This window comes from Lissotriton vulgaris, chromosome 11 (genome assembly GCF_964263255.1).
Source record: "Lissotriton vulgaris chromosome 11, aLisVul1.2, whole genome shotgun sequence".
Classification (NCBI taxonomy): Eukaryota; Metazoa; Chordata; class Amphibia; order Caudata; family Salamandridae; genus Lissotriton; species Lissotriton vulgaris.
Genome location: NC_141699.1, coordinates 798,537,255 through 799,113,970, shown reverse-complemented (window position 1 = coordinate 799,113,970; position 576,716 = coordinate 798,537,255). Strand labels below are relative to the sequence as shown.

The 576,716-nt window shown below is 43.5% G+C and overlaps 1 protein-coding gene across 4 annotated transcripts; it reads left to right on the top strand.

The window, feature by feature from the left end:
* Window positions 1–133,125: 133,125 nt before the first annotated feature.
* LOC147683516 (alpha-1,4-N-acetylglucosaminyltransferase-like) lies at window positions 133,126–560,903 on the top strand. Of its 4 annotated transcripts, XM_086943922.1 has the most exons (5): window positions 133,126–133,180; window positions 212,371–212,454; window positions 337,076–337,172; window positions 527,748–528,233; window positions 557,008–558,558. In XM_086943922.1, exons 4-5 carry the CDS (start codon window positions 527,778–527,780, stop codon window positions 557,581–557,583), a joined length of 1,032 nt encoding a protein of 343 aa, XP_086800048.1. In that variant the 5' UTR covers window positions 133,126–133,180; window positions 212,371–212,454; window positions 337,076–337,172; window positions 527,748–527,777; the 3' UTR covers window positions 557,584–558,558. The 4 variants fall into 4 exon arrangements, with proteins under 4 accessions (XP_086800048.1, XP_086800046.1, XP_086800047.1 ...); XM_086943920.1 differs by lacking the exons at window positions 133,126–133,180; window positions 212,371–212,454; window positions 337,076–337,172 and adding exons at window positions 392,044–392,208; window positions 461,376–461,511 and having other exon boundaries at window positions 557,008–560,903; XM_086943921.1 differs by lacking the exons at window positions 133,126–133,180; window positions 212,371–212,454; window positions 337,076–337,172 and adding an exon at window positions 392,071–392,208.
* The last annotated feature ends 15,813 nt before the right edge of the window (window positions 560,904–576,716 follow it).

The window sequence follows — 576,716 nt, the reverse complement described above, 5'->3', positions numbered from 1 at the left end:
CAATTTCAATTCAATTTTATTTAAATATGATTTTGGAACTCCTTGGAGATCCACATATAACAAAGTAACAGACAAGTAATATAAGAATGAAACCACATGTGATCTGGCTTATTCTGGCAAAATATACAGATTATCATGCAACTCATCTAATACAATTCTAAAAAACATTTATAAAAATTAAAAATTCTATTACAGAAAATTTCATTTGGGGGACAGAAGATAGCATCAATAAGAGATCTTGCCGATAAAATACCAAATTGTATACATACAGGTTTCACCCACAAACGGCGGTGGGCCATTAGTGCTGGACAAACTAACAGAACATGTATAGAGTCTTGGACTGAGTTATTACAGAAATTACATATATTAGATATACCATACCATTTAGCCAACAACTTATTCAGTGGAAGAAGATCCTGCCTAAGAAGCAGCCAAAAGCGGCGCAGACCGTGAGGTATATTCCAGGAGGCGTAAGGTTGTATTTGTCTAAATTGAAGAGAATTAACAGCTTGAGTAACCCCCCTCTTCTGTACAATAGAGTTGCGATCCCTTTCGTAGCTTAACTTCCATGTGGCTTGTTTTAATGTAAATTTTAGTTGTTGCATAGAGAGGTCTAAAAGAGTGGCTTCCTCCAGGTCCAGAAGAGTAATGGCCTCCCTATAGTTCTTTAAGAGCAACGAGTGCTCTTTTAGTGGGCCCATCAACTCTTTTGTGATGAGGGATCTTAATGTGGCTGGCTTTCCTTTGATCAAACAGGTAACCCAGCGAATGACTCCTGCCAAACCCTGTGCCCAGCTACTTCTTAAGCCGAATTCTAATCGAAGGGCTGCTACACTGCAACTATTATTAACCGAAGTTAGGTTTCTCAAGAGGGAACCCTCAATAATGTCCAAAAAGCCCCATTCACCTAAATCGATGAGTTCTATGCCGTAAAGCAAAGTTGGAGGGATTTTTGCCCGCAATGCCTCCAGCAAATACCTGAAGTGTCTTTTGCCGGTTGATTTATATAAAGCTCTCAACCCATTTCCCTGCGACTTTGCCTTACGAGAGCTATTATCTATATGGGTTTTGTTGCTCAAGTTGCTATTAACAACCTTACCCAAAAATACATATGATTTTACTCTTTCTAATTTTTGACCTCCCAGCTCCCAGCTAATGTGTTCCAACTTCAGTTTTTTTCGCCCCTCCATGCACATTACCTTGCTTTTAGAGATATTTATTTTCAGGAAATGATCTTCGGAGAATACATGTAATGAATGCAGATGGTTGTTAAGACCTTTCGGGGTAAGGTCTAGGATTAGTATGTCGTCCGCATACATTAAACAAGAGATGTGTGTATCTCCCAGGTGTGGGGCAATTCCTTCACATGTGGATATAATGTGGGGGAGATCACTAACATACAGGGAAAACAAAAGGGGAGCTAATAGACAGCCCTGTTTGAGGCCATTCGCAGAGGGAATAAGCAGAGATAAGCCCCTTTCTCCCCCCAAAAGCACTCTACACCACGTGTTGTCATGCAAGTCTTGTACCAGAAGTAAAAGTCTATGAGGCATTCCCAGAGCAGATAGTTTTTTCCACAGTAATTGTCGATCTACCTTATCAAAGGCCGTGGAAAAATCTATGAATGCCACATAGACTCTCCCCTTTCTGGCTCCAATGTATTTATCGGTTATTACCTGGAGGGCTGTTAGATTGTCCATGGTGCCATGGTTTTTCCTGAAACCGGTCTGCTCGAGTGGAAGTATGTTTGAATACTCCACCCAGTCATTTATTCGTTTCAGCAGACATCTTGTAAAAACTTTGCCGATTGCATCCAGCAATGCAATCTGGCGATAGTTCTGAGGGGATAAGCGATCTCCCTTTTTAAACAATGGCACCAGGATACTTCCCTTCCAGGAGGGTAAAACCTTACCTCTCAATAGACAAATATTAAATACTGGACAAAGTAATTTGCTCCATTTAGCGCTGTTTCGTTTTAATACAGTGATGAGCAATTCGTCCGGGCCCATTGCCCCGGAATGCCGCATTTCTCCAATAGCTAAATCTATGTCTTTTTCTGAGAATGGCTCTATAGGCAGACTCATCTCTTTTGACCATAATTGTGGGGCCACAGGGTTGTTGCTTGCATAAAGGTTAGAAACAAAGTCCCTCCATATTTGTTCCTCAATAGGGATGGGTAAAGGTCTTGTTCTCAGTCCGCACCCCTCACCTATAAGGGACCAAAACTGCCTCATTTCCCCGTTAATAACGGCTTCTCTTATTTTTACCCAGATGGCATCCTCTTTTTCTTTACGTATTGTGGCTGATAGCCTTCTCCTGTTCCTTTTTAGCAATGTTATTTTTCGTGCTATAACAACGGATCTATTTAGGTATTGGGCCCTTACTAATTTATTAATTTCTATGTTAAGCAGTCTCAGAGGGTTTGGGAGTATTCTAATGAACTTTTTCTTATTGGACTTTTTTGCGCCCGCTATCACTGCTTTCATGAACATAGAAAAATGTTCAATTTCAGAGCCATGCCAGGAAGGGAGCTCAGATATTGCTACGTCGAGCATTCCTTCCAAATTTCGTTGCGCTCTTGCATTCCAGTAACACCTTCCTGATTTAGTGCCGAAATTTATTTGATCACTATTCAGAGACCACTGATCACAATTAGAGGGCTTTACATTCACCAAAATAGAAAGTATTCTGTGATCACTTAGCGGTGTGTTGATAATATTAAGGTCCTTCAACAACTCGAATGAGTGAGTCCCCACTATAACATAATCTAAAATCGATTCCCCCTGATATGATTTATGCGTAAAATTAGCAGGGGAATCCGAGGGGAGTCTCCCATTTGCAATAATCCCATCCATTTCTACCAACTCATTTAATAGTAGTTTTCCACGTTTATTTGTTTTAGTATTTTCGGGAAATACTGCCCGAGGAATGTGGAGAGTTTCTTCTCTAAATTTATCACAAAATAAATTTATGCTTGAATTGGAAATCTTGCAATTTAAGTCCCCGACTAGAATTATAGCCGTCATTGGATCTTTCTCCCTGATACTCTGGATATGTGAAAAAACCTTTTTCAAGATTACATTGAAGCCAGCTTCCGGTGGTATATAAGCATTAATCAAAACCAAATGTTTACCAGCTTTAGTGTTACTAGACCTAAATAAAGTTACTACTTGAAAGAGATTACTGGGGTCCATATAATGTGCATAATTCCAGTTTATTCGATTCGATAGAAGGCAAGCTATCCCCCCACTGGCATGTCCTTTCTTATTAAAAGTGGCACTACCTTCCAATACAAAATAATCCTTCCCTGCTTGAACTTTATCGGGGCACCATGTCTCCTGGAGGCATATTATATTTGCTTCCAGGGACAAAAGGAATGCCATTTTTTCCGGACTGGTTTTTAGACCAGCTGCATTCCAGGATATTATAGATAACTTTTTGCTAAAGATGCAAATTAGACGGTTGTTTATTTAGGGATTTTTCTGCAAGACTTCTAGGAAGCCAATTCCATTGAACATTATCATCTCCAGTATCTGGTTGGCGAGATAACAGAGGCGGATTAGCATAGGACACTAAACGAAAGTCCTTAGACTTACATATTTTTAACTCTGTAAGCTCACCTACCTTATTTATACTACCTGTTGCTGCTTGCAACAGAGAAAAAGGAGATTTCTGACAAATTTGAGATTTAGGGACATTATTTTGTCTAGTGTACCCTAACACCGGGATTACATCTATCTCTCTGCTCTGTAAATCTTCTGAGCGTTGCAGGATTACATTAGCTACTAACTTAGAGTGAAACTTCACCCTAGTTATCATCCCTACATCTGATTTTATTATTTGTACCCTGTCTAAATCAGCTGTTTGTATTAATTTCAAGTTAGTTGATTCTTGAAAGTATTTAAGCAAGAGGGATCTATTCAAAATGCATTCAACATCAAAAAGGGGAGAGAATTCTACCCACACGGTGTCAATGCTTTTCTCCTTAGTCTCTATTAACGAGACACCTCGTGCAACTACTCCCGCAAAGGATGTTGCTAGGGGATTAAGGATTGGAGCTACAAGGCCGGAGGGGTTATGCTCCTGTCCCAAAGGCATAGAATTTTTTGTCCCACTTATATCCCTATTAATGGTAGCTTGTTGGAAGAGGGTATTTGTGTCAATTGTTATAGATGGGGGGGGTTGAAATAACTAGTACTGGGGTAGCCGGGGGCGGGGGAACGATATTTTCTTAATGTTCTTATTTTCGGGGCTGAGTTTGATGTACCTCATTATATATAGGGGAGTTAAGATGTTTTCTAAAAAGGATTTTCCTCCGCCTATTTTTTTCAATCCGTCTTATTAATTTCCTCTTATTCTTTCCATTCTTTTTTTGGTTTCTCTACCTTCCCTTTATTACTATTCTCTTCCAGAGCGGCATCCACCTCTCTATCTCCTTCTCCCTGTTGCCTCTTAAAAATTGGGAAAAGATCATTCCCGGTTTTTGGAGGGAATTCCCCACAGGATTTTATTTCTAACTCATTAACTGTTGAGCAATTTAGAATAGGGGGTAGCTGAATAGCACTTATATTTGCTTCCTCATTTACTATTTTTGGATCATCATTGACTATGGGTAACTGATCTTTTATTACTACCTCATCTTGTACTAGAGAGGACTGCTCCTTTAGGACTGCATCCTTCTTGCTTCGAGTGCCCAATAAAACTTTCAGAATTTGGGTCACTGTATCTAGTACACAGTCGGAGCCCCCCACATATTTTTCCAGTAATTGTAAAATGGACGCCAATAAGTGTTCTAATATGTGGAGAGAATCAGAGATAGGTTTATCTATCCCCTGGTGTTGTAGAACATTTATCCCAGTCAAATTTAGGTTGGGGCTTATAGAAAAATTTGTGTGTGAGGACTTGGAGGGGGTGCTGCTGTAGAGCTGTAAGCCAGCATGGGTTGATGTTACCGCTGTTTTTAAATCTATCTCGGCTTTGACCAAGTCAGTCTCTATGTATCTTTGACATAAATCCTTATCTAGGACCATAGGAGACAAGCCGTTGTTGAAAGAATCTCTTACTGGTGATGTATTTACTGTGTGATGGACATCATCATATAGAATTTTCCCTTTGTGCAAAATATCTTGTTCTATGTCTTTCCTTGTTTTTATGATTACTTCTGGGGCTAATTCAATATTGTTTTTCATTGTGGAAAATAAAGGAGGTGAAAAACCGCCCTCAGAGAGTATAGGTACTACTCTTGTTGCGACTGAACTGTTATCCACAATTACCTTTCTATTTACAGGCGTCTCTCCCGATATATTGGGTAGCATATCTGAATGAATAGCTCTAGAATCCTTAATATCCTCCAACTTGTTGTCCACCACTGTGGCTTTATTCTTACCCCTTTCCCAAAGATTAAAGAGCTGACAAGTGCTTTTCAATTGAGTAGCCTGGCTACTCTTATTTCGAAGGGGGTTCGATCTGGTTTTTGAGCATGATCTTCCTACCAGTATTCTCCCAGATCTCAATTTTTTTGTCATCATCTCAATCAGTGGGAGCGGAAAAATATATGATAGAAAGTACTATTCAGCACACATAAACTGAAATACTTGAAAATTTTTCTCGAAAGTATATATTGGAAAAACGAAACCAGGGCTAAGAAACTATATCTACACAACCTATATAGTAATCTTAAACGTTCTAATACTTTCTCAAAGAGAGCATGGGAGTCACAAAACAGGTGGGGGTAATCTAGGCAAACAATATGTGAATAGACAAATGTTAGAAGACTAGCCTAGCCTGGCCTTCTCGTGCCTCTGAGGGCCTCAGAGGGCCCGCCCTTGTCCCGGGCTTCTCCCGGGCGCTTCCCGCGCGCTCCCGCGCAGCGGAAATGTACTCGGTATAATATAGTTAAGAAGTTGAGGGGGCGTGTCCAACAGGGAGAGCGTCACCAGGTGGTTGCGGTGAGCAGCAGGGACTCTTGGGATCTGGAGTCCTGCTGAGAAACCGCTCGCAGCCCTGTGTTTGAAGTGCCTTCAATGCGTGGAGTCCTGTGTCCTGTATCCTTGAGGGAACACAGCACCGCGTAGCGGGACCCGCGAAGCGGGTCGGGCAAGAAGTTGCAGCTTACAGTGCACAGGGATGTTCACAATGTCAGGAGACGCTTCCACGAGCCTCCAGCGACCAAGATTCAGCTCCAAAAATGCAGACAGCAAAGAGAAGGTAACTTGCCCAAAAATCTGAGACAACAAACTCACGAAAAACCTTTCAGAAAACTTCTAAAGACTTGGATCTTTAACCTTTCCGATGACTACACCGAAGCAGCCATCTAAACTCATACTGCTACCAGGACTGGTCTACCAGGAATTTTAGCGCCAAGATGCTCCCTCCGGAGCGAACGCTGCACTTTAGAAATACCCCCACAAATATCACAAATATCACAAACTGTAGTTCATTGATGGCGTCGGATTTGCTATGATTCTTCCTACGGTTTGTTTTTACTGCATTCCTTCTGCAAGCTATCCTCCAGGATTATCTGATCAAAAGTCTCTGCAGGGCCCTTACATTCCTGCACAATTAGATCCTCTATTATAGTAGGTTCAGCCGTAATACTTGCGCACTTATCCATTGTTTTACCCTTTGAGCTGTTTTTCTCTGGCGCAGACCTACCGTCCGAACCATCTAGGCCGGTACCTGAGTTAGTTGAGCTGGGAGCTTTACCAATTCCCTGCAATGAATATAGATGAACCACAGCAGCAGGCGTAGTCCTGGCGCCGACCAGACAGGCATTCTTCTTACTTCTGAAAAAATATTTTCCCAAAAGCTTGCACTCTGGGTGCAAGTAAAACACACATCTAGCCAATCTCCTAGAGCCTGATGGCATCCAAAACATCGAGGATCGACTGCAGGGTAGATTTTATGGAGTTTGGCGGGTTTAAAGTAAATCAGCCAATTTCTAAAAAACGCTGGGGCATATTAGCAAGAACCTCGTTAAAATTATCGCCATTTTAGCGGCAGGAAACTGCACATCTAACCTGGGCTTCTATTGGAATTCTATAACGCATATTAGCAAGCCCATTATTGCCGTTTTAGTGGCAGTTTCCTGTCGCTAAAACTGCGATAATTTTAACGAGGTTCTTGCTAATATGCCCCGTCATTCTCACTAGGTTAGCTGCTCTTACTGCTTTATGACTCATTTTATTGCAACTATGCCATTGCTGAGAGTTAAGACAGAAGTCAATTGATTCAGAGATTTTTTCAAGATGGATTTGAAATATTTGGTCGTTCTCTGTAGATTTAAGCAGTTTATACTAGTTCCCAATTCCCCGAACTTTAAGTATAAAATTAGCTTAATAGTAACCCTTTGTAATTATCCAAGTTCCTCAGTCCTGAGCAAAACTTATTTATCTGGAAGTAGCTAAAAAAAAGAGATACCTTAATGTTGCTGTTAAGCAACCTGATTTCCTGCTAGGTTCTCATTCTACCGTTTAGAAAAAAATCTTGAGGCTTACAGAATCCGAATTTAGCTCAGAGATCAAAAGTTCGAATGGACATATGTAGAACCAAGGAGAGACATTCCACTAATCTCAGCTGGGGATGTAGCCAATGGATATCAAAAGTCTCCAAGACCTTCTGGAATTGGGAGGCTGCAATCCTGGGAATTTTGTATTGTGATCCCTTTGGAATCTTAGGGATTAGCAGGAAAGGTGCTAGAGAAATCTCTGTTTCCCCCAGCATTAGATCGAGGAAAAAATTACCGGGAGACATTTCTTCTAAACTGCTGTAATTTAACCAATTAATTAGTAAAGCTTGGTAGTATAATCGTAAATTGGGTAACGCAAAACCCCATCTATCACTTCTAATTGAAGAGTTTCCAGCTTTAGTCTAGGTTTTTTGCCTTGCCATATGAAAGATCTTATTTCAGAGTTAATTTGCTAAAAAAAAGACAGAGGAACCCGACCATCAAGTTGGAAAATAAAAATAAGAACAAGGGGAGTATGTTCATTTTAATAAGTGCTACTGACGCATGATTCTCAAAGGAAGGTCCTTCCATTGGGATAGCAAATTTTGCATTTTATTAACAGTAGGGATATGATTAAAGAGAAACAGATCTTCCAGGTAGGATGTGACAAATGGTCCCAGATTTCCTACAGAATGGGACCTGAGGTATTGACTTTGCATCAAGGGAGGTAAGACTGTTGGCGAGCAATTAAAAAGGAGAGCCTCTGGCTTTGCTTGATTCATTTTATAGCTCCCAATAACTGTAAATGCACTTATTTTCCCCAAAGCGCGCTGGATATTGTCTTCTTCATCAGCCAGACATAAAGCAATATCATTGGCGAACAGCTTCAATTTAGCGGTGCCTGGGATCGGGGGTAGGATAGAACCATCTTGCCTTATTGTGCATGCTAGAGGTTCCAAAAATAAGGAAAACAGTATTGGAGAAAGGGGCAGCCCTGCCTTATCCTCTGGCTAATGGAAATTATGCCAGCTGTATTCCCGTTTATTATTATGGATGCCTGAGCGCCCAAATAAAGATTTCTAATTGCTCGACAGAGTTCAGAAGGAAACGCCAATTTATTTAAAATAGCAAACAATATGTTCCACTGAACTCTGTTGAACGCTTTCTCTGCGTCCAACATCATGATGACAGCTTTTGTTTTATTGGTATTGAAATAATCAATTGATTGGCAAAGATAATGAGTATTAGTGCCTAAAGTCTACCTGGGATAAACCCATTCTGGTCTCTGTGTAAAAGAGAGGTTGACACTTGAGATAAGCGATTTGCCAGAATCTTAGAAAAGATCCTATAATCATTGTTAAGAAGACCTCTTCCTCCACTTTACCTTTTTTAACAAAGCTGACTACTACCGCTTGCGTAAATGAAGCAGGGACCGTTTAGCTTTTCAAAATTTGAATAGTAATTTCAAAACTGAGTGTATCTGGGGTAAAAAAAGTTTGTAAATCTCTGTAGGGATCGCACCCACATGCTTTAGTAGAGGGTAGAGACATCACGCAATGATGTATTTCTTCTGCTGTAAATTCTGTGATTAAACTGTCTTTATTCTCCTGTGATATTAAAGGACAATTAATGCCATTGAGCCAGATATCCACTGCCTCAGATGATCTGATAAGAGGATCAGAGTAAAGCTTCCTATAGTGCTGAAAAAATATTGAGACATTTCCTGAGGATGTGATGTAGATCTGCCAGTAACTGGGTCATTTATTTTTTGATAGTGTTCCTATTGACCCCACGTTTTGCTGACCATGCAAGATATTTACCTATGTGTTCATTCTCTTCATATCTTTTATGCAGGAACACATCATGCGCAAGGATTTCTTTGGAAACGAAGAAATCTTGTAAATTATGTTTAGCGTGATGCAGCTTTATTTTATTTTCCCTGAAGGGTACTGCTAGATATTGAGCTGTAAGAATAGAAAACTGAATCTCAATCTGAGACTTCTCTTCCCTCTCTTTTCTCCTCTTATATGCATTATAATTAATTACTTCCCCTTGAAAAAATGCCTTGAGAGCCCCCCAAACTGCAAAAATCGGGGCTGTGTTTTTATTGCTTTTCCATAAATCCTCTAACAACAAACGCATGCCTGCCACCCATTTCTCATCCACTAAGAGAGACTTGTCCAAAAACCATCTAAGCTCAGTACGAACTGGTGTTTGAATTCGGAATTGGACCGAAATTAACGCATGGTCAGAAATGGGATTTTCAATGATCTCTGATTTACTGCTCAAAAGAGCATGTGAGACAAGAAAAAGGTCAATTCGTGAAGACGAATGATATCTCTTCGAATGGCAGGTAAACCCTTTCTCTTGGGGGAATTCATCCTGCCTGCAGTCAACTAATCTTAAGTCACATATCAGCTCTTGACACAGCCTGACGGATTATGGTTTAGACTGAGTTTTTTCTGGGGTTGTGATGAATCCATAGCTTGATTAATTAGCATAGTGAAATCCCCCCCAATAACCAAGAATCCTGCTTGAGCAGTGGCAAAATCATATAATGACTGGAGCGTCTCTGGTTAATCTTCTATCGGACCATATAAACTAACAAATCTAAATATTTGATTGGATCTTCATCTGCAGCCAAAGCCATCTTGTGTTGTTTTCCCTCTGGACCATTATTATAGCCCCCTGTAGCTTTTCACTAGCCAATATGGGGGGAATATCCATTACTACGCGGTCTTTACACCGCACTACCATTACAACGCTGCTTTTACAACGCAAGTCGTTACCACGACTTGCGCTGGAGGGCGCTCTAGGCTAAGGAATAGTAGATTTACTATTCCAACACCTTCCCAACTGTACGTAGGCTGGAGTTGGAATAGTAAATTACACTATTCCTAAGTCCAGCACCCTACAGCGCAAGTCGTGGTAACGACTTGCGTTGTAAAACCAATGTTGTAATGGTAGTGCGGTGTAAAGACCGCGTCGTAACATCATACATCCCAATATGGCTATGCCTCTAATACTCTAATAGCCGCATTTGCGGATTCAAAAAATTCATATTGAACAAAGGCAGGGGTTTTATCCCTTGGCATGCCCTCTTTATAATGAGTCTCTTGTAAAAATATTATGTCGGCTTGAAAGGTCTTGAACCAGGCCAACATAGAACAGCGCTTCAGTCTAATATTGACACCGTTTACATTACAGGAAATAATCTTTAATGGTCTAGCTGTCATTTAAAAATAAAAATAGAAAAATTATTATCTCGATCCTTTGTATTTCAATCAAAAATTTTCTACATTTTATTTTTTCACCTCCATGTCCTGTGAGTCCAACTCCCTTCCCCCTATCCTTCATGAAACCTTCCTCCCTGCTCCCATGGATCGCCTCCATAATGGAGCCTCCGTCATCTGGGGCTCCCTTAGGTGACCCTCCTGTGCACCAGAAACCCTCCCACATTTTCCATGTGCCCCCATCCACCTCCCAACATTTGGGTGCTGTGACATGGCACCCAGGTGGTGAGCCAATAGCTGTTGGTCCAAGAACACATAATAGAATAGAAGAAAAGAAAAAGAAAAAGAGAAAGAGAAAGAGAAAGAGACAGCGCGAAGAGCAACTGAGAAAAAGGGAGAAGCAGAAGGAATGCATCCAGTTTCATCTTCATTTTCAATAAGCTTTTGCTTTTACCGACTTTGGAAGTTATTTTAACCCCCCTCCTAATGTTACAGAGAATGGAGGAACACCTACGCTTCTTGGACTATGTGAAATATATGGACTCCTTTATGGAGAACTTTCAATTTTGATTGTTGAACTAGTTCTGCAAGAGTTCCAACTTGTTGAAAGCAGTTTATCATGCCTCTAAATACCTTTCTGTGCCTAGCCGAAAGGGCAGACATATCTCAAAAAAATTGAAACAAAAAATTGACACTTGTCTGATACACTTTATCACGGATTGCACAGGCTAACATGTTCTCCTTTATTCTGAAGTCTCCGAATTTGACAATAATCGTTCTCGGGTATTTGGCATTTGGATATTGAACTGCCAGAACTTGGTGTGCACATAAAATTGTAAGATCCTTCATCTGGGTAGTAGCTTCAGGACATACATATTTAGTGACCAGGTCCGTAATAACCTTGTCCATTGCTTGCCCTTTCTCAAAACCTTCCATAATCCCTGTAAAACGTAAATTGCATCTTCGAGCTTGATTTTCTGCACTGTATACTTTTAGCTGAAGATTTGCTAGTTCTGTTTGCAATTTAACTACCTGATCTGATTGCAGAAGGACAGAGTCTTCAGGATCAGATATACGCTTCTGAAACTCGAGATGTCAGCTGCTGGACATGAGACTGGATTGAGTTCAGTTGTGACTTCGTCCTTTTATGAACTTCTTCTTGGGAGAATTTAATATTTTTGAGCTCTGTTAAAATGAGGAGGTGAAGGGTTTGTGTGGACTCTTCTTAAGTAGATACGTTCCTGGAGTCTAATGGCATTGAGTCCATTCTCTGAGTGATTGAGCTCTGAAGCAAGGTCTTTTATGGCGTTACAGTTGCAGGTTCCATTGGTGTAGTAAAAAGGGACATGTCCAAAAGCTGTGGGCTCCTCACCTCCTGAAGTGCTAGAATAGTATTTGGTTTAGGAAAATAAAACTATTTAAATTAGTTTGTGTCTGAACCTTCGCTTTGGATCCCAAAGAGAGCAGGCAAGGAGCATGTTGTTTAACAGCTGAGGGGTCCTCTGTTGCTGGTGTTGTCGATGAAGGCGTATCATTACATTGGAGAGCAACTAAGTTAGCTGGGCTGAGGGGAGGCTTATCACTAAATTTGTATCTCCCAGAGGTATTTTTATTGATTGGGACAATCTTGCTTGATGGACTTCATGGCCCTGGGGGCATTCATGGGTTGTTGATTATCAAGCTTCTTTTGAAAACCCACACCTCCAAGACCTATTAGGCACTTATTAGAGGAATCTTTTAGTACACTTCCACTTTCCACTGAACAGCCTGAAGTCAGCGTCTTTAAGGGAAGGACTCTTACTCTTGCAACATGTTCTCGTGACCCTTGCAGAGTTTGCCATCAATCGAGGTTTCACCGTAGTATCACGAGAAATTCTTTTCATATTCTTTAATCCTTTAGACTTGTTGCTGTCTCCTTATGAGGCAGATATGAGGTAGATATAGAGAAGATTAAGAGGGGGGCACAATCTGCACTCAGTCTAACTAGGCCGCTTCCGTGCCATACCCCCTGAACGGAAAACCTAAAAGCCTCAGAACCCCCTCTTACTGAGTTTATATAGACTACACAAACATTATATTTTACCCACAAAACAAGTAGGATATAAAAAGCACACCCCAGCTCCCATTCAATATTTCCACAAATCTGCAAATGTCTTTCCTCTGGGGGATCTATCAGCGAGCTGTACCTTATCTCACCTGAACAGCAACTGCAGCGTCAATCCAGAGGGGCCCAAGAGCAGAGTCATAAACCACTTCTAAAGGCTTTCAGGTGGAAAATATTCACAGCCATCTCAGCTCCCCTGCTAGTGCTCTCACCGGATTTCCAATCCTGCCATCTCAGCCTCAGCCTCTGCTTCTGCCTTTTAAACACTGCGCCGACTTCCAGCGTGAGGAAAATGTTCTGTCCAGAGTAATGCAGGTAGCATGAGATAGCGGGTGCGGTTAGGGCTCCGCAGATAGTTATTCTGAACTAAAAAAGAGTCTGGAGTTCCAAACAAGAGCCACCACCACCACCACCGCCCCCTCTCAAACTCAACTAGCCCGCCAGTGCTTGGCCACTCCCACCTCAGTCACAGAGCATGACGAGAGCTCCCGTGACCCTACTTCCTTAATTGACATCAAATTGAGATAGAGAAAGAAGCCAACTAATCCTGAGGAAGAGGCTGACCTAAAGCTAGCCCACTCTATATATTGTATTGTAGTCAATACATTTTCAACAACAGACAGTAAATGCTGCCTTGACATAAGCACTAAATAGAAGCATTAGTTTTTCAATGGATAGCTGCTAATAAACACTTACTTTGTCAGACAACATTTACACTATAGCTGTGCACATTAGATATTTAACCTTATTGGTATTAGTGAATGTAATGAGCATACATACAAGTGTGTAAATATTTATACTGCACGTTTTATTTATTTTATTTATTTATAGAGGTTTATATAGCGTGAACGTGACTCAAGGGTATCAGAGTGCTTCACAGTTACAATAGGTACAGTTTAGAATACACTGGTATAACAGCACTAATATATAACGCGTCGGATCGTGGCACTCCTGATTCACTAAGCAAAATAAAAAAACACTGCTGCATAGCAACATTCCGTCCATCATCTTGTGTGTTTTGGTGTTTAAAGCAGTGACATCCAAAGTCATTAAAATATAATCATCATTCCATGTCAGGTTATTAAGTTTGCAAATGAAGTCCGTAGTGTCCTTTACATAAGAGGACAATGTTGCTACCCATTCCTTCAGAAAAAAGTCTATATATTTGGAGATATTTTCAGTTGCACTATTTATTGCCGAAAGTATTGGTCTTCCTGGTGGTGATGATATGTTCTTGTGAACGTTTGGCAATAAATATAGCGTGGGTATGACGGGACACTCTTTTTTGAGGAATTTAAACTCATCAATTGAAATTAGACCTGCACTCTTCCAAGCCACCAGTTTAGAGTTCAACTCAGACCATGCGGTTTTAATTGCAATGAGGTTGCTTATTTTATAGCAGTCCAGATCGCTAAGTTGCGATTCCGCTTCTTTGATGTAGTCGTCCCGATGCCATAAGACGATATTACCCCCTTTATCCGCCTGTTTTACAATGATGTTTTTGTTGGTCTTGAGTTTCTTTATAAGGGCGTTGTAGCGTTGGTTTTGCCTATTCAAAACAGCATGCTTTTTATTAGTGGCTGTGTACAGATTTTTCAAATCTTTGATGATAAAGTCTTGATATAGGTCTATGTTATCATGGGTCATAATTGGAAAAAAGGTTGACTTTTTCTTGAAGGGTGTGGAAACTGGGGTGCCAATTCCATTCCTGTCAGTTTGCTGAGATTGTGTATCATTGTGCCCCTCTTGTTGCAAACTCCATAATTCATTAAGAGTTGTGTCCGCTCCAACTGAGTGTAGTGTGGGACTGGTTGCCGTCAGAGTCTCTCGTTCTTTGTACGGATGCGTACGGTGATATTTACTCAGTTTGAGCTTTCTAATGAAGCGAAACGTGTCCATTCTGAGGTTTGCATAGTTCATATTGCTGGGGGCGCAGTAAGACAATCCCAAGCTTAGGATTTGTTTCTCCTTATCACTCAGGGTAATGTCTGTTAGATTTACAATTGTTGTGCTGACGTTGATGGTTGGGCTTGAAACCTGTTCCAGTTTCCACTCCTTCCCCGGTTGCCTCTCTTTCCCCCGGCCGTATTTCCTCGCGTTGCATTTCCGGCGTTGGAGGCGTTTGAAGTTTGCTCTCTGGCGTTTTGTTGGGGGTTTACCTTCGATCTTGATCTCAGGGTGTCTCGACGGCTCTCGCAGAGGCAATTTACCTCTTGTGCCGGCGATAATTTGGTAAACCCCTCTTGCAAGTTTTTTCGCCTTCTTTGCTCGTTATCCGAATCCCTTTCTGCCGCTGAACTTAGATCAGTGGATGAGGCAGATGCTGTTGTTTCTTGCCTTGTCTTTAGATTATTCTTACCCACTTGCGCTTTTATAGTGTCAAAGCGGCGAGCGAAGGTGAAAATTTGGCCGTGTAAATAATCTAGCCTGTCTCTTTCAAACTTGAAGGCCTTCCTCTTTTTAATTATTTCCTCTTCCTTGGCAAGCCTTATCATCATTTCCTCACGTAGTTTTGCAGTTTGTTCCGTTACGCCCAATGTTGTTCATTCAGCCTCCAATGTATCGATTTCCACTTGTAATTTCTTTCTGTCACTGTCAGCGTATTTTGCTAGTATTGCCATTAATCGAGCGGAGTATTCCAGGTTTGTATCCGCCCATTCGGCCAACATCGCTGGGTCTGGGTTCTCATAGCTCGGGGCTAGAGTACTTCTCAAACCCCGCGGAACACGCTTGACATTAAGGTATTTAGTGAGGAAAGTGTGCTCCCACCACTTGGACTGTTCTCGTTTCATCAGTCGCTCCAATTTTCAAAATGTCTCTTTAATATTGGGACTGTCAGTACCTCCCACGGCACCCCCAGGGGCAGGTGTGGATGTTGTTGAACTCTCCGGGTTTTCCACAAACATGTGGCCCGCATCCTCCTCCCTGCGCTTCAACACGTCGGCAGACAAGTGGCTAGGTGTGGTGTATAAGTAATTTGACACCGAAGAAAAGTATATATATATATATTACCTACTGGCAGTCGCCAGTAGGTAGTTATAGTTAGGACCTAATTTCCATAGGAAATCCACAACATTCTATTTGGAATAACTTTGGCGCCGGTGGACGAATCTTAGCGAATTTCTCCAAGAAAATGGCCTGCTCGGTTCTGCTCCTTCCCCGAAAGTTTGGGGGTGTTTTGTAAAGTGGGGGCTGAGAAAAAAGGGGGGTCCCAAAACGTGTTTTCCCCATGCAATTTTCCATAGGGACCTTTAGCCAGGGCTACAGCCCGAACGGCTGAACGGAATTGCAAAAAATTTGTCAGAGAGGTAGAGTTTGGTTCACAGATTGTGCTTTTTGTTAAATGGTGTAAATCTGTTCAGTAGTTTCTGAGAAAATTAAAATCATAGCGCTATCTAGAGACGAAGTACAGCACGCGTACGGAAATCTGTACAATTACGAGCACAAAGTGCATGCTGATTGGCTGTGAACTGTGTGTCAACACTCCAAACCAGGAAGTGTTGGCAGCCCTCTTGTTCATTGCTAGAACTAAGTCACAAGAAAACAGTAAAACAAAGTTGAGGAATAAGGAAAGGGGGCAGGGTAGAAACATCCTGACCCTCTAGGCTTGCTCAGGGGGTCGTACATGGATCTTTAGGCTCAATTTTTATTTTTTTTTAAATAAAAAATCGCAAGGTACGCGTATGGTACACGTACGCGGTGGAAAAGGAAAAAAAAACTAGAAGTTCGTTTTAATCATTAGGTCCCGGGGGGGCAAATTCCGGGGGCAAGTTTTTTTCCATAATGGGGGGCTTGTGAGGTGCCCCGAGCACCGGGGAACGCCACTCCTCTGTGGTTTTATTTTGAACTATGCTGGGGGTTACGGTCCTCCTCCCCTCAGTCTCGGGGACCGGCACCCCAACGGGGCTTTTTTAAAAAAATATTAATTTTTTTAAAGTATGTTTTCAGCTCTCCCTCCCTCTCTCCCCAAACACGTCGGGGGGACCGCCACCTTCCTGGGGCAGTAATATGTAAAATGACCTTCCAGCCCCGGGTATGTGCACTCCCCGGGGATTTTTAATGTTGGGAGGGGGTCGCGCGGCCCCCTTACTGGAACCCTTGATGGTCCTGGGGTCCACCATCTCCCAGGCCCGGTTCTTGCAGTGTCTCTGGGTGCGTTCTACTGGGACACTGCTGTTTGCTATGGTAGGGTGGTACCGTCGCCGCTCCCACTTTACCATAGCAAACCGCTTTCTTATTTGAAAAAGAGAGCAAGTTAATCTGCTCTCTCTTTCAAGTAAGAAAGCAGATTGCTTTTCGTCAGAGAGAGCAGCATGTAAGCTGCTGTCTCTGATAAAGCAATGCGGGCTGTCGAAGGACACGGGGAGCCGTCTGGGATCGTGGGGGCATTGGGGCTAGAAAAAAAAGAGTTATTTTTGAGAACTAACTTTACTGGTCAAAAAAAGAGCTATATTTCTATGATAGTATGTAAAACTTTCCGTTTTTTTTTCGTGCACCAGTTGTACTCTCTACGCATGCCCAGCTTTGTTTCCAAGCCCATGTTTTTTTCTTTTTCTTCAAGTTCGCCAAGCAAACCTTTCCTCATTTCAGGTAATAAATTTGCCGCTTTTTTTTCCCGGGCCATGTGTGTCATCCGCTGCTATTTAGGTCGAGCAGACCTACATTCAATGCGTAAGCATTGATTGTGTCTGCTTCAGACCTATTGTCACCCGTATTGAGGAATGAAGACACGACTCAGACGCACACTTTTGCAGTCTCAGTTTTGACCGCGAGAGCGCGCTTCTGAGCCGTGCTTGCGCAGACTAACTCGCTTCCCTCGCATGCATTAACGGCGTACACACACAGACACAGCCAGCCCCCACCCCTCTGCACGCACGCACACACACACACACACACACACACACACACAGGCGCGCGCACACATACACACGATGCCGCCTCCCACCCCCCTGCACACACACAGACATGCACGCATACACATGCCGCCGCCGCCCTCTACCCTCCCCCCCCCACACACACACACACACACACACACCGCCCCCTTACAACTAAGCCTTACTCACCGCATCGCCGCCACTCCGTCCTGACTTCTGCAGCCACCGCGGGGCATCAACTCCGTGGGCGCGGGCTTCGTGGAAAACGGAAGTCCCGCCCCACGACAGGCGTGACGCTCCCAAACTTCCGTTTTCAGGATGCGCACGCTCGCAGCTTGTTCTTCTTTGCTATTAGTTCATCCAACAGACAACTCGCGATTGGAGCTAATAATACCAGGGGAGCAGCACTTTTATATGAAAGCGGTCAATGCTGCTGAAAGGCAGAGATGGCTTGTCGCACTAGGAAGTTCTAAAACAAAACAAAAAAGAAAATAAGAGTTTAGAATTATGTAGATGTGAGTAAATGAGCTGAAGCATTACAAGTCAAGGTAACACTACGATTTTGCGTGTGCAGTGTGCCTGGTACATTTCACTTCTGTTATAGTGCCGCGTTCAAGTGGTGTCTATATAGAAGTGCCTACTGTGTTACTGACACAAAAGTGACACAACGGGATTGTAAATATGCCGACTTATTTCTAATGTATTGTAATGAAGGCATTGTATATCTAGGCCTCTGTGCTTACCGTTGTATAAACACTGCGGCCAAACACTGCGACCAGTGGAATTCACAACTTGAAGACACCTTTGCTTCTACACATCAAAGCAGACTGCAGTGTCTATAAGTTTAAAAGAAAAAGAGAAATGATGTCACAGAGAGTGAGAGAGTGAAAGAGAGAGAAAACAACATGAAAACTGTCTCGCAGAGTCTGGAGTTGAGATTTTTTCTTGAAAAGTCAGACGTAGATTTACAAGCTCCTTGCGTCACTATTCCCATGTTAAAAGTGACACAAAAGTGGCGTAATAAGCTTGTTGACCTGTTTGTCAGACTGTTGTAACTTATCTGTTGTCACTGCTCGGAGGTAATTATACATTTTACACAGTGAAGCTGGTGCACACTACCCACTCACTCCTTTCACAGATAATTTGTTGTTGTTTCGGAAACAAAACTCTTTGTCACCTAGTGCCATTGGTGTGATTGAAACATGGTGCTCTACGTGTGGAAGAAGCCTTCACTGTAATCAAGAGAGTTAATCATTTCAATTCAAATAAGGTTGTATACAGCAGAGTGGAGATAGCAGCGTCCAAAACTTTAAAAAAGAAAGAGAAACGATGTGAGAAAGTAAGAAAGAGAAAGAGAAAAAAGGACATTAAAACGTGGGAGAGACACACACGACAGGGGAGGGGGTACCTGAAGCCAGAGGCGCAAACACAGTCAAAAATATCAGGGGGACTAGAAAGAATTTGGGGTGGGGGCTTAAGTTCAAGCAAAAAGAAGAGTGGAGCTGCAGGGGCTGTAAGCGGGGGGGATATCAAAGCCTCATTAACAAGAAAAATGTCTTTAAAAGACCTGTGACATACTGGGGTGGGACTGTGTGTGGGCCCAGGAAGCTATTCCCTTCCTAGCTGAAGCCCCGTTAGCCCAATGTATGTTTTGCGCGCCTGCTGCATACTACAGATTCTCTCCTTTCACAGATAACTTGTCGTTGTTTCAGAAACAAGCTTCTTTGCTCTCCTTGTGCTATTGCCATCGTCCTTGTTACAAAATCCATCGGGAAGCTGTAAATCTAAAAGATAATAAAAGAAAGATGTTATGATTGGGAATTGTTGCTATATTAATTTGGAGTTAGATAATATTGCGCTTTTATAGACGTTGATTGTCACATTTCTACAAACTGTTTGTATTGTGAATATATTCTGGACATTTCAGCGATTATAAAAACGTTACTGCTATTGGTAAAAAAAATTAAACATATAAATTAATACATTATGTAGGAGTGCGTTCGTCTAAAATACTTAGTCGCATTTTTGTATGTAATCAGCTGCAACCCTTTGACTCCTTCCGATGCGTACTCAAGTCTCACTGCTCACCTTTTCGTGGAAAAGACACCTTCTTCATGATGTAGTCCCGATCTCCAACAAAGAAGTCTCATATATGGTGCTGATTATGGCTAACGACATACTCATGCTCACATCATCATCGCAGGTTCTTCACCCGCTCAGTGCTTCGGGCACCGCTAACTCAGTGACCAAAGAGGCCACGCATGTGGTAGTGGGCCCCTTGTTCGGTGCTTTGGGAACAACTCTAAAATGGCGTACAACACGTGCGCTCATCTTTTTTATACATAGGGTCACATGTGTAGTGACGGATACGCTGAATGGGTGTGGTGTGGGTGTATACCAGCCATTCGGGAGTGTGTGTGTCGATCTGACAACTAGACTTGCAACTAAGAAATCATTACAATGGAAATTTGGGCCTTGTACTGTTGTTGTGTTTTCCTGGTAGTGTAAGAGTGGCTTTCTTTTTTCTATGTGACGTTACAATACAGTCACCATGTATGTAGCCTATTTTGTGACGCATTTTATTGTATAATGCGTTACAAAAACTAGTTGTGGTAGGGTGTTTTTAAATTAAACTGTGTACTCTGCTTACGAGTTTGTTGAGTGTAGAAGTATTTTTTTTTCTATTTTTTCTTGTATCATAATTGCGCTGACTTTTCTCCTTTAGCGTGCAGTACTATATTATTTTATCAAATGTATAACTGTTGAAATCATCTTTGAAAGTAGAATGGAAGCATGTAAGCTGCTCTCTGTGGCGAAAAGCAATGCCGGCTCCCGCAGGAAGAGGGGAGTGGGCTGGGACCGTGGAGGACTTGGGGCTCTTCCCACGGTCCGCAACGTTACATTTGAGCCCAGGGCATGGGGTCCTCTGGGATTATAAAAAATTTGTGATAAAGGCTATTTTTTTTATAGTAGATTTATCGTATGCGTACCAAGCACATATGGACGACGTACTGTGCGAAGATTGGAAGTCGTCCCATAAGCGTACTGAAGGAAGAAAAAGAAGAATATTTTTCAGATATTTATGAAGTGTATGTGTTTAGATGTTGGGTGGCTCTACAAAGAGCCCTTGTGTTTATTGGGAGATTTTAGTACCTACAAGTAAGTACCAATGCAGAGTCTAAAGTTCAAGAGGAAGACTCTGTTTCCCTCATCGGTAAAATGTACACCGCCTCTCCTATAGATGTCATGGATATTGAAACGCAGATTGTTGTGGTAGATGGACCCTATTCTATAGTCTCGGAGAAAGGCAGAAACAGATGTATTCACATGTTTCCTAGCTTTTTCAATCTGTGGACAATAGTGCTTGGACCACTTCCATTTCAGCCTTTGGCATATATTAGAATAGACAAAGGCAGTTTTGGGGAACAGTGTCATCAATTGTGCAAAGAAGTCCTTCATAAGCATTTCCAGACCTACCCCTGTCAAAGTGCCTAGGTCATTGCCACCACAGTGCACAAATATGAGGTCAGGGTGTTGGAGATGCAAAAAGGATTTCACCAATGGCATCAATTGGTGACACTTTAATCCTCTCTGTCCAATCCATTTAATGTCTACATTTGGTAAACATAGGTCTTTGTGAATTTCTTTCTGGTCTGCGTACCTTTGACTCCTGAAAATATAGCTGTGTTCCACAATCCACACTGTAAGCATCTTGAAGAGAGGTCTGGATGCACTCTGAAGGTCTCTGTAAATGAAATGGCAGGTTGAAAAGTAAGATTTTTCTAAAATGGTGGACAACATGCAGTTTTGAAAAAAGAAAAGAAATAATTGGTTTTTCGACAACATTCTACACAAAGCTAGGATGCATGTTTCTGTTTTTTAAAAGCCTGATTTTTATTGGTTAAGAAAAACTGATAGAAAAGAAAGTTACATAAGATAAGCTGGTATATTCTGAAGTCAAGCACACTTACTGTTTTAATTTGCAACAATGTATGATGAACTTTTCACCTGTGTGCTGAGTTAGGTATTCCCTGAGGTGTTTTTATGGTAACTGGCAGATTGTGGAATGGGGGAAGGGTTGAAAGTTTTGTCAGTTGGAAAGGGTGCAAAAGTTCAAGCAATATAAAAGTGTGTTTCGTTTTGATTTAATGTAGGAATACATGTGATTTTTTATTTATTTGTATATGTGTGTAGATTGAGTGTGTAGATTGACAGGAAAAGTTTGCTATTTGCTATAGGACTTCCTGTCCCCCTAGGACTGCTTAGGGGGGTTTACAATGACCCCCAAGGTCAAAATCTTTGATGGCCATTGTTGAGCCTTTGATGGCCGTGGGGACCACCACCTCCCAGGGCCGGCTCCTGTAGTGTTACGGGGTGCCTATCCCTGGGACACTGCTGTTTGCTATGGTAGGGCGGGAGTTCTCTTTCAAGTAGGAAAGCAGATTGCTTTTCATCTGAGAGAGCAGCATGTAAGCTGATCTCTCTGACAAAAAGCAATGCCGGCTCCTGAAGGACGCAGGGAGCCGGATGAGACCGTGGGGGTTTTGGGTCTCCCCCCACGGTGCTGAATGTTATATTTTAGCCCCGGGGGATGGGGTTCCAGGGGATTGAAAAAGATTAGTGATAGATGCTACTTTTTTTATGGTATATTTCGTGTACGCGTACTGTGCGAATTCTGAAAGTCGTTTCATAAGCGTACGTAAGCAAGAAGAAATCAATAAAAAATATATATTTTACAGATATCTATCAAGTTTATGTGTTTATATATTGGTTGCTTGTAATGAGACCTTTTCTTTTTACTGGTACTTATAAGTAAGTGATTATGCATAGTCTAAAATTGTTGAGGAGCAGTGTTTTATGCAGTGCTGAACTTTTGACCTTTGTTGACAGTTGAATTTACATGATCTGTTGGGGGTTCAAACACTGAACTAGAGAAATTCTGTATTCTGTATTCCAATCGAAGCCCATGTTAGATGTGAAGGACATCTAACATAGGCTTCGATTGGAATTCCATAGAGCATATTATTAAGCCCATTATCGCTGCTTTATCTGCAGTTTTCTGCCGATAAAGCAGCGATAATTTTATCGCCTGTCTTGATAATATGCCCCTATATTCGTCCCTTGTTAAAAGTTTTATAGTAGTAAATGTGTTTTGCTATAATGCATGCTGTTATGTTTTATTGTTTAATATCACATTGTGCGTCTGTGTACATTAAGGAATTATGGGCCATAATATCAAGAAAGGGGCAATACATTATCGCCGCTTTTACCGTCAGGAAACTGCTGCTAAAGCGGCGATAATGGGCTTGATAATATGCCCTTGTGAATTCCCATAGAAGCCCAGGTTATGGGCTTCTAAGGGAATTACAGGTATGGGAAGATATGCACAGCTTGCGAAGAGTATTGCAAGATGATTAATTTTCGCATGCTCCTAGGGTATCACTCTCTTGGCCAGTAGAGTGTGAAGTGAAAATACGCAAAGAAGCAGACCCTACTTAGAGACTATCCCCTAGGCCACAGCGGAGAGGCCATGACAGGCTTGTGATTATTTGGACGATATCCAATAAATCAAGGGTTTGTAGAATTGAGATTCCAAATGTTTATTTTCATACAGTCTGTAACTTGCAGGTTATCCAATCATTAATGAATTGAAGAAGAATTCAAAAACAATCATGGAAGGAAGAATCCCGGTGCATTTCGGGCATCAGAGTGCCCTTCTTCAGGGAATAATCTGAAATAGAAGCCAAAAAAGGAAAATGCGCTATTTCCATATTTATGAGCATAGCATTACATTGCCGTCACCGTATCAATAGTGTGCCCCAAACAGAAGAGGACAGTCTAGAGCCAACGGTAGAAAAAACAGAGGATCACAAAACGTGAAGCTGACATTAGGTGGCTGTGTTATTCCAATGTGAGGTAAAAAAGAACCTGGGTGAAAATAAGAAAAAGTAAGGAATAAGGCGTGCTCCAGGTTAAAGAGAGTGCTCGAAAAACGGAAAGTGACGCGAAAACACAAGAGTTCTTACTACCTGTTGTCACAGGAAAAAACCAACTAAGATTTCCGGAGTGGACGATGGAATCTCCGTCATCCAACCCTGAAACAGAGCGTCGACCACAGTTAGGAAATATAGCTAACAACCGGTAACTAGACCGGCAAGAGTAAAAAGGGTAAAGTACTCACTCGGTATGAAAAGAGTCGGCGGCGAGCTCTCAAGCCACGTGACTGGAACCAGCACAGGAAGGCTGTGAATACGGGGAGCGTGCAAGTGCTTCCATAATAGTAGTGTATACAAGTGCGAGTCATGAAAAGGGTGGACGGACAAAAATACATCACGTGATCGGAATGATAGTGACAATCATAGAGAAAAGAAACATTAACCAATGTCGAAAGACAAGTGCAAGAAGCAAGGTAATGTCTACCATGGCGGCCATATTAGAAGGAGAAAGGGTGAACAAGTCAAAGTAAACGTGCAGACAGGCTAAAAGAGTGAATGTAGAATGGAAAAAGAACCGTCCATGAGTGAAAACATTCTCTGTCAGAAAAAATGGTTTCCAATAACATAAAAATAAGTATCCTGACTCAGAATTAAACCATAGCTAAACAAATCAATGTAAATAAAATGACCAAACAGTGTAAATATGAAATTCAGCATATGAAATCAGTGATAAAAGTGTCAATATCTGATGAACAAATAACAAAGAAACTCCATTCTGTCATTGAGACTATTAGGATACATTGTGCTAAAATAACGGATCCAAAAGTTCTCTCTTTGTAATAATCGATAATACACCCTTGTTAATTCCTAAAGAAGCCCATGTTAACACCAGAACATGGGTTTCTATGGGAATTAACAAGGGCGTATTATCAAGCCCATTATTGCCGTTTTATCAGCAGTTTCCGGCCAATAAAACGGCAATAATTTTAACACCGGTCCTTGATAATATGCCCCTATATTCGCTCCTTTTTAAACGTTTTACAGTAGTAAATGTGTTTTGGTAAAATGAATGGTCTTATATTTTTTGGGTAATATCACACTGTGCATGTGTGTACATTAAGGAATTATATTCGCACCTTTATGCATATTTTCTACTCTCTCTTGTTATACTCCCTCCTGTCTCGTCTTAATCCTTCCTCTCTCATTATACTATCTTCTTTTTCTTATATTCTGCTCTCTTTTTATACCTTTTTTTCATACTTGCTCCTCTTTTTGCATATCTGTCCTCCTCTTTATATTCTCTCTTGTCTTTATATTCACCACTGTTGTCATAGTTCTTTCTGTCTTCTCATAGTACTCTCTCTTTCCTTATACGGTCAGTCTTCCTTTATAATTGTCTTTTCTCCACATTTTTGTCTCAGTGTTTTCTTACATTCCTTCCTCTTTCTTCATATATACTCTTCTGTTCTCATATTCTCTGTTTCCTCTTATATGGCTGAGATACCCGCCACCCCCTCTCAACACAATCCCCAAGAATTGGGAAACCGGAAACAGTTCTTGAACTTTTGGAAGGCGGGAAGGGAGTTACCCTTCCCGGCCGTATTTATTAAAATATGAAACAAAATCAAAACATTAAAATAACAGTTTCATATTATGTACAATTTCATTTCCACATTACGATGTTTGGCTAACCTTAACAGATCTCTAATACAAAGGTTCTCCTAGCCGAACTAACATCCTACAAAACATTTGACTTGAAATTGTACATCCTAACGTTAAGGGCCAACGGCAAGGTCGTAACCGGTGTCAGATCCCTAAACCAGAAATACCACCCTCACTTGTGAGGGGAGCGACCGCACAGAGGCGTACCTCAAGTGCATCTACCAATTTCCCTTGGACTTGACGGGGGCCCCAATGAACTCGACGCCATTTAACGGTCGTTCGAGGACTCGTGTGAGGTGTCTAAAAGGTAGCGTAAACCCCCTCCCGCACCCCACACAACTTACCCATCTGCCGTCGCAGATGTCCTGGCCCCGGGAAATTCCCCAGGAGGGCCCGTAGCCCCTCCTATCCAGGAAGGGGCCTTGACCACCTTTCCTTTCCTTCCGGCGGCCTATCCTTAGACGGGACCGCCTCCCCGTTGAGGGGCCAATTGGCCACCTCCCCCGAGCGCTCCCATCCGTAATGGGTGACGCCCCCCCATAGGGATCTTCCAATTACTGCTCACCGATCATGACCTTACCGCCCGACCAAAATAAATACGACAGTTCTACCTAACTTACTAAGATTACAAACAAACATAACTTATTACAAGCATAAATACTGATCAATCCTAGTGCAAAATTACTTTATTTGCAAAACATACTGAAAATAACCATTCTTTATTGCATATTCAAAAATTTCACGACAATCATCACAACCTGCAAGAAAAAGAGTTACCATATCAACTTTATTCAAAACAACTCGCTATCCTCAGGGGCTGGTGGGTGGGTCAAAATTGGCTCTTCGTTCCGTCTCGAGCTCACGTGCAGCGGGGAGGTGCAGCTTCAGAGCACAGGAACAAGAGGATGCTTTCTTGGCTTCTGCTCCTTTTATCCGTCTTCAGGGCGGGCGTAAACCCGCCCCCACCTGCCTCCGAGGGCGTGGCCGGCCGCGTCAGTGTCTAGGACAACCCACTCTAGGGCGGGAAAAAGGCGCGCCCCGGCTACGCCGCTTCGGGCATACCAGCCGAGACTCGCCTCCCGCCCAAGATGGCTTCCCGGGGGGATCGTGGTACTCCACCATACGTTCGGGGGGACCGAATGGTCGCCCCTTTCCATATGGCTGAGATACCCGCCACCCCCTCTCAACACAATCCCCAAGAATTGGGAAACCGGAAACAGTTCTTGAACTTTTGGAAGGCGGGAAGGGAGTTACCCTTCCCGGCCGTATTTATTAAAATATGAAACAAAATCAAAACATTAAAATAACAGTTTCATATTATGTACAATTTCATTTCCACATTACGATGTTTGGCTAACCTTAACAGATCTCTAATACAAAGGTTCTCCTAGCCGAACTAACATCCTACAAAACATTTGACTTGAAATTGTACATCCTAACGTTAAGGGCCAACGGCAAGGTCGTAACCGGTGTCAGATCCCTAAACCAGAAATACTACCCTCACTTGTGAGGGGAGCGACCGCACAGAGGCGTACCTCAAGTGCATCTACCAATTTCCCTTGGACTTGACGGGGGCCCCAATGAACTCGACGCCATTTAACGGTCGTTCGAGGACTCCTGTGAGGTGTCTAAAAGGTAGCGTAAACCCCCTCCCGCACCCCACACAACTTACCCATCTGCCGTCGCAGATGTCCTGGCCCCGGGAAATTCCCCAGGAGGGCCCGTAGCCCCTCCTATCCAGGAAGGGGCCTTGACCACCTTTCCTTTCCTTCCGGCGGCCTATCCTTAGACGGGACCGCCTCCCCGTTGAGGGGCCAATTGGCCACCTCCCCCGAGCGCTCCCATCCGTAATGGGTGACGCCCCCCCATAGGGATCTTCCAATTACTGCTCACCGATCATGACCTTACCGCCCGACCAAAATAAATACGACAGTTCTACCTAACTTACTAAGATTACAAACAAACATAACTTATTTCAAGCATAAATACTGATCAATCCTAGTGCAAAATTACTTTATTTGCAAAACATACTGAAAATAACCATTCTTTATTGCATATTCAAAAATTTCACGACAATCATCACAACCTGCAAGAAAAAGAGTTACCATATCAACTTTATTCAAAACAACTCGCTATCCTCAGGGGCTGGTGGGTGGGTCAAAATTGGCTCTTCGTTCCGTCTCGAGCTCACGTGCAGCGGGGAGGTGCAGCTTCAGAGCACAGGAACAAGAGGATGCTTTCTTGGCTTCTGCTCCTTTTATCCGTCTTCAGGGTGGGCGTAAACCCGCCCCCACCTGCCTCCGAGGGCGTGGCCGGCCGCGTCAGTGTCTAGGACAACCCACTCTAGGGCGGGAAAAAGGCGCGCCCCGGCTACGCCGCTTCGGGCATACCAGCCGAGACTCGCCTCCCGCCCAAGATGGCTTCCCGGGGGGATCGTGGTACTCCACCATACGTTCGGGGGGACCGAATGGTCGCCCCTTTCCATATGGCTGACATACCCGCCACCCCCTCTCAACACAATCCCCAAGAATTGGGAAACCGGAAACAGTTCTTGAACTTTTGGAAGGCGGGAAGGGAGTTACCCTTCCCGGCCGTATTTATTAAAATATGAAACAAAATCAAAACATTAAAATAACAGTTTCGTATTATGTACAATTTCATTTCCACATTACGATGTTTGGCTAACCTTAACAGATCTCTAATACAAAGGTTCTCCTAGCCGAACTAACATCCTACAAAACATTTGACTTGAAATTGTACATCCTAACGTTAAGGGCCAACGGCAAGGTCGTAACCGGTGTCAGATCCCTAAACCAGAAATACCACCCTCACTTGTGAGGGGAGCGACCGCACAGAGGCGTACCTCAAGTGCATCTACCAATTTCCCTTGGACTTGACGGGGGCCCCAATGAACTCGACGCCATTTAACGGTCGTTCGAGGACTCGTGTGAGGTGTCTAAAAGGTAGCGTAAACCCCCTCCCGCACCCCACACAACTTACCCATCTGCCGTCGCAGATGTCCTGGCCCCGGGAAATTCCCCAGGAGGGCCCGTAGCCCCTCCTATCCAGGAAGGGGCCTTGACCACCTTTCCTTTCCTTCCGGCGGCCTATCCTTAGATGGGACCGCCTCCCCGTTGAGGGGCAAATTGGCCACCTCCCCCGAGCGCTCCCATCCGTAATGGGTGACGCCCCCCCATAGGGATCTTCCAATTACTGCTCACCGATCATGACCTTACCGCCACAGGCCGGATAGTTGACCGGCTATCCGGACCCCCCACTCCTGCCTAAAGGTCATGTTTTAAACCCTTCAACCAAGCTATGAGGTCTCCTATGAGTAACTCATTCCCCACCCGGGACAAATGAACCCCGTCCCCCAAATACATACTGTCCCCTTTGATACAACCATGCGAAACAGAATGCAGTGTACTTGAACGAAACAATCTACTCACTTTGTTATTTATTTTCTTTACGGAATGATTCAGAGCAGAAACCGAAATAGCCCCCCGCCACACTTTCCGTGGGATCATATGGGACCATGCGATTGTGCACCCTGGAACTCTTCTTGCCAACCAACTTACTGTGGAAAGCATTGCCTCAAGAAGAAGTCGTCTACCAGTGGCCACCAGATCGTTGCCCCCAAGATGGACTATGATTATAGACGGCGGTGACCTTGTCCGCCCTAACAAACCCTCGAAAAAGGATTGAAACTGGTCAACACAGAGCCCGCCCTTTCCGTAGAAGGACACCCTGTACCCGTATTCCCCAGCCACGTGAATCATATCACCTGCTTTGAATACGTCCGCGGCATGCCTCACGTATGAGTGGCCCACGACCCACACCTCCTTTTTCGCAGTCGGTGATTTCTGACCGCTGGTCCCCAGGTGTCGGGTCGACTGCACAGTCTGCCCCGCTTCGTAAGCTTGCGCAACTGAAAACCAAACAAAAACAAGAAGCGTGAGTATATCATTACATCTTCACAACATGTGCAAGCGCACATACCTTTTATAACAGTTCGAGGACCAACGCCCCACACGTTTTACTTCCTCTACACTCAGACCCTTGGCTGTAGCCTCAGTAGCAGCCCCTATCCGAAAGGAATGGGTCCCGAACTCGCCGGGGTTCAAGCCCGCGGCCGAAATCGACATTGCAAGCACCCTCTGGAACTGAAACCTCGTCAGTGGGGTGGCGTCAGCGTGTCGCAACAAGGTCCCCCCCCATGCTGCCACCCTCTGCGCTAAATATTCCTCTACGCACACCACAGGGCACATGGAAGAACCGGGGATCCTCTGAATGATTACGCAGTCCCCGATTGCACCCTGATCGGATTTGGACCTAACAAACGAGACCGTCATCGTCTCCCCCCTGACCTGAATGTGCTCCCGGCACAATCCCCCCATCGTATCCCGCTTGTTCTTCGCCACTAATTCGCTTACCCGCGTAGCCCCATGGAATGCTAGTGCAAATGCAGCTCGGAACAACACTGCTTCGTACTGGGATGAACACGTTGCCGGGAGTACAGACCATAAGAGGGTTAGCCTATCCAGACCTATCGGGTGCCTCTCATCTACTCTGCGACCCTCAAGGCGTTGCCACCCACGTAGCGCTTTCTGCACAACGAAAGACGCTGTCGGGTCCTGGATCCCATGAGCCTTTGCCATAAAGGAAATGGCGGCCCGATGCCTCTGGGCCGTAGCTACTGATTTGCCTGCCTGACGTAAGGAGAGCAGAAATTTCACTACAAACTCTTCCTGACCCCAAAGTTCTCCCCTAGCAGTACCCAAAAAGGCCCAATAGGAACGGAACGCCCCTTCATATGCCTTCCTCGTCCTGGGTGCTAAACTCTCTCCCACGAGGTTTTGTAGTTCGGGGCACTGAGAGACCAGAGAGCTTCGGGAAAGGGTGCCGCCACCGGGTCCGCTGTGGGCAGAAAACCCCAGAAGGCCTGCATACGGAAACGAGAAAGCACATCAGCCGCTTGGTTCATCACCCCCGGCACATGTCTTGCCCTAAACAGTACATTCAGTTGCATGCATAACAACACAATTTCCTTGAGCAGTCTCAGAATCAATTTGCATCGTGCTGCCTGACTATTGATACACTCAACCACGGTCATGTTATCAGACCAGAACACCACAGAGTGATCACGGAACCCCTCGGGCCAAGTTTTCAGTGCCACCAAAATAGGGAAAAGTTCGAGAAAAGCAATGTTACTTGTCAAGCCGCACTCGTGCCACCATGATGGCCATGTTTGCGCTGACCAGTGATTACCAAATATGGCGCCAAAACCTATACTCCCCGCCGAATCTGTCCAAAGCCCCAGCTCCTCGGAGGACACCGCTGGTTTGTTCCAGACAATTCGACCATTGAAATCCGCCAGAAATGCCAACCAAATGCGCATGTCCTGGCGAACCTCTGCCGAGAGTCTCGTGCGGTGATGTCCTTCCTTCAGGCCGACCATGGCTTGTGCAATCGAGCGGGAAAAGGGGCGCGCCATTGGCATCACTCTCAGGGCAAAATTCAACTGACCCACCACCTGTTGTAATTGATGCAGGTTTACTTTCGTTGCACGAATACATGTCTCAAGGGATAACCTGAATTTTAACACTTTTTCCTTGGGTAATCGAAAACAACCGTCGACCGAGTCGAGCTCGATCCCCAGAAACTCGATCAAGGTCGAGGGACCCACAGTCTTACCTGGCGCCAATGGCACACCGAATTGATTCATTAAGACACAAAATTCATGTAAAGCCTGTCCACACTCAGGATCCCCGGCTGCCCCCAAAAACAGAAAGTCATCGAGATAGTGCATAACATGTTGAAAACCTGTCTTCCTTGTGAATACCCACTGCAGAAAACAACTGAACTTCTCGAAATAGGCACAGGAAATCGAGCATCCCATTGGCATACATCTATCCATGTAATAGCGACCCTGAAACTGAAAACCAAGGAGACGCTGATCGTCTGGGTGTACCGGGAGCAACCGGAACGCTGACTCGATGTCCGATTTTGCCATCAGCGTCCCGGGCCCCAGGCGATTCAACATGGCAACGGCCTCATCGAAAGATGCGTACCGCACCGAACACACTTCCGGGTCTATCGCGTCATTCACGGAAAGACCACGTGGGGCTGACAAGTTATGTATCAGCCGAAACTCACCCGGGTCCTTCTTGGGGACCACCCCTAGAGGAGAACAAACAAAGTTAGCAACCGGTGGCAAATCGAATGGACCGGCGACACGACCTTGAGTCACCTCTTTCCCAATCTTTACCTGCACCACCGCCGTGTGCTGCAAGACCGACAGTTGATTCTTACAGTTTGCTACACCCTGAAAATCCCCCACTGGGATGCGGAAACCATATGAAAACCCGTTTCGTAACACCCCAGCGGAAGCATGATCCGGGTATTCGTTGAGCCAAGGAATCATTGCCATGGTATCAATCGGGGTAGGTAAAGGCGCCCCTCGGACTATATTAGACCTGTTTGGCGCCTCCCTTACCACCGTTATCACCCGTTTTGGCTCTGCACATGGACTCAGGATGGGATGGCTGCCCACACCCCCCACACTCATGTCTGAATTTGCATGACCCCTGGGGCCTCGTACATTTCCCTCTGTTAAAATTCCAACAGATCCCCCTTTTACCTGTGTTGCCACTCGGCTTCGAGTGGTACTCGTTACCTGCACCCGTCCGAAAGGGTGTCCCAGAGTTTTGGCGGGAAGATTCCCCCCCGTTACTCCCTAACAATGGTACCTTCAACATTCCTGTACTCTCCATTTTTTGCCATGACACGGAGTCGTAACAATCCCAAGTCAAAATCGGGCCGTGTTCCTTCGCTTTTCTAAAAAGATTGTCATAGCAGAACCACTGATTGCCCCCATATGCTACGGAATATTCCATGATACGTGATTGATAAATTGGCAACTCGGTCAACAACTCGGGCCTGCGCTCTCCCTTGATGGAGGTAAAAATGCTCCATGCTCTGCCCCAAGTACCAATGTTCTCGTCAACATTAAAGGCGGCCATTTTTGCGCGCCAAACACTCGGATGCATGAGCTCCTTTTGGCTCTTTACATGCTCCATCTCGTAATGATCGGTAAGCAAAGAGAAAATGTTCACATACTTATTCGCCCAAATCTTTTCCTTAACTTCCAGTGGCACATGCTGAGCCACCTTTTCCCTTCGTGAAGGTACAGACCCCTCCCCCGCAATCGGCAATGGCCGCTTACCTGAACCAGACGCTGCATCTGCCACCGAACCTGGGCCTGATGCGTTACCGGAAGATGGTGCCTTCGCTGCCTCCCTAGATTCCCGCAGTTGCCTCATTACTGCGCGGGTGTCGTCAGCCGTGGTGCCCTCGCTATCTTTTCCCAACCACGCTGCCAATTGTGCCGCTAACTCAGGAGGCATATCCTCCCCGTTCACGGGGGTGACCACCACCGGGATCGGATTCCCTTCTTTCGGCGTCGGGGTTGGCTCCTCAAGTGGGGTATCGGGAACCGGGGTTTCCCCCCCGAGTGCCCCCCTTCTGGACCTCTTGCCTCTCCCGCCGGGGCCTGCTCCCGGCAAAGGCCGTTTCGGTCCTCCCTCCCCGTCCTTAGCCGCCACCTTCTTCTTCAAATCGGCTACCTCCTTCATGAGCATGCGGAGCATCTGATCGGTACTGACCCGCTTCCCGACTTTCTTGGGCATTCTCAGACGGAATATCTGTAAGACAAAAAGAAAGATTACAACGCTCAAAATTGGCTCTTCGTTCCGTCTCGAGCTCACGTGCAGCGGGGAGGTGCAGCTTCAGAGCACAGGAACAAGAGGATGCTTTCTTGGCTTCTGCTCCTTTTATCCGTCTTCAGGGCGGGCGTAAACCCGCCCCCACCTGCCTCCGAGGGCGTGGGCGGCCGCGTCAGTGTCTAGGACAACCCACTCTAGGGCGGGAAAAAGGCGCGCCCCGGCTACGCCGCTTCGGGCATACCAGCCGAGACTCGCCTCCCGCCCAAGATGGCTTCCCGGGGGGATCGTGGTACTCCACCATACGTTCGGGGGGACCGAATGGTCGCCCCTTTCCATTCTCGCTGTTCTTTGCAGGTACTCTCTATTGTTTTCTCATACTTTTCTTTTTCTTCTAATACTCTTCGCTCTGTACTCACATTTCTCCTCTCTTTTCTTATACTTTGCACTCTCTGCTAATATTGCTGTCTTTTCTTATTGTCATATTCCTCTCCTCATTTTTCCCCCTGTTCTTATACTCCCCCCTGTTTTCATATTCTCCTCTCTCTTCTCTTAGTTCTCCATGTCTCCTCATACTACTGAGTTTTTCTTATATTTCCTTTTGTCCTATACTCCTTCTCTCTGTGTTAATATTTTCCTATTTTTCTTCATATTTCTTTTCTATTTTCATTTTCTGTCCTCTCTGTTTATACTTCTTAAATCTGTTCATATTGTTTGCTCTCTTCTCTTACTCCTCCTTGACTCCCTGCATACACTGTGCAGCACTTTCCTCATATTCTCCCTCTTTTCATACTGATCTCTCTCTTTATATTTGTTTCTCTTGTCATACTTCTGCCTCTTTCGTCATACACTTTTCACTCTTCACAATCCTCCATCTGTTTATTCTCCTTCTTTTCTCCTCAGACTGTATCCTCTGTTCTTGTACACCCCTTATTTCCTTATGCTCCACTTTTCCCCACATTCTTCGTGCTCTCTTCTGGTACTGTTCTCTCTGTCCTAATACACACTGTCCTTTGCTACTATTCCTTTTTTGTTCTTATAGTTGCGCGTCTTTTCACATATTACTTCTTTTTTCTTTAGAGTCTTTCTCTCTCTTCTTATAGTGCCCCTCTGTCCTATTACTCTCTTTTTTTCTTCTTATACTCTTTCTTCTCTCCTCATATTTCCATCTTTCTCTTCATACTGTCCCCTACCTATTGATACTTTCCAGTTTATTCATACTTCCTTTCTTGTTGTAAGTACTTTTATTTTCATAATCTCACGTTTGTCCTCATAATCCTCCCTCTGTTCTTATAAGTAATATTATGGAATATTTCATATATTTATTTTTGTAATGTTATATATATTTTTTTTTAATAGATTTTGTTTATTGATACTGAAAAAACGGTATCATGCCTACCAAATCTCAAAAGAGGAAATAACGAAAGAAAGGTGTTTATTTGAAGAGAAGTCATCCACAAGATTTACATGAAGAACCATATGTTAAGAAAAAGAAAAAAAGTCCTTGTAAGAGAATGAACACTTTCCTGAGGAAAATATTAAAGACCAAGGCCCACACGCATCAAGCGTTTTTGCATTCGCAAACGGCGCGAATCGCAAAAATCGGCCATTTGCGAATGCAAAAACCTTTTTTGGGATGCATCATTTTTTTTTCATTCATCGCAATTTAAGAAATCGCAATTTTTTGCGATTTCTCAAATTGCGATAGCATTTAAGAAATCGCAAATGTTGCGATTTCTTAAATGCTATGCATGATTTTATTTAATTTGCGAATTCGCAATTAGGAAGGGGAAAATTACCATGAAGTAAACCTTCATGGTAATTTGCGAAAAGTTTCAAAAATGCAAAAAAATGCATTTTTGAAACTTACATGTTACACACACACATGCCCTTGGGACATGTGTGTGAGTAAAATGTACTTACGTGACATTCCAGGGGTGCAGGGGGGGGGTCCTTTGGACCCCCCCTGCACCCTTGAAATTGCATTCTCATTTTGCGATTCCTTAATTGCGAATTCGCAAAATGAGAATGCCTTCCCATTGATTCCTATAGGCCTCTAGGCCATATTAGAAGGAGAAAGGGTGAACAAGTCAAAGTAAACGTGCAGACAGGCTAAAAGAGTGAATGTAGAATGGAAAAAGAACCGTCCATGAGTGAAAACATTCTCTGTCAGAAAAAATGGTTTCCAATAACATAAAAATAAGTATCCTGACTCAGAATTAAACCATAGCTAAACAAATCAATGTAAATAAAATGACCAAACAGTGTAAATATTAAATTCAGCATATGAAATCAGTGATAAAAGTGTCAATATCTGATGTACAAATAACAAAGAAACTCCATTCTGTCATTGAGACTATTAGGATACATTGTGCTAAAATAACGGATCCAAAAGTTCTCTCTTTGTAATAATCGATAATACACCCTTGTTAATTCCTAAAGAAGCCCATGTTAACACCAGAACATGGGTTTCTATGGGAATTAACAAGGGCGTATTATCAAGCCCATTATTGCCGTTTTATCAGCAGTTTCCGGCCAATAAAACGGCAATAATTTTAACACCGGTCCTTGATAATATGCCCCTATATTCGCTCCTTTTTAAACGTTTTACAGTAGTAAATGTGTTTTGGTAAAATGAATGGTCTTATATTTTTTGGGTAATATCACACTGTGCATGTGTGTACATTAAGGAATTATATTCGCACCTTTATGCATATTTTCTACTCTCTCTTGTTATACTCCCTCCTGTCTCGTCTTAATCCTTCCTCTCTCATTATACTATCTTCTTTTTCTTATATTCTGCTCTCTTTTTATACCTTTTTTTCATACTTGCTCCTCTTTTTGCATATCTGTCCTCCTCTTTATATTCTCTCTTGTCTTTATATTCACCACTGTTGTCATAGTTCTTTCTGTCTTCTCATAGTACTCTCTCTTTCCTTATACGGCCAGTCTTCCTTTATAATTGTCTTTTCTCCACATTTTTGTCTCAGTGTTTTCTTACATTCCTTCCTCTTTCTTCATATATACTCTTCTGTTCTCATATTCTCTGTTTCCTCTTATTCTCGCTGTTCTTTGCAGGTACTCTCTATTGTTTTCTCATACTTTTCTTTTTCTTCTAATACTCTTCGCTCTGTACTCACATTTTTCCTCTCTTTTCTTATACTTTGCACTCTCTGCTAATATTGCTGTCTTTTCTTATTGTCATATTCCTCTCCTCATTTTTCCCCCTGTTCTTATACTCCCCCCTGTTTTCATATTCTCCTCTCTCTTCTCTTAGTTCTCCATGTCTCCTCATACTACCGAGTTTTTCTTATATTTCCTTTTGTCCTATACTCCTTCTCTCTGTGTTAATATTTTCCTATTTTTCTTCATATTTCTTTTCTATTTTCATTTTCTGTCCTCTCTGTTTATACTTCTTAAATCTGTTCATATTGTTTGCTCTCTTCTCTTACTCCTCCTTGACTCCCTGCATACACTGTGCAGCACTTTCCTCATATTCTCCCTCTTTTCATACTGATCTCTCTCTTTATATTTGTTTCTCTTGTCATACTTCTGCCACTTTCGTCATACACTTTTCACTCTTCACAATCCTCCATCTGTTTATTCTCCTTCTTTTCTCCTCAGACTGTATCCTCTGTTCTTGTACACCCCTTATTTCCTTATGCTCCACTTTTCCCCACATTCTTCGTGCTCTCTTCTGGTACTGTTCTCTCTGTCCTAATACACACTGTCCTTTGCTACTATTCCTTTTTTGTTCTTATAGTTGCGCGTCTTTTCACATATTACTTCTTTTTTCTTTAGAGTCTTTCTCTCTCTTCTTATAGTGCCCCTCTGTCCTATTACTCTCTTTTTTTCTTCTTATACTCTTTCTTCTCTCCTCATATTTCCATCTTTCTCTTCATACTGTCCCCTACCTATTGATACTTTCCAGTTTATTCATACTTCCTTTCTTGTTGTAAGTACTTTTATTTTCATAATCTCACGTTTGTCCTCATAATCCTCCCTCTGTTCTTATAAGTAATATTATGGAATATTTCATATATTTATTTTTGTAATGTTATATATATTTTTTTTTAAAAGATTTTGTTTATTGATACTGAAAAAACGGTATCATGCCTACCAAATCTCAAAAGAGGAAATAACGAAAGAAAGGTGTTTATTTGAAGAGAAGTCATCCACAAGATTTACATGAAGAACCATATGTTAAGAAAAAGAAAAAAAGTCCTTGTAAGAGAATGAACACTTTCCTGAGGAAAATATTAAAGACCAAGGCCCACACGCATCAAGCGTTTTTGAATTCGCAAACGGCGCGAATCGCAAAAATCGGCCATTTGCGAATGCAAAAACCTTTTTTGGGATGCATCATTTTTTTTTCATTCATCGCAATTTAAGAATTCGCAATTTTTTGCGATTTCTCAAATTGCGATAGCATTTAAGAAATCGCAAATGTTGCGATTTCTTAAATGCTATGCATGATTTTATTTAATTTGCGAATTCGCAATTAGGAAGGGGAAAATTACCATGAAGTAAACCTTCATGGTAATTTGCAAAAAGTTTCAAAAATGCAAAAAAATGCATTTTTGAAACTTACATGTTACACACACACATGCCGTTGGGACATGTGTGTGAGTAAAATGTACTTACGTGACATTCCAGGGGTGCAGGGGGGGGTCCTTTGGACCCCCCCCTGCACCCTTGAAATTGCATTCTCATTTTGCGATTCCTTAATTGCGAATTCGCAAAATGAGAATGCCTTCCCATTGATTCCTATAGGCCTCTAGGCCCATAGGAATCAAAGTAAAGCGATTCCTTATTTGCGATTTGCAATTAAGGAATCGCAAATAAGGAAAATTAAGAAATCGCAAAAACTTTTGCGGATTTTGAATGCATAGGAATTTGCGATTCCTAAATTGCGATTCCTTAATTTTCGCAAATTAGGAATCGCAAATTCCTACAATTATGCATGTGGGCCTAAAGGTAGTGTGCACAAAGTGAAAAATGGTATTAGTGTATCTGCAACAAAAAAAGAATAAAGAGAACAATCATGGAAAGTCAACTGCAGAAAAAATAGTGTATAGTAAATGGAGGAAAAACCAATTTATGGAAATTAGTAAGAGAAGGAACACTTTTCTAAGGAAAATATTTAAAGACTAAGAGTAGTGTGCACAAAGTGAAAAATGGTATTAGTGTATCTGCAACGAAAAAGAAAAAGAAGAATAAAGAGAACAATCATGGAAAGTCAACTGCCGAAAAAATGGTGTATAGTAAATGGAAGAAAAAACAATTTATGGGAATTAGGAAAAAATATTTTTTAATAGAGTTGTATTAAATTAAGGGATGTAAAAAACAGCATTTTATAAGAAGAAGAAAGGTATAGAAAATGTAGTTGAGAAAGCTTTCGAATTGAAAACAAAATTTGTATTTTAGTAATCAATAGAATTCTATCACTAAATAAGCCAATCCATTTAATGAAGGCCAAAAGTAAGTGGAGAAGAGTAATTGACAGAAGTTATTTTTGTGAGGTTTTTTTGGTGAATGGAAACATAGTTCAAGTTCTGAGCCTTTTTTTAATGAAGAAAGTTATCTTCAGAGTAATGATTTGTTGCATGCAGTTGACACTAGTGGTCGTGCTTATGAGGTATAAATGGTTGTCCTATTGAGAAAGAGAAAATTGTTCCTAGAAATGCAGAAGAGGTGTTAGCTGATGAAGTTTAAGGGAGACGTCCTAAAGCTCCAGTGTACACTTGGAATTGCAGTAGTATTTGTAGTGTACGGCAAGAATCTATTGATTTTTTACCCAATTTCTTACGTAACTATACTAAGAAAAGTGTTAAACAAAATATTAAGATGTTGCAAGGACTAGACCCTTGCAGAGTGAGAGAAAATACTGGTTTGCAAGGTCATTCTCTGGCTTATGTTTCTAAATAAGTATGTAAAAGTGTTTTCACCATTTCAGGATGTTAGCAGTACATCATTCTGAAATGAGGAAATTAGTCAGAAGATTATATTATGCAAAAACTCCAGCTCTACTGTTAAAAAAGTTGAACAGTGCTCTTTTGCATGGATCTGTATCAAATGTAAAGAACGTTTGTGATGAAATTGAGGTTAGTTATTTTGGTCCTGAGGAAGACAGAGCAGAAATTGAGATATTAATAGAAGGAAATGTAGAAGAGAATGTACAACATTGTAGTACAGAAAATTTTGAGCAAGAAATTACAAAGTTTAAGGTGATTTCAGGTGAAAGGTCAAATTATTGTTGTGTCTGTTGTCGACAAACTCATTATAAAGATCAGACCTGGACTGTTGATTTGTATTTAAAAAGTGAAAAGGAAAATAATAATGAGTGGAAGGATTTTGCAACCTATTTGTTGGTAGAGAATTGTTTTAATTTGGGGTCTGATCAGCGTATTTGTAAATATTGTTATAACAAAAAAGACGAGAACAAAATGCCTGCTAGAGCTGTGCATAAAAATCTTGAGTTGGTAAATATTCCTTCTGAACTGATGGATTTAAATACCTATGAGTCTATTCTTATTCAATATGTGCATCAATTTCAGGCTATTGTTCGTATGGAGTCTAAGACAGGAAAATTGCCTCCTTCTGATTTACAGAGAGGATTAAAGCGAAGAGTTGTATATTTGCCTCTAGATTTAAAGAACAATATTGAAACAATTGGTGTACAAAATGTAGAGGATGAACGTTTAGGTATTCTTGTTAATGGCGTTCCTACTAAGAGTAAGAAAATCTGGCAAGAATTAGTGGATGTTAGGAAACTGAAAAAGGCAACGTTGCACCTGGTAAAAAATAATCAATATTACAGAAATGTGTATGTGAGAGAAGAAGAAATAACTGTAGAAGAAGATAGTGACTTGCTATCTGGACAAATTGAAAATGTGGATGGGGAATACTATAGAGTTATTCCAAATGAAAGAAGCAAAAGGAAGTCTCATTAGTGTATGGGAAAAAAGCTTGGAAGCTTGTTGTTTCCCTCAATTGTTTCCCACAGGAAAAGGAGGACGATATGATGACCGACCTGTGCAGATTCCTGCATCTTAATACCCTACATCAAGATTATATGCAAAAGATCCAAGATTTCGACAATGTATTCCGTATTTGTTTCATCTTTTCTTTCAGAGTGATTTGTCTGGACTTTCTTATGCAGTAAACCATATATTGAAAACAGGAGTACATCTGCAAAATGTTTCGGCAAAGGAATTTATGGATAAAGTACTGCAGAAAGATAATATTTTGGAATCTCAGTAATTAATCTCATGGCGTGTCAGCGTGGTACTAATGAGTACTGGTACCGTCATCATGGAGAACTGAAATGTATGCTAAGGAACTTTGGAACTCCTACATGGTTCTTTACTCTAAGCTGTGCTGAATATGCTTGTGATGATTTACTTCAATTTCTTCGAGAGGCAAATCCAAATATACTAAATATTGAATACAAGACACCTGGAGAATTGTGCTCTTTGGATCCAGTTAATGTAGGCAGGTATTTCAATCATAGATTTGAAGCTATGATGTCTTTTATCACCAATAAAAAAAATCTTCCCCTTGGAGAGGTTCTGGACTTCTTTTGGAGAAAGGAGTATCAAGCAAGAGGTGCTTCTCACATAAACATGCTAACATGGATCAAAGATGATCCCAAATTTGGTACAGACTCAGATGATACTGTGTTGTCTTTATTGAAGAATATGCTACATGTGATATACCCAAAAGTAAACAAGATAAGGACTTAAGACAACAAGTCTTACGATTCCAAAGCCATCGTTGTGGGAAATACTGTCGTTAAAAGTACAAATCTAAGGACAAATTCTACATCAAATGCAGTGTTGGATTTCCACGTCCAGTAATATCGAAAGGAAGAGTGAACAGTTTTATGTCATCTTTGCGACATACTATTAAAAGAAAGTCATCAAAAAATACCTACAACTTAAGAAGAAATGAAGAGTCAAAATACATAAATGACTATAACCCAGTCATTTTGTCCACGTGGAATGCTAATATGGATATTCAATATGTTTCAGACAAGTCCATTGTTGTTGCTCGATATGTAACATCGTACATAACAAAATCAGAAAAGACGGAATGGAAGAGTCTAAGAAAGAAATTATATACTTACAGTTTGAAGATGTTATCTCATCGAGAAATTGGAGTGTATCAATGCTCAGATCGCTTATCATCTGCAAGTCTATACTTCAAATCTAGAAGAATCATTTGGGTCAGTCTAGGTCTTGCTGCAACACGAAACCGAGTTCTTAACTCTGTACAAGAAATTGAATACTTAACTGAAAAAGAGCCGGAAAGTACAGATATTGTGTAAACAAATATGTTGGATAGAAATAGAAGTCATCATCTTGAGAACATGTGTCTCTATGAAATGCTACAAAACTATATTTTTAAAAGGAATATTACAGAAAACAGCAATAATGGTATATATGCTGTGATTGGTTCTGAAGGATGTCTGGTGAAAGAAAGAAAAGGACATTTGATTAATCACCGTAAACTGAATTGCGAAACACTTGACAAAAGGGAATCTTACTGTTTAGCTCTTTTGCAACTTTTCAAGCCATGGCGTTCAGAATTGGAATTACTTGGAGATTTCGAGAGCTATGAAGATTCCTTCAATGCAACTAAAAATACTATAGAATGTCCTGTTTTTGATAATTATGTGAAAATGTTGAATGATGAAATTGAGCAAGAAACTACAATTGCAGCTGAGATTGCTAGAGACAGTTATCAAGAGAGTCAAACTTCTGCTCCGTTGAGTCAGGACCCACTAGGAGAACCAATTGTTCAAAATGAAGCAGCAACTACTATGGAAGAGGTGGAAACAGCAATATATCAAGCTCAAGAAGATGTAACAAACTTAGGAAACCTGGAAGAACAACTAAATCTTGAGAAGAAAGAAATATATGAGCAAGTGAGAGAACAGATTGACCATGGATTACTTCATGAGAAGAAAGAGTGCTCTTGCTCATCATTTGAACCTATCCGAATGTATGTGAGTGGACAAGCTGGAACAGGCAAAAGTTTTTTAATTAAAGTAATCACAACTTTTCCACAGAAAACTACTGAGTTGCATTTGTCTTGTGTTGTCACTGCTCCAACTGGATTAGCAGCCCACAATATTAAAGGAATTAAGTTACATGGTTTATTAATGCTACCAGTAGAGCATGAAAACAAATAAGAAGACTACAAGCTATCTGGAGAAGATTGTTGTGAAGTTTCAAGAGTATTGAGGAAAATTAAGCTTCTCATTATTGATGAGGTAAGCATGGTATCAAACTTAATGCAATGCTTCCACAAAAGCATCATCCAAGGTTTCATCAAGAAAATCATACCTGATATCTCAAGCATTAATTTCTTCTACCTCAATAACGTTGCTCATAAAAGATTTGTCCATCTCTTCTACGGCAGTGTTAGTATTTTCAAAATCGTGTTCCATATTGTTTTCTTGATTTTCTATTGTAAATTTGTTATGCTGACCTCCGTCTACAAAAACATAAACACTTTATTTTATCTTTTTTCCTAATACAGAACACAAAACTAGCTTTATCAACTAATTTACCCTTTAATAAATATTATATAAATACCATTCTCAACTACTTTATAACATTATATAATTATAATTATTTATATGAACTTTCAGTTTTAAAATGTCTTAAATTACCAAACCAGTCACTCCTTTTCACTATTGGAAAGAAACCAGGCTGTTATTATAAAATGCAGTAGTAAAAAAAGTACAATATCTCTATTCACCTTACCTGGTCCAAATTAGTAGATGCGTTGTAGTGAAATGCAAAGAATACTTGAACACTCAGTATATTAAGTTTTTCAAATCTATATAAAAGATACAAACCATCTTTGTATCATTGACATGGATACATAACGGAAAGTAACAAAGAACAATTATTTAATAACCTACCCTACTCTATCTCTATTCCTCATCTATAATTTAGTCTAACACTACTAATTACCTATTCCTTGGTCATTTGAACTAGCCTCTACTCTAGTGTTTATCTGCAACCTTTGTGCTTTCTCTTCAGGAATATCTATGGAGCAATTGAAAACGGGTCTGAACTCGGGAACGTCTTAGGTGAAGTGCGCACTCGTTAAGGAGCGCGCGCCTCTCCAAGGATTCCCCACAGGTGTGTGGTAAATGACTAGACTGCCACAGCGTCTTTCCTCGAGGCGGCCATCTTAGAATTCCTCTGTTGCACTAAACTACTCCAAGTCTGTTTCCTTGCGGATTCTTTATCTCTCCTGCACCAGCTACGGTTTAGATAAGTCATTATCGTATCCACTGATTGATTGGGGGTTCTGACAGGTACACTCGGTATATAATTTTTTGAAATGTCTTTAAAAGATCCAAACCATCTTCACACACTTATGTTCTCCATTCATGCTTTATTACTTCAGCTCGGTTGAAGCACATTCCATCGACCATTTTTAACAGTTACTTGCACTTACCTTAAGCATAATAAATAATAAACAAATTATATATTATAAAATTATCATCTGTGGAAGACACAAAAACATACAGTTACAATAGATCTTTTACAACACAAAATAATTTGTAAAGTAATACATTTGCCTTTTTTGCTGTTCTCAGAATATATTGAACTTCACTAGAAACAGTGAGTTCAATAGTACTCATCACATAACAGCGGGCAAAAAAAAGACAATCAATAAGATTATTGTAAAAAAAACCATTCAACATTCTCAATAACAATCTAAAAAATTGAAATAAAACATATCTTGAATGTTTTTTTTTTATGAGCAGTTTCTTACGTAAATATGACACATCTCAAACAATCATAAAATAACAAAACATTATGATTAATTTTCATACACTGAAAATAATGTTACTTACAAATATATACTGACAAAATATACAACAAAAACTCGTTATTAGTTTCACATACTTTTCCGCACGGCAAAATAGTATGCGTGAAATTCTTACTTTGGAAATTGTTCAATAGTAATCCTGAGCATCTGCCTCCCAGCGTTCTGATCCAAAACCACCGACATCATTTGCTCCGTCCCCCAGTGCTCATCTCTCAACCCGACGCTATTCAACATCTACATGGCCACCCTCACACAAGTAGCCCACCATCACAACCTCAACAATATCTACTACACCAACAACACCCAGATCATCCTCTTCCTCACCAAGAAGCCACATACCACCAAAATCAACCTCCACGACACAATAAAGGATGTCACCAACTACATAAAGAGCAGCTCTCTAAACATGAACTCACACAAAATGAAGGTACTCATCCTCAGACCCACCCCCTCAGACTCGGACGACTCCTGCTAGCTGACTACACTGTGGACAGTACCAACACCCACCAACCAGGTCCACAACCTAGGATTCATCCTCAACTCCTCCCTCTCCATATGTAAGCAAGTCTACACCGTTTTCTCGTACTGCTATAACACCCTCCACATACTCTGCCACATTTACAAGTGGATCCTAACCAAAAGAAGAAGAACAGTGACAAAGGCCCTCATCAGCAGCAGACTACGCTGTGGCAAAACACTCTACACAGGAATTCCAGCCAAACAGCCTAAAACAACTACAACAAATCCAAAAGACCTCCACCTGAGTGATCATCAATGTCCCCTGCTGCAGCCACATCACCCAGCACCTGATACACCTACAATGCCTCAATATCAACAAGAGGATCACCCTCAAGCTCATCACCCTCACTTACAAAATACTTAACACCAGACTAATCTACCTTAACAGCAGTAATCCTGAAAGGCCAAATTTTTGGGCATATTATCAAGGGATTTATCTCTGCTTTTTTGGCTTTAAAAGCTAAGAAAGCGAAGATAAAATGATCTCCCTATCAGCAACAGGGTGCTAACACGCCAATTCGCATGTTAGCACCCTTTTTCTCTACGCTTCCCCTTGCATTTCTAATGAGATGCAAAGGAGGCGTTCCAGAGAAAAATAAAAGGAGAAATGATGTTAAGCGACATTTCTCCTATTATCAAGGATGTCGCTAACCCTGTTAGTGATAAAAAAGCAGCGCTAACCGCGGTTAGTGCTGCGGTTTTTACACCTGGTATTTTTCTGACTTAGCCATGATATCCTATGGAAGGTGGATATCATGGCTAAGTTTGTGAGCCCCTATCATCAAGCTAACGCCAAAGTTCGAGAGATTATAGTTGGTTTTCCAGCGATAAACTCTCATTTGGCAGTTAGCGTGAGGATTTTTATCACTTCTGAGATAAACGTTGCTAATAGCAAGTTATCTCAGCGATAATTTCCAGCGATGCTTAGCGATAAAAAAATCGTTGCAAAGTCTAGTTAGCAATAAATATCGCTACTCGTTGGTAATATGCCCCTTTGATCTTAAAATTTTGGCTTTAAAAATATTAGGTAAGAATTTGGTAACTCTTTAGGCAAACGTTGCTTAAAAACTAATTGACTATCATTACAATGTATCCAACCTTTCAGACATTTTAAATAAACAGTGTAATGTCCAGATATTGTAAAAGGTCCATCATGAAAAATAATTGCAACAGCTACAAAAGTTTTTCCTGATATTGAAACTTGACCAGCTACAACATTTTTAATTAAAGTTTCCAATTTTCTTCCATCAGCTCTACAACGTTGCAGCATTAAAATTACATACTGTCCATATCTTTGTATAAATATTGTTGATGACATTTCTGATTTACATTTGCTACACACCATATGGCCGCGATACCCGCCACCCCCTCTCAACACACTCCCCAAGGATGGGAAACCGGAAACAGTTCTGAACTTTTGGAAGACGGGAGGGAGTGACCCTCCCGGCCGTATTTATTAAAATATGAAACAAAAATAAAACATTAAAATAACAGTTTCATATTATGTACAATTTCATTACCACATTGCGATGTTTTGGCTAACCTTAACATATTCTCTAATACAAAGGTTCTCCTAGCCGAACTAACATCCTACAAAACATTAACTTGAAATTTTGAAATTGTACATCCTAACGTTTAAGGGCCAACGGCAAGGTCGTAACCGGTGTCAAGATCCCTAAACCCGAAATATCCCCCTCACTTGTGAGGGGCGACCGCACAGAGGTGTACCTCAAGTGCAACTACCAATTTCCCTTGACTTGACGGGGGCCCCAATAAACTCGACGCCACTTAAAGGTCGTTCGAGGACTCGTGTGAAGTATCTAGAAGGTAGCGTAGACCCCCTCCCAAACCCCACACAACTTACCACATCTGCCGTCGCAGATATCCTGGCCCCGGGAAATTCCCCAGGAGGGGGCTGTAGCCCCTCCTACCCAGGAAGGGGCCTTGACCGCCTTTCCTTTCCTTTCGGCGTCCCATCCTTAGAAGGGACCGCCTACCCGTTGAGGGGCCAATGGCCACCTCCCTCGAGCGCTCCCATCCGTAATGGGTGACGCCCACTCATAGGGATCTACCAATTAGTGCTCACCGATCATGACCTTACCGCCCGACCAAAAATAAATACGACAATTTAACTAAATTACTCAATTACAAAACAACCATAAACCATTTCACGTATGATTCCTGATCAATACTTAGTGCAGAATTACTTTATTTGAAAAACATATTGTAGCTGACCATTCTTTATTGCATACTAAGAATAACACGACAATCACCACAACCTGCAAGAAATAGAATTACCATATCAAAACTTTATTCAAAACAACTGGCTGTCCTCAGGGGCTGGTGGGTGGGTTCAAAATTGGCTCTTCGTTCCGTCTCGAGCTCACGTGCAGCGAGGGGGTGCAGCTTCAGAGCACAGGAACAAGAGGATGCGTTCTTGGCTTGTTGCTCCTTTTATCCGTCTTCAGGGCGGGCGTAAACCCGCCCCTGCCTGCCCTTAGGGCGTGGCCAGCCGCGTCAGTGTCTAGGCCAGCCCACTCGAGGGCGGGAAACAGCGCGCCCCGGCTACGCCGCTTCGGGCATACCAGCCGAGGCTCGCCTCCCGCCCAAAAATGGCTTCCCGGGGGGCTCGTGGTACTCGGCCATACGTTCGGGGGGACCGAATGGTCGCCCCTTTCCATATGGCCGCGATACCCGCCACCCCCTCTCAACACACTCCCCAAGGATGGGAAACCGGAAACAGTTCTGAACTTTTGGAAGACGGGAGGGAGTGACCCTCCCGGCCGTATTTATTAAAATATGAAACAAAAATAAAACATTAAAATAACAGTTTCATATTATGTACAATTTCATTACCACATTGCGATGTTTTGGCTAACCTTAACATATTCTCTAATACAAAGGTTCTCCTAGCCGAACTAACATCCTACAAAACATTAACTTGAAATTTTGAAATTGTACATCCTAACGTTTAAGGGCCAACGGCAAGGTCGTAACCGGTGTCAAGATCCCTAAACCCGAAATATCCCCCTCACTTGTGAGGGGCGACCGCACAGAGGTGTACCTCAAGTGCAACTACCAATTTCCCTTGACTTGACGGGGGCCCCAATAAACTCGACGCCACTTAAAGGTCGTTCGAGGACTCGTGTGAGGTATCTAGAAGGTAGCGTAGACCCCCTCCCAAACCCCACACAACTTACCACATCTGCCGTCGCAGATATCCTGGCCCCGGGAAATTCCCCAGGAGGGGGCTGTAGCCCCTCCTACCCAGGAAGGGGCCTTGACCGCCTTTCCTTTCCTTTCGGCGTCCCATCCTTAGAAGGGACCGCCTACCCGTTGAGGGGCCAATGGCCACCTCCCTCGAGCGCTCCCATCCGTAATGGGTGACGCCCACTCATAGGGATCTACCAATTAGTGCTCACCGATCATGACCTTACCGCCACAGGCCGGATAGTTGACCGGCTATCCGGACCCCCCACACACTCCTACCTAAAGGTCATGTCTTAAAGTCCCCAGCCAAGCTATCAGGTCTCCTATGAGTAACTCGTTCCCCACCCGGGACAAATGAACACCATCACCCAAATACATACTGTCCCCTTTAATACAACCATGCGAAATAGAATGCAGTGTACTTGAACGGAATAATCGACTCACTTTATTATTAATCTTCCTTACTGAATGATTCAGAGCAGAAACTGAAAGAGCCCCCCGCCACACTTTTCGCGGTATCATATGGGACCATGCGATTGTGCACCCTGGAACTCGTCTCGCTAACCAACTTACAGTGGAAAGCATTGCCTCAAGAAGTAGTCGTCTACCAGTGGATACCAAATCGTTGCCCCCAAGATGTACTATGACTATAGCCGGCGGTGACCTCGTCCGCCCTAACAAACCCTCAAAAAATGATTGAAACTGGTCAATACAGAGCCCGCCCTTTCCGTAGAAGGACACACTGTACCCGTATTCCCCAGCCACGTGAATCATGTCACCTGCTTTGAATACGTCCGCGGCCCGCCTCACGTATGAGTGGCCCACGACCCACACCTCCTTTTTCACAGCCGGTGATGTCTGACCGCTGACCCGGTGTTGGGTCGACTGCACAGTCCGCCCCGCCTCGTAGGCTTGCGCAACTGAAAACCAAAGAAAACAAGAAGCGTGAGTACATCATTACAGCTTCACAACATGTGCAACCGCACATACCTTTTATAACAGTTCGAGGACCAACGCCCCACACGTTTAACTTGTTCGACATTCAGACCCCTGGCTGTAGCCTCTGTAGCAGCCCCTATCCGAAAGGAATGGGTCCCAAACTCGCCGGGGTTCAAGCCCGCAGCGGAGATTGACATCGCAAGCACCCGCTGAAACTGAAACCTCGTCAGTGGGGTGGTGTCAGCGTGTCGCAACAATGTCCCCCCCCATGATGCCACCCTTTGCGCTAAATATTCTTCTACGCAACTTACCGGGCACATGGAGGACCCGGGAATCCTTTGTATGATTATGCAGTCCCCCATCGCACCCTGGTCGGTCTTGGACCTGACAAACGAGATGGACATTGTCTCCCCTCTGACCTGGACGTGCTCTTGGCACAGTCCCCCCGTCACATCCCGCTTGTTCCTCGCCACTAGTTCGCTTACCCGCATAGCCCCATGGAATACCAGCGCAAAAGCGGCTCGGAATAACACTGTTTCATACTGGGATGAACACGTTGAAGGGAGTACAGATAATAACAGGGCCAGCCTATCCAGACCTATCGGGCGCCTTACATCTATTCTGCGACCCTCAAGGCGTTGCCACCCACGTAGCGCTTTTTGTATAACGAAAGACGCTGTCGGGTCCTGGATCCCATAAGCCCTAGCCACAAAGGAAATGGCTGCCCGATGCCTCTGGGCAGTAGCCACAGATTTGCCTGCCTGATGTAAAGACAGCAGGAAATTTACTACCCACTCCTCCTGGCCCCAAAGCTCCCCTCCAGCAGTCCCCAAAAAGGCCAAATAGGAACGGAACGCCCCTTCATATGCCTTCCTTGTCCTGGGTGCTAAACTCTCTCCCACGAGGTTTCGTAGTTCGGGGCACCGAGAGACCAGAGAGCTTCGGGAAAGGGTGCCGCCACCGGGTCCGCTGTGGGCAGAAAACCCCAGAAGGCCTGCATACGGAAACGAGAAAGCGCATCAGCCGCTTGGTTCATCACCCCCGGCACATGTCTTGCCTTAAATAGGACATTCAATTGCATACACAACAAGACAATTTCTTTCAGCAGCCTCAGGATCCATTTGCATCGTGCCGCCTGGCTATTGATACACTCAACCACGGTCATGTTATCAGACCAGAATACCACAGAGTGATCTCTAAACCCCTCAGGCCAAGTTTTCAGGGCCACCAGAATGGGGAACAGTTCAAGAAAAGCAATGTTACTCGTCAACCCATCCTCATGCCACCATGACGGCCATTTTTGAGCCGACCATTGTGTGCCAAAGATGGCACCAAAACCAATGCTCCCTGCCGAATCTGTCCACAGCCCCAGCTCCTCGGAGGACACCGCCGGTTTGTTCCAGACAACTCGACCATTGAAATCCGCCAGAAATGCCAACCAAATGCGCATGTCCTGGCGAACCTCGGCCGAGAGCCTCGTGCGATGGTGACCCTCCTTCAGGCCGACCATGGCCTGAGCGATCGAGCGGGAAAAGGGGCGGGCCATCGGTATTACTCTCAGGGCAAAATTCAGCTGTCCCACCAATTGTTGTAATTGCTGCAACTTAACCTTAGACTGACTAATACACGTCTCCAGGGATGCCCTGAACCTAAGCACTTTTTCTCTTGGTAAACGAAAACAACCCTCCTCCGAGTCGAGCTCGATCCCCAGAAACTCGAGGCAAGTCGAAGGACCCACCGTCTTACCGGGTGCCAATGGCACACCAAAATGGTTCATTAAGACACAAAATTCATTCAAAGCCTGACCACATTCCGGATCCCCGGCTGCCCCTAGAAACAAAAAGTCATCGAGATAATGCATAACCTGATGAAACCCCGTCTTCCTTGTGAAGACCCATTGCAGGAAACAACTGAACTGCTCGAAATAGGAACAAGATATAGAGCAACCCATTGGCATACATCTATCCATGTAATAGTGTCCCTGAAACATGAAACCAAGAAGACGCTGATCGTCTGGATGTACCGGGAGCAACCGGAACGCTGACTCGATATCAGATTTCGCCATCAGCGCACCGGGCCCTAGGCGATTCAAAATGGCTACGGCCTCATCGAAAGATGCATACCGTACTGAACACACTGCCGGGTCTATCGCATCGTTTACGGAAAGACCACGTGGGGCTGATAAATTATGTATCAGCCGAAACTCACCCGGGTCCTTCTTGGGGACCACCCCTAAGGGGGAACAAACAAAGTTAGTAACCGGTGGCATATTAAACGGACCGGCGACTCGACCTCGAGCCACCTCTTTCCCAATCTTCTCCTGTACCACGGTCGTGTGCTGCAAGACTGATATTTGGTTTTTACATTTCGCTAAACCCTGAAACTCCCCCACTGGGATGCGGAAACCATATGAAAACCCGTTCCGCAACACCCCAGCGGAAGCGTGGTCCGGGTATTCGCTGAGCCAAGGAATCATTGCCATGGTATCAATCGGAGTAGGTAAAGGCGCCCCTCGGACTATTTCAGACCTGTTTGGCGCCTCCTCTACCCCCGTTATCACCCGTTTTGGCTCTGCACATGGACTCAGGATGGGACGCTTGCCCACACCCGCTACATTCGTGCCTAAATTTGCATGACCCCTGGGGCCTCGTACATTTACCCCTGTTAAAGTTCCAACAACTCCCCTTTTTACCTGTGGTGCCGTTCGGCCTGGACTGGTATTCGTTACTCGCGCCTGATCGAAAGGAGGTCCCAGAATATTGACGGGAGGACTCCCCCACACTACTCCCCACTAATGGCAAATTCAACATACCAGTATCCGCCATTTTTGACCATGACACAGAATCGTAACAATCCCAAGTTAAGTTTTTATCATGTTCTTTCGCTTTTCTGAAAATATTATCGTAACAGAACCACTGATTGCCCCCATGTGACACGGAATACCCCATGATCCGTGACTGATAAATCGGCAATTCAGACAGTAATTCGGGCCTACGTTCGCCCAGGATGGATGTAAAAATCCCCCACGCCTTGCCCCAATTGCCAATGTTCTCATTTACCTTGAAGGCGGCCATCTTTGCGCGCCAGACACTCGGGTGCATGAGCTCCTTTTGCCTCTTAACATATTCCATCTCATAATGATCGGTAAGCAACGAGAAGATGTTTACATACTCATCTGCCCATATCTTCTCCTTAAGAGCTAGAGGGACATGTTGACCCAACTTTTCCCTTCTTGACGGGGCAGACTCATCCCTCGCAATCGGCAATGGCCGCTTACCTGAACCGGAAGCTGTGTCTGCGGCTGAGCCTATCCCAGGTGGCTTTCCTCCTGCCGCGGCCGGCGTGATGACTGGCGATGCTGCCTTCGCCGCCTCCCTTGTTTCACGCAGTTGCCTCATCAAAAGCCGTGCGTCGTCAGCCGTGGCGCCCTCGTTATTTTTACCCAACCACGCTGCTAATTGTGCTGCCAGCTCGGGCGGCATATCTTCCCCGGACACGGGGGTGACCACCACGGGAATCGGATTCCCCTCCGCCGGCACCGGAGTTGGCTCTTCGAGTGGGGTACAGGGAACCAGGATGTCCCCTCCAGCTGCTCCCCTTCTGGGCCTCTTGCCTTTTCCTCCCGGAGCTGCTCCAGCCAACGGACGTTTCGGTCCCTCTTCCCCATCTTTCTCCGCCATTCGCTTCTTTAGGTCGGTCACCTCTTTCATAAGAACACGCAGCATCTGGTCGGTAGTCATTCGCTTTCCAACTTTCTTAGGCATTCCCCAATAGAGTATCTGTAAGACAAACAAGAAAGATTACCACATTCAAAATTGGCTCTTCGTTCCGTCTCGAGCTCACGTGCAGCGAGGGGGTGCAGCTTCAGAGCACAGGAACAAGAGGATGCGTTCTTGGCTTGTTGCTCCTTTTATCCGTCTTCAGGGCGGGCGTAAACCCGCCCCTGCCTGCCCTTAGGGCGTGGCCAGCCGCGTCAGTGTCTAGGCCAGCCCACTCGAGGGCGGGAAACAGCACGCCCCGGCTACGCCGCTTCGGGCATACCAGCCGAGGCTCGCCTCCCGCCCAAAAATGGCTTCCCGGGGGGCTCGTGGTACTCGGCCATACGTTCGGGGGGACCGAATGGTCGCCCCTTTCCATGTTTTAATTTGCTCCTCTGATTAGATTATTAAAAGACACTGATTCACAGTCAAGTAAAGTCAAATATATGAATCTTTCAGTGTCTAAGTTAGTGCTACATGTAAACAAACAATTTTGACAGTCATGTTGCCATTTATAAGAAATACCAAAAAGGTTTTCAATATCTATACCTTCATCTTCCCGTACACCAAGCATAAACATTAAAAATTCCTGACAATCTTGCTGAATATTCTGCGTAAATTGACTAGAACCAGAACATATGTCCAAAACATTTCGAATATCAGGAGCACTTTGTATTTAACTTTTATCAGTACTACATTTCTCATAAACAGAATACAACAATGAACATAATCTTTCATCCCGATTTTAAACAATTTGCTGCTGCAAACTTTCAAGAACAAAAACAACATTAACAACTACATTAGCATAGCAGTTGACAGCAGAACTATTTTCAAACTGATAACAAACATTCTCTTCAACACTGTCCTTTTTCTTTTAGCTTGCAGGCGCAATGTCATCTTGTTTTTTTTCTTTCTCTACAGTTTCACTACAGATATATTCTCAAATCTTCTTTTTCTATCTACCACACGCTTTTCAAATACGGGATATTGACCTACATTGGGTGCATATTCTCTTCTTAACCTATTATACTCTTTCACACAATTTGCATCAACACTAACCTTTGTCTCATTAAAATCAATCAAGTACAATCCAGATAAAATTCTGACTCGAGACAAAGCAGCATATGCCATACCCTCTTTAAACACAGTACTTCCAATATTCACTAAAGCACTATCTACACTTAAACCTTGAGATTTATGAAAGGTCACCGCATATGCCAAACAAATAGGAAACTGTTTTCTGCATACATACAAATCTTTTACAAGCAAAAACTGAGATGAACAACGACTAAATTGTTGTACTTCAATTTTATCAAATTTGATTTTCAAAAATTCAATCCCATCTCTATTTACATAAACAAAATCAACAATTTTACCCATTACTCCATTTACTAAACCTTTTTCCACATTCAAATTACGTCGTAAAATTACCCTACAGTTTACACATGCATACAAATTATTTTCTAAACCAGCAGTTTTACTTATCGATTTCTCTAAAGAATCCAATTTCCTCTTCAACTTTTCAGTCAAAATAATAGGGATTCCTTCATGTTCTATTTTATCAATAGCTTCCAATTTTTTAATTTCTTCATTTTCCAACTTTAACATTTCTTCATTGAATATAGAACATTCACGTAGTGTTGGCATTAAGCAGATTATGTTGCGTGTTTATCTAGGTTCCTGATCGATACTGTGACCTTATGCCCCTATTCGGCTATAAACCCATTTATTCCCTATATTGGCATAACCGTTCAAGTGCGATTTTCTGAAAAGTCATCTCTGGCCTCACACGAACAGAGCCACATTCCAGCATGACTCTCTGCTACTTCCTTTGCGACCAATTAGTGCAATGACAGAGCAGCAGTCACTATCTGATATTCCTAGATAACACTCCGAGTTCTTCAACAAGATAAAAACTTAGCAAACCTGGAAATCCCCGCTTGCTATGTTTTGATTAGTAATGGAACTCTAATGAGCAACTGATAACTATCACTTCCTAGTGACATCTTTAATTGACGTCTTATGTCCAGCAAACTTGCGTCAAACCCGGCACCTGTCAGGTATAAATATTACCAACGTTGCCTTAAGCATTGTTCGTTGCCTGTTGCTGATGCCAGCTGCCTGCATGACCCTGTGTTGGTAAATCTAGCACTCTGTCGCTGCAGCCTGCTATCCTGTGGTGGTGAAGCTGCCGATACCATTATCGCCGCTAAAGCGCGACCTATGGTGCAGTACGCTTAAGGAGCTGAACAGCCGTCCCTCTGCGAAGACATCCAGCAGATTCCAGCTGCCCGCGGACGCTGTCCCCCCTCCTTCCTCGACGCGCTGAAGAGAAGCCGCTGCCTTTCTCGTGCAGAGAAATCCAGTCCCGGCGCTTCCGGTTTACCCTCGCGGGTGACTGGGATATCGAGAGAGACCCCTGAAGGAGATACCAATCCTCCATCATTCTATTCAGAGGTATGGTGTTGACTAAACCCTTAGACGAGAATTCTTGAAACAAACCTTGGCAAAACCAACTTAACTTAAGCTACTTACTTACTCCCCTTCTCACGTGTTAGGCTTAGGTCAGGCACACTGGGGTAGGCTTAGTTAGAAGCATCAGTTGAGTATGTTAGCCTAATGTATATATGACTGTATATATGTTTTATTACTTTTAAACCATTGTATGGCTAAGAAACCATATCAATGCTTTTACAGTTCTATTTCGCAATACTTATCTTACTGTACGTACTTTTTATAATAACAATTATTGCAATTGTGGCAATACATTTCTCTTGTACGAGAAGAAAGACTGTTCAATAAATGTTAACCTTTATTGATACACGCCCGTCTCTCTATTCTCTACATCTCGTGAAAGTAAACTGCACTAGACTGACTGAGTGAAATACATGTCTATTGTTTCACACGACCCTAGAGATTGACTCTTGATCTGAGGAGCAAAGTTGTCATGTTGCACGGTTGTTGGAAAACTGAATCCCTTCTTGTCTGTGCCAAGGAAGCTGATCACTTCCTATGCAGAGAAGAAAGTTTCCAGTGACCGCTGAGCTAGTTGGTAACACAACCCAATTAAGTTTAGCATAGTCAGTGGAGGCCTGGAATATAAGCAGTTCCACGTCGATACTACTGTTTATGTTATTCCAATGCGCAGGGCCTAGTGGGAAACTAGGAACTACACTACATGGCGCCCAACGTTTGGTAAGGCGATAAACTAACGCAAGACAGTAGAGTAACTCAGTCGTGCATATTTCACACAGACCCCTTTCTCCCGTAAATACTCCAATAGACGTCTGGAGTGGGTGAAAGGTTAAAATCCGCCCGACCTTAGTAGGAAGAGATTCCTATGTAAAGCTCTGGTTTATTCAACGTTGAAGGATACAGTGTTCCAAAATATTGTGCACCTAATCTTTGACTCCTTGGAGACCTACTCTGCAAACCTGCATTTTTAAAATGTCAGTAGAAAACAACGGAACCTCTGGGGCCGCAGTAGACGCGACTCAGCAAGGTCCCGAACAAGCAGACCCGGATGCTATAATCATCCCGGTCAACTTAAGAAGATCTATAACTTTAAAACTTATAGAAAACGGACTGACACCTCAAGGTGGTACAGTAATTTTCGTGATAGAGGCTCACGAGTATCGGCAGACAGAGGTATTCTATTCATGGATAAACTTTCCAGCGGCAAACGCTACAACACAAGAGTTTCACTATTACAAAATAGAGGAACCTCCGGGAGAGTACGCTCCTTTCGAGGAGATTGAAATCCCACTTAAATTTCAAGAGCACCTGCTCTGGTTTAATGGCGCCCTAAAACACAATAATCACATAACTAGGCTCGGTCCTCTAGGTAGACCAGGAGCAACGTGGCCGGTTCTAGCCAGCTACACACCACATCCTGACATTGTAGGAATGTCAAGAGAAGAGCTGTTAGTACAGCTAAATACATTAATAAAAATACATAGGCAATTAGTCCAATATGTAATGCGGACTGCAACAGTCCAGCCAGCTGTTAATTCACACCAGCTGACCCCTCATCAGGGGAACACAAATAAAATTACACCACAGAACATACAGTCATGTCTTGGTAAAACACCCGTAAAACGGGAACAAATTCCTTTCTGGTTAGCACAGAAAATCACTCAAATAGAGGCAGTATTTCCTGATACTACCCCTATTGAGAAACACAGAATCTTGACCATCTGCCTTCCTATGGGAATCGAACCACACGTGGAGGACTGTGACACTTGGGGTACAGTCTTTGCTTCAATTTACACAAAAACACACGGTGTTCCGTCTATGGCGGTAATACCAGAAGTGCTAAAACAGATTCAAAATGAATTCGGTCCAGAGCCCGCTTTAAATCTAGGTATGAAATTACTGAAAGACTTCAAGCAGGTCTCGGCTATATTATTAGCCAACATTAAAGGAGAAGCAGCATCTGTGGCGATTCGCCAGAAGTTGAGGGAAACAGATATAAAAGATCCTGTTGAGCTTGCAAAAATCATAGAAAAATGCTATGAAGAATTAGGTAGAGACAGCTTGGGTGGGAAACCAGTAAAACCCCAACTGCTCGAAAGTCCTGAAAAAATATTTATTAAAAATAATTTAAATACTCCTAAAAAGAGCTGGGATGGAAATAAACAATCCACTCCCAAGGAAAAAGTTTTCCAGTCCAGAGGAAGGTCTCCTCGACGGAGGGAAAGAACTCCGCCTCGAGAACGCCAGTCTCCCCAGAGGGAGCCCTCTGAGAAAAGATATAACCTTAGAAATAGGGATAATCTGAAAAAACCTGATAGATATCAAAGTATTGATACACGTCCCTCTCGATCTCTTCCACAGAATTCGGAAAGAAGAGGACGGTCAGACCCAAGAGAGCACACCAAGTCCAAAGACAAGGAACCTGCTCAAAATAAGAAATCTCAATTTCAGAAAAAGAAGGTAGCCAGTATTAGAGTAATCAACCATGCCGAGAATACTGAGGACACAGTTGAAAAACGGGGAGTGGGCATTGACAATGTTGGACAGTGCAGCAGAAATCAGTATAGCGCGCAAGAACTTGATGAGTCATCTGGAGACAGTGGACACGAATGAATACATTCAGGTTGAAACTGCCGACACCAGACTTAGCGAGCCCCATAAAATATACGAAATAACATTGCGTATGGAGAGTGATAAGACTAGGAAAATTAAGGGTCTATTTTGGGATAAGCTCTCAAAAGGCTATGATATTCTGTTAGCTGAAAAAGATTGGCCCCGGAGTTTGTCAGGGAGTGCCCTCGTGGCGAAGAAGTGATTATGCCTGCCTTCTCGAATCACATTCCGATTCACAAAAAATATACATATGCACGGAAATGGGCAGTAGCACAGGCACCTGCATTGTATAAAAATCATGTAGGATGGGATGAGGATTCACCTCCTCACAAAATCCAACTAAAAAGTGAACCAACTGCCCAACGGCAGTATCCCATAAAGCAAGAAGCTAAAAAACAGGTCAGGGAGATCTTAGATCAACTTGAGTACCAGGGGGTGATTGAAACATGCACCTCTCAAATGAACAATCCTTTGTTTCCTGTCTCCAAGCCAGACAATTCATATCGTCTAGTTTTGGACTACAGACATCTTAATACATGTTGTAAAACTTTTGCAGTACAAAACTCGCATAGTGCAGCCCTAATGAATAACATAGTTAGGAAAAAATATAAAACGACATTAGACATATCTAATGGTTTCTTTTGTCAAAACATTGCACCAGAAAGCAGATATTTGTCCGCTTTCTCCGCATTTGGGTCGCAGAAAAAATTCTGTCGACTCCCACAGGGGTTCAAGAACAGCCCAGGACTATTCTCAGCTAGGGTAACAGAGTTACTACAAATCTATGATGATGAAGCATTATCTTACGTAGATGATATTTATCTCACAGATGACGACTTGGATACTCACTTGAAAAGAGTGAACACCATTATACTTGGGTTCGCAGCAGAGGGTTACAAATTCAACTTTAAAAAGTCCAGAATTGCCCATCTGACAGTACTATTTTTAGGGTACGAATTATCAAGTGAAGGGAAAAGCCTAGCGGACAACTTCTTAGAGAAGTGCGCTGTACTCCAAGCTCCAAAAAAAACGCTGAAGAATTTACAATCCATTCTAGGTTTTCTAAATTTCGGAAGAACTTACATCCTAAATTACGCAGAGAGGGTTAAACCTCTCTACGAACTAATAAAACCTGATTTAAAACAAATCAATTGGACTCAAAAACACACAGAAATTTTGAGATCACTGCAAACAGACATGTTAGCAAAAACAAAATTAGATACACGTGACAACACGATCGATCTTGTAATCCGAGTCATCCCAGGAAGATGCGGATTCACGTACCTAACCTCTAATGAGGGAGAAAAGGTACCAATTTCAATTAAATCTCACTTGTACACACAAGCAGAAAAAACATTCAGTCCCACAGAAAGAACTGTGAACGCAGTGCAAATCGCATTAGCAAATGAACGAGAACTAGCACACGGCAAAAGGATTAACATCCTCACAGCGGAATCCACCTTCGAAGCGCTATTCAGCCCAGTAGACCTGCCTACAGTGTCACTGGATCCGAAATGGATACAGTGTATAGATTCTCTAGGAGCGGAAGATGTGAAATACTATTTCGCCCCGCAATACAAAGAACTGAATGATTTAGAATATGAAGAAGAATATCCTCTGCCAATCGAAATTCTGCCTATCCCACTGTACGCCTGTATAATCTAAACAGATAGCTTTGTACAGCATTTCAACGTAGAGAGAAAATCCTACGATGCAGCATGTGCGATCATTAAAGGTCGTTGGCTGTGCGGTAAATTCAGACCGAAAGTAACAAAAACTGAATCTGTAAGAAACTGTTCGGTTCAGAGAACTGAAATCAGATCTTTAAAGATGGCGCTTGAAAATGCAGAACGTGAATTCCCGACACTTATAGTGTGCGATTCTCATTTTTGCGTCAACTCTTACAACAATAAACTGCAGAGTTGGATCGAAAACGACTACAAAGATGACACAGGTGCCACAATAAAGCATAAATTGCTCTGGAACAAGGTAGCTCTTTTAAGTAAAGAACTACAAAAGACTCACGTGATTCACGCACAGAGTCTTCAACGTGATGGCGTTCACGTTGCAGGGAATTCATTGGCTAATACAGCCACAGCGGAAGCAACTAAACCGGCTTCCGTAGCCACAAAAAGCGTACAGATAAATACATAGACGGGGAAACCATGCTGGCAGTAAGAACGACCGTAAAAGGCGACTATGCAGCACTACCCGTAAACTATCCACTCAATTATGCATACATAATCGATGCAAACTCCGTTCCTTTTGCTCGAATCCCTGGAGTGGGGGACAGAGTAATTCCAAACACGAACAGGAGAATATTTTTAATAGCAGACGCACACATGGGATTGGGTCTGAGACACCAAACAATCAGGGAATCACTGACTGAATTACAATCAGTATACTGGTGGCCGGGAATGAGTGTAGAACACCAAATATATGTAAACAACTGTGAAAACTGCAATAGGGATCGCAGTAGTGAACCATGCTACCGGCTACCGATTAGAAACAGCGTAACGCTGCCTACACCCCATCCTGCGTCCTATTAACAGTTAAGACGAAAAGCACTTAAAAAAATGAGGCCTCCAGCGCTCGGCTGACGCTAGAACGGTTATAAAAGATTTGCGAGTCCATATCGGCATATACGCAATTACCACGTTCCATTCTGACCAGGGTCCTGCTTTCAGCTCTCGAGCTTATAAGGAGGCCATGGCTAGCATGGGAATTGGGTTGCGGTATTCTTGTCCGTCATACCCCGGAAGGGAATAGTGTGGTAGAAAGAAAAAACCGTGACATAAAGCAATCTATAACAGCGAAGGTATTAGGTTCAGGCGCTGGGTGGGTCAAACATTTAATAAGTGTCCAGACTAGTCTTAACAACATGCCAAGAAATTCTCTAAAAGGTTTCAGCCCATACGAACTATTGTTCGGAATTAGAATGCGAGTTCAGGACCTCGATAGTCAGATGTTAGTGGTACAAGAAGAAACAACGCACTTTGATGTAAAGGATCATTTGGCTGTTTTACAGGAACTGAATGAAACAAGAAAATCATTAAGCAACATAAAGTTAAAGCAACAGCCAAGTACCACTGACGAGGCACCACCCGCAACAGCCCCAGCAAGGCCTGTCTGGATTCCAAAGATTGGGGATCTAGTCAGAGAAAAGATCGCGGTTAAGAAGGAATTTGGGCCTTCTTACAGAAAAACAGTACCTGTCTTGGCAGTCACCGGAACAAGACCAGTTGTGCTACCGCCCCTTGCTGGTAAAAAGGAGAACAGAGTCGTGTCTATCGATCTGGTAAAACCACAAGCATGTGGCCTATAATCAACAGTAGGCCCAGTGGACTCCCAAGAAACAACAGAATACCCAAACTTGCAACAATACAAGAGGTTCAAACTGAAAGACTCATCACATTCGATCAGCCTGCAGTGCACAATGAAGGACTATGCAATAATGCCATGGAACTCGTGCCTCTTGAAACACAGATTGAAACAGTTCGTCAAGAAACAACACCAGTCTACAATGATGTGGCATCAGAAAGTGCTACCGAGAGACAGATTGAAAGAACAATCCCATCAATTGACAGAACTGCCTCTGGTTATTTCATCAACTTCAACAACTTCTCTGAAGATCAAAACCACCCCGAAGTGATGCCAGAAACAAAAAAGACTTTTAAAGAAAAAGCAACGGAACTCTTTCATCAACTAAAGGAAATCTACCTTATTTCACCTTGGTTAGAGTTCTGGTTCGGTCTAGGTGTATTTTTCCTCCTGCTTTGGCTCATCATGGTACTTTGCTTGGGAAAATTCATTGAAGGAAAATATATTACAATGGACACAGCAAGTCAGAACATCAACCTAGTCCTGGAACCACACAGATCATCCCACGTGAAGAAAAGAGAACTGTCAACAGTAAATGTCACAGCAATTCCAATACCTGGTGGGGTAGTATGGGAGAAAACAGACTATGAGATCTATGGTCCGGTCGAAATCCTGAAGTATCCTCATCAACTGAAGGTTTCCTTAAGTGACTTTGTAACGCCTAGTACATTCTCTGATGATTGGGACTTTAACAGTATTAATGACATTATGTCTGATTTAGTAATGTCAGCTAGATTCACAGATCATGATTATTTACAAGGTTCATCTAGTTATGAGCAGTTATTCTGTTACACACACTATGGTGATCATTACTTGCATAAATCTGCACAGCCTAGAAATGTTTTTATGTATAATCAATGGGAACATTGTGCTACACCACCTAAAAGCAGTTCTAAAGCATTTTTTGAGAAATTCAAATACTTGTCAGGGTTTAACACCAGTGATGCAGAAACGTTTTATTACAAACTGTTAGATAAAACAGGAATGAAAACAATGCTGACAAATTCTAAATTGATATATTCAGAAGCATTTTATGACAAAATGATGACATTTGGTTTTGATTATTGGAAAAATAACATTGAAATGAAAACGATTTGGGGTACAAAAGATTGGCAGGTACAAGGCATTGAAGCACTCTTTAGAACCTGCATGATACCAGAACAAATGTTGTTTTTAAATGACACAATACACCAAACATCCTGTCTTGGCCTAGCTAAGATCAAAGACCTTAAAACACCATCTATTCCAAAGCCAATACCTGAAAATGCAACCGCAGATATTGAGTTAGACGTGTCACAAATTTTACATTTTAACAGATCACATCCTGATTGGAAAAAGTGGTTAATCTGGCCTATTGACACAAACAACTGTCAAGATAGATTCCTGAATAAAACACAGGGGTTAAAAATGACCAGACTAGACCCGAGATATTCCCAGAGACAACATCCAGGGATAATAACAACATACAGTGTAGGGAAACTCTGCCTTGAATGGCTAACATCATCCACACTGGCTGAAATGAAGCAACACTTGTCTTTACTAAAAGATGGTGCTGATTTGCGCGATTTCATTCTTGGACCATGCAAACAGCGTCAAAAGCGTTTCATAGCGACCAGTATCTATGCTGCTTACAACGAGGCTTGGAAAGTCAAACAAATTGAAACAGCTGAAAAAATACGAGAAATTGATTGTATTAATTTGGAGAAATCACTTTCTGTGGTAGACAATGGGTTAATGACTCTGTCTTCCAGAATATATTCGTTGGACAATATTGTATCCTCTGCCTTTGATGTGATAGACAGAGACTTGCTAATGTTACAACATGGCCAGTCGCAATTACGTTCTATTATAGAATTAGGCTGGACGCTGCAAAATCTTCGTTCAGGCTATGTGCCTTGGCGTTTAATCAACACAACGTCATTATTTTCCATTTTTAACCTTACTGATAAACAGATCAGTTTGGCACAGAAAGGAGCAGACTATACAATCCTGAGCATCGAAAAACTTGAGAGATTACCATTGACAATGTCAGAGAGTCCTGTCATTGAATGGATAATACACGGAATTATCACCATTCCGATAACAACTTTCCTATTTAAAAATTGCCTTGAGTACATACCTGCTGTCCAGTATGAACAATTGGGTAAAGGATATGTAAAATCTGAATGGAAATTACCATACACACATTCTTGCTATAGTGACAGCGACAAAAATGTATTTCTTAGTGGTGACAACTGTAAACATTCACTAAGCGGTATACTTTTGTGTCAGGGTATTAATTTACACGGAGCATGTGATGGAAATTCAAACAACCTTTCATGCCACCAGCTAGTCACACCTGCAACTCAGATAGAGCCCTTCTTTATGCAACTCGCAAACGGGAGTTACATTCTTAGAACGGATCACAGATGTTGTGGCCTCGTGCCAGGGAAAAGTTATCTAGTAAAAGTAACATCCATGGTCAAATGCTGTATGCAAGCATTGTTCTAGAGTGGGCCTGCAGACACAGTGACTCCCATCTGGCCTCGTCTGAATCTCTATTCTATACGAATTGATACATTAAACAAAATGAAATCTGTACTTTTACAGACAACAGTGACTATAACGTCATCAAAAGAGACGTATGATCTTCTAGTTGCAAGGACAGCTACTGAAGTTCATGACCTTTTATCAACAAATTGCCCCGTGCATTTCGTAGAAATGTTGAGCCAACTCCTTAACATGTCTAGTGCAACAAGCATCCCAGGCATATTTAAGACAGTCTTTACGGGACTGCTAACACCTTTTCAGGCAATTTTGGGAATCATTCCTAATTTTGTACACTCTGTTTTTGGCGGCATACCATTATTTTTGGGACTTGTAGCAGGGATTTTATTTTTGACCCTCCTGCTTCGTTATGGCAAGCCTCGGCTCAGACATAGCTCCCATGGGAATGGAAGAGACAATCCTAGCAATGCGCTACCGGGACAGGATAACTAACGTCCTTGGATTGGCCAGGCTGAGAGATCTAAACATGACCTTGTTCCTTTCATTCAGACCTATATGGCAGAACTGTATCTTACCGGTACTTCGATGTATGCTTTGCGGAGATGAATGCGTGTTGGACATCTGTCTTTCACTTCCATCAACAGTACCAATGGACGTCGATACTTTGCTCAGTCCAATAACGGCTCACGCATTGTGTTGTCCCCAGCGGCTACCAATCCTGATGACGGCATTCGTTGAGACTCCTGTACTACGACTAGGTGGTAACAGTGGAGCGAGTGACAAAAGCAACATCACACAGGTACGACCATCTGTGAGCATTGCTGCTCCCGACTATGATGACAGCAATCATTCTCACACCTGCCAAGTTACAGCACTATCTAATTTGGTTGAACTGTCACCTGAATTTGTAGACCAATTCTTTGAGAGCCTGTCTGATACAATGTTCTCACCCATACAGAAACAATAACATTGGAGAAGCTTTCCGACACACAGCGTTCCCATGAACTCTGAATTCGGCCTTCAGTTTTGATCAACAAAAACTGTTAAAAGCGTTGGAACTCTATTTCCCCGGTCAAGCAATAATTCTTTTGAATTGGACATTTTTTTTAATATTGACCCCTTTTTGGCACAAACAATCCTTTGCTTAACGTAAAAACTATTCTTAGAGAACAGAAGCTTCACACTTCTATTTCTAATCACATCTAGAGACATAACAACATTACATCAGCCTCTAGCACATGGTATTACAATGCATTCTTATGTGATGATTTATCTCGCCCTTCTTCTGTCAGAGATACTTCATGTGTAATTCTTTTTGCATAATCGTTCATTGATTTTCATACGCAATAATGTTTGAATGATTTCTATGCTTCAAAAACGTACAGTACCTAAATTTCACGTATTACAATATACGCCTATTTCGAATGCATTTATGTATTTTGGGGTGGGCAATGTTACACATGCATCTAATTGCTCTAGTTTTAGTAATTTGATGGACATGAAAACGTGGAGTGGGTGTTGCGTGTTTATCTAGGTTCCTGATCGATACTGCGACCTTATGCCCCTATTCGGCTATAAATCCATTTATTCCCTATATTGGCATAACCGTTCAAGTGCGATTTTCAGAAAAGTCATCTCTGGCCTCACACGAACAGAGCCACATTCCAGCATAGCTCTCTGCGACTTCCTTTGCAACCAATTAGTGCAATGACAGAGCAGAAGTCACTATCTGATATTCCTAGATGAACACTCTGAGTTCTTCAACAAGATAAAAACTCAGCAAACCTGGAAATCCCGCTTGCTGTGTTTTGATTAGTAATGGAACTTTAATGAGCAACTGATAACTATCACTTCCTAGTGACATCTTTAATTGACGTCTTATGTCCAGCAAACTTGCGTCAAACCCGGCACCTGTCAGGTATAAATATTACCAATGTTGCCTTAAGCAATAGCTCGTTGCCTGTTGCTAAGATGTCTGCAAGACCCGTGTTGGTGAAGCTAGCACCCTGTCGCTGCAGCCTGCTGTCCCCTTGGTGGTGAAGCTACTGATACCATTATCGCTGCTAAAGCGCGAACGAAGGTGCAGTACGCTTAGGAGCTGAACAGCCGTCCCTCTGCGAAGAAGCCCAGCAGATTCCAGCTGCCGCGGACGCTGTCCCCCTCCTCCTCCCGACGCGCTGAAGAAGAGCTGCTGCTTTTCTCCTGCAGAGAAATCCAGCTCCAGCGTTTCCGGTCTGCCCTCGCGGGTGACTGGGATATTGAGTGCCCCCTGAAGGAAATACCAGACTTCCATCATTCTATTCAGAGGTATGGTGTTGACTAAACCCTTAGATGAGAATTCTTGAAGCAAACCTTGGCAAAACCAACTTAACTTAAAGCTACTTACTTACTCCCCTTCCACGTGTTAGGCTTAGGTCAGGCACACTGGGGTAGGCTTAGTTAGAAGCACCAGTTGAGTATTTTAGCCTAATGTATATATGACTGTATATATGTTTTATTACTTTTAAACCATTGTTTGGCTAAGAAACCATATCAATGCTTTTACAGTTCTACTTCGCAATCCTTATCTTACTGTACGTACTTTTTATAATAACAAGTCTTGCAATTGTGGCAATACATTTCTCTTGTACGAGAAGAAAGACTGTTCAATAAATGTTAACCCTTTATTGACAAACGCCCGTCTCTCTATTCTCTACATCTCGTGAAAGTAAACTGCACTGAACTGACTGAGTGAAATACATGTCTATTGTTTCCCACGACCCTAGAGATTGACTCTTGATCTGAGGAGCAAAGTTGTCATGTTGCACGGTTGTTGGAAAACTGAATCCCTTCTTGTCTGTGCCAGGGAAGCTGATCACTTCCCATGCAGAGAAGAAAGTTTCCAGTGACCTCTGAGCTAGTTGGTAACACACCCAATTAAGTTTAGCATAGTCAGTGGAGGCCTGGAATATCCGCAGTTCCACGTCGATACTACTGTTTATGTTATTCCAATGCGCAGGGCCTAGTGGGAAACTAGGAACTACACTACATTTACATAATACAATCTTCTGACGAATTTCCTCATTTCAGAATGATGTACTGCTAACATCCTGAAATGGTGAAAAACACTTTGACATACTTTTTTAGAAACACAAGCCAGAGAATGACCTTGCAAACCAGTATTTTCTCTCACTCTGCCAAGGTCTAGTCCTTGCAACATCTTAATCTTTTGTTTAACACTTTTCTTAGTATAGTTACGTAAGAAATTGTGTAAAAAATCAATAGATTCTTGCCGTACACTACAAATACTACTACAATTCCAAGTGTACACTGGAGCTTTAGGACGTCTCCCTAAAACATCATCAGCTAACACCTCTTCTGCATTTCTAGGTTAAATTTTCTTTTTTCAATAGAACAACCATTTCTAACCTCATAAGCACGACAACTAGTGCCAACTGCATGCAACAAATCAGTACTCTGAAGATAACTTGAACTATGTTTCAATTCACCCAAAAAAACTCACAAAAATTACTTCTGTTAATTACTCTTCTCCACTTACTTTTGGCCTTCATTAAATGGATTGGATTATCTAGTGATCGAATTCTATTGATTACTAAAATAAACAATTTTGTTTTTCAGTTCGAAAGCTTTCTCAACTACATTTTCTATACCTTTCTTCTTCTTATAAAATGCTGTTTTTTACATCCCTTAATTTCTTCAATTAAATTTAATACAACTCTATTAAAAACATTTTTTTCCTAATTTCCATGAATTGTTTTTTCTTCCATTTACTATACACCATTTTTTCGGCAGTTGACTTTCCATGATTGTTCTCTTTATTCTTCTTTTTCTTTTTCGTTGCAGATACACTAATACCATTTTTCACTTTGTGCACACTACTCTTAGTCTTTAAATATTTTCCTTAGAAAAGTGTTCCTTCTCTTACCAGGGCTTTTTTTCTTTTTCTTAACACATGGTTCTTCATGTAAATCTTGTGGATGACTTCTCTTCAAATAAACACCTTTCTTTCGTTGTTTCCTCTTTTGAGATTTGGTAGGCATGATACAGTTTTTTCAGTATTGATAAACAGAATCTATTAAAAAATATATATAACATTACATAAATAAATATATGAAATATTCTACAATATTATTTATAAGAACAGAAGGAGGATTATGAGGACAAATGTGAGACTATGAAAATAAAAGTACTTACAACAAGAGAGGAAGAAGTATGAAACAAGGGAAAATATAACAAAAAAGGGGAGTATAAACAGACACTGCAATATAACGGGATAAAGGAAGTATGAGAAAACTAGAAAGTATCAATAGGTAAGGGAGAGTATGAAGACAAAGATGGAAGTATGAGGAGAGAAGAAAGACTATAAGAAAAAAAAGAGTAAGAGGACAGAGGGGGCACTATAAGAAGAGAGAGAAAGACTCTAAACAAAAAAGAAGGAATATGTGAAAAGACATGCAACTATAAGAACAGAAAAGGAATACTAGCAAAGGACAGTGTGTATAAGGACAGAGAGAACAGTACCAGAAGAGAGCACAAAGAATGTGGGGAAAAGTGGAGCATAAGGAAAAAAGTGGTGTACAAGAACAGAGGATACAGTCTGAGGATAAAAGAAGGAGTATAAACAGATGGAGGATTATGAAGAGTGAAAAGTGTATGACGAAAGAGGCAGCAGTATGACAAGAGAAACAAATATAAAGAGGGAGATCAGTATGAAAAGACGGAGAATATGAGGAAAGTGCTGCAGAGTGTATTGCAGGGAATCAAGGAGGAGTAAGAAAAGAGAGCAAACAATATGAACAGATTTAAGAAGTATAAACAGACAGGACAGAAAATGAAAATAGAAAAGAAATATGAAGAAAAAGAGGAAAATATGAACGCAGAGAGAAGGAGTATAGGACAAAAGGAAATATAAGAAAAACTCAGTAGTATGAGGAGACATGGAGAAGTAAGAGAAGAGAGAGGAGAATATGAAAACAGGGGGGAGTATAAGAACAGGGGGGAAAATGAGGAGAGGAATATGACAATAAGAAAAGACGGCAATATTAGCAGAGAGTGCAAAGTATAAGAAAAGAGAGGAGAAATGTGAGTACAGAGCGAAGAGTATTAGAAGAAAAAGAAAAGTATGAGAAAACAATAGGGAGTACCTGCAAAGAACAGCAAGAATAAGAAGAAAGGGGACAAATTTTTTTCAGTAAATGAGGGCTCAACCTCATCAAGTGCTGGAGAAGAATTAGGGACCTCTGAGATATCATCAGAGGAGGAAGAAAGCACTGAATCTGACACATTAAATACACAGAAAAAGAAAAAGTCTGCCTCAAAACGCAATTCAAACGCCAAAACAAATAAAAAGCTCTTGTGGGATTATTCTGCCACTGCAGGCCTTTTTCAAGAGGGGATGCAAGGGTCTCAAGGGATACAAGATAAAGACATGGCAAGTGAGGAGGATGGGCCGAGAGAGCAAGCCACCCTGAACCTACTAGTCAATATGCTAAAACAAATCCAGGGTGAAGCCAGGGCAGAGAGCCGCAGAGCTAGGCATGACACAAAAAAAATACAGGCCTCCATCAGGAAGATGAACAAAAAGTATGAGGAAGTGGAGGGGAGAGTGGAGCTGGTAGAGGAAAGGACGGGAAGATTGGAGGACGAGGCAACTGATTGGCACAAATTTAAGAGGGATCAGACAAAAATAGTGGAAGACCTGCAATGGAAAGTGGAGGACTTTGAAAATCGTCAGAGACGGAACAATGTAAGACTTTTGGGCCTGGAGGAAGGAGTGGAAGGGCAAGATGCAAGGGGATACGTGATCAGGCTACTAAAAGGAGCCTTCCCTGAGGCTAGGTGGAGATGGGAAGACGAGGTACAAAGAGCCCACAGATTTCCACTGACAATTAAAAAAAGGCAAGGAGAGTCCCAAGATAATATGCCTAGAGCAATGCTGGTATTTTTTGGCAACTTTCTGGCAAGGCAGGAGGTGATGGGAAAAGCTAGACCAGACTCTAAAAGATCTGCTGAAGGGGTTACATTCTTTGCGAGACCTGACTTTTGCCATGTCACTGTTGAGAGGCGATGGCGTTTAAGACAGTTAATAACCCCTTTTCAACAACAAGGTGCTGAAGCATATTTGATGTTTCCGGCGAAACTCAAGGTTATCAGTGGTGGCCGCACAAGGATGTTTTTTTCTGAGATAAAAGCAGGGGAGTACCTCGAAGAGCTAAAGGAGCAACGCAAGGGGAAATAAGAAAGATCAATAAGGAATAAGGCTATGGAATATTTGTCAAGGTCTATGGACTGCATATTCGGGCTAGCTAGGAGGGAGAGGGAGGGCGACGCTACAATGCAAGCAGCCAACACATAGGTCAGGATTGACCTATTTGCCTGTAGAAGGGGGGGGTGGGGCTGCCGCGGGAGGGAAGGGGTGGGGGGGAGCGGGGTGGGAAAGGACAAGGTAAATCGGGGAAATAACACAAAAGAATAGATTGGAATGAGATAAAATTTGTAACAAAACAGAATAAGTGGGTAAAATCTTTAGGAAAAATTTATAAGGTAAAATGGCGTTAAGGATTGCAACAGTGAATATATGTGGATTAAATGATGGAGGGAAAAGACAAAAGGCGGCGTCACTGTTCAGACTGCTAAAACTGGATGTGATTTGTTTACAGGAGACGCACATCCTGGGAAAAGAAAAGTTTAAACTGGAACAGTTGGGATATGAGTTGTTGGCTAACACAAGTCAAGACACAAGAACAAAGGGGGTGGCTATATTAGCAAGGAAAGGGGCTATCAAACTTAGAAGGAAAAAAGAAGACTCTGAGGGGAGATGGGTTATCGTTGAAGGGGAAACTACTGCTGGGAATTTAACAATAGTATCTGTATACGGCCCAAATGACGACAATCCGGAATTGTTTGAATGGCTAGATCAGGAATTCGCACTTTGGATAGAGCCGGTAATTTTGTGCGGCGATTTCAATATAAACGGTTTGCATGGTTTGGGGGGATTAGGAGGGGGGAGATACGTAGGCAGGAAAAAGAAAATATGTAATGCTGTAACCAATATGTTGCAGAATAATGCTCTTTCAGATTTATGGTCTAAACGCAATCCATTCGGGTCAGGGGCTACCTTTTATTCGGCACCCCACAAAATGATTGCTAGATTAGATTATATCATAGTGTCTAATGATACAATAAATGGGGCCCAGATAGAGCGACTGCCGAGAATGATTTCGGACCATAATATCTTGGTAATAACCATCCCCAGGATAGATAGAGGGAGTATTAAACCCTGTACTTGGACATTTGAGAGAAGATTACTGAAAGAGGAAGAATATATTAGTAGGATGAACAAATGGATCACACAGTTCTGGGAAATAAATAGAGGATCGGCTCCAGTTAAGATCGTCTGGGATACATTTAAGGCCGGAATAAGGGGAGAAACCCTGAGCTACACTTTAAAAAACAGTAAGATGGAGAGAACAAGGATGGACAGATGGGTAAAAGAGATGAATAGTTTAGAAGAACAATTAAATTGTGCAGTGCGGAGACAAAACACAATTGAAATAGAGGACCTTATACTGGAAATAGAAGTCAAGAAAGCAGAGACGGGAGAAGCCCTGTTGGAAAAGGCGGCGGGGAATTACCTTGCTAAGAAAGAAAAGTGCTATGAGTACAGTGAGAGAGTAGGACATCTCTTAGCTATTAGAATTAAACAAAATCTGGCTGCAGGGGAAATCAAAGAAATTAGAAATAGCGATGGGATAGTGGTAAACAAGGTAGAAGAGGTTCAGGAGGCATTTAGAGAATTTTACGAGAAATTATATGTTCAGAAACCAGAGGATATAGGAGAAGGGTGCAGGGACTATCTGACAGGGATACCACATGAGAAACTGGACAGGGAAGAAAGAGACAAACTAGACCTACCGCTAACATTGCAGGAGATTAAAATGGCAGTGAATAATTTACCAGGAGGCAAGGCTACAGGGCCAGATCAAATACCAGCTGAATTTTATAAAACATTCTGGGAAAGGCTTGGGGAAAATATGCTGGAGACTTTTAGACAGGCACAGATGCAAAAATTAGCGCCACAGTCCTGGGATGATGCAAATATCATTGTGATACTGAAAAAGGACAAACCCCCACTAGACCCAGGGTCATATAGACCTATTACTCTCCTGAATGCGGATGCAAAATTGTATGCCAAAGCTTTAGCACAAAGAATGAGTCGAGTTATCGAGAAACTAGTAAGCAAGACACAACATGGTTTTATTCCCGGGAAAGGGACTACTCAGCATACCAGACAGTTAATTACTATACTAGATGCAGCTGAGGTAGCAGGAGACCCTGTCGCAGCCATATTCCTTGATGCTGAAAAAGCATTTAACAGGGTCTCCTGGCAATTTATGTGGAATGTAATGGACTGGTTTGACATAGGCAAAGGGTTTATTAGCGCTATACAGGTGTTGTATCTGCAGCCAAAGGTGAGGGTGAAAATAAACAAGACATATACTAAAGCGGTAAAGATCACACGTGGAACTAGACAGGGTTGCCCGGCATCACCCCTACTTTTTGCCTTATATCTAGATCCGTTTCTCAGGAGACTAATAGGTAACATTAACATCTCGCCAATAGTGATACAGGAGTCAGAGTACAAAGTGTTTGCATACGCAGACGATGTGGCACTGATAACTCCGGAACCAGGAAGGGCCCTGAGGGAAATAAAGGAAAAACTCAGATCATTTTGAATGAATATACACTCTTTGCGGATCCCAGAGTGGTAAAGGAGGCAGTATACTTAGGAGTAAGAGTGTCAGCAGACTTGGCGGAGTTAGTTAAAATAAATATGGAACCGTTATTAACTAAGGTAAAAAGCAACACAGAAAGAATTCACAATCTGCACTTGACACTATTGGGACGCATAAATGTAATCAAAATGGTCACATTACCGAAATTTCTTTATCTGTTTAGGGCTATACCTCTATTTTTTGAACAACTCTGGTTTACTAAGCTGGAAAAAATACTCAATAGACTAGTATGGGCACAAGGGAAAACTAGAAGGGCCTACAGACACATGACACTTACACGGGAGAAAGGGGGATGGGGAGCACCGGATTTCAAATTGTACTATTGGGCCGCAGCTCTGCAATACTTCCAAGGACTAATCGGAGGGAGACGGGAATACACAAATGTGTATAGAACCATAATGGGGGAGGCCGCGGTTGATGGTCTTCTGAATACAATTGATTATAGACTCTTTAAGAACACCAGGTTTAAAACACTAAAAGCTGTATACATGATCTGGAAAGTTGTGGGGAAAAAAGTGGGTATAGGCAGATTTAGCAGATATACTAGGTTACTAGATAATGAAACCCTTCCGGGGGACATCTTCAGGGATGGAACGATGAAGATATGGAATGAGAGGGGCATCAGGAAAATAGGAGATCTCCTGGATATAGAAGGAGGAATAGTAGAATTTGTAGAATTACAAAGCAGATTTGAAATACCCACTAACACTTTTTTTAAGTATCTACAGGTGAGGAGTTACTTGAGGGATAAAAAGGGTGGACGGATAGGTTTTAAACATTGTAGGCTATTGGATTGTATAGAACAAAGTAAACATTGTAAGATACGGCAGCTACATGCAGAATTGTATGCATACAAAGTAGATGACAGAGAGAAATTCTCAAAAAAATGGACAGAAAAAGTTGGGACCTCCCCGGAAGGACTCCAGAAGTCTTTAGATTTAGGAAGAACGGTCTTATGCTCGGCCACGCTGCAGTCACAGCACTACAAAACATTATATTGTCTCTATTATACGCCGGCAAAAATAGCGCAGTGGGGTGGGACAGAAGGTATTACATGCTCTAGATGTAATTCTACGGAAGCTGATATAGTACATATGTTCGCCCAATGCCCACAATTGTATACCCTAAAAACGGCCATAGAAGAATTCCTGGGGAACGTTCTCGATATTAAGATAATATTAAACAACGAAATATTATTGTTGGGGGTGAAGACCGAGGAAGAAAATGATTCTACAAAGTTTTTGTTTATGGTGGCAGCTGTATATAGAATTTGTATTGCACAGGCTTGGCTTGATAAGACACCTCCTACATTTCAAACTTGGATAGCTAGATTACTAGCGTCATATAATCTAGAGAAGGCTATATATGAGAGAAAGGGGAAAAGAGCAAAAAAATTGGGAGAGGAGATATGGCAACCCATTACAAGGTGGAAACATAAGCAAAATAGGGTAGGGGTTGGCTAAATAGCTGTATGCAGGAAAGGCCTCCCCTTTTCTTTTCTTTTTTTTTTTTTTGTTAATTACAAATTTTGCGGAGTACTGCTGCAAGAATGTATTTGCCCTGTATTTAATTTACTCTATATCATATAGGATATATAATATATGCATTTTGTGTTGTAAAATTGATGTCTGTAATACGGGGGGTAAAATTGTTTTTAAAAATGTTACAATAAAAATATTAAAAAAAAAAAAAAAAAGAATAAGAAGAAACAGAGAATATAAGAACAGAAGAGTATATATGAAGAAAGAGTAAGGAATGTAAAAAGACAGAGACAAAAATGTGGAGAAAAGACAATTATAAAGGAAGACTGACCATTTAAGGAGAGAGGGAGTACTATGAGAAGACAGTAAGAACTATGACAACAGTGGTAAATATAAAGACAAGAGAGAATACAAAGAGGAGGACAAATATGCAAATAGAGGAACAAGTATGAAAAAAAAGTATAAAAAGAGAGCAGAATATAAGAGAAAAAGGATAGTATAATGAGAGAGGAAGGAGTAAGACGAGACAGGAGGGAGTATAACAAGAGAGTGTAGAAAATATGCAAAAAAGTGCGAATATAATTCCTTAATGTACACACATGCACTGTGATATTACCCAAAAAATTATAAAGACCATGCATTTTACCAAAACACATTTACTACTGTAAAACGTTTAAAAAGGAGTGAATATAGGGGCATATTATCAAGGACCGGTGTTAAAATTATCGCCGTTTTATCGGCCGGAAACTGCCGATAAAATGGCGATAATGGGCTTGATAATCCGCCCTTGTTAATTCTCATAGAAACCCATGTTCTGGTGTTAACACTGGTTTCTATGGGAATTAACAAGGGTGTATTATCAAGCCCATTATCGCTGTTTTATCGGCAGTTTCCGGCCAATAAAACAGCGATAATTTTAACACTGGTCCTTGATAATATGCCCCATAATTCCTTAATGTACACACATGCACAGTGTGATATTAGACAACAAAGATATGAGACCATGCATTTTTACCATTTACTACTGAAAAACGTTTACGTGACTATACATATTCCATGTATATAATTACTACATTTCAGTGAACAACCCTGACTAATTTTCCAAATACATATGAAATTTACTACATTATTTCTGCCACTATTATATCAAAAAAACTAACACAATAAATCAACAAAGATGCACAAGGGGCCTGTAAATCGATCCAGACTATATACAGAGGGAGAGAAACAAGAAAGAGGACAGAACAGGGAGTATCAAGAAAAAAACTTAAATATGAAGAGAAAGGGAAGAAAATGAGGAGACAGAAGGAATAAGAGAAGAAACAGGAAAATATAAAGACAAAAAAGGGCAATATGACCACAGAGGACAATATAAGAAAAAGACAGTAGTACCGAGAGAGAGAAAGGAGTAAGAGGAGAGAGAGGGAAGTATAAAAAGAGAGGCTAGAAATTATGGAAAAAGGGACAAATATAGGGCCATATTATGAAAAAAGGGCACCACATTATGGCCGCTTTTATCGGCAGGAAACTGCCACTAAAGCGGCGATAATGGGCTTGATAATATGGCCTTGTGAATTTCCCTAAGAAGCCCAGGTTAACATCATAACCTGGGCTTCTATGGGAATTCACAAGGGCATATTATCAAGCCCATTATCGCCGCTTTAGCGGCAGTTTCCTGCCAATCAAAGCGGCAATAATGTATCGCCCTTTCTTGATAATATGGCTGATAATTCCTTAATGTACACAGATGCACAATGTGATATTAAAGAATAAAACATGACAGCATGTATTATAGCAAAACACATTTACTACTATAAAACGTTTAAGGGACGAATATAGGGGCATAATATCAAGACAGGCGATAAAATTATCGCTGCTTTATCGGCAGAAAACTGCCCATAAAGCAGCGATAATGGGCTTGATAATATGCTCTATGGAATTCCAATCGAAGCCCATGTTAGATATCCTTCACATCTAACATGGGCTTCGATTGGAATTCCATAGAGCATATTATCAAGCCCATTATCGCTGCTTTATCGGCAGTTTTCTGCCAATTAAGAGGCGATAATTTTATCACCTGTCTTGATAATATGCCCCATAATTCCTTAATGTACAAAGATGCACCACATACATTCCCATACAATTTATCAACTCACCTTTCAAATCGATTTGTAGATTAAAAAGAATGCCACTCAGACAGTAGATATTCTTATACAGAATCTCTCTAGTTCAGTGCTTGCAGCAGAACCACGAAATGGAACATTTTCCCTCTCATTTTACACATACATACATATACACAACCAATTAAAATCCTTCACACATTAATTCAAAACGAAACACACATTTCTCTTGCTTTAACATTTCAAACCTTTCCAATTGACATAACGTTCCACCCTACCCCCAACAGATCATGCAAAAGTCAACTGTCAACAGAGGTCAAAAGTTCAGCACTGTATAAAACACTGCTCCTCAACAATTTTAGACTATGCATAATCACTTACTAATAAGTACCAATAAAAAGAAAAGGTCTCATTACAAGCAAACAACATATAAACACACAAACTTGATAGATATCTGTAAAATATATATTTTTTATTGATTTTTTCTTGCTTACGTACGCTTATGAAACAACTTTCAGAATTTGCACAGTACGCGTACACTAAATATACCGTAAAAAAAAGTAGCATCTATCACTAATGTTTTTCATTCCCTTAGACCCCATCCCCCGGGGCTCAAACATAATGTTCAGCACCGTGGGGGGAGCCCCAAAACCCCGGCGGTCCCAGCCGGCTCCCTGCGTCCTTCGGGAGCCGGCATTGCTTTTTGTCAGAGAGACCAGCTTACATGCTGCTCTCTCAGACGAAAAGCAATCTGCTTTCCTACTTGAAAGAGAACTCCCGCCCTACCATAGCAAACAGCACTGTCCCAGGGATGGGCACCCCGTAACACTAAAGGAGCCGGCCCTGGGAGGTGGTGGTCCCCACGGCCATCGAAGGCTCAACAAAGGCCATCAAAGATTTTGACCTTGGGGATCATTGTAAACCCCCTAAGCAGTCCTAGGGGGACAGGAAGCCCTATAGCAAATAGCAAACTTTTACTGTCAATCTACAAACTCAATCTACACACATATACAAATAAATAAAAAATCACATTTATTCCCACATTAAATCAAAATGTAAGACACTTTTATATTGCTTGAACTTTTGCACCCTTTCTAACTAACAAAGATTTCAACCCTTCCCCCATTCCTAAATCTGCCAGTTATCATAGAAACACTTCAGGGAACACCTAACTCAGCACACAGGTGAAAAGTTCATCATACAATGTTGCAAATGAAAACAGCAAGTGTGCTTGACTTCAGAATATACCAGCTTATCTTATGTAACTTTCTTTTGCATCAGTTTTTCTTAACCAATACAAATCAGGCTTTTAAAAAACAAAAACATGCATCCTAGCTTAGTGTGGAATGTTGTTGAACAACCAATCATTTCTTTTATTTTTTCAAAACTGCATGTTGTCCACCATTTTAGAAAAATCTTACTTTTCAGACTGCCATTTCATTTACAGAGACCTTCAGAGTGCATCCAGACCTCTCTTCAAGATGCTTACAGTGTGGATTGTGGGACACAGCTATATTTTCTGGAGTCAAAGATACGCAGAACAGAAAGGAATTCACACGTTTACCAAATGTAGACAATAAATGGATTGGACAGAGAGGATTAAAGTGTCACCAATTGATGCCATTGGTGAAATCCTTTTTGCATCTCCAACACCCTGACCTCATAATTGTGCACTGTGGTGGCAAAGACCTAGGCACATTGACAGGGGTAGGTCTGGAAATGCTTATGAAGGACACCTTTGCACAATTGATGGCACTGTTCCCCAAAACTGCCTTTGTCTATTCTAATATATGCCAAAGGCTGAAATGGAAGTGGTCCAAGCACTATTGTCCACAGATTGAAAAAGCTAGGAAACATGTGAATACATCTGTTTCTGCCTTTCTACGAGACTATAGAATGGGGTCCATCTACCACAACAATCTGTGTTTCAATATCCATGACATCTATAGGAGAGACGGTGTACATTTTACAGATGAGGGAAACATAGTCTTCCTCTTGAACTTTAGACTCTGCATTCGTACTTACTTGTAGGTACTAAAATCTCCCTAAAAACACAAGGGCTCTTTTTAGAGCCACCCGACATCTAAACACATACACTTCATAAATATCTAAAAAATATTCTTCTTTTTCTTCCTTCAGTATGCTTATGGGACGACTTCCAATCTTCGCACAGTACGTCGTCCATACGTGCTTGGTACGCGTACGATAAATCTACCATGAAAAAATAGCCTTTATCACTAATTTTTTATAATCCCCGAGTACCCCATGCCCTGGGACTCAAATATAATGTTGCGGACCGTGGGAAGAGCCCCAAGGCCTCCACGGTCCCAGCCGACTCCCCACTTCCTGCGGGAGCCGGCATTGCTTTTCGTCACAGAGAGCAGCTTACATGCTTCCATTCTACTTTCAAAGATGATTTCAACAGTTATACATTTTATAAAAGAATATAGTACTGTCTTGTGTATGGGTTTCACCTTTGCACTGTGTTAAGTTAGCATGAGCTGGTTAGAGGTTTAAACGCCATTTTTCCTTTTCTGCCGCCTCTGCACACGACACATTTTGTTATAACAGCTTTTCGCCTAGTTAGGTATTTTGCTCTACACGAGAATAACATGTTTGCTTAGAATATCAGCTTTGCTTGGTAAGCTATGTCTGTATAGTGAGTGCCGAGGCCTTCAAGGTTGTTTCAACACAGCGCTTATTGTTTGGATTGATCAGCGCACAGAGTAGACATAATATGGATGTAGCTGTGGCCAACTTTGGGTTTAGGCGCGATTAATAATGCACTGCGCAAGCAGGAGAGAACACTTGATGAATATCAGTATGCAGAGAGTTGGTGGAGGAGATGATGTGATCCATTTCGACTGAACCCAAAGGAATGGGCCTGCCCTTCTAAACCCAAAGAGGCCTTCTGTAGATATAATATAATATACTGGCTAGGGAGGCTAAACCTAGGTTCTATTTAGACCTGTTTCCTTTAGCATTTTAACATGCTTTCACCCTTTGTATTTTATGGAATAGTAACCATGCTGTTAACCTTGTTCCTTATAATATGTTTGCTTGTACTAGCTAAGATACTAGGTTTGAGAACACTGCATTAGAAATAAACATTTCAAACTTGCACGTGTCCTCATTGACTCCTTGTTCTGGATTGATATGTTAGTATAAAGAAAGAGTGTTCATGTGTTCCACGTTACCTGAGGTGTTCTAAGTCCATGTTCTGGGTTGTCTAAATCATTGGGGTTTTGTAAGCACCAATGAGACACTGTTAGCTAGTGTGGTAGGGGATTTTGGATGCTGAGGTGAGTTTTGGCACACCCTAATTCACTGAGGTTCCAAGTCTCTATGCACAGTTCTGTATATGAGCAGAAATCCCTGCTATATGGCGCCCAACCGTTGGTGGTCTTATTACATGACACTTGAGTAGTGCTTATATCGGTCTTTTACACCCTTCGTTATTGTTTCCGGAAAACAGTAGTGTCGGACAAACCTGCCTTATTAATGTAGGTCTTTTCAAGCTTGATTCTTTCAAAACGGTTTCCTTCAATTACTACCCAGTTGTGCTACATACTTTTCATTGTACCTTTTTCTTTCTGTGTCACTATGGCCGCGGTGGACATTCCGCAACATAGTCGCGTTGCTGTGCGCAATCACTTGTAGAATTATCATGTCCCCGAGGATGGCATGGCCGTGATTATGGTGGTGAGTGCAGAGGTGGCTTACCCATACGAGATTTTTTACTCGTGGGTGACCTTCCCGGCTGTGAATGCAAATACCAATGTGTTCGACACGTACACTCCCACTGCTGTGCCGCAGGACTATGCTCCATATAGGACACAGGAAGTTCCGATTGATGCTTGGCAGCACCGAGTTTGGTTTAATGGCATCCTACCCCACTCTTTAACAGCTCCGAGGTTAGGTCCCTTGTCAATTCCAGGCGCGACTTGCCCTGTTTTGGCTGGATTTACACCTCATCCTCAGCATGGAGCGTGTTCCGTTGCTGATTTAAGACGACTAAATGTAGTCGCGATTAGCGTGATTAGGTCGTTAGTGCAATACATTACCCGCAATCTCCCGGGTGGGGCCCCAGGAGGTGCGGCGCTTCCTGCTGGACAGGGCGGAATGAGACTTAGTCCTGTAATGGTCAACGCTGTGATGGCCAAGCGCCCCCAGGATAAGGATGAATTTCCTTTCTGGCTTGCCGAGAAGTTTGACCAGTTGGAAGCTGTATTTCCTAACACGACTCCTGGCGAAAAACACAGGATTCTGACAATTAGCATGCCAAAGGACTTGACCCCAGAAATTGGTGACTGTGAGTCTTGGGGAAAGATCTTTGCGGCAGTTTATGCGAGGTGCTTCGGCACTCCGTCCATGACTGTCCTTCCAACGGTCATTAAACGTGTTCAGGATGAGCACGGACCTGAGGCGGAGGTTGAATCGGGTATGCGCCTATGCGGCTCCTTTGACGTAGTTTCCGATCTCATACTTGCGAATGTCAAGGGGGATGCAGTGAGCTTTCATGTGTCCAATGCATTGCAGGCGGTTCGTGATGCCGACAAACCCCGACAGTTACCGAGGATTATTGTGGCGGCTTATAAGACCGTGGTCCGCAATAGCGTGGGTGTCAAGCCATTTTCCACTAAAGAGAAAAAGCAAGCCCAAGGGCCGAAGTCAGAGACTGATGAACAGCCCAAGAGCAAAAAACAAAATTGGCAAAAAAAACAAAAACAGGGTAAACAATAACAGCAGAAAAAAGGAGTCTCATCCTGCTTCACCAGTGCCTGCGCCTACAGAACATATTTATGACTTGCGCGATCGCGTGACAATAAAATCACCTGATCGTTTTCAGGTTTCTGAATAACGCTCTCCTCGTTCTTTTCAGGACTCATCGGCATCATCGACCGGTGATGGAGGTGGCGGCAGAAGTCGGGGTGGCCAGCAGGGATGCGACCAGCCCCGCCCGAGAGACAGTAAAGGCAAGCAGGACGATTCAACACCGAAGAGACCCCAGTTTCAGAAAAAGAAAGTTGCCGCTTTAACAGCAAGGTATGCCAGAGATAGTGAGAACGCAGCTTCGGAATCAGATATGGGCTCTGACCTTGCTGGACAGCGCGGCGGAGATTACCATAGTGCGAGAGGCCCTGCGTCCGCTACTGAAGGTGACAGCGACTGATCGATATGTTGTTGTGGAGACAGTTGATACTAGAGTAGCTCCCCCTGATAGACTTTATGAAATAGTCCTTTTAATTGAAGGTGGCAAACAACGTACAATCAAAGGGGTATTTTGGGAGAACCTTACGACTACATATGACATTTTGTTAGCGGAGGCTGACTGGCCCCCACCTTTTGTGCTCGCAGCTCCGAGAGGGGAGGAGGTGATCCTCCCTAGTTGCGCGCACACAGTCTCGAAAGAGCATGCACTGAATTTTGCAGAAGAGTGGGCTAAGGCTCTTGCGCCGGCTTTGTACCGTACACAGTGTGGTTGGGATACATTTTCTTCACACCACGAGATTCCTTTACGGTCTATGCCACAACCTCAACCTCAATATCCCATCCGACGAGAAGCTAAGGCTGCCATCGCGGAAATCCTTGAACAATTGGAATAGCAAGGTGTGATTGAAACTTGTGTGTCACCGATGAATAACCCTCTTTTTACTGTGACCAAGCCTGATGGCTCGTACCGGTTGGTATTGGATTACCGGCATTTGAACTCGCATTGCCGTACCTGTGCAGTACAGAATACGCACAGCTCTGCTTTAGTTGATGGTCTCGTGCGAAAACGTTTTAAAACCACACTTGACATTTCCAACTGTTTTTTGGCCCACAATTTGGATGGACTGAGTTCCCAGTGGACCAGTTTTACCTGTGGCGGCAAACACCGCCAGTATAAACGTTTACCTATGGGCTATAAGAATAGTCCAGGCGTGTTTGCTGCCCGTATTGTCTCTCTCTTGGAGAGGATTCATACAGATGCGTGTTTGTATGTGGATGACATTTATCTCACAGACAACGAGCTTTGGGCGCATGTGTGTCGCGTTGACCACATTATTTGTACCTTTGCGGACTTCGGTTACAAATTCAACTTTGCAAAGTCCCACATTGCAGAGTATACAGTGCTGTTCCTGGGCTACGAGCTCAACAATGAAGTTAGAGGCTTGGCTCCTCACTTCTTGGAGAAATGGGCACAACTGCGCGCTCCTACAACTCTGAAGAAATTACAGTCCTTGCTGGGATTTTTGAATTTCGGGCGTACTTACATTCCCGAATATGCCCAGCGTATCAAGCCTTTGTATGCTTTGATACAACCAACTTTTACCAAATCTTGCTGGCTGCCGGAACATTCAGCTATTTTGCTATCTTTGCAGGCTGATCTTCTAGAATCTAAATTCTTACTGACCCGTGATAACCACACCAACCTGGTGATAAGAATCATCCCTGGGGCGGTGGGTTTCACGTACCTTACTTTTAATGAAGGAGACACAGTACCTATTGCTTACAAGTCACACTTGTACACTTTGGCTGAAATGCGGTTTTCCTCTGTGGAAAAAGTTTTGACAGCAGTGCAAATGGCGATTCTCAAGGAACGTGCGCTGTCGCAGGGAAAACGCATGTTGGTTGTAACCCCGTTTCCTGCATTAGAGGCAGTGACGAAAGCCAGTGTGCCAAATTTTAAAGCTTTGCACCCTCGGTGGATACAATGGGCAGCATCATTGACGTCTCCGGATGTCACGTTTATTTTTGATGCCTCCTTACAGTCGCAGGAAGTTTTGCAGCATGAATTTGTTCATCCTGCCCCTTTGGCTATGCGGCCTTTGGAGGACTTCCATTGCATCATATACACTGATGATTCGGCGCAGGTTGCGCATGGGTCTAAACACGTATACGTTTCTGCTTGCGCTATTGTGGTAGGTGCCATGGTGAATGATGAGTTCAAGTCCAGAGTCGTGCACACGTAGACTCTTGGGGACTGCATCGCACAATTGGCAGAGCTTCGTGCTCTGATGCTTGCATTGGAGTACGCTGATCCTGGTGTGACAACTCTTATTGTGAGTAATTCTTAGTACTGTGTCCAGTCTTACAATGAAAACCTGTTCTTTTGGATTCAGAATGATTTTCGTGATTCCAAGGGTAGCACAATAAAGTGTCCGCCCCAGACACAGTTGTTCATTTCTAATAAACCCCTTGGGTGTGTTTATTTGGATCAGCTACCAATAAAGTTGTACAGAGTTCCCCAGGGGGAGCTAAAGAATTTTAGCTCAGCCTTTCTTCTCTCTCACTCAATGAAAAAGTGGGGGTTGAGTGCATGGTGTAGACCCTTTTCAGAATGTAAGGATACCTCACACAGGCTAACGGCAGGACCACAACTGTTGTCCCAGCCGATGACCGTCCAGCGTCATCATCGGTATCCTGCTCCTACGACAGGCTGGCGGTGCAATGCCCGTCGGGCAGCAAGAGAAGCTGCACTTTGGCGGAGATCTTCTATTCCGAGCCAACGGGTGTGTGGGTGTGAGGGGCCTATAAAAAAGTGCAATAGTGAGCGTGGTGGTGTGTCTTTAAAAAAAATCAGTAGAGTCCTAAAATAGAGAGGATTTTATTGGTCAGGCTCACTGCTTTAGTAAAAAAGTGAAGGGGTATTAAGGAGTGGTGAACAATGAGACCAAACCTTTATTCAACCCTTCTTGTGGAAACGGTCAACATGTTTCTCGCCCTAAGGGCGATTCATCAGGACCTTGTGCTCATATGATTGCTAGCATCCCCCAAGATTGGGAGGACACTGGTATACGACCTGTATAGTGTCGTTCGCAAATGATTCCTTGAGACGGACCTCCCGTAGGAATTCCTGTTAAAAGCCTCACACGCTGTCCAGGTGGGGCCAGCAGCGATTGAGGAATTCCTCAGACGTCGCTGGTGGCAGGCTTCTATACACCTACCCCTCCCACTGGAATTCCGGTGGCTGGCCAGCTGTCCAGCCACCGGAATTCCAGTGGGAGGGGTAGGTGTATAGAAGCCTGCCACCAGCGACGTCTGAGGAATTCCTCAATCGCTGCTGGCCCCACCTGGACAGCGTGTGAGGCTTTTAACAGGAATTCCTACGGGAGGTCCGTCTCAAGGAATCATTTGCGAACGACACTATACAGGTCGTATACCAGTGTCCTCCCAATCTTGGGGGATGCTAGCAATCATATGAGCACAAGGTCCTGATGAATCGCCCTTAGGGCGAGAAACATGTTGACCGTTTCCACAAGAAGGGTTGAATAAAGGTTTGGTCTCATTGTTCACCACTCCTTAATACCCCTTCACTTTTTTACTAAAGCAGTGAGCCTGACCAATAAAATCCTCTCTATTTTAGGACTCTACTGATTTTTTTTAAAGACACACCACCACGCTCACTATTGCACTTTTTTATAGGCCCCTCACACCCACACACCCGTTGGCTCGGAATAGAAGATCTCCGCCAAAGTGCAGCTTCTCTTGCTGCCCGACGGGCATTGCACCGCCAGCCTGTCGTAGGAGCAGGATACCGATGATGACGCTGGACGGTCATCGGCTGGGACAACAGTTGTGGTCCTGCCGTTAGCCTGTGTGAGGTATCCTTACATTCTGAAAAGGGTCTACACCATGCACTCAACCCCCACTTTTTCATTGAGTGAGAGAGAAGAAAGGCTGAGCTAAAATTCTTTAGCTCCCCCTGGGGAACTCTGTACAACTTTATTGGTAGCTGCTTCTCAGGACGAGTACATTGGACCCCACTCAAAAATCGTCCACCCCTATTCCCCCTGTTTGATACCACCTGTGTTTATTTGGATCACTGCTGCCCCTTTTCTTCTGATACTGCGTATAAGTACATCTTAGTAGCAGTTGATTCATGAACTCGCTTTGTGTGGGTCTGGCCTCACCGCAGCACTGATTCATGGATTGTCATAAGAGACTTGCGTATCTTTGTAGGGATTTTTTCCTGTGGTACCTTCCATTCAGATAAGGGTCCGGCTTTTGCCTCTAAGGCGTATAAGGATGCCATGACTTTGTTGGAGGTCCAAGTCAAGTTTTCGTCTCCATACCGACCTGAGGGTAATAGTGTTGTGGAACGAATGAACCAAGATTTAAGGCAGTCTTTGATGGCTCGAGTTATAGGCACTGGCAGGAACTGGCTGGCCCATCTCAATGGCATGCAGCGTGCTCTTAATAATCTCCCTAGACGGTCTCTGGGTGGGTGGACCCCATACAAAATGCTCTTTGGTATCAAGGTGTATGTCCCGGACCTTGACGGTCTAGACTCGGTGGCTCAAGCTGCCTCCTTTGACGTAGATGAACATTGCAATGTTTTACAGGATCTACAAAAGACCAGAGACAGTCTTGCAAAGGAACATTTGCCCTTCACCTCGGATGATGCGTTGCAGATCCCGGTAGTTGGCTGGCTACCCCAAGTTGGAGAACGGGTTCGTGAGAAGATCAAGAACAAGAAAGAATTTAGTCCCTCTTATCGAGCTCCGGTTCCAGTGCTTGGAGTGAAGGGCACAAGAACAGTCATTTTAACACCACTTCCAGGTCGTAAGGAGAACAGGTATATCTCCATTGACAATGTCAAGATACACAGAGTGGCCTATTCTTCTTAGTATGACACCAGTGGTTTCATGTCCTTTGATTTTGAGAAATTCTGTTGTGGCCCCGGTTTCCAATCCTGTGCCTGATGTTGCTCTTGAGTTGCCTGCAATTTCCAGTCCTTTATTGAGTATACTGCCTGGTACTCAACATGATGACACTGACTATACTTACCCAACTGACTTATTGATGCCTGATTTGCAAACTCGCTTGGCTACAGAATCCAGATTTTCATTTGACACTGTTTCCCACACATCTAAAAAGCCCTCAAAAAATTCTGTTTTGGCAAGACTGTTTAAAAAACATTTTTTGATTCCCCCTTGGACTTATATTTGGATGGTGCTATTTTTGATTTACCTTTTTATGTCAATTGGTGTTGTGTTTTATTTTTTCCGTCGCGTCAATGGACACTATGTCGAGGAGAGAACTTGCATTGGCCATATCAATGGAACTTTGGCTCCCCATTCCTCTTCACACAGAGTGCAGAGAGACGTGGCTTTTGTTAACATCACTGCTTGGCCTGTCTTAGATGGGATTGTATGGGATTCTGTTTGATTTCAAATTCATGGGCCCACTGAGGTTATAAATGTCCCTAATGTGCTTAGAGTGTCTATGGGGGATGTAGTTAAACAAAACATACGTTCTGATGATTGGGATGTTCAGGCCGTTGAATCATTGTTTTCTGATTTGAAATATTATGCTGCCTTTGATGCCGAAGATTTGTACTTGGAGTCTGCTAATTACAGTGATTTGTATTGTTATCAACATTTTGGCAATCACTACCTACATAAAGCTAATACCAGGAGGCTCGCTGTAAATTACACCCAGTGGGAACACTGTCCTGCTCCTATACAAGGCAGTTCTGCTACCTTTTTGGAAAGGTTCACTTATTTTACAGATTTTAATCAATCTAATCCAAATGCCTTTTATTTTAAAATTAATTAAACAACAAGGGGTGGTGATGGACAGAGTTTCTGAATTAAGCAGAATACTCTCACCCAGTCAAGAGATCAGGGCTTGATCCAACACCGTTTTTTAGCTCACTGCATCATCCCAGCTCAGAACCTGGCTATATGCAAATTAGTCTGTTCCTGTCCCAGTGCATGATGGGAACAGGGCAAACCAAACTACCAAGCCAATTCTTTCACTGGGAAGGAAACAAGCTTCCGGGGACCAGTTTCTGGCATTACAGCCGTCTTCGGCCCGGCTTGCTTGAATCCTGATGGTGCAATGAGCAAGGGACTCACGTCTGAGTATACCCTTCCACACTTATGGTGGACAAAATAATTAAACAACAAGGGGTGGTGATGGACAGAGTTTCTGAATTAAGCAGAATACTCTCACCCAGTCAAGAGATCAGGGCTTGATCCAACACCGTTTTTTAGCTCACTGCATCATCCCAGCTCAGAACCTGGCTATATGCAAATTAGTCTGTTCCTGTCCCAGTGCATGATGGGAACAGGGCAAACCAAACTACCAAGCCAATTCTTTCACTGGGAAGGAAACAAGCTTCCAGGGACCGGTTTCTGGCATTACAGCCGTCTTCGGCCCGGCTTGCTTGAATCCTGATGGTGCAATGAGCAAGGGACTCACGTCTGAGTATACCCTTCCACACTTATGGTGGACAAAATAATTAAACAACAAGGGGTGGTGATGGACAGAGTTTCTGAATTAAGCAGAATACTCTCACCCAGTCAAGAGATCAGGGCTTGATCCAACACCATTTTTTAGCTCACTGCATCATCCCAGCTCAGAACCTGGCTAATTCCTTCCCAGTGAAAGAATTGGCTTGGTAGTTTGGTCTGCCCTGTTCCCATGATGCACTGGGCCAGGGACAGACTAATTTGCATATAGCCAGGTTCTGAGCTGGGATGGTGCAGTGAGCTAAAAAACGGTGTTGGATCAAGCCCTGATCTCTTGACTGGGTGAGAGTATTCTGCTTAATTCAGAAACTCTGTCCATCACCACCCCCTGTTGTTTAATTATTTTGTCCACCATAAGCGTGGAAGGGTATACTCAGACGTGAGTCCCTTGCTCATTGCACCATCAGGATTCAAGCAAGCCGGGCCGAAGACGGCTGTAATGCCAGAAACCGGTCCCCGGAAGCTTGTTTCCTTCCCAGTGAAAGAATTGGCTTGGTAGTTTGGTCTGCCCTGTTCCCATGATGCACTGGGCCAGGGACAGACTAATTTGCATATAGCCAGGTTCTGAGCTGGGATGGTGCAGTGAGCTAAAAAACGGTGTTGGATCAAGCCCTGATCTCTTGACTGGGTGAGAGTATTCTGCTTAATTCAGAAACTCTGTCCATCACCACCCCCTGTTGTTTAATTATTTTGTCCACCATAAGCGTGGAAGGGTATACTCAGACGTGAGTCCCTTGCTCATTGCACCATCAGGATTCAAGCAAGCCGGGCCGAAGACGGCTGTAATGCCAGAAACCGGTCCCCGGAAGCTTGTTTCCTTCCCAGTGAAAGAATTGGCTTGGTAGTTTGGTCTGCCCTGTTCCCATGATGCACTGGGCCAGGGACAGACTAATTTGCATATAGCCAGGTTCTGAGCTGGGATGGTGCAGTGAGCTAAAAAACTGTGTTGGATCAAGCCCTGATCTCTTGACTGGGTGAGAGTATTCTGCTTAATTCAGAAACTCTGTCCATCACCACCCCCTGTTGTTTAATTATTTTATTTTAAAATTGGCTGAAAGGTCCATTTCCAAAGTTCGACTTACCAATACTAAATTATTGTATTCGAAGTCCTTTCTCGGCCAGTTGGATGTTGGGGGCTACGAGTTGTGGAAGGATACAATTGACCTTACATCAGTTTGGGGTTCTAAAAGCTGGCAAGTGCAAGGCACTGAGGCTTTGCACCGGGCATGCCTCATCCCAAACCATATGTTGTTTTTGAATTCTACAATTTCACAGACTACATGCTTTGGATTGGCTACTCCTAAAAGATAAAATGCTCCTTCTTTTCCTGATTTAGAGGAATATTCTGGTTGGGGTAATTTTACTAAATTTTCCATGAGAGAGTTACAAACTCTATTATTGAATTCCTCCTTTAACATATCCAGTTTGGATCCCGAAGGCTGGTTGCTCTGGCACAGAAGTGCTGATTCATGCCAGCATCATTTTCTGGGTTTAGCTCATGGCTTTACACAGGTCAGGGTAGATCCCCGTTTTGAAAGTGGCCATTCTGTGACTACCTATTCTGTAGGCAAATTGTGTCAGAACTGGCTCAGACATTCTACCTTGGCGTCAGTTAAACTGCATTTATCTAAACTGACTGATGATGTTGATCTGAATGATTTTATTAAAGGCCCGGCTAAAGGTAGATCTAAAAGATGGATATATGCTGTTTATAACGAAATCTGGAAAGCTTCCCAGGTTGAGGCGGCTGCCCGCCTTAGGGCTATAGATCAAGCTAATTTAGAAAAAGTGCTAGCAGTTGTAGATTATAGCATTAACACGCTCTCTTCTCGCATTTACACGTTAGATAATATTGTGTCATCTGTTGTAGATATTGTGCAAGATGAAGTGTCTGCTTTGTACCACGGTCAGAATTAGTTGCGTTCCATTATGCAATTTGCATTGACATTGCAGATCCTTAAGGCAGGAAAAGTGCTGTGGCATTACATGACTACGTCATCCTTATTTGCCCCTTTTAATTTGACTGACAAGCAACGCTTACTATCAATGAAGGATGCTTCTTTTTCCATGTTACACATTGAGAGGTTAGAGCCTTTACCGTTTTCTGTGGCAGAAGCCAATGCTGCTACATGGCTTATTCACGGTTTAATAACTCTGCCGTTTCCTTTATTTGAATTTAAAAATTGTGTAAAGTACTTTGCCATTGGCCGATATGAGCCTCTTGGAAGTTCTTATCTCAATGAAGCCTGGTCACTTCCTTTTACATATAGATGCCTTAGGGAGGGTAGAGAAGTTTATTTGAATGGTGAAGAATGCACGGAAACACCGGATCATTCCTTAATGTGTCGACATATCCAATTACATGGCTCTTGCAACCAAAACTAGCCTAATTTGGCCTGTGTTTTGAAAGGTACACCCATGCCTGCAATAGTTCCCACATTCTCGTTGCTGGCTAACAGGAGTTATTTACTTTTGAACAATGAGGATTGTTGTGGGTTAATAAAAGGGATTGCTTATGTCGTTACAGTCAGTGAACATGTAGTTTGTTGCAAGAATGTAATGTATCCACCCCCGCATGGGAAACTTGATATTTCCATCTGGCCTAAGATTCCGACTTCGAAAGCAGAGTTCAATAAGATGAGTCGCATAAGAGCTCTATTGTCCCAAAAAGAAGTTGCCCTCACATCTGCTTGTGAAACATTTGTCCTTCACATGGCTAACACCCGCACAGAAGTGCATGCCTTATTAAATACTGATTTGCCCTTGCACTTCGGTCAGTTAATTCACACTATCTTCAATGCATCCTCCACTTCGGGGCTGGCTCACTTTTTTAAAGTTGTAAGCAGTGGCTTGGTGACTTCCTTCCAAAAGATTTTCGGAGTCATTCCAGCTTTCTTCCATTCTATTTTCTCCAGCCTGTTTGATAGATTTCCCTTGCTACTGGCTCTTGCTGATGGCGTGCTTATACTGTTCTGTCTATTTCAAAATGGATGCACATCCTGTGTTACAAGATGGGCTGTCTCGGCTAGGGTTTCTTCGCGCCTGGATGCTTGAGTACTATGGTGCGCTGCCTCTTGCTACCCTGAGTGCAGCTTATAGATTATCATTTCGATTTTCCTACTTTAAATGCCTTCAGCCTGTTTACCATTGCCTGAGTTGCGACTTTGAATGGGATCTGGATTTGTGTCTCTGGAATATGGTGTCTCCTGATGCGGATTATAATCATTTTATGAGCCCCTTAGTTACTCATGAATTGCTTTGTTCTGATGGAGGGATTATGGCCTTTGCAGCGAAGCATAGAATACTGGGTCATTGGAATGTGTTCGCAGCGGCGCAAGATTTCTTAGCTCGCAGTTTCCTCGAGATCCCACCGAGTTGTCCTCTGATGGTGCAAGAGGCTCCGGTAATCGAAGAGCATGTATGTTCTTTCCCTTTGTTGAATTGGATGGCTGATCTCTTTTTTGGATGATAACAGTGACGTCCTGTTGGAGGCTGTTGCTGCATATTTTGCATATTCATTGTTAGGATGAACGATGTTTGCAGTCTCGGTTTTTTGACCTAAACGTCTCGTTGGATTGTTACAATTTTTTTTTTGACTCTCAGATTTTTTGAAAGGCTGGCCTATTGCCTTTATCAATGTCCAATTCTGAGATTTTTTCACATCTATGATATATTTTTCTCTTAGATTTTTTAAGTGCCAAATTAAAGAATTTGACCTATCGAACTTGAACTCTGCGTTCCTAAATTTGTCCCTTCATACTTGTCCTATCTGTGCTCGGATCAAAGGGAGGGTGTCTAGTGTATTGGTTTCACCTTTGCACTGTGTTAAGTTGGCATGGGCTGGTAAGAGGTTTAAAAGCCATTTTTCCTTTTCTGCTGCCTCTGCACACAACACATTTTGTTATTACAGCTTTTTGCCTAGTTAGGTATTTTGCTCTACACGAGAATAACATGTTTGCTTATAATATCAGCTTTGCTTGGTAAGCTATGTCTGTACAGTGAGTGCCGAGGCCTTCAAGGTTGTTTCAACACAGCGCTTATTGTTTGGATTGATCAGCGCACAGAGTAGACATAATATGGATGCAGTTGTGGCCAACTTTGGGTTTAGGCGCGATTAATAATGCACTGCGCAAGGCAGGAGAGAACACTTGATGAATATCCGTATGCAGAAAGTTGTTGCAGGAGATGATGTGATCCTTTTCTACTGAACCCAAAGGTATGGGCCCGCCCTTCTAAACCCAAAGAGACCTTCTGTAGATATAATATAATATACTGGCAAGGGAGGGTAAACCTAGGTTCTATTTAGACCTTTTTCCTTTAGCATTTTAACATGCTTTCACCCTTTGTATTTTATGGAATAGTAACCATGCTGTTAACCTTGTTCCTTATAATATGTTTGCTTGTACTAGCTAAGATACTGTATTTGAGAGCACTGCATTAGAAATAAACATTTCAAACTCGCACGTGTCCTCATTGACTCCTTGTTCTGGATTGATATGTTAGTATAACGAAAGAGTGTTCATATGTTCCACGTTATCTGAGGTGTTCTAAGTCCATGTTCTGGGTTGTCTAAATCATTGGGGTTTTGTAGGCACCAATGAGACACTGATAGCTAGTCTGGTAGGGGATTTTGGATGCTGAGGTAAGTTTTGGCACACCCTAATTCACTGAGGTTCTAAGTCTCTATGCACAGTTCTGTATATGAGCAGAAATCCCTGCAACAGTACTGCACACTAAAGGAGAAAAGTCAGCACAATTATGATACAATAGAAAATAGAAAAACAAATACTTCTACACTCAACAAACTCGCAAGCAGAGTACACAGTTTAATTTAAAAACACCCTACCACAACTAGTTTCTGAAACGCATTATACAATAAAATGCGTCACAAAATAGGCTACATACATGGTGACTGTATCGTAACGTCACATAGAAAAAAGAAAGCCACTCTTATGCTACCAGGAAAACACAACAAAAGTACAATGCCCAAATTAACATTGTAGTGATTTCTTAGTTGCAAGTCTAGTTGTCAGATCGACACACACACTCCCTCATGGCTGGTATACACCCACACCACACCCATTCAGCGTATCCGTCACTACACATGTGACCCTATGTATAAAAAAGACAGAGCGCACATGTTGTACGCCATTTTAGAGTTGTTCCCAAAGCACCGAACAAGGGGCCCACTACTACATGCGTGGCCTCTTTGGTCACTGAGATAGTGGTGCCCGAAGCACTGAGCGGGTGAAGAACCTGCGATGATGATGGGAGCACGAGTATGTCGTTAGCCATACAGATATCAAGACTCGGCACCATATATGAGACTTCTTTGTTGGAGATCGGGACTACATCATGAAGAAGGTGTCTTTTCCACGAAAAAGGTGAGCAGTGAGACTTGAGTATGCATCGGAAGGAGTCAAAGGACTGTAGCTGACTACATACAAAAATGCGACTTAGTATTTTAGACGAACGCACCCCTACATAATGTATTCATTTACATTTTTCATTTTTTTCCCAATAGCAGTAACGTTTTTATAATCGCTGAAATGTCCGGAATATATTCACAATACAAACAGTTCGTAGAAATGTGACAATCAACGTCTATAAAAGCGCAAGATTATCTAACTCCAAATTAATATAGCAACAATTACCAATCATAACGTCTTTCTTTTAATATCTTTTAGATGTACAGCTTCACGATGGATTATGTAACAAGGACGACGGCAATAGCACAAGGTGAGCAAAAAAGCTTGTTTCTGAAACAACGACAAGTTATCTGTGAAAGGAGAGAACCTGTAGTATGCAGCAGGCACGCAAAGCACACATTCGGCTAACGGGGCTTCAGCTAGGATGAGATAGCTTCTTGGGCCCACACACAGTCACACCCTAGTACGTCACAGGTCTTTTAAAGACATTTTGCTTGTTACTGAGGCTTTGATATCCCCCCGCTTACAGCCCCTGCAGCTCCAATCTTCGCTTATCTTGAACTTAAGCCCCCACCCCAAATTTTTTTTAGCCCCCCCGATATATTTGACTGTGGTTGCGCCTCTGGCTTCAGGTACCCCCTCCCCTGTCGTGTGTGTCTCTCCAATGTTTTAATGTCCTTTTTTCTCTTTCTCTTTCTTACTCTCTGTTTCTTTTTCTTTTTAAAGTTTTTGACGCTGCTATCTCCACTCTGCTGTATACAACCTTATCTGAATTGAAATGATTAACTCTCTTGATTACAGTGAAGGCTTCTTCCACACGTAGAGCACCATGTTTCAATCATGCCAATGTCACTAGGTGACAAAGAATTTTGTTTCTGAAACAACAACAAATTATCTGTGAAAGGAGTGAGTGGATAGTGTACACCAGCTTCACTGTGTAAAATGTATAATTACCTCTGAGCAGTGACAACAGATAGGTTACAACAGTCTGACAAACAGATCTACAAGCCTATTACGCCACTTTTGTGTCACTTTTAACATGGAAAAATGGCGCAAGGAGCTTGTAAATCTACGTCTGAATTTTCAAGAAAAAATCTCAACTCCAGACTCTGCGAGTCGGTTTTAATGTTGTTTTCTCTCTCTTTCTCTCTCTCACTCTCTGTGACATCATTTCTCTTTCTCTTTTAAACTTATAGAAAATGCTGTCTGCTTTGATGTCTAGAACAACAGTTGAACTCAAGTTGTGAACTCCGGTGGCCGCAGTGTTTATACAAGGTAAGCACAGAGGCCTAGATATACAATGCCTTCATTACAATGCATTCGAAATAATTCGGCATATTTACAATCCCGTTGTGCCACTTTTGTGTCACTAACGCAGTAGGCACTTCCATATAGACACCACTTGAAGGCGGCACTATAACAGAACTGAAATGTACTAGGCACACTGCACACGTTAAACAGTAGTGTTACCTTCATTTGTGAAAGAAACGAGTGGGTAGTGTGCAGCAGCTTCACTGTGTAAAATGTATAATTACCTCCAAGCAGTGACAACAGATAGGTTACAACAGTCTGACAAACAGATCTACAAGCTTATTACGCCACCTTGTGTCACTTTTAACATGGGAAAAGTGATGCAAGGAGCTTGTAAATCTATGTCTGACTTTTCAAGAAAAAATCTCAACTCCAGGCTCTGCGAGACAGTTTTAATGTTGTTTTCTCTCTCTTTCTTTCTGTCTCTCACTCTCTGTGACATCATTTCTCTTTTAAACTTATAGACACTGCTGTCTGCTTTGACGTGTAGAAGCAAAGGTGTCTTCAATTTGTGAATTCCACTGGCAGCAGTGTTTGGCCGCAGTGTTTATACAACGGTAAGCACAGAGGCCTAGATATACAATGCCTTCAAAACAATGCATTAGAAATAAGTCGGCATATTTACAATCCCGTTGTGCCACTTTGGTGTTACTAACGCAGTCGGCACTTCCATATAGACACCACTTGAACGCGGCACTATAACAGAAGTGAAATGTACCAGGCACACTGCACATGTAAAATCGTAGTGTGAACTTGAATTGTAATGCTTCAACTCATTTACTCACATCTACATAATTCTAAACTCTAAATTTCTTTTTTGTTTTGCAGATTACCAATCGTACGTCTTTTGGAATCCACTTCACAATTTGTTTATAATATTGTTTTTTTAAAGTTATTTTTCTAGTTGTTTATAATATAGTTATCATTAAGTTTCGTTTACAGTTATTCTTTTAATAAAAGTAATAAAATAATATACATACTTCTTTTTGTTTCTGGGGGGGCAATGGTCCACAATAAAAATAATATTTATAATGTTGAAGTACTATAGTTAGATGTTCAAGAGTAGGTTTGAAAAGAATTGAGTTATATATTCTCTGGAGACACTACAACATGGTAAAGAAATCAAAGTAATACGAAACAATGTGTACCACATTTACAAACCTCTTGCGACATTTTCCTATGCAAACCTACACCCCAACAAAATTAAGTGTGTGGGCTTCAATGATGCCCCTCAAACCACAGAAACAATCCCCCCACAAAGATTTCTATATTGTATGAGAGGGGCTGCGTGCCCTCCGCCTGGTGCCCTGGAGTCCACCACGCCCAGACCCGGTTGCTGCAGTGTCCTGGGGGAAACAGCCATTACAACGGGGTCATAACCACGCATGATCTTCACCACGAAGCCATTAGCACGTATATGGCTTTACCACACATGCTTTTACAACTAGTAAACATTTACCACGCATGATAAACGCATAATCTTAATCTTTGTGTTGACGAACACGCGTTGTAATGGCTGTGGCTTACGTGCTTCAAATTAGTTTTTAGGTATACGTGTGACCAAGTCTGTTAGGATCGGAGGTAAGGACAAACACCGTGGTGTCTGTGGCAGGAAATCTCATCGATCACAGAGAAAATAAGCGCAGGGTAAAATTAAAGTAACAGGTATAATAAAAATAACGGAGGAACACTACTTAAATGGCGGTGGACGGAGTATGTAATCAACGTTTGGCGCCTCAACACTACTTTTCAAATAAATATAGATACAATATGTTTATTAATATATTACAAAAGTATAGCAGCAGATGACACACAAGTCCCGGGAAAAGAAAGGGGCAAATTTAATACATGAAATAAGGAGAGGTTTACTTGGCGAGCTTGAAGAAAAAGAAAAAAACGTGGGCTTGAAAACGAGGCTGCGCATGCGTGGAGTACAACTGGTGCACACAAAAAAATGGAAAGTTTTACATACTATCATAGAAATATAGCTCTTTTTTTGACCAGTAAAGTTAGTTCTCAAAAACAACTCTTCTTTTTTTTTTAGCCCCAATGCCCCCACGATCCCAGACGGCTCCCCGCGTCCTTCGACAGCCTGCATTGCTTTATGAGAAACAGCAGCGTACATGATGCTCTCTCTGACGAAAAACAATCTGCTTTCTTACTTGAAAGAGAGAGCAGATTAATTTGCTCTCTTTTTCAAATAAGAAAGCGGTTTGCTATGGTAAAGTGGGAGCGGCGACGGTACCGCCCTACCATAGCAAACAGCAGTGTCCCGGAAGTACGCACCCCAAGACAATGCAAGAGCCGGCCCTGGGTGATGGTTGACCCCAGGACCATCAAGGGTTCAAGTAAGGGGGCCGCACGACCCCCTCCCAACATTAAAAAACCCCAGGGAGTGCACATACCCGGAGCAGGAAGGTCATTTTACATATTACTGCCCCAGGAAGGTGGTGGTCCCCGCGACGTGTACGGGGAGAGAGGGAGGGAGAGCTGAAAACATACTTTAAAAAAAAATGTTTTTTTAAAAAAGCCCCGACAGGGTGCCGGTCCCCAAGACTGAGGGGAGGAGGACCGTAACCCCCCCGCATACTTCAAAATAAAACCACAGAGGGGTGGTGTTCCCAAGTGCTCGGGGCACCTTACAAGCCCCCCATTATGGAAAAAAATGCCCCCAGAATTTGCCCCCCCGGGACCTAATGAATAAAACAGACTTCTAGTTTTTTTCCCTTTTCCACCGCGTACGTGTACCATACGCGTACCCCGCGATTTTTTATTTAAAAAAAATTAAAATTGAGCCTAAAGATCCATTTTAAATGCTAATTCCTAACTATAACGTGTGTTAAACCTATGGTTCTTTCAGTGAATTTCAAAGGTTTTGTAAATGATAATTATTAAATGTATAATAATTATATTAATTCTTTTTCTACCAATTTCTTACATTTTTAATATAAATATTTATATTTATTTCATTTTTTACATTATATTTCATATTTTTTATGTAAAATAATAACACAACTAAATTGAAAAATATTATTTTTAATTAATAATTTTTTTCTCCAATATATTAAAATTGAATTCTATATAATTCCATTAAAATTGTTTTTTTTATCATCGTACCATATGCATACACTAATGTAATTACACCAAATTTGGCAGAGAGGTAGAGTTTGGTTTGCCGATTGTGCTTTTTGTTAAATGGAGTAAATCCGTTCAGTAGTTCATGAGAAAACCCCAATAGACTATGCATGTAGTCTTCTATGCATTGGCAAACTTGTCTTTTATACCTTCAATTCCCCAATCTGTATCCTTACACTTCCAGTAAACACTATCACACTTCTGTTTCAGTATTGTACTGACCATACAGCACTATGTGCGTATCTGTACACTACTCTCAAAGAATCCATTCACTACATTAAAACACTAATCAGAGATATGACACTTATTGTGTACTGTGATATCACCTCATTCTGGTGCAGGGCTTTATAATGTGATGCACCTTCCATACACCATGGCACATCTTTTACACTACCAGTGCATCACAAAAGTGACGTAACGGCTGTGTTAAAAGAAGCACAAGGGGGTTGTATATCTACCCCTAACACATACAAATTCACCCAGGCAGTCTCACCAGCAGTGCAACTTGAAGCATAGACTTGTAACATATTTATATGGATATGTTACATTCAAGTGCTTAAGAGGTACTACAGTATGCTATAGGTAAACACCTTATAGATGTATGCTGTAGCACTTCCTTATAGTTCTACACTTTCACATTCACCATACACTAGTAATGTTTTCATTAATTCATTTATGAACTACACATTCATTCTGACAAACTTTTATACACTAACATAGAAATATAGTTCTTTCTTTGACCAGTGAAGGTAGTTCTAAAAAGAACAGTTTTTTTTGTGTTTTTAGTTTTCTTTTTTTTTTGTGTTTTGTCAACAAGTTTTTTTTAAAACCAAAAAAATGGAACTGGAACCCAAAAAATGTCCAACTGGAACAAAAGAATGAAAAAAAAAACTAATGTCGAGGACAGCGATGCTTCTGCATCCTGCGTTTTATCAGATCAATAGACTGTTCCCTATAGCACAAAAGTTTATCGCAATGAATGCATACAATTTTAACGTCAGCAAAATCAGGATCAATTTGTGGGTGTGGACTGCTTGCTGAAAATTCTGCACAGTAGTTGATGTGCTTGGTGCAGAAGCAGGTGGGTTCTCCTGCAACCTCCGTGTTGCAGCTCGAGCAAAGTTATTGGGGTGCAAGTTCTTCACGTGTCGCACCATATTTACTGTGCCAAAGGAATATTTTTTAGATGGATCACCCCTTGAAAGACTTGTTTGGCAAATTTTACAGGTTACTGTTGGAGCATTAACCTTTTTTTGCCCTTCTGGAAAAGTAAAAAATTGCCAAATTAGAGCTTCTTTCCTCTTCTTTGGAGGTTCTTCAGGAATGAAATATTCCTCTGAAGAATGGCTGGAAGATGATTCCATTGCTGTCATTATGGTAATCTTCCTTCTATTTGACAGGATTCTCAGAACAGATGCTTCTTCTTAGAAAGACAAAGTAGAATGATTAAAATGGGACGGAACTTTCAACAATTGGAATAGAAACTATTATGAACCAATCAAATCCCATCTTTTAAAGTCACATGTCTTTGCGTACGCTTACGCTGAGATTACGGTGCTCATACGATGAGAGTACACATAACGTTCCACCGCGATTTGTGTAATTGCTTTTAAAAGTAATATACGATTGTTTAAAGTTTAAAAAAACAATTTTCATAACTATTCTACATAATGGATTCTGTTAGTATGTTCATTAAATACATAAATATATGTTTTTAAACAATTAAAAACATTTGCGCCTTTCGCGTACGGGGCGCCGTACATGACGTCACACGGAAGCTTTGATGCGACGCGTAACGTCGAAGCGTATTCGTAGCGCATGCGCGAGTACGGGCTGAGAATGATTAGCAATACAAACTATGGTGTAATCACTCATGCATGTCAAATCAGAGGACAGGGCGTGCTACGAGAATAGTTACAAGTGGTCACTCATTGGAGATCGGATTCTGGGTCTGCCTCTGCGCACATGAAAACCCGGCCCCGTCTCTCTCTGTTGTTAAATATTGGTGCACACACTCACACTTGCGCAGTGCACGCCCGCCCACACTTTCCCACATATCACCACATACCTTTCTTGCTATTACTAAGCCTGGAACCCAATACATTAGCCAGTGGGAGGTCCCCCAGGTCCGTCATTCTTCTAGACCACGAAAACGCTACCAAACGACTCTGGACTTACTTTGGTCAGCCCCCTCGGTTCCCATATAAAACGGATAGTGACCTAACCACGTTCTCTTTTGCCTCCGCTGCGGTGACAGACTAACTCTCATCGTCGTCGATTGTACTACGAATTGTTTGCTCGAACGGAGGAGGACTCTTGACACACAACGTGGTGTCACTGCTGCTGCCTTCCAAACAGGCCATCATTGCCACAATGCCAGCGTTGCCCGCGCCCACCCACCCAGGCCCAGCCAAAGCCCCAGCCTTTGAAGACAAGACAAGAGACTACAAAAGCAAAGGTAGGAGAAGCCGCTGTAAATTGTACCTGCATGATACTATTTTTTTTTTTTTTACTGTCATGTGGCCCTCGAAGCTCTGGTTTGCTTTATTTTTGTGCGACACATACTTTGTACTTCATTGTATTTGCTCCCTCCTAATCCTCCCGTGACTTTTAATATTTATTGCTGCCTCACGTGGCCTTCCCAGGCCTCTATTAATATTTATCATATATAATTGATCATATTATTTCCTTCTGCGTCAAAGAGCCCTCCTTAGCCTTTTCTAAATAAATTGTGCGTGCATGAATTTCTGTGTCATATTTTTGAAGTGTCACGTGCTTTAGCCTGTATTCTTATAAATTGAGCGTTTATAGTAGTATTATTTTTTGACTGCGTCATGTGGCCCTCCCAGCTCTGTTTTGCTTTATTTTTTTGTTCCATGTGCTTTGTACTTCATCGTATTTCCTCCCTCCTAATCGTCCTGTAACTTTTAATAATTATTGCTACCTCACGTGGCCCTCCCCGGCCTCTATTGTTATTGATCGTATATGGTTGATCGTAATATTTCCTTCTGCGTCACCGGGCCCTATTAGGCCTTTTCTAAATAAATTGTGCGTCCATGAATTTCTGTGTACTATTTTTAAACTGTGCCCCGTGCTTTAGCCTGAATTGGTCCAATTTGTGCATTCATATTAGTATTATTTTTCTTACTGCGTCACGTGCCCCTCCCAGCCGTTTTGCTTGACTTTTATGCGGCACATGCTCTGTGCTTCATCGTATTTGCTCCCTCCTAATCCTCCCATGACTTTTAATGTTTATTGGTACCTCACGTGGCCTTCCCAGGCCTCTATTATTATTCATCATATATAATTAATCATAATATTTCCTTCTGCGTCAAGGAGCCCTCCTTGGCCTTTTCTAAATAAATTGTACGTGCATGAATTTCTGTGTCGTATTTTTCAAGTGTCACATGCTTTAGCCTGTATTCTTATAAATTTCGCGTTCATAATAGTATTATTTTTTGACTGCGTCATGTGGCCCTCCCAGCTCTGTTTTGCTTTATTTCCTTGCTCCATGTGCTTTGTACTTCATTGTACTTCTTCCCTCCTAATCGCCCTGTAACGTTTATTGATTATTGCTACCTCATGTGGCCTTCCCGGCCTCTATTGTTATTGATCGTATATGGTTGATCGTAATATTTCCTTCTGTGTCACGGGGCCCTATTAGGCCTTTTCTAAACAAATTGTGCGTCCATGAATTTCTGTGTCGTGTTTTTGAACTGTGTCCCGTGCTTTAGCCTGTATTGGTCCAATTTGTGCATTCATATTAGTAATATTTTTTTACTGCGTCACGTGTCCCTCCCAGCTCTATTTTCCTTTTTTTTTTCTCCCATGAATTTTAATATTTAATACTGCCTCACATGGCCTTCCTAGGCCTGTTTTCTTACATATTGTGCTTTCATAAATATATATGTTGCATTTTTGTGCTACACCACGTGCTTTGTGTTTCAACATACGTACTCTCTCGTAATCATCAAATTTGCTCCCTTTTAATCCTCCACTGACTTAACATTTCTTGCTTCCTCACATGACCGATAGTTGTTTTTTTTCTGTGTTCTAGTTGGCCTATGAAAGTTTTGCCTCCTCAGATTACCATAGATTGAATTCATAATAATTGTTGGATTTATAACTTTGACACTACAGTGTTGTACTGGCCCTTTATTTGGCTTAGGTTACCTAGCCATTTTTCCCTCTCTCGTACCACTTTTTATACCATGCTTTCGCCAAAATACATGTTTTCAACACTTCACCACTTCAGGATCAGTCTTTAAGTGCAATTGCTGCCTTTTTTGAAAGTGTAATGGTAATTGTTTGTCCATGATTAAAATGTTACTATTGATAGTTACGTATACCAAGACTGCTCATGTACATGCTACTACTGGGCCTACAACAGTAACTGTGCCACCCACACAAGAAACTCTAAATATAAAAATCAAGCCTATCACTGCAGGGCCTGAGCGCCCTTTGTTAAACTGTCATGTTTTCAAAGTGCATCCATTTGACAGGCCTTACCTCTGTATTTGTATAGACTGTACTCTATATCCCTCGCTTAAACTTTCTACACACAACATATTTTTCAAACTACATTAATATAAAGAAGTTATTTTGGATTAACTGTGTTTAAGAAACTTTTCTGTTAGGTTGTTAAACTAATTTCTTCTTTAAGAAATGTTACATTTTCAAAATTAATTTGCAGGAAGCATAACCAGTGATAATTCACCAGCACATGATCAATCTCCACAACGTGATCAATCTTCACAACGTGATCAATCTTCACAACCTGTACCAGGTACACCATGTTCTGCTACATGTAAATTGTATATACTATACCTAATAGCGTATGATGTACATATTGGTTCCTCTTTAGAAGTTCGTGTGCTTTCATATATTTTTACAACTAATCGATACCTTCCTCTCAAACATGTCTCTCAACACCAAATATATGTATATTTTCATTCCTATTACAGCTACTTATCTTTAAGTAATAATTTCCCATCAATGTGTGTACTGAAATTCTCTACTCTGAAACCTATGATTGGTATGACATTCAGGTTCGAATTTTGCTCACCATATACATTTGTTATTATGTTTTCAGTTTGCAGAATACTACCCAACTCAGCATCCGGTAGCCCAGATTTTTACTAATGTAATATTTCTTAAGAATTATGGACTGACAATTGCAATGAACCTAATGGAGTCATCACGTTTGACTTTAAACAATAATATGACACAAGTTATTGGTTTGCTGTATGGTCTCCACATCTTGGAACATTCTAAGTCTATATATCCAGTGTATAATCCTATTGGTTGGAGGTGCTCAAAAGATGGTGTTTACGTACCCACCCACCAGGGTAACGATAATATTCAAGACCAAAGAACGCCCAGAACAGAAAATCTATGTTTACCATGTAAATACATATAACGTTTTCATTTCAAAAAGCTATTGACCTTTAAACAATGCAATCTTAATAACAAGTTACTTTTCACTATCTTCCCAACAGGCCCAATGTTTGGAATGCAGCAGATGACTCCACCTTGACTTTATAAAAACCAAATGTAAATCTTACTTACCTTTTACCGGTTAAATATGTAAAAAAATTATCTTTTTATGTAACATGATCGCATGCAACATGTCTAAGTAGACATTTGCACACTCCTGCAATCTAGTGTTGTGTCTGAATTATGTTAAAAATTAATGTTGAGACAAACTTCTTTCAGCTGTCACGATTTGCACATTCCTTTTAGAATTGGACCAGACTTCCTCTAACATTCCTACTTAATTTTCTTTTTGAAATTCAACAATTATTTTGTTTAGGTGTTAAAATATAAATTTAAATCTTCCGCCTCTTTGAAAGTCAAGAAGCAATACCGCTTCTCTACATATGATTGTTCAATTGTAGTCTAAAAAGTAGTGGTAATTCCACTATTACTATGGTAGATATCTGACAATAGACTCTATGATATAGTTACACCACTATTCCATGGTCCTAATCAAAAATGTGTGTTAACACTCAACAAAAAGAACAATTGAGCACTTTTTAAGCTGGACAGTATTGTATCTAAACACCCTTTCACTGCTTTCCTCCATACCTTCATGCATATTCTTTAAGGTCTGTATATCTCTAATGTAAAACAAGCGTACTTCTTTTTCTTTTCTCACTGACATATATAAACTCATCAGTCACTCCTATTGCAAGCTTTTACAATCCTGAATACTGAGTACTACGTTTTGTGTGAGAGGGTGCCCATGCATAGCCATGCTAAGTTTTTTTTACCTGCATGGACACATGTAGTGTAACCTGTCAAACACATAAATGCTACCCTCCCACTACTCCTAAAGGCGGATGTAGAATTCAACCGTTCATCTTAAAATAGAATTGGATGTCACTAAGTACAAAGTATTTCTGTAATATGTAAGCTCTAATGTGTCCCTTAAAGATTCCAGCGAAGTCCAGACACATACTAACTGAAACACACCAACCACTAGTAACCTGTAAAATTTGCCAAACAACTCTTTCAAGGTGTGATCAATCCAAAAAATAATCCTTTGGCACAGCAAATTTAGTGCAACACATAAACAACTTGCACCCCAACAACTTTCCTTGAGCTGCAACACAGAGATTGCAGGACAACCAACTTCCTGCAGCACCAAGCACATCAACTGCTTCAAGAGCATCTTCAGCAAGCAGTCATACTCACATATAAATCTTTATTTTGTTCAACTTAAATTTCTATGCATTTATTGCGATGAACTTTTCTGTTACGTGAAACAGTCTATCAACCTCATCAAAAACAAACAGGAGCATCGCTGTCCTCAACATTAGTCATTAGACATTTATCAAGCTTTTTTGTTGTAAGAACTACCCCGTCCAAAAGCACTGGGAAATATTGTTATTCAAAGTCAAGGCCCTTTATCAAGCCTTTTTCATGTAGATACTACCCCAGCACAAGCAAATGGGAAATTTGCACACTTGCAGCCTTTCTTGGCTGGGGTTATCAATTATTCTTGAATTTCATATTCTGATAAAAAATCAAGGCCCTTTATCAAGCCTTCTTGTTGCAACAACTACCCCGTCCTAAGGAAGTAACAAATGTACACACTTGCTGCCTTTCTTGGCTGGGGTTATCAATTACTCTTGCATTTCATATTTTGATTAAAAATTAAGGCCCTTCATCAAGCCTTTTTGTTGTAGCTAATACCCCGGCCGAAGGCAGTAGCAAATTTTCACACTTGCTGCTTTTCTTGGCTGAAGTTATCTATTATTCTTCAAGTAATTCAAAGTTCAGCCCCTTTATTAAACCTTCTTGGTAACTACTACCTGTGAATGGAAGTGAGTAATTTAAACACTTGCGTCCTTTCTACCGCACAGTATGTGCACTTTGTGCACTTGCCTAAGATGAGATACCCCTTTCTCAGGCTCCCACTGTGGAATCCGACTCACAGTCTGTAATGCACTAGAAAACCAAACACCCATTTCCTTTACAAGACAGTGGGTTCTTTCCGCATCTGCTACCTTTCTTCCTTTTCACCTTATTCTGTATCCACTACCTCAAACACACCTACCTGCTAACTTTCTTGCAGCCTTTGCCAAGTATTATTCTAATTCAAACTACAGTCCTTAAAATGGGCCTGGTGTTGTAATTTTTCAGCCCTACTACCCACAGTGGTAACTTAATGCACTCACATTGCTTCCTTCGATGTGGTAGCCATTTCTTAGCATCCCACTGCAAAATTCGACGCCCTATCGGTATAATGAGGTGGAAATCCAAAGATCCACTTCCCTGACAAGTCAGTGGATAATTTGCACGTCTGCAACCTTTCTAATTTTTCACCTTTTTTATCTTCCACTCAATTAACACATCATCTACACATAACACACACCAACTTGCTACCGTTTTTGTCTGGGGTTATCAATTATTCTTGAATGTCATATTCTGATTCAAACTCATGGCCCTTTATTGAACCTTTTTGTTGTAGCTACTACCCCAGCCGAAGGCAGTGGGAAATTTGCACACTTGCTGCATTTCTTGGCTGGGGTTATCAATTATTGTTCATTTTCATTTTCTGATTCAAAGTCAAGGCCCTTTATCGAGCCTTTTTGTTGCAGCTAATACCCCGGCCGAAGGCAGTAGGATATTTTCACACTTGCTGCTTTTCTTCACTGTTGTTCTCAATTATTTTAAAAGTAGCAACCAGCTTGGGAATAATATTTTCTTTTGAAAACAAATTTCAAAGCAATCGTCTCTGTAAAACTTCTTTGCCATGTTCAGTCATTTCTCCAATTTTTATTTCTTGTAGAATAGTTCTTTATTCAACATAATTTCCTTGTTGCACATTTGTAATAAGTTCCTTATATTCAAAATATGGCCAAATGTTAACATTTTCAATGCTACATTACATCGTTTACTTATACTACCTGTGGAACATGACAACAAATTGGAATACCAAGCTTGTTGTGAAGACTCTTGAAGAAAATGAAACTTCTCATTATTCATGACCTAAGCATTGTATCAAACTTAATGCTTGCCTTTGTGCATTTAAGAATGCAACAAATTCTTAAAACAGAGTATGACATATTACTCTTGATTTATTTAAAGCAGAGACAATTGTACTATGTACTCAGATTCTTTTAACGGTACAAAATAGCATTCATCGATGTTTGTGTCGAGTAGTACCTTCAATCTACATTGCAGACAGCAGGGTTCACAACTTCAAATCAGCTTTGGATATAAATTTCTCTTCAGTATCTGTGCTGAGAACGGCTTTCAATCATTTCAGCACTGAGTACAGTTAACAACTAGATACCAAGACCGCCAGCACTCTTCATTATGTGTGATTAGAAGTGCCTTCAATCAATTCTGCACTCAGAAGAGTTCACAACTATATACCAAGAGCGCCAGCACTACAGAAAACATTCAATACAATCTTGATTTATTTCAAACAGAGACAATTGCACAATGTCCTCAGATTTTCTTAAAGTTTGAACAGTAGGAAATTCAGCCTTCATTTAATGCAAAGGGAATTCTACTATATGTCTTCACATTTTCTTTAAATAACTGACAAAAAGCATTCGTCTATCTCTGTGTCAACAACTGCCTTCCATCTATATTGCGCAAGGAACGTGCAAGCTCAGCGCCAAAGATACTACTTACTCACTCCACCATAAATAATCACCAAGAAGAGTGAACACTTTTATGTTATAGTGAAATTTACTATTCCTTTTAAATGGAATTGATGCAAAATTCAATCGACAGAAGACATTACTTCAATTACTGTTCCTCCCCCTCAATCATGTATCATCACAGGATACGTTTAACCTCAGCACCAAAGGTATTACTAACTCAGTGCACCAGAAATCATCAACACAGGACCGTATTCAATAACATGACTTATTTATAACAACTAAAATATCCTACTTTTTGGAGATATAGTTCAACTTACTTCTGTGAATGAACAACAAACATTGATTAAAAAAACTTGATTTTAAAGACTTTGCTACCAATGCGTCATGTTTGGACCACGCATAATCACAGACTTCACAGAACTTTGTTCCTTGAGGTGCCACTAACTCATTCCACCACTTATCATCGCTGCATTCACACACACTAAATTACCAATATTGTGCAGCTGTAATCAATGACACGTAGTCATGAAGTCTTGGTAACCGCTACCTCCTACCATCACCACAAGTCCATATTCAGCCAGAATTGAACGTATTCTTCATTCATTACGTATAAAGTACAGCACCAAATAAAGTAATCTACCTCAAACCTACACAAAATCGCCAATTGCCCTTACTAAGCCAGAATTCACAAGAACAATAAAAATTACTATTAGTACATCCTGCCCGGACTACACATCTTCGCAAGCTCCACAAACCTTGTTGTTTCAGGGACCACTAACTCAGTGGAAACTAAACTAAGTATAACACCTATTTCATATTCTGATTCAAACTCAACACGATTTATCGAGCCGTTTTGGTGTAACTACTACCACGGCCGAAGGCAATGGCACATTTGCACACTTCCTGCCTTTCTTGGCTGTGGTTATCAATTACTCCTCAATTTCATATTCTAATTCATCAAGCCTTTTTCATGTAGATACTGCACTAGCAGAAAGCAGTGGGAAATTTGCGCACTTCCTTAATTTCTTCACAGGGGTTATGAACTCTTGTTCAATTTCATAGTCCTATTCAAGGTGCAGGCCCTTTATCAAGCCCTTTTTGTTCTATCAACTACCCTGACCGTAGGCAGTGACAAATTTGCATACTTGCTGCCTTTCAGAGACAATTTCACAATGTCCTCAGATTTTCTTAAACTTTGAACAGTAGGAAATTCAGCCTTCATTTCTTTAATCTAGAGATGCTTCTACTGCATGTCTTAAGATTTTGTTTAAATAAGTGACAAAAAGCATTCCTCCATGTCTCTGTCAACTACTGCCTTTGATTCACACTACGGACAGCAGGGTTCAAAACTTGAATTCAGCTTTCCATATACACTATCCACAGCATTCAAATTAGCCTTCATTTATGTAAGGCAGACACAATTTTATTAATGAATGGCACAATAAACATTCCTCAATGTCTATACTAAGTACTACCTTCAAATGTACACTACGAACAACAGAGTTTACCTCTTCATACCACGAGCACATCAGTACCACAGAAAACATTGAATCCAGCCTTCCTTTATTTAAGGTATAGACTAATGGATTCTATATCTTCCGATTTTGTAAAAGAATGTAACAAATAGTATTCATATATAACTGTGCTCACTAAACCCTTCAATCTACACTGCGGACAGTAGGGTTCACAACTTGAATTCACCTTTCCATCTACACTAAGGACAACATTGAATCTAGCCTTGCTTTATTTAAGACAGACGGTGTACAGACAAAATATCGACTCCAAAATATCGACTGGACATAATATCGAGTTTTAAATATAGACTGGACAAAATATCGACTGGACATAATATCGACTACAAAAATATCGTTTTTCAGGTAAGTGAAGTAATATCGACTGTATAAAATATAGATAGCAAAAATATCGAATTTTTAATAATATATAATATTTTATAGTATATTTTTATGTAATAATATGTGTGAATAGTGTGTATTAATGTTATAAAATATTTTATTAAATGAATTTTGTTTTTATAATAATTGCGTAATGTAATTCTGTAGCGGGTTGTGGGTTTATAGGGGAATAGGGTGGGAAGTAATTTAATAATAATTAATTAATTAATATATGTTTGTTAATATTTTTAATTAATAATTAATTGATAATTAATTAATATTAATTAGTTAATTAATTAATATAATTTTGAACATATTTTGTATTAGTAATTAATTGTTAATTAATTATTTGTAATTAGTTAATTACATTAATTAGAGTAAATTTTTAATATATTTAATTTTGTGTTATTTTTAAGTAATTAATTTGGAAAAAATAATATTAATTATTAAAATAATTACAGCTAATGTTCTAATATATTTACTTTATTGTTATTGTTAATTAATAATTAATTGGTAATTAAATAATATTGATACATTTTGGGTAAAGGAGCATTTTTAGGGTTCAGGGTCAGTTTTCAGTTTTAGGGTAAAGGGGTATTTTTGGGGTTCAGGGTCAGTTTTCAGTTTTTGGGTAAAGGGGCATTTTTAGGGTTCAGGGTCAGTTTTCAGTTCATGGGTAAAGGGGTATTTTTAGGGTTCAGGGTCAGTTTTCAGTTCATGGGTAAAGGGGTATTTTTAGGGTTCAGGGTCAGTTTTCAGTTCTTGGGTAAAGGGGCATTTTTAGGGTTCAGGGTCAGTTTTCAGTTTTTGGGTAAAGGGGTATTTTTAGGGTTCAGGGTCAGTTTTGGGTTTTTGGGTAAAAGGGTATTTTTAGGGTTCAGGGTCAGTTTGGGGTTTTTGGGTAAAGGGGTATTTTTAGGGTTCAGGGTCAACTAATAAGATTGTAAAAAATTATTTTTATTATTTTCATTTATTATTTAATTATTATAATTTAATTTAAGTAGTTTTAAGTATATTTTAGTAATTTAAATTTAATATTAATTTAATTTAACACTGTTTTTAATAAAGTCGATATTTTTTACATCTATATTATTGTTAACGATATTTTGTACTCGATATTTTTGTACTTACCTGTTTGTAGATACAAACTCGATATTTTGACTGTCGATATTTTGTCCACGATATTTTGGCAAGTCGATATTTTGTCCGTCGATATTATTTCAGTGATCCAAGACAGACAATTGTACTGTGTCCTCAGATTCTGTTAACTGTGACAAAATAGCACTCATCGATCTTTATGTCAACAACTGCCTTCAATCTACACTGCGGACAGCTGGGTACACAATTTGAATTCAGCTTTAAGAACTTAATTTGTCTTCAATATCTGTGCTGACAACTACCTTCAATATATTCTGCGGCCAGTAAAAATCAAAACGTGACAACAGGACCTCCAGTACTACAGAAAACATTGAATTCAACCTTGCTTTATTTAAGGTAGAGACTAATGGATTTTATGTCTTCCGATTTTCTAAAACAATCTCACAAATAGCATTCATCTATAACTGTGCTCACTAGAGCCTTCAATCTACACTGCGGACAGTAGGGTTCACAACTTAAATTCACCTTTCCATCTGCACTAAGGACAACATTGAATCTAGCCTTGCTTTATTTAAGGCAGACAATTGTACTGTGTCCTCAGATTCTGTTAACTGTGACAAAACAGCATTCTTCAATCTTTGTGTCAACAACTGCCTTCAATCTACACTGCGGACAGCTGGGTTCACAACTTGAATTCAGCTTTGGAACTAAATTTGTCTTCAATAACTGTGCTGACAACTGCCTTCAATATATTCTGCGGCCAGTAAAAATCAAAACTTGATAGCAGGAGCTCCACTACTAAGAAAATATTCAATTCAGCCTTGCTTTATTTAAGGTAGAGACTAATGGATTTTATGTCTTCCGATTTTGTAAGATATTTCACAAATAGCATTCATCTATAACTGTGCTCACTAGAGCCTTCAATCTACACTGCGGACAGTAGGGTTCACAACTTGATTTCACCTTTCCATCTACATTAAGGACAACATTGAATTTAGCCTTGCTTTATTTAAGACAGACAATTGTACTCTGTCCTCAGATTCTGTTAACTGTGACAAAATAGCACTCATCGATCTTTGTGTCAACAACTGCCTTCAATCTACACTGCGGACAGCTGGGTTCACAACTTGAATTGAACTTTCCTTCTACATTAAGTACAGCATTGTATTCAGCCTTGCTCTCCTTAAGGCAGAGACAATTATACTGTGTCCTCACATTCTGTTAACTGTACAAAATAGCATTCATCGATGTTTGTGTCAATTAGTACCTTCGATGTACATTACAGACAGCAGGGGTCACAACTTCAATTGAGTTTTGCATGTAAATTTCTCTTCATTATGTGTGCTTAGAAGTGCCTTCAATCAATTCTGCACAAAGAAGAGTTCACAACTATATACCAAGAGCGCCAGCACTACAGAAAACATTCAATACAATCTTGATTTACTTAAAACAGAGACAATTGCACAATGTCCTCAGATTTTCTTAAAGTTTGAACACTAGGAAATTCAGCCTTCATTTATTTAATGCAGACACAATTCTACTATATGTGTTCACATTTTGTTAAATAAGTGACAAAAACCATTTGTCTATGTCTGTTAACAACTGCCTTCAATCTACACTGCACAGGAAACGTACAAGCTCAACGCCAAAGACACTACTTACTCAGTGTACCATTAATCATCACAAAGAAGAGTAAACAGTTTTATGTCACAGTGAGACATGCTGTCTTTTAAAATGGAATTGATACAGAATTCAATCAACAAAAGACATTTCTTCAATTACTATACCTCCTCCCCGACCACACATCATCACAAGGTACATTCAAGCTCAGCGCCAAAGGTATTACTAACTCAGTGCACCACAACTCATCACCACGTGACCGTATTGAATGAGATGACTTATTCAGAAAAAAATATATCATACTTTATAAAGATCTACTTCAACTTCTGTGAATGGACAACGAATATTTATTAGAAAACTTGATTTTAAAGACTTTGCTACCAACACACTCTATAGAACTTTGTTGCTTTAGATACACACTTGCTGCCTTTCTTGGCTGGGATTATCAATTATTCCTCAATTTCATATTCTAATAGAACATCAAGGCCTTTATCGAACCTTTTTGTCATAGCTACTACCCCAGTCGAAGGTTAATACTCCAAAAGTAATCTGTAAAATTTGCCAAACAACTCTTTCAAAGGGTGATCCAAACAAAAAATACTTTTTTAGCACAGCAAATATAGTGCGACACATGAAGAACTTGCACCCCAACAACTTTGCTTGAGCTGCAACACAAAGATTGAAGGGCAACCCACCTGCTGCTCCACCAAGCACATCAACTGCTGCAACAGCATCTTCGGTAACCAGTCCATAGTCGCATATTAATCTTGATTGTGGTAAACTTAAATTATTGTTCAATTTGATATTCTGATTCAAAGTCAAGGCCCTTTATCAAGCCTTTTTCATATACATACTACCCCGGCAGAAGGCAGTGCGAAATTTGCGCATTTACTGCGTTTCTTTGCAGACGTTATGAACTATTGTTCAATTTGATATTCTGATTCAAAGTCAAGGCCCTTTATCTAGCCTTTTTGTTGTAACTACTTCCCCAGCTAAAGATACTGATTAATTTGCAGCCTTTCTTATTTTCGACATAATTCATCTTCCACTCAATCAACACATCATCTACACATACACACACCTACTTGCTACCTTTCTTAGCTACGGTTATCAACTATTTTTCTATTTCACACCCGTATTCAAAGTACACGCCCTTTATCAACCTTTTTTATTGTAACAACTACCCCAGCCGAACGCAGTATAACATTTGTACACTTACTGCCTCTCTTGGCTAGGGTTATCAATTATTCTTGTATTTTATAATACAGTTGTGACGAATTTAATGAAGAAAGTGAATTTTTTTTAAACTTCATTTTATAAGAAAATGAACACTAGAAAATCTACCTGACAAGGTTTTCAAATTGATTTTTTTTATTTGTTATAGTAATCAGTACAATTCGATCACTCGATAAACCAATCCCTTTAATGAACGGCAAAAGTAAGTGGAGGGTAATGCTCCTTTAGTAACCTGTAAAATTTACCAAACAACTCTTTAAAGGAGTGATGCATCCAAAAAATACTCCTTTGGCACACCAAGTATGATACGATATATCAAGAACTTCCACCCCAATAACTTTGCTAGAGCTCCAACGCGGATGTTACAGGAAAACTCACCCGATGCTGCACCAAGCACATCGATTGCTGCAGCAGCATATTCAGCAAGCAATCCACAGTCACAAATTGATCCACATTTCGGTGAAATTAACATTCTATGCATTTTTTGTGATGAACTTTTGTCTTACGGGGAACAGTCTATCGATCTAATAAAATGCAGGGAGCAAGAGCATCGCTATGCTCAACATTACTTTTTTGACAACATCTTGTAATTGGTACCAACTACCCCAGCCGAAAGCAGTGCTTAATTTGCACACTTTCTGCCTTTTCTTGACTGGAATTATCAATTATTCTTCAATTTCATATTCTGGTTGAACGTCAACGCCCTTTATTGAACCTTTTTGTCATAGCTAATACTCCAGGCGAAGGTTATTGCTCCAAAAGTAATCTGGAAAATTTACCAAACAACTCTTTCAAAGGACAATCCTTCCAAAAAAGACTTCTTTCACACAGCAAATATAGTGCGACACGTGAAGAACTTGCACCACAACAACTTTGCTTGAGCTGCAACACAAAAATTGCAGGGCAACTCACCTGCTGCTGCACCAAGGACATGAACTGCTGCAACAGCATCTTCGGCAAGCAGTCCATACTCACATATTAATCTTGATTTTAATAAACTTACATTTCTATACATTTATTGCGATGAACTTTTCTGTTACGTGAAACAGTCTATCAACTTCATAACAAACAGAAACATATCTGTCCTCAACATTACTCATTAGACATTTATCAACCTTTTTTGTTGTAACTACTCCCACCAAAAGCAGTTGGAAATATGCACACTTGCCGCCTTTCTTGACTGGGGTTATAAACGATTCTTCTTCTAATACAAATTCAAAGTACACACCCTTTATTCAGCCTTCCTGTTAACTACTTCCCGTAAATTGCAATGCGTAATTTCCACACTTGCATCCTTTCTTCCGACACACAGTCGGTAATGAGCTTGGTATCCAAATATCTACTTCCATGATAAGACAATGCTTACTTTGCGCATCTTCAACATTTGTAACTTTTTACCTTATTCATCTTCCAATCAATGAACACATCATCAACATGTACACACACTTACTTGCTGCCTTTCTTGGTTGGGGTTCTCAATTATTCTTGAATTTCATATTCTGATTCAAACTCATGGCCCTTTATCAAGCCTTTTTGTTATAGCTACTACCCCAACCGAAGGCAGTGGGAAATGTGCACACTTGCTGCCTTTCTTGGCTGGGGTTATCAATTATTCTTCTTGTAATACAAATTCAAAGTACAGGCCCTTTATTGAGCCTCCTTGGTAACTATTACTTGTGAATGTCAGTGCGTAATTTGTACACTTGCGTATTTTCTTGCATCCTTTCTACAGCACAGTGTGTGTACTTTGTGCACTTCCATTGCTTGCTTAGATATGGTACCCATTTGTCAGGCTCCCACTGCGGAATCCAATGCACAGTCTGTGTAATGGACTTGAAATCCAAACATCCACTTCCCTGACAAGACAGTGGGTATTTTGCGCATCTGCAGCCTTTCTTATTTTTCACCTTTTTTATAACCCCAGGAAGGGCCCAATATTGTTATTTTTCAACACTACCACCCAGTGTCGGGAGTGTGTACTTTATGCACTTCCTTGCTTACTTACATGTGGAAGCAGTTTCTCAAGACTCTCACTGCGGAATGCAAATCCCACTCTATGTAATGGACTGGAAATCCAAACATCCACTTCCCTGACAAGGCAGTAGGTATTGTGCGGGTCTGCTGCCTTTGTTATTTTTCACCTTATTCATCTGCCACTCAATCAACACATTATCCACACAGACACACACCTACTTACTGCCTTTTTGACAGGGGTTATCAATTATTGTTCAATTTCATATGCCTATTCAAAGTGCAGGCCCTTTATTGAGCCTTTTTGTTGTAGCTACTACCCCGGCCGAAGGTACTGAGAAATGTTCACACTTGCTGCCTTTCTTGGCTGGGGTTATCAATTATTCTTCTTGTAATATAAATTCAAAGTACAGACCCTTTATTGAGCCTTCTTGGTAACTATAACTCGTGAATGGCAGTGGGTAATTCGCACACTCTCTGCCGTTCATGTATAATAAAAAGCTTAATAAAAGTCTACCAATATTAAAAAAGAGCCCGTATGGTCTATGGTTATCAAATCTTCTGTTTGATATTCTAATTCAAAGTACAGGCCTTTTATTAAGCCTTCTTCATAACTACTACCCGTGAATGGAAGTGGGTAATTTGCATACTTGCAGCTTTTCTTATTGTTTACATTATTCATCTTCCACTCAATCAACACACCACCTACACGTACACACACACCTACTTGCTGCCTTTCTTGGCTATGGTTATCAACTATTCTATTTCATATTCGAATTCAAACTGCAAGCCCTTTATCGAGCCTTTTTGTTGTAACAACTACCCCAGCCGAAGGCAGTAAGAAATTTGAATACTTACTGCCTTTCTAGAAGTGTATTAGTGTTTTCTGGAAGTGTAAGGAAACAGACTGGGCTAATAAAGGTATAAAAGACAAATTTGCCGGTGCATGAAAAACTGCATATATAGTCTATAGGGGTTTCAAGCAGTCCATGCCCTAAGGCCCACTTTGCAACATGAGTACTTCAGTACTAGCTGAATGATTACAATTCTGCAACAAGAATGTCTCAAACCACTTTAATAAATGTATTCTTATAACATCTCATAACTTAATAGAGCTTCTGAAATAATTTCATCATGTATTTCATATTCCTGATTATCAATTTCAAAACTCATATGATCATACTCGATGTCATCTAATGCTTCCAGAAAATCAACATCTAAGGTTTAGTCTAGGAAATCACCGCTAATATCTGCAGCATTTATATCTTCATCTTCATTCTACTTGTAAAAAGTATGTTCAGCTCTTCTATGACACTGTTACTAATTCCGAAACTGTCTTCCAAATTGTTTTGTTGATTTTCCATACTGAATTTCCTATTTTGTATCTCCTTGTACAAAAACATAAACACTTCATTTTATCTTTACTCTAATAACAGCATATGTGGTGATTCATACGAATTATATTAAATATTTATCTTAAAAATAAAGCAACAATATTTTGTACATGACTGTAACTGTCTTCCAAATTGTTTTGTTGATTTTCCATACTAAATGTCTCATGTTGTAGGTCCTTGTACAAAAACATAAACATTTCATTTTATCTTTACTGTAATATCAGCATATGTGGTGATTGATATGAATTATATTAAATATTTATCTTGCAAATAAAGCAACAATATTTTGTACATGAGTGTAACTGTCTTCGAAATTGTTTTGTTAATTTTCCATACTGAATTTCCCATGTTGTAGCTCCTTGTACAAAAACATAAACACCTTATTTTATCTTTACTGTAATAACAGCATATGTGGTAATTCATGAATTATATTAGATATTTATCTTGCAAATAAAGCAACAATATTTTGTACATGAGTGTATTTTAGTTTGAAAACATTTGAAAATTAAATACAATAAATAGTGTCACTCTGCATTGTGTCAAGTGCTTTGTTTATTTATCCTACCTACTGTGTTGCAAACTTAAAACGACACCAGTGCCATGGTTTGACTCACCCCATTACGTTGTCAATCAGGGTGGAGGGAAGCAAACAAAAGGAGTAAAGTACATGTCTACACATGTACTGCTATATTCAGAACACTGGATGAAGCACTGAATTAAAAAACTCAGATTCACAAAAACATACACAAAAGAAGGCTGCACAAAAGATACACAAAGGAAAGCTACACAAATAGGACACCGAATCTTGAACACAAACTGGTAAGTAACCAAAACAACGAAAAAGCTAAAAACACTGCAACGGACGCTACGCTGTGGAACTCATTCTTAAAAGAGGTAGAAACATACTGTAAATAAAACGGAATTCAAATAAAGAAAAAGTAAAAAACATACATGGATGACAAAGTCACTAGAGGAATACTCTGTTCCCCAAACATAAAAAAAGGATTTTACAGAAATTAAATGTACGAATGTTTAAGGAGCTGCAAAGGAACCCATTCCCAGGGTCTCAAAAAATATCATTAGGGACCGTGTGGGGAACACCAATACCCCCACGATCCCAGCCGGCTCCCCGCGTCCTTCGGGAGCCGGTATTGCTTTGTCAGAGAGAGCAGTTTATATGCTGCTCTCTCTAACGAAAAGCAATCTTCTTTCCTTCTTGAAAGACCCAGCAGCTTAACTTGCTCTCTCTTTCAAATAGGAAACCGGTTTCCTGTGCTAAAGTGGGAGCTGCAACGCTCCCGCCCTACCGTACCAAACAGCAATGTCCCGGGGGTAGACAACTCGGGACACTGCAGGAGCCGGCCCTGAGAGATGGTGGTCCCCAGAGACATCAAGAGCTCCTGGACGGAGACCACGCGACCCCCTCCCAACATTAAAAAGCCCCTAAAAGTGGTAATCCCTGGGGCTGGGAGGTCCCTGCCGTCACTGACCCCCCCCCTTTTTTAAATATTACTGCCCCAGGAAGGTGGCGGTCCCCAGGGCATGTATGAGGGCCATGACTCCCACGCATACTTCATTAAAAGATGGCTGCCAACACTTCCTAGTTTGGAGCGTTGACAGCCAATCAGCATGCAGCTCATGCTCGTAATTGTACGGAGTTCCAAACGCGTACGCCACAATTTTTCTATTTTAATTTTTTTTTAGAGTAAATAGCCTAAAAATCCATGAACGAACCCCTGGACAAGCATAGAGGGTCAGGATGTTTCTACCCTGCCCCCTTTCCTTATTTCTCAACTTTGTTTTACTGTTTTCTTGTGACTCGGCTCTAGCGACGAACAAGATGGCAGCCAACACTTCCTGGTTTGGAGTGTTGACAAACAGTTGACAACCAATCAGCATGCAGCTCATGCTCATAATTGTACGGATTTCCGTACGTGTGCCGTACTCCGTCTCTAGAGATATCGCTATGATTTTTCTTGTCATTTTCTCAGAAACTACTGAACGGATTTACACCATTTAACAAAAAGCACAATCTGCGAACCAAACTCTACCTCTCTGCCAAACTTTCAGGGAAGGAGCGGAGCGGTTCCTGATCCCCTAGGCCTGCTCAGGGGGTCCTACAAGGACCCCGAAGGCCAGATTTTTTATTTTATTTTTTAAATCGCGGGATACGCGGAGGGTACGTGTCCCCTGACGATCCCCCCCAAAAAAATTAAGCCACCACTCTGCAAAAGCGCCCCTGGTGCATTTGCAGAGAGGGAAATATTCCACTTGAATACTGGGGGTCCCGGGGGGCCAAGTAGCCCACCAGGAACCTCCAGTATGCGCTAAGGTGCTGCCTTGCAGGGACGTGTAAAGAGGCCACGCCCCTTTTTACACCTCTCTGCAACGCAGCCCCCTGGCGCATACTGGAGGTTCCTGGTGGGCTGGTTGGCCCCCAAGGACCCCCAGTATTCAAGGGGAATTAGTTCCCCCTCTGCAAACGCGCCAGGGGGCTGCCTTGCAGAGACGTGTAAAGAGGCCACACACCCTTTTTACACCTCTCTGCAAGGCAGCCCCCTGGTGCATACTGGAGGTTCCCGGTGGGCTAGTTGGCCTCCAGGGACCCCCAGTATTAAAGGGGAATTAGTTCCAGGGGTCGCGTTTGCAGAGTGGTGCAATCTGTCACCTCAAGCCCTGCCCCCTCCCTTCACCACTCTGCAAACGCGCCAGGGGGAAGTATTTTCCCTTGAATACTGGGGGTCCCTGGGGTCCAACTAGCTCACCAGGTACCTCCAGTAAGCACCACAGAGCTGCTTTGCAGAGTGTTGTAAAAAGGGGCGTGGTCTCATTACACCTCTCAGCAATGCAGCTCCCTGGCGCATACTGGAGGTTCCTGGTGGGCTAGTTGGCCCCCAGGGACCCCCAACATGCAAGGGGAATTAGTTCCCCCCTCTGTAAACGTGCCAGGGGGCTGCGTTGCAGAGAGATGTAAAAAGGGGCATGGCCTCAGAACACCTCTCTGCAATGCAGCCCCCTGGTGCATACTGGAGGTTCCTGGTGGGCTAGTTGGCCCCCGGGGACCCCCAGTATTCAAGGGGAATTAGTTCCCCACTGCAAATGCGCCAGGGGGCTGCCTTGCAGAGACGTGTAAAGAGCCCACACCCCTTTTTACACCTCTCTGGAAGGCAGCCCCCTGGCGCATACTGGAGGTTGCTGGTGGGCTAGTTGGCATCCAGGGACCCCCAGTATTCAAGGGGAATTAGTTCCCCCTCTGCAAATCGGCCAGGGGGCGCGTTTGCAGAGTGGTGCAATCCGTCACCTCAAGCCCTGCCCCCTCCCTGCACCACTCTGCAAACATGCCCCCTGGCACACTTGCAGACGGGGAAGTAATTTACCTTGAATACTGGGGGTCCCTGGGAGCCAAGTAGCTCACCAGGTACCTCAAGTAAGCTCCACGGAATTGCTTTGCAGAGTGTTGTAAAAAGGGGCGTGGCCTCATTACACCTTTCTGCAATGCAGCTCCCTGGCTCATACTGGAGGTTCCTGGTGGGCTTGTTGGCCCCCAGGGACCCCCAATATGCAAGGGAAATTAGTTCTCCCTCTGTAAACGCGCCAGGGGGCTGCGTTGTAGAGAGGTGTAAAAAGGGGCGGGCCCTCATTACCAATGTTCCCTCTAATATTTGCCCTCTGTGTGCGGCAGTGTAAGGTCTAAGTGCTTTGCAACCAAGGCTATGTGCGCCTGTAACCAGACTGCGCATGTAGGTGCAGCGCCAAATATCACTCCAAACTTGCTTAAAAAAGTGAAAAGACGGTGCATTTACTCACGAACAGATCCAAGTGAATGTTGTCAAGGCAGGTTTGAAACCGTCCCACATGTCAATTTGAAATCTTGGCAGCTATGTTGCTGCATTTCTTTTCTTAATAGAGCAGGGCTGTGGGGTGATTGTGTGCATTTGTTCAAGTTTTCATGTTAATTTAAGCTCACGATGGGCGCTGCAATTATCATGAAAACTTTAACAAATGCAGTTTCAGGGCTGGGTTAGGGTAGGGCCGCATCAGGCTTTCGACTAACACATTTTAATGCTAGTGTCCACATCACAGCATTAAAATGCATTAGTCTTGTATTCTAGCGCCCCTCTGACAATACTGCATTAGAGGTACACTGCCAATGAGGCAGCACCAGTACGCTAAAATTGTCTAACATATATGAGCATGAAACTGCGCCTTCAAATTTAAAATGCTATGTGTCAGAGATAGAATATTCATGAACAGTGCAGAGCAGGCCTGGTTGCTAGCAGTTTTAGGAAACAATAAAAATGCCATGATAACTCCGGTGATTAATGTTCTTCCTAGAGATAGATGGAGTTTTGTCAAGTGGAAGTTTTGACTCATGGAAAGGTAGCGCAGAGGGCTAATTTACCTGCTGCAAATAACATGTACCATCCAGATCACAAATTGCACATAATGTAAATGGGTCAGTGGCTTACTGCTTTTGTCAGTGAGATCCTTTTGATACTTGCAGTTTATAAGTCAAAATCCTAAAATAGAACAGTGAGCTATTAACTTTCATGTTTTCCCCAGACTGATTACCCTATGTTTGCAAAAAGGGTTCATTTGAATAGAAATCAATTCTGTTTATTAAAGAGAACCCCAATCATGATATTACATTCTAATTTCAGTGTGTTTCTCCAAACCAATCACTCTTAAACTATACTGTGTACTAGTATGGATGTCATGTCACTCAAACACCTTGTAGTCCTTTGTCTTCTGTAACATTTCCTATACAAAGATTTACACACATATGGATAATTGTCTCAGTGTAAGAAATGTGATGTGAAGTGCTCTGCCTCCCTACACTGGTATGAGCAGCGCTGTAAATCAAGTTAAATTCATCTGAGTGAGAGTATAGTTATGGAGACTTGAGGGGCACTGTTAAAGGGTGGTAGTGAGGGAATCAGTGGTGGAGGGAGTCATTGAGAGGGCACCAACAAATATTGTTGCACAGGGCTCCACCTGCACTCATACCACCATTGCCCTTGAGGTCAGTCCGCCTCACCCATTGGTCCCTCCGTTGGCCTTGTTTCAGCAGTAGTAGCTGTAACTCACCAGGGGTTGACAATGCATGATTTGCAAGCACACCAAACTAAGTTCACAATCTTCACAGTCTCTCGGCTTCATGCACTAGCACTTTTAACATGTGCTGCCTGCTTTGGGCCACTGGAACTATGCACCAATGGAGGACAAAATTATGCCGCAGTGTTGACTAAATTATGCAGCAAAAAAGAGGCTGGAATGTAATGCAGTATATTTTCTGATACATTATTATTTTTACATTTTTACTGACGCTAACAATCTCTGGAATAATGTTGCCTTATTAGTAGTAGTACAAGTGTAACATACAAATCCAGCAGTGACAAAGGTGATCAGTCATCCTTTGCAAAGGGCCGTTTGCAGAAACACAAGTCACATTTGATCTGTTTGAGCTACAAACGATTTAATAGTTAAAATCGTCAAATTCTGCAAATATTGCAGAACCAGAATTATATGGAAAACATTTGCAAAGTAGGATATTTTGCCATTCATGCTTAATTGCTCTTGTGGAAAAAGGGAGAAGTGCTGATGACAGAAGCTGCATGGCTTGGAGACAAATGGTTTTAGTCCTGCCAAGTACCACACAGCAGGCGTTAGACTAACGCATTTCAGTGTGGTGCTCCGCATTACCGCACTGAAATGAATTGTCAGGCATATGCACAGTCAGCATCTGTCACTGTACTGAAGGCTGCCTAAAAGTGTGGCAGCTCGCAGCGAGCCTACCGTGGTGGGGGCAGGCAGGCTTGGAGCTCACCTGAAGGCTAAAACTCACTCACTAATGAAACGCGCCCCACCGGCCACGAACCCCGAACTGTGCCCTCCAACGAATAAAGTACGATGAAGAAGCACCATACAAAGGAACAAAAGAAAAAAAAATCACAAGAATCCGAAGACTAAACCCACTCCCCTGGGAGACCACCTCCCGCCCGACAATCACTAACCTGGACACTGCACTGCACCACCCTGCCACCACACATTGCCCCCCAGGCATGTGCTGAGCCACTCTGCATCCTGTGCCCCTGGCTATCCAAAATTGTGGGAACTACGAAGGGCAAGTTCTCAGCTCTTTGCACTACCATTCCTGCCCAAACTTTCAAATTTTTATACTTACTGGTGCAGGCATGAGTGCCCTGACCTCCTATCTTGCGCTTCATAGAATAATGGTTTGGTTGTAGCTTTTTACTAGGCTTAAAAAGAAAGTATAGCAACTATTGCTCTAAAACCCTCAAGTTCAAAATAAATGACATGCAATGTGTATGGTTTTTTACAGTAAATACAGTTGCAGGCCTTACCCTACAAATGTTGTGATGAACAACAAAAAGTGTTTGCATAAATCATTCAGTATTAAAAGAATAAATATCATTTATTTTAATTTGTTCAGTCTCAGTGGGTGAATCCTCTTCCGGTCCCCGGTACATCAACAAGAGCAGTCTGAAGAGAGAATTCAACAACATTTCTCAAACTTTCTACGAGTTTCAGTAACTTTCTTCCCATTGAGATCAGGGCTGTTTGCAAATGCCAGTTAAAACCGCATAAACGCCTACATTATAGGGTATGAAGTGGTATGGTAAATGGGGGTCTATTGCTAAGTGGAACTGTGGGAATTTTTTTACTGGAAAGCTATTGGGACTGTCTGGGTTCAGGGGATAATTCTGTGGGTGTAACTTTGGTGGGGACTTACTGGAATGTAGGGGATTGGAATGTATGTTTTCAATAGTGTGCAGTTAGTCGGTTGCTGGCTGCCCTGTTTGTTGTACAAGACTTACTTGGATTAAACTCCTTAATTCTACCTTGGCTCCTGTCATCTGCGAAGTGGTACATCCCTGCAGTGGCGACAAAGATGCCCAAAGTAAGTATGTATCCAAGGAAATTGTGCAGAAAGTGAAGGTGAAAGAGTTAGATTGCCGGTTATAATTGCCAAGGGAAATTCAAAGTTTTTTGACCCCAAGAAAGTAGTGTGTGTGAAGAAGCATGTGTTTAAGTTAGAGGATGGTAAGTGGTAGAAAAAGGAGAAATTAGCGGTAAAAAGGGATCTAGGGTGCACACACATTTTGCCTGATGTAATGGTAGGAGAAACAAACCAGAGGTAATAGGGTTTGTACCAGAACTCCGTGGGAAAGGAAATCATCAAGGTGGTTACAAGATTAAACTCCTCATTTCTACCATGGCTCCTGTCATCTGTGAAGTGGTACACCCCTGCAAAAGTATAAACTTGGTTTGCAGATTATAAACAAACCGGGAGGTTAAATTCCTATTCAATTACATCTTGGCCCCTAGACACCATGCTTTCTGCTGGTTGCAGTGTCCGGCTACACACAGCTACATATGCATGCACCAGCACTAATAACTTCTGTATAGGGCAACAGAATATGGCAGATAGAAACCCTACCAAAGAGAACATTATGTTGTGGGTTAAATGGCCTACAGTCATTTTTCGCTGCATGGACCAAAGACACCATCCTGTGTGTCACGAATAATTATGCAAGCCAAAAATCTTGGCTTTGCCAATAGTTGCATGGTGCCACTGAATATTTTGCTCCTGCACAACCTTAAGGGAGTCTTCCATCATCGGCATGGTGGGTAATTTCATGGAGCAAGTGGACAAACACTGAATCAATTCTATATGCTCTTTTTCAAAACATAAATGTTCTTACTCTTCTACAGTGCGAGACTCTCCTGCCAGCCCCATCCGACCTTTAGCTCCGTACAAGAGTTGTGCTGAAAGTCCGGAGATTTTACAAGACAACTTGAAAAGCATGACTACGAATATATATGCACTATATTCACCAGCAAGGATTGACATCTTTAAGGGACAAGGACTCTAACTTGCGCTACACCAAAGACAATCTCCCACTTTGCAAGAACAAAGACAAGAAATCTGTCAGTTCGTCCTTGACCCATCAGCTGCCTAGCAGAAAGGTTAAAACAATGCATGACCATGACTGGACTAGCGTGAACACAAATGTTTTTCTCGAAACACAACCAAAACATATGGGTCTGTCTGGATCGAAGTTATCCTCATGATTTACGGTGGCATACTGGAAACTTGCCTATTGTTCAACAACTATATGCACCTCCGGGCTCAGCTTTTTGAGCAATATTAAATTAACTTGAAAAACACAGTGTTTGCTTTTAGGTGATTCTAAAAGCACACGCTGTGTTTTGGTGTTGCATTTTTTTATTTTTTATTTTTTTATTTATAGAGTTTTGTATAGTGTGAACGTGACCCACGAGGGTATCAGAGCGCTTTACAATAAAAGAACATAAATGGATGAGGTGGAATACACACATTCAAATTTGCACTTTGTAAAATAGAAATATAAAATATATGCATAACAAACAGAGGACCGAGATTCTGCGGGAAGTTGTGTATGTATGTATGTATTGGCATTTATATAGCGCACTACTTACCCGTAGGGTCCCAAGGCGCTTCGACCGCTGCGAAACCCTTCCTGGCTTCCCTGAGAGATGGTCCCTTAATGGGTATCTCCAGGGTGAGACCAGGCATCCCCGGCAGTCTGGTGGGGCCGTTAGTGAAGATGAGGCAAGCTTATGCCCAGAGTTGCCGAGTGTGATCGCTGATCAGAGTGGGCACCGAGGCGAGAGAATTATCGAGTCCGCTGACCCTGGTCCAGAAACCTGCAGCGCCGGGAATCAAACCCTGGTCCCGGGCCGTCTTCTGCTCTCGGGTCTGCCGCCTCTAACCAGTGAGCCACACTACTTCACTGAACACTAGACAGTTACACTAGACAGTTACTGAACGTTAGGAGATTGTGCTATCAAACATACCTATTATAACGTATAACGATTAAAAGTAGATATATAAAAAGTATAGATGATCAGGCGGACCCACAGCCAACTAAGCATTAGGCTGCATACACATATAGAGCAAAAAGGGCTGTGATAAAACGTCTTACACTCAGTGACATCCAATAATTAAAACTTAGGACATGAATTTGGTCATTAGTAGTCTTTTCACTTCCTTTTTGAAAGCAGTAAAGAAGGTGATTCTACGCACTAGTGGAGGTAATAGTCTGACGAAAACAAAAGGTAGTGTTTGCTAAATACCTTTGAAGCGCTTAGTCACCTGAACAGCTTGAGTGGTTACTGCTGATAATACTCCTTAAACTGATCGCTAGATTAACGTAAAAAGATGCTACTTTTACAGCCATTAAATTTGCTATTCACGCTACAGGATTTTTCTTGAGCAGTAGCAGCTCGCACTATACAAAATGCTGGAGACCCACTGGCTATATAGACCATAGATGCACATAGTTGGCGATAGCAATATTATTGTATGAGTACATCTTCCATCAACTTTAGGCCTGGAACCAGCTGTACTAGTGCTTCTTCGAAATTTGATTTTGACTACTATAGTTTTGAGTGTGTGGAAGCAATTCACATTTTTTAACTGTTTGCTAAAAAAGCAGGAGAAAAGTGAGCAAAAGCGGACTGCCACCTTAAAGGACATGGTTGAGAGGCTTGGCAATCAGTAGTAACAAATTACATCAAAAGCGTTGCCTTTCATTTAGGTTGGTAGTGGGAGACTAGACCTGACATTTAAAAGGTCCGACAGATCCCTACATTTATCAGCCCATGGTGAGCATGAAGAATCAAAATTAATATTAAGGTCTCCAAGTAATACGAAGGGGCAGATTTATGTAGGACTTGCTCCACGTTTATGCCGCCGTTGCGTCACGCAACGTCGCGGAAACATGCGCATCCCTGCGACCTATTTACAACGTGACGCATCTAGGCAGATGCGTCACGTTGTAAAGCCCTGCGCCACATGGAACCTGCGTCAGGTTTCATGTGGGCGTTCTGTCGCAGGGTGGGCGTTCCCTCGTAGGAAATCCCTGTAAAACTGATGCAGTGAAATCTACAAGATTTCACTGAGTCAGTTTTACGATGCTGCTGCGTCAAATCCTTACGCCGCCCGTACACCACAAGATGCGTCACACATCTGCCCTTCCTTGCACCATGGTGCGCCGCATTGTAAATGCGGCGCATCTGTGGTGCCGCAAGGAGGGAATTGCATGACGCATCAGTTCTGGCGCATCCCTGCTGATTTGCAGAGATGCGCCAGAACTCATAAATCTGCCCCGAAGTGTGTCAGAACTACTAGCTGTTGTCAACATTACGGAAAGATTACTGGATTCACTGGTGGCTAAGGTGGGTCTATAAACTAAAATTATTTAATAAAGACCCTGCAGATTTACTATTTTGTTGGAGTAGTCTCAAGGTCAGATATTTAACATGATCTCATAGTCACAAATGCCACACCTATGTATTTTGTAAGCTGCGAGAGACTAATAAAAAGGTGAACCACCTCAAATAGGATTTTCGGTAGAATGCTGGAATATTCTTTACACAGGAGCCATACAAAGTTGCCTTTGTGTCCCAAATGAGAAAGGGTGCAAGGAAGTGTTTAGAAGGCTTAACTTGCAGGTAGTGGTTGCCTGCAAGTCGGCTAAGGTGCACGCCCGGAAAACACGAGGAGGAAGAATTCAAATAAAGTAAGAATTACCCCCGCTTCTTTGAAAAGCTTCGCTACAAAAGCAAGCACGAGCTCCACAAAAAAAAGACAACCTAAGGTTAGAACTACCACTTTGACCAATACCGGGCGAGGACAAGGAAAACCGACCTCTGCATAAGATCCTTCTTTGAAGTATCTCAGCTTTTTAAGACAAAACATCTCAACCAAAAACCGGGTGAAGAAAATTGATACCATCCAGGGACACAGACTAGTCTGTGGAAAACCGCAGGCACGCCCTTGACAAAAAATATCAAAGAGGCGGTCCAAAACCATTTCACGTGTGAGGAAATCCCTCTAAAGCAAGAAGTCGAGATATCCGACAGGGTCACAACTCGCCAATTTCTTCAAAAAGCGACTGACCAAACAACAGCTTGACTAGAGAATTTTTAACTTACACACTGTCCTGAAGAAGGTGAAGACATAGAATCACCGAAACGCCGCGTCGACAATTTGTGTTTTTGTAATAAACTTGACAAAGTTTTTGTTTTATATGATAAATTTGTTTCTTTGAAAGTATTATTATTTTAAACTGTGATTTTTCTCATGTTTGTGGAGCATAATGCCACAGTAACTGTTTTTAAAAAACTTTTTAATTCTTGAACCTGTCCTAAATATATTGGTATGAACAGAAAACAATAAAGAATTGCTTTTAATAAAAATAGTGTTTACATCCTTATTAATTAATGTTATGGTCTAAGAGAGGCAAAATGTTGTTTATTAAATGATGTTTTAATTGACTGTAAATTTGTTGATCTCTGAACAGCTTTAATACGTGTTTTAGCTCACCACAAAACCCCTTCTAAAAAAACCTCCAGAGACGAATGTCTCTTCCTCTAGACTACACGAAAAGGGAACCTGTCTTTTTTTGCCATGTGAATGTTTTACATCAATACAACAGCGATCCATTAATTGTAGTACTGAACAGTTAAAGAGGTTTTTGCAGCTAACTGGTAATTTTATCTTTACATTCGTTGTTGATCTGTAGAGGTAACACCTACATCAGTCCTAGTTGGCATCAGTCTTTGGTTAGTTTTGGTGTCTTTGTGGTCATTTTGTGTAGGAAGTATCCATACAAGACAGGGCTATGCAACTTCTGGTTATTAACCACATTGCAGATGATGATCAGCTTGTCTAGGGAAGGAACTTGCTCGTTGGGAAGATCTTCGCTTCCCTCTTGAATGTTGCCAAATTTGGAACTTTTCTAATGTTTGGAGGGAGTGAATTCCAGATTCTAGGGGCCACTCAGGAGAATGCTCTGTCATTCGTTTTCTTCTTCTGAAAGATGGGCGGTTTCAGCAACAGCTCTCTGGCACTCCTGGCCGGCCTGCTTCCCCCTGATAGCTCAATTTTCTGGGCTAAGTACATTGGTGTTTTGTAGTGGAGCGCTTTGTGGGTAATACAAGCCAGTTTAAGTTGCATTCTTGCTTCGTATGGAAGCCAGTTTAATGATTTCAGATGTGGGGAGATATGGTCGTATTTTCTAGAACATGTAATAAGTCTTGCGGCCGCATTGAGACAAGCTTTTAGTGGTGCTGTGGAGATTTTTGATAGACCTGTTAGTGTTGTGCATCCATATTCAATCCTTAAGATAACCAAGGACTGAACTGCCCAATTGTTATGTTATGTTATGTTATAGCCGTACTTTTGAAGCGCACGGCTACCCCAAAGGGTGTCCCGGCGCTTTCGCAAAGAGGACTGATAAACCCAGAAACAGAAAGGCAGAAACGCAGCAGTCACACTGATTACAAAGAGAAAAGTACGGTTTTCAGCTCCTTCCTGAAAGCTAGGAGGTTATTAGCTTTACGGAGGGAGAGAGGGAGCTCATTCCAAAAACGAGCTGCCACATATTCAAAAGACCGACCTCCCATCCGGACTCGTTTAACAGCAGGTACAACCATTGTGGCCAAATCGGCTGACCTCAACATCCTCCGCGGAGCATAGAAAGCAGTGCGCTTCCTAATGTATTTGGGGCCAACAGAGTGGAGGGCTTTGAAAGCCAACGTGAGGATTTTAAACCTGATTCTGCTAGAAATAGGTAGCCAGTGCAGCCTATTTAGCAGCAGTGAGGCCCTAGTTCTCCTTGGCAGGCCAAATATGGCTCTAGCGGCTGAATTTTGGACAATCTGCAGTCTGGACAAAAGGTACTTTGGCAGGCCTGCGAAGAGCGCATTTGCGTAGGCTAAACGAGACCCCACAAGCGCCTGGACCACAGTCTTGCGATATTGCAGGGAGAGCAGTGGTAGGAATTTCCTGAACATCTTGAGGATGCCAAAGCATTTCCCAGATAGTCCCAGAACATGGGGTCGGAAAGAGAGGGCGTCATCAAACACCACTCCAAGGTTTTTCACTTGGGAAGATGATTTCTCAGGGGGGAACATGTCCTGGGGCCACCACGACTTCCAGCCAGGATCAGGGGCACAGCCGAAAAAAAGCAGCTCAGACTTATCCGAGTTGCATTTCAGGCTGTGCCGCTGAAACCACGCAAAGACTGCACTCAGACAGCCTTTGATTCTGTCGCGGTCGAAGACCTCTCCCTTCCTGCAGGTAAACAGGAGCTGGGTGTCATCAGCGTATGAGATGACCCGGGCCCCAAACGCCTCCTCTACCCTCGCTAGAGGGGCCATGTAGATGTTAAAGATGGTGGGTTTTGAGGTTTTGTAGTGGAGCGCTTTGTGGGTAATACAAGCCAGTTTAAGTTTAATTCTGGCTTCGTATGGAAGCCAGTTTAATGATTTCAGATGTGGGGAGATATGGTCGTATTTTATAGAACCTGTAATGAGTCTTGCGGCCACAATGAGACAAGCTTTTAGTGATGCTGTCAAGATTTTTGATAGACCTGTTAGTGTTGTCCAGCCATATTCAATCCTTGAGATAATCAAGGACTGAACTGCCAATTGAGGTCCGCCGTAGTAATGAGTGGTTTCACTTTTCTAATATAGTTCAGGTGAAACTGGGCACTATTTGCCATTGATTTGATGTGGGCTTTCATGTCTAGGTTCTTATCAAGTGTGATTCCCAGTGATTTGGTCAAGTCAACTAGGGTAGGGCGGCAGTTTAGCGCTGTGGTCAGTTTGGTCCATTCATTCACATTTGTGGGGTTCTTCGACAGTAATATTAATAGGAATTCTGTTTTTTGTGCATTTAATTTAGAATGATTGTTGGATAACCATTGTAATGACATTTTCAAGGCCTCATTCAATGTCTTGATCTCTTCCAGTGACGATTTATTGATATTGATCTGAGTGTCATCTACGTACATGTGATAGGATATGTTTGCGTCTCTGGAAATTTCTGTAAGGGGTTCGATATATAGATTGAATAGTGTTGGGGATAATGTTGATCATTGTGGGACTCCAATCGAATTTGGGCATGATGGGGATAGCGTCTGGTTGACCAGGAATCTTTGTGTTCTGTTTTGAAGGAAGGATTCAAACAATTTCAGAACATTTCCAGATAGTCCCATCCTGTCTTCAAGCCGGGCTAGCAATTTTTCATGATTTACTGTGTCGAATGCAGACGACAGGTCAAGAAGAACTGGTAGACATGTTTGATTTTGACCTAGAGCCTGTAGCGCATCATCCACTATATGTAAGATTGCTGTTTCCGTACTGTGGCCTGGTCTGAATCCAGATTGAAAGTCGTCCAGCAGATTCAAATTATTGATGTGGTTGCTCAGCTGATTTTGCACACATTTTTCAATACGTTTGGCAAGTAATGGAATATTGGTTACTGGGCGAAAGTTATTTGGGTCTGCTGGGTCCGCTGTAGGTGTTTTGATGATGGGGAGAACTTGACCTGTTTTTAGACACTCTGGTAGGACCCCTTGAGATATTGAGGCATTGATTATTTTTGTTCATATTGGGACGACAATATGGTTGATTCTTTTTAGGCATTTAGAGGGGAGGGGGTCATTGTAGTGGAATTTGGTTTGATATCCGAGAGAGTTTTGGGAATGGTATTCTGGTCATATAGCTTGAAGGTCGACCATTGTGCTTTATTTTTCGACCTATCATGATCGTTTTTCATGGTAGCATTGTTCTGTGGAGGTAGGTGGCTAGCGAGGTTGTCAGCTGCCATCCTGAGATCTCTTTCAAGTGTGTTGGCCTTTTCTGTGAAGAATGTTGAGAATTCCTCGCAGCTCAGTTGAGCTTTAGTTGCTTCTTGCACATCTCTCCTAAATAGTGTTACCTGTTAATCTTTCAATCAATCTCATTTTAGTTCCGGTAATTCAAGCAAATAAAAAGAAAAACTTGTTCCCACAGCCCAATAGACAAATGCAGTACAGACCTATTCCATTAAAACGTCCTGCACATGTATTAAAATACTGTATTCGATTACATATTTAAATCATTAAATATCAACTGAACACCTTACTTTGGAAAAAATAGACATTAAGATGTCCTGCATGATCCTTTCCATTGCCATTGCCACGAGCAACAGTAACCACTATATCTCCTCAGCTGAAGAGCATGATAGATGTAAGCTATATAAAAGCCACATAACACATCATAACATAAACCACAAAATGTGAATTATACTCATGAATTTCACGGCTGCAAACTTTTGCACAAATTTATTCTGTGAAAGATGGGTTCCAACAGAAAAAGCTTCCATGGAGCAAAATGATGCTGTGGAGACATTTTTCTTCTCAAACCATTCCATTTGATGGTATATGGTGTGATCTGTTTAAATAAATGGTATGTCCTCACCTACATTTTTCTTCCTGCCAAATCCTGCAAAGTTCTTGCAATTTTGTAACATTTTCACCAAATTTGAAGAAGAAAAACTGAAACTCTGCAAAGATCTTGGAGCAGGGTATTTATTTTACAGTCTCCCAGCACCCTTATTAATTAAGATACCACAATCATTACATGTTTTCATGGAGATATACAGCCATTAAGAAGGTGTTGCCTTAATCTGCATGACAACAGCAGGTTGTCTATATTGCGGATGAGACTGTGGAAATGTGAGATGAAGTATAAGGTACTTTTCTTCTCTTCCATCATTTCCTTTGCTTTTAGTAGGGGTTTCTGAGTCTTTACTGTGGGCTTTTCTAACTAACTACTCATCACGAAGTGATTTGTTTTGTGGCATGTTGCAGGTTTGACCAATACAAATGGATTGAGAGATAAGTGCATGATGTAGAAAACCATTTTGTGAATTCACAATATCACAGGGTTTGTTACTGAAAATGTATTTTTGTTATGTGCAAAACCTATTTTGCAATTCTGGTTCAGGTTATGGAATGGCAAAATGGATTTAGAAACCCATAACAAATCGCTTTTTGGGATGGCCATCTTTAGGCCCCTCCCAAACAGTGATATGTTAAGATTATATTAATGGACTCTGGTTGCAAAGCACTGGCATTTTACCAACACCTCAAAAGAGGTAGTAGCCCATACCCAGATAAGAAGGGTTTACTTAGCACGCCTTCCCCTACAAAATAAAAACAATTATATATTTTTTAATGTATACGTTTATTCAGTTGTACAAGGCCAACATACAAAAGTGTATGATCTTTTTCAAACTACTTTTCAGTGGAACAACGAGCGGCATATTTACAATGAAATGGAGCAGCGCGGTGCTGCAAGCAATTTTATCTGTGTCCAGCTAGGCCATTTAAAAAATGCAGGGATGCGCCCTATTTACAAGAATATGGTCACTCCTGTGTGCCTTCCTACAGTGGTGCACAAATGGCAGATGTGTGCCAACACAGGCACCTTTTCACCAAGGTGCAAGGATGCTTGCTTTGCAGGGATGATTGTGTTTGAGCAGGAAGGGATACCTTCCTGCACACAAATAATCACTAATGACTGTTTTCTTCTGCAGAATGGAGCACACATCCAAAGAGCAAAAAATTAGGAGAAATGAAAGTATTTCTCCTTGCTGTGCCACTTTAACGCCTCCACTGGAAAGGCGTTAGTTTTTGTAACTGCCTCAAATTTATGAATCCTTGTAGATCTGGGATGCAGTGTCAAAAAGCCATGGGAGTTGAGTGGGAACACCCACAGCAACACCCTTTCCATGCTCCTTTGACGCAGAGTATTGTGTGAAAGAGCCATATCTACAAGGCCATGTAAAGCCAAGCAAAGTGGCTTTGTATGACCTTGTAAACATGGGCCAGTACACAGTGTCATTGGAGCATCAAAAATGTGATGCTCTGGTGAGTCTAGGGGCTTGTAAATATGCCCCTGAGAGAGCAGGAATTTGTATCCTATTTGGGATACCTGTTAAAAGTGCAATGTCACCACTTGGAGTATGCACTCTCAATAATATTCAGTGTTAATGAGGTAAATAGATAGTAGAAGAAATGTGAATTAACTAACATGTCCTTGTGATTATACCATGATTCAATGTGAGTTCAACAAATGATTTTTAAAATTGTAGTGACTGCGTATAATGATGGGACACATTTACATAGGGTTTATTAGTGATGTGATGCACTGACACATTAAATGTATTTGAATGTTTATTATACTAATGATGTAGTTGCATGGGTGCACTAATGTAGTTTAGTAAAGAGTCTATTGAAAATGCAAGTGAAGAATGAAAATGTTCAATGTGAATAGCATGGTGCATTCATTATTTTAGTTTAGTCGTAGGCCTGAGTTTACTGTACGTTGGATGTTCTCATAACCAAAATAATGCATACGTTCCCATGCAAATTTGTTGGGTGTTATTTGTTCCTCATTCTTTGCTCTGCAAGTGGACTAGCGCTCCGTTGATGAATATTAAAGTTATTGTTTTCAATAGATAGTTGAGGTATGAATGAGTTGCAGTTAGCTTGGCCTGGTGAAGATAAGGTGGAAAGAGGTGTGTTTGCATGGGAGAAGGAAAAAAGAAAACGGCTAAATTGTTGCAAGGGAGTGTACCTGTAGAAGGCAGTGTAATAAATTGACGTCACAGAAAATCCTGATATAAAGCACCTGAGGGCTAGCTTGCTTCTTTCCTGTTAGTGGCTTTATGCTGGTTGACTCATCTGATGGTGGAGTGACTTCTTAGGAAAAGACTAACCACTGACACCTTTCTCGCGTCCAACCTTTTGTTCTAAATGCTAAGTTAGAGATGCCATTTTAGAGTTAAAGTAGGGATAGAGAGAGCTAAATGCTTTTCTCCGACAAAGTGCTGATGCAGGGAAACCTTCACTCTTGCTTTTTGATTACCTACATAATATTCACAGAACTTATTGTATTTTTCTACTGCACCGAGTGAATCTTTTCCAAAGATTTGGATTTCTTCTATTCCTTTCGTATTTTTATATCCTCGTGCTGAGATTCGTAAATATACAATTATTCGTGAATTTATAATACAATTTGAATAAACTTCATTTACTTGTCAGACTGGGTTAATGCTCTTGTCTCTTTTAACATGCACAACTGTTGCCCAACAGCAGAGCAAGCCTGTCAAACAGGTTTCATGGGAGCAGCCCTTCTTTATTTGAGTTTGATACATAGTCGAACACAAAAAACTGAGGGCATCAGATGATGATGTGAGGATCCCACACCAAGGTAGGATTTTTTTCTAAAAAATAGTACTTGCAATAGGATGCATAATTTCTGTCACTGAGCTTTTTCTTTGCAGAATGCTGCCAGTGCTTAGATTGTGAATGTGGTTGGCAGCAGTGGAGGATAATGGCAAACCACAGGTGAGGTGACCCTGTTTCATATCTTAGCTGCTGAGTTTCAACTCCTTAGATGCTTGTCTTTTTTCCATTATCCATACTAGAATGCACAAGGGGTGGCAGGTAACACTCAGTAGGTGGAGTAAGTGCAGGAATTGGAAAAAACTTTACTCTAGAAATCCATACATTGGGAGTCAAGTTGTGGTAACACCAAGGGAATGGAGTCACAAGGGACTGAGTCATGAAAAGCAGTCTGGGAATCAGCGTCCATATTTTTTTTGAAAAGCTCAGTCAGACTGAAATTGGCATGATGGAGAAAGATGACAGTTAATCTGTTCTGGCTTAATTGGTCGAAAAGGCTGCATCTTAAAACATCTTATGGGGCTAAGGCACCTTCTGCAGAGAGCTTTGTGTGCCCAGTACTCTCGGGAATAATAATGCTAATAATAATGGTCGTTAAAGCACTTGCTGCAGAGATCTGTGCTTTGTTCAGTCCCAGTTTCGACTCAAAGTAGCCCAGCAGGCGAATGCGTCTCCTGCAAAGCACGTTGTGTAGCATGAAAATAACAGATTATGTTATGTAAATTGATAAATGAGTAAATTACACTGTGGCCAATTCAGTGTACTTCACTCAGGACAGACAGAACCCCGTTCTGGTATCCGGCAGTTTCCCTCTTCATTCCAGCACAGGGTTGAGTTTTATTGATTAAAGCGATTTACAGGCCACGAAAAGAAAACACTAGTGAACTACCAGAGAGATCTTTAAAGCTCATTTTTTTCAAAGATATAGGAAAAAAGGGCTTCTCCAGAGGAAAAACCCGGGGAGAAAAGAATCAAAAGCATTTTGATTTGTAAGAGCAGCTATGCTTATACATGAAGATTGTACACGTTGAATCACAAAAGGCGTTAATTATGTTGCAAGAATTTTTTTTTTTTTTTTTTTAGAAAATTGGCTTTCTAGAATATATATCTGTATATCAATCAACTTGAATCTTAATGGAATTGGTTATACTTTTGGCGGAGTAAAAGATATATGTAGATCCAAAAATCAGAACACCGTGTGAAGTAGTGATCTGCGCAGCTTCTTCAAATATACATTACGTCTATACACTAAGCACCTGATTTAGAGTTTGACAGATGGGATATTCTGTCGTAAAGGTGAAGCATACTCCGTCCACTGTATTACACGTGCATTATATCCGAAGGCACTTGTAGTAATAGTAAAGAAGACGATACATCCGTCATGTTTGTGACAGAGAGACACATTTGCCGAACTTTAAATCTGATCCCTAATTCCTTAACATAGCACATTTAGAACATTCCGTATGTCCCGAAACTCTCAATAAAATAGTTATTCCGACTAAGCGCTTTGACCCTGTTTGACGACGTTTGGCATGCATTGTAAGTGGCAGAACATATGCTCCTTTTGTCCTCATGTTGCTAAATAGTCATTGCGAGATGTAAATCTCCCAACTGCACTGGATCAAGGCCAGACCAATTCTTTTGTACTTTAAGGTGAATCCAAGGTGAAATTTAACACCATCGATGCTAGTGTTATTTTCCTCCTGTGCTGCAGATCATTTATTCCCATTGTTCATGACGAGCTCAGCTCGTCATGAGTGTATGGAGGTGTACATCATGACGAGCTGAGCTCGTAATGAGCGTCCAAGGGGTTAAAGACGCACTCACAGTAGAGGGCTGTGATCCACCCTCTTTTCACAGGACTCTCCTTGACTACGACTCTTCCCGTAAAGGTTTAAAGTTATTTATATAGAGCATGTTGGCATATTGGAATTCGGCACTGGCCCTAAAAACACAGTTGTTTGATTACTGAAGCCTTGAACAAGCTGTAACTCGTCTTGTCCATTTCTTTGTGCATTGAACTGCGCTTGTAAACAAACAGTAGTGCATGAACAGTTTCCAGAGTTGGGGTGCTGTCATCAATATTACATCACTGAACTCTTAGAGACTGCTAAAAGTCCAAGTTTGACAAAGGAAAAGTACATTTATTCCACACAAACTACTAAATACTATGCATTAAATTTCAAACATTTACATCAGGCAAATAGAAATAACTTTGGTGTCACCCTTTTATCATCTTTCACTCCTAGTGGGTCTTTAACCCATTAATCACAATGCCCTCGCTCCTATGCCACATACAGAATCACAAAGAAGGGTGCCTAATTTTATATCAGGCAAGTATATTAGCTTTGCCAAGCGGTCACCACATTAAAATTAAAGGCAGGCTATTGGATTTGTCGGGGTGATTCCATATTAATAAGAGTAACCACATGTAATACTTCGATATTCTACCATCACTAAAATCAATTGGAACATTAATCATATCCAAATGCAATCATATGTATCTGCATGGCAGTGTTTGCCAATAAAAGTGATGAATTTGTTTTAAAAAAGTAACACTAAATGTGTTTTAGGGCCTGATTACGACTTTGGCAGTATAGGAGTGGGCACCATGCTAACGCCCCTCTCCACCACCTCCTAAACTGCCCGCTCATTGGATTACAAGTTGTAGTACGGTCAGGCGGTCCTGTGGCGGTGGGCCCATGCCATTGCCTTTCAAATTCTCATTGAAGAGCCTTAGAAAAGCTGCGCCATAGACCCACCACAGTGCGTTCCAGAACGTCATGGGCTGTAAAGTCCATGCTGTGCTGGAACTGTGGGTGCATGCAGACAGGAGGGTAGCACCATGTTCCCCCCTGCATACATCTCTACGCCCTGAGGGAACAGGGGGCCTTGTAGGGTCCCCTAAGTTTCCTCACCGCCATCATTTTCATGGTGTAAGAAATGCCATAAGACTGCTAGTGGTGAGGAAACCCTTAACATGCTTGGCGGTGCTGCAGCAGACCACCAAGCATATTGCAACCTCAATACAACATCACCAGCAACAGAGATCGCAGATCCCTCGTAGTTTTGGCGGTCAGATGGAGGTCCGACTACCCTACTCGAAATAAGGCAGTTGGACCGCTGGAGCAGTGGTCCCCAACTGCCACCACAGATCCACCACAAGTTTGGCAGACGTAGGGACTGCCAAACTCTAATTTAGGCCTAGGCTCTTTCTTTTACACTTCTTGGGCCACTTCATCCAACCATGGGACCAACCACTAAGGGTCCCTGCACTCCTGAACCCAAGAACAAAGTCTCCAGCTCTTGGAGTGTTTTGAAAATCAGTTATAATTTTCTCAGTGGGCATTACCTTGAGGCTGTTGGAAACATTGGACGACTTCCATTAACAACTTCTTTGGGGCTGTTGCCATCTTTGAAGCCACCAAACAGTGATTCACTATCATTGGTTGAAACCCTGTCCTTCCCTGTGGCACCATAAGCATAAAAAGATATGCAAATGAGTCCGTGCCGTGCATTATGGGGTGCTCACTCAGCCAGAGGGGAGATGGTGTATCCTGAGGCAGAAAATATTATGGGGAGAGGACCTCAGGCACGTTTCTTCCACAATGGGCAACAGTTAATCACATTGGCACCATGGCACAATGAAGAAAAGTGTCAGTTAATCTGTTCTGGTTCAAAAAGCTACATTTTAAAGTATCTTATAGGGTTAAGGCAACTTCTGCAAAGAGCTTTGTGTGCCCAGTACGTCTCAGGGAATAATAATAACTGTAAGATCATTCTGATCATGAAAACATTTGCTGGAGAGATCTGTGCTTTGTTTAGTCTCATTAGGGCGAGCGAAGCGAAAAGCCCTCTTGCAGGGATTTGAAAACAGGACATGCAAATTCCTCACATTCCTCACGCTCGTACATGTGTGTGTCCATTTGTGGCCTGCTATTGGCCTTTCAGTGCTTACTGTTCTGTAAAATAGACACCAATAGGTCAGAGGCGAGAGCATAGCTCCGCCCCTGGCCCATTGGTGTCTATTACGCGCATTTCCTGACATATGCTTTCAATTAATTCAAAGCATATGGCAGGAAAGGCGCGCGCACCACTCGCAGCTTTGTTTTCCCGATTGTTAGGCATTCCAAAGATGGCTGTTACACCGTAACACTGCAGCACAGAAGCAACGCCGCGATCTTCACCAAGATAGCGATACCACCGACACAATGTTGTAAGACCCATGATATCGGCTTCCACCGGAAAGGAACCCACTGTAACATTTGCAAGACTGTTCTCTGCCAATCAGCGAATGATGATACATTTATCCAATATACTATTTACTATTGTCTTGTGTTTTTCATTTCATAGAGCATTTTTCGTTGTGCACTTTAGGTTCCCATACAAAGATGGCACATTCGTTTGAACTTGGTAAAGTTTCTTAACTTCACCAAGATGGCTTTGGTCCTTTCCTATTTTGGTCCCCTTCCTCTTTCTATACTATGAAGCTACATTATATGGTTCTGGGAAATAAAGGTTCCTTCCCACATTCCTGTCACTGTGTTTCCCTTCTTTCTGTTGCTCGTTCCCTAGCAACCCTCCGCAGCCAATGGGCGGCCGCGTTGTTGGGAGCCTCTTCGTCCGTGGGGCTCCTGCTGCCCAGCGGTCACTCCCTACGTGTCTGCCCTCACTCTACCACTCTACCGTCCTCACTCCCACTCTACCGCCCTCACTCTAACACTCCACCGTCCTCACTCTACCACTCTAACACCCTCACTCTACCACTCAACCACCCTCACTCACTCTACCACCCTCACTCACTCCACCGCCCTCACTTACTCTACCGCCATCACTCACTCTACCACCCTCACTCTACCGCCCTCACTCTACCACACTCACTCACTCTATGGCCCTCACTCTACCACCCTCACTCTACCACTCTCCTGCCCTCACTTAACCACTCTACGGCCCTCACTCTACCACTCTACCACCCTCACTCCCACTCTACCGCCCTCACTCTACCACTCTACTGCCCTCACTTTACCACTCTACCGCCCTCACTTTACCACTCTACCTCCCTCACTCTACCGCCCTCACTCTACCGCCCTCACTCTACCACTCTACTGCCTTCACTCACTCTACCACCCTCACTCACTCTACCGCCCTCACTCACTCTACCGCCCTCACTCTACCGCCCTCACTCTACTGCCCTCACTCTACCGCCCTCACTCTACCACTCTACTGCCCTCACTCTACCACTCTACGGCCCTCACTCTACCACTCTACAGCCCTGACTCCCACTCTACCGCCCTCACTCTAACGCCCTCCCTCTACCACTCTACCGCTCTCACTCTACCACCCTCACTTTACCACTCTATCGCAATCACTTTACCACTCTACCGCCCTCACTCTACCATTCTAAAGCCCTCCCTCTTCCGCCCTCACTCTACCACTCTACTGCCCACACTCACTCTACCGCCGTCACTCACTCTATCACCCTCCCTCACTCTATCTATTTATCACCCTCCCTCACTCTATCTATCTATCTATCTATCGCCCTCCCTCACTCAATCTATCTATTGCCCTCCCTCTATCTATCACCCTCCCTCTATCTATCGCCCTTCCTCTATCTATCTATCTCCCTCACTCTATCTATATATCGCCCTCCCTCTATCTATCTATCGCCCTCCCTCTATCTATCTATCACCCTCCCTCTATCTATCGATCCCCCTCCCTCTTTCTATCTATCACTCTCCCTCCCTCTATCGCCCTCCCTCTATCTATCGCCCTCCCTCTATCGCCCTACCTCTCTTCCACCCACCTCCTTCTCTAACTCCCTGTTCTCTTCTCTTCTCCCGTGCTGATTTGCTGCTCTTCCACCCTGCCTCCTTCTCTAACTTCCTGTTCACTTCTCTTCTCCTGTGCTGATCTGTTGCTCTCTTCCAACCCGCCTCCTTCTCTAACTCCCTGTTCTATTCTCCTGTGCTGATCTACTGTTCTCTTCCACCCGCCTCCTACTTTAACTCCCTGTTCTCTCCTCCTGTGCTGATCTGCTGCTCTCTTCCACCCCACCTCCTTCTTTAACTCCCTGTCTGTTCTCTTCTCTTCTCCTGTGCTGATCTGCTACTCTCTTCCAGACACCTCCTTCTTTAACTCCCTGTTCTGTTCTCCCGTGCTGATCTGCTGCTCTCGTCCACCCGCCTCCTTCTCTAACTCCCCGTTAGGTTCCTTCTCCTGTGCTGCTTTGTTGCTCTCTTCCACCCGCCTCCTTCTTTAACTCCCTGTTAACTTTTGCTGATCTGCTGCTCTCTTCCACCTCACCTCCTTGTCTAACTCCCTGTTCTATTCTCTTCCCCTGTGCTGATATGCTGCTCTCTTCCACTCCACCTCCTTCTTTAACTCCCTGTTCTCTTCTGCTGTGCTGATCTGTTCCCCTCTTCCACCCACCTCCTTCTCTAACTCCCTGTTCTTTTCTCTTCTCCTGTGCTGATCTGCTACTCTCTTCCACTCTGCCTCCTTCTCTAACTCCCTGTTCTCCTCTCTTCCCCTGTGCTGATCTGCTGTATGCCACACTGCTGCACGCCACGCTGGTGCACCCCACACACTGCTGCATGCCTCACACTGCTGCACGCCTCACACTGCTGCACGCCTCACACTGCTGCACGCCTCACACTGCTGCATAACTCACACTGCTGCAGGCCTCACACTGCTGCACACCGCACACTGCTGCATGCTGCACACTGCTGCACGCCTCACACTGCTGCACACCTCACACTGCTGCATTACTCACTGCTGCATGCTGCCCGCTGCTGCACACTGCTGCACGCCTCACACTGCTGCATGCCTCACACTGCTGCACGCCTCACACTGCTGCACGCTACACACTGCTGCACGCCACATACTGCTGCACTCCACACACTGCTGTACGCCTCGCACTGCTGCATGCCTCACACTGCTGCACTCCTCACACTGCTGCACGCCATACACTGATGCACGCCTCACACTGCTGCATGCTGTAGGACACACACTGCTGCATGCTGCAAGCCACACACTGCTGCACGCTACAGGCCACACACTGCTGCACGCCTCACACTGCTGCACACTGCAGGCCACAAACTGCTGAACGCCACAAATTGCTGCACGCCACACACTGCTGCACGCCTCACACTGCTGCACACCTCACACTGCTGCACGCCTCACACTGCTGCATGCCACACACTGCTGCACACCTCACTCTACTGCACGCCACACACTGCTGCATGCCTCACACTGCTTCACACTGCAGGCCTCACACTGCTGCACACCGCACACTGCTGCACACTGCACACTGCTGCACGCCTCACACTGCTGCACACCTCACACTGCTGCATTACTCACTGCTGCATGCTGCCCGCTGCTGCACTGCTGCATGCTGCACACTGCTGCACACCTCACACTGCTGCATGCCTCACACTGCTGCACGCCTCACACTGCTGCACGCTACACACTGCTGCACGCCACACACTGCTGCACTCCACACACTGCTGTACGCCTCACACTGCTGCATGCCTCACACTGCTGCACTCCTCACACTGCTGCACGCCATACACTGATGCACGCCTCACACTGCTGCATGCTGTAGGACACACACTGCTGCGTGCTGCAGGCCACACACTGCTGCACGCTACAGGCCACACACTGCTGCACGCCTCACACTGCTGCACACTGCAGGCCACACACTGCTGCACGCCACAAATTGCTGCACGCCACACACTGCTGCATGCCTCACACTGCTGCACACCTCACACTGCTGCACGCCTCACACTGCTGCATGCCACACACTGCTGCACACCTCACTCTACTGCACGCCACACACTGCTGCATGCCTCACACTGCTTCACACTGCACGCCTCACACTGCTGCATGCCTCACACTGCTGCACGCCTCACACTGCTGCACGCCTCACACTGCTGCACGCCTCACACTACTGCACACCACACACTGCTGCACGCCACACGCTGCTGCATGCCAGACACTGCTGCGCGCCTCACAATGCTGCATGCCTCACACTGCTGCATGCTGCACACTGCTCCATTACTCACACTGCTGCATGCTGCACACTGCTGCATGCCTCACACTGCTGCACGCCTCACACTGCTGCATGCATCACACTGCTGCACGCTGCACACTGCTGCATTACTCACACTGCTGCATGCTGCACACTGCTGCATGCCACACACTGCTGCACGCCACACACTGTTGCACGCCACACACTGCTGCACGCCACACACTGCTGCAGGCCACACACTGCTGCACGCCACACACTACTACATGCCAAACATTGCTGCACGCCTCACACAGCTGCATGCCACACACTGCAGCAAGCCTTACACTGCTGCGCTTTGCATGCCACACACTGCTGCACTCTGCCTGGCCACACACTGTTGCATGCATCACACTACTGCAGGCTGCACACTGTTGCACGCCGTACACTGCTGCACACTGCTGCACACCACACACTGCTGCACGCCACACACTGCTGCACACCACACACTGCTGCATGCCACACACTGCTGCACGCCACACACTGCTGCACGCCACACACTGCTGCATGCCTCACACTGCTGCATGCCTCACACTGCTGCATGCCACACACTGCTGCACTCCACACACTGCTGCACGCCACGCACTGCTGCACGTCACACACAAACATCTTTTCCTTGCAAAATGTGTTTTCTTTTTCGCAAACTGTAAATCAAAGTTACAAACACATATTTTACATACAAACACATTGCATAACTAAGATTTTCAAAAAAAAGATGCAAAATACATACATCAATATTTATTAACTACTTATTCTACACCATTATCTATCATTTAACTTTTTAATACACCTACACATCACATGTAATTGTATTTCAGTATAACTGCAATTCCATAACTAGCACTAACAACATTGCCATTTTCAATGCCAACTGCTCAAACTTTAATAATGCGAGACCTATTGCATTTCCAATGCTTGTTTTTAACTTGAAGTAGCACAGAGTGTGAATGTGTCTCCTGCAAAGTACATCGGGTAGCATACAGATAACAGATCATTAAGTTATGTAGAAAGGTAAGTTGGTAAATTACACTGGGACCAATTCAGCATACGTCACATGGGCTAGACGGGTCCCTGTTCTGTTCAGAAAGCAGCTTAAAACGTGGATATTTGACAAATAATCCTCCTCCCCTCCTAAGCGCCTTGAAACCCTCTGGGTATGTAGTGCGCTATACAAATTTTATGACTTGACTTGACTTGAATAGCTGCCGGTTCTGAGATCCGGCTCCGAGATAAGGCTGGTTTCCCCTTCACTCAAGCACTGGGCGGAGCTTTATAGATTAAAGCGATATTCAGGTGACGAAAAGAACATTTAGTCAACTTCCACAGTGTAATATAAAGCTTATTATTTTGAAGATGTAGAATCAAAAGGTTTTTCCACCGTAAAAAAAACGGTGGAGAAAAAGCATTTTGGTTTCTGAGAGCAACCACACTTAAACTTGCAGATTTTACAGGTTGATTAACAAGAGGCATTTGTTATGATTCAGGAAACCATTTTTTTGTTTTTAGAAAATCTGCCCTTTAAAATGGTATAACTGTATGTTAATCAACCTGAATCTTAATCAAATTGTTTATACTTCTGGTGGAGAAAAGGAAATAAGAAGTTCCACAATGCATGGAAACCTGTAAAGTAATGATCTGTGCAGCTTCTTCAAATGTACATTTAGGCTTACACACTAACAGGCACATGCATCATTGTTGGCTTTTGCGATTTCTTAATTGCGATTTTTATGGAATCGCAATTAAGAAATTGCAAAAGCCTATGCATGAATAAATCGCTGAAAAATGTGCGATTTCTAAACATTCCTTAATTGCGAGTCGCAAATTGCGAGTCGCAATTGAGGAATGCCTCCCCATTCATTCCTATGGGCTTAGAGGCCCATAGGAATGAATGGGAAGACATTCTTAATTTGTGATTCGCAATTAGCGAATCGCAAATTGAGAAAGCGATTTCAAGGGTGCAGGGGTGTCCAAAGGACACTCTGTTGCACCCCTGAAATTAATCTGTGCACATATGTTGTGCACACACATGCCCTAAGGCAGTGGTTCCCAAACTTTTTGGACCTGTGGCTCCCTTTACCTAATTGGCAGTTGGCCGTGGCTCCCCATTATATCACTTTTTTTAACATAATCGCTGAGGGGATGCAACCCCGACCGCAGGAGTTTTTCCCGTTTCCCCCCTAAATTAATTGGGATGGAGCTGATGAAGGTATTATAATCATATTTGTAACAAAATTAAAATATAAGTGGTTTAATAAAAACTTGAATTGGTTAAGTGAGAAACTGTACAATAATAATTGCCAAATATGTTTCCATGACTTAACCTTTTTTATTCGCTCATAAGAAAGCTTGCATTGTTCCCACCCCTGCTGTATCTGTTTATGGTCAGTTGATGAAACTTTCAGTTATGAAAAAGCTAAAGCGTCTTCTATTCCCTCATCCTTTTCGTTTCTCCACCTCTTGTCGTAGTCTTTTCTCTTCAGACATTCTTTTTCTCCCCTCTCTCTGCCTTTCTCTCAGACATTCTTTTTCTCTCCTCTCTCTGCCTATATGTCCTGCTTTCCTTCTCTTCCTCTTTGAATCTTTCACCCTTTGTTTTACCTGCGTGAATTCCATCTTCCACCTCGGAAGCTTGCCCTTGTTTTCTCAGACTGAAAGTCTTGGTATCACTTTCAGTTTCCTTTATTTCTCTCATCCCTCTGCCTCACTCCTTTTCCCATAAATAAAACATAGGTGGCCCAGTTTAGGGTGAATTAACAGACACTCCGACGCCCAGGTTGGCGCAGTCTGAGTTAAACTTGCATATCAGCACTGTGATGTCTTGTCCGAGGTAGTAAGCGCTATATCCATGAAATTACAATACAATGAGAGAGGCCTTATTTGGCCCAAGAGCAAAGTAACAGGCATGTTTGAGGCTGTTCCCCTTTTCAGCAGCGACAATAACTGAACATAATTATTGTAACAGTAACTTGCTGTACCCTTGTATCATGTGTTGTGGTGTGATGTTCAATAACACCAGTAAAAATAGAAGTAATTCCTCAAGTATTTATTAAGATACAACGAGCTTACGTAAGGGAGGGAACAGCTGTCGGAAGGTGACAGAGTACACGGAGACTGGGGTGTGCGTCATATAAATACCAGCAACATATTCCATAGTACGTCATAACAGTGACCAATCACAGGAGCAGGAAGGAGGAAGTGCAGGGTATAATGCAAGGAAGACTAGACCTGCAACATCTCCCTTTCAACAAACACAAAGGTGAATATTTACAACAACTCATAGTCTCTTAGCCCTGCAGGTAACTTAGATATTCTCCCAAACCGGATACAGGTACCCTCCCAACCTCCATGACATTTAGCACTTTCTTCATTGGATATACTAGAAGTGCTGGGTTTGGGATCATATACACTGTCGGCGGTGGCTTGTCTCTCAGTTACACTGCCCTCGCCATGCCTCTCTACAATTTCAGTACTGGCATTACTTTCATCATTTCTATACATTTCCTCCCTGTCATAGTTAACTGGTTGACAACATACTTCTTTCAGTGCTAAGTCAACTTGTTCATCCAATTCACCTGAATAAGTACTCAACCATGAGAATTCCTTGTCACCCACATCTTTGTTTTTGAGTCCCTCAAACCATAATTCTGCCTGGCTTTTACTCAAGCACACAGCGTCACTCTTGTTGCGCCAACCCAGGGATTTCAAACAAATGGCACTCTCTGAGACCTCGACCACCTCCTCAGGATTATAGTACTTAGATTCTCCTTTATGTTGTCCATCATGTCTTTTGATAAGTGCCCAATCACCCTTGTTAAACTCTTTGTTAACCGCTTTGTGTACCATGTCGTGATAGCTTTTAGCTTTGATTTGGTTCTCAACAATCTTCCGCTTAACTTGCATCTGTTCATCACTTATGACCACAGGGTCGGGTAAACCTGACTTTAACCCTTCAATTTTAGGCACCATGTCATTATCACATCTTCTCCCCCTCATTAAGAAAAATGGGGAAAATCCTGTTACACTGTTTATGGTAGAGTTGTATGCAAATACTCTTTCCTGGATGACTCTTTTTACAGGAATATTCGAAGCTAAAGCTAATTGAATGCCGTCCTTGATAAAACGGTTCACTCTTTCAATTTGCCCATTTGACTTTGGAGAGTATAAAGGAGTTTTCTCCTGCCTGATGCCATGTGAATTAAGAAATTCTGTCATTTTGTTGGAAGTAAGCTGCTTCCCGTTATCTGACACCAGTATGCGTGGACTTCCTTCAATGGAGAAAATTTGGCCAATAATGAGTCATGTAATTGTTCAATAGAGCGCCGATTAAATATGAGAAGAAGCGCTCCTTTTATCGCATATTTGTAACACTTTGCCAATAATATGTGCAATAGAAATGCTTTTGCGCGTTTATTTACCTCAGCTTCGATGCGCTGCTATGGACGGAATGTTCATTACAAAATGGCATCACGTTGCTCCCGTCGACTACGTTGTGACGTGTTCGGCCCTGCTGTTTGACACACATCTGAGCGGCAGGAATGTCCGTTACCGCTGCGCGCAAGAAACCCGAATGACAGTTGAACTGTCACGAGTCAACCGCCTTAGAATTTCTTACTTGGTCTGGTACGCTGTGGAAACACACGTTACCCAAAATTTACTTGCAGGAATACTCGTGAACACAAAAATTACTCCGTAGCTTGCCTTATAGCTTCCCACGAAATTCCTGTCAGAAACACCGCTACTTTCGACGATTTCATCAGCGTTCTGCCCACATGACTTCCAGGTCCCAAATTGCTGTGATACTGAAATATAATGGAGAATACCAATTAAATTTGTATCCAAATATTTTTTTGAATAAATGCCATAAGAGCACTTGCCTTGAAGATAAGGTTGAGGTGCTCCTGAAGAAATCCCTGCGTAAGCTTGTCTATTTATTTCTCATCCCACCCTCGTCGCCAAATATGTTGTGGTGTGATGTTCAATAACACCAGAAAAAATAGAAGTAATTCCTCAAGTATTTATTAAGAAAAAACAAGCTTACGTAAGGGAGGTAACAGCTGTCGGAAGGTGACAGAGTACACCGGGACTGGGGTGTGCGTCATATAAATACCAGCAACACATTCCATAGTACGTCATAACAGTGACCAATCACAGGAGCAGGAAGGAGGAAGTGCAGGGTATAATGCAAGGAAGACTAGACCTGCAACATCATGCTACTTTAGTAAAGCGCTCCGATACCTACGGGCCATGTCCGCGCTATATAAAAAAGCAAATAATAATGCAGAGCCACAGATTCAACTCAAAACAGCTGGGGCGATCTGAGAGCACAATCATAGTTAATAGATTTTTAACAGCTGTGCCCTCTAATATTTTTTTAACTCAAAATTTTCCTAGAAATCATGAATTTTTACCTATTAACAATGCAAGCTGGTCTTTTAGTCAGCTGTGCTTCAGATATTAGCAATGTTAATCTGAAATATTTGGTATCATTGCTTAAAATGTAAACATATGAATTTCAAAAGCAGTTGAAGTTTTTATAACCCATACACATTTTTTTGTATGTGTATGAAGCGGAGAATGGAATGACTGAATAATTGATAGGCGAATATACATGGAGGGATAAACTGCTTAATGAAACGCCTGTCTTTCTCTACAGAGGTGACCTGCCATTTTTTATATATCTGACAAAAAGCTGCAGGTCCAGGGTTCCCAACGCTGGCCATTAGCACCATCTCAATTATCGAGCATTATGAAGTTTTGGGCCACAATGAGGAATAAAGTCCGTTTTAAAATCACCAGGATATTTACCTCATGCAATCCTTGAAGTTCAGGTACTTCTCTGTTTATATTTCCCACTTGCTTTAAGCAAGTGAAAAATGTGAGCAGAAATACACTTTGTTTTTAAACTCGACAATCGTGTAAAGATGGTAATTGCGCAGCAGTAGTTAACCAGAAAATAAAGCAGAAATAACCACGCCAGACCGCACGAAATGAGCTCCAAAATCATTATCCCGAGTTTAACGGAATCTTTCCGGAATCGGAAAAAAGTGGATAAAAATGAAGTCCTTCCAGTGGTTAAATAACACTCAATCAATCAATCAATCAATCAGTGACACTTATAGAGCGCGCTACATACCCGTAGGGTCTCAAGGCGCTGGGGGGGGGGGGGGGCCGCTACTTCTCGAACAGCCAGGTCTTCAGCTTCTTCCTGAAGGAGAGGTGGTCTTGGGTCAGGCGCAGGTCGGTCGGGAGGGAGTTCCAGGTCTTGGCGGCCAGGTAGGAGAAGGACCTTCCTCCTGTAGTCGCTCTTCGGATGCGGGGGACGGCGGCGAGGGCGTGGTTGGCTGATCGGAGGTGGCGTTTGGGAGCGTAGAAGTTGATCCGGCTGTTGAGGTAGCTCGGGCCTTGGTCGTGTAGGGCTTTGTGTGCGTGGGTGAGGAGGCGGAAGGTGATTCTTTTGTTGACGGGGAGCCAGTGAAGGTCTCTCAGGTGTCCGGTGATGTGGCTGGTTCGTGGGATGTCGAGGATGAGTCTGGCTGAGGCGTTCTGGATCCGCTGGAGTCTCTTCTGGAGCTTGGCGGTGGTACCGGCGTAGAGGGCGTTGCCGTAGTCCAGCCGGCTGGTGACGAGGGCCTGGGTGACGGTCTTCCTGGTCTCGGTGGGGATCCACCGGAAGATCTTCCGTAGCATGCGTAGGATGTTGAAGCACGCCGAGGAGACGTTGTTGACTTGCCTGGTCATGGAGAGGGAGGAGTCCAGGATGAAGCCCAGGTTGCGTGCATGGTCTGTTGGTTTGGGTGCGGTGCCCAGGGCTGGAGGCCACCAGGAGTCGTCCCAGGCGGAGGGGGAAGAGCCCAGGATGAGGACCTCCGTCTTGTCAGAGTTCAGTTTCAGGCGGCTGGTCGTCATCCACTCGGCTACCTCTTTCATCCCTTCGTGCAGGTTGGCTCTGGCGGAGGCGGGGTCGTTGGTCAGGGAGAGGATCAGCTGGGTGTCGTCGGCGTAGGAGATAATGCTGAGGTTGTGTTTGCGTACGATGGCCGCGAGGGGGCTCATGTAGACGTTGAAGAGGGTGGGGCTCAGAGATGATCCTTGAGGGACGCCGCAGATGACTTCGGAGGCTTCTGATTTGTATGGTGGTAGGCGGACTCTCTGTGTCCTTCCGTCGAGGAAGGAGATGATCCATTCCAGCGCCTTGTCCTGGATTCCGATGTTACTGAGGCGCTGTACTAGGGTGCGGTGGCAGACCGTGTCGAATGCCGCGGAGAGGTCTAGGAGGATGAGGGCCGCTGTTTCTCCATTGTCCATCAGGGCTCGGATGTCATCGGTGGCGGCGATGAGGGCGGTCTCGGTGCTGTGATTGGCTCGGAAGCCGGACTGTGAGGGGTCGAGGGATCCGTTCGTCTCGAGGAAGGCGGCCATCTGCTTGTTGACGGTCTTCTCGATGACTTTGGCTGGAAACACTACGTTTTTGCGGCTCTAGGTGAAATACACCTTGGCTGCAAGATAGTTTTAAGCCTTCAAAGTATAGTACCAGTAGATAAGGTTTTATAATGCTCATTTAACTTCGGAGGCTCTACTCTTGTCACTAACATGGAGAAATATAGGGAGGGAAGAACGGGGGAACTGCTTTCACTGAGGCGGAGAAGGAAACAGGTTATTACATGCTTCCAGCCTGGCCTTGGATGAAGGTCAGACTGGGTCAGGGAAACTAATACTGGCTGCATGCGGCCTATTTCCAAAGCGAGTTTAAAGTTTGCTGCGCAGTGTTTCTTCTCACGAAGGACATGCATGCCTGCATATAACTAATGACCAGGCTTGGGGGACACGAGTTTGTGATTTTCCCCTTCTTTACATTTAAAGTTAAAGCAATGAGTATTCTAGTTTCCAACCAACCTCTTACCTACTTTTATATTGTGGAGAGGGTCCCCAGAGGCACGGTAGAACACAGGCAGCAATAACGCTTGACACGTATGGCGGCCATATGCGGAGGCTGCGTGAAAGCAAGTGTGCGCGTATGGCGGCCGTGCTCTCTTGGGCCAAATGATGATTCTGGATTAAACAGGAGGCATTTGCAACTTCCCTGTGTTGCACTGCGGCTAGGTGTCATTTAATTAAGCTTCACTGGCAGCCTTCAGGCTGACAGGTCGGGCGTCAAAAGACGCATCATTTCTTAATTGCTCAGATGCATTTTCTCAACAGGATTACAAGCTTGTTCCCTCTTCGTGCGTGGCACCCCTGGCTACTCCCAATGACACACTGGGGTGCCGTGGCGCACAGTTTGGGAACCACTGCCCTAAGGGCATGTGTGTGCACAACATGAATCTTTAAAAAGTGCACAAAAGTGCATTTTTCAAAGTTTTCTCAAATTACCATGAGGTTCAACCTCATGGTAATTTGCTCCCCCTAATTGTGAAATCGCTATTTTTAAAACTTTCATGCATTGCATTTAAGGAATCACAAAATGCGATTCCTTAAATGCAATCGCAATTTGAGAACTTGCAAATATTTGTGAATTATCAAATTGCGAGGGCCTTCACACTTGATGCATCCCAAAAGCTGATTTTGCGATCGCAAACGGCCGATTTTTGCAATTCACACCGTTTGCGATCGCAAAAAGCTTTGATGCATGTGCCTGCAAGGGTCTGATTTAGAGTTTGATGAATGAGATAATTCATCACAAAGGTGAAGCGAATCCTGTTCACCTCATTACAAAACGTTATATACTATGGCACTTATAGTAGTGCAGCAGATGGTATATCCGTCACGTTTGTGACAGAGTGACCCATTTGTCGAACTCTAACACTAGCCCATAATTCTATAACATAGAACATTAGAACATTCTGTATGTCCCAATATTATACATAAAATAGTTACTTAGTGTATTGACCTGGATTCATGACGTTTGGTATGCATTATAAGTGGCAAAACATGTACTCCTTTTTTAGGTTTCACCTGTGATAGCACATGCTCTATCGCTTGTGAAAGATATTGTTTACTAAGAAGGGCTTGGAGCTGGCCCATTGGTTACTATTTGTGGGCTTCATTATCACTCTCATTTGGTTGACTCCTTTATTGGGCAGCACACACTGGCTTCACTTCCTCTTCTCATGTCTGGAGCAGGCACCAAGTACTGATTGATATCTTAATTAGTGTTCTTCCGTGCCCTGAGAGGTTATCTGAGACATTAATTAGTCTCCTCCGTAAACTTTCCTCCTTGCTGAGGCTGCTGCCATCTCCTCTCACCCCACTCACCCATCAATTTCCTTTATTTCCCCTACACCACCCACCTACTGCAGTGTGTTTTCCCCAAGGCATTCACCCTTTCCCTTGTGGCCTGCTCACACTCGTTTTTCCTGCGCTGCAAATAACGCGCAGTCAGGCTTTCATGGAAGACCTAGTATCATAAACACCTAGGGGGATATTTAGATGAAAATGGTGCAGCACAGTTCCACCAGCAAATTTGCTGCACCAAGCTGAGTAATTCTCAAAACGCTGGGATGTGCCAGAATAACAAGAATATGGTGCTACCCTGTGCTCACACCTGCGCCGACACTAAAAATGCTTCCCAGAGCCAATGCAGGCACCCTTGCACCCTGGTGCAAGGTGCCTGCGTGCCTTGGATGATTGTGTTTGTGCAAGAAGGGACACCTTCCTGCACAAAACAATCATTAATGGTGTTTTGCTTCTTCTATGTGTTCTGCAGAATGCAGCACACACATAGGGGCATCTTTACAAAGGGATAGCGCCACTGTAGCGTCACTTTTTTGACATTCGAGTGGCTCAATGCCCTGCAGCATATTTACAAAGCGGAGTTAAACCACTTTGCATGGCTTTACAACAGTTTGTAAATATGGTACCCTTTCACGAAGGTATACGCGTGAAAGGGGCGAGCAATGGGTGTTGCTGTGGGCGTTCCACAGCAACATCCATTGTTTTTTTATGCTGACCCAGATTTACAAAGGATGTGTATATCTGAGGCAGCGCCAAAAACTAACGCCATGCAAAAGCAGCAATTAGATTAGTTCAACAAGGAGTAATACTTTGTTTTCTCCTCCTTTTTGTTCTTTCTATGTGTGCTGAATCTGCACCATACACCGATAGAGCAAATTGCCTTTAAAGATTGCTTATGTGCAGGAAGATGTCCCTTACTGCAAATAAACAATCATTCCATGCAACACAGGCACCTTTGCACTATGGCGCAAGGGTGTCTGTGTTGGCTTTAGGCAGCTATTTTTAGTGCCAGTGCAAGGGAAAACACAGGGGTGCGCCATATTCTTGTGAGCACAGTGCATTTCTGTATAATTGAAAAGGCTCAGTGCAGTGCAGCAAAATTTGCCCCAGCACCAGGCTTCTCCATTTCCTTATGAATATACCCCTTAGTAAGAGCAAAAACTGAGGAGAAATAAAAGTATTTCTCCTCGTTGTGCCACATTAACACCTCCCTTTGAAAGGCATTAGGTTTTGGTGATGTCTCAGATTTACAGATCCGTGAAAATCTGGAGCAATGTCAAAACGATATGGATGTTGCCCAAAGCAACACTTATTGCATGCCCCTTTACCGTAGAAAACTGGGTTGCAGAGGGCCATATATTTACAAGTCTGTATTAGGCCACACAAAGTGGCATAGAGTCGCCTTGTAAATATGGGCTTTCATAGAGTATCACTGGAGTGTAAAAAAGAAGACAATCTGATGATGCTAGGGTCTTGTAAATATGCCCCGTAATTCTGCACCTTCAACAGGAGAACATGCTCCCTTCACTAGGAATACGCCACCCGAAGACAAACACTTTAAAAGAGTGTGAAGTAAAGATGCATTATCAGGACACGGGCACTATTATTGTCTTGGGCACTTTGTTTCTCTTCTCACCATGGCAGTAGCGACTGCTACGGGACTTCGGTGGTGGTGCGGGGTAAGGGGGATGTAAAAAAACACTTACCTGTGACGACCGGACGGCCTTCGCCTCTCCTCTGTCCTCTTCTTCCTGACTCCAGCTCCAACAGGAAACAGGAACCAACAGGAAGCACCCCGCTCCCAGGCTTCCAAATAGCCAATCACAATGCTGCAATGCAGCGTTTTGATTGGTCTAAGCAATGTCGATCGGCGCTCAGCCAGGGAATGTGGGCCTGGGCATGTTCTTCATGCAGGCTGTAATGCAGCCTGCAAGGAGAAAATGGGAAGTTAGTGCGCATGACTGTTTTGAGCAGGCTGAGAGGTCTGACCAAATAGTCATGTGCACTTAGGAGTGGGCAAAGCACTCCTCCCCACCTCCTCTGTCCTCGGAGCAGCACTGCCCCGCCCCGCCCAGTAAGCTGCTGCAGCAGAAGGAAAATTAAAATGGTAATTATGCGATTTATTATAATTTTATGTTTCCTGCTGCAAAGCAGTGGGGAGATGCTCTTCCGCCCTAGCGGAGGAGCCACTACTGCACCAGCGCACTGCCGATAGGCAGTTTATAACACAGCTAAAAAATTTCTATAAGGAGAAGATCATAAGGGTTCCAGCCTGGCAACCGCAGTCAGACCTCAGCTGGCTGCTTGCTAATGCACCATGGATCTCCTACCACTGCATGTTTCTTCCACGCACAATACGTTACAGAAACAGGCCGGTGTGTTTGTAAACTATTATACTGACAGAAATTGTACCTTAGCCAGTGAAACAGCAATAACTTGCTTTTATAAAGTGTCTGATAACGCACTTCTGCAGTTTCTGATTGCCACAAAAACATGTAAATATTACCCGTTTCACCTGTGTACATATGAGTTTGGACCAACTGAAGCATGTTACAACAATACTTAATTAAAGGCCCTTTTGTTTCATTGTGATCTATGAATGAAACAGAGCGCCACCAGGCTTTATCAGCATTGGATTCTTCCTGAGAAGTAGATGAAAGGATTTGATCTCTTCTCATCATCTTTCTTCCCCTTATTTCATTCTTTCAGTTTACTTTTATTACTTTAAACTTAACTCTGCTAGCAACACATCTTCTGCTTACTCCAAATGATACTTCTACTTACTTTTGCTTCTACTCACTCATACTTTGTCTTAATTTGCTGCTTACTCCTAATCTTAATTCTACTTCCTCCTCCTTGCCATTAACCTCATATTATTACTCCTATTCGTACAAGCTTCTACTCTTACTTGTTATTATTCCAACATACTTCTACCTATTCTCACATATACTTTCACTTACACCTAGTAACTCTTATTTTCTCCTGACGTTATTCAAGCTAGCCTGGCTGATATGGGGAGTTACCCTGAAAATGGTCCCAGGATGCTTGTTTCTGGTCGAGTGAAGTCCTGGCTTGGCAGTTTGGGCTGGATTGTTTGAGGACAGGCTCAAGACTGATTTGCATACGGCTGAGTCTGAACTGGGGTGGCAAAATGAGTTAAAGAATGATGATGGATTCAACCCAGATATGTGACTGGGGGAGTGTTTGAAAAGTTGCAGCACTCCGTCCATCACCTCCTTCTGTTTGCTTTGTTCGCCCTAAGTGGTCCAGGGAAGGCATAGCTTGGCAGTTCGGGCTGGACTGTTCCCATGAGGCACAGGGTCAGACTGATTTGCATATAGCCATGTCTGAACTGGGGTGGCAGAGTGGGCTAAAGAACGGTGATGGATTAAACCCATATCTTTTGACTGGGTGTGAGTGTTTGATTGGTTCAGATGCTCCGTCCATTACCACCCCCTTTTGTGTCACTTACTTTTACTCTTCTACTTTCTCCTACACTCTACTCCATATTCGATTTTGTACTCTTACTTCTAATCTCACTTACTTTTTATTATTTTTGCACACCTACTTACACCTATCTACAACTTATTTCTCCTATTACTTACTCTTGCTAACTCCTGCTTCTAATAATGCCTAATCTTAGCCAGACTTACCCCAATTAATATTCCCAATTACTCCTTCGCATATCCATAGTCCTACTCTTACGCCTACTTACTCTTCTTACTACTACTCCTCCTACCTACAGTTTATCTTAGCTCTACTTACCCTCAGTCTTACTCCAACATAATTTTACATATTCCTACCCTTGCTGCTACTCTTACTATTTATGTTTTTGGGTTCGCTGACAAAATATCATTAGTGGATATATCGTCATACAGAAATATTGTCGCAAAAATATCAAAGACAAAAATATCGTCATCTCATACTTATAATGAAAATGACACAAATACAGGGTAAACATTGTTGTCATTAATATTATTCTGAAAACATAATTTTTAAAATATATATAAATAGCAAACATTAAACATATTAAAACTTGAACAATAATATAGTAATAGCAAAATGTATTTAATTAACTTTAAAATAAGTATAACTAATATACTTAGTTTAAAAAAAGAAAAGAAAACATATTAATAAATATATATATATATATATATGTTTATTTACATATAGTTAACTTAAAAATATTACTAAACTAATATTTTCATACTAAAAATATTAATAATTATAAATATTATAATTTTAAATACACAAAAACATAAAAATAGGAATGTAAACAACATAAACTAAACTATCTATGAAAAACCAAATTAATCCCATCATTGGCACCTGTTTCGGTGTAATGTGCAGTCTGCGTAAGGTCTTTAAGTGGATTCCTATCGAGGCACGGAAACCTTTAGTACAGGGACTAATTTTAAACAGAATAGACTACGGGAATGCCTTACTACTTTCAATAAATGAAAACCACTTGAATTGGCTTCAGGTTCTTCAGAACACCGCAGCTCAGTTAATCCTCAACCTTCCGCAAAGATCTCCTTCTGCCCCCTGCTTCAAAATCCTTCACTGGCTTCCAGTGAAAAAGCGTATCCTTTTCAAAACCCTATGCTTGGTTCATAAGCATATGTATGGTAACGGTCACAAAAGCTAAACTGGTACCAGCCGTGCAGAACACTTAGATCCAGCAAAGAGGCACTGCTTGTTCCTCTCAGAATCCACACTACCAGAAATGGCGGTCAAGTTTTTTCCTTTCTTGCTCCCTCATCATGGAACAAAATGCCCCTATATCTGCACACCATTCCCGAACACAGTTGCTTTCGTAAGAAGCTGAAGACATGACTTTTTGGAAATTAAACCATCATCGGTCCTCTTGTCAGAGCCGTTTGCAAGCGCCATGAGACTCTTCGGAAGAGATATGCGCGCAATACAAATGTCCCTGACTTGACTTGACTGACTGACTACGATGCGAGTTAGGCGTCTAAGAATATCCCAATCCGAATCTGACGGCATTTGGAATGACTGAGCCGTACGGAGCAGAATCTTATGTCTCTACAGGCTACCTTTCTTAATGACTGAGTACAATGCTGGATTGGGTCAGCCTTTCCACATCGTGATGTCTGACTCAAATTGGCAGTCAGAATCAGACTTTGGGGACCCATAGCAGGCCCCCTTGCACCCAGAGCCTTCCCAAATGGCCCTGTGGGGGTACCCATGGGTTCTCCCTTACCAGCCATGCACAGTGTGGAAGGCACCAGGGGGTGCCCGCCACTAGACTGCCTGATTTTCCCCAGCCATTCCTTGCTTCAATGGGAGCCTATGCATTCGGTCGGAACATAGGCTCCCATTGAAGTCAAATTATATCTGGAAGCCTCCTGATGCATCGTACTTGGTCAGTCGGACTCTCTCAATCTGTGTCGGTCTGAAACCATTCCCAAAACCATTCAGTCAGGAAGATTTCCAAACCGCATTGAAATCTGGCCCTTTATGTCTATTAATTGAGTGTAGTTGTTTAACCATGGTTTGACCAGGATGAATGAGTATGTGTGCGAACATTTTGCTACAAGGATGAGTTTACAATTGTGTGAATTTTTCAGTGTGCATATGTGTGTGCCTCCATGACCTGTGTTCTTTCATGTGTGTATGTATATGAATATATATATATTCACTGAAAAAAACGTAGTTTTCAGGCCTGATATAGTTAGGATTTAGCATGTTAAAAACCTTAGAAATTCACTGAAAAAAAACGTAGGTGTAAAAAAGAGTGTGGCCTCATTACACCTCTCTGTAACCCTGGCACATTTGCATAGGGGAACTAATTCCCCTTGAATATTGGGGATCCCTGGGGGCCAACTAGCCCACCTGCAACCTCCAGTATGCCCCAGGGGGCTGCGTCGCAGAGAGGTGTCAAAAGGGGCGTGGCCTCTTCACACATATTTGCAAGTCAGCCCCCTGGCGCGTTTGCAGATGAGGAACTAATTCCCCTTGAATACTGGGGGTCCCTGGGGGGCAACTAGCCCACCTGGAACCTCCAGAATGCGCCAGGGGGCTGCGTTGCAGAGAGGTGTAAAAAAGGGGCGTGACCTCTTTACACGCCTCTGCAAGGCAGCCCCCTGGCGCATACTGGAAGTTCCTGGTGGGCTACTTGGCCCCAAGGAACCCCAAGCATTCAAGGGGAATTAGTTATCCCTCTGCAAATGCGCTAGGGGGCGCGTTTGCAGAGTGGAGCCTAAATTTCTTTTTGGGATGGGCAGGGTACGCGCACCCTATAAGCATCCCATGATTTAAAAATAAAATACATTTGTTTTGGGCCTTGGGGGTCCTTGTGGGACCCCCTGAGCAGGCCTAGGGGGTCAGGAACCTCCAGTATGCACCAGGGGGCTGCCTTGCAGAGAGGTGTATAAAGGGGCATGGCCTCATTACACCTCTCTGCAACGCAGCCCCCTGACGCCTTTGCAGAGGGGGAAAAAATTCCCCTTGAATACTGGGGGTCCCTGGGGGCTAACTAGGGCCCGTGAGAGCATGAGAGCGTGAGAGCATGAAACGCGTCAGGCTTTCAGATTCAAACAGGACTTTGCTCACTACTTTCAGCGCTGTTAAAACCTGCAAATAAAAAACGAATACAGATACCTACCTGATTGCTGGCTCTTTGAAGTTGGGACAACTTTTACGATGAATATATATATATATATATTTATATATATATATATATATATATATATATATATAAATGCCCAGAAGCTTGAGGCCGCACAGCGCTGCAGGTGAGTAACAACTCTATGTAAACCAAGCAGGCAGCTTAACATCCCTTTGAAGTCCATGGCCTGACGCGTTTCGATGCCGCTGTTTGCATCTCCTCAGAGGCCGTGTCAGCGGAGGTGATTAGTGGCTACCGCATCTCCCCTGCGTGTTTCCGTAATAGGGGGCTTTCAGTGCTCCTCCTTTGGTGGTAGTTCATTTTTATAGGCACGCTGGGATTTAATGTGTCATTTTGCCAATTAATGCCCTCTAGTGGGTTACCTCCACTGCAGCTAATTATGGACAATTTTTCTCGGCCCTCCATTTAGCCTTGGATGAGACTCTGCCGGCTTCATATATATATGTATTTCCTACTGGTGGTCGCCAGTAGATAGTTATAGGTAGGACCTACTTTCCATAAGAAAACTGCAACATTCAATTTGCAATAACTTTGGCGCCGGTTGATGAATCTTCGAGAAATTTTCAAAAATGTTGGCCAGTTCCGCTCCGCTCCTTTCCTAAAAGTCTTAGGATGATTCGTGTAGCGGGGGCCGAGAAAAAAGGGGTGTCTCAAAACGTGTTTTCCCCATACAATTTCCCATAGGACCTTTAGCCACAGCTACAGCCCGAACTGCTGAACGGAATTACGCCAAATTTTGCAGAGATGTAGTCCTCAGTTCAGACTTGTGCCTTTTTCAGAAATGGTGTCAATCTGTCCAGTAGTTCCTGAGAAAATTACAGTTAAATGTAAATATATATATCTATGGGTGAGGTAGATCCACGCACTCTGAGCGCACCGTAAGCGCAGCCTGTGCGCATCGTGAGAGTTCCCCCTCTGATCACGTGCTGAATGCTAATTGGCTGTCAATTGGTTGTCAACATTCAAAACCAGGAACTTTTGGCAGCCATTTTGTGCCTCGGTAGAAGCGAGGCTGAAGAAGTGTGCAAAAGGTATAAAGGGGTAGGGTAGATATACTTCTACCCTCTAGACCTGCTTAAGGGGTCCCAGAAGGACCCACAGTGCCCACAATTTGTTTTTATTTTTTTTAAAACGGCAATTGAGCATATGGTGTGTGGACTCTGCAGTAAATAAATAAATAAAATTGAGCTTTTTTTATAATTAGCCCGGGGGGGTCCAAATCCCAGAGGCAAAATTATAACATTTTATGGGGGCCCAGAGAGGCCCCCAGCCCCTGGGACTGTCACCCCTGGGGGCTTTATGTATTGTGGGAGGGGGGCTGCATGGCTCCCCTCCTGGAGCACTCGAGGGCCATGGGGACCACCACCCCCCAGTGCTGGCTCCTAGAGTGTCTCGGGGTGCGCACCCCTGGGACACTGCTGTTTGCTATGGGAGGGCGGGAGCCTAGGCTCACGCCCTCCCATAGCAAACTTGGTGTGGATTTTGAAATAGAGAGAGCAGGGAAACCTGCTCTCTGTTTCAAAATCCAAACCAGATTGCTTTTCCACATGGGGAGCTGCATGTTAGCAGCTCCCCATGAGCTGGAATCGTGCACCCTACAGATTATGAGTCGTGCATCCAACGCGTGCACACCAGGAGGCCGCACTGAGCGCCGTGCTGGGTGCACGACTTCTAATTTTACCGTAAAGAAATAGCCCCTGTCAGTAATTTCTAATATACCCGGGGACCCGATCCCCCAGGGATTATAAAAAACGTTGGAGAGTGTGGGGGGGCCCCCAATGCCCCCACGGTCATACCGTCTCCCCGCGTCATAAGGGCGGGGGTCCCGTGGGGGAAATTAGGATGCGCCCTTTGTTTTTAACATTGCGGCGGGCAGTACGGAAAGCACCGCCCGCCACAATGCTAAGAATACATGTAGAGCATTTCAAAGCACAACGTGACAGGCACCATGCTGTGCCTGCCAGGTTGTTCTTTGAAATGCAGGGGGGTACTATATGTACACCCCATATGTCGCCCCACACCCCCCGGAGTCCCTGGGGGCCCACAACGGGCCCCTGCAGGTAGACTCCGCATGCCTTTCCGAGGCGGCAATGCCCAAACGGAAAGGCATTCCCCAGCGCACATTGTAATACGTCTGGCGGTGTCGAACAGACACCGCCACCATATTGCAGTGTTTTTCACCCCCGTCGCAAGGCGACCGGGACGGAAATGCGGCAGACGGTCGTCCCATCCGCCGCGGACCGCCCAGCCATAATAATGGCGGGGGTCAGTCCTGCAAGGATGGTGGGCAGTTCTCTAATTTGGCAGGGGGAGGCCTTGGAGCCCCCCCACTGTTTATTTTATAACCCCGGGGGTGGCTCTCACTTTTGCATAGCAAACAGCAGTGTTGAAAAAATCTTCCGGTAAGATAACAAAGGATTTTGAAGTCCTTTTTCGACGTTTTTGTTGTAGTTTGCTGCCATTAAAGCAACAACAATTTTAACGCCGTCTTTGTAAATATGCCCCTAAATTTTGTAATGTCGACAATCCTGTCTCCCATTTAAATAGGCACAAAGTATTTATTGACGTGCATGTGAATCATGAAGCAACACTGTCTAATTGTGATCGATAAAGAATTGAAAGAGTTGTGTACTTCTTTTGCTCGTAATGTGCATAGGGGCAGATTTACAAGTTCATTGCGTTACTATTGCATCACTTTTAAGATGGAAAAAGTGATGCGAAAGTGGCGCAAAGGGCTTGTAAATCTGCTACACACTGTTCTCTCTTACTTTGCCTTCCTTTCTGTCATGTAGAGGATCCTGGGTAAATATAATGGTTTCAGTACAGCCAGTTCCTTTCAACTCTACCCCCAAACTGCTTACTGCCTGTTACCATAGTAACAGTTCAAGAAACACTTAAGTGAGTACAGGGGTCAGAAGTTCATGACACAATGTTGTTAATCGAAACAGTTACTGTGCTGGAGTTTTAAAATGTTTCCATAGGAGCCGTTAGTCATAGCTATAGACACTGGTAAAGAGATGGTAATGAGTTAGTCTCCGTACTATAGTTCTAGTTATAAATATCATTTCTATTTTTAAATGTTTTCTAAGTATTTGATTTTCACACTAAATAATAGTGAAATGTTGTCATAAAAAGTAGACGTATTTTTTTTATTAACTTTTATTAAAACAACAATAAATAACTAGAAATGTAACTTTAAGATAACAATATAATAAATAACTAGAAACATAACTTTAACAAAACAATATAATAAACAAAATGTGATATGGACTCCAATAGAAAAAGGGTAGGTAATCTGCAAAAAACAAAATGAAAATAAGTGTTTAAAATTAGATCGATGTGACTGAAGGAGGTCAAAGTATACAAGTTAAGGTAATACTTGGCAATATTTGTACATTTGCACGTCTGCAGTGTGCCTGATACATTCCACTTCTCTTATAGCCCCCCAGGTATTTAAAATGATTCAGAGATGAGATAGAATTAGATGAGAGATCAAGTCATTATGCAGGACAATATTCTTTGGGGCTTATTTACAAGCCCCTTTCGCCACTTTTACGTTACTTTTCCCATATTAAAAGTGACGCAAAAGTGGCACAAGGGGCTTGTAAATAATCCCCTTTAATTCTAACGCATTTAATCACAGGCATTGTGTATCTAGGCCGCTCTGCTTACCTTCTGAAAACACTGTGGCGAACAGAGTTCACAAGTTGAACTCAGTTTTGGTTGTACACTGCAGAGTGTATTACATTCAGCCTTGCTTTTTTTATTGGCAGAGTGGACAGCAGCGTCCATAACTTTAAAAGAGAAAGAGAAATGATGTAAGAGAGAGTGAGAAAGAGAAAGAGAGAAAAAACAACATTAAAACTGTGAGAGAGAGAAATTTATAGATGGAGCAGTTAATACTGGAGAAAATCTTCGTAGCTCACTTTTTTGCCTCCATTGCGTGTCCAAGCACGAGGCGGTTCGAAGTGCACCCTCTAGTTTAGTGATCAGAAAGATAGTATAGAGTTAGTAATAGCAGAGTATATACAAATGCACAAGTATATTTTTACTTTATGTCTTTGTAAAGACAGGATACTGTAATTTCCATTGTAAGGAGGTGTCTGTGCGCAGTTTTTCTGCCAAAGTACTATATCCCATGCACTCCCACTGCATAGCGGTGAGTTATCAATACTGCCTACCCAGACTGTTGCACCCCATTGACTCCCAGAGTCCGGAGGTGAGTGCTTTTTCTTGCACACTCAGGGGCAGATTAACAAGCTCCTTGCACCATTTTCCCATGTTAAAAGTGACACAAAAGTGGTGCAAGGGGCTTGTAAATCTGTCCCTCTGACTGTTGTAACCTATCTATTCTCACTGCTCTGAGGTAATTGTACATTCCTACGCAGTGAAGCTGCTGCACACTACTCACTCTCTCCACCCCCAGGTGACTTGTCGTTGCTTCGGAAACAAGCTTCATTGCTCACATTTTGCCATTGGCGTGATTCAAAGAGGGTGCACCACGTGTCAAAGCAGCCTTCTCAAATGTTGTTACGATGGCCACTCATCATCGCAGAATGCACGAATGTTGAGCTTTGGAGATGTTTGGGGTGGACACCAATTTGTGAAACACAACCTGTAAGATAAAAAGGAAGTTACCATTGTGTGTCATTTTTTTATCGAAGGAGAGAGGAAGTGAGAGAGTGACTGAAAAAAATATTCGCAGCTCACCCTTCTGTCACCGGTGTGTATTTCACCACATGCCGAGACATAATGCACCCTGAAGCTCCACATAAAAAAGATAGTAAAAAAAGATGTTATGATTGGTAATTGTTACTATCTTAATGTGAAATAGAATTACATCGCTCTTTCACACACCTTCCCTCCAGCATTTAAAAACAACTATTTGTACAGTTCCAACTTGTTGTAATGTTTATATTTGATTGTGAAAGCAAGTGGTGCAAAGTGATATACGTGGTTTTGATGATCACGAGCATCAGACATGTGACCGATTATAATAACGTTCCTGCTATTGTAAAAAATTATATAAATGCAATAAGATACGGTATATAGGACTGCGTACGACTAAATCGCTGCGTCACCTTTTTGTATCCAGTCTGCTGCACCCCATCAACTCCCTCCAATGCGCACCCAGGCCTCATTGCTCACCTTTTCGTGGACAGGACACCTTCTACATCTTGCAGTCCCGCTCTGCCACCAAGAAGTCTGACATATGGTGCTGAGTCTTGATATCGGTATGGGAAAGGGCATACTTGTGCACCTATCTTCATCGCAGGTTCCTCACCCACTCAGTCCCTGTGGCACCACTAACTCAGTGACCAAAGAGGCCACGCACATAGTGGTGGGCCCTTGTACTCGGTGTTTCGGGCCTACATGAGGCATCCGAACCACTAGGACGGGTCATCACAGCGCTTGCGAAGGGAGCAACTCTAAAATGGTGTAGAGCATGTGCGCTCGTCTTTTTATTGGTAGGGTCACGTGTGTAGTGATGCATGTGCTAGATGGGTGTGGTGTAAGTGTATACCAGCCATGAGGGAGTGTGTGTGTGTGTGCTGTTTTGACAACTAGACCTGCAACTAAGAAATCAGTACAATGGAAATCTGGGCAATCTTGCATTTTTGTTTTTTCCTGGAAGCGTAAGCGCAATGGGCTGGCCTGACGTATGCCATTGCTGCGTGAGGCTCTGAACCATGATTTTGGAGCTATGGGCGTGGTTCCATCGTGAGCTTAATGAGAAATCAAGTGATTCGGGTGTCCGTCTTATAGTGTTGACGTCACCCATCTCTTAAACGCAAATGTGTCATTACATCTGTAAAGTTCAATAACATGGCAAACATGGAAGGTACGGGATATCACTGACTCTATATTCATTCATAATTGCATACATAAAAGATGGTGGACATGACGCATTTCTGCGATTATTAATGTTTGTTGTACATACAGTGGAGTGTTGTAGCTGTAGTAATACAGGTTTAAGTTGCAATTTTTGGCACATGAAAGGCAGGTAATATATATATGTATGTGGTCATTCAGGTATACAGTTGAACTTGAAGCTGGAAATCAGTGTTCGAAGCTCGGAGTTGCGTCCACATCATGTTATTGTAGAGTAATGACGTAATCAAAGCCTGCTTGAAAATGTATTGTAAATGCAGTGTTTATGTAAATTGCTGATATAGTTTTGGGTTGATTTTGCGCTATATAAAAATGCTAAAAAAAAGGTGGAATAGCCCACACTTACTATCAGAGGTAAGATAGTTGTATACGCTATTTATATCACAATATAATGTGGTAGGGCGCAGGAGCAGGATTTTACAAACATAATAAATACACAGACACAAATAGATAGTTGAAGTGTGCACAGGCACGTGTTCTCGATTCCATTTTATTACGTTACTGTTGGTAACAAGTAGAATAGTTATCATGATATCATACATAGATATTCAATCGTAAATGGTTTATGACTTCTGCTGTACAAAGGTAGGAGCACTACATGTAAAATAATACACAGAAGATTCTATTGTAAAGGGTTAATGAGTTGTGGTGCACTAAGGTAGCGTTGGTTTGTGTGGAACCTACGATGATGTGTGGTTCAGGCAGACTGCACTGCTAACAATGTCTTTTGGATACAGAATTTTGCCTTAATTAGGCCACGTGGCGATTATTCATGGTGCACTGAGTTAGCGGTACGTCTGGTAGACAGCGTTTTGCCTACTGGACTGCATAATCTGTAATCACGATTGAAATAAAAGTTGAAACTTGTATGGAATACATTGTCGAAATGTCTATGTTTCAAGGACATTATAGTTCAAGTTGTGACCTGTGCTGTGCAATGTAGACTACCACTGAGGGTGCCTTTGCACTTGCAGCGTGAATTTTGTTTTTCAACTAAACCTAGAACTGATATAAAAGAAGTCTGGGAAGGCGACTGAAGGGATATTGTATAGGGTTTCATAGACGTTTTATTTAGTTTGGTACTGCAAATAATAAATGAAGAGTCAGTGGAATTCTGCCTGAATACGGCCATGTGGCAATGAATTATGGTGCAATGAGTTAGTAGTACCTTTGGGACTGAGTGTGTACGTAACTTGCGATGATGCGTGGTCCGGACAGGCCGCACTGGGGGGAATGTTTTTTACCTACGGAATTTTGCCTTAATAAAGCCTTGGAGCGATTATTTATGGTGCACTGAGTTAGTGGTACATCTGGTGCTTAGTTTGTGCTCACCCTGCGATGATGGGAGATTTTAGCGGCTTGTACTCAAAGCATTGACTCTTGTATACTAGACTGCATGAACTTTGAGGGAGAAAAATAAACTACTATCAATGGTTATCAATTGCTCTGCAAACTAGGTCTAGTGATTACTCCCCATAACAAATTAAACAATTGCATTTCACGCAGTGCATTCTAACTTTCTCAAAATGTGGAGGTATATCTGGTGGCGATGTTGAAGGTGATGCCCCAGAGGTATTTGGTATTGCCGGTGGTGGAGGTAAATTTAGGCGTAGTGTTCTTCATTCTTTGTGAGCATAGTTTACAGGATGCAGGGATTAAAGGTGCTTGCGCATACCAGCAGTGGCACAGGAGTATTTTTTGTCTCTGCCTTAAATAAATGAAGGCTAATTTTGCTACTGTCTGTAGTTTAGATAGAAATCTGAATTCAAGCTGTGAATACTGCTGTCCACAGTGTACAGAGAAGCCACTAGACAGCACAGTTAAAGAAGAATGCTTTTTTTCAATTATTTAAATGTAAATACATACAGTATAATTGTCTCTGCATTAAGTAAATCAAGGCTGAATTCCATACTGTCTATAGTGTAGTTGTAAAGCTGTATTCAAGTTGTAAACCCTGCTGTCCGCAGTGTAGATCTTAGGGTGGAGTGCATCATCTGTAATCATTATTGAAGTGGAAGATAGAACATGTATAGAATACATTATTAAAATAAGTATGTTTCAGGGAAATTTAAAAGGGACAGTATGTCTCACTGTGACATAAAACTGTTCACTCTTCTTGGCGATGATTTATGGCGCACTGAGTTAGTACTATCTTTGGTGCTGAGCTTGTACGTATCATGCGCTAATGCTTAGTGCAGGGAGGCCACACTGGGAACAATGTTTTTTTGCCTAGTGAATTCTGTCTTAATAAGGCTACAGGGAGATGACTTGTGGTGCAGTGAGTTAGTGGTACCGAAAGAGCTCAGCGTGTGTGCACTCTGCGATGGTTCGTGGATCAGGGGGGTCGCAGTGGTATAATATGTCTGGTCTACTGGAATGTGTCATGTACAATCGCCATTCTACCTGAATCCTGAGGCCTCACAATGTAGATCGAAGGCAGTAGTGATCACTGGCATCAAGAAATTGTTTTTGCTGTATCTTTTAACAAAATCTGAGGACATAAAGTACAATTATCTCTACCTTAAAAACATCAAGGCTAAATTTCATGTTGTTCATAGTATAGATTCAAAGCTGAATTGAAGTTGTGAACCCTAGTGTCAAAAACTGTAGATCAAAGGCATTACTGAATACAGATCTGGACGAATGGTTTTTGTTTCTTATTTAAACAAAAGCTGAACACATACAGTACAATTGTCTCTGCATTAAATAAACCAAGGGTGAATTCCCTACTGTCCGTAGTGTAGGTGCAAAGTTGAATTCAAGTTGTGAACCATGTTGTCTGCATTGTAGATCGAAGGCACTACTCGACAGAAACATCGATAAATGCTTTTTAGTCACAGTTAACAAAATCTGAGGACACAGTACAATTGTCTCTGCCTTAAATAAATCTAGAATGAATGTAATATTGTCTGTAGAGCTAAAGCGGCACTGGTACCAAGTTGTGAACCCTGCTGGTCGCAGTGTAGATCGAAGGCAGTAGTTGATACAGACATCAAGGAATGTTTTTTTTGTCACTTACTTTAACAAAATCTGAGGACACAGTACAATTGTCTCTGCCTTAAATAAATCGAGAATGAATTCAATGTTGTCTGTAGTGCTGATGCGCTCCTGGTATCAAGTGGTGAACTCTGCTGATCGCAGTGTACATTTAAAAGCAGTACTCAGTACAGACATAGAGGAATGTTTTTGTTGAATCATTTAACAAAATTGTCTCTGCCTTACATTAATCAAGGCTAACTTTAATGCTGTCTGTAGTGTATATGCAAAGCTGAATTCAAATTGTGAACCCTGCTAGTCGCAGTGTAGATTGAATGCAGTAGTTGATACAGACATCAAGATATGCTTTTGTTGTCACATACTTTAAAAAAATCTGAGAACGTAGTATTATTGTCTGTTCCTTAAATAAATCAAGACTGAATTCAATGTTGTCTGTTTTGCTTATCCGAAACTGGTATCAAGTTATAAACTCTACTGACCGTACTGACTGTAGATCGAAAGCAGTAGTGACACAGATATTGGCGAAGAAATTTTGTGACTTATTTTAACAAAGTCTGAGGACATAGAGAACAATTGTCTCTGCCTTACATGAATCAAGACTAAAGTCAATGCTGTCCGTAGTGTAGATTCAAAGCTGAAATTAAGTTGTGAACCCTGCTGTCTGTAGTGTAGATCGAAGGCAGTAGTCGATACAGACATAAGTCTGCGGTGCTGTGGTGCTAAGTTCGCAATAGGCCTTTATCGAGGAGGCACGTGGTCATGGCGGCAGCCACGTGGCAGGGTGAGGACCTTCGCTGTGGCAGAGTCTCTTCTCTTTGCAGAAGTGAACCTCGCCCAAGGCGTAGCCTAATTATTTATAGTCTTACGCTGACATTGTGTACGTTGGACGAGCCCACTCCGCTTCTGCTTCAAAGGGGGGGACACAGCTAAATGACCAAAATATTCCCCAGTGTCCTGAGATAATATGGTTGCGTCCACTATGCAGTACACTACATGTATCAATGGTATATCTACACATGGAAAAGCTTTTGGTTTGTATAGTGAATTGTGTCTAGCATTTCACTGGTAGTCTTGCCGTTGTGTACATTATTGTTGATGTGCGAGTTCTTTCCGTTATACATACTTGGTTGCCACATCTCTGAACATTGAGCTAGTGTGCTATTGAGGGGATATATTATTTTGGGAAGGTTTGTTGTCCTGTTTTGCGCTGCCTTTGAAGTAGTACATGGGGAGGGGTTAGGAGGGGTGGTTCTAGTGGTGGGGGCACTGGCTATTGTGATTTTGTTTTGTGTCGGAAGTTTATAATTAGAAACTCTATCACATATTGGTCTTTAAATATGGGTGTGAGTTGGATGTAATTCATGCAGTACATAGTCGACATCCTTACATTAGTTAAATGTTGATGTTAATTTGTTAGAGTAAGTGGAACTATTGCCTGTTTTTTTAGGTAGCATTGTAGATTTGGTTTCTTGTTGAAAATATGGTGAAGTGGTCAACATTATAATTAGGAATTGTCATTTAAAAAACCTTTGAAATTCACTGAAAAAACCACAGGTTTCAGCCAGGTAATACTAAGGAATTATCTTTTAAAAAACCTTTGAAATTCACTGAAAACATCATACTTTTCAGGCAGGTTATGGTTAGGAGTTATAATTTAAAAAACCTTAGAAATTCATAGAAAAAAACACAGGTTTCAGGGGTGTTAAAGTTAGTTGGACATTTCACTCGTACCGAACCATTGAAATTCCCCCGTTATAGTCAGTTGTACTAACTATAACTCACGCGCCTGCAATCCACTGCTGATGATGTAGCATATCACATCATTCATGACATAGTCAGTGACATCCCTGATGACATCTCAAATAACATCACTGATGACATCACTGATGACATCATCCAGTAAATGTGATTTGGTTTGATATTTAAATAAGTATTATATATATATATATATATATCTATATACGTGTATATATATAAATTCCATCATTCTGTTGTATTTCAGCAGAAAACACACGAACACCAATCTGCAAAATAAAGGGCTTTATTCCATAGAAAGGCAACACTCTACGCGTTTCAAAAAATGGATGTTCAAAAGTTTATTTGCATGTGTGAGTATGTGTGTGAGCAACTTTTTGAAGACTGTCGGTGTGTTAACAGATGTATAGGTGTTTCACTACATATGATGAGTGAGTATATGTATGACTGACTATATAGAACTGTTACTGAATGAGTGGATGTGTATATAAATGGTGGAATTACTGAATTGGTTGTTGTAACTGGTATAGGTATCTCCACTTTTTTTAAAATGTTAGTTTCTATTTTTGAATATGTGTTTCAAGGGTTACTTTACAGTGAAAGGAGGTCAGTCACTCTGTCACAAGGATGGTGTCATCAGTGATGTCATGAGTGATGTCACTGACCATGTCATGAGTGATGTAATATGTGATGTCATCAGCAGTGCATTACACGCGCAAGTTATAGTGAGTCCAACTAACTATAACGTGGGAATTTCATTGGTTTTATGTCAGTAAAATTTCCACCTAACTATAACTGGTGTGAAACCTATGGTTTTTTCAGTGAATTTAATAGGTTTTTTAAATGCTAATTCCTAACTATAACTGGTATGAAACCTATGGTTTTTTCAGTGAATTTCATAGGTTTTTTAAATGCTAATTCCTAACTACAACTGGTGTGAAACCTATGATTTTTTCAGTGAATTTCATAGGTTTTTTAACTGCTAATTCCTAATTTTTTATATGGACTTATACCTATGTGTTTTTTAGTGAATTTCTAAGGTTATTTTTTCGCAAATATCTATAGCTTAGAAAGGTGTGTTTTTCTAAAAATGAATCCTATATTGTATATTAATATAATATATTTTTTTTTTAAAAAGTGTATTCTTTTTTTTTGTATTTCACTTAGGAGCGCTCCCGTTGCGCGTACCGGTCTGTGCCCCGGTGCGCGTACCGGGCCGCGTCCCGTCAGCGCACCAACAAAAAAAAAGAAAAAAAAAAGGAGTGAGCATGAGGAATGGGGAAAAAAGAGAGTGGTGTAAAGAGAAGGGGGCTAGAGAGAGAAACACAGAGGGACTGTGTAAGAGATAGTAAAACAGAGAAAAGGTAGGAAAAGGAAAATGAATAAGGGAGCAAAAGAAGAGAAGAAAGAGGAAGAAAACTAAAGCAGATGTTCTAGGAGAATGTGAATGGGTGATGACAGTAAAAGTAAGGAGAGTAAAGGATGAGGAATGAAAGGTAGTGACGGAACCAGAGAAAAGGAACAATGGTGACGGAAGGAAAGACAATAGCAGTCAGTGTAAGTAAAGAGGAGTGAAAGAGGGTGGATAAAAGTGAATAAGGGAAAGACATGGGGAGTGACAGAAAGAAAGAACAGAGAGAGTAAAGGAAGGAGTGTCAGATAGGGACTAAGTGAAGCAGAAAAAAAAGGAAAGAGAGGGAGTGTGGGTGAGCAGGGACACTGAGAGAAGTTGAATGTGGTAGGAAAGTAAGGAAAAGAGAAGTAAATATGGAGGATAAGAATAAGTGAGGGAAGCAGAGTAAGAAAACAGGGGTGAGGTAGGGTGACAGAAAAGTAGTGAGGTTAAAACAAAGGGTGATGATAAATTACATTTTGTAGTCACACTTACCATATAATTAATGAAAATTTACTTGCATCTTTAAACTACACTTTGTATCTGTGAAAGACAAAAGAAAAAACAAGTTATAATTAGTAAAATATATAATTTAAAATAGAAGAAACAGGTCAAGAGGTAAAAAATCTAAAAAAGTTTACTAAGAAATAAAGCAATAGTGAAGGATACAAAAACAGAAATAAAGTAATGTAGAAAGAGAAAACAGAGGGAAAAAGAAATATAAAGAGAACAAATTACTGAAGATAAGTAAGATACTAAAAGAATGCGAGATTCCAAAACGAAATCAGGAAAGATAAGAAAGTAAAAGGAAAATGAGTGAAAAGGAGAGGAGTCTAAATGAGGAACTATTAATAAGAAAGAGGAATAGAAGATGACTGAGAGTGAGTGAAGGGAAGTCACAGAGTGAAGGGATGAAGGGAATGAGGTTAATATAGAACGATGGAGGAAAAAGGAGTGAGAGAGTAAGTACACAGAAAGACAAAGGGAAGGACTGAGTGAACTGCAGTACAATGAGTGAGAAAGGAAAAAGAGTAAAGGAGCAAAAGAAAGAAAGAGAGGGGAAGAAAACTAAAGCAGTGGTACTGAGAGAATGTGAGAAAGATGAAAAGTGGTGGAAGGGAGAGAGGAAATGCAGACAGTTGAAATTGGATTGAGGAGTTGTAAATGAAGTGGAGTAAAGGAACAGCGATGAAACAAAGTTAAAAAAAGGCAGTGTAAATGAGTAAAGAGAGCTAAATAAGGGTGGAAAAGGGAATATGAGTGTGAGACAATGGGAATACAATATAAATTACACAATGCAAACTATAGAATAACTTCTACAATATGTTACATTGTTTATTTTTGATGCTCTCAGAATATATTGAATTTCACTTAAATTAGTGAGTTCAAACTCTTCATCATATAACAGCGGAAAAAAAAAACACAATCTAAAAGATTGTGTTTAAAAAAAAACATAAAAACCTACAACTCATATATGTACACTAATCTTTGATTCACTTACTTTTCCGTGAGGCCAAATAGAAGATAGTGAAGGTCCTTTTGGTGGAAAAAAAGTCTGCTGTTCTCTATAACTTCCATTTCATCGACTTCCTATGAAAAAAGACCTAAGAACATCATACCTTACACTTTCCTTACGGCCAAATCGTGTCAGATATATGAGTATTTTTTACTATGAGATCCACTTACAGTACCTATATGAGATCAATAATTTTAAACATTAGATTAACTAACTAACTAACTTTTATTAACTATTCCCGTCTTCAAAGGCCAATTACCTTTGCTAAAACTTTGGTTTTAAAAATACTAGGTAAGAATTTTTAAAGTCATAAGGCAAACGTTGTTTATAAGTCAAATGAGAATCATTGCAGTAACTCCAACCTTTTTTACATTTTAAGTAGCATGTACAATGTCCTGATGTTGTCGAAGGACCGTCATGATAAATAATAGCTTCAGTTGTAAAGGTTCTTCCTGAAATTGATATCTGAGAAGCCACAAAATTTTTGATACAAGTTGTCAATTTAGTTCCATCAGGTCTACATCGTTGGAAAACTAAAATGATATACTGACCATAACTTTGTATAAATAATGTAGATAGCATTGGACACTTACATTGGGTACACACCATATTATGATCTGCTGCTTTAACTAGATTTTTAAATGACACTGATTTACAGTCTGGTAAAGTCAAATATATAAATCTTTCAGTGTCTATTCCAGTATTACTTGATGAACTACAATTGTGGCAGGCATTGATAAGAAAGGCTGAAAAGTATGGAATTTAAAGTGTTTTTCACGTCTTCCCAGAATTTTGTTATATTAGGACATTCTAGGAACATATGTATATCACATGCATCTGCTAAGTTGCATTTATTACATTTTTTGTCTGTTTGATATTTAGAGAGTTTCCGTGGTGTTAAATATGCCCTATGTACAGAGAAGATGTGATTTCGTACAAGCCAAGAAGGCTTTACAATATTGCGTAATATCTCAAAAGAGTTTATCCACCTCTCCTCGCATGGAGTCCCAATTTCTGTCCCCCATAACTCATCCGAGAGTTTAAACTCCCCTTCGCTTTCCTCCAACAGAAGCCAGTACCTTCTAGCTACTTCTTTTCCTCCAGTTGGTCGTTCTACGAGTTTCAGATCTTGCCCAACTATCCAATTGAATATATTTAAATCTGGAAAGCCCAGGGCCTACTTGGTCATGTAGCTCGTCCCAAGTTATGAGTTTTTTTTCTTTAAATAGTTGGCCCCATTTACAGATGCCTGCTTGTTCTATTATAGTGAAAAAATTATCTTTCAGGCATAGGGGTAGCCCGGGAGAGTCCCATATTGGGGCATAGTTTGAATAGTAGGATAATCCCAGTTTTTTCCTGATGTTAAACCAATTTTTGGCCCATGAGTGTAGTATTTTCAATTTTATATTTTTGAAGAATGTCTGACTTCCAAACTTAAACATAAAGCCATCTGCTGCAAGATTTGTCCCCTTTAGCATGGCTCCGTACATGGATGTATTAGGTAGATTAGATGGCATTTTAAGAAGCATTCTAGAATAGGACATCTGAAAGGCCCATGAATAGAACATAAGGTCCGGTAGTGCAAGGCCCCCTTTTTCTCTTCTTCTTCTGAGCTTCTTCCATGATATTCTTGTGGTCTTGTAATTCCATATAAATGAATTGATTTCTCTTTGACATTTTTCCATCATTTTTGTGTTCATAGTTATTGGGATAGTGTTAAAAAGAAAGGTGAATTTTGGAAGAATAAACATTTTGACTAAGTTTACCCTTCCTGTTATAGAGAGAGGCAAATGTGTCCAAGATTTCATAAGTCTTTTGCTTTCACTATGTATTCTTTCCAAATTAGTTTGTGGAATGGTGCCCACATCTTGAGTTATTTTGATTCCCAGATACCGCATTGAGGATGAGATGTTAATCCCAAGATCTAAATTGGGTAGGTTCCATGCCATGATCTCACTTTAAATTCCATACTAAACACTTCCTTGTCAATAACTCTCCCACTTGTCATCTTTGGGACAGAAGACAATATCACAGGCAAGGAAAAGTAATTTCTTTTCTATGCAATTTTGTTGGCGAGAAGACAGATTTGCATCCAATGGGTAGAGAAGACACCTCCTCTACACTGTTCATGGCTTACATCATTATACGAGATATCCAAAAGAGACCTAAAGAGATCTGTAAATAAGAGAAAGTTGGCATTCTGGGATCTCCTGACTAACTGGAGATAATCCAGGGGTTTTTTTTTTCTTTCCCCGGGTCCGATGAATATGCCATCTTTACTCTTTTGGACCAAGGGCTAGGACAGTTCCGAACAAGGTCCGGCAGGTTGAAATATACCTAGATGGAGTCAAAAGAACACACCCCTAACTGTTTTTTCTCGACATATATCTCCCACCAATAGTACATATCACGTCAGCAATGTCGTGCAAGGTGGTTGGTATCTTTCGTCGGAGGGGAAGGCAGATGAGGACAAAAAAAAAAAAAAGAAAGGCTGAAAAGATTATCCACATCTACACCTTCATCTTCCAAAACCCAAACATATACATTAAAAATTCCTGACAATCCTGCTGAATGTTCTGTGAAAATGTATCTTGACCAGAACACATATCTAAAATATTTCGAATTTCTGTTACACTTTCTATTTTTGCTCTATCACTGCTACATTTCTCAAACACAGAATTCAATAAACCACACAATCTTTGATCCCGATTTTCAACAATCTGTTCTTGTAAAGTTTGAAGAAAAAAACAACATTAACCACTACATTAGCATAGCAGTTGACACCAGAACTATTTTCAAACTGAAATCCAACAACATTTTCATCACAATCCTTTTTCTTTCTGTTTAGAATTACAGTTTCATCTAGTTTTTGTCTTTTTGCTACTATCTCAGTGCAATTATTCTCATTTCTTCTTTTTCGGCCTACCACACGTTTTTCAAACAGAGGATATTGAGGCAAATGTGGAGCACGCTCTCTTCTTAAGCTATTGTATTCTTTAACACAATTTAGATCTGCAAAAATCTTTGTCTCATCACACTCAATCAAGTACAATCCTGATAAAGTTCTGACTCGTGATAATGCCACATATGCCATACCCTCTTTAAACACAGAACTTCCAATGTTCGCCAAAGCACAATCTACACTTAAACCTTGAGATTTATGAATTGTCACTGCATATGCCAAACAAACAGGAAACTGTTTTCGGCGAACATATAAGTCTTTTACAAGCAAAAATCTAGCAGAACAACAACTGATTTGTTATACTTGCTCAATGCCATCAAATTTAATTAAAAAAAATTCAATTCCATCTCTATTTCTATAATTCACAAAATCAACAACATAACCCATTGCTCCATTTACCAGACCTCTTTCAACATTTAAATTCCTTCTCAAAATGATACGACAATTTAAACACACATTCAGAGTCTTTTTAAAACCAGCTGTTTTAGAAATACTTTTCTCTAATGAATCCAATTTTGTTTTCAAATTTTCTGACAAAACAATTGTTGCACCCAAGACATTGTCTTTAATAATATCTCTGTTTAACCCAAGGTTGGGTGACCTGCAGACTCTATGCCAAAGTAACATAGGTTGCATTTTAATCACATCGGCAATATGGGAAATCCCGAGTTCCCTGTGACAATTAAAAACAGACGAGCTCTGAGGGACAGCTAATATAAATCTTAAAAAAGCATTTTCTATCACTTGTATAGAGGAAACCTCATAAAACCCCCAGACCCCTGCCCCATACATAGCTATGCTTAAACATTTGGCTTGGTAGATTTTTAATAGGATCCCCGGGGGCCTTCCACCCATTTTCTTCACAAATATCATCACAGCCGCGGTCGACCTCTCAAAAAGAAGGGTCCTATTCTTAACCGCTGATCTCCAAGAACACGTATCCTCCAGCAAAGATAAGAAAACATTTTGGTTGGTTCGATTTTACCATTTCCTACTTTTAGGCTACATTGTTTATTCTTTCCCTTGCCACAGGAAATTACAAAAGTTTTCTTTACATTAAGCTTCAGACTCCTATTGTCCATGAAGTCAATGTAAGTGGCAAGGGCCCTCTGGAAGCCTAATTCGGTTTTGGCCATTAGAACCGCGTCATCCGCGTAGAGAAGGGAGACAATCTGTTTGTTATTCACTTGTGGAGAATCTCTCGCCCTGGCCACCAGTTCCTCCCCCAAAGCATTAGTGTATAATGAGAAGAGGAACGGAGCCAGCACACAGCCTTGTCTAACGCCCTTCTCCCCATGGAAGAACTTGGTACACTCACTCTTAAGGCCATACCTCACCTTGGCTGATGCTCCTGCATATAATTGCCTCAGAAATATCACTAGGAAGGACTCAACCTTAAGGTCCTCCACAATTTGCCATTCTCCTATGATCAACACAATCGAAAGCTGTGGTAAGATCGACAAATACCACAAATAATTTCCCTGCCTTTGCTTGGGTATATTTTCCCTGTAGTATAGAAAAATGTAAAACCTGTTCAACGGTCTCCCTCCCTTTTCTGAAGCCGTATTGGACCGGACTTAGTATATTATTGTCTTCGGCCCACACTTGGAGTCTATTCAAAATGACCCTTCCTGCGACTTTCATAAACAAATCTAGGAGGGATATAGGCTGGTAGCAGGGTTATCTCTGTCCCCTTTTTTAAAAATCGTTATGATTACAGACTCTGACCAAGATTTAATGAAACCCTCCGCACAACAAGCTTCGAGGACTCAGGTTAACATGGGGGACCAGAGCTCCGTCGTCAGTTTGTACAGATCTATTGTGGTCCAGTCGGGGCCCAGGGCCTTTCCACCTTTGCTCTCGTTTATAGCCATCAAGACTTCACCATGAGAGAACTGAATATTGATTGGCAAGAAGGAAGTATGGATGTCCAGCGATGATGGATCATGTGAAATTGTAGTATTTTTACCCTCTTTTCCATAAACCAAGGAGAAGAAATCTATCCATGAATTCTCGCTAATTGCAACTTCCGCTCTAGTTTCCTCATTATTAGAAAAGAAGGGTGCCTTTACTGCCTGCCAGAAATTGGAACAACCCCTATGCAGAGAGGCCCCATAGAGATTGTGCCACGTCTGGTCTTTAATTTCCTTCTTACGTTTATTCCTGGCACAATTATATGCCTTCCTATACCCCCCAGTTTCCTCATAGTCTCTTTCTGTTTATGTAAAGAAGCCTTTAATGCAGAGTAGGCCTTAGTGCATACTATATCAAACCAACTGTTCTTCTAATTGAATGGCGCCTTATAGGGATGACTCAGCGTTTCTTGAATCACCAATGTGATCTTGGAAAACGCAGTCAATATATCCTTATGAGAGATCCCTTCTCGAAGGCACTCTATAATGGGGTCTCTAGCTTTGGACATAATCTTAAAATTCAGGACCTCTGGATCTTTCCTGCCCCAACACATGGACTAACCGTTCTGGCGGTCCAGTACATTATCTTGTATCCATGCCAGGCTTTTCAACCACGGCAACAGTGCTCCTAATGGGAAGCATATTGTTAATGCTCAGGGGGAGATGATCACTCAACCCTCTGGGGTGAATAGTAAATTTGTTAATCCAAGTTGCGTAACGATTTGGGAGGATGATGAAATCTATTGTAGAGCTAAGGCCCCGTCCAATGAATGTAGGACCAAACTCTACTGGGGGAGCAAACATTATTGGCAAAACCGAAATGGTAGGTTGCCATAACCTCATTGTATCTTTCGCCCCTATCCGAGTGAGCAAAGTGAGCTAAGTGGGTGTTATATTCTGCATCGCTGTCCCCTAGCCCACAATAAGCCTGGAAACAGATACCAGTATTGAAGTCCCCTCCCCAGATTGAATTATATCCTTCCCTTTAGGTGCAGACAGGTTATTCAAGTCATCGTTAAGATTTTTAACACATCGGCAAAATTTCCCCTATCTGTGTTATTATAAAAATTGATGACCACTACCACAACTTGTATAGAAAAGTGGATATTAACAATTTGATAATAGGTAGACGACTTAGAGATTTTAATCTTCAGAACCCTTAACATGTTTGAGATGTAAACACAAATCCCTCCTTTATTTCTTCCATGAACTGACCGCAGTGCTGGTATATGGAAGGTCTTAAAGACATCATTGAACAAGACTTGGTCATGTTGCAACATGGTCAGTCTCAACTACGTTCTATCATGCAATTAGGCTGGATGCTACAAAATTTGCGTGCAGGCTATGTGTCTTGGCGTTTAATCAGCACTACGTCACTGTTTTCAGAATTCAATCTTACTGATAAACAGATCAAACTGGCACAAAGGTGAGCAGACTATACGTTGCTGAGCATTGAAAAACTTGAAAAATTACCATTCACAGTGGCAGAAAAACAAGCTACTGAGTGGCTCATGCATGGTAAAATTACGCTGCCTGTTACAATTTTCCATTTTCAGTATTGCCTAAAACAAATACCAGCAGGCAAATATGAAAGGTTGGGTAAAGCATACATCAAAATATCCTGGGATTTCTTTAAACACACAGCTGTTGGAGTGGGGGACGTGAAGTGAAGTGTTTCTTAGTGGTACAAACTGTGAACATGCACTAAGCGGTTCTCTCCTTTGTCTGGGTATTAACTTACACAGGGCCTGTGATGGTTCCACTAAAATTGTATCCTGCCACCTGCAAGGTTCACCGGCTGGAGTGATTAATTCAAGTTTTTTGCCAACTTTTGAATGGGAATTACATTATGTTGAATGATCACAGCAGCTATGGCATGTTACCAGGTATCCCATATCTAGTGACAGTTACATCCAGGGTCACTTGCTTTAGGCAAGTTTTGTTTCCCCTTTGTGGCCTTCACTGAACATCTCTTCTATACAAATTGATACTCAAAGCAGAATGAAAGCCATTCTTTTACAACAAACAGTGCCACTGACCTCGGCCAAAGAGTCCTATGATCTACAAGTCTCAAGGACTTCTGCCAAGATACATGCCCTTTTGAATACAAACTGCCCTACAGTGAAGTGAAGTAGTGTGGCTCACTGGTTAGAGGCGGCAGACCCGAGAGCAGAGGACGGCCCGGGACCAGGGTTCGATTCCCGGCGCGGCAGGTTTCTGGACCAGGGTCAGCGGACTCAATAATCCTCTCGCCTCGGTGCCCACTCTGATCAGCGATTACACTCGGCAACTCTGGGCATTAGCTTGCCTCATCTTCACTAACGGCCCCACCAGACCGCCGGGGATGCCTGGTCTCACCCTGGAGATACCCATTAAGGGACCATCTCTCAGGGAAGCCAGGAAGGGTTTCGCAGCGGTCGAAGCGCCTTGGGACCCCACGGGTAAGTAGTGCGCTATATAAATGCCTATACATACATACATACATACACATTTCTCAAAAATGTTGGACCATTTCTTAAAACACGTCTGATACGAGCGTTATTGTACATGTATTTAAGAATGTGTGTTCAGGACTGTTAGCACCTTTTCAAGCAGTCTTCGGAATATTTCAAATTTCGTGCATTCTGTGTTTGGCAGACTGCTGCTCCTTTTAGCACTTATTGCAGGGATCCTATTTTTGCTCCTACTGCTACGATATGGCAAGCCAAATCACCAGCGACACCAAATTCACCATGGAGAGAGCTCTATTGGAGATGAAGTGTCGTGAATGCATCATCCAAATTTTGGGGTTACCTCATCTAAAAACCACATGGTTTCTGTCATTCAGACAAATCTGGCAAGATTGCATCTTACCTGTTCTACGCTGCCTGCTATGCGGTGAAGAATGCGTGCTAGACATCTGTCTAACACTCCCATCAGTCATGCCTACGGATATCGATACTCTGCTGGACCCAGTGAAGACCCATGCTCTGTGTTGTCCCCAGCGGCTACCAATCCTGGTAACGGCATTCATTGAGATCTCACAGACGCAAATTGCTACTGCTGAGGTACGAGAGGAAACAACAGGCGCGCAGGTAACATCCGGTACGAACATTGCTGATGCGACCAATGCTGAAGGCGATGCTTCTCATCTATGTGTGGTTAGTCTTCTAAATGAGGTAATCCAACTTTCAACTACAATGGTAGACGACTTTTTGTCCACAGGATTAGATTTCCTGTTTTCTCCATCCCCAGGCACTGACTTTCGATTCAGCACATAGGGTCCGGGAATTGAATTGAATTGAAATTATATTTATATAGCGCATAAACTACCCTGAGGCCTCGCAGCGCTGGTGGCTAGATCTCCGGAATCGAACCCTGATTCACTGTTACCCGTGGTCACCATAGTAGGCACAGAAAATACCATTGAAAGTTGATAGGGCAGACATCCCAATGTATCGTCGCCGTCACGGGGACGTGCAATCGGCCCGAGGTTATCTAGAGTCACCAAAGCGGCCGGGCGAGCCCGGATTGGTCTTGGTCTGATAAATGCACACATCCCAGGAGGTCAGCGCTCGTCGGCATATATTAGCTCTAGAATTACCACTCTCAATTTGGCCTTCATTTTTTCAAACAAAGACTAAACTTTGGAACTTTTTCCTATGATTACTTTTTTCTCCAAATTTGTACCTTTCATTTTTGGCACAGTAATCTGCTTATAGTAGAACTATTCATAGAGAACAGAATTATTTGAAACAATTTCAGAGACATTATGTCACCTTGTCCATTACATTTGATTTATGTAACCTCATATGAAATGGTTTTGGCATTTCTTCTTCTGTATTTATGAGCCATTTCATCATGTAAAATATGTGTATTCATTCATTTAGCATTCACTGTAAATATATGCTTAGAATGAAACATTGCTTTAATATGTACAGCACCGTTGCATTTCTATGCATACGCAACAGTTTTAATGCAGTTTTTATGAATGTATTTTATACATGTTTTAGCATGTGTAGATATATTTTAGATATGTTTAGCATGTTTAGAATTTAGTAATGTTGTTCATACGACAGTGGAGTGGATGTTGTGTGTCTTTTTAGATACCGTATATAGGTTTTCTTGATTCACACCCTTACATAGGCACAATCCACATTGCCCTTATTTAGGCATAGAAATCCTACCCTTATTTAGGCATTATCCATGCTAGGCAAATACAGGCATGGTCACCTACATCCGCCTATCAACGTCACAACAAGTTCTTGGAAAACCAGTCTCTTAAGCCGTTAGGACTTCCACTTGCTTGGATATTGATTTTTCCAAGAAACTAATTTATTATGGATGAACATCTATTCCTTAGGGGTTCATTCATGACGTTCTTCTGCCCGATGTTCACGTCAATGCTGGCATTCCTAAACACCTTTAAGGTATAAATATACCTTCACTTGCCATGGCAAATCACGGCACGGAGCAGATGCAGACTTGCGTGAATCGCCACGGCAAGTTTGGAAGGAAGTCAAGTCCCAGCCTGACGCACTGACCAGACGCTGTCATCCTCCTCGCAGAGAATCCAGCTCCAGTGTTATGACTCCTCTTGCTGGGTGTTAGAGATCGAGTCCCGGAAAAGAGATTCCAACCTCGCACATTCTAAGGTATGGAGCAGACTCAAACCTAGAGGGACTTTGGCAACTCTTAGCAACTCTCGGCAACTCTTAGCTAAACTAAACTATTGCCCAACTTAGACTATAAATAAACGGCACCTACTTCTTACTTCGTACTCCACTTAGGTTAGGTACACTGGTATAGAACTAGCTATAAGCATCAGATGAGTATTCACATTTTAGCCTGTGGTATTTATGTATGTATTTTTAGATATGTCATTGTTACACATCATGCTATTGCAATACTATTTTATATTACTGCTAATTCTGTAAGTATTATATTACGCATTCTGTTATGATTGTAGTAGCTCATATCTCTTGCATGAGAAATAAGACTGTTCAATAAACCCTTTTATTGAAACACCCATCTCTCTATTTCTGTGCAACTCTGTAGAAACGACGCATGCAAGATTGACTGAGTGAAACTGTTATCTATTGTTTCCACAACTCTGATGAGATTGTTCCGATTCTGGGGAAAACCAAGTTGTCATGATTATGCGGTTGTCAGAAACTAATCCCTTCTTGTATTTTCGAGAAGTTTCTAGTGACCTCTGAGTTAGCTGGCACACACACAATTAAGTTTAATGTACTCAATAAAGACATACTGACCTCAGTCCTATGTCAAATCTATAGTGTATATTATTCCAATGCGCGGATCCTATCAGGGATGTAGAAACTACACTACACCTTGAGGAGCAGGGCAAAGATATGTGGCTTTCAGCTAGAAAGGGATTCTTTAAATGCTCTACATGCAAGGCTTGCCAATATGGCATTAATACCACGTCATATACAACTGCGTTTAATGCCAAATTACTAGATAAAGGGGAACATCTTACCTGCAAAACAGAATTTGCTGTATATGTTCTGCTTTGCAGCTGTAGTCTCAAATATATTGGCAGCACGAAATTAGCTATACACAAAAGTATTCTTCAATATATTTGTGCCATCACTAATAACAATGCTAGCTATCCAGTGGCGAGACACTTTAAAACATGCCACAATAGCAATCCCAAGCCTCTTAAGCACTATGTTATAGGGGCTGTACCACTGCAGAAAAGAGGTGGAGATAAGGAATCTAAACTAAGTACCTTGGAAACCAGTTTTATTTTACAGTTTGCTTCCAAACAACCAGGTGGCCTCAATACCAGTGAAGACCTGTATACATTTTTATGATCTATATTAACGTATATCGACTGCCCTCGAAGAAACTAGATTCTAATAATATGAAAGAAGAAGAATATACAAGAGATAAATTATGGAGTATACCCATGGCCTGAAATGTGCGACAATTCCTCATATAGTTGTTCAAATATACAAAATGTTTGAATACGATTTTTAGGACTGTTATAGTTTTTGTACACTGTTTTACATATATATTTATATATTGATATATATTTTTTCTAGGTGATTAATAGAGGTCGTATTTATATGGACAATGTATTTTATATATGGCATTATGTATTTACGAATCTATTGGGGATCAACTATGAAATATTAAGTGTATATAGAGTAGTTATGAAATTATGGAGTCCTAAGCACTGTTGCACTTTTGTTTCACTATGCACTTTAGTACCTGCCACTAGATGAGACCATTAGTATTTTACAGGAATATCTCATCTGGTACATAGGGAAATAAGAAAATTAGAATGCATTAGTACATACTACTATCTGTTATTTAACAATATTATCTCATGTATGAAATAAGGCACCATAGGTTTTGGAATGGCACAATTTCTTTTTAGCTTCATAATTGAATTGGAATGTTTTTAGGATAATTAAAAGACATTTAAGCCATTATAATCATGATTAATATATTTACATATTTATTATGAAAATGATCCTACATTGAACGTATTTTATGGTGATCCCTTCACATTTAAGTTCGAAAGATATTGTGACAATGTTGCAACATTTACGTGCAGTATTCTGTGGGACATTTCAAATGAATATGTTTTCTATGTCCGTTGTAAAGTCACTTGCACTAGCACTTTAAATAGCGGGTTTTAAGGCTAAGCTATTTCATGTGTTCAAGGGCGGGATCGCCTGAAACGGGTCATGGCAGACTAAAGAGGTGGCAATAATATAAACAGCATGGAATTTGGGTCTACTCTAATTTTTTTTCCTGGTGGAGCAATTGGAGTGGTAAATGAGTTTGTGTATAAATATATATATATATGGCTCGAGTTTTCCTTCTTAGTAAGGAAAAGAATAGCACTCACGAGGTTTCTTTGGCTCAGCAGCAGTTTATTTTAGACAAACGCGTTTCGGATTACATCCTTCGTCAGTGTCGTAGTTACCAAAACATTTTACTGGCTGGCATTTTTTATTAAAGAAAACCATGTCACATGGGGGTAATAGTAAAAAACGGACTTTGTTTGCCCTTGATTTAGACGGCGCCATCTTTAAACAGTAAATACTTCATTTATCCTTTGTCAGGAGTCGGTTTAGTATACCGATATGGTGACAAAGTTTTAACATGTTTTACAAAAATTACTAAAAACAGTTTTGTTACAAACAATACACTATATATTGTTATACCATAACACCGTTGATTAAAACTCCATAAATTTTTCAAATTAAGACCAACGATGAAAGAAGTGAAACTTCTGAAATCGCAAATACAAGATATGGATTTGTTATCCATAAATGATCTGACGACTTTAGAAATCCTGGAAAATCTACGAAAAGGGGAAAATCTTGAAAATCCTGAAATTGCAGACAATGAGGGTACACTGAGTCAAAGAATCAGGGTGGTGGGGATAGACCAAGATGCACCAACAAGTGGACTCAAGTCTCCCTCTCAATTTGTTCCGATCATGCCGCACAATGCGATTGACACCTTCACGGAAGCGGTCACAAAAGACTTACTCAAATTAAGAACGGTGTCTAAACCATCAAAGATTAAAGAAAATCTCACTAAAGATCAAAGAAAAGCACTGAAAACACTGCGAGAAGAGAAGGACATTATATATAGACCCTCGAACAAAGGGGGGAATATACTCCTGATGACACGGAAATATTATGAGGATGAAGCATATAGACAATTAAAGAACTCAGATTGTTATGAAATGTGTACTCAGACATCCTACCAAGAGAGTATTCGGAATTTCCACACCCTAATAAAAAAATGGCACGATAAACTAATGTTAGACGGTGATGAATATTTGTTCCTAAGCACTCCGGACCCAACTATACCCACTTTCTACCATTTACCTAAGATACATAAGAATGAGAAGGAGACCCCAGGTAGACCCATTGTGTGTCACTAGGAAGTTTAACTGAGAATCTTTCTAAATTCCTTGACCATTTTTTATTTGATGCCGTTATAAACTTGAAATCGTATATAAGATACACTACAGACTTCATATGTCGTATTGAACACATTGAATGGCAACCTACATATTGTATGGTGGTACTAGACATCACGAGTTTATATACGTGCATTAACCATGTGTTTGGTCTTACGGCTGTAAAATATTTCTTAGACAAGAGATCTCTAAGATTTGCCACCCACAACTCAATGCTACTTGAACTTATTGAATTCTGTCTACAAAACAACATATTTACCTTTAATGGGGACCTATTTAGACAGACGTCAGGGACCGCGATGGGCACCTGCTTCGCCCCCAGCTATGCGAACTTGTGTCCTGGTCCAAGGCAAATGAAAAATGGACCAACAAAACTGTAGCATAGAACAGATATATCGACGATCTGTTTTTAATTTGGGATGGTCCCAAATATGAGGCTGAAGAATATATACAGACACCAATGAGGTCAATCTTCATTTCTTCATTTCTCAGGGGAGGTGAGCGTGACAACAGTCAACTATTTGAGACTGGCCATCAAAGATGGAAGAATTAACATATTCCTGTACAGGAAGCCTACAGCTGGAAACAGCACATTACACGCGCTGAGCGGACATCCTCAGAAACTTAAAAACAGTATCCCCTATGGAGAATTTCTGAGGATAAAAAGAAACTGCTCTAAAGATAGTGACTTTGATGAAGTGATAAAAGGAAGTATTGAGCATTTTCAGGCCAGGGGATATGATACCAAACTCCTAAAAAACACTCTTAAGAAAGTGAAAAATCTCAGTCGGAAAGATTTACTGACGAAAGATAAATCTAGGAAAGATTTGAGTGGGAAATTTAGAATGATAACAACTTACTCAAATGAGGCTAACACCATAGGAAATATCTAAAAAAAAAATTGGCACATTCTAAAAACTGACGCTATAATAGCAACAGATATCCATGCAAATCCACTGATGACGTTCAGGAAAGCTCATTCCCTGAGGGATAGTTTGGTATCCAGTCACCTAGATAAATTCATGACAAAAACTCAAGGTACCTTAAAAGACATGAAAGGATTTTTTCCATGTGGAAAATGTAATGCTTGTGTATCTAGCAAAAGAGTTCTATCACATAAAATTGATGGTTTGAAGTACAATAAACAAATCAACACGTTTATGACATGTCAAACCACTTTTGCAATATACTGCCTATTGTGCCTCTGCGGATTAAGTTACGTTGGAAGCACCATCAACATGGTAAAACTTAGGGTACTGGAACATATGCGCGCTATTAAAAAAAAAGGATTTTAGCTATCCAGTAGCGTGCCACTTCTCAGTAAAACATAGTAGCAACAGGGACCTGTTGAAATTCTATTGTTTGTATTGTGTACCCCCACATATTAGGGGCGGGGATCGGGTCCTCAAGCTAAGAAGACTCGAATCCCGCTATAATATTGACCTAGGGACCAAGATACCTAATGGGTTAAATGGTGGGGAGGAACTGGCAGTCCAACTGAGCAAATAGGCATAACACAGTAAGAATGATGATGTATTTTTATTCAATGTGATCCTTACAATTAGAATGAGAAAAAGTATAAGTGTTGAAAACCAGGGTCCAGGGGCCGATACACGGCGTAATCTATCTGGTAATTAAGGACTAGCAGCCTTATCGAAACAAGGCTGCAATTGCCGATCCACGGCGTTATGGTATAACAATATGAAGTGTATTGTTTGTAACGAAACTGTTTTTAGTAAATTTTTTAAAACATGTTAAAACTTTGTCTCCATATCGGTATACTAAACCGACTCCTGACAGAGGATATGAATATAAATGAAGTATTTACTGTTTAAAGTGGCGCCCGTCTAAATCAAGGGCAAACAAAGTCAATTTTTTACTATTACCCCCATGTGACATGGTTTTCTTTAATAAAAAATGGCCGCCAGTAAAATGTTTTGGTAACTACGACACTGACGAAGGATGTAATCTGAAACGCGTTTGTCTAAAATAAACTGCTGCTGAGCCAAAGAAACCTTGTGAGTGCTATTCTTTTCCTTACTAAGAAGGGAAACTCGAGCCAGATATTTATCGCGGAACGCCACCGCGTACCGCCACCCGACCACAAAGTGCCCCGCTGATGGTGAATGGAGGAGCAGGATATATATATATATTACTTACTGGCAGTCGCCAGTAGGTAGTTATAGTTAGGATCTACTTTCCATAGGAAATCCGCAACATTCTATTGGGAATAACTTTGGCGCTGGTGGACGAATCTATGCAAATTTTTCAAACTTTGTGGCCCGCTCTGCTCCGCTCCTTCCCTGAAAATGTGGGGGGGATTCGTCAAGCGGGGGCCGAGATAAAAGGGGGGTCCCAAAACGTGTTTTCCCCATGTTAATTTCCATAGGGCGGTTGGCCTCACTTTTAGCCCGAAAGGCTGAATGGATTTTCACCAAACTTGGCAAAATTGTAGGGACTGGTAGCCCGATGTGCCTTTGCTATGTCTCAAGATATGTGCTCCAGTGGATTTTGAGTAATTTAGGTTCAAAAAAATATATATATCTATAAGCGCGCCCCGGGAGCACACCGGGCGCGCCACGAGACTTGCGCACGGAAAGCTGATTGGCTCTTGGGTGTCTGTAAACATTCCAAACAGTCCGGAGCGGCTGCCATCTTGTGTCCCGGTAAAATCGAGACACAAGAGGTGGCAAAAACAAAGGGGGAAATGACCATAAGGGGGCAGAGTAGACCCCCCTGACGCCCTAGGTTTGATGTGGGGGCCATAAAAGGGCCCGCGGGGCAAAAAAAAAAAAAAAAATCGATTTGCGCGGGGGGAGCGCCCGGTACGTGCACCGGGGAGCGTACCGGGGAGCGTACCATAGGGAAAAAAGAATGATAGAGTTTTCAAAAAATGTAGCATTTTTTTACTAAATTGGAGGTAGTTCTAAGAAGAACTGTTTTTTTTCTTCTTTTTGTTGTTTTATATTTTTTTATTGTTTTTTTGAACATTTTTTACTTTTTTTGACTTTTCTGAACACTTTTATATTTCTTTGTATTTTTTATGGGGAGAAACAAAAAACAGGGAATTAAATGGCTCAACTGGAGCAAAAAAAAAATCAGGAACATTTAGGGTTTCCTTGGACACTTATGGTTATCACCAGCAACTATGATAAGTTCATTTTTTTGTAAATTTAAGTTTCTATTTTTGGATATATGTTTCAAGAGTTACATTACGGTGAAAGGAGGTCTGTCACTCTGTCACAAGGATGGTGTCATCAGTGATGTCATGAGTGATGTCACTGACCATGTCATGAGTGATGTAATATGTGACGTCATCAGCAGTGCATTGCACGCGCAAGTTATAGTGAGTCCAACTAACTATAACGTGGGAATTTCAATGGTTTTATGCGAGTAAAATTTCCAGATAACTCTAACTGGTGTGAAACCTATGGTTTTTTCAGTGAATATATATATATATATATTACCTACTGGTAATATATAAGTGAATCTATAAATTCTTCACTTTTAGTACAGTGAATGCATTAGTGATGATAGTGTTCATACCTTTATTATTATTAAACAATAAATGTATCCTTCTAACATTTCATAATTTAACAAAGCTTCTAAAGAAGTTCATCAGGTATTTCATTGACATCAATTTGCTGGTTAGCAATTTCGGAAATTATATGTTCGAAAAATTCAATATCATCTAATGCTTCCACAAAATCAGCATCAAAGCTTTCGTCTTGGAAATCACAGCTCATATCTGCAGCAGTCATTTCTTGTACTTCACTCTCACTGCCTATGAGAGGTACGTTTAGTTCTACAATGAGACTGTTGGTAATTTCCAATGTGTCCTCGATATTGTTCTGATCTCTTTCCATTAATGTTGTAGGTCCTTGTACAAAAACATAAACACTTCAATTTATCAGTTTTCTTAATACATAATACAAAACTAGCTTCATCAACTATTTTGCCCTCAAACAAATATTATATAGATTAAATACCATTGTCTAATAACATTCCATCAGTAGAGTTTTAGTACTTTATAAGGTTATATAAAGGTAATTACTTATAAGGATATCCTGTTCTTACGTTTTCTTACATTTTGAAACCAGTCACTCCTTATGACTATAGGAAAAGACTCAGGCTGTTATAGTAAAATGCAATACTAAAAAATGTAGAATGTGTCTATTCACCTTACCCATCCCAAACTAGTAAACGTGTTTTAGTAAAATGCAAGGGATAATGTTGGTTGTCCAGAATAACACTGTGTATCTGTGTGTATTTAGGTACCATTATCACACTAGTTTTTGAATACTTCATGTGTTTTCACACACATCAATCCTTAAAGACCTATCCAGTACTCACCTTTTAACATAATTAGAAAGTAGTCATTGCTTATATAAGTCAAAAATACTCACAATAACAGGTATAGAACGCAGCTTCAACACAAAGTATTGTGTATGATGAGGACATAATTACATAGAGAGGAAAAGCTACACACAGTAACTTATCCTGTCCTTCTAAAAAAGAAAACAATACAGTTACAATTTATATTTTACCACACAGAATAATTTGTAAAGCATTTTGTTTGCCTTTTTTGCTGTTCTCAGAATATATTGAATTTCACTAGAAACAGTGAGTTCAATAGTACTCATCACATAACAACGGGCAAAAAAAAGACAATCAATAAGATTATCTTAAAAAAACATTCAACTTCTCAATAACAATCTAAAAAATAGAAATAAAACATTTGTTAAATGTTTTTTCTAAAAGCAATTTCTTACGTAAATATGAGATATCACAAACAATCATAAAATAACAAAATACTATGATTAATTTTCATACACTGTGAATAATGTTACTTACAAATATATGCTGACAAAATATACAACAAAAACTCCTTAATGGTTTTAGATACTTTTCCTCGTGGCCAAATAGTATGTGTCAAATCCTTAGTTTGGAAGTTGTTCAATAGTAATCCTGAGCATCCGCTTTCCAGCCTTCTGATCCGAAACCACTGACATAATTTGGGGCGTCCCCCAGGGCTCGTCCCTCAGCCCGATGCTATTCAACATCTACATGGCCACCCTCACACAAGTGACCCGCCATCACAACCTCAACATCATCTCCTACGCCGACGACACCCAGCTCATCCTCTCCCTCACCAAGGAGCCACATACCACTAAAAGCAACCTCCACGAGGGAATGAAGGCAGTTGCCAACTGCATAAGGAGCAGCTTTCTAAACCTGAACTCGGACAAGATGGAGGTACTCATCCTCGGACCCACCCCCCCAGCCTGGGATGACTTCTGGTGGCCGACTACACAGTGAACAGTGCCAACACCTACCGACCATGTACACAACCTAGGATTCATCCTCAACTCCTCCCTCTCCATGTGTAAGCAAGTCTACATTGTCTCCTCGTACTGCTACAACACCCTCTGCATGCTCCGCAAATGGATCCTAACCAAAAGAAAAAGAACAGTGACACAGGCCCTCATCAGCAGCAGACTGGACTATGACAACACACTCTATGCAGGAATCCCAGCCAAACACCTACAACGACTACAACAAATCCAAAACACCTCTGACCGACAGATCATCAATGTCTCCTGCTGCAGCCACATCACCCACCACCTGATACACCTACACTGCCTCAACGTCGACAAGAGGATCATCTTCAAGCCCCTCACCCTCACTCACAAAGTACTCTAGAACACCAGGCCAGCATACCTTAACAGCAGTAATCCTGAAAGGCCAAGTTTTGTTCCTAAAATTTTGGCTTTAAAAATATTAGGTAAGAATTTGGTAATTCTTTAGGCAAAAGTTGTTTAAAAACCAATTGACTATCATTACAATGTATCCAACCTTTCAAACATTTTAAATAAACAGTGTAATGTCCAGATGTTGTAGAAGGACCATCATGAAAAATAATTGCTAGAGCTACAAACGTTTTTCCTTATATTGATACTTGAGTAGCTACAAAATGTTTAATTAAAGTTTCCAATTTTCCTCCATCAGCTCTACAACGTTACAGCATTAAAATTACATACTGTCCATATCTTTGTATAACTAATCTTGATGACATTTGTGATTTACATTGCCTACACTCCATGTTTTGACTTGCTTCTCTAACCAGATTGTTAAAAGACACTGATTCACAGTGTGGAAAAGTAAAATATATAAATCTTTCAGTGTATATGTTAGTGCTACATGTACACAAACAGTTTTCACAGTCATGTTGCAATTTATATGAAAGGCCAAAAAGATTTTCAATATCTATACCTTCAACTTCTAATACAACAAGCATATACATTAGAAATTCCTGACAATCTTGCTGAATATTCTGAGTAAATTGAGTAGAACCAGAACATATGTCCAAAACATTTTGAATATCAGAAACACTTTGTATTTTGCTTTTATCACTACCACATTTCTCATGAACAGAATACAACAACGAACAAAATCTTTTTTCACGATTTTCAACAATTTGCTGTTGCAAACTTTCAAGAAAAAAACAACATTGACAACTATATTAGCACAGCAGTTGACACAAGAACTATTTTCAAACTGATAACCAACAATCTCTTCAACAGTGTCCTTTTTTATTTTTGCTTGCAATCACAACTTCATCTCGTTTTTTTTCTTTTTCTACAGCTTCAATACAGATCTTTTTCTACCTACCACACACTTTTCAAATTCTGGATATTGATCTAAATTGGGTGCATATTCTCTTCTTAACCTATTATACTCTTTCATACAATTTGCATCTGCACTAATCTTTCCCTCATTAAAAATCAATCAAGTACAATCCAGATAAAGTTCTGACTTGAGAAAAAGCAACATATGTCATACCCTCTTTAAACACAGTACTTCCAATATTCACTAAAGCACTATCTGCACTTAAACCTTGAGATTTATAAATGGTCACTGCATACGCCAAAGAAACAGGAAACGGTTTTCTACGAACATACACCTCTTTTACAAGCAAAAACCGAGCTGAACAACGACTAAATTGTTGTACTTATTTAATTTGATCAAATTTGATTTTCAAAAATTCAATATTATCTCTATTTACGTAATTAACACAATCAACAACTTTACCCATTGCTCCATTTACTAAACCTTTTTCCACATTCAAATTATGTCGTAAAATTACCCTACAGTTTACACATGCATATAAATTATTTTCTAAACCAGCAGTTTTACTTATCAATTTCTCTAAAAAATCCAATTTCCTCTACAACGTTTCTGTCAAAATATTAGTGATTCCTTCATGCTCTATTTTATCAATAGCTTCCAATTTTATAATTTCTTAATTTTCCAACTTTAAAATTTCTTCATTGAATATAGAACATTCACGCAGTGTTGGCATTAAGCAGATTACAGATTTTTTTTCTGCAATTCTCATATATATTTTCTCAGGAACAATATTTTCGTTTGGAAACAAATTGGAAAGTAATCGTCTCTGTAAAGCTTTTTTGCCATGTTCAGTTACTTTTCCCTTATATCTTGAAGAATAGTTCCATAATCAGCATCATTTGCCTGTCGCATATTTGTAATAAATTCGTTATACTCAAAATATGACGAAATGTTAACATTTACAATGCTCCCAAAAGACTTTATGGTATCTTCATGTGCCAGTGTTTTAAACACTGGTTGTTCTTTTACAGGATTAAGTTGTAGTAGATCTCCAAAAACGATGACGAGTTTTCCTCTAAAAAGACATACTCTGTTTTAAGAATTTGCTGCATTCTTAAATGCACAAAGGCAAGCATTAAGTTTGATACCATGCTTACCTCATCAATAATGAGAAGTTTCATTTTCTTCAAGACTCTTGAAACTTCACAACAAGCTTCTCCAGATAGCTTGTGGTATTCCAATTTGCTTTCATGCTCCACTAGTAGCAAATAATAAATGATGTAAAGTAATTCCTTTAATATTGTGTGCTGCCAACTCAGTTGGAGCAGTGACAACACAAGAAAAATGTGACTCTGTTGTTTTCTGTAGATAAGTTGTAATTACTTTAATTTAAAAAAAATCCTGTTCCAGCTTGTCTACTCACATACATACGGATAGGTTGAAATGATGAGCAAGAGCACTCTTTCTTTTCATGAAGTGATCCATGGTCAATCTGTTCTCTCACTTGGTCATATTTGTTTTTGCTCAACATTTAGTTGTTCTTCCAAGTTTCCTAAGTTTGTTACATCTTCTTGAGCTTGATACATTGCTGTATCTACCTCATCCATGGCAGTTGCTGCTTCATTTTGAACAATTGGTTCTCCTAGTGGATCCTCACTCAACATGGCAGAAGTTTGACTGTCTTGAGAACTGTCTCTAACAATCTCAGCTGCAATTGTTGCTTCTTGCTCAATTTTGTGGTTCAACATTTTCACATAATTAGCAAAAACAGAACATTGTATAGTATCTTTAGTTGTGTTGAACAAATCTTCATAGCTCTCAAAATCTCCAAGTAATTCCAATTCTGAACGCCACGGCTTGAAGAATTGCAAAAGAGCTAAATAGTAAAATTCCCTTTTGTCAGGAGTTTCACAACTAAGCTTACGGTGATAAATCAAATGTCATTTTCTTTGTTTCACCAAACATCCTTCAGAACCAATCACAGCATATATACCATTATTGATATTTTCTGTAATATCCCGTTTAAAAATATTGTTCTGCAGCACTTCATAGAGACAAATGTTCTCAAGATGATGATTTCTATTTCGATAATAGGTATCCAACATATTTGTTTTCACAATATCTGTACTTTCTGGCTCTTTTTAAGCTAAATATTCAATTTCTTGTACAGATTTAAGTACTCGATTTCGTGTTGCAGGAAGACCTAGACTCAACCAAATGATTCTTCTAGATTTGGTGTATAGACTTGCAGATGATAAGCGATCCGAGCATTCATACGCTCCAATTTCTCGATGAGATAACATCTTCAAACTGTAACAATATTATATCTTACTTAGACTCTTCTCGTGGGAAATCTCTTCCCACATTTCCTTCAATTCCGTCTTTTCTGATTTAGTTATGTAGGATGTTTCATATCGAGCAACAGCAATGGAATTGTCCACAACGTATTGAATATCCATGTTAGCATTCCAAATGGACAAAATAACTGGGTTGTAGACATTTATGTATTTTGACTCTTCTTTTTTTCTTAAGTTGTAGGTATTTTTTTAGACTTTCTTGTGATAGTATGTCGCAAAGATGACATAAAACTGTTCACTCTTCCTTTCGATATTACAGGACGTGGAAATCAAAAACGACATTTGGTGTAGAATTTGTCCTTAGATTTGTACTTTCGACAACAGTACTTTCCACACCGATGGCTTTGGAATCATAAGACATGTTGGGTTAAGTCCTTTTCTTCTTTGCTTTTGGGTATAGCACATGTAGCATATTCTTCAATAAAAGACAACACAGTATCATCCGAATCTGTTCCAAATTTGGGGGCATCTTTGATCCATATTAGCATATGTATGTGAAGAACAAATCTCGCTTGATATACCCTTATCCAAAAGAAATCGAGAACATCTCCAAGAGGAGGATTTTTTTTATTGGTGATAAAAGACATCATGGCTTCAAATCTATGATTTAAATATCTGCATACATTAACTGGATCCAAAGAGCACAATTCTCCAGGTGTATTGTATTCAAAATTTACTATATTTGGATTTGCCTCTCGAAGAAATTGAAGTAAATCATCCCAAGCATATTCAGCACAGCTTAGAGTAAGGACCATGTAGGAGTTCTTAAGTTCCTTAGCATACAATTAAGTTCTCCATGACGACGGTACCAGTACTCAAAGTCAAATCACTTTATTCGATTAATTAAAATCATAAAAGTACACATATAAATCACATTCAATAAATACATTAGTACCACGCTGACATGCCATGAGATTAATCAGCTGAGATTCCAAAACATTATCTTTCTGCTGTACTTTATCCATAAATTCCTTTGCCGAAACATTTTGCAGATGTACACCTGTTTTCAATATATGGTGGACTGCATAAGAAAGTCCAGACAAGTCACTCTCAAACAAAAGATTAAACAAATACGGAATACATTGTCAAAATCTTGGATCTTCTGCATACAATCTTGATGTCCGGTATTCAGATGCAGGAATCTGCACAGGTCGTTCATCATATCGTCCTCCTATTCCTGTTGGAAAACAACTGAGGGAAACAACGAGCTTCCAAAGCTTTCTTCCCATACACTATTGGGACTTCCCTGTACTTCTTTCATTTGAAATAACCCAATAGTATTCCCCATCACTTCTTTGGAATGAAGTGGATGAACACTGTAATGTTCGTAGATTTCTTCAGTTCTGTACACATCGACTTTTTCAATTTGTCCAGTTGACGAGTCACTATCTTCTTCTGCAGTTATTTCTTCTTCTCCCACATACACATTTTTATAGTACTGATTATTTTTTACCAGATACAACATTGCCTTTTTCACTTTCCTAACATCCACTAATTCTTGCCAGATTGTCTTACTCTTAGGAAGAACGCCATTAACAATAATAACTAATGGTTCATCTTCTACATTTTCTATACCAATTGTTTCAATATTTTTCTTCAACTCTAGAGGCAAATATACAACTCTTCCCTTTAATCCTCTCTGTAAATCTGAAGGAGACAATTTCCCAGTCTTAGGATCCATGCGAACAATAGCCTGAAATGGATGCACACATTGAATAAGAATAGACTCATAAGTATTTAAATCCATCAATTTAGAAGGAATATGTATCAACTCAAGATTTTTATGCACAGCTCTGGCAAGCATTTTGTTCTGGTCTAATTTGTTATAACAATATTTACAAATACGCTGATCAGAATCCAAATCGTAACAATTCTCTACCAACAAATAAGTTGCAAATTCCTTCCACTTATTATTTTTCTTTTTCACTTTTTAACCCCTCCCCTGCTGATGACGGAACAACTCAGTCATCAGCCGCGGTGGCGCTGTGCTGATGACGAGCGGTTCCGTCATGGCCTGCCTGACCCTCCTGCGCGGCGCGGATTCCGCGCCTGCGCTGGGCGTTCTATTGAGCGGGCGGGGCCATGACGGAACCGCTCCGTCATAAGCACAGCGCAACAGACGCTGTTGACGGAGCGCTTTCGTCACCAGCATGCGCCCGTCGCATTTCCGCCCCGCCCCCTTAGCACTGCGGCGGAATAGCCGCCGCAGTGAAGGGGTTAAATACAGATCAACAGTCCTGGTCTGATTTTTATAATGAGTTCGTCGGCAACGAATACAAGAATCATTTGGCCTTTCACCTGAAATACCTTAAACTTCGTAATTTCTTGCTCAAAATTTTCTGTACAAAATGTTGTACATTCTCTTCTATTAATGTATCAGTTTCTGCACTGTCTTCCTCAGGACCAAAGTAACTAACCTGAATTTCTTCACAAAAGTTCATTACATCTGATACAGATCCACGCAAAAGAGCACTGTTCAACTTTTTTAACATTAGTGCTGGACATTTTGCATAATACAATGTTCTGACTAATTTCCTCATTTGAGTATGATGTACTGCTAACATCCTGAAATTGTGAAAAACACTTCTACATACTTTTTAGAAAAACAAGCACGAGAATGACCTTACAAACCAGTATTTTCTCTCACTCTACAATGGTCTAGTCCTTGCAACATCTTAATCTTTTGTTTAACACTTTTCTTAGTATAGTTAAGTAAGAAATTACGTAAAAAATCAATAGATTCCTGCCATACACTACAAATACTACTGCAATTCCAAGTGTACACTGGAGCTTTAGGACGTATCCCTAAAACGTCATCAGCTAACACCTCTTCTGCATTTCTAGGAACAATTTTCTCTTCCTCAATAGGACAACCATTTCTAACCTCATAAGCTCGACCACTAGTGTCAAATGCATTCAACAGATCATTACTCTGAAAATAACTCTCTTCATTAAAAAAAGGCTCAGACCTTGAACTATGTTTCCATTCACCCAAAAAAAATCAGAAAAATGAGGTCTGTTAATTACTCTTCTCCACTTACCTTTTGGCCTTCATTAAAGGGATTGGCTTATCTAGTGATCGAATTCTATTGATTACTAAAATAAACAACTTGTTTTTCAATTCAAAAGCCTTCTCATCTATATTTTCTATACTTTTCTTCTTCTTATAAAATGCTGTTTTTCTTTTACATTTCTTCATTTCCTTCTTCAAATTTTATTTTATTTTAAGGTTTTATAGAGCACGAACTTGACCCGTGAGGGTATCAGAGCGCTTTACAGATTCATAGAGTAATATAAAAGGCAGGTCAATACAAAATGCAGGAGATCTGTACATCAGAGAGCTTACACAGTCAAGGGGTCATAGGTGAGCAGGATATCATACGAGTACTGTACATTGGGGGATAGGATAAACTATACAACAGGACAATTTACAGAGACAAGAGGCAGGAATCGTATGAGTAATGTACAAGGTCGCAGGATAAGGCAATAGTCTCTCAGGTGGCTGTGGGACAGGTTAGCCAAGGAAATTGCTCATGAGGAAGGATTTGGCCTCTTTTTTGAAGCGTGCCAGGGAGGGGATTCTTCTGATGTCGGGAGGGAGGGAGTTCCATATTCTTGGTGCAGTCCCGGCAAAAAGCCCGATTGTAGGTTTTTATTTTCCTAAAGCGTGCAGGCCGGAGTAGGAGGGCATTAGCCGATCATGAGTTTCTGTTTGCTCCGGATATCACAAGCTTCTGTGCAAGATACGCAGGGGACTTAGAGTGTAAGGCCTGGTGCGTGATGTATGCCAGCTTGAGGTGAATCCTAGCCTCAAAGGGAAGCCAGTTCAACGCTTTCAAGTGAGGGGTGATGTCATCAAATTTTCTAGAGCCTGTAAGTAGTCTGGCCGCTGCGTTGAGGCAGGCTTTTAAGGGTGCCAGTGAGATGTTGGGTAAGCCAGAGAGGGTGGAGCAACCATATTCCAGCCGAGAGATAACTAATGATTGGACTGCGAGTTTTAGGTCGGGAGCGTCCAGAAAGGATTTCAATTTCCATAGATAGCTCAGGTGGAATCTGGCAGACTTGGCCATTGCATTGATGTGGTCTCGCATGTTTTGGTTATAATCCAGGGTAATTCCCAGAGATTTGGCCAAATCCACAATGGTCGGGGAGCAATTTAAGGCTGTGATAGCTTTAATCTATGTCATGATCTCAGGGTTGCTCTTGGGCGGGGAGATTAGAAGGAACTCAGTTTTCTTAGCATTGAGTTGAGTTGATTTGAGGAGAGCCATCTGACAGTCAGCTTCAGGGCCTCATTCAGGGTGAGGATCTCCGCAAGAGATGAGATTTTTATGTAGATCTGAGTGTCATCAGCGTACATATGGAAGGAGATATTTGCAGTGCGCAAGACTTCAGCAAGGGGTTCCAGATAGAGACTGAAAAGGGTGGGGGACAACGTTGATCCTTGAGGGACTCCCACCGTGACCATGAAGGGAGCAGACAGTTCGCCATTGATTAGAAATCTCTGAGATCGGTTATGGAGATAGGAGCTAAACCAGTCTAGGACTGTGCCATCTAATCCCATCCTCAGTTTGAGGCGTTTGAGTAGCATCTCATGGTTGACCGTGTCGAAGGCCGATGATAGACCAAGGAGGATTGGGAGACAGGTTTTGTCTTGGTCAAGGGCTTGAAGAGCGTCATCAACAATGTGGAGCATGGTGGTTTCAATGCTGTGTCCCGGTCGGAAGCCGGATTGGCAGTCATCGAGTAGATGGAAGTTGTTGATGTGGTGACTTAGCTGTATTTGTACACACATTTCCAGCACTTTAGCCAGGAGCGGAATGTTGGAAATTGGTCTAAAGTTGTCTGGGGAGGCTGGGTCCAGCGACGGCTTTTTCAGAAAGGGTAGGACTTGGCCTGCTTTCAGCGAGGCCGGTATTGATCCCTGCCGGAGAGAGGCGTTGATTATCGCACTGCAGCTAGGAATGATGGATTTGGCAACGGTCGCGAGAAAGTTTAAAGATAGCGGGTTGTTGAAATGGTTGTTGGGTTTCAGGGAGGAATGGATTTTTGCGACAGCGACTTCATCATAGGGTGCAAATTTGGACCAGTGGGCTAGGTTCTTCAGAGAGGACCATGGCAGCAGGGATGGAGGGTGCGGAAGGTCAAAGTTCGGAGGGGGGAAAGAGGCGGCCTTGAGTTCGAAATCTAAAGTTTTGATTTTGTTTGCGAAAAATGATGAGAAATCCTCAGAGGAGAGGAGAGACTTGGGGGTTTCTTCCGCTGTTTTGGACAGTTTATTCGATTGGAGTTTGACCATCTCAAAGAGTTTGCAATGTCGGTTTTGGGCATTTCCTTTTTCCGCTCTGAAGAATTCTTTTTTTGAGTTGACAATGTTCTTGTTGTAAGTGTTTCTGGCCTGGCGAGAAGTTTCAGGTGATCTGCCGAGGGGTGCTGTCTCCAGATTCTTTCATATTGCCATAGGGATCTTCTCTCGTCATTGAGGGAACCAGTGAACCATGGATTTCTATCTCTGACTTGAATTCTTTTTAGTTGAAGAGGGGCTAGGTCATCCAAGATGATCGACGTTGTAGCAGAGTAGTGATCATTGAGGTCACTGACCGAAGTGATGTGGGGGGGAGGTCAGATTTGCAGCGGATCTAGGTTTTTGGTGTCTCTGACCCAGCATTTTGGGAGCACCGGTTGTGGTGTCCTTGTCTTGCGGGTGCTAGGTAGCAGGAAGGCAATGGCATGGTGGTCAGACCAGTCGCTGAAGTCAATCGATATGAGCTTGACGGTTGTCTCCTTAGAGATGATCCAGTCTAGAGTGGCCGCTTTTGAGTGGGTTGGATGAGGAAAAGCATGGGTCAGGGCTAGGTCGGCCAGGAGGTCTTTATTGGCGCTGACATGGGGATCCTTAAGGTTATTCCAGTGCAGGTTGAAGTCACCGAGGAAAATGTCCTTGGTGTTTGGGGAGTTCTTAGCCGTGATAACTTTCATGAGGTAGTCAGTGAAAGGTTCGTTAGTGCCTGGGGGGTGGTAAAAGATGTATAGGTTACATAAGTGGATGGTGTTACTGCAGACTGAGAGGGCTAGATATTCGCAGGAATCAGTGGTATCCGTCAGAAGCTCAGTGACAAGGAGGTTAGAGCGATGGATGCAGGCGATTCCGCCACCTTTTTTGTTACGTGGTCTGTCTAGCCTGGCTATGTTAAAGTTGGGGAGGATTAAGAGGTCAAGGCATGGGGATGAAGCATCATTAAGCCATGATTCTGTTAGAATGGCTATGTCGGAGTTGTTGTTCAGAATGAGGGCAGCGACATCAGCTGCATGCGTCACTGAAGAACGGTAGTTGATTAAGAGACCCATCATAGCAGGGAGGGGAGTGGTGGCGGGGTCAGGACGGACATGGGCACTGGTGCAAGGTTGCTTCTGAGCACCCTTCTATTACAGAGTGGGGCTGATCTGTATGGGTCGATGGCGACCGTGCAGATGGGGTGTGTGGCACTCATGTCCAGTAGACAAGGAGAGGTAGGGGTTGCGTTATGGTCCATAAGAAAATCCTGCATTTCCTTTTCAGTGAGGTCTAGTGGATTTGTTGTGGTGAGGGAAAGGTTGTAGGAGAGGGCAAGGTCAAGGGTTTCCTCTTCAGATAGGCAGCTAGTGTGCTTGCGAGGGCGAAGATGCCTCGAGGCTGTCGGTAGAGGGCGTTTGGGAAGCTCTGGGATTGGAAGGGAAGACAGCTGAGGCATGAGGTTTGCGAAGGAGAGTTCGGCCAGGTGGAGGAGGTTTGTAGAATCGAGGATGGAGGAGTGGAGGCTCTGAATTATTTTGGAGGCTCTGGAGTGCAAAGAGTGGATGTCTGCGGGGGGGGTTGGAGGGTACAGGTGGACTGTGCTAGGAGTCGTGGAAGGGGTGGCTTGAGTGTTAGCGGGGCTGGCATGACCTGCTACAGCAGGAGTCACTCAGGGGGACGGGGTTAGAGGGCAAGAGCGGGCTGTGTTTAGAGTCATAGAAGGGGTAGCTTGAGTGCTAGCGGGGCTGGCTTGACCTGCCACAGCCCTAGTCGCTGATGACGTAATGGTCTTGGAGACCGAATGGGGAGCAAGGAGGGAGGGGACCCAAGGTCCAGTGTTTATTTCACTCGGGTGGTTGTAATGGCCTGATGGGGTTTAGGTGAGCTGTGATGGAAGCTGTGAATTCTGAGTGGGAAGCGTGGAGAGGTGGACTCACTTGGAGGTATGGTCTCTGGTCCATAGCGTTAGAGAGTTTGGTAGGAGTAGTGAGGGGATTAGGGTGTTCTAAATTGGGCAAGCGGGTTGGAGTAAAGTCAGGCCGGGTGTTGGTCGGGGTCCCATTGTCATGCACATGGCTTCGGAGAGTGATAAAAGATCTGAGAATTTGTCAAGGTTTTTTGTTGAGGCTTGGATCAGTACAATGCCGCTTTTGTAGAGGGTGATGGTGAGGTCATCTCGAAGGGTTGTTGATGACACTATTGTGAGCTTAGTGCCATAGGGAACGATCCTGGAGAGCGTACATTAAGGAATTGTGAAAAGGTATTGCGTCAAGCGAGGATTCTTGTGGAGAAAAAAACAAGGTCATTGGTGATGGTTCCTATGTCCGCACAGAAACGTAGGTCCGCGATCAGTGTCTCTGGATGGTTTTTCAGGGTGAGGTGTTTGAAGGCTTTTGTGGCGGTTTTTGGGAGGTTTGGGGGGTAGGCCAGTGTGTAAGCATTTGTCCCATAGGCAGTTAGACCAGGACCAACCATGATGGCTTGGGATGGGCACACTCGTGGAGACCTGGATCAGTGAGCAGCAGACATTATGGCCATAATCAAATTAGGAAAATTGTGCTTGAAGGGGATAACGGATTGGCTTGGATGTTGTAGGTTACTACAGTCAGTCTGTGCCACTTCAAGATGGCCGCCCCAAAGGTTGAAGAATGAGTAGACCACTTGCTGTTTCAGTAGATAGGGGTTGTGCAGTCCTCGTTCTGTTACTGCAGACTGGGTTAGTGCCACTTCAAGATGGTCACCCCAAAGATTGAAGGAAGAGTAGTCCTCTTTCTGTTACAGTAGATAGTGATTTTGTAGTCCTCTTTCTGTTACTGCAGACTGTGTTAGTGCCACTTCAAGATGACTGCCAAAAATATTGAAGAAAAGAGTAGTCCTCTTTCTGTTACAGTAGATAGTGATTTTGCAGACCTCTTTCTGTTACTGCAGCCCGGGTTTCTGCAGTCCTCTGTGTGTGAAAGCTGTTTGAGGACAAGCCTGGTTTGCGTCCAGTGAGGGGACCATGTTTGTTTCGAGGAGCAGTCCTCTTTCTATGAGCGCTGTTCAGGGGCTGCCATTTTGCATCAGGTTAGGTTGATTACAACCAAAACACCAGTAAATTTAGAATTATCATTGATATTTGATTGGATTTCGTTGGATCAGAGCGCACGATGTTGAAGTGACTGCATTGTGCGCACAAAGTGAAATTGGGGTGACTGCAGGATGTTCGCATCAGCCCGCGAGCTGCACGAGACGTGGTGATCAGTTGGAAGACGCCGACATTCAACTCCCCGGGGCCTCAGTAGAAACCGCGAGGTTGGCGGCTGCAGCGGGGGGGAGGTCTGTGTAGAGGGAGGAGAGCATTCGGAAGCAGGCAGCAGTGCAACAAGGGAATGCACGGGTGAAGATCGGAGACCGGAGAGGGGTCGGGAAAGGTCCGGACATCATTTGATCCTATTCTGATCCCAAAGTAGCACCTCTATCCCTTTCCTTGGTTGGTGGAAGGCGAATCATGAAACACTGGGAGAGGTGGAGGTCAGGCGGGTCGCCGTAACTCAGTCAGGGGGCAAACTCATTGCTATAGCGGGACGGGGGGCAGGGGGCCAAGATTACCTTGTTCCTCGCGGGTTGAGGCGGTCGGAGCAGAGGTCCCTTCTCCTTCAAGTGGTGCAATGACGTCTTCAGGACTTCGGGACCACCTCGGAGGGACGGACGGAGGTTGTGGCGACTTCCGTAGCGTAGTTAAAACAACTCTATTATAAAATATTCTTTTTCTAATTTCCTGAAATTGATTCTTCCTCCTTTTACTATACAGTGTTTGTTTAGAAGATGATTTCCCTTAATTTTTGTTTTTCCCTTGTTTTTCTTTTTGGTTGCAGATACACCATTTGTATTTTTCACATTTTCCACACTACTCCTAGTGTTTGATAACTTCTTTAAAAAATCCTTCGTTGTCTTACCAATTTTTTTCTTTTTGTTCACACATTGTTGTTCAGGTAAATCTTGTGGATGATTTCTCTTTAAATAATAAGCTTTATTATGTTGTTTCCTCTTTTCACTTGTTGAAGGCATGATACATTTCTTTTAGTGTTGATAAATAGAATCTGTTATAAAATATATATATAACATTTTAAAAATAAATATATGAAATATACTATTCTATTACTAAATAAATACAATGTAAAATTACTAAGTATAAAAAACATCTGTGTAACTGATAACAGAAGTGCATACATATTGCATAAAACTTTTAAGAACTACATCTGGAAGAAGAGTACCTTAATGAATGTATCAGTAGTTGGAATTTTCAGCAGTGAATGGATTAGTAGATGCTACTAAATGCATCACTAGAACAGTCAAAGCTGAAACACATACTATAACAGCGAAACTGTAGGTATAAAAGAGAAATGTACACGTGGATAGAAGAGTGCATGCATACAGCACACGGGTTTGAAGCAGTCCTTCTCCTAACGTGTACTTTACCACATGAGTATGGATAGTGAATGGATTAGTACAAACTGCTCAATGAGTCACTACAATAGAGCAACAGCAATGACAGAGTGTTTGGTGGAAGTGGAAGGATACATACTACGGAATTGAAGGTATAAAGACAGGTTTACAGGTGCATAGAATACTGCATGCATAGTGTATAGGGGTTTAGGGCAGTCCATGCCCTAAGGCCTACTTTGCTCCATGACTACTTAGGTACTGACTAGATGATTAAAGTTCTGCAAGGAGAGTGTCTAACTGAATATATAAGAGCTTCAGTTTTAGCACAGTGCATAGATAAACACATACTGATGAATGGCTCAGTACAATACTGCAACAGCAGTGACAGAGTGTTTGCTGGAAGTGTAAGGATACAGACTGGGGAATTCAAGGTATAAAAGACAAGTTTCAAGGTGCATAGAAGACTGCATGCATAGTCTATAGGGGTTTGAAGCAGTCCATGCCCTATGGCCTACTTTGCTGCATGAGTACTTGTGTACTGACTGAATGATTACAGTTCTGTAAGGAGAGTGCCTGCCTGAAATTATAAGTGCTTGAGTGTTACTGCAGTGAAACGATTATCACAGACTGCTAAATGGGCCACTACAGTTGTGCAAGTATAGTCACAGAGTGTTTGGTAGAAGTATAAGGATACAGAATGGAGAATTGAAAATGTGAAACACAAGTGTGCAGGTGGATAGAAAAATGAATATATACTGAATAGGTGTTTGAAGCAGTTCATGTCCTAAGGCCTATTTCATTGCATCAGTATTTGGGTACTGACTAAATATTTACAGTTATGTAAGGAGATTGCCTGACTGAATTTATAAGTGCTTCAGTATTAGTGCAGTGAATGGATTACCACAGACTGCTAAATTGGTCACTACAGTCCTGCAAGAACCGTCACAGAGTGATCATAGAAGAATACATATATACTGGATATGGGTATGAAACAGTCCATGGCCAAAGGCCTACTGCACTGCATCAGTACTTCGGTACTCACTAAGTGATTTCCATTCTGTAAGAAGAGTGCCTGACTGAATTTATAAGTGCTTGAGTATTAGTGCAGTAAAAGAATTATCACAGACTGCTAAATTGGTCACTACAATAGTGCAAGAACAGAGTGTTTGGTGGAAGGATAACAATACAGAATGGAGAATTAAATATGTGAAACACAAGTGTGCAGGTGGATAGGAGAATCATATATACTGGATAGGGGTTTAAAGCAGTTCATATCCTAAGGCCTGAGTATTACTGCAGTGAATGGATTATCACAGACTGCTAAATGGGTCACTACAGTCCTGCAAGAACAGTCACAGAGTGTTTGGTGGAAGGATACAAATACAGAATGGAGAATTGAAGATGTGAAACACAAGTATGCAGATGGATAATAGAAGGCATACATACTGGATAGGGATTTGAACCAGTTCATGTCCTAAGGCCTACTTCACTGCATCAGTACTTGGGTATAGGCATGGGCGGAAAATCCGTTCCGCTCGCGGATTTTGCGGATTTTCGGGAAATCCGCAATCCGCGAGATTCGCGAATCTCCCGCAAAATCCGCAAATCCGCGAGCAGCGGATTTTGCTCGCACTGCTCGCACTGTTCGCGTGAGTTCGCGTGAGTTCGCGCCCCGCGAATAAGTGCAAAATTGCAGAAATACGATCTTAGCAAAACTGAAAGTAACTACTTACCAGGTTCAAAAGTTCAGGCTCATCATTAGTAGCCATTTCCTGTAGTGCTTCCTGAGGGGCCCCTCCAGAGTTCAGTTGCCAGTTGAAACTATTATGTGACCCTGCTCTGAACCTCAGAATAGTTACACATATGCCACAAAGGTCCTGAATTACAGCTAAGGGAGACAAGCAGGAGCCAGGCTGGAAGTTAAAATCCATTAATCAGCCCCTAATTCATTATTGTCAGTTGGGGCAGGGCAGGTGTTGTAACTAATTTTGCAACAATGAAAGCACTTAGCAAGTGCAAAAGATCACTAATCAGGGCGCACTAAGGAAGCAGGTGCCAGCTAAAAAAATATTCTGTGACACATTAATCAGCCCCAAATTAATTCAGGTCACTTGAGGCAGGGAAGGTGTGCTTTGCTTTGCCGAAAATAATGTACACTGGACAACCAGAGGGTGTGGTGATGAAACAGAGGGTGGCATGGGTGGGCCAGAGGGTGGCATGAGTAGTCAGAGAGTGGCAGTGGTGACAGAGAGTGGCAGTGATGAAGAAGAGTGTCCCAAACAGGCTGGACACGTAGAAACAACAAGTTCGCGAAACTTGCGACCCGACAGGTAAGTTCGCAATTTGCGAAAGTGTACAAAACCCTCGCGAACTGGCAGAAACACGGGCGAACACAAAAAAAAAAAATCCGCAAATTCGCGGGAATTCGCGGATTTTGCGGATTGCGAATCCGCAAATCCGCAAAATTCGCGAACGCGAGATCCGCAAAATTCGCTCATGCTTACTTGGGTACTGACTAAATGATTACAGTTCTGTAAGGAGAGTGCCTGACTGAATTTATAAGTGCTTGAGTGTTAGTGCACTGAAAAAATTATCACAGATTGCTAAATGGGTCACTACTAAGTATGGGCGAATTTTGTGGATCTGCGGTCCGCAAATTCGTATGAATTCGCAAAAAAGTCCGCAAATTTGTGGATTTTCCTGCAAAATCGTGGATTTTTTTGAGATTTCCATCTACTCAACTGGTGTACTTTCTACTGGCTAATCAGTAAGTGCTACCTCGTTGGGTAAATGTATATTGCTTTTCCTACACTGCAGCTGCGTAAAGAGCCAGAAGATTTGTCTCCACTGACCATGTGTGCCTGTAACTTTGCAACAGCGCCAAAAGGCGCCGGGGTCCCTTGAGTGAGCTGTCCATCATAGTTGACAAAGGGCGGGAAGGCATTTGATACCGCTAGTGTGTGGTGCGGGGCCTCTATGCGTGTCAACATGCCTCGTGTATAAAGGGTCAGAGAGCGAGCAGGGCAGCAGGTGAGGAGAAAGCAGCCTCCTGGTCACAGGAACGGCAGGGATTGCGCTCGAGAAACTCAGAGATGCAAAGACCTCCCTCAGGTATTACAGATAATTTTTTAAGGCAGATATGGGGTTAAAGCACACTTGCCCAGCCTCGACCGTGCTCACTAATGTTTTGGGCTGATCAAAACGTTACTGAATTTGAGCTTCAACTTAGGCACCTGCTTTATTTAAGTGCTTCCTGTTGAGGTATAATTTTTGGCCCAGAGGAAGCACACACAGAGTTAAGGCAGGTGCCCGAGTTGAAGCTAACTTTTTAACCGTTTTAGAATGGAGCAAGCAAGCACTCTGGCAGCTTGCCGGCGCCATTTTAAAATGGTTACAAAGTTAGCTTCAACTCGAGCACCTGCCTTAACTGAGCTTCCCGTGGGCCAAAAAAAAAATCCACCCTCTCGCGAATTCGCAAATTTTTCGGCAATTTCGCGAGATTTGCGGATAGCGAAATTGCCGAAAATTCACAAATTTCGCGAGCGGAGCGGATTTTGCGCCCATACTTAGTCACTACAATAGTGCAAGAACAGTCACAGAGTGTTTGATGGAAGTATATGGATACGGAATGGAGAATTGAAGATGTGAAACACAAGAGTGCACATGGATAGAAGAATGCATATATACTGGATAAGCGATTGAAGCAGTTCATCTGCTAAGGACTACTTCACTGCATCAGTACTTGGGTACTGACTAAATGATTACACTTCTGTAAGGAGAGTGCCTGACTGAATTTATAAGTGCTTCAGTGTATGAGGACAGAGGAGGAGTATGAGGAGAGAGGGGAGAATATGAAAAGAGAGGTGGGGGAATGAGGAGAGAGAGTGGAGTATAAGGAGAGACGGTGTATATGGAGAGAGGGGTGTGTATGAGGAAAGAGGTTGGAGTATGAGGAGAGAGTGGGGAGAATATAGAGAGAGGGGGGAGTATAAGGAGAGAGGTGGTGTATGAGGAGAGAGGGGATAGTATGAGGAAAGAGGGAAGAGTATGAGGAGATGGAGGGAGTATGAGGAGAGGAGGGAGAATGAAGAGAGAGGGGGGATTATGCGGAGAGGGGAGGGAGTATGAGGAGATGGGGAGAGTATGAGGAGAGATGGGGTATGAGTAGAAAGGGGGGAGTATGAGGAGAGGGCGGAGTATGAGGAGAGGGGAACGTATGAGGAGAGAGGGATGACTAAGAGGAGAGGGGAGGGAGTATGAGGACAGGGGGTAGTATGAGGAGAGAGGGGGAGAATGAGGAGAGAGAGGGAATATGAGGAGAAAGGGGGGAGTATGAGGAAGAGAGGGGGAGTGTGAGGAGAGGGGGGAATATGAGGAGAACGGGGAGTATGAGGATAGAGGGAAGAGTAAGAGGAGAGGGGGAAGTATGAGAAGAGGAGGGAGTATGAGGAGAAAGTGGGGAATATCAGTAGAGAGGAGGGAGTATAAGGAGAGAAAGGGGGAGTGTGAGGAGAGAGGGGTTATGAGAGAGAGAGGAGGAGTATGAAGAGAGAGGGGGTGTATGTGGAAAGAGGGGCAAGTATGAGGAGAAAAGAGGAGTATAATGAGAGAGAGGTGTGTATGAGGAAAGAAGGGAGAGTATGAGAAGAGATGGAGGGAATTTGGAGAAAAGGTGAGTATAAGGAGAGATGGGGTGTATGAGGAGAGAGGGAGTACTATGAGGAGTGAGGGAGGAGTATGAGGAGGTGAAGAATATGAGGAATGAAGGGGGTATGAGGAGAGAGGGGGAATATGACGAGAGGGGAGTATGAGGAGATGGGGAGTATGAGGGGAGAGGGTGAGTTTGAGGAGAGGGGAGAGTATAAGAAGAGAGGGGGAGTATGAGGAGAGAGGTGGGAGTATGAGGAGAGAAGGGGGTATGAGGAGAGAGGGGGAGTATGAGGAGAGGGGGAAATATCAGGAGAGGGGGAGTATGAGGAGACAGAGGAGTATGAAGGGAGAAGGGGAGTATGAGGAGAGTAGAGAGTATGAGGAGGGAAGGGGGAGTATGAGGAGAGAGGTGGGAGTATGAGGAGAGAAGGGGGTATGAGGAGAGAGGGGGAGTATGAGGAGAGGGGGAAATATCAGGAGAGGGGGGAGAAATGAGGAGACAGAGGAGTATGAAGGGAGAAGGGGAGTATGAGGAGAGTAGAGAGTATGAGGGCGGAAGGGTAAGTATGAGGAGAGAGGTAGGAGTATGAGGAGAGAAGGAAGAGTATAAGGAGAGAGAGGAGGAGTGTAAGGAGAGAGGGGGAGTATAAGGCTTTTGACACGGTAGATCATGCTATCTTGATCGACCGTGTCTCAGCGATGGGCATCCAACACAGAGCCAAAGATCTGCTGGCTTCTTTCCTGTCAGAGAGAACGCAGGCAGTTAGCCTGGGGCCATTTCGATCGGCTGAGCTAACCCTTCCTTGTGGAGTTCCTCAAGGCTCATCCCTAAGTCCGACACTTTTTAACATCTATGTGTCGAACTTAGCTAGAGTTATAAAATCTCACGGGATGGGTCTTACCTCCTATGCCGACGACACTCAGTTGGTGTTGGCCATAAACAGGGATGGAGACAGGGTGGCAGAGTGTTTCCAAGAAGGCATGCTGAGGAGAGAGGGGGGAGTATGAAGACAGAGAGGGGGAGTATGAGGACAGGGGGAATATGACGAGAAGGGGGAGTATGAGGAGAGAGGGAGGAGTAAGAGGAGAGAAGGGGGTGTATGAGGACAGGGGGGAGTATGAGGAGAGAGAGGTGAGAATGAGGAAAGAGGGCGACTATCAGGAGAGAGGGGGGAGTATAAGGAGAGAGAGGGAGAGTGTGAGGAGCGAGGGGGAGTGTGAGGAGAGAGAAGTATGAGAAGACAGGGGGGAGTATGTGGAAAGAGGGGCAAGTATGAGGAGAAAGGGGGAGTATAAGGAGAGAGGAGTGTGTATGAGGAGAGAGGAGTGAGTATGAGGAGAGAGGGGGAAGAATGTGGAGAAAAGAGGACTATAAGGAGAGAGGGGATATATAAGGAGAGAGGGGGTAGTATGAGGAGACAGTAAGAGGTATGAGAGAGGGGGGAATATGAGGAGAGGGGGGAGTATGAGGAAAAGAGGGAATCTGAAGAGAGGGGGAGTATGAAGGGAGAGGGGGAGTATGAGGAGAGAGGGAATATGAGGAGAGGGGGTAGTATGATGGGAGAGGGAGAGTATAAGGAGAGGGGTGAGTATGAGGAGAGAGGGGGATTATGAGGAGAGAGAGAGGAGTATGAAGAGATTGTTAAGTATGAGGATTGAGGGGGGTATGAGGAGAGAGGGAGGAGTAAGAGGAGAGAGGAGGAAGTATGAGGACGGGGGAGTATGAGGAGAGAGGGGGAGAATGAGGAGAGAGGGGGAATATGAGGAGAGAGGGGGGAGTATGAGGACAGAGAGGGGGAGTATGAGGAGAGGGGGAATATGAGCAGAAAGGGAGTATGAAGAGAGAGGGAAGAGTAAAAGGAGAGAGAGGGAAGTATGAGGAGAGGGGGGGTATGAGGAGAGAGAGAGGAACATCAGGAGAGAGGAGGGAGTATAAGGAGAGAGAGGGGGAATGTGAGGAGAGAGGGGGGAGTCTGAGGAGAGAGAGGAGGAGTATGAGGAGAGGGGGTATGTGAAAAGAGGGGAGAGTAAGAGGAGAAAAGAGGAGTATTGGGAGAGAGGGGTGTGTATGAGAAGAGAAGGAAGAGTATGAGAAGAGAGGGGGGAGAATGTGGACAAAAAGGGAGTATAAGAAGAGAGGGAGTGTATGAGGAGAGAGGGGGTCCTATGAGGAGAGAAGGAAGAGTATGAGGCGATGGGGGAGTATGAGGAGTGAAGGGGGTATGAGGAGAGAGGGGGGAGTATGAGGAAAGGGGGAAATATGAGGAGAGGGGGAGTATGAGGAGACGGGGGAGTATCAGGGGAGAGGGGGAGTATGAGTAGAGTAGAGAGTATGAGGAGAGAGGAGGGAGTTTGAGGAGAGAGGTGGGAGTATGAGGAGAGAAGGGACAGAAAAGGAGAGAGAGGTGTGTGTGAGGAAAGAGGGGGAGTTTGAGGAGAAAGGGGGTAGAATGTGGAAAAAGGGGCGAGTATAATTGCTAAATGCACACAGACGCACACCGTGATTCTAGACAAAAAATATAAGACCCTGCATTTTACCAAAACACATTTACTAGTCTAGAAACGGTTAAGTGACTGCACACATTCCATGTATATAACTACTACATTTCAGTGGACAGCCCTGACTCATTTTGCAAATACATAAGCAATTTGCTGCATTTTTTTGCCAACATTACATCAAAAAAGTGACACAATAGAACTACAAAAAGAAGAAGGGGGAGTTGTAAATCTGCCCCAGAGTTTATGAAACAGTGTATGTATACTGACTGGGAAGCTGTAGATTTAGAACACATGTCTGATTCTATACAAACAACACTATTAATTACTCTTGAAGGACTAATAACACTGCACACATTACAGAAATATAATTATTACATTTTACTGTACAACCATGAGTCATTTTGCAAATACAAAACCAATAACCATTTTTAATTCAATCAAAACTAGAAAAAGATAGTTTTATAAGCACATATGTATCTGTAAACACAAAACATACAAAAATGCTTCTCTCAGAACAATTCCTAAATGCACACAGACGTACAGTGTGACTCTAGACAAAAAATATTACACCTTGCATTTTACCAAAACACATACCAAAACACATTTACTAGTCTAGAAACAGTTAAGTGACTGCACACATTCCATGTATATAACTACTACACTTAAGTGGTCAACCCTGACTCATTTTGCAACTACATAAGCAAATTGATGCTTTATTTGTGCCAACATTGCATCAAAAGACTGACACAATACAACAACAAAGAGGCACAAGGGCCTTGTAAATCTGCCCCAGAGAGTATGCAGCAGTGTATGTATACTGACTGGGAAATTGTAGATGTAAACCACAAGTCTGATCATAGACAAAAAAAACAATTAATTACTATTGAAGGGCTAATATGACTGCACACATTACAGAAATTGAATTACTGCATTTTACTGTACAACCATGAGTCATTTTGCAAATACATAAACAATTTGCTGCATTATTTGTGCGAACATTGTATCAAAAAAGTAACGCAATGGCAGCACAAAGACCCACAAGAGGCTGGTAAAAATATCCCAGAGAGTTTACAGTAGTGTATGTATACTGACTGGAATATTGTAGATTTAAAACACAAGCCTAATTCTAAACAAGCATTACTATTAACTATTCTACAACTGAAAAAGTGACTGCACACATTCTACATTTTTTAGTACTGCACTTTACTGCACAAAGCTGACTCACTAAGCACATTAACTTACCAAATGATTTGATCACAATAGTTATCCAAATGAAAACAAGCTCAGAATGTGATTCTACACACTTTAGAAGGATAAACACATTACTCTTACTAAAAACAAAATGCACCACATACATTCCCTTACAAGTTATCAGCTCACCTTTCAAATTGATTTGTAGATTAAGACGAATGTCACTCACACAGCAGATATTCCTATACAGAATCTCTCTACTTCAGTAATTGCAGCAAAACCAGAAAATGGCACACTTTCCCTCTCAATTTACAAATATATACATGTTAATAACAAATCACATTGCTTCACACATTAATTCAAAACCAAACACACATTTCTATTGGTTGAACATTTGAATCCTTTCCAACTGACATAACTTTGAACCCTCCCCCCAACAGATCATGCAAAAGTCAACTGTCCACAGAGGTCAAAAGTTCAGCACACTGTAAAACATTCCTCCTCAACAAGTTTAGACTCTGCAAAAGATACTTATAAGTACCAATAAAGAGAAAGGCTCTTGTTAGAACCAACCAACCTCTAAACACATAAACTTGATAAATATCTGAAAAATATTTTTCTTTTTCTTGCTTAGGTATGCGTACGGGACGACTTAGGAACCTCACATTATATATCGTATGGCCGCGCTTGGTACGCGTACTGGAAGTTTACCGTAAAAAAAATTAGCCCCTATCACTAATTTTTATTATTCCCAGGGACCCCATCCACCGGGGCTCATATAAAACATTGGGGACCGTGGGGGGAGTCCCAATGCCCCCACGGTCCCAAATTAAAGAAACATAGACAGAGCACAGCCACAATTCAGTACACTACTGATTGATCCCAACCAGCAAAAAGTATTTAATACAAAAATGTTTTCACAAAATATATTCTGTTCAGCAGTTAATCTTCATTGCAGATGTTATTCAGTTTTCATGTAGGTACAGGTACAACCAATGGCACAGGTCTAGCCACAGCCGACACGTGTTTCGTCGCCATACATTTTTTTGCGACTTTTTCAAGGCTTATAAAATTTGTCTTCGAGTCTTAAGTATTACAAGCAGCCGGATCAGTCCAACCCAGTGGAACTCAAAAGGAAATGGTCCAAGATGAGCGATAGAATGATCATTTTCTAAAGAGCAATTTACTTGCAAGCAGCGGAAAATGTTTTCACTGTATAAATGTGGTCAAAACCGTTATCTTCTCCTTATTGTATCAGGACTTCAGAATCAATAAAATGAAGTTGATTGGTATTTTCGCTGTAAATATGTGGTCAAGAACACTTTCTTCTCTTTATCATTTCTGGACTTCAAAATCAGTGAAATAAAGTCGATATGTGCTCTCCTTAGTGTGCCAATCAGGGCAATCTTCAAGAAGAAATCTCTCGTAAAAAATGTATCGCCATGGGGACCCTCAATTCAAAAGCAAACACACATTTCTATTACTTGAACATTTGAACCCTTTCCAAATGACATAACTTTCTACCCTACCCCATTCTGCCTTCTGCTATTTACCATAGAAATACTTCATGAAACACCTAACTGAGAACACATGTCAAAGGTTCATCATACATTGTTGCAAATTAAAACACCAAGTGTGCTTGACTTGTCAATATGCCAGCTAGTCTTATGTAACATTCTTTTGTATCTGTTTTTGTTAACCAATAAAAAATCAGGATTCCAAAAAACTGAAACATGCACCCTAGTTTTCAGTGTAGAATGTTCTCAAACAACCAATCATTTCTTTTTTTTTTTCAAAAATGCATGTTATTCACAATTTTTGAAAAATCTTACTTATCAAACTACCACTTCATTTACAGAAACCATCTGAGTGCATCCAGACCTCTCCTCAAGATGTTTAGAGTGTGGATTTTGGGACACAGCTATATTTTCTGGAGCCAAAGGTACGCAGAACAGAAAGGAAATCACAAAGTCTTAGGTTTACCAAATGTAGCCATTAAATGGATTGGACAGAGAGGGTTAAAGTGGCACCAATTGATGCCATTGGTGAAATCCTTTTTGCATCTCCAACACCCTGATCTCATAATTGTGCACTGTGGTGGCAATGACCTAGGCACTTTGACCAAGGTGGGTCTGGAAATGTTTATGAAGGACACCTTTACAGAACTGATGTCACTTTTCCCCCAAACTACCTTTATCTATTCTCATATATGCCAGAGGCAGAAATGGAACTGGTCCAATCAATTTTATAAACAGATTGAGAAAGATAGGAAACACGTGAATAAATCTGCTTCTGCTTTTCTCTGAGACTATAGAATGGGGTCCATTTACAACAACAATCTGTGTTTCAATATGAATGGTATCTATAGGAGAGATGGTGTACATTTTACAGATGAGGGGAACAGAGTCTTCCACTTGAACTTTAGACTCTGCATTGGTACTTACTTGTGTAGGTACTAAAATCTCCCAATAAACACAAGGGCTCTTTTTAGAGCCACCCAACATCTAAACACATAAACTTGATACATTTTTGAAAAATATTTTTCTTGCTTACGTACGCGTACGGGACGACTTAGGAACCTCACACCATAAGTCGTACAGCGGCGCTTGGTACGCGTACTGGTAATTTGCCATAAAAATAAATAGCCCCTATCACTAAATGTTATTATCCCTGAGAACCCCATCCCCCGGGCCTTATATAAAACGTCGGGGACCGTGGCAGGAGCCCCAATGCCCCCACGGTCCCAGCCGGCTCCCCGCGTCCTTTGGGAGCCGGCATTGCTTTTCGTCAAAGAGAGTAGCTTACATGCTGCTCCTCCTGACGAAAAGCAATATGCTTTCCTATTTGAAAGAGAGAGCAAATAGGAAAGCAGTTTGCTATGGTAGGGCGGGAAATGCGAGGCTCCCGCCCTACCATAGCAAACTACAGTGTCCCGGGGGTAGGCACCCTGGGACACTGCAGGAGCCGGCCCTGGGGGGTGGTGGTTCCCAGGGCCACCAAAAGGCTCCAGTAGGGGGGCCGTGCAGCTCCCCTCCCAACTTTTAAAAGCTCATAGCGATGGTGGTCCCCAGGGCTAGGGGGCCCGTCACAGACTCCCTATTATGAATATTAGTGCCCCGGGGAGGTGGCTGTCCCCGGGGCGTGTGGGAGGACTTGAGTCCCACCACACAGGTTTAATTTTTTTTTTTTTAAAGAAGCCCCGGGGGTGGCGGTCCCCGGGGCTGCGGGGGGGCCGTGAGCCCCCCGCATGCATAATGTTAAAGCCCCCGGGTGGTGGTCCCTGGGGCTGGGGTTTGGGTGGAATAAATTGCCATCTTTAAATGTACTAGGACCGGCTGGTCCAGTATTCAAATGCTTATAAGTCATTAAGTTGCTTATATTCCCCCTCAAACTTTGTTTTTCTCATGTTTTGAATGTAATATTTGTTGTTTGTGAATTAATGCTTGATGCAGAAATGTTTTCTATTGTGTAAATAATGTTTGTCTTTGATGAATGTACAACGTGTATTTAGTCTTGTAAATATTTGAATTTATTGTCCTTTGTTCTGTTACAATTTTTTGAAAATACAAAAAGTATAAAATAATGGACACAGAATAATGCTGTCTAAGGGAGGTTACAATAAATTGGTTTCTTACCCTTTTAAAACATTGATTGAGTAATCGTGGTGTGGGCACTGTGTGTTTTTGCGATTCAAGATAAGGTCTAGCCCCCACTGCGTGTTCACGGACCTAGCCCCTTTTGTTCTCAATTGGTTCTACCGAGGCACAAGATGGCTTCCAACACTTCCTGGTTTGGAGTGTTGACAGACAGTTTACAGCCAATTAGCATGCAGCTCGTGCTCGTGATGGTACGCGTACTGTCCTCGGACGGTACGCGTACGGTACAACTTCACAAATATATTTATGAATTTACTTTTGATTTTCTAAGGAACTACTGAATAGATTTACACCCTTTAACTAAAAGCGTAATCTGCGAAAAAAACTCTACCTTTTTGTCAAATTTGGTGTAATTCCATTCAGCAGTTCGGCTGTAGTCTCACTTAAAGGTCCCTAAGGAAAATTGCATGGGGAAAACACGTTTCGGACCCCCCTTTTTTCCCGGCCCCCACTTGATAAATCACCCCGAAACTTTCCGGAAAGGAGCGGAGCAGGCCATCTTCTTTGAGAATTTTACGAAGATTCGTCCACCGGCACCAAAGTAAAAGGTAAAGCTACCGTGAACAGGAACTGTAAAGTTCGAAATGCGTAGGAGTGCGAGATGGAAATGGGTCAATAAACCTGCTTTTCAAACTACTCAGGAAGAGTGCGGCGTAATTTATTGTTCTTGCTCGGACATAATTTTGCAGGATTGTCCTTCCCCTGCCACCAGCACCAGCTTGCTGTTTGCTCCCCCCGCCGAGGACATTTGCATTTACGTATATATACATATATTCACCTAAAAAACCATAGGTTTCATGCCTTATATAGTTAGGAATTAGCATTTAAAAAACCATTGAAATTGCTCCTATATAGTTAGTTGTACTAACTATATTTCACGCACCCGCAATCCACTGCTGATGATGTCACACAATTATTACATCATTCATGACATGGTCAGTGACATCACTGATGACATCACTGATGACATCACTGATGACATCTCATTAACATCACTAATGACATCACTGATGACTTCGTCCAGTGACTGTGTGTTTCTGTAAAGTTTAAATATGTTTTACATATTGAAGAATGAGTGGATGTATAAGTGTCTGGATGAAGGATTTAGTAGGTGCGTGACTGACTGTATGAGTGAGTGATTAAATGTGTCTTACTAAGTGCATGGGTTAGTGACTAAACTGTCTGAATGTGTGCATCAGTATGTCTGTTGTTGTGTAAGCTGCTGCATGTGTTGATCAGTAGCTATATGAGTGGCTATATGGGTTATTGATTGGTTGCCCAAGTATTTGAATGGGAGACTGAGTGTGTGTGTGGTTGGCTGGGAGGTGTGTGACTTTGTGCATAGATGTATGAGCAGTTGATTCACTAGTTGTTTGAGTTCAAGAGTGCATGTGGAAACAGCTATATGGGCGGTTGACTGTGTGCATAGGTGTGTTGGTGAGTGAATGGATATCTCAGTGCTACATGTCCAAGTAAGTACATATGTAAAACACAGTGCATGTGAGAGTTGGCATATATAAATGACTATACATGAGAGCCAGTGAATGTGCGAGTGGGTGTATGGATCATTGTGTACTTGTATTAGTGATTGCATAAGAGAGTAAGTATGTGTTAGTATATGTTTGAATAAGTAAGGTGTTGTGTGTATAACTGTATAGTTGAGGAAATGGAAGTGTGATTGATTCTTTGCATAACTGACTAGGTGTGTGAGTAACTCCATGGATGAGTGGCAGTGTGTGAGTGTCAGTATAAGTGTATGAGTGCATATGATAGTGTTGTATTGATGAGTGACTGTATGTATGAGTGATTCTATGGGTGAATGAGTGAATGTGTGTGTAGACCTAGGAATCAATGAGTGCGTATGTAGTAACTGGTATTGGTGTGTCAATGGTTTCAAGAATGGTAGTCTGTATTTAACACTGGGTGTATCAAAGGTTATATTAGAGTGTGAGGAGGTGTATCGTATTATCTCATGAATGATATCATCAGTGATGTGATCAGTGATGTCAAATGAGATGTCATCAGTGATGTTGTGATGTCATTTGAGATGTCATCAGTGATGTCATCAGTGATGTCACTGACCATGTCATGAATGATGTATTATGTGAAATCATCAGCAGTGGATTGCGGTGCGCGAAATATAGTTAGTACAACTAACTATATAGGAGCAATTTCAATGGTTTTTTAAATGCTAATTCCTAACTATATAAGGCCTGAAACCTATGGTTTTTTAAGTGAATTTGCAAGGTTTTTAAAATGCTAGTTCCTAACTATATAAGGCCTGAAACCTATGATTTTTTAAGTGAATTTGCAAGGTTTTTTTAAATGCTAATTCCTAACTATAATACTATATAAGGCCTGAAACCTATGTTTTTTTAAGTGAATTTGCAAGGTTTTTTAAATGCTAATTCCTAACTATATAAGGCCTGAAACCTATGGTTTTTTTCAGTGAATTTGCAAGGTTTTTTAAATGCTAATTCCTAACTATATCAGGCGTGAAACCTATATTTTTTTTCAATAAATTTCAAAGGTTTTGTAAATGCTAATTCTATTAGCGCATAACGTTTATATATGTTATTATCCTTCTGGGACCTCCTGAGCAGCAATCTTGTTTCTCAGGAGAAGTGAGGCACAAGAGAGCACAAAACAAGAGTGGAAAACGCGAAAAGGGGGCAGGGTAGAGACCCCCTGACCCCCTAGCCCTTCTCAGGGGGTCCCAGAACAACCACCAAGTGCAAAAAAATATATTCTTTTTTTTTTACATCGCGGGGTACGCGCACGGTACGCGTACCGTACGCGTACGGTGGGCGTACCCCTTGATTTTTTCAAATTTTTATTTTTTTTGCCCTTGGTGGTCCTTCTGGGACCCCCTGAGAAGGGCTAGAGGGTTGGGGGGTCTCCACCCTGCCCCCTTTTCGTGTTTTCCACTCTTGTTTTGGGCTCTCTTGTACCTCAGTTCTCCTGAAAAACAAGATGGTGGCCAACACTTCCTGGTTTGGACAGTTTGCAATGTTGACAGTCGACTGCCAGCCAATCAGAAACTCGCTTGCGCACGTAAGGGTACGCGCACCTACGCGTACGGTGCGCGTACGGTGAGCGCATATAGATATATTGGGGCAGATTTATGTTAACTGGCGCATCCCCAGTGATGCGCCAGTTAACATGCGCCACAGTGCGCCACAGCTCCGCCAGCCATGGTGCGCCGCTTTTATAATGCGGCGCACCATGGTGCAAAAACGGCACAGATGCGTGACGCATCTGTGCCGGAAATGTGGCGCATTGCTGGAGTTGCGTCGCAAGCGCGACGCAGCTCCAGCAAGGCTCGGGGGTGCCCCATTTTAACAATGCTGCGTCAAGACCTATGCCTGCTTCAAGCAGGCGCAGGCTTTTGACGCAGCATTGGCTTAAAAGTGACTGAGTGAAATCTCATAGATTTCACTCAGCCACTTTTGCGAGGCGCACCTGCCCCGGAACGCCCACCCTGCGCCGGAACGCCCACAAGCGGCGCAGGGCTTTACAACGTGACGCATCTGCCTAGATGCGTCACGTTGTAAATCGTTCGTAGGGATGCGCCATGTTTACGCCGCCTTGCGTGACGCAACAGTGGCGTAAACGTGGCGCAAGGGCCTCATAAATCTGCCCCATTATTTGCTCAAATTCAATTTTCTCAACAACTACTGGAGGGATTTTCACCAAATATAGAAAAGGCACTACTGCATACCTGTCCCTACTATTTTGCTAAGTTTGGTGTAACTCTGTTCAGCCGTTCGGGCTGTAGCCGTGTCTAAAGGTCCCATGGAAAATGCCATTTGAAAATTTTCAAATTCAATTTTCCCAAGAACTACTGGAGGGATTTTCACCAAACATAGAAAAGGCACTACTGCATACCAGGCACTACCATTTTGCCAAGTTTGGTGTAATTCCATTCAGCCGTTCGGGCAGTAGCCGTGCATAAAGGTCCCTATGGAAATTAACATGGGGAAAACACGTTTTGTGACCTCCCTTTTTTCTCGGCCCCCACTTGACAAATCCCCCCGAAACTTTCAGGGAAGGAGCTGAGCGGAGTGGAGCGAAGCATTTTTAAGGAAAATTACACGCAGATTCCTCAATCGGTGCCAAAGTTATTCCCAATAGAATGTTGGGGATTTCCTATGGTAACTAGGTCCTAACTATATATACCTACTGGCGTCCGCCAGTAGGTAATATATATATATATATATATATATATATATATATATATATATATATATATATATATATATATATATATATATATATATATATATATATTCTGTGTGTGTATATATATATATATACCTGTTACCCGAAACGCGTCTGACGGTGGTGGGTATTGAAATAAAGACCTGCTGAACCACATACTACTACGGAGTCCGTTTCCCGTTTTTTCCGTAACGAGCCCGCCTGGGAGCGCTGAAAGAAGGGCGGGAGATTTCAAAAGTATATATACATATATATATATATATATATATATATATATATATATATATATATATATATATATATATATAGCAGAAGGACGTCTTCAAAGGCAGTCGACCAAAGACAAAGCGAGAACCAAAACTGGTGCAATTATCATTTATTCGTGCTCATCACCATGCCGCCATAACGCGTTTGAGCCTGAAGAGTCCTTGATCACATGACACCGTTTAAAGGGCGGAGTGCAAATTTATAGTTAAAGTGCAACGTGCCATGAACATAGAAAATGTACTCTACTTAGATTTTACACATTGTGGAACCACAAGCATTGTCAATAATAAATAACATTATGTGATAGGTCCAAACAACACGGGCAATGCAATTTTAAGCAAAATGTCACAGCAATTGAGAATATATTAAAACCATATAAAAAATATATCTTTATATGTTAAAATTTATAAATATTCAATTCATTGCTGAAAATAGGCCCTTAGGAAAACTCATTGATTACTGCATAATGGGATGAAAACCAAACAGACTTTCGTGCTAGTAGTCCAAGATATCTGGTATCTACAAGATTAATTATTTATCTAGGCGCACAAAGAAGGTCATACAAAGTTCCATCACCTGCGCGCCATATAGTAACTTAATTGCTCCGCCAAGGATTAAGGAACAACAAATAAATAATGCCCATGTGGGCAATGGTCAATCCCAACTGCTGAGTTGAATGTATAAATTTGCATGTAAACATGGCAAGTTATTAGTGCATACCAACCAAATATATAAAGTGACACAGTGCAAAGTGCTAATTCAATTGAACTGTTCAGAATCATAAAATATTATTTGAGGCAGCTAAAAAGGCATACTGCTGTACAAACAGAAGGCAGGTTATGTGCATAGTGTGTGACTCATAAGTATGTGTAACAGTCCTCACTAGCATTGAGGCCATTAGGGGTCTTACTGTCTAAAAGAATTATATGCCTTGTCTGTAGTTTGCGCAGAATGGACTCGCGATCCCCACCTCTTCTCTGAGGGGGTACTGTATCGATCACATAATATCAGAGTCCAGCAGGGTTTTTATTGTGTAGTTCCTCAAAATGTCTCGCAACTGGATACGCAGTATCATCATTGGAGATTGCCCTAAGATGTTGGAGTATACGTTTGTACACCTGTGGTCGGGTACTTCCCACAAACCGTAGGCCACAGGAACATTCCGACACGTACACTGTGTTTAATAAGGATTGGCCGGTTTGAAATGGGGGTCGTATAGTAAGTTTTACTGACCCCATTTTTACAGGACTTGGAGGATGAACATCTGAGGAAACCTCTGCTACTGTTTAACCACGGTCCCGTGGTTCTAACTTCAGGACTGCTAGACACTAAGCAGTTATGCATAGATCTGGCTCTTTTATATGTTATACTGGGTACTCTTTTTACCTGTTCTCCCAAAACAGGGTCACTCTTTATGAGAGCCCAGTTACGTTTCACTATGCGATGAATAGTTTGTTGTTGGCTGCTATATGTAAAAATGAGTCTAGTTTCAGGATTGACATCATCTTTTTTGCCAGTTCTAGTCATGGCTTTGGCAGTCAGTAATTGTAGTCTGTCCTGCGCATTGGCTCTATTAATTGCCCTGTCCAAAATGTCTACTTTATAACCTCTTCTCAAAAATCTCTCCCCGCATGCCAGCTGTGCTACCCTACATTCAGACTCAGTGCTGCAAATCCTCCTTATACGTAGCATCTCTCCGTATGGAATACTGCGTATGAGGTGGTGCGGATGGTGACTCTCTGCATGAAGTAGGAAATTACCAGCAGTTGGTTTACGAAAAAGTCGTGTTTCCAACCGACCATTCTGGATATAGATTTCTACATCCAGAAAACAAATAGAGATGGCAGTAATGATACTCGTGAATGCAAGATTTAAATTATTGCTGTTGAGGCTATTGATGAAATCTTGTGCCTTGACCACTGAACCATCCCAGACTAAAAAAAGGTTATCTATGTAACGTAACCATTTATTTACTTTTGTGGTCATGATGTTGGTATGGGTTGGCATGAGGACCTGTTCCTCCCAGTAGTATATATAAATGTATATATCAATCAGGAAACTTCGTCAATGTAGCACGCTCTAAGTAATATCAAACTTGGCACCCGTAGAATGTACACCTTACGGTTTATTCACAACGCGTTTTGCTTCTCCACAAAGCTTGGTCACGTGAATTACAAAAACCAACTGGGCAACTGATATTGTGAAACACAGCAATGAACTTGGTAAAAAGACTGACATGTCAAAGAGAAAACGCATAGTTAATATTTACACAACAGTAATGCAATATTCAATTGTTCATGATGTCTGAAACAAATGCATAATTCAATGGAAAATGATGGCAACATGATCGCAAAATGTCAATGCGTTTCGCTATGAAATAAAATAAATTAGCGATATAGTACACAATGTGTCCTGCGACAATAAAGTAAATAATATCTATCGTCCCATGGAATCAGGCATATTGTCGCAAATAATTTGTGCGACTAAGCCGAGACACAGAGAATATCTAGCAAATGCATAATTCGTAATATGTGTCCGCGGCCGAGTGAACAATAAAGTTGTAAAAAACTAATGCAAAAGAAAGTGTCCTTGATGTAAGTTACTCAATGCAGAATTAATCATAGTGTCAAAAGTTCAGATTGACAAATTCTAAAAATAATGAGCTTGTATGCGCAAGTGCGTCCAAAAAGGCTAATAAAAGTTCCATATGTGTTGGACAACAGGTATTGCCATGGTGGCAAAATTGTGTCCAAGCTAGAAAGAAAATTAAAATGGTCATATTTCAATTCCCTATTACAGAGGAGCAGTGTTCCAAAGTAGTTAATGCTGTGCGAGCGATCATGATGAAGTTAACCATAACAAAACACGTTACCCCTAGATAGTGTGGTGACGAAGTGTTCATGTGCAAAGGAAGAAGAAAAAAGGGTAGGTGGTCTGTGCTGGTGATACCGGTGAGTGGACCCATTCCTTTCTTCTTGTAGAATGGAAAAAAGCAAGAAAAATAAGGTTAAAAACAATACTGTCTTTTCACATGTTATTCATAGCACTTCAAATAACATAAAATGATGCTTCGTCAAAAATGGAAGAAAGATGAGACAAATACTAGGCACAAGGCAAAGCTGCCTAAAATAAACTTGATGCATATCAACTTACTGTTGTATTGATAACATGGAGATTAGGAAACCATACATACTACTAGAAGAGGAAAGGCAGCTGGTAAATATTCTTTGAGATGTATTGCCAGTTCCTCTTCCTGGTTCAAGCTACCTGATATTTTGTTTGAAAGTCGATAATGTATTTCGACTCTTTTTGTCTGAGGGTGAGGGCCCTATTTCCCCCTCTGGTATGTTTTTCAATATGCTCCGCCTCCAGGATAAAATATCTCATATCTCTGGTGTTGGAGAAGTGTTCCCTAAAATGTCTGGCCACTTAATACGAATTATGCACTTGCTAGATATTCTCTCTGTCTCGGCTTGGTTGCACACATTATTTGCAACAGTATGTCTGGTTCCATGGGACGATAGATATTATTTACTTTACTGTCGCAGGACACATTGTTTACTATATTGCTGTTTTTTTTTTTTTCATAGCGAAACGCATTGACATTTTGCGATCATGTTGCCATAATTTTCCATTGAATTATGTATTTGTTTCAGACATCATGAACAATCGAATATTGCATTACTGTTGTGTAATTATTAACTATGCGTTTTCTCTTTGACATATCAGTCTTTTTACCATGTTCATTGCTATATTTCACAATATCAGTTGCCACATTGTTTTTTGTAATTTACATGACCAAGCTTTGTGGAGAAGCGAAACGTGTCGTGAATAAACTCTAAGGTGTACACTCTACGGGTGCCAAGTTTGATATTACTGAGAGGGCGCTACATTGCAGAAGTTTCCGGATTGATTGACAACAGCCGGAGGTTTCCGCCGGCATGTGCGCCACTCCCCAAGGGTCAGTGTTATCCAGAAGGAGCAATTTCTTGGTATGTAAGTTGGCAGGGTATGCCCAGACATTAGTCCCTTGCTCACTTTGCCACTGGATTCAAGCTAGCCTGGCTGATGAGGGCTGTTAGCCCGAAACCGGTCCCAGGATGCTTGTTTCCGGTCCAGGGAAGACATGGCTTGGTAGTTCAGTCTGGACTGTTCCCATGAGGCACAGGGTCAAGACTGATTTGCATATAGCTGTGTCTGAACCAGGGTGGCAAAGTGAGCTAAAGAATGATGATGGATTCAACCGAGATCTGCGACTGGGGGTGAGTGTTCGAAAAGTTTCAGCACTCCGTCCATCATCTCCTTGTGTTTGCTTTAATTAACCCTATACAAATTTTATTTATTTATTTATTTTGACATTTCTAGAGCACTGTGCTACCTCCCACTGAGGTGTCCCGGCACTAAGGCAGCAGATTCAAACAATGGCACAAGTGGAAGACTAAGTGAGGTTGAAGAGCCAGGCCTCCAAGACATTCCTGAAAGCTGATTCTTGTTCTGTCATACGGACATAAAGGGGCATAGCATTCCAAAGCTTTGCAGTTCTGACCGTAAAAGCTATACCGCCTATCCTGGCCTTATAAATCCCGGGATTAGTGAGCAATTTCATGTGGTTTGTTCTCAGGACCCGTTGTGTTGGTAAATTTAAAATCTGAGTCTCAGGTATGCCGGGCCCCGACCCCTGGTGGCTCTGTGTGCCGTATTGAGTGCCTTAAATTCAATTCTCCTACTGACGGGCAGCCAGTGAAGACTCCGCAGATAGGGAGAGATGGAATGTCGGAAAGGCGCCTTGCAGATTAATCAGGCTGCAACATTCTGAACAATTTGTAATCTGTGGATCAGATAGGCTGGAAGTCCTAAGTAGAGACTATTAGCGTAGTCCATGCGAAATGTTACCCAGGCATGAACTACAGTCCTCCTGCAGTCCAGCGGGAGAAAGTAGAGGAATTTCCTCAAAGCTCACAAATTCCAAAAGCATGGAGGAGACCTGATGAACCTGGGTCTTACAAGAAAGAGCGTTGTCCAATTTAAACCCCAGATTCCTCGCTGGCTCTACTGGCTCAGGAGGGGGGTTCAGTTCTGGTGGCCACCAAAACTTGGAGGGAGGTGGGATCAGTTAGTTAAAAAAGAGCACCTCAGTGTTCTCTGAATTCAACTTTAGGCAGTTTTGAATCATCCAAGCCGAGATGTTGCTCAGGCAGCATCTAAAATTGATAAAAAGCAACCTCTGATTGTTCTTTAAAAGTGAACATCAGCTGGGTTTCATCAGCGTAGGAGATCACTTTCACCCCAAGGGTCTCAACCAAGGTCGCAACTGGGTTGAGATATACATTAAAGAGTAGAGGGCTCAGTACCAATCCCTTGGGAACCCCACATACAAGAGGCTTCTGGGAGGAAGCAAAGGGGTGCAGAAAAACTTGTTGTGAGCGGTTCTCCAGGAAGGACTGGAGCCAGGATAGAGCAGTACACCGTACTCCCAGATGTTTAAGTATCTCCAGGAGGATCGGATGGGCCACAGTATCAAGAGAAGTGGACAGATCGAGCAGAACCAGCATTCCAGATGTGCCCTGGTCTGTGGTTTTGCAAATGCTCTCTGCAACCTCCAGGAGTGCGGTCTTTGAACTGTATGCTTCTCTAAAGCCTGGTTGGGAATCATGGAATTAATTATTTGATTCAAGGAATTTAGAGAGTTGACTAGGAACTTCCTGCTCAGGAATTTTTGCCGCTGCCAGCAGAAGAGAGATGCGTCTAAAGTTTTTATGTTAAGTCGGCATCCGGCTTCTTGGGGATAGACAATAGGAATGATCGTTTCCAGGCCACTGGGAATATACCATAACTCAAAGAAGAGAGTCAGATCTGGTTCAGGAAGGCAATAAGAGAAGGGGGCAGTAATCTAAAGAACTGAGCCAGGCAGGGGTCACCCAGAGAACCAGATTTACTTTTAACCAGTTTCTTGAGGGACACCTCCAGGGAAAGAGGGCAGAATGCTGACCAGGTTTCAAAACAATCACGAATGGAATTTTGCTCAAGCAAAGATATCACGGAAGGGAAAGTGGAGTAGATTGATTGGATCATATCCTGAAAGAAGACTGACTGGCCATTACAAAGGGTAAGTTAAGAAATCACAGAACTATTGAGAGATGCAGGTTTGGTGAAACATTGAACAATTTTAAATAATGCTTTGGCAGAATTGTCGGCCAATTTGATCTTATGAGAAAAGTAATCTTGCATAATATTACGCTGAAGTCCATGAAACTTTTTTAGAGCTTTTCGATAGGAACACTTGGCTGCGCGGTCATATGAGTGTCTGTAGTATTCTCGGTTTAGTATTTATGTTACTGTACTTCTCTTCATCTAGCTGCTCAGCCAGCGTGAGTGTTCCAGGTTAGAATGTGAGTGTGATTGACATGGATGGACTGCTTGGGTGACTGGTATGAGGGTTGGCAGTTGAGCATGGACTGAGTAGCTAAGAGGCTGCTCCTGGTGGGGCTGCTTGTTCCAGAGTTATACTTCCTGTTATCCTACCTATGGCTGAATAAACCAACTACTACATGACTCAACTACTTCTGCCTCGGCTACCTCATTATATGCCATTCAACAATAGTTGGGAGTATCCTGTAACGAAAGTGGAACAAGCATAACAGCAAAAGAAGAAGGAACCTCTACAAGCACAAAAAGTAGCCCCACCAGTGCCGTACACACCAGGCAAGCCCTAGTCCAGTCGTGCTGTCAAGTCATCAAGAAACAAGGTTTCTGCGTCGAAAATCATCACTGAAGTTGCCTATGTGACGCAGAGGAAACAACATCTATTTTAATGTCTTAAAGCAACAATCTACATCTACTGCCTTTGGAAGCAAGCAGTGTCAGCACAGAACCTGTCTGTGAAAGCAAGGTATTTGGTGACTGTCTGCGTTTTGGAACAAGTGCGTTGTTTGACCCTCTTTTACTCAAGATATTGGTTGTGTAACCATCTTCGTGTGCGTGTGCTCATCCGTACTAGCGCTGTACATGGATGAGATTTTCTTGTGACTGCCTGCTTAATTTGTCAACGGCCGCTGTGACAGCTGTCACAGTTGTACTTTATTTTTAACCAGGAGCATCTTTGCCTAATTTGGAGGAGGCCGACATGGTGAGTGTAGTTCTTTGTGATTAAAAAGACGATTTTGTGTGTTTTTGCAAGGCTTCTTAATATGACAGTTAGGCTTTCTTTTAAAATTTAAAAATGGCTTGTGCAACTTACCTTGAGTGCAGTGCCTCGCGGAGCCTCGCATCAACCTTCTGTGACGTCTTCTTCCTTCATGGTTGGGGTTGCTGCACTTGTACGTCTGGCAGCAGGAGCGTGCCGTGAGCCACTCGGCGGGCGTCTCCTGAGCGTGCCGCCATCTTGGGATTTGCACGAGCAGGCATTCAGTGTGACTCTTATGCTCCGTGGTGTTCTGCCAACCACTGTTCACTCAATAAAGTTTTCTCTCCAGCTTCGGAACGTTTTCTCAAGTCTCCGCTTCTTCAATTCATCCGTCGGGTAATCAACCCAAGTCATCGTTTGGGCAAAGTATTCTTCTTTTCAGGAAAAGGGACACCGGACTCTCTTCAGCTTCAACGTCTGGGAAGTATGCCTTTACTTTTCCTGTTATTGAACAGTGCCGAAATTCTTCGTGGTGAGTTTCTTTTGTTGTCTTGTTGCCCCGACACGTTTTCAAATTCGGTGGGCATGATGTCTGCTGTCCAGCATTCTGACATGATGCAAAGTACTTGGGAATGTACCTTGGCGAAGTTCTTTCTTCAGGATTGTCATGAAAACATTTTCAAGGGCCTGTTTTTTCATCCCGGTGACAGGCACATCTATGACTGTGGTTAATCAACAAGCATGTTTTTAACTTACACATTAACCAACAAGCATGTTTGTTCATTTAAGAAATGTATAAGTAATGTGGTGTTCTTTATCTGACATGTTTTTTTTACGCTGGTGTCACATTTCCTATGTGAGTTCTCTCACCCTCATCTCTGCTCTTCAGTTTTGGTTAACCCTCATGTTTGGGTTATAGGGTTATGTTCCCTTCTCATGGTTGTTAACCCTCATGTTTGGGTTATAGGGTGTTATTCCCTTCTCTACCTGTGTTGGACACCTTGTTGTACGTCAATTGCGTGCATGTCGCCCTGTGCGATATTTTCTCTTGTGTCCAGTGTGTAAGCCGCCCTGCGCCTCACTTTTCATTGTAGAGTGTAAGTCGCCCTGTGCTTCACGTTCTCTTGTGTGTGTAGTCTTGTGTGTGTAAGTCACCTTGTGCTTCACCTTGACTTTATGTGTGCGTTGGCCACATTGTGCTGCACCGTCTCGTGCTGCGTGTGTGCTTGGGTTTCTGTCCCTTGTTATACCTTCTGTTATTTGGTTATGGGTTACCCCATATTTTCTCAGTTCCTCTCATGAGGAGTGGAATTCCTTTGGTTTGCCACATTGTGCTGCACCATCTCGTGCTGTGTGTGTGCTTGAGTTTCTGTCCCTTGTTACACCTTCTATTATTTGGTTATGGGTTAACCCCATATTTTCTCAGTTCCTCTCATGAGGAGTGGAATTCCTTTGGTTGCCACATTGTGCTGCACCATCTTGTGCTGCGTGTGTTCTTAGGTCTGTCCTTTGTTACACCTTTCTTTTAGTTTGCCACATTGTGCTGCACATTCCCGTGCTGCGTGTGTTCTTGGGTTTGTCCCTCGTTACACCTTCGTTTATGGGTTAGCCCCATGTCTTCTCAGTTCCTCACTTGAGGAGTGGCCTTTGGTTGCCACAGTCTACCTTCGCGAAGATGTTTTCTTCATGTTAGGTCTTGCTCACTTGTTGTTTGTGAGTTCGTCTCTCATTTTTCATTTTTCTTTTTGTTCAGTATTAAAGGAGGAGGATGGTGTCAGTGTTAGTGTTTACTGTCTCTTTCTTCCTTCTTGACTTTTGTCTGTTTTCCCTCTCGTGATGTGATGTCTTTCTCATCCCTGGGTTTACGGATTATTATTACGATTGTATATTTTGATTGAGGATAGTTTTCTTCTTCGCTTACTGATTCTCTTTTGTTTTCCAATTTGAGAGGGAGAGGATAGTGTAGTATTCTCGGTTTAGTATTTATGTTACTGTACTTCTCTGCATCTAGCTGCTCAGCCAGCGTGAGTGTTCCAGGTTAGAATGTGAGTGTGATTGGCATGGATGGAATGCTTGGGTGACTGGTATGAGGGTTGGCAGTTGAGCATGGGCTGAGTAGCTAAGAGGCTGCTCCTGGTGGGGCTGCTTGTTCCAGAGTTATACTTCCTGTTATCCTACCTATGGCTGAATAAACCAACTACTACATGACTCAACTACTTCTGCCTCGGCTACCTCATTATATGTATGTATGGACTTAGATACTACAGTGTCTCCAGGAGCACTCCAGTTTTTTACAAAGACTTTTTCTCAGCCTATATTTCCATGGAAAACCAAGGGGCTGGCGGTTTTTTCCTAGAGGATGTCACTTACCTTTTCAATATTGATTTGATTAAACCTTAGGGTAATTGACATTGTTAGTTTTATTTTAAGTAATAATAAAGCATTAGCAATATATCTGTCATCTAACCCACAGAAAAGGATGAATTGCTACTCAGCTAATATGTACAAGCAATGTTTCTAATTGCCATAAAATCAATAATTATCAATAACTGTTCCAAAAGTTATTCTTTGTGTTGCTTAGCACAGGACAAGTCCTGAGAATATTCTATAAGCCGTCTATTCCACAACATGCCAAACGAATAAATCAAAGGCACAAGTCTACACCCAATATTAGCAATGAGTGGCAGAAACATACAGCATTTTAGTGTTAAGCACTCAGTTGTTTATGCACCGGCTGTGAATGTTTAACCTGTCCTCACACTGGGCACAGCTGTGTAACTTTCTAAAGTGCATACATTTAATGCAGATTTCCTTCAAGTTAGTGACGCAGACAGCATAGCTCAGAAAGTAAGAAAGAACCAACTGCCTACTGTTTCCAAGCTGTGCTGCCTACAGAAGATGCACAACTTATGACAGACGTCTGCTCTTTAGAAAGTGTAATTGCATACCGCCGCGCCTTCCTTGAGGGCACACATTCATGATAGGGTCCTGTTCTCATGTTGGGTCTGCATCTTTATGCACATATCAATGTCCCACGTCAGCCTCTCGCTCAGAAAGTTTACAGCCCCCATATTTCTTAGGTAGTCGTTCATTGGCAACATGTTGCAACTGGCCACATGCAGCTACGTGCTTCAACAGCACCAACAGGTTACATAACACAGGAAGTGGATAAACAGTGAGTCTTCGTTGGCCAATAGAACACAGAGGGGACAGGGGTCCGTATCTTCTATACAGTTGTGACTTCGATGTGTTTTTGTAATTTTGTTTACAAGGCGCTCCAAAAGCAGATCACACAGTCTTCAGGAAGACCGAAATAATTTCAAACCGAAAAACGTTCTTAAAGGCAGTTCCTTTATATCAATCTCCTTTGCTGGGATTTGAACTCACAAGAAGCTAATGTTTTAAAGGTAAAGGGCTCACCACTGCACCATAGCTGTCGAATGCTGTAATGGGTTCACAGCTATGCTTTCCATGTGAAATTACAGCTGCTACCACCTCATGAGTCTGGGACAAAGGGGAGATAGAAGCAAGCAGCCGGTACCAGCTTGTTGATATCTGCAGTGCCTCGCCCAAAAGTAAAATAAAATTGTGTTTACAATGAGCTTACCAAAGCACTGGCACAAGGAACGGATGATTTCAAAATGAAAGAAAATGTGTTTATGATTTTATGCGAATTGGCAGATGAGTTATACAAAACACCGCTGCTGAGATTCTTTCAAGTAATAACAAAAAGTTAGTACTGCCAACACCCTACTTTATATTCAACTTGCTTGAAGACGCCCGGCCGCATCATTACTATATATGGGAAGAAAGCTGCTTCAGTTTACTTTCTAAGAAGAATGCGAGCTGAAGCGAGCAGCCTGTGGCGTGCATGTCGTGAGCTGCCGGGACTCGCCGCAAAAATAAAAAAAACCTCGACAAAAGCAAAACTAGTAACGAAAAAAAAGTAAATGAAAGGTGCAATTGGCAATGTTCCAAGTTTCAAAATTGCTTATTTCTATGGTTTGTGTCCTTATGAGTGGCATTTTAGTGCCAGCTGTGTGACACTTCGAAAGACACTTTCTTGCGAGTGAAACGAAGCACTAAAGTCTTTATAAAGAGATGACTATCAGATATGACTCTATTTGGAGCAATGAGAAGTTCTCAAAAGTAATTCGAATTGCTGAGAAACCCCCGAAAAGGAAGTTCACTAACCATGAAAGAGGGAAGAAAGCTGCATCCAACAGTCGGTAGGACAGATTATATGGTCGCAGGCTTAGGTCAGACAAATTAGCCTTTCAAAGCCACACACATTTGAGAACATTAGGGCATATTACCAAGCATAAGCGATAATTATCGCTATGCTTGGATAGCGGCAATAATTTTATCGCGTGCTTCGCCTATTTTTATCGCTTAGGAACCTTGCTATTATCAAGGTTTATCTCCTAAGCGATGAAAATCAGCCGAAATGCATGAATATCGCTGAAAAGTCAGCTATATTCATGCATTACCGAGCTAATGCTCTTAGCCATGTTATCCACCTACCATTGGATAACATGCCTAAGAACTGCTCAGGGGCTGGTGTTAGCTTTTGGAGATATTCGCGCTTAGCGCGAATATTTCCAAAAGTTGGTAATCGGAGATAGCGATGTTAGCGACTGTTTTCAGTCGCTAACATCTTGGCACGCCCACTTTGCATGTCATTAGCGATAATTATCGCTGTCATGCAAAGTGGACCCCTAAATGCCCGCTATCACCCACAAGCTGTCGCTAACTGGTGTTAGTGACAGCTTGGTAATAGGGCGATGAAATTATCGCCGCATTAGCGGGAAAAAGTCCCGCTAATGCGGCGATAATGGCCCTTGGTAATATGCCCCATTATTGTATAGTCTTCTTACACCAATGTAACACTGGTCCTCTGGAGAAGAAGCCAATGCTTTATCCTTGCCCCAGAGGAGGGTCTGTGCTGGGTCCATATCAAATATCAATATAACCTCCTAAAGGAAAAGCTGCCAGGAAAATAATTGGCATTGATGGGAGTGCATGTGAGCAACAATGACAGTGTTATATGCTGCTGTACTGTCCCTGCTGTGGTGTTTGACTGTGCTCACAAGTCTGACAGCACAACTATACCACCTAAATATTTGACATCAGTGCTTTAACTGGGATGAAAAAATGTGGGTCTCTGCAAGGGACATTGCATATTCAATTAAGTGTGTGGCTTAAACACATCAACACAATTGCTGTGGTCCCCATAGTGTGCCACCCAACCAGTATTTTGTTCCTCTCTTAGCTTTTGGTTATTGAAAACTGACATATATCTAAAACCAGCCAGGACTATTGGCTTTGTCAATGGTTGTTAGCCATTTAAGATAAATGAGTATCAACAATGGCTTTGTTGTAAATAATATTGAAAATGTTTCAATTATGAAATCATGAGACAAAGAATGTAACCTTTCTGAGGCCTGTAGAAATGGTCGTGTTCTTGAGGGTGTCTCAATCCCTTCAGTTAAGTTCAACTTACTTTAGACATGTGCACACTTTGCACCATTTTTCGCCCTCTACAGCTCCTCCATGTGCATATGTTACACCTCGCCACTTTCCTCTTCACATCCTCTTTTCACACTTGAATGCACTTCCTTGCATCTCCTTCACTTTCACTGCCCCAACACACAAAATACCCACCCACCTGGAAGCACTGCAATTTCTTTACTTTTGCCTTGTCAGTTACCTTTGACAACTGTGTCCGTCCATCACAGTTGCAACTTGAATACATGACATTTCTCTGTGCACTCTGCAAACAGGTCAAAGGCTGGATGAGTAAGAATTGTGAACACCTTTTTGACGCACTGACAAGTTGTTAGAAACGGGGGTCTCTATTAGGCAGGTTGTTAATCTGTCCAAGTATCGGCCCTTCTTCCTAGTCAGGATAGTGGGATACACTACTGAAATAACCCCTACTCATCCCTGTGGTAACTTGGCACGAGTAGTCAGGCTTATCTCAGGGGTAGTGTGTAAAGCATTTGCACATAACCAACAGTAATACAGTGAAAACACTACAAAAGGACAACTCACCAGTTTTAGAAAAATAACATATATTTAGCTGTGTAAGACAAGACCACAACGATAAAAATCCATCTACTAATTAATAGAATATGCACTTTGCAAGAATAACCTTAAAAATGCGGTTCCTTCAAGTCAGTAGCTCCGTCCGGTGCTACAGTGGTGCTGAAAACAACCAAATCCAACAGTTTCTGTTGACCGCATTGGTGCAGACTGGTGTCAGTGTCAGAAGACTTATAAATAGTGCCTTTTATTCCAGCGACCGTAGCAGTGAGCTCCAGCAGTGGCAGTCATCGAGGCTGTGGTGTGAAGCCGAGCAGAGAGGTGCTGCGTGCGTTACACTCAGGTTGCGGTGCAGGCAGCGTCTCAGTGGCAGTCATCCAGCAGCGCCGGTGAGACCAGGGCTGCAGTGCAAAGTGAGGCACTTCCTGTTGCAGTGCTGACCGTCACGAAGATCAGAGGTCAATGGGGCTGGCGTCGGTCGGCTGCGGCTGCTGTGTGGGAATGGGCGGTGCTCCGTGTAGCTTATGAGCAGTGAAGTAAGTAAGTAAATTCTTTATTGTTCGGTTAATTAAAACCATTACAATTTGTGGCATACTACAGCATTTGAAACAGGATATTTAAAATATTAGCAAGGAAATAAATAGGAAAAAGGAAAAGGAAAGGAATTAAAAGAAGGTTTGCGTTACAAGAAAGGTTTGTGATACAAGGAGTCCGACCAGTCATAGCAGGATTTTCTGCGATACAGATCTATCTGCCAACAATGGTCTTAAATCTAAATGGGGGTCCGGCGAGCGGCAGCATGCCTTGTTCTCTCCGCAAAGCTGTCCAGGAATTTTACTAGTCTACAAATCAGTTGGGCGTCCGCTAAGCATAAGGCCTGGACTATCGCGGACCGGCAGGTACGGACTCCTAGCTCGTTGAGTTTGTCCTTAAGCCAGTGCCTCCGTCTGTGGTACATAGCTGGGCAGATACAGACTATGTGTATAAAGTCTTGGTTACCTGCACTGCAGAGAACACATTCCGTTGTTACTTGTGGTCTCCATCTAGGTTGGTCTAATCGTGTGGGTAAAATGCCCAGCCTTAAATGGAGGAATTTACGTTTAAAGTTCAACGAGAATGCGTGTCTAGATAAGGGGCTGGCAATGGCCTTGTGTATGATTTAATAGTCATCCAGGCGTGAGACTGGGTACTAAAAATTATTTTGTCGTTGAGGAACGAGTGCTTCTTGGCAGTCCTTTTGACTACCTGGTTAAACAGAGGGACTGGGCGTTTTGTATCCCACAGTGCTCCGAGCTCGGTTTCCTCTAGTGAGAGCTTTAGATATTTTGAGTACTCAGAGTTCGGGCTTGTCTGGATCGCTCCCCAGAGTGCACCATTTATTTTGTTCTCCTTGTCCCTCCAGACATAATACCAGAATTGAATGGCCTCATATTTTTTCAGTAAGACTTGAGATTGTAGACCAAATTCAAGTCTGACTTGTGCTGGGGAAGAATTATTCGGTAAAAAGAAGGCCTGCTTATAGACCTTAGTTTGTATTTTCTCCAGGAGGGTGGTGCTTTTCCCATGGTGCAGAATGCTCCTGTACGCTATTGTAGGCAGTAATTTGGCTTTCATTGCAATTAGCAGGGGGGAGACAATAGGGACCTTTAGCTCAGCTGCCAAGTTGGTGAAGGCATGCAATAATGCTGCCCCCTTTCTTTCCATGGGTTTGAAATGTGCCAGGAAATTTAAATGCTTGTCTAGGTGTACCCCCAGATATTTATAGTCATTGACGGATTCCAGCTGGTCGTTGTTTATTCGAAAAATTGGCGGATTTTTGCGTCGTCGTGATATGAGCATTGTCTTTGTTTTCTTAATGTTCATGGTTAACAGGTTCCTTTTTGTGTAGGCGGACAAGTTGTCTAACAGACGTTGGAGGCCGATTCTTGTCTGGCTCAGGAGTACCACATCGTCCGCGTACGATAAGTGCGTTAGGCGAAGGGTGCCTAACTTAGGAGGATGTGCGTTAACCTTGTCTAGGCTTTCTGCCAGATCGCTCATAAATAAGTTAAATAAGTGTGGGGCCAGGATGCATCCTTGCTTTAGTCAATCAACAGTGTTGATCTTCCTGGTCAGACGTCGCCCATTGTCGACTTTTAACTGCATCCAGGTTTCAGTGTAGAGATTAATAATGGGCGAGAGAATTGAGCAGTGCTCCCAGACCACAGAGCAGATCACAGCACCAATGTCAGCTGGCAACAGCGTCGTTGAAGAGATCAGGGTGGCAGAGTGAAGCAAGGTGCTGCAGAGTGCAGTGCCCACAGGGTGTGGTGCAAGCAGCGGCTCGGTGGCATGGGCCGTCATTGTCGGCGGTAAGAACAGGGTTGCGGTACACAGTGCAGCAGTGCCCTTTGCTGTGCCTTCAGGTCATGGAACTGCCAGCCATCCTGGTGGTGACGTCGGGTGATTCTTTGTTGTTCCTGAGACTTATTGAGCAGGGGGCAAGCTCTAATTAAAACCCTTGGCGAATCACAAACAAAGAATTTGCAGAAAGTTCAGTCTAGTCCTTTCTCTGCCCAAGACAGAAGCATATAATGCAGGCCAACACAGCAAAGCACACAACAAAGTGGTAGTTCCTCCATCACAGCTTCTCCAACTGTTCTCCTTGGCAGGTTTCTGAGTCCAAAAGAGTTCTAAAGTTCTGGAGTCTGGGTCCTTATGTTTATACCAGATTCCCCTTTGTTCTCTTGTGGCAAAGAGTCTCTGTGCTTATTCCAAGCCAGTTATGTCCTCTCTGGTCTAGCTTCCTGGCAGGAGGTGGAGACAGCATTTTGTAAGGCACACCAGGCCTATTCAGATGGAAGGAAATCTCCGCTCACTACTCTAAATGCAGCCCAGGTCTACTCAGCCTAGCCCTGCTTAATCCAGGAAAGGCAGGACACATCTCGACTCCCCCAGTGATTGTCTACAATGAATGCACATCCCCAGCCTCTGTCACTCCAAAGTCAGTCATTCCACAACAAAGCAGAGGCACACATGATGGCTAAGCCAGAAAATGCCTACTTTCTAAAAGTGGCATTTTCAAACACACAATTTAAAAATCATATTTACTAAAAGATGTATTCTTAAATTCTGAGTTCAGGCATACTGAAATCCATGCTCCTATCTTGTCCCAGTGGAAAGTTATGCTTGTAAGATGTTACAAAGCAATTCCCATGCATTCCTACGGGACAGATAGCCTTTCATTTTGAAAAACTAAATACACTGTATTTCACTATCAGGACATGTCACACACACCAGTACATGTCCTACCTTTCACATACACCGCACCCTGCCCATGGAGGTAAACTGGGCCTACCTGAGGGGTGCCTTACATGTAAGAAAAGGGAAGGTTAGGGTGTGGCAAGTGGGTGCACTTGCCAGGTCGACTTGGCAGTCACAACTGGGTGCAGACATTGCAGTGGCAGGTCTGAGATCCCTTTGAAGGGCTGCTTGTGTGCGTGGCACAAACCGTGCTGCAGGACCACTAGCAGCATTTGATTTACAGGTCTTGGGCACACTCAATTCACTGTAGTAGGGACCTAAAGGTAAATCTAATAAGCCAATCATGGAAACACCAATCCATAAACACAATTTACATGGAGGGAATATACACTTTAGCACTCTATAGCAGTGGTAAAGTGCCCAGAGTCCTAAAACCAACAGAAACAGGGTAAACAAACAGGAGGCCAAAAGCAAAACAATCTGTGGGTAACCCAGTTGAAAAAGCCAAGTCAGACACAAGTACTATCAAGAACTCACACTGTCTTCATCTTCAACTCCAGAGCTCTCAATTGTGGCTTGTTATAAGCACCCAGAGGTGACTCCTTTCAAAGTTTGCACTATAAAAGAGTAAAATACTACACAAACAAAATACAGAAAATTGACATCCTGGAATTAGCTGATACTCCAAGGAAATGCAAGGAAAATTTCAAATATACACAGGAAATAAACTAGAGACATCATGGATTAACGTAAGCACACAGTGATGCGCTCATGCTGGACAGGATAGCCATGGGCTTCAGCAGCAGGCACTTCAAGACTCTCCCATGGCACAGACAATTAGTCACAGTTCTCCTCCTCAGTCAGGACAGTTTGTCTCACTGGCCAGCGGTGCTGGACCTTTTTTTAAGGCAAGTGAGCTGACTAGAAGAATTTCCCCCAGCCTATCATGACACATACGTACCAGATATAATAAAGTGTTTATTAAAATAACTATCTGGCCAGTGAAAGCAGGGTGCTGGGTAGGATGAGAAAGTAAAGTGCAATCACATGTTTCTCCTCGGTTGCAGGAAACAACATCCTACGGGCCCGTGGGCGCTGCCCGCTCTGAGCACTGCCATCTCTCAGCCAGGCTGGTAACAACCACTCACCGGTCATTTGAGTCACACGGCGCGACTTGTATGGGCAGCCGCCAGAAAAGAAGTGAAATAATCTCACTGGTGCACAGTGCTGCTCGGCAGGACCAATGCTCTGCAGTACAAGGCAGGGCTGAAAAACAACAGAAGATATCTGACCCACATGAGCCATGCTGGACAAGGCACTTCTGTTTGTTTATCGGTTTGAATTTTTTCTGTGCAGTGTTTAAACAGATGTAGTATCCAACTGCAGTCTAAGACTGCCAGGTAACCATAGCAATTACTCAGGAGTAGCATGTGAGCTTGAGGTCTTCACCAGGGGGATGTTAACTCTTAAATGACCTGGGCAGGCAGAACACTGCGGCGGTGGACAGCAATTGCCATGCTTGGGTGGCTTTTTAGTTTTATTCAGCACTATGCCACATGATCCCTGAGGAGTTTTTTAAATGCATGACTAATGCATTTTAGTGGGGTGAAACGGACACCAGCACTACAATGCATTGGCCTAACACCCGATGCATGGTACTTGTAGGGCGGAATTGGTTAAAAAGCCCTGCCACTGAAGTGTACTATTTTGCCAGAAAGTATGCCTGTGTGCAGAGGAAAAATGCTGCCACTCAATGTCAAAGTCCAATGGCTGTAGTGGGTTGACCAATTGCCCCATGCAGTATACTGTGGAGGGCAGAAGAAAAATGTGAATGACAGCTGAATAGACCAATGGAGAAGACCGCTAATCCTTCATGTATGTATATACTTATGTATTTTATATTTATAAATTTTTCTGAAAACATAAGCCTGACAAGAGAGCTAAAGCTGTCTTTCTGGCCAGACATAAACAGTAGTTCAATTTGATTTCACGTCCTATGAATAGTAAACACAGGGCACCAATCAGTGACACCATAAGAAAAGAATGCATATTCTAACACTCACAACACTTACAAAAGGAACTGCTAAAGTCAGTAAAGTAAGGTGTCCCTACTGAGATTCATCAGTGTCTAAAATAGCAGATTTAACTTGCCATGCTCACCTGGGGTTTCTTGGCACTAGGCACACTTTATGTGAACCACCCACTCTCTAATTTGAAAACCCCTTAACCTTTCCTTTATTACCTCTAACCAATAGGAGCTTACTTTTTAACACATTTGTGATGCCCCTATTGTGGGAAGTTGGCCTGGTATATGATGTCCACTATTCTAGTGGGCACCTTGCTCCAGTCCAATCGACCCTTATTGATGGTGGGTTATAAAGTCAACCTTATAGAAAGTTATCCTAGGGGTAGCTGTGGAGAGCAGCCTTCAGGCTAAGACTTGGAGACAAGTTAAGCAATTTAATTTACCATTTATTATCTCTTGAGTACCCAATGAAAGCACACCACACAAGGTATATATCAAATATATATGTATTTATTCTAAACACAACCCCTCTAGACTCTTTATGAGGTCAGAGGTAAAAGTACAATACAAGGAACTTAATTAGCATACGATAAGTTGCACAGTATACGTTTTGCCCTAGGGGCCTCACAAACCATATTCTAAAATAGTGGTATAAGAACCACATGAGGAATAGAAAGCAGGCCTAGGGCCTGAGGAATCGCTGGGGCTTCTAGGAACAACCAAAGGTTAGGATGTAGGAGGCCCACGGGAGACGCGTGCAGTGTCTAAACGCAGCTGCGGGTTACCATTGACTTTATATGGAGAACGAACAAGTTACAATTTTAAAGATTAAGGGTACAAGGAGGTGAACAGCGATGAAACCCTTTTAGACTAGGACACTTGGAGAGTCAATACCCACGGGAGCACCCGAGTACTCGTGTTACCTCAGCCAGGGAAGCCGGGTGCATAGGTGTCTTTTCGTATCAGGTTTCATCATCGATTACAATGGAGAGTTGCAAAGAAGTGCTGCAGGCGACCAGAGGAAAAGTGTCCGGGTGGATTCAAGGGTGGATCAGAGATGTGAAGAACCTGAAAGCATAGGAGACAGAGTCTGGCCCACTAGCCAGTGACCAGGGCAGCGATATAAAGATGCCACCAGATGTCGGGTGATTTCAGGTGAAAAGGTGAAGATTGTCTCTTCAGCCACGAGGACCAGGAGGTGTCAACGACAACCAGGAGCTGGATTTGAGCTGTTCCAAAAAGGATCTAGTTGACTGTAGTGTCGGTATTGTGAGAAGTTAGCCTGGCATATGATGTCCACTATTCTAGTGGGCACCTTGCACCAGGCTAAAGGGCCCTTATTGATGGTGGTTGTAAAGTCAACCTTATAGACCAGCTATCCTAGAGGTAGTATGGACCAGCAGTCTTAGGCTAAACTCCAAAGAGCATGTGAAGCTGTTTTTTTTACCAATTATAATCCCTTGAATACCAAATGAAAGGACACCACACAAGGGATATATCAAATATGTATGTATTTATTTCTAACACAGCCCCTCTGAACTCTTTATGAGGTCAGAGATCGAACGACATCACAAGTTACTTAAATAGCATACGATAAGTTGCACAAATACAGTTTTGCCCTAGGGGCCTCACAAACCATATACTAAAATAGTTGTATAAGAACCACTACAGAAAGAATAATAGGCCTAGAGCCTAGGGAATCGCTGGGGCCACACTAGAAAACCAAAGGTTAGGAAGTAGGAGACCCACGGGAGACTCGTGCAGTGTCTAAACACAGTCGCGAGTTACCATTGATTTAGAATGGAGAATGTAAAAGTTACAAAGTTAAATATTTAGGGCACTTCCGGATGGACTACGACAAAACCATTTTAGACTAGGACAGTACCGGAGTACTGGAGTTACCTCACCCAGGGAAGCCGGGTGCATAGGTGTCTTTTGGTGTCGGGTTTCGTCGATGTTTCCTATGGAGATCTGCAAAGAAGTGCTGCAGGCGACCAGAGGAAAAGTGTCCGGGTGGATCCAAGGGTGAATCGAGGAACTGAAGAACCTGAAAGCAGAGGGGACAGAGTCTGGGTCACTAGCCAATGACCAGGAAGGAACCAGGCGATGTCGAGGAGATTTCAGGTGAGGAGGTGAAGCTTGTCTCTGCAGCCACGAGGACCGGAAGGCATCGACGACAACCAGGAACAGGATTCTTGCTGTCCCACAAAGGATCTAGTTGACTGCGGCATCGGTATCTGGATTGGACTCAACAAGCCTTGGCAACCGCAACCCACCCAGGAAGTGAAGATTGGCTTTGAGTCAGACCAGCAAGGTCTGGGGAGCTACTCCTTTGCAGGGAAGCTGGAGCAAGCCTGCAGCAACCAGGCCAGTAATGTCAATTCAAAAAGAAGTCTTCAGGGGCTAACTAGCCAGCGGGCTAGCAACCGGGAAGACGCATCAAGCTGAAATGCAGGAGCAGGCCCCATGCGGCACTCGTGGAGTGTAGAGGGCTGAGCTTTGGTGCAAATGGCGCTAGAGTCTGGTGCTTCTCATACCGTAATGCACAACTGCGAAGGTACCTTGGGAGTCAAGCAGTTAGCAAAATGCAGGAAGCGTGGGGTGTCCGGTCCCACATCTCTTGTGACCGCCACGGGTCTCGGCTTTGCTGTGGATGTGGATCTAAGTCGGAGAAGTCTGGAAGTCTAGTTCCGGAGTCGCTGTCTCTTTGGGTTCTGGCAGGAGCGTCGAAAAAGCAAACGGGCAAGTTACTGGTGGTGCCTGTTTGCACAGGGTGGTCACTCCTTGACCGCAAGGGAGACATCTTCAGTCTTCTAGTCGATATAGAACGTCGAAGGTCCAAGAGTTTCATATCAGAGTTTCATTCCAGGATAATCTAAAGTCTGTAGACACAGCTTCTATCTTTATACTGATTTTAGGGGCTAGATTACCTGCTAGGTCCCTCCTATGGGTGGACCTGGGAAGGGGGTGGTTACACAACTTTCCCTTTGTCCAGTTTTACGCCAGAGCTGGGCTGGTGTGCCCCAGCAACTGGTTTGAACCGGGCTATGCATGGAGCACCTTGTGTGCCCCAGGCAGTGTCTGGAAAAGCATCTTTCCATTCAACCCACCCTGCCCCAATACACTACAGGCTGTCTGGGGGGGCGCTAGCACCTCCCTCGACAGGAAACATATTGTCCAGGCCTCCCTTGCTGGAGTTTCATCCAGCAGCAGGAGGTCAGACTTGTGTCTGTGGCAGCAGCATCCATTTTGTGATGCTGAGGCTCTGTTTAACTTTAAACGGGTAAAGCAGTAACTACATGTCTTTTCCCTCTAGAAGAGTGGAATGCTACCCCCACCACCAGAACTGGTGGGGGGTAGTGTTCCAAAGTGTTTGACAAACAAACCAAAGTTAGCATTAACCGCGAGGATTATAATGCACTTAAGAGTATATGGTATGGCTATATCATAGAACAGCTATAAGGAGATGGTTCCGAAAGCTGCAGAGGAGCTCAGCTCATGCTAGGGCACCCATTCACATAAAACCAAGCAATCTGCCTCCAGGATTGTTAATGTTTGAAAAGAACAAGGGTCCTTAACTTTTTCGATACAAAAGGAAGTAATACAAATAGACTTAAATAAGAACTATGCTGATTTTTTATCCACTGTCCAGCCGGACAGAGGAGTATTTATTGCCAGGATTAATTGAGGATTAACAAGTAACGTGGGACACGACAAGGATCAAACAACTGGGCACAAGCCTGTACCAAGTGACAAGGAGACAGTACAGGGGAGAAATGATTAACAGGCAAACAAAGTGGAGAAAAAAGGTGGCTTACAATACAATGCAATCTTGTGTAAGCTCAAAACAACAACTACTGCAATACCTATTACACAATTCACAGGTGCAGTATTGTTTAGACAGTCGACGTGAAGTTTCGATCCCTATCTCCAAATAATGATTGGGATCATCTTCAGGACTAACATTAATACTTTTGCCATGAAGGTTTCGAGAGGCCTGTGGAAATAAACAGGAAGAAGAAAGGGGAAAAGAGAAACCATTTTATCTCAAGTCAGCATTATTTACACTTAAAATCGGCATGTCAGGCATACTGCATTAAACTGTGATAATCTGTGACCGTGTGCTGGTGTGGGAAGTCGTATCTGCGTTCGGCGCAGTGAACTAGTGGGCAGGGTGTATTCCCTGTGAATCAATTACCACGCTGATGTGGGGACTAATCGAAAGGGAACAGTGGTTATCGTGCTCATATTTCGACCGGCGGTGAAGTGATTCAATTGCGGCGCAACTGTGGAGCGGCACACAGATTGTTGTGCTTACATCTCGACCGTCCGTGAGAAAGGGATGGAATTTTGGCAGCAAACAAGGATCTATGGAGACGTGCCCTGAGTGGTTGAAGGGCGAGAGGCCCGTGAAGTGATTACATAACAGACAAGGATTTAGACTCTAAAGCCGGAGAACGCGCTATATTGCAAGGGTGCCTGAAAACGCGGGTGACAGTGAGTCATTGCCATGCTTATAATGGCCGTGGGGGCTGGTGGACAGCTTCGACATAGGCACAATTGAGATTCAAGTGAATTACCTTCAACGATTTAAAGCCTTTGGGAGCTTGGTGATAGGCTTGATTGAACATCTGATAAACGTTCTTAGAAGGGGTACCTTGCCCTGGAGGGAGAAAGAACAATACGTCATAAGCCGAAATGGTGACTTTGAGTGCCGATCACAGCTGGCAGGTGAAAGGGAGCATTACCCGTGCGTTATAGCGAGGAGACAATTCTGGTATAGAATAGCGGTATGCGGCTGCAATGGGTTGCAGTCCGGTGCTTTAGGCTCCTGTAATGGAAATAAGGGGGGAGTCAGTTGACTGGCTCGCGTCTGTCTATGGCCAGACAGAGCAGACTCGGGGGAAGGACATAAGCTTACCTTTGTGATGTCTCGAAAGCGGGCGTTGTGGGTCCCATCTATGGCAGCATGGTTGCTGGTTCTGTTGAGACAGGGCTGTTGGGAGCCATATAATGGCGTGGCTGGTGAATTAAGTGAAAACTAATGACGGACTAACGGTGAGCGATAAGTATGGGCGCCATTTTGGGAAAGTAACCACAATTGGTGGACATCTTGGAGTGGGTGACGGACTGCGAGTGGTGGGTGCACAAACCATTGAACAATTAGAATTAGGAAGGAATCAAAACATATTGTTGTAATGCCATTAAAATTGTTAACTCGAACCATAATGAAAGCAATATCGTGGCTGATATAAAACCGTTACAGTCACAATTACATCAGCAGTTTTCAGCTTGTTGCAGGGTGCATTATAATGATGAATAAAAGCAGTCAGGTGGTGTCAAGAGTCAGAAAAAAGGGGGGCATCCACCAGGTAGTCACAGTGGTGGAGGAATGGGAATTAGACCTAGCTTGTCCAATCCTCGGATCTGTTCAGGCCATCCTGTGCTGCGTTAAACTGGATGATTGATTTAAGCTCTTTCTTATTGAGCAGTTGTCCCATATTACCACCTCTTGGTGGTAATTTCAAAACCTTTAGGACTGTCCACTTTATATCAGCCTCAGTATGTTTGGCAGCAGCGTAATGGTCCACCAGTGGTGCATTCTGGGTTCCACAACGAATGTGACTCCTGTGTTGTCCAATTCGGATCTTGACTTTCTGGGATGTTTTCCCTATGTATAGCTTCAGACAGGGGCATTGGATCAGATAAATTACATTTGGTGTGTTACAATTGGAGAAAGAATGACTGTGGACAGTGATGTTATTGAATGTAAAACATTTTCCTTCAATTGTCAAATCACAGTTGTTACATCCACCACATTTCCAATGGCCAACAATGGGGGACAGACCCCATAAGGTGTCAAGAGTAGAGGAAGATAGTTTTTCTCAACTGATGTGAAATGGGTGAGAAAGTGGTGACACATGCAATGCGGTTCAAATCTTTTTTGGGTTTTGGAGTAAGCAGGACCTCTCTGGGGCAATACCAAGCGCGCTTAGAAGCGTTTTTAACAATTTTCTTGGGGTAGCCTCGATCTTTTAGTTTAGATGCTAAGAGCAACGCTTCCTGGAAGAAGTCGCTCTTGCATGACCAATTGCGCCGTATTCTCAAAAATTGAGAATAGGGCAGGGAGTCCCTTAAGGCCCTGGGATGATTGCTGCTATATGCCAAAAGGGTATTTCTCTCAGTAGGTTTACGGAAGAGCCGCGTTAGGAGGTGTCCCTCACTTTGTGCTAATGCTTTGGCATACATTTTAGCATCCGCGTTCAGGAGAGTAATAGGTCTGTATGACCCTGGATCTAATGGTGGTTTGTCTTTTTTCAAAATCACAATAATATTTGCATCGCCCCAGGACTGTGGCTCTAATCTATGTAACTGGGCCTGTCTAAAGGTCTCCAACATATCCTTCCCAAGCCATTCCCAGAATGTTTTATAAAACTCGGCTGGTATTTGATCTGGCTCTGTAGCCTTGCCCCCTGGCAGATTGGTCACTGCCATTTTCAGCTCCTGCAATGATAAAGGTAGATCTAATTTGTCTCTTTCTTCGCTATCCAAATTTCTCATGTGGTATCCCTGTCAAATAATCCCTACACCCTACTCCTATATCATCCACATTCTGGTCATACAGTTTCTCATAAAATTTCCTGAATACCTCCTGAATCTCTTGTGTTTTACTAACGATTTCCCCTGCGCTATTTCTAATTTCTTTAATTTCACCTGCTGCCAGGTTTCGTCTAATTCTGATAGCCAGTAAGTGTCCTACCCTCTCGCTATACTCATAAAACTTTTCCTTCTTAGCAAGGTAATTCCCTGCTGCCTTCTCCGCCAAAGCTTCTCCTGCCTCTGCTTTCTTGACTTCAATCTCCAATAAAAGGCCCTCTATGTCTATTGCATTTTGTCTTGTTACTGCCCTATTTAGTTGCTCTTCTAGTCTGTCCATTTCTTTTATCCACCTATCCAACCTTGTTCTCTCCATCTTGCTCCTCTTTAGGGTGTAGCTCAGGGTCTCCCCCTTATCCCGGCCTTAAATGTGTCCCATATGGTATTAGCTAGAGCAGAGCCTCTATTAATTTCCCAAAACTGTGTAATCCATTCATTCATCCTGTTGATATACCCTTCTTCTTTCAACAATCTTCTCTCAAATGTCCAGGTATGAGAATTGAGCCTCCCTCTGTCCGCCCTCGGCATGGTCAATACCAATATATTATGATCCGATATCAATCTAGGCAGCCGTTCTATCTGGGTCCCATTTAATTTATCGTTGGACACTAAGACATAATCTAGCCTAGTAACCGTTCTATGTGGTGCTGAGTAAAAAGTACTCCCTGACCCAAGTGGATTGTATTTAGTCCATACATCTGACAAAGCATTATTCTGCATCAAGTTGTTTACTGCATTGCATATTTTTCTTTTCCGCCCATCATATCTCCCCCCTCCTAATTTCCCCAACCAGTGCAAACAATTAATATTAAAATCACTACAAAAAATTACCGGCTCTATCCAGAGTGCAAGTTCCTGGTCTAGCCATTCAAACATTTCAGGGTTATCATCATTTGGGCCATATACAGATACAATTGTTAAATTGCCAGCAATAGTTTCCACTTCAACTATGACCCATCTCCCCTCAGAATACTCCTTTTTTCTTCTGAGTTTTTAATAACCCCTTTCCTTGCTAGGATAGCCACCCCCTTTGTTCTTGTATCCTGACTTGTATTAGCCAATAACTCGTATCCCATCTGTTCCAGTCTAAATTTTTCTTTTCCCATTATGTGCGTCTCCTGTAAACAAATCACATCTAGTCTTAGCAATCTGAACATGGATGGCGCCTTCTGCCTTTTTCCTCCATCATTTAGGCCACATATATTCACTGTCGCAACCCTTAGCGCCATATTTCGTTATAGGTTTTTCCAGTACTCTTTGCCCACTTATTCCGTTCTGTTGCATATCTTATAAGTTTCAACATCTCCTCCCAATTTGACCTTTTGTGCTGTTTTTCCCACTTTGTCAAGCCCTTTCCCTCCCCCCTCCCCCCCTCCCCCTTCCGCCCGCTGCTACCCCTCCACCCCCTTGTACAGGCAAATAGGTCAATCCTGTCCTATGTGTTGACTGCTTGCATTGTAGTGTCGCCCTCCCTCTCCCTCCCAGTTGTACAAAATACATAGTCCATAGTCCGTAAACCATATTCAGTTCCACGTGGCTTTTCTTATTCTACAGCATTATTAATCTTCCTTACTTCCCCCTGCGCTGCTCCATTAGCTCTTCGAGATACTCCCCTGCTTTTACCTCAGAGAAGAACATCCTTGTGCGGCCGCCATTAATGACCTTAAGTTTCGCCGGGAACATCAAGTATGCTTCTGCGCCTTGTTGTTGAAAAGGGGCTATTAATTGTCTTAGACGCCAGCGCCTCTCAACAGTGACATGACAAAAGTCAGGCCTCGCAAAAAATGTAACCCCCTCAGCTGTTCTCTTAGAGTCCGGCCTGGCTTTTTCCATCACCCCCTGCCTTGCCAGAAAATTGCCAAAAAACACAAGCATCGCCCTAGGCGGAGTGTCCTGGTTCCCTCCTTGCCTTTTTTTAATTGTCAATGGGAACCTATGGGCCCTTTGTACCTCATCTTCCCATTGCCACTTAGCCTCCGGGAAGGTGCCCTTTAGTAGCCTAATCACGTATCCCCTTGCGTCCTGCCCTTCCACCCCTTCCTCCAGTCCCAAAAGCCTTACGTTATTCCGTCTCTGGCGGTTCTCAAAGTCCTCCACTTTCCATTGCAGGTCTTCCACTATCTTTGTCTGTTCCAGCTTAAATTTCTGCCAGTCTGTCACCTCGTCCTCCAATCTTCCCGTCCTTTCCTCTACCAGCTCCACTCTCCCCTCCATTTCCTCATACTTCTTGTTCATCTTCCATATGGAGGCTTGTATTTTTTTTGTATCATGCCCAGCTCTGCGGCTTTCTGCCCTGGCCTCTCCCTGTATTTGCTTTAGCATATTACCTAATAAGTCCAGGGTAGCGTGATTCCCCATCCCATCCTCATCACTTGCAAAGTCCTTCCCATGTGTCCCTTGCATACCCTCTTGGAAAGTACCTGCTGTGGCGGAATAGTCCCACAAAAGTTTTTTGTTTGTTTTTGCAGATGAACAACGTTTTGTAGCTGACTTTTTCTTTTTCTGCACGTTTACTACACCAGATTCAGTGCTTTCTTCCTCCTCCTCCGATGATAATTCAGTTGTCCCTAACTCTTCTCCCTCACTGGATGAGCTTGACCCCTCATTAACTGAGAAAAATGTATCCCCTTCACGTTCCCTTTGTGAGTCTAGGCTCGCCAGACTTCCCCAATTTGCGTCCGATTTCATCCTCAAGTTGTTGCTAATCTCAGCCTCTACCTGTAGCAAAGCGTCCATCATTAATGCGTTGTTCATACCTTCCACCTCCTTTTGCGTTGACCCTCCGTTTTCTTTTACTTCTTGGGTTTTCCTCTCCCCGTGCAATGTGCTGTAGCAGGAGCCGCCACAGCCGCCTTCGCCGCTCAGTCTGTCTTCCTCTGATCTTGCATTCTGTTTTCCTTCGCGCTGGGCGTGTTCTCTCCTGTGCGTCTCCCAGGTTGCTCGGCAACCCTGATGTTACTCTTCACGAGGGGGATCTGCTCTGCGCTGCTCCCGTCTGAGCAAACGCCATTGCTTCCTGGAGTTCCACCGGCTCGCTCCGCCATCTGCTCCACAGTCTCCACAGTCTCGACAATGCTCTCTCCTCTACCGCTGTCCCCGCCCATTACCTCTACCGGCTGCTCCTCAGCGATGTCAGTGGAGCCCGCTCCTGTGCCCTTAACGGGTCCGCCGGACAGAGCCGCCATGGATCTCTTGGCAAATGTTTCTGACAAGGTAGGCTGTCTCAGCGCTGGGTCCTTGTCCTTATCTTTGCTCGATACACCGACATTTCTGGTGTTCTGTTTGCTCTCTTTATTTTCTCTGTCAACTGTTGTGTTTAGTACCTCTCCTTGCAGCGGTACACTTCGTGTTGCTCCAGCCTGTGCCTTCAGTTCTGCCTTCTTCTCTCTCTCGATCTTCCGTTGCTGCGCCTTCTGAGTTGCGCTTAGTGCTGGAGTAGTTTTCCTGACTGATATCGGGACTTTCGGGATGGCCCCCGGTCCGCTGACCTCCTTAGAGCGCGACAACATTCTTCTCTTCTCCCCGCTGAAGTCTCCTATCCAGCGTTTAGCCTGTGCCGCTCTCCAGAGACTCAAGACTGCCCAATGTACTAGCCACATAGCCACATGATTTCACCACATCGTTTTTCGTTGTTGAAGTCCTGCACCAGGCTCGGTTCAGGAGAGGGAGTAAAATGCGACTACTCCCTACAATGCACTAGCGGCCATCTTGCCCCCCCCCCCATATCCCTCCAGATTCTCCCCATATCCCTCCAGACTGAGTAGAGTTATCGAGGGGCTAGTCAGTAAGACACAGCATGGCTTTATCCCCGGGAAAGGGACTACTCAGCATACTAGACAGCTCATTACTATAATGGATGCTGCTGAGGTAGCAGGGGACCCTGTCGCAGCCATATTCCTTGATGCTGAGAAGGCGTTCGACAGGGTCTCCTGGGAGTTTCTATGGAATGTCATGGAGTGGTTCGACATAGGCAAAGGGTATATTAGCGCCATATAGGTATTGTATGAGCAGCCAACGGCAAGGGTGAAAATAAATAAGACTTTTACTAAACTGGTGCAGATAAGACGTGGAACTAGGCAGGGCTGTCCGGCATCACCCCTACTCTTTGCCTTATATTTAGATCCGCTACTCAGGAGGCTAATTGGTAACAATAATATCTTCCCGGTTGTGCTACAAGAAGCAGAATATAAAGTACTTGCCTACGCAGACGACGTGGCATTGATAACTACGGAACCAGGGAGGGCTATAAGAGAAATAGAGCAGGAGGCAGAAGACTTCGGGGGTTTATCAGGATACTCGATAAATAAGGGCAAGACCCAGATTATTATGAATAAATATACATCCTATTCAGATCCCAGAGTGGTGAAGGAGGCAGTGTATCTGGGGGTAAGGGTGACGGCAGACTTGGAGGAATTAGTGAAGATAAATATGGAACCATTATTAATTAAGGTAAAAAACAACACAGAAAGAATACACAACCTACATTTGACGTTAATGGGATGTATAAACGTAATTAAAATGGTTACTTTACCGAAATTTCTTTACCTGTTCAGGGCCATACCTCTTTTCTTTGAACAACTTTGGTTTACTAAGTTAGAAGCAATTCTTAACAGACTAGTGTGGGCACAAGGGAAAACTAGAAGGGCCTACAGGCATATGACACTTACACGAGAAAAAGGGGGTTGGGTGCACCGGATTTTAAACTTTATTACTGGGCTGCAGCTTTGCAATACTTCCAGGGATTATTAGGTGGTGGGACTGGCTTTATAAATGTGTACAGAATTGCACTGGGGGAGGGCGCGGTTGATGGGCTCCTGAACACAATAGATTATAGACTTTTTAAACACACCAGGTTTAAAACCCTAAAAGCTGCATATATGATTTGGAAAGGGGTAGGAAAAAACTGGGAGTTGGCAGATTTAGCAGATACACTAGACTATCACCTAATGAAACACTCACGGGGGATATCTTTAGGGACGGAACCATGAGGATATGGAATGATAGGGGCATTAGGAAAATAGGAGACCTCTTGGATATAGAAGTGGTGATAATACAATTTGAGAAGCTACAAAGGAGATTTGAAATACCCACTAATACCTTCTTTAAGTATCTACAGGTGAGGAGCTACCTGAGGGATAAAAAGGGAGGACTGTTAGGATTTAAACATTGCAGGTTATTGGATTACATAGAACAAAGTAAACAGTGCACGATTCGTCAGCTGCATGCAGAACTGTATGTTTTCAAAACGGATGATAGAGAGAAATTCTCAAAGAAGTGGGTAGAAAAAGTGGGGACCACCCCGGATGGATTTCAGAAGTCCCTAGACTTAGGAAGATCAGTGCTGTGCTCGGCGACGCTGCAGTCACAGCATTACAAAACACTATTCTGCCTCTACCATACGCCGGCAAGAATAGCGCAGTGGGGCGGGGTGGAAGGTATAACTTGTCCTAGATGCAATTCAACTGAAGCTGACATAGTACATATGTTCGCACAATGCCCACAACTGCACACCTTGAAAAGGGCCATCGAAGATTTTTTGGAGAGTTCACTGGATATTAAGACTAAATTAAGTGATGAATTGATATTGATGGGGGTGAAGACTCAGGGTGAAGATGGCCCCACAGAGTTTTTGTTTATGGTGGCAGCTGTATTTCGAATTAGCATTGCACGGGCATGGTTAGACAAGACACCCCCAACATTTCAAACTTGTATAGCAAGATTATTAGCCTCATATAATTTGGAGAGAGCAATATATTTGAGGAAGGGTAGAAGGGCGAAAAAATCTTGAGGGGAGATGTGGCAACCTATTACGAGATGGAAAACTGGACAAAACAGGGAAGGGGTTGGGTAAATAGTAGCATGTTGAAAGGGGTGAAATGCAGGGTCAATTCTTTCTTTCTCATTTTTCTACAGGGTTCTGTTGCAAGAATGTATCTGTATTTGTTTTGTATAATATTGGATTATGTAAATTTTGTTTTTGTGCTGTAAGGCTGACTGTAATAATTTGGGGGGTAAAAAAGGTTGTGAAAAAATTATAATAAAAATATTTTAAAAAAATAAATAAAAAAAGGAGGTCTCCTTCACTGTGAAAAATAGTGAGGTGTGATAGTAATTGATAGTCCTAAGCAGTTGTTATTCATCCAGTGAAGGAATTGGCGCAGGCAATCGACGTCCTGTTTCCAAATAATGAAAATATCGTCGATATACCTGCGCCAAAACCCTATGCCCGTGAAGAATGGATTAGAAGCTGTAAGGATTACATTAGTCTCGAGTTGGTCCATGAAGAGTATGGCCAAATTTGGGGCAAAATTGCGACCATGCAAGTGCCTTTGATTTGTTCATAGAAGTTATTGTTAAACATGAAAAAGTTCTTTGTCAGACATATTTCGAGAAGTTGAAGGATGAAGGTGGTGGGAACAGGATGAGGGCGAGGACGTTTGTCTAGAATTCTTTGAATAACCAGTAGTGCAGATGTCTGGGGTATGTTTGTGTAGAGAGACTCTACGTCCATGGTACATAGAGTCTCGAAAGCTGGATCAAAAGGGTGATGTTCGATCATATTGATCATATTCATGGAGTCTCTGAAAAAACATTGGGTTTCCGGGACGAACTCTTTTATGAAGAAATCAACATATGAGCCCAGTGGTTCAGGAATTGAGCCACAGGCTGAGACTATTGGTCTCCCTGGTGGGTTTGTGGAGTTTTTATGCACTTTGGGGAGTGTATAAATAACAAGGATACACGGGGTCTTGATATTAAGGAAATTGAATTCCTTTTTAGGAAGAAAACCAGAGCTCAATGCCTCTTTAGTAATCCTGAGGATCAGTGCCTGTATCTCTTTGGTGGGGTTGTGAGCTAACCTTTTGTAGTGCTCTTTATTGTCAAGCTGACGTTGGATTTCTGTAATATAGGCGGTCTTTTCTTGGAGCACTATGCCGCCCCCTTTGTCAGCGCTTTTAATTATCAAGTTGTCATTGGTCTTAAGTTGGTCAATTGCGCACTTTTCTTTCAATGAGATATTGTGGGGGATGAATTTTTTCTTATTTTGAAGGTTAGAGAGTTCCTTCAGAATTACTTTCTCAAATGTCACCACTTCAGTGGGGATCATCCCAGCTGAGGGCAAAAAGATAGACGGTGGGCGAAAGGGGGTATTTGCGTTGGTCTCTGTTGTAGGGTGCAGCTGGAAAAAAGCCTGGAGGCGTATACGCCTGAAAAACCTCATGAGTTCTGTTTGTAATTCCATGAAATTGGGTGGGACAGTCAGGACAAAAGATAAGCCCTTTTTGAGCAGAGAGAGCTCATTTTCTGCTAGGGTGTGGGTTGAGAGATTGAAAATGGGGATGGTGCTGGTATTTTGTGGCGAGCCTGCGATCACCATTGGTAGTAATTGTTGCGTGTCTTTCGCTCGCCTGGCGGGTTGAACCATCTCTGGGTTTTCTTGACTCTGCCCCATTGTGGTGGGTCCTGCGCTCCTCTCGCTAAAAAAGTGTTCTGATGTGCACCATCCCTTCTAGCGGAACTACTGATTTCCCCTGGATCTGAGCTGTCAGATGAGTCTGCAGATGTGTCAGAAAAACCTACAAGATGTTGTCTCTTGTTATATCTACCCCAAGGACGGCTGTTTTGGTATCGTGGGTAAGCTTTGTTAGTGTAGAGATCTTTGTGCAGATATGGGTATGTGGTCTCTATGTTGTATGATTTCAAGTCTTTCTTGATTTTATTTTATTTTTTATTTTGTTTTATACGATGGAAGTCTGCGACAGTTTTGTCAATCTGTTCCAACAGTTTTTTGGCGTCAGGTGTGGGATTAGAATCCTGTATCTGTTTCAGGATGTCAGCGATTTCTACTTCTAGGGATTTCAGAGTTTCTGTGGCGATATCAATGCCACAGATTGTTAAGGCCTGCCAAAGGAGTGACTTATAGGTTTCTATGGGCCAGAATTAGGTAGACATTTACCGACCGGTAACGGCCGATTCGGCCGTTACCGACCGGTAAATGGCTATTCTAGATGTAGGTGGCCTATTTTACCGATTCGGTAAATTTACTGAATCAGTAAATTTACCGAATCGGTAAAATACCGAATCGGTATTTTTACCGATTCTGTAAGTTTGAAATGTAGGTGGGACTCTTTTGAGTCCCACAGGCCTTACCGAAGCGGTATTTTACCATCCAATCCAATTGGGTGGTAAAATACCGTTTCCAGGTGTGCATGCACATGTGTGCATGCACACCTATGGCATGTGACAGACGGACATGCCCTTAGGGCATGTCTGTGTGCCACATGTCACACATGCCTTAAATCGGGGTGCTAGAGGGTGTCAAAGTGACACCCCCTGCACCCTTGCAAAATTCGGTATTTACCGAATCGGTAAATACCGATTCGGTAATGCCCATTGATTCCTATGGGCTGCAATGCCCATAGGAATCAATGGGCATTACCGAATCGGTATTTACCGATTCTGTAAATACCGATTCCTACAGATTCGGTAATTCAATTACCGATTTTCCCTACATCTCCACCCTTCTATTTTACCGATTCATAAATACCGAATCGGTAAAATTCGGTATTTATGAATCGGTAAAATATACTTACCTACATCTGGCCCTATGTGTCTATATATAAGGTAGATATAGATATACTATATCTTAAGTAAGGGGTGATTACACCACCTTACCCAAGCTGAGTGATCAGCCTGTGGTGTCAGTTTGGATGGCCAGCCAGGGGTGGCATAATACATGCTGCAGCCCAAGGTAGGCCTTGGATGCACCTATGCCCTGGGTAACTATGTTACACTGTACAGGGGCTCACAAAGGTGACCCAATACCCAATCAGGTATGTACCTAAAGTACATGGCATCAATTTAGAGAGATAACAGCTGGGCTGTGGGTCTGATTAGCAGGCCCACAGCCACACTAAAGTCAAAAAACAAGAGAATCACAGCAAAAAGTGGGGGTGACCATAGGAAGCAGACCCTACTCTCCTACACAACCCCCACCCCCAAACATAGGGACATTAAACTAACCTTGACCAGTTGAGTCTTCATGTTCTAAGTGGAAATATCTGGAGAGTCCATCTGCATTGGCATGGTCAGTCCCAGGTCTATGCTCCACTGTAAAATCCATCCCCTGTAGGGAAATGGACCACCTATGCAGTTTGGGATTTTCACCCTTTATCTGGTTTAGCCACAAGGGGGGCTTATGGTCTGTCTGAATCTTGAAGTGAGTACCAAACAAGTATGGCCTCAGCTTCTTCAGGGCCCAAACTCAGCAAAGGCCTCCCTCGCAATAGCTGACCAACGTTTCTCTCTAGGGGTCAGCCTTCTGCTAATAAAAGTTATTGGCTGGTCTTGACCATCTTTATTCAGTTGTGAAAGAACAGCACCCACACCCAATTCAGAAGCATCTATTTGAACAATGAATTCCTTGGAGTAGTCTGGACTTTGCAGAATAGGTGCAGTGCACATGGCCTGCCTCAGGTCATCAGATGCCTTTTGACAACTTACTGTCCACTGAACTTTCTTTGGCATTTTCTTTGAGGTCAAGTCATTAAGAGGAGTCACAATGAACCCATAGTTTTTAACAAACTTCCTGCAGTTCCCAGACAGGCCCAAGAAAGCTCTGACCTGTGTCTGGGTAGTGGGAGGGGTCCAGTCCTTTATGGTCTGGATCTTGCTCTCCAATGGTTAAACCTGACCTCCACCTACCAGGTGGCACAGGTATACAACCTTGCTCTGCCCTATCTGGCACTTGGTAGCCTTGATAGTTAGGCCTGCCTTTTGCAGGGCCTCCAAAACATTCTTCAGGTGGATCAGGTGATCTTCCCAAGTGGAGCTAAAGACAGCAATATCATCAAGATAAGCTGCACAGTAGTCATCCAGACCTGAGAGGACTTGGTTCACCAACCTTTGGAATGTGGCAGGTGCATTCCTAAAGCCAATGGGCATTACCACAAATTGATAATGACGTCCTGTGGTTGAAAATGTTGTTTTGGCTTTTGCATCATCAGCTAGTCTGATCTGCCAGTAGCCAGCTGTCAAGTCAAATGTACTCAAAAACTTGGCAGAAGCCTATCTGTCAATGAACTCATCTGCTCTTGGTATTGGGTGGGCATCTGTCCTAGTGACAGCATTGAGGCCTCTGTAATCAACGCAAAACTTCATCTCTCTCTCACCATCTTGGGTGTGAGGTTTAGGCACTAGGACTACAGGACTGGCTCAAGGGCTCTCTGAGGGCTCAGTGACTCCCAACTCCAACATCTTTTGGACCTCTGTCCTGATACAGTCCCTGACAAGATCATGTTGTCTGTAGATTTTACTCTTCACAGGCAGACTGTCACCAGTGTCCACCTCATGGATATATTTTTTTATTTTTCAAACCATTGAATCAATATCAACGTTTTATACATTTAAGCATATGGTTGCCACATCTGTATGTAGTTACCATCCCTGTCTGATCGTGAGCATCCGTACCGCATCTAGGAAAGGACAGCTCCGATTGCTTGAAAAAATACCTCAAACAGTGTTTACCCGCGCCGCGCATGCGCGGGATAACATTCCAGCCCGGCGCATGCGCATTGTTTACTTTGCGGGGCATCACTGGCTGACCAAGCGCAGAACTGAAAGAATGAGCACTCGCGCATTTCCGGTAAACGAAGACACAAAGGTACCGAGCAGCCCTTGTTTGGGCACATATCCGCCTTCAATTCACCTGACAATTGGCAATTTAGAATGCATCGTGAAAGTATAAAAGGGCACACCTCTCCCCACAGCGGCATTACCAGCGGAGCCACGTTGAGGGGAAGAGGATAGATCGCATCCTGAATAACCGTGAGTTTACTAAAACCCTGAAAGAGGAGGGCAACAGAAGGACTCTGTAAGTAAGAGAACTCAAACAGGTTTTTCTCATATTTTCAGATCGCTATAATTGGGCCAGATGGATACCCCCAATATACGTAAAAGGCTCATGGAGCATTACAACTAATATCAAAAAGTAAGACAATCCCTTTCCTGTTTTTTCCTCTCCACAACACAGGAATGCAAAAAACCCAATATGCGTGTTTTTAATGTTACATGTGTGTTTTGTCCAGTCCTTGTCTCTTTGTTTTACAGGGGGCACAATCACTTAAGGTATAATATATGTATGTTAAAATCGGCAACCCTTCACTTTTTCCTAAGGTCACCGCAACCTGGAAGACAGTTATAGATTATTATGAGAATAGTATCTAATATGCTTTTTCTCCTTCTAGGTCTTTAATATACGCCAATTGGGCGATGAGAGACTACAATTCTGAACTACAAACTAGGTACATAACACCTATAGTTCACTTCCTTTTTGTAGAATACACTTTTACATTTACATTCATGTGAGTAAGGTGGAGATCTTTGTGCAAACCCCGTCCTGAAGAAGGAGTTTTTAACTCCAAAACATGTTCATGTAGACGCACAAATGAGGTTGATGTACATAATTATACACTAACAGCCTCTCACTGCACCCCTTTTAATGATACCAACCAGGGGCTTAATAAAAGTCTATTTTTCACCCCACGAGCCACGTATTTTTCAACCTTCACTTAACCCACCACTCATGTGCATTCACTACCCCACACACATCCACACATAGTCCAATAATAGTGCTCCCATGTAGTCGTCGGTCGCAGCACGCCGCATCCCATAGAGGGGTGCGAAGACCCCTATGATGAAGCATGACACCAAGGGGCCTGTTGGTGTGTGAGGGGTATTTAAACAACACTGAGTGCTCCCCACCACAGTAGGGATCACCACCACCATCTAAGTGGATTCCACTTTGTTTATGAAACATATCCGGGGAGACTGAATCCACTTTTCTCTCCCTCCCTCCTTTGTTACAATTACACCTCATGGGTGCACCAGCTAGTCTGACTTGGAGTCAGAGAAAAAATATGTCTGTAGGACTGTAGAACTTGTCTGCAGTCCTGCTGCTGTTGGTCAATGAGGCTGTCTGCCAAGGCTATACCATGACCTGAACCATCATCAGGGTTCTGAGAAAGCAGGTCTGGGAGAGGGTCACTCTCTTCCTCCCGTCCCTCATCTGTAGCCATGAGCAAGCCCATGTCTGCCCTGTCAACATATGGTTTCAATCTGTTGACATGAAGCACCCTGTGGGGGCTCCTGGGAGTTCCAAGATCAATAAGTAGGTTACCTCTCCCTTCTGCTCAACAATATTTTGGGGTCCAGACCATTTGTCTTGGAGTGCTTCTGGGGCCACTGGCTCCAACAACCACACTTTCTGCCCTGGCTGGTAAACAGTCAGCACAGCCGTTTGGCCATGCCAGGCTTTTTGGAGTTCCTGGCTAGCCTCAAGGTTTTTGGATGCCTTTTTCATATACTCAGCCATCCTGGAGCGGACACCAAGTACATAATCCACTATGTCTTGCTTTGGAGCTTTGAGAGGTAACTCACATCCTTCCTTCACCAGACAAAGGGGTCCTCTTACAGGGTGCCCAAAGAGAAGTTCAAAAGGGCTGTAGCCAACCCCCTTCTGTGGGACCTCTCTGTAAGCAAACAAAAGGCAGGGCAGTAGGAAGTCCCATCTTCGCCTAAGCTTTTCAGGTAAACCCTTAAACATGCCCTTTAAGGTCTTGTTGAATCTTTCAACCAGACCATTGCACTGTGTATGGTAGGGTGTGGTGAACCTGTAGTTCACTCTACACTCTTTCCACATAGCAGTCAAATATCCAGACATAAAGTTTGCACCTCTGTCTGAGACAACCTCCTTTGGAAAACCCACTCTTTAGAAAACTCCCAGGAGGGCTCTTGCCACAACAGGTGCTGTTGTGGTCCTTAGACAAATAGCTTCTGGGTATCTAGTAGCATGATCCACTACCACCAGAATAAACCTGTGCCCAGATGCTGTTTGGGGATCCATTGGTCCAACAATGTCTATCCCAACTCTCTCAAAGGGAACCCCCACCACAGGTAGTGGTATTAGGGGGGCCTTTGTGGTGCCACCTGATTTGCCATTGGCTTGGCAGGAGAACCTGGAGCGACAAAACTCCTTGGTATCTTCTGACATGTGAGGCCAGGGAAAGTGAGGGACAAGCCTTTCCCAAGTCTTGTTCTGGCCAAGATGTCCTGCTAGGGGAATATCATGGGCTAAGGTCAGTCAGTCAGTCAGGTCAGAATACTTTATTTCAATAATTCAATATCATAAAAAGACAATGGTACTGTACACAACATGTATTATATACATTATTTACACAGAATAAAAGGAAGAATATTAAAACAATTAAAAATTTCCCAAACATTTCATAAAATTTTATAAAATCACAGTAAGAAGAATAAAAGCATCAACCAATTTAATTACCCTCACTATCATTTTTACGTTGCAAACTAACATCGATCAAATTTTCATCTAAATTCATTTGGGTACAATTAATTATTTTCCTGTTCCTAATCCGGGCAGCGCCCACTAGATAACTAGCGACATGAAAGATGATCCGGGGACTCTTTAATAATTGAAGGTACAAGAGGGCAGGCTTAACTTGCACGAACCCTGCCTCCTTGAGTATGGTAACCAGGAATTTCATCCTTAATTCCGTATAGTGGCCACAGAACATCAAAAAATGCATTGTGTTCTGGATAGAAAAATTATCACAAGTACCCGGCATTGCATTTTCAGGGGTACTCCAATTAGAGAAGTGACCTAGATTCAGATGGATCAGGTTGAGGCAAAAACGAGTTAAAAGAAACCTATGGTAGGGGCGGTTCACCATGTTACGGTAAAGTTCAGGTCCTGATAAGTTAGCTACAATGAGATTAGACCATACAGTGGGTTTTCTAAGTTCTAGTTTCTCTCTCTCCAGAGTCGGCATCTGTACCATGGCTCCCTTGATATGTGTAATGTCCTTAGATGTTATTGACTCTGGTGAGCAGAAAAGCTTCGGTGTCCCTAGTTTATGAAAATTGTTTTTGATATATGTCAGCCAATGAATCTTACTGGAGTTTTCTAGTAGGAGACAATCTTTCATGATAATATGGTTCAAGGAGATTTCCTGGTTCAACCAGGTCTTCATCCAGCATATTAAGGGAGCCATTCTTATCATGCAGAAATGAAGCCTGCCCCCAATTCAGAATGGATAGTATATGAGGGAGTGGACTGTGGCACTGTTAGGACAGATCTCATAAATTTATTTTCGGTCACCTGTAGGCCATCTGGGGCAGTGTAGCCCCATATTGAGCTACTATATGTGGCTACTGCGAGGCATTTAGCTTTATATATCTTCATTAATGCTTCTATGGGCCTTGCCCCCAGTTTTTTTGTGAAGCCCAGGAGCGCAGAAGTAGTTCTTGCATAGGAGATGTTTCTATTTTTAAGTTACGGACCCCAATTCCCTCTCTCATCTAAAGTAATCCCCAGGTAAGGGAATGCGGGCACTCTGCAAAGTTCTTCCTCGCAGCAGAAAAAAGTTTAAACTTGTTTCTTCCTAGAACACCTCCCCATAATCATAATTTGTGACTTCTTTGCATTTATTTTAAGATCCAGGTATCCCATGAAATTCCAAAAAACATCTAACAGTCGTTGTAGTCCAACCCCCATCCGTGAGAGAAGGACAGCGTCATCCGCGTAGAGGAGAACTGGAATACCAAGTTCCCCTATACGCGGTATGTCAAGAGTTGCCTCCTTTAGTGCAGGTTCTAGGGCATTAATATATACCGTAAAAAGAAGGGGGGCCAGGATGCACCCTTGCCTGACCCCCCTTTCTGAGTTTAAATGGCTAGAGCAGCTCCCCTCAGCAGTAACCCGGACGGAAGCCAATAGACCGGAGTGTAAGTCCGCCAAGAGGTTAACCAAGGGCCGATCAAGTCCCAAATTAAGTAAGATTTGCCATAACGTTGTCCGATTTACGAGGTCAAATGCCCAGGAGAGGTCCATGAACCCCAGGTACATTGACCATTCCTTGGCCTTGGTATATTTGTCCAGTAACAATTGCAGATTAAGGCATTGGTCTAAAGTGCTCCTTTTCGATCTAAACCCATATTGCACGTTCAACAGTACCCCTCTGTTGTCAAGCCAGTCCTTTAGTTTATGCAAAATAACCCGTCCAAAGATTTTGACCGAGGAATCTATTAGGGAGATAGGTCTATAACAGGAGGGGTCCTGCCTATCTCCCTTCTTGAAGACTGGGATAATGATGGATTTTTTCCAGGACGCCGGTATATTATTTTGATTTAAGGCAATAAAAACACTACATGAGATCTTTTACCAGAGTTTTGGCGCACATTTAAAAATATCTGCAGGAACCCCGTCAGGACCTGGAGCCTTATTTTTTATGGTCTGTTCAATCGCTCTTTCCACCTCTGTGTCCTCAAAAATCACATGGGAGCCCTCAAATCTGGAAAGGGTATTAATTGTGTGGTTCACGGGTCCTGGGGTAGAGTATATTTTTCCAAAATGTGTTATCCAGGCCTCGTCTGGAATATTGGACTCAAGGGGAGAGTTCTCCTCACCCGAGAACAGCGGTTGATTTACAATTTTCCAGAACTGCCCACTATTTTTTAGGGTCTCAGGGGCGAGTATTTGTGTCCAGGCCTCTTCTTTCAGCTCATTTTTCCTATCTTGAATAGCTTTCTTGTAAGCAAATCTTGAGCTAGCTATTTGAGCTCGGTCTTTCGGGTTAGCCTTCAGGGCCTTAAGTAAGACTGCATGTGCCCTCGAGCATCTTCTATTGAACCATCTTTTACCATGATGTCTCGTCTGTCTGGAACCTACGAGTAGGCTTTGATTAATTTGTCTGCAAATGTTATCAAAAGCTATGACCACATGTGTGTTTTGAGCCTGCTTCTCTAGGCATATGGCCACATCGTCCTCAACCTTGTCCAGTACTTCCTGCAAGAAAGTTTCAGGGACTATGTTTGGCCATTTTAGCCTACGTCCATGGTCTTTAGCAACCACATTTAGGCCACCCTTATAAGTCACAGTGTTGAGGGTTATTAAGTCCGCTGACAGTATCTCTATTAACACTGGATTATGGTCACTGAAGACTGAGACCGAAGTCTTATACCTTAGAACTTTACACAATATAAAATAAGACATAAAAATATAATCAATAATTTTACCATCGTCTGTTCCTTTGAATGTGGGTGTCCTAGAGCCACCTTCCCCACAACGTGACTGATATAGATTCCATCTCGCCAAGAAGTTTTCAAGGGCCTCCCCCCATTTTGAGTGTTCAAGATACATGGGTAAAGAATATGGGGGCCCTCCTTTTCTGTATTGGCACACGGTTGGGTACAGGGATGGATGTTAAAGTCCCCTAAAAGGATTAATTCAAAAGTATTCACATTAGTGCTATAGACTGACAGAAATTTCTCCACTAAGTCCAGATTAAAACTGGTGCTCTCATTGGCACATGAATTGTAAAAATTAATAAATACAATCTTAGGGGTGTCAGGAGGGGATAATTCAACAATTAGACAATTTTGACATCCTGAATTGCACTGAGTTAGCATACCCTTTAAGTCAAGTTTAAATAAACTTAGTAAGCCTCCCTTAGCTCTACCTGCCACTTGTGGGACACCCCCGCGCCGCACGGCCACCAGCTGCTGCGTGTGCCCCTTGCCTGCCCTCTGCCTCGCTGCTGCCTCGTTTGCCGGCTGCCGCCGCTGCGAGTGTTTTTTTTCCCTTGTTTTGACGGTTTTTTGTGCTTGCTTTGTTTAACTTTGTGTAACTCTCTTTTTCCCCGCTTTTTGCGTTAATTTGTGCCTGTTTTTGCATTTGTTTCCGTGTTTGCTCTCCTTCCTTGTTGTCCGCCTACCGCGCCGCCCCCCGCCCTCCCTTCCCGCCACCGCCGCTTGTCCCCGCCCCTTTTGTCTTCTGTAACCCTCCCCGCTCCCGCCTCCCAGCTGCCCCGCCCACCCGCGCACTTGGCCTTAAATGGCGACCGTGCGAACGCGCAGCGGGCGCGCCGAAGGCGCGCCAAAGGTAAGCCCGTCTGCGCCCGTCCGCGACCGGATCGCGACCAGCGCCAGGACCCCTGGACCTCGAAGATCTCGACCTACCCACCTGACGTACTCAGCCGCCACCCTCATCGCTCTCAACACCGGCCGACTCCCAGAATGCCACCAAGCCACTCCAAGACGCACCCACGGACCTTTCAGCTGCCACGCCTGCAAGTTCTCCTGCATCCGGACCAGCCCCGCACCAGCACCCGCCAAGTCGAACTCCAGCAGCACCCACCTCAAGTGCATCCTGCTCAACACCCGCTCCGTCCACAGACACGCCATCGAACTCTGGAACCTTCTAGACGCCACAGCCCCTGACGTTGCCTTCCTCACGGAGACCTGGATGAACGCCTCTTCAGCTCCCGACATCGCCATCGCTATCCCAGAGGGCTACAAGATCGTCCGGAGGGACCGAAACGCCAACCAGATGGGAGGAGGCATCGCCATCATCCACAGGAACACCATCCGTCTCACGACCAGCACCGACAACACCCTGACCAGCGCCGAACACCTGCATTTCCAGATCCACACCAACCCGAACACCACCCTCAGAGGCACCCTGATCTACCGACCCCCTGGACCACGCACGCAATTCAGCGAGGACATCGCCGACTTCATCAGCCCGCATGCCCTCCCCTCCGCTGACTACATCCTCCTGGGAGACCTCAACTTCCATCTGGAGAACAACAACGACCACAACACCAGCACCCTGCTCGACAACCTCGCCAACCTGGGACTCAAGCAACTGGTGTCCACCCCCACCCACCTCGCCGGACACACACTCGACGCCGTCTTCTCATCCAGCACAGACATCGACTTCAGCCACGCCACAGAGCTTCAATGGACGGACCACAGCTGCGTCCACTTCACCTTCAAGAGAACGACGACCCACCAACACCAGCAACACACCGCCCGCAGAAGCTGGAACAAGATCACAGCAGACCAGCTCGCCACCTCCCTGAGCCAACACCCTCCTGCCAGCTCAGCGAACCCCAGCCAGGCCGCCGATAACATCACGAAGTGGATCAGCAACTGCGCGGATGAACTCGCCCCGCTGAGGACCCCGCCTAGCAGACCCGGCAGCAAGAAGGCCCCATGGTTCACCGACGAACTCAAGAGCTCCAAGAAGAACTGCCGAGCCCTCGAGAAAGTCTGGAAAAGGGAACCGACACCGGACAACAGGACCTCCTACAAACTTGCCACCCGGAAACACCACCAGCTGATCCGCGCCGCCAAGAGAACAGCATTCAAGGACCGGTTGGACAACAACGCACACAACAGCAAGGAACTCTTCAACATCGTGAAAGAGCTTTCCAACCCCAGCGCAGGAAACAACGACATCACCCCATCGCAAGACCTCTGCAACTCCCTCGCCTCATACTTCCACAACAAGATCACGGACATACACAGCAGTTTCAACAACCAACCAACGCACACCACGACCGACCAGCCACCCCCCCCCACCACCACCCTCCACGCCTGGACCCCGATCAGCACCGAAGACACCATCCGCACGATGAACTCCATCCACTCCGGATCACCAACCGACCCCTGCCCTCACCACGTCTTCAACAAGGCCGACGCTGTCATCGCACCCCACCTGCGAGACATCATCAACACATCCTTCGACACCGCCATCTTCCCTGAAAGCTGGAAACACGCCAAACTCAGCGCTCTACTCAAGAAACCAACAGCGGACCCCACCGACCTCAAGAATTACCGCCCCATCTCGCTTCTCCCGTTTCCAGCCAAAGTCATCAAAAAGACCGTCAACAAGCAGATGGCCGCCTTCCTCGAGACGAACGGATCCCTCGACCCCTCACAGTCCGGCTTCCGAGCCAAACACAGCACCGAGACCGCCCTCATCGCCGCCACCGATGACATCCGAGCCCTGATGGACAATGGAGAAACAGCGGCCCTCATCCTCCTAGACCTCTCCGCGGCATTCGACACGGTCTGCCACCGCACCCTAATACGGCGCCTCAGCAACATCGGAATCCAGGACAAGGCGCTGGAATGGATCATCTCCTTCCTCGACGGAAGAACACAGCGAGTCCGCCTACCACCGTACAAGTCAGAGGCCTCCGAAGTCATCTGCGGCGTCCCCCAAGGATCATCCCTGAGCCCCACCCTCTTCAACGTCTACATGAGCCCCCTCGCGGCCATCGTACGCAAACACCACCTCAGCATCATCTCCTACGCCGACGACACCCAGCTGATCCTCTCCCTGACCAACGACCCCGCCGCCGCCAGAGCCAACCTGCACGAAGGGATGAAAGAGGTAGCCGAGTGGATGACGACCAGCCGCCTGAAACTGAACTCGGACAAGACGGAGGTCCTCATCCTGGGCTCCTCACCCTCCGCCTGGGACGACTCCTGGTGGCCTCCCGCCCTGGGCACCGCACCCAAACCGACAGACCATGCACGAAACCTGGGCTTCATCCTGGACTCCTCCCTCTCCATGACCAGGCAAGTCAACAGCGTCTCCTCGGCGTGCTTCAACATCCTACGCATGCTACGGAAGATCTTCTGGTGGATCCCCACAGAGACCAGGAAGACCGTCACCCAGGCCCTCGTCACCAGCCGACTGGACTACGGCAACGCCCTCTACGCCGGGACCACCGCCAAGCTCCAGAAGAGACTCCAGCGGATCCAAAACGCCTCAGCCAGACTCATCCTCGACATCCCACGATCCAGCCACATCTCCGGACATCTGAGAGACCTTCACTGGCTCCCCATCAACAAGAGAATCACCTTCCGCCTCCTCACCCACGCACACAAAGCCCTACACGACCAAGGCCCGAGCTACCTCAACAGCCGAGTCAACTTCTACACTCTCAAACGCCACCTCCGATCAGCCAACCACACCCTCGCTGCCGTCCCCCGCATCCGAAGAGCGACTACAGGAGGAAGGTCCTTCTCCTACCTGGCCGCCAAGACCTGGAACTCCCTCCCGTCCGACCTGCGCCTGACCCAAGACCACCTCTCCTTCAGGAAGAAGCTGAAGACCTGGCTGTTCGAGCAGTAGCGGCACCCCCCCCCCAAGCGCCTTGAGACCCTACGGGTATGTAGCGCGCTTTACAAGTGTCACTGATTGATTGATTGTTAGTTGCTGGAATACAAAAGTGTATATACCCATCCAGGGAGAAGCTGTTTGTCGGATCCTAGGTCTCTTGGAGAGCTATAATATCATAGAATTTTAATGAATTGACCCAGATATCATTCCCTGCTTTGGCCTTAATACCAGCGATATTCCACCAGGTCATAATCCTGCAGGTAGGGTGTGGGGGCTGTACATTAATCCTCAACTTATTTGAGAGTCAATCATTATCCTCCAGAGATGATAAAGGGGTAAATCGATTGGAGAGTGGCAGGCCTTGATCAAATTGATTATTTGGCCTGGACAACCTATAATAATATGGGTCAAGTCTGTTTTGAGCTTGAATTCCAATTTGCGGAGGGGTAGCAAAACCACGTCTAGATAAAGATGAAAATGGCTTTGGCTGATTAGTATGTGGGTGTGTGATATTGCTAAGATGGTAATAAAAGAAACCAAGAGGACGTGTACATACAGTATTATCAGCAGTTGTTAAGGAAGCCGCTCTAAGCAAAACTGTGGCAACATGCTGCGGATGCTTAAAATTAACAATGATACAATCCCCCCTACTATTTTTCCTAGAGTTGCCTCTCCAGCTAACTCTTCGGGTAGATATTATATCATTTGAGAAAGCAAGTGGGAACCCACAATTTCTGTTCAGCCACAATACTGATTTATTTTTCAGGGAATCGTGGGTTTCTAGCCGAGACTCAGTAAGATGGGAGTCCACCCCAGGTACATTAGTTAGTACTACTATGTATGGCGCGCAATCTGGGGGGAGATTGACTGGTGGTCTTCTCTTTGATTCATTCCGCCCCTCGTTGTTCTCCCCTGCTGTAGTAGGTTGGTTACTAGCAGATGTTGGGGGTGGTTGGGTAGCTGGTACAGGGGGTGGTTGAGTAGCTAGTACAGTTTGTACATTTTGTATAACCCTATTCCCCCCATTACAGGGAACAACTGCGTCCTTGTTTACATTAGTGCCCACCTTTATACTCTTATTTGTTTTAGTCATGGCTATATGAGAATTCAAAAGGCCACCCAATCTAGATACTTCTTTTGAAACCTTGTCTAGTTTGTCCACAAGAGGTTTTATCATAAGTTCCAATTTAGTTTCGATAATACTGGCCAGCAAGTCAATTTGGTCAGGGTTCAGGTTAGTCGTCTCTGCCTTATTTGAAGTCTCATTTGCTCCCCCTGTGCTTTTAGATGGTGTACCAGCTCTTTTAGTTTTCCTATTCCCTCCCTGCTTAGCTGGTAACTTCCTGCAGGCCCTTACTACTCTTTGTACCGGCGAGGGTGCTGGAGAAGATGTCAGGGAAGGTTGTAGTGAGGTATCCAGGGGGTTTTCCAGCACTACCTGGCTCTGCGCTGGAGAAGCAGTTATTTCACTATCAATATTTATATGGGAGTACAGCTACGATCTAAGACAGGGGCATCTGGAGGGACATACAGACTTGTAGGTGAAACCGGGGGGCTTACCCGATTTAATGAAAGGCGCCGGTCTTTGTTAATTTTGCTTACTACTTTAACCAAGTAGTTATCCATCGTGCTGGACACTAGGGAGTTTTTAGGCGATCTAAGTTTGGACATTGTTATATGTCAAAATAACAAAACAATATTTAAACGCACCGTAGCTATCGCAGATAGTGGACTCTGTTAACAACCGCGTTGACTAGGGATACACAAGTGATAAAAAAAACGTCACATGAAGAGTTTTACAGATTTGGGGTGTGTCTTGGCAGGAAAGACCAAAGTCCGTGGCTCAGCCCAGCCTCGTTCGGCCTCGAACGGTCACAGACGGCCCGCCCTTTGCCCGGGCTTCGCTCGGAGTCCCGCTCGCGTCCCGTGAGGCGGGGCTGACGCTGAACTTATGCGCCTCCTGGCGCGGTCATTTGCTGGTTGGCCCGATAGGGCTTCTGGGGGTTGGAGTCCCCTGGCCTGCTCTCCCCTCGGCGGCCGCGCTCCAGTGACAGGAGAGGAGCGAGGCGGCAGGAGGCAGGTGGACAGCTGACAGAATGCTCTGCGGGTGCAGGCAGCGGCAGCGGACAGGCTCTCTCCCCACGCACCAAGCAGGTAGCTTTTACCGAGTCCCCCGCTCAGCAGGGGCTGACGCTGAACTTATGCGCCTCCTGGCGCGGTCGTTTGCTGGTCGTGCCGCTAGGGCTTCTGAGGGTTGGAGTCCCCTGGCCTGCTCTCCCCTCGGCGGCCGCGCTCCGGTGACAGGAGAGGAGCGAGGCGGCGGGAGGCAGGCGGACAGCTGACAGAATGCTCCGCGGATGCAGGCAGCGGCAGCGGACAGGCTCTCTCCCCACGCAGCAAGCAGGTAGCTTTTACTGAGTCCCCCACTCAGCAGGGGCTGATGCTGAACTTATGCGCCTTCTGGCGTGGTCGTTTGCTGCTCGGCCCGCTAGGGCTTCTGGGGGTTGGAGTCCCCTGGCCTGCTCTCCCCTCGGTGGCCACGCTCCGGTGACAGGAGAGGAGCGAGGTGGCGGGAGGCAGGCGGACAGCTGACAGAATGCTCTGCGGGTGCAGGCAGCGGCAGCGAACAGGCTCTCTCCTCACGCAGCAAGCAGGTAGCTTTTACCGAGTCCCCCACACAGCAGGGGCTGACGCTGAATTTATGCGCCTCCTGGCGCGGTCGTTTGCTGGTCGGGCCGCTAGGGCTCCTGGGGGTTGGAGTCCCCTGGCCTGCTCTCCCCTCGGTGGCCGCGCTCCGGTGACAGGAGAGGAGCGAGGCGGCGGGAGGCAGGCGGACAGCTGACAGAATGCTCCGCGGGTGCAGGCAGCGACAGCGGACAGGCTCTCTCCCCACGCAGCAAGCAGGTAGCTTTTACCGAGTCCCTCACTCAGCAGGGGCTGACGCTGAACTTATACGCCTCCTGGTGCGGTCGTTTGCTGGTCGGGCCGCTAGGGCTTCTGGGGGTTGGAGTCCCCTGGCCTGCTCTCCCCTCGGTGGCCGCGCTCCGGTGACAGGAGAGGAGCGAGGTGGCGGGAGGCAGGCGGACAGCTGACAGAATGCTCCGCGGGTGCAGACAGCGGCAGCGGACAGGCTTTCTCCCCAGGCAGCAAGCAGGTAGCTTTTACTGAGTCCCCCACACAGCAGGGGCTGATGCTGAATTTATGCGTCTCCTGGCGCGGTCGTTTGCTGGTTGGCCCGCTAGGGCTTCTGGGGGTTGGAGTCCCCTGGCCTGCTCTCCCCTCAGCGGCCACGCTCCGGTGACAGGAGAGGACCAAGGTGGCGGGAGGCAGGCGGACAGCTGACAGAATGCTCCACGGGTGCAGGCAGCAGCAGCGGACAGGCTCTCTCCCCACGCAGCAAGCAGGTAGCTTTTACTGAGTCCCCCACACAGCAGGGGCTGATGCTGAATTTATGCGCCTCCTGGCGCAGTCATTTGCTGGTTGGGCTGCTAGGGCTTCTGGGGGTTGGAGTCCCCTGTTCTGCTCTCCCCTCGGCGGCCGCGCTCCGGTGATAGGAGAGGAGCGAGGCGGCGGGAGGCATTCGGACAGCTGACAGAATGCTTCGCGGGTGCAGGCAGCAGCAGCGGACAGGCTCTCTCCCCACGCAGCAAGCAGGTAGCTTTTACCGAGCCCCCCACTCAGCAGGGTCTGACGCTGAACTTATGCGCCTCCTGGTGCAGTCGTTTGCTGGTCGGGCCGCTAGGGCTTTTGGGGGTTGGAGTCCCCTGGCCTGCTCTCCCCTCGGCGGCCGCGCTCCGGTGACAGGAGAGGAGCGAGGCGGCGGGAGGCAGGCGGACAGCTGACAGAATGCCCCACGTGCAGGCCGCGGCAGCGGACAGGCTCTCTCCCCACGCAGCAAGCAGGTAGCTTTTACCGAGTCTCCCCATGGGCTAAGGTGAGAAGGAAGCCCCTGAATGTCAAAGGTATGACCAACCTCCTGGAAGCACCAGGCTTTGGGTCTCTAGCCTCTAAATACAGGAGCCCTTGATCCCAATACATTCTTTAGGTACCTGTAGCATTCCTAGCAGCCTCAGCAGCAGCTTGCTGTCTGAGTGTTTCAAGAGAAGGGCAGTCCAACTGCACCTGCCTCAGATCTGCCCTTGAAGTTCCTCCTGTCCCAATAAACTCAACCTGATCAGGCTCAAGCTCTTCTAGGATAGTTCCTTTTTGGGTGTCACAATCAGCTTCCTTGGAAGACTGATCCTCATCCTGGGGCAAGGGGGAAGGCACTGCCTTAACCCTACTGCTTCTCCTCCTGGTAGGCAACTGGTCCATATTTGCAGGATCCAGGGCCTGTTCAGTGTTGCATTTTGTGGCCTGTGACCTGGTCACAGCAAGGACATGTGCAAATATACCTAACATCTCTGCATGAGTCCTATACTCCACTTCAGCCCAGACTGAAGATTCTAGGTCATCGCCAAGCAAACATTCTTCAGGGAGGTCTGAACTATCAACAACTCTTTTGAGGCCAGTTACCCGTCCCCAGGAGAAATTAACAATTGCCATACTATGGGTGGTAGTGACATTGCTTGCATTGGTCACTAGGTAATTGTCACCTAGTATGATCTGTCCAGGGTTCACAAAGTTGGGTGTCATCATAGTGACACTTGCACATGTGTCCCTGTAGGCCTGAGCCACTTTGTTACTAGTTACTGGGGCTCACAGTAGAGGACATAGCCATGTCCACATCACAGACAAGAACAGCTTGAGTTGGTATTCTGACTAGGCCAGAATCCACCTCAGTTCCCAGGGTCAACCCTACTACTCCCTTCTGTTGAGAACCACCACTATTAGCTGTACTAGGGGGAAGAGTAGCCTTAGGGGCAATGGTGGTTGGAGCTGCCTCCTTTTTGGTGCAATCACTGGTCCAGTGAGTATTACTTTTACAAAAATTATACCATGGTTTCTTTGGAACTTCTTTCTTTTTAGGTTGTTGGGGACCCCCACCATTAGAAGCTTTTTGGGGACCTTGAGAAGACTTCTAGTCTTTTGCTTTCTTCCCACCTTTTTGGTCTTGCTTCTTCTGATCACCACCTTGGTTCTGTATCTTATGCTTCACCCTGGTTCTGACCAATTTGTCTGCCTTCTTACCCAATTCTTAGGGAGAGGTCAGATCAGAGTAAATCAGGTGTTGATGCAATAACTGGTTCTGACAATGATTAAGAATCTGTTCTCTCTTAATCAACTCATACAATCCTGTATAGTCATTGACCTTACTGCCCAGTAACCAGCCTTCCAGAGCCTTAGTGGCACAATCTACAAAGTCAGTCCAGTCTTGAGTCTGTGTCTTCTGGGTGTCTCTGAACAGCAACCTGTACTGTTCAGTGGTTAAGCCAAACCCATCTATCAGAGCACTCTTCAGGACAGTGTAGTTGTCGGCATCCTGTTCATTAACTGTTAGGAGCTTATTTCTACCTTTGTCTGCAAAGGAGAGCCATAGAAATTGCTGGACACTGACACCGGGGTACCTGCTGTACTTTGCAGGCCCTGTCCAAAGCAGTAATCCACTTGTGAATGTCATCCCCTACCTGATAGGGAGGGCACAATTTTATTCAGGTTTCTATGGTCATGAGACCTTTCCTTATCTTTAGGAATTATGCTTCCACCAGTGGACTCTAGTCCACACAATGTTCTCTCTCTCTCAGGAGCCAGGGTCTCTTTTGCAAGGGCAATTTCTTGGCTCTTGATTCTAAGCTTGGATTCCCTCATCATAGCCTTATGCTCTCTTCTCTCAGGGGAAGTCATTCTCCCTAGAGCTGAGACATGGGACCCTATTGAGTCAGCAGAGTGGTTGGAATCACTGGAAAGTGATCTTCTCCTTCTGGGCCCATTATTAGGCCTACCTGGGGGTTTGGTTTGGATTCTTTCATTCTAAGTCCCAAGTGGTCCTAGGTTAACCAGGTTCAGTTCTCTGAGTTGCACCTGGTTATCATCCACTACAGCATCAGAATCTCCCTGGTTGTCACCAGTCGGATCATCTGCTGAGGGATGGTTCTCCTCTACACTCCCTGATGGACCTGGGATAGATGCGTTGTCTACATCATATTCCACTAATATATCTATCAGGTGCTTAGAGGTGGGGCTTTGTCCTTGTCTCAGTCTTCTGACTGTACATACACTTCTCAACTCATGAAAAGTAAATGTGTCATACTTAGAAGGTGCCCTGGGAGGGTCACATTCTGTGGGGAGAGGCACACTAGGCTCTCCTCCTGAGGACATTTTCTAGTGAGGTGTGGTGTGTGCACCTACCTACACTTAATGTTTTCTACTAGAACCTCTCTAGAGTTGTAGTCAGGGTATGCTAAGCCCTTTACTCTACAACAACTAAGTTCAGTAGAACTTAAAGTAATATATGACTTGATTTATATGTACCTACTGATACCTTAATGTGATCTTTCAAATGATATTACAAGATTATTTGGTAAAACAAATTCAAGCTCTTATCCCATCCGCTGCACACCAATGTGAGAAATTAGCCTGGCATATGATGTCCACTATTCTAGTGGGCACCTTGCACCAGGCTAAATGACCCTTATTGCTGGTGGTTGTAAAGTCAACCTTATAGACAAGCTATCCTAGTGGTAGCATGGACCAGCAGTCTTAGGCTAAACTCTAAAGAGCATGTGAAGCTGTTTGTTTGACCAATTATAATCCCTTGCGCTCCAGTCTGGGGCTTCTCATACCCCAATGCACAACTGCGAAGGTACCTCGGGAGTTGAGCAGTTAGCAAAATGCAGGAAGTCCAGGGTGTCCGGTCCCACGTCTCTCGTGTCCACCACGGGTCTCAGCTTTGCTGTGGATGTGGATCGGAGTGGGAGAAGTCTGGAAATCCAGTTCTTGAGTCGCTGAATCTTTGGGTTCCTGCAGGAGCGTCGACAAAGCAAACCAGCAAGTTACTGGTGGAGCCTGTTTGCACAGGGTGGTCACTCCTTGACCACAAGGGAGATATCCTCAGTCTTCTAGTCAACATAGAACATCGAAGGTCCAAGAGTTTCATATCAGAGTTTCATTCCATGATAATCTAAAGTCTGTAGACACAGCTCCTATCTTTATACTGATTTTAGGGGCTGGATTACCTGCTAGGTCCCTCCTATGGGTGGACCTGGGAAGGGGGTGGTTATACCCCTTTCCCTTTGCCTAGTTTCATGCCAGAGCGGGGCTGGAGTGCCCCAGCAACTGGTTTGAACCGGGCTATGCATGGAGCACCTTGTGTGCCCCAGGCAGTGTCTGGAAAAGCATCTTTCCATTCAACCCACCCTGCCCCAATACACTACAGGCTGTCTGGGGAGGTGCCAGCACCTCCCTCGACAGGAAACCTATTGTCCAGGCCTTCCTTGCTGGAGTTTCGTCCAGCAGCAGGAGGTCAGACTCGTGTCTATGGCAGCAGCATCCATTTTGTGATGCTGAGGCTCTGTTTAACTTTAACCGGGTAAAGCAGTAAATACATGTCTTTTCCCTCTAGAAGGGTGGAATGCTACCCCCACCACTAGAACTGGTGGGGGGTGTGGTATTTGAAAGTGTTTGACACCTTACACGACTGGTTTTGATAAAGCCAAATCAAAGTTAGCATTAACCGCGAAGATTATAATGCACTTAAGAGTATATGGCATGGCTATATCATAGAACAGCTATAAGGAGATGGCTCCGAAAGCTGCAGAGGGGCTCAGCTCATGCTGGGGCACCCTCTCACAATAAACCAAGCACTATGCCTCCAAAGGAGTGACTTATAGGAGTGACTTATAGGTTACTATGTGTCTATATGTAAGGTAGATGTTGATATACTATATCTAAGTAAGGAGTGATTACATCACCTTACCCAGGCTGTAAGTACAGACCTGTGGTGTCAGTTTGGAAGGCTAACCAGGGGTGGTATAATACATGCTGCAGCCCCTTGTAGGCCTAGGGTGCACATATGCCCTGGATACCTATAGTATACTATACAGGGGCTCACAAGGGTGACCCAATAACCAATCTGGGATGTACCTAAAGTACATGGTTTCAATTTAGGGAGAGAACAGCTAGGCTGTGGGCCTGATTAGCAGGGACACAGCCATACTAAAGTCAAAAAACCAGAGAATCACAGCAAGAAGTGGGGGTAACCGTAGGAAGCAGACCCTACTCTCCTTCACTTACTAGGCACAAAGCCCTAGTAAATGTAAATTACTAGAATCAGCTCCAGCCTGTCTGGTCCTAAAGAGACTAGGTAACACAAATAAATGATTCCTCTACTTTAATTCACTGCCTTGGGCCTACAGGTGCAATATGCATCTTACCTTCTTCTCTCAATGCCTCATTTATGAAGCTGTTGTTCCTTCAATCCGATAGCGATTCTAGCCACAGATTCCTTACCTTTGAATAACCACAGACTTCAGACTGGCTCTGGAAGATTTTTGAGCAGTACCCTCTGCGGGCTGGAAGGTGGTGTAGTTCTCTCCACATTGGCATTGTCCGTGCTGGAAGTGACATGCAAGATAACTTTAAAGCACAACCTCTGTGCGCTTGATGTCTGTTCTTTCTTTTCCGCAACAGATAGTGTTGATCAGATTGAGCTCCCCTCTGTCGCTTTTTGCCTGGTATTTTTAATCTTTTTGTCGACTCTTTTGAGATTTCAGCTCATTATGTGAGGATGTCACCCAAGAAACCAGCTAGTTTCAAACTATGTGGGGCCTGTCATAGACAAATGTCAGTGCCAGACTCCCACTTGATATTTTGTGGTGCCTGGAGGCAGGACTTAACTCCAAGATGTATGAGGACTGCCACGCCATGCGTCCAAAAGTGTTGAGGGAGCGATCCTTCAATCTTTTCACTGCCTGACAATAGTCAAATCTGAGACACTTGAAGTCTGGTTCATATGGGAGGTCCTGGGACCATTTGTAGAGCCCCTCCTAACATTCTTCATCACACTCAAAGTCATCCGGGAAGTCCCCCAAGCACAAGAAGTCAAAGAAGTTCAAACAGTCTTTGTTTTCACTACATCTATCCAAGTCATAAGACAAGACTAGGGAGCGTCAGCACTCCAGGCCCCGTGAATCGATGTGCCTGATCCTTGGTCCTCTCTGCAATTCCCCAATTTTCCCAGAGGGTCTCCACCCAACTGAATGAATTTTATGAGGCCCTGCACCTCATTTTTTGGTGTCCAATCCCTTCTGGACCACTTCTGGGCCCCACAGGCAAGAGGATCCCTACTGGGACTACTGCAGCGGGTTCACTCTCTGCCCCAATTGGGCCCTAAAGATCCTTCGCTGGATCCTTCGCAAAGATGTCAGCAAGACTGAGACCTTCCTGGATACCTACTCCAGTGCCAACACACCCAGCGCCACTGATGCCCCCAGGTGATGCTGTCCCCATTGTAATTCACAACCCCGACATGGAACTAGATGGGTGTCTTCAGATGCCGCATCTGGGGCCTACGAGGACATTCTTTCTGGAGCAGAGCCAATGCCTTATTTGATGTATAGGTCTGGAGGGTAAACAACGTTTATGACAAAACTTTTTTCCCGCATGGAATCACAACGCGGTTGTTACAACAACAAAGTTGTGATTCCGCATACCATTACTTCACAAGTCGGAACAACGACTTGCGGAGGGGGGAGAGGTGTTGGATTAAAAAACCAACACCTTCCCTAGTCTCCGCACAGACTGGAGTTGGAATAGTAAATTATACTATTCCAACATCCAGCACTTCCCCTCCGCAAGTGTTTGTTCCGACTTGCGGAGTAATGGTATGCAGAATCACAACGCGGTCGTTGTAACGACCCCATTGTGATTCCATGCGGGAAAAAAGACTGTGGGAAAAAGACCTATATTCGGTCTGGAGACATCTATGGACCCTTAGGTAGAAGACCCAGTTGAGGAGGACAACTGGTATTAAGAATTGGGTGAGGCCAGTAGGTTGAACACCTCACCTGGCACTGGCCTGGTTCTCCCTCCTACTGTGACAATGGCGGAGGTAGCCACTTTTGCAATGGTGAGACGCAGGGCAGCTGAGGTCCTAGGCCTTAACCTACCCTCAGTGGCAGTCAAGGCTAATGTCTTGACTGACGCGCTTCCCCCAGGAATCACCATGTCAGAAACCTTACTCCCATTCAATCAAGCCCTTACGGATGTCCTGCTTGGAGCCTCGTTCAAGCACTGCACAGGGGCTCCTGGGAATGGGATGATTGTCCTCTGTGATCACCCCATTCCTGGGGATCCCAGTTTCTATACAAAGGACCCTACCCGGAAGAGCTTTGTGGTTCAAGCCTCCTCCTCCTGCATTCACCCTGGTGTATTCCCTACTACCCCACCGGATAGGGAATCCAAGAGGTTATACACATTCGGTAAGAGAATGTCCTCTTCCACCAGCCTGGCACTGAGGTGTCCTTTGATGACTCTCTGCTTTATCTAAACAAAGCGTATTCAGCACTCATGCGTGACAAGGACAGCAGGGCTATGGTCAGGTCCTTCGGCTTGTCTGTCACCCCTCAGCAACCCCAATCTGCCTTCTTGCTCTTTCGTGGCCATGAAAGGGATCTCAAACCATACCCATACCCTCCCAGCCCCCTCAGCCAATAAGCTTCTAGCCTTTTTGTGGGTGAGGAAACTGGTCCAATAGACCTTGTGGGACAGACAGCGAGTGGTAAAGTCAGCCCACCACCCCCTCCCAGCAGCAGCTGCCCCCAAGTCTCTTTTGTCCACCTTCAGACCATCATGGGCACCCAGTGGGAAGCAGGATATGCCATCACCTCCCTCACTGGCGGTCAGTAACATCAGACCATTGGGTACTCTTAATTGTCAAAAAGGGGTACTCCTTCCCTTCGTGTAACTCCCAGGATCCATGCCACCCACTTACAATCGCTGACAGAGGACCATCTTACCTTGCTCCTAAAAGATGTGCAGGCTCTCTTGGCCAAGGGAGCTATAGAGAGGGTGTATCAGAAGTAGGTTGAGTTGGTATTCCCACTAATTTCTGGTGCCAAAGAAGGATGTAGGACTTTGTCCTATCCTGGATCTGCATCTTATCAACCTCTTGTTGAAGAAGGAGATCAAAATGCTCACGCTCGCACACATTTTGTCTGCCTTAGATCCGGGGGACTGGATGGTAGTGCTGGACTTGCAGGATGCATATTTCTATATCCCTGTCCTGCCGGCTCAGAGAAGCTCTCTGCAGTTCATGATGGGCCACAAGCACTTTCAGTTTGCTGTGCTATCTCTCAGCCTAACCAGTGCCCCTCATGTGTTCATAAAGGTGATAGTGGTGGTCGCAACTCACTTGTGGAGGTCAGGGGTTTTAGTCTTCCCCTACCTCAATGACTGGTTGATTAAGGTGGGCTCACCCCAGACAGTTATCACCCCCTTCAAACTATGGCAAACCTCCTGCACTCGCTAGGGTTCACTATCAACATCCCAAAGTCACACTGAACTTCCTCTTACACACTCCCATCCATCACAGCTGTCTTGGACACAGTGCAATTTCAGGCCTCTCCTCCCGATCAACAAGTCCAGGATATTAAGGCTATGATATTCATGTTTCAGCCTCTATCTTGGATTTTGGTGAGACTGATCCTGAGGTTGTTGGACTCATGGCATCCTGCATCATGCTGATGACACATGCCCACTGGCATATACAGGCTCTGCAGTGGGACCTAAAGTCCCAGTGGATGCAGCATCAGGTTAAACTCTCCTACATGGTCTAGATCTGGTCTCTGGTTGAGTCTGATCTTCACATAAACCTGTTGGAGCTACAGGCAATTAGCTTGGCATAAAAGCCTTTCTTACTTCAATCAAAGGAAGGCTGGAACAGGTGTTCATGGACAACACCACTGCCATGTGGTACTGCAACAAAATGGGAGAGGTTCTGGATCCTGTGTCAAGAGGCTCCGCACCTCTGGACAAGAATGGAATGTCAGGGCACTTCCCTGGTGGTGTAGCATCTGGCAGGATCTCTGAACGCCAGAGCAGACAAACTCAGTGTAATATGCCTAGCGGATCACAAATGATGTCTCCATCTGGAGGTAGTTCAAGGTCTCTTTCAGCAGTGGGGAGATCATTGGTTAGAGCTATCTCCACCACCAAGAATGAGCAATATCAGCAAATCTACACATTGGAGATTCTAACGTGACTACCACTCGGAGACGCTTTTCATCTCAAATGGAGACCCAGCCTCCTGTACACCTTTCTGCTCAAACCACTCCTGCCCAGAGTTCTCAAAAAGCTCAGGAGCAACCAGGCCTAAGTCATTCTTGTGGCTCTGGATTGGGAATGGAGACTCTGGTAGCTCGAGTTTTTGAGCATGACCATTGACAATTCAGTCAGGCCGGCTTTTTTGGTAGGATCTTCTGTTGCGGCAACCAGGCAGGGTTCTGCATCTAAAGGTGAGCACCCTCCACCTGCATTGGTGGGGATTGAGCAGCAACAATTGACAGCTTTCAACCTTCCTCCCAAAGCCTGTGATGTTATTCTGGCAGCAAGGCATCTCTCCATCAAATCGGTATATGCCTGCCGTTGGGATAAGGTGTGTCATGGTACATTTCCCACAACATTGACCCTCTGGGCAGAGTTAAAGGTTATCTCTCTGGCATCTAGACATTTTTGAAGTTGTCAGATAAACCTTCTCTCTATAAGTCACCTGTTGTGGCTAGTTTCCTCAAAGGCCTGCAGCACATGTTTCCCCTATACCATTCATGATGCATCCATTGGACATTGTGGGAAATTGTGTTGTTGGTTGACTGGGGTGTGATCCTTAGTGAAGCAACAGCCACAAGCCCACACTAAGGCAACAACCACAATCCTTGTCAGGGTGAACCACAAAAAGTTACTAAATTAACCTGTGCTTAACCCTGGGTAGCTTGGAAGAAAAGTGGTAAGGCTTAACTTAGAGGCAATGTGTAAAGTCATCACACAAAAAGTATGAATGTGAAAACACAAAAATAATTCCAAACCAATTTAGAAAATTAGAGCCAATTTTAATACATTATTTGACACCAAAATTACAAAAATCCGATCACAGTTATGAATGTTTAAGGATTTTAGTGAAATCTAGCACCTAAAAGATCAAAGTGCCAACCGCGGATGTCTGGTCATGTAAGATCAGGTCAAAGTTGTATGTTAAAAGCGGTACAAAAGGGGGTGGTGATGGACGGAGCATCTGAACCAATCAAACACTCACACCCAGTCAACAGATCTGGGTTTAATCCATCACTGTTCTTTAGCCCACTCTGCCACCCCAGTTCAGACATAGCCATATGCAAATCAGTCTGACCCTGTGCCTCATGGGAACAGTCCAGCCCGAACTGCCAAGCAATGACTTCCCTGGACCGGAAACAAGCTTCCTAGGACCGGTTTCTGGCATTACATCTGTCGTCAGCCAGGCTTGCTTGAATCCAGTGGCAAAGTGAGCAAGGGACTCACGTCTGAGCATACCCTGCCAACTTATGGCGAACAAAGCGGTACAAAAGGGGGTCGTGATGGACGGAGTATCTGAACCAATCAAACACTCACACCCAGTCAACAGATCTGGGTTTAATCCATCACTTTTCTTTAGCCCACTCTGCCACCCCAGTTCAGACATGGCCATATGCAAATCAGTCTGACCCTGTGCCTCATGGGAACAGTCCAGCCCGAACTGCCAAGCCATGCCTTCCCTGGACCGGAAACAAGCTTCCTAGGACCGGTTTCTGGCATTACAGCCGTCTTCAGCCAGGCTTGCTTGAATCCAGTGGCCTTTTGTACCGCTTTGTTCGCCATAAGTTGGCAGGGTATGCTCAGACGTGAGTCCCTTGCTCACTTTGCCACTGGATTCAAGCAAGCCTGGCTGAAGTCGGCTGTAATGCCAGAAATCGGTCCTAGGCTGATAAGGATTATGAATCCGAAACCGGTCCCAGGATGCTTGTTTCCGGTCTAGGGAAGGAATGGCTTGGCAGTTCGGTCTGGACTGTTCCCATGAGGCACTGGGGTGGCAGAGTGGGCTAAAGAACAATGATGGTTTAAACCCAGATCTGTTGACTGGGTGTGAGTATTTGATTGGTTCAGATGCCCTGTCCATCACCACCCCCTTTTGTACCAAAGTTGTATGTTAAGGCAGACCATGGAGCACGGGTCAGATACAAGAAGAGGATTGGGCCCAGTCAGCGCTTACCTTCGAACTTAGAACATTTTCTGAAGAAATATTTCTGAGAAGGAAATGTTCAGCAGGGCAAGGCTGCAGGAGTATCTGAGGAGGGAGCATCATCGGAGAAGAAGTGGGGTGCATTTTTACCTTTGGAATTCATCGCCAAAATGAAGATGAAAATCTCCAGTGGAATGACACAGAAGGCTATAGCTGAAGAGAGTTTCAAGAGGTCAGATACCCCTTTGGCAAAGGACTGCTGTAATGGGTTGCTGCTGTGAAAAGAACTCAGAGGCAGAAGTCAATCTGACTGGCGATGCACCTTGGGTTAATGGGTGGGAAGGTTGGTCCCGGTCTTCTCCTCATTCTCAGAGCATGTTTTGGTCAGATTTTATCCTCAGTTTTAGATACTGGCCATCTGAGAATCTTAAGCACCACAACCAAAGGTCCAGGAGTGGATGGAGACATCTTGGGGGTTCAGGACACACTCAGGCTGGGTCCAGGTGTGGGTAAAAGATGGTGGGAGTCTGTTATGTGCATGTGGCTCTCAGCAGGATGCCAGAAAACCAGCCCTTGGCGTCACTTCTGGTAGTCCTGGGTGCAGGAGTAGATGCATGTCTGGCCTCTGAAGGTTCAAGGCAGGCTCCAGGCAGCAATGCAGACCTTTCAGGTACAGCAGCAGTCTGGCAGAGTGCACAACAGGGCACAGAAGCAGGCACACTCTGAGAGTCTTTCTGCAGGTTCAGTAGGGAACTGAAGAGTGGATCTGATGGTCCTCTTATTTTTAAACTCTGGTACCCTTCTGCTGGAAGGTGGCAGACATTTCTGGAAAGAATCTTTGAAGTGCATGACATTTCCTGACTTCCCTACCCTGGCTCCAAGCTGGCTGCAGTGACAATACAGGGTTGTTAAGTATTTTCAGTGGAGACAGGACACAGCCTATCCAGGTGTAAGTGGGGCTGTGCTCCACTCCACCCCATCCTGCTAGTTGATGGTCCATTGAGGTGCACCTAATCCCCTATTGTGTGACTATCTGAGAGGAATTCACAAAGTGTAACTGTCAGCTACACCCAGTCATGGGACCCACGACAGACTGCAGGCACAAGGGACGAAGGGCAGGAAAATGCCAACTTTCTAAAAGTATGCAAAGTAGGTGCGTGACATGGCGCACCTATCCGTTGCACTTCTGAATACAGGAACTTTTCCTCATAATGATTCAGTCTTTATAAGTAATCACATTTTTCCAAAAGTAAACCAATGATATTTCCAAACTTCTTTCCAGAGTTCATCCATGCTTATAATTACTTGCAGAGACAGCGTTATTCCACGTTGATGCTTTTATTCAACATTTTCAAATGCCTCCTGCTGTCCATCCAGACTTTTAACAGCGGCATGTGTATGTAAAACATTCAAAAAGAGATGGCTCATAGTGTTCCACCCAATGCATTTCGAGCCTATGGGCTCTTCGTCAGGGGTTGCTGAAACAAATGAGAGAGTAACTAAACCGACTAAACAATGCAAGTTTCACTTGATATTCTAAAAATTAAATCATGTAACCCTCATCAGCCCCACCTCCCTCTCTATCCCAAATGTACTCATAAACCACCCATTCATCAAGGCAAAACAAAAATACACATAAGACTAAAATGGCACACCCTCCCAACGGTGCAATATCGCATCCTAGTTCAAAAGCCTAATCCACTACATCTTCACAAGTATTACCAACTCATGCTTAAAACTCATGAGCGAACTGCTGTACAACACCCCTCGAACCTCTAGCGATGTCCCCCGAGTGCCCTAAAATAGTGACCCCTTTAGTTGTTAAAGTTAACATTCACACATAACATCATATACAGCCCTCGGCAAATTACCTTAAAAGCCACATTATCATTCTTCCCACTCCATGCGCGTTCGCACAAAACTAACTGAAGCATTCGTGGTATCTGCTTCACAGGCCATTCTAATTATGGACTCGCCCACGTTTGCTCAATCTGTTCAAGGTAGGCTCTGACCCCGTAACCTCCCCTTTCAGAGCTCCAAGATTTAAAGTGGTATAGTTAATCAAGCCCCGAAACACAGTATTATGCAAAAATATCCAAATGAATGAACTAAACAAAGGCACATAAACACCCCCCATGCACCATATCTAATCATTAATATACCACCACCCATAACATAATCAGGACTTACTAAATAATCAGAACTGATTATCTAAAGTACTAAGTTCCTGTGACTATCCCCATTGAAGCCATGCACATAATGCTCATTTGTGATTCACAACTGTTCGTTTAACAGCAATGTTAGAATAAATCACTTTCAACAGGAACGTTAGTTAAAACATAAACATCCTTAATAAAGAACATAATATATCTCTCCAATGAAACTAGACATGTCCCTGTAGTCAGTAAAATTAACTAGAAATCCACTCTTGATGTTCCGTGTTATTCCACTGTCTCTGAAGTGAAGTTTCAATAAAACTGTCTGCTTTTTTGTAGATTCCAACCTGTGATCTGTGGGATGCAAACTAGCGAAGGGACAGTGAATATTGCAAAGCAAGAAAAAGAATATAAGAATGCACTCCTTCCCTTTAAAGATTTTAAAGGGAAGGAGTGCATTCTTATATTCTTTTTCTTACTTTCTAAAAGTGGCATTTTCAGAATTGTAATGAAAAATCTAACTTTACCATTAAAGAGGTTATATTATTGAATTTCCATAGGTACCAAACATGACATATCTACTTCCTGTCAATTATGAATAACAGCTTATTAAAGTTAATAAGTAACTTGCAATGTTGTTCTATGGGAGGGGTAGGTCTCACAGTATTGAAAAACGAATTTGGGAGTTGTTCACTACCAGCACATGTAAAACTTAACCCCTTTGGTGCATGGACAGCCCCCGGCCGTCATACGTCAAGGTGGACGTGTGCGGAGGCCGGCTGGGAGCCGGCCGAATCCTGCCCACTCTCTAAATCACCTGCACAGGGTGAAAATCGGCACAGTGCCAAGGAGTTAAAAGTGCAGGACCAAAATAGCACGCATGCTTTTTTCAGTGCAGATGACGTTGACAACTTGGAACGAAACAACGTCACCTACTCACAGGCGGGGATACTACTTGAAAATCTTCTGGGTCCAGTCTGAAGCCTGGGTATATTAAAATGTTTGGAATCAGGGGCTAGATAGAGTCTCTAATAGATAAGAGTTACAGAAGGTAAGCAGCTTGTTCTTCAGTGTCTGTGCCACTGAGTCCCTCAGAGTTACAGACATCCATGATACATAATTTGACTAATCCTCATGCTACTTATCCAATTTCAACAGTCATCCGCCTTCCCAAACACTCCTACTTTCACTCTAGATTGTACTCTGTTACCTCTCTACTTCAAACTATCACTAACTTGCTTTCTAAATTGTTGCACTCGGCTTAATCACGTCTAGCCATCACCCATTACTATCACGACCTGTGAGGTTCCATCTATGTTCTTTTTCAGCAGGCCGAAAACTTTGTCCATCCTTTACTCACTAAGCAGCAGGTTCCCTTGGCCCTTGACTCTACTTTATACATTGCTTGACTGATCATACTGCCAATAACCACCTCTTTCTGCCTATTTTTACTTTACTGAAAACCAACATCCATGTATCACTTTATTCAATATTTTCTCTCATTTTAATCAGGCACTGCTATTGCTGGTTATGCAATATGTTTGCTCCCACAACACTTGCAAAACTGAAGTGTAATAACCAGTCCGAGTGTTCCCATTCCCAGAAACGCCATACAGCACTAGAAAAAACACTTTTCTATGCAACTTCTCCTGGAGCCTGGATAACAGGAGACTCACTTGGTCTTAAGTCCGACTTCCGAATACCTCAACTGGTTATCAATTTCCTTTATATCGCTATCAGATTTGAACACATTCCTGACAGCCATACTTTGCACAGAACAAGCAAAAGTGAACAGCAATAATCTTTCCCATTCGTATACCCTACAGAAACTACGCAGGAGCAAGGGAAGCGCTCCTACACTTTGATTGAGGAAGTGAGGCATAGTTTTTATAGCACATTGCCAAAGGAAAACTTTCCAGAATGCATCATCTTCGTTTATATGTATTACTAATAGAAAATAGAGTAAGTAAAAGAGGAATTACAGTAATTAAAGCTATTAAAGGTATCCCATTGCATAACTTTCTTCCACCACCCTCTGGCCTGAACGCAGTTTGTTTATGACATAGTGGACTTATATGAATCTTTACTATTAAATTTTCATGACCCTTTTTAGGTCTCGCAGAGAGACCTATTGCGGTGAAACCAGAAAATGACCTAACCAGGCGGATTTCTAACAGTTCATGTGAATCACGTGACCACAAGCACGCGCATTTCCCCACATCAAAGTCTCATCAGACCCGACCTTACCATTTGCTCCTGTGCTTCCCCACCCACTGCTTCACACTTGCCTTCGTCGTGTTTATATATAGGACCCTAATTCAATATTCCTGATTTATGCCCTTTTTTTGTTATAATCAATAATATCCTGATAAAGGCATAAGAATCAGATCCATATTCAAATAATAGCCCATGCAGACCAAAGCACAGCACAACTACTCCCATCGACTCCTAGAAAGCACAACACGTTCTTTAAACAAACCAAGCCTCCAGCAGCCCGGGAAAATCCCCCCTACTTTTGTTTTGATTTGAACAAGAACTCCTGAAGTCCAGAATGAACTGTTAGTTCTTAGTGACGTCTTATGTCCAACCTCACGTCAACCTTACGTTTATACCTTCCAGGTATAAAATACCAACAGTTGCCTTAAGTAAAAACACGGTGGTTTGGAGCAGAGCGGCCATCTACTTGCCCGAGAGCCCAGCTGATGCGAGTGCCCACGGAAGCCGCCCCTCCCGTTTGACGCACTGAGAGAGACGCTGTCTTTTTCTCCAGCCGAGAAAATCCAGCTCCGGTGTTTCCAGCCTACCCTTGCGGGTTGCTGGGAGATCGAGTCCTGAGGAAAGAGATACCAGACCTCCCACATTCTATTACCAAGGTACGGAGCTGACTAAACCCTTAAGAGAATTCTTGATGCAGACTCTTGGCAAAACAATCTTAAACAACTTAACTTAAACTGCTACTTACTAATCCCTTCCCAAGTATTAGGCTTAGGTCAGGTACACCGGGGTAGGCTTAGTTAGAAGCACCAGTTGAGTGTATGTTAGTCAATGTATTTATGTATGTATATATTTTATCCATTTTAAAGTATCATATGGCTAAGAAACCATATCAATGCTTTTACAGTATTATTTCCTAATACTACTTTTACTGTACGCACTTTACTTTTTTATAAGTATTGCAATTGTGGCTAATCATTTCTCTTGCATGAGAAAGAAGACTGCTCAATAAATAACACCTTTTATTGAAAACGCCCATCTCTCTATTTCTCTGCACTCTGGTGAAACTAAGTATGCACGATTGACTGAGCGAAATAGCTGTCTATTGTTTTCACACGACTCTAGAGATACACTCTTATTCTGAGGGAGCAAAGTTGTCATGTTTATGCGGTTGTCGGAAACTGAATCCCTTCTTGTCTGAGCCAGGGAAGTTCATCCCTCCCTATTCATTCAAGAAAGTTTCCAGTGACCTTTGAGCAAGCTGGTGCAAACCTAAATTAAGTTTAACATAGTCAGTAGGGACCTAGATGACCTCAGTCCTACGTCTACACTGCTGTTTATGTTATTCCAATGCGCAGAGCCTATTGGGAAAATAGGAACTACACTACATGGCGCCCAACGTTTGGTAAGGCGATAATCTTACGCAAGACACTAGAGTAACTCAGTCGCGCTTTTTCACACAAAACCTTTTTCCCGTAAAAACTCCAATAGATGTCTGGAGTGGGTGAAAGGTTAATATCCGCCGGTACCTTAGTAGGAAGAGATTCCTATGCATTAGTTTTTGGTTTGATCAACGTTGAAGGATACAGTGTTCCAAAATATTGTGCACCTAATCTTTGTTTCCTTGAAACTCGATCTGCAACAAAAAAACTTTCAGTCAGTAAAATGGCAGGAAGTGACGAAGAGAGAGAAAGAGAAGCCTTAGCAGCTCGACTCTTAGAGGAATACATAGCCCTCCAAGAAAATGACCCGAGTGTTATCATCATTCCGGTCAATATAAGAAGAACTATAACTCTTAAACTTATAGAAAATGGACTGACCCCAAGAAGTGGTACAGTCATATTCGTGGTGGGGGCACATGAATATCGGCAGACAGAGGTATTCTATTCATGGATAAATTTTCCAGCAGAACACGCTGTGACAAAAGACAAGAGCACATGCTCTGGTTTAATGGCGCCCTCAAACATAATAATCACATCACCAGGTTCGGTCCACTAGGTAGACCAGGAGCAACGTGGCCGGTTCTAGCCAGCTACACACCACATCCAGACATTGATAAAATGTCAGTTCCTGAACTTTTAGCTCAGCTAAAACTCTTAATTAAAATACATAGACAGTTGGTCCAATATGTCATGCAGACTTCAACAGTCCAACCGACAATTAATATTCCACAGCTGACCCTTCACCAGGGGAACAGAAACAAAATCACACCACAGAACATACAATCATGTCTTGGTAAAGTACCCATAAAAAGGGAAAAAATTCCATTCTGGTTAGCACAAAAAATTACTCAAATAAAGGCAGTATTTCCAGATACTACTCCTACTGAGGAACACAGAATTCGGACTATCTGTCTTCCAATGGGGATCGCACCACATGTGGAAGACTGTGACACTTGGGGCACAGTCTTTGCTTTGATCTACACAAAATCACATGGTGTCCCGTCTATGGCAGTGATACCAGATGTACTAAGACAGATTCAAAATGAATACGGTCCAGAACCTGCTTTAACTCTGGGTATGAAATTACTGAAAGACTTCAAGCAGGTCTCAGCTATAATATTAGCCAACATAAAAGGAGAAGCAGCATCTGTGACGATCCACCAGAAATTGAAGGAAACAGATATAGCAGACCAACCATTTGAACTCGCCAGAATCATAGAAAAATCCTATGAAGAGCTAGGAAGAGATAGTTTGGGTGGGAAACCGGTAAAACCCCAACTAACTGAAAATCCTGAAAAAATGTTTATTAAAAATAATTTAAGAACTCCAAAAAAGAGTTGGGATGGTAATAAACAATCCACTCCCAGGGAAAAACATTTCCAGTCCAGAGGAAGGTCTCCTCAGCGTAGAGAGAGATCTCCAGCCCGAGAAGACAAGTCTCCCCAAAGGGAGCCCTCTGAAAAAAGATACAACCTTAGAGATACGGATAAAATAAGAAAACCAGACAGATATCAAGATGTTGATACACGTCTCTCTCGATCCTTCTCACTCAATCTTTCTCGATCTTCCTCACAGAAATCGGAAAGAAGAGGACGGTCAGAACACAGAGAAGAGCAGGTCAATTTCAAAGACAAGGAACCTGCTCATCAAAGTAAAAAATTACAATTTCCCAGAAAGAAGGTAGCAAGTATTAAAATTAAACATGCAGAGAATTCTGAGGACACAACGGAAAAACGGAGAGTGGGCACAGACAGAATTTACAATCAATACTAGGTTTTCTGAATTTCGGAAGAACATACATTCTAAATTATGCAGAGAGGGTTAAACCTCTCTATGAATTAATAAGACCTGATTTCAAACAAATCAATTGGACTCAGAAACACACAGAGATTTTGAGATCATTGCAAACAGACATGCTAACTAAAACAAAATTACAAACTACGCAATATTGTAATCCGAGTAATCCCAGGAAGATGCGGATTCACATACCTGACCTCTAATGAGGGAGAAACAGTACCTATAGCTTACAAATCACATTTGTACACTCAAGCTGAAATGAAATTCAGCTCTACAGAAAAAATTCCGACAGCGGTTCAAACTGCTGTAACAAAAGAAAGAGCCCTAGCCCAAGGCAAGCGCATATCTGTTTATACAGCAGAATCAGCCCTTGAGGCATTAACAAGTCCACGTAATCTGATTACAGTGGCCTTAGATCCAAAATGGATAGAATGGGAAAATTATTTTGCTGCAGTAGACGTGAAATACTATTTTGACCTAAAACTGAAAAAACTAGATGATCTAGAATTTGAACGAGAATATCCTCTGCCAGCTGAAATTCTGCCTCTAGAACAATACACCTGCGTAATCTATATGGACAGATTCGCACAACACTACGATGTAGAGAAGAAATCCTACAATGCAGCGTGCGCGATTGTTAAAGGTCGCTGGCGCTCTGGTAAATTCAAACCAATGATTACCAAAACTGAATCACTCAGGAACTGTTCAGCTCAGCGAGCTGAAATAAGAACTTTATAGATGGCGCTTGAAAATGCCAATCACGAATTCCCCCCACTAATAGTGTGTGATTCGTATTTCTGCGTCAAGTCATACAACAGTGATATGCAGACATGGAGTAAAAATGGTTACAAAGATGACACAGGTGCCACAATCAAGCATAAAACGCTTTGGGAACAAGCTGTTCTTTTAAAGAAAGAACTACGAAAGACTCACGTGATACACGCACTGAGTCATCAACGTGATGGCGTTCACGTTGCAGGGAATTCATTGGCTAACACAGCCACAGCAGAAGCGGTTCAACCGGCTTCCATAGCCACTGAAAAGCGTTCAGAAAAACAAATAGATGGAGAAACCATGCTGGCAGTAAAAGCCTCATTAAAAGGCAATTATGCACCATTACCTCTCAACTATCCACTCAGTAATACATACATAATTGATGCTATCTCCGTTCCGTTTGCTCAAATCCTTGGAGTGGGGGATAGGGTAATTCCAAACACGAACCGGAGAATCTTCTTGCTACAAGAAGCACATATGGGGTTGTGTCTGAGGCACCAAGAGATCCTGAAATCTCTGATGGAACTACAACCAGAGTACTGGTGGCCGGGAATGAGCGTAGATATTTACAAATTTGCAAAAAATTGTGAGGACTGCAACAGAGATCGCAGTTGTGAACCGGACCAGCTGTAGCCCAGATACCACTATTAGATAGCATCAGGCTATCTATAGCGCAGAAATCCAGTCGGAGAAATGCGTCCCATAGTTAATAAAGACTGGATTCACTTAAAATGTAGATCCCAGCACTCGGCTGACGCCAGAACTGTTATAAAAGATTTACGAGTCTTTATCGGCACATACGCAATTGGCATGCTACATTCTGATCAGGGTCCTGCGTTTAGCTCTCGAGCTTACAAAGATGCCATGAACAGCATGGGCATCACATTGCGGTACTCTTCTCCCTTCCATCCTGAGGGAAATGCGGTTGTGGAAAGAAAAAAACGGGACATAAAGCAATCTATAACGGCGAGGGTATTAAGTTCGGGTGATGGGTGGGTCAAACCTTTAACAAGTGTCCAACGTAGTCTTAATAATCTGCCAAGAAACTCTCTAAAAGGTCTCACTCCATACGAACTATTGTTCGGCACTAGAATGCTAATTCAGGACCTTGATTGTCACACTTCAGTGGTAGAAGAAAAATCCTTTGATATCAAAGATCGTTTGGCTGTTTTACAGGACTTAAATGAAACAAGAAAAAACCTGAGTAACATAAAGTTGAAACAGCAGCCGACAACCACTGAAGAAAAACCACCTGTCCCAGCAAGACCTGTCTGGATTCCAAAGATTGGGGATCTGGTCAGAGAAAAGATCGCGGTAAAGAAGGAATTTGGGCCTTCTTACAGAAAAGCAGCACCTGTTCTAGCTATCAACGGAACAAGATCAGTTGTACTACCGCCCCTTGCTTGTAAAAAGGAGAACAGAGTTGTATCCATCGACCTGGTAAAATCACAATCATGTGGCCAATAATAAGTAGTAGACCAAGTGGACTCCCAAGAAATAGCAGAATACCGAAATTTGCTACAATCCAAGAGGCTCATACTGAGAGACTAATCACATTTGATAAACCTGTAGTGAATAACAAAGGACTATGCAATTATGCCATGGAACTAGTGCCTCTTGAAACCCAAATTGCAACAGTTCGTCAAGAAACACCAGTCTACAATGATGTAGCCTCAGACTATGGTAATGAAACAAAGAAAATGCAAACGCAAATGAAAATCCGGAAAAAATTCCAACAATTGACAGAACTGCATCTGGCTACTTCATCAATTTCGACGACTTCTCTGAAGATCCAAGCGAGCATGAAGAAACGCCTCCAACAAAAACTTTCAATGACAAAGTAATTTAACTTTTTCACCAACTAAAAGAAACATATCTGATTTCACCATGGATTGAATTTTGGATTGTGCTAGTTGTACTTACTCTCCTGCTTTGGCTCATCATGGTTCTATGTTTTGGAAAATTCATTGATGGAAACTATAGTACAATGGACACAGCAAGTCAGAACATCAACTTGGTCCTAAAGCCTCACACATCCTCCCACGTCGAGAAAAGAGAACTGACATCAGTAAACATCTCAGCTAATCCAATACCCGGTGGGGTAGCATGGGACAGAACTGATTATGACATTTTTGGCCCGGTTGAGCTCTTGAAATATCCACATCAGTTCAAGGTTTCACTAAGTGACTTTGTGACACCAAGTACATTCTCAGATGATTGGGACTTAGAAAACATTAATAATATGATGTCAGATTTAGTAATGTCAGCAAAATTTACAGAACATGATTACTTACAAGGTTCATCAAATTATGAAGAGTTATACTGTTATAACCATTATGGTGATCACTATTTGCATAAAACTGCTCAGCCTAGAAATGTTTTATCTTATAACCAGTGGGAACACTGTCCAACTCCAACAAAAGGCAGTTCGAAAACATTTTATGAGAAATTCCAGTACTTCTCAGGGTTTAATAACAGTGATCCAGAAATGTTTTATTTTAAAATGTTAACTAGGACAGGAATGAAAACAATCTTGACAAATACTAAACTGATTTATTCAGAAAAATCTTATGACAAAATGTCTACATTTGGGTTTGAATTTTGGAAAAACACCATTGAAACAAAAACGATCTGGGGTTCCAAAGATTGGCAAGTACAAGGCCTAGAAGCATTATTTAGGGCCTGCATGATCCCAGAACAAATGATATTCTTGAATGACACAATTCAACAAACTACTTGTCTTGGCCTAGCTAAGATAAAATACTTAAATACACCGTCTATTCCGAAACCCATAACTGATAGTGACAGCACTACAGATGTGGAGATAGACGTATCCCATATTTTACACCAAAACAGAACACATCCTGATTGGAAAAAGTGGTTGATCTGGCCAACAGACACGAATAACTGTCAAGATAGATTCCTGAACAAAACACAGGGGCTCGAAATGACCAGGCCAGACCCTAGATACTCCCAGAGACAACATCCAGGGATAGTTACAACATACAGTGTAGGGAAACCATGCCTTGAGTGGCTAGAGAAATCCACACTGGCTGAAATTAAGCAACACTTGACTTTACTTAAAGACGGTGCTGACTTGTGTGATTTCATAATGGGACCACGCAAACAGCGTCAAAAACGTTTCATAGCGGCCGGTATATACGCTGCGTACAACGAAGCTTGGAAAGTAATGCAAATTGAAACAGCAGAAAAAATACGAGAAATTGATCGTATAAATTTGGAAAAATCACTTTCTGTAGTGGACAATGGGTTAACGACTCTGTCCTCCAGAATATATTCACTGGACAGCATTGTATCATCTGCTTTTGATATAATTGAGCAGGACTTACTAATGTTACAACATGGTCAGTCTCAAATACGTTCTATTGTACAGCTTGGTTGGACGTTGCAAAATCTGCGTTCAGGCTACGTACCATGGCGTTTAATCAACACAACGTCATTTTTCGGTATCTTTAACCTTACTGATAAACAAATCAGTTTGGCACAAAAAGGAGCAGACTATACGATTCTGAGCATTGAAAAACTTGAGAGATTACCATTGACAATGTCAGAGAGACCTGTCATTGAATGGATAATACACGGAACGATTACAATTCCGATAACAACTTTCCAGTTTAAATACTGCCAAGAGTATATACCTGCAGGCCAGTATGAAAGGTTGGGTAAAGAATACATCAAATCAACCTGGGATTTAACTTATACACACAGATGTTATAGTGAAGGGAACAAGGAGGTATTTCTTAGTAGTAAAAATTGAAAAAAATCACTAAGCGGTACACTTCTGTGTCAAGGTATTAATTTGCATGGAGCCTGCGAAGGGTCTTCAAATAACCTTTCATGTCACCTGCATGGCAAGCCTGCGAAAGGGATAGAGCCATTTTTTAGACCACTTTCTAACGGCAGTTACGTTTTAATAAGTGACCACAGCTGTTGTGGCATGCTGCCAGGAAAAGCCTATCTGACAACTGTAACTTCCAGGGCCGTTTACTGTATGCAAGTATTGTATCCACACAGCAATCCAGATATGGGGGTGTACCGACAGGATTTTCGGACCAGATGGGATCAGCTCCTGAGAGCCCCTCTAACCCAGTCGGAACGTAACCACATCCCTCCTCAGGACCATCTATCCAGGCACCTGGGTACCTACCTGAGGATGGGGAACTCGCAATATACAAGCATAGGTTTTCTACAATATCCTATTCACACCAACTAGTCTCGCGGCCACTTAGACCCAGACTAATCTACCCCGGAGCAGGTCTGATTATATACTCTCACATACTGATCTCCCTCAGTGCTCACTCGACACGCAATCCGGCGCGCCTACACACATGGGCCTGCAGTCCAAGTGCTCTCATTTATACCCGGTCTGCAATCCGGCAGACCTACACACCTCTCTACCTTAGGTGCTCTCACTTACACACGGTCCGCAATCCGGCAGACCTAAACACTGGTCTCCTCCCCAGTGCTCTCATTTACACACGATCTACAATCCGGCAGATCTAAACACTGACCACAATCAGTGCTCTCACTAACGCCACTTACCAATGACGACCACTTTCCTATGAATACCTTCAGCTCTCTGTCTCTCTATGTTGGGAAGTCTCTCTCTCTATTCACTAAGGGTTTGCTACTACAATATTATTATGGGATGGCCAAATTAATTAGCATAATCTTTATCCCTTAGTTGCAGGTCTCCTATCTCCCTAATTTTTCACTATCACTTACCTGATCAGGGGTAACATCTGTTCAAACAGTAATACCTGACTAGGAGACAAGGCTACCTCCACTGTATGGGGACAAAAGATTTACACCAGACTAGTTCACTAAGAAATGGGGTCTCTTTTATTTTAACAATGATGCAATACACATACACAAAACTGTGGGATCTCTATGACTAACAGTAATTTTAACACACCGCTGAAAGAAAAGGATTAGACATAACACACCGCTGAAAGAAAAGGATTAGACATACAATAGCCTAGGGAATAAGGACAAGGTTAAGGTGTAATTGTAAAGGGGACTAGTTTAGACTACCTCACCTATAAGAAGGAAGATTTCTCTCTGACTCTGGTGGGATCAGGGCTCTCTCTCTGTCTCTGCCTCCGTCACCACAACACCACGCCTCTGGTTCAATTGCTCCAGCTGACAGCATTAGCTCCTCCATCTGCTTTGATGCTCTCTGCACTGCTCTCTCTCTTCAGCTTCAGCAATCATCTGCCTTCTTTCTCCATTCCAGAACTGCACTCTATTCTGCAGCTCCAGCAGACATCATGCTCTCTCTCTCCTCTGCAAGAACCAGACTGCACTGACTCCAAGCTGAACTGACCTCCAAGCTGAACTGCACACAAGCTGGACTGAATACTCCTCCTCTCCTGCAGCTCGCTATTATGGATTCCTCTCCCCTCATGGAAATTTCCAACAAAGGGCTGCCTCCCACCGAATTCCTGTGCCAGCTCCAGAGCTCTTTACGCAACCGCAGTGGCCAGCTGCTTGTTACGTCTGGGTCCAAGAGACAAACACATTTCTCGGATAAGAAGCAGTCCTGACTGGTTTTCCTCTAGCACACAACAGCCTTAACTATAAACTTTACCTTTACCCCTGAAGCCTCTCAGCTCCATCAAAATGGAGTCCCTCTAGTTCTGGGCCTATACGCCTGAGAAGGATGAAATAACCCTTAGCTCTGTCAGAGTACCTACATAAACCATACCAATGTGTAATATAAAGTCAGGACCACAGGATCCAACCTCTACTATAAGCAATAATGACAGGCCAAAGCCACTAGGCAATAGATGGCCTCTTCTAGGTCTGGAAGAAAGGGCTTAAAAAGGCCAACACAAGCTAGGAATACGTATCCTAGATGTGAGCAAGATTAAAGTTTATATCACTGCCCACTAGGGCCAAAAAGCCTGTCTGTACAGGGGGCTGCGTTATGGCCTCGGTTGAATATCTCTTCTATTCGAATTGATACTTTAAGCAGAATGAAGTCTATTCTTTTACAGACAACTGTGCCTTTAACGTCATCAAAAGAAATGTATGATCTGCAAGTGGCAAGGACATCGGCAGAGATACATTCCCTTTTATCGACAAATTGCCCCGTGCATTTTGTAGAAATACTAAGCCAAATCTTAAACATGTCTGATATCAGTGGCATCGCACATGTATTTAAGACCATTTTTTCGAGACTGTTAGCACACTTTGAAACAGTTCTGGACATCTTCCCGAATTTTGTCCATTCTGTCTTTGGCGGCCTACCCTTAATCTTGGGACTCGTGGCAGGAATTTTATTTTTGCTCCTTCTGCACCGATATGGCAAGCCAATCCACAGACAAGACTCTAGCAACGATGGAAGAAACGATCCTAGCAATACAATACCAAGACCGTATCACTAAGTTCCTCGGATTGGCCCGGCTAAGAGATCTGAGTACAACCTGGTTTCTTTCATTCAGACCAATCTGGCAAGATTGCACCATACCTGTGCTTCGATGTCTACTATGCGGAGAAGAATGCGTGTAGGACGTCTGTCGTACACTACAATCAACAGTACCAATGGATATCGATACTTTGCTAGGTCCTGTAACGACTCATGTATCGTGTTGTCCCCAGCGGCTACCGATTCTGATGACGGCATTCGTTGAGACTTCACCACTATGAATAGGTGGCGGTGAGGTACGGGAGGAAAGCAGCACCAAACAGGTACAGCCTTCTGTGAGCATTGCTGATCCGACCATCGATGATAGCAATCACGCCGAGAACTGCACAGTTGCAGCATTTTCAAACTTGGTCGAACTTTCACCTGATGTTGTAGACCAATTTTTTGCGGGTCTGTCTGAAATAATGTTCTCTCCAGTCAACAAGAATAACTCTTAATAAAAACAATGAGCACACAGCTTTCCCTGAACTCTGAATTCGGCCTTCAGTTTTTAATACACAAAGCTACAGAAAGTATGTGGAACTATTCTTCCCCTGAAAGCAACATTATATTTGCTAATTTTTCAAAATATTTACCTTTTTATTTTGGCACATGGTACTCTGCTTAAGGTAGAACTATTCTTAGAGAACAGAGCTTCTATTTTTAGGATACTAGAGACAATATTTTACCCTAGCCTCTAGCACATATACTGCATTTTTGTATAAATATGTGATGGAATGGTCTCAACCTTCTTTTCTGTATTCAGAGCCATTTCATGTGTAATTTTCGCAATTCATTCAGCTGATATGTATGCATTTATCCTAATGATGACACTGCTTGAAAAGCGTACAGTACCGACACTCATTTTAGTGTATTTACCTTATACAATTTCAAATGCGAAATATGTATTTTGGCGTGGGTCGGAAAACACACATGCATCGTGGAATGTTTACTATTGCTTAGTTTTTTAGTAATGATGGACATCAATCCATGGAGTGGGTGTTGTGTTTATATCTAGGACCCTAATTCAATATTCCCGATTTATACCCTTGTGAGGTTATAATCAATAATATCCTGAAAAAGGCATAAGAATCAGATCCATATTCAAGTAATAGCCAATGCAGTCCAAAGCACAGCACGGCTACTCCCATCGACTCCTAGAAAGTACAACACGTTCTTTAAACAAACCAAGCCTCCAGCAGCCCGGGAAAATCCCCCCTGCTTTTGTTTTGATTTGAACAAGAACTCCTGATGTCCAGAAAGAACTGTTAGTTCTTAGTGACGTCTTATGTCCAACCTTACGTCAAACCCGGCACCTTCCAGGTATAAAATACCAACAGTTGCCTTAAGCAAACACACGGTGGTTTGGAGCAGAGCGGCCATCTACGTGCCCGAGAGCCCAGCTGATGCGAGTGCCCACGGAAGCCGCCTCTCCCGTTTGACGCACTGAGATAGACGCTGTCTTTTTCTCCAGCCGAGAAAATCCAGCTCCGGTGTTTTCAGTCTACCCTTGCGGGTTGCTGGGAGATCGAGTCCTGAGGAAAGAGATACCAGACCTCCCACATTCTATTACCAAGGTACGGAGCTGACTAAACCCTTAAGAGAATTCTTGATGCAGATTCTTGGCAAAACAATCTTAAACAACTTAACTTAAACTGCTACTTACTAATCCCTTCCCAAGTATTAGGCTTCGGTCAGGTACACCGGGGTAGGCTTAGTTAGAAGCACCAGTTGAGTACGTTAGTCAATGTATTTATGTATGTATATATTTTATCCATTTTAAAGTATCATATGGCTAAGAAACCATATCAATGCTTTTACAGTATTATTTCCTAATACTACTTTTACTGTACGCACTTTACTTTATTATAAGTATTGCAATTGTGGCAATTCATTTCTTTTGCATGAGAAAGAAGACTGCTCAATAAATAACACCTTTTATTGAAAACGCCCGTCTTTCTATTTCTCTGCACTCTGGTGAAACTAAGTATGCACGATTGACTGAGCGAAATAGCAGGCTATTGTTTTCACACGACTCTAGAGATACACTCTTATTCTGAGGGAGCAAAGTTGTCATGTTTATGCGGTTGTCGGAAACTGAATCCGTTTTTGTCTGAGCCAGGGAAGTTCATCCCTCCCTATTCATTCAAGAAAGTTTCCAGTGACCTCTGAGCTAGCTGGCGCAAACCTAAATTAAGTTTAACATAGTCAGTAGAGACCTAGATGACCTCAGTCCTACGTCTTCACTGCTGTTTATGTTATTCCAATGAGCAGAGCCTATTGGGAAAATAGGAACTACACTACACCTTGAAGGCAATCTGCTTCTCCGCTCTTCAAAGGCTCTGCTCCCCACCCCCCTCCCGCTCTGCTCCCTCTAACGTGACTCGCATTTCTCCTCCCCCGCATTTTTTTTTGTAACAGCGCAGGCATGCCCAGCCGTATCGTCACGTATGGCGGCTGCATCTTTGTTTTGAAAGTGCGTCTCACATATCTCCCGCGATTATCCCTGTAGTCTCAACCCACCCTTCTTAAAATAGTGATTGTGTGGGCCCCCACCACTCCTCCAATAGTGTAAATTAGGGCGAACATTTCCCATAATCATTCCCAAGACGTTCAAACCACGCTGAGGATCGAACATGGATCCCCAGCTCCGAAGTCTGCAGATCCAGCTGTTGAAACACTTCTTCTCCTCGCATTAGCAGTAGCTCGCTCTCAGGCTTTTTGTTTCACTATAGAAGCGCTTTCTATGAGCACCAGTAACATTATACAATTGCAGGTCTTCTCTCTCCTCCTTTCTCCCAGCCCCATTATCCTCCTGCCTTCTTGCACCTCCTCATGGGGCCTCTTTTCTCCCTTCACCGTAGTGCCACACCCTCTCCCTCATCTCACAGCCTTGCTCGGTCTGTCACTCGCGCTCTCTTCTCTTGTTTTGTGTAGGCACAGGGAGATAAAGTGGTTTGGCCAGAATCACACGTGTGCCCGGCGCCGAGATTCTAACTCGGTTCCCAAATAGGCAGCTCTGGTTGGTACGCTATATCCGGTCCCCATTTGCCACTGGCGAGCATATTTTTGGGGCATGCATTCCTTCATTTTCTCCATTTGAGCTTGAGGAACAATATTGCCCCCCCACCCCCCTCCCAGTGTAAGTACACCGAGCTGAAAAATGCAATTTCTGTCATGGCACTGTGATTGCCGTACCAGTGCTGGTGCGGGATGGCAAGCCCTGCTTTGGGGGCTCTCAGAGCTACAGCACAGCCTACACCGTGGGCGGCATCCCACACTTCTACAATACCTAGCTGGCCTACAGCTACAGCAACAGCCCCCAGTCCAAATGCAACTTCTCCAGCCGCACAGGGCAGCGCGGGGGGCAGCACCTTCATGAGCAACCTGGGCCAGCTGAACACTGCAGCGCAGCCTCAGGGGCACCAAGGGGCCTCCGTGCCGCCCTGCCAGGGCACTCTGCAGGGCATGAGGGCCTGGTAGGACACCCGCACATACTGCTGCTGCGGCGCCCGTCCACCCGCCGAGCCTGAGCTGCAGAGCCCGGCATGTTCGCGTTTCATGAACGCCAGTTACAAGGACACACTCATATTTTGTTTTTTTGTGTAGGCATAGTGAGGTTAAGTGGTTTGGCCAGATTGACACATGTGGAGCCGGCGCCGAGATTCGAAATCTGTTCCCAAATAGGCAGCTCTGGTCGGTACGCTATATCCGGTCCCCATTTGCTCGTCATTTGTTGCTTTTTAATCTAACATTTTTCACACTCTTTCGTTTTCACTATCAGGTATATCTTAATCACCATCTCTCTTTCTCCACCACCACTCATCATACCTTTTTTTAAAACGTTTATTTTGGATTCTCAACCTCGTTCTTTTTTTGTGTAGGCACAGGGAGATTAAGTGGTTTGGCCAGAATCACAAATGTGGAGCCGGCGCTGAGATACTAACTCGGTTCCCAAATGGGCAGCTCTGGTCGGTACGCTATATACGGTCCCCATTTGCTCGTCATTTGTTGCTTTTTAATCTAACATTTTTCACACTCTTTAGTTTTCACTATCTTAGTCACCGTCTCTCTTTCTCCACCACCATCCATCATACATTTTTTTTTTAAACATTTATTTTGGATTCTCAACCTAGTTGTTTTTTTGTGTAGGCACAGGGAGATTAAGTGGTTTGACCAGAATCACACATGTGGAGCCGGCGCCGAGATTCTAACTCGGTTCCCAAATAGGCAGCTCTGGTCAGTACGCTATATCCTTTCCCCATTTGCCAAACTGTGAGATATTGGGCAGAACCGTGGTGTAACAGCAGCTTCTTCGCTTGGCTGAATTGTTTGATCTCGTGCACATGACGGGCCATTTCCTTGTGCGCTGCAAAATGTGAGAATTTTAAAGCTGATCCGCGTCAAGTACTTACTGCTTTTGGAGGGATGCTCCCTCGGTGGCAGTGTCTTAGCCAGTACGCCATGGACCTTAGTGCAAGGAAGGAAATTGGCTTCTGGGCCGCTGTATCACTTGGGATAAAAGCAACAATCAGGGTTGATGTGTCCAGTTTGTTGTGGGCGGCATCAACCAAGTCACTGTTACCTGCACATCCAAGAAACCAATCACTAAAGCAGCATAGGCTTTATGGGGGTTCTTTTATTGCAGGTCAGGGCGGTGGTGTTTTATGTTGTTACACTAGTCAGTGGTGGAAACATGCCCCGGAGCACGCACGCGCCCCTCAAACAACAGCTTCTTCCAATTCTCTCCCTATCTCCTTATCTCTCAGCCTGAAACGGATCTACAACAGTAGTCGAGGGGGAGGGGCGGGCAGCAAGACCCAAATGTTTCCCTTGTGGCTTTTATGGTTGTCATGTTGGGCTTCCTACACATGGAGTTAATTTGTTGTCTTTTATCTTTCTCGGCCTGTGTGCCTGAATGAGAGGTCTGACAAGGTCTGATGGTCAGTTTCTGCCTTTGGTCTTCTCTCTCCTCCTTTCTCCCAGCCCCATTATCCTCCTGCCTTCTTGAACCTCCTCATGGGGCCTCTGTTCTCCCTTCACCGTAGTGCCACACCCTCTCCCTCATCTCACAGCCTTGCTCGGTCTGTCACTCGCGCTCTCTTCCCTTGTTTTATGTGGGCACAGGGAGTGTTAGACCTGGCACCTTGGCGTGAGTTTCCCTTCCACTTTTTGCTGATGTGCCTCAGATGTTTTGCTGGTGTTCGATGCTCAGGGCACTGTGCCACGGCCAATCTGTGCCGCAGTGCAAGTGCTCCCAATGTAAAGTGTATGTGTAATTTATTTCCACAATTGGAATATTTGGTTTACTCTCAGTCCCCAGTAAAGTGAACGAGGCGTGCCGGGGCTTGTAGATACAAATGCTGCTAGTGGGCCTGCAGCGCTGGTTGCTCCACCCACAGAAGCGGCCTCATAAGATAGGTCTCGGGTCCGCCATTCCTGACCCTGCGTACAGTCTCGTACTGCCACGCTGACTGCGCAAGTGCCCACACTTGCCAGTCCCAGAACCTTCCCTCACCTTCATATCAGGCACCCCTATGGTAGGCCTACGGGCAGGGTGAATTGTAAGCGTAAGGTAGGACAAGCCTAGAGTGTGGCATGTCCTAGTAGTGAATTACCGCCCTTTCCCGTTCTTCACTATTGAAGGGCTACCTGTTCTCTTAGGCCAGATGAGCTGTCGGAGCTATTACACGCTATAGTCCCGGCAGGCTCAGGGAACACGGTAGCAGGTCGAGTTTAGTATGCCTGAACTCAGAATAATAAAATACTTCCTTTAGTAAGGTTTATTTTAATATCCTGAGTTTGCAAATGCTACTTTTAGAAAGTTAGCCTTTGCTCGCCTAACTGTTCAGCCCGCCTCTGCCAGGATGTGTATCTGCTGTCTGGGTTTGTGTGAGTGACAGGGCTGGGAGATTCCCGGGGATAGTCGGGTGCTCCAGGTGGTGAATGGGGTGCTTGCACCAGGATGGGTGGGCGGAGTAGTCCTTGACTCTGAATAGGGTTGTGCTCCACCACCACAATGCTGGCCCCACCTCCTGCGGAGCGTCTGATGTCTCTGCCCTGCACCCTGAAAGAAGATGGCAGCGTCCTGTCAACAAAGTACTTCAGAACCGGGTTGAACCAGGCTCAGGCCCCCTGGCCTGCAAAGACAAAAGAAATGCAGTATAAATATAGGAGCTCCGCTCCTCACAAATCAGATCCAGTTTTGACCACGACGAACCTCTGCCTGACTAGAAGGACCAAGAGAAGCTGAAGGACGGAAACCAGTCTGTATCCTGTTGGACTGGCCTGCAGTGGTGCCTTGCTGAGAACGGAGAGGAAAGGACCAAAGAGGACTTTGTAGACTTGTGCCTTAAACGATCTCCAAGGGCTTCATCAAGAGCTTGCCCCCTGAACGGAACCCCAGGACCATTGGGTTCTATCTGCTTGTGCCCATCTGCTGTTAGGCCTCAGTTCTTATTCCCTCGCCAGAGTTGTGCCTTCTCCCCCTCCCAGGTCGTGACAGCTCGGAGCTTGGTCGCCCCGCCGTAGAGAGCCCCGCTCATCCCTGAGTCACTCTCCGCTTCAGTGCCGGGCCTCCTGCTCTCCTGTCACCTCGCCGCTTACGGAGCGCGCTGTGTACCTCTCATCTTCTCCAGCCGGAATCTGCACAGAGAGCATTTCATAGCCTCAGACGGTCCGTACGTCGTAACGTACCCGACTGTCTCGCTTTGCGCTCCTGCATACCAAGGCTCGTGCCGCACCTCAAGAAAGGCCTCCCTGTACCGTGGTACCGGAAGCCTGGTGCTGCACCCGTCTGCTCGAGAACTCTACGCCCCTCACAGATCCATGAGTACGACCCGGCGTGCTAAGAAGTAGTACGTCCCGCAGGCCTGAACGGCGCCTCGCCCCGTGAGCTGCATCGATCCCGGATCGCCGCAACCCTCCACAGTCTAGCTCCTTCACCTCGCTCCTCGAGGGGGATTGAGCCGGAGAGATCCTCTGGAGCACCGTCGGCCTCGTTCGGGGTCCACCCTCACAAGTTGCCGCTCCTGAATCGCCTCGGACTTCCACCAGCAAGGTACACTTGAACTCATATCGGATCCAGGGTCCGCAACGTTCTTATTTCCCTGTCATCGTACCTTGCTAAACAACGAACATTGAAAGACTAAGTTTGCCTACTGTAATCTGGTGACCTCAATTTACTAAACGTTATTCGGTCTTGTGATAATCCTGCTTGAATCTATCTTTTATATAAAGTATACGTATTTTTGATACAACCATACGACTGGTGTCCATTTGTGGTGGGTTTACTGTGTGTGCTCATAAGTGCTTAACTTACTATCGCCCTGAGGATTAGCCTTGTCTGCTCGCGCCACACTACCTAGAGGGTGAGCAGGGGTTATTCGAAGGAGTAGTTCCCTTGCCCTGACGTGGAGCTGAGGGTCCTTGCTTGTCACAAGTGCATACCTGTGCCAACCAGAGACCTCCGGTTCCAACATTGGTACCAGCGGTGAGGATTTCGGATTTGCATTTATGATTCCTATTCAGTGAATTACTGATCACCACGTAGTGAGAGCAGACCAATAACGCGACCAGATTACATTCTTGCAGAGAGATCTCCAATCTCCAAAACCATGCCTGGTTCACTTCCCTCAAGAGCACTCTCTGTTATCTCTGGAATCGACGATGTTGACTGGGAAGGGCTGGAAAAGTGCAAAGCCGAGCACTTGAGAGCACTATGCGAAAAATTTAGTTTCTCAAGCAAACTGCAAAACCCGAGCCCAGCACATCACGGCACTGAGAGCCTGGAAAGAGTCCAGAGAGCCCGAAAGGCAGGTGGTAGTGGATCCACCCGATAGCCTCATCGAAGTGCAGGAAGGCCCGTCGGCAGAAGAGCTGGCAGACAGGGCCGCAACCACAGCGCATGAAGTGTCGATGGCCAAATTGAAAGGTCAGATGGCCATGGAGGAAAAAAGGCTCCAGCTGGAGCACGAGATACGCCTGAAAGAATTGGAGCTGAAAGCAAAGAGCTTGGGCGCAGCTCCTGGTGGCAGCACAACGCCAGCCCAGGTAGAGTCAAGGGTCTACGTACCGAAAGATGTGGTGAAGGAGTATTTTAAGGGAGATGACATAGGGCAGTGGTTCCAAGCCTACGAGGTAGCCATGTCTTCCCACCGGGTCCCTGAGAAAGACTGGGGAGCGGAGTTGTGGGGACGGTTCCTGAGGAGGACGCAGACCTTGAGGGGGATGCCCGGGAGCCTACCGGGGAACAGATCACCAAACTGGGAGACTTGCCTGAGCTGACCCATTGGCAGCAAGAAGGGGGTCCCTCCAGGGAGGAATTCTGTGAGGAGCAGAAAACGTGCCCTTCTCTCGCAGGTATGCGGCAGCAGGCTGCAGACCAGGCCAACGGCGTTCGGCCCGGAAAACACTTGGTCTACTGGGAGAACGATCTCCTGTATTCAGAGCCTAAGGCTGCTGAACCTGGGTCAGCCCGTGTGCTGGTGGTACCGCAGAAGTTCAGAGCCTTCCTACTGGGTTTGGCTCACGATGTGCCTTTAGCAGGACATCTGGGGATGGACAAGACCTATGACAGGCTTGTCACCCACTTTTACTGGCCCCAGATGCACTGGAGCTCAGACGCTCACTGCAGGACTTGCCAGCAAGTGGTAAGTGTGGAGGGAAGAACAAGGCTCCCCTCCTACCATTCCCCGTCATCAGTACCCCATTCCAGCGAGTGGGAATTGACATAGTGGGGCCTCTGGACCCCAAGACAGCCATGGGCAACAGGTTCATCCTGGTCTTGGTGGACCATGCCACCCGGTACACTGAAGCCATCCCTCTGAGGACAGTGACGGCCCTCGTGGTGGGACGAGCACTGATGGGAATTTTCTCACAAGTAGGATTCCCTCTAGAGGTGGTGTCTGACAGGGGCACCAATTTCATATCGAAATATATGAAGTCCCTTTGGCAAGAGTGTGGTGTAACGTACATGTTCACCACCCCCAAGGAAACGGGTTGGTTGAGAGATTCAACCGAACCCTGAAAGGCATGATCATGGGCCAAGAAGGACCAATGAGGCGTAAGTGGGACGTCCTCTTACCATGTCTACTGTTTGCCTACCGAGAGGTGCCACAGAAGTCGCTCGGGTTCAGTCCCTTCCAGCTTCTGTACGGTCACCCGGTCCGAGGATCTCTGAGTCTGGTTAGGGAAGGCTGGGAGCAATCTCCCAGGAAACCTCCCCAGAATGTATATAGCTACATGCTGGCCTTCCGAAACCAGACCAAGCAATTCAGGCAACTTGCTGAGGCAAACCTGGAAGCCAGCCATGAGGAGATGAAGCGGTGGTACGACCAGAATGCCAGTCTGGTAGAGCTTCAGCCTGGACAAAAGGTGTGGGTCTTGGCCCCAGTGGAGCCCTGTGCACTTCAGGAGAAGTGGACGGGTCCATTTGAGGTTGTGGAGCGCAAGTGTCCTGTCACCTACCTGGTGAACTTGCAAACTCCCAGGAACCCTTTGAGGGTCCTACATGTTAACCGCCTTAAGCCCCACTTGGAGAGGTCCGAAGTGGGTATGCTGTTGGCAACCAATGACGGAATGGAGGAGGAGACCGAACCTCTTCCGGACCTCTTGGTGGCCTCCGAGCGAGATGGGTCAGTGGATGGAGTTAACCTCTCACCCTCCCTGAGCAGCAGAGTGATTGCCGCCAGCTGCTGGGGCAATTCTCTGACTTGTTCTCCCTGGTTCCTGGTGTCACAGATTGGTGCGTCCATGATGTGGACACGGGAGACAGCTTACCGGTGAAGCATAAGGCTTACCGCGTGACTGACAGGGTACGAGCCTGCATCAAGGAGGAAGTCTCGAAGATGTTTGCTCTTGGGGTGATTGAGTCCTCCAGCAGTCCTTGGGCCAGCCCAGTGGTCTTGGTCCCGAAGGCTGCGACACCGGGAGCCACACCCGAACTCCGGTTCTGTGTGGACTATCAAGGACTCAATTCGGTCACGAAGACTGACGCGCACCCCATCCCCAGAGCTGATGAGCTCATCGATCGGTTGGGAGCTGCTCGGTACCTCAGTACGTTTGACTTAACGTAGGGGTACTGGCAGATTGCCTTAACTGAAGGGGCCAAAGAGAGGTCAGCGTTTTCAACCCCAGATGGGCACTACCAATTACGGGTCATGCCCTTCGGAATGAAAAACGCCCCTGCCACCTTACAGAGGTTGGTCAACCAGGTGTTGGTCGGACTGGACGCATTCAGTGCCGCCTACCTGGATGACATTGCAGTGTTCAGCGGAACGTGGAAGGAACACTTGCGTCACCTTTGGGAAGTGTTGGCGGCTCTGCGCAAGGCAGGCCTCACGATCAGGGCAAGCAAGTGCCAGATCGTGCAGGGTTCGGTGGTGTATTTGGGACACCAAGTTGGGAGCGGCCAGGTGGCGCCCCTTCAACCCAAAGTTCAGACCATCCTGGCTTGGGAAGCCCCCAAGACCCAAACGGAGGTGAGGGCCTTCCTCGGACTCACCGGGTACTACAGGAGGTTCGTCAAGGGATACAGCACCATCGTTGCCCCCTTGACAGAGCTGACTTTGAAGAAGCAGCCCCTGAAAGTGATCTTGACCGACGCCTGTCAGGAAGCATTCGACACCCTGAAGAAGGCCATGTGCACAGCGCCCGTGCTCCTGATTTCTCCAAAAGTTCTTAGTGCAGACAGACGCTTCAGAGCATGGGATAGGGGCTGTCCTGTCACAGATGACTGAGGAGGGCTGGGATCACCCTGTGGCCTTCATCAGTCGAAGGTTACTTCCACGGGAACAGAAGTGGAGTGCGATTGAGCGAGAAGCTTTTGCCGTGGTCTGGGCCCTGAAGAAGCTAAGACCCTACTTGTTTGGGTCTCACTTCCGAGTTCAGACAGACCACAGGCTCCTCAGATGGTTGATGCAAATGAGGGGTAAAAACCCGAAACTGCTGAGGTGGTCCATTTCTCTACAGAGTATGGACTTTACGGTGGAACACCGCCCTGGCATAGACCACGCCAATGCTGACGGTCTGTCGAGGTTTTTCCGCCTTAGTGATGAGGAACTCCCTGGGAAAGGGTAGTTCTCCTCACCTTTCAGCTGGAGGGGACACGTGTTAGACCTGGCACCTTGGCGTGAGTTTCCCTTCCACTTTTTGCTGATGTGCCTCAGATGTTTTGCTGGTGTTCGATGCTCAGGGCACTGCGCCACGGCCAATCCATGCCGCAGTGCAAGTGCTCCCAATGTAAAGTGTATGTGTAATTGATTTCCACGATTGGATTATTTGGTTTACTGTCAGTCCCCAGTAAAGTGCACAAGGCGTGCCGGGGCTTGTAGATACAAATGCTGCTAGTGGGCCTGCAGCGCTGGTTGCGCCACCCACAGAAGCGGCCTTGTAAGATAGGTCTCGGGTCCGCCATTGCTGACCCCGCGTACAGTCTCGTACTGCCACGCTGACGTCGCAAGTGCCCACACTTGCCAGTCCCAGAACCTTCCCTCGCCTTCATATCAGTCACCCCTATGGTAGGCCTACGGGCAGGGTGCATTGTAAGCGTAAGGTAGGACAAGCCTAGAGTGTGGCATGTCCTAGTAGTGAATTACCGCCCTTTCCCGTTCTTCACTATTGAAGGGCTACCTGTTCTCTTAGGCCAGATAAGCTGTCGGAACTATTACACGCTATAGTCCCGGCAGGCTCAGGGAACACGGTAGCAGGTCGAGTTTAGTATGCCTAAAATCAGAATAATAAAATACTTCCTTTAGTAAGGTTTATTTTAATATCCTGAGTTTGCAAATGCTACTTTTAGAAAGTTAGCCTTTGCTCGCCTAACTGTTCAGCCCGCCTCTGCCAGGATGTGTATCTGCTGTCTGGGTTTGTGTGAGTGACAGGGCTGGGAGATTCCCGGGGATAGTCGGGTGCTCCAGGTGGTGAATGGGGTGCTTACACCAGGATGGGTGGGCGGAGTAGGACTCTGAATAGGGTTGTGCTCCACCACCACAATGCTGGCTCCACCTCCTGCGGAGCGTCTGATGTCTCTGCCCTGCAACCTGAAAGAAGACGGCAGCGTCCTGTTAACAAAGTACTTCAGAACCGGGTTGAACCAGGCTCAGGCCCCCTGGCCTGCAAAGACAAAAGAAATGCAGTATAAATATAGGAGCTCCGCTCCTCACAAATCAGATCCAGTTTTGACCACGACGAACCTCTGCCTGACTAGAAGGACCAAGAGAAGCTGAAGGACGGAAACCAGTCTGTATCCTGTTGGACTGGCCTGTAGTGGTGCCTTGCTGAGAACGGAGAGGAAAGTACCAGAGAGGACTTTGTAGACTTGTGCCTTAAACGATCTCCAAGGGCTTGATCGAGAGCTGGCCCCCTGAACGGAACCCCAGGACCATTGGGTTCTATCTGCTTGTGCCCGTCTGCTGTTGGGCCTCAGTTCTTATTCCCTCGCCAGAGTTGTGACTCGGGTGCCTTCGCCCCCTCCCAGGTCATGACAGCTCGGAGCTTGGTCGCCCCGCCGTAGAGAGCCCCGCTCATCCGTGAGTCGCTCTCCGCTTCAGTGCCGGGCCGCCTGCTCTCCTGTCACCTCGCCGCTTACGGAGCGAGCTGTGTACTTCTCATCTTCTCCAGCCGGAATCTGCACGGAGAGCATTTCATAACCTCTGACGGTCCCTACGTCGTAACTTACACAACTGTCTCGCTTTGCGCTCCTGCATACCAAGGCTCGTGCCGCACCTCAAGAAAGGCCTCCCCGTACCGTGGTACCGAAAGACTGGTGCTGCACCCGTCTGCCTGAGAACTCTACGCCCCTCACAGATCCATGAGTACGACCCGGCGTGCTAAGAAGTAGTACGTCCCGCAGGCCTGAACGGCGCCTCGCCCCGTGAGCTGCATCGATCCCGGATCGCCGCAACCCTCCACAGTCTAGCTCCTTCACCTCGCTCCTCGAGGGGGATTGAACCGGAGAGATCCTCTGGAGAACCGTCGGCCTCGTTCGGGGTCTGCCCTCACAAGTAGCCGCGCCTGAAACGCCTCGGACTTCCACCAGCAAGGTACACTTGAACGTCCCGAGTTCATATCGGATCCAGGGTCCGCAACGTATTTATTTCCCTGTCATCGTACCTTGCTAAACAACGAACATTGAAAGACTAAGTTTGCCTACTGTAATCTGGTGACCTCAATTTACTAAGCGTTATTCGGTCTTGTGATAATCCTGCTTGAATCTATCTTTTATATAAAGTATACGTATTTTTGATACAACCATATGACTGGTGTCCGTTTGTGGTGGGTCAGTGGGTTTACTGTGTGTGCTCATAAGTGCATAACTTACTATCGCCCTGAGGATTAACCTTGTCTGCTCGCGCCACACTACCTAGAGGGTGAGCAGGGGTTATTCGAAGGAGTAGTTCCCTTGCCCTGAGGTGGAGCTGAGGGTCCCTGCTTGTCACAAGTGCATACCTGTGCCAACCAGAGACCTCCCGTTCCAACAGGGAGATTAAGTGGTTTGGCCAGAATCACAAATGTGTGCCCGGCTTCGAGATTCTAACTCGGTTTCCAAATAGGCAGCTCTGGTCGGTACGCTATATCCGGTCCCCATTTGTCACTGGCGAGCATTTTTTTGGGGCATGCGTTCTTTCATTTTCTCCATTTGAGCTTGAGGAACAATATTGCCTCCCCCCCTCCCAGGGTAAGTACACCGAGCTGAAAAATGCAATTTCTGTCATGGCACTGTGATTGCCGTACCAGTGCTGGTGCGGGATGGCAAGCTCTGCCTCCGAGGCTCTCAGAGCTACAGCACAGCCTACACCGTGGGCGGCATCCCCCACTCCTACAATACCTAACCGACCTAAAGCTACAGCAACAGCCCACATCCAAATGAAACTTCTCCAGCCGCACAGGGCAGCGCGGGGGCAGCACCTTCATGAGCAACCTGGGCCAGCTGAACACTGCAGCGCAGCCGCAGGGGCACCAAGGGGCCTCCGTGCCGCCCTGCCAGGGGACTCTACAGGGCATGAGGGCCTGGTAGGACACCCGCACACACTGCTGCTGCGGCATCCGTCAACCCGCCGAGCCTGAGCTGCAGAGCCCGGCATGTTCGCGTTTCATGAACGCCAGTTACAAGGACACATTCTTATTTTGGTTTTTTTGTGTAGGCACAGGGAGGTTAAGTGGTTTGGCCAGATTCACACATGTGGAGCTGGCGCCGAGATTCGAAATCTGTTCCCAAATAGGCAGCTCTGGTCAGTACGCTATATCCGGTCCCCATTTGCTCGTCATTTGTTGCTTTTTAATCTAACATTTTTCACACTCTTTCGTTTACACTATCAGGTATATCTTAATCACCATCTCTCTTTCTCCACCGCCGCTCATCATACCTTTTTTTTAAACGTTTATTTTGGATTCTCAACCTCGTTGTTTTTTTTGTGTAGGCACAGGGAGATTAAGTGGTTTGGCCAGATTCACACATGTGGAGCCGGCCCCGAGATACTAACTCAGTTCCCAAATAGGCAGCTCTGGTCGGTACGCTATATCCTGTCCCCATTTGCCAAACTGTGAGATATTGGGCAGAACCGTGGTGTAAAAGCGGCTTCTTCGCTTGGCCGAATTGTTTGATCTTGTGCACATGACGGGCCATTTCCTTGTGCGCTGCAAAATGTGAGAGTTTTAAAGCTGATCCGCGTCAAGAACTTACTGCTTTTGGAGGGATGCTCCCTCGGTGCCAGTGTCTTAGCCAGCACGCCATGGGCCTTAGTGCAGAAAAGGAAATTGGCTTCTGGGCCGCTGTATCACTTGGGATAAAAGCAACAATCAGGGTTGATGTGTCCAGTTTGTTGTGGGTGGCATCAGCCAAGTCACTGTTGGCTGCACATCCAAGAAACCAATCACTAAAGCAGCATAGGCTTTATGGGGGTTCTTTTATTGCAGGTCAGGGTGGTGGTGTTTTATGTTCTTACACTAGTCAGTGGTGGAAACATGCCCCGCAGCACGCACGCGCCCCTCAAACAACAGCTTCTTCCAATCCTTTCCCTATCTCCTTATCTCTCAGCCTGAAATGGATCTACAACAGTAGTCGAGGGGGAGGGGCGGGCAGCAAGACCCAAATGTTTCCCTTGTGGCTTTTATGGTTGTCATGTTGGGCTTCCTACACATGGAGTTAATTTGTTGTCTTTTATCTTTCTCGGCCTGTGTGCCTGAATGAGAGGTCTGCCAAGGTCTGACAGGGACTAGGTATGTTAGGAAATGGGCAGAAATTTATGTTTTTAGGTTGAGCCTAAGCCATCTATCTATCGCCCTTACTCTATCTATCTATCTATCCCCCATCAGGGGCACCACAACATCAAACAGCGCCACCACAGCATCAATCTGTGCAACCATTCAACAACAACTGGTTCAAATATGTTCTCTCAATGTTTCAAGCTTTATTACGAATGTCACAAAAAGATGTTGATATTTCACTTCTGTTCTTGTTTCGTCACAATAAAATACACTGAACATAATCTTCAAAACAGTTATTTACAAAAGTTTAAGCTATTGCCATTATAAATTACAATAGCTTTTATTTAAGTATTAATTATAAAAATAATTTTAAAGCCATTGTTATTTGTAATATCAATACATCTAAGTCACGTAAATACAACACATATTGCATTACAAATGCTATAGGTGTCACATTTGCGAAAGTTAAAACTATTGGCATTGTAAATGACAAAGCTATTAATTTAGCTATCATCAAAACCAACACATAAATAACAAATTTGTCATTTACAATACCAATTGCTCAAACTTTCCTAATGAGAGACCTATTGCATTGCAAATGCTTGTCTAGAAGAAGTGTGTTTTTACTGTACTGAAGTAGACATGGAGCATTCATGTCCTACCTTCATTTAGGATGTCCAAAGTTTCACTTTACATTTCCTGCTGTTCAGCACAGTACATCTTCAAGCTGATTACCACATCTTGTTACAATCATATTACTTTTAACCAATGGCTGCCAAGATTATCATTATTACTATATGATAGTGCAAGTTATATTTTCTAACAAATGCTAAAGAGATGAGCTGAAGGTGAAAGAAAGGTGGAATTGCACCATATTTTCCCTAAAGAAAACTGTGCAAGTCCTAGGTAACCTATTAATCAACTTCAAATTAACATATACATTGTTTTACTTAGGACAAAAGAACACAACACTTTGCTGATAACTCTAGTGAATTTCAAATATGCCTTTTTTATGATGCACAGTTCCAAGATTGAAAACTATTTATTCTTAAACAGAACTTGTTAGAGTGACTAGAGTTCAGCAGCATGTTTCACATCAGGATAATTGAACATTCCTGTGTCTGCTGGGCAAGAGGGCATGCCAGATATTTTGCAAATGTTGCCAATTCGTGGATTGCCAAAAGTGGGTGTTACATGTATTGGCAACCATGGAATGAATTGGCATCAGCTTTTATCTTTGAAAGCATTTCAAAATGCGAGCACACTCATGTAAAGATAGTGCTGGTTAAAATCATGTATTGGAATCCTACTGGAGGTCCTTTAACTATTGAAATGAAAGACATGTTTGCAACCTTGATGCACTTTTCCCCTTCTAAGCCTTTGTATTAAACCGTTTGCCAAAGGCAGGGGTCGTGGCTTGATGCACAGGGAAGATGTCTGCCTTTTTCTGAGCTCTGCGATATATGCATTCCGGGTGATTTTTTGATCACCTGCTGACACCAGAGAACGGCGGATCTGCTCGTGAGTATTGAGGAGTTCTTTTTTTCCTCGTGCTCGACGCTTTTCTGCTACAGGCTGCCACATGCAAGAGAGCTCGCCTGATGTAACGTCCTGGAATGGCAGCCGTCCTTTCAGCCTGGGTGCAGCATAACGTATGAGGACTGGAGTCAGTCACTTAATCCTTCGTGAAATTAAGAATTCTCTCTTATTGAAGGTACTGCACGTTTTTTCGGATACATGGATGTTGGACAGGCCTCGTGAAGGGGCCGCTCCCTCCCCGCACAGTAAGGCCCGAACACCGGCTCTCCCGGTGTCCCCCGAAGAACCACCCCGGCAACCCACAGAAGCAACCCGCAACCCGTCCCCAATGGGACGCCTGCTCCCGAACACCCCGACATCGGCTGGCCCGGGCCTCCATCAGCAGCCGCCATTTTGGACACTGCACCACGAGGCCGCGTGGCCTCAGCTCGACAGCAACCCTGGGCCTGGCCAGGCCCCGACATCGAGGCACCACCATCCACCCAGGAGGTGAAGAGACCACTTGGCAGGTCAATGGGAGAGAGGAGTGTCGATGGCTCTCCCCCGCCAGGTGCCGACTGCCCCCAGCCTCCCCGGGCGCTGGCTCCACCCCCCTGCTGGGTGTCTGGACTCCCTCATCCCGGACCTCCCGACCTCCAAGCGCGAGGGTCCGGACATCAAAGGAGACCAGACCTATAACTGGGGCAGCTCCAGAGCAGGAAGGCAGTTGTATCCTGGAGTCGAGAGACACCTTGAAGAACTTATCCTTGATGGACTGCTGGCGCTGCCGCAGCCCTGCCTTGTGAATTATCGTTCCTGCCTGCTGGCGCTGCCGCGGCCCTCTGCAACCTACACCTTCGTCGGGACCTGCTGGCGCTGCCGCGGCCCATCCTCGTGAACCATCGTTCCTGCCTGCTGGCGCTGCCGCGGCCCTCTGCAACCTACACCTTCGTCGGGACCTGCTGGCGCTGCCGCGGCCCATCCTCGTGAACCATCGTTCCTGCCTGCTGGCGCTGCCGCGGCCCTCTGCAACCTACACCTTCGTCGGGACCTGCTGGCGCTGCCGCGGCCCATCCTTGTGAACCATCGTTCCTGCCTGCTGGCGCTGCTGCAGCCCTTCTCAAACGAGACTTATCATCCTAGCCTGCTGGCGCTGCCGCGGCCTGACCTTCCAGAACTCCGAGCTCGAGGATTGTGAGCTACCCATCTTGCCACTCCCGTACCGGACCGGTACCAAGACTGTCCCGCTACCTTTTCCCCTTCAGAGACTAGAATTGAGAGGACCCTCGTGTCCCGACCTCACTGTATCGTTGATAACTTCGCTTCAAGAATCGTATATAAAGAGTGTTGACCTCATCCTTGTGTGGTGTCCATCTGTGGGGGGGGAAGTTACTCGTCTGTACGACCGCTGGGGACGGCCCTCACCGGAGGCCTCTCCCCCTGTCCTCGGCCGACCCTCCGGGTCCCCGTCTAACAATGGACAAACTTTATTTATTAGTGCTGTGAGGGGCTGTTTCTCTCACATTTGGAGGTCTCAAAATGGCGGCGGCTGACAGTAACTTTGCTTTATTCTGAATCAAATTGCTGCAAAATCTCAAACTTATTATTGGGTCTTCACTCAGTGCTGGACACTTACTGCATGTAAGGTATCCCATTCACAACATTATATGGCTACAGTGGTCATTAATGCAGATACATCATGACTGTGATAATTAGATGTTTGGTCAGCTTTTACGTTCTTTATAGCGGTTTGTTTTTTCTGCTAACAAGTACATCTGTACATTAACTCAGTTTTCTACACCCCAGCTTTCAAAATCTCCCATTTCAACATTTAGGGCCCGATTCCGATCTGGATCGGAAAGCTCTCCGACCAAGCCGGAACCAAAGTGTTTTCCGACCAAGCCAGACTCCTACAGTCCGACCGAGTGAGTATGATGCGGTCGCATGCTGCCAGATTCGGTTCGGTCGGACTCCCGTACAAGTCAATGGGAGCCGGTCGTACAACGCGTACATGAGCTCCCATTGACTGAATGGGCACGTCTTGCACAAAGGCGCCCCCTACAGTGGTTACACGTCGGTACCATCCAAACTGTATATGCCTGTGTTGGGGAGACCCTTGGGTCTCCACCTGTGTCCGAGTAGTAAGGCTGGGGGTGACAGGGGGTCTGACACAGACCCCCAAAGGCAACGTCCCAGAAGTTTTGCGAGCCGGAAATTTCGCCTTGAACCGGTTGTCCGACGCGTGCATCGTAATGGCTAGGTCATAAATCACATCCATTGCACAGCACGGTTTGCTTACGGACAAAACGTACGGAGCGGTTCAGACCCGGAAACGATTCAATTGGTGAATTTCACGTGCACGCATCGTACTTGCTCACTCGTACGGCTGTATGAGTCGGGCGGAAAACATGTGTACGACTCGTACTTTTTGCGGCCGGATTGCGTTTGTTGCCCTTCCGAGCAAGATCGGAATCTGGCCCTTACTGTGCCTATTTATTTTCATTCTGGCAATTTCAAAATGGCGGCTGCTGACTGGAATTTTGCTGTCCCTTGCTATATTTACTGACAAATTCTACTCTGATCAATGAGTTATAACTCAGTGGTTAGGCTGTGTTGGCCTATTATTCTCCCTGATATTTGTGGCTTGGTGGCACCTCCATATTTGTCTATCTGTCCTTGACAGTTTATATGAAAGTTACAAAGCATTGAACAATACTGGACCAGATTTCTTAAAAAAATCTATTAGTGTCTACAAACCCAACCGATCCTTACGTTGATCGGCACTTCAACTGCTTAACATCCTACGCACTATGAAAGCAACATGGGGAGATAAACGCTTCGTGGTTGCGGCCTCGAAATTATGTAACGTGCTTCCTCCACATATTAAACTCAGTTCATCTGTACTAATATTTCGAAAACACCTTAAAACTTGGCTTTTTGACCAGTAAAATTTAGGAGGAACCCTTTGCAATCTCTGTGAATTCCAGCGCCGAGACACCGGAAGGTATTTGTTGCGCTATAGAAATCTTATAAATAAATCAAAAATTACAATTCCTAGATGTAACGCAGAGAAAGCGGACTTCCTACACTTAGCCTGGGTCTGTCCTCTGGCCAGGCGTTTCTGGGTGGGGATGGTGGAGCGCATAGTCACAGCTACAGGCCTTCGGATAGCGATCGACCTCCTGCCTTGTCTTCTTGCATTAGTCCCCAAACCCAAGAAAAATAAACTTTCTTATAAACTCTTACAATTAATGTTGGTGCTGGCCAGACGCAGGGTGGCGATTACTTGGATGGGGCTGAGGGCTCCGGAGGTGCCCATTTGGCTCAGAGATGTACGGGAGTGGTCCCTGGCTGAGGAAACTCACATGCAACTCACTCTGAGGGATGAGAAGCTGCAGGACGACTTACTGGCCTGGCGAGTCATGTGTGCATCAGGGCTAGCAGAATAGGAGCTTTCCTCCCAGGATGCGTCTGACATTGGGGGCAGTGGGTTGCATACGCCAGTTGGGTCTGGGTCTGACGGGGAGTGAGGGGGTGGCCCCTAGAGATATTCGTCACCTGCAGAAGTGCTGTGCTTGGTTCCTTCCTCACAATGCTTTAATTGTCTACTATTGTGTTCCTTCCCATTGAGTCCATTCCCCCCTGATGCTGCCTGTAGCCCTGCCGATAATGAGGTCGTCGATCTGTTTACATACAATGAAATGATGCCAGTTGGGTGTTTTGTTTATTGTGTGTAAACTGAAAAATAAAATTATTTAAAAAATATTTTTTTCTTAAAGTTATATTACAATTACTCCCAATGGCGAAGGGTATGGGTGGTAGCACTAAAGACAAGGATTCCAAAGGTCACCTTCTACGCTCCAAACAGTCTTCACCTATCCCGGATTTGCCAGTTAAAGGTAGTCCTGACTCTGCCTCAACTTTAGAAGCTATATTACTCAAGCTCAATACTGTTCGCGATTTAGCTCAAAGTACCAAAACCAATACAGGTCTACTACAGATGGAAGTGGCAGCAATTCGTAAAGACCTTAATGATCTTTCATTACGTGTTTCTAATGCAGAAACAAGAATAAGTAGTGTGGAAGACTATACAAATAAACAAGCAAAATAAATCCAAAATTTAGAACGTTCTATTACATCGCTAAGGAGAGATTTGACAGAGCAGGAATATCAATCTCGTAGAAGAAATCTTTGTATTTTGAGATTACCGCAGGGGAGTGAGAATGCTGCTCCTTCATTAATTTATTTCTTGCTTACTTGGATCCCAAATGTCTTGCATCTCTCTTTCCAAAAAGACTTTGAGATAGAACAAGCTCATAGAGTTCCAACTTTTAAACCCAGAAATACGACTTCTCCAAGTCCGTTGATATTTAAACCTTTGCGACATCAACACACAGATCAAATCTTAGCACAAATGAGGAATATCAAGATGGTTCAATGGGAAGGTCATTACATTTCTTTTTTGCAAGACTTTGCTAGAGACACTGTAATTCATCGCAATGACTTCCTCAACCTACGCAGAAGGCTCACTGACATGGGCATTCCTTTTTCTTTTTCTGGGCTCTCAAGTTTCCAGATCATTTTTAGAGGCCATCCACAGATTTTTTTATGAACCTACAGACTGTTCTACTTTCTTGGATAGTCAATCTGATTCCAGAGATGGACTCTGATTCTCTACCTGGTACTTCTCATTTCTAGTTATCTGTATAGGATGACCTGGTCTACTTATTTGCTTTTCATGTAAACATTTTCCTTTTGTTGTTGAATAGTATTTGGCAATGCCATTGTATACTCATATATTTATATGATTCCCTATAACCTCGTCTATGATGTTCCTATTGTATGTTTACTTGCAGCCTTTGTTGCATTGTTGCTTAAATTTGAGATTATAATACATCTTGTTGTAACTATGCTGATGCTTCTTATGCTATGGAAAAGCTAGGCTCTGTTAATTGATATTTTACACAGTACCATGCAGTGCCTTAAGTTGTATTCTGCTCTTTTTAGGATAATACTCCAATAGATATGTTTTATATTAGGTTGGTACATATAGTTGATATGGTTTCTTTCAGCTATATGGTTCTAGTTGAATGAATTTGTTAATGAAATATTTTCTTAGTATTCCTTTCCATTTTTTATAACTCCTTTGTTACAGGTGAGTATTGAAATGAAATGAAAATGGGTTTTGTAAAGCGCATTACTACCCGAAGGCCTCGTAGTGCTATGTTATAGTATTCTACCTCTTACCTTTTATCTTTACTATTTCTTTGTATATATGCTATATATTCTTTGGTTATCTCATTGGTCATCAATGAAATATGTTATTCTCTACCAATGATCTTCTATTATTTTATATCTCTCTTTTGCTTTGTTCTCAGTACCATAATGTATGCAATGCCATTCTCAGATGCATATGTATTAATTGTTGCCCTTAGTCTGCTATTATTTATTAGTCATATAATTATTTTATAATATTGTACGTATCAATTTGGCTTTTATTTGAATTAATCTGTTTATTTAGGTTGAAGTATGTATAAGATGGATGTTATAGGTTGTTAGGATTTGTTTGCTTATAATATGCCAAGTCATAGCTGACATTTCATTTACATTTTATTTATTTATTTTCCTTCTCTCTAATAGTTTGTTCTAATTGAATGCCATTACTTATGTAATTACTCTTTTATTAATTCTACACCTCACTTTATAGTTTCTTCGCTATAGGTAAGCATTCTATCTCCTATCCTCTTTCCTTGTTTCCTGTCTTTCTGGAAGTTTGCCTATAAGCTATATATTATTTAATAATTTCACTGATCACCAATGAACTACATTATTATCTACTGATGTTTTTCTAATATTGTTTATATTTGTGCTGCTCCAATCTTAGGGGTTTACTGACATAATATTAATGTTATAAATATCGATGACAAAAATTTTGAGGAAAAAATATAGAATGCACAAATATCAACTCCCTATACTTAAACAGGTAAGTACAAACAATTTGAATCAAAAGTATCAAAGTAAAAAATATAGATGTAAAAATATCAATTTAAAAATATAGATCAAATAAAATATATTAAATATTAATATTATTTTTAACAAAATAAATTAAATGTAATATACATTTTAACTAAATATAATAAATAAACTTAATTAAAACAAATATAAACTTTAAAATTATATAAAAATAAAATATACATATAGATATCAATAACGTAAAATAAATTAAAACATTACATTATTTAAAAAAATGTAAACTTACATTTCCCAATACAATAAATGCAATAGTAAGGAAAATGTTGGATAGCAAAGTAATTAAATATACTATTCCAAATCCAATGAGTGCAACAGTAGGTAAAGTGTTGGATAGCGGAGGGGTAATATTTACTATTCCCAATCCAGTAAGACAAACATTAGAGAAAGTGTTGGATAGCGGAGAGGAAAAAAAATAATATTTCCACTCCATCGAGTGCAACAGTAAGGAAAGTGTTGGATAGCAGAGGGGTACAAATTACTATTCCCACTCCAGTGAGTGCAAAAGTAGGGTAAGAGTTGGATAGCGGAGGAATAAAATTTACTATTCCCACTCTAGTGAGTGCAACACTGGGGAAAATGTTGGATAGCAGAGGGGCATACGTTTCTATTCCCACTTCAGTGAGTGCAAAAGTAGGGAAAGTGCTGGATAGTGGAGGGGTAAAAATTACTGTTCCCACTCCAGTGAGTGCAACAATAGGGAAAGTGCTGGATAGTGGAGGGGTAAAATTACTATTCCCACTCCAGTGAGTGTAACAGTAGGGGACGTATTGGATAGCGAAGGGGTAAAAATTACTATTCCCACTCCAGTGAGTGCAACAGTAGGGAAAGTGCTGGATAGCGGAGGGGTAAAAATTACTATTCCCACTCCAGTGAGAGCAACAGCAGGGAAATTGTTGGATAGCAGAGGGGTCAAATTTACTATTCCCACTCCAGTAAGACAAACAGTAGGGAAAGTGGTGGATAGCAGAGAGGAACAAAATACTATTCCCACTCCAAAGAGTGCAACAGTAAGGAATGTGTTGGATAGTGGAGGGGTAAAAATTACTATTTCCACTCCAGTGGGTGCAACATTAGGGAAAGTGTTGGATAGCGGAGGGGTAAAAATTACTATTTCCACTCCAGTGAGTGCAACTTTAGGGAAAGTGTTGGATAGCAGAGAAACAAAAAATACTAATAACATTTAACCTATCGAACATTTTAAAAAAATCATAAAAATATATAAACAATATTAAAAAAATATACGATTAAATATATTAAACATATAAAAGGAACACATTATAATATGAATTACATATAACAAAAAACTACAAATATTATATAAAATACATTAATAAATACATTTTAAAACAATAATTATTTAAAAGTAGCAAATATTGACAAACAAAAACTTTATTTAAAACATAAATGTATTTATTTTATTTCCTACTGTATAACATCACACCAATAAAGAAACACTTGAAAAGTTGTATTTAAATGCATTTCCAAAATTAACATAAATAATAAGCAACTAAAAAATATTATTAATAAAAACATAATAAACATTCATTAAATAAACATGCTTGAACACGATAATATCCACAACACACACCTAAAATTAATTACACAATTACCATAATTCATTTTTAATGAATTAATTTAAATGAATTAACAACTAATTATTAGTTAATCAATTATAAATACATTACTTCCCTCCCTTTCCACCATTTACACCTAAAAACACCACAACACACACCTAAAACGAATTACACAATGACCATTATAACTACTAATTAATTCTTTAAAACTAATTAACAACTAATTATTAATTAACTCATAATAAATTACTTTACACATTTAACACTATAACATCTCTATTTAACAAATATAAAAATATATAAACAATATTAAAAAAATATACGATTAAATATATTAAACATATAAAAGGAACACATTATAATATGAATTACATATAACAAAAAACTACAAATATTATATAAAATACATTAATAAATACATTTTAAAACAATAATTATTTAAAAGGAGCAAATATTGACAAACAAAAACTGTATTTAAAACATAAATGTATTTATTTTATTTCCTACCGTATAACATCACACCAATAAAGAAACACTTCAAAAGTTGTATTTAAATGCATTTCCATAATTAACATAAATAATAAGCAACTAAAAAATATTATTAATAAAAACATAATAAACATTCATTAAATACACATGCTTTAACACGATAATATCCACAACACACACCTAAAATTAATTACACAATTAAAATAATTCATTTTTAATTAATTAATGTAAATGAATTAACAACTAATTATTAGTTGATCAATTATAAATACATTACTTCCCACCCTTCCCACCATTTACACCTATAAACACCACAACACACACCTAACGAATTACACAATGACCATAATTAATTACTAATTAATTCTTTAAAACTAAGTAACAACTAATTATTAATTAACTCATAATAAATTACTTTACACATTTAACACTATAACATCTCTAGTTAACAAATATTAATAAATACAAAATATGCAATACATTTAATATAATTAAATTACTTCCTACCCTATTTATTTCCCTATAAATCCACAACCCGCTACTGAACTCAAAATGCAATCGTTAAATAAAAAAATATTAAGACAATTAAAAATAATCTATAAATGTTATATAATTAAATTATTTCCCACCCTATTCTCCCATAAACCCACAACCCGCTACGGAACTAAATACACATAATTCAAATTTAAAAAAACGTAATAACCACAAAAATGTTAACACATATACTAAAAATACAAATAATTCTTATAGAAAAATATATACATGACATACATATCAAATGTATACTTAAATACATAACATTAATAACAAATCGATATTTTTAATAACCATATTTTTGCAAACAATATTAAACACTTTGATATTTTAAACATCAATATTATGTACCTAAAATCAATATTCTTGATCACGATATTTTGTCTGTCGATATTTTTCAACCACAATACGTTTACCTTGATATTTGTGCAAGTCGATATTTTTGCATTGATTTTCTGTCGCTGCACCGATCTTAGGGCCACAATTAATGTTACGGTATTTATGAGATACATCCTTAATATTTATGCTTGTAGTCTGTTCTAACTTGATTGTTGGATTAGTATTTTATAAATATTGCACACATCAATTTGGAAGTTCTTTGAATGAACTTTATGGTTGGGTTGAAATATGTATACACTGGAATCACTATGCTATTACAGGTATGCTTTGTTTGCCTATGAATTGTCATCTCCTTGCAGACATATATTATATTTATTCAGTCTCCTGTTAGCTATCTTTATACTAAAGTGGTGTATTTGATATGGTTATATATTTGGGTTGGTAACTTTTGTTCCGCTGCTCTGCGGTTTGTTCATACTCGAGTTGTCCACACCGTTGATGGTAGTCTCAATGTTGCTCATCCATGTTAATTCCCCATGCAACATTTCTATTAAAGACTTCCTGTGGTGGGGATGGGTCTCAATGTTGCTCCTGACTTTTCTGGAATGAAGTTGAATCCTCTTTTCTTTTCCCTATTCTTCATTCCTCCCCTTTATCCTCACCTTAATATTGGGACATCTGCTTCACTTTTTTTGGTATTTAGGTATATTTTTTCTACTAATATACTCTTTCATCATAAGTATTCATTATCTACATTCTATCTATATCAATGTCCGATATAAATGCAGTCTCCCTTAATGTTAGGGTTTAAATCACCCGGTTAAGAGAGCCAAGGTTCTAGATTACTGTAAGAGTTTATCTGGTGACTTGGTCTTGCTTCAAGAGACCAAGATAGGCTTTAAAAAAGTTCTTCTTATGAGGAAAGGCTCAGTATTGGATGCTACATGTTCCGAGGCTTCTGGGAAGAAAAACGGGGTTATTACTCTTATCACTAAGAGATCTGGTTTATCGATAGTTGCAGCTGAACATGATACCAATGGAAGATGGTTACTTACTCGTCTGACTAATGGTTCGGATGACCTACATGTTATGAATATATATGCTCCAAATATAGATGACCCACATTTTGGCATGCAATAAATGAGAAACTTACTGACATTCCACAAAATTCAAGAACAATTGTTGGGGGTGATTTTAATTTCCCCTTCGATCCTATTTTAGATAGGCATTCAGCTTTTAAATTTCGACCTCCAAGGGCACAAACACAATTGCTTAATGTGTGTTCGTCACACCATCTTTCGGATGCTTGGAGATTACACAATCCTACAGGTAGCAACTTCACTTTTTTCTCTTCCCCTCATTCTAGCTTTTCTCGTATTGTTTATCTTCTGGTTGACGCTTCTCTTTTAAAACATACTATAAATGCCATGATTCAACCAATTGCTGTTTCTGATCATGCTGCAGTTTTGATAACCATCCTCAATCTTACGGATACTGCGTAATTGGCATCTAAACACAGAAAACTTGGAGGATAATTCTGAGGTTCAGGAACTTAAGGACGAGATTGTTCGTTTTTTCAAACATAATGAATCGTCAGTGGACTCTCCAATAGTGCTATGGGATGCATTTAAGTGTGCTATAAAAGGTCACATTATTTTAAAAATGGCTAAAAGGAACAGCGATATTAGGAAATCTCTTCAATCTCTGGGGGATGATATTAGGCGGAAAGAGGAATTATATACTAATGACAAATCTCTCTTGCAAGATATTAAACATTTAAAATACTTGTGTAATTCCATAGTTAATAAAAGAGCTTATATTGGAGTACACCCTCAAAAATCTCGTCAATTATTACTACGGAATAGAGCTGGCAAGTTAGTAGCTGCTACCCTCAAATATCAGAATACCAGTACTACTTATATTTCTCATATTGCTGATAAAACAGGTTTTAGAAAGTTTTATAACCAAGAAATTCTTGGAGTTTTTCGAGAATTTTATGACAATTTATATACCCCTAAAAGTCAATGTACTAAGCTTAACTGCCATCAGTTTTAAACTCTCTTCCTACTGCTACTATTTCTAATGACTATATGATCGATTTGGGCAAGCCAATAGAGATTGATGAGATTATTCAGGCTGTTGAGGGTACTCGATCGGGGAAAGATCCAGTGCCGGACGGTTTTCCCATTGCCTTTTATAGAACATTTGCTTCCATAACTACATACCTTAAAAAGATTTTTGACAACTATAGGGTCGATTAGGATGGCGGACGGAAAGCGTCCGGACCGCCAGTCTCGCGGGAAATGATTGTCCGACCGCACCGTGGGGAAACCGGCGGTGCTATTAGGATTCCCCTCCAGCAAAACCCGACCGCGGCGGAAGGATGTCTCCAAAGACCGGACGGAACCATAGAAAAACAGACCGCCGTGGAAGGAGTGGCCGCGGTAACAGGCCCAACCACCGACAGTGCAGCGGAGTCCGTCCGTGGGCTGGCTGTGGTGTTGCGTGGGCGGCGTGTGCCTGATGCGGGGGGTGATTGTGCTGAGGTGGGACTGGTGTGGGTGCACTTGTGTGTGTTCCTGTCCCCACCAGGGTGTCTGGTGTGGACAGGTGCCAGTGTTCATGCATGCTGTGGCGTGGTATGTGTGTATTGCATGCTCGTGTACCTGCGGCGGTGTACACGACGGTGCATGACTTGCTGGTAGTGAAGTAGGAACAGGGCCGGGAAGGCGTGTAGGGCTGGGTCCATGGCGGTCAGGTCCGTGCGATGGGTTTCGTGACAATGCTTTCCCTCTCCGTTGTGGTGCTTCCACCATCTATGAGAGGAAGGTGTTTCCGCTGCCGTGTTCTGGTTTGTTTGCGACATTGTAATATTGCGTGGTGTCTGGTGTGTTCCCGCGGCAGTTCACGTTTTTATGCAGCGGACGGTAAATATGCCCAGTTCCCCTTCCTAATATGGCAGACGGAAGGCCCGGCGGATGACGAGGTGCATTTTTCGCCGCCTCCAGTCCAGCAGTCATGCATCCGTCTGCCATCCTAATCGGCCCCTATGTTCTTTCTGGCAAGGTTTTAGGTACTGCCCCTGAGGCTACTATTGTAGTAATACCAAAAGAAGGAAAGGATCATTCTGATCCCAAAAACTTCCGTCCCAGATCCTTGTTAAATATGGAAACAAAAACCTTTGCAAAACTTTTAGCACATCATCTAGAATGTCATATTCCTAATCTCATTCATGACCCCAAAAAGGCTTTGTCAAGGGAAGGCTTGCTAGAGCCAACATTTGTACGTTCTGTCACATTTTAGAGACGGCAAAACTTTCCTCATTGCCATCTGTGGCGATTGCCATTGATGCCGAAAAGGCATTCAACAAGGTATCTTGGCTTTTTTTACAATCTGTGTTAGAATCTCACAATCTTGGTAGCTCTTTTATTAATATGGTCATGGGTCTTTATGCACAACCGAGTGCTAATATTAGGATTAATGGCACAACGTCCTCCTTTTTAGGTCTCGCCTGTCAATGCGCATGCGCATTGAGCGGAGCGAGACTATATTGGCTTAAACAGAGGTTTAACTATACTGGAGATTTGATGCTGTGCCCGTGCACTTTTAGGTCAATGCGCAAGCGCATTGAGCTAAAATGCGCGTGCACATCATCAAATCCCCAGCCATCTGTTCCCCAGCTTGGTGCCTCCGCTCCTGCTCTCTCCTGGCTGCTCCTCCCCTAATTATTCACGGCCGGCCGGCCGGCCGTACTTTCACTTTTACGGCCGGCAGGCCGTGTCTCATTTTATTTTATTTACTGTCGGGTCTGCGATCCAACAGTGAATAGAACTTATAATCGGCTCAAGTTTCTTGTTTTGAGGTACCGAGGTTTAAGGTTTTAAATCATGTTTTCGGCTCTTTTGATTTTCACGAGCCAACTACTTTTTTTCTGTGCATTACTTTTGCGCCTGCTCATGTTACAAAACTTCGAATGTAACAAGGCAATTTTTACAGTAGGGAAGATCTGGGCATCTTTTATCCATGCTTTATTTCCTGTGTGTCTTGGGAGTTGTAGTTCTATTATCGCACTCACATGTCTACCAAGTTCGGCGCAGAGACTAATTTAGATTGGAAGAGCTGCGTACGCATGAACCCGGCAAAGTAAGCGCTGACGGACAACACTGCAATTGGCAGAGTTTTGCCTGAAACAACTTCTCCATTAGAAACAGTTCTTAACCCTGGTGATTCTCATTTGCTGCGTACTCATGAACCCGGCAAAGTAAGCGCTGACGGACGACACTGCAATGGCAGAGTTTTGCCTGAAACAACTTCTCCATTACAAACAGTTCTTAACCCTGGTGATTCTCATTTATTACCAAGATTAAATTTCATATGCATGCTTACTGATATCCCATCTTCCAAACCAACATTGCCAGTCTTCTTGACCCACGTAATCTCAACACATAATGCATTTCGATATGTTGTTACTCAGTTCCAAGGGGCATTCCGTTTTAAATGAATGCAGTTACCCGAAAGAAAGGCCAATATTGCCTTTAATTTTCGAGGGGTCACTAAAATGCAAATGTTTTTCCATTGCACCTATTGCGACTTAGTCTCAATGTTATCTTCTCGAGCTCCATCTCTTTTCACATTTTTCATCCGTATACATTTCAACAACCGTTTTGCCAGGCACGTTAAGCTTAACCAAATACACTCTTCATACATCAACTTGCTGTAAGATTAGCAGTGTCAGGGCTGCTCCAATTCGCACTAAACTGAAAGCCCTGCAAACGGAATACAGTGTAGTAATCCGGAATCCCTCACCCTCACACCCCCTCACCCTCACACCCCCACACCCCCTCACCCTCACACACCACCACTCACCCTCACACCCCCTTACCCTCACACCCCCTTACCCTCACACCCCCTTACCCTCACACCCCCTCACCCTCACATACCATCACTCACCCCCACATACCATCACTCACCCTCACAACCCCTCACCCTCCCTCACTCTCACAACCCTCACACCCCCTCACCCTCACAACCCTCACACCCCCTCACCCTCTCACACTCACACCCCCTCACCATCACATCCCCTCACCCTCACACCCCCTCACCCTCACACCCCCTCACCCTCATACCCCCTCACACCCCCTCACACACTCACACCCTCTCACCCTCACACCCCCTCAGTCACACCCCCTCACCCTCACACACCATCACTCACCCTCACACACCCTCACCCTCACACCCCCACACACCCTCACCCACCCTCACACACCCTAACACACCCTCACCAGCATAGCATAACAAAACATAGCATAGCATAACAAAACACAGCATAGCATAACAAAACATAGCATAGCATAACAAAACACCACATAGCATAACAAAAAAAGCATAGGATAGCAAAACATAGCATACCAAAACAAAGCATAGGATAGCAAAACAAAACCTAGCATAACAAAACACAACAAAGCATAGCATAGCATAACAAAACAAAGCATAGCATAACATAACGCATAGCAAAACAGCATAGTATAACAAAACATAGCATAGCATAACAAAACTCAACAAAAGATAGCAGAACAAAACATAACATAACATAACAAAACATAGCATAACAAAACAAAGCATAGCATAATAAAACAAAGCATAGCAAAACATAGCATAACAAAACACAATACAACATAGCTTAGCATAACACAAAATAGCATAGCATAACAAAACAAAGCTTAGCATAGCATAACAAAACAAAGCTTAGCATAGCATAACAAAACATAGCATAACAAAGCATAGCATAACAAAGCATAGCATAGCATAACAAAACATAGCATAGCAAAACAAAGCATAACATATTTAAACGCAGCAAAGCATAGCATAACAAAGCATAGCATAACATAGCATAGCATAACAAAACATAGCATAGCAAAACAAAACAAAGCATAGCATAACAAAACAAAGCATAGCAAAACATAGCATAGCATAACAAAACACAATACAACATAGCTTAGCATAACACAACACAGCATAGCATAACAAAACAAAGCATAGCATAGAATAACAAAGCATAGCATAGCATAACAAAACATAGCATAGCAAAACAAAGCATAGCATATTAAAACGCAACAAAGCATAGCATAACAAAACATAGCATAACATAGCATAGCATAACAAAACATAGCATAGCAAAACATAGCATAGCATAACAAAACATAGCATAGCATAACAAAGCATAGGATAGCATAACAAAGCATAGGATAGCATAACAAAGCATAGCATAGAATAACAAAGCATAGCATAACAAAACATAGCATAGCAAAACAAAGCATAGCATATTAAAACGCAACAAAGCATAGCATAACAAAACATAGCATAACATAGCATAGCATAACAAAACATAGCATAGCAAAACATAGCATAGCATACCAAAACATAGCATAGCATAACAAAGCATAGGATAGCATAACAAAGCATAGGATAGCATAACAAAGCATAACAAAGCCTAACAAAGCATAACAAAACATAGCATAGCATAACAAAACAAAGCATAGGATGGCAAAACTAAACCTAGTATAGCAAAACAAAACATAACATAAAATAACAAAACATAGCAAACCACAACAAAACATAGCATAGCAAAACACAGCATAGCATAATAAAACACAACTAAATATAGCAAAGCGTAACAAAACATAGTATAGCATAACAAAGCATCGCATAGCAAAACATAGCATAGCCTAACAAAACACAGCATAGCATAACAAATCAAAGCATAGGGTAGCAAAACATAGCATAGCATAACAAAACAGAACATAGGATAGCAAAACAAAACATAGCATAGCATACAGCATCATTCAGCACCACCACAGCATCACTCATTCAAATATGTTCTCTCAATGTTTCAAGCTTTATACAAATGTCACAAAAAAAGTTAACATTTCACTTCTGTTCTTGAATTTTCATCACAATAAAATACACAAAAGTTATTTTCAAAAGTTTAAGCTATTGCCATTATAAATTACAATCACTTTTATTTAAGTATTAATTATTTGAAAAAATTAAAAGCCATTGTTATTTGTAATATCAATACATCTAAGTCACGTAAATACAAAAAATGTTGCATTACAAATGCTATAGGTGTCACATTCGCGAAAGTTATAACTATTGGCATTGTAAATGACAAAGCTATCAATTTAGCTATTTTAAAAACCAACACATAAATAAAATAATTGTCATTCACAAGACCAATAGCTCCAACTTTTCTAATGCGAGACCTATTGCATTTTCAATGCTTTTTTAAATCTTTGCCAAGGCACTAGACAAGGATGCCCACTTTCACCCCTTCTTTTTCTTTTGCCTATTTATCCACTTTAAATAATGTACATTATGCTATGTATTTCTTATAGGCATTCACAAACGAACACACAAACACCTATATCAAAATGACTAAAATATAAAGTAACGTATCACTTGTTTTAAGCATTGCAATATCTTAAATGAGTTCAGTGACACCATGTTACAAGGAAATGATTGCAAAACCAATTGTGGAACCGAAATCCTCGTGCTTTTTTCTAGATTTATAACGTAAAATTAGCATGAATTTTTGTTCAATAAATCAATAATGAATCATCGCTGTTAATGTTGGAAAAATATGAAACACACAAAGTTTCAAATGAAATATTGGTGTCTTGGTCGTCTCTGGTTTGTGATGTTTTCACAAACCTGTAAAACTTTAAAACAGTTTAAATTCAGTACTACAGTCATTATTAATTATACAATAAAAACGTACAAAGATGGGCAATTTGAAATTATGAAACCGACTCGCCTACTGCCAAGCTTTGTGTCTAGCCATCCACCCTGCCTCCTTCGTGGAATATGCATGTTCTTCAACTGCATCACTACAAACGCACCATCCATAAGTGTGAACACACAGCTTGCAACAGACCTTATGTGCAGTCAACCACAGGAGTAAGCATAGCCTCTGGCTATTCCGAGAAAACAGGGTTACCTGGAGGCCAAACTATCACGAAGAGAGGCAATGCTAATTGTAAAATTTAACTCAGCAATAAATGGACTGAATGAACTGACAGAAATTTACAAGTTCAATTAATCAGACACTCAATAAAGGCTGCTAACATTAATGCCAGACGGATCAATCTGCAAACTCAATTGGACAGTATGAAGGGTCTAAAACACTAATGGAAGTCTTTTGGAGAAGACGGCCAGCCTGTGAAACCAATTTGAGCGCAACCTATGAGGAAACACAGAATAGGTGCCTTATTAGAGGGACACTACAACCAGGAAAGAATCATAGCCCCGGCTATAAATTTTACATAAATAATAAGCGCTTAAGGAACCATATCACAAGAAAAGTAGGGTAAAATCATCTAAAAAGCACGTTGATTAACCCGTTAAATTCCACAATCCGGGAAAATATAACTGAAACGCTTCCTTTTGCTGAAACCCCTTTTAAAGTTGTGGCGCTAGTATTAAGGTTCCCTTGCGACAAAGGAAAATACATCAAACAAGCCTTCACTACAAGATGGCCGCCGTAGTGAATCGGCCAAAAAAACATAAATGTGCAGGAGCTATCGCATTTAGAGATGTCATGACACCACAAACACTCGAATTAAGCGCAACATGAGTAGCCCCCCAAAAACCGGGAAAATATAACAGAAACGCTCCTTTTTGCTGAAACCTTCTTTTTTTAATTGTGGCGCTAGGATTAAGGTTCCCTCGAGACAAAGGAAAACATATCGAACGAGCCGCCACTACAAGATGGCCGCCGTAGTGAATCGGCCACAAAAACATAAATGTGCAGGAGCTATCGCACTTAGAAATGTCATGACACCATAAACACTCGAATTAAGCGCAACATGAGTAGAAGTTTTTTAAGAAAAATTGCCTTAAAGAGAAATCAGTGCAACATGACCAGGATATAAAGAAGAGCGATAAGGCAAAGAAACCACAACTCCCATGATCCTTTGCGGACCCAGAAGCACGCGAACATCGGTGTGAATGTGGAGCCACGGAAAGAAGAGAGTTTCTTCCTTTTTTCGGCAGATGAACAACTAAGCAGGTAAGCGGTTCTACAAACGAGCTGATAATACCCTAAGACAGACAACGATTTGGTTAAAAAGCGGAGATAAGTCACCGATGATTCTCTTCTTTGCAATTGCAGAAAGTCCCTGAAAGAGCGCCCTGTACACAGCAGCATGTGCTTTGGACACAAGTAAGACATGCAAATTGGTTTTCCAGGCGAATAATGTCCCAAAAGATATAACACTGATGGCTTCCTTCCTCCTTCTCCACAGGCCAGGAAGTCCACACTAAGGTGAACACTGACAACGCATGCAAACAAGTAAGTCCACTAGGTGTTTAGACAGGTAGAATGACATACTGGTCAGAACTGAATAGTAATAGCATTTTTTACATTTTGGTTTCCCAGATTAGATTGGTTTTGCGCCGAGTTGATTGAAAGCTACCTCACAAGTTCTGAACAATAGAGGTAAGATAAGGAAGCTTGCAGTGGTGTAGGGAGTGGTGAGAAGTGCTAATATTTACAATAATCCTATAAAGAAAGGTTTTCTCTCCTTTCTTCACAGCTTTTTTGGTCCTGACGAGAACTCCAAAAACATCGCGAGTTTGAAACGCGTAGACTGTTAGAGCCATAAAATTATATGAAGTCACTTCAAATTGCTCTAAATAATTGTCCTGTCTAAGAAAACATATCGAACGAGAATCCACTACAAGATGGCCGCCGTAGTGAATCGGCCACAAAAACATAAATGTGCAGGAGCTATCGCACTTAGAAATGTCATGACACCATAAACACTCGAATTAAGCGCAACATGAGTAGAGGTTTTTTGAAAGAAAAATTGCCTTAAAGAGAAATCAGTGCAACACGACCAGGATATAAAGAAGAGCGATAAGGCAAAGAAACCACAACTCCCGTGATCCTTTGCGGACCCGGAAGCACGCAAACATCGGTGTGAATGTGGAGCCACGGAAAGAAGAGAGTTTCTTCCTTTTTTTCGGCAGATGAACAACTAAGCAGGTAAGCGGTTCTACAAACGAGCTGATAACACCCTAAGACAGACAACGATTTGGTTAAAAAGCGGAGATAAGTCACCGACGATTCTCTTCTTTGCAATTGCAGAAAGTCCCTGAAAGAGCACCCTGTACACAGCAGCATGTGCTTTGGACACAAGACATACAAATTGGTTTTCCAGGCGAATAATGCCCCAAAAGATGTAACACTGATGGCTTCCTTCCTCCTTCTCCACAGGCCAGGCAGTCCACACTAAGGTGAACACTGACAACACATACAAACAAGTAACTCCACTAGGTGTTTAGACAGGTAGAATGACATACTGGTCAAAACTGAATAGTAATAGCATTTTTTACATTTTGGTTTCCCAGATTAGATTGGTTTTGCGCCGGGTTGATTGAAAGCTACCTCACAAGTTCTGAACAATAGAGGTAAGATAAGGAAGCTTGCAGTGGTGTAGGGAGTGGTGAGAAGTGCTGATATTTACAATAATCCTCTAAAGAAAGTTTTTCTCTCCTTTCTTCACAGCTTTTTTTGTCCTGACGAGAACTCCACAAACATCGCGAGTTCGAAACGCGTAGACTGTTAGAGCCATAAAATTATATGAAGTCACTTCAAATTTCTCTAAATAATTGTCCTGTCTAAGAAAAGGATTTTTCTATGGCACTCTGTGAATCTTGTAATTCCAGTGTAAATGTATGAATGTTTGATGTCTGTGGCCGCATGAGAGGGTATGTTTGAATGAGTGATGATTGAAAATGTATATAAGGTAATGTTTTGAAATGCATATTTTTTATGAGAATGTATTAGTTTTGTACAGAAGGTCTTGTAAATTGTGAAAATTGGTGAAATAATAACCAAAGTTATGACGTAAAGACATTTTGCAAAAATAAAAAAAGATTGAATCACACATAAACATGAAAACAAAGCATATTGTTTAACTTGTATGATTTGAGTTCATCAAGTGGTGAATCATAGCACAGTACTGGCAATTCTTGTTGTTTAATATTAGCTAGTGGCTAAGCCTTGCTGTTGGGAGCCCAGACCCAGTGGTGGTTTTTAGAGAAAACATCATCAGCAAAAATCAATTTGTGAGCCCGAAAGCCTGTCCTGCAGCCAGACTGCAAGCTCATCCCATCACCAAGGAACAGTCAGGGCTGTGCAGGATCTAAGGCCATGCACACCAATAATCACCACCAAAGTCCCAAAGTGACCATAAAACCCTAGCCTGCATGTGGCCAGGCCTTACCCACCACAATGGAACAATCAAGGTTATGTTCAGCCTTTGATCATCGAAAACGAACAACAATGTCAAAGCATGATCTAAGAGCCTGAAAGCCTGCCTGCAGCCAAATGCTATGGCCAAGCCAGCTTTAGGGATATGAGCAGGCCCGGACTGGCCGTTGAGGGCACCGGGCAATTCCCCGGTGGGCCGCATGGTTGGGGGCCGGTTTTGGGCCCCTGGGGCCGTTTTTGTTACAGGGCCGTTATGCTGCAAAAACGGCCCTGTAACAAAAAAACGGCCGAAAACCGGCCCTGTCACAGAGCACGGTTGCACCTCTCCCCCCTCCCCTCTCCTCCCGGAGGGGGGGAGGGGGCCGGCCGACGGGCCGAGCACTTTGCCAGGGCCGGTTCTGGTTCCCAGTCCGGCCCTGGATATGAGGTGTGTATGGATTTCCGACATACATGTCGAGTATCACCATCAAAGTACCATCCATGACTCTAATAGTCTAGGCTGTGCCCAATCACCTCAAGGGAAAGATTCGAGTATGAACTCTCTTCTGCCTTTCATTTCAGACGTCATTATCAAAGCACTATCCAGGACCCTTAAAGTCTGACTTACAGCACAGCCTTATGTCCAAAGCTTTTTTGTTAACCCCCTATAATTTGGGGCCAAACCTAATAGATGTCGGAATGCCCAAAAGGTAACAACGATTTTTCGGGGGAAAAGGAAAACTGTCAGGTGCCTCTCTCTCACACCCCTGAGACATGCTCTTGTGGTGAAGAGTGTTAGCATTCAGACAACAAGATGAGAGAGACCTCCCATCACCTGGGGGGGGGGGGGGGGGGGGTCGGTGGAGCCCTACCCTAATCCACAAAATCCGTTTCCGCACAAGGATCGGTATCTTGTAACAAATGTGTTATTTATTATTTAGTGATATCCTGTAAATCATATATATCAGAATAAATATAACAATGATTAGAAAATTAGCGGGCAGTATTATTATTAGAATGTATTACAAATGCATTTCATTTAGGTTCTATCCCACATCCCTAAACTGCTGGCCTAAAAGCTCCCTTTAGCTACTAATGCCTGTCCACAGGCACCACTTATACACTTTTTATCATGAATCCAAGTTCAACAAACAAACTCTTTTGAGGACTCGAGTTAGAAAACGACTCTGCAACCCTCCTGCAACCGGACCACCTTCCTCGCCACACCCTAAACACTTGTATGTTACTGAGTTTTTGCTATCTAGTATTCAGTGGAGAGATGAGTGGTAAGCAGGGACTTACCTCTTGGTTCGAATATTGTTGCACGGATTAGAGAAATAGCTAAGCCTTCTATTTTCGTTTCAGCAACTACTGAAGTTAGCCTATCCTCTGGTTTCATATCGAATCGAGATCAGTGAGCTGCAAGAAACTGTGCCCAGAGGGGATAAATCCTGCCTTGGACTTGTTAATACCAAACACAAAAATAGGAAGATATCAAACACATTTATTTTTATAACGCTGCCTTCTCAGCAAGTGCATGTCATTTCATGCATGAAAGAGCATGCCTCACTAATTCAAAGCACAAAACCTACCACACGCACAATAATGTTATGCCCCTGACGTGTAAGGAAGTTAATCTTTACATTTTATTTCTATGTTACTGGACTTATTGTGTAAATGCAGTGTGAGTATATGGGTTCAACCCCCACATTACAAAGCACATCACCCAATCGTGTTCTCCATTAAGGAATCATAATTCACAATTGAAACGCTCCTATGCGTTTGACCAACTTGGTTTTCTTGTACTGTTTGTACAGTACTTCTGCTTACATGTATTCGTTCAAGACTTCAGATCCACGTTCTAAACACCTCTTTAGGCTTAAAACAATAAAATATTTGTCTTCATGTCTAAATTGGGAACACTATAATTAGTTTTCTTTCAATAATCAGCATTATTGGAGCCAGGCGACTGAGATCCACCCCCTGCCCATTAAACACGCCCCGGGGAGAGGATGTGGCATAACGGCTAGAGCTGCAGACTGTGGAACTGGGGAACAAGGTTAGAGTCTCCGCGTTGCATTAAGTCCGGGCAAATCACTTTATCTCGGCGTGCCTACCACAAATGACAGTGTACTGCAACTAGTGGTCATGTCAAGCGCTCCCATAAATACATTCGAGACGAGTACGCGCTATAAAAACCTGCAAAGATGCTGAGTGATGTGTTATCTTTTGTGTGACACTTCAGTGGGCGGTGTGTAAGGGTATCAGGATATAGAACTAAACATGGCTCTAGGTACTGGAGACCTATGAGGTCCTAAAGCAAAGTGCCGGCGCCATCTTGCGTCTCTGCTGTATAACAAAAAGGCCAGATCCTCACAGGCCTTAGTAAATCAAGCCTCATGCTAAGAGAGATGCCTGTGTCATTTTTCTGTGTTTATACAGCAGCGTGTTCCTTATCAGGGCTAAGGGCGTAGCCCTCTCTCAATTAGTATCCCTTGCTTCTGCTTCCAAAGATTAAACTGAGCAGTATTTGTGAAAATACCAGCTTTGTGTTTTCAAGAACACTGCCACTGCACAGATAAGCCCTCTCAGTCCCCTCTCCGGGCTCCTGATGATGGGAGGAGGGGTGCGGAGGGGGCCGAGGTGCAATACAGCTACAGAGTGTTGTTGCAAAATAAAGAACTCTTGTAGCTGGATGTATCGAGGGGCATAGTTCAACTGCGATCCCCTCTCACAGACAAAATCCATTTTATTTAGCAGACATACTGTGCATGCCTCAGGCAACACAGTATATCTGCAAAACTCTGGCTGTCAGGGCACACATCAGTGCCTCCATAAGGGCAGTGTGGAGCCACACAGGGCAGCAGGGACAGGATCCCTGTCTCAGTTTCTTATATCTGTGTCTGGTGCCTCAGTGGACTAATGGATCAACTGCAGGGGCCTATGCTCGACCTCATGGTCCCAGGGACAAATCCCAGTGGGCCCACTCAGCCTTTCATCCACCTGAGGTCAATAAAATGAGTACCATTGTGTTTCCAGTCCTATCAAGAAGCTGGGAGAGGAAAAGTGTCCTCCCTTTTTCAAACCTGCCCCTTGCTGCTCTGTCTGGCTCCTCAATGGGAATAGTGGCAGTCTGATTCTAATACCTAGCACCTGATTCCAACTCTGCTGCTGCCACTGAGCCTCTGACTTGCCATCTAAGGAAGTATGGGCCATATTACCAAGATGTGCGTTAAAAAACGCACATCGCACATTTCCCTATCGCCGGCTATCGCCGGATTTTATCGCCGGATTTTATCGCTGTGTTAGCGCGTCATTATCAACACGCAACACGTAGGCGATATTAAATCCGGCGATAGCCGGCGATAGGGAACATTAGCGCATGAAAACAAGCGTTGTTGTCACACGCTAATGTGTGCCTTGATAATATGGGGGGGGGGTGGATTCAGCTTTATGATCCACACCCCCATGTTATCAGTGCCTAACACCTGATCAGAGCAGGCCTTGGGAGACCTGCGATAAACGAGTTTATCGCAGGTCTCCTCCTTCCTGCGCCTGCCTTGGTAATAGGGTTTTACCACCTCCAACCACATTTTACTTGTGGTTGGACGTGGGAACGCCCACTTTGCATGTCATTAGCGATGTTTCTCGCTGACATGCAAAGTGGGCTTGAGGCAGGCGTTAGCATGCCCTTGTTAATAGGGCGCTAGAAGTATTGCCGCTTTCTCGGCACAATTCGCCGAAAAAGCGGCGATACTTCACCTTGGTAATATGGCCCTATGTTTCTCTGTGCATGTGTGTGTATGCCTGAGTGTATTTATGAGTGACTGGCAGAAACTGAGATTCAGCTAGTGTATGTGAATGTGTTTGAGAGTGTCAATGAGAGTCAAAGTGAAAGGTAATCTGAGTTTGAGAGTTTATGAATAAGTATAAATTACTGCAAGGGAGAGGGTGAAGGAGTGTGAGTGCTTTATATGGAGTTTGTGATTATAGATTGTGAGAGGTCTGGCAGGGAATTAGGTGCATAGCGATCAATTGTGCAGTAGGTGCTGTTACACCAGGGTCTAGAGTCATTGAGTGTGAAAGGGTGAATGGGAACCAGTGAGTATGTGTAAATGTGAGTGAGATTGGGTATGAGTGAGAGAGTGTGAGTTACATTGAGAGAAGGGGAAGAGAGTGATAGTGAGAGTGGGTGAATATGAGTGAGAGAGTCTGAGTAGGTTAGAGTATTTGTTTATGTGTTTATGATTGTGATTCTGCAGCTGGGCTTATGGCAGGACGCAAGGTAACATGCTGCTACTGCTCGCATGTTGGAGACAATTCTTTCCATAGGAAAGAGCACCCATGGCAAAATGTAGGCCCTGGCATACTAGAAGCAGTTTGTGGAATTCCACCTGTGGAAAAATGCAAGTGTATGCACATTGGAGGAAATTCCTGGCATGGGGGCACCCATGGCAAAATGCATTTGCTGGGACCGTGTAGGTCATTCTTGCCATAAGTAAAGGAACCTAAGGTAAAATGCAGACCCTGAAGTACTGGAAGACATAAAGGAGCACCTATGGCACAATGCTGGAGATGACATACTGGAGATAATTCTTGGCTTTAGAGATGGCAGCCATGGCATACTGGGGCCATGAGGGCGAGTTTGGGGGAACCACAAACCATGATGAAATGGTGTCTCAGAAATACTGGAGATAATTTTTGACATGTCGGCCATCCATGGAATTTGGGCAATACCAGTGGGAAAATTCTAGAACTGAAATTCTGTATGTAATTAATTCCTATTGGATTACTCAAGTCTCCTTGGAATTTCACAGTGTTGGCGGTCAAAGCCATTTTATCCAATTCTGCAAATAATAATGCTCATGTAGTCATTGTAGAACTGGCTGCCTTTACATGCCAAAGGTGATGCTTGGCTGATTAGGAACAAAGATGTTTGTTGTTGAATTTATTTAAAAACGAAAAAAATGATGTCATGGGAAACCTCTAAAAGGACATCCGAATCCACATGCAAAACACCCACAAAGTATGGAAACACTATCAGGGTACCCTAGAATCCGAAGGGAATAATCTGTTATTCGAAAAGTCCAAACCTGATGTAACCTGACAAGACAATATGCAACCTAGAGTTCCAAGGTACTATGCAACCTAGAGTTTCAGTTTAGAGAAGATGGCTGACCCCATGACTTGGGCAAGTATTGGTGATATTAAGAGTAATGGGTATTGGTTTTTACCGTTTTCTAATTTATCACTCTGTAATCGAGGCAAGTGTACCATTCCCTGGCATTGTCATCATGGTGGGATGAGGGGCAAAAGCGATTCACATTTAGAGGCTACCACTGTTAATAAATGCCACTTGTTGGAGTATCCAGTCTAATGTGCTAAACTGAAATGCTTCAGCAAGCTGAAGAGTTCCATTTGATGAATTAACTTGTTATCCTACTAGGGGCAGCTGTGCAATAATTTAAAGCACTAAAATCTAAATGCTTCAGTGTTGAAGGAAAGATTGCACTTTAATGTGCAAAAGTGTTCCATTTAAGTGCATTACATTGTTAAACTTGTAATTTAAATAACTAAACTGAAACAATACTCCATGTTAAGTAAAGAAAAGAAGGGCTAACCTGTGTGCAGGGTGCATAAATGAGGACCCGATGCTCGCGTCCAGTGCTGGATCATGCGCAGTGAGGCAGAGTTAACCACATGTGAACCTGACTTCAGATGCAGCAATGATTGATATGTAGCCACAGCCACGATAGGGCTTTAGCCTGAAGCGCCTGGGGCTGCCTTTTACAATCACAGTACTAGATGGCTGCAGACTTTTTGAAGCTCCGTGCGACACTGGCGCCTTTCTGCATCTGGAGGCAGCACTCTCCTCTTTAACCTGATGCGGTAAGCAGGGTCTGAAACGCGGTTGTGGGTGATTCAGGAACTAACATTTCCTGAATCACCCGCCATCACACATAGCGGTTGCAGCCACCAACTTCTCTCGGGCTACCACGTTGGAGTTGGGCTTTCCTGCTCCAAATAAATGAGCCATCAAATTCCTTAAATTACATTTTGACATTGGCATTTAATTTTTCTTCAAGATTTCTGCATTTTTGGCCAGATTTAATTCAGCAGCCCTGATAAATAGAAGCTTTGTTTATTTTTCAATGTTTTAGACGGGACTTATCCCTTACCATTATGTGACTGTGCTGATGGGGCAGATTATTTACCCCCCTTTATTTTTACAGCCTAATTTTGATTTTACTGGATACTCTTGCAAATATTTATATTTACATGATGAATGTGCACTTCTGAGCTGTTTTGCTGTTCCTAATCTGGTCCTGTCCTATTTTTGTGCACAATATTTGGCTGCATTCTACTTGCCTTTTGGTGGACTTCATTATTCTGTGTCATTGGCTCATTTGGCTGTGTTTTTGCATCTTCTTTTTGTTTTTCACTTATGGGGTCCTCTTCATTTTCTGGCCAGACGGTGTTGACCTTGCCTGGTAACATGCCCTCAGTGGCACTGCATCCATTTGTCATAAGAAAGATCCGGATTCTCTGACAAAGTCTCCATTACCGTTGACTCTCAAAGATCTTATGGAAGAGATTAAACTTTTGAAACCCTTTTTTATGGAAATTAACTCTACACTTCAGCGATTAGATGAAAAATGGTTGAACCTTGAATCTAAGTTGCCTGACCTGTAGCAGCGTGATAGTAATTTACAGGATGTAGCAACCAAAATTGAGGGCACTTCCAAGGAAATAGAGCATTTTAATGAACAAGCTGAAGATTTGGAAAATCTCAATAGATGCAATAACTTCTGAATTTGCTGCATTTCTGAGGGGGAAGATAGTTCGGAAATGCTGTAAGGTACTTAAATTCATTCCCAAGATTGTGGGCCTTAAGGAGCATATATATCTAAATATACAGCGTGCTCACGGAGTAGGTGCTAAATCCTTGACTTCTTCTACTTTTGGCCATCCAGGAGGAATAATAGTGCTATTTTTGAAATACAAAGTGCTTGTTATGGTTTTAGCTGCGGCCAAACAGAGTAAACAAATGCTATGTTCTGGTCAAAGTTTTTTTTCACAGGATGTGGCTCATGCAACTGCGGCTCCTCAGAAGGAATTTCTTCCACTCCATCCTGCACTACATTCTATGAATGCAAGATATGGTTTGGGTCATCCTTGCTTCTTCAAAGTAACTTATAGGGATCATACTTTCTCATTCGATACGCTGGATGATTTTCGAAAATTCATCTCTGAGTGCAGGGGAGAAGAAATGGATCTTGGAAAAACTTGATATGGTTATGATTTAGTTTGTTTATTGATATGTTCCTTCTGAATGTTACTTGTTCGGTTCCGAATGAAGTATTTCTTATTGTATTTTTTTCTTCTTTTATTATGTAAATTTGTTTTGTTTCCAGTTTTTAATGGCGCTTCTCTTTGTTTCAGGTGTCTTTTGTCTAAACCAGATCCTTAACCAAGCTGTGTCCATTCCTGTGTGCTTCCTCTCCCAGTCATATTGTTTATCCTTTATTTACACTCATTGGTAAGTTCCCTTTATTAGTCTTTTAGATTGTTTTGTTATGATATTACCATTGTGTTTTTTTCTGATATTATTCTTTGTTTTCTATTTGCCATTCATGCTATATTTGACTGGCATGGCATTATGTTATATCATGCACAGTAACTTTTATCAATTCTATAGCATATATAATGTATATGTTATTCCCATTGTCATATGGTTAATAGTCTGATGGTTGTTTCCTGGAATGTTTACGACTCCGTAACCCCATTAAGAAACAGATAGTGTTTGCTCATTTTCCCAGGTTACATTCCAAAATTGTTATGTTACAAGAAACACATCTCACTGATGCAAACATACTCCCATTGAAGAAACAATGGGTAGGCCAGATATTCTGCTCCCTCGCACAGCAGAAGAAAAGTGGGGTTATTACTTTATTCCATAAGTCGCCATTTGTTTCTGTTGAAAACGAAGAAAAGGAAGACAATGGAAGACGGAGACTGCTTCATACAATTATCAATAATACCCCCATTTTTTTCTTTAACATATATGGCCCCGCTGGTATAGATGTACCATTTTGGGAGCATACATCTTACATTTTACATTCTATCTCTAACACTAATCCTAATTTGGGTGGGGACTGCAACCAAATTATGGATCCTTTTACTGACAGAAAATCTCTTGCATGATATATCCCCAATAGAATGCAAAAGATATTAATGAATGTCATACAGTCCAGTAGTTTGGATGATGCATGGAGGATTTGCAACTCGGAGAATTTAGAATTCACCTTTCACTCACCCACGCAGAATTCTTAATCCAGAATTGATTGTATTTTCTTAACAGCTTAATTACTCCCAGCCTTAGTTCACACTGAGATCGGCTCTATCTTGATATCAGATCACACACTGGTATACATTGATTTAGAAGTTTCCACTGTATCTTCTAAGGCTAAAAGATGGCTTTTTAACAACAATTTTTTTAAAAATCAATCCTTTGTGGAAACTTTTGAAAAGTTTCTGAAGGACTATTTTGATTTGAATATAACTCCGGATTAATCTTTTCACACTATTTGGGATGCCTTTAAGGCATCGGCTAGAGGCCATATTATTGATTTTGTGGCAGCCAAAAAGAATAAATCTTTACAGGAATCTGCACATTTAGTCTCATCTATTAAAAAGCTAGAACATAAAAATGACATTTCTAATACAGATGCTTCTCTTAAGCTCCTTATCCAAGCCAAATTGAAATTAAACAAACAATCTGCTGAGGAGGCTTCTGGTGTGCTTTTAAAAATGTATTCCAAATTTTACGGAGGCAGAAGCAGAGCAGGTAAATTGTTAGCAAATGATCCTAAAGTTAAGTCCCAAAAATCTAAAATAACAAATATTATGAATGATAAAGGGATTTTTACCTTTAAGGATGATGACATTTTAAATTGTGTTAACGATTTTGATCAAAATCTGTAACCACCAGAACTTTCCCTTTCAGATGCTGCTATAGATTCTTTCTTTGATTCTCTTCCTCTTCATTCTCATCTGCCTCATGATTACTCCAATCTTGACAAAGATATCTCTTTAGCAGATATCATATCTGCTTTAGCTAAATTACTAACTGACAAAGCCCCCGGACCGGATGGTTTCACAACTGCATTTTATTTAAAATTCCCTCACATTTTACTTCTTCATCTTCTTTCTCTGTATAGGTACTTTTATTTGAATAATTAGGCCCAAGGTACATTTTTGGAAGCAATGTTATGCTTGATCCCAAAAAAAGATAACAACCTCTCTTCATGTGCCAAATATTGACCTATTTCCCTTATAAAATGTGGACTTTAGATTTTTGCAAAAATGTTAGCACTAAGACTTAACCAATGTTTTCCAGATCCCATTGGTATTAAACAAACTGGGTTTGTTAAGGGCTGATACATGACAGACAATTCAAGAGCTTTTCTAAATATCATCCACCTTGCCTCAAAAAGCTCCACTCCTTCAGCAGCAATTACTCTGGATGCAGAGAAAGTCTTTGATTAGGTAGACTGGCATTTCATGATGAGAGCTCTCAAATACATGGTTTTGGCTCCAAATTTTTGCAATATATTAGTATCCTTTATTCCTCCCCAATTAATTCTGTATTTGTTTATGGTGTTCAATCTCCATACTTTTCTCTTCATTGTGGAACCATATAAGGTAGTTCCTTCTCATCTTTACTTTTTATTTTATGCTTAGAACCTTTTTTGCATATGTTAAGTCACTCATTTTCCTTTCAGGGCTTAGTGGAAGTCTCATTTGCAGCCTATGCTGATGATCTTACTTTACATGTCTCAGATTCATTAACTTCTATTTTGGCCTTTACAGATCTTTTGAACACTATTCAGGTGTTTCAGGATGTAAATTACATTTTATGAAGTTGGGGCGTGGCTTGGCTGGCTGCAAGATGGCCGCACTTTAGTGGGCTCTGCCGGCCAATCTCAAAAATCCTCCATAATCCTGCACGCATCGAAAACCTGCCTGCACTCCTGCGACATCACCGGACCCGGCGGGTTGCCAGGTGCCTGGTCGTTGCTTTGCCTGCTCCTGGCTGTGTCCTGCCATCGAGTTCTGCCCTCCGAGGCTTTTTGCTAGGCTCTCCCCCTTGATTCTGCGGTGGGCCGACTGGCTCTTGTGACGAGACGCGGCAGGCTCTGGGTGCCGCATACTGCCGGTGTGTCTTCGGTGGACGGCGCTTCTCTTCCGATGAGTGGGGCTGCCTCTGAGGCTTTGCTGGCAGGGTTGTGGCTCGCGGGCTACTCCGCCGGGCCCGTGGCGCTGCAGCATTGGTGGCTGCGCCATTCTACATTCCCCAGCTGTTCCTGTGATTGCTGCTGGTGCCCGGGCTGGGGGACGTGTGCGGCAGGCCCCCCGCTCCTCTCTGCTATCGCGGCCTCTGTCTGGTGTGCGCCCCCCCTCCTGCGGTGTGCCGATCATCCTCTACACCTGGACGTGTGGGTGCCAACCTTTGCTGACGACCTTCTGCACGGCGCTGGTGCCTGTCTGGCTGCCTTCTTCCTGCAGCCCTGGTCCTTCCTCTGCGGGCATCTCTGCGGTGGTCAGCCCTTGGACCCTAGGCAGCTCCGCAGGGTGCTCTGCCCATCTATCTGCTTGTGGAGGGGGGAGCCCATAGCGCTCAGCGTACATCATCCTGCACCGACACCCCCTTGCTTTTCCTGAGGCCTGATTTCTTCAGCTCCCAGGAGGTGTGCGGGACCTGCCCATCAGACTGGAACTGTGGCCCCTTCATGTTCTTGATGCTTTCCCGACTGTGCTGAGCTCCACGCCTGCCTCCTGGATGTGTGATTTCTTCCTGACCTGGCCTCCTGTGGCCCCTGCTGTGGCTGTATTCCCCCGGGACACTGTGGCCTGGTCTTGCTGCTATGGGTGTGCTGTCTTGCCGGCCGGGCTTGACTGGGCGGGGTGCTGCCTGCCTCCACGCAATTTCTTCATTGGCCATGCTCTCTGGGTCCCTGGGGCTCGGTTGGTGTTCCTGGGGACGTTGATTGGACTGTTGGCCCTTCTCCATCGCAGCGGGTGCCTGCGGAGAGCTGCGGACGCTGGCTCCTGTTGTGGCTGTGTAGATCCACTGGCCTGGTGGCCCCTGGTGTCTCTTGCCACACCAGTAGTTCCTCAGTTGGGCCACTGTTATCTCTACACTGTGGGCTCTGCTAAACTGCTGCACGCCACGTGATACCAGCTGCTGGGGGCCGGTTTGCCTCTGCCCGGTCTTGCCGCGCTTTGCCTCCAGTTGGACTTCTTCTTGACCGCTGGCCCTCACATCATGGGGAAGACTGACCCGGAGCAGCCTAAGATAACCTTTGAACTTCGAAGGTCCGCCCGACAGGATGGTGCTAGCTCCAATGGCTCCGACTCTGCTGTTACGATGGATGCCCCCCAAGTCGAGATGACGATCTGAAAGCCATAATGCTTGGCGTCAAGTCGACTGTGACGGGCATCGCGACTCAATTGTACCAACTCTCTGCCCGCCTTGACTCAGTCAAAACCCGTGTTGACTCCCATGACAACCGTCTGCTTCATGTTGAGTCCAGGGTGTCAGACCCCGAGGATGCTGACACCCAGGACCGTCAGAAGCTCCTCCAGATGGACAAGATTTTGGCGGTCATCCGGGAGAAGAACGAAGATTTGGAGGCCCGCTCCTGTCGGAGCAGCCTCCGTATCACGGGCCTTCCGGAACCCACAAAAATAGCACGGATGGAGGACTTTGTGGAACAGCTCATATAAGAACTCTTCGACGATGCTCTCTCCCCAGTGTTCATCGTGGAGCGTGCGCATCATTCATTGGACCCACGTCCCGATCCCGGGCTTCCTCCACGTCCCATCATTGCAAAAATTCTTAATTATAGAGATCAGGACGCCATCCTCTGTGCGGCGAGAGATAGGGGCACCATCAATCACCAGGGTAACACACTGGCCTTCTACCTGGACTATACTTTCATGGCGCAGGCGGCTCGGCGGGAGTTCCTCCCAGCCAAGCGCATTCTTCAGAAACATGAGGTCTCGTACTCCCAGCAAAATTGAGGGACCGTCAGGGGGCTAAAACACTTGTTTTTCCAGACCCGAGGGAGGCTCCTGCATTCGTCAAGAAGCTTTACAAAGAGTCTTGCTCCCTTCTTTCCTCATCTCAGACTGATGGCGCTGGTCGCCAGAGCAGTAATGACTGACGTGTGCAGATTGTGCTCTCTTTATCCTTGTTCTGTTTGATGCTTCCTATCACCATTGATTGACCATCCTGCTCCTTTGCAGGAGTGTTTGCTCAGCCATGCCGTTTGCCAAGAAACCTTTACGGGTTTCGGCCCAACAGCGCAGATCTCCTCAGCAACACGGATTGATAGTGCAGACATTATTTTTTCTTTAACTCCTTTTCTGTCTGATACTTGCTATAATCTTAGCTTGGCCACCCTGCTTTTTTGCAGGGGTGTACGTCTAGCCCTGCCATGCCATCATTGGATGATTCCCTTTTTTTCCATTGCTTTCTCCGTTCCCAGTTGTGGGTCCCTGGGGTGGGGCGGGTGGATTACTCAGCCTGATTGGGGGATTGGAGTGGGTGTGGGGTTGGTGGGTTTTCTTCTTCAGGGACTGTTGGGTGGGGATGGTGGGGGATGTTCAGGGGGTTTTCCGTTCCTCTACGGGGGAGGTAGCTTCAGTTTGCCACTGTATGTTTTTTCAGTACTGCTTTTACAAGTCTTGACTGTGACACTGCATTGTGTTTCCTACCTCGTTCAGTTTCAAGTCAATGGTTATTCACTTCTGTGATCATGCTACTCCACTGGTCCCTCCCTCCCTTTATCTATTGTACTGCCTATGTTTGGGTGTGCGGGGCACTACCCCTGCTTACTGGCGCGCTCAGCTCTCAGTGCTACATCCACCAGCTAGATGCTTGCATGCTCCCCCCGTGCTGCCCTGTTTGTGGAAGTCCACGGTGGGTTGCTTCTATTTACTTGCGGAGCCTTCCGCCTGCGCTACATTTAGCTGCCATTTGGATCACTTTCTTTTCATGACAGCTGTGCCTGCCTGTGGTGCTTACCGCCTGTGCTGCGCTGTGCTGTGCAGCATTAGTCTCTGAACCACCCTCTCATGGCTGAAATCGTCTGCTGGACTTGGAATGTCCGTGGTCTGAACGACCACCGTAAGGCCCGATTGATTCATTCACACTTACAGTGACACAGGGTAGATTTATGTCTCTTACAGGAGACGCAGCTGCTGCCTGGATCCATTTCCAGACTCCAAGAGCGATATTGGGGGGAATCCAACTCCTCTACCAACTCATCATATGACGGGGGTTTCTATTCAGTTGCGCATGGGTCTCCCTTGGCAGACCGCCCAGTTAGTTACTGATCCTGAGGGCAGGTATGTGATCCTCCACGGTTTACTATCGGTCCAGACCGTCACGATCGCCGCGGTCTATGGTCCTAACTCGGATGACCTGGATTTTTTTAACCACATCTGGCACCTCATCTCAGCTTGTGGCACCACTGCGGTCGTCTGGAGAGGTGATTTTTTTGTCATTCCATCGGCGGCCTTGGATCGGTCGGGCTACTATGTGTCTCATCCGCGTGCCTTCGCGGCCCTCACGTCTATTTTATCTAATAACTCTCTTTATGATGCTTGGCGCCACTTCCGTCCTGATGCCAGTGAGGGCACCTGTGTTGCCTGTGAGCGCACCTGTGTTACCAGTGCGAGGTGCTGTTGGTCGCGCATAGATTTCCGGCTGACCTCATTGGACGCCCTGTCCTGGCTCACCGACGCAGCACACATGGCTCGTACCTTAACCGACCATGCGCCGGTTCAGATCCATCTCCGCCCTCATCATTCCCCGCAACGGACATTTACCTGGCGTCTTCCCCCAACGCTCTCCGGGAAACTGTCTTTTGTGTGGACATCCACACAGCTATAACTAACTATTTTGATTTAAACACGGGATCCGTTGACTCCGCTTCGACATTATGGGAAGGGTTTAAGGCCGTCATTCGGGGTGAATGCATTTCCTAACAGGCCGGTGTCCTCCGTTCTATCCGCACTACTCTGGCTAAGCTCGAGGTGAAAATTAAAGATCTAGATGCCGTCCAGGCGGCACACTACAGTCCTGAGACGCTGGCGTTACTACGTCAAAAACACACTGAATTATCTGAAGTAGCTGACTGCGAACTGTCCTTCTTGGGCAGGGAGGGTCAGGCTCGTCGTTTCGGTGAAGGGGACCGCCTGGGGCTCACTCTTGCCAATCTGCTCCGCCCACCGCAAGCTGCGTCTTATAAAACGGCCCTCAGTGACAGTGGCTCGTGTAGGATTACCTTCCCGGAGGAAATAAAGTCCTGCTTTCTGGACTTTTATTCTCAGCTACATTCGGCCGGTACTCCTCTGCCATGGGAGGTTTTGAACAATATTTTGAGCCTATTGCGCTAGTCTGGCTAGAGGACTACCACCGTAAAATTTCTTGATGAACCTTTCTCTAGGGAGGAAATACTAGCAGCCATTAGTACCTTACCCGGGGACAAGGCCCCGGTTTGGATGGCTTACCAGCCTGTTTTTACAAAATGTACGCCGATCTCCTAGAACCACACTTTGCGGCTATGTATAAAGAATCCTTTGAGCCAGGCCTTTTCCCGCTATTGTTACGTGAGGTGATGATAACTTTACTTCTCAAACCCGACAAGCCTGCCGACCGTCACGACTCCTACCGCCCCCTTTCCCTAATTAACATTGATAACAACATTTTTGCCAAATTGATCGCCTCCCGTCTTCTATTACTCATGCCTTCTCATTGCTCTTCCCGACCAGTCAGGTTTCATACCCAGAAGGGCAACTTCGCACAACCTCTGCACGATTTTCTCAGTTTTGCATCAAATTAATCCTAACCGCCCGGCCGTGGCTGCCCTGGTGGATGCTACAAATACGTTCGATACGCTGGAGTGGCCCTTTTTATTTTACCTCTTGCCACGCATGGGCTTCAGCAAATTTTCTTTGCGCAAGGTTAAACTCCTTCACACTAATCCCTCGCCACGTCTCCATATTAATGGACAGGTCTCCGACCCTATTAGTATTGCTCGTAGCACACGTCAGGGGTGCCCTCTATCGCCCTTGCTCTTCACCATTGCAATGGAGCTCCTGGCCACCAAGCTCCAGCAGCACCATACGCACAGAGGAATTGGCTTTTCGCGCCGCTCCCTACTCGTCTCCATGTACGCGGATGATGTTACCCTATACGTCCGTCATCCTCAGGAAAACCTCAGCCCGCTGGTCCGGGAAATCATATGCTTTGGCGGACTGTCCGGCATTCTAGTGAACTGGGACAAGTCTATTTTATTCCCCTTGGCAGATGCCACCATGCCATTCACACCGGACTTTCCGTTTGTGTGGGCTTCTAGACCCACACGATATCTGGGCATCTGGCTGAGTAGGGATCTAGACGAACTGTGGAGATCTAACTTCGGTTGTGCGATTGACTGGCTGGAATCTAGGATTCCATCGTGGAGCCGATTTCCGCCATCCCTGGCGACCCGAATCGCAATCGCCAAGATGGTGGTCCCGCCTAAATTTCTCTACCTGTTTTTAAACATCCCTATCCCTCTCACTTCTCATTTCTTTCGCAAGTTACGCTCCCTAATCATTTCGCTCGTCTGGGCGGGTAAACAGCCAAGAGTTGCATACAACATCCTCAATCTCCCCATGTCTGCCGGTGGTATGGGCGCACCTGATTTCAGGATCTATGCCTTGTGTGCCCAGGCCAGCTTTTTGCATTTTTGGATCCACCCTACCCCTTATCATTCTCATGTCGCCGTTGAGACGGATATTGCTTCCCCCTGGCCTCTGTTCACGGCTTTGTTCGTGCCTGCGGTGTGACCCCGGGCGGAGGTCGACACGGTCGAGACGTTGCGCTGGGCCTGGTCTGGCCTACGCCGGCTCTCCAATCTACCCCTGCTCTCTGCCAATGCTGTGCCAATAGGGAACCACCCAGATTTTCCCCCACTTCCACCTTCTGCCACGTCTAGGCATGCGTCATGGTTGGGTTTGCGGACGGTGGCGGATCTTTACCCAGAGAACACTTTCTACTGTCTTCCTGACTCCTCGGGCCGCTGGACACGCTTTTCTTTTACCAGCTTTGTGCGATTTTCTGGAAACTACACTCTACATTCCCTCACTCCCCTCCCACTATGCCGGCTCTGGATTTCATATATACGTCCCGACACCGCAAAAATTAGGTACTAAATTATACGCGCTTACTCTAATGTCCCCCTCTATTTCCTCAGACCGGGCGCGGGAGGTATTAGGCGCGGATCTTGGTATGGACATTGCGCAGGCCGACTGGCTATACTATTGTAACCAGATGAAAAAGCTGTCACCAAATTACCGGCTCCGTCTGATACATTTTAAGTATCTGCACAGGCTGTATCGCACCCTTCCTCAGCTCCACAGACTTGGGCTCATTTCAAGGGACACTTGCATGTGTTGCGCTGCCCCTGACACGGACTTTGCACATTTAGCGTGGTTATGCCCCAAGGTCTCTGACTTTTGGCGGGTTGTGTGTTCCACCATTTCTGACATTACTAGTGCCACAGTGCATCCCGACCATCCCCTGTGCCTCGTTGGTTTAGTAAAATTCTGTCCTGATGCTTCCTGACGCCTGATTTTGATGCTGCTGGTCCTGGCTAGGTGCAGGGTGGCCATGTGTTGGGGTCGTAAGCCTGCTCCAAGGGCTGAGAGCTTGCTGGAGGATGCCTCTCAGTGTCAGACTCTCTTATCAGAGTTCTGGGATCTACTGCCCGCCAAGTCCCGACCTGTTGAGATTTGGGGCCCTCTGATTACCTATCTCCATTACCGTTCCCACTCCAGTGGCGCTGCCTCTCCCGCACTTCTCCTCCCTTTCTGTAGGTGCTCCCACCCCATGGCACTCCTCACTGATGTTATTATCGTATGTGTGTTCCCCTTTGAGGGGAGGAATCTCTGTGTAGTGGAGCTGTGATCTCAACCTTCACGTATTTCTGCTCGCTGTAAGGTGTAGTCTACTTGTTACCAAATGCTTGACTCGATTTGTACTCTGTCAATTTGAGCTGCAATGTTGCACAGTGTTATGTGTCTGACTTGACTTTCCTCAATAAATGTTTTTGAAAAATAAAAAAAAAAATATATATATATATATATATTCACTGAAAAAACCATAGGTTTCACACCAGTTATAGTTAGGAATTAGCATTTAAAAAACCTATTAAATTCACTGACAAAACCATAGATTTCACACCATTTATAGTTAGCTGGAAATTTTACTGACATAAAACCATTGAAATTCCCACGTTATAGTTAGTTGGACTCACTATAACTTGCGCGCCTGTAATGCACTGCTGATGACGTCACATATTACATCACTCATGACATGGTCAGTGACATCACTCATGACATCACTGATGACACCATCCAGTGAATGTGTGTCTTTCTGAAAAATAAATTTGTTTTATATATGTATTTGTAAAGGTCGATGGAAGAATAAATGTTTAAATAAGTGTGTAAATGGATGTTTTTTTTAAAAAAAATTGGTTGGGTAACTGGCTTATTACGTGTATCTTAGTGAATACATATATTAGCGAGTATTGTTTAAATATTTAAATGTTTGTATCAGTGTTTCTCTTTGTGTATAAGTGGCTGCAGGGGTTGGTGACTGACTCACTGTTTGTATGTGTTTTGAAGACAGCATATGTGCAGGACTGTATGGGTGGATGAGTGTGTATATGTGTGTGTTAGTGAGTGAATGACTGTCTCACTAGTGTCTTCATTAGTAACGACATATGTTTTAATCTAGTATATGTGAGTATTGATGTATATAAGTGAGTATAGTATATATAGTGAGAGATTGTAGGAGTTCCTGTTTAAATAAGTATGTGTTTCTATAAGTGATTGTTTGAGAGAGTAAGTATGGGTAAGTTTCCTTAGAAGTAAGGTGGTAGTGTGTGTATAAATGTATATGCAAATAAATGGATGTTCAATAGTTTATTTGCATGTGTGAGTATGTGTGTGAGTAACTTTTGGATGACTGCTGATGTGTAACAGGATGTATAGGTGTATCACTACATATGATGAGTGAGTATATATATGAGTGACTATATAGAACTGTTGGTGAATGAGTGGATGTGTATATAGATGGTGGAATTACTGAATTGGTTGTTGTTACTGGTTTGGGTATCTCCATTTTTTTCAAAATGTTTGTTTCTATTTTTGAATATGTGTTTCAAGCGTTACATTACACTGAAATTAGGTCTGTCACTCTGTCACAAGGATGGTGTCATCAGTGATGTCATGAGTGATGTCACCGACCATGTCATGAGTGATGTAATATGTGACGTCATCAGCAGTGCATTACAGGCGCGCAAGTTATAGTGAGTCCAACTAACTATAACGTGGGAATTTCAATGGTTTTATGTCAGTAAAATTTCCAGCTAACTATAAATGGTGTGAAATCTATGGTTTTGTCAGTGAATTTAATAGGTTTTTTAAATGCTAATTCCTAACTATAACTGGTGTGAAACCTATGGTTTTTTCAGTGAATTTCAAAGGTTTTTTAAATGCTAATTCCTAACTATAACTGGTGTGAAACCTATGGTTTTTTCAGTGAATTTCAAAGGTTTTTTTAATGCTAATTCCTAACTATATAACACCTGAAAGCCCACCAGGAATCTCCAGTATGCGCCAGGGGACTGCATTGCAGAGAGGTGTAATGAAGCCACAACCCTTTTTACACCTCTCTGCAACGCAGCCCCCGTGCATGTTTGAAGAGGGGGAACTAATTCCCCTTGCATACTGGGGGCCCCTGGGGGCCAATTAGCCCACCTGGAACCTCCAGTATGCGCCAGGGGCTGCATTGCAGAGGTGTAATGAGACTATGCCCCTTGTTACACCTCTCTGCAACGCAGCCCACTGCCGCGTTTGCAGAGGGGGAACTAATTCCCCTTGCATACTGGGGGTCCCTGGGGTCAACTGGTCCACCAGGAGCCTCCAGTATGCGCGAGGGAGCTGCATTGCAGAGAAGTGTAATGAGGCCACACCCTTGTTACACCTCTCTGCAATGCACGCCACTGGCGCATTTGTAGAGGGGGGACTAATTCCCCTTGCATACTGGGGGTCCCTGGATCATATCTGCCCAAACACCGATATTCCGAACGATTGTAAATTACTTTTCTTGAGAAACATTTGGATTTGGATTATCATGTCCTATACTTTGGAATTTTTGAAAGACTGACTTTGAGGATGATATAAATTACTCAAGTCTGCCCGAATTGTGTGGGTAAAATTGATACCTAGTCACTTTGAATAAGAATATACTTATGTCTCGTCTAACATTTGGAAGAAATATCTAGTTATATGACAACTGGATACCGACATAACTTGAAGGAAATAAGAACGCCCTGAAGAAGTTCTGTTGTACAGAACGAAACCTTTCGGCTGGCTGTGGTACATAAACTTAAGGAAAATAAAAGCATTTGAATATACACCAAGATTCAGCGCTTCAATAAGGACTCTAAGTGATATGATTTGATTGGACTCATTGTGAAAGTGGTGCTGTGCCAAACTTTGGAATATTCTCCACTACTCTCTACTACTTACTCTCTCCTACTCCACTACTCTCAAATACTCACTGTCTACTACTCATTCTCTACTACTCTACTACTCTCTACTACTCTCTCTCTACTACTCACTCCCTACTACTCGCTACTCACTACTCCCTACTACTCACTATCTACTACTCTCTACTACTCACTCTCTACTACTCTCTCTCTACTACTCACTCTTTACTACTCACTACTACTCTCTACTACTCACTCTCTACTTCTCACTCTCTACTACTGTCTACTACTCACTCTCTACTACTCTCTCTCTACTAGTCTCTACTACTCACTCTACTACTCACTCTCTACTACTCACTACTATTCTCTCTGCTACTCATTCTCTACTACTCTCTACTACTCACTCTCTACTACTCACTCTCTACTACTCACTCTTTACTACTCTCTACTACTCACTTTCTACTGCTCTCTACTACTCACTCTACTACTTACTCTCTACTACTGTCTACTACTCACTCTCTACTACTCACTCTCTACTACTCTCTACTACTCACTCTACTATTCACTCTACTACTCTCTACTACTCACTCTCTGCTACTCTCTCTACTGCTCTCTACTACTCTCTACTACTCACTCTCTACTCTCTATTACTCACTCTCTACTCTCTACCTCTCTACCTCTCTCTTCTTCTCTCTCTACTAATCTCTACCTCTCTACCGCTACCTCTCTACCTCTCTACCTCTACACCTCTACCTCTCTACCTCTCTCTACACGCACACATATACACATATATGCATATATATATATATGCATATGCATTTATATATATATGTATGTGTATGTATAAAAAAAAAAAAAACATTTTTTTTTTTAAACAGCTACTTTTAAAACTGTCATTCTTTTTCCCCATGGTACTCTCCCCGGTACGCTTACCGGTGCGCGAACCGGTGCGCGGACCGGGCGCTCACCCCGCGAAAATCAAAAATTTTTTTATTTTTTTTTTGCTCTGTGGGGCCCTTTTATGGCCCCCACATCAAACCTAGGGGGTCAAGGGGGGTCTACTCTGCCCCCTTATGGTCATTTCCCTCTTTGTTTTGGCCACCTCTCGTGTCTCGATCCTACCGAGACACAAGATGGCGGCCGCTCCGGACTGTTTAGAATGTTTACAGACACCCCAGAGCCAATCAGCTTTCTGCGCGCAAGTCGCGGTAAGCGCCCGGTGCGCGTACCGGTGCGCGTACCGGAGCGCGGCTATAGATATATATATTTTTTTGAACCTTAATTACTCAAAATCCACTGGAGCACATATCTTGAGACATAGCAAAGGCACATCGGGCTACCAGTCCCTACAATTTTGCCAAGTTTGGTGGAAATCCATTCAGCCGTTCGGGCTAAAAGTGAAATCGACCGCCCTATGGAAATTAACATGGGGAAAACGCGTTTTGGGACCCCCCTTTTATCTCGGCCCCCGCTTGACGAATCCCCCCCAAACTTTCAGGGAAGGACCGGAACGCCGCGAGGCCATTTTGAGGAAATTTTCAGGCAGATTCGTCAACCGGCGCCAAAGTTATTCCAAATAGAATTTTCAGATTTAACATTGAAAAAAATCCTAACTATAACTACCTACTGGCGACCGCCAGTAGGTAATATATATATATATATATATATATATATATTCACAGAAAAAACCATAGGTTATAGTGGATATATAGTTAGGAATTTGCATTTAGAAAACCTTGAAAATTCAATGAAAAAACCATTGGTTTTAGGCCATATATAGTTAGGAATTAGCATTTACAAAACCTTATTTTACTCGCATAAAACCATTGAAATTCCATATATAGTTAGAAGCGCTAACTATATATCGCGCACCCGCAATCCTCTGCTGATGATGTCACATATTACATCATTCATGACATGGTCAGTGACATCACTGATGACATCACTGATGACATCTCAAATGACATCACTGATGACATCACTGATCACAACATCCAGTGATTGTATGTGTCTGTAAAGTTTAAATATGTTTCACATATTGAAGAATGAGTGGATGTATAAGTGTCTGGATGAAGAATTTAGTAGGTGCATGACTGACTGTATGAGTGAGTGATTAAATGTGTCTCACTGAGTGCATGGGTTAGTGACTAAACTGTCTTAATTTGTGCATCAGTATGTTTGTTGTTGTGTAAGCTGCTGCATGTGTTGATCAGTAGCTATAAGAGTGGCCATATGGGTTATTGATTGGTTGCCCAAGTATTTGAATGGGAGGCTGAGTGTGTGTGTGGGTGGCTGGGAGGTGCGTGACTCTGTGCATAGATGTGTAAGCAGTTGATTCACTAGGAGTATGAGTTCAAGAGTGCATGTGGAAACAGCTATATGGGCGGTTGACTATGCATGGGTGTGTTGGTGAGTGAATGGATTTCTCATTGCTACATGTGCAAGTAAGTACGTATGTAAAACACAATACATGTGAGAGTTGAGATATATAAATAACTGAACATAAGAGCCAGTGAATGTGTGAGTGGCTGTATCGATCACTGTGAGCTTGTATCAGGGATTATATAAGAGAATAAATATGTGTTATTATATGTTTGAATAAGTAAGATGTGTATAACTTTATAGTTGAGGAAATGGAGGTGTGATTGATTCTTTGCATGACTGACTAGGTGTGTGAGTAACTCCATGGATGAGTGACAGTCTGTGAGTGTCTGTTTATACTGAGTGTATGTAAGGTTATATTAGAGTCTGAAGAGGTTCATTGTATTATCACATAAGTGATGTGATCAGTGATGACAAATGAGATGTCATCAGTGATGTCATTTGAGTTGTCATCAGTGATGTCATCAGTGATGTCATTTGAGATGTCATCAGTGATGTCATTTGAGTTGTCATCAGTGATGTCATTTGAGATGTCATCAGTGATGTCATCAGTGATGTCACTGACCATGTCATGAATGATGTAATATGTGACATCATCAGCAGTGGATTGCGGGTGCGCGATATATAGTTAGCGCTTCTAACTATATATGGAATTTCAATGGTTTTATGCGAGTAAAATAAGGTTTTGTAAATGCTAATTCCTAACTATATATGGCCTAAAACCAATGGTTTTTTCATTGAATTTTCAAGGTTTTCTAAATGCAAATTCCTAACTATATATCCACTATAACCTATGGTTTTTTCTGTGAATTTCATTGGTTTTTTAATAGCAAATATGAAAAGCTTTAAAATGTCAAGTACGTGATAGATAAAAACATTTTCGTATTTATGCACGCTGATGTGCTTTGAACGCTGCACCCCCCCCCCCTCCCCTCTTTTGTCTTAGTAGTACTCTCTCTTTGCAGATACTGAAGGGTAGTTAACGCAGGCCTTTACCACCGTTGTAATCCGTCGTGCCTCCTTGTCTCTCCATTTGATTGATTGTTGTCCAAGCATTTACTGTTTTAGAATTGGTTCTCTTTGGATCATTCTCTATTTACAAACAAGCACAAAGTCGCAATACTCTGTTTAGTCTTTGCAGATAGTGAAAAATCGTGTAAAAAAATAAAAGTAATCGAGCAAAATCAGTAGGCCACTAATTGGATCTCTTTTTGACCTCGCTAAAATAGAAATATTAGGAACAACCCTTCATGAGAAATACGAAAATAGTGAGATGAACTGAGCTCCACACCATGAGGGCTGCAAGACAGCTCGGCTCCATCACCCATCCCGCACAAAATAACGACAAACCCTATGCAAATATTAAAAATATAGACAACACACCAGCAAAGAAACAGGGTAAAACATTTTATTAAAAAACTATTTACATAACGTTGGTTTATAAGATGATGTCAGTAGTGGACCGATGTGTGAATAGATCGAAAACAGCACAAGGCTCCAAGATCCGGATGGCAAGCTCCTGGATGTTGGGTGCCATAGTTTAGAGTTCTGAATTTCAGCCTTTTTCAATGCCTGTGCTTTGTTGAATCAAAATGGCGGCTTGACACAAAGCTGACTCAAGCGTTGCTACTGATGCTATGCAGACCAAAACTGGTTTTCAGTTTGTACATTTTTCTAGATTTTTCAATCCAAGTTTGGTTGACTTTGTAGAACGATGGCTTCAGATTTTCAACATACGGTGTGGTGGCGCTGACTGGGAGGGGGCGCTTCGCTCCTGCCCCCTCCCCAAGTAAGATTTTCATACGTGAAAGTACGTTAATGGTTTTGGTCCCTGAGATGCTTCGATGTCACTACCATTCTCAAATAGCATAAGTTCTGGATGTTGGGTGCCATAGTTAAGAGTTCTGAGCAGTGCTTGTAACACTGTCTGAAGCTTATTTCCACCTACTGCAGCTTCACTATTCTCAAAGTAAGTGAGTGTCGTTTGTGGACCTGACTGCATTAGAAAACAATGTGATATGTTACCTTCCTAAACAGCTTGACGGAGGCCCCTGAGGGGCGGTGTGATGGCCATGGACTCGGAGAAGACGCTTGGCTCCGACACCCTCCCCAAGTCTTATAGCACTGGTGTAGCCTGAGATCGCCCCCGACATAGGCGGCCGGCTCCCGGGGTCCGGCGGAACTTTTTGCCTTTTGATGACTCTTCAATTCTGGACCTTGTCCCACAATCCGTTTGACCTGAAGACAAGCTGTAGTGGGGCGCCCCTTTATCGTTTTAGTTGCCATTCCGCCCGCTTTTGCTACACTGTGCCTCTTCCGCCATTCAGCTGTTTACCGCCCGCTCTTGCGACTACAGCGTCTCGCTCACCATGTAGTTGAGATGCGCCCGCTCTTGCGCTGCAGCGATAGGCGGCTGCCACAGGACTCTCAAAATGGCGGCCGGCTCTTCGGTTTTGGGCCTGGTCCACTAAAATGGCCCTGGGACACCTTGGAACTCGGACGCTTGTCTGCTAGGGCTTGGGTCCCATTCTCGAAAAGCGTCCCCTCAGCCGTGAAGATTCTACAAAAGTCTTGGGGGCCTCCGACTCCCGCAGGCTTCTGGTGGGGAGCGGCTGCCATGATTGCTCGTGGAATGGCCACGACGGAGCTACGAGATGGTAGTGGTCTCATGCTGACGCCAGCTTTAGTCTGAAACATCCAGAAACACTATAGACTACCAATTCGATCAGTTCCGGTAGCGCCCCAACATGACCCGGAAGAGAAGAACTTGCCCTCCCCTCTTTGACTGATGGTTCTTGTTGCCTGTCCCCTCTGTTGTCATTTAACAGAACTTTTTGGACTGCTGAAAGGGGTTGTGTTCTGAACGCTGGTTGGTGGAGACATTTAGACTATATTGTTGACCTACGTTGTCGCGTAATGCGTTTTATGACACGCCGCGTTAGCGCACCCGGAAGTGATCCGAGGCGCGGCGCGCAGCGCGTAACGTAAGCATAACAGGTCATGTGACTTGTTAATAAAACTTTTCATTGGTTCATTTTACTTTTGTTAATTTAATGATGAAAAGCTTGGTCATATGACCTAAAAATTACGCTTTTTATTATTTTCGAACAATATTTTTTTTTCAAACATATGTTATAATATTCCAGGCTAATGTACTTTCCCGGAAAATTTACAACTGTCTTGCAAGTAAAATATATTCCTTTTTCGAGAAAAAGGGCGTTTCTTCCTTCCATGACGGAGCCGTTGAGTAAAAGAGATTCGGCCTGCTGTCTTAGTCGCCGATACGCCTGATTATCAGATTCTTATCGATCACTTTATGTTGCAGACATGAAAAACACAACTGCCCTTGACCATTTATCTTTACTGCGTTCCTACATATTATACCTTTTATCCGTCATGTAATTGGACTGCTTTATTTCACTTGCCTTTTACTGATTCGAAAACAGTCACTAAAAGTAAAAACTTTACAAATGTAAATACTACTACCGTGTTTTGTTTTAAAAACCTTTATTGTGAAAATGTCAGTATACAAATACGGGCCTATAACCACGTGGGCCGGCCACGGAGCAAACTGAAATCGTATATGATGAGGAGACATTTACATTGTAGAAGAACGTAACGAGCGGGCCATTAGGTGACAAGAACAAAGGTGTCTAACAGTTGCGGAATCGGTGGACGTACATTTTGTAATTAAAATACGACAGGGCCACTTACAATAACATTTTCTAGATATACATTTGCGGGCAAGGAGTTACGAGTCCCATTTATACCGGCGCCATTTTGGGCGAGGCCGGGCAGGTCCAAGATATAGTCAAAATGTCTCCACCAACCATCGGCCAGACCAGAACCCCTTTCGGCCCTTTATGCTACAAGATGGTGTCTTCCATTCAGAAAATATTGGTGGCAGCATTTTGAAAGGAAACAGAAACAGCCGTTCTCCTAGTGAGTTTCACATTGTTACATTTAGGAAGAATGTTGAAGAGTAGTATGTGGAAAATCTGAAGCCATTTTTCTACAAACTCTCAATCAGACTTGGATGGAAAAAAAAAACCTGAAGAATGTACAAACTGAAAACCAATTTTTGTCTGTATAGCACCAACAGTAACGCTTGAGTCAGCTTTGTGTCAAGCCGCCATTTTCATTCAATCAATAGCGTCCCCCTGCACACATTCAGGGACCTGGTCGTGTCTTCAGATGAAACGCATTGTAGGAAAAGAAGCAGAAAGGAAAAGGAAAAAAGTTCCGCCGGACCTAGTGAAGCTGCAGCAGGTGCAAATAAGCTTCAGACAGTCTTACAAGCACTGCTCAGAACTCTCAACTGAGGCACTCAACATCCAGGACTTGCCATTCGGATCTTGGTGCCTTGTGCTGGTTCCGACCTATTCACACATCGGTCCACTACTGACATCACCTCATAAGCCAACGGGGCACCCCACGCCGACTTTCGGCGCAGCATTGTAGGATGGCCACACCAGTGCGGCAACTTGCTGGACACAACATCGGGGCCATCCAGATCTCGGCGCGTTCGACTCACTGTACCGCAACAGTGACCGCAACTCAGCTGGACACGCCGTCTTTCGGCGCAGCATTGTAGGATGGCCACACCAGTGCGGCAATTTGCTGGACACCACCTCGGTGCCATCCGGATCTCGGCGCGTTCGAGTCACTGTACCGCAACAGTGACCGCAATTCAGCTGGACACGCCGTCTTTCGGCGCAGCATTGTAGGATGGCCACACCAGTGCGGCAATTTGCTGGACACCACCTCGGTGCCATCCGGATCTCGGCGCGTTCGAGTCACTGTACCGCAACAGTGACCGCAATTCAGCTGGACACGCCGTCTTTCGGCGCAGCATTGTAGGATGGCCACACCAGTGCGGCAATTTGCTGGACACCACCTCGGTACCATCCGGATCTCGGCCCGTTGTGCTGCCTTCGGCCTATTCGCACATCGGTCCGCTACTGACGCCGCCTCACGTGCCAACGGATTTTCTACGCTTTTTGTAGCCCTATGCCGCATAACAGGTCATGTGACTTGTTTATAAAACTTTTCATTGGTTCATTTTACTTTTGGTTTCCTTAAGATGGAAGGCTTGGTCATATGACCTAAAAATAACACTTTTCATTGGTTTAGAACATTTTTTTTTCCCAAACGATGAAAGCCCCACCTTGTTTCTGGATCATTCAGACTGAAGCTGGCGTCAGCATGAGAGCACCACCATCTCGTGGCTCCGTCGTGGTCATTCCGCGAGCAATCATGGCAGCCGCTCCCCACCGGAAGCCTGCGGGAGTCGGGGGCCCCCAAGACTTTTATACAATCTTCACGGCTGAGGGGACGCTTTTCGAGAATGGAGCCCAAGCCCTAGCAGGCAAGCGTCCGAGTTCCAAAGTGTCCCAGGACCATTTCAGTGGACCAGGCCTAAAACCGAGGAGCTGTCCGCCATTTTAAGAGCCATGTGGCAGCCGCCTATCGCTGCACTGCAAGAGTGGGAGCAACTCAACAACATGGTGAGCGAGACGCTGTGGCCGCAAGAGCGAGCGCAACTCAGCTAGATGGCCGCCACCTGGGGAGGCCCGTTCACGCCGGCTCCCCCACGCCCCCCCCCCCGGGCCGCCGCACGCCAATTTTCGGAGCAGCATTGTAGGATACCAAAACCAGTGCGGCAGTTTACTGGACATCACCTGGGTGCCTGTCGTACATGTTGTGTCAGCCATGTGACACTGGACACAGACCGCTACTGACGAGGCCTCCCCCCGCACCACCCGGGACGCCCCACGCTGTTTTTCTGTGCTGCATTGTAGGATCCCTAAACCAGTGCGGCACCCAGGCGACATCACCTGGGTGCCGTCCAGAACTCTGCACGTTGTGCTGCCTTGGGACTATTCGCACAACAGACCGCTACTGACGAGGCCTCCCCCCGCCCCACCCGGGACGCCCCACGCCAATTTTCGGAGCAGCATTGTAGGATCCCTAAACCAGTGCGGCACCCAGGCGACATCACCTGGGTGCCGTCCAGAACTCTGCACGTTGTGCTGCCTTGGGACTATTCGCACAAAAGACAGCTTCTAACCATTGTTGCTTTTTGTGTTGAGAAATGTTTAAATGTTTTTAGTTTTTGTTCCGTTCGTTAAAGTTAGTAGTTAATAAAGTTTTATAACCTTACTTTGTTGGAGTGTTATCTATTTTTTTAAAAACGGGTGAATGGGGCCTTGAATCGGGTTATTGTCATGTGTGGGCTTTGGAAGTGTGCTGCTGCAGGATCGGACATTTCAAACTCAAATGCACGTTCTTTTTCTTACCTTTCCGAAGCATGGAGCGCAATAGCAGGCAGAGAAAGGGTGATGCACGTGTTGAACACTACCTGACCTGGCAAGTTGCTGGCAGTGCCCCCCCGCCCGCTCCTGAAAGAGGGCACACACACACCGCCGCCCCGAGTACTTCACAAATCTTTAAAAGACCATGCGCTTGTTCATGAGGCTTAAATGGTTTATCACCTCTTCTAGAACCCCTGCATCGACCCTCTGACGTTTCATGGAAAAATTACCATGTAACACAATACCAAGCCCTGTCAGCTGAAACCCCCAAGGAATCGTGGGGCATATTATCAAGGGGGTTTATCTCCGCTTTTTTGGCTTTAAAAGCCATGAAAGCGGAGATAAAATTATTTCCCTATTACCAAGCTGTCGCTAACACCAGTTAGTGACAGCTAAAAGGAGATAGCGACCATCTTGGGCCCCGCTTTGCATGTCAGTGATACTTATCACTAATGACATGCAAAGTGGCGTGCCAAGATGTTAGCGACTGGAAACAGTCCCTAACATCGCTACCTTCTATTACCAACTTTTGGAGATATTCGCGCTAAGCGCGAATATCTCCAAAATCTAACACCTGCCCTGAGCAGTTCTTAGCCATGTTATCCAATGGGAGGTGGATAACATGGCTAAGAGCATTAGATCGATAATACATGAATATCGCTGACTTTTCACCTGGCCTGAGCAGTTCTTAGCCATGTTATCCAATGGGAGGTGGATAACATGGCTAAGAGCATTAGATCGATAATACATGAATATCGCTGACTTTTCTGCGATAATAGCAAGGTTTATCTGCGATAAAAATCGCCGATGTGCGGCGATAATTTTTGTCTCTAAACAAGTTAGAGACAAAAATTATCGCTAGTTGTTCGTAATATGCCCCCGGGTTTTTGCTTGCAGAAATCGGGAGGCGGGAGACTAGCACTGAAATCAGTACTCACACGCCTGAATCAGGAGGATTGGCATGTCTGAATTCTCTACAGCTGGGGCCATAAACTACATCCGCAGGGTTAGGTGATAGCCTGGGACCAGCCTGGCATCTAAAATGGCTGCCGTGCACGACAAAATTGTGGCATTCGAAAAAAGGCAAGATGGCGCAGCCGCTGGAAGAGATGTATCAACATATATCAGCCTCCTCAGCCACCCTCAGGAAACATAGGGGATTAGGATACGTCTCCCGCACCCCCTTATACCTAGTACTTTAATTAACGAAGCACAAAATGGCGAATTCCCGTTTCGCTACCAGTTTGCGGCCCAGTTCGCGGCCCGTGAAGCGCTTCTACCGTGAAAAATCATTTTTTTTTTTTTTTCCCCACGGGACCCTTTAATAACCCCAACAACATTCCTAGGGGGTCAAGAGGGGGATACCTTGCCCCCTTTCATTAAATTCCCCCTTAGTTTTTCACCTTTTCTTCTCTCTCGATCCTACCGAGAGACAAGATGGCGGCCGCTCCGGACTGTCACGCAGCAAAAAAAAAAAAAAGCTCACGCACAGCCGCTGGAAGAGATGTATCAACATATATCAGCCTCCTCAGCCACCCTCAGGAAACATAGGGGATTAGGATACGTCTCCCGCACCCACTTATAACTAGTAATTTAATTAACGAAGCACAAAATGGCGAATTCCCGTTTCGCTACCAGTTCGCGGCCACGCTTCTACCGTGAAAAATCATTTTTTTTTTATTTTCCCCACGGGACCCTTTAATAACCCCAACAACATTCCTAGGGGCTCAAGAGGGGGATACCTTGCCCCCTTTCATTAAATTCCCCTTTCGTTTTCCACCTCTTCTTCTCTCTCGATCCTACCGAGAGACAAGATGGCGTCCGCTCCGGACTGTTTAGAATGTTGACAGACACCGGAGAGCCAATCAGCTTTCTGCGCGCAAAGTTCCGATAAGCGAAAAGTAAGCGGACCGGATCGCTGCCCAGAGCGCTGTTACAGATATATATCTTGGTTTGAACGTTAATTTCTCAAAAACTACTTGAGCACATATATTGAGACCTAGCAAAGGCACATCGGGCTAACAGTCCCTACAATTTTGCCAAGTTTCGTGCAAATCCATTCAGCCGTTCGAGCTAAAAGTGAGTCCAACCGCCCTATGGAAAAATGAATGGAAAAAACGCGTTTTGGGACCCCCCTTTTTTCTCAGCCCCCCCTTGACGAAACCCCCCTAAATTTTCAGGGGCTGCTCAGAATCAAAATGTGCCATTTTCCTGAAAATTTCAGCCGATTCCGTCCACAAACGCCAAAGTTATTAGACATAGAATTTTCAAAAGTCCCATAGAGAAAAAATTCTAACTATATATACCTACTGGCGATAGCCAGTAGGTAATATATATATATATATATATATATATATATATATATATATATATATATATATATATATGAAGTCTGAGGTTCTTCCATTAAATACATTTTGCCCAAAAGAATTGTTTGCAGGAACTGGTTTTAAATGGACTTCTAGTTAAATTAAGGGCTTATTACAATGTCAGTCGGTGAGCCTTTGACCGATAGTTGGAGGCTCACCAACTGACATCGTAGGTTTAAAGTCCAACCGCCTAATTACAAAGTAAGCAGTCAATTTAAAACCAGCCGGTCGGATCAACTGGCTACTGATGGGCTAAAGGAGCCCGTCCGCCAGTCAGAGGCCACACATAATCCCCTATGGACGGCGTTTCCGCCATGAGGATTATGATGTTGTTTTCTGACAGGCCTTTCATGTCGGGCTACCCGGCATGAAAAGCCTGGCAAAAAGAAACTTTCGGGCCCCTATTAGGACCCCCATGCCTCAGTGGCCTCTGGTTGGGGGCCTGGGGGCAACTATGGTGCCCCCCTGGTAATCCCTGCACCATGTGGCATGCACCATGAGGTGCCTGCCACGTGGTGAAGGGATTAACAGAAACTCCCATTTCTCTATAGGAGCTTGTGCTGCAGCCGGTTTCTGACCACAGCGCAAGCTACCCTAAAGAAATCGAAGCTTGCGACCGCACCATGTGCGGTTGCATTGTAATTGCAGTGTTGGGACAGCCGACAGGAGGTTGGTCGATCCTGACACTGCGAAAATGCCAGTCGGAGGCAACCCCGACTGACATTGTGATGAGCCACTATGTGTTTAGGAATCAAGCATTATTCTTCTATCAATAAAACCATATAGAATAATTTATTAGATGCCCTTCAAAAAAATACTTCATGTGTCTGAGAAATGGTCTCCTTTGTATTTATCCTGGTGGGGCAGGTTAGATACAATAGAAATGATGAGGCTTCATGTTATTCATTTCTTTTATCTATGCTGCCCCTCAAAATCCCTTCAAAATATTTAAAATCTCTCAATAGTTCACTTAATACATTTTTATGCAATGGACATAAATCCCAAATCTCTTTAAGTTTTCTGCATAAACCCAAAGATCAGGGAGGGGTCTTTTTCCCCAGTTTGCATCAGTACCATTTGTCCTTTTTGACTAAACAAGGTTTACCTCATATTCATTCTTCTTGTGAATCACCACTGACTGTCTGGCATCTCTTGGAAGACTCGTTGCTTTCCCCTTTTCCTTTTCATGCTCTTGCTCATTTTTCTCATCCTCCACATGCTTTTGTATTGCCCTATATCACTCATTCTATTTTCACCCTCTTTCCAATCTTCACTAAATCTCTCACACCCTTTTATGCTTTTTTAAAATCTTCCATAATGCACAAAAAACATATTTAGATATCTAATAGCACAATTTTTTGGAAGGATCGGATTACGAAAGGAATCATTCAGGTCAAGCATTTATTTAAAGGAACACACCTTCTTTCCCCTCTTGAAATACAAACTGAGTTTGACCTTTAGCTGTTTCTACTCTTGAGTATAAAATGTTACAAAATTCCTTAACACAACACATTTCTATCTCTCACAAGTTTGTTCCTCTTCATCTGACTTGTTTTCTCCTCAATCACTTCTTTCCCTAACCTTTAAGGCTTCCTATACATACAAATACCTTCATTACTCTATTCCAAATCTCCCTAAACACAAAATAGAACTTTTATGCGAATCAGAACTACAGCCCTCTTTATCTGAACTAACCTAGAACTCTTTATGGAAAAAATACATCACTCATCATGTAATGCTAGCACCACACAAACCTTATATTATGTTTACAAAAGATTGCTCCTAACACCTATTTCTATTTGTAAATATAATCCTAGCTTGGTAAATTTATGTTGGACCTGCACTAGTACTCCTGGCACATTACGGTATGCCCTTTTCCTCTGCCCCCATAGTACTTCATTCTGGAAGAAAATCAGTCCTATGGTTTCCATTATGTGTTCTGTAGACTTTCCCTTTGCGGTTAAATCTATATTCTTAGACAGTTATTCACCTATTGGGATTGGGGCTCTTAAATTGGGAAAGTTTGTGGATTTTCTTATTGCAGTCGCCTTTCAAATCATTACTTCTAGCTGGAAAGACGCTATCCAGTCATCTTTAATGGATGGTGTAATTTCCATTACTATGTCATATTATTATTTTTCTAAGCTATTTGCCATGATGCACTAAGTTATACCCTCTTGATGACATTTTTCCAATATAGCTTTCTTAAACCTAAAACACTACTGCACAGCATCAAATGGATGGCTGTGAAGACCCACCAAAGTGGCTGGTCTGGGCTAAAAAACAGGTAAGCCCTTAGCATGATGTAAATACAGCACTTGAAGACAAGCACATGCACACGTGTACATGTGCTTGTTAAACAGCGCCTGGTTGCCTGGCCCTCACAAAAGCAAGGGTCAGACAATGATATCCAGCCAATATTGAATTGCGGCATAGTATTGCCAACTTTAACACAAATTAAAAAAATGCTACTTTTTAAATTAGAAGTAAAGATGGCAATACAATATGTGGTGCAATAATATCAAGCTCAGAGCCTCCATACCATAAGAAGGAACTCCTAATGCCTGGAGGATCCCCATAGATTTGCCCTCTGCAATCAATGAACTTCATACATGTAATTGGTTTATGGTGGAACTGGATAAATTAGAAAGACTATTGAAAAAATAGACTTCAGGCACGGTTGGAGGCAAGGCTGTGTCCTTGCCCCCAACCTTTTTAGTCTTTATATGGAAGACTTACCAGCCGAAATTAAAAGGAACAAAATTGGTCTCCCCTACAATGGGTTTTACCTATTTATTAAATGCGGACGACGTGATTGTGCTAAATTATACAACTATGAGACATCCGTGGGAATTAGACACCTTAGGTCTTTATTGGATTTGTAATAAATACTTTTAGATGTTACTTGCTTAAACCTCTAGAAGCCCATTTCCATGAGTTTCTTTGTATCACCCAGGAGTTGAAAAGTCCCTTTGATGAGGTGTTAATTTTCTCCCAGAGCTGAGACAAAGGGTTTGGGAGTAGGGAGGAGTATGTTCCTCTTGTAAGCTGTGCTTCTGGACTTTGCCCAGGCACTTCATTAACTTAAAAGAGGCCTACTTTGTCACTGGCAGATGTAGCTCACTTTTGGGCCTACACCCTTCCTTTGCCCCGCTAGCCTATATAGCGCCAGACCCAGTGGAAGAGTATCTGCCCTCAAAACTGGTTTAGAGTCACCACAGTGGAGGGGTTGCTCCTCTCCCTGCTTACACCTCTAGGGTGGGCACAGGAGCTCTGCAGAGGAGAGGAAAGGATCTGCTACATTAGTTTTAGGTGGAGAGGGACACTGTAGGATTGTATGCAGTAGGGCAAAAAGGAACTGCTGTAAAAGTCGAGAGGGTCATCCTTTGGTTAGGAAGTGGTCAGGACTTTCCCGCTCCCACAGACCGGCATTGGACATTAAATGTGACACCCACAGAACCCTCGGAACAGTTTGTGGACCAGCAGAGGAGCAGTACCTGCTGTCTGTGACCCGACAATAGCCCTGATGATTGGACCTTCTCTCCCTCTTGAAACCAGGATAAAGATGTGGACTCCAAGGGTCATAAGGGTGACCTACTCTTTGATCTACAGGGACACAACAAGCTTCCAGAACCCCTTTTGCTGCATTTCCAGCTGACCAGTTCCAGGTGGACCTGCCCTGGACCCTGCTTCTGGCCTCTCCTGGGGTGTGTCTTGACCCCCTCAAGTGCTATCCCCAGGGCCCTAGAGTCTTGGATCGTATCAAAGTATTCTCTCCTCACAAATCATGAAGCCTGAAACTGAAAAAACTTTTGCTAAGCTTTTGCTCTGATAATTGTTTCAAATTCTGTTTATTGAGTTTTAAAATCAACACAGAGATACAACATAATTGCAACATTGTCTTTGTAAGCCCAGAGATACAGATATCATATGAGGTTTACACCTTGTTCTAGAGATCCTTGGCGTGTCGGGCCTACTTGTAGGCGCAGTTGTAGCACATCACAATTGTTGGCCTGTAAAATTGTTTCAACACTTCCTCCCAAAAAGAGGAATGAAAGAAAGGAAAAAAATGGGAAAAAAGGAAACCTAATTAAAAAAATAAAAAAGAACAATAGAATTGTGATTTCATGTTGCGTACGTTATTGTTAGTGGTCAGGAGAGTAGGAATTCTGACACAATGAAGAGGCACCTTCTGAGGAGCAAGCCCGTCTGTTTCACTGTGACTTCATATATGAAATAAATTGAGGGCTCTCAGCCGTGGGGTGCATGCCGTCAACTGAAGCCTTTCCGACCGGTAACCCACTAATGGGGACCATATATACTCGAATCCTTTTCTGGAGTCTTCCACTATTGTGGTCATGCGCTCCAGAGCCAATGCCCGCCACAGTCGCGTATGCCATAGAGTTAAAGATGGAGCCTCATGTTTTTTACACACAGCAGCTACTGCCATTTCTGCTGCCCCCAAGCAGAGCCACATACCCGATCTGTCTCCTTGTGTTTGATGTTTCAGTGTTGGTTATCTCACCCCAGCAATGTGTGTGCAAGTGAATTCGGGATTGGGTAACCCAATATGAGTTTGATTTGGGACAGAATCTCTTTCCAAAAAGGCTGTATTTATTTTATTTATTTATTTGAAAAGTTTTATATAGCGCTGGCTATACCCAGAGGTATCAGACCGCTTTACATGAGTATCAGACCATAGTTGCAGGTTACATCGTTACAAAGGTTACAAAGTTATTAGAGGATAGCTACATAGTTACATATTAGGTCGAGACAAACAATAAGGACATATACGTAAGTAAAAAAAGCAGGCAAGGGGAGAGATCCAAGGGGAGAGGGGTTAGGAGCAGGGGAAGTAGACAGAGAATGAAGGGGGAAAGAGGAGGGGGAGGGTGAATAACACAGCAAGAAAGAAAAGGGGGAGGGTGACGGTGACACAAACCGGTAGACGTGGAATAGCTGCATCCAAAGTCCAGTAAACTGTGATCCCAGGGGAAGTGACATCGTTCCCCCATCTCCATTGCGAGGGGCTCCCTATTACGCAGTGGACTCTCTCAGAGGGGTCTCTGAGAATCTAAGACCTACCTACTGGATCCTACCCCAAAAAGGGGAGAAGGGGTGCTTTGGCAAGGGGCGGCATACCATACCTCAACTGTGAGTGGCTCCCTTAGCGCTGAGGACTCTCTCAGAATGAACACTTAGACTCCAGAGTATAAATATTGTATCTTTCCCCAACAAGGGGAGAAGGAGTGCTTCGTTACAGGGCACAAGGGACAGGGGGAGAGATTCAGGGGAGATGGGATAGGAGCAGAGGAAGTAGACAAAGAATAAAAGAGGGAAAGCGGTGGGGGCGAGTGAGAGACAGAGCATGAAAGAGGAGGAGGAGGGTGAAGGGGTACAAACTGGTAGATGAGTAAAAGCCATGCCCAAGGTCCAGTAAGCTGTGCTCCCAGGGGAAGTGGTATCATTCCCACATCTCTACTGCATGAGGTTCCCTTTATGCAGTCAACTCTCTCAGAGGACTCCAAGGCCTACATACTGGATCCTTCCCCAACAAGGGGAGAGGGAGTGCTTTGGTAAGGGGTGCTATACCATACCTCAACTGTGCATGCCTCCCTTGGCACTGTGGACTCTCTCAGAGGGGTCATTGAGACTCCAGAGTATGAATATTGGATCTTTCCCCAACAAGGGGAGAAGGAGTTCTTAGTCAAAGGGCAACAAGGGACAGGGGGCTAGGAGGTGGGTCGGAACTGGCAGGTCAACAGAGGGGAAACAAACAGCAAAAGAAAGAAAAAATCACATTAATTGCAGAAAGATTACACATTCAATGCCAGGGTAAATTAGTGATCCAGAAAAATACAGGATTCACGAAAGACAAGGGTCAGGGGAGACAAAGGGAGGGAGACAGCGAGTTGAAGAGTCCCACAAAGAAGAGATACAGCTAGCAGAAAAGAAATGTATACGTTGTAGAGTCACTTAGGAGAGAGATGCAAACGGGGAAGCTCAGAATCACAAAATAGTGGTATTTATTCATTTTTATTTGCAGTTTTATATAGCACTGGCTAGACCCGATGTAAGATAGTACTTTACATGAGGAATCAGCTAGTTACACGTTACAAAATTACATCAGTTATAGGAGCCATGTATAAACAGTGATTACACAATAACATGAGTTATTAGCACATAGCATAGCCAGGTCACACGTCTGATGGGGAATGGAAGGTAGAGGGGGAATGGTAAAAAGGGGTAAGGAAAGCAGATAGTGTCAGGCAGACCGGCAAGGGGGAAAGTACTTCAGGGGGATAAAGCAGTCAAAGTGAGACATAGACAAACCGGTTGGGGACCAGGGATCCAAAAGCATCCTGTGTATCAGTGACAGAATGCGATGAGAGAAAGGCTGGAAAGGGGGATGCAGCCGCAGGATCACGGAGGGAGGAGGCGGGGGAAGTAAAGCAAAAACACAATGGGGAGACTAGGAAAAACAGTGTCCAATGTCCGGCTGGGTAGGTGATGGCTGAGGGGGTGAACCAGAGCCAAACTCCTCTAAGCTGCCTAAACAGCTCCACCAGGCATCGACGATATTGCTTGGGCTCTGCGGTAAGTACAACATTCAAGGTTTCCACCCGGGGGGCTTCGTCAAAGTTCTATCAACAGCACCAGTCCCGGTGTTTCTAGGAAGCGTCACACGCCTCACCCTCCAGCTCACCCCCAGGAGAGCGCCGTCATAGTACATTTGATCTAGGCAGAGGAAATTCTCCTCTGCCTGTTAGACTTTGGCCAGGTTCCGACTCGAGTCTCCTGAATGCACTACGGAATGTTTGTTTGGCTGCGATGATTTACTGATGCAGTGATGCAGAGTTTAGACATCGTAGGGTGCATATGCCATATTTACCAGACGCTTGTGCATATATAGATTAGTGCATGGTTGTGGGGAGGAAGGCTGCTGTGGAGCATGTAATGTCACCATCTTGTAAGGCAGTGCTTCAGAGTGAGTCTGGGGAGGCCAAGGGTTATTATGCTGTCTGTCAGTGGTTATGGAGAGAGTAGTTGTAGAGCACACATATGATAAATAGCTAGATGCGGATTACCTTGATTAGTGCTTGAAATACAGGGTATTCAGCACACGTACAGTGAGCCAGTGTTCATAGAGCCGTGGCTGCCATATTAAGGTCAGGCATGTGCCAGCTCAAAGTTATTCCTCCTCTGTTCGTGGCCTGCCGCATGGAGCTCCCTCGTGGCCTCCCCCACTGCTGTTCTCTTCTCTGTTGTTTGGCCCTGCCTCTCCGCTCGTGCCAGACACTGTTGTCTGACTCACCGGATCGGCTCTTCCCTGTCGGGCCACTGCGAAACCCCTCCTTCCTCTTTCCGTCAGAGCTCCACTCCTCGCACCACTGCTGAGTGCTTGTATCCGTGCTCCATAGGCGGTGAGTCATCTGTTGCAGTGGAGGGGGGGTTATTCCCTCCAGTCTTGGCTCCGGTGGGGTCTTCTTGCCGGGTCTTCTCCAATTAATGCGGCTCAGTAGGTCGTGGTTGCCATCTTGGGGGTGCTCTGATAGTAAGTACAAAGAACTACAGCGAATACTAGTGGTTAGAGTTGTAACTATGCAAAAAGTAAATTTACTCACAGTTCCGTTTACACATCTATCAGACTAAAAACAATTGAATATTACTTACCTAGAGGCTGAAAAGATAAATAAGACATCCCTAAGAGTACCCTTGTAAGCACAAAAGTCGGGGTCTGAGATTAAAGTTTCGGGTCTGGATTTGAGTATGGAGTGTTTGTGTTTTTTTGCTGCATTTTTGGAGAGGTTAGATGGGTAATTGATGATGAAGGCATTGGAGCCTGTGCGGTCAGGACTAATCTCCATTCTGAGAGCATGTCCTAGTAGGGATGGCAGCCCAGTTAGGAGTATAAGGAGAGAGAACGTTTATATATTAAAAATGACATGAGTAGGCAGGTAATATTCTTAATGGACAGGCCAAATAAATTGGTAGCTGGAGGTACTGTTGAGAGCTAATTTTGGCATCAGGGTCGTAAGCCAGATGAGTGAGGGGAGATTGAACTAAGGTGCTTAGTGTCATGATTCACTCCCTGTGCTCTCGTACCCAACACCAGGGGGCCTCATAGTGGGACTGTCCAGTCTTCTAATAAGCTTCCAGACCCTCCCCTGCATGCATAACCTGACGTCCAGCCAGTTGGACACTTATTGGGTATTGACTTCCATTCCCAATCCATTCCGGGTTTTGTGAAAGTCAGGCTGCTTATACTTGAAGCCAGCCTACTCATACCTGCAACTACATTACCCAGAATTACCTGCTCACTGCTTTGTCTCCACCCCTGCAGGCCAAGGATGGGTGGAGGAATTCAACTCACCTGTGGCTGGCTGCTGCTAGCCTGCTCACACCTGATGCATGTGATTACTGAGAGCTCTTTTAAGCCCCAGCTCCCTTCAGCCCAGTGTTGGTCATTGTAGTTGTTTACCGGTGAGACCGATCCTTGTTTCCAGTGCTCCCTGAGCTTTTGCTATCCTTGTTTCCACTGTTTCCTAAGCTTTAGTTATGTCTTGTTCCTGACCTGCTGCTGTTTTCATTGTTCCCGAATTAGCACTACCTGCAGTGCTACCTTGACCCCTGAGCCTTAGTATTCCTTGTTCCTGAACTGCAGCAGTTTCCCTTCTCCTGAATTAGCACTGCTTGCAGTGCTACCTTGTTTCCTGAGTTCCTGATCTATTGCTATTCCTTGTAACTGAAGTAGCACTGCCTGCAGTGCTCTTGTTTACTGAGTTCCTGAGCTATAGTTATTCTTTGTTCCTGGGCTTCAGCTATTTTGTGTTCCTGATTTGTATTGCTTGCAGTGCTCTCTTGACTCCTTGTTTCTTGAGCTGTAGCTAATTCCCTGTTCCTGAACTAGCACTGCCTGCAGTGCTACCTAGGCTCCTGAGCTTTAGCTCAATTCTTGTTGCTGCCCCAGCACTGCCTTCTATGCTACTTTGTTTTCTTGATTCCTTTACCTGCACTATTCTAGTATACCCTTGTAGCCTCACCTTCTGTATATCCATTTCCAGTCCCTGCCTTTATCCCAATTGCTTGGTTCCAGTTCTTAGTTTGCTGTCTTTCTATTCTGCTGTCTTGCTTCTGTTGCCTTGTATGTGTGTTACCTGCTTTCTGCCAAGTGTACCCTGTCATTTCCATCCTTTCCTGTTGCTAGCTCCTTGTCTATTGTGCTTGTGTTTAGTTCTACCCTCTTGCTGTTACTGCTTTGCGTGTTCCTGTTTGATTGCCAGGATCCGTGGGCACAGCTGACTACATAGGTGGTGTTTCTTATTTAGTGTGTATATTGTCTTTGAGTTACATTTATAACATCACCATAGGTATAAGCTCCTCAGACCCTGCCTTTGCATGCATATCCTACATGTGGGTATTTGCAGTCAGTATCTGTAACAGCAATTGTGGAGGAGAAACTTACTGAGCTTCAGTCGTACCGTGTGGAGTTCCTGAGGGCTTTACCCCACACTCCCCTTTAAGGGCAATGTTGTATTATATATACGTCTTGCACGTCCGTCCTGGGTGTAGTTAGTCTGAATGCTAAATTGCCTTATGAGTGCCCTTAATTATTTCTGAGTCTTACCCATCGTGTTCTCTTCTACAGGCTTCCCCTTTGAATCCCTTTTTCTCCTCTGACTCCCTGTATGATCCTGGGCAGCGCTGTACTCCTCTTTTTGTGTACGTTTTCTACCCATTTCCCAGTCCTTGCGCAAGTACCTGACTGTGTTCCCCACATAGTCCCGGACAGTCCCTGACACTTAGGAACCATAGGACTTATGTCAGAGTTGAATGGCAAATATACAGAAGGCTAGGCTGCAATTACATCCAGGTATTGCTTGAGATGGGAATTCATCTTTATTTGGAAGACAGTTCAGGCAAGCCTTTCACAACCTTAAAGGAAATAAATACTACAAGATATGTGAAAATGGGGCCGACTAAGCCAGACCCCTCTCACTGTGGAGACATTGGGATGATACCAGTAGGTAATGAAAGCTCGGCGTTTAGTGTAAGAACATGAGGGATTAATCAGATGCCGAGGTAGTTTGATAACAAGGGTGGTACATATGTAAGGCTGCAAATGATCTATTGGCCGATGGTAATGTTTTATCAGTGGCACATGGATGATGTTAAGAGGAGAACTCCTGAACTAGATGTGTGGGATAATGTCACTTTTCTCACTCCAAGATGGCCACCAAATGCAGAGGGTGGATCCAGCCCATTTCACTTTCTTTGCACAGCTGAGCATAGAGACCAGGGAGGAGGGAGCACCCCTCTTCAGTTTCTTTGACCAAAGGACAAGATGGATGCCCAAAAGCAAATATAAAAATAAACAAAATGGGTGGCGTCCCTCAATGTATGCACCAGAGCTAGGGAACACCAGACCATCAAAGCAAACCATTAAAGTTCAAAGCATAGATCGAGCTTGCATGTCAAACCACAATCCTGCAGGCAGATCAGTAGGATCAGGCGACTCCTGCATGCAAGTCAGTACAGTAGTGGATCGCCCTGAAATGCGATGTCCTTCCTGAGGCCCCCATGCCTAACTTTCACCTCATTCAATGGGCAGAAGCTGTGCTGAGACGGGTGAGAGATACCAGCAAGCAGGAGGGTGTTCCACGGCCCACATCTCAGACCTCCGCCTTCCACCAACCGGGGGGTTGGCAGGCACAGTCAGCTAGTCCTCCTCTGTCTCCGAACAGGAGGCGCGTGCACTCAGTGCGCTGGCCAGAAGAAAGGGACACAGCCATGGGCTCCTCTGCCTCCTTTTGGGGTGAGGGTGCACTCAGTGAGATGGCCGGACGAAAGCGACAACCAAGGGCGAACGGCTCCACGAGCATGCCCCACCAGACCTAAGCCACTCGGGCGCTATCGTCCCCCCAAATGTGGCGCAAGTCGCCCAACAGACCACATACCCTCTGGCACCTATCAGAGGAGTTGGGAAAGATCTTGCACAATTTCTGGAGGTATAAGTACCAGTCTTACATGTGTTTGTAATGTGGCCTTCTAAGGAACATTGAGCGGTTGAATTTGATTATGTCTCTTCATAAACGCTCCCACTGTTTTTCCGCTACAGGAGTGTCCAGGATTGTGTCCCAAAATTGTTTATGTTGTGTGGTTGTTCTGGGGCCCAGCGCCTGAATAATGGCATATAGGAAAGAAATGCAACCCTTGGAGGTGGATTCAGACCTGGCAAAGTTCTCTATGGGGAGCAGGTCTCTGGTTGTGGCCAGCCACACCAGAGGTTCCTGCTCCCTCTTAATCTGCAAGTAGTGGAATTCATCCTTGGCACACAAAGTGAATTGTTTCATGCAATCTCGGAAGGTGAGTATCTCCCCTCTACTGAACAAGACGGAGATCATGAGGTAGCCCACTGCCCTCCATACCTCAAAGGATCCTTTGTGAAGGGCTGGAGGGAAGGCTGCATTAAAATGTATGGGCATATAGGGAGACAGAAAAGTAGTCAGTTGCAACCTCTTAGTGAGGTCATCCCAGACCCGTAGTGTGGTAGTCGTGTGCGTACTAAGGTAGGCTTTGGGCGGTCTATCATGTTTTGGCTTCCAGAGGAGGTCCCAATGGTCCTGCCCGTGACCTGCCTATCTACGTGGAGCCAGTGTTTCTCAGAGGCTCACAGCTACCACTCTGTCATTACATGCATCTCAGCCGCCCTGTAGTATCCCCAAAAGTCCAGTATCACCAGGCCCCCATCCCTGCGTGAATGAGTGAGAAGACGAAGGGACAGGTGTGCCCTCTTCCCATGCCAAATGAATTTAGTGATCATCTGTCTCACCTCTCTGAAAAGACCTTTGTCTACTTGTATAGGTAATACCTGAAAGAGGTAGAGCAAGCGGGGGAGAGCATTCATCTTGATGGCATTGATCCTGCCGAACCAAGAAATATATGCAGGGCTCCTTTTGCCCGTCAGCTTTTAACTAGCGCACTATAGAGGTCTGAGACAAGGGGAGTGAGCTTGATGCCTAAGTATGTGATCTCCTTGGCTGTGCATCAAAAGGGGGACGGTCCCTCCAACTGACGCCACTCCTCTTTGGATAAAGTCAAATTAAGTAAGAAGGACTTGGCCAGGTTGACCTCAAAGCCCACTACTGTCTCGAATAGTGACAGCTCCATCTGAATAGCCAGAAGAGGAGTGGTCAGTTGCTCCGGGACCGGAAGAAGCACATTGCCTACAAAGAGCGAGATCTTAGAATCATCCGTACCAAACCGCACTCCCCTAATGTTGGGATGATCTCTAATTTTATGTGTTAGGGGTTCTGTACACAGGGCGAAAAGAAGGGGGGACAGCGGACACCCCTGTCTGGTCCCCCGTGCCAGGCTGAAGGAGTGCGATGTGGCACCATTGACCAGGACTCTGGAGTTGGGGGAATGATAATTGGCACAAATCATTCCTGTAAAGGTCTCACTAAACCCATACTGCTGCAGTGCCTGGAATAAAAGGAACCATTCCATGCGGTCAACAGCTTTACCCACATCTAGCAAGAGTAGAGCCGCCGGTTTGCCTTTTTTGCCAGACCTTTTCCATGATATGGATGATGCGGCGCAAATTATAATGGATCGGCCGCCCCTTTATGAACCCTGATTGGTCCAGGTCAATAAGGCCTGGGAGAACGTTTTCTAGGCGAGTAGCCAAGATTTTTGAATAAATCTTGGCATCCAAATTCAGAAGGGCTATCGGGGTGGTAAGAGGAGCAATTCGTAGGGTCCTTCCCCGGTTTGTGTGATACCGCAACAAGTGCCTCCCCCATGGTGGGAGTGACCTGCTGTGTAGAGGCGATGACATTGAACAGGATGGACATGTAGGGGCTAGTTACGGGCCGAAGGTGCGGTAGAAGTGTGCAGAGAACCCATCTGGTCCCGGTGCCTTCTGTAATTTGAGCGCATCATTCGCTTTCTGGACTTCCTCAGTCCTGATAGGTGTAGCCAGGTCCTCCTTTGTACTTGACGGGACCTGTGGGAGGCCTAAGGGGTCTAGATAAGATGCATGGTCCTGCGACCGCGGTACCTCCGAGTTGTAGAAAGTATAAAACTTCCCGAAGGTATTGGCCTTCCCCTCTTCTGTCATGTGGGAGACGCCCACGTCATCCACTATCAAATTAATGCACTCCCTTTCCTGCTTTGCCCTTAGTTGGCATGCCAATAGTGAGCCCATCTTGTTCCCCCCTCATAACCCCAGACCTGCAACCACAAGATTTGTTTTCCGCCCTGTGGTGTATAAGGCCTGTAGCTTCCCTTTGAGGGATGTTACCTTCCTTATGCACCTTCTCTGCGGCCTGCAGTTCCTTTACGAGCATGAGTCTTTCCTCCAGCAGCTGGTTTTTTAGGGTAGTGGCCATTTCTGGGCATTTGCCCCGAAAACTGCTTTAAGAGCTTGCCAGGTAGTGGCATAGGTGGTGAGTTTGGGATCATTATTCTCGAAAAAGTCCTTAATGGTCTGTCTGAGTACGTCGCGCAGGAGGCTATCCCTGTAGAGGAAATTAGGTAAATACCATAGCGTGTGTTTGGAGCGGGGAGTGGGCCAACTGAGGGTCATATTGAGAGGAGCATGGTCAGACAGGCATATAGGATGAAAGTGGGACTGTAAGATCGTAGGGAACAGAGATTGGCTCACGAACATATGATCGATTCAGGAGTATATCCTGTGGGATTGGGAGGAGAAGGAATAGTCACATATGGTGGGATTAATCTCCCTACACACGCCCACCATGCCCAGGTGTTGGAGTTGTGATCTAAGTGCCCTACCAAAAACTCCCCCTGCCGCCCTGTGTGGGTGAGTTGTGTATAGTCCCGGATCCCAGATGAAATTAAATTCTCCCATTAAGAGTATGTCCCCCCATGTGAAGTTCTCCAGAGTCATGAGGAAGGAGAGAAGGAAGTCCTGCAGGCCTGCATTAGGTACATAGATTACAGCGAATGTGCACGGCTATCCTCTCAGGTCCCATGCACCATTAGGTATCTCCCTGCCTTATCAGATTTCATGTCGTGAGATTGGAACGGACCCCTGCATGAAAAAGGAGCGCGACCCTATTTTGTTTCAAGGCATGGGAGGATCTAAAAATAAGAGGGTAAGCTTTATGTTTCAGACGGTGTTCCTCAGTTTTTTTTTTGCTGTGTTTCTTGGAGTGCCGCCACTTGGATATTGTGATCTACCAAATATTTCCAAAGGCACTGCCCCTTGTTAGGGAAGTTAGGGCCCCTAACATTCCATGTTACACTACAGACTGCCATACTTATCTAGTTGGGCACCGGCACCACTCTCACAGGCCCCCTGCTCTGACGCTCTCCCCATCCCCCCTCCCCTCAACCCAGCAAAGGCAAAGCACAGAAAAGACCTCATGACATCGAACTAGCACAACAAAACAGTATAAAAAAGAACTACGAGTTCCGACAATCCCCATCTCAGAGGGGAACGTCATTACAAGAAAGAAACTCTAGGAGCAAAACCATTTCGCCCCCACAGCCCCAACATTTTCAACATCTAAGGCATATGTACAACTGAGCAGCAGAGTCACTTAGTGCCTTTTGGACCCCAATTTCTCCTTGCATTAGCTGTGCACCTGAGTCTGTGCAGGTGGCTCCGCAATAAACAAGATAAGTGCAAGTACTCTGCTCCATCAACCCTCCCATTAATACCTCCTTACTGCTCCCATTGCGGGGAGTGTTTGGCTTCACTGACAGCAAGTACAGCCCAAATGTGGGACCCACAGTTCGTAGACTTCAGTCCGGAGTGTGCTCAAGTCTGTCTGAGCAGGTGGCTCATCAAATGTTGAGGTAAGTGCAAGTCCTCAGCTCCATCCACCCACCCACTGATTTCCCCTTGACAGAGAGTATTTAACCTCACTGATAACAAGAACAGTCCAACCCTGGAACCAACAGTTTGCGGACTTCTGTACAGAGTTGTCTTGCTCCCTCTTCCCGTTTTCTGCCAAAAACCACCACCTTGTCGCACTTGCCCCCCTCGGTGTCCCTCGAACATGCTGCGCCGTTAGGCGAGGAGATCGCTAATCCCAGAAGGTCCGCAGCCTCCACCAAGTCTGTGCAAGGAAGGTGCTTGTTATTAAGCATGGACGAAAGAAGCAAGAGAGGTCCAGAAAGAAGAGAGTGAGATTCAGAAAGAGGCAATAGAAGAGCAGAAAGTGGCAAGTGAGGTGCATACAGAGGCAAGAGAGGTCTAGAAAGAGGCTCGAGAAATTTAAAAAGAGGCAAGAGAAGTGCAGAAGGAACAGGGCTGTAGAAAGAGGTGAGAGGGATACAGACATTTTTAAGGCAGATGCAGAAAGAAGCAAAAAAAGTGCAGAAAGAAGCAAGAGAGGTAGAGAAATAGGGAAGTGGGTACAAAAAGAGGCATGAGGAATGCAGAAATTTGCAAAAGCAGTGCAGAAAGAAGCAAGAGCAGTACAGAAAGAGGCAAGTGAGGTGCTGAAACAGGCAGGAAAGGTACAGAAGGAGGGAACAGGGGTGCAGAAAGAGGCAAGAGAGGTGCAGAAAGAGGGGAGAGGGTGCAGACTGGTGCTAGAGGGGAGCAGAAACATGCAAATGAAGGGCAAGAAAGAGCCATCAGAGGTACAAAAAGACGTGAGAGGTACAGAAACAAGCAAGAGAAGTGCAGAAAGAGGCAAGAAAATTGCTGAAAGAAGCAACAGATATGTAGAAAGAAGCAGGAGAAGTACAGAAAGAGGCAAGTAAGGTGCAGAAAGAGGCAAGAGAGGTACAGAAAATTGCAAGAGTACTGCAGAAAGAGACAAAGGGGATGCAAAAAAGGGAAGAAGGGTGCATAAAGAATCAAGAAAAGTGCAGAAAGAAGGAAGAGAAGTAAGAAGCAAGAGAGTTGCAGAAAGAGGGAAGACGTGTGCAGAAACAGAAACAGGGATGCAGAAAGAAGCAAGAGCGGTGCAGATAGAGGCAAAAGAAGTGCAGCAAGAACCAAGAGATATGCAGAAAGCAGCAACAAGGTGCAAAAATAGGGAGGAGGGGGCAAAAAGAGGCCAGATGGATGCAGAAAGAAGCAAGAGAAGTGTAGAAAGAAAACATTGGGTGCAGAAAGAGGCTAGAGGGGTACAGTAAGAGGCAAGAAAAGTACAGAAAGAAGCAACAGATGTGCAGAAGGAGGCAAGAAATGTGTAGAAACAGGCAGGAAAGGTGCAGAAAGAAGGAACAGGGATACGGAAAGAGGCAAATAGGATACAAAAAGGAGGAAGAGAAGTGGAGAAAGAAGCAACAGAGGTGCTGAATGAGACAAGAAGAGTGCAGAAAGAGGAAAGAGGAGCGCAGAAAGAAGCAATAGATATGCAGAAAGAGCAGCAGAGGTGCAGAAAGAGGCAAGATAGATGCAGAAAGAAGCAAGTGAGGTGCAGAAAGAAGCAAGAGAGGTCCAGAAAGAAGAGAGTGAGGTTCAGAAAGAGGCAATAGAAGAGCAGAAAGTGGCAAGTGAGGTGCATACAGAGGCAAGAGAGGTCTAGAAAGAGGCTCGAGAAATTTAAAAAGAGGCAAGAGAAGTGCAGAAGGACGAGAGATAGGTGCAGAAAGAAGCAAGTGAAGTGTAGAAAGAAGCAACGGGTGCAGGAAGAGGCTATAGGGGTACAGTAAGAGGCAAAACAGTTGCAGAAAGCAGCAACAGATGTGCAGAAAGAGGGACGAAATGTGCAGAAACAGGCAGGAAAGGTGCAGAAAGAAGGAACAGGGATACGGAAATTGGCAAATGGGATACAAAAAGGAGGAAGAGAAGTGGACAAAGAAGCAACAGAGGTGCTGAATGAGACAAGAAGGGTGCTGAAAGAGGCAAGAGGAGCGCAGAAAGAAGCAATAGATATGCAGAAAGAGGCAACAGAGGTGCAGAAAGAGGCAAGATAGGTGCAGAAAGAAGCAAGTGAGGTGCAGAAAGAAGCAAGAGAGGTTCAGAAAGAAGAGAGTGAGGTTCAGAAAGAGGCAATAGAAGAGCAGAAAGTGGCAAGTGAGGTGCATACAGAGGCAAGAGAGGTCTAGAAAGAGGCTTGAGAAATGTAAAAAGAGGCAAGAGAAGTACAGAAGGACGAGAGTTAGGTGCAGAAAGAAGCAAGTGAAGTGTAGAAAGAAGCAACGGGTGCAGAAAGAGGCTGTAGGGGTACAGTAAGAGGCAAAAGAATTGCAGAAAGAAGCAACAGATGTGCAGAAGGAGGCACAAAATGTGCAGAAACAGGCAGGAAAGGTGCAGAAAGAAGGAACAGGGATACGGAAAGAGGCAAATGGGATACAAAAAGGAGGAAGAGAAGTGGAGAAAGAAGCAACAGAGGTGCTGAATGAGACAAGAAGGGTGCCGAAAGAGGCAAGAGGAGCGCAGAAAGAAGCAATAGATATGCAGAAAGAGGCAACAGAGGTACAGAAAGAGGCAAGATAGATGCAGAAAGAAGCAAGTGAGGTGCAGAAAGAAGCAAGATAGGTGCAGAAAGAAAAGAGTGAGGTTCAGAAAGAGGCAATAGAAGAGCAGAAAGTGGCAAGTGAGTTGCAGACAGAGGCAAGAGAGGTACAAAAAGAGGCTTGAGAAATGCAGAAAGAGGCAAGAGAAGTACAGCAGGACAAGAGTGAGGTGCAGAAAGACGCAAGTGAGGTGCAGAAAGAGGCAGGAGAGGTACAGAAAGATGCAACGGAAGTGCAGAAACAGGTAAGAGAAATGCAGAAAGAGGCAAGAAAGGAGAGGAAAGAGGCAAGAGAGGTATAAAAAGAGGCAAGATACCTGTAGAAAGAAGCAAGAGAAGTACAGAAAGAGGCACTTGAGGTGTAGAAAGAGGCAAGAAAGGTACAGAAAGAGGCTCAAGAAATGCAGAAAGAGGCAAGAGAAGTGCAGAAGGACGAGAGTGAGGTGCAGAAAGACACAAGTGAGGTGCAGAAAGAGGCAAGAGAGGTACAGAAAAAGGGAACAGAAGTGCAGAAACAGGTAAGAGAAATGCAGAAAGACGCAAGAAAGGAGCAGAAAGAGGCAAGAGGGGTGTAGAAAGAAGCAAGTCAAGTGCAGAAAAAGGCAAGTGAGGTGCAGAAAGAAGCAAGAGAGGTGCAGAAAGAGGCAAGAGATCTGAAAAAAGCAACAGAGGTGCTGAAAGAGGCAAGTGGGGTGCAGAAAGAAGACTGTGAGGTATAGAAAGAGGAAGAAAGGTGCAGAAAGCAAGAGAAATGCAAAAAGAGGCAAGAGGGGCGCCAAAAGAAAAAAGGGTGTGTGCACTATTAGTACCAAATAACACCCATATTTAGCAATAAGTAACACATGACCATTCCAGCTTTCCAAAGACCCTTCCACCATGCTGTAACATGTGACGCTGCATTTCTGGGAACATTTAAGGCATTTGAGCTAGAAACAAGGCTTTTTTGTTCAAATCTGCAGATTAGGCAGCAGATGATGGAATATTTGGCAAATGCGGCAAATTTGTAATTAGGTGACAATTAGTGCAGCCGAACAGTTACATAAATACAGTGGCCCTGCTCATACATCTGACTAGGTCTGGAAGTGCTCCTCAGTGGTTCTTTTTTTATTGGTGTCTGCTTGAATTAATAGTTTAACTTCTTTGGAAAGAAGGAATACTAAACCTGAGGTTACCACTCCACAACACTGACTACAATGCCACATAATTATTCTCCAAAATACATAATCCCACTCCACATAATTCCTATAAACTAAATACCACATACTTTCTATTCACATAATTTCACTGCACAACCTACCACATAATTCCACTACACACACCATACATCCACTCTACACCAAAAAACATTAGTAACAATCTTTTACAACACCATCAGCTCTAACTCTCACAAATGAGAGAACCTATTACATTACAAAGGATTCTTTAACTGGTATTCGCGTTTACATTGTGTTGCAGAAAGGGGGCTGGGCCTCTGACCAGCGCTCAGGAATTGCTGATAGGTGGACACATGTCATGCCCCCTTTGTCCACCACTCCGCAAACACGCCTGCTGGTGTTCTCTTGGTTAGGGGATGAAGTCCCCTTGCCTCCTGAGGGTCCCTGGGGGCCAATTAGCCTATCAGGTACCTCCAGTAAGCCCCACACAACTGGATTGCTGAGAGTGGTCCGGGCCATGCCCCTTTTTGCACACCACTCTGCAAACGTGCCTCCTGGCGCACTGCTGCTGGGAGGATGAAGTCCACCTGTGTCCTGAGGTCCTCAGGACACAAGAGGGCCTCACCGCCCCACCAGCAGTGTGCCAAGAAGCCCGTTTGAAGAATAGGGCAACCAACTGGCATGGGTGCAAATTCAGGACGGTGAGTGTAAAAATTTAGGACAAAGGGTCAAAATTCAGGACAAAAATTCAGTACAGGAGGTCAAAATTCAGGACAAAACGTCTGGAAAAAGGTAAGTTTTACAGACCCATCAGAGGAGGTTGCGCAATAGTATGCAAGTAAGCAAATAGACAACCATTTAAGCACTAGTCAAAAGAAGTTTATATTAGGTTGAAACAATCGCATACTTTACTGTTTTTCAGTATGCACACAGCTTTGATCAACTGTGCAGGTCTTTTTGTGGTATTTCATATAATTATAATCTCTATATATATATGGTTACAGCACTGGGTTGTCCAGTCTGATATTTTGTTCACAATTGATGGTCCTTAGCAGGCATGTTTGTTGAGAGAAATGGTCGGGAAGATCTGCTAAGATAGACATTGTGAGATGTAAAGTGACAAGCATAAAATGCAGCTAATCCAGATCCAAACATATTCAACCACTTGCAAACCTACCCATCATGTATCCTTCCATCCATCATTTCACTTATCCATCCCTCCATCGACCCTTTTACTCATCCATCCACCCTTTAACCCTATCTATCCGCACACTCATCCATCCGCTCGTCCACCTATCCATCCATTCACTCATCCATCCAGCCATTTACCCTTTCACCCATTCAGCCACCCTTTCACTTACTCATCCATCCACCCAGTCACTCATCCTTCCACATATTCACCCTCTTAGTCATCCACACATCCATACTCCCTTTCTCTCTCTCCATTGACCCTTTCACTTAGCCATCCATCCTTCCTTCCATCCACCCAACCATCCATCTAGTTATCCACTCATGAATCCATCCATTGACCCCATCACTCATCCATCCTTTCAATCATCCATCCATCTTTTCTCTCATCCATCCACCCTTTCACTCCTTCACTCATCTATCCAACCTTTTGCCCATGTTCCTTCCCTTTCACTCACTCATCCATCCTTAAACCCACCCTTTCACACATCTGTCCATCCATTCACCCTTTCACTTATCAGTTCATTAATCCAGCCATCCATTATTTCACTCATCCATCCACCCATTCTCTCTCATCATCCATCATCCATCCATTCACCCTTTCATTCAACCATTCACCCTTTCATTAAACCATCCAGCCATCCACCCATCCCTTCACTTACTCTCTCCTCTACCTTTTCACATTAACTGTGAGCTGAGCCTTCGCCTGCACAGTTGCAGACAGAAGAGACCCATCAGGAACTCACCACTTGCTGTAGTTCCTAAAGCAAAGGCAGGGGTTCAAGATGCATCTGCACATAGTCAATCTGAAACCTTGAAAGTCATGAGTCATGCATGATGCCCAGTGCCAGGACATGAGGTGACTGTGGCATGGTGTTCTTTCCAGGGCTTTAAGTGGGATGACAAAACTGAGGGGTCTCTCCAAAGGGGGTGCTCGATGTAATTAAGGGCATAGTTTAAAACACCTACGCTAAAAATCTGTGCTTAGCATAGTGTGCAGCCCATCTGGTATTTTGCTGCTTCTGTGTTCAGATATATAATACAGCAAGTCATGTTACACCTACAACAAGCCAGAACTATAGGCTTTGTCAATAGATGTTATTTGCATAACGTAAAAAAGCTGAAACCATGGCTTCCTTGAATATAATATTGAAAATGCATCCGTTTTAAAATGATGAGACTGTGAAAGAACTATGACCCTTTTTTTTAACTTCTTTCACCGCCTTATTTTGATTAACTGGAATCTCTTGTAGCAGCAAGGGTGTTATCATACATTTCTTTTTTCTGACAGGATGCCTGAGGCTGGTGTAGGCCCACCACATGCTTTACTAGCCAGAATGCCCCATTGACATTCTGTATGTGGCAATCAGTCGCCTACAGAATGACAATGGGCAGGGTGGGGCTGCTCTTGCGCTCAGAGGAGTGCAAGGCGGAGAAGGGTCCATCAGGGCTCTGAGGATTCTCACAGGGGAACAGTGCTGTTTCCCAAAGGCCAAGATTACGGACAAAAGGCATCAGTAAAAAAGATCATCATGGACAACGGGCGTGAGGTCCCAATTACGGACGGTCTGTGAAATTTACGGACGCTTGGTCACCCTATTGCAGAGTGGTGTAAAAAGGGGCATGGCCTCGGACCACCTCTCAGCAATCCCACTGTGTGGGGATTAGTGGAGGTACCTGGTGGGCTAGTTAGCCCCCAGGGACCCTCAGGAATCAAGGGGGACTAAATCCCCCAACCCAGAACGCTCCCAGGGGCGTGTTTGCTGAGTGGTGCAAGGAGGGACGGAGCATCCAGCGAGATACCGGCTTTTCTTTTCTTTTTCCATTTTTAGAAGTGGGGCTGTGCGGCTCCCCTTCTTTTAGAATTTTTTGGGCCCTGGGGACCCCAACCCCCAGGGCCTGACCCATTTTTTTTAGCAGGATGAGGCCACACAGCCCTCCCCCCAAGGCTGATTTTGCCATCATGGACCCCATCCCCGGGACATGGCCTTGTTTATTTAAAAAATATATTATTATTTCTCGGGAAGGAGGGCCGCTTGGCCCCCCTTCCCTAGGCCATATTCGGCCCCGGGGACCCCATCCCCTGGGGCTTGGCCATTTCTTTTTCATATATATATTTTTGGAAGGAGGGCCTTGTGGCCCCCCATTCCCTGGGCCTCTCTTGTCCCCGGGGACCCCATCCCCCGGGGCCTGGCCAGCCTTTTTTAATTTTTAACATGTTGGAGGGGGCCGTGTGGCCTCCCTCCTGAGGGCAATTTTGGCCCTGGGGACCCCATCCCTGGGGCCTGACCTTATTTATTTTTTTAATTACAAAGGGAGGGGGGGCGCACGGCCCCCCTTCCCTGGGCCACCTCTGGCCCAAGGGACCCCATCCCATGGGCCTGGCCATATATTGGGGACCATGGGGGGAGCCCCAAAGCCTCCACAGTCCCTGCCAGCTCCCCGCCTCCTGTGGGAGCCGACATTGCTTTTGGGCAAGGGGAGCTGCTAACATGCAGCCCCCCTAGCCCAAAAGAAATTCTGCTTTGCTTTGTTGAAGCGAAAGCAGGTTTCCTGCTCTCACTTCAACGAAGCAAAGCAGTATTTGCTATGTCAGGGTGGGAGTCTTGCTCCTGCGCTGCCATAGCAAACGGCAATGTCCGGGGGGTGAGCACCCTGGGACATTGCAGGAGCCGGTCCTAGGGGGTGTCAGTACCCAAGGCCATCAAGGGCTCCATGAGGGGGGTAGCGCGGCCCCCCTCCCAGCATGAAGATAGCCCCGGAAGGTGGTGGGCCCTGGGGCAGTGTGGGGGTGTGTGTTTAAAATTGGGGTGTATTTAATCTGTAATTAAGGATCTCCTATTACTGCAGATTGGTTCTGGGCAGTGGTACTCTACCATACAATTTCATACTTAGCACCTTCTGGATTACACCAATGGTGAATATTATTAACAATTGCCTATGCATGGCCATAGGGTGCAGATTGCTTGCTCTCAAATATATAGAATACTCACTTCTGGATACTGCCCATGTAATCCTTCTGACCGATCGATCAGTTTATGGGGAACACAGGAAGACAGCTCATACTGAGGTATGAGGATTTCAGCCACAATCTTTATTGACTTTGTATCTTATATTTTTTTTGCAAAGTCCATATGGCCAGAAAAACAGACCTACGTGTTTCGGCAAAAAGCCTTCAATTAGGTCATGATACATATTTATAGAGTTTCACAAACCTGATATATACTTACATTTTCATTTTGAAGACATGTGTGATAAAGGCAAATGTGTGATAAAAGACTTACATGGTAAACACAATGCATGGTAAAGGAATTGTGTGGGAAAGGAGGTGTGGTAAACGTATTTTGTTGTAAATGATGTGTTGTACAAACTGTTTTCCGACAAGTACATTCTAAATAAATTTCAGATTTCTTTCTAATAGTAGGGTGATGGGAGCAATCACGAATAGCGAGAAAGACTGACAACCTAGACATACAAAAAAAATCTTGGCCTTACATCTAAACGAAGCTGGAATAGAATAGCACTTCTAATTGCTTTCGATAATGCAGCGACCATCTTAGATTAATGTCAGCTGCTTTGAACAAAATGGGAAATTGTAATAATTCAGCTATTATGATTGCCTACATGTGAGCTAATACATTCTCCTTTTTTGTATAACTTACTAACAACCTGAATTCCTACGTATGATCATGATTATACATGTTAAAATGCATTGGTGCGCAATCAGGGCCTCATTGTGGTGCTCTGGTGGCGCAACAGGCTTGTAAATATGCCTCTCTGTTTCTTATACATGCTCCCATTATACACCTTGTCCCTCTCAGCAACATGTTTATAAAAAAAAGATATTGACAAAGCCAATTAATCGCACATAGGAGAAACCTATCGGCTTTACCAATGCTTGTAATAGGCACAGGGAGATTAAGCGATTTGCCCAGGATCACAGGACGTTAAGCTGACATCGGAATTGATGCTGGTTCCCCAGGTTAAAAGTATTCAGCCAAGCCCTTAACGCCACTTATTCTCTCTTGTCTGTTTAGGTCTTGCCTAAACAGCGCGCATGCGCAGCATAGGAGAAGACCTTTAGGAATCGACTCACTTTTTCGGCCAAATACGTGTACGCTTTGCATTGCTTTCAATGGCAACTTGTGCACGTCTGTCGATCCCCTTACGGGAGCGAGCTTTGAAACCATCTGTTTGTAATTAACTTTTAAACAGATGGTGCCCCTACTCGCTCCTGCAAGGGAAACGCTTTTTTTGTTTTTGCTCGTTAGTTTCTTTAGGCACACTTCCTCCACTTTAAAATAGTTTACCTTCCACCACACTCACGGCCTTGGGAGGCTCTTTGCTTGTTAGTTTTTGCTACAGTGCTTCCTAACATCTCAATGTTTTTTTGTATTTTTGACAGAAAAAAAAGCCTGCTGCAGCTTACTTCTCTGCATTGCGCCTTCTTTCCGACCTCGGGCACATTTCAAGATTTTTTTTTTTAATATAATGATTACACCAGAAAAGCTGCAAGGGGCAAGATTTATCCACTTCCATCCTGGAGTTTGCGCCGGATTCTCAACATTTCTGAAACAACATGCAATTATGTACCGCAACATGCCCATTATGTGAACACTCCGCAGAGATGTGTTCATTGTCGGCATGCATATTCAGACACTTAGAGCACTCTAAAACCATGGAAACCTGAAAGAGCTTTGCTGTGCACTGTTTCTTAAAATTATTGGAAAAATGTTTGATAGCAAAACTTGACAATGCAGACCATCTTAAAAATGACAACTTGTCCCTTCAGTTCCTCCGGATCTTTAAATTAATGTTGTAAGTCAGTCTGCCGGGACGCTTAACCCTCTCTTTAAACATTTTTCCTAGAAACATTGTAAGCACGAAAGGGCTCCTTGCGGAAATGAGCTTTGGCGACATCTGTTTGTAATTACCTTTCAAACAGATGGTGCCCCTGCACTCTCCCGCAAGAGAAACGCTGTGTGTGCTCTCGGCCGCACTCTCCCCACCCCTCCCACTTGTTAACCCATGGGTTACAGCGTGCGCAAGTTTGTACTTGTTGTTTCCTGAAGCTGGCTGCAGAGTGAGTCACTGACCGTGCTTGCAAGTGTGCACCGGGCTCCTTGCAGACCGAAGCATCCTCCGCCTGCCCCTCTTGCAGCCTGTGCTCCGAGACTTACATTACTAATTTATCCCTGGATTGCGCAAATGGAGCGGGCTTGCGTTAATTATGGGATTTGATTATTTTTTTGGGCAGTAGATGGCACAATCCCCGTGAAGCTCCCCCCCCCCACCCCAGGCAAACCCCAGAACACTTCGCACTTAACGAGGCAGCACCGGCCTCACCTGAAATTACAGGAACACGTCTGTTTCTGACCAGTCCCGGTCTCTCAGGTCACTTGGAAACATCGTCTCCTCTCTGAGCATAGACGCATGTTCTTTGCCATGTTCTCACTGCACTACCTGCTCAGCACATCTAACTCTCCCCTTAGTCCACAGCACAGAGCAGCGGGTTTAAAGGGGTGCTGCTTTTTCACAGAAAATGTGTGCACCTTGCCCTGGCCCCAGAATTCGGCTTGACGGCAAGAGTGTGAAAAAAAACACTCAATAGACAGTGGGTACGCAAAATAAAACAAGCTTGTAAATCTTGTCTTTGCTACTTTCCAGCGCGTGTTCATTGGTCTCAACAGTAAATGCCCTCAAAGCAACCACCACTGCCTCTGTGGGCTGGAATTTGATTTTTGGAATATGTATGTCATACGACAACTGTGTTCTCAACAACATGTTCGTCATGTAAATATGTTCTGCTTTTTAGATTCACAATAAAATAGATGCAAGTCCAGTCTGGTCACTAGAAAAAGCTCTCTACCAGGCTTTATTGATGTAGCCCTTTCCATGGATGTTTCACAAGAACCATGTCCATTAAATGTTAGATTTTTTCCCTTTTTTCAGCTGCAAGAACTTCCATGAAACATGAGCCTAAATGTCTGGCTGTTGCATGTGGGCACTGACCAGGCTGATAAGAGTGATGGCAGCAATATAGAAGGCCTGTACTCATTCCTCAGTCTTCCCTGCTTGTAAAAGGATAAGCACATTATATGCCTGCTCTCCCCATTACTTTTCAAAATGTATCCATGTGTTAAGATGTCTGAAAGGACCGCAAATCAGCTCTACAAATTAGTTTTCCGGAAAAGCACTAATATGTTATTTGTTAAAAAAGTAAATACAAACACATTTGTGTAACACCCAAATCCGAAATCTAAGAAAGTAGTGTTCTGAAATCAAGACAACAAGAGTCCCATTGTTCTCTTGAACCCTCTTACTGACACATCTGCCCATAAACTGTTGGTTTTCCATTTGTCACCCCGAGTGGGAAGGGTATCCTCAGAAGTGAGTCCAGTGCTCTCCACACTACTGGAGTCAAGCTATCCTGGCTGAAGACGGCTGATAGCCAGAATCCGGTCCTAGGATGCTTAATTCCGGTCCAGGGAAGACATGGCTTGGCGGTTCGGGCTGGACTGTTCCCATGAGGCACAGGGTCTAGGCTGATTTGCATATGGCCATGTCTGAACTGGGGTGGTGTGGAGTGAAAAAAAAGATGGATTTAGGCCCAGATCTCTGTACTGAGGTGAATGAAAGGCTAAAATGTATCGAGAGCATTGTTTGCTCCGGAGATAAATCGGTAAGAGTTTTTGGAATACATAACGGGAATATGAATGATACAACTCTGAGCCTGACCTTGAAATAATATGATACAAATAGTCCGGGATCGCGCTGTATAACACAATAGCTGAAGAAGCAATGTTATGCTGCTGAACGGTAGAGCAAAGCAGGTTACTTTGCTCTTATCACTCAGCATACTGGATAAATGTAGAAGTGAATGAGTTGTAAATGTAGGTGTAACTAACATTTAAGTTGTAATCAAGTCTGTAAAGTGATTAGTGTACTGATGTAATTTCCCTTAGCAAAGAAGTGGTGTCTCCTCTCACTTACCGATTTAAGGTTTAAACATGGCTCATGTAAACTTTTAGTTAATGTAAGTACTTTTCAACAGTGGTCTACAAATGGTTTTCATGCCTCTAAATTTTAGATAATAAACTACGCACTATATTTTGTTCGCTACAATAAGTTCAGTCTGTGAAATGGAACCTATTGATAGTGCCTGAATGCACAGCACCCAGCGGTGTTCTGGGAGGGGGTATGTAGCAATAAATAAATGCTTCCAATAATTTACATTAGTTGGTACATGCTATTTTTTCAAACTAACATATGTAACGTTTCAAACATTGCTCTGGTTTTACAATGCCACGACCATTGCCTTCCTCTATGGGGTTTGAAGAGGCCTTCATGAAATGGCTGAAGACGTATCTCGAAAGCCTTCGGCCTTACCTGGATATCCCTTTTGCCCCCTCCACACACATTTTAAAACAGAAAAAAAATTCAGGGTCAGATCTATTAAAATGAGGAGGACCCTCGTGCCAGAGACTGTCAGAATAAAGGGCCCAATTCACAGAACTAACTTAAGACATAATCCTAAACTTACTACCATTTTGGTATTCACAGAAGGCACTTACTCGTTTTGGTATTCACAGAAGGCACTTACTCATTTCGGTATTCACAGAAGTTAGGAGTCCTTAATGGTAGTAAGTTTAGGATTTTGTCTTAAGTAAGGTCTGTGAATCGGGCCCAAAGTAGAAAAAAACTGTGGATTTAGGCCCAGATCTCTGTACTGGGGTGAATGTATGACATTGTTCTGCATTCTGTCCATCAACTTTTGGTTTTGCATTTGTCACCCCGAGTGGGAAGGGTATGCTCAGACGTGAGTCCCGTGCTCTCCACACCACTGGAGTCAAGCTATCCTGGCTGAAGACAGCTAATAGCCAGAAACCGGTCCTAGGATGCTTGATTCCGGTCCAGGGAAGACATGGTTTGGCGGTTCGGGCTGGACTGTTCCCATAAGGCACAGGGTCTAGGCTGATTTGCATATGGCCATGTCTGAACTGGGGTGGTGTGGAGTGCAAAAAAACTATGGATTTAGGCCCAGATCTCTGTACTGGGGTGAATGTATGACATTGTTCTGCATTCTGTCCATCAACGGTTGGTTTTGCATTTGTCACCCCGAGTGGGAAGTGTATGCTCAGACGTGAGTCCCGTGCTCTCCACACCACTGAAGTCAAGCTATCCTGGCTGAAGACGGCTGATAGCAAGAAACCGGTCCTAGGATGCTTGATTCCGGTCCAGGGAAGACATGGCTTGGGGGTTCGGGCTGGACTGTTCCCATGAGGCACAGGGTCTAGGCTGATTTGCATATGGCCATGTCTGAACTGGGGTGGTGTGGAGTGCAAAAAAATGATGGATTTAGGCCCAGATCTCTGTACTGGGGTGAATGTATGACATTGTTCTGCATTCTGTCCATCAACTGTTGGTTTTGCATTTGTCACCCCAAATGGGAAGGGAATGCTCAGACGTGAGTCCCGTGCTCTCCACACCACTGGAGTCAAGCTATCCTGGCTGAAGACGGCTGATAGACAGAAACCGGTCCTAGGATGCTTGATTCTGGTCCAGGGAAGACATGGCTTGGCGGTTCGGGCTGGACTGTTCCCATGAGGCACAGGGTCAAGGCTGATTTGCATATGGCCATGTCTCAACTGGGGTTGTGTGGAGTGCAAAGAAACAATGGATTTAGGCCCAGATCTCTGTACTGGGGTGAATGTATGACATTGTTCTGCATTCTGTCCATCAACTGTTGGTTTTGCATTTGTCACCCCGAGTGGGAAGGGTATGCTAAGACGTGAGTACCGTGCTCTCCACACCATTGGAGTCAAGCTATCCTGGCTGAAGACGGCTGATAGCCAGAAACCGGTCCTAGGATGCTTGATTCCGGTCCAGTGAAGACATTGCTTGGCGGTTCGTGCTGGACTGTTCCCATGAGGCACAGGGTCAAGGCTGATTTGCATATGGCCTTTGTTGAACTGGGGTGGTGTGGAGTGCAAAAAAATGATGGATTTAGGCCCAGATCTCTGTACTGGGGTGAATGTATGACATTGTTCTGCATTCTGTCCATCATCTGTTGGTTTTGCATTTGTCACCCAGAGTGGGAAGGGTATGCTCAGACGTGAGTCCCCTGCTCTCCACACCACTGGAGTCAAGCTATCCTGGCTGAAGACGGCTGATAGCCAGAAACCGGTCCTAGGATGCTTGATTCCGGTCCAGGGAAGACTTGGCTTGGTGGTTCGGGCTGGACTGTTCCCATGAGGCACAGGGTCTAGGCTGATTTGCATATGGCCATGTCTGAACTGGGGTGGTGTGGATTGCAAAAAAACGATGGATTTAGGCCCAGATCTCTGTACTGGGGTGAATGTATGACATTGTTCTGCATTCTGTCCATGAACTGTTAGTTTTGCATTTGTTACCCCGAGTGGGAAGGGTATGCTCAGACGTGAGTCCCGTGCTCTCCACACCACTGGAGTCAAGCTATCCTGCCTGAAGACGGCTGATAGCCAGAAACCGGTCCTAGGATGCTTGATTTTGGTCCAGGGAAGACATGGCTTGGTGGTTCGGGCTGGGCTGTTCCCATGAGGCACAGGGTCAAGGCTGATTTGCATATAGCCATGTCTGAACTGGGGTGGTGTGGAGTGCAAAAAACGATGGATTTAGGCCCAGATTTCTGTACTGGGGTGAATGTATGTCATTGTTCTGCATTCTGTCCATCAACTGTTGGTTTTGCATTTGTCACCCCGAGTTGGAAGGGTATGCTCAGACGTGAGTCCCGTGCTCTCCACACCACTGGAGTCAAGCTATCCTGGCTGAAGACAGCTCATAGCCAGAAACCGGTCCTAGGATGCTTGATTTCGGTCCAGGGAAGACATGGCTTGGCGGTTCGGGCTGGGCTGTTCCCATGAGGCACAGGGTCAAGGCTGATTTGCATATGGCCATGTCTGAACTGGGGTGGTGTGGAGTGCAAAAAAACGATGGATTTAAGCCCAGATTTCTGTACTGGGGTGAATGTATGACATTGTTCTGCATTTTGTCCATCAGCTGTTGGTTTTGCATTTGTCACCCCGAGTGGTAAGGGTATGCTCAGACGTGAGTCCCGTGCTCTCCACACCACTGAAGTCAAGCTATTCTGGCTGAAGACGTCTGATAGCCAGAAACCGGTCCTAGGATGCTTGATTCCGGTCCAGGGAAGACATGGCTTGGCGGTTCGGGCTGGACTGTTCCCATGAGGCACAGGGTCTAGGCTGATTTGCATATGGCCATGTCTGAACTGGGGTGGTGTGGAGTGCAAAAAAAACATGGATTTAGGCCTAGATCTCTGTACTGGGATGAATGTATGACATTGTTCTGCATTCTGTCCATCAACTGTTGGTTTTGCATTTGTCAACCCGATTGGGAAGGGTATGCTCAGACGTGAGTCCCGTGCTCTCCACACCACTGGAGTCAAGCTATCCTGGCTGAAGGCGGCTGATAGCCAGAAACCAGTCCTAGGATGCCTGATTCCGGTCCAGGGAAGACATGGCTTGGCGTTTCGGGCTGGACTGTTCCCATGAGGCACAGGGTCAAGGCTGATTTGCATATGGCCATGTCTGAACTGGGGTGGTGTGGAGTGCAAAAAAACGATGGATTTAGGCCCAGATCTCTGTACTGGGGTGAATGTATGACATTGTTCTGCATTCAATCCGTCAACTGTTGGTTTTGCATTTGTCACCCCGAGTGGGAAGGGTATGCGCAGACGTGAGTCCCGTGCTCTCCACACCATTGGAGTCAAGCTATCCTGCCTGAAGACGGCTGATAGCCAGAAACCGGTCCTAGGATGCTTGATGCCGGTCGAGGGAAGACATGGCTTGGCGGTTCGTACTGGACTGTTCCCATGAGGCACAGGGTCAAGGCTGATTTGCATATGGCCATGTCTGAACTGGGGTGGTGTGGAGTGCAAAAAAACTATGCATTTAGGCCCAGATCTCTGTACTGGGGTGAATGTATGACATTGTTCTGGATTCTGTCCATCAACTGTTGGTTTTCCATTTGTCACCCCGAGTGGGAAGGGTATGCTCAGACGTGAGTCCCGTGCTCTCCACACCACTGGAGTCAAGCTATCCTGGCTGAAGACGGCCGATAGCCAGAAACCGGTCCTAGGATACTTGATTCCGGTCCATGGAAGTCATGGCTTGGCGGTTCGGGCTGGACTGTTCCCATGAAGCACAGGGTCAAGGCTGATTTGCATATGGCCATGTCTAAACTGGGGTGGTGTGGAGTGCAAAAAAACGATGGATTTAGGCCCAGATCTCTGTACTGGGGTGAATGTATGACATTGTTCTGCATTCTGTCCATCAACTGTTGGTTTTACATCTGAAACACCATCCATAGCACAATGGGACACACACTCACTGCACATCATGCTGAATCCTACACCTACATACGTTATATGCATCTGCAAGTCATTCATACACTAGTACATGTGAAATCCGTGAAGAAAGCAATGCATAACATATTGTAGCACAAACATCCTCTTGGCTTTCAGACACTATACCTCAACACATTACTCCAACAGATGTAATAAGCACGATCAGGGGATAATGTGCTGCATGGCTAAATATTCCTAAGGTCCCAAAGGCGAGACCTATTGGCTATGCCAATGCTTGTTTTTTCTTGTTTGAGAGAGTTGAAGTGTGGAATATAATTGCCCTGTCCTCCGAGACCACTGCAGCGGCCTGCGTACTGGTTAATTTTCACACAATTTATAACACCGGATGGGGACTGGGGAGTCTTCTTTTCCCAAGCTCGGTGCAGTGTGAAGGGGACACCACTCCCTCTGCACCACATGTAACTCTAATCGTGATAACCTTATATGGTCTCCTTTCCTCTTCAAGCAAGGCATTTGGAGAAAACATTTTCTAGTCTCCGAAGTTCGCTTGATATCTTCGTGCTTTCTTTTGATAAACAACGCACCAGAGCCAGGCAAACCCGCTGCTGAACTTACGTTCCCCTCCCATCTGCTAAGCAAGATGAAAACACAGCTAGAAAGCGACCCAAAACGGCTCATGAGTATACGCGGAAAGCGAAATGTGTGAACTACTTCTCAGAAGAGCAGTGCCAATCACAGGTACTAATATGTTTTTTTAAGTTGCATTGCTTCTTTGTTTCCCTCAAAGAATCCAAGGCGTCGATGTTTTATTTGGCACCAAGTTGTTCTCGTGCAGTTCTGGGGAACAACAAAGCGGAAAGAGGAGCGACTGTTTTGTGTGCGAAGGAGTTTTGTGGAGCGGTCGTTTTGTTTGCTGTGTAGCTTTAAGTCTGCTTTCAACCATGAAAGTCTAAAATGTATCGAGTGCATGTTTGCTTCGGAGATAAATCGGTAAGAGTTTTGGAATACATAACGGGAATGTGAATGATACAACTCTGAGCCTGGCCTTGAAATAATATGATACAAATAGTCCCGGATCGCGCTGTATAACACAATAGCTGAAGAAGCAATGCTATGCTGCTGTGAGGTAGAGCAAAACATGTTACTTTGCTCTCATCAGCATACTGGATAAATGTAGAAGTGAATGAGTTGTAAATGTAGGTGTAACTAACATTTAAGTTGTAATCAAGTCTGTAAAGTGACTAGTGGCCTGATGTAATTTCCCTTAGCAAAGAAGTGGTGTCTCCTCTCACTTACTGATTTAAGGTTTAAACATGGCTCATGTAAACTTTTAGTTAATATAAGTACTTTTGAACAGTGGTCTACAAATGGTTTTCATGTACGTAAAATTTTTTGGCTGAGTTCTGCACAATCATATATTTTTACACAATTAAATGGGCATTTCCTTTCAAAAATGAAGACAAAAAGTAATATGTCACAACACGTATATAGAGGGAAAACTATTTCAAGTGATTCCGAGACGGGCGATGCCTCTATATTATAGATAATAAACTACGCACTATATTTTGTTAGCTACAATAAGTTCAGTCTGTGAAATGGAACCTATTGATAGTGCGGAATGCACAGCACCCAGCGGTGTTCTGGGAGGCGGTATGTAGCATTAAATAAATGCTTCCAATAATTTACATTATTTGGTACATACTATTTTTTCAAACTAACATATGTAACGTTTCAAACATTGCTCTGGTTTTACAATGCCAAGATCATTGCCTTCCTCTATGGGGTTTGAGGAGGCATTCATGAAATGGCTGAAGACGTATCTCGAAAGCCTTCGGCCTTACCTGGATATCCCTTTTGCCCCCTCCACACACAATTTAAAACAGAAAAGAAATTCAGGGTCAGATCTATTAAAATGAGGAGGACCCTCGTGTCAGAGACTGTCAGAATAAAGGGCTCAATTCACAGAACTAATTTAAGACAAAATTCTAAACTTACTACCATTTTGGTATTCACAGAAGGCACTTACTCATTTTGGTATTCACAGAAGGCACTTACTCATTTCGGTATTCACAGAAGTTAAGAGTCCTTAATGGTAGTAAGTTTAGGATTTTGTCTTAAGTTAGTTCTGTGAATCTGGCCTAAAGTGTCTCTTAATTTTATCCCCTTACACTAGTAAAGTCGACGAAGCAGGTCTTAACAAACTGGTTTAAAAAGATTGCCTTAGACTACACACTGCTCTTGATATTTCGTGGTTTGCCTATCGGAAACCTGTGTGCGAGGAGATAGGGCACCCAGACTTATCTGGTTCACCGGACTTTTCCTGTCCTTGTATTAAAAAGGGTAGACTAAACAAATATTTCTTGGTGAGGCAAGGTCAAAAAGATGGGAAGTGGATACGTGTAAACCATCTGTGATTTTGTTTAATCTGGTCTACATGCATAAGGGTCTTCAATATTATTTATCTCTTAACCAGAACAGACAACATCACTTTGATCTTACAAGATTTCATTTTAATATACTACCCCTTATGATAGGATACCCAGCTAACTCTCACACCTTATTGGATCTGACCCCTTGCCTCTGTGATGGTATATCCACCGAGACAAATATACATATTATGATCTTTTGCACTTTTTATCAGATACCTGGAAGGAAACATTTATTGCCATTATTTAAAGTTTTTAAGTTTAGACAGAGCAGACCTTCCCTGCTGTTGTTGAAACAGCTACATAGCCCCTTGATATGCATCTTGGGCTCCTTGATTTGGCAGATTTTAAAACTTTGGAAAGTGCAATGCTATAAGGCTGCTGTGTTTAAGGAAATTACTACAGTTGTATTAGTCTTTTATATTGGGCGGGTCATATTTATGCAATTTTTACTTGATACATACTTTTTCCTGTATTTCTCTGCACACAAGCTGGGCGAGGGGGTTTATGTATTGTTTTTAACTGCATTTTGCAAACTGTATTTGTATTCTGTTTGTATTTTTCAATGTGCTTTTATGCTAGAGAAATGTAGCAAATAAAGATATTTGACTGACTAATTGGTAAAGTCTCAAATCAAGTACTCAAAGGAAAATATGGGCATCAGTGTCAGAGACACTTAAATAAAATGATTGGATTACCTCTTGAGAGGACTCACAGTCTTTGTTAAAGACTAGCTGCAATGCAGGTATTGCATTTAGTGTAGGAACACAATTAAACCCTGTGATATAAATGGGCATTGACTGCACTTGAGGCAGTAGACACATTTGGACAGTTGGTTCCATTCATAAACATCATTTTGTAGTATATAAAGTAGTGCTGCAGTGGTAAAGTTGAAGTACTCCCAAATGCTGTTCACAAACCAACGCACGAATACATCAGCCCCCAACTTTATTTTGTGCAGAGATCACTGCCAGCTTGTTATGAATATACTCTAGCCCATCCTTGGAATACGTCTAGCACCATGCATGGATGCTTACACGTACTGCAACACATTCCAATAGAAAATAAGGCAGTGTCGCGCTTATGGGTACACATACAGCCGCTACCCTCACCTTTCCCGGTTTCGCCTGTCACGTATGTATGCATCAGGAACTACATATCCCACAAGGCTTAGGGGCATATTACAGAATGACAGGAAAGAGTAAACTCCTACTTAAGCCCCGCCTCCATGAGTAACGGTGCTTGACAAACTGCCTGCAGAGCCTTGGACCTGTTTTGCCGTTCATAGCGATTCCCCGGAGTTCCTGTCGAAATCAAGTAGCTGCCGGGATTGGGAACGCGCTACATGAAGCGCGACCGTGATTCTTGAACGCTCACTCACTTTTCCTTCGTTCGCGGTATCACCGCGGGACTGATTGATAGTTCGCGGGATCACCGCGGGACTGCTTGAGAGCCCGCGTCTCTGTTCAAAAGGAGCCGAACAGGAGACGCTGATTTGACTGCGCTTGTCTGTATTCCCGAAGCACCTCTGGACAGACGGGTGCTACAAGTCTCGGCTCAGGACCCGAACCGAAGAACTACATTTGTGTTATTTTACTTACGTTCTGGGCACTTTAGACACGCTGGAAACCATGGAACTATAACATCCATATTTCTTGTTGTTTGTGTTCACTCCGAAGTGAAGCGTCCAGCGTGAGAGTCGGAGACTGCGCATAAAGGCGCTCTCCTCTCACAGCACACGTTGATCATCCCTTCATTACTCCTCCAGGAACCATCCAACCCTACAGGTATTCAGGTACCCTCAGAGAGTCGGAGACTGCGCATCAAGGCGCTCTCCTCTCTAGGTGCCTGCTAACTTTCCTATAACAGTGAACCAGGGGGAGAGTCATTGACCAGCGCTACTGGTAGAGACCGTAGGGTATGCATATTTTCCATGTGCATACCAGCTTGTCCTCTGAAGAAATATCCTGGAATTGTTTCCTGTAAGTTTGATAGGAGTTGTTTTTCTGTATACTTGTGGGATGTGTGATTGAGGTACTTCTCATTCTGTTCTTGTTTTCTTCTATATACAGGGGTCCCAGAGGGGGTATAGAAGACGGTAATCCATTCCTGTGACGGAACAGGATTCCTTTGTTATTTTGTCCCATTCCCCTTTTCCCTTGAATACTTCTCTACCCCTAGTGTGGCGATAGCATTGTGGAGAGATTAGTGTTTAGGGGACATTGGGAACTGCTCTTCACGGCATCGTTCCTGCTGGCCGTACATAAGGTTAGTGGTATATTATTCTTGGCGCTACTGACACCTGACAGATTGTCAAGCCCAAGTTAATAGCCAGCCCCAGCGATGGATACTAACGCGGTACTCACCTCGCTCTTAGAAAGCTTCAATTCCTTACAGCAGGAGGTACACTCCTCTAGACTAGAGAATCAAGAACTCAAAAAAGAGATGGGTACCATTAGAAGAGAGGTGGCGGGTATCTCTAGACAAGGAGGTAGGTCTTACATACGTGAAGCAACCCTACCCCCTCCTTCTCAGGCCGCACAGCCCTCAACCTCTACACCACCAAACGGGGGGTTCTTTACTCCTGGTTCTGTCGTCCCTCCATCGGCTGGTCCAGTCCCGACGGTGCACGTCCTACAGAACACCGGAATCCCCTTGGCCCCTCCGGAGCGGTTTTACGGGGATCCGAAGAAGTTTGAAACGTTTCTGAACCAGTGTCGCTTACATTTCTTATGCAAACCTGTGGTTTTCCAGGACGAAGCAACAAAAAACGCGTTTATGATGTCATATTTGGGTGGGAATGCGGCGAGTTGGACCATTCCTCTACTGGAACGCAACAATCCTGTTTTACATAATTTTGCAGGTTTCTACTTGGAGATGCGGAAACTGTTTGATCGCAAGTCACATATGCTAACCTTAGACCGAGAGTTACTAACCCTGCGTCAGGGTTCTCAAGATCTCCTGTCATACATCACCACCTTCAACCGACTAGTTGTAGAATCCGATTGGCCTCCAGCAAAACGGACCTCCCTTTTTTATCAAGGGCTGCGGGGCGAACTAAAGGATGTCCTCTCACAGGTGGTGCAACTGCCTCCGACATGCGAGGAACTGATCTATCTCACGGTGCAACTGGAACGCCGTTTACTCGAATGGAAGGGCGACCGATCAAAAGCTGACGTTCGTTTCTTGCCCTCCAGACCAAGACCCCATCCGGACGAACCTTCGAAACAGAGTGATAGACCTGAACCCATGCAGATCGGGGGTATCAGGGGTCCCCTTACGGCTGAAGAGCAGGACAAACGGAGGAAAATAATGCTCTGTATGTATTGTGGGAAGGCAGGCCATTTTATCAAGGACTGTCGAGCTCGAGCCCAATTGCCTAATCAAAAACCGATTCAGAAGGGACAAGCGGTAATCAGAGTATTGGAGAGGTCGGGAAACGAACAGGCATGAACCAGGCGGAGGTCACTGGTTCAATAGGCGCCTGGACAACGATCTCTTCAGTGATTGCGAGTACCCTCCTGAGTACGGCTGCTCATCTCACTGTGGACGTACAGTTGTATCAAGACGAAAACCATCCCATTGTGGTAGCAGCCTTGTTAGACTCAGGAGCAACCAGCAATTTTATTGACCAAGCATACTCCCGAACTATAGGAGTGGAATGGCAGAAGAAGAAGGCCCCCACTCAAGTCCACGCCGTGGATGGAAAAACCCTCATGTCAGGACCTGTCTGGTATCACACAGTCCCCCTCCTTATGAAACTAGGGGAACACCATTACGAAACCATCCAATTCGATGTCATAGATGCCCCGCAGATCCGCCTAATATTGGGCATGCCTTGGCTCATAGTTCATAATCCTACAATTGGATGGGCAGAGCGCTCAGTGAAGATGGAATCCTTGTACTGTCATGAACAATGTACGCACAAGAGGAGCTTATCGGAGAAGCAGCATGAAGGCACCAAGGCCGTCTTCTTGGCTTCTGCTTGCCCTCCTTTGGAATACTGTTGTACCACGACCTTGCCAGGAGAGTACGAAGAATATCGAACAGTGTTCGATAAACAACTGGCCACACGATTACCCCCTCATAGGGCATATGATTGCAGAATTGAGCTGACCCCTGGAGCGGAAATACCATGTAGCAGGGTGTATGCACTAACTGAACCGGAAACCCAATACCTCCGTAATTATATCGATGAAAACCTTGCCTCCGGTTTCATTAGACATTCTTCCTCTCCAGCTTCCTCGCCCCTCTTTTTATCTCGAAGAAGGATTGCGATGAACTTTGCACGTGCATTGACTATTGGGCCATCAACTGTATCACGATAAAAAATCGATACCCTTTACCGTTGATACCGGTTTTACTGGATCAATTGAAAGGGAGCAAGTACTTCGCGAAACTAGACTTACACGGAGCATACCATTTAGTGAGGGTAAAACAAGGGGACGAATGGAAGACTGCCTTCAGAACCAAATTCGGACTCTATGAATTCAGAGTAATGCCTTTTGGGCAATGTAACGCCCCCGCGGCATTTCAGTACTTCATGGATGAAGTACTGAGAGGGCTGCTAGACTCGTTCTGCATCGTCAACATCGACGATATTCTGATTTACTCCACCACTCTTCCTGAACACGTACAGCATGTGAAAACCGTATTAGATCGTCTCTGAATCCATTCACTGTACGCCAAATTAGAAAAATGCTTGTTCCATGTCCGAGAAATAGCCCTCCTGGGTTACATCATAAATGAAGACAGTTTCCAAATGGAAAAAGGCAAGGTTGAGGCGATAACCTGTTGGAAAACTCCTCAGAACGTGAAAACCCCTCCGCTTAGATTTGGACCCTGTGGGATAGGGACCCTGGAGACCAGGAAGGCTTTAGGAAGGTTTTACACAGCGTTCCTCCTTTATTATTGTATTTGTATTTGGCCCTTTGGGGTTGTGGGCACTGGGGCCTTTTAAAGCTCAGAGGGAGGGAGGCAGCACTCTCTCTTCCCCTGCTTAATTGTATTTTGCACTGGGGAATGGTGGTCACTGGGGCCAATTAAAGTTAGGATAAGGGGCTGCATATTATATGTGTGGGGTCCCCAGGGCCCATAGGCCAACCCTAGGCTGCACATGTTTCCTTCATCTGTTCAAGTGCATCTTCTTATTTTATACAAAACCGGGATCAATATGGAGTGCTTTCAAGTCTAACCTTGTGAGACATAGTCAGTTTAAAGTGCCAGATTACATGGCCATTTATTTATGGGAGTGAAAACTTTGAAGTGATTTGTTGATTTAATTACCTGTGACTTTGACTTACTGTCATGAACTTGTAGCAAGCAAACAAGTATAGCAGCCTCAATCTCTCTCGCTCTCTGCCTGGAAAGTGGGTCTTCACATTTGATCATATATGTGGTGGTAGTATGATGGCAACTGCCAAGGAAATTGGGGCTGCTGACTTGAAGCATTTCATGTTGTCTTTCCTTGACCTTTTGCCTTCTCCGTTTCTGTTTGCTGAAATTCATTTTTGCTGGCTTTCGGACTCTGTGCATTTTTCCACTGCTAAAGTGCTTGCGCTCCCTCCTTTAAACAATGTAAAATTGGCTTACACCCAATTGCCACCTTTATCTTACTTGTAATTCCCTAGTAAAGTTGTACTACATGCATCCAGTGCATGTCAATGCTACTAGTGTGTATGCAGCACTTACTATGCCATCCGCTTGAGTAGCCCTTTAATACATGACTCAGGTCTGCCATTGCAGCCTGTGTGCAGTTTTAAACTGCCAATTCGGCCTGCCAAAATATATCTTTTGCCAGTGCAAAAACAACTCAAATTCTAATACATATAGGTTATCCCTAAGGTATGGTCTACCAGCCGGTAGGGCAGGGTGCATTGTATATATAAAGTAGGATATGTTGTCTTAAGTTTTACATGTCCTGGTAGTGAAAAACTCATAAATTTGTTTGCACTACTGTAAGGCCTATCCCTCTCATTAGATATCATTGGATTACCTTATTCATTTTAATAAGTGTGAACTTTGGTCTGGGAGCAGATAGGAATAGCATGTTTAGACTCAAATGAGTAATTTAAAATCCTCATTAATAGTAATTTCAGATTTTAAGGAACAATTCTATAAATTACACCTTTAGAAAGTTGACATTTTCTGCCCTAACCATTTAGAGCTACATGTATGACCGTTTTTAGCGGCTGCAAATGAGATTCGGCCCATTTGCAACCGCTTAAATGGCTTTTGAAATTTACAAACCTTATTTTGCACGTCAGTAACCTATTACCGACCCGCACAATAGGGTTTGCTACTCACTATCAGGAAGGGGAGTGCCAAAGTGTCCCTTCCTAATTGCAACTCACATGGGGATGTAAGATTGTTTTGCAACCGGAATGCGATCACAAAACAGTCAGAGTTTACTGCCTACTTCAAGTAGGTGGTAAGCCAGTCACAAAACAAAAGGGGTCTCTAGGGGACTCCTTCCTCTTTGTGAATGGTGAATGGTGTGAAAATATTTTTTAGGAGCAGGCAGTGGTCCTAAGGATCACTGCCTTGAAAGTGAAACTTTTAATTTTTCTTCTTCTTCTTTTAAATTCATCCCGTTTTCTTTTAAGGAAAATGGGCTGCACTTAAAAAACTGCTTTATTTTAAAAGCAGTCACAGATAGGGTGGTCTGCTGACCCCATCAAGCCACCATCCCTGTGAATGGCCACTATTCCCAATGGGTTGCAAATTGCGACCTGCCTTATGAATATTAATGAGGCAGGTCCCTTTTGACCGATCTGGGAACACCGCACAGTATCTGTGACACTGTTGTACAACAGATTTTGCGACTCGCAAATTGTGTTTTGCTAAAAATCTCAATATGTGAGTCGCAAAACTTGATGGTCGTACATATGACCTGGGTCACATGACTGTAAATAGCTCTGCTGTTGTACTTTGTTTGTTCCTTCTAGACAGTGATAACAAAAGGGTTAGCTGTGGGCAGAACGGGCCATCCTGCTGGATGGCTGGGGCAGGGCTATTTCCTGCCCCACAGACTTCAAAGGGCTTGCCTCCAGCACACACAAAGGTCCCTGGAACTAGCCTTTTGTCACCCCATACTTCTTTGAGTCTTGGCAGGGAAAGGGAAGAACTTCCAGAACCAGATGTGGTGGTAGTATAGGGAATCCCCATACTTCAAAGGCTGGCACCAGGTATACATATTGGATTAGTACTTACTGAGGGGTAACTGCTCCTAAAGAAAGGAGGGAAAAACAACCTATTGTGGTTGATAAAAGTCTGGGACTAGTCTTTCAATGCAATTGGGTGCAGATGAAGGTGGGGGATTTTCTCCTTATAGATGTAGTGCACTCACACACCCTTGCCAGTGTCATGCTTCATCATCGGGCATTGCTCCTCGTGGGGGTGGCGCTGCTGTCCTCCACGGGCCCCATGAGAGGGTTCTTTATTGGAGATCTTTTAAGGAGATGCCGCAGTGGTGCATGTGGGTGTGTGGGCCTAGTGAAATGAGTGAGTTAAAATTATGTTTGCGGTATCCAAAAAACAAGTTTTATTCAGGGGTCCGGAAGGTAAGGTAAAAAAATAAATATTGTATCCCAGAAAAACTTTTCAGTACACTCCAGGGACTGTGGAACACTTTGGAAAGACTGGCTTGTACCCTAGAGGAATTCCCTGCTGTTACCAAAGGACTGCTGTGCTGCTTGAAGGACTGCCTTGCGGCTTGAAAGAGATCTTGACCATCACTTTGTATGCGGGACCACCAGAAGAGACATCAAAGGCTAGTTGGCTGGTGTCTTCTATGAACTACAGAGACATATCAAGCTACTGAGCCCTTAAACTCTGCACCTGTCTTCTCTGGAGTGAATCTTACCCTCTAAGGTGGTGCTCCCTATGAACTGGACACTTGACACTGGCTTTGGTGGCACTGTTGCTGCCTAACTCTAAAACTTGGGACTTGATACATTTTCCACAAAAAAACATCCAGGAGAATCGACAGAAGACCGGGGTCTACCTGCAAGCCGATCTGCCCAAGGTGCATTGCCAGTTGGCCTGACTGCTTGGTATTTCCTGCTACATTCTTCTCTGCAGCACCAAATACTGTTCAGCTGGACACTCGGTGACAGTATCTGGCTCTGGCTGTGAACAAAGGCTTCAGGGAACCTGAGGGGATTCCAATCCCCTCACGCTCCCAAAAGGCTTTGTTTTTTTTGTTAGAATATTCCGTCCTCTAGTGACAGAATGTTCTAATAGCCTTATAGCCCTTCGTAGATGGGCTATACCGCTTTTAAAGTCCCTCTCCCTTGATAAAGGCCCTCGCCTTCGGCTCGGGGCCTTTAACGCTGGAGAGGGCCTTTAATAGCCGGTATAGCCCTCTACGGCGGGCTATAAGGCTATATTAATATTTTGGTTACAGAGCACAACCACTAATAAGTTTCACTGTTGACTTGGTTGTCAGTATTTTTTAATCATAAATTCATAACATCAATTCATATATCAATTATAAAAGGCAGGTAAAATTGCAAAGAATGATCTTGGATGTGTTGATACGTCAGAGGTGTTGAAGAAAAAGACAGATGAGTTATTACAGGTAGAGTGCCAACTCATAGTCAGCATGGCTGTAATAATATTAATAAAAACTATCTCCTCGGTTGTGCAGTGATAGTGTCAATGCCTCAGCACCTGCATTAACTCCTTCACCACTAATGCTTTCTGAGGTGCGAAGGAAGAAAAAGGAAAACTGAAAGCTTTCCTAGAGACATATTCCCAGCAAAGCAGCCTTTTTTTACATTCACCAGGTGCTACAGCCACTTCCATAGCATGGCTCACATCATACCACAAAAGAGTCTGATTTCTTAAATGTTTTTGCATGTGATTTACTAGAGCAAATATGACTCTCGAGAAGAAATATGCAAAGTAATGTAAGGAAAGCACAAACGGATACTACTGCAGCAGTATCCAAGACCCTCTCCTTATTGTATAGGAATTTTACTGCAATGAGTGGATCAGGACCAGGATCCAGTTTAAACTGTAACCAAGGTTGACAGCATTTTTCACATCAATGTTCATTCTGAAACAAATTCTCAGATCCTGAAGAAGGCCAGTAGCAACTAAAGAGAAGCAGTGGGTGTAAGAAAGTGGATTATCATTGCAGGTGGGTGGTTGCCCAACTCAACGAATAATAACAAAAACTTGTCAGAGTGAAACTCTAAAGTCACAAAATTAACTTGTGCTCAACCAACTAATAGCTAGGGCACAGAGCACATAGGCTTCACTTAGGGCAATGTGTAAAGAATGTATTCATTACCCAAAACGCAATAAGTTAAGAAACCGAACAGTAAAAATCCCAAACTGAATTAGAAAAATAGAGTACATTTTAATAATAAGAATGAAAACAAAGCCACAAAAATCCATTAAAGGGAACTGGAGGTATGAATCTTTAAAGATTCGAGTGAAAATAGCACAAAAATCACTAAGTACCAATGAGAGTCTATGGAAGCAGTAGACCAGGACCTAGAACAGTTTTAGGCCATCTGTGATGGAATGCTGGTTGAATATACCAAGCATCTTTGCCCCAGTCAAAGATTTTACTTGCGGACCTAGTCTTTTTTTATGGTGCTCAAAAGCCTGAGAGAAAAGGTCAGGCCTGAAGCTATACCCGACAAGGTTGCATTAAAATCAGAAAACTTTGCTGTTAGGTTCCGCTGACTGCTCCGGAGGTCTTGGAATTTCAAAGATTTTCTAAGCCCAAACTTTTCAGGGTTTTTAGGGCATGTCAGAGACCACACTTAGGGGGCCAAGACTCACTTCATCAGAGGCCACCAGCAAGGTCCAGTCCAGATCTGATTGGCACTGATCAACTGATCACTTCAGGAAAAATACATATAGCCACAAGGGTCAGCAAGCTAACTGACGCTTGGAGTCCGCTTCCTTGTAATGGGTACATGAGGGAGTAGATCCAGTCTGTCAGCACTTCTTTTGGATCACAGACAGAAGGTTCAGTCCTCTTCTGAGCTTCTACAGGTCTAGAAAACGTTCTGAAGAGAGTTTCTTGGGGTGCTCATTTATGGATTGTACTAGCCAGTGGGTTGTGGTTACTGCAGGACAGTATCTAACCAGTACAGAAAATGTTACTGGAGGCAAACCTCCCCACTTCAGTAGCACTTCCTGGTTGCCGTACTGCAAACCTTTACACATTACCCCATTCTAGGAGAAAACCAAGTTGGCACAGGCCTTCTGGCCTTGGAGGGAGCTAGTCAAGTGTATGTTTATGAAAATGAGAAGTCTTCTCACCTGTGTCTATTCGAAACTAGTTCTGGGGTAGCTTTCCTCACACTGGATTCAGAGCCAGCCTCAATAGTGTGGGCCTTGGGGACACAGGCTTGACTTTCCTCAGTTCTCCCCTTACACTAAACTATGAATGTCAGGTTTCCCCCTGTTCTATTCAAGTTAATGAAGTTCCTGGGCCCACCACAGCGGTTTTTCTGACCTGATAGAGATCATGTGCCCCAAACACAGCCCATCCTGTCACCAGGCTTAAGTTATTGTTCTGTTGTGGGGCTAGGTTTGATGCTTGATTAAGGTTAAGTGCTAGCTGGGCAGCTGCTAGCGGGCTAATCCCAATTAGCTCCAAGAGGTTAATGCAGGGAAATGTAACGTCCTAAAGTCACTTTTCCAAAATAAATAATGCAATCTAACTTCAATCCTTTTAAAATACTAAGCCTTTCATTTCCTCAATGTCGTTTGCTGTTACTATTTTGAAGGAGACATGAATGAATCATCATCTAAGCATGCAAGCAAATGAAAGGCAGCTACAATGTTACAATGCCACTTAAAACACTTTATAGTGGCAACTTTAAAGGAAGACTAGTCACCCGAAGAGCAACAATGAATGCAAATAATTTATGAAATAAACTACACTGAATAAGGTTTGTCACTGAAGAGAAAGTAACTAAATTTAGGTGGATGTGAACAATATGGGCAGGCTTTGTGCCATCACTCACAGTGAAGGGAGGCCATTGGTAAAGTAGGTTGAATCATTGCCCCCTTCACTCCGCTGAGATGGATAGAAGTACAATGGGTAAGGCAATCTAACAGAGTAATGGATGAATTCTTCTGAATAAAAGTCTGTAAATGAGACCCAAAAACAAAGATAGGTCACAGTTCAACAACATACTGGTGGAGGTGAATATTGGTGAACATAGTGTGCCCTTCGCATTGCAATAAGAGGTGGCAGACTTTCTCTGGTTTTGCGTAGAAGGAAGAAAGCCTACCTTCACCCACCTACATATTAATGACATTGTAGAAGGCAGTCAATCTACTATGTTTATAATGTGATGGTAAACTGCAAAACTGTAAGTCTCAGAATTTAATGAGCTTTTGCCTAAATGCCTGTGTGACTGAGATAGATTGATTACTTTGGCCACATGCACTTTTGTTTTCCTCATTATAAACTACAAATGAAAATAATAATAAGAACTTCTTGCTTACATCCTGGTACTAATCCCTGTTAATAGCGTGTGTTATGCCTGGTCTGAGATGGATTGATTACCTTGGCCATATGGAGTTTTGTTTTCCTCCTTATAAACTCCTAATAATATTAAGAACTTCTTACATAGCCTGTAACTAATCACTGTAAATTCCTCATGTTACTATCAACACTTCTAATATTACTGCATTTATCAACTTTGAAAGAAATGGAAGGTCTCAGTTGGTGTTGTCAGGTTTCAAATTTGTGACATTAAAGTCGCACCCTCCATCAATCAAACAGTGCGTAAAGCGTCCATTGACACGACGTTTCCAGCTAACATATTTTGAAAAACGAGCAGAAAAAAATAAAATGTAATTTTTCAACACAAATGGACAAACTTTTCTTAGCATTGTTACTAGGAGATTAGAGAACGCAGCACGTTTTAATTATTTAGTTGTATTCTTCTCTAAATTGGTGATGGGAGTTTTAATTTCAAGCAAATTGCTGAAGAAGACTAAAAAGCAATTTAGGCAGATGGGATATTTGGAATGCTTCGATGTCGGTTTCAGTTATTTTGTTTGTCTGTTGTCTTATTTGTTTACTATATACACTGTACAAACAAGCAAGCGGAGGTCACTCACATTTCACACAAGCAGTACAAAAAGACTGTTTGGGTCATCCACTTATGCCTCAGACCAAAGAACAAGAGCAAGGATGCGATTAACTTATTTTTAGATGTATGGTAAAAAAAACATTTACTTTTTTGATTTAAGTTATTAAAACGTACACAGTTGTTAAATAATAGGAAAAATACCGTCGCCGCTGTTTTAGGAAGTTATCTGAGAAATCTTTTGAACAATCGAAGGATTTCCTGAAAAGGAAAATAGGAAATGGCAGCAGTTGTTCTGAACCAATGTTTTGCGCACTGCAGGCTGCTCCTGAAATGAGTTATTTGCAGAAAATCATGGATGCGTTTAAATTAACACCACGTGAGCGCGGTGCCCTGAACTAGTTCTCAAATAGTATTTGAAATCAGGCACTCAGGTAATTGTAATTGTATTTATATAGCGTTTACTACCCCTGACGAGGCATCAAATCGCTTTTTTGGCGAGTAGCACGCTACTCCGGAACCCAAAAAGGATTAGTGGTGAATTAGTATAGGATGATATGAAATTAATTTGAGAGGTAGACATGTTAGTTTGTTATTTGGATTGAAAAAGGATAGTGGCGGGATAGAAGAGGAAGGGCTTGCATTTATATAGCGCTTGCTACCCCTGATGAGGTGTCGGAGTGCTTTTCGGTTGGTATCCCACTACTCCAGAACCCAAAAAGGATTAGTGGTGAATTAGTATAGGGAGATATTAACCCCTTCGCTGCGGCGGCTATTCCGCCGCAGCGCTAAGGAGGAGGCGGGGCCGCGTGGCGGTCCTGTGCTTGTGACGGAACCGCTCCGTCACTGCCCGCGGGTGAGCTGTGCTTGTGACGGAACGGTTCCGTCACGGACCCGCCCGCTCTTCAGAACGTTAGCGCAGGCACGGAATTCGCGCCGTGCAGGCGCGGCAAGCGGGCCGTGACGGAACCGTTCCGTCACGAGCATAGCCCACCCAAGGCTCATGACAGAACGGTTCCGTCACGAGCATGGGAGGGGTTAAATAAATTTGAGCGGGCGACATGTTAGTCTATTGTAGGATTGAAAAGGATAGTGGAGGGATAGAAGAGGGAAGGGTCTAGAAAGCATATTTTTTTGGGTGCTCATAAAAGTGAGAGGAGGTTTGGTATGAGTAAAGGGGAGGTGGAGGAGGAAGAGTCAGACAGGTATTGGCATCTTATACAGTGGGTGAGGCACTCATTGCAGGTAGCAAGTGGGCACAGGTATCCCTTGATGCAGTCAGTGGGTGTAGGTGCAGTGTCGGCAGCAGTTGGTACACACACCAATCTCAATTCCCAGTCACCTCCCCTTACATCACTTTATACAATGTGATTGAACCTCCCATAGTTCAAAAAGCACATTTCAGATGTCATAGGTTCCCCAAAAATATTGCATTTCATGGTCAATATTTAGGTGTTTTCCACGGCATGTAATCTCATAATCCAACAGGCTACACACTGTCGCAGGTTGCCTCCTTTCCCATCACTTTGTACAACATCAATCCCATGGAACCTGAAACTCAGATGTGTATTCTAAGCCTTACCATCTTTGGCATGTGCCGCTTTTGAATATCTAACATCTTGCTGCTTCAGTGATCTGATATGCTCTGAGATATATTCGCTCATTGGGCTAATAGTGCTGACTACATATCCTTTGTCAGATTTACAGATGAGCACATAAACAACACAACGAGTGGTGCAATCAATATGTGTAGTGATAGCATTGTCATATGAACTGTTTAAGTTAAACTTAGTACCTCTATCCCTAGCCAACCAGCACATGTTACAATGTCCACATTTATATGAGCCCTCTATTCTCTTATGTAAGTATGAGTCCTGCACATGTCATGTTGGCTTACTGGGGCTGGTGATGTTGCGTAGTGTCTTATAAGCATGGGCGAATTTTGCAGATCTCGCGTTCGCGAATTTTGCGGATTTGCGGATTCGCAATCCGCAAAATCCGCGAATTCCCGCGAATTTGCGGATTTTTTTTTTGTGTGTTCGCCCGTGTTTCTGCCAGTTCGCGAGGGTTTTTACAATTTCGCAATTTGCGAACTTACCTGTCGGGTCGCAAGTTTTGCGAACTTGTTGTTTCTACGTGTCCAGCCTGTTTAGGACACTCTTCTTCATCACTGCCACTCTCTGTCACCACTGCCACTCTCTGACTACTCATGCCACCCTCTGGCCCACCCATGCCACCCTCTGTTTCATCACCACACCCTCTGGTTGTCCAGTGTACATTATTTTCGGCAAAGCAAAGCACACCTTCCCTGCCTCAAGTGACCTGAATTAATTTGGGGCTGATTAATGTGTCACAGAATATTTTTTTAGCTGGCACCTGCTTCCTTAGTGCGCCCTGATTAGTGATCTTTTGCACTTGCTAAGTGCTTTCATTGTTGCAAAATTAGTTACAACACCTGCCCTGCCCCAACTGACAATAATGAATTAGGGGCTGATTAATGGATTTTAACTTCCAGCCTGGCTCCTGCTTGTCTCCCTTAGCTGTAATTCAGGACCTTTGTGGCATCTGTGTAACTATTCTGAGGTTCAGAGCAGGGTCACATAATAGTTTCAACTGGCAACTGAACTCTGGAGGGGCCCCTCAGGAAGCACTACAGGAAATGGCTACTAATGATGAGCCTGAACTTTTGAACCTGGTAAGTAGTTACTTTCAGTTTTGCTAAAATCGTATTTCTGCAATTTTGCACTTATTCGCGGGGCGCGAACTCACGCGAACTCACGCGAACAGTGCGAGCAAAATCCGCTGCTCGCGGATTTGCGGATTTTGCGGGAGATTCGCGAATCTCGCGGATTGCGAATTTCCCGAAAATCCGCAAAATCCGCGAGCGGAACGGATTTTCCGCCCACACCTAGTGTCTTACCCTTGCTGTATGTATTACTGGGTGGGGTGTACTGTAAGTACTGGCTGTAAGGTTTGATCTGATGTCAGTGAGAGCCAATGCTTCTTTAAAATGTTTATACCTTGTAAGAATATGAGTGAAAATCAGTAATCTGTCTTACTACTGCCTTCTTGTTCTCCTTACGTTTAGTATCCAATAGTGTGTTGAAGTGACTCACTTTACTTGACCTTTTGCTAGCCCTCGAGGTCACTTGCTTGTCATACCCACATACCAAATATCTTCACTCCATGTCAGTAATATTGCAAACAAATTCCAGATCCTCACTACAGTTGTGCCTCACTCTTAAAATCTCTCCCTAAGGCATGGAGTTAATCTGGCATTTCGGATGTAAAATAGTGGCATGAAGTAGGGAATGGCAAGACACTTTCTTCCTATACATCCTATATAATTCAGCATCTGAAAATACAATCCGTTCTTTACTATGTAAAGACGTGTTACACATATTGTTGTTCAGAAAGTCAAAAAATGCAATCAATTCCACTTGATCACCCATCTAAAACAATAGGCAATTATCAGTGTGCCTCCCCAGTAATGAATATTATCATTCCATTTGGTTCAAACTGGGCCCCAGATATGCACTGCCTCAAACCAACCCATACAAAGGTTTGGCAAAAGACAGTGCAAACCTGGAGTCCATCTGTTGCAAGGCGGAATATTATGTGGTATGGCTAGGAGGCCTTACCATGCAATATTCTCACAATACAATGTGGATGATCCTTGGATTCAACAACAATAATCCTTATCTCAATCCTGGCAGTGTGGCTAAGAGCAATCAGGCATTACTGGAGGAACATGTGTTAAGCATTTTACCATACCATCATGGTGCATTAGTAATTGAGACGACTCGAAAGAAATCTGAAACCAATTTATAAAACAGAATGTATTTTTATATAAAAATAGACACCAAAACAAACTTTGGATCATACACACAACCGGCGTTGTGGACTTCTAATGTGTTCTAAAATAGATGCACTTTATCTGTCAAACTGGTCTAACTGAAATGAATGGGGGAAAACACAGGTGACACTTGATCACTTGTAGGGTAAGTTCAAACGAACCCTCTTGTAGATAAGGTCATGTAGGTCCCTAGATCACATTACAACAGTTGTTACTTTGTTACCTTACCCAGGGAATCCAGGTGCAGAGGTGACTTGGCTGTCGTGAGGAATGAACAGGTTCTGCAGGAGCTGTCAAACTTGCAGCGCTTGACAAAAAGGCACTTGGAAATGGAGTTCCACCCTACCCCTGAGGAGAGTAGAAGCCTTTGGGGTCCTAGGTCCTGGGTTCAACAGCTTGATTTCCTCTACCTTGCTCGGCGGCTCCAAGTGCAGAGGTATCAGACAGCTGTCAATCAATGGGGCAGGTTGTGCCAAAGATGCTTTACTACACACTCAACGACTCCAACTTCAGGATGTAGGAACACAGCAGTGGGGTCATTGCTGACGTTGGTTGTTGTGAGGTCCTCTCATGATGTTGTTCAAGTGGTCAATCTCCAGATTGGCGATCAGCAAGCCCTGGCTGTCGCAAATGGAGCCCACGGTTACTTCGGCAGCTGGACGGCAACAGGAGTGGAATAGTGGATTGAAACTTGGTGTAAGCTTGTCTATCACTGTGGACTTGCAGGACACCACTTCTCTTTGGGATCACTATTGACAGGCTGAGCAGGATGGAATTCTTTTCATGCAGCACGTCGATTTTCCCGTGGCTAGCAGGGACTGAACCCATTAATCCTTGGGAGTTTGCTTTGGTTTCTGGCATCCATTAGAGTCACTCTTGCTGGGAGCAACAAGCTTTTGCCATGGACATACATCGAATACACAGTTCCAGTATATGGTCTCTTCAGACCTATCTTCGAACTGCAGCAGAGTTCAAGGTCCTGTTGTCGGTGAAGGCATCTTCTTTGTGCCTCTCTTCAGATTCAAAGTCAGAACTGAGGTTCTGGTTTCAGGGTAGGCCCTTAAATTCTAGTTTAGGGGGTGTTAAGGATGTGAGGGAAAGTAGCTTATGGGCTACTGGTCCCTGTACCTAACCCACCCCTGAGGTGACAATATCCTGTGGGTGTACATCACCTATCTACCCAGAGTCCTCTAATTTAGGGTCTTCCGCCATAGCAGAACCCTTCATTGGCTGTACAGACCTCCTAGCCCACCCTAAGGGTGTGGCTAGCCTTTTGGTGGTTTATGCCTCCTGAACAACTAGTTTTCCCAACAGTCAGGCTGGACAGGGCAGGAAGGGCTTTGTTCTTGAATGGGGGACACGCACACTCGCACATCAAGGGTGATGAAGCCTTTGATTCTTACTGCCTTGATGTTGTAAACACTAGGCATCCTGAGAGGGAGAAGATGTGACCATCTTCCTGCCCAGGCCCTTGTCTCCATTGTGGGGAAGTGCTAGCACATCCCACCAAGAGTGCAGACTCTTATCTTGGCAGTAAATGGTTTGGGGAAGACAGAGAAAGCACTGGGACACTGTATCCTAGGGGGGCACCCACTCAGGGTGGCACCCCTGTGCATGCCAGCTCACCCTCAACATGAGCATCATGTTGGTGTCACCCCTCATCAGCCAGGCTAGCTTGAATCCAGTGGTGCAGCAAGCAAGGGAGGCACGTCTGGGCATACCCTCGGCCACTTAGGGCACATATAGCAACATCACAAAATAAAATGGACGAAATGTGGAAACTTTTCAAAGACTCACATCGAGTCACAGATCTGTGTTTAATCCATTGTTATTTTGCTTGCCACGTCACCTCAATTTGGACCCAGCCATTTCCAAATCAGTGTTGGCCCTGCTCCCCATAGGAACAGTTGAACCTGAACAGCCAAGCCAGGTCCTCCCTGGACCTGAAACAAGCATCCTGGGACCGGTTTTTATAATGTATAAATATTTATCTTAGTAGCAGAGAAATAACATTGTGAAGTTGGGCAAAAACTCATACCTTTCTTAATCACAAACACCATATCATCTGTTAATACCTTACTGGAAAGACTCACATGCATAACATACAAGACCTGAGCCCTGGTTATTGCTTGATCCTTCTCCATGACCTCTTCTGCATGCCTCTCTTTTTGTTTGGCGCCCAGTCCTCCCCCTTACTCACCTTCTCGTTGTTCCAATTGTTTTACTTGTGCCTGAAATTCATATCTCTGTTTCCCATTCTGCTTCATGAAACCTCTCTTAAAAAGTATTTCCTATACATTGTTTGGATGTCCCATCCCCAATATCCTTTCTCCACTACTAGGAATTTTAGTCAATGGTGTTGCACTTCTCTCACTTACAAATGGCGTTGGAAGCTGGCTCTGTATAAGGCATTACTACTAGCTGATTATACCGCACACAGAGTCCAGGGGTTCCTCAAAAGTGTACAGGGCCCAATGTAAAACCCAAAGTGCTCTATTAGTGGTAGTGTGGGCAAGCAGCCTTAGGCCTAACACAGAGGAGTGTAAGACATTTATTACACAAATTTGATCAATAATGGACACATACCTCAAGAAGAAGACCCAGACCAAATATAGAAAATTATATTTTGCTTGTACTTTATTTTAAGACCAATATATTCGCAATAAGGGAAGTACGTTTTTAAATAAAAATACTTTTCATGTTGAAAAATCGACACTTAGAAACTTTTTAGAACAGTGCTATGTTATTCTACGGGGAAAACAATATTGTGGTTAAACAGGTAAGTAAAGTACTTACAATTCCAGTCTTCAGGACCAAAAGTCAGCAAGGGGCAAGGGTTTGGGGAGTGCCACAATTGCACCAACAGCGGCACAGAGGTGGCCGGGTGCAGCGGTCAAAATTAGAGTTTGGCACAATGCTTTCCAATGGAGACTGGGGGTGCCTGGAGCCACACTGCTTGCAGGTAATGAGGCTGGTTGTAGGGCCCAAGCTTTGGGGGTTAATACAAGTACATGCGGGGCCACAAAGCAGCATCAAGCATACACCACCAGCGGCACAGGGGCGACTGTGTGTAGGGAGCAATTTTGAAGTCGGCCCCCAATTCCTTTATATGGAAATTCTTCTTTTGGCAAATAGGCTGCACGCATAGAACCAGAGTTGCAGGAGGGAGATGAATGACAGGAGATGTAAGTTGAGAAGCATAGGGGCACCCTCAGTTCAGCTCACCAAGACACAGGGGCTTCGGGTGCACGGGTGCCTTTCGATGTCGGTGTCTGCTTATAAGAACAGGTCAGGGTAGGGGAGCCTCTGGATTCACACTGCATGCTCCGTTGTGCAGATCAGGAGAGGTCAGCCAATGCTGGACATGAGGTCAGAGTTAGTGAGGAGACTTCACTGCACAGGTTTGCCACTCAGACTCGAGTCATGGCTGTCGGGTGCAAAGTGGTCAGATATTGTGGTTCCAGCTAAATCCAGAGCCCTTGGAGTAAGTTCCTTTTAAACAGGTCTGCTGTCCATGGCAGATTGGAGTCTTTTTTGAAGGCAGTTGTCCTCCCAGGGTTTTCAGAGGTCGCTGGCTGCAAGACAGGTCACGGGATCGCAGAAGCTGGAGACTGGCCAGTAGGGCTGGGGCCAAGGCGTCCCTGCCGGGTCGTCTTCTTGCTTCTTAGGTCATCGCAGATCTAGTTTCCAGCTCTGGGGGAGCCACCTAAATACTAAATGTAGGAGACATTTTAGATGAGTAGTAGGTATGGCCAATGGCCACCTTATCTGGGGTGACTGACTATACCCACTATTATGCCACCCTCCTTCGGTAAGGGACATAGACCTAGCCTAATTGGAGGGGTCTCTCCATCTTTAAGAAGGCGGGGACTGAACAATGTACTTCACATTGCCTCCCCTACCTTAGGGGTGTATTTGGCAGAGGTGGGCACACCTCCTGTTCTCCTGAGTTTACCCACCAGTTTGCCCGGCCAAAGTGGGGGGTGTAAACCAGGGGCTGCCATCTGCTGCTAGCAGCCGAGACTGGGGGTCACATTACAAAGTCAGCAGATCTTTGAAGCTTCCCTCTTCGAGCACTGCTCCATCCAGTGGGAGGAGGTGTGACACCTCTGCCCAGGATGTGCACTGTTTCTTGTCCCAGATAACAGGGGCTTTCTACCCAGGGGACCAGAGACATGTCTGGTGGTGGCTGGCTGCCTACAGCCAGTCAAAGACCACACCTGGGTTGGTAGGTTTTCAAGGGGCGCCTCTGAGGGGCCCTCTCGGTACATGGTACTATAAATTCCACACTGCCATCAGTGTGGATTTATTGAAAGGAGTAGTTTGGGACCAAACAATCCTGTGTCCAGTGAAGCCATCATGGTGCTGTGGAACTCGAATTGTCGAATTACCTGCCATTGTACTCTCTCTATGGCTTCCCTGGTGCTTACAATATTAAGGAATGGACCCCAACATTGTATGGGCATATCTGCTCATGCCAGAGGGGTGATTTACCTATGCCTTTAGGCAGTGCTGTCTGGAATGCTGGCTGGGTGCCAAGTCGACTTTGTTGTTTTCTCCTCACATTGTCATTTAAGCTGCAAGGGCAGTGGCTTGGTCCAGGTGAGGGGGTTCCAAGGGGACCCTCTTCAGCTCCTAGGCCCTAGGTACCCAGCGTAACATTTACTAAGGACTTACAGGGGGTAGAAGTACCAATAGGGGATTTGTTTTTATGGAAGAAGCACTGGCATAGGGGACCTGGTTGGCAGGGACCCTGTGCACTAAAATTGAAACCACATCAAAACCAGCCAAAAAGTGGGGGCTAACCATGCAAAACCAGGCATTTTTCACACAGATGGAGATTTGCTCCTCCCAAGTGCCACATCTTTCTTGTCCACTTGATTAAAACGTATGGCAAACGTAAAAACCTCCCATTAGTGTAATCTATTTAATCTCTGTTGAGCTTCCTTGCCTTCCTCTGTTTAATAACCTCTTCATATCTGTTGAGAATTTCCTCCACAATTCCTCTTTGTAGCCTCCGCTAAATTCAAACCTGATAAATCTTTCTCTGTTTAATTAATTTCTTGTCATGATTTTGTAACTTTCCTCTCCGCATTCTCTACCAATATATTTATTACATTCATTGAGTTGCTGGTACATTATTTTTCCCATTGTAAAAGAAAATCCACATCCAGATCATCACATGTGGGAAAGATCTGGGATTGTATTACATTTCTGACATTATTTAAGAGTGGCTCTGTCCCGCCATTCACCACCAAATCCCCATATAGGGGATAGAAGGGGATCTAGCGGTCCATTAACAGGGCCGAAACAGGAAGCATCGCTAGGAGAGACAGATACAATGAGCACACACACAACGTCCAGACCAATCGAGAACGAACTTGCAAAACGCATATACGATAAGGCAGTGGCGTAACGAAACTTGAGGGGGCCCCCCTGCAAAGTACATGGTACAGCTCACCACCTACCTCTTTTCCCCACCACCAAAATATCTGGTATATTTTTCTTTGAAACCGCCAACATTTGATGAAATGCCTCTTGTTCAACGTTTTAATAAGAAAGTGGGAAACACTCTTAATATATAAACTACACCATTTGTAACATTATTTTCGAGAGCAGATTATTTAACTGAGACAACAATCACATAAGTCCTTACCACCACCACCACCACCACCACCACAGCAGACTGGAACTGTGTTATGGGATACGTTCTCACCACCACCACTAACCTCCACAGTATTCTGGACCTGTGCTGTATGGAATACGTCCTCATCACCACCACCCAAAGTAGACTGGACCTGTTTTATGGGATACGTCCCTACCACCTCCACAGTAGACTGGATCTGTGTTATGGGATACGTCCTCACCACCACAGTAGACTGGACCGGTGCTGAGTGGGATGCATCCTCATTACCACCACCACCACCACAGTAGACTGGACCTGTTTTATGGGATACTTCCTTACCACCACCACCACCACCTCAGTAGACTGGACCTGTGTTATGGGATACGTCCTCACCACCAGAAAACCACAGTAGACTGGACCTGTGCTGTGTGGGATGCATCCTCACCATCACCACCACCACAGTAGACTGGACCTGTGCTGTATGGGATACGTCCTCATCACCACCACAGTACATTGGACCTGTTTTGTGGGATACGTCCTTACCACCACCACCACCACCACAGTAGACTTGACCTGTGTTATGGGCTACAACCTCACTACCACCACTAACCACCACAGTACACAGGACCTGTTTTATGAGATGAACCTTACCATCACCACCACCACAGTACACCGGACCTATGTTATGGGATGTGTCCTCACTATCACAGTAGACGGGACCTGTTTCAGGGGATACGTCCTTACCATCACCACCACCACAGTAGACTGGACCTGTGTTATGCGATAGGTCCTTACCACCACCACCACCACAGTAGACTTGACCTGTGTTATGAGATACGTCCTCACTACCACCACTAACCACCACAGTAGACAGGACCTGTTTTATGGGATATGTCCTTGCCATCACCACCACCACAGTAGACTAGACCTGTGTTATGGGCTACGTCCTCACTACCCCCACTAACCACCACAGTAGACTGGACCTGTTTTATGGGATACTTCCTTACCACCACCACCACAGTAGACTGAACCTGTGTTATGGGATACGTCCTCACCACCACCAAACCACAGTAGACTGGACCTGTGCTGTGTGGGATGCATCCTCACCATCACCACCACCACAGTAGACTGGACCTGTGCTGTATGGGATAAGTCCTCATCACCACCACAGTAGACTGAACTTGTTTTATGGTATAAGTCCTTACCCCCACCACCACCACAGTAGGCTGGACCTGTGTTATGGGCTACTTCCTCACTACTACCACTAACCACCACAGTAGACAGGACCTGTTTTATGGGATACGTCCGTACTATCACCACCACCACAGTAGACTCGACCTGTGTTATGGGATATATCCTCACCATCACAGTAGACGGGACCTGTTTTATGGGATACGTCTTTACCATCACCACCACCACAGTAGACTGGACCTGTGTTATGAGATACGTCCTTACCACCACGACCACAGTAGACTGGACCTGTGTTATAAGATACATCCTCACTACCACCACTAACCACCGCAGTAGACTGGACCTGTGTTATGGGCTACGTCCTCACTACTACCACTAACCACCACAGTAGACAGGACCTGTATTATGAAATACGTCCGTACCATCACCACCACCACAGTAGACTATACCTGTGTTATGGGATATGTCCTCACCATCACAGTAGACGGGACCTGTTTTATGGGATATGTCCTTACCATCACCACCGCCACCACAGTAGACTGGACCTGTGTTATGAGATACGTCCTTACCACCACCACCACAGTAGACTGGACCTGTGTTATAAGATACGTCCTCACTACCACCACTAACCACCACAGTAGATAGGACCTGTTTTATGGGATACGTCCTTACCATCACCACCACCACAGTAGACTGAACCTGTGTTATGGGCTAAGTCCTTACTACTACCACTAACCACCACAGTAGACAGGACCTGTTTTATGAGATACGTCCGTACCATCACCACCACCACAGTAGACTGTACCTGTGTTATGGGATATGTCCTCACCATCACCACCACCGCAGTAGACTGGACCTGTGTTATGAGATACGTCCTTACCACCACCACCACAGTAGACTGGACCTGTGTTATAAGATACGTCCTCACTACTACCACTCACCACCACAGTAGACAGGACCTGTTTTATGGGATACGTCCTTACCATCACCACCACCACAGTAGACTGGACCTGTGTTATGGGTTATGTCCTTACCACCACCACCACAGTAGACTGGACCTGTGTTATGGGATACTCCTTACCACCACCAAACCACAGTAAACTGGACCTGTGTGATGGGATATGTCCTCCCCACCTCCAAACCACAGTAGATTGGACCTGTGCTGTGTGGGATGTGTCCTGATAACCACCACTACAACCACTGCAGACTTGACCTGTGCTGTAAGGGATACGTCCTCATCACCACTGATGGATGGACAGCTATTGCTCCAATTGGTTGTAGACTTGCAGGCCTGCATTTCAACCACTATGCTCCTCACCACCACCTCCTTCTGTCTCAAACAGCTCCCTTTTTCAACTCTGACACTCAAAATGCCCCCAAAAACATGCCATTGAGAATAATACCACCTCCCCCTCGCTCTTACAGACCTCAGGCAGCGACTACAAAACTCCCCTCAACACAGCCAATGAGATTGGCCTCCTCACCCTCTGGCACCCTGTCCCCCACCCTTCCACTGACCTCCTCTACATTAACTCAGCGAATGGTGGGTAATCTCTTAATAGCATAAAGCAATCCCTACTACCATGCCAGCGATTGTCACTAGGACCCACCATTTTTAGTCATCAACTTGATAAAAGTGACCACATCCTCCCTCCGACTCCCAATGTGCGCATCCTCCTTTGGCTGCCTCTTTGCTCCTGCCCACACCTGAGAAGACGCTCCTTTTTATGAAGCCGCAAAGGTCCCCTGGACCAATGCGACAATCTGCTTCCTCCAGTCCTCCATCATTCTGCTGGCTTTGGAGCCTTCCCTCAATCTGCAAATGGTGCAAGACCACAGCATCACCATCACTTAGAATGAGATAATGCATGTGCAATGTCATTGTCAATACCTGGGACATCCTATGCCCTAAAGATGATGCTGTAATTCAGGCACCCTGAGACAAGCACCTGTAAGAGTAGTAGGTCATGGACATCATGGGCAGACTGCTTCTTTACAGGGAGCACCACTGCCACAGTATGCACATTAAACAGACCCTGCATGTTCCTGAATTGATCGCCCGGCAGTGCCAAAAGCCACCAGAAGTAAAAAGAATTCTAAAAAGGCGAAACTCTGACCCTCCCTTCTCCAGTCCACTGGCCACTGCTCTGCACACCATCTTCCCCACCAAAAAACACTCCTCTTACATAATCAGATTAGATCACAAAAAATGACTGTGCCTCCTCACCCAGATCACACACAGAGATTGTGTTAAAATACTTCGAAAACACCCTCCACGCTTTCAAATCTGACCTTACTCTCACTGACTATCTGGCTGTATGATGCGTCCAACCCTGCCCTGGCAGTGAGAAAACAAGCCTCCTGAAAAAATGTCCTTGCTGCCCTCACCACTCTGCATGCTAGATTCAGAAGGCCTCAGAGCGCTTGAACGATCTTCACGTGAACTTTCCTTTTCACCAACATGTCGTGGAACAAATGCACCATTGACAATTGTTGTCTGCTGGTAACCTGGCCTCCATACTCATAGAATTAATCTCAACCCCTAGGAATGCCAAAACTGCACACAGAACCAATGGAAGGCCAACAACCAACATGAAATCTTGAAAACAGAACAGCCACTCATTACAATGTCTGGGGTTCTGAGGGCAGCAGAAAAGAAAACGTCAAGCTAGAGCATCACAGATGACACTTCTGTTATAAAAGTAAAAAAAAAATGACCTGCAAAAAGGAACTAAACTTCTGAACAATGTACAAGAGATGGAGAAGCCCATGCATAAAGCCTTATTCAATTCATAAACATCTGACCTTCAAACTGCATGCCCGACACGTCATAATCTCCAGGAGGAAGCAATCAAACTGTGTCACTGTTCGCCATATACACCCCTGCTTCTGCACCAGTCCTATAACATTACATCAGGACTCATTCATTGTTGTTAGGCAGAGGGAAATTAAGTGATTGGCCCAGAATCACAGGATGCTGACCTGATGCCGAAACTCGAACCTGCGCTGAAGTCGGCAGCTCTGGTCACTACGCCACATGCTCTTCTCGCTTCTGCAGCCGCTCATGGGCTTAGACACCAGTGGAAAATGAACATAATTTCTGCAGCGCTGTGAAAGGGAATTGGAAATGAAAGGGCAGTGGCCTCGGAAGGAAAGTAATGAAGAGTTTAATGCCAGGAAGGGCTTCAAGTCACTTACCCCTTTACCTGCATGAGTCTTCATTCACTGGGGGGGGGGGGGGGGGGGGGGGGGCAGTGAATTACGTGGCCCTACAGCTGGGGTACTTCGGCTCGGGCGCCCAGCAGCTGGATATTACAATCAGTCTTCCTGAACTGCCGTTAGTGTCTCTGGGCGCCCGAAGTGGTGTTTCGAGATTTGCAGAGTGCCGATTTGTGATGCTGACATGTCTCGTGTGACACTTTGACACTTTACCCCAGTCACCTGAACAAGAAAGCTGGTGCACCCTTAGCTCTTCCGTCTTGGTATTTTTTGTGTGTTTTTTGCAGTTGAGAAACTGTCGCTTAGTCTTTACAACTAAACTATCAAAAATACAATTAGCAAAGAACAGTGAAAACACTGCTGATGAACTACAGACTGCAGAGTAGTGAACAAACCTAAACTTAACGCAGTAGTGAGCGACTGGACTGCTACTGCCAGTCATGCCATAGCCTTACTCTCTTTTACCAACTTCCCTGAGACCCCAGCTTCGGTGGAAGGCACAGGGAGGCGCTGGTGACAGAAGACTGCAGCTGCCAATTCCATTTTGCTTTGGTCTAACACCGACCCATCGGCCCCAGCTGCACGTGTAGTTTACACTGTGCATAACAATTCTATCACACCAGCACAGCTCTGCCCCATCCTGAGGCTGAAGACAGAGTTGAAGCGTGCGCGCGTGCGTGCACAAAGCAAAAAATGCGACTGATATAACTTTAAAACTTGTTCCCAAAGACGGACACTTATAGAATCAGTGTACTGTGGGATGCAGGGGGCCCCTGGAGCTCAGGGGCCCCCGCACCGCGGGGACTGTGGGGGCCTTCATTACGCCCATGCGATAAGGGGATAGAACTAAAAACAATCATCTCCAAAATACATATTAACAATATCAAATACAAACATCTCCCCAGCACCTAGAGCTAGCAAGTGCCTGGATATCAAAGAAGAAAGCTCGCACAAAGAGCTAACCGCAACAAAACACGTACTACCAACGAAACAACAAAAATTCGAAACCAGCCACCAGTCCACAGAGGTTCTGTTTTTTTACCCTGAATACACATCAAAGGGACAACAGGACCTGTTAAATCGCGGCAATATCCTCAGATTAATGAAATTCATTCCAAAATTCAAGGGCATGAGCTCAAAGGATTTAGCCTCCGTAGAATTCCTACCTGCAGACATTCCCCAATACTCAGAGGCAACCAAGACAACCTGGACGTCAAGCACCGTAGTGGACTCAATCTTAGTAGAACAGGAGCTTTTCTACACCTGGGGCATCAGGACTATCCCTTTTCTAAAACCAGCTTACCCGCTACCATTTCTGAGTATGCCAAACTCAGCATCGAAAACAGTTCGGGCACACCCTCAGTGTACTTAGAGGCGCCCGGGGAAGCTCACTCAAAAGGAGCATAAGTAGCCCATGGGATCGACAAGATTCATGGTCAGCGGCAACAGTCGTGCTACCTCAAAGTCCAAAAAGGGAAATAGTGTCCCGTACCATTATAACACGCTCTGAAGAGGTCTGACGCCACCTACATGACAGCGATTAGAGCGGGGGAAGGGATCCAATCATAGGTTTATGCTCTTGGAACATTAACGATTTAAACACAAAAATAAACGACCCAGATTTTCTGGATTATGTCTCCCTGTTTGACATAATAGCGCTTCAAGAGACCTGGCTCAAGGATCCACAGCACATCAAGGGCTACACATGCTTCATCAGACCAGCCTGTAGGACCCGCAGGTTTGGCCACCACTCAGGCAGACTGGCTACCTATGTCTCTACCTCAACAATAGCATCAGCAACTACTATGGTCTCAACTTCTAATACAATACTAGCAGTTAAAATAAAAAATGTCCTTTACGGGAAAAATGAGGAGGTATGCATAATCAATTCATAAGTACATCCAAAAAATAAAACGAAAGATTCAATTAAAATAACAAATCAACTGGCCGAATACGTCACTCAGATGGAAAAGCCACTCTTCTTTCTGATGGAGGACTTAAACCAAGACCTAATGGGCTCGTCAGAAGGGGACGAGGTACTGGCTCTAAACAGAATACATAATATTGCATCACAAAGCGTCCTCTCAGACATTAAAAAACGCTGTAATAACCGCTTTCTTAATGACTTCGAACACCAAAATCTCCGGGCACTGAATGGAAGATTTCCGGCAGACTCCCCTCCAGTCAACTCCTTCTATGCAACAAAAACAAGCTCCATAATGGATTATACGTTCGAAAGCCTTGCGCTGTTTCCTCACATCTCGGGGTTCAGAATGGGCGACAAGGGCGATAGCGATCATCGCCCCAAGGAATGTCACATAAGATCAAACACGCCAATCTCGATCAGGCCTGACACAACACCGGGGCCGATTTATCTCTTGAACCAAAAGAGGATTAAATGCACAATCACTAATTCCAACCGTCAAGCCGAAACTTCTCTTCAACTCTTCGATGCCCAAGCATCCACTGCAGTCGGGCATATCAGCTACTGGGCTCATTACACAGCAACACTGTTACAGAAGCTCGCAGTCAATTACCCCCAAAAGACAACTTTTGAACAGAGGGCAGCAAGCACAATATAAACAAAGATCAGAGAGCTCAACTAAAGAACCTCAAAATATCAGCAAACAAGACTCTACGCAAACTGAGAAAAGCTCCTAAAAACATCAGCCCACGAGAAATGCTGAAACAACAAAGAGCAGCGCTTAAATGATTTAAATGGAACACCAAAAGAGAGGACGGAAACGAAGCATGGGCTAAACTCCCACACGACATCAATAGCAACAACAGCGCCCGCTTCTGGGAAACAGTAAATGTCTTCATGTGCCCGCAGCACAAAGAAATCGGATCCTATATCTCTGAAGAGACCTGGACAAAATATCTCTCCAGCCACTTCAACGATGACACAGAGCACCAAGGAGCTAACATGGGGATTAATAAGAGCCCAGAGAAATTTGGGAAAACGGGCATGCCAGAGCTAAGGGGACAGGCCTTCACAGGCACCAACATCACCCACTCAGAGACAGCCAGGTGCTAGCAGTCAGACTTAATCCGAAAACAGATAGCAAAAGGCAGAAAATAAGGTGCCCCGGGCCCAAACAGCATACCACCTGCCCTGTATAAAGTAAAGAACAAAGAGTGGTCCGACATCATGCAACCACTATTTTTGGAAATCAAATTATTAAACAAAATTCCAGAATCCTGGCAGGGTTTGATGATTGTCCCAATCCACAAAAAGGGAGATAAGGCTGTACCAAACAACTATCGCTTAGTAGCCCTTATTGACAACGAGGCAAAATACTTTGCCGGCACCATATTAGAGGAGCTAACACTTTCAGCTGAATCAAATCAGATAATTCCGCTGAATCAGACAGGCTTCAGAAAAACAACTGGAACATCAACAAATATTCTTGCCATGTCAGTAATTATTGATGCAGCAAAAACATCCAAGATTACCTTACATCTGTGCTATATTGACTTCAGCGCCGCATTTGATAACATAGAGAGAGGCAGACTTTGGGGAAACTAGTGCAATGGGGCCTACCACATCCAATTCTAAACATGCTAATGCTCCTCCACACGGACACCTGGGTGCAGGTGAATTTAGGAAGTGGCACTCACCTGTCCTCAAAAGTACCAACTACTAAAGGCCTGAAACAAGGGTGCGTGCTTGCACTAACCTTGTTCAATCTTTTAAAGTCAGATCTATGGAAAGCGTTTAACGCCTGCAATTCTCATTCCCCAAGGATGGGCGGAAAAACCTTGAACAACCTTCTATATGCAGACGACGTGGTGCTACCCAGTCACACCTATATCGGCCTTAAACGTCTTCTTACTGAAATGCAGAACTACGCCAAGGAAAATAATTTAAAAATTAATCTTAGCAAGACAAGTACATTGTCTATAAGCGCCAACAAGAAACAATGCAAGTGCTGGCTGCTCGGTGACACAAAAATTGACCCAGCTCGCGAGTATAAATACCTGAGAGTCATATTTGATAAATAAGACTCTTTCGCGCATCAGAAGCAGGAAATAAGAAGGAGAGGCGCACTGATTGCCTTGACGATGAAAAATCTGGCAACCAAACTGATGGGTCCGACCATGACCCCGCTTCTGAAGGTAATCAAGGCAAAACTGCTGCCCTCGATCACTTATGGCAGTGAGGCGATGAGGGGAAGGGACTCCAAGGATCTGGACAGCATACAGGTTAAGGCCTATAGAACAATGTTCTCGGTCCCGACTCATACATCTCCAGCTCAAATAAGATTGGAGTTCGGCCTGCAGAAAAAAGATCTAGCCAGGCAAGGAGCTTACATCATTTGCTGCCACAAATTAAGAAGCGCTACCGCAAATACACTTAACTCTCTGTTATGGAGTTATATACAAAGCAGAGATGATTCAGAGGCAAGAAAGTACCTCCAGTCAGCTATGGAGGTCACCAAACTCTTCAAGCTCTGGGACAAACAGCTTGGGCATAGCAAATTCAAAATAATAGTCTGAAAACATGTCAAATCACTTTCCTTACTAGAGGACAAGGTCTTATTTTCAAAAAGATCACATGCATGAATGACTCTAAACTCCTACAAATCACTAATGCCACAAACATACTTTAATCAGGGGTACCCCAGAGCCATAAAAATTAGCTTTTTAAAGTACAGACTAGGGATTCTGCCATGCCAGCGGCACTTACCACCATGGCTAAGGAAGGATGGCAACGAGCCTATTACAATGGAGGTCAGAAAGCATCGTACCTTCAGTCGGGTACTTTCCTAACCCCATTGTAGGTTTGAATTGCAAACAACTGATTATGTATCAGCTGGTCGGAATTGAAACCGGCTGGTCATTCCGGCTTACTTCCAACGGGCTCAAGGAGCCCTTTGGCCTGTCGAAACCGGCTCGTAATCCCAAAGGGAAGGCCTTTCCGCCCTTGGGATTATGATACACAGTTTCTGGAATGGTTTCCATGCCAGCCTGTCCAACATGTAAAAAAGCGTTTGGGGGCCCGCCGCAGCGCCCCCTTGTGAGTCGGGCATCCAGCTGGGGGCCGAAGGGGCACCTTAGGTACCCCCTGTTGATCCCTGCACCCTGTGGCATGCACCTTGCGGAACCTGCCACCGGGTGCAGGGATGAACAACACCTCCGATTTCCCTATGGGAGGCTGTATTACGGACTGTATACGGCCGTAATGTATGTTCCCATTGGTAAATATCGGAATGCGACCAAACAGTGTTCCAGACGGTCTCACAAACGGGACAGATATCCAGTCCCCCTTATTACAAGTGCCATAAAATGTAATGTACTTGTTATAAGGTGGACGTGATAACTGTCATGTTTTAAGACGTAAACCGCCCCCAAACTCTAAATCAGGCAATGAATGGCAAAATTACTCATTCGTTAGATTACGTCACAGGAAAATACCTTGTTAGCTTTGTGACCATACTCAGATCACAGGAGAATACTGAGTGACCTCTGACTAGGGTGGTGTACTGCATTTAAATCCAAACATTAGTGTTCTTTGAGTCCAGTATTTGAGTACAGTGGCCTGTATTACACTCACCACATTGTTAAAGAACATAAAAGTACTCCGGTCATATTTAGTCCATGTGTACCTTTTCCTCCTCCTCAGTGGGATTGATAAATGGGGACATTGTCTCAAGTTTGTCCCTCTCTGGTGCATCATAGTATCCTTGGTGCCCTGGTGTATCAGTGGGTGCCAACAACGTGCACACGCAATGTGATGTAACATTGTACATGCTTGTCAATACATTTTGTAATATAACAAGCAATGTGATGTAACATTGTGAAAAGTCTATGCACCATCAAGTATATGCTGCATATAAAACAAAGCAAACAATTTTGAAATGTCATTAAAAAGCTTATTATGAAGTTAATGAATGGTTTGTTTAAAACAAATACTTAGGGTGAACATGTAGCCTATGGGCTGTTTACGTAGTGCAAATCATTTCTATAACACCGGATGGTGCACTAGGGTGGAAGGCAGCATTATACGTAGCCTTATATTATTGAACTTTGGAAACATGTGTACACATTTTTATACTGGGACCACCATCAGTAGGGCAGTCCGAGATTTTAACATTTCCTTAGAGCCCTCACTCTAATAATAAAGGCTTTGTATTAAAAAAACATAAGTACAAGTTCAAACAGCATTAAATTATAGACACAAAAATTACTTCTTCTACAGACAGTGCCCTTCCCTGATCCATTAAGCGGCACTGTAAACTGGCAGCCAAAGGGTTAGTGCTGTAGGGGGTGGGGTCTACTTGTCCCAAGGGCAAAATAAACATGAGAACTTGTTGTCCATGACCCCAAGCAATATGTCCTGGGAGTTGTGCTGTAGGAATGCCATACCCCTGAGGTGTAAGTCATAGTTGACCTTCCAAATATGCTGATTTAATGTAGTGGAAGAGGCACTTTGGGGGTTTAACAGGGAGTGAGGGGAGTAACTTTGTTAATTCCTATTTTTTGTATGTGTGTTTCAGTTTCAAGATGGATGCCAGTGCAAATTTGTAAGCAACTGAATTTCTGTTTCTATTTTTTCAGGGTCCTCAAAGTATTAAAGATGCTTTTTCTTATTTACCACTGAACACCTGGTAATTTCATTTCAGAGTGTTGGTACTCATTTGATGCAGAAGGAGGTGCCCAACACTTCACTATCAGTTGCAGCTTCACTGCTCACTGTTATCCTCTGTACCTTGCAGTCTTCTTTTCCAAAACTTTCAGTTCACTTACACCTTTCGGTTTTCACATTGTGCAGGGGAATTTTCAGCGAAGTCTATTCTCTAGGGACTTAGGACCAACAATTTAGGTGGCTTGCAGTCCGCTTATTTTCATTCTATTTAGATTATTGCAGTTCCTTTCACCCATGGTGTTCTTTTGGGTGAATCTACACTTCTTGCCTTTCTTGTTGCTCTTTAAAGGGGTAATTTATTTGATACTAGTGGGCCTCATCACTACTTTATTGTAATCTCCAGTTTGCCCATTGGGAATGTGAGTTGCTGGCACTACTGTTGTCGCCCGGTGCAGCTGAGCACCCAGAAATAGGGGGGTGGACAAGGAAGAGGACCTGATGTAGCCCTCTGCATACCTTCTGCTCCAGTCCAGCCCCGATCGGAAGCCCATGCCAGTCGCTGTTATGATTTCTCAAGTGAGGTTGTATAAAAGCTGCACCAGAGAGACTCATGATGCCTGTAATTATTGAAAAATAATATACTTACCTTTTCCCCATCAATGGTCGCATTCCTGTTTAAAATGATAAGGTGCATGCATACAAAGAAAGTTGGATATATACTCACCGACCAGTGCAGCTAATCCATTAACTTTGTGGAAGATGATATTCATACTCTGCACAAGAAAGAAAATACTATAATTTTTTTTCAACACTAGGAAAAGCACTTATTTCTGCCGTTCCTTGGGACTTTACTTAATCACGCCTCATATGGAATTGTTTTGCAAACAATGAAAGAATTATGTTATTTCATTTCTGTTCGGCCGTAAGACTTTTTCCGTAAGACTTTTTGCCTTTTGTTGTTTAGGTAAAGATTTGGTGCCATAGCGATGTACTAGCAGTAGTTACTTTCTTGTTCATTACTTACTCAGTCTCCTGTAATTGTTTCATTCTCTCAGGATTTTCAGTGCATCATCAGGGACTTTAGCCGTTAGATTAAAAAGTGGGAAAGTAGGAGATACTAGGTAAAAGCATAAACGTACAGTTATGTTCTATGTATATACATGTTCATACAAAAGGTGAACGCCCTAAATCCTCATTACATTGTCATAGATATACCACAAAACTAGAACACTGAAAGAATCTGCAGTGCAGAGAATGGATACAGTCACCTTGAAGGGAAACTAAGGGGGCCATTACGTTGTCAGGAGGAATCACTTCCGCCCTACACAGACTCGGGATTGGGACCCACTTACACCCGGTCGGCGGTGCCGACCGCCCCATTAGGATGCGACCAAGCACTGTTCGGTCGCATGTCTATATTTCACTACGGGAGCATGCATTACGGTCGTCGACCGGCCGTAATAAATGCTCCCATAGTGAAATGAGAGGTGTGGTTCAACCCTGCACCCCATGGCAGACACTGTGTCTGCCACAAGGTGCAGTGATCAACAGGGGGCACCACAGGTGCCCGGCCATGCACAAAAGGGGGATCTGCGGGCAGGGGCGGGTGGTGACATTTGAAAGTGGTGGGGCGCAAAGTGATTTGCATACTGCACCATAGCGAGCGAGCGCAGCGAACGAGCCTGAACCCCTTAAGGGGGGTTTGGGGGGATAATCCCCCCAAGAAAATTTTGAAAAAAGAGAAGAAAAATTGTGCATTTTCCAAGCAAATTTGAGAAAGCAGGAAGGTTAATAGAGCAATTGTGAAAGTGCAGTTATTACATTAATAGATGGAATAACATAGGTAGCTGCTTATACAGTATAACCACAGAGCTTCATACATTCCGTCCTATTACACTGCTAAATTCAGACTATAAGACTTGCATGAAAATCTCAGCTCTAAGAGTAGAAGAAGTTGCACAGCAGTTGGGAGACGACCTTTACAAAGCCATCTGTCCCACTCGTTTTTTGTACCTTTCTGCCCCCTGTTCCACTATTTTTTGTGCCCTTCTGCCCACTGTCCCACTCGTTTTTGTGCCTTTCTGCCCTCTGTCCCACTTGTTTTTTGTGCCTTTCTGCCCATAAGGGGGGTTCGGAAAATTTTGAAAAAAGAGAAGAAAATCGTGCATTTTCAAGCAAATTTAAGAAAGCAGGAAGGTTAATAAAGCAATTGTGAAAGTACAGTTATTACATTACAAACACACGCCCACACACAGAGATACGCTTTCACATACAGACTCACACACACACCCACACATCAATCCACACACACACTCACACAGACACCCCCCCCACACACACACACGCTCACACACACATATCTAGATAGATTCCACTCTCCACAGTCACTACATGAGGTGCCAGCTCGCTACCACACATGCCTATTCTTTCGAAAAGGCAAATAAAGGATCTAGCATACACACACACACACACACACACACACACAGACACACACACTCATGCAGATTGTGTTCCTGCAGGGAGCTTGCTGTCAGGCTGTTTGAGGCCTAAGTACTTGCAGCCAGTTTTTAGAGTCCGTCTTTGTTTACATCTTAGATGTACCCCAAAAGTGAGCACATCCCACCAGCAAAACCGCAAAACCATAAATATTGTAGCAAGGCTAACTCTGAAGCAGTGTAGTCTTACAGGCTAAGGGAAAGATGGAAGCAGCGGGTCCCACAAAAATATGGTGGCACTGTGGCAGCCATTGGGTGCTCTTTAGTCACATTAAAGTGCTGTAACATTAACATAATAGTGTTTAAGTGTATTTAGGTTCCGACAGGACAGGATGTGAGGCTGATGCCAGGCTTCCAGGAACAGGGTGCGTGTAACACAGTAGCCCAGAAGACTGCAAGGCGTAGAAAATTGCTGACATGAAAATTAAAATGAGGCTACTGCTTCTCCCTAGCCCACGCCATCTCAACCCCTTCATGGAATTCACACTGACTTCACCTCTGTACTGTATAACAGGAAACAGCCCACAAACTCTCCATTTGAATCCCTGAGGTAGCCATAGTGATTTCTTCATGTTAGCTACTCAAACGCCATTGCCTAAAACTAAATCAGTAACCCCGAATGTCCAGACGGCCTGTTCCTGGCTCATTCATACCAGTTGTGATATACCCCCAAAATTCCTGTATGTGATCGTTGAACAGGGCACTTGATTAACACAACAAGACAGTCTGTGACATTATGTGTCTGCCAAGTCACACACCCACATCTCCCCTGCCTTATATTGGTTACCTATTGGTTACAAGCTGCATGTATATGGATCACTCTGTCTCTGCAACAGCTTCAGAGCTTCTCTGTGAAGTATGGCAGACGTGGAGAAAACTACCAGGACTGTTGTACATGCTGCTAAAAGTCCCAATGAATTTCGCCTTAACTATTACATTCTAATCAGCAATGGTAAAGGCAGCAGGGAATTGTTATAAATGAAGCTGGTCTTTATTTATTGTTTCTGTATGGAGTCCTGGATGCCTGTTTTGTGATTACCAAACCGCTGTAGCACAAATAAAGAAATACAACACAGAAACAAAAACCGATGCTCGAAGATAGCCTCCAATTCCTCCTTCATAAACTTTACGAGCTGGATTTCATAACTCACAATATTCCGTTTCTTCGGGGGCCCATTTTCATGCAGGGTTCTTAACTAATAATTTTTGGATTCCCACAGCACCAGCACCTTTGCCAGCTCGTTATGCTATAGCCTCAATTGAACCTGACCTGATTTTACTGCTTTGGCATAAGTTCTGTTTTTCTAACAACTTTCCACCTATTAACTTTTAATAAGCAGTATCTTTCACTCAGACCCAAAGCACTGCCTATTCATAGCAAATTCACTGCAGAGTGTGTACAGGTGACGTTTATCAATAATCTAAGCAGCCCAATAAAACAGGAGGAGCGTGAGCATTGCTCTCACTTACAAGCTGAGTATAGCATCCTCTGGCCCAACACAGTTGAAAGCTATAAAGAACGCTTGTGTTTGGAAGAAATGTGCAGCCCCTTTGCACACCAGATGAGTCCTGATCCAGCTAAACTTGGCATAAAAATGACCCTAGAGAAGCACACTTCCTGTTGGAAGAGAGCATGAACCCACTCATCCAAAATGATGGGGGCTCCCTGCAGTGTGTCATGAGGGGCCTCGAGTCTCCCAAATCTGGCTTTCGGCCAGGGTTGGAGTGTACGAGTGCAGTTGTGTACCTACAGTGGGTTCAGGGGCCTGCTTTACTCCCCTGCACTACTGCACTTTTTCTGGAAGTCTGCACAAGTTTATCCGACACAGTAACCAGAGAACAAAACTGTGAAAGCAGCGACAAGCCCCCTAGCAATGAGCAAATAAGGCAAACCACGCCCCAATTTGCATGACCTTAATATTTTCTACATATATTGCTTCGAATGAGGCACACCTAACAGAAACCAAAACTCTCATTAGCAGTTGCACAGCCTTCTCCTGAAAGGAACAAAAAATAACTTTGAAAAAGATACAACAAATATAAAGTCTCAGATGCTGACCTAGTCATTTGTGAAACCTCACTCAGAGAGGCCAAACATGAGAAGGAGGCTGTAAACATCAGAAACCAGAAAGCTGAGCAGGCCTGTGTACAACATGGACACAATACAAGACAAGATGACAAAAAAGGATGAGGCATCATGGTGTCGGCTATTGCAGCGGTTTTAAAGTAAAGATACATTTGTTATGCTTTTTCATATTAAGAAGAAACAGAATGTCAAGAAGGTGTACTCGTCAGTCAAGGAGCCATAACTCCATATCTTAATTTCAATAAGCTTCCTTAAATGTTGAGTTCAGAGTGTGCCAACTGTACATAACAAAACAGCTGATGCAACTTGACGCGTTTCAAAGCAGAGTGCTTCTATTTCAAAGGTTCATCTTCACGTGATGCTTGAGACACACCCTCTTTTCAGTTAATATACGCCCTCTGGTGGGCAGTGATTTCTGGATCATGTAGTGTGCCTCCGTCGTTCAGCCTTGAATAGGTACATTGCGAAGTGTTCATTTCAAAGCCCTGAATGGACGTCTGTCCTCCGGTGCACTTAATATCCAAAGTCAGTGCCCCACGTGAGGTGAAGTGGATCCAAACCTCATGGCGCCGACTTTAGGGGGCTGGTGCAGTCTCTCGCGGCAATGGCGGCCGCGTGTTAGATCAAAGCTCAAGTTGCCCCTAGGGCAGAGACTCACTCGAGCACCGACCACCATGGTGAAAACGCTCCATCGGGCAGATAGCTGATGCAACCTGACGCGTTTCGAAGCCGAGTGCTTCTTTTTCAAAGGTTCATCTTCACGTAATGCTTGAGACACACCCTCTTTTCAGCTAATATACGCCCTCTGATGGGCAGTGATTTCTGGATCATGTAGTGTGCCTCCGTCCTTCAGCCCTGAATAGGTACATTGCGAAGTGTTCATTTCAAAGCCCTGAATGGACGTCTGTCCTCCGGTGCACTTAATATCCAAAGTCAGTGCCCCACGTGAGGTGAAGTGGATCCAAACCTCATGGCGCCGACTTTAGGGGGCTGGTGCAGTCTCACGCGGCAAGGGCGGCCGCGTGTTAGATCAAAGCTCAAGTTGCCCCTAGGGCAGAGACTCACTCGAGCACCGACCACCATGGTGAAAACGCTCCATCGGGCAGATAGCTGATGCAACCTGACGCGTTTCGAAGCCGAGTGCTTCTTTTTCAAAGGTTCATCTTCACGTAATGCTTGAGACACACCCTCTTTTCAGCTAATATACGCCCTCTGATGGGCAGTGATTTCTGGATCATGTAGTGTGCCTCCGTCGTTCAGCCCTGAATAGGTACATTGCGAAGTGTTCATTTCAAAGCCCTGAATGGACTTCTGTCCTCCGGTGCGCTTAATATCCAAAAGTCAGTGCCCCACGTGAGGTGATGTGGATCCAAACCTCGTGGCGCCGACTTTAGTGAGCTGGTGCAGTCTCTCGCGGCAAGGGCGGGCGCCTGTTAGATCAAAGCTCAAGTTGCCCCTAGGGCAGAGACTCACTTGAGCACCGACCACCATGGTAAAAACGCTCCATCGGGCAGACAGCTGATGCAACCTGACGCGTTTCGAAGCCGAGTGCTTCTTTTTCAAAGGTTCATCTTCACGTGATGCTTGAGACACACCCTCTTTTCTGTTAATATACGCCCTCTGATGGGCAGTGATTTCGGGATCATGTAGTGTGCCTCCGTCATTCAGCCCTGAATAGGTACATTGCGAAGTGTTCATTTCAAAGCCCTGAATGGACTTCTGTCCTCCGGTGCGCTTAATATCCAAAGTCAGTGCCCCACGTGAGGTGAAGTGGATCCAAACCTCGTGGCGCTGACTTTAGGGGGCTGGTGCAGTCTTTCGCGGCAAGGGCGGCCGCGTGTTAGATCAAAGCTCAAGTTGCCCCTAGGGCAGAGACTCACTCGAGCACCGACCACCATGGTGAAAACGCTCCATCGGGCAGACAGCTGATGCAACCTGACGCGTTTCGAAGCCGAGTGTTTCTTTTTCAAAGGTTCATCTTCACGTGATGCTTGAGACACACCCTCTTTTCAGTTAATATACGCCCTCTGATGGGCAGTGATTTCTGGGTCATGTAGTGTGCCTCTGTTGTTCAGCCCTGAATAGGTACATTGCGAAGTGTTCATTTCAAAGCCCTGAATGGACTTCTGTCCTCCGGTGCGCTTAATATCCAAAGTCAGTGCCCCACGTGAGGTGAAGTGGATCCAAACCTTGTGTCGCCGACTTTAGGGGGCTGGTGCAGTCTCTCGTGGCAAGGGCGGCCGCGTGTTAGATCAAAGCTCAAGTTGCATCTAGGGCAGAGACTCACTCGAGCACTGACCACCATGGTGAAAACGCTCCATCGGGCAGACAGCTGATGCAACCTGACGCGTTTCGAAGCCGAGTGCTTCTTTTTCAAAGGTTCATCTTCACGTGATGCTTGAGACACACCCTCTTTTCAGTTAATATACGCCCTCTGATGGGCAGTGATTTCTGGATCATGTAGTGTGCCTCCGTCGTTCAGCCCATAATAGGTACATTGCGAAGTATTCATTTCAAAGCCCTGAATGGACTTCTGTCCTCCGGTGCGCTTAATATCCAAAGTCAGTGCCCCACGTGAGGTGAAGTGGATCCAAACCTCGTGGCGCCGACTTTAGGGGGCTGGTGCAGTCTCTCGCGGCAAGGGCGGCCGCCTGTTAGATCAAAGCTCAAGTTGCCCCTAGGGCAGAAACTCACTTGAGCACCGACCACCATGGTAAAAACGCTCCATCGGGCAAACAGCTGATGCAACCTGATGCGTTTCGAAGCCGAGTGCTTCTTTTTCAAAGGTTCATCTTCACGTGATGCTTGAGACACACCCTCTTTTCTGTTAATATAAGCCCTCTGATGGGCAGTGATTTCTGGATCATGTAGTGTGCCTCCGTCGTTCAGCCCTGAATAGGTACATTGCGAAGTGTTCATTTCAAAGCCCTGAATGGACTTCTGTCCTCCGGTGCGCTTAATATCCAAAGTCAGTGCCCCACGTGAGGTGAAGTGGATCCAAACCTCGTGGCGCCGACTTTATGGGGCTGGTGCAGTCTCTAGCGGCAAGGGCGGCCGCGTGTTAGATCAAAGCTCAAGTTGCCCCTAGGGCAGAGACTCACTCGAGCACCGACCACCATGGTAAAAACGCTCCATCGGGCAAACAGCTGATGCAACCTGATGCGTTTCGAAGCCGAGTGCTTCTTTTTCAAAGGTTCATCTTCACGTGATGCTTGAGACACACTCTCTTTTCAGTTAATATACGCCCTCTGATGGGCAGTGATTTCTGGATCATGTAGTGTGCCTCTGTCCTTCAGCCCTGAATAGGTACAATGCGAAGTGTTCATTTCAAAGCCCTGAATGGACTTCTGTCCTCCGGTGCGCTTAATATCCAAAGTCAGTGCCCCACGTGACGCTTTTTCAAAGGTTCATCTTCATGTGATGCTTGAGACACACCCTCTTTTCAGTTAATATACGCCCTCTGATGGGCAGTGATTTCTGGATCATGTAGTGTGCCTCCGTCATTCAGCCCTGAATACGTACATTGTGAAGTGTTCATTTCAAAGCCCTGAATGGACTTCTGTCCTCCGGTGCGCTTAATATCCAAAGTCAGTGCCCCACGTGAGGTGAAGTGGATCCAAACCTTTTGGCGCCGACTTTAGGGGGCTGGTGCAGTCTCTCGCGGCAAGGGTGGCCGCGTGCTAGATCAAAGCTCAAGTTGCCCCTAGGGCAGAGACTCACTCGAGCACCGACCACCATGGTGAAAACGCTCCATCGGGCAGACAGCTGATGCAACCTGACCCGTTTCGAAGCCGAGTCCTTCTTTTTCAAAGGTTCATCTTCACGTAATGCTTGAGACACACCCTCTTTTCAGTTAATATACGCCCTCTGATGGGCAGTGATTTCTGGATCATGTAGTGTGCCTCCGTCGTTCAGCCCTGAATAGGTACATTGCGAAGTGTTCATTTCAAAGCTCTGAATGGACTTCTGTCCTCCGGTGCGCTTAATATCCGAAGTCAGTGCCCCACGTGAGGTGAAGTGGATCCAAACCCCTATATATATATATATTTTTTTTTTTTTTCGAAATGAGTTGTTTTGTTAGGTAGATATGCTCCTGTATCATGAAGAGAGTAAATCTCTTTTATCTACAAACTCAGATGCGAAGAGTATAGCTTGGAATAACAAGGATTGGAAGGAAGTAAGGGACTGAAAAAAAAAAAAAAATTGTAACTATGGACAATTGCACACATTTTTGTTTGTATTAAAGATTTTTTTATATCTCTTTGTAGTCTGAATAAACCCCATAAAGCTATTTTAACGTGTGTTTTCTGGTGGTGTAATGTGCAAGCAAACTGCGCAATGCCAGCTCCTAAAAAATGGAGTTCACAAAGTATACAACAGATAAGGAGGTGTTACACTTCCTAAGAAAGATGTTTCACAGAGAGACACGTCTTTTAATGATAATTCAAATTTTCATCCTTCCCATAAAATGAATCTTCTGGCAATGTCCCACGCTATACAGATATAGATAGAGGCAGTCAGACAGCTTGTAAGTAAACGCATAGTGCGATGGGGTATTAAAGGACAGAAGATGGAATGGATGAACTAAGATCTCATGTCCAGTTAAACTTCAGATCCTTGAAGTGCATGGTGTACTCTTAATGTGCAATGGTTAACCTGCATGACCAGAAATGCTGACCAGGACCTTTAACCTGAAAGAGAAACAGCCAAACTCTGAACATCTTTGCAAAACAAAAACAAAAAATGTGTTTGGGTGCATACACCTACAGTAGTGTTTGAATGTCAACAAAAAGAAGGATCTTCCACCAAAATGATTTTTACATATCAATGCTAAAGACCGCTCTGTGGCATCCATTTTAAAATAATGTTGTTGCCCATTGAAATCCAGCAAAAATCCCTGTAGGTATTTGCGGTCGTAGTTTGATATTTGGGATTCAGGAGGAGGGGAGCAGTGCAATGTGAATGCGTAAGTGGCACAAAAGTATAGATTGGGAAGTCAGATGCACAGGAAGATCAAAATGAGTTGGAATGATCTTCCTTAACTATTCAAAAGTAGATCCCAGATGCTAACAGCACTGTCTGGGATGGAGGAGACCCAATTTCAGGTAGACATTCTGCTGCAACACCAGTCACTTTTGTTGTCAAATTCAAATTTGAGATAAAATAAGTGTTGGATACTAATACAATCTTGGCCTCTCCTTAGAGAATTACCTTCTACTGGGTAATGGAATATTTAAATATCCATGGGCACTAATCACCTGTTGATAACCATACAGTGCTTTCTGCATGCCCATTCTATCATAGGCCTCTTTGCTCTGTATGTATATAGGATTTCCATTGCAATAACCTAGTAAAAGGCAGTGGAGTACTGTACAGGGTTAAAGACAAGCATAATGTCAATGAGCGCTAGGAAGAAAGCTGCGTTATAGGCAATTAATACATTGAGATGTAGTGTTCTTTAAAGAGGTGAGTCTTCAATTCTTTTATAAATTGGAGCAAAATTGGGCCAGTACTAATAAATATGAGTTTGTTGTTCTGGATCCTTGACAGATAGATGGATATGGTGTGCTTTCTTTTTGTTTCTTTTTTACATGTGTTTGTCTGCAGTCTGATGGTGTCCTAGCTGGGAGTGTGCCACAAAACACAAGAGGTAGTGAGGTGGTCTGCTAGATAAGCTAGGGTGCTGGTGATGATGGCTTCACAAATGATGCAGCTGATTTTGAAGAGTTTGCGGGTTGACCAGAGTAGCCAATGGCGTTCCATCAGGTTAGGGGTAATGTGGTCATATTTCTTTCAAGCCCAGGATTAGAAGTGCTATGGCATATAGAATGCCCTTAATGTGGGTTCTAGTGTGGAAACTAGGCAGCCAAGAGCATGGTGTTACAACCATTCAGATCTTAGAGTCAGAGTGCTTGCACAGCAGGTCTAAATTTGATTTCTGGCAGAAACACTTTCACTTTCTTCAGATGAGAGAGCTGGTACCAGAACATGTTTGCTTATTTGGCAAAGTGTTCTGTGAGGAAGAGGCCGTTGTCCAGTGTGAGTCCAAGTTACTTGGTATTTGCTGAAAGTTGGGGTTCGAAGATGTGGACGCCCAATGCCCCTAAAATTACAGCTCCTTGGTAGTTCCATTAATTGGGAAAATCAAGGATGGGGTTAGCCTCAGTTTGATGAAGAAATGTGTCCCAGAAACAAGGTACAAAACAGTATTTCACAATGCAGTCAAATAAAGAAAGGACTGACTCAAAAAGTGAGTTCTAGAGCAGAATTTAGAAAAACCATGCCGGTTTATGACACAATTCAAAAGGGTACAATACAGAAATAGTAAAGAGCAGATGCTGCAAATCTCATTGAAATGCATAAAAATGTGTGCCATTAAGGTTTTCATTAATAGGAACATTGCTGAGTACTAAGAAATCAATAATAGTATAAGTCTCGATTGTGCAGCAAAATCTGTAAGAAATCATGCAATATCCATAGTAGAGACCGTAAAACCTGACTCTCCCTAAATTCGGGGGTTTATATAGCCAATCTTTCCATAGAGGAGAATTAGAACTGCGAAGCCCCCATGATGTGAGCACAGAAATACATTTTCAACAAATCAAATTACAGCAGTTTTCAAATATCACATTACCGTGCCATATCAGCACTAACCACTAAATAAGTATTAATTCAGCCCCTCTGACATAATATCTTCCGGGGGTGTCAGAAGAAGCTAGTTACATAAACAACAGTGAACCATTGTAAATTAAAGCAATAATGTGTGCAAGCTGAAGGTGTTTGGAAAATGTTTATCAGTAGGCTAGAGTGCCTTCTTTGAGAACAGTTTCATTCAGAAATAAACAATTCCACATCTTGCTTGACTATGTGCAGCAGAAAGTAAACATAGAGTAAAAATAATGTTGTGACATCCATTTTAGACAAGAAGGCGTTGTTGCCTGGTTAGCATAAGTGAGAAAAACACACCTTAACAGGTCATAGCAAAACGGTTTCAACTGCATTAGCTTTGACTCAATGTCCACCTGTGAATTCAAGTGTAAACTAATTGTTCAGCAAACTATTAATAATAACCATTTTGAGTGAAATGCATAAACGCGTCATCAGATTTGTCACGGTTCACATAATTGAGCCAGGTTTGCACTCTGTTTCTTGTTTATGGTTCTTGCAAATAACTTCAATTCAGTCTTGCTCTACTCATATGTGTAGCCTCACTGCAGTTCAATACATACTTTTCTCACTAACAGATGAGAGGTTTCCGCACACAGCTCTGTTGAATAGCAGGGTCTGAGTACTTGGAGGTTGGGTGCAGGTCCTGGTCAGAATCCATGCAGAGCCAGTGTTGGTGCATGGAAGGTTTGCAATAGGTCTTATGAGTGAAAAATCTCTTTGGAACTCACAAAGGGGCCTTATCTACAAGAAAGTGACTCAGCGCGGCACTGCAAGCCTTTTGGCTGCACTGCACTGAGTCACTTTCAAAGTACAGGGATGGGATATATTTCCAGCGCACAATTGGCTGCCATGCGCCAACACAGGTACCATGGTGCAAATGTGTCTGCGCTTCAGGGGAGATTGTTTTTGTTCAGGAAGGAACACATTTCTGCACAAAAACAATCACAAGAGGTGATTTCCTTTTTCTATGTGTGCTGCAGAATTCAGCACGCATAAAAAGAGGAACAAATGATGAGAAATTAAAACAATTCTCCTCGTTGTGCCTCCCTACGCCTTCCCTGCGGAGGTGTAGCATTCTGACGCATTCTCTGATTTACGAAAGGTTGTAAATCTGGGAATGCAGAAGAAGCCATCAGTGGAATGTGGGAGCACCCACAGCAGCACCCATGGCACGCCGCTTTCAAGCAAAGTGCTGAGTGAAAAGGGGCCTTATTTACAAGGACACGAAAAGCCACATAGGGTGGCTTTACGTGTCCATGTAAATATGAGGCAGCAAAATGCGTCGCTGGTGCATCACAAAAAGTGGCGCATCGGCGGTGCATGGGGCTTGTAAATAAGCCTCAAGGGATTTTCGCATTTATAAAAGGATTTACTCATGCAAAGATTTGTGTATGGATAAATACATCTATTAAAAGGGACAGGGTTTGGACATTGTCGGGCTGAAAAGGTTGTGCACACTCATAAATGTAAACATTAATCGATATTTGCAATCTCCACTTCTGCCCCTGCTTGGAAAAGGTCAGACATTTACTCTTACCAAGGGCAGGCAAAACAGTTTAGAAGAGTGGCAGGGATAAGAAAAAACTCCAGAACTGGGTTGGCTGTAGCAGAAGGGGTTTCTCCATTGGAAAAATATTTTCATTGTTTTGAAATGTGCAAATGCAATTATGCAGCGAATTTTCTCATGAACATATATACAAATTTCTATCTGCTCCTGTGAAAATAGAATTCACAAATGTATTCTGGGAGTTTTCCCGAAGGCCTGCATCGTTCACTGGTTTCAATTAAAACTTTTGGATATTTTTACATTTACTGAAAGTTATAAGTTTGCAACTCTACGGGTACATATTTACCATATTTATTTAAAAAGGATCCAGCCATTTAATCCAGATCTGGAATTTTGTTTTAGAAAATATTATTAGGCATACCAGTTAAACAAACAACACATGTACTCCGTCCCTGAAGGATGGCCCTTTTCTCATTCTAAAAGTGCATTTTAATTTTTTTGTTCGACCCTCTAGATGGGGTGTAGGCACACGTCGGTTTACATGAGGGTAGACGGCGTCCACCCACTGTTTTCACATGGTGAACGCCGTGCACCCAGTCAATAAGTTGGCCCCCAATAAAATATGCTCATTTTGTTCCAGTGCAGGTTTCAGATACCGGGAAACTTTCAGCAGAGACTACACGTTGTCTGATTTAGTTCTGAGCAGCGACATGCAGGTGGAGAGCGTGTTTTCTTATTTCAAAGTCCAGCTGGCCCAAAACAAAGGGTGAAGTTAAGGTTCCACCACTGCCCTGCCAAGTACCACGCATCAGGGATTAGACTACTGTATTTTAGTGCTGGTGTCCTCATCACTGCGCAAAAAATGCACTAGTCACATATTTATAGCGCTACTAACTGCAGGAGGCTTGCTCTAGGAGCTCAGCTGCACAGAATTGATCGATTGCGCTGGCGTGAGCTGTGCTAGTGGAGTGTGCCGTCTCACTTAGGAAGACGGTCACACAGGCACTCATCACCAGCCGACTGGACTACGGAAACACCCTCTATGCCGGAACCACAGCCAAACTCCAGAAAAGACTCCAACACATCCAGAACGCGTCAGCACGACTCATCTTGGACATCCCCCGACACAGCCACATCTCCGGGCACCTGAGAGACCTTCACTGGCTTCCCGTCAGCAAGAGAATCACGTTCCGACTCCTCACTAATGCACACAAGGCCCTCCACAACCTGGGCCCCAGGTACCTCAACAACCGCCTGACCTTCTACACTCCCACCCGCCAGCTTCGATCGACCAGCCACGCCCTCGCCGCCGTGCCACGCATCCGAAGATCCACCATGGGAGGAAGATCCTTCTCCTACCTGGCAGCCAAGACTTGGAACTCCCTCCCCATCCACCTCCGCCTGACCCAAGACCACCTCTCCTTCAGGAAGCAACTCAAGACCTGGCTGTTCGAGCAGTAGCAGACCCCCCTCCCCCAAGCGCCTTGAGACCCTCTGGGTGAGTAGCGCGCTATACAAATATCCTGATTGATCGATTGATTGACTTATTTGATCGTTTACACACTGTAGTGAATATTGAATTAACTCCGGTGCCCTATGGGCGAATTAGTTAAACAATCTGAGCCTCTGTCATTACCAATGGACCTGGTAGACAGTGCCCCACGTGGATCCAGATTGGGGTGGCGTCGACTTGTCTGTTGTTGTTTTGTAAGAAAGCTCCTATTGCCCTGTGACTTTGCAGGGTCTGATTGACCAGAGTCAGACAGTTATAGGGGACAGGCAGCACCTTGATTTCAATTAATCGTGCCAGCCTTAGTGGCACATTAAGTCCATGGGCTGCCTGCACCATTGACTGCAGCATCGCTGCCTCTTAAAGACCACGGGGCATGGGTAAAGTTAGTCACACGTCTGACGAGCACAGTTCAAATGATAATCCGGTAGAGCTGTGGAGAAGTCAGTCTTAGATGTCAGGAGTGTATTGCTCCTCTAAAAGATCAGCAGTGGCAGGGTGGCCTGGGAGAAATACTACACCTTTATGGAGCTCTCTGCAGCCTAGACTGTCTTTGATTTGGAGATTTTTTGACTGCTGATACATCTAAAATGCATGGCTTTGCTAAGATCGTTTTCTAAAGGAGTCAGATCAACTGTCCCATAGGTTGATCTAGAAATTGTCCGCCTTCACCCGGTGCCGAATGAAGGCAAAGGTCGCGGAGGTAAGGACAGATGGCAGGTGTTGAGATCATGGGTCACTCTTAAGCAAGGGAGTAACCAGAAAAATGAAAGCACCCCCACTTATAACCAAAGCTCTTATGGCACCAAACACACGAAGCAACTCATTGTAACCCTCCCCAGAAGAGCGCTCCAGTCTCTTCCATCTAAGCATCAATCCATTTATCCTTTCATACTTCCATCCACCTGCTGATATCCACAATGTCACCTTTACATTCTGTCATCTATTCTTTCTTTCATCTATCATTCAATCTTTCACGATTCTGTCAGTCTGCCCAGGAATACCAAAACCTATAAATGCGTCTCCAAACCTTTCCATTATGCCAACTATCAAGCCATCCACCCTTTCACTCATCCAACTCTCATCCACCATTTCACTCATCCATCCTTTCACTGATCCATCCATCCACCCTTTGACTCAGCCATCCAGTCGTTCAATCATCCTTCCACTCTTCCACCCATCCATTTACCCTTTCACTCATACATTCATCCACACACTCACTCATCCATTCACTTTTTCACTCACCCATCAATCTATTCATCTTCCCTTTTCCCTCATCCATCAATTCTTTAAATAATCTATCTATCTAACCTTTCATCCATCCACCTTCCCTTTTGTTCATCCATCATTCCTTCACTCATTCATTCATCCATCCATCCACCCTTTCATCTGTCTATCCATCCACCCTCCCTTTCACTTAACCATCCATTCTTTCACTCATCAACGCTTCCAATCATCCATCCTTTCCCTATCCACCCTTTCACTCCATCTATCCTTTCACTCCTTCCATATACCCATCCTCTGTTTCACTCATCCCATCCATCCACCCTCCCTTTCACTCTGTCATCCGTCCTTTCACTCACTCATCCATCCTTTCTCTCATCCATCCACTCTTTCACTCATCTATTCGTCCTTTCATCATCCATCCACCCTCCCTTTTGCTCATCCTTCCATCTATTCTTTCACTCACTCAACCATACTTTCGTTCATCTATCCACCATCCCTTTTACTCACCCATCCATCCACCCTTCCTGTCACTCATCCATCCATCGATCCTTTCACTCTCTCATTCAACTTGGTCTGCCAAGTTGTAGACAGAAGAGGCCAATCAGGTACTTCACACCACAGGTAGCTGCTAACGTTGGGGGTTCACTTCGTCACAGCTCCATCCTTTAATTCATTCATCCATCCACCCTTTCACTCATTCATCTACTGACCCTTTCACTTATCTAGTCATCCTTTGCCATCATCCATCCATGCTTTCACTGATCAATCCATTCATCCATCTTTTATTTACCTTATTCGTCCATCATCTGCCCCACATCCATCCATCCACCCTTCCTTTCACTAATCCAACCATTCTTTCACTCAGCCATCCTTTAACTCATTCCTTCATCCATCTACCCATCCACCCTTAAACTCGCATCCACCCTCTCACTCACACCCACCGTCTGTCTTTTCACTCACCCATCATGTCGTTGCCAGGTTTCAGACAGAAGAGGCCCTTCAATAGCTTCAATATACCAGTGTGTGTGTGTGTGTGGGGGGGGGGGGGGCAGGGACAACGCCCCTGTGCTCAAGTATAGAAAGGAATTTTGATCTGCAGGCAGGATGTTTTCATGGAAGTGAGCCGTCCTGCCGCCCCTCCCGCTGTGCAGCCTCCAGCACTGGTAGCCAATTGCCTCTGTCCTGGAGGTGCTCGACCAAAGGGGATCTTAAATCAAAAGCAACACACATTTCCTGAGCTCTCCGCCTGTGTCTGGGGGCCTGAAGTCACTGGCTGACTGTAGTCAGGACGTTTTTAAAGTCTGCAGCAGGTCGCGCTCATTTTGTTTTTCAGAAGGGGCTCACAAAATGTACGGTGCTGTCCAAAAAATCTCAGCTAATCTTCTGTGAATAGCACAAGGGCAAATGTGCTGGTTCTGTAAAGCAAGGATCAAAAACAGTCAGCCACTCGGCGAGTCCCATAAAAATGTGTAGGTGTCCCAAGCCTCATTCTGGTTTCTGCAGAAACACCCCCTGGAAAGAATCGAACCTTTTGATTTAGATAAGAAGCTCATATTTTTTTCAAGGTAAAATAAATCTAGGTCCACCCTTTTCTCCCACATAACAATTCATTAATTCAAATCACATGAAGGTTAATGTTTAAATTACTTAACCAGTCTAATTTGCCTTGTTAAGTAGGTATGAAAGTCTGTGTCAGGCATGTTTATCTTAATTATATTTCAGACTGAGACGCAATAACTGCCAAGGTCAACTTATTTCATACAACTAATGAATGATCGTTATGTTCTAATTGCCATGGAGGATGTTTGGGAGTTGTCAGCTCCATGCAGATGTAAAGGCGAGGCTGTCCTCATCTCATGACACACGCTGCTTGTGTGCCCTGCTCTAAACCTAGCGTTAACAATCTGTTGAAATTTAAAGCTGCAAACGTTTTAAGGTATTATTGGGCTTTAGCTCTGACTGCTGGAGCAGCCACTGCAGCCCAGGTCTCACAACAAAAGAGAAACAAGGAGATCATATTCTCTAACTTTTTTTGGTAGTCTTCGAACTTTAGGTAATTGAATGCAAAATAACCACACACCTCAAGGAAAGATGATAGATCATAAAAGTTAAAGACAGTGATGGGAAAGGCGAAGGGGCATATTAGCAAGGGCGATATCGCTGCTTCAGCTGGACTTTTTCCCGCGAAAGCGGCAATATTTTTATCGCCCTATTAGCAAGCTGTCGCTAACAGCAGTTAGTGACAGCTTGTAGGCAATAGCTACAGGTTTGGGGTCCGCTTTGCATGTCAGCGATATTTATCGCTAATGACATGCAAAGTGGGCGTACCCAATCTGTTAGCGACTGAAAACAGTCGCTAACATAGCTATCGCCTATAAGCAAGCCTGGCAAAGTGATAAAAAAACTTAGCGCGATAATCGACAAAAGGCTGCCCCCACTTTACCTGTGCGGGTAACCCTGCCAGGGAACAATGGGTCTGGAAAGGACAGAGTAAAGCTCCAAAGCTGCAAAGTGGCCTCCTGCCTTCACTCCTTAACACTGGACTGCCTGACGTGCTACAAAGAATTTCTGCATGTTTTTTTAGGCAAACCCAGCAATTTTGCATCTGCAGTCTCAGGCATCTCGAACCCTTCAACAATTGCAAATTCTGTATGCAGGCATCCGCTAAACACTCAAAACAGTACAGATGTGTGACATCCATGTCCCACAAGGATGGGTGAAGCACCAGGTGCAAAGGGCAGGCAGATCAATTTAAAAGGAGAGCAGTGTACATCTTTTTCTGGCAGAGACAGGCAAAGAAGCCTGTCTTGCCTCCATAAACTGTATCATCGCCACCACTCTCAGTCCTCTGCAGACCAGTGAGGCGACAGTATTCACCTTCAGTGAGGAGGGTGCATGTGGTGAGCACCCTCTAGGCCCAGAGCCATGCTCTCATACTCAATAAGTGTCATTAATGTCTCTGGCACACATGTGCGATTGTCTTATGTACTGAGGTGACTAAAAAACCTGAAGCTGGTCCGCATGCTCTCCAAGCCCGTGCAGAGGATATTTCTTCATCCGAATACATCTGGGATAACGTGTACTGCACAATGTCCCACCAATGTAAGGACCTTTAGGATTAGAGCAATGCATCCTAAAGAAGATTGTCAATGAACAAATGAGGGCGGGACTGATGGACAACAAAAGCCTCCTTGAGATATTACACCATTACCACTTACCCTGAGGTTGAATTCTTCCGCATTAAATGGGCACATACTCTTTAGAGGGCACATAAATGTTCAACTTATATATAAGACTCTCCATCTACAATTTACCCATAAGCAGAGTATTATCAAAGAGGGAAAGACGACCTAGGATCTAGAAAATTAAGACCATTGTGTATCACCAGAGCTTATTGGATTCCAATTTAATGCTGTAGTTGGTCATGAATGCCGACCCGCCTGGTCTGTGGATATTTCTTTTGCTATCAGCCAGTGCCAGACTGATGCCACCAGGGGAACTTTAAACTAATTTTTAAATTGATGGACCAAGCAAGACAGTTTCTATAACTAAGCATCTGTCATCTGAAAGCCCAGTTATGAAAGTCGTTTACATGAGCAAGGATTTAAAAGGGGTGTGGGGAGAGCCAGTTGGAGGGAACGGGGCCAACAGGGTGATCTCACACAAATTAATAGTACTCTTGTGAAAAATGAAGTGCGGAAGTGAGTGTTGGACTTGGCAATTTTGACTGGTTAATCCCCTGACGTTTTGCTTTTTGGCCTTCAGATTTTGACTTCTTTTTTGCTTGTTTAGTGTCTCCACTACACTACTAGAGCAAGCGCTCCTACAGTAGATTGTATTATAATTGGTTTTCCATGCTATATTTGATTTTACTGAAAACAAATGCTACCAAGGGGGCCTGCTGCAATGGCTGTGCCACCCACTCAAGTACCAGTGACTGCATACAGTTTTAACTACCATGTCGACCTGGCAAATGCAGCACCGTAAGGCACCCCTAAGGTAGGCCCAAGGTACCCCCATGGGCAGGGTGCAGTGTATGTGAAAGGTAGGACATGTAGTGGTGTGTTTTACATGTCCTGATGGTGAAGTACTGTGCATTTTATTTTTCACTATTTAAAGGCTGTCTGTCCCATAGTTTAATATGGGTGCTGCCTTGTAACATCTTACAAGTATAACTGTCCATTGGAACAAGGTAGAGAAATTGAGTTTAGGCTCTCTGAACTCAGAATTTGATAACACGTCTTTTAGTAAAGGTGGTTTTAAAATTGTGTGCTTGAAAATACCACTTTTAGAAAGTTGGCATTTTCTTACTTAACCATCTTGTGGGCTTCTGCCTGTTTCTGTATTCACCGTTTGGATTTGGAGTGACAGGAGCTGAGGGATGTGCCTTCACACTAGACAGCCACAGTGGGGCTAAGGTGTGTCCAGCCTTTCCTGAGTAACTCATAGCCAGGCTGAATAGACCTTTCTGTATTTAGAATGGTGGGAAAAGCAACGGAATAGGCTTTGTCTGCTCTGCACAATGCTGTCTCCACTTCCTGTAGTGAAGCTGGACTAGAGAGGACAGAACTTGTTTCTTTTGAACTCAGAGAATTTCTGCCTGCAACTTCAAAGGAAAAAGTAGTATAAATATTGGGGCCCTGACCCCAGAACTTCTGAACTCTTTTAGACTAAGGAACCTGCTAAGAAAAAGAGCTGGAGAAGCTCTTAGGGGGAACAACCACTTTGCTCTGCTATATTGGCCTGCAGTGGCTGCTTCTGTCTTGGGCAGTGAAAGGACTGGACTTTCTGCAACATATTTTCCTACGTTTCTCCAGGGGCTTGAGGTAGAGCTTGCCCCCATTCAAGAGGTCTAGGAAATAGCAAAGACTTGAAGATCATCTGCAACAAGCACTGAGAACTGTGTGTATTTTGCTGCAACAGAAGAAAAAGCAACCTGATGCGTTCAACAATGCTTTTGTCGGCTCCATGATCTGTTGGCAACACAGAGAGCACTGCCCTGCGTCACACCGCAAACCTGGTCTCACCGACGTCGACAACTAACGTTGCCACCAAACTCCTGCTTGCACCGCAACCTGAGGGCATGGAATTTTGCACAGCCTCGCTTCACATCCCTGCCCTGGTATCCCTGACGCTGCCACTCCATGCTGACATTGATGCCACTGACTGCACAGTGGCCAGGGGGCACTGCTTGTAAGTTACTCGACATACTGCCCAATCCCACACTGGTCTACTGATGCTGATGCCATCGACTCCAGAGCTTCAGCAACGACTAAGCTGCTGCTTGCACCATGACAACCAGTGCCTCGACGAGCTGCGCCCCACTTCGCACAAAAGCTGGATCCTGTCAATGAGCCGCTGCCTGCACCGCGACCTGAGGGAATAGCATGCTGCACCACTGCACTTCGCACCGCAGCCCCGACCCCCGTTGGCGCGCCTGACTTCAAACTGACAGAGTTCAATCTGCAGCGTGTATGACTTCAAGGGCCCGAACGACTCCTGCACCAACCTCTGTAGCCTGCCAATGCCACATATTTGAATTTCATCACTAGTTCCATGACACTCTGCATTTCCAAGGTACTGCTTGCGGGTCTTCCAGACACCGTAGCTGACCAACGATGCCGCGGTCAGCTTGAAATGGTGGATTTGTTTGTTCACAACCCTGTGATAAATCCGGGTGGAGTTATTGACTTCAAGGAACTGTGTTTTAAGTCTATTTTTGCAATATTGGTATTTGGAATACTGTATGTTGGATGCTTATTGTCTTGGTCTTGTTTACCACAGATTAATATTGGCTCTTTTTCCTAAACTTGTGTGGTGTCCTTTCATAGTGATTTCGATATATTACTATGTGTTATGTGCAAATGCTTTATTCATTGCCTCTGCGATAAGCCTGCCTGTTCGTGCTATGTTACCAATGAGATGAGCAGGTGGTTATTTTAGAAGTGTCATCCCTTACCCTGACTAGACGGAAGGGTCCATATGTAGATAAGGTGCATACCTCTGCCAAGTAGAGACTCCATTTCCAACAGTGAGCCTTAAGCTCTTTGACCTCCTGCTGTTGCTTTGCATATATCTTTGGCTACAGGTTTTGAGATGCCATTTATCAAGCTAGAGCTACTCCAACCATGTGTGCTTTTTTTCTGCACTATGAATAATTTTAAAAAGCTTAGGAAACCTACTTTTTAATATTATAAGGTCTTTGTTGATGACGGTCGCGAGATTCATATCTCTCAAGATCAATTGTATGAACAATTGCAGCAAGCACAAATCTGTCTTGCACTGTCTCAAGAAATAAATCAGTGGGAAGCAGTGCTGGGCCACTATCATTCATGCATCATTAAAAAGAAAACGCATAATGGTAGAGATGAATGGGGAGAAATTCCTTGTACTGAGGAATTAAGTTGTATCACTATACATTTGCAGTGGGTCCAAACTTTCATTATTTTCATATTTTAGTAGATCAATGTGAGAGATATGGAAGAAAATGAAAATAATTCAAACCTAGAGGTATAACGGATAAGTAAAGTAAACCAGGTTTTCAATCATGCAGAGATACATAAGTATATATATTTATTGTTTATTTCGGGCACTGACCATAAAACACATCAAATCCATACAACAAAGATATGTTATAAATACATTAAAAGGTTGTGCAGATATAGAAACATTAGACAACAGGGTATACATACCTTACTATAAAGGATTAAAAAAACATTAAATCAAATTAAAAAGTAATAGAAAAGACAGGACAACATCCTAAAACAAATTGTAGGCCAGACGTGATAACCGCGTACACATTTTGTTTGTAGGCCTCCCGATAAATTATAAAATAAGAACATAGTCATGACAAGGAGGATGTGCAAAATAGCTATCATATACAGAATAAGTATGTACAACAATTCATAAATACTTCATAAATGGGAGGAATGGTGGAACAGTTCTCTATCAGGATTCAAATTAGCAAATTGCCTTTTTTCTTAATGCCCAAGTGATGTACAAGTATTTAGAGACTGCGATGGCTAAAGATTCTCTAGTGTCACTTTTAAAGAGTCTATCCACTTCCGAATTGCGTCTCACATCCATGTTGTTACATACAGGCACCAACCATTTTTTCCGAGCATTACTTTATGTGGGGCAGAATAACATAAAGTGGGACTCTGTTTCCACTGTGCTCGGGCAATTTGGACAACAATGCACCTGGCATGTAGCATTGGCCCATTTGGAGTTATGAGATCTCAAGGGAAAAACCGCACATCTATTTTGTATGTACAGGCATTCTAGCTGATGAGGGTGCATTCTGTTCAGATATGGTTCAAACCTAGTCATACTTTTGTGATTCAGAAATTTGCCTGTAACAGTTAGGTGGTCGATTTCCCACATTTGGAATGGGACTGCCTCCCAGTAAGACTGTTTTATTTTTAGGGCATCTCCTTTCGCTATTGATTCCAGGGCAGTCCATACTTCACTCATTCCTATTCTATACATTAGTTCTTTGATGTGTTTCAGCCATGGTGTTCTCAGATTCATATCAAGAGCCAAAAGATCTTTCTCGCACTCTCTATAGGCTGCCAATTCTGGAGTGGACCATAATCTGATCCAGAATAGAAGGGATTTTAGAGCCACTGTTAGGTGAATAGGGTTGAGAGCCAGGTCTAAGCGTAGCGGTGTAATAGGAGAGCTTAAGGGAAGCTTACAAATAGTTTTGATGAACCTATTTCCTATTTTTGTAAGGTTCTCAGCATTGGGTAGCCCAAAATCTCAGTGCCATATTTTGCTGACGCTACAGCTGAGGAATTATATACAGTAATAACCATGGAGACATCTCCCCTAGATGGGTAAGGGTAGAGTGAATATCGGGGGTGGGGCATGGGCTGATCAGATTTGTGGTTTGGGGGCCATTGTCCGTATCAGGGCATGGAATCACAGCGGTGCTATTTTGCTGCGGGCAATCATATAAATTGCTGAAGTGAGTAACCCAAGTATCAGGACTGATCGATGGGTCTAGGGAATGGGATTTGGAAGGGTTTACAGCTATAAGTTTCCAAAAACGTTTTTGGCAACCCTTCTCTAGAGCTTCAGCGGTCAGAGCCCATTGTCCCAATGTCTTCTTGCTGTAACTAGGAGAGTTTTATAATCTCACTTGGTCTTTATAATTTCTGGTCTTAGGTCCCCGATTTGACAGTCCTTGTCAAACCAAGAAGGTACTTTCTTTCTAAGTGCTCCTCTCCTCTGCTCTTTCATGAAATACGGTCTCAGTGCATCCATGAGATCACAGTGTGTCGGTACGAAATTAGTGTTATGAATATCAGTTGTGTCAATCATGGAGAGTTTAGATACAAACAAATCATAAATGAAAGAAAGTTTATGTACATATACCACCAGTTCTCCCCACTTGACATTTCTCAAATTATTGAAGTTGTAATTAGTGAAGTTAATGCAACCACCTCTAGTTTTGTGTCTCTAAATCTGGATATAATAAAGGATGCACTTAGTGCCTGGTGGTCGCTTTCTGGTCTGGGGATATCTTGCATGTCCTGCAGTTCTGACTAGAGATCATTATCCACTAGTTATTAGTCTATTCTGGTTTGTCTAATGCCTCTATTAAAGGTAAAATGAGGGGGACTATCAGATTTGATGTTTCCATTAGCCATTCTGAGGCCATAATCAGTAATTAAGAACAACAATTTGAGCAAAGGCCTTCGACAATTTTGTTACTTTTATGAATTAGTGATGGGGCGATAGGTCATCAAGTATACACCCTGCAGATGTAGGAAGACAGGTATTAAAGTCTCCTGCTACAATATTAAAGCATTTAAAGGTGAACTGACCCAGTAGATGGTCAAGCTTACTTACTATTCAGGATTGAATGTTTAAAGGTAATGATCTAATATATACATTTACTAGAATTATGTGTATGAGGCCGAGCCCGTGTTGATATTGATTTGAAGGGCAAGAAGATATTTAGATGTGGTTGGTAAAATTTTGGCCATAAGGAACAAATCCATTCTTGACCATATCAAAAGTCCAATTATACAGGTAGCCTGTGCACACGTAATCTTCACCTGAAATACAAATAAATCATACGGAAAGAAAACGTCAATCCGACCACTGTTATTGTTATGCTGATGAAATACGTGCAGTATCAACACTGTTAATGAAGATTACCTGTGCACAGGCTACCTGTATAATTGTATCAAGGACTTCGGTCCATTTTGGATGTTTTGGGTTATCCTCTTACCTGTAGCACCGTTCACTGTTTGGTCTTGGTTTACACATACGTTTAAGACTGGAGGCGCCAAGGCATACCGCATCACTTCAAACCCTTTGCTTGTATTAATGTTATTAGTCCACCTGATGGACGTCCTGCCGAAGAAGGAATTGCGCTTTCAATAAAAGCAACAAAACCTGGGCGATGCACCGGCTTAGTAGCCCAAGTTTCTTGTAGCAGGATAATATGGTGAGATTTGATAAACACACCCCACTCGGGATCAGAGCATTTAGACTTGATGCCTGCAACGTTCCATGGTAAAAATTTCAGATGTTTACCGTCCGTAGGCCTGAGTGACCACGTAGTCCTCTTGATGGAGTCACCCTGCAGTGATGATTGCCCCCCTTTGTCATTGTCTTTAACTAATCCCCTGTGCCTCAACAGCCCAACCTTACACACCTTAGCCTAAGGTGGAGGTCTTTCAGTTAGTGTCGATCAAGGTGGTTGGGTTGAGTTACATGGTGCTGGGCAGTGAATAGTGAGTCAGTCGATGTTTGACGTGTTAAAGATGCTAGCACTAGTAGTTCCCCTTGGATTAGATTCCAATACACCAGATGGTCGATTTTGGTGAATGAGAGGGGGTGAGACCAATGAATGGCACAGGGGTTCGTTTTTAATGTAATTTGCAAATCTGTGTCTGATCTAAAGCGAAGTTCAAGTGCAATCAAGTCTAAGGCTAGATCCCTAAAGGACACACCTATGTAGTCCCTTTCAGATGTTCCTACTATGAACCTCTTCGCTCTTATTATGTCCTTACTTTATTGACTAGGCCCTCATATGTCTCTATGTGGGGGCTCTGAAGCTTTGGGACACTGCTCATAAATAGGTCAAAACCTTGGGTATTAAGGGGTCCCTTGATGATGTCACCTATGTGGAGATGCTTTGTAGGTAAAGTGTAAGACTTATAATTCAAAGGTACTTTAGGTGCAGTAACAAGGTTAGCATGTGTCGGGTCTCTTGGGGGAACGCGATCCCGTTTACATGTATTGACCTCATACATGGTGATATTACTGATTTGGCATAGTGGGCAGATGAGTGAGTTTGTGTGATGAGCAACAGGGAGATTATGGGACCTGTTAATGAGTCACTTGGGGGGCTCTATTAGTGCAGTGCTCGGTGTGTGGGCTTTGGCCGGGGGAGTGATGGCTGGGGTTGGAGCTACGATAGACCCAAAGTAGGAAGCTATAGTTTTAAGATTTCGAGGATGTTTCTCCAGGGGACATTTTCCCTTTCTCTTGCTTTTTCGACCAGATGGTCTGGGATGGGGACCTAGGAGGTCCTCTGCTTCCTCTATTCGTTCTTCTATTTCAGATAAAGTACAATTTTCAGCAGCATGTCTTGGGATTTTCCTTACGCTCCCTGGGCCCATACTTTTGTCAGTCGTTTTTTTTTTTTGCCCATTTCGATGATCGTGCAGAGGAGATGACCATAAGGGAGGAAGCCAGGAAGATTGCAGAATAAGCCACGCAGTCACGATATTCGGTAGTCACGATTTCAAAAAACCGCTGGTGTGGGACCAAGAAGGGTGGCCCTGCCCTGCCTCTGTCTGACGCTGACGGGCCCACCCTTGGCCCGGGCTTCGCAACGTGTGTGGCACGGGCACACCCGCGCATATCCCATACTGCGGGAGTGTTGTGCTCCTTTTCTGCGCCTCCTGACGCAGCAGAAGATCGTCCGCGGCCTTTGCAGCTGCAAAGGATGCTGGGCCACGAAGTTTAAAGATCCCTCTGGCCCCCGGTGAGAATGCTGGCGTCCCCCACTGCAGGAGTGTTGTGCTCCTTCTCTGTGCCTCCTGGCGCAGCGGAAGATCAGCAGCGACCTTTACAGCCACAAAAGATGCTGGGCAAAAAAGTTTAGATATCCCTCTGGCCCCAAGTGAGAATGCTGGTGTGCCGCACTGCAGCCGAATTGTGCTCCTTTTCTGTGCCTCCTTGTACAGCACTGGGTCGTCAGCTGCCTTTGCAGCCACGAAGGATGCTGGGGAACGAAGTTTAGAGATCCCTGTGGCCCCCGGTGAGAATGACGGTGTACATAAGTATTGAAGTATATTATAACAGATCATTGCCTAATCAAACTCTGAGAAGCAGTTCGTCCTACATCGAGTTCACGTCACCTTGGCCAAACTTAACTACACCCTTACCTTTCAATATCTACTCAATTCCATACCTATATGTGGAGTTTTAGCAATAAGGACTTCTGATCACTCCCTGGCTTTCATACTGATAGCCATTGACTGATCCACCGCCATTTCATCTGTTGGAGAATGAACATTGAACCTCATGAAAACTACCACTGAAAAAACGGATATGCAAAGCTCTAATGAAAAGTGTTTGGTGATCTACATCAGTAGATATTCAATAAATAACCATATACCACCTGGACCTAAGATAAAGCATACATTAGTGAACAATTACCACAGCAAACATCCCTCATCAAGAAAAAGGTGTTACACAGCAGATAATATTGAAGATCTTACTATTATATACGCACACCAGTACTCTGTCAAGACATTTTGACTGAACCCAAACAGGCTTAAAACAATTTTCACAAAATTGGGTAAACTAAATAGTGCCTTAGTGTCCGCCTCACAATTTCAATCACTATGTGACAGGCTTGCTTAGTATATTACAGGAAAAATCAAACCAGACCGTGCACATTTCTAACAAATGTCCTTATCACTCTTCCTCACCATAAGAATGTGTTGCCCTAAGAATCTATCCAGAAAATGTTGCCATCAGTTCCTGAATTGGAGGATCAGATGAAGGTAATCTCTCTTAAAGCTGGGTCTCTAGTGGTAGTCCAGTCTTGGCCATTAAAATTATAAACTCAACTATAGCACTTTGTCTTCTATTGTTAATGTACCATTTAAATGAGATATTGGATTAAAGGGCTAGTGAAACCCTCCATAAAACAATATAATCTGAACATTCGTATAGAATCTGTTTACAAACCAATTGCGCAGCTGCCAGGAGTGGTTAATGTCACAGAAAAACATGTGACAACATGTTCCACAAAGCTTCTCAAAGTTCAACCTTTTAGATTTTAGCCAGATGGATCATAGGCTGAGAGTGGGCATGGAAACGGGGGTTACTCAGCTATCTATGAATCTAGATTGACTTTGGACAATACGCACACAGTCCGTCTCATTCTATTAGACCTGCTGTGATGCAATAAATCACTCCATTCTTATACTCCAATTAGCAGCTATCAAGTTAAAAGGAGTGGCCCCGGAGTGGTTTACGTTTTTTCACTCAGAAGGATGTCAATTTTTGGTGTATGCCTTTTTCAGTCCAAACCTCATTAGGTCATCTATGAGGTCTGACAGCATTCCTTACTATTTCCTCTACTTTTTAGTATACATCTTCATCTTCTAGCCAATATCATCTGTACCTTTGGAGTCAAAGAGGTTTTCTATGCCGATGGTACCCAGCTCATTGTGGGTTTTGATACTCCAGCTCCCCGCTATCAAAGTATATTGTAAACATGTCTGCCACCCACCCACATTGGGATGAATAGGATTTTTTTTTTTAACGTAATGCCTTAAAGACTAAGATTTGTTGCTGGGCATTTGAATCTGTGTAACTCTTCTTTGTAGCTAAAACATTTGAGTGAAGCACCTCTATATGTCTCAATAGTGAAATGCAGACTTTCTAATGAATGCAAATCTTCATATTAATGAGCAGATCAATAAAATAGTGTCCTCCTTCCCTTATCACATAAAACATAGAACAATTCTTCTATTCAGACCTACTCAGCTCAAAATACTAGTTGTCAATGCTGAAATTGTGTCCAGACTCGATTATGCTAACACCTGTAATTTTAAACCCCATGAATATTCTTCTCAAAACTTCTAAGAGCCATAATTTTGAAAACCTGCCTCGTAAACAATTTTCAAAAAGGTAATAGAATTTTAGAAGCCCACAAGGCGCTTCATTGGCTTTCTGAAGCTAACTGTTCTGCGTTTTTCTTGTAGCTTTGCAGGCAAACCTTTCTATGATATTGGCCCTCACAACTTTAGGGACAGACTGGCAAGGTATGTCTCAAGAAGTGGTCTGTACTCAGGCACTAAATGTCAACTGCCAGTACCTAGATTTAAACAGGCTGGCTGTGGAGAGCATGTCGTCTATATCTTGGGTCCTCTCTTATGTAACAAGCTGCCTTTGCTCCATTAGGAACTACTTTGTTTTTCAGAAAACTCTCCCGGCACACGTATGAATTATTCACTCTATATTCCTCCCTATGCTTGATCTGAGGTGGTGTGGACAGTCCTAGCACCAAGAAGCTTTTTGGATCTATGTAATGCTCTACAAATACAGTATCACTTCACTTGACTTCACAATTTGCACAGTCGGGCTGAATAATTATTACTATACAATCACACAGACGCTACATTGAGTGGGAAAAAGCAAGAACCTTACTGAGTACATGTTATGGGACAACAGTCTTAATTTGAACTTTTTTATAAACTCCCACAATGCCCAAACATACGTACATATAAAGTCTAAGGAATACCTAGAGCCTGGAGGGACAACTCAAAAAGCCAGGTCTGGAGTGTTTGTGGATTTCTCCTGATGGGAAGAGGGAAAATCCTGCAGGGCTGAGGGTGGAGACATTCATGTTATTGTGCTTGTAGACACACATTCATCAACACCTTTACATAGTCTTGTCATAAGGGGCGCAGATTAGGAGTCACTGATATTTACAAGGAGATGATACTGTAACATTATAAACCAATTCCAACAACTAGCTGCCTCCTAAGGAGGCTAGCCATGGAGGACATTTTTATCAGTACCCTTTTTAAGTCTCCCTTTTCTGTCTGGAGAGCACTGGAACTAGAGTCAACTGGTTCCTCATATTTGAGGATAAATGGCACGCCAAACCAGAGCTCTTTCCAGGAAAAAACCTCATTGCAGGGCAGCTGGTGCAAACAGATGTTGAAGTTCTACTGCAAGCTTGTCACCCAATAACGAACACCTGTAGGAAATTGGGTTTCTGGTTGACGGCGGTAAAACCCTGCCTAAGCAGCAACCACAATTCCTGTTGGGGTCAAATAACTAGCAAACCCAAAATTAAACTGTGCTCAACACTCTGGTAGCTTGGCACAAAGCAGTCAGGCTTTAATTGGAAGCAATGTGTAAAGTATATATGCAGGACTTCAAACCGTAATAAAGTGCAAAAAACAACAAGAAGATTAAAGTGTAACAGATTGTTTGAGACCCAAATTACAAAACTCCAATCAGTAGAACCAAGGTTAGTCAACTTTAAAGATGTAAGGTAAGTATAGTGCCTAAAAGCACAAAGTGTCACTAGCATTTATGTAGTTGTGTGAGACCGGGAGAAAGTCATAAGTTCAAAATGACTGTGATGGAACTTGGGACCAGGTTAGTACCGCTGAAATAGTTAATTTTTAAAGTCCAACACGAAGAGTTCCATTTGCGGTGGAGGGGGCCATGAGGAAAAGGGAGAGTGACACAGATGGTCATAGCTGTAGCACGAAGATCCGGTTGGACGTTGCGGACAGTCATTGCTGGAGATTCGTATTGGCAGTCATCATGGTGTGTTGATGCTGTAGCGTGAAGTGCAGATCTTGAGTTGCCAGTCCTTGAGAGTGGTCAATGTGGCATGAAGAGTCTAATTCACAGAAGCTTTGCGATTGTGGGCAGCAGGATCTTGGTAGGAACAGGCCCGTACGCAGTTGACAAGAGCCCAAAACTTCAGGCTTTCTCCTTTTCCTGAAGGGGGAGCTCCACTGATGCCACACCAATATCCGGGACCTGAAGGGCACTTCTTGGGAGTCAGGAACTGACCCCACAGAGGCCAATAGGGCTCAGGCAGGACCAGTTGCAGGTCGAGCCAGCAGGTAAGCTGGGCAGATACAGGGAGGCCTCTGGAGCTTTTAAGGTCCTGTATTTCAGAACAGGAGGTCTTGAGATGATAAGTGAAAAGGAGGAACCATATCCACAGTGTCTAAAACCGAATGGTGGAGGCAAACAGTTTAAGAGGATCAATGAAGGAGGTGATAGGGGAAGACAGAAACTAACGAAAAGTCCACAAATGGGCAATAGAAATCAGCAATTGGGTACAATGACTATCTTGAAAGGAGCAAGGAGTAGATCAATTACCCCTTTAAGGGACAATATTACCCTTCAGGCTGATAACTACACTGAAGCCAATGAGAGCAAAACTCTTTACTTAAAGTCGGACTGGTCCTGGCTACCGAGTGCCTTGAATGTCAGGACAGACAAAGGTGTAAGAGAATGACAGGATATAAACCGTCTCGCTGACCACAAAAATAAAGGTGACACCCATGCATGGAATGTAGAGGCTCTGGCACTAAAACCATCTCCCCTTCAGATCATTGGGAACATCTGTACACATAGCAATGCATATTTACTTATTCTCTAATGGAAGAATTTTTTATTATTATCTGTTATTTTTGTCCATGTCATTGATTATCCTTATGACTACTTTTATCAATTTTATCAAATTAAATCTCTAAATGCTAATTTTGTGCCCGATTACCATTATTCTTTATCAATTTGCTACTATTTGAACTTTTCCAGTACACTTGCTGTTGCCTGGGTACGTTACTTTTTCACAAATTGTTTGCCCTGACCCAGGAAATTTACCTACATCAGGGGGTCCTTGTTTTGTTACATATTGACATCTGCTCATGGAACATAGAGTGTTTGGCAGCAAAAGTGGACGATCGTGAATTCCTAACATATATTGGAAGATATTAGATAATCCTCTCTCAAGAAACATGGGCACAGGAGGAAATTAAGTTACCAGCATACTTATGCTATAGTAAACCAGCAATTAAAACAAAAAAGAAGGGGCGAGCAGCAGGAGGTTTGGCCGTATATGTTTCAGTGGCCTTAAAAATAAAGATCGAAGAAGTGGAAATTAACCATTCAAATATTCAAGCAATTAAGGTCTGGCCAGTTAGCACAGGAAATAAGATCCCTTCTTTGATGATAATAAATGTATACATTCATCCTTTTGGCAGCAAAAAAAAGAAACAATAGAGATAATACTGAGCCTATTAATAACATTAAGCAAATGAATCCAATCCCTTGGATAATTTTGACAGGGGATTTCAATATGAATTTCTTCCATGGGGTGCATAGGGATCAAATATTGGAGGAGATTGATCAATTTTGGCATATCCTGGCAATTGATGCAACTAAACAATGATTAGACAAAATGCGTAAAGATACAGTGATAAACCTGGAGCATCATGGCCTTCGAGTTTTGCATGGCCGAGTGGAACCGGACATCCCAGCTAAGGCGACCCATTTTATGGCACAATCCACAGCTGTTATTGATTACACTTTAGTTTCTCTCCAATTATACCAATCAATAATAAGCTATAATGTGGGAAATAGACTGGAAAGTGATCACCAACCACAAATAATCAGCCTCAATCTTCATATTACCCGACACGAACAAAGCGCCCCTGAGTTAGGGGAACCTATGGGTCTAACCTATAGAAGGATACACTGGACTGTAAATAATATACAACAGATCGAACAGCACGCAAGAGACCAGTGGGAGGAAGAGTTAAATAAAATAGAGCAAAATCTATTGACCCTCTGGGAGCAGTTCATAAGTAATCTAGTGGAGAAAAATGCTGTGCGTTCAAAAGGCATGGTAACATCGGCTACATCTTTTCCCAAAAAAATGACTGTTCAACTTAAGATAGCGAAAAGGAAATTGAACAATGCACTGAGGGTCTTCAGAAATCAACCATCCTCTAATGTCAGGATTAAGATATTACCAAAACTGAGGTCACTCTTTAAAAAAGAAGTATGGATACAAACAAAAACTGAGCTTGATCTGTTCTGGTGTAAAATTAATTATGTAGCAAAACGTAAAGATGCACATGAACTTTGGAGGCTGGTCAATCAAGCCAATAGTGGGAAACAACAACAACTGATCTCAAATATATCGGAAGAAGTCTGGGAGAAGCATTTGGGATCAATGACAGGTTACACCAAAAATTGATAAAGCCAACAGAAGTAAATTCAGTAGAAAATACACGGGTCAATGATAATGAAAGGAAAAACACCCAGCAAATGATCCATCCAGTGGACAACAGTGTAAAAAATTATAAGTTCCAGCAGACGAAGTAGTGCACCAGTCCAAATGGCTTCCCTCAAGCACTATTTAAAGAAAATCCACAATAATAGGCAAAGAACTTGTCAAACTATTTCAATAATGTTTTATGGAAGGAAGAAGTCCCAGACAAATGGAGGGGTTCAATTTTGGCTCTGATTTACAAAGCTGGTCAAGTCTTGGATCCTGCTAACTATAGACTTATAGCTTTAATGGATTACGAAGCAAAGTTTTTTGCTAAGTGTCTGCTAACAGAACTCACAGACAGGGTAAGCTGCCAGTAATTTACTCCTAAAAAACCAAACAGGGTTTATTAAAGGCATGGGGACGATTATTAACATTCAAATGCTAGTTCTTATAATGGAAATGGCCAGAAGCGTAAGATGAACCTTTACTTATGTTTTATTGATTTTAGCTCAGCTTTTGACACAGTGCACAGAAATATTCTTTGGAACAAGTTAACGAAAATGGGAATCTCACTAAGTTTGTTGAGAGCGATACAAATGCTATATACTAATACTTGGACAAGAGTAAGGTTGGGCCAAGGCACAGTTTTGTCCAAAAATATGGTGATAAGGGACGGGCTGAAGCAGGGGTGTGTTTTGGCCCAAACCTTATTTAACTTGTATTTAGTTGGGATTTCATCAAGGCTTAGTGAAATTAATTCTCACTCTCCGACTGTTGCAGGTTTTAATGTTTCACATTTACTTTATGCTGAATAAATTGTTTTAATAAGCTATACCAAGGTGGGTCTGCAGAGATTAATTAATGAAAGTGCACAGTACGCCTCCCCTCATGGCCTAAGATTAACTTAAAAAAGACAAAAACAATGCTGGTGACTAGAGGGTTGCCTGTAAGACCAAAATTGAGAATGGAGGGGAATGTATTAGAATCGGTTGTCACTGAATATAGATATCTGGGTGTTATAATAGATGCTAGGGGCAAGGGTGAAAACCAGTGTGCTGCACTACAGAGAAGAAACAACTCATTAATTGCTGCATTTTTCAAACTTCAGAATAACTTAAAAGGGCTTCCCCTTAACCAATGATTACAAATTATGTCAGTTAAACATGTGCCAACTCTTGCATATGGAGTAGAGACCATAAGAGGTTGTGCTGACAACACCATAGGTAAGCTAGTGACAGGGACCTACCAACGCCTGTTTAATCTTACGCTACATTCTTCACCGGCACAAATCCGACTTGAGTTTGGACTTAAATGACAGAACCTAAATAGCTTAGGAGCTTATTTAAAATTCTGACACAAAATTAGAAGGGAAAATAATTCCTCGCTTATGACAGTGGTTTGGGAGGCAATATGCGATAATAAACATAAGCAGGCATATGAATATTTCAAACTGGCGATAGATATGTTAAATGCGGACCAACTATGGGCCTTACCTCTTTCACAGGTGGCTTTTAATAAAGTTACAAATGGGTGCAGCAAAAAATTGTCGCCTTTATGGGATGAAGCAGTAATGGCAAAGGGATCCCATGCATGGACAGTTATTGCTTCTTACGGTATGCTAAAACCCCAAAGATATTTAGGAGACTCAAATAGCCAAAGGGCAAAGCTGAAGCTGATGAATCTCCGATATGGAAATAGCCAATTTCTTGGAGACGCCCCTACATGGAAATTGATAGTAGTGAGAGGGTGTGTTGCCTCTGTTATTACAAGAGGGAAGACATTTGTCATATCATCTGTAGCTGCTCTGCACAAATATAGAAACGTAGGAGGCTGTTAAGGTCGGACTTTAATAGTCAAATTATACGAACATGCCGACAAGCAGTCATAGCCAGTTTACAAGGAGAAAGCTTGCAATTTACGGGTAGAATTTTGAAGTTTATAGAAATAGTGGAGAAGAAATTGCTTAACTCTGGACAATGAGGATGGTTTTATTTATATCTGGTTTTATACATTGATGAAAAGTTTCTTTTAATTATGTGGTCTTAATAATGTATGAAATGTAAGAAGAATTGTATAATGTTGTTTTAATTGTAAGTTTTTAGTAACTGACCAATAAATGTTTCCTTCATTCATTCAGAACAGGAGGTCAGTCAGCAGACCCTTGGAGTCACTTAAGCCTTGGGTGAAAGGTGCAGGTCCAGTCTTCCTTCTGAGTAAGGCAAGCATGGCAGCAGAGTAGTAGCACAGGAGTCCTTCTTCTGTAGTATCCACAGGTACTGTACTGAAGAGTTGGGTATGAGGGTCTAATATTTATACATGGTGCCAACTTAGAAGTGGGAGAGTGCTTGGATGTTTCCACCCCCAGAGGTGTTTAGAATTCCCTGCCTCCATGTCCTGGTCACAACCTGTCAGGGGGCACAAAAGACTAGTGTCAAACCCTCTGTGAGTGTGCTTGCCAGTTACTCTGTGATGTGCAAGTGTGGTAGATGACAGCTCTGCACACCCTATCAAGTCAGACATGGCCTAACCTGCTAATATCTATTCCTCCTTTGTCTCCCTGTCTGGGAGCAATACACAAAGTCCAACTATCAGCTACACCTAGTCATGTGACCCAGGAAACAGGCTGCAGGCACCAAATGGTTGGGGAAGGAAAATTCCAACTTTCTATATGCAGCATTTCTAGAATTGTGATTCAACATCCAACTTTACCATTAAGAGGGTTTTAAAGTACAACTCTTTAGACACCAAACGCAACATTCCTGCTTGCTCCCAATTGAAAGTTGACACTTATTGAGCATAAAAGTGTAACCCAATGTTATCCTATGGGCAAGGTAGCTCTTACAGTAGTGAAAAACTAAATTGAGATTTTCACTACCAGGACATGTAAAATAGAGTGCAGCCTTCCCTTTGGGCTGTTTAGGATCTACCCTCGGGGTGACTTACATGTATTAAAAAGGAAGGTTAAGCCATGGCAAGAGGTTTACTTTGCCAGGTCGAAATGGTAGTTTAAAACTGCAAACCACGCCTGCAGTGACAGAACCGAGACATGTTTAAATGACTACTTAAGTGGGTGGCACAATGAGAGCTGCAGGCTCACTAGTAGCATTTCCTTTGCAGGCCCTGGGTACACATAATACCACTCTACTAGGGACTTATAAGTAAATAAAATGTGCCAATTGGGTGTAAGCCAATGTTACTATATTATAGGGATAGAGCACGTGCACTTTAGCACTCCTCAGCAGTGGTAAAGAGCATAGAGTGCTAAGGCCAAAAAAAAGGAGGTTAGCAAAAATGGAGGAGTAAGGCGAAATGTTGGGGGGGAAGTCCAATCTAAGCCTGACAGATCTAACAACACCCTATTTAAAACCATGTTATATTATGTTATTTTAGCTTCACTTGCTATAGCTCTACAACTCACACCCTAGAGGTATCTCAGCGCATAACATCGGATATAATTTAAGAATCAATGGAAAACTGTTAGCTAAACTCTTACCATTTTTAATATTTTTCGGTTAAATATTTACTGCCCTAAATATAAAGCATAAACTGTCTCCTTAAAACAAACATTTGCAATGCAATAGTTCGCACATTTTTTTAGAGTTCGAGCTATTGGCGTTGTAATGGAACTTTTTTACTTATGTGAGGGAGAGCATGAGTGCAAAAGTGATAGAAAGGGAAAGAGAGCTGGTACATGGAGACAGTTAGAGTTATTTGCATATAAAATGAGAGGTAGAGTGAAGAGAGAAAATGAAATAGAGTGTGCAAGAGAGTTATAGAACGGTAGAGTTAGACAGAGATAGAAAGAGAGATAGAGAGGAAGAGAGAGAGAATCTCAATATGGCTTGTCAGACGTACCTAAGTTCATTAATTGGAAAAGGAGTTGAAGTGACTAGAACAGATAAAGGTATTGCAGGGGCACATTTGTCTTAATTATGTTAATGCGCCCCTACCAGGAACTGAAGGGTCTGTGGTGTCTTGCTAGATCCACTAGGATTTTAAATTTCACTGCTGCATACCATTCCTACACTGAACTTTTACAATATCTTCAACCCCTCGAGCAACATGAAACTACAAGGTAAGGACATCCATGACACCAGAGCATTCTAGTGCAAACAAAATCATTGCATCCTGTGCGAAGATGAACCCAATAATGATGCGGTCGGTTGTAGACTCAAGGCACACTGTTGAAAACATGATGCTACAGTCAGTAATCCCTGAGGACTGCCAAATCATGTACAGTCAAAGACAATTCCTAATAGTTGTTTTTTTTTTAACAAACTTTATTCTATCATTTATTTAGGGGGCATTACATCACGGCAAATGGTCTCGGCATTTTACATTTTTCATCATAGTGCAACATGACCCATTAAACATTGTAATGAAGTGTATATACTTAGAATCTTGTACCCAACAGTTCCATGACATAAAAGCTTACAATATACGGCATTTATATTCATCCATGTTAGTCGCTGATTTCACCAACGTGTGACATGAATTTGTATTTTTATACTCTAAAACGAAGTTAACTACTCCCTCTTCCTCCCCCCTTCCTGGTCTGACAGTGTGGTGTTGTCTAATTAGTCTCTTAGTCATGTGATAACATAAGTGCCAACCTATATCCTTGGTACATCAGGGCCTTTCCATTTAATCTATTGTGATCGTCCCTGTAGGTGTGATGAATATCATGGCGGATCAGGGTAGTGGATCTAATAACGGAAGTGGGATACCCGATTGCGTGAAGTCCTCTAACATTACATTTCAATCCATGGAAATAGGACACTTTCGCAATTCCCTTGCCTCCTCCAGTCTAAGTGCCGCGCTTTCCGCGCTACACCATCTGAGTACCTCTTCTCTCCATATTTGTAGGGGGGGCTCCTTGGGGATTTCCATCTCATAGTAATTGTCCTGATCGCTAATATAAGCGCTAAGTCCAGAAATCTCAGCTGCACCCTCTGGGCATTGTTGCGCTTGTGTTAACCCAATAAGCCCTCCAGTACGCTGGAGGGCTCTAAGGTGTGTGATTTCTCCCAACATACTGCAACTGTGTCCCCAATAATCTTTGAGGCACGGGAAAGCCCATAGCATTTGAATAAAACCACCCTCCTCCTCCCTGCATCTTGGACAATGGTTCTGGGCCTCTGGGAACATGCAGTGTGTCAGTTTTGGGGTTAAATACGCTCCATGGAGCACCATGTATTGTATGAACTTGAGCTTTGCATTACGGGATACCCGCTTGGGGTGTTCTTAAATACCCTCCCAGGCTTTATCGGTGATTACTATATCTGCTGTTTCTTCCCATTTACCATGGAGGTCCGCAAGGCATATAGAGGCCTGCGTTCGGATGCCGGTATATATCCACCTAACTAGGTGTCCACCCTCCCCATATAATATAACAAATTCACCATGTCATGCTGTCGTATTGGGTTCCCAAGGCCTACATGTTCCGAAGATAACCCACATACATTGGAAGAACTGTTGGCACGGAAACTGTAAAAGTCAAAGAACAAGTTTATTAAGACCCCATGGGGTGGTGGTACACTCATACAGCACCCTTCGGTAATGCAAGAGGTATCACACCGAACATCGGTGTGACCCTTTCTTTTATACAATTCTACAGGTAATAAAACGAACACGCGGCACAAAGTTACAGAACATTATGTACATATAAGGGCATATTTTGGAATACTGTCAGCTCATTGGAGGGTTTCAAACCCACTGGTCAGTTTGCGGCACATTCCTAAGGAGTGACTGGTCAGTGTGAACTGCGCATGTGTGGGCTTGACCAATACTAAAAATAGCCTGTTGCTGGGCAGACTCGAGTGGTCAATGGAACGGACAAAGGACTAAAGGGCACGCCGGCCACGAGGCCGCTCATGATCTAAGATGGCCGCCAACACATACAAAATGGCGTTTCTATGTATAGCTAATTTAAGCGGGAAACGTGTAGCAAAGCTAAGCGCTAACCCAGCCATCGTCAAAATACGACAGACGACCCTTTTAGCGTTTAGCTGAAGCTACCTCATAGTGGACATCAGGGTGTTCATCTTCTATATCAATTAGCATTATTTGTGTTACTTCTTTATGAAGCATCATTTTGTCATGAGCAAGAGCTCGTCTCGATGGTACACAAACTGACAAGCACATAGAACAAAAAACTGGGCCACATTGGATACATAAGCAAATGAAAAACAGAATTCCCACAATGACACATAGAATCGTTAACAGTTTCCATCCCCAGGTGGTGAGTATTGACCAGAACCATCCTGACAGAGTCCAAGTACCATTATCCAGATGTATTTCGGCCGCTATCTTATGTAATTTAGTGATAGCATCATATACAGACGGTGAATTGTCAGGTATGTAGACGCAACAGCTACTTCCGATGACTCTACATGCCCCCCCACGGTCAGCTAACACTACATCCAGAACCATCCGGTTCTGAAGCGCAACGATTCTAGAAATCTGTACTTCTTCAGTGATATTTCCGAGTGCAATTGCAGTATCATTAGCCACAGCCTCAACAACACGAGTTAGTCGTCGGATCTTTCGACTGTTCAAAGCTGCCCCAACGAAGGAGAACAAACCCAAATTAAAGTCCACATACTGTTGCAAAGTAGTGTCCGTTTGATCGACATCGTCCAAGACAAGGGAACGTTTATCACGGTTTAAAACAAAGTCGTGATAGAGGATGTAATTGTTGTGATACATTGGTGGGGCAATGAATACAGGCGGCAATACAAAAGACACATAGCAAGTGCCTGACCATCCCAAAGGAAGCTGATGATAACCCTTCGTTCCACAGATGAAGTAAGTATTTCGGGAGGTTACAAACGATATACCAGTAGGACTATCAAACGTGAGTGTGGTGTTACATTCACTTTTCCCAACAGAAATTACACCTTTATTACGTATACATAGGTCTGCTTTAGTAGCGATAACATTAATAACATGTGCATTCGATACATTGACATTTCGCTGGTTGCTATACATTCGTGAAGCAGACACATTGTCAGGGCGGTACTCCTCATATTCAAATCGAGTACCCTCAGCTTGTGGATACCCATCCCGATCATGATGACACAATTTATTCAAACTAAAAAGCACTCCCCCTTTTGTGGGCCATCTCAAAGTAAAGAGGAGAGTATAAAATGCATTGCAGGATCCATTATGTGAAAACGGGAGAGGGATGAGCGGAGTACCCCCTTTCTTCTGATGCCCAGGCAACATCCCACACACCCAGCAATTTGAAGTATTTGTCATATTGTGTGTATGATGTAGGATCTGAATGAAACTATTGTTCAGATAAGTCTGTCGGTGCCGTTCTTCGTGATAAGGCAAGGTGAAATGGAAATGTTCAGATGGAGCCGGGGTAGTCGGCAGCAAATGTTCACGTGCAGGTACCACAAGTTCAACTACCCAGGCTATTACCGCAATCACCACAATAGTTAGGACAAAGAGAATGGCACCCAAGAGTCTCTTATCTCGTGATGCTGATGATGCCATAGTTCTGAAAACCTTTGCAGAGTCTCAAATAGTTCGAATTGCTCACAAAGTTTCACATACACATGCGTGTATACCTAAAAAAGAAAAAATATGGTGCTGAACTCCGAGGTAGCCGTTGTTTTCTTCTCCGGGCCAAGACGGGTGTCGCTACACTGGCAGAACTGATCCCCCCCCCTTGGAATTCCCGGTTTCCGTTTCACAAACCTGGAGCGGTAACCAACCAGTCATTAAAAAAAAACACTGAAAGAACTCTTCTTATCGTGGACGTAGATTATATCGCTCTCGTCCAGAAGCAGTGTGGTCCGGGAAGGCTCCCTCAACTTCGGCCGACGTCACAGCTGGGCTCTTTTCCTTTTTCAAAATCTCTTTATAATCGGTCAACACAACAGGATTTACCAAATCAGAAGAGACACGACGGCAGTGGGTTGAATGTATCCACCGCTTCCTGTTGGTCACTCGTACAGCTGTCCGAGTGGCGAGAAGGACTTGCTCGGGGCCACGCCACCTCGGTTCCAAGCTATTCGTCCTCTCGAACGACCGAATCATCACAAAGTCCCCAGGACGAAGATCATGCCCCTCTCCAGTAGAGTTGTCAGGGAGCGCTTCTCGAACCTGTTGATGAATAGAAAGCAAATCATTTGTTAATCGTGCCAAATAGTCATTCATCATTACACAAGGCACATCATGTATCAATCGCGGCTTAGGCACCCCCCAGATGTTCATTGGCCTTCCGAACACCACTTCATATGGTGTGAGGCCCGTTCGAGAATGGGGTATTGATCTGAGGGAGAGTAATGCTAGCGGTAAGGCATCCGGCCATTTCAATGACGTGGACGCCACGATCTTAGCCAGTTTTAATTTCAACGTGGCATTGTACCGCTCAACAAGACCTGCCGACTGAGGGTGGAACACAGCATGAAACTTCTGCTGAATCCCTAACCCCTTCAACACATATTCCACAATTTCCCGACAAAATGAGGCCCATTGTCGCTCCACAGATATTTACAGATTCCAAATCGAGGGAAATACTCCTTGAGCAAAACCTTAGCTGTTGTCAAAGCAGTATTGTCTTTCGTGGGGAAAGCCTCAACCCATTTGCTAAAAGTGCACACCACCACTAAGACATACTTAAGGTTATTACAGCGCTCAAGCTGGATATAATCCATTTGGAGTACCTCGAATGGTGCAGAAGGTGGAACGAACCCTCCTTTCGGAGTATGGGTCCCCTTTCCAGGGTTGTGCTGCAAGCATATCAGACAGGTCTGCACTACTCTCTTAGCAGTATTGGCAATCTCGGGATGCTCCCAAACTCGTGTCAATAGTCGGGTGATTGCAAGAGCCCCTACGTGTGCCAACCCATGTGCCATTTGGACCATCACCTGCAAGTAAGCTGCAGGCAATTTCCATTTCTCCATATCTTTACTTCTCCAACACCCTTCATCATCAAGCACCCCATCTACTGCCCATGCCGCAAGTTCAGCTTCAGTGGCTGACTTTTGAATATCTAATATCTCAGCTCTAGCATCATTCCATCGTTCAGCTTGAGACTTTGTCACGTACATGGGGGAGTCAGTTGGAAACATAGCCATTTGTCTCGCTATGCTATCCGCGAAGGCATTTCCCTGACCCACTTTATCAGTGATCTTCTTAAGGGCACTACATTTTACTATCGCTACCTTCTTCGGGCAAAGCAACGCGTTTAGGAGATCACGCACCAGTTCTCCGTGCATTATATGTTCTCCATGAGAAGTCAGAAACCCGCGTTCTCTCCAGAGTAGCCCAAAGTCATGCGCTACTCCGAAGGCATACCGGCTGTCTGTGTAAATGTTCACACATAAACCAGCGCTCAATTCGCAGGCTCTTGTTAAAGCTATCAGCTCTGCTGCCTGAGCCGATTTCTGTGGTATTCTAGCTGTTTCCACCACTGTCTTAAGTGTCGTGATCGCATAAGCTGCAGAAGTCGTACCATCTGGCAGCCTCAAACACGATCCATCAACCCACAGTTCCCCATCCACATCTGGAAGTGGCATATCCTGTAAGTCGATACGACCCTTTGTCTGTTCCTCGGTCAGGAAAACACAGTCGTGATGTTTTTCTTCCTGACCCTCCTCGACCGGATAGGGCAATAAAGTGGCAGGGTTCAAAGTAGCGCATCTTTTCAGTGTAATATGTGGCGCCAACAACGTAAGCTCATATCCTGTTAATCGTGCACTCGTGAGATATTGGGTTTTCGTCTGGTTTAACAGGGCATCTACTGCGTGAGGAACTAACACCAACAGTTTATGTGATAACACTATTCCCTCACTCTGTCGAATGGCTACTGCTGTGGCTGCTACCGCTCGGAAACACCCAGGCAACCCTCGTGCTACAGGATCAAGAGTGGCAGAGAAATACGCACATGGTCTCTGCTTATCCCCGTGTAATTGCACTAACACTGACAACGCGCACCCATCATCTCATGCACGTACAATGTAAAAAGTTTCGTGTACTCTGGCGTGCCTAACACGGGTGCAGAACAAAGGGCCTGTCTCAACTGTTCAAAAGCATTCTGACATTCATCTGTCCATTCAAGGGGCATTGGTGTAGTTTTGGACAGTAACGCTAGCAAAGGCTTTATAATTTGCGAAAACCCCATAATCCATTGTCTACAAAAGGACGTCAACCCTATGAAGGCACGTACATCTCTCTGTGTACGAGGGACTGGTGTATCTAAAATTGCTTGAATTCGATCTGATGTCAGTGCACGCCCCTCCTTAGACAAAAGATGACCGAGGTAGGTCACCTTGGGTCTACAATATTGAAGCTTTTTCTTGGAAACCTTATGATTGTTCTGTGCCAGAAAAGAAAGCAGCGCAATCGTACTTTCTTCACATTGTGCATAAGAGTCAGCAGCTAGCAGGAGGTCATCCACATATTGGATAAGGACAACCCCCGACTGCAACACAAAAGAATCAAGCTGTCTTTTCAAAGCCTGGCTGTAGATACTCGGACTCTCAGTGTACCCTTGAGGAACACGACAAAATCTATATGATTTATTATTTAACGTAAAGCCAAATAAGTATCTACTATCGGGATGGACAGGAATAGAAAAGAAGGCGTTCTTCAAATCAATTACGCTAAAAGTCGTAGCCGATGGTGGTACCATCGTAAGTAATGTTGTAATATCAGACACCACCGGGTATTGGGGAACAACAATTTTGTTGATCTCTCTCAGGTCAATAATAAATCGATAAATTTTGTCATCAGTGTCTCTTTTCAGAATCGGCAGAATAGGACTATTACAAACATTGTAAGAAACCTCTTCTACCACCCCAGCCGCAATCAGATCCTGGACAATGTGTGTCAGGGCAATTTCTCCTTCCTTCGAAATCTTGTACTGTGGCACACGTGGCAGAGAAGCCCCTTCCTTAACAGTAATGTGAATAGGTGGAATACGCATCTCTCCCACATCCGTGTCTGAGGTCGCCCATAACGTGTGTGGGAGAGAGGCCAAAGCTGAAATATCCTGTATAGTATAAAACCTATTTGGGTCAGGATAGTTGTCATTGAGAATGACACGCACTCCCTCCGGAGCGCACCGTATCGTTGCTCGAAAATATTTAAGCAAATCAATGCCCAGAATATTATCTGGGGTGTAGGGTGATAACAAAAATTGTCCAAAACTAAAAAATTTGTCGAGACAAAGCGCTAGGGGTTTTGACAATGGGCTAGGGGAGGGTGTGCCATCAAACCCTACACATGTAATTATTTCGCCAGACAGGGGAGCCCTCGGAACCAACCTTTTAGACAAAGCGCTACGAGTAGCTCCGGTGTCAACTAGGAACTGATCAGTAGAACCCAAAATACCCGCTGTTACATATGGACCCTCCTGATCTACAGGCACTTCAATTGGTTCCGCACCCCATCCTACGCAGTCCTATGCATGTACATAATCCTGGTGTTCCACATTCTCACTTTCCGATATCTGATATTGGTTTCGTCTATCAAAAGTATTTCGTTCATCCTGGCCACGGCCCCTGCTCTCAACCCTTCCATGATCACTTCCGCCACCTCTTGCTCCCGTATAACCTCCTCTTGACCTACCACTTCCTCGACCACGCTGACTACGCTGCTCACGAAGTACCGGACAATCATCAGCCCAATGCCCAAACTCCTTACAGTAGGCACACTGATCCTCTGCTATATCCGTACGACCATACGACGTAGTACCTCCACCTCGTCTTCCTCTATCACTCCCCCTATACTGAGTCCCACGGACCTGTGCCAACATTACCTTCGTCTTCAATTCCTTCGCTTTCTTATCAACACTTTCTTTAGCCTCTATCTCCTGCCGCTCATAATACTGAGCCATCGTTAACAAAGACGCAGGGGTCGCCGTGGCCCAGGAACTTTCACTCGTTTTCAATTGTTTTGCAATCTCCGGTAGGAGATTAGTTACATACTTATCTACAAACAAATGCCGACCCGTATCATCTGTTAATGATTGACCACTATAATCATGGAATGCCTCCTCGAAGCGTGTAAAGAAATCTGAAACCGTTTCATCAGGCTTTTGTTTGCACGAAGCTAACATAGTCCAATCGATCTTTTTAGAGGGAACGAGCGTTTTTAATTTTGTCAAAATAGCCGCTGGAAGGTCTAAAATCAACTGACAAGGTTTGCATGCTGGCTTCCTTTCTAAATCGGCTTCATTAATCTCTTTCCATGTACCCCCTAACACTGTCTCATCATTATTCTTACAAATTTGTCTCCACATATCAGGCGGAAGTATTAACCCAAAGAACAAATCGATATCGACTAGGGTCATCACACAAGATGAAATAGCCCCTTCCACCCCCTCATAAAATGCTGCCGGGTTCTTACGAAGATCAGGCAAAGAATTTTTTAGCGCCATAACATCCACTCTATTCCAAGGCGTATACACCCAGTTATATACAAAATACGCCTTCGCATCTTTCGATCTTCTATCATCATCTGTACCTTCCCCTTTCGGTGGAACATACAGAGGCGCAGCTTCACGCATAGGCATAACATGCATTGCAGAATTCTTATCTGAACCCCGGAGAGAACACTCCTTAATCTGCTCGCTATTCTTCGACTCAGACTCCTTTTGCCTCCTTTTTCGCTCCTCCCGCAAGTTGGCTGTTTCATCCCGCAGCTGGATCAATTGCTTGAAAAGGTCGTCGACATCTGAAAGAGCAAATAAACCTTTATCCAAATTCTCACGATGTACTGACACAGCTTTAGGTTCTAACACGTCTGAAAAGTCACGATACGCGACAACAACTTCATCCGCCAAAGAAGACAAGAAATACATTAACTCAAGATCCGACCACTTACTCCTCTCCGCAATCACCTCCTCCTGAGAAACACATTTCTTATTCACTTTACGAGCCCAACTACGTAAAAGTGCGGACATCTCCGTAGAAAACCTGAGAGCAGATACACCCTTCTTTTCCAACTTATCCTGCCCCTCATCACCCGAATCTTCAGCTGGAGCCGTCGGTGAAACGTACGGAGGCGGGGACCGATCTAGTAATGAAAAATCATCAATTTCATTATTAAGGACAGGATAAAGCGGTCGACGAATAGGGAATTGACCCGTCGTTTGCAATTTGCGTTCCCGTTCCTCCCTCTCTCTTTTCTCCTGAGCCTCTTTTTCCTCAAGCTGTAAAGCCTTATCCCGAGCAGCCTTGCGCTGCTCTTTGTCCGCCAAGGCAACTTCACGTTTCATTCGTTCACGCACCGCTTTCTCCCACATTCGCACACAATCAAACATGTTTTGTCTAGACCTGCGTTGAAACAGACATTGCTCCACAAACTGTACTTTTTGTAAATCGAACGACCCATGTAGTGGCCATTGCAATTCAGGATCCGACTTAGTGTACTTGTGCCAGAGTTTACTGTACATTATAGGGGGAAGGCCATGTTTAATATACATTTCGCGATTTGGTGTTCCCTCTGGGGGAGCCGGCTGTGATTCCGCTAACCTAATTGTGGTACCATTTCCAAGACAACACATCCCTCGAAGCGTGCTAAAAACAGGCATGTTCAAAGAGTATCACGAAAGCGTGACACCGTATAAAAGGCACTTACAGTACTTCACACAAATGTGCCGCTCAAAGGGAAAAAACAAAGTTAGAGAAACATCTCTACATGCCTGCCTATGTGAAGTGCACTACACATATAAATTCAAAGTTCACAAATTCACAAATTCACAAATGTTAGCTAACTCAAATCAAAGTCATAGGTCACAATTCGGCAAGCGTCCAAGGACTACCTTACCGATCACAAATCGTAGAACTCCAGTAAGCATCCGCAGACTACCTTACCGATCACAAATCTTACCCAAAATCTCAAAGGTCCAGATTCCAACTGCCAAGGTCTTTTAATCGAATCAGCCAAACGGCACTTTATCCAGCAACACAGACGATCGAAACTCAGTCGGGGACCGGCGCCACCTGGAAGGTCAGATCGGAAGGAAAGGAAAAAACACCGTGGGAGCCAAGACTCGGGTCACTTAATGGCAGCGCGCGTCCATGGCGAGTGTCCCAACCTTCGTCACGACCTCTCCTTCGGGCATCCGAGTCACCGATGAGTCCCTTCGTGGTCGCCAATTTGTCGTATTGGGTTCCCAAGGCCTACATGTTCCGAAGATAACCCACATACATTGGAAGAACTGTTGGCACGGAAACTGTAAAAGTCAAAGAACAAGTTTATTAAGACCCCATGGGGTGGTGGTACACTCATACAGCACCCTTCGGTAATGCAAGAGGTATCACACCGAACATCGGTGTGACCCTTTCTTTTATACAATTCTACAGGTAATAAAACGAACACGCGGCACAAAGTTACAGAACATTATGTACATATAAGGGCATATTTTGGAATACTGTCAGCTCATTGGAGGGTTTCAAACCCACTGGTCAGTTTGCGGCACATTCCTAAGGAGTGACTGGTCAGTGTGAACTGCGCATGTGTGGGCTTGACCAATACTAAAAATAGCCTGTTGCTGGGCAGACTCGAGTGGTCAATGGAACGGACAAAGGACTAAAGGGCACGCCGGCCACGAGGCCGCTCATGATCTAAGATGGCCGCCAACACATACAAAATGGCGTTTCTACGTATAGCTAATTTAAGCGGGAAACGTGTAGCAAAGCTAAGCGCTAACCCAGCCATCGTCAAAATACGACAATGCTGTGGAGGCTCTCTATGCTGGGGTGCCCATGTAGCCTTAATGTAATGTACCAACATTGCATGCAGTCGGTAAAGGCAATCAGAAGCCCCGGTGGTCCTCACAAATGTGTCATGATCCATAAGTATGCCGTCTCCAAAAATGGAACCCACCTTTGTGACTCTCGCAGCTTCCCAAGTTTGCAGCCTAGCCATTGTGAGTCTACCACCCATGACCGGCAGCCCCAAGAGTGGGATATTGGGTGCGTAGGGAATCGCTTCTGATGTGTATTGCAGTGCCTTTTTCCAGCAGTGTAGGGCCATCCGCAATATTGGTGGACCATCCAGTGGTATTCTCGTCCTCGGGAGCAGCAGACTATGTAGTGTACTCCTTTCCAGATCCTGTGTGGTATAATTAATTTCTTGTAAGTTCCTGACTCCTGTCCAGAAGGACAGCCATTGCAGTTGGGAAGCGTAATATTAAGCTCGGAAATCGGGGACTCCTAACCCTCCCCTGTCTGATTTTAGCTGTAACTTCTTGAGGCTTACCCGGCGCCTACCACTGCCCCTTGTAAGTTCCACCAAGAGTGTGTCTAATAAGCGAAAAGTAGATTAAGGCACCACCAGGGGCAGGTTTACAAAAAAGTACAATAATCGGGCCAACATCACCATCTTGGAGATGGCGATCCTCCCCATCACTGATAGTGGCAAGGACGTCCAGAAGGAGATACTAGGGCGCAGCGAGGTATTTGCCTTAATAAAGTTGCCCTCCAGTTGGTCTGCAGGATTCTTATATACATGGATAGCCAAGAACTTAAAAGTATCCTGTGCTACGGGTATCTGATATGTACCGAATTGGATTACATCTGGACGAAGACCTTCTCGGAAGTAAAAAGCATGGGTTTTCTCAGCATTAACTGCCAGCCCTATATAGTCTCAAAGGCGGCAAACACCTTAGGGAGCGGGTTCACCTCGCCCTCCAAGTCACGTAGGTATATGAGGATATCATCCGCATGTATTGAGATAAGGTGTGTATCATCTAGTATAGGAATTCCCAAATCGACAGATGACCTTCCCAGGGCTATGGCCAGTGGCTCCACCGCAAGCAAAAACAGGAGAGGGGAGAGTGGACACCCCTGTCTAGTGCCTCTGTGTACTGCATATTCTGGGGATATATATCTCCCGATGCGTGCCCCCGCAGTGGGGTTAGTGTAGAGTAGGCATACCCATTGTAAAAATCCTGGGGGAGACCAAAACACGACAGGGCCGTGAACATGTACTCCCTCGTTATGGAGTCAAATCCCTGATGTAGGTCCAATGCCAGACAATCCGCCCTATCCTTGTCGCTGGGAATAGATCTCATTACATGGTGAAGTCTCCTAGTGTTAAGTGAAGTGCTGCGCGTGGGGAGAAACCTGCAATGATCGCTGTGTATAAGAGTGGGGAGAGCCGTATTCAGCCAATTTGCTAAGACCTTACTGAGAATTTTTTATTCAGTAGCCAGCAACGACAGTGGCCAGTAATTAGACATCTCTATGACGTCTCGTCCTGGTTTGAGGAGTGACACCACCATAGCTTGCATTGTGTTTTGTGGCAATCTACTGGTCTCCCAAGCTACCTTATATATTTGTGCTAGTTTAAGTGTTAATACATACAAACAAGTTGCGTAAAATTCTACTGGTAGGCCATCGAGTCACAGAGTTTTATTCCGTTTAAGGACCTTTATCACTGCTTTTCTTTCCTATTGGGTTATGGGACCTATAAGGTATTTGCACATAGCTTCCGTGATTTTGCCGTCGAAGAAGGCCTCCATGAGACCGTCGTCCACAGGCAGTGGTGCCTCGTACAGTGTAGTGAGATAATCACAAAATGCTTCATTAATCTCACTTTGTGTGTGAATCAGTCCCTTCTGTGGTGCACGGACACAGGTGATCAAAGGCGTCTCAAGGTTATCCCTCAGTAACCGAGCTAGCAGCGTTCCGAATTTGTCAGCATCCGTGTGCTTAAGTTGCGTATACGCTCTGTAGTCTGTGAGTCTATATGTTTCCAGGGTCTCTGCGTGTCTAATACGGGCCTCTTGAAGAGATTCCTGTTTTCCGTCATCAGTCGTAGCATCTTGTTCCAACTCTGTCATCAGTGTCTCCGTGTCTATAAGTCTCTTATGCGCTTCCTGACGCGCCCCTGTGGTAGCACTAATTGTCAAGCCACGGACCACCACCTTAAATGCATCCCAATCTATGAGGTTGGAAGATGCTACATTCCAATTATCTGCAAAATAATTATTGACAACATCTAACAGTGTGCTCCGAAAGGGAGCGCCTTCTAAAAATTGGGCCATAGCTTCCAGGTCCGTACTGGGGTTGGGACTCTGCCCCACGTGAGGGTAGCCTCTAGGGAATTATGATCTGAGAATGTCTTCGCTAAATATGTTGCCTGGTGCAAGGAATCTATCAAGCCTGGTGTGAAGCTGGTGAGCTGGGGAATAGAAAGAATAGTCCTTGTGTGTAGGGGGCAACTTGCGCCATGCATCCACTAGACCCCAGCCTTGCATCCAAGTGTTTACGAGTTCAGCCTGTTTGCGTGTACTAGCCCCATGCAATGGAGGGTGGGATCTGTCTAAATCTGCATCTAGGATTGCATTGCAGTCCCCCCCAGGATCCAGAGAGTGGCATCCTACCCCACCAGGGCTCTGCCAGGATCAGCAAACAAATTGTCTTGATCAGAATTTGGTGCATATATACTACCAAGGACTACGAAAGACCATCTAACGTGCCTTTAAGAAGTAGATACTGCCCCTTATCATCTACTTGCCGCTCAGCGTCTACAAATGGGACTCCATGGCGTATACATATGGTCGCCCCCCTGGCGAAGGCTGAATAGTTAGTGGTGTACAATCGGCCTCTCCATTTTTCCGAGTTTTCCCTGCCTCTGTCTCCGTTAGGTGGGACTCCTGCAAAAACACTATCTGCGCTCGTCTCCTAAGAAGAAAGGCATGGATTCTATGCCGCTTAGTCACAGCCCCTAGTCCTCGCACAATCCAAGTCAATAGGTTGTATGAACCTAAGCTGGTTTGTTTACTAGACATATATTCACTATTTGATTTGTTTTCCGTGTAAGATGAAGCCCATGTGTGTGTATAGACCAGAATATCCCCATTCCTTGCAAACTAACCATACATGGCGCAGCCAACAAACAATGCTGAGCCAAACTATAAACAAAAACATAAAAGAACCATAGAACAGTGTGTGTGGTTCGTGGGGGGTGGGCACCACTGACCATTCCCACGACTATGTAAGTGCAGAACTCCGGTGGCTTTACTGGGCCCCGGGTGGGGGGTAAGTTTTGTATTTTATATGTATGTATGTATGTATAGGCATTTATATAGCGCACTACTTACCCGGAGGGTCCCAAGGCGCTTCGACCGCTGCGAAACCCTTCCTGGCTTCCCTGAGAGATGGTCCCTTAATGGGTATCTCCAGGGTGAGACCAGGCATCCCCGGCGGTCTGGTGGGGCCGTTAGTGAAGATGAGGCAAGCTAATGCCCAGAGTTGCCGAGTGTGATCGCTGATCAGAGTGGGCACCGAGGCGAGAGAATTATCGAGTCCGCTGACCCTGGTCCAGAAACCTGCCACGCCAGGAATCGAACCCTGGTCCCTGGCCGTCCTCTGCTCAAGTTATGCTTACCACTACTCAAAATAGTGAGGGTTATTGTGTGCAGGACAGTAGGGCCACCGTATCTCTCTGACTATTGTTACCTGGATGCGTTTCTGGGCTGTGAACAGCCCGACACACTAGAGTAGTAATCAAATTGTGATACATGAACATAATACAACAGATCAAATTACGAACAACACTTGCATTGTGAGATGTCCAGCTCAAACAATGTAAGAAACAGGAAAAGGATACTGTCCATCATCTGATATCACAATCATACTCTAGCAGTCCGTCCCATGTAGTCTCTGGTTGGGAATATTGCTGATCCCCTCTTTAGTTGTTGAACAGGCCATCACCCGTTTGGGGGGTCATCAAGGGGAAGAGAGTGATACTATGTTCTGAGTCTGAGTGTATAGTACTGTCCTCTGAGTCTGTCGAGATCTTTGTGTTGTCCTCTCTGAAGGACTCGGTGACCGCCAATGCCTCCGCCTTATCCACCACTTTCTGAGCCGGAGTCAGACATAGCCTTGCAGAGTTCCTCGAGCCTCCTCCCCTGCCTCGGGGTAGTTGGTGTTGTTGTGACTGTACAGGGTTATGCCTTACCGAGCCCGACAGACTCTCCCGACTGTGGCCTTAGTCCATTACCTCAAGCCATTCTTCCATGTCAATGGGACTATCAAAGAAGTAAGATTTCTTGTTGTGCATGACTTTGAGCCTGGCAAGGAACAACAGGGCATATTTGAATTGTGCCGCACGTAGTTTCGTCTTTACCGCTTGGAAAGAGGTCAGTTGACGTTGTACCAGGATCGTGTAGTCCGGATATAGTGAAATTCTCTGGTTTTCCAATTGTATGTTCACTTTTTCCCTCGCTTTTTGAAGTAGCATGTCCCTATCCCTATAATTCAAGATCTTGACAATCATAGGGCGTGGCGGGCTCCCACCTTCGGCGCACCAGCTGGAATCAGGTACCCTCTCCACGCAGAAGTACGGGGACAGATCCTCAGGAGCGACATGCACTCTGAACCATGCTTCCATAAAATCCACTGGTCTCGGCCCCTTACTACGTTCTGGCAATGCAATAACACGGACGTTATTACATCTGTTGCGTCCCTCCACGTCCTCAATCTGGTCCTGGAGTCCAGTAACTTGGTGCTGCAGTTGTTGTATTTGCGTTTCATGTTCTTTAAGTTGGGGATCGATACTCGTCAATGCCTTGTCGTGATCACGGACCGTATCAGTAAGCTTCCTGTGATCTGCTCTCAATAGAGTAAGGCCAGTCGTGAGGGCCCCTATCTGCTGTTCCATTATCTTTTTGGAGTCTCGGATCTCCTTCAATATTAAGTCCAATTTCTCGAAAGGGGACTCAGTCGGATTGGTGCTGGAACTGCCCGTCGCCGTGTCTTTGTCATTAGATTCGGAGGGTCCTCCCCCTGCCATCAGACTGTTGTCCAGGTCCTTGCCCTTCAGTCTGCCCATCATGAGCTCCAGCCGATCCCAAGCTAGGGCACCGAAGTCAAGGGTGCCCACCAACCCCTGTATGCCACCCAGTTTTGACCCAAACTGCAATCTCCGCTTTTCACCAGGTAGTATGATGCAGTGTGGTCCGGGCCATGGTCGTTGTCTCCCTCCTCTGCTGCACCATTGGATCCCTGCCTCAGCGCTCCAGACTGCACCACAGCCCCTGGGGGGTTCGCCCTGCAGTAGACCGTCTGCCACCTCCTCACAGTATGATCCACCCCTTCGGTGTCCTCCAACCGTGCCTCCGTCAGCACTGATGTAATATAGCAGGTACCTAGAGCGCTCAAGCGACCCCCGCGTAGGAGGCCCTCAGTGTGTCAACAGGCTGTAGAGGAGAGGCGGAAAGTCAAAAGGGGCCGCCTGTCCCCAGTCCTATGCACCCCACTTGTGCCATTCACCACCTTGTGGTAATGTGTCTTCTCCCCAGGCTGCTCTTCCACAGTGGACTATTGCACCCTTATGTCTGTGAAGGGTGCTCTTCACCTCTTCACCACCACCCTACCTTAATTTATACTGCAGCCCCCGGGGTCCGTCCAACGGCAGGCTGTCTTCAGCGGCACTGCAGGCTCAGCCTCCCCATCATTCCAGATGGTCCCGGTGCAGCCTGTCATAGCCCGGGTGTTTCTGAAGCCATACCCAATACTGTGCAGAAAGCAGGGGCTGTGGGGGGCCGTCCTTCCCTCACACATCCCCAGCCAAGTTGGGCATCGGGGTGCAACCGGGGGTAGTCCGCACACTTCACTTTCCAAAGGAACATGCCCCGCGGTGCCGCCCGCCCTCCAAGCCCAAGCCGATACTCAGGCCCTGTAGGCGAAGCAAGACACAGAAGAGGGCCACCCACTCTCAGTACGGCATTTCTCTGATACGCTCCTTACAGCACCGCTCCAACATAATAGCAGGCAGCCGTTCCGGGTCCGCTGTCGACCTCCTGGGCTCCTTCTATTCAGTGCTCCCTAGCCGGGAAGCCGCAGACTGCACCAGCTGCAGTCGCGTCCCCGTGCCACCGCGACCAGGCACAGGCAGCGAGGGCTGTAGTTATCTCACGGCTTCCTCCAGGCTCCACCTCCAGGCCGCAGATCCGCGTTAGCAGCTCTCAGCCTCCACAGCCCTCCGTCACATTTGTTGCGCCAGGCTCCGGTCAGATATCGTCGCCGGGTCAGTACTGGTAGGTGTCAGATCCTTTTAGACACCGTGATAAAGCTGCGGTGTTATAAGCTGACAGGATATTTCCCCCCTAGGGTCTGGAGCCTCATCAGGTTGCGCCCGCCATCTTAGGCGGTCGGCCACGCCCCCCCCAACACAATTCCTATAAGTAATGTAAACCAGGTTCGATGAAAGCCAATCTTACGGAGGGTGTAATTTAAAATGAACAGCTTGGGGTTTTAAAAGTCATGTTCACATTCAGTTTTTCTCAGACACGCAAACCCAGACTTGCCACTGGTTGCTGATGATCCTAATAAGGTAATTCATTCTGTTCCCACACAGAGCAAAGAAACAACGTTTAATCGATACACAGTATCGGCATATGATTGCACAATTATGTGCCTGCTTGAACAGTACAAAGTTTAAACACTCTACTCTAAACACTAGAAAGCCGCATCTGACCACGAGTGAAAATAACTCAAACATTCTATTTCACAGCAGTACCCATAGAAATTAGATTCGGCTAAGGATGTCATCCTAGAATTGTTTTTCTTTTGAAGTTACCGCCATTTTCAGCATATTATAAATTGAGGGTGAGCAGTAGAACAAACATGAACTTCTACCCGCCAAAGATAAGGCAGAAATCTGGATGAACTTTTGAGAGATGGTGTGTTCTAAAGTATACCCTGGAAGCCTCTTCTGCCATATGTGGAGGAGACTTGTGTAAAATGAAGGACTGTGCAGGGTACAATTATCTCCGTAGCAACACCTGAATGGACAATGCAGCAAGCACATCTCCACCTCAACCATGACTTATACGACCACTGTGCTTTTTACACACTTGAGTTCCACATCCCAACTATATCATGGTAACTTCCCCTGTAAGCACAAACACCTCTGTATCAGCCAAAAGGTGTTACTCCATCTCCTTCTCAAAGTCGTGAGTACAACCATGAAAACCAATACCCTCAATAGCAGTCTCTTACAACTTTTGACTATAGCTGACTTCAAATTCTACTGATTCCACTATCTTTTTATTCCAAACCTTTGTTTTGCCAAAATATTCTAGAATGCCAAATAAAGCAAATTGACATGTGTTGCTATGACTTATTTGTGGCCTCTTACTTAACTAAAGCAATGTATACAAAAACAGAAAATGCTTGTTTATGTGGTTATGGAGTCTGCATAGAAACTTTAACAGGCAAGAACTTTTAGGTCAAAAGAGCACGTTTGGTGACTACTGCCAACTTTAGAACCACGTCTGGACACAGGAAAACCATATCTAATGCTGGCTTAAAGGGGAAGAACCCCTGCTCCTGATTGGCTGACACGGAGATAGCACTGAACCTCAGGCCCTGTGTTCATGCATGAAATGTGCAATAAGCTGGTATTTCTGTTAGGTCTTGCTAACGCAGGTAAAAGTTAGCATAACAGCTGCATCCAGGTGTGTTGTCCCAGTTTCATCTGCCCCACCGGTACAGAAACCATCCCTCAGCCTAAGAGTTTCTCATATTCTGTGGTTCTCCATCTATACGTCTCTTTCAGAAACAAGCACAGAACTGTAAACAAGGTAATACAATTAAATATGACTGACACTGCCGATTAGTATATTGTTGGGTACAAGCCCTTCCATCTGCCAATTGTCCGTCAGCAGTAATCTAATTCCTTTTTTTTTGCGTCAACAGGAACATTTCTGTTTTGACTCTCGAATAAGTTAGTGGTGAAGGTGGATCCAGATGTTCACTGCCCTTGGTTTACAGAGTGCAGACATACGAATCAAACATGTATAAGTTTGCCAAATGCAGCTCGTTTGTTAGAATCATAAAAAAAACTTTATAATACCCAGTACTTAACTGAAAACTATATCATTACTGTACCTAAAAATAGAAAATTGTACTTTTTATATGTCACTTTAAGTGCGCGAGAGAGAGTGAATGAAGTGTGTGTTTTTCTGTCTAGTGTAATATGTGGATATAGATCTGATTATAGGTCTCTTGTTGTAATTGTTTTCTAGGATACTATATTCTTAAATGTTTAAGTAAGCTAACGTGTGAAATCATGAGGTTTGCCTTGGACACCTGACCCGTGCTTCCGTCTGACATACATACTTAATTAACGCGCAGCCACATGTATTTAAATTGTGTCGGTCATATATTCACTCACAAACATCAATTGTGTAGCGCACATTATCTGTGTGTGAAACCAAAACGCAAACAGCACTCCCCAGTCGCAATAATATATACACTCCAGTTCATGTGCCAAACCCCCTGCCTGAGGGTTGGGTGACAGGAGAAGAGGAGGAGAAGTGTGTGTGGGGGGAGGGGGGGTGTAGGTGTATGTTCACCTGTCTTAAAATTGGAAGAATCAAAGGAAAGGGAAGGGCGTGTGACTTACAGCAACAATGCTTCCGAGTCCAGCGTTGGGCGTCTCTCGGCATCCTCAGAGGATCCGGGAGACTTTCCATGCCCGTTCTGAGTTGGGTAAGGCTTCTCTGCCCGTTCTCGGTTGGGTAAGGCTTCCCTGCCCGTTCTCCGTTGGGTAAGGCCTCTTCCTGACTGCCTCCATGCCCGGTCCACAAAAGTCTGCCCGGAGCAGCCCAGGGGACTGACAGAGTCGCACGAGCCACTGACTGACCACCTCAATGCCAGCCTTGACAGCTGACAGGAGGAGGGGAGGGGCATTTCAGCATTCCACACATCTGCTCGCTCTGAAAATAAAATCCAGTCCTGACCCAAGATGGGGGATCCCGGCCTTCTGTTCCAAGAACAGCTGCCGCACCTGAGCCCTGGAGTGTGGCATGGCTGCCTGTCCTGCTCAAGCCTCACGCCCATGGTATCTAAGGGAGTGGGGCAGTTATTCAATAAAATCAATGCGTGTCTATCACTGCTGGAATCTGGAGGGCTTTCATCACTTGTGCAACTATACTTCGTGCCTTCTAGCAGGCTGCTGGTTTCGGACTGCAGAGACTCTGCCCATCAGCATTCAAGTTCAACTACACAGATAATTATATGAATTGTTATATCACTTCATTTTCTCTCCCAGAGCGTTTTTTGCAGTACAAGAGCAAACAGACACTTATTAAATTCCCGTGGCTTGTACTTGCTAAGGTTCAGAAAGCCAGGCTATGTGAAGTCTTAATGCTGCACGATGAAGGAGACCCGCTGTGTACCCATTGTTTGTGCAATACAATGTTTAAGTTCCCAAAGGTTCTGATTGGGAAACACAAACAATTACTGCGAGAAAAATAACATGTTCTAAGTTAATTATGTATGGTGATGGAGATAATATTTTGAAGAGATGGGCATTGTAATAATGTATAGTGATACAAATAATCTTATCAATAGAAACCAGTAACAACAAGAAGCATGCAAAACATCAACAGTGCTTCCCCATGAAATGGCTCCAAGAAGCCGCGAGCGGTGCACGCGCGCGTGCCACAGCGAGACATGTGCTTTCAATTTTCACACCAGTGTCTGTGCACGATAATTGAAACCACATTGCCTTTGGTGCGCGTAATAGACACCAATAGGCCATGGGCGGAGCAATGTGCCTGCCTTTGGTCTATTGCGTGCCGTCTTAGTGAAAAACACGCACGCAAAGGCCAATAGCGAGACACAAAAGGAAAAGCACACGCATGAGCGTGTGCAATTCCTAAGACACTCTCTGAAACCCCATTTTTAGAAACTAAATGTCTCACGCTGCATGAGCAACGCTGTGCACTGCACCGCTAGGCGCAAAACCTAAAAAAAGTCTTCACTGGGAACTGGCAGTGGTCCCCTGACAAACGGGTTGATGCCCCAATAGCAACTCACCCCTCACTGCAACTACCAACCTCAACCCAGCTCCTGAGGGGGCCAACATGATTCTGAAAAAGGAAGAGGTCCTATGGGGAGATAGCAAAAGGGTTTTTTCACATGACATGAGCCCATAATTCTTTAAAATAAGATGAAACCCTAAAATGAATAGCTATCCTACTTACCTACATCTTACCCATGAACAGATATATTAGAGATATTTTATTAAATGCAAACGTTTATTCTTGATTTACGGTACATTCTCCTGCCTGCACGTTTAGGTGATTAGTTTCGGTTATGCCCTGGAATGCATGTTAATCTGCGGACATTTCCATAGCCTTTGCTCGTTTCCAGCTAAAAGAATGCGCCCTTATGTTAATGAAATGGTGTTGATCGGATCTCGAGCTTTGTACATTACCACTGGTTAATCATTGAAGCTGGCTTGCCACACAGCAGTTAGAATCGGATGCAGGGTAAAAAGTTCACAATTGGTGGAATGTGAAAGTGACTGGGCAAAAAACTAGTCAAACAATTTTTTCCTCTGCTCATAGCGAGGGATCTCAGCATTTTCTGAGCAGCTCAGGCCCCTCCATCCCGAGAAAAAATCAAATTATTTGTGCTAATTGGTACATTTTCCTCCACATTTTCTGTAATAAATGGATCAAAGCAGAGTTCTTATCAGTTTCTTTAAAGGGAAAGTCATAAAATATTGCATAGTTTTCTGGTTTGCCATGTGAGCCCGAGGTGTGGTTAACCAGCAACGTAATCTGGGATCTCCTCTTTTACAGTACAAAACAGATACCATAGACTCGTAAACATCCAATTTAGAAATATTCTCGTTGCTTCAGGAGGAGAAGCCCGATATCCTCGCCCTAACAGAGACATGGCTAGAGGATGCTTCGGGCCCCCGACATAGGGGCATCCCTTCCCCCTGATTATGATGTCCTGACATATAATCGACAGGGGAACAAAAGGGGGGGGGGGGGTTGCAATATTTTACAGTTGGGACATAACAACCGAGAAGATAGTAGAGGAAAGTCTTGATGGGGCAGAAGTCCTAGGGATCAAACTGGGGCTTAATTCATTCTGTCTAATAGTGGTGGTGGTATATCGCCCTCTGCAGTAAACCCCACTGTTTAACACCCTGTTCCATGAAGTGATTAGTGACCTCTGTTCAAGATACCAACAGATCCTTGTATTAGGGGATTTCAAGTACCACTGGGATCTGACGCCAAGGGATTGCGTGGCTAGTGGGTTTGGAGAGGCCATGACCATGCTAGGGCTGAAACAAATTGTGGAGACCCCTACTCATGAGAAGGGACATACTTTAGACCTCATCTGGACTACGTCCTCAGCCACATTACTGACAGAGTGCAGACCTTGTAGCTGGTCAGATCACTATCAGATCAACTGTGAAATCCCGGTACAAGGTAAACTAGTTCACCTACCTCCAGTTTGGAGGACACAGTCTAGTGACCCGGACCAGGAGTATGAGAAACGCACTCACTGGCTGAGGACAGCACCACTCCGATACCGGTGCCGGTTGTGAAGAGCTTGAGTATCAGGTTAGATACCAAGCTAACAATGAACAATCAGGTAGCTTCGGTTGTGGAGAGCTGCGTGAGTTTGATGAGACATTTTCAGAAACTGGTACCCTTACTGTCATTTACCACTATGTGTACCATTGTGTCCGCATTCATTTTGTCACACCTGGATTATGGCAAGGCAGTCTATATTGGGCTCCCGAGAAACTTCTGAGGAAACTTCAGGTGGCATTAAACGACGCAGCAAGACTGATTTTTAAGCTGCAAGAAAAACTAGTGCCACGCCCCTGCTACAACAACTACATTGGCTCTCGATTAAGCAGAGGGTCAGGTTTAAGGGCCTGTGCAATGCACACAAAGCTCATTATGGAGCGGACCCAGCAATATAAAAGACCGATTGAAGCCTTATGTGCCTAGTTGTTGTCTTCATTCATCCGGGAGAAATTTGCTTACCTGTCCGCGCTTTAACAGAGCTACACTGGGGTGGGCGGGCTTTCTCTGTGGTGATCCCCCAGCTCTGGAATAAGCAACCGGAGAGCATAGGTGGGGAAGCTACGCTACTTCCTTTTTAGGAGGAAATTGAAGACCATCTTACTTACTGAGGCATTTGTATAAGCTTACACCACTTCTGCTCGATCAGTTGGCAGTAGGGAACTTCTGGGTTCAGGGTCATTTTGGAAGCGCTTAGAGACCGGTGGTGATTTGGTGCTTTAGAAATATATATTAACATAACATAACAGCCACAAAATGTCATATCCACAGAGCTGCACATTTGCAGTTTTGTTCCCATCTGTATTGTATTGGGTCTAACAGTGATGACATATGCCACTGTGTTGGTCTCGTCTGCACTTCACATTCTTTAATCATAGTCCCTTAAAGCCAGGCCAGAGTTTCTCTATTCATACAACCAGGCATGCAATGCCCCTTAGGCTGAAAGGCCTTTTTGAACCCCCCCACCCCCCACCTGCCATTGTGTGCCGTAACCCAGGCTGTGGAGTTCACAGGCAGTTTATCAGCTGCTGTGGGCTGGGGCTGACGACTCAGACTTGGCCTCATCCAAAGTACTTTGCAGGCCTTCAAAAGACCACTGATCAGTTCACTGGTCTCTGTGTATTTTAATTCCTCCTGGCCCCCAAGCCGTCCACGCTCTTGTTATGGACTGTTGCTGCCAGAGTGGGAGAAAGGATGAAAGGATTTAATTTACAATACAAACATGGCCATGTAACACATTAAAATAAAGTGCCCAGCCATTGGCCTGGTTTGCCGCTAAGTTCCAAAATAGGAACTGAGCCCTCTACGTGGTATATAATTCATCATTTAAAAAATTGTCAAAGACTTACATTCCAAAAAGTATATTCATTAAACTTTGAAGTGTTTTACTTAAGTACACTAAAATGAATTTCTGCATTGACTGACATTTATTAGGATTCACAGTTTCCAAACATAAGCTTAAAAACATTCATGCCTGCAATGACGATGCTATTAGCAGACCACTGGAATTATAAAATTCAAGCCTTTCTTCAAATAATATTGGATTTGCCACATTTTCCACATAATGCTTTGTTTGCTGCATAATCTATAGATTTTGAAAACAAATATTGTTTCTAGCTCAGAGGGATCAAAGTTTACTAAAAGCATTGTGATACGTGTTCCTGCACTCTGCAAGGCCCTACACAAAGGTTGAATTGCCATATTTCAGTTGATTAATGCTGTATTTAGATCTTAAATTGGTATTAATTAACAAAACTCTTTCAGAGACAGCTACCATCTGTAAAAATGTCAAATAATGAGGTAATACTATCACAAAATGAGCCACACTATGCAGCATAATTTCTTCTCACATAATTAAGTCAACACTGCTGCATAATTTGGTCCTCCTCTGCCGCATAATTCCAGTGGCCCTGGCTAGTAGTGAACCAAGAGGATAGGCAATTCTCTTGTGAACCCTGCTTTGAATTTTAGAAAATACAGAGCAACATTAAAGTCTATTAAAACAAATACAAGTGAAGTTTTTGTAGAGTGCACATGCTAAGTTCAGTTTATTTTAAGGTACTCTTAAACGGATGATTGAAGACATGGAGGCACAGTGAAATCAGATAATTGCCTTGGGGAATATGTCCTTGTGAATTCCTATAGCAGTCCAGGTTCTGGTGTTAACCTGGGCTGCTATGGGAATTCACAAGGGCATATTATCAAGGCCATTATCGCCACTTTAGCTGCAGTTTCCTGTCGCTAAAGCGGCGATAATTTTATCGCCTTTCTTGATAATATGCCCCCAGGTTTCCTAGTTTTACGGCGCACAATTTAGCCACTAGATGAAGGGGAAGTGGTTTTATGACTGATATAAGGGCATGGATGGCAGAATCGACAAGAAGTCTTAGCCCCAAGTTCCAAGAGGTATTTTTTTCAGAGCTGGATATGGCCTTCAATGCTTCTTCCGCCTTTAGAAATGTAACTTTCAGTATGTCGAAAGGGATGGCATTTTGTTGCAGGATCAGCTTCGATAACTGCAGTTCAAATTACATCTGAATCCCCACTTGCCAACTGCCAAAGATAAGGTGAATTGTTTAGGGTTTAGGGACGCATCATCCTGCATTCACACAGCTCACACTACACTCACACATGTTCACCAGTCATCCCCTGCTCACACCATCCACTCACAAGAGCACGCTAGACACCAAATTCTCACACAGGTACAACCCTCACCTCTCTCACGCTGCAGTTACACAGGCATTCCTTTCACTCTTCACTTACACCACTCTCCGTCATTCAAAACTTCCAGACATCACCTGTAACACAGCATACATTAAACTACCAAACACGTGAACATGCACATATCTACAAATTCCAACACAGAATATCTGTCCTTCCCGCAGTACTAGATGCTTATTCATTTCCATCCATAACTATAGGTGCAATGCAAGAGGGGGAGAGGGTACCAAGGCTGTGAAATGGTACAGGGAAGGAGATTGAGATGGATCTGTGGGGGCTGGAGTGGTTAATGGGATCAGTCTTCAGCTGTGGGGAGCAGCATAGAGGGAGTGGCGAAAGCAGATGACGCAGCAGGACGGCGAGCAGCACAACAGGCTAAGGATGAAGCACTGCAACTGTGGGTATGATCTGGTGTGGGAGATGATTGGTACTGCAGGCTAAGTGTGTGGTTTAAGTAGGGGAAGAATTTACAGCTAAAGGCCCTGCTCCTAGTCCCATTGGCCTTCATAACAGCCAATTTGAAGAAAGATGATGGGGCATGGATCCCATGTTGCCAAGCATGCTACTTTTGCTGCTTCTAAAGTGATGATATAGACCAACATCTGGGCCCTGTTCGCCTGCATAGCAATAGTGCTCTGCAGGTGCTGGTACAGGAGGTGGGAGTGTGCTGAGGCTATGGCTAGTGTCTAAGATGGGAGCAGTCCATAAAGGAGCCAATGAAGTTGAGAGTGAAGTGAGATTGTAGATTGGTATAGGAGGAAGGACTGGGATGAGGCTGTTGTAACGCAGGACCGCAGGCTAAGGCTGCAGTGAGCAGCACATCTGGAGTGCAAGGAAGGTTGGGCAAACAAACCTATTTGTTTTGAATGCCACTAATACAAATGGGGAAGAAAAAGCAAACAGGCTCAGATGCCTCTGTGTCATCACGCTGGGCATAGCTCTATTCACCAATACTTCTGCCCGTAATACTGTTGTTGGCTCACATAGTAATATTCTTAGCCAATCATTGTGGAGAAGTCTTCTTCTTGCACACTGCCACATTATTACGTTTTAATGGGGCAGCCATGTGAGGTCAGGAGACACCACTCATTAGTCAATAGAAGTGCAACAAGCACTGCACTCACACAAGTTCTGCCCCATCAAGTGCTGTAATCCAGGGAAACATGCAGTTGTGTTCCTTAAAGCTTTTTACTGTTCCCCACACAAGGAATGGCAAGAGTCAGACCTAAAAAGTACATCTCAGAAGTACTGAAACACATTCAATATGATGCTTAAAAACTCCCATCATAGCACTTTACATTAACTTAAGTACCTTAATTCTTCAAAAATAAAACTATGAGTTATGTCATGTATTGTAGAGTACTGTGATTATCAAACAGTTGTGAAGTGGTTTTCAAAACAGTATTAGTTTTATTGAAAAAAAATCTTTGGTTTCATTCTTTTTCTTCAATGCCTTTAGTGTTTCTTGTGCCATTCCTACCTAAATCCATTATGCCCTTGACTCCCATTGAAAATTTAGCATTAAGTGTATGACACTGACAATATAAACTTAGGTGGCAAACAGTGTATAGTTGGTCACTCTGAATAGATATCCTTTCTGGCAGAGGGCATGTATCAGATCCAGTTCAGGGGGAGTGGGGGCAAGCGGGGGCTACTGGGCCTCAGCCGTGGGGGCAGGGGTGGTTTACCTCAGATGTCTCAGAGCCTGTACTGTTTGGTCATCACAAACTGTTTACCAGGTTAGTGGCAGTTTCTTGGTACCGCTGGGACGCAGCGCACCTAGGGATACACACTGTGCAATGAAGTGCGGCATTGTAACTATTTTAACTCTGCTGAAGCATTTTATTTATTTCTGTTTCTTCTAAGTTAGCAATTTAAAATTACAATTGGCGATATTTGTACCTTAGCGGCGTCCTGCAGAGCTAAGGCAGGCGCTTAGCTTTTTAAAGTCATCGCTGATACCAGCTTGCATTTTGTTGTTCCTAACTTTTGTGTAGAGCTCCCCTCCGCCCCGGTCCATTGCGGCTTTTCTGCCGATTGTGTGGAGGGCGGCTCTCTCACCCCGGCTACTCGTGCCGGTCCGGTGGAGAGCGGGCGCCATATTGGGAGGAGCCTGAAGGGCACTGGGACCAGAGTCAGTGGTCCAGCTGCCCGAGGCTCCCTCCCATAAAACGCAATGTGCCTTAGGGAGCGCAGCGGACGAGCGCAGCGGGCGCGACGATGGCGCGCCGAAGGTGCGCCTAAGGTAAGCCCGTCTGCGCTAGTCCGCGAGCGTCCGGGACCCGGGGCCACTGACCCTGGACTAAATTTCATCTATTCTGCCTCTGACCTAGTTGCATTAAGACCCATTGGTAATTTGGGGCCTCCACTATCTCCGCATACTTCGAAATGTATTTCTCAGTTTGGCATTGCCAAAGACATCTCAATAGGTGCCCCTTCATCTATGACTTCATCATGCACGGATTATGTTACTCTTAACAAACCTTTGTCCAAATTTCGTTGTATTTATCTCAATACACGATCAATGATTAAACATCAGGTAGAAATTTTTCTTCTATTGACATGTGAAAAACCAGATGTTCTTTTTTTAACAGAAACTTGGCTTACTGGTGATTCACTACCAGATATACTTGCATCTCTCCCCTCAGAATATTATATTATTTCAGCCAATCGCCCACCTGGGAAAACAGGGGCGGGAGTAGCTGCTATTATTCTTAAAACTCATCAGTTCCGAGAACTCCCACCCCTGTTGCTTCCAAACACAGAAAATATTGTTATCAAATTAGACACTGATAGCGGAGCGCTATTATTAATTCTATTATATCGCCCTCCTCAGTGTATGGCCACGTTCCCCTCCTTGTTAGCAGAACAATTGGCTTCCTACGTTATTATTCATTCTAAACTGATATTAATTGGGGACTTGAATTACTGGTTTGATAATGTGGCATTAGATTCTCAAGCAGCAGAACTGAAGGACCTACTACAGGACATTAACTTGAAACAACACATACATTTTCCCACTCATCAGAAGGGCCATAGCCTTTATCAAATTTGGTCCTATAATTTGTCTCTATCTCTGCCCTCTATATGTCCCTGTAGTTGGTCAGACCACTTTTTTATAAGTTTTACATTTATAATCAATGGAATTGTTAAACCTAGATCACAGGCTGGCAGAGACATCCGGAAATGGAAATCTTTAGACTTACCGGCATTTTTAAATACTTTAGCTACCACCCTTCCCTCTCACAGTGAGGACATAGAGTCCAGTGAAAAGATATTTTCACAATGGTTGCATCAAGCCGCAGACTCCCATGCCCCTTTAGTAAACTTTCCTAGATCACGAGGGAGGGAGGCTCATAAATGGTTCACTCCAGAATTGAAGAAATTAAAACTTGAGACCAGACAAAAAGAAAGGAAATGGAGAGCTAACTATTTACCACAGGATAAAGAAACTTACTGTTCATCTAGGAAAATATACCAAAAACCATCCTACAACATAAAATTGACTACTTCTCATCGAAAATTATGAACTCTGTGAATAAATCTAAAGAGATATTTGACACAGTGAACTATCTCTGCAATGATGATAGGACAGCTCCTCCTATAATTCCTACTCAAAAACTGAGTGATTCATTGAACGATTTTTTCAGGAAAAAAATGATCAGTATAAAACAGAACATAATTAGTTCTCCCACCCCAATCCCAATAGATGATATATTTTATAATCCCTCTACACTACATACTTTTTCTCCCATTGAGTTCAAAACCCTGACTGATCTTCTTACCCAAGTCAAATCTGGATCACCTGATGATATCTGCCCGCCCTATATTTTTAAAGAAATAGGACTTGCCATCCCTCAAAGCTTTCTCACTTTACTGAATGACTCACTCGCACAAGGCAAGGTACCTAATGGGTTCAAGCACGCTTTGTTGATCCCTTTAACTAAAAAATCTGGTATTGACCCTTATGACCTTACGAATTATAGGCCGATTTCTCTTTTACCTTATTTATCAAAAATTCTGGAAGCTCATGTCTCCAACTGTCTCTCAAACTTTATTGAATCTACTGAATACCTGGAACCGAATCAGGCTGGTTTTCGTCCTTGTCATTCGACCGAGACAGTGATACTGGCGGTTCAGAACACCCTGAGATCTAATGCAGACAGAGACGCTCACCAAGCACTGGTGCTCCTGGATCTGTCAGCCGCGTTCGACACGGTTGACTTTTCCATTCTTGTCAACCGTGTTGAACAGGCCGGCCTTAGGGGTCCCGTCCTGAGCTGGCTGAAATCTTTTATCTCTGAACGCTCTCAATCTGTTAGATTGGGGACGTTCACAGCCCCAAAAACTGTTTCCATCTGTGGAGTCCCGCAAGGATCGTCTTTGTCCCCATTACTTTTTTTTTAGACAAACCTTTAAAACATGGCTGTTTAGGCAAGCCTATTCTTAAATAGGTGGAACATGTGCCCTTGCACTAATGTAAGGTGTTATGTTGTGCTCCCACAATTTCCGATAGCGCCATGAAGCCTACGGGCGTATGTATGCTGAATAAATAAAATTTAACATAACATAACATAACAACTGAGCCACATAGAGCCTTTTCAGCAATTTACTCTCAGTGGCAGCACGTTGGAGCAGTCACACACTTCTCAAGGAGGTAGTTAGGGGTATGGAAACTCAGAGCACCCAGCAGAGTAATATATCTTTGTCCAACCCAGTTCTTTATTTGGATAAGAAATATACTTTAATAGACAGGCTTAAAATGGTATACTGCCACATGTACAATAATATGCACTTCTACTTAGGCTACTGCACCTTGGGATACTGGCTTTACTGTCTTCCTCGTCTCACTTTCACATGACTCACTCCTCTTGTGAGTCTAGGTAGGGCCCCAGTAGATTCGTTTTGTGAGACATTAATGAAGGCTCAGGTGCAGGTACCCCAGTTCAATTATGGCTGTGCTCAGTTAAGTACAGTATACTAGACACAGCATTAGCACAATGCAGTTCTATGTGCATTTCAGCATTTTGTGTCTCCGATCTTGCCTACTTCTATGATGAGGCAGCATGTTTGGAGAACGGGCCTTCAGTCTGGGTAGGCTGCAGCAGGATGGCACAGCCAGAGCTGGAGCCACAAGTTCTTTAATGAAAGCAGGTAATGGAAGCCATTGAGGGCTCATGGAAGGCATGAGATCTTCATCTGGGTCACTGGGTAGGAAATGAGCCACCACTTACACGTCTGTGTCACAATAGTACACTAGCAGCTATTGTATGCATCTTGTAAATACTGCAGTTGTGACTGTCATGTGCACAGGACTTCGCTACAATGGTGAAGCCCACTGTTGACTTCTTTTTTTACCTCTGTGGTGACATCAGCCACAGGAACAGCCCTGGGTTTTGTTGGCTACATTCACCATGGGCAAAGCTCTTGATTTAAGCAGTGAGGTCAACCGTGATTGTTCCTCTTGTAAGGTTAGCAGCCTGCCCGTAATTCCCTCTTGGAACTTCACTTCTAGAGAGATTGCATTTACACTCTTTGAACTCATAGATCGCAGTCTTCTTTCATCCTGGTAGACCCCCCACACAGAGGGATGTATGACGTTACAACGCATGCTTTTACCACGCATGCCGTTACAACGCAGTTTTTACAACGCATACCATTACAACGGATAGCGCTTTGGGGTGCTGGATAGTGAATAGTTTAATTTACTATTCCAACTCCAGTCCCCGTGGATAGTAGGGAAGGTGTTGGATAATAAATTAAATATATTCCCTATCCTAGAGCGCCCCCCAGCGCAATGCGTTGTAATGGTTTGCATTGTAATGGTTGCGTCGTAATGGTAGTGCGTTGTAAAAGTTTCGTTGTAAAGGCTGTTTACCACACAGAGTCCTGCAGTTTCTGGCACTACCTGGGCAGTTACACCTCCTGTGGCTTGACAGGCTCTTTCACTCTCTCAGCAGGCAGGCTGGCTTTGAGGTTCTTCAGGTCATCGGTATAGCTCGTCCAGCAAGTAAAGACCCAGTTGATGTACCCTCTCCACTGGGAAGCTGGCTTTCACACAGACACCAGTTATGGTTGTTGTGCAGCAGTCCTCAAAGTATACTGCCAAATACCCCCTTTCTTTGTGAGAGGTCTTCGAACTGAAGGAACAAAGATGTAAGTATCTTCCATTTTTAGGCAGTCAAAGTAGATAAGAAATGTGGATTTTCTGTCTGCAATCTCAAAACAAGTTTGTGGAGGTCCTTCTCTCAAGTGTCCTCTCTAATCTATTCTTCAGACAGAGCCTTTGTGTAGAGTGATGCTCTTCCAAGCAGGATAGTCTCCAGCCTGGAGTACTCACAACAGAGGCACAAAGCGGCATGAAGTTTCTGCAACTGGCTTTACACCAGCCACACTGAACAGTGATCAGGATGAAGACAAAAGGCTGGCTTCACCTACAAGATCTCTCTCACCCTGAACAACAAAGATGAGTCCCACCCCAAACCCCTACCAAATAAGAGTACCCCAATAAAACATATCAGCAGATCCACTCAGCAGCTGCTGCTTAAGTGAATTTTTGAAGGAGCTATGTCACCTTCCTCCATTTTCAGGAATGACAGCAATACTCTTCCACTCACTGAAAACAATCTCACCTACATAGTAGTGAACCGAGAGGTACATCAGTTGTCATGTGAACCCTGCCTATATTTTTCCAAAATGGGACCTTCAGGCCTCCATTTCTATGGCTCACTCATGCACATGCTGCATGTAGTACACAAGCCACAAACATACACAATCCACTTGGATGCTAGTACTAGGATCTAGATTACACATTGACGCAGAACTTCACTCAAGTGGAGCCGGCGACACAGATAGCAGGTCTGATCAATACTGTGGATTCACAAACCATGTTATACTGCCACCAAAGATATACATACTAAACCCGTGACAAGGCCGGTAGTCCACTGTCAGAACAATTAGAGCACTATTGGTGCAAACCTCCAGGTCACAGGATAGTTACAGGGCTTAATTTGTGCCAGGGACAGGGGTAGTCCTGTGCACAAGTTATATTAGCGCAAGCCTAGAGCTAAAATCCAAAACTGGGGCATAAGTAAGTAACAGTCAAGCACTCAGAACATGGCAACATGACTGCACACCCTGCAGGGCACATTCTCAGTCCAGTAGGATGTCCAGGCAATATTATGGTTTTCTGAAATCAATACGGATTATCTTACAGTCTTTTCACTACATATATGTTTGCTTGACCCACATAAATATGCTATTTTGTGGATACTAAACAGGTTCATATTTGTGTCTCAATGTATAATCATTGATGTAAATATATATTATTTCCAATCATTGTCCATCTGTACATAGTGCATACATGAGGGAATAGCTGCTCCACACACGCTCAATGGTGAGTAGCATGAATGTTTTGTTTTCCTTTCTTCACAAGAACGATGAGTTGGAAGGAAGCAAGGAAGGCTAACTGGAGCCAGTAAAGACAACACTTGCCGTGACCTGGTGGCTGCCTTACTCTAGGGAGACCTGCTCTAGGTCCTGGAGAACTCACCTACAAGCAGTAGAGCTGAGAGTAGCCTCAAGCCCTTAACATGAGGCAGAAGATTTGAATAGAGAGAGCTGGTGAGGGGCCTTCAGACCTGATGAGAGGCCTCAAGGTCACAATCACCGAAAGACGGGCCTATTTGCGCCTCTGCTTTCAATTTCCAGGCTGTCTATGGACTTCACTTGCAGGACTGTAGTGCTTAGATGCAGAGTTCTCATCTGATATAGAGCCCACCTCAAAAACCTGTGACAGAACATCTATCTATGCGTTTGGTCAGAAAGCATCAGTATTTCATTATTGCTGTCATCGCCACACACTGTTGATACACTGCACAGGCTCTACGCTGTACACTTTGAGAGTAGAGTACATTTACCACAGGGTATGTACTCATATCGCAATGCACACACATACCTAACAGGTTATAAAGACTTTCCTACCTGCCAGTATATTGTTCATTTCTGTGGTACACACAAACGAGACTGTCTTTTTGGGTCGTGAATTATATATGTGTTGTTATCGAGTATGTGTTACTTATTAACCTCAGATGGATGAAAAGTCGATTGGGTCTGACAGGAATGGATTTTGAGACCTACTAGATTACTTGCACGGGTCTGCAAGAAATGTAAACCAAAGAAGCTTTCTTATCCTAACATCGGATAGGGTCATGAATATTATGTCTACGAGCCCACCATGCATACCCTTGGTCCTGACTGGAGGAAGTAGCATCACTCATATGCCTCCTGCTCAATCCCATTCTGCAGATGGTATGCATATAAGCATGACAGTCCAAGCTAAAAATATGCAGACCAAGACACAACAACTTGTAAATGAACACATTTTATTAGAAATTGGGATGCAAAAACCCAAACGCTCAAACTTCTCAGTTTTTCCCTTCTGTGCACAGGACTCTCAGCAGGGAGAATAGTTGTATTTACATTTACAAGCGGAAACTCCTCACCAATCAAAGTCCCACTGCACACAGCAGCGTTCAAGTTGTGGTTGATATCTCCACCGATCCGACATCCGAGATGTGCAGGGAAAGTATCTCCTGCGACCTAACCCCGTGTCTCTCGCTGATGCTCAAATGCAGGAAAAAGATACACGAGACACCAAAAGGGTATACAACGTTTACAACGCGAGCGTTACAACGACGTACCATTACCACGCGGTTATAACAACGAAAGTTGTTACAACGAATTGCGCTGGGTGGCGCTCAAGGATAGTAAATCATTTAATTTACTATCCCAACACCTTCCCTACTATCCACGGGGACTGGTGTTGGAATAGTCAATTACATTTTTTAAATTTGCGCCCCCCCCAACGCAAGTCGTTGTAACGACTTGCGTTGTTACAACCGCGTTGTAATGGTACGCGTTGTAAAAGTGTGCGTGGTAGTGACGTACATCCCACCAAAAGCATACACAATGTATCTGTTTACAAACATTCTGGATATGACCTCTGACCTCCCTCCAGCCAGGTCATATGCTGACGGACTGGCCCTATCGTTTCCACAGGCAGCTTCCTGTGCAACCCCACCCTTTCCCATGTTGTCGTATAGTGGGATTAGTGATGCTTGCTGACTGCACCCTATCCTGTGAGGAGTTTCAAAAGGGTGGGAAGTTGTGTGGGTAGCATGCAGTGATTGACAAACAGTCCCGACAAGTACAGGGCTGATGCCCTATATGCCCAGTGCTGCTTTAAAATGTGATGTTCCTTGGCATCATTCGTGGGTGGCCTCTGAGGACACCTGAGTATTGTGGGCCAGGGCTGGCTCAAAGTCAGCCCTAGGCTTCTTTAGATTTAAAAAAAACACCATGATACCAGCACGTGTGCACTTAGGCATGCCCCTCTGAAAATGTCCTGGCTGCTTGAAATGTGATCGTTGACAGTCAGAAATGCATAGGGCATTAAAAAAAAAAATGTTGATTGTAATTGTTTTTTCGACCTACCATCCACATGAGTCAAGAACGTGGGCGGTACCCGACAGCAGTAGTCACCTTGGGAGGTGTCCAATTGGACTACAGTTGGGTATCCATTTTATTTGGATGAGGATGTTACTAGGTAATGAGGGTGGGAGTAAGCGTGTTCATTCTTACTGGCATTTCATGGTTTCTGGTAAACAATTAACCATTTTGATCACCGGAGACATTGAGTTAAGTTTCTACTGGCATTGTCTGTCCCTTATAAATAATATACATGCAAATACATTAGAGAGTCATCCTAATCCATGAGCACATTTCTTATCTTGCCCAAAATGTATATATTTTCACCAGAGAGCATTTCTAAAGTCACACTGATATGTAGCCAGGTACATTTACCAGATGTCTCAATTCCAGGCAGCAGTCACAAATTATTCCAGATCATACTGCTAGCCACACCTGTCTCACCTGAATTTTTTAAAAACATTTTGATGTCAGTATATTTGTAAATCTGGCACATTAATGCAAGAGAATTATAAATACAGATGTGTGAGTAAGTAATTTATTATTTACATAGATAATTAAAACCAGCGCATTACAACAAAGCTTAAAAATACAATATAAAAGCACAGATAAATAAGTGCATGTTAAAATACAATTCCTTAACAATTACAATTTCATAAAACTCTTTTAAAACACAGAAAGGTCTATAAAAGACCTATTATATAAACCAAATGTTTTGGTGCTCCGTTGTTGACCACAGGTTCTGATTTATCAGAGTTTCGACTCTTCTTCATATAATAGGACCAGAAAGGTACAGGGTGCGGTGCATCCGTTAGAAGGGGGTTTCCGTGTCGATGTGCCCTGGGGTGGGGGGGAGGGGGGGGTATGCATTAAGGATCATATAAAGTGCTGTGCTTTTGAGCCCAGTCCTAAAGGTTTAGGGTGACGGCTGCTCGCTTCCGTAACAGCTACGGAAGCCGAGGATCTAGTGTGCAGGATGGCTTGTGGCGTTTTCTTTTCCACCAGTGCAAAAAACGTTACCAGCCTGCAGCCAGGGCCGGCCTTAGGCATGTGCAAGCTGTGCACCTGCACAGGGCCACCAAATCCCAGGGGCCACCACATCAATATATATCCTTAATATAATAATCCTCTGAGGATGGATACATATTTATGTGCGGCCCCTGGAAGGGATTTGGTGGCCTCTGGCTCTATACAACTTCCAAACACCATGACCCCCCCTCTTCACTGGCCTCCGCGCTCCGCCCCACCCAGACCCCATCTTCCGGGGCCCCCTACCTACGCTCTCTGCCCAGGGCCACCATGAACCTAGAGCCGCCCCTGATGCAGCTAAGCAGTGGTTCCTTAGGCTTGAAGCAGGCCACCACCGCCTGTCTCTACATGCGGATCACTCTTGAGTTAAACTGAGCTTTGAGCAATCTAGTCCTTTCCTCCTTGAGTACATTACAGATGCAAAGCAAGTGCGTCAGATCCTCCGTGCCTTTGCCACACACGATGTAGCTGGTTGAGATTTGCTCCCTTTGCCAAAGTGGAAGGTGCAGGGCAGACAGGATTATTACCAGGCAGCATTTCAAAACATTTTCCTTTGTGTTTCTATGATAGCCTAGGCTGAAATGTTTTTGAGGGGTGAGTGTGCTATAGCTGTTAATTGTCATTCAGGCTTGGCTTCTGCCTGAGAATGTGGCCATGTCTTCTGCCAGCGAGAGATGTTTGATTAATTTCCAGACCAATATTTCAAAGGCAGCATGACTGGTTGGAATGTCCCAAACCTTGAAGTACCATAAAAATAACATAAAGAGCTATACCTACCAATAGCCCCAATCCCTTTTACAAATAATCAGTCAGTTGGCAGTGAAGAAATATCAATCGTTTATTAGACAAAATACTCTATAGAGGAGCCTCTCCAACCCTCACCCATTAGGTGCGCGGAGAAGACTGCTGGCTTACAGTCAAAACAGAACATATTTACTTTCAGGTCAACACATGAAGTCACCGTAAATGGAAAAACACCACTTGGCTCTTGGGCCCCGAGGAAGGACCATATATGGCACACATGATTAGTTCAAAGCTTTACTTAGTTATTACTGGGAAGGTCAGGAGGGGTGACTCCCTTTCGTCCTGGTGCCCGGGAGTGTAGGCACAGCGCCCCCAGGAAAGCGCTTATCGCACCCAAAGCCAGATGCGAACTTGAGTCCCTGGACAGAGACAGAGCGGCTTGCTTTCAGCTGCTCTCTGTAACTCAAAGGAACTGGGACTTGACAACTACTGAAGAATAACACGTGATCACCGTTCGGGTCTGACACTAAAGTAAAAGATGTGTGGTTCTCGGCCTACTCTATTAACATGTATACAATCAAAAACATTCCTACTGGCTAAAGCACATAAAAGACATGTGAGGCATGTGGTGTACATATTAACACGAGGATATATAGATACATCATGCTAACACAATATAAATATGTGTCTGATACTTCTCATATCGGGAAAATCTAATTTTTATCCCTCAACCTGGGACAGACTGGTTTTATGAGAGATTCCTGAGATAGCTTCTGGCAGGCAATGTGTTCCTGTGCTGCAGCTCTTGGCAGAGAAGGTGATTGAAAGTGTTTGGAACAGCGTTCCTGATCTGTGTCAGCAGGCAATTAATATCTATTGCCTTGCCAGGGATTGTTTCATTAGGCTGAACTCCAGTCGAATCTGTGCTGCCAAAGAGTAGTTTGCAAGGTTAAACATGATTCTGTATGCTTCGACTAGAGCCGAGGCCAAAATTTTAGAGTCTCTGCCTCTCAAGACTTCGCTGCCATATGTGATTGTTGGTAGTATTTTAGTTTGAGCTACCCAGAGGAGAGGGAGCAGCATCATACCTTGATTAAAGATTCCACAGTGTCACTGCTAAAGCCAGCCCTTTCCTTTTGATTGCTTCTCTCTGTGTGGAAAATAGTCCCCCATTGTTGATAATTATGCCTGGGTATTTGTAGTTGAGTGCAGTCTGGATTTGTGAGTTCCCAAATACCAGGCTGGGTTTTTTTCCTGCCATTATTGATGGTCATTGTTTTTGTCATCTCTAAGTTTACTTCCAGGGAGCTCTCCGCAGTGTATGCCACCATTGCACTGAGACGGTGTTGCAAACCCATTTGTGTGTGGCTGACCAAGACCACATCATCAGCATTAAGGGAGCTGGAAAGTGCCATGCCCGGGAGCCTGGGAGCCTGCAAATTGCAGGAGTTGAGTATCTGTATCAAATCCACCATGTAAAGGTTGAATAGCGTGGGGGGTGAGCACACACTCCTGTTTTAGCCCTTTGGTGTTTGGGATTCATCTGCAGAGGTGTGTGCTCTCGCCCAGCTTCACCTGCACCCAAGTGTGTGTGTAGTAGAATTAACATGTCCAGCAATGTCTGCAGAATGTTCCAGTTAGCCAGTTTCTTCTAGAGCCTTGCCCGGTATATATTGTGGAAAGCTGCCCTAAAGGCATTAAACAGAAATGGAGAGGCTGCTTTGAGGACTTTGCCATGTCTATGAGGAATGCCATTGCCAAGATGATTGTTGCTGTGCCAGTTGTTTTGGAAAATCTGGTTTAGTTAAGGGGAATGTTTGCATTCGGCGATGCCCAGGTTGTGCCTGCTAAGTATTTTGCTCGTTGTCAATCACGAATCCAGGCAATAGATTTTTGGTGAGGAGTTGTCTCTGTTTTTGTGTATTGGAGAGATGATTGAGCCTTTTGAAGAGGCTAGGAGTTTCCCCAATGATCTAAGTTCACGGAAGAAAAGGTCTAGGTCCTCTGCCCAGTTTTTTGCGTTTTTCTTGAAGAGTGCCAGCGGGATGCAGTTTGGGCCCATGCCCCTTCTCTCCTGCCTTTGACAATTTGGTGTTTGATTAGGTTTATGTGGGATTGCCTGGGGTTATGCTGATGGTCCTTAGTTAAATGGGTAGAGCATGATTCAAGGATGAATAGTGAATTTAACAACGCTATACTTGAAAGCTAAAGTGATGTACAAGATTGGATGCAAGAGACAAAATTTTAACAATTCGGATAGACAAGTTATCAGTCTTAACATGTGTAACACTGATATAAAAATGTTTGTTTGCAAGTATGTCTTCCACTATGTATTTGTATTTTTTGATTCTCAGTCATGTTTCACATAAAAAGAAATTCCTCTGTTACATAAAAACATGTATTGGCCAAGCATCAACTCATAAGATGAAATATAATACATGAGAAAATTGGTATGAAAAAAAGCTATGTTATTTTATAAATGTGCCCAAGAATTTGACTTTAGCAATAATAGTTAGTTATACAAAACTGAGAGGGAAAATGTCTTCTGTCTTGCACACTAAATTACGTTTGGAAGCCTAAAATGGGTAAAAATGTAATAGATTGTAACACATGTTGTATTATTTTTTGTCCCCACACTTTTCTTGATAAAAGTGGTACCCCACTTGTTTGTTTGGTACTATCATCCACAACAAGAAAAGCCCCATAAAGCAACATGGAGACATCTAAATATTTCCTTGGTATTTCAGTATTTCCAGTAATATGGGTAGCTGTGGTTTTTGCTCAAGGATTGGCTGGCACCAAAGGAAACCTACCATCATTGCCACTTTTAAATACTAGACAACCAAGAGAGTACAGGGGTGTGTGGCTTACAGGGATCCCACTAATGTTTCTTATATAGAATGCCCTCCAAACACCCACCTTTGGCTAAAATAATAATTTGTATCAGATTTCTAAGAGTGAAAGTTCTAGAATCTGCAGGGATTAGCAAGAATCCTACCACAAAACATGTGTACACATATCCCAAAAACCAACATCAATCTTGTGTGTGTGTGTACCTATGGCCCTCGAAAGATACTGGTAAAAACTTGGAATGTTTGAAGTCAGTGTAGTTTTAATGTGGCTTTACAGTTTTGGTCCATTTTGATAATGTGCGTTCGGCCACCCACACATGAGCATAGCGTTTTTATTTGGAGAAGTGTAGGAACACAGGGTCGCAAAACTCAGCTACTGGCTTGATGTGCCTGAGATTTTTGTCACATAAATATTTCAAAAAATGCTGTGTTTTTCCAGCGGCGTCCCATGCTGGTAAGAACAGTGGGGCTGGGGGGGGGGATTATTTTGATGGACGTTAACAAGGGAAATTTAATTATATATTTTCTTTTTTTTGCAGGTCATCGTCCATCGAAATCCCCCCCACCAGGCCCCACGCCCCAACCCTCTTACCTGCATTGGCCCCAGCTGTGTTTTACCTATGCTTTGACATTTGCAGAGCATTCTGGGTAGGAAAATTTATTGAGATCCATGCAAGTGACTGCATCCCTGATTCCCCTGCATTCAAACGTTTTCAGAAATGCCAAGGGTTTTTGTGGTTCCAGACAAACATAGGTCAACATTTGAGAGCTATGCCTCATGAAAAAAGAAAGGACATTGGGTGTTTAGGCAAATATTTTAACTTACTGTCATCAATGCAAGTCAAACCATCCTTGATTTCCCCAGGTCTTTAGGTTCCAGAAATGCCTGAGTTTGACAGAGTTTCCAAAATGCTGGTCTACCCATGGCTGAAAAACTACAATAATCCTGTGGCAAGAGAGGGGAACAGGATCTTTTAGGAATATTTTGCAATGTGCAGGATTTGGGGTAAGCAAAACTACTTGGTTCCAGACAAGCCATAGCACCCTGAGTTCCTCTGTGTCTCTAACTTTCAGAAATAGCCAGGGTTGGGTGGGGCTTCTTGGTGCTGGCTGACCCAAAGCCCAAATACTGAAGCCATTCCCATTGCAAGTCAGAGGAAATTTGTATTTCTTTGGGTATAGTTTTAACTTATAGCTGGCAGGGAGGGAGAAAACACCCCATTCTGCCTCCCCCTGGTATGAAGAAATACTGCCTGGTGCCAGGTGTAGGGCTCAATCACAGGACAGAATAGTGTCTCACCTCATTCCTTATCTAAATGTTTTATTTGTAGAGCTGGTAGGCTTTCATTCATTTCATTTATGAGGGCTAAGCAATGAAAGCTTCATCTTTGCAGTGTTAACTTCTAGTCCTTGGGAATCGCAGAAAACTTTAAAGCTATTTAAAAGCAGCCGAAGCCCCCCTGCTGTTTTGAATACTAACAATGTATCATTTGCAAACAGTAAAGTTACCACTTCTACCCCCCCCCCCCAGAGAAGGGGCATCTCCTGGAACCTCATAAACAAACTGAACAACGCCAATCACCAAGAGGGAAAAAGTGTGGGTGCTAATACGCAACCATGGCGTACCCCCCTATTAACTTTTATTGGGTCAGCAATCTGGCCCTTGCAACCTCATTGAACCCTAGCAAAGTTAGACAGAGCGCTTTGCTGACATAAGATCAAAGCCATTCTATAGGTCTAGAAAGGCTACATAGAGCCCCCGACCAATGACCGAAAGTCAAACAAAGGAAGCAAAACAGCTCATTAATGGTACTCGTTTTTTGTCTAAAAACAGCTTGGAAGCGAGTCAAGATCTTATGTTCACTAATCTAGTCTTGTATCTTTACAAGGAGTGCACGAGCAAACACTTTTTGAAAACAATCTATAAGACAGATGGGTCTATAGTTACAAGGTGAAGATCTATTGCCATTCGTGTACAAAGGGATCACCTCAGCTCCCTTCCATGAATTATATATTTGGGCTCCCTCTGCTATCGGATTGGAAAGGGCCAAGATGCAGCTTGTCCAGTTCTCAGTATGTGTACAAATACATCACCCTCGGAATGCCATCTGGGCCAGGGGCTTGATCCTTTGCAATTGATTTGATGCAGGACTTAATGTCATTTTTAGAAAATAAATCCTTGTCTGTAATAAGGGCAAAATCAGGGGGGACTTCTTCTAAAGCCGCCACACAGGGCCCTTCATTTAACCTCATCACTGCTACGGAGATTTTCCCCCCATGCTGGATCCTTTCAAAATGGGTGTGGTCATGACGGAACGGTTCCGTCATGAGCACAGCTCAACCGATGCTCATGACGAACCGTTCCGTCATGAGCATCGAAGGGGATAATAGAGTAAAGTGTAAGCATACTTTGAATCTTGCATTAACTTGGCCAAAATTGTGGCCATATGGGGGGGAAACATTGTTTACAACGCATGCAATACATCGCATGCCCTTACAACTCAAGTCGTTACAACAACGCGTTGTTACATCGAATGCCATTACAACGCAAGTCATTACAATGACTTGCTGTAGGGGGAAGAATGTGTTGGATTTTCACTCCAACACCTTTCCTACTGTTGCACACAGTGGAGTTGGATTACTAAATTATATTATTCCAAATTCCAGCGCCCCGCCTACAGTAAGTTGTTGTAATGATTTGCATTGTAATGGCATGAGAAGAAAACACATGCGTTGTAACGAGTGCTATTCCCATATGGGCATCAATTTCGGAAGTCAAAATGACCTTCCCCTCTAGCGAGGGGCACAGACATTACACTCGTAGGAGGACCCTGACATCTTTTTCAAGTGGCTTGTGGAGGCGTCCTGCCACATATGACGCCACTTTGTCACTGGGAGAACACATTGCAGATCTAAGATGCATTAAGTCATGCAGGTCCAGCATGTGTGCTAACAAGGTCTCTGGCTGGGATCCCAAACTTGCCCCGTGGTCTTCGTCCGCCGACCGATGCCACAGCCTGGCCCCACATCAGACCCACCCTGTGACTTGTCATCATCGCTGAAGGAGTCAGGCTCCTACACTAGGAAAGGGAGTGGGTCTGCATCCACAACCTCTGGCTTAGAGGTAGAAAAAGCATTTTAAGGTATTCAAAAGCGTCTTTGTCCACCCCTTGCTCATATAGTAACTTGGGGGCCAAGCTTTTAGACGAGCAGTCCCCTGGGCCTCACAGGATGCCTGGCACTCTTGCACCAATTGATTAATCTTCTGTTCGAGGGGTGCTAGGGCTGAGGGCAGTGCACGCTGGATCAGGGCAGCTACATCGTGGCAAAACTCATCGCCTAGCAGGTGGAATTAGTCGGAGTCCTCCTCCATGAATTTGTTACTGACTTCCTGCATGAGGGTCAATATGGCACCAGGAGACCTAGCAGATAGGGAGAGTTTCAGAATTAAAGGTGGGACCAACACCCTGAGATCTCTTAAGGGGCTGGAGCCTGGGCCTGTCCCTGCGATGCCTTTAAACCCAGTGTACCGCTCGCTTGCGGCAACAACCCAGTACTGACCTGCAGCAGGCGTCACTGCAATGCACTGTACACATAGAAGGGTAAATACGATTAATAACAGATCTGTTTACTCTGGCTGTTACACTCCAGGCTGCCTGCAGGGCAAAAGAATAAGGAATGGACAAGACTCTGTGGTGGTTGCTACTAGGCCTGGGCAGAGATCGCAGAGTTCTGCTATGCATAACTCTGTGAATCAGCAAAGGAACTCCTGTGCACTACACAGGGTTCCGTGGGCAGGCAAAGCTGCTCGATGCACCTGTTCACGCCATGCAGATATGACTAGTGCTGTCAAGAATACCACCAGCTTCCACTACAACACAGGCTGGGTCCCTTTCTACCAGCTTCCCTTAAAAAAAAACAATCTCCAACTCGGGAAACAGCATCTTCAAAGCCCTGAAGCACCTACAAAGCAGAATCAATGTGTAACTTCAAGGCACTGCCCTCATGTTGGTTTAAACAGTGAGCTGTATTGCTCATCTCAGCCAACAAACTTTAGGCGATTTTGAGCAGGAGCAGAGGATCTTAAAATCTGACACACACTGCTTCCTTAAAACTTTATTATGAATTTCCAAAGCCTTGCTTACTAGAAAGCTAATTCGCGTAGTGTCTACTATGTTCAGAGTATGCGCGGTGCTGCCAGGTCGGGGTAAATACCTGTAACCCCTGAGAATGTGCGAGTTGAGAACCCACACAAATTAATGAAAATACAGTCCTGGGCATGCGTAATAGGGTTAAAACAATGGTTGAAATGTCTCGCTTTGTATGAATATCTGTGGTCAACACCAGTATGTTATTCAAATGTCTTTAATATTTAAATAAAGAAAAAACAACCAGGCAACACGTGCTTCGTCACATAGGGGAAGTAACCTGTGACTTCTTTAGGGCTCGAGGGAGTGTGAAAGGGCTTGAAGCGACCGAAGAACAAGACGGGACCAGTGTCTCCTCCCAGGCCCCAGACATAATTGAGACAACTTCGTTAGAATGGCGCACCCGCCTAATTAACCTCTCAGAGACACTGAACTGACCTGAACACATTGCCTACGGTTTAATATCCTCGTTTCCTCAACCATCGCGTCTACACGTTGCTTCAGGCTGTTTCACACTCCTATTGAGCCCTGTTGGAGACACATGTTACTTCCCCTATGTGACGAAACCCGCGTAAATATTAAAGACATTTAAATAACATACTAGTGTTGACCACAGATATTCATACAAAGCGAGACATTTCAACCATTGTTATAACCCTAATATGTGTGCCCAGGACTGTATTTTCAGAGTGCATTAGCTGTCGGCCCGACCTTCTCTCAATAAATAGGTATGGGGTCCTTTACTTCCTCCTGATGCAATGCCCTGCCCCCTTCAGGCTGCTACATTGGATACTTTGTATGCTTTGTCATCCAATGGGCTCCACATGGCTGCTCGCTGAACTATCTTGCAAAACTGTTCCCTATTTCCTCAACTGTCTGATGAGGCAGGAATTTGCCCACACTGTCAAGACACCTTTTCTTTCAAGGCCTTGTCAGTAGTCTTCTTGGGGTACACGTTACTGTGAGCTTGCTCAAGTCACCATCCACAGCTGCGGCATTACTGACAACATGCATTAGCAAATTCTGACAGACGTACTATATTATAGCTCACTAGTCTAGGGGTGAGTGGTGTGCGCTGGTAAAATCCGCTCCGCTGGCAGTCAGTGGAGTTTTTTTGCCAAACTTTGCGCTCCTAACAAAACTCTGCGAACTCCATTAGCAGAGTGGAGTTTAATGTCCAGTCCTAGTCACAACTGTATTCCCTCAAGAATTACAGGAATTTGGTGCGTGATCCTCACAGAGGGAGAGGAGTGTCTCTATGGCTAGCTAGCACTCTCTGGTGTCCAAAGATAATAAAAACGCTTCTTGCGGTCCTGGAATCAGGTTTGGCCCACGTCAGAAACAAGTGACTTGTGTTCCCGCGAGCCGCTGAAAGAAGGAAAAAAGGAGATTAGTATCACCTGACTATGATTTTAAATAACGCATATGCACTGGGAAACAGTCGGTAGAGCGGAGATAGCTAGAGGAGCAACTCTACAGGTACAAGAGTGCCCTCTAGCGCCTGCAAGCCGACATCGCACTAGCACAGCAACGGGAGTAGGAAACAGGCTTGCCTGCAAATCACCAACCTGCAGATCTGTGTGCCCCTGAAATAAACATGAATCAGAATCAACACATTTATTACGCCGGAATATGTATACAGGGCCCAATAACATTCTACCAGTAAAGTACTATACAAGTAAGCAGAGATAGCAGTTAACTGTTGTGGCTGCTCAGCAGTGTAGAAAGAGGGAGCATACATGTATAGGATGTACTTTATTGTGGACTCTGGTGGTTACTGATTGGTTGTTCTATACTAATCCTTCCCTAAGGTTTATGGAACAGGAATTTTTTTCTGTTATTGTTAAGGCTGTTGTAATAAGGAGAATGAAGGATAATGCATAATCCTCGCCTCCAGTCCTGACATAGAATTAAGAAGGAGCAATCATTTACATCAAACATCATGAACAGTGATTTACATTTGGGCCTTCGCATGAATTACTAAAGAAAGGTGGCATGTGTTAAAGGATTTTATTAACCAATACATTTAGCTCAAGTTATTTATTCAGTAAGTATTAATTTTTAGTAATCACCATTATAAATTCAAATAATCCATTAATAAATATTTCAATACAAGATAGCGTACCAAATTAGTGAATATCACAAATAAAATAAGGGAAATACAGCTAGTGTGCTCCATGAAGGAATTCCTTAAACTAGATTAATAGAGTTTAGGCATTAAAATGGCAGTTACTTAAGTTAGCAAAGAAAGGTGTCAGTTCAGAAACTCAAATGAAGGGTTATGATGAGATAAGGCTAAACAAGTAGGGAGAGCTAGGGTTTTTAGGGGCGCGTCCTGTCCACAATTGTAATATAAAGAATCAATGTGGACTGGCCCACTGTGTTTAATATTCTGGGTCACTGGTGGCTGTGGCCTGGTGGCTGGACTCAACTAGTCTTGTTAATAAACCCCTCACACCCCAAACTGGTTGGTGTCATGCTTCATCATTGGGGTCCAACCAGGCAGCCAAATGCCGCCTGGTTGTGCTTCCACGCCTAACTACAGCGGAGCAGTTGTCGCGCAACAGTGTGATGTGGATGAAGGTGGATGTTAAAATATACCTCTGGGAATCCTTACCTACTGATTTATTCTTGGCGGCCCAGGGTATAAGTTAAAATTATGTGGTGCAACTACTAATAGACAAAATTATTGCTATGAGTTGGCTATGTGTAAGCCTTCGCATTTAAGCAGTAGAGAATTGTCAAGGTTGGAAATTATTCTCAGCTAAAAATCAGAAGGCATAACTATCCCCTAAGTGAGAGACAGGAAAGGCTTACCTGAAAGAATCCCAAATTCTTCTCCTCTGCTCTAGAAACACACTTATTTAAATCTGCTAAAACGTTATTGCAATAATTGATACATTTCCTATACCTAACTTCCAATCAGGTCTCCACAAACCCTGGGAGCAGATGAACTCCTTAGTTTCTCACATTTTAGGTCTTGCCTGAGCCAGCGCATGCGCTGCTGCGAGACATTTAGTTAGGGCTTTTAAAAGTGCTGCCAGCGACCTGGCTTTCCTTATGGTTTTCCTTTACCGCGCGCACCACTCGCAGGCTCACCCCTGCTCCCCCTCCCACCATAGAGCGCGTCTTGGGGCCATGTGTCTTGCCGCGTTACCTTTTCACCCTACCCGCAATCACTTTCTCGGCCGCGCAACTGGCTGCTCACTTTCATTTTCACAGCTGCTGCTCCTCACGCCATTTCATGGCCACGCGGCCACGTAAAATTGGCTTCTATGAAAACCTGGGATTTTATTCCCGCAATCCCCACGTCTATGCAGTGTCATCCTAGGCACATCATGTTTTCATCTTTGAGCTTCAGTCACTTCATTATTTCTCCCCCTGCTCCCCCTCCCACCACAGAGCGCGTCTCGCGGCCCGCATCTTGCTGTGTCACTACTTCACCCTCCCTGCGATCACTATCAATTGCCTCCCCCTCCCCGCAATCACTTTCGCGGCCGCTCGACCAGCAACTTACTTTCATTTTCACAGCTGCTGCTCCTGGCGCCATCTCAAGGCCTCGCGGCCACATACAATTGGCTTCCATGAAAACCTGCGATTTGAATCCCGCAATCCCCACGTCTATGCAGTGTGATCCTAGGCAAATCATGTTCTCATCTCTGAGCTTCAGTCACTTCATCATCTTGCATAAGTGCTTTCAGTCACAATGCCATGTGGGAATGCCATAGTAACGTTGCACGTTTGTGACTTTCACCACTTCCCAACTTGTATTCTCTGTATCCTGGGGATTGTGCCGGACCGGCCGTGGGAGATTGATGGTGTCCCTGCCTGTCCCATAGCAGGAATGTTTCCCTGAGCATCCAGGTGCACCTTGAGCACCCTAGGAAGGTGTGGAAGCCTACGCCGGGCCCTCCAGATGAAGATGTCCCTGGCTTCACCTGACACACTCCCCTTGATGAAGGCATTTGCTTATCAGTGTGGAACTTTTCACTGGATGCCTCGATGGTGCTGTGCTTCCCTTGGATTGGACTGAATACTCACAATCTCGTCTTTGGTGAGGAATGTGATATAGCGACCTCCACCTCTCCCAGATCCTCTAACACTGCGGTATTCTCAGTTCTCAGGTAAAGCCACTTCAATGCACTATACTCAGATTATATCACCTCTGACAGACTTTGATTCATGTATGTTCTTCCCTTCCAGAGGGTTGTAAACTTCCAACGTTCCCTCACTCCCGAGTACAGAACATGCAGCACCAGTGCAGGCTTCTTCCCAACCTTTCTCTCACACACAGGCACACCCTCATGAACTCGCACTCTGGTGAGGAATAATGCCAGTTTCCCCCGCACACACCATGAGCTGCTCATTCCAAGTGTCCCCTATACCACCATTACAAAAGCAGCAGAACAAGCTTCATTCATACACACAAAAGGGCCATTAAACTTGAACACAGTGACAGGTATGTTTCGAGAAGCAGATGTGCACAGGTCATAAACATACAGTACAGTAAAAGGTAGTGTCAAAGCAGCAACAATGCCAGCTTCTGTCATACTTCCATAACATGAACTACAAAGCAGCAGTACGTGGTTCTCTTAAAGACACAACAGGTATAGAACCGCAGGGTTGACCCCACACACAAAACAAGTCCAGCTCAAGCAGCAACAGCAATGCAAGCTTCCCTCTTACACAGACACACCCATACAACAGGTAGAGCACAATTTACACTCATAACCCGTATCACATAAGCATAGTCTGCAGCAATGCAAGCTTCCCTCTCACACAGACACACCCATACAACAGGTAGAGCACAATTTGCACTCATAACCGGTATCACATAAGCATAGTCTGCAGCAATGCAAGCTTCCCTCTCACACAGACACACCCATACAACAGGTAGAGCACAATTTGCACTCATAACCGGTATCACATAAGCATAGTCTGCAGCAATGCAAGCTTCCCTCTCACACAGACACACCCATACAACAGGTAGAGCACAATTTGTACTCATAACCGGTATCACATAAGCATAGTCTGCAGCACTGCAAGCTTCCCTCTCACACAGACACACCCATACAACAGGTAGAGCACAATTTGTACTCATAACCGGTATCACATAAGCATAGTCTGCAGCAATGCAAGCTTCCCTCTCACACAGACACACCCATACAACAGGTAGAGCACAATTTGCACTCATAACCGGTATCACATAAGCATAGTCTGCAGCAATGCAAGCTTCCCTCTCACACAGACACACCCATACAACAGGTAGAGCACAATTTGCACTCATAACCGGTATCACATAAGCATAGTCTGCAGCAGTGCATGCTTGCTTCACAGTCGCACATTAACAGTACAGCACTGGCAACAGCCATACATGTTTTCCTTGCACATACAACAGTTGCAGCACAAGCAGCAGGAGTGCTAAATTCTCTTCTGCACTTTCAGGGCAAGTGCTACTCTGGTAGCAGACGCAGCACACGTCCCCTTTATAGGCTATAGGAGGTATAACAAGGGTCAAAATGCTGCAGATTTCAATCGCGATGAAGTGAGTCCCTTGCTCACTTTGCCACTGGATTCAAGCAATCCGGGCTGAAGACGGCTGGAATGCCAGAAACCGGTCCTCTGAAGCTTGTTTCTGGTCCAGGGAAGACATGGCTTGGCAGTGCGGGCTGGACTGTTCCCATGAGGCACAGGGTCAGACTGATTTGCATATAGCCATGTCTGAACTGGGGTGGCAGAGTGGGCTAAAGAACGGTGATGGATTAAACCCAGATCTTTTGACTGGGTGTGAGTGTTTGATTGATTCAGATGCTCCGTCCATCACCACCCCCTTTTGTACAGCAGATTTCAATCACACACAAAGAATAGGGGCAGCAAGTTTTGCACTATTTACACATAGAAACCCAGTAGCATGGCAACTGTAGGGCATGCTTGCTTCGTACACAGAATGAAAGTAGCTCTCTCAAAATTCTCACTTTTATCCACACAACGCCAGCTACTGTTTTTTTAGATTATTTTGGAGAGCGAAAATTATATTTTTAATGTAAGAATCGTTTTATTGCGCCCGGCCAATGCTTGTTTTCTATGGGCTGAAGACTGTTGTCCGCAATGGTGACTGGCAGAATGAAGAAATGCAGTACCGGTCAGGAATAAAAGTGAATCCAGCTAAAGGTAAAATCAAGCATTATTAACATTCTCAAGGTTTATTCTTCATGTGCATGCACTGCTAACGTAATGGGAACTCTGGCCAGACCTCCACGTGTGTGTGTTTTCTGAAAAATACTTGGTCCTCCTAATGGCTAAAGTTGCCTTCAGTTACCCGATAAACTTAATACAGCCGCCATAGCTTGGATGTTCAGTATTTGTAGTCACCCAGTACCTCCGCCTGCCGCCACTGCCCCCAGCTCTTGCATTTATTTCACCAAGAAGCAGCCACCAGTGGGTATGCAGATTTCTTTAAAGTGATTAATCCAATTGTCCCTCCCCACGCAATTAGCAAAATCAAATTGTGACTTTTTCTGTATATAAAGAAAAAGCCCTTACTCCAACGTTCTGCTAAACGAGCCTTTACATCCAGGGCAAGTCAATAGCTCATGAAAAGAATTATTTTCAAGTGAGCATTGAGTTTTTCTCACCATGGTACTTTTCTGATGGTTTTATTCTTGTGTTTTTTGCATTCGATCCTATTCTTATTTTCTGTTCTCGCTTGTTCTGATTTTTATATTATTTTGCTTTTGACGTTTTACATTTTTTTTAATGTTGAGTGCATATCCAGTCAAGAAAAAAACAGACTGTTCCCTCTGTATCCACTTTCGGATGTTGACATTAATGGTGGTTATGCTTCCCAGACGGTTCTAGGAAAAGATAAACGTGACATACCAGTAATATGGCCAAACCACACCACTCCTTTATTTCTATCTTGTGCATGTAATGTCTGCACACAGTGTCTGCATACAATGTGTGCTTTCTTGACATCCACTGTAGTTCTGTGTTGTTGTACATGTTGCCAATTATTGCAGTGTTAGGGCCCAAGAGACGCCCGCTTTTTCATTATTGTTGTTTTGTTTGGGTGACAATAAATACGTCTTCTCTCTGAAATAAAATTTTGATCACCGTTAAATTCTCAGGTATCCCCGTATTTCTTGGTTTTCATGCTGTCTAATGTGCTTATATCCATCATATGTTGAGGTAACAAAATTGAGCTTCCTGGTTTCCCTGGCATTTGACTGTGACACAGTTGGGAAGTTACATACCTGAGGCAACAGTGCTCACCAGAAGTGTTTACCAGGTTTTTCCAGCTTCTAGGAGCTGATGTCACCACCTATGAGAAATATCATCATATCTTCCCAAAAATATCTGGTCTTTAATGTACTCCTGAGATATGTATAACGCTTGAGGGAAAAAAGGCACACTTACAACGTCGGTAGTCATTAGTATATGTATCCTAACTTTAATTATATAATGCTCTTAAACACAGCTGGGAATTTTCAGGGCATAGTTAAACTTGTCCAGAAGAGTACTGGGTGAAGATCCTAGGTGTAAAGCAGGTGCAGAAAGCCCTGTTGGAAGATGAGCACAAGTGAAGTTTTTGGAGTAGATAGCGAAATTGGAGCTGGGATTAAAAATTTGCAGGCCTTCATTTGGAGCAGTTCAGATGAAATAACCGTGTTGGCATTGTGTCTGTTTTTGTATTGTCTTTTAAGAGTGTGTGCACCATGAGGCAGAGAATGTGCGGGATCATTCAAGGCAAACAGTTCCTTATTTAGCTATCATGTTCTGGGCCTTTTCTGCAGCACTACTTTGTAATTGAGGCAAAGGGTCTAATACTGCTTCCTCCCTTTCACTGGAGCTATTCGAAATGCTATTAGGACAGTGGGTATATTCGATCAGATTATTAGGAGTTTGCAACAGCTTTGCAAAATGAAGTTGCTAATGCTCCTACCATCACGAGCACGTGTTCGGTGCCACTGCTGCTTGACTATGCACTGTTAAGTACCGTGGAATGCAAGGCAATGAGGACATGGTCACGGTGACATGCTAATAAATCCTTGTGAGAACTAGCGATGCTTTCAAAGTGGTAATGCCAGACGCACCTTTCTTCATGTCTTGTGGCAAGTGCAATGTTTGTTTCAGGTGCAATGGAACCTGCATGAAATGAAACTCTGAAGTGAAAATGTATTACTGTGAAAAATCCTGCTGTGCCAAGCCATCAATTATGTGACATTTTTCTTTTTTTCTTTTTGGGTGTGTGGGAGAGGGGATAAGCTGTTGTATCATGACCAAAACACAGATGTGATTAAAATGCCATATAGGTTACATACAAATAGAAGCAGTCGTTTAAAGGGGCCATTTAGAATATATATAAAAACATTTCTCTTTGCCCAGCCCTGCGTCGCTAACAACCACCAACAATAAGCATTTCAGAGTGTTGCTTTGTGCCGTTGAGAGACACTGTGACATCACACGATGGTCCCTTTAAATGACAATACGAAGGGGCCTAGAATCATGGGGTGGAATTCTAGAGCCAGGTTAAAGACAGTGCTGCCAGAACATGAAATCTAGTTTTGCTTGTTGCTCTCATATTCCTGTCTTCTCACTTTCATTTCAACACCAGCCATTCCTAATAACAAGCATTGGCATAGCCAATAGGTCTCGCATTTGGGACCTTACAAGTGTTTAGCTATGCAACAGTTGGTGTAGTTGCACCAAGGACATTTTGCTGCATAACTAAATACTTATAAAGTCCCAAAACCGAGACCTATTGGCTATGCCAATGCTTGTTACAATAGGCTACAAAATCATGTCCTTGAAAAGGCGCATCTTCAACATCTTGCAATTCAGACAATTCTTACCATGCGTTATGTTTCTTGCCATCTCCTCTTCTCCCGGTGTGAACCTCACACCTCACTATCAGTTATCTAATACATAACAAATGCCTATTCACTTGGAAATGGAAGGCTTCTGTGAAGTTACAGATTCTGTAGTGGAAGAGAAAAACATATTGCGCAAGACAATAATTTACTGCGAATACAGGCCTTTTGACTCTAGCATTACAAATCAAAGGTAATTCGGCATCAGTGGTCAGGCTAACCTATAACACATTATGTTATTTTGTTTATGCTTGCAATGCCTAAGTATGATTACCTACTACAACGTTGCATTTATTTTGTGATTTTGAAATGGCCGGGATACCCGTCACCCCCTCCCAACACAATCCCCAAGGATGGGAAGACGGACACAGTTCTTGAACTTTTGGAAGGCGGGAGGGAGTTACCCTCCCGGCCGTATTTATTAAAAATATGAAACAAAATTAAAACATTAAAATAACAGTTTCATATTATGTACAATTTTCATTTACACATTACGATGTTTATTGGCTAACCTTAACACATCTCTAATACAAATGGTTCTCCTAGCCGATTCTAAAACATCCTGCAAATGCATATTCTCAAAATTAACATTGTACATCCTAACATTACGGGCCAACGGCAAGGTCGTAACCGGTGTCAGATCCCTAATACCAGAACTCCCCCCTCACTTGTGAGGGGCGGGCGCACAGAGGACTGTACCTCTGTGCCAACCTCCAATTTCCCTTGTCTTAACGGGGGGCCCCATATTTACTCGACGCCATCTTAGTGGTCGTCCGAGGACTCGTGTGAGGTGTCTAGAAGGTAGCGTAGACCCCCCTCCCACCCCACACTGCTTACCACATCCGCCGTCGCGGATGTCCTGGCCCCGGGAAATTCCTAGGAGGGGCCCGTAGCCCCTCCTCCCCTGGGAGGGGCCTATGACCGCCTTCCCTTTCGGCGGCCCCATCCTTAGAGGGTACCGCCTCCCCGTGTGAGGGGCCAATGGCCGCCTCCCCCCGGGCGCTCCCATCCATAATGGGTGGCGCCCCACCTCTAAGGATCTTCCAATTACTGCTCACCGATCATGACCTTACCGCCCGACCAAAATAAATACGACATTTTGACCTACGAGGACGGAATAAACGGTTATACTGGACATTTCACAATATAAACCTTTATCTACACAAATAACACATCTTTCACTAGGCTGTGATACTTCGCCTAAGAACATGCTAAACAGCAACCATTTTATTGTCATAAGAAACAACCCAAACTTTATTAAGACAACCTGTAAAAGAGATAATATCACCGTTAATCGACTTTATTGCGATACTTAATCGTTGCCATAAGGGGCTGGTGGGTGGGTCAAAATTGGCTCCTTGTTCCGTCTAGGGCTCACGTGCAACGAGGAGGTGCAGCTTCCAAGCACAGGAACAAGAGGATGCTTCCTTGGATTGTTGCTCCTTTTATTCTTCCTCGGGAGGGCGTGTACCCTCCTCCGATCCGCCTACAGGGCGTGGCCAACGGTGTAGGTGGTGTCTAGGACAACCCCTCTTGGGCGGGAAAAGGCGCGCCCCGGCTACGCCGCTTCGGGCATACCAGCCGAGACACGCCTCCCGCCCAAAATGGTTTCCCGGGGGGGTCAGGGCACCCTACCATACGTTCGGGGGGACCGAGTGGTCGCCCCTTTCCATATGGCCGGGATACCCGTCACCCCCTCCCAACACAATCCCCGAGGATGGGAAGACGGACACAGTTCTTGAACTTTTGGAAGGCGGGAGGGAGTTACCCTTCCGGCCGTATTTATTAAAAATATGAAACAAAATTAAAACATTAAAATAACAGTTTCATATTATGTACAATTTTCATTTACACATTATGATGTTTATTGGCTAACCTTAACACATCTCTAAGACAAAGGTTCTCCTAGCCGATTCTAAAACATCCTGCAAATGCATATTCTCAAAATTAACATTGTACATCCTAACATTACGGGCCAACGGCAAGGTCGTAACCGGTGTCAGATCCCTAATACCAGAACTCCCCCCTCACTTGTGAGGGGCGGGCGCACAGAGGACTGTACCTCTGTGCCAACTTCCAATTTCCCTTGTCTTAACGGGGGCCCCATATTTACTCGACGCCATCTTAGTGGTCGTCCGAGGACTCGTGTGAGGTGTCTAGAAGGTAGCGTAGACCCCCCTCCCACCCCACACTGCTTACCACATCCGCCGTCGCGGATGTCCTGGCCCCGGGAAATTCCTAGGAGGGGCCCGTAGCCCCTCCTCCCCTGGGAGGGGCCTATGACCGCCTTCCCTTTCGGCGGCCCCATCCTTAGAGGGTACCGCCTCCCCGTGTGAGGGGCCAATGGCCGCCTCCCCCCGGGCGCTCCCATCCATAATGGGTGGCGCCCCACCTCTAAGGATCTTCCAATTACTGCTCACCGATCATGACCTTACCGCCCGACCAAAATAAATACGACATTTTGACCTACGAGGACGGAATAAACGGTTATACTGGACATTTCACAATATAAACCTTTATCTACACAAATAACACATCTTTCACTAGGCTGTGATACTTCGCCTAAGAACATGCTAAACAGCAACCATTTTATTGTCATAAGAAATAACCCAAACTTTATTAAGACAACCTGTAAAAGAGATAATATCACCGTTAATCGACTTTATTGCGATACTTAATCGTTGCCATAAGGGGCTGGTGGGTGGGTCAAAATTGGCTCCTTGTTCCGTCTAGGGCTCACGTGCAACGAGGAGGTGCAGCTTCCAAGCACAGGAACAAGAGGATGCTTCCTTGGATTGTTTCTCCTTTTATTCTTCCTCGGGAGGGCGTGTACCCTCCTCCGATCCGCCTACAGGGCGTGGCCAACGGTGTAGGTGGTGTCTAGGACAACCCCTCTTGGGCGGGAAAAGGCGCGCCCCGGCTACGCCGCTTCGGGCATACCAGCCGAGACACGCCTCCCGCCCAAAATGGTTTCCCGGGGGGGTCAGGGCACCCTACCATACGTTCGGGGGGACCGAGTGGTCGCCCCTTTCCATATGGCCGGGATACCCGTCACCCCCTCCCAACACAATCCCCGAGGATGGGAAGACGGACACAGTTCTTGAACTTTTGGAAGGCGGGAGGGAGTTACCCTCCCGGCCGTATTTATTAAAAATATGAAACAAAATTAAAACATTAAAATAACAGTTTCATATTATGTACAATTTTCATTTACACATTACGATGTTTATTGGCTAACCTTAACACATCTCTAATACAAAGGTTCTCCTAGCCGATTCTAAAACATCCTGCAAATGCATATTCTCAAAATTAACATTGTACATCCTAACATTACGGGCCAACGGCAAGGTCGTAACCGGTGTCAGATCCCTAATACCAGAACTCCCCCCTCACTTGTGAGGGGCGGGCGCACAGAGGACTGTACCTCTTTGCCAACTTCCAATTTCCCTTGTCTTAACGGGGGCCCCATATTTACTCGACGCCATCTTAGTGGTCGTCCGAGGACTCGTGTGAGGTGTCTAGAAGGTAGCGTAGACCCCCCTCCCACCCCAAACTGCTTACCACATCCGCCGTCGCGGATGTCCTGGCCCCGGGAAATTCCTAGGAGGGGCCCGTAGCCCCTACTCCCCTGGGAGGGGCCTATGACCGCCTTCCCTTTCGGCGGCCCCATCCTTAGAGGGTACCGCCTCCCCGTGTGAGGGGCCAATGGCCGCCTACCCCCGGGCGCTCCCATCCATAATGGGTGGCGCCCCACCTCTAGGGATCTTCCAATTACTGCTCACCGATCATGACCTTACCGCCACAGGCCGGATAGTTGACCGGCTATCCGGACCCCCCACAAACTCCTACTAAAGGTCATGGCTACCCAAACTCTTTAACCAAGCTATGAAGTCTCCTATGAGTAAGACATTCCCCACCCGGGACAAATGGACCCCATCTTCAAGATACATGTGGTCCCCCCGAATACATCCATGTGGGATACAATGCAACTGGCTTGAACGAAACAATCTACTAAGTCTGTTATTGACTTTCTTTACCGACTGATTCAAAGCTGACACAGAGATGGCCCCCCGCCACACCTTCCGAGGAATCATGTGTGACCATGCAATCGTGCACCCCGTAACCCTTCTCGCCAACCAACTCACTGTGGATAAAATTAACTCGAGAAGTACTCGTCGACCAATGGTCACCAAATCATTGCCCCCAAGATGTACTATGATTACAGACGGCGGTGACCTCGTCCGCCCTAAAAGTCCCTCAATAAAACTTTGAAACTGGTCAATACAGAGCCCGCCCCTTCCGTGGAAGGTCACCCTGTACCCGTATTCCCCAGCCACGTGAATCATGTCACCTGCTTTGAATACGTCCGCAGCACGCCTCACGTATGAGTGGCCAACGACCCACACCACTCTTCCCTCAGCCGGTGATCTTTGACCGCTGGTCCCCAGGTGTCGGGTCAACTGCACAGTCCGCCCCGCAAAGCCTGCTCGCGAAACTGTAAACCAAACAGAAAACAAGAAGCGTGAGTGTATGACATTAGCTTCACAACATGTACAACCGCACATACCTTTTATAACAATTCGAGGACCAACGCCCCAACTGTTTCACCTTTTCAACACTCAGACCCCTGGCTGTAGCCTCTGTAGCAGCCCCTATCCGGAGGGAATGGGTCCCAAAATCGCTCGGGTTCAAGCCCGCTGCCGCGATTGCCATTGTTAACACCCGCTGAAACTGAAACCTAGTCAGTGGGGTGGCGTCGGTGTGTCTCAGCAAGCTTCCCCCCCATGATGCCGCCCTCTGCGCTAAATATTCCTCCACGCATTTTACCGGGCACATGGGGGACCCTGGAATGCGCTGGACTACCACCCCGTCCCCGATCGCTCCCTGATCGGTTTTGGACCTAGCTATTGTGACTACCATGGTATCACCCTTGATTTGAATGTGTTCTCGACACAAACCTCCCCCGTATCCTGCTTGTTCCTCGCTACCAGTTCGCTTACCCGCATAGCCCCATGGAATGCTAATGCAAAAGCGGCCCGGAACAGCACTGTCTCTGACTGAGATGAACATGTCGCAGGGAGTACGGACATTAACAGGGACAACCTTGCTAGCCCAATCGGGCGCCTCTCGTCCACTCTACGACCCTCAAGGTGTTGCCACCCATGCAGTGCCTTCTTTACGAGAAAGAACGATGTGGGGTCCTGGATGCCATGGGCCTGCGCCATGAAAGCAATGGCGGCCCGGTGCCTATTGGCTGCTGCCACTGATCGGCCTGCCTGATGTAGTGATACCAGAAACTTCAGGATATACTCCTCCTGCCCCCAATGCTCCCCCCTAGCTGGACCCAAAAATGACCAATAGGAACGGGACGATCCTTCGTATGCCTTCCTTGTCCTGGGTGCTAGACTCGCTCCCACGAGGTCTTGTAATCCGGGGCACCGAGTGACCAGAGAGCTTTGGGAAATGGTGCCGCCACCAAGTCCGCAGAGGGCAGATAACCCCTGAAGGCCTGCATATGGGAACGAGAGAGTGCATCAGCCGCCTGGTTCAATACACCAGGCACGTGTCTTGCCCTAAAGTGGACGTTTAGTCTCATACACAGTAGAACAATTTCTTTCAGCAATCTCAAAATCCATCTGCAGCTTGCTGCCTGATTATTGATACATTCAACCACGGTCATGTTATCAGACCAGAACACCACTGTGCGATCACGAAACCCCACCGGCCATGTTTTCAAGGCCACTAGAATGGGGAACAGCTCAAGAAACCCAATGTTACCTGTGAGCCCGCTATCGTGCCACCACGTCGGCCATGTTCGCGCTGACCATTGATTACCAAAGATGGTGCCAAATCCCACACTCCCCGCCGAGTCGGTCCATAAGCCCAGCTCCTCAGAGGAAGCTGGCGGCTTATTCCACACGACCCGGCCGTTGAAATCCGCCAGAAATGCCAACCATATGCGCATGTCCTGGCGAACCTCTGCTGACAGCCGTGTGCGGTGGTGCCCTTCTTTGAGGCCAACCATGGCTTGTGCAATAGAGCGGGAAAAGGGGCGAGCCATCGGTATCACTCTAAGGGCAAAGTTAAGCTGACCCACTGCTTGTTGCAACTGATGAAGAGTTACCTTTTTCTCGCCGATGCATATTTCGAGCGAGGCCCTAAATTTCATTACCTTCTCCCTGGGCAAACGGAAGCACCCCTCCACAGAGTCGAGCTCAATTCCCAGAAACTCGAGTGAAGTAGATGGCCCCACTGTCTTCCCTGGTGCCAGTGGCATGCCAAATCGTCTCATGAGATTGCAAAATTCCATTAAAGCCTGCGCACAATCTGTGTCCCCGGCTGCCCCCAGAAACAGAAAATCATCAAGGTAATGCATCACCTGCGTAAAGCCTGTGGCTCTGGTGAACGCCCATTGCAAAAAGCTACTGAACTTCTCAAAATACGCACAAGAGATGGAGCAACCCATTGGCATACATTTATCCATGTAGTAGCGTCCTTGAAACACAAAACCTAACAGACGCTGATCCTGTGGGTGTACCGGGAGCAACCGGAATGCCGATTCAATATCAGATTTAGCCATCAGCGCTCCGGGCCCCAGGCGATTCAACATGGCGACGGCCTCATCGAAGGATGCGTACCGCACTGTACAAACTCCCGGGTCAATCGCATCATTCACCGAAAGACCCCTAGGAGCGGACAAGTTATGGATTAACCTAAACTCACCTGGGTCCTTCTTGGGGACTACTCCCAACGGAGAACAAATAAAGTTAGTAACTGGCGGATGCCCATATGGTCCAGCAACCCGACCTCGGGCCACCTCCTTTGCAATCTTTGCCTGTACTACCGCCGTATTTTGTTGAACCGACAGTTGGTTCTTACACTGTGATCCCCCCCGAAAATCCCCCGCCGGGATGCGGAAACCATATGAGAAACCGTCTCGCAACACCCCGGCGGAGACATGATCAGGGTAGTCGTTCAGCCAAGGGATCATTGCCATGATGTCTACGGGAGTAGGTAGCGGTGCCCCTCGGTCGATATTAGACCTGTTTGGCCCCTCCTCTACCCCCTGTATCGCCATTCTTGGCTCTGCACGAACTCTCGGGATGTGAGGATTGTCCGCACCCTGCACACTCATGCCTGAACTTGCATGTCCCTTGCGGCCTAGTGCACTTGCCTCTGTTAAAGCTCCAACAGACCCCTTTTCTACCCGAGTTCCCATTACTCCTTGTGTGTCGATCACTGCTGGCGCCCGCACGAAAGGGCGCCGCCGAATAATGGCGGGCGGGCTCTGCCCCATTCCCGCCAAACGAAGACGACTTTGTCGTGTTTGGCATGAGCTGCTTCTGCCAGGAAATGGAGTCGAAACAATCCCACGTCAGAGATGAGTCGTGCTCCTTGGCCTTGCGAAACTTGTTATCATAACCCAACCATTGATTGCCTTCATGCGTTTCATAAAAATCCATTATACGTGTCTGGTAACAAGCCAATTCAGGCAATACTTCGGGCCTATGTTCCCCCATGATCGCAGTGAACATTCCAAATGCCCTGGCCCAATTAGCGATCGTCTCATCCACCCTGAAACCCGCCATTTTTGCACGCCATACACTCGGATGCAACAACTCCTTCTGACTTTTAACGTGCTCTATCTCATGGTGGTCGGTCAACAGGGAAAACATGTTTACATATTTATCAGCCCAAATCATTTCTTTCGTGGCCATCGGGATATGTTGGACCACCTTTTCCCTCCTTGAGGGTAACGATCCCTCCCTCGCCATTGGCAACGGCTGCTTACCCGAATCAGTAGCTGGTCCTGCTGTTGCTGTTGTTCCAACGCCAGACGCCGGTTGTTCCGAGGGAACCTGAGGGGAAACAAGAGGACAAGGTGCCTTCGCAGCATCTCTCGATTGCCGCAACTGCTTCATTAGTAACCTGGCCTCTTCGGCCGTGTCTCCTGGCGCCACGGCACCTTCGGTGTTCTTGCCTAACCACGCCGCTAACTGGGCGGCCAACTCGGGAGGCATATCCCCCTCGTTAACGGGTGTAACTACAACAGGGATCGGCTGTCCCGCGTTCGGGATCGGAACTGGGGCCTCCACTGGACTGACCAGGCTCGCCGGAGGTGACTCGGGAACCGGAGCCTCCCCCCCTGTCGCCCTATTCCTGGCCCTTTTACCTCTCCCGGCAGGGACTACTCCCGGCAATGCTGGTCCGATGACTTTCTTCGGTATGCCCGTACCATTCATTGCCGCCATCTGCTTTTTCATGTTCGCCATGTCTTTCACCAGCATGCGAAGCATCTGTTCTGTCCCAACCTTCTTTCCGACCCTTTTGCCAGGCATCGTTCTCGGATATCCGACACTTGCTGCTCGACGAGGTCCTGGATCCAAAGGTTCGGAATCACTGAAAAGAGAAGCACAAAATTACAAGTTCTCAAAATTGGCTCCTTGTTCCGTCTAGGGCTCACGTGCAACGAGGAGGTGCAGCTTCCAAGCACAGGAACAAGAGGATGCTTCCTTGGATTGTTGCTCCTTTTATTCTTCCTCGGGAGGGCGTGTACCCTCCTCCGATCCGCATACAGGGCGTGGCCAACGGTGTAGGTGGTGTCTAGGACAACCCCTCTTGGGCGGGAAAAGGCGCGCCCCGGCTATGCCGCTTCGGGCATACCAGCCGAGACACGCCTCCCGCCCAAAATGGTTTCCCGGGGGGGTCAGGGCACCCTACCATACGTTCGGGGGGACCGAGTGGTCGCCCCTTTCCAGTATTCTTGCACTTTCCAGTTTAATCCGTTTTCTTTGCAAAATGAGGACGTTTGTTCTATCACTACCAACAAAAATATTTATATTGTAACTAAAACCTGTTATCACCGTTTATATGTTCTACTTTTTGTGATCCTCGAAAACAGGCTTTCACTACAATGCATTTCAATTGGGAACATGTCCCAAAGTCCTGTAATGGGTGACACACCATGTTGTCGCCAACTAATCAAGGGTCTGGCGGGGTCCCTTTGGGACATCCACTAACCCTTTGTGGTCAGGGTGTGCTCACCATGCACCTGTGTATATTTTTTGAATTCATTTTCAGGATACAGGTTCCATTTCCCTGAGTCCTATAAAGACTGCCAGTGAAAACAACATCCTTTCCGACTACCAAGCTGGATTTAGAGTAGGCACCGGCACAATAGAACAAGCCTTTAGATTGATGTTAGTATACTGGAAGGTGGTGGTCATAGGCAAGGGCAGTCTTTATCTCGCTTTTATCGATTTAAAGACTGCCTTTGACCTTGTACCTAGGGAGACTCTCTTGAGAGTCCTGACTGACATGGGGATTCCACATTACATCTTAGTGCTACTTGTAAGGCTCCATGAGAATAGCTTCGCCCAGATAAGATGGGGTACAGAGAGAGAGAAAACTAGCAGTATCCCGGTAGAGAGAGGGGTTCGCCAGGGATGTGTTTTAGCTCCCACCCTTTTTTCTTTGTATATCAACGGTGTGGTTGAGCATCTGTTGAAAGATCCTTCAGATGAACCATCCCTGGCAGGGGAGCGTATCCCCACCCTTCTCTTTGCGGATGATACGCTCTTGTTATCTAAATCCCCAATGGGTCTCCAAAAACTTCTCAATAACTTCCAGTCTTTTTGTACAGAACGGGGCCTGGTAATCAATACCGATAAAACAAAATATCTTGTGATGAATCCCCCTAAAAAATCTGTGCGTCCCCCAAAGTTGAATGCTGTACCTTTGGGAAGGGTGGATGTATTTGATTACCTAGGCATCCGTTTGTCGCACAACATGCAGTGGGCTCCTCACTTAGACAAAATGCTGCTAGCCCACAACAGGGTAACAGGGGCTCTCCTGAAGGAGCAGCGCTCATGTGCTATTAGATCTATAGCCCCTGTTATTGAAATCTATGCAGCAAGGGGAGTTAGCTCTGCCCTTTTATGGGGCAGAGCTATGGGGCTCATGTAACATCAGTAAATTGTCAAGATCTGAGAGGGAGTTCTGTAGGGCCATTATGTCACTTCCCCAGGGTATACCTATGGTCCCATTAATGCTTGATTTAGGTTGCCGCCCTATTGGAGATTTGGCAAAGTTCCGGCCCTTACTTTTATGGGCCCGGCTGTGGAGAGTTCAGGAGCTTGCCAAATATGCTAAAGGGCTCTCTGAAGTAATGTCTCTACCGGGGTGGCACAGAATAAAATGGCTGAGAGACATGAAAGCCCTCCTGTGTAACTTGGGTCTAAGTGGAGCTTGGGCAAATAGGTCTTCTCCCCCAAAGGCAACACTCAAGAGTCTGTATTGGAATTGGACTTTGACTCAACAGAGCACTAACCGTACATTGGGTAGACTTACGGAGGACTTTTTGAAATTTAAGGACTTGCCCATTCGGGAACTCTACCTAGATATCATTGAGAGTCCATTTGATAGGACCCTTTATTTTAAATTCAGGACTGGGACTCTCCCTTTGCATGTTTTTACATCTCGCTGTAAACCGCCAGCACAGACTACAGAGTTTTGCCTCACTTGTGTATCTAGACAAGAGTCAGTGGCACATTTTTTGTTTGAGTGCCAGGAGTATACACAACCAAGAAGAAGATGGCTTAAGCAACTGTGCCGCCTGTTAGGGACTTGGCATCACATTGAGGCATTACGTATTTTAATGTCGGACTCTAGACCACTGTATGTCTGTGCCCTTTCCAAATTCTTATCATGGGCCTGGTTTATTAGAAGCAAAAGGCTTAAAGGAAATGTTTAATTCTCTTTTAATTAATTATTTATGAAATGCTTCTTTTATCTGAAAATTAAGATTTTTAAGGCAAAATGTAATTAAATTTCTGTATTCTCCTTTTCTCTTAAAAAATGTAATTGTGTGTTTTTTCTGTGAAGCTTTTATGATAAGTTTTTATCGAAATAAAGCCTTTTTGACTTTGACTTTTGACTTTGACTTTGACTGCCACAACATATTGTTTACCTTGTTAACAGTCAGTCAGGATTAACTAAACTGCATTAAAATGGCAAATTGGATCATATATGGATGTAATCACTCCTGTATACATTTGAACAGTACTTTTCAAAAACATCTGAATGAATGTACACCAAATTACGAAAAGCAGGCTTTCTGAGTAAAATCATGTTGAACAGAATTGTACCAAACTTGGGATGTAACTATAACTTTATTCAAAACAGTTCTTTTGCTTACTTTCATGTAAATCCATTCAGTAATTTTAGAGAAATTAGTTTATACAAATTATTCCTGTTTTAGGAGGAAGAATTACATTTTAGAGCTATCCGAAAAGTTTATTTGCTGATCCTGTGTAGATCCACGAGGATCCATACATCCATTACAACAATGAAAGAACACCATTGGATGAGGAAGCTTTTTTCCCAATATCCACTGCAGATTTTCAAATACAGTCCTGGATTTTTCTTATCCCCCCAAACTCAGATTAAGGTGTTTTCCCAGACAAATGATAATACCCAACATGCTGCACTGAGCACCTTGTTTGGAAAATTAGACACCAAAAGGGTAGAAGGGGCGGTCTAAGTATACCCTGACCCCAATGCCCATGTGTGGGCCACAAAGTGTGTCCTATGGCTTTAAAATTAATATCAAACACTGCCTAGTGTTGCTGGATTAGGGAATTCAGTGCCGCATTCTGCAAATCCTGTTGCTTCAAAGTCCCACTGACCTGTGTAAGAGTTCAGGAGTTATAAATCCAGCTAAGGATTTGTGAATCTTGACCTAAATGTAAAAAACATAATTTGGTGCACTACAGTTGTGTTTGGCAGACTCTAGCTGTAAATGGCCTTTGGACGTGAGCAGCAGCAGTCGGATGCCACTGGTGTGTGGGTTCAGGGCATTCGGTCACTGTACACTGCACACTGCTGAACTTCATGTACAGTAGGGGCTAGCTTTAAATGGAAGTTGGGGTCTAAAGGGGCAGTTACATGCGGATTATGATAATGAAAAAAGCAATAGATATTCACTAAAAATAATAGAGGATAAAGTGCATTTATGGTTAGCTGTGGTTATACCTCTGGAATGTATGTTTAAAAAAACTGTTAATTCACTGAAAAAACACAGTTAAAGGGCAGTTACGATTTATTTTTTTCCATTAATAAAGACAAGAAAAACAATGTTTGTATTTGAAGGCTGGATCGTTTTGAGGAGAGAGAACCTGTTTGGTAGCCTTGCAAAAAATAGGACCTTAACAAATACAGAATAATTCTACAGCTGTTGGTTTACTTTTCTCAACACTTTATCGAGTATTGTGCAACTTAATTAGTACATTCTATAAAAGACATAGATCACCATCATTAACCCATTTTTTTTAACAGGTGCCTCAGACTTCAATCAAAAATCAAGCAATGAATGCACTGATCAAAGCACTGGTTCTGGGTTTGATAGTTCTGTCTGGCTCATTCATCTACTTGAAAAGTCCTGAACTGAAATTTGCACAGGTATCGCTGAAATCCTTCTTTCGAAGCAAAACTAAGAATGTAAGCTGTTCTACTCCCTGTGCAAGCTACTCTGACATACATATTCAATATGCTCCTACGTCACCAGGCATCTTCTTTGTGGAGACAACGGAAAGGATGGTGTTGCCATCTTTAGTGGCCTGTTCTATTGAATCAGCTGCTCGGATGTATCCAACCAGACCAGTGTACTTTCTCATGAGGGGCTTGAGTGTGGACACCTCTATTCAACTGAACTCGGACTACAGGGTACTATTCCTCCTGTCCTCCATGAAAAATGTCCACATCCTTCCCCTGCGGTTTGAAGCTCTTTTCAAAGACACACCGCTCCAATCCTGGTACCACAAGGTATGTGCATTATCATATGTACACACTGTGTACTTATTATTGTGGTCTTGTCTGATGTGCAAAACACACATTAACTTAGTTCTTTACCTACAATTTAGTCTTTAGTTGTCTTTTTGAGTGTCCTACTTTTCACCCCTATGGTGCTATTTAGAAGTATTTGTTCGTCATTAAGTGTTGTTTAAATTCTCTGTTAAAAAGTTGTACCTAACTCTTTTTTACTGACACAACCGTGTCTGTATAAACAAAATAGAACTCTGGAACTACTTTTTTCGGTCCTGCCTAGATATAGCATCAGATGTCTCCCAAGTCTCATGTTTTCTAAAATAAAATTCATATTTCCACCATATTTCCACTTCACGGCATCTACTCTAGTACAATCAATCAATCAATGGCTTATAAAGCGCTACTACTCACCCGTAAGGGTCTCAAGGTTTTGGCGGTGGGTGGGGGGGCAGCAGGTCCATTGAGGCGCTGTGGTTCAGGCAAAGAGCCAGGTCTTGAGGTCCTTCCTTAATTGTGGCAGTGATGGCGATTGCCTGAGGTGGAGAGGCAGGGTGTTCCAGGTCTTTGCTTTGAGGTAGAAGAAGGATCTTCCTCTGGCTGTTGTCTTGCAAATACCTGGGATGGTAGCCAGGGTCAGTTGGGTGGAGCGGAGGTCTGTGGTCTGTACATGAATACAAGGCTCTGGTTGAGATACACAGGTCCCTGGTGGAGGCTTTCTGGATGTTTTGCAGTTTCTTGAGGAGTTTCTGGGTGATGCCAGCATAGAGTGCGTTGCCATAGTCGATTCTGCTGCTGACGAGTGGGTGGGTGACTGCCTTTCTGGATTCTTTGGGGATCTATTTGAAGATCTTTCAGAGCAGGCCTAACATGTGGAAGCAGGATGATACGATGACGTTGATGGGGTGGCTCATGGTGAGTGAGGAGTCCAGGATGATGCTGAGGTTCCGTGCATTGTCTGTGGTTGCGGGAGAGGTTCCAAGTGCTGCGGGCTACCAAGAGGCATCCCAGGCGGAGGGGGTGGAGCCCATGATGAGGACTTAGGTCTTTTCTCAGTCCAGGTGGCGTCAGTCTTCATCCAGTCATGAAAGTTGTTCTTGGCAACTGCTGGTTCGTTGGTGAGGGAGAGAATCAGCTGGGTGTCATCGGTGTAGGGGACGATGTTGAGTCCATGGCTCCGGACGATTGCTGCGAGCAGGCCATGTAGATGTCAAAAATGTTGTGGTTCAGGGAGGTGCCCTAAGGCACTCCGCATGTGAGCTCTGTGGGTTACCGAGAGGAACGGAGGTAGTCTGACTCACTGTGTTCGGCAGGTGAGGAAGGAGCAGATCCATTCCAGTTAAACCCAACGTCCCTGCTAATTTGAACCAAAATATCTCCACCAAACTAAGCACTGCTTAAAATTGCAAATGTCTACAATTATTAAAACCACATCACACCACTAGGAACTTAGCTTCCCACCAACATTTAAGTTGTTATCTAGGCTGGATGTAGGATGCAAATCTATGATCCACCCAACAAGGGGCCTTGAGGTTTGCAAGCTCAACCTCTGCTAAATAAAATACTTCTAACAGTGGCAGTAATCAGAAAACAGTGCCTGTAAGAGTGGTCGAGTGATAATACTGGAAACAGAACACTTTCTGCTTGAAAAGAATAGTTTAGGCAGTGCTTATAATAAACAGTTTAAATGAAAATCCTTTGCAGTCCCAGATCATACAATAGTGGGCAAGCCCCCCGCGGCCAGCCACAACTTCTTACCATGTAAGATATGACAGGACTTGAGGCTCTCCTCAGAAAACAAAGTCAAAATCCATGTTTAAAAGTTGAAATCTGGCCACCTGTCAGTCAAGAATACAGATGAAGTAGTGAGGTACTACACCCTCATGGGAATAGGAAGTGTGGGGGACATAGAGATACACCCTCCCCAGATTTTTTAGAGTGGGGACATGGGGTACAAGGGTGGGGGGGACAAGGCAACAAAAGATTTCCCCTCTCATCAGTTGCAGGGCAAGTGGCACCTCAAAGCACTAGTGCTTTAATGTGCTAATGGCCATGCTCTTGACCTGTGACCTTCCCTTTTGTTGTGCTAAATACCTCCAGTAATTTTTTCTCACCTCGCTCTCGCTGCTGCAGTTGCCTGCAGTCTGTGCTTCCAGGACAAAGGAAGAGCCTCATTTGACTGTTTCACACTATGCAATTCAGCCACTTAAAGGGTAATGTTTTGTTGAAATGTTTACTTTGAGTACTTGAACCTGAAATTAGCATCAGACACAGTCTAAGCACACATCTTGGGTTACAGTGTGTCAGATGTGTTGGTCTGTCCTAATATTCACACACATAATTTACATACCACTAGTTTGTCTTATTACTTTTATAGCGATACTAAACCCAATCCAGGGTGTTGGAGCACTTTACATCACACATACACATAATTTATTGACAAGAATCCATATGTGTGAGCATCAATTTACAGGATGTGAATGATACATAAGATAGTGAGGGTTACAAAGTGTAGAAGTCACATGTAATTTCCCTTATAATTCACTGTGCTTTATGAGAAGGATTACAATGTATGAACTGCAAGTAACTAAAGGATTCCTATGTTAAAAGCAATAACCCATTTACCCATCTACATAAAATAAAAATCTGTCATCTGTGTGTCACATAATGTGCTCTGTGGGAGACATATTCACCCTCTATGCTACTTTAATTCAAAACTGGGACTAGAGAAAATACCTGTCTCTCCAGCAAGTGTATTAACCTTCAGAGTTATCTCACCATTATGATTATTTCCTGAGATTTACAGGGCACATAAAGACCTTTGCAGCTGGTGCCTTAACCCCATACTATATTTTAAAATGCAGACTTGGCAACAAATTAGGCAGAACAGATATACTGACATGTTTCTCCTTGTTGCCAATTTCATTCTGCCAGCGTTGTAATGACTAAATATATGAATAGAGGCCTAGGTCTTGCTCCAGGGTTGCCTCACTTTTTTGGCACAAATGCGGCGCAAAATCGAATTTGGTAAACATTGTAATGCACCCAAATGTACTCATGATTGACCTGCTTAACATATGTGAGGTATTTTTTAACAAAAAGTTTTATATAGCGCGAACTCGGCTTGGTATTAGAACGCTTTACATGAGCACCGGTTATGCTACGAACAGACCAATTCATTTTTGATAGGCATGGGGGAGATTAACCCCCAGATGCATCAAGAACTCATTTTGCTATTCCTTAATAGCAAAAAATAACTATTCGCTATTAAGGAATAGCAAAATGCAATGCATGAAGAAATCACTAAAAAAATAGCGATTTCTTAAAATTCATTAATTGCGACTCGCAAATTGCGAGTCGCAATTAAGGAATACCTCCCCATTCATTCCTATGGGCCTAGAGGGCCATAGGAATGAATGAGAAGACATTCTCAATTTGCGAATCGCAACTAGCGAATCGCAAATTGAGAATGCGATTTCAAGGGTGCAGGGGTGTCCAAAGGACACCCTGTTGCACCCCTGAAATTGATCTGTGCCCATATGTTGCGCACACACATGCCCTTAGGGCATGTGTGTGCGCAACATGAAACTTTGAAAAATGCACTTTAGTGCATTTTTCAAAGTTTTTGCAAAATACCATTAAGTTCAACTTCATGGTAATTTGCAAGCCCTATTAGCGAAATCACTATTTTAAAACTTTAATGCATTGCATTTAAGGAATCTCAATTTGAGATTCCTTAAATGCAATAGCAATTTAAGTAATCGCAATTTTTGCATTTGGGATGATGAATCCCAAATGCAAAAATGCTGGTCGCAAAGGGGCAGATTCTGAGAATCTGCTCCTTTGTGAGCGTATTTTTGCTTGATGAATCTGTGCCTAAGTGATTTGCCCAGAATCACAGGTTGTTGAGCATCACTGCCAAGATTCAAACCAGGTACCCCAGCTTCAAAGTCGAGCGCTCTAGTCGTTAAACCACATCCTTTCCCCTTAGAATCTGATGTCATTTTTCTCTGATATCACTTCCTGTGAGGTCATAGGTTGTGATGTCACACCCTGTGATGTCTCTTACATAGTGCCTAACTTGGTTAGTGCCCCACGTCTTTTAGGACTTGTTCCCTGGTGGGAGAAGTATAATGGAGAACGGGTGTTGGTGGTTGTAGGAGGCTAGCTTAGGAGTGATGCACCTTGCACTAATCCAGGCAACCCTTATGGTTGTTTTAATGGTTTTTAATAGCCATAGAAAGCTCTCAAAGTGGTAGCTGTGGAGAGCAGCCTTCAGGCTTATCTTGAAGGAGTCTAAAGCAGCTTATTTTACCACATTTAATCAACAATGTAGATTAAGTGAAAAAGAACCACACAGTGTTTATAAATATAAGTCTATTTATTATGCAACACAATCACTAACACATTGGCATAACTCCTACCTAGAGATATCAACAATACACACAAGAATACTTCAAAATAATCAGGTAAGTAGCACAAATATACACTGGTCTTTAGGGGGAGCCCTAAACCATATACTAAGAAAGGGGAATGTGAACTGCAAAGGAGAATAGGTCTTGGACCAGAAGACTCAGAGGAACCGGGGTCACAAGTGACACAGCTGTAAATTCACGGTAATTTCTCAATGCAAAACCACATCTACCTCAGTTTTACAGCTGAAAAGGTGTTTGGGCTCTTGACACCATATATTACCTTCAGGAGACTTTACATAAACATGAACAGTCAAAAATGCAATTATTATTTAAGCCAATAAAGAGAGTGGTTGAGTATTTTAAAGGGTTTTATTTTCTAGTCAAAAGTAAAATTTTCTCTGACCCTTTATTCTTTAGTCAAATATCAATCAGGTTACATAATTTTGAAAACAGGAAAATAGAATTAAATACAGAACATATTATATGTTGTATACAAAGCATTCCATAAAGGAAAGGATTGAGACATCAGATGTCAATCAGAGTTCTTTAAAGAGTTCAGGAAATATAATTCAAGAGTGAATTATGCAAGGCTAATCAATAATTAATAACTTGCAAAATCTCCCATAAATAGAAATAAATGCATAAGAAAAAATAAATCCCTTCAAAAACTAGTTAATTAGTCAAAGCATACATTTAGAATTTTAGCAGCTACATTAAAAAAAAACTTTCAATCTGTAGCTCTCTCTGCCCTCGTCTGTGATTTAGGAGTAAGACAGCCCGCCCTTCACAAGTCCACAGAGGAATGCGATCTGCCTTGCTAAAAATATGATGTACAAGGACCTCTCTGAAAAAAAAAAGAGCAAGAAACCCCTCACCTCTCCTCGGACGCAATCTCCTCCCAGGCTTCAGCAATCTCCTCCCACGACATTTCTCGTACCTAACCCATATGATGTCTGGTCTAATCTGCTCCCTCTTAAGAGCTCACATGCCCCCCTAAAGCCTAAGAGCCTAAAGCCAACCACACATCCAAAGAGGTAATTATTTATACTCTAATTCTTGGCAAACTACACAAAAATGTTTCATATTCAGTAAAGCTTGTACCTGATTGGTTAGCCTAGATGGCATGAGGGTCCCAGGATTCTGTTCTCATTGGAAATTTAAAACCGTACCGGTTTTAACAAAAGAAGCTTTAATGATTAATACATTTATATGTTTTAGCAATATTTACTAGGACACATGTTTCATTCTATTTCCTCCTTCCTGTCTCATCGCACGCAGGAAGGATACTTTAACTAACACTGGTACATTGGCACAATAACAAGAATGTACAGTTCACAGTGGCCTTGACTTCTTCTGTACTTGAGGCAAGCTGGTATAATCTGCACATGCTCTCTTCTTTCAATACAATTCACAGCCTTACTGGATTCAAAGGCAGCCATGTTATCTTAGGCCCAAAAACAAAACAAACACAAAAATAGTATTAATTTTACAAAATAAAACCCATTATGTTTTTCCACCCCATACTAATACCCTGAATAAGTGATTGCATAGCAAAGCTATTCGTTTAAAGCAGCTTTTCTTATTATTTGTGCACAGCATGCAAAAATGTGCAATGTGCAACATAGCATCATGCATGCACTAGTGTAAATTTTCAAAGCACAAACAGTTAATATACACTCATAGCAATATGCTTTATTATTTTAGATAGCTTTTCATGCAAAAATTGTTTGCCCCGCGTGTACTGTTTGGTGCATAGTTAATTAACACACATTATTAAAAGAGGTGTTATAAACTGAACATATGTATCCAAATATGCAACAAAGCAAAAGTCTCTTAAGACAGGAAGAGTGAATGTAGATTGCAAGGAAAATGACCTGGGAAGAGAGAACACATTCTATGGTTATCCTCAAAGCTAAGGAAAGGCCACTGAAATGACAAGTTTTCTCTACACTGCAAAAACACATGTTAATTCAGCACAAGCATTTCAGACAGACTAGGCCTCATTTCATATTTTCATGTGCCATGTGTTTTCACTTGCACCAAAATGTGCGTGTCAATTTATGCAGTCTGTCTGAAGCACAAACATAAAGCAATGCCTGACTCCAGATGAAATCTGTGCTCCATCACAAGCAACCACCCAAGGAAAGTACCCAGGAACCCCACAGTGGATGTGTGCAGAGTGGAAACACAGCCACCAGACCAATGGAAGTCAATGGAGAGGTTTTGGTGCAGTTTTAAAGAAGAAGGACCTTTCCCAGAGGACCCCGAAGAAACCCTTTGGAAGACAGGAGGTTGGAGAGCAACCCCTACCATGGATGCCCCAGGAATCAGATTACCTGCACCAGGGAAGCCGGATGCATGGGGTTATGTGACGTCAGAACCTGCCATAGCCGACAATGAAAGACTTCGAATAAGATGCCTCTGGAGAAGTATGTGAAGGTGTACAGTGGAATCAAAGACTGGATTCTTGAAGAGGAGGACCTGCAAGCAGAGGGGACAGAGTCTATGCCACTCTGAAGTGACCAGGAGGCACGGAAGCATAATGCCCACAGGTGTCGGGAGGTTCAAGAGTAAAGATGGTGGCCTTGGCGCTGCAGCTGTGAGGACCAGGCGATGACGAAGAAGACCAGGAGCCATGCATGAGATGTACCATATTGGGTGTCAGTGTCCAGGTGGTCGGTGTCCAGTGGGAGCACCAACAAGCCTTAGTAGCTGCAACTGCCATGGAAAGAAAAACGTTGTAACCATTGGGACTAGCAAGGTCCAAGGGACTCTCCAAATTCAGGAGAGTCAGCACAAGCCCGAACAAGCTGGGGAGCCCACTGAAGCAGAGAAGACCCTTGAGAGGACCCACAGGCCAAAGGCACAGGAGTCGCAAGAGGACCTCAGGCAGCTCACCAAAGATGGAGGTGCAGAGGAAGTAGAGAGGATGCTGATCTTCAAGGGATGAGGTGTGGAAGGCTGAAACCTCTTGTAGCCTGAAGATCTCTGGAGTGCAGAGACAACAATCCTCGGTTACAGAAAGTCAGCACTGCACAAGGGTTTGGTCCCAGCAGCTCCGATGAGGGATACTGTCCTCAAAATTGCAGAGAAGACAGGTCAGGCATCTAGGGAGCTGCAGAACCACCACTTGTGTAGCTCAGCCTCTGGAGGTACGTAGGACGACAGGAGCCGCTGACTGGTCAGCTTCATTGCAGTGCATGCAGATGAAGAAGAGTGACACCTTTACCCCATGGGAGATTACTTTGAATGTCCTTGATGCCCACAGGTATTCTGGAGAACCTGGATTAAGCACAGATGACACAGAAGACTTGAAGAACAGCAAGACCAGGAGCAGCAGGAATCTTCCTTGATGCAGTCTTGGTTCCAGTCGAAGTGCAACAAAGTCCAAGTGTACAGACGGTCGAAGAGTGTCTTGGTTTCAGAGGTGAGTCTTGTTCCACGATCAATCTGAGGACCCACCCATACGGGTGCTCTTAAGTACCCTAGGGAAAGGGTTGGAACGACTCAGGGGTCCCTCCAAGACGAGGCGCTGGACAGAGGGGAGAATACACCCCAGTCATTTGTCTAGTTGCGGCTAAACAGGTATTGCCTCACCTTCTTCAAGGTCCAGACCACAGCAAAGGGCTCCCTCTCAATAGCTGACCAACGCTTCTCCCTGGGGGACAACCTTCTGCCTATAAAAGCTAATGGTTGATTCCGGCCCTCTGCATCAAGCTGTGATAATACTGCACCTATTCCTATTTCAGAAGAATTTGTTGAGACAGTGAATGGTTTAGAGTAGTCAGTACTTTGCAGAATTGGAGCAGAGCACATGGCTTGCTTCAGGTAATCAAATGCCTTCTGACAGCTTACTGTCCACTTAACTTTCTTAGGCCTCCTTTTAGAGATGAGGTCATTAAGGGGTGTCACTATAGATCCATAGCCCTTAACAAACCTTCTGAAGTACCCAGCCAGGCCCAATAATTCTCTGACCTGAGTCTGGGTATTGGGAGCAATCCAGTCCAACATGGTTTGAATTTTGCTCTCCAATGGTTGAACTTGGCCTACACCTACAAGGTGGCCCAAGTACACAACCTTACTCTGCCCTATTTGGCACTTTGTGGCCTTGATAATGAGGCCTGCCTTCTTCAGGGCCTCAAGTACATTTCTGAGGTGGACAAGGTGAACCTTGCTATTGATCAGTAAGGCTGTCTACCAAGACTTCTCTTTCAACTAATCCATCAACAGGGTCCTGAGAGAGGAGATCAGGGAGAGAGTGAGTCACTCTCTTCCGCCTATCTCTCATCAATGGCCATGAGCAAGTTCATGTCAGCCCCGTCAACAAAAGGTTTCAGGTGATTCACATGAAGTACCCTGTGGGGACTTCTTGGAGTACCTAGATGACCTCACTTCTCTTTCCGATTTAGTGTGGGGGCCACTTCACATGTCTTGGGGAGCTCCTGCGGCCACAGGCTTCAACACCCAAACTTTCTGTCCTGACTGGTAAACTGCTAGTACAACCTTTTGGTCATACCAAGCTTTCTTAAGCTCTTGCCTGGCCTCATTATGTTTGCTGGCCTTCTTCATGTACCCAGGCCGGGTACATAGTCTACTATGTCCTGTTTAGGATGCTTGAGAGATTCCTCTAATCCTTCTTTGACTAGCCATAATGGACTTCAAGCTGGTTGTGCAAACTGAAGAATGTATGCTGATACAACGCATGCCATTACAACGCATTTTTCACAACGCAAAAGCTATTACAATGACTGATTTTACAACGCATACCATTACAACGCAATATAAATAGAATGCCTAAAAAATGCCTTCACAATGCAAAATAATACTAGGCATACCATTACAACGCCAAAAATTATATATTTAAATTCATTTTGTAAAATAACTCCTGGCACGGGAGGCAGGGAAAATAGGGGTTTTCAGTGGGTAAGTGTATTGAAATGTGTAACGCAACTGAGCACTTAATTTTTAAAAAACATATATTTTTTTTAAAAACTCGTGTATTAAAATTAATACTCGAGTATTATTCGAGTAACACATTTTTTATTAAAAGATAGCATTTTTTAAAAGAGAAACTGAAATGTATTTAAAATTAATTTATATACAATTTAAAATCAAAGAAAAGGTAACACTAAACAGAAAAGAATCGAACTACCTAAAAACGATCCTCCATTTTAGAAGCATGCTCAACCACCAGTCCTACAACACTTTTCATGACAAGAAATAGAACTTACAGAAAACAAAATGGAGGAGTAAACACTGACGAACACATTGAACAGTAACCTTTTTATATCATTAACTTAAATTATAGGTTCTCACATCAAACGAATCATAAAAATTAGAGAAACAAAATGAATATTTTAACAAAAATGATGGTGAGACACCCAAAACGTATAAATAAAGCTTGCCCACCATTTTTAAGTCAGTGGTCAACAGACTACCTGCGAGAACAGACGCTTTTTTTTATCCGACCTCTCACGCACCAACAGAAAGTACCTCCGAGGAATTACCATAGCACAATTCACAAAAAGCAAGTAAGTATAATATATTTCACTTATAAAAATTAAATATAATTAAAAAAACTATTTGAAAAAGATTAGAATGCTTACAATTATGTTTTTCAGTTTTTTGAAAACTGGGCAGACAACTAACCAATCTGCCGCAGACAACTAACCAACTTGCCGAAAACTGAAAAGCAAATTATTTATTTGAAAGTAAGTGAATTTAATAAATAAAATATAAAGAAGTATAACAATGATAGAGTCTTATTGTACCCATTAGAACGATACTTTTAAATAAAAATGTAAATAAGAATCACAGACGGATATCAACCAAACAAAGTTTTTTCAAATTATTTTCGAAAAAAACAATCATCTCAAAAATTCATAAAAAGTAAACAATGTCACAAATGTTTTAAAGGCACTGGAAGTAGTAACACAGACCTTTCATTTAATATGCAGCCATTTGCGTTCTATGTAAGAGTAGCAGATATTTATGGGGCTGGGACATGACACTTCTTTCTTTAAAAGTGTGTTATTGAAATTAAATTTTGACTGCAAAAATGTAAACAATTTTCCCAAAAAAATAGTAAATGTTTTTGGTAACATTGAAAAATCAAGGAAGTCAAGAATAAAAATTACGAAATATGTAAGTTACCTAAAAAATTTTTTTTCATAAAATAGAAAAGACTGTTGGACTGTTGGATATTTCTGCAGTAATATCTCATTCTCTCAATCACTCGATGAAAATAATTGTATAAAAGTTTTTTAAGGAATTCAAAAGGAATGGTAATTTAGAGTAAAAGTACCACTTCTATTTATTTATTTATTTATTAATTAAATGTATATTGCGCACAGCTACCCTAACAGGGTTTCCCGGCGCAGGTAGATAGTGTACTGTAACTGAGTAACCAGACGACTCAATATTGAGAAAAGAGCCTGGTCTTAAGGTCTCGCCGGAACCTGAGATAACACTGTTCCTGCTTCATAGAACAAGGAAGAGAGTTCCATAGTCTGGGTCCAAGGAACGCAAAAGAACGACCACCCATTCTAGATAGTCTAAAACTAGATGTTACCAAGTTGCCCTGAGTAGCTGAGTGTAAAGGACGGGAAGGGACATAGGGATGGACAATCTCCTTAAGATAAAGAGGGGCAGACCCTTGATTGATTTTAAAAATAAGACACAGTGTCTTAAATTTAATCCGACTCTCAATGCGAAGCCAGTGTAAATCCCGCAATACCGGAGAGATGGATGATCTCCTAGGGGTATGACATACCAGACAAGCTGCGGAATTCTGGACTACCTGGACTTTCTTCAGCACCTCCTGATTTCCTCCAAGGTACAATACGTTCCCATAGTCCAGGCGTGAGGTAATTAACGCCTGGACCACCGTTCTTTTTGTGAAGTCAGGGAGCATCCAGATAATCTTTCGTAGCCATCTTAGAATAGTAAAATATGTGGAAGCAACACTAACCACCTGTTGCCGCATTGAGAGGGTGTTATCAAGGATAAATCCCAGGTTACAGACTTTTTCAACCGGTTGATTAAGGGCACCCATTTCCGTTGGCCAATGTTGGGGCCCCCAAAGATGCTTATGTTTACCTAAGATGACCACCTCAGTTTTCTCTCCATTCAACTTCAACAAATTAGAACTCATCCATTCCGACACACGCCGCAAACCATCTTGAACACTTCTATGTTTTTAAAAATGCTAATTCCAATCACTTTTACATATTTACAGCAATCTGAAATTAGTTGTCAAAAGCATCAAAGAAAATCATTAGAAGAGCGAACACCAACAATATAGAAGAAAATCTCTTTCAAAGAAAGATACATTTTTTTTAAAAACATAAACAGATAGGAAATACCTTGCACTTTTAAAAATTATTATCAAAAAACGAAGAACAATTCTGCAACTGTTCCTGAACTTAAATCACTGTTATCATTATTAAAAAATGGATTGTTAATTATTTGCTGTCAAAAATGCAAATTTCATCAAAATTAAATGCATTTCAATCATGAAATAATACAATATTTGTTAAGCCTATTAAAAGTGTTTTTTTTTTTAAACCGTCTCTATATATATTACCTACTGGCGGTCGCCAGTAGGTATATATAGTTAGGATTTTTTTCCTATGGGACTTTTGAAAATTCTATGTCCACTAACTTTGGCGTTTGTGGACGGAATCGGCTGAAATTTTCAGGAAAATGGCACATTTTGTTTCTGAGCAGCCCTTGAAAATTTGGAGGGGCTTCGTCAAGGGGGGGCCGAGAAAAAAGGGGGGTCCCAAAACGCGTTTTTCCCATGTTAATTTCCATAGGGCGTTTGGCCTCACTTTTAGCTCGAACGGCTGAATGGATTTGCACGAAACTTGGCAAAATTGTAGGGACTGTTAGCCCGATGTGCCTTTGCTGGGTCTCAATATAAGTGCTCCAGTTGATTTTGAGAAATTAACGTTTTAAAAAATGTATATATCTGTGACAGCGTCCTGGATAGCGAACGAGTTCGCGTACTTTTCGCGTAACGGAGCTTTGCGAAGCGAAGCTGATTGGCTCTCCGGTGTCTGTCAACATTCTAAACAGTCCATAGCGGCCGCCATTTTGTCTCTCGGTAGGATCGAGAGACAAGAGGATGTCAAAACGAAGGGGGAAATAAAGGAAAGGGGCAAGGTAGACCCCTTCTGACCCCCTAGGATTGATGAGGGGGATATTAAAGTGCCCCGCGGGTCCCCAATTTTTTTTTTTTTTTTAAATAGTTTTTTTTGTGGGGTTCGCCCGGTTCGCGTACCGGAAAGCGGTCTGGGGAGCGTACTATAAGGAAACAAGAATGATTGACTTTTAACTTATTGTATGTTTATTGATTGTTCGTTTTGTTTTTTTTTTGTTTTTTTTTATTTACGTAGCTACATGTAGGTACCAATGCAGAGTCTATAATTTAATAAACGCCGTCTCCTTTGTAAATATCTTGCCTGTTGTTATAGAAGTTATTGTGGTATATGGAATTCATACCATAGTCTGTCTGGAAAGCCGAAACAACATGGTGACAGGAGATGATAAAGAGATGTTAAATACACATTGGGGATTATATAGTGGGAGAAAGGAAGTAACTATGAACAAAGCTAGTATGTAACACCAAAAAGTTGCACAGTATATTTTAGGTCTGACTTCACGTTATAATACATTTGCTACTAGTTTTCAATATACATATAAAAATAAATAATGTGTCAAACAATTTTTGAATTAAGAAATTAAAATTTATTTTTCATTTTGTTTTTCAAAATTTAAAAGAAAATCTAAAAAATCGATCATTTGACAGCTTTTGATATTTGCTATTAAAAAACCATTGAAATTCACTGAAAAAACCATAGGTTATAGACCATATATAGTTAGGAATTAGCATTTACAAAACCTTGAAAATTCACTGAAAAAACTATAGGTTATAGACCATATATAGTTAGGGATTAGCATTTACAAAACCTTATTTTACTCGCATAAAACCATTGAAATTCGCATATATAGTTAGTTGCGCTAACTATATATCGCGCACCCGCAATCCACTGCTGATGATGTCACATATTACATCATTCATCACATGGTCAGTGACATCACTGATGACATCACTGATAACATCTCAAATGACATCACTGATGACATCACTGATGACATCTCAAATGACATCAATGATGACATCTTAAATGACATCACTGATGACATCTCATTTGACATTACTGATCACATCACTGATGACATCATTCATGTGATTATACGATGAACCTCTTCAGACTCTGATATAACCTTAGATACACTCAGTGTAAACAGACACTCACAGACTGTCACTCATCCATGGAGTTACTCACACACCTAGTCAGTCATGCAAAGAATCAATCACACCTCCATTTCCTCAACTATACAGTTATACACATCTTACTTATTCAAACATATACTATACATATTTACTCCCTTATACAATCCCTGATACAAGTTCACAATGATCCATACAGCCACTCACACATTCACTGGCTCTTATGCACAGTTATTTATATATGTCAACTCTCACATGTACTGTGTTTTACATATGTTCTTACTTTGACATGTAGCACTGAGAAACCAATCACTCACCAATACACTCATGCACACAGTCAACCACCCATACAGCTGTTTCCACATGCAGTTTTGAACCCATACATCTAGTGAATCAACTGTTCACACATCTATGCACAGAGTCACACACCTCCCAGCCACCCCCACACACACTCACTCTCCCATACAAATACTTGGGCAACCAATCAATAACCCATACAGTTACTCATATAGCTACTGATCAACACATGCAGTAGTTCATAGAACAACAGATATAATGATGCACAAATTAAAATAGTTTAGTCACTAACCCATGCACTCAGTGAGACACATTTCATCACTCTCTCATACAGTCAGTCATGCACCTATTAAATCCTTCATCCAGATACTTATACATCCACTCATTCTTCAATATGTAAGACATATTTTAACTTTACAGAAACAGACAGTCACTGGATGATGTCATCAGTGATGTCACTGACCATGTCATGAATGATGTAATATGTGACATCATCAGCAGTGGATTGCCGGTGCGCGATATATAGTTAGCGCAACTAACTATATATGCGAATTTCAATGGTTTTATGCGAGTAAAATAAGGTTTTGTAAATGCTAATCCCTAACTATATATGGTCTATAACCTATGGTTTTTTCAGTGAATTTTCAAGGTTTTGTAAATGCTAATTCCTAACTATATATGGTCTATAACCTATGGTTTTTTCAGTGAATATATATATATATATTATATCCTACTACAGATATCAAAATCAACTTTTGATCTCATCTCAAGCAAGAAAGAAAAAGAACCATCTTTAGAACACCAACTACAGATAAACCTCAGCATCTTCAAAACATCCAAAGAGAAATACAAAAGGTAAATATATTTTTTTAAAAAAGAAGAATACAAAATTAACCCCTTTTTCGCCTAAAAGAGTAAAAAAAGAACCATACAATAAACCACATTTATTCGAATTTTCCAACAGGCCAACAAATTGAAGGACCAACCAACCAACAAGCCCTTCAACTTTATTCATCGGAGCCAAGCATCAAAAAAACAAAAAGATGAAAATAAATAAATCCAAGCAGACTGATATCTTTGCTTCAATGTTTTTTGTAAAAAATGCAGAAAATCAAACAAACCCAAAAAACAATAACATATCATATATTAGGAATTCTAACATACTTTTCTTTTTTTTTCTTATCATTTCAGAAAATGTCAATGAATAAGACTGCCCAATATGTGAAGTCAAGCAAAGGAAACCGGTTTCTGAAACATGCAGGGTACATTTATTGCAAGGAGAGAATAACAGAATCGAGGAGACATTGGAGATGCCTGCAATACTGCTCAACCCATTGCACAGGCAGAGCGGTTACTCTAGGTGACACAGTTGTAAAAACTACAGAGCATAGCCTCTGCAATGGAGATTGAGGTAAGAGAAACAATTAATGAAATAAAAGAAATTGCAAGCACCTCCAATGACTCCTCTGGTTCCATTTTGAGGGAGGTTGCCCAGCATGCCCCTGATCATGTTGCTAGCAGTATGCCCATCATACCCAATCTTAGAAGAATTATACATCGTAAAAAACAGGCAAGTAACCCACAAAGAGTTACACCTCAAACATTTTCTGACATTCTTATTTCTCCTGAACTCTCTGTATCTATATCTAATGAACCTTTCTTACTGCATGATAACAAAAGCCCTCAAAAACGAATAGTTATATTTAGCACACCCCGTAATTTAGCCAAGTTAGAGAATAGTGATGTTTGGATGATGGATGGGACGTTTAAAAGCATGCCCCATCCTTTCACCCAAATATACACTATTTATGCAAAAATTAACATTACAGTAGTCCCCTTGGTATACAGTTTGCTACCTGATAAACAATCCACAACATACACTGAACTTTTAACAGTGATAAAATCAAAAACATCAAACAAAAATCCTAGGAAAATAATTATTGATTTTGAATTTGCAATGATAAATGTTATTACTAAAACGTACACGAATGCCCAAAATCAAGGATGTTTTTTTCCATTTTTCCCAGGCATTTTGGCGTAATATACAAAAAACATCCTCAGTTGTGGACTACGTATCAGATAGCAAACTGCAATTCGAATTAAAAAAACTAACAGCACTTTTCTTTGTTCCTCTTGAAAGTGTAGACAAGTACTACACTGCAATTACAGAATCAGAATTTTACATGTCAAATAAAGAAAAATTGGCACCCTTGCTAAATTATTTTGAAGACACTTGGATTGGGCATCTAAGCAGGTCGGGTCGCAGGAGGAAGCCATGTTTCCATGTGGAGTGGTGGAACTGCTACACGAGTTGCTTAGAAGGAGGACCAAAAACAAACAATGCCATAGAGGGATGGCACAACTCCTTCAACCACACAATTGGAAAACCTCACCCCAACTTTTATCATTTTTTGGAAACTTTGAAGAAGGAGCAAAGTTTCCAAGAAATGAGAATGTCACAAGCATTAACAGGAAGTCTGAACCCACGCATTTCTAAAAAATCAAAAGAAATGTCAGAACGACTATTGGGTGCATTACAACAATTTTCGTTGTGTGTGGCTTCAGACTACCTGGATAATGTTGCTCACATACTACATTACTAACTCTACCTACACCATTACTTTCCTGTTTTACCCTAAATTATATAATCACAAATTTAAATTGGCATTTTTCAAAACATTTTTCCAAAATTTAATGTTCGGTCACCTTTCCTTTGAAGTCTTAATTTTTCTTTTCTTTTCTTTAAGAATCCAATCCATATCCATGTTTGTTTTTTTTCCAAATTAAACACCATAAAAGAAAAACCCATTTGCAAATTCCTCTTTTTTAAGCCATCTTCGGAAAAAAAGCTTCCCAAAAGAATTCGATACTCATTTCCAAAAAAGAATCCTTGCGAAAAAGATCGATTTTCCAAAAGCATTCCATATTGAAAGAAATCTTCTCCAAATCCAAAATTTTTTGAAGTCCTTTAAAAATGATTTAATGATCCGTCTTCTTCCTTTGGCAAAAAAATGAAATCCAACGAAATCCTCATTCCTTTGATAAAAAAAATCCACGGAAAAATCATACCCAATAACATAGATGTTTTCTTCGATCCAAAGAAATCCCCCAAAAAAACAGTCCAGGTTTCCCTTGAAAATTTCCGATCTTCCGAAATCGATCTTCTTCTATCGCCGGGCTTGACAATTCAATTAATTTTTAATTTTTTTCACTCAAAATCCATTCTTTTCTGCAAAATTAAGTTAGCAAATACTATAAAACGTACATTCTTATTTTATAAATAAATAACACGTGACCCGACATGGGCATACACTAACAACAAGATCAGCGACATGCTAAAAAGTTACCAACTAAAGTTATAACTAACGTATCTAAACCTCCCTCATCTCTCCTTGCAATAAATGTTACTCTAAACATCATTCACATTAGTAAATAAGTTTTTTAAAGTTTCCTACCTGAGCGCAGGTCTCCTTGCTTCTGCTCTGTCCAGCGAAGCTCCTCAATATGACTGCCTTTGTGTTTCACGTTTACGCGTATACGTCAGCAACAGCAATGAAAAAAGAAAACTGACAATTTATTGATTCTTTATTACTAGCATTATTATATGTATAAAACCTATTATTTTATTAAATAAAGATTATCAAAATGTTATTTACATGTTTACTTAAATATTGAAATTATTTATAAATAAAATAAATGTTTTAAATAAAAAAACATAAACATAGTCTCGCATTTTAACTACTACTTTTATAATATATAATTTACAATGTACTACTATTATTTTAAACATGGATTATACTTTGAAATAACTTTTTTATCTTTAGCATGCTCCCTTTTACTTCTTTACCATCCCGCGTAACTCTTCAAATGACTTCTAATAGGATTGACGCGTCAATCACATAGGCAGCGATGGAAATAAATGGAGGACATAACTTTACATTGTATTCAATGTAAAAGCGTGGGAACTTTGTACTATTTAAAAATTTTAAAAAACGCAAAAATATAAGAAATAATTTATATTTAAAGAAAAGTTTTTTTAAAAATGTTTAATTTTTTTAAAAAATATAAAACATTAAAAAATATATATATATTTAAAATGTTACTCTTTTAAGTGGTAAATGTTGGATAGTATAGAGGGTTAAACTTACTATTCTAACTCCAGGGGGGTGTAAAAGTAGAGTAAGTGTTGGATAGTGTAGGGGGATATAATTACTATTCTAACTCCAAGGGGGTGTAAAAGTAGAGTTAGTGTTGGATAGTGTAGGGGGTTAAATTACTATTCTTACTCCTGGGGGAGTTATAGTAGGGTAAGTGTTGGATAGTGTTGGGGGTTAAAATTGCTATTCTTACTCCAGGGGGGTGTAATAGTAGGGTACGTATAGGGTAGTGTAGGGGGTTATAATTACTATTCTAACTCCAGGAGGGTATTAAAAAAGAGTAAGTGTTGGATAGTGTAGGGGGTTATAATTACTATTCTAACTCCAAGGGGTTGTAATAGTAGAGTAAAAGTTGAGTAAGTGTTGGATAGTGTAGGGGGATAAAATTACTATTCTTACTCTGGGGGGGTGTAAAAGTAGTATAAATGTAGGATAATGTTGGGGGTTAAAGTTGCTATTCTTACTCCAGGGGGGGTGTACTAGTAGGGTAAGTGTTGGATAGTGTAGGGGGTTAAAATTACTATTCTTACTCCTGGGGGGTATAAAAGTAGAGTAAGTTCTGGATAGTGCAGGGGGTTACAATTACTATTCTTACTCCAGGGGTGGTGTAATAGTAGGGTAAGTGTAGGATAGTGTAGGGTGTTAAAATCATTTTCTTACTCCAGGGGGTGTGTATTAGTAGGGTATGTTTAGGAAATTGACATAAAGGAAGGTGGCCAGCTCAAATCATTTATCAGGCTACAAAGATGTATCTCTTAATATTAAACCATTGGAAGGGGGAATGGAACAAGCACAGGCAAAATACAAGATCTGCCTGTTTATTTCCCTGCTCTCTTCTTCCCCATTGAGACTTCAGGCCAAGAGTCAAACTACACAACTTTCACTCTTAGAAATCTGATAAAAATAAATATTTTAGCTAAACTACACAAGGTACATCCAAAAGTTACTCACACACATACTCACACATGCAAATATCACGATGATGTTTTCGGTCGCGGCAATAGCGCTAATGGGACGCTCCCCAGTACGCGCCCCGGGGCGCGCCGCAAAATTGCGCTGACCGGGGTGCTCCCCGGTACGCGCCCCGGGGGCGCCCCAGGGCCAAAAAAGAAAAAAAAAAGAAAAAAGAAAAATCATAAAAAATAAATAAATAACATAGTATTATATAAATATACTATATAGCATTCCTTATAAAAAAATTACATTTCATAGGTTTGAGGCCCTATATATAGTTAGGAATTAGCATTTAAAAAACTTATGAAATTCACTAAAAAAACATAGGTTTGACTCCAGTTATAGTTAGGAATTAACATTTAAAAACCTATGAAATTCACTGAAAAAACCATAGGTTTCACACCAGTTATAGTAAGGAATTAGCATTTAAAAAGCCTAGTAAATTCACTGAAAAAACCATAGGTTTCACACCAGTTATAGTTAGCTGGAAATTTTACTGACATAAAACCATTGAAATTCCCACGTTATAGTTAGTTGGACTCACTATAACTTGCGCGCCTGCAATGCACTGCTGATGACGTCACATATTACATCACTCATGACATGGTCAGTGACATCACTCATGACATCACTAATGACACTATCCTTGTGACAGACTGACAGACCTCCTTTCAGTGTAATGTAACCCTTGAAACACATATTAAAAAAAAGAAACTAACATTTTCTTAAAAATAGAGATACCCATACCAGTTACAACAACTAATTCAGTAAATACACCTTCTATATACACATCCTCTCATTCAGCAACAGTTCTACATAGTCAATCATACATATACTCACTCATCATATGTAGTGATACACCTATACATCCTGTTACACACCGACAGTCATCCAAAAGTTACTCACACACATACTCACACATGCAAATAAACTAATGAAGATCCATTTATTTGCATATAGAACTATACACACACTACCACCTTACTTCTAAGGAAAGTTACACAAACTTACTCTCTTAAACAATCACTTATAGAAAGATATATTTATTTAAAGAGGAAGTGTTACAATCTCTCTCTCTCAAATATACTCACTTATATATATCAATACTCACATATACTAGATTAAAACAGATGTAGTTACTCATAAAGACACTAGTGAGGCAGGCATTTACTCACTAACACACACATCTACACACTCATCCACCCATACAGTCCTGCATATACACTGTCTTCAAAACACAAACAAACAGTGAGTCAGTCATTGATGCATCTATGTGCTAAGTATTACCCCCACCTAAACATACAGACACTCATACTGATACTAAAAAAACATTTAATAACCCATATACACACACATGTAGCTACTCAACAACCCATGCAGCCACTTATACACAAAGTGAAACACTGATACAAACATTTAAATATTTAAACATTACTCGCTAATATATGTATTCACTAAGATACACTTAATAAGCCAGTTAACCAATCAATTTAAAAAAAAAAAAAGATTAGGCACTTACTTAAACATTTATTCTTCCATCGACCGTTTTCATATACATATATAAAACATATTTATTTTTCAGAAAGACACACATTCACTGGATGGTGTCATCAGTGATGTCATGAGTGATATCACTGACCATGTCATGAGTGATGTAATATGTGACGTCATCAGCAGTGCATTGCAGGCGCGCAAGTTATAGTGAGTCCAACTAACCATAACGTGGGAATTTCAATGGTTTTATGTCAGTAAAATTTCCAGCTAACTATAACTGGTGTGAAACCTATGGTTTTTTCAGTGAATTTACTAGGTTTTTTAAATGCTAATTCCTTACTATAACTGGTGTGAAACCTATGGTTTTTTCAGTGAATTTACTAGGTTTTTTAAATGCTAATTCCTTACTATAACTGGTGTGAAACCTATAGTTTTTTCAGTGAATATAGATATATATATATATATATATATGTAAAGGAATCCCAGCCTGTCAATGAATGACAGGCAGCAGCAGGGTGCAGACCTCACAGCGTCACAGCAGACAGTTAAAGGTAAAGCTCTCCAATAATCCAAACTCAAGTGAGTAGCAGGTTCAAAACATTTATTAAGAGGTAACGCGTTTCACTCCACTAGGGAGCTTGATCACATCAATATATATATATATATTCACAAAGATCGTCACCTATCACACAGAGAGCATCTGTAAGTTCCAAAAATGACGAGGAGTCGACCCAAGAAAGTGCTGGTGCAAGCGGTGTTTATTCAAATAGAGCCAGCGCTGCCGCTATGACGCGTTTCGCCTTCGAGAAGGCTTGATCACATGATATATATATATATATATATGGGGAATAATTTCAATGAAGAAATAAGAGACCAGAGGGGATGTCAAGGGAACAGCAGGTTTTAATGAGTTGCTGGCAGTGGCGGTAGATGCATTTCGGCGGTAAAAGCCTTCCTCAGTACCCTGCACTGCAGTTCTTCCAAAATGATGCTCAATCCTGTTAAAAATGTTCGTCTGCAACTACATACTCCTCCCCCTTATGTGGTCGACACACCTGGGCAGTTCAATTGTAGTCCCGAGAACTACCATTCCCAGCATGCACAGTATCGGCGATACCGGGTCGGTGGCGTGGGCGAGCAGATCCAAGACCGTAGGTATGTGCAGACTCCAGGTGAGTGGAAACAACCCCATTGCAGCTCCTCAAAGTTTACGAGCGTGCCCATGGGCCCCCTCCATACATACTGCCCCGCCGTTTCTCACCAGAGTCAATCCAGGTAGGAGCTGCCAATATATATGGTCAAAACATCGAGCCTCCTTCATTGTCTGGGCAAAAGCTCAACTTCCTCATTGGGACTTCTAAGGAATCCTACTATGTGCTCTATGTGATTCGAACTAAATTTGAGTTGACAGACAGCAGGCAGGTGGCTAGAGCACTGTGTTTTCTATTTTATTGGCTTTTGTCTTTAGTCACTTTTTCTTTCACATGTCCCTCTGCACAAACACTTACGTCACACTTCTGCATGTGCATAGATTGTCTCATGTACCTTAGACATAATCCATGCTGTGTATAGTAACTTCTGTCCTGGCTAAGTATGTTTTTTCTCTCTGTTTTCTCTTTGACCATGTATTGAGTTATGCCTTTGAGTTCCCTAAAGAAATATAGGTTCTCCAAAACTGTTTCCGGTACGGACAAGGCCTTGTTTTGAATGTATTATTCAAGCAGAGACCCAGCAGTGAGCTCGAACAGGGTAGTGAACAAGAGTAGCCTTTCAGCATTAGTCAGCTGCAGACCCTAACAAATAATTTAAAAAAATTGATCTGAATACAGTGTGCCTGTCAGAGAAGAGATGTGATCATGGAGATGGAAAAAAGTAGGTAGTAAGGAAAACTATTTTTTAAATGTTGACTCTAAATAGGGTGAAACTAAAAAGCTCCTCTAAGTGGGACAACCAAGAACAGGGAGGAAAGCCACCAAAAAGAAGACAATTCAGACAGATAAGAAAGCCATCGAATCATGAGCAAGAATTGGCTATGTTGTGTTCTGCCTACAATGCTGTCTAGAAGAAATAGCTGGAGCTGCCAATAAAGAGACCACAAAAAGGTAAATATGAAGTATTTTTTCTTTTTTCAGTTCTGTTTTTTTCTACCCATTCCTACACCTGCTGAACTAGAGGATTAATTTTAATCTGGCTTACATTAAACTAATTCTAGAATCCACAGTTGCGGTTATAAACCATTGATCAGTTGCCAACACCTTAAAATTGATGGTAACTGATTTACAAAGGAGAAGGGACACCTTCCCCTTTGTGAATGCTTTTGGCAGGCTCTGGATGGGGGAAGAAGTGTTAAAGGGACCACTGCCTTCTCTCACAGATGTTTCCCGGAAAGGGCAACTTTTTAAAAAAAAAAGCAACAGTGGTTCCTTTAAGGAAAATGGGTTGCTTTAAAAATGTTTCCGTGTGGGTTTGCAAACATAGGGAAGGTGGACTGCTGTTCATTGCATGTTCTCATCCATGCCTTTGTAGTCAATCACACAGGGTCACAAATAGTGACCTGCTTAATTAATATTCATTAGGCAATTTGTTCCGTGCTTTCCTGTTACTGCACATTTTGCAATGTGACCCAATAGTATCTAGAGTTATTTTATCTTCGTGCACTCTGTGCCAACACGTTTTATATAAAGTTTCAACAAGTTCCTTTATGCTGCTGCATCCGTTGCACTGTGTCCACAGTGCCCCAAATCATATCCTCAACAGTATGGGTCTGGTGCATCCGACCCTTGGATGAGCGCAATTCTCAAATGAAACACTAGGTTTCTACACGTTTTTCTCTTCGCTCAAAAACAAGTCTTTTACTCAGTTTGTCAACGTTGAAACGATAAATTTATTCATACATCCATTACTTCATGGTTAGAATTTCAAAGTATGCTGTGTAATCCAACAGTTTTATGAAACCCAATGATTTTCGGGTCTAAAAAGAGACCCTTCCTCAGGAGTCTGTAACAAAAAAAAACATGACACAAGATCTGCCTCACTTTAAACAGAACATATATTAAAGCCAATGATGTCCTACAATAGCGATGGCTGACAATATTGTGACAAATATATTTACAATGTTAACTGTCCTGATCTAGTAGCTCTAATCATATTAGAATGGGGTGCCTACATCAGGCAATAGCTGTTGTTTTCTATTTTGTATTTGGTTCATAATTCAAGCATTCCAATTGGGTGTCCCATACCATGTGACTCGAAACCAGCAAGGAACAATCCATTTTTTACGTGCACCTATCAAAATTTTGTTTTCTGTTCTTAACATATTACAACATTCACGATTGGTTAAAATCAACACGGGATCTGTGAGAATCAGCCCCGATCACATGTACAGGGAACGCTTTGAATCGCTTCGCGATTGCGCATAAAACTTGTTGTACACTCCCTAGAACCTTAACCAGGAAGTAAGAACAGTTGAGCTCGTACGTGATACATGCCCGCTAATCTAGCAGAGGATGTAAGTCGCTATGCTTTTCTTTGAGTTAACTGCGCTATAAAACAGTTTTTCATTTGTATTACTAAAAAAGCGCGTAATAGCATGTTATTGAACGTAGAGATGCACACCTTAAATCGACTCGTGCACCTCATGTAAAACCTTGTCCTCATGACCTAGGAGGTCATTAAACTTTAGATCCAACGCGCAAATCTGAATAGGCAGAAGTTGGTTGCTTTACTTAGATCGCTATTGTAGGACATCATTGGCTTATTCTGAACAGCGTGTTATTTTTGTTTTAATATATGTTCTGTTTAAAGTGAGGCTCATCTTGTGTCATGTATCTTTTTGTTACAGACCCCTGAGGAAGGGTCTCTTTTTAGACCCGAAATGCATTGGGTTTCATAAAACTGTTGGATTACACAGCATACTTTGAAATTCTTACCATGAAGTAATGGGTGTATGAATACATTTATCGTTTCAACGTTGACAAAATGAGTAAAAGACTTGTTTTTGAGCTAAGAGAAAAACGTGTAAAAACCTAGTGTTTCATTTGAGAATTGCGTTCATCCAGGGGACGGATGCACCAGACCCATACTGTTGAGGCTCTAATAATATTTAGGTCACATTATTTAAAGACTGGTCTTAAACGGTTGGTGCACAATTTGCAACCATGTGTGTGACCAGTTCTGTTAGTACATCTGGCCGCAGATTACAAAACATTTTAAAATGGCATTATTTCATGTCAATGGTGGTAAGTAAAGGCAGTGTTTGATGCAAACACCTTTCATCTCCATCTTATGAAGTAGTTTACCAGGAAGCAAGGGAACCCTAGGAGTCGAGAGAGACAGAGAGATTGCAATTTGTTTTTAGAGACAATGGCCTCCTATCACAAAATGTCGCACAGAGCTGCAATGAGAACTCTGTAGATTTTTCAAATTAGCAAATTATATTTATTTAAACAATTATTCCAACAGAGAAACAAAGTATAAATAAAGTACAGTGGGTTAATACGGGGTTGGAAATCAACAGATTTCCAGACCCCAAGCAATTACTCATATAGGGCCTTATTAGCAAGGGCGACTTTTCCGCTTTAGCAGCACTTTTTGCCGCTAAAGCGGCGATAATTTAATCGCCCTATCAGCAAGCTGTCGCTAACAGTATTAGTGACAGCTTTCTGGCAAAAGCGACTGTTTTGGGGGCCGCTTTGCATGTCAGCGATATTTATCGCTAATGACATGCAAAGTAGGAGTTCCCGACCAAAAGACCACGGAAACAGCCGCTAACAGGCTAAATGCCTATTAGCAATTAGCAATGAGGACCCGGCCACGGTTAGCGATGAAAAAAGTCACGCGAACTGGGTTATCGCGGGAATTTTTACAACTGCTAAATTCCTGACTTAGTCATTATCCTCAATGGGAGGTTGATTCTAAGGCTGAATGCCCCCTGCCTATTAGCAAGCTTTTCGTTAGCGATAAAGGTTTTATCGCTGTTTCACTTGGGTATTTGGTGGATTTCGCCGCTATCGCTGGATTTTCTATAGCATTGGAGATACACGTTGGTAATAACGCGCTATCTCCGCGATAGGATCCAGCGATAGACGGCGATAAAAAAGATATGCGCTAAGAGCGATTTGTGATATTTATCGCTCGCTCTTGCTAATATATCCCATAGCGACTACACACATATATTTACAACAGTCACAATTGTAAGAAACATCTTATGCTCCACAAAAATTCAAAGTCAACAAGATGCGGTTATCAATGTTATTTCGAAACCGACTAAGATAACAGGATCATCATCAGAACAGAAAAAATATAAATGCCTGAGCGTGAGCTCAAATTGGGTGAGACACTGAGAAGGAAGGAAAAGGGGAAAAGAAAAACAAGAAAGGAAAGGGTTAAAGAAGGTTCAGCAGTGATAGAACGTCATAAGTTAATGCTGCAAAAATGACTATAAATCGTGACTAGGTAAGTAGACGGCGTGATACGGGCCTTCACGATGTGGTACAGAATACTATTTGAATTGAGGGTGAACAGATAATACCGTGCCCGGTGGTGTGGTCAAACCCTAATTAAAGAAGCAGTTCACTAACCACGAGTAATGGTGGGAAATCAATGAAGTATCAATAAACTTACTAGGTGAGGCTGACGCTCTTGACACAACAGTGGTACCAGAGCGAGGTCTACGTCCAATGACAAATTCAAGGTCAATTGGTCTCTTATTTAGACTTTGGTGGACAAGTTACTCCATCACAAATTTGATAGATTTCCTGTCTGCCTTATTACAAGTGTATACTATCCTATGGCACAAATAAAAAAAGGACATGCTATCCTTCATATTTGTGATGGAGTTCCTGTCTGTCAAACTGTAAATAGGCCTTAATTGCAGGTGTATTGAGAACATCATCAGAGGTCTGGCTTCTGTTGCTGTGTGGTAGGGTGCATTTCCCAGACAAACTATGCAATGCACACATAAACTTGTTGGAGAGAAAGGATTGGTCACAGACACGTATAGATGAAGACATCATTTTACAGATGTTCTTTGTTATTAAGAAAACTCAACAGATTTTTCCTGCAAGACATTTGAGATTAAGTACAAAGAATGTTGAGATTAAGGACCAAGGATGTGTTTAACATCGGTGACAGAGCCTAACCAGTAATGCCTTTCAACATCTTGGACAGTATAATTAAAGTACTACATTTGATGCTGTGGCACAGTTCATAGCTATTTATGTGAATACAACACCCAGGCAAATCTCCAATTACCACTAGCACATGAATACTGGCATTTGCCAAACATGACTTGCAGCACCTAGATAACCACGAAATGCAAGTTGCCCCTTTCAATAGAGTGGGAAGAACTAACTGTTCAATCATAGTTACGTAATGCGCGCTGCCTTCTTTTTCATTTAGATAAAAGATTATCAAATCGGAGACGCCTGACTGAACCAGTGTCACACGTTACCCTACAGAAACTAATAATATATAAATTGTTATACTGGGTAAGACATCAACTATATTTTTTAGAAAGTTAGAAAGAGGACACGAATAAACTAGATAACTGCATAATGCGAGCTGTACCGCTTCTTATAGATGGAATCACAAACGGTTAACTCGACGTAATGTATTCCAATCAACATCGTACGTCGCTTTTTGTGTTACATATTAAAGAAACAGGGCAAGCGTGACGTCTCATAGTAAAAAGTAAATCATGTACCAATAACATCTGTCACTTAGGTTATAGCAGATATGTCTATTCACCTTTAACTAAGATAATAGGATAACGTAGCCCACTGTATATTAGCAGAAATAGACCATCCTTATATGGTAGATCAATTTTAACAGAGTATATGAGCAAACAGTATATACAAGATAATGCTGAGAATAAATTTAGCTCGATCCAATGGAGGGTGACTTTATTGCTGATGGATTATTATCTATTTACAGAGGAACAAACTTTCAGCATTCTGCCGGTACATCCACATACCTTATTTTATCCAAGCATCTGATATCAGCCACATAATTTGACTACCATATAGGTAAGCCGTAACTGACATTAAATTGATGGAATGTATACTTTTTATATAGGACCGTTACAAACAAAGAAGTACCCCCTTGTTCCTAAGAGGTTACCAACAATGTACTCTGACAGGAAATTACATTAGCAAGATAAGCTTAGAACAACAAATTTATGATACTTAGAAGAGGGTGGATAACCAGATGTTAATAATGTATATCACTATAAAGCAATTACTGTAACTCATGATAAATAGTTTAAAAGGTTTCTTCGACCTATACCCAATATCTTCTGATGGAAATACTGAAAAATGTTTCTTTTCTTCTGTGTTTCCTCTCTCCCTCTTATACCCCACATTTCTTATCTTTAGCGTTAGGTTGTTTAAATAGAATACAACTGTGTGAGGGAACTAGTAAGATGTAGGAAACTGTACAAAATGAACAAATTGGACTTTGAATGATGCCGTCAATATGTAGATACATGTTTGATAGATAAGATAGGAATGTATGTATAAATATGAAAATGCTGTTTTTTGTAAATTTGAATATCAGTATAAGTTTGTGAGCGGTATCATCAATACAGGTTAACCACGAATATCTAACACATGATATTGTAGTTAAAAGACAAACTGTTTTTGCACTGTAAATACAATTTTGTAAAAATATTTTTTACAACATTTCTTACAGAAGTACGATGGTACAGTCCTGAGGAAGACACACCTGTGTCGAAACGCGTAGACAGGAAACCATCTATTTTGTTTTTTTATATTTTAAGTGATGAATGTATGAAATTATGCATATGCTATAATGCTAAAGTATTTTATCATTTGTGTATAATCATGTACCAATTTTTATCAATTAATATGTTATGTAAAAGGAATTAAATTGTAAATCTTTGTGTAAAAACAGTTGTTGATCATCATTATTCGTGTTTGGCAAATGCCAGTATTCATGTGCTAGTGGTAATTGGAGATTTGCCTGGGTTTTGTATTCACATAAATTGCTTTCCCTGACCCAGGAAATTGATCCTTATCAGGGGGTCCCTGTTTAGTTTCACAAACAGTTCATAGCTATTACATTGAATGAAAATTGAAAAATGTAATAATTGGTTCTAATATAACACAGTTAAAGTAATCACTGTGGTCTTTGATTTTCAGGTGGATCCAACCATGCAACGCTATTGGACACACCACGTGTCTGATGCTTGTAGGCAAGCATTGCTTTGGAAGTACGGCGGTATATACATGGACACAGATGTGATCTCCATCAAGCCTATTCCAGTAGAAGATTTCCTGGCAGCTGAGAGTCATGATTTTTGCAGCAGTGCTGTGCTTGGATTCCAGCAGCATCATCCCTTCATTTGGGCATGCATGGAGGACTACGTGGAGAACTATGATGGTGACATATGGGCACAACAGGGCCCACTGCTCTACACAAGGATGGCTGACAAATTCTGCAAGAGGCCAGATTTTGAGCTCGTAGGAGATACAAAGTGCGCACATTTTTCTTATCTTCAACCTAGGAGATTCTTTCCTATTCCCTTTGACAAATGGCTTCAGTATTATGAAATATGGGACAAGAATGACAACACTTTCAAAATCTCCTATGCCTTGCATTTTTGGAATTATATGAATAAAGAGCACAAGGAGGTGACTGAAGGGAGCAACACAGTTGCAGAGCATCTGTTCAAGCAGTACTGCCCACTGACATATGATATCTTAGTTAAACATTAGACAGGGGAATGGCAATGGCAAAGCACATGAGTTATCAGAAAACAATTTGTTTTAAGGGATAGGACCATTTAAAATATTTTTTTGTCTCTTTATGACTTTGTGGTGTAGACAAGAAGATGAATGTACACATTTGTTGATTTGATTCCATGAAGCAATATATTTTGTTTCATAAATCCTAGTATGAACAGAGAAACTGAAACCTTTTTCTAAGGTCTGTTTGATGTACTTACATTCTTTACTGATGGTAGGTATAATAACAAAGGGTCCACTAATGATAAATGTCACGAAAGGTTTTACATTTTCCAGTGATTTGTTAACTCTTTTCTAAAATTAAGATGATGTGAAAACTATTGACTTGATTTACAAACTGCATTTTTTAGCTCACAAAGTAGTTCAACAGTAGTCCTTCATACTCACTACAAAAAGTGTAAATCTCTACCACCACCCCTCATATTTTTTCCATGGGGAGACCCTTGCACGTGGATGTTTACTAGTTAGTAGTAAATATCGAAGGGACAAAGTGCAGTGGCCTGAAAAAAAGATGCTATGTGCTCAGATTTTTCTTCTCTTCAACCTAGGAGGGTTTTTCCTAGCCCTTTTGACACGCGGCTTCAGTATTTTGAAATATGGGACATGGATGACAACACTTTCAGTATCTGCTTTGCCTTGCATTTCTGGAATTATATGAAGAAAGAGCACAAAGAGGTGACTGCAGGGAGTAACACAGTTGCAGAGCATCTGTTCAAGCAGTACTGATCGCTGACATATGACATCTTTGTTAAAAATTAGACAGTTCATTAACAATGGCAAAGCACATGATTTATCAGAAACTTTTTTTTAAAGGGATAGACAATTCAAAAGAATTCTTTTGTCTAAAATGCTTTAGGACTTTGTGGTGCAAACAGGAAGATTAATATACAAATTTGGTGATTTGATTCCATGAAGCAATATATTTTGTTAATAAATCCTAGTATAGAACCGAGGTACTGAAGCCTTTTTCTAAGACCTGTTTGATGTACTTGGATTCTTTACTGATGGTGAGTATAATAACAAAGGTTCCACTAATTATAAAGGTCATCAAATGTTTTAAATTGTCCAGTGATTCGTTGCGTCTTTTCTGAAATTAAGATGATGTGAAAACTATGGGCCTGATTCACAAACTGCTTTTTGTAGCACACAAAGTAGTTTGACTGTAGACCTACTTATTTACTACAAAATGCAATTCACAAACGTACTAGTGTGAATCTCCACCACCACCCCTCCTATCTTTTCCATGGGGAGATCCTTGTACATGTATGTTTACTAGTTAGTAGTAAATGGGGGAGGGACAAGGAGGAGAGGCAGGAGAAACTTACTTCCAAATGGTAGGGTTTAGGGAGGAGTACAAAGGCGTTTAAGGAGGGATTAGGGACATGTATCCACCCACAAAAGAGTAAGCTCTTTGCTATTTGCAAACTGCACTCCTAGAGTTATTACAGACAAAAAGGACACACAACAGAAGTGAATGTATTCCAGCTCAGAGCTGGAGTAAGTCCAGCACAGCACATGGTCAACCACTGGTACTGCAACACCCAGCCATAGAAAATGATGGCAGTAGGGACTTAATGTAAAACCCATGGAAATGAAAGTTAAAATATTTAAACGGAATACATTTATTTAATGTTAGTCTAAAAATAAAACATTCTTTAGTATAAAATATTTTAACCCCTTCGATGCTCATGACGAGCTCAGCTCGTCATGCAGTACACTGCTCGTGTGCTCATGACCAGCTGAGCTCGTCATGAACAAAGGGAATAAATGAGAGTCAGCACAGAGGGGGAATTGCTGCAGCACTGATGGTGTTAATCCACTTTTTTTGAATTTGAAAATCAATTTAACAATAATTTGTATTAAAATATGAGGAAATTACTTTTTATAAATTCTGTACATTGCTTTTAAAAATATGTAATAAAGACTGTTTTTTAAAGAAATGTGTTCTACATTTAAAAGAAATGTATATTAATATTTAACATAAAATGTATTTTAACTATTTTTTTAAAGTTTAATAAAATGTTGTTACTCTTATATTTTATCATAAAGAGATCTCAGCCACTGGAGTGGGGATCTCCCTATCGCAAAGTATAGAAAACATTTAAAAAGTTTATTCAACTTTAAAAAATATTTTTTAAACATTTTAAATATTAATGTAAATAAATGTTATATATTTCTTTTAATATAGGACACAAACAAGTATACTGCACTGTTGACTTGTGAATTAAATATTTAATTGATTTAAATGTTCTAAAATATATAAAACAGTTTTTTTAATTTTTAAAAAGTCTCACCTTAAGTAAAATGTCAACATTTATTTATCATGCATTAAAAATTAAAAAAGAGTTACCTATATAATTACATGCATTTAGTTCTATTTTTAAATTATCTGTAAATTAAGGCAGGGTTATCAAAATATTGTATACAGTAGAGACGCACATCTAAACCTCTGAGAAAACTTAACACATGTAAATGTTGAATAGCCAGACCTTGTAAAGTTAATTTTAAGTCTAAGAGTAATCTTACAAGTTTACCTTACTCTCAGGTACAAGTTATCTTTGTAAATAGCCTAAACATTTTCTACAGAAGTAGACTCACAAAACATTTGCTTTCATTTTAAACTGCTTTTTATATCTGCTTTGGAGCAATGTACCAGGATATTGTGGACTGTCGTAAACATCATGTCCTAAATATCGCTTACAAGAATAACCCCCCCTTTGGACTAAGAAACATAACAGAGGGAGAAAACAGAGAGATCAAGAGATAGCAATTTTGACATTAAGGAGTTGACTAATAAAAACTCATGCTGAACAACCTGCTGTGGGCGATCTGGAGGGAGGGAACTCTCGGGGGAGCAAAAGGGAGAATGTGGAGAACGTCTTTGGTTTCTAGCCTTCTGATCCCCTCCTCATCCTCACTCTTCTCTGTCGGAGCCCTAAACCCGTACATGGCCGCTTGCCGGTGGAGCTGCACTGACAGCTAAAGGAAAGATTGGCCCTGGCACACCACTATGGCCGTCACCTACCAAGCCGGATAATGGACATTTGTCTTGTTTTCTTCCCCACTGCTATCTCCTCCCTGTGGATTACCTGCTGTCCCTGGTCTTTCCTATCCTGACTCTTGTGTTCGCTAATTTACTCCTGTATTGTTTATTTAGCCATTATGTGACTACTGTGATACTTTTGTAACTTGTAACTCGCTGTGTCCTTATGTAAAGTGCTCTGATACCTCTGGGCCTAGCCAGCGCTATCTAAAACTAAAGTAAATAAATAAATAAACTAATGTGCCATTGTGTTGTTACGATTATTTCTATGTTTTGCTGTAGTAGCATACCTATTTTAAAATCAATAAAATGTGTTGTAATAAAAAGAGATGGAGGAGAGTGAGATTGACAGAGAGATAGTGAAAAATGCACATACTTAGAGCAGAGTGAAAGATTCTGACCCAAGTCCATCTTTGTCCCAAAAGTTGCTGAATACAATAACAAGAGACGTGAATTCAAAATGATGACACATACGTTGATGCAGCTCCAGAATTGTTTGAGAATGGTGGGTTCATTGTAGAACATCAAGTCTACATTTTACCACTAAAAGATGACCAAGAGATCTCTTTTGACTGTCTGGAGCAATATCCTTGCACAAGACAGCAAGGGTCATCTATTGCAAATAATATTTCTAACCTTTTATTTACCTTTGATATTGAGAATTGTGCTACATTTGACTACTTTGTCTAATTTTTTGGTTGCTTCAGTTAATTTTTAAATAACATAGGGGCATATGTATCAAACGATTTTTCATTCGAAGACTCTGCGATTCGCAAAAATACAGCGTTTGCAAATTAAAAATCGCTAAACGCGATGTATGAGCTGTTTTTACATAGCAAAATTAAGGAATCGCAAAATTTCCGATTCCTTAATTTTGCATTAGCATTTAAGGAATCACAAATTGCGATTCCTTAACCCCTTCCGTGCGGGCGGAATTCCCCGCCCATGCTGACTCCGCCTTGCGCGGGCGGAGTCATGACGGAACGGTTCCGTCATCCGCACAGCTCACCCGTAGTGCATGACGGAACCGTTCCGTCAGCAGCATGGAAGGGGTTAAATGCTATGTATGAAGCACCCAAGTTGTGCGATTTCTCCCTAAGAAATCGCAAATTAACACCAACTTCAAGTTGGTGGTAATTTGCGATTTCTTTCACAAATGCACTTTTTGGCATTTGTAAAGGTGCCATGTGGCGCACATACATGCCCTTAGGGCATGTATGTGCGCCATAAGTGCACACATGTTCATTTCAGGGGTGCATCAGGGTGTCCTTATGACAACATGCACCCTTGAAATTATTCTCAATTTGCGATTCTCAAATTGAGAATCGCAAATTGAGAATGACTTCACATTCATTCCTATGGGCCTCCTGGCCCTTAGAAATGAATGGGTAAGTATTCCTTAATTGCGATTGCACAATTTGCTAATCGCAATTTAGGAATACTAAGAATTCACAAACAAATGTGATTTCTTTAATACATCCCTTTTTGCAATTCTCAAATAGCGATTTCTAAAAAGTCGCAATTTGAGAATCGCAAATGAGGATGTTGATACATATGGCCCATAGTTCACTGAGACTATATTCATTTGATGTCTTCTTTAGTGATTCTCAAAGATCCCCAGTATCCATTTTTAAACATAGACTGATCAGGTGCCTACTGAGGGATAAGAATAAAGTTTCCCACTTCTATACTTAGAACACACAGTATTGCTTCAGTTTCAGTGGTTCACAAGAGAGATTTTCAATGGTGCTTGGAGCTTTTGAGGTCTGTGAGACTGGCTATGTAACTATGGTATGATCTTTTGAAAACATTAGGAGCAAAGTATAATACTTTGGTTTGTCCAGATGATTATGTAGTTCACTCGCCCTGTTCGGCCATCTAATATTATATACTACCAAAGCAAAGAACCTTGGGACTGGAAGAACCGCACTCTAAATCCTTCTATTAACTTAGTCATCCAATGCTTGTTTTGTAGGCTTTGCTAGCTCCAACAGGCCCTCCATTTTGTTCCTAGCATAAAAGACAACAGATACTCTGGAAAGCTCACAGACATCTAAAGACATGTTCAATGCAAAAATAGCCAGAAAACATCAACAATTCTACGTGCAGATCAATGGACCAGAAAATTGCTCCTGGTCATTTGGAGCATGTAATGCCACATTGTAATCATTTTATAGCTATATCTATCCACGTTTTTGCAATGGAATCTAATTGTAAAAAGAACACATGGTACACATGAAACTACATATAGACACTAGGGAGCAGGTGCCAAGCTCTCCTCATGAGAAGAATGTGATTGGACCTTAAAGGCAATACAGTAAGCCTATTTAAAAGGTTAACTTCACTGAATCTGCAGTTCTCTCTTTGTTGTGCCAGCTTCAGGATGAAACTATGCTTAAGAGAACAGTTCAGCTAAATGTGCTTTGAACAACATGGAATAACCAAATAGCAGTACATTACAAATGAGTGTGAATATGCTATAATTCTAAGGCTATAGAGTGCTGTAGAGTGCAGGTAAAAAAATCAATCCACAATTTTTAATACAAAAAGAAAGGAATATTGAAATGTGTGATGTACGTTGTTACAACGCATGCTTTTACCACGCATGCTGTAACAACGCAAGTTTTAAAACGCATTCCATTACAACGCATTACACTGGGGGGTGCTGGATAGTGAATAGTTTAATTTACTATTCCAACACCAGTCCCCGTGGACACTAGGGAAGGTGTTGGATAGTAAATTAAAACTATTCCCTATCCTAGAGTGCCCCCCAGTGTAATGCGTTGTAATGGTTTTCGTTTTAAAGTCTGCGTTGTAATAGCACTGCGTGCTAAAAGTTGCGTCCTAAAGGTTGTTCCCCTTAAAATGTACATCCTCACTAATAAAATGCATAAGGAGAAGTCATACTAGTAACTGAGTGACTGGAATGTCATTCAACTTGTGGTTTATGCTTCGTATGTAACTTCATGGTACGACTTCAGTATCAAGTGTAGAGAATCCTACCATGCTCCCAAGAAAAAACACTCATATCAGCAGGCTGAGTGTTGTTTCTTGTACATTTAGGAAGCCTTTTAACTCAATTTAATTGCAAAACAGTAGTTTGTTTTCTGTTTCTGATTGTGGCTCTCTTCAGCTTTTCTGAACTAAAAAGAAGAGACAGAAGCTTTGTAGTAAATTAAACGTAGAATATTGTTGAAGGTAGAAACATAGTAGGGCAATCATTAGCTCTGCACAAGGCCTCATCTGTAAAATTGAGTGACACAATAGCCTGGGAAGTAAGGATGGGACCTACATTGATGCCTGTCAGGTAAAAGTCTGTAGTGGTTGAAATGGCTTTCTCTCTTATGTACTCCTCCAAAGACCATATCATCAGATCCGCTGCACATAGAAATGTTGAATGTAATTAGCAGATGGCCTTTCCCCATGACAAACCTAAGCTCTTGATATCAATCTCCATGGTTGCATATTACCTTTGAGCCCTATTACCACTGGAGGTAAGAGAACTATATGTCAGCCAGGTCTGGAAAATGTATATAACTTAGGAAATCTATTGCTTCAAAGCATCTATGCCTGTGTGCTTGTCTGCAAATAAGTCACATATATCCGAAGCCACAAGATCCATCTGGCAGTTGACACCTTTTGCATTTGACCCATGTTTAGACTTTCTTGTATAATATGACGAATCTCATTTGATATTCCTCACAGAATGTTATAATCATCTGACTCCTGAATTATAAAGTAAAATATTATATAGACGTCTGTCGTATGGAAGTGGTATCACCTAGTGAACGTTATTCTTGGGTGGAATGGAAGACTACTTTGCGGTATAAAAGGCAATTACATCATACAATCATAAGGGCCAATTTTTTGTTTTGAAGATGTTAACTGTAAATTTGGATAACCAGGTCTGATCTATCTGGTCCCAGAGACCCAAAAGACACAGAAATAAAAATGTCATTATGATAGAAGTAAATGATGCTTTGTTATTTTATCAAATTCAGTGTACTTGGAGTATGGAAGAATTTTGCTTTGAATTTTGTTTCCTTCATTTCTTGGCTTAGGAATTGTCCAATATCTAAGATGTCTTCGAAGTGTAATATACTTGTTGGAACGTTTACACTGGAGGAGCATGCCAAAGGATCATGAAGGAGCACAGATTGATGTCTCAATATTATATGATTTTTGGTTTCTAGTATTATACAGATCTCAGGCCTCAGATGGTCTGTAGCATCTTCAAATGGGACATAGGAAATAGCAATGCAGGTTCCATCAGGGTAACAGAGTCTTTATCTAGGCAGGCCAGTCATAAATGGCAGATGATGCTGTTGTATTGTAGATTCCTGCCTAAACACTATGAAGAATTATTTATCCTACTTGATGACAAGCAACCAGAAGCTGTTATCATAATGGAAATGTGGTTGTAAGACAACTCCACGCCAGATATAGCCATGCCTCTTCCTCATGGCTATAGTATCGCCAGATGTAACCAGGAAGATAGGAAAGGTGGAGCTGTAGCTATGATCTATAAAGGCACATTAAAAGGCCAAATCATCCCTATGAAGTTCTCAGGGAGTGAATGCCTTTCTTTCTCACTAGAGTTCTCAGCTACGTTCAACTTATCAGGGATTGTGATGTACCTTCCCCTAGATCGTGATATTGAATTTAGGAAAACACTTGCAGAACTAATAGCATGACTTAGTCTCAGTCAGTCAGTCAAAATATCTTTATTCGATTTAGTTAAAAATCATACAAAGAAATAAAAACATTTCATACATTATAAAATATATACAGTGCAATTATTTACAAATTATTTACAACAGGCAAATCAGAGCATACGTGGGATTAGAAAAAAGTGATTCATTTAATAAAACACCAGGGTCTCGCATCTTGGTTTACACATTTTTACAAGGGTCATTAATCTAATGAATATGTTTTTTAATTCTAGTTGCAGCCACCAAGAAGTTAGCCATACAAAAAGTAGTATGTGGGTTAGTCAATAATTGTAAGTAGAGCAGGGCTGGTCTCACTTGGGTGAAACCAGCCTCCTTCAATACCGGTACCAGGTATTTATTTCTTGGCTCTAAATAAAAACCACAAAACATAACAGAGTGCATGGTGTCTTGGGTGGAGAAATGATCACAATTGCAGGGAGGGGCTAGTTCAGGTTTTCCCCATGTTTTAAAATTCCCCAAATAAAAATGTAACAAATTAAACCTGAACTTAATTAGAAGGAACCTGTGAAATGGAATAGTGACGAAACCAAGGTAAGGTGCTAAAGCAAATGAATTAACAAGTAGATAGTGTCTCCTCACCGCTGGTTTCGCTAGTTCCCTTTCCTCACGACGTGCTCTTGCCCACCCCATGAATTGCTTTTTGACACTGTCGATATCCTGGATCTTGATGTCTTTGGGGGAGGTAAAGAGCTTTGGTCGTCCTATATCTGCAAATGCCTTCATCAGATAGGCCAGCCATGGAATCCTTTTGAGTGATCTAGGGCCAAAAGATCAGCCATGATCTTATGGTTGAGTGGCAGATCTTCATTAAGCCAAGTCTTCAACCAGAAGATCAGGGGGGCCATGTTCAGCCCATCGGTGAGGAAGTCTAAACCCACCTCCATATGAATGGAATAAGTTGGTGTAGACTGAGGAACAGACAGTAGTGTCAGTATAAATCTGTTCTCAGCTTTCTGGATTGGCTACAAATTTACATAACCCCAAAGGGGTGAACCATATGAGGCCAGGGCAACTGGTTTACTTTTATAGATTTTCAAAAGCGCTTCCATGGGCCTAGCGCCTAACCTGCCCGCAAAACCCATAAGGGCTGCCGATGACCTAGTCACCGCCAACCTCTATGCCCTCACTTGGGGACCCCAGGATCCCTTCTGATCAAAAATAACCCCCAGGTAGGGAAAAGTGGAGACTCTAGAAACAGCCTCGCCCTTGCACTCAAATGTGTTGGTTTTTCTCTTACTGCTTTGTCGACCCACGACCAAGGTATGTGACTTATTAGTGTTGATTTTTAGATCTAACTGGTCTATAAATGTGCAAAAAGCGTTTAACAAACATTGAAGGCAGACGCCAGTGCGTGCTATCAGCACGGCGTCGTCCGCATACAGGAGCGCAGGGATTTTAACAGCTCCTGCACGCGGGACGTCTCCCTCAACCTCCTCCAGATAAGCGCCCAGTCCATTAATGTAAATGATAAACAGCAAGGGGGCTAATATGCTGCCCTGCCTAACCCCCGCATGGACTTGAAGAGGGATGTACATCTTTCTTCGTTGGTTACCCGCACCGCAGCAAAAAGCTCTTGGTGCAAAGACGCCATAAATTTGACCAATGCTTCATCTATCCCCATCCTTAGCAGAGTCAGCCATAACTTAGACCTGTTGACCAGGTCGAAGGCCGAGGAGAGGTCCATAAATGCCAAAAACAAGGACCCCTCCTTGGCCACCGTATATTTAGCAATCAACAGGTGTAAGTTAGAGCACTGCTTGATCGTTCCCTTTTTCTGTCTGAACCCATACTGGATCTCCGCCAGCCCTCAACAACTCTCTACATTTTCCCTTAGTTTCGACAAGAGGACTCTACCTAAGATCTTTACTGTAGAGTCCAAAAGGGATATGGGCCTATAGCACCCAGGGTCGTCCCGCTGGCCCTTCTTAAAAATGGGGACGATGTTAGAGATGGCCCAAGAGGAGGGTATGGGATTGCCATTAGCGGCAGAGAAAACATTGGCCAACACCCCCCGCCCATAGCTTTGGGGAATGTACGAAAAAATCAGCCGGCACCCTGTCAGGGCCCTGGGCCTTGTGCTTAGTTGTAGCACGAAAAGCTTTCTCCACCTCTGAGCTATGAAAAAAGATAGGGGTAGCGTCCAGGGTCACCAAGGGTACTACGGGACCTGCATCATCGTTGTCCCCATACACATTTTTAAAATGGTCCAGCCATTTATCGTCTGGGATGACGCAGTCCATGGCCTCATTGTTTTGGTCAGAGAAGAGTGGTTGTTTAACGATTTCCCAGAATTTCCGGCTATCCTTCAGGACGACCACGGAAAGAAGGCTCTCCCATGCTTCCCGTTTAATGTTATCTTTTCTGGTTTTTATAGCTAATTTGTAATCTTTCCTCAATCTGACTATTTCGTCCCTAGTCCAAGGTGTTTTCTTCAGGGCAGACATCAGAGACCTGTGTGCATTTGAGCAGGCAGCATCGAACCAACGATGCTTAAATGGTGCTCCCTTCTTAGGTTTGACCAAAAGATCCTGTGACACCTGCCCGCATATTGACTCAAAGGCCCCTATGATTTCTCAGTCCTGGGCTTGTATATCTAAACACACTGCCACCTGTGACTCAATTTTCGGAAGAACTTCCGCATAGAAGTTCTCCGGGATCACCTTGGCCCAATTGATTTTCTACCCTGGTCCGAGGTGCGCAAAATGCGCTCCGACCTGGCTGGCCCAGGAGTTGGCCCCATAAAGTCTCCCCAGGCTACCTCAAGTAAAACCGGGTTATGATCGCTATAATGAGACGGAGCTGTATAATAAGAAATGGCACTGTTTAGAATACCCGGTGTAACAAAAATATAATCAATTATAGTTCCGGGGTTAATGCCTGTAAAGGTAGCTATTCTTGAGCCTCCCTCCGGTTCATATAAATTAAAATTAGCCAAAAAGTCTTCTAGTTCTTCCCCTCGTGAAGTATGTTCAAAATGTGGACCTTCGGCTCCTTCACCCCCTTCCGTATGACTTGTGCCACACATTAGCTTACAGGGATGAATATTAAAATCGCCCAACAATATATACTCTGCATCAAAATATGTATTCTGACTGACTATTGTTAAAACAGCATCTAAACTGGCGACATTGTTATCGTTATTGTCCCTATTACAAGAATTATAAAAATTAATATATAGGGTCCTCCTAGAGGGACTTATTTACCTTTCTACAAACAGGATATTAGGCTAGCATGACTTAGTCTAAAGAAAGCAAACTTTACAGTGCTGGTGGATCTTAACAAACATTTAGATGACACAAAGCAAGAGACAGTGAAAATATTTATCCAGGATATGTCTGCTTTTCAAATGACTTTATTTGTAAATCATCCAACTCACAAAATAGGTCAACTCTAAGACCCTATCTTTTTAAGCTGTAAGGAGCTCAGGGCAGACAAATCTATCAAATACACTTGACAGATCGCTACCTAGTGCCATTTTCCATCCACTCAAGCCCACATTTTTTTTAAACAAATTTTTTATTATTTTATGCATATAAAACCGCTGAGAATCACTGTACAAAGGCCGCCATTTCACAGATGGCTCATGCTGCCACAGGATACGAAATATCAAATTGTTATCTCTCCCCCCTAGATCGCAACCCCCCCCTTCCTACTCCTCCCTCCCCCCGTCAGTGTGCCTCACTTAGGTCGTTCACAGGAATAACAACCGGCTATTCAACGGCATAGCCAGTTGAACAAAGAGAAAACAAATGCTGTATCAGGTTAAAGCATCTTCGCGGAGACAGACAAGGCCCTACGACCTCAGCCGAACCCACTAACATCGCTAGCCCTGGATCGCGGCCAGGCTTCCCTCCAGTTCACCCGCACACCACATCCACACTCAGTGCATTCTCTATCTGTCTGGTGCTGGAAGTTGGTCCCCCCGAGTAGACTCAGCGTTCTCCTCTCCATTTTCCTCTTCAGTATCTGCAGACGGGGCGAGCAGTTCGGCCACCAGCGCCTCCCATGCTCTCGCTGTTTCTAACGCCTTGTCATTAGCTGAGCGCCTAGCTAATTGCAGGTGGAGCGTCCCCTCGCTACCCGCCCAAGTCAAGAAACTCGCCCGCCACCTCTGGTAGTTAGGACCCGTCCTAGCCTTCCAATGCATGGTAAGTTCCCCTTTTGCCATAATCAGCCCCAAGTCATAGAACTTGCTAGTAACTTTCGTGTTGGAGGTATGCGGAAACCATAGCAACAGACAAGTTGCCATCCCAGCCTCTAACGTCCGCCCTGTCAGGTTATTCAGGCACGTCACTACCTCTTCCCAGTAGGATCCCAACCCTGCGCAAGACCAGAACATGTGCAGGAAATCAGCACCGTCTGCGTTACATCTCGGGCATGTCGAGCAGGAAACACCAAAGTATCGTAGAATCTTGGCTGGGGTCAAATACGCCCTATGTAGCGTAAAAAACTGTACCAGCTGGAACCGGGCATTATGTGTGCCCTTCCAAGCCCGCCGTAACAATTGGGGCCATGTTGTCTCCGGTATGGTTCTGCCGATATCCGCCTCCCATTTACCTTTCAGGGTATCCAGGGACGGAGCCGTTCGCGTGACAGGTGTTGATAGAGGCAAGTAACAGCTTTAAATGTACCTGCCACCATGGTAACATACTGACAACCCAGTGAAGTTGGAGGGTCCTGCAGCCCCGTCTTCCAGTGGCGCTGCAGCCCCACCACCAAAGCAGCGTGTAATAAATAGTCGCCCGAGGTAACTCAAACACATCTTGCAATTCCTGAAAAGACAACAATGCGCCGTCTCTATATAGATCTCCCACCATGTGGAGGCCGAGCTCCTCCCAAACCGCCAGTGCGGACCAATTTCCCCCGTGGGGAAGGGCCGTACACATGCCCAACGGTATCTCCGGGGCATACGGGCAGGAACAACCCACCCATTTCTGACTCCGATTCTAGCACAAACGGAGAGCGCGTTCTTCCAGAGTGAGCTGGGTAAGGTCGATCTTCTGTTGTAGGACTATGAAAGATAGGACATATCGAGGAATCACTTTGCCACGGTGCCCCTCAGGTCCTTGGAACTCCCGAGCCACCGCCAGCATAAGCCACTAAAGCTGTGCTGCCAAATAATACCATTCGAGTCAGGCACCGCCAATCCCCCTTCAGCCCGGGTTCGCATGAGGGTGGCCAGCGCAACTCGTCGTCTACCCGAGCCCCAAATAAAGCCCGTGGTCAGAGCCCTGAGCGTACGGAAGACCGAAGTCGGAATCCACACAGGCAGTGTGCGGAAGAAGTAAAGCAAGCGCGGGACTCAAGCCCACATGTAACTAAGATACCATATCCCACAAAGCTGATGCTGGTCCAAAACAGAGTCCATTAGCTGGGAAAGTGTTCTAGTCGAATCCATGCCTAGAATGGCAGGGGATAGAGAGGAGTGAGATACAACAATTTTGAAAATGGCTCAAAGGTTTTCTTGATACTTTAGTTCCCTTAAAATCACAAAGGCCCAGTCACCGAATGGGACTTGCCCCATGGTTTTAGACAAATCTCCTACAGCTAAAAAAGGAGACTAAAAACCTCCAAAGAGAATGGTGGGAAACATTTGATCTGACCAGTAAGGCAGTATATAAAAAGCAGCTTGCAATAAGAGAAGCATGAGTTTCATATTTCCGTATTAAATAGAAAATACTCCTAGGCCCACATGCATCAATGTAGGATTTTGCATTTCTTAAATAGCGAAAATGAAGGAATCGCTATTTAGGAAATGCAAAATGCTATGCATCATTTTTTTCGGTATTTCTTTGTGATTCGGTAAAAATCGCATTTTTTACCGAATCCCAAAGAAATACCGAATTCTTAAGTTAATTTTCGCAATTTCCATTGATTCCTATGGGCCAAAAGGCCCATAGGAGTCAATGCAAATTGCGAGTGGCACTTAGAAAATTTCATGGGTGCAGGGGGGGGTCCAAAGGACCCCCCCATGCACCCCTGAAATGTATTTTTCGCATCATGTTGCACACACACATGTCCTAAGGACATGTGTGTCCGTAACATGAATGTTGAAAAAAAAACATTTTAAGCATTTTAAACACTTTTTCCAAATTTACCGAGTGGTTCAACCACTCGGTAAATTTGGAACCCTAAGTGCGAATTTTCACTTGTCAAAGTGATGATGCATTGCTTTTAAGAAGTCGCACATCTGCGACTTCTTAAAAGCACCCGCAATTTTAGAACTCGCAACAATGTTGCAAATTCTAAAATTGCTTCATGCATCCCAAAAAGCACTTTTGCATTCGCAAACGGCCGATTTTAAGGAATCGCACCGTTTGCGAATGAAAAAGTGCTTGATGCATGTGGGTCCTAGCTCCTCAAAAGAATTGTTCAAAAAAGATAACAGCCTTATGAAGCCAGCCAATAATCAAGCAGGTGCAGCCCCCTCAGTATAGCGATTTAATAAGATTTCTGATTTTTTTCTTTGAAAACGCTAATAGCATTCTGCTAGCCTTGCCCAAAGACGACACCCAACTCCGAGCTCCCAAAGTAACCATTTCAACTAGATCTAAATTATACTCCTTACCTTTAATAACTAAGGAAATAATAGAAGAAACTCTCAGGATCATTAAATCAGGGTCCCAACTTGAACCCTCTGGATATTTTGAGGAAAGCGGGTAATGTCATTTCAGCCACACTAACAGACATGTTCAACTACTTCCTTCAGAGTGGCTCAATTCTAGCGGCATGGAAACATGCTGTGGTAAAACCACTCTTGAAGAAAACCATGGAGAAATGTGTAAATAAAAATCTGTCTACTTTTTTAGAGGCCCATTTTATCGTGCCCCCATGCACACATGGTTTAGAGTGGACAGCAATACAGCAAGAGTACTGCTTCCCGCAACAGAACACTTTAGAGCCATTTGAGACCAAGGTGGCTCATCAGCAATTACTTTACTCAATCTGAGTGTTGCTTTTCACATAGTGTCCTACTCGGTATTGATCCATAAGCTAGAGGACGCTGGAATTATCAGAGACGCACTCAAATGGCTGACATCCTTCTTAGAGCACAGAAATTTCCAAGTCCAGGACAACTCAATAACTTCTTCTACATATTCATTAAAATGTGGTGTCCCCCAGGGATCTTCTTTAAGGCCTACACTTTTCAATGTGTATGTACGTCCTCTTGCAGATATAGTGCATTCAAATGGATTAGCGTGAGTCTCCTATGCAGATGGCACAGAGATTGCCGTCTCCCTCACATCAGAATCTATTAAAAGTTCCAATCATCAACTAAATGCCTGTCTTTAACAAGTTACTCACTGGATGTGTGGCAATAGTTTAAAATTGAACGAAGACAAAACTGAAGTTCTGGTTATAAGAAATAACCCGCCACATTGGTTGGAACTTAACTGGCCAGATTAGCTCAGTCCACTCCCATCACCTTCCCCAGCAGTTAAATGTTTGGAAGTCTGTATAGATGATAAGCTCACGATGGAGGTCCAGGCTCACAAATTCTCTGCATGTTGTTTTGTGCTAAGATTGCTCAATGCCTCATTCCTTAGAGTGGCGGTAAAGGGATAAATCATCTCACGCATCGATTATGGTAATTTCATCTACTTAGGAAGCTTAAACTATGTCATCAATCGACTACAGGTGATACAGAATGCTGCGACCCAGATTCTTTATAAAAGCCCAATGGCAAAAATCAGCAACAACAGCCTTGGCGGCTTTGCTCTGGCTGCCAATAAAAAAAGAATTCAGTTCAAAACCCTGTGTCTTGTTCATCAAGCCATCAACAACAGAGGCCCCCAGCTCATACAGAGCCTACTGACCCCTTACAGGCCGTAAAGAACATTGAGGTCAGAAGACCACAATCTACTGCTGGTTCCTAGGATTAAAAGAACACAATGTGGTGAGAGTTTGTTCATTTACCTGATGCATAAGCTGTGGAATGCCCTACCAGCACATCTGAGATTGGACAAATCAGAAACAAACTTTAGAAAAAATCTGAAAACCCATCTATTCTAGTCCTATTCTAGGTATGCAAGTTTGTAGAGCAGAGGTTGTGATCAGTGATGGGAGGGCCATTGGGTAACCATGTGCTATATAAATCTTGGTGAATAAAACTGAATACCCACCTCAGTCACTTACGTCTCACAACCCATTTCACCAAAACAAGAGAAACTAGCCAAAGAAAGAAAGCAAAAGAACTAGACAATAGATGAAGACAAGGAGGTATATAGTTCTGTTAATCAAGGACAGTTCAAGGTCCTTCTATGTGTCTTTGAAAGAACAACTTGGAACAGAACACACAGGTTTTTCACTAATCTCCTTCTCCAAGTGTAGGTAAGAGGGGTGGAGCAAGGTGTTCATGGTGCTTGAAGCATGCAACGAAAAGGGTCCTCACTGTTCCCACTTGGGCAGTAAAATAGAGCTATAATTAGGGTGGAGAGGATCTCTCACACACCTATTCCCAGGACCACTGCACCGGTTGCACTATTGGCATTTATGCTCCAATAGCAAATATGCTATTCCAAATGAGTTTTATATATGTCTTTATTATCCACATCTATGCTCTCCCAGGTGTGAGGCAACATCATCATACACTCTGGTAACAAAGCCCTTTAATCCATGTTGAAAGCTCAGTTCCTCAGCTGTGTTATGCATGCATTACTTCTCTTGGGCACTGGTTGTACAAAGGCCCTTCTTTTTAATTTGTATACATTGGAAACTGTATGTATATGACTGGCACTCTCTGCCTATAAGTATACTTTTCTAACATATAAACTCTATGTACAATTTACAGATCTATAGCTATTGTAGAAAGCTGCAGACGTGGCAACAGGATCTTTAATACATTGAAAATAGAAAGCATGTCTGCAGTACAATGCCATTTGTGCACCACTCCTCAAGTTCTATAAAGACATAGTCTCTGGAGAGTGAAGAACAGTTAATAGAATTAGAGGGTCATGTTGTCTGGGGGGATGGCGGACTGCTATAATTCAGCCATTCTCCATATTTGTTGTTCCCAATCACATTTGGAACAGAGGACCTGCTTAGTGACTGCCAGTTGAGCTACTACTGGCGCTGCTCGCAATAAATCAAATGTGGTGTCCCCTTAAAAACAACAATTGCTGCTATAGGTTTTTACATTCTAGAAAGTATGCATTTATATGTATCGCTAGCACTCATTGAACCTTAGTAGTGTAATCTTGAAATAAGAATTTGAAAGCAATCTATAAATGTACTCTATATAAAATCTAGAGGACATCATTAATGACAGTAAGGTGGGGGAGTGGCCAAGCGACAATAGAGTGATCCGCACTCTGCTGGAGCTCCCATGGACAAACCCCCACCATCCTGTAATTTATTAGGGGCCAAGGGGGGGGACTGTAATTACATCTCAGCCCCCGCGGAAATGCCTGGTCCCTGCTCAAAAGGCGGAAAATCCGTACTTGGGTTCAGTGCCTCACTTGCATGTGGCTACAACCTGGACTCAGGTGCCACCTTTGGGGAGCATGTGGCGGGGCAACCCGTTGCCTTGATCTGGGGGACTGCGGGATCTTCTCCCCACCAAAATGCCTGGTCCATGCTCAAGAGGCTGAAAACACGTTCTGCACAGGATATCTGCCTTTGGTGACCCTGATATATGCCCATCCTCTCTGCTAGCTTTCTCAGCACTGAGTCGCCTCTGGGTTGGTAAAGCTGCAATGTGACTAAACTCTCAGCTTGCAGCACTTTCCATCCTGTAGTCGCCACCATGGGTAAAGCGACTAGACAAAAGGACTTGGGCACAGGGGCTCAGCTGCCCATGAATGACTCACACTTATTGAAGGAAAAGTCCAGACACTGGATAACTGGGCAGAAGACGCAGAAAACAGATTGAGGAGGAACAACAACTGAGTGATAGGCCTCCCAGGGAGAGTGGAAGAGAACCATATGCTGGACTACCTGGCGAGATGGTTGAGGAGCAGATTGCTCCTGAGGGGATATCATCTTTCTACGCATTTGAAAGGGTCCATAGAGTGCTGGCGCGACCCTTATTGCTAGGTGCACCCGTGAGACCAGTGGTGGTCCGAGTATTGTATTACTGGGTCAGGGACTATATCCTGGAACAACCCAGAAAGAAGGGTGACATTAATGTTGACAATAGGAAAATTATATTTTCTCGGACATCACAAAACAATTTTCATAGTTCCTCGATGCAAAACAACGACTTTGCCAAGTAGGCTTGCCTGATGCTATGCGGATCCCTGCTAGGCTATGTGTTGTGACTCCTGACGATGTGCAATTCTTTCTATCCCCACAAGAGGTGTGGTAATGGATTGATCACCATCTGACTGTGGGCCCCAGCCAGCAATCTCTAAGGTGCCTGCCGAGGTAGCAAAGATCGATACGCAGAGAGAAGAACGCTCCTGGGGTCGCTCCAAAATGAGAAGAGATCTAGAAAGAGCTGCAAAGAGCAGCAAAGGTAGTAGCAGCGATCAGTAGTGGAACGAGCCCAGCTGCATTGATGGGTAGAGATCAGATCCGAGATCCTGAACAACACCCACACAAATAGGAGTATTTGTATTTTCATCACATGTTACACATGCACTTAGATGCATTTCTCAGTACTTCGGACATACAAACCTCTGTACAAGCCATAAAATATCTTCCCAGAACTGTATCAGATCCCAATCCAGTTTTACTTACCCAGGGATCGGTGGGGACTCTACCCGGTATACCGACATGGAAACTAAAACCAGAGTCCTTGGAGGACCAGGCTTTTCTTTCCTCTGTGGGAGTTAGCATTCAATAGTACTTAGAAGAAAATGTTGGCATTGCTTCATCCGCTCAGGCGGAGGGGGATGCTTTCAAGACCGTGCTCAAAGGATGGTGCATTGCTGCATCAGTGGAAGTGCGACACACGTTGTTGACAGAAGTGCTGCATCAGAAAAAGCATTGAGAATAGTTGAATAGCATAGGCCAGGTCACCTAGAAGCCCAACCAAAACTGCTGGAGGCCAAGGAAGCAGTTGCATGGAAGTCAGAAAAATTGTGATGCTTTGCATATGACATATACAACTACAGCGCTTGCTGAGCGAGACTGAACGGGATGGCTACTGGCGAGGTACGCAAACCCCTACTAAGTGGGGCTCAGTTGTAGTGGAGATTGTGACTAACTAGGGTACCAGAGTCTACCTACAAGCAAATATTAAGTGCAAGTTCTACACTTACTTCTCGGATGTATACAGAAGCACAGCAGACTGGCCCAGTGGCAAAATGGATGGTTTTTTAGCACTATTGATACTCCCAACTTTATCTCCCGAGGAGGCAGAGGAGCTAGGAGGGAAGATCACC

Coding starts and splice junctions, on each gene's coding strand:
- LOC147683516 (XM_086943920.1), top strand. CDS start 527,778: ATGAATGCACTGATCAAAGCACTGGTTCTGGGTTTGATAGTTCTGTCT. Junction 528,234..557,007: donor TCCAATCCTGGTACCACAAG/GTATGTGCATTA, acceptor TTTGATTTTCAG/GTGGATCCAACCATGCAACG.